This window comes from Bos indicus, chromosome 7, assembly GCF_029378745.1.
Source record: "Bos indicus isolate NIAB-ARS_2022 breed Sahiwal x Tharparkar chromosome 7, NIAB-ARS_B.indTharparkar_mat_pri_1.0, whole genome shotgun sequence".
NCBI lineage: Eukaryota > Metazoa > Chordata > Mammalia > Artiodactyla > Bovidae > Bos > Bos indicus.
This window is the reverse complement of record NC_091766.1, coordinates 65,596,169-66,172,884: the sequence shown is the minus strand read 5'-3', so window position 1 is coordinate 66,172,884 and position 576,716 is coordinate 65,596,169. Positions and strand designations below refer to the sequence as shown.

The window sequence follows — 576,716 nt, the reverse complement described above, 5'->3', positions numbered from 1 at the left end:
CCAATCGTAAAACTAGATTCCAGTGGGAGGAAGGAACTGGAGCCAGCAGTGAGTGATGAATGGGTGGGGTATTGGATGTGAGAGGAGCAGCATATGAGTGACAGCAGCTGCCTGGTTCATCTTCTACCTGCCTCCTCTCCTTGTAGAATACTCACCCTACTACATTTTAATGAAAGGCTGATTTGGGCCATGATTTAGTGGGTTCCTTAAACATGCGTCTTGCAGAGACAGAAACATTCCTGCAAGACTTTCCTTCTCTTGACCTTGGAAGTTCAAAGGCAGAGTCAGACTCCTCCCTGCAGCACTGTAGGCAGTTGCCTAGGAGATGGGGTTTCAGTGGGTGGGAAAGACTCTTTCCTGGGAAAAGGGGGAGGGGGGACGCCAACCCTTTCTGCTCTGTGAAGCCAGAAACTCTCAAAGAGGGGGAAAATAACTTTTATTCCACACTGACAGATGGGGCTTATATGCAAAAAACTGCATGAGAGATGAAATATAGTGATTTCAATTCACATTAAAAAGGAAAGAGTTATTATCAAAGCATTTCCTGAGAGGCCCTGTGAATAGAAGCCAGGAGACAGGGAGGAATGGGATTCCTACAGAAGATCTAGAAGGGAGGAAGCCATCCCCTTTCACAAATGAGGTCCCAAGCACCCTCCCTACCTCACCTTCAAGACTCACACCTTGCCTCTGTGTGTTCCCATAAGGGTTCCACACCTGAGACTCTCCCCTGTCTTATTATGCAAACTCCTGCTCATCCTCCAAGACCCCATGTGAATATGTCTTTGCATATCTTCTTTCACTTTTCTATCTGGCTCCTTCATTCCTGCCCCTATTGCACTTTGTACATCCTTTAATCATCTTATTGATGCTAAATTTTTAAAGGAAAAGGAGAATAAGAAGGGAAAAAAAGAGAGGAGAAGAAAGGCACTATTTGCTTTATTTCACGTGCAAATTATTGTGAAGAGGTAGGTACTATTGTTTCCAAATTACCTATGACTAAACAGCCATTAGACCAAAAATTCTTAAAGAGATGGGAATACCAGACCACCTGACCTGCCTCCTGAGATCTGTATGCAGGTCAAGAAGCAATAGTTAGAATTGGACATGGAACAACAGACTGGTTCCAAATTGGGAAAGGAGTATGTCAAGGCCGTATATTGTCATCCTGCTTATTTAACTTATATGCAGAGTACATCATGAGAAATGCCAGGCTAGATGAAACACAAGATGGAATCAAAACTGCAGAAGGAAATATCAATAACCTGATATGCAGATAACACCATCATTATGGCAGAAAGCGAAGAAGAACTAAAGAGCCTATTGATGAGAGTGAAAAAGTTGGCTTAAAACTCAACATTCAGAAAACTAAGATCATGGCATCTGGTCCCATCACTTGATGGCAAATAGACGGGGAAACAATGGAAACAGTGACAGACTATCTTAGGGGGCTCCAAAACCATGCAGATGGTTACTGCAGCCATGAAATTAAGACACTTGCTCCTTGAAGAAAAGCTATGACCAACTTAGACAGCATATTAAAAAGCAAAGACATTACTTTGCCAACAAAGATCCATCTAGTCAAAGCTGTGGTTTTTCCAGTAGTCATATATGGGTGTGAGAGTGGGACCATAAAGAAAGCTGAGCCCTGAAGAGCTGATGCTTTAGAACTGTGGTGTAGGAGAAGACTCTTGAGAGTCCCTTGGACTGCAAGGTGATCCAACCATTCCATCCTAAAGGAAATCAGTCCTGAATATTCATTGGAAGGACTGATGCTGAAGCTGAAACTCCAATACTTTGGCCACCTAATGCAAAGAACTGGCTCACTGGAAAAGACCCTGATGCTGGGAAAGATTGAAGGCGGGAGGAGAAGGGGACAACAAAGGATGAGATGGTTGGATGGCATCACCAACTCAATAGACATGAGTTAGAGTAAGCTCTGGGAGTTGGTGATGGACAGGGAAGCCTGCCATGCTGCAATCCATGGGGTCACAAAGAGTCAGACACAACTGAGTGAATGAACTGAACTGAAAGAGCTTTAGAGAGGCTAAGTAACTTGTCAAGGTCACATGTATAGAACAGAGCCAAGACTCCCCCCTGGGGCCATCTAATCAAATCTGGCTTTAAGCTCTCTTCCTTGTTAGATGTTATCATTCACTGCTTTTATGGTCACTTTTTCTGGTAGACCGTGAACTCTCTCCTTGAAGTAGCAATTCTGATAAATCTGTTGCTTCATTTCCCACTATGTCCAGAACAGTGCATGGCATAGACTAGGGAAAGATTCGCTGAAAGGAGGAGAAAGAAAAAAGAGGAAAGAAGCAAGGAATAAAAGTGATTTGATGAACAAAGAGATGGCAAGTGGCAAGGGGATATGTGCCTCCACCCAGCGTGTGCAAGTAAAGTTATCCCAGTGAATCCACAAAGTCCTGGAGCTCTGTTATGAGCTCTGCAAAGACAGACACAGTCAAGCACAGGCTGTAAACTGCAAACACAGTGGCAGGATCACATTAACCTTAAACAGCGCCTGGTATAGACTATACCTTCTGTCTGCTACAAACACAACTCTTTAAGGATATTATCTAGTAGTTGGGGCAGTCTTGTTCTAAGGGGAATGCTATTTGTTAACAGTCACTGAGCCAGACCCATTCAGTGTGCTTAGGGCAATGATTTCCAATTGCTTTGCAATTCTAACAGTCTAGCAGTGCTTGGCCTCAGGATAGCGGACCCCCATCTTTAACAGCACTGTATGCATAGCAAGCATTTTATCATTATTGCTGTTGCCGATTACCCACATAAAGTCAGCTTATTGCAAGATTTCAAATGATGCTGAAATGTATAACTTATAAAGCGTAAGTTCCTCTGCCTCTCTCTCAGCTTCCACTTTCTCCCTTGGAGATAACCACAAAGAACCACTGACATACACTAATAAATACATACTCTTTCCACAGAGGGAATACCAAACTATGTACAGTCCTAGAGTCAGCTTTTCTCACCAGTTCTAGACACTTTCCCATGTCAGTTCAAAATCTTTATCAGTCTTCTTAGTATCTGTATCATACTTCACTGTGGAGATGTATCTTTATTTAACCATTCTCCTACTCATAGGTATTAGAGCTGGTTCCATTCTATTAACAAGGTTGCAATAAAGATCTCTCTTGAGATGTAGATGGTGATGTAGATGACATAGATAAGATAGTGTATATCTGTATATAGATGATACAGATATATACCTTTGAATCATATGCAAATAATCTGTAGTATAGATATCTGGGGTGAGATTATAGGCATGCATAACTAATTTTCATATTAATAGATATAACAAACTACCCTTGAAAAAACTGGACTAGTATATACTCCAATCATGTACTATACATGATGAAAAGAACACTTTGGAGACTGTGATCCCGGAAAAAAACTTTTCTTAAGAGCTTTGGTTTATAGTTTGTTATAAAACAGCAACATCTCTAAGATTCCAAATCTTTGTGGAGAGGATGGGAAGTGTTAGAAAATCAATTTAAAAATTGTTTCTCTGAGATCATAACCCTAGGATACTGGAAGAATTCAAGTGAATCCCAGAGGTGCCCCTCATGCCACTCTGTTCCGTGTTTAGAAGGGATAGAAAATATTCTCCATTCCTACTTTGCTCAATCCCACACACAATCTCGCTAACATGGGCTCATCAAACCCTGGGGCTCTAACCCCAGATGCCTGCAGTGGCCAGAAAGTGAGGGCAGGAACAAAGGAGGCCAGGCTAACCCAAGATGAGCAGATCCAAAATCCCTACTGTTAAACTGCATCACCGAGTTGAGCATTTGGCTCCCATGTCTTTATGCCAACTGGCCAAGAAGAAACTAACATACTAGAAAGAAGATGGCAAGAGTTGCACAGGATTTCCCTGGTGGTCCAGTGGTTAAGGCCCTGCACTTTCACTGTAGAGGGCACAGGTTCAATCCCTGGGTGGGGAGCTAAGATCCCACATGTCTTAGTGTGGCCAAACACACACACACACACACACTTGCTGCAAAGCAAACACTGAATGCTATTTTTAAAGAGAAGAGGAAAAAAAATAAAAACATTTTTAAAACTTGCTCATTATTTCAGCCACAGGTAGAACCTATCAGTCAGGTTTCACTTGCTTGGCTTTAGCATAAATTGCCTGGCTCCTGGCACTGGAAACCTGAAACCATCTCACTTGTGGCATCTCTTACTCCTCCCCAGCACCTCCATCATTTTCCCAAGCTCATTTTTTACTCTGCTGCTGAAAAGGAGAAAAAAGGTTCATTCATGTAGGTAATAAATGAACCCCTGACTTTGGAAGAGGGATAATTAGTGCACATTATCACTTGGGCTAATGAGATCTGAGAAGTGCTGCCTGTGCCCAACACGCCTAATCAGAAATTTAAATTAAGAAGTTCCACTCTCTGTGATTAAGGAGATATTCACTGAAACACTGCACTCCTAATTCCTTTGTATTTCCATTCACCAACTCAGTATCAAATGTTTTATGACACTGAAAATATGCTTAGTTTAAAAGGAACAGATGCCCAAATCTCCTTGTGCTCGTTTAGAGAGACAACCTTATTTTTCTTTATCTGGGGTGTTATCAGTTAGGATTACACACAGACACAGAGACACACAAGTGATTCTAACTGGATTTGGTTGAAATTGTTTCTTTATGAGCTATATAAACAGAGCTTTAACAAAAATCCCACCACAGTGGGGGGAAAGAAGGGGCTTAGACTTGGGAGGGGCTAGAAAGGTATACGGCTAATTCTAGTACCATAAAAAAAGTCCTTATTTTATTTCAGCAATCATTCTAGCAGGGAATAAGTTACCCTTGAATAATCTAACAAAACTTTCATAAACTTCTACTCTATGTCTGACTCTTTCAGACACTGTTGCACGGTAACGGTCCTGTCTAATAGAGATCAGTTTCTGTACAGACATTTAAATCTGTCCCAGCCGCTGTATACAAAAAGACCTTACACAAGACCTTACGCTTAAAGACTCCAAGCCTAAATTTCATCTCTTATAAAGTAGATCATGCTAAAATTAACAGCCTCTCTTCATTAACAGGCACCATCGAGAGAGCGAAAAGACAAGCCACAAATGTGGAGAAGCTATTTGCAATGAACATAACAACAACAAAAATCAAATATACAGAATGTATAAAGATATCCCCAAAACAAATAAGGAAAACATAGTAATCACATAAACATGGCCAAAAGTCTTTAAAGAGATACTTCACAAAAAGAAAATCCAAATGGTTAGTAAATACACAAAAAGATGCTCGATCTCATTAGAAATTAGAGAAATGCAAACCACTGAAATGCATACCAGATGAAATCCTGAGATACTAATTCACACATCATGATGGCAGTGGGAAAAATTCTAGTAATACTAAATGGTCATAAGAATGTAGAACAGTGAATACTTACACACTGCCAGAGGAGCTGAACTTTGTTATAATCACTCTAAGAATTTATTTGGCATTAAACTTGAACTGTTGAACTATTTGGTAACAAGCTTGAAGATGGGCATGCTCCATGACCCAGCAATTTCCAAATCTGCTCTTAAGTTCTTGAAAATGCACACCAACATTCAATACATGTTTATAATAGCAATGGTTACAGCAATAAAATTCAGAAAGCAACTTAAATGTCTATCAGCTGGGCTTCCCTAGTAGCGCAGATGGTAGAGTCTGCCTGCAATGTGGGAGACCAGGGTTCAATCCCTGGGTCAGGAAAATACCCTGGAGAAGGGAATGGCAACCCACTCCAGCATTCTTGCCTAGAGAATTCCATGGACAGACCTATCTAGTCTATCAACTAGAGAACTGATATATTATGATATATTCACACTATGAAGTACTATGCAGTAGGGAAAAGGAGTTAAAGGTACAAGTACTACCCAAATGAGCCTCAGGAGCATAGTGAAAAACCACAAAAGCAAACTGTAAAATAATTCATATGGTCTGATTCTATTTACATAGTGCCTTAAGATATGCAAAATTAAATCCCATGTCAAGCCCAACAGTTTGACTTCAAAGATCATCACTTGTAAACTCAAGCCTGTAATCTTCAGTGGAGAATGGGGGCAAGTGGGAATAGAACAAAGGACAACAGAAGTGGCTACAAGTGAGCATCCATCCATCAATTACTTTGACCTCATGAAAGGACACTCCAGAGGTGTCTGTGGAGGAAGTTAAGTGCACAAGAAGGCTGAGGGAAGAGACAATTGTGGCCCGCATCTCTACAAGTCACGCCTGGTAGACTGGCTTCAAGGAGTTTTTCCTGCTGCTCTGAAAAGATAGCTTAATATTTGGAGTCCATTAACCAGAGCTGAAATATCAATAACCTCAGATATGCAGATGACACCACCCATATGGCAGAAAGTAAAGAGGAACTAAAAAGCCTCTTGATGAAAGTGAAAGTGGAGAGTGAAAAATTTGGCTTAAAGCTCAACATTCAGAAAACAAAGATCATGGCATCCGGTCCCATCACTTCATGGGAAATAGATGGGGAAACAGTGGAAACAGTGTCAGACTTTATTTTGGGGGGGCTCCAAAATCACTGCAGATGGTGATTGCAACCATGAAATTAAAAGACACTTACTCCCTGGAATGAAAGTTATTACCAACCTAGATAGCATATTCAAAAGCAGAGACATTACTTTGCCAACAAAGGTCCGTCTAGTCAAGGTATGGTTTCTCCTGTGGTCATGTATGGATGTGAGAGTTGGACTGTGAAGAAGGCTGAGCACCAAAGAATTGATGCTTTTGAACTGTGGTGTTGGAGAAGACTCTTGAGAGTCCCTTGGACTGCAAGGAGATCCAACCAGTCCATTCTGAAGGAGATCAGCCCTGGGATTTCTTTGGAAGGAATGATGCTAAAGCTGAAACTCCAGTACTTTGGCCACCTCATGCGAAGAGTTGACTCATTGGAAAAGACCCTGATGCTGGGAGGGATTGGGGGCAGGTGGAGAAGGGGACGACAGAGGATGAGATGGCTGGATGGCATCAAAGTCAGTGATGGACAGGGAGGCCTGGTGTGCTGCGATTCATGGGGTCGCAAGGAGTTGGACACGACTGAGCTACTGAACTGAACTGAACTGAACTGAACCAGAGCTGAGGCCAGCAGGCTCTTCCCAGCCAGCCTCCATTGTGCCTTCAAAGGACAGGCAGCTAGAAGGTATTAGCTTGTGCCCACTCTGTAAGTCCCATGTTAACACTGGCCTGAAATCAGGAAGCCTCCCTCATGCCTGGGCATAAGAATCCCTCTTTCTATTTCCTAAGGGGGAAAAATGGAGAGGAAATAAGCAGGTATACAGCACCAACAATGGTATAGACACACAGGATCACATCTAATCCACCCTGCAGCCCTGGGCAGCAGTTAAGATTATCCCCACTGATCAGTGAGGACATCAATGCTCAGAGAGGTTAAGTAACTAGCTTATGGCCACCCTGCTAGAAAGTGCCTAGACTGGCATTTAAACCTAAGCCAGCCAGCGTCACAGCCCCATAACCATTCTTTTAGGTATCAAAACTACATCCTGCAGCCTAAAGCTGAAGGCCATGTTAAACAACAAGGATGCATGGTCCAGTGGGTATGGAAGACAATCTAGAAGAGTATAAAGTGTTAAAGTTACATCTATGGCTGCAAAACATGGTTCCTTGCTACTGGAAAACCAGCATCCCCAAAACACCCCAGTTGGAAGAGAAGAAACACATATGAGATTTTATTATGGGGAGGATTTCTGAGAGCAGGCAAGAGAAAACCAAGAACTGAAAAAAATAATAGAAATGTAATAAAAATTATGGTCTCAGAAAACTCTCATCCTAAACCTTGTTGAGACCAGAAGTCGTTAATCTCTCGATTCAGATCGGGGTCATGGTATCAGCACTGGGCTTTCTGCACCAAATCTCTCAAAGTAAAATTCAAGCTCCTCAGCTCAGTCCCATGCCTTTATCCTGGAGAAGTTAATAAATTAGCTATCAGACACTGCTTCTGTCTCCCTGCTCACCCGATTAATGATAATCTACGGGGGATGAACAATGTTGAGGCTGACGCCAGTGGAATGCTAAGGGAATTCCAATTAATTCCTCAGATAGCAACTCTCCTTTGACAGGTTCCTCTGCAGAAAGACCCTACGTCTATTTCAGCCAAATAAAGCTCCTTTAAAGGCGATCCTTGCCTCATACTGGGCACTGTGCGTGAACCAGTCACAGCAATGAGGGGTCTCCATGGAATAGGTAAGCAGGGCAGGGGCAGGGTCTCCCTGCCTACCTCCTGCCCCGATACCTAAACTCACCCAGCATCTCACTTGTTTCCATGTATAGCTACTCTTCTTCACAACTCTTACCCCAAATACCACTTACTGTTTCATTTTTATACCCTGAGCCAGATACTTTGGGGCATTGTATACTGGTTAGGAGTGCTGTTTTTAGAGTGAGACTGCCCTGACTAGAAAGCAGGCTCTGCCTTTTACCACCTGTGTGGTGTCAAACAAATTGCTTACCTCTTTTGAATCTCAGTTTCTTTATCTATAATGGTTATAATAATAATAATCCTTTTCACAGAAGGATAAAAGTGGACAAGAATGGACATTAACAATTTTGATTATTATCATTCTAGTTACCTTATTTGAGCTAGTAAGTGGGTATTATTAATCCCACTTACACCTTTAGACCCCAGGACTCAGAGGGAAAGCCATTTATTTACCCAAGGGCATAGCTCATTAGAGAGAGAGCCAGGAGTCATATCTACTTGGCATCAAATCTAGGATGTCTCTTCTCTGAACTTGTCTCTGGTGTTTCTTTCAGATTTACTTGCAAGTCCTCTCTCTGAAACAGAGGAAGTAGCCTTCATGTCAAGACTCTCTTCTGATACCTCCCACAAGGAAGGAAGCCGCTCTCCAAGAGGCTCAACATTGATTCAGAACAGAGAAGGAGTTCTCCCACAAGACTGGCGGAGCAAGCCACGGGGGCTGTGCATCTCCGAAAAGCTGGGTCACTGCCTGGCAACAGGCAGCTCTCCTGCACTCCAGCCACCACCCACTCCTAGCTCTGGCTCAGACAGTTGCATGCATCACTCTGGAACAGATCTAGAAAGCAGACTCTCTCAGCACAGCTTGGACCCCAATTTCAGAAAGGTGTGCTAAAACGCAGAGATTATGAAAATCTGATTTGGAGGATGTAGCAACTTAGGAAAAATAGAAAGTCTGAAAGATAGCTGTTATTCTTCAGATGATTTCTATCTCAGCCCAGTTTCTCCACTGGGATATTTACCCTCAGAACAATTTGGGATAATAGAGAAGCAGCCTGGTGCTTCATAAATGGTCAACTATCAGCATTATTCTTGTAGGAAGTAGCTATGGCAACCTCAATTCCACAGATTTGGAAGGAAATCATTATCTTGTTAATATCAATTTCAAAGACCAGAAATAGACCCCAAAAGATAGCAGTTTCCTTTAATAATCTTTATATTTGAAGAGCATACATTTATGGTAAGTGTTCCAAATACCTCTCTAACCTCCAACACTCGTAAGTTCCTTTCTCATGCAGAAGAGACCAGCCTCTTTCACATCTCCCCAGCGACCTTCAATAAAAGCAAGAGGCAGTAGCGTACCATCACAAAGCTTATTTGAGAATGTGTGCATGCTCAGTTGCTAAGTTGTGTCCAACTCTTTGCACCCCATGGACCCACCAGGCTCCTCTGTCCATGGTATTTCCCAGGCAAGAAAGCTGGAGTGGGTTGCCATTTCCTTCTCCAGGGGATCTTCCTGACCCAAGGATCAGACTCGAGTCTCCTGCCATTTCTCCTGTATTGCAGGCTGGTCTTTGCTGCTGAGCCACACGGAAGCTAAGCAAATCACGACGCGTTACAAGGGAAGAATTCTATCATTTACACATAATCTCTTTAGCTTATCTCTTAAGACCCACTTTAAGAAACTCCTTGGTGGTACAGTGGTTAGGTCCCTCTGCTTTCACTGCTGGGGACCTGGGTTCAATCCCTGAGATTCATATAAGCTGCCAAAGTTCACACAAGATTCATGGTGCAGCCAGAAAAAGGTAGAGGAAAAAGACCCACTTTAAGTTCCACCTTTTCCAGAAAGCCTTCCTAATGACCACAGGCACAATTCCAGCCAAAGAAGGCCATAAAAACTCCTAGAAACAGTTTCGGTTGGCCCCTTTTTCTTTATTGCTCTATTCCATGATGATGATAATAATTCAGTCCATTGTTTTATCATCACCGAATGCTCACAAATACATTTACCATGTTCCTGAGTTTATGTTGGACTTTTATGTGTATCTTTTCTCTTTAAATTGATGGTAAGCTCACTGAGGAAAAGGGACCATTTTCTTGCTTATTTGTACTCCCTATTACCTACTATGACTCATGATACAAAATTGCAGTTTAGGGAGTATAGGTCACTTGAAGGTGACACCATTTGTGTTTGTGCTTTGCCAAACTTGTGGTAGTTTTACTAGCTTTTATCTGTCCTGTTATGAATCAGGGAAACATAATGGAGCCACTCTATCTAAGCAGGATGAAATTGTCTTCCCCTAATAAGTCAGGAGGCCCTTATTTCTAGGAAACCACTTTTATTTGCATGTGACAAAAGAAAGAGGAAATAAGGAGGGCTGTGTCTGGCAGGTACTCCTTTATGTCAACAAGAACAGGGTTTAAAGCCCTCGAGTTTTCTATGATGACTATGATCAGCTAGGTCATAAAGTTCTACTGTTTTTAGTCACTCGACACATTTCTCTCTCCAACTACTATATCTTGCATAGACCCAGATGCTCCTGCCACTCATCATCTCCCATCACAAGCAATAGGCTTGACCAATCATGGCTCCTTTTGGTTGGTTCAGGAATGAGCACATGGTCTGAGCAGAGCCAATCAGAGCCCTTTTATAAGGTCAATAATACATAGGCATTAAAAACGGTAAGTTCTCTTTCTGTATGTGGGTCCTGAATTGGCTGTCCTGGTAGGCTGTGCCCACCTAGAACTGTTAGCAACCATCTTCGTTAGCAATATGGGAGAATCCTCACAAACATAGGGAAAACAAGAAGAGGTAGGAAAAACAGCCTCCCTAACAACATTTGAGCCACAGAACCCCGTCATGCCTAATCCACCTTGCACGCCTAGACTTTCAGTTTCTTAAGCAAATCCATTCTCTTTTCACTTATGTCAGTATAAAGTGGGTTTCTGTCACTTACACAGCCAGAATCCTGATAAATACAATCGCATCTTAGCAGGAACAGAACGTATACTCCACGAGGGAAAGAGCCACATCTGTCTTGTTATGGCCATACCCTTAGTGTCCAGCTCAATAATTATTTGGTAAATGAAAGACTATATCTCTGTACTCATAAACACCTCAGCAGGAAATGGCCCAGCAGTAAAGAAGCAAGAGGTCCAGCAAGATTTGAGTCATCACCATTTGCTCTTGGAAGAAGAGAACCATTCTTTGCCCTTTTTCCAGGGTACTGCATGGGATCTTCAAGAGGGCATCTGACAGTTTATTGGTTAAATGCTCCAAGTTCCTAACTTGCCAATTCCTTGGTGAAATACTCCAGTTTTCACCTGTGTATCTTGATCAAAATGCTTTTCATGTTTGAGTGAAGTTGATCTGAAGACTTCTGGGGTTCTTTCTCATTCTTTAGCCCACTGCAGACCCTTACTACATTGCAAAGATGGTCTCTGAAAGGATGTTTCTTAGATATTTTAAAATAACTTCCAATTCCCAAAGTAGAATCCTTCAGCACTGGTAACTTAGCAACCTGACAAAACACCTCCACAAGCAAAAAGAAGGAGGAAAAATTTGGTCTTTTGTCATATTTATTTACTTGCAACAAGCGTGTCACTTACTGATAAGCAAAACAAACAGAATTACCACCATACGTATGTCTTCTCTGTTGGTGTTGAAAGAGATGTTTGTATACAAACAAGAAGCCAGCACAAATGGAGTTTCTAGCAAATCTGCAATATTTCTAAACCCCTCAGTTAATTTTTCAGCCCCACTACATCTATATGACATACCGGAGATTTAAAAAGAGAAAATATTTGGAATACATTTTCAAGTATGGTCTTTTTCCTATGCATTGGTAGGGAGGTATGGAATACCTAAGCAAAAATATTCATGTGTATCCTGGGCGCCAATTTATCTGGAGGTATCAATCAAGTGCTTGGATTAGGAATAAAGCATGCTGAGGACATCACTCCTGTTCCCTGTTTTTTTAGATCTGCATCCAAGGTTAGTAAACAACCTCCCCTAATGAGACACTGTGTCATTAGCAGTGCTACAGGGAATCATGGCAGAAGGTGAAGAACATTCTAACATTCTGAAGAGGTCCTCCTGATACAGAGAGTCCATGCAACAATAGTGTTTGTGCCTTCTGCGTTTCACAGGCCTTTTTCTTCCTTCCTTTCTTTCGAGTATAATTGCTTTATAATGTTGTGTTACTTTCAGGTGTACAGCAAAGTGATTCAGTTATACATATATTTTTTCAGGTTTTCTATTATAGGTTATTACAAGATTATTGAATATTGTTCTCTGAGCTACACAGTAGGTCCCTGTTGCTTATTTTATATATAGTAGTGTGTGTCTGTTAATCCCAAATTCCCAGTTTATTCCTGTCTCACTTTCCCTTTGGTAACCATAAGTTTGTTTTCTATAACTCACAGGCATTTTTTTTGGGGGGGGGCACACTACGTGGCATGTGGGATCTTATTTCCCCAACCAAGAACCAAACCCATGTCCCCTGCATTGGAAACGCAGAGTCCTAACCTCTGGATCACCAGGGAATTCCTCACGGGTCTTTTTGATTGTTGCACCATGGTGACCATGATTATCAGCTAATGAGATCACAAATGCCATCCCAACATGTGCTCTACCTCAGGTAACATTAATAAGACAACTCCAAAATGTCCCAAGGTGATCTTACTTACAAGGAAGTTAGTCCCTACCACTCCACTGCTTTAAAACTTTCAAGGAATCCCCATCTCTGACAGGAAAAAAGCCACATTTCTTAGCATGGAACACAGGGACACTGGTGATCTGGGACCTCTACACTTAGCCTCATTTCCTACCATACAGTCTCATGCTTTTTTCTCCAAAAGCACAAACTTCTCAGCATTTCCTCTCATTTTCCAATGATCCTTGCTCCAGTGCCTTTGCTCAGCCTCTTCCCTTGTTTGGCTTCCCCAGACTACTCGGTAGTCAAAATCATACCCATTCCAACCAGGAATCCTTCCCCTGCCCACTCCCCTTTCTCCACCCTACAAATCCACAGGCTGGGTCAGAGCTCCTTCCTGGTGTTCCAAAATGCCCCATACCTGCTGCCTTCATTGCATTCATCACAAGTCGTTATCATTTTCTCTTTATTAGTCAGCTTCCTCCACTAAACTGAGATCTCCTTCTGGACTAGAACTGTGTTCTCAGGCAATTCTGAATTACTAATGCCTGGCACAGAAACTGGCATCTAGGAAGCACAACCAAAATATTTCTTGAATAATGAATAAATTAACTTCTATTTTCTCCCCATAATAAATCATAATTCCTCTTAAAGCACAACCCACAAGCACACACATAACCTTGCACATGCATATATGTATATACAAGCATACACACGGCCTCACGCATACACTCCTAATGACAACTTTTGAAAAGAGAAGAAAGGAATTATAAAACAATAAAATGTCAGCATTCAAAAGTACCTTTTGAAAGTCTAACCTTTTTCTGTACATGAATACTTTATCAATCCAGGAAGTCAGGTTTAACTTTCACATCTCCAGTGACTGACAGAGAACTCACCACCCACAGAAACAACCTTTTCTATTCTTGGGCTACTCTGAGTGTTGCAAGTCCCTGCTTATGATGAGCTGCAACTTACTTGACTATAACTTCCACCAACTCGCTGGTCCTAGCTCCAATCTCTAGAGCTACAAAGAGTAAGTCTAAGTCTTCCCATTCGACAGCCCTTCAAATATTTAAAGAAGTCAAGGGAACACACCATACATTCCTTAAACTGATGCCCAAACTCTAGGCACCTGCGTCCCTCTCACAGCCCTGGTCCTTCTTTCTGGACGTGCTCCAGAATCAACCCTCAGCATCTGCTATTAAAAACTTTGAACGTGCATGTTGGTATAAATTATAAGATGAAATTCTTAAACCTTCCTGAACTTTAAAATCACTGGGGAATTTGATTAAAATGCATTGTAGGAGGTCCCCACTCACAGAGATTCTGATGCTCCATCAGGATATGCATTAGGAAAATAGAGGAAACTCTATTTTCATAAGCTGTTCAATCCATTCAACTTTGTGAGGTCCACAGACCACTCACCTAAGATGTCACCAATCTTAGTTTTCTCTTTTGCAGACAAGGGTTCAATCAGTCCACTTCTCAGATCACAAGGTGAGTTGAGATCTAACTCCTAAATTAGGAGACAAAACACTGTCTTAATATTGAATGCACATAATAAGATGGAAAGAGAATCAAGCATTCACTAAACCTTCAATGTGAGCAAAAGAAGAGCTAGCACATGGTGTCCCTGCATCAGAGGCTGAGTGAGAAAGGTTGGGGAAGAGAGAGAGAAAGCAGATTTCAAGCTCTTCATCCTCCACGGCAGTGTTTTAAGCAGCATAAAGATAAGTGATCTGCTCTTTGTATTTTCTGAATGTGTCATAGGAAGCCTCTTTCATTCCATTAATACTTGTATTAGTAAATCAAATAAGCTGGAAAAGAACTTAGGTGTGATGCCAGGGGAAAAATCATGCCGGCATGGTTTCACTTCGTTAATGCTATTAGTAAATCATTAATGGATACTATTGATGAATTTTACTTAAAGAGTCTTTCTTTTTAAACAATGGAAAACAAGCTACAAAGAATAAGGCCTCATACAGAAGTTTCCAGGGAGAGGATAGTCTCAAAGGATGCTAAATACCCAGGCTCCAGAATCAGACAGTACTGAGTTCGAATCCTTAGCCTTCCAATTACTAATTTCTTATTAACACCTTGAGCAAGTTACCTAAGTCAGCAGTCCCCAACATTTTTGGCACCAGGGGCCAGTTTCATCAGAGACAATTTTTCCAAGGACCGGGGCTAGGGGAAGGGATGGTTTCAGGATGATTCAAGCATACTACATGTACTGTGCACCAGGGCTTCCCAGGTGGCTCAGATGGTTAACTGTTTGCCTGCAATGAGGGAAACCTGGGTTCAATCCCTGGGTTGGGAAGATCCCCTGGAGAAGGAAATGGCAACCCACTCCAGTACGCTTGCCTAGAAAATCCAGTGGACAGAGGAGCCCTGTAGGCTATAGTCCATGGGGTCGCAGAGAGTAGGACATGACCGAGTGACTTCAATTTACTTCTATTATTATTACATCAGCTCCACCTCAGATCAGCAGACTTTAGATCCCAGAGGTTGGAGACCCTGACTTAAGTAATGTTCAAAGCTTCATTTCTTCATCTATAAAGTGGAACTTTTAATGGTTCCATTATCATGGGGTTGTTAATGAAATGAAAATACCATGCAAGGTCCCAACTTATTAGGTATTATTTAATTCCATATCCATACCTGCATGTGCTTATTTTTTATTTCTTCCATATTCATAAAATATCATATGAAGTCAGTAGTCAAACTACTCCCCCATTTTACCAATAAAGACACGAAGGCAAAGATTTGGTCAGTTACCAGGGAAACAAAATTCTGGTCATTCAGCCATGAGTCTGGAGCTCCATTTCCCATCAGCCTCCCTCCCACAATGTTGACCAGGTGTCAAGAGAGAAAGAGGGGCTTCTGAAAGCAAACTGGCCTGATGCTCACCCTAGGGGAGCTAACACAAGAAGGACAGCTACAGATCTAGATTCCATTCTTTCCCATGTGTTCAGTTATTCCTTCGTTTGTTCATTTCACTCAGGCCCTGGGCCAGGACCTGGAGGGAGGGGTAAATAAAGCATATTGAATGACCTTTGTTCTCATACTATTTAGGTCTCTGCTCAAATGTCATCCTATCCAAGGTGCTACCCCAATGTATCACCCTAGCCAACAGAGCAGCCTGTGTCCCTGTCATCTGTTTTATTTTTCTCCATTCCCTCACTTACTATGTTTTGTTTGTTTTCTTCCATCATCCCCTGCTATAATATAAACTCCGTGAAGGTAGGACTTTCTCTATATTGTTCACTTTTATATCCCCAGCCCTCAAAATGGTGCCCAGCCCACAGTACACACTCAACAAAGTATGTGCTTGCTAAATAAACAGAGGGGGACATCTTGGGGGGTGGAGGGAAAATGAAGTAAACCAATAAATGGGTGTGTATGGTGAAGTGCTAAGAAGGCAATCCACTGGGGTTGGCTAGGGAATGATAGGCAGGGAGCCTGCTGGTTGTTGGACAGATGGTGATGGAGAATCTCTCTGAGCAGGTAACAATCCAGAGGTCAATGAGCAGCTTATATACAAGCAAGGAGTGAACTCTACCTATTGCCCCCAGATGACCCAAGGCCAGTCACTGCCCTTTCCAAGTTGCAGCCAAATCAGAGTTCAACCATCAGAAGCAATTCTCACGCATCAGACCCTTCCCAGGACTTAGCATGCTGAAGATGCTGAGGGCCGGAATAGATTTGGGGGCCTAGCCGGGACGTGATACTTAAACAAAATGCCTTCATAAAATCCACTTCATGCACCACTAAAACTACAACACAAAGAGGATTTAAGCCTGGGCTTTGAGCTCAGGGAGCCATGCAGCTCTGCAATATTTTGGTTATGCTCCAATTAGTTGTTAGCATACAGTGCAGGTGTCAGGTAATCTATGCTTACTCGAAAGAAATTTGCCAGCAACAACCAGCATAAATGGATAACAGGAGGCCAGGGCACCCTACAGCTGGGAGAGATCCACCATCCCCCACGCCAAATGTAGGAGGAAGAACTCAAAGGATCGTGGCATGTTCGGGACTCAGGTGGGAGATACAAATGAGACCCTCGGCTGTAGAAGTGAGGTTAGTTTCCAAACCAGCAGGAGCATCTCTGGGGAGGGTTGCCTTTACAGTCTCCATAGGATATAGTGTGAGGGGAAATACTCTCCGTGTATCCACTGAATAGATGTACATGCATAAGTGAATCACTTTGCTGTACAACTGTAACTAACTTCATTATAAATTCACTGGACTCCAATAAAAAAAATTTTTAGGAAAAAAAAAGAAACCTATGCGGCATAAAGGCATCAGCTCACCCTCACATCATAACAAAAAGAAGTAGGCAGGGGGGAAAGCAGCTCAGATGGGTCAGAGGCTTAGACGCAGAAGTAACCACACAGGGGCTCTGACACCTTCTACCACCACCCTGCTCCTCCCTGTCTTACTTGAAATAAAAGCACCATTCCCGCAGTCTGAACCACAGCAGCCCAGGCTCTGACAGTACTCACACCCGTAGATTAAAATCACCGTGCTCTACAGGGCACTCAGCTTGGTGCTCTGCGGCAACCAAGAGGGATGAGACGGAGGAGAGGAGAGGGAAGGCTCAAGAGGGAGGGGATATATGTATACTTCTGGCTGATTCACGTTGTTGCACGGCAGAAACCAACACAACAGTGTAAAGGAATAATCTTCCAATTAAAAATAAAAATAAATAAACCAAAAATCACCATGCTCTAAATTGGAGAACAAGGATTATGTCCCCATTCTGGTACATAGTGGCCAAGGGGCTCAAGCCTGTTAATTCAACTCTGGGCTTTAAAAGTCAAAATATAAAACATTCAGCAGAGATAATAATTTTACACAAGGTAATCCACCATAAGCTATCAGCTCTCTACCTGGAATTAGTTTATTAGATTAGCTTTGAAAAATACAGGATGCTGAGTGAATGGAACCAAGAATGGAAAAGTTTTAATGAAATTAAAAGTTAGAGAAAGGACCACCATATGGCCCACTGCTGAGGAGAGCTAGCCTGGGATACGGGTGTCTTAGGAAACTGTCCTGAATTGTCTGAAGAGGCAGAACAGCACTGGGAACCCAGAGATGGGGGTGGCAGAGAGAGGCGCACAGAACAGTAATTTCTCAGAGTTTTGCCAAGAGCATGCCCAGTTCTCCACACTCTTAGTCTGTCTTTCCAGCTGCAAAACTGGCCTGATACCACATTCCTCTTGAACTGAATAAAGATTAAGTGAAGTAGCACTTGTCAAGACCCTCACAGACAGCTTGGTGCATAGCAGGCATTAAGTAAGGAAGGACCGACTTTTTTTTAGAAATGGTACATAAAAAACAAACTTCCCAAAGGGGAAAGTGGGTGGGGGTGGGATAAATCAGGAGTTTGGGATTAGATATGTTAGGTAGGTAGAATAGGGAAAAGGAGTCCAAAATGGCAGTGGCTGAAAGACAAAGAAGGGAAAAGCCCGCGAAAATAGAACAAAAGAAGGTCCGAGGACCGGAGTGAGGACCTCAGGTAAAACAAACAACACTCCTGGCTGGCCCAGGGAGAGAGAAACATATAAAAAGAGGAGTCAAGGCTAGCTCTCTCTCTCTGCTGCGCGCTGGGGCGCTCTTCTCTTCGTGTCTTTGGATCGACGTGCCCTCACACCTCAAAGATGGATTTTCCTGCTATCTTCTAAATAAAATAGAGCTGTAACACCGATTTGTCTAAGAGCTATAGCATGGTCCTTTCAAGACCTGAGAGCTATAACACGGTCTATTCAAGACCTGAGAGCTGTGAGGCGCTGAGGGCTTTAATGCCCATCACTCCAAATCTTTGTTGTGACGAGACAAAGAACCGAGGAACATACACTCGTGTGACATCTGTGGTGCCGTGACTCGGGTTTAACCTGGCTGAAATAACCTCCACGCAGAAGAGGTCAGGCACAGCAGGAGCCCAACTCAGCAAACTCCTGCAGTAGGGGCGAAACGCAAAGAAAACCCAACGCAGGGGAAGGCCCATCGTGCTGGAAACGGGGACAGTGAAAAATAAATTCAGCAGAAAGCTCACGTGGCTCAGTCTCAGATTCCAGAAGACCTCTGGTTAAGGTAGGAGGAGGTCCTCGCTCCTATGGCTGGAGGGACATGCCTAACGAAATCTTAATTCCTTTACAGTCTCTCGTTTCTTGTTTCCTCGAACCTCCCGCGAATAGGTGGGTGGCAGGGGGCACAACTGAGGGACTCTGGAGAGGCTACTCCTCAGCATGTCCCAGAGGCACTCTCTGCTGAGCCCCAGTAGCTGTTACACAAGCCGGTGGGGGTTCTTCGGTCCTTACTCTTCTTTGTGCCAAGGATCAGACCAATGAAACTGTGAGCACCAGTCAGATGAAGGGGATTCCTTGGCACATTTTTCCCATTGCTTTTTCCTCCTGTCCTTCAGCCCTCTCCCGGGACTTGAGCCCGACCAAAACCCAGAATGGCTTCGGGTACCTAATAAAGCTCAGGCTCTGAGGTCTCATTGCAAAAATTCAGTGAGAGACAAAGCAATAGATAAGAGGTAGACTTGTTAAGATTCAGAGAGATTCACTCTACAGGGTACTGGCCATGGAATGCGGCCTGGCTAGGTTTTGCAAGTGGGGTGAATTCATATGCTAATGAGAAGATCATCCCAGCCATTGGGGAACCACCCACTCCTCCATCTTTTGACAGTGCCTTGGAGCTGTCCTGCCACCTCTGGGTGTGTCTTTTGGCTTATAGATTGGGGATTACGGTTTACTTGAATTTGACTTGTCATCTTGGACCCAATTTATTTTAATTGGTTTAAGTTATACCCTTGTGCTATGTCATTCTTTCAAAGGTTGTACTCTGCCCCCTTCCCTCCTGTTTCATGCTCTTTTCTTCAGCTCCATCCAGGCCCACAATGTTGCCTCTACAATCTTCTGGAGGGACAACCAGAAAATAGCTGGCCTTGGGAGGGAAATACTCTATAATATCCAACCCCCTAATCCTACCCAGTACTGGTCACACTGGATATCTTGGGTATGCCCAACTCCAGCCCAGGGGTCCCAGGAGGTCATCACGCCTTGACCTGCCTAGGGATCTGGTCCTCAACCTGCTCGGGGATCCGCTAGTCCCAGGGGTCCCAGGAGGTCATTACGCCTTGACCTGCCCAGGGACCCAATTCTCGGGAGGCCGTCACACCTCAGCCTGCCCGGGGATCTGACCCAGGGACGCCTGGCTCTCAGGTTGCAACAGTCCTGGGTAAGATAAGCTTCAGAAAGACTCACCCCTAAGGAAGTCCACCCATGAAAATTGAAAGAGGTCTTTTTCTTTTCTCCCTGTTATGACTGTCTTTCAGATGGGAAATAACCAATCCATTTCCTGACAGATGCCCTTGAGATGCATCCTTGATAACTGGAAGCTGTTCGACCCTCTAGCTCTAAGGAGAAGTCCCTTGAAATTCTTTTGTGCCACTGCATGGCCACAGTATCCACTGGGGGACGAGGAACACTGGCCTGAGGATGGGACTTTAAATTACAATACCATTCTGCAGTTAGAATTATTCTGCAAAAGACAAGGGAAATGGACAGAGATCCCCTATGTCCAAATTTTCTTCCGACTAAGAGATATGAAGGAACTCTGTCTTAGGTATGGGATTGTAGTACACCCTAAAAGTGAGCCCACTAGGCAAATGGTGTTAGGCACAGGCAACCAAGAAAAGGAACCCCACCCCATCCCCACGCCTCCATGAAGGTTCACCTCCCACAGCTCCCAAGTTGCCTGGTGCTCCTTCCTTGTATCCAAATGTGCCCCCATATCCAGGAGCACCCCGTCCACAAAAGCCAGCTTAAGTATGTCCCTTAGTTAAAACTGGAGAAGAATTCGGACCAACCTGGGTCCATAAGCCCTTCTCCCTCTTAGAACTAAGACAGATCAAACAAGACCTGGAAGCTATACAGATGACCCAGGCAAATATATAGATACGTTCCAACATATTACCTTGGCCTTTGACTTGATGTGGAAAGACATCACGGTCATATTTAGTCAAACTTTATCTGACCCTGAACATATTAGGGTCTTAAAGGAAGCCCAGAGGTATGCAACAGGGCTTCACATGTCCAGTGATAGATATCCAGTAGGGGAAACTGCAGTCCCCTCCTCTGATCCTAATTGGAATTATAATGACCCTGAGCACATCTGGGAAAGAGATCATTTTCTAATCTGTGTGAAGGCAGGACTGAAAGCAGCCCAACAAAAAGTAATTAGCTATGCCCAGGTCTCAGCAATAACTCAGGAGCCCAATGAGAACCCCATTGCCTTTCTGGAAAGGCTAAAAGAGGCAGTCCAAAAGTTTACCAATCTAGACTTAGACTCTTATGAGAAACAGGTGATTTTAAAGGATAAATTCCTGTCCAATGTGCATCAGATATCAGAATTAAGTTACAACAGCTACAACAGCAGGACCCTGCTGCCTCTTTAGATGAGATGGTCCAGACAGCCACCAATACCTTTTATAATAGAGAACAGGAGAAGGAGGCCAAGGCCCAGGAGAGGGAGAGAAAAAAACAGACAAGGCATGCCCAGATGCTGGCCACCCTTCAGAGAAGCCCTATGGCAAACCCTGAGTCCTTGAAGGACAAGACACGAGACCAATGCCTGATCTGTAGACAGGCGGGGCATTGGGCCAAAGAGTGTCCAAACCATGACAAGTCTCCTAGGATGGCTTGCCACAAATTCCATCAATTGGGACATTGGGCAGCACTCTGCCCTCAGGACCCTCAAGGTCAAGTGCCAAGAGCCTCAAGGTCAAGCGCCAAGCCTACCCTCACGATGGTTCAAGAGGACTGAAGCGGCCCGCTCCAGCCAGCCTGTCTGTCACAGATAACCATCATGGGGCTGGAGCCAAGGGTGCAACTGAATGTGGCAGGTAGGTCCGAGAATTTCTTGGTTGACACAGGGGCTACCTACTGTCTTGATCTCTACTCCGGAGACTTCTCCTCCCAAACCTGTACCATTTTGGGTGCTATAGGAAAAGCAACTACTAAGAGATTCACCCAAGCACTTCTTTGTTGCTGGGATGGACAAGTATTTTCCCACCAGTTTCTGGTGGTCCCTGAGTGTCCTACTCCCTTCTTGGGAAGAGATATACTCACTAAACTGGGGACCACCCTTGTGATGGAAAGTTTTTCAGCCCCCAGAGCTCTACAGCTCCTGGTTACTACTGAAGAACCCATTACACCTTCAATAGAGAGGGACCAAAAACTATGGGAAGACAAGATTAACCCCCAGGTGTGGGACCAGGGGATTCCTGGATGAGCCCACGAAGCTGAACCGGTCATCATTGTCCTCCGAGATCCCACTCGGTTTCCTAACCGGAAACAATATCCCCTCAAAAGAGAGGCTCAGGAGGGACTACAGCCTTTAATAAATAAATTCCTTGCTTGTGGGCTACTGGTCCTCAACAGTTCACCATGTAACACCCCAATCCTCTCAGTTGAAAAAAAAAGATGGAACCTGGAGAATGGTTCAAGATCTCCAGATCATAAATGAAGCTGTAGTCCCCCTCCATCCCACAGTACCCAATCCCTATGTAATCTTGGGGAAAATCCCACCCAGTACCAAGTGGTTTACAGTCTTGGATCTCAAAGATACATTTTTTTGCATACCACTGGCTAAAAAATCCCAATATCTTTTTGCCTTTGAGTGAGAGGCCCCAGGAGGAAAACACCAGCAGATGACTTGGACAGTATTACCTCAGGGGTTCAGAGATAGCCCCCACCTGTTTAGACAGGCCCTTAGCCGGGATCTCCTAGATCTAGACCTGAGACCTAATGAAAAAATATTGCAATATGTAGATGACCTACTAATCTGCTCTCCAGATTAAAAAAAAGTGCCCAACAACATACAATTCAGGTTCTAAACTTCTTGGCAGAAAGGGGATATAAAGTCTCCCATGCTAAGACACAGATGGTCAAGACAAAGGTCACTTACCTGGGAGTTCATATTACACATGGGTCCAGGAGGCTGTCCTCTGGGTACAAGAAATCCTCCAGTTGCCCTCCCCCACAATTCAAAAACAATTGCAATTTCCTGGGGCTAACTGGGTATTGTAAAATCTGGATACCCAACTATGGTCTAATTGCCCAGCCCTTATATAAAAAAGGAACGAGATGATTCAATCCCACTGATGTGGGAAACTCCTCAAAAAAAAAGGCAGGGTCTACACTAAAACAGGCCTTAACTCAGGCACCTGCCTTGAGGTTGCCAGACCCACAAAAAGCATTCCAACTTTATGTCCATAAAAGAGAGGAAATAGCCTGGGGGGTGTTAACTCAGAGGTTGGGATCTGAGCCCCAGCCTGTAGCTTACTTATCCAAGAGGCTCGATCCAACCACCTGAGGCTGGCCCCACTGCCTTCAAAATCTTACAGCTATTGCAATCATGATAGAAGATGCTTTAAAACTCTCCTTTGGGGACAAACTAACTATTTTTACCAGCCACCAAGTAAAACAACTCCTAAATGGGAGAGGCCATTTATAGATGTCTGATCAAAAAATCCTCAGATATCAAGTAATGCTGATGGAAAATCCAGGCCTCACTATATCCCCTTGTGAGGTTCTTAACCCAGCCACCCTCCTGCCTATCCTTGAGGGCTCTCTCCCCTTTCACTCTTGTCTAGAAGAGTGGACCACTGGACAAAACCCCGAGAGGGATTGTCAAAATATCCTTTGACCAATCCTGAGGAAATCTGGTACACTGATGGAAACAGCTTTGTCTTGGATGGAAAAAGAAGAGCCAGGTATATAGTAGTCTCCAATTTTGAGACCATAGAGGCTAAGCCTCTGCCACCAGGTACTTCAACCCAATTAGCTGAACTCATAGCCCTGACTTGAGCTTTAGAGCTGAAAAAAGGAAAAAAAAAAAAAAAAGCCATTTACACTGACTCCAAGTATGCCTTTCTGGTGCTACATACACATGTGGCTATTTGAAAAAAGGGGGGCCACTTGACCACCCGAGAGTCCCCAATCAAATATGGTGATCAGATTCTTAGACTCTTGGAGACAGTCCATCTGCCCACTGAGGTTTCAGTCTCCCACTGTAAAGGACACCAAAAAGGGAACACAGAAGTGACATGAGGAAACCAAACAGCTGATCAGACAGCTAAGAGAACAATATTACAAAACCATGACCTAATAGGGGTTGCCACCTTAGTTCCACAGACTAATTTACCAAAAACTCCTTCATGTACTAAAGGTGAGACTCTTAAAGCTAAAAGCGAGGGCTTTCAAGAAGATCATATGGGGTGGTTCCAAAAAGAGGGACTCCTTTTTCTGCCTGGAAACCTCCAATAGAAGTTGGTTAACTCCTTACATGCCACTACTCATTTAGGAGAAAACGCCCTCCACAGATTACTAGAAAGGTCCTTCAGAGGAACAGGCTTCCAAACAACTATAAGACAGGTGGTCTCCTCTTGTCTCACTTGCCAATTAAATAACTCCCAAAGAGCTCAAAGACCCCAGCTGGCCCAGCCCATCCAACGACGTGGGGCCTACCCAGGAGAGGACTGGCAGATGGACTTCACCCAGATGCCAGTTTCTCAAGGGTATAAATACTTATTAGTCATGATAGATACAATCACAGGATAGATTAAAGGCTTTCCCATCCAGACTGAAAAGGCTGAGGAGGTGGTAAAAAAACTGCTCCATAAAATCATTCCAAGATTTGGTCTGCCCAGGTCATTACAAAGTGACAATGGGACATCATTTACTTCTAAGGTCACCCAAGGGGTCTCAAGAACATTGGACATTACTTATTATCTCCATTGTGCCTGGAGGCCTCAATCTTCAGAAAAAGTAAAAAGAGTCAATCAATTCTTAAAATCAGCAATAAAAAAGATAACCCAAGAGACCTCCCTGGGATAAAAAGAGACTTTACCAATAACTCTCCTCCACACCTATATTATCCCTAAAGAACAGGTTGGTCTTAGTCCTTATGAGATGCTATATGGGAGACCTTTTGTTTATGTCAATGACCTCTTCCTAGATCCAGAGGTTCAGACCCTCCAGTCTTATACTATGGCCACTGGGCAATTCCAACAGGATATATGCTTGTGGGGTATAAACCAGGACCCAAATGATTCTAAAGAGTCACCACTATATGCTCCAGGGACTCAAGTCCTCATTAAAGTCTAAAAAGATGGGTCCCCAAAGGCTCAAATCCAGCCCGCATAAAAGGGCCCCTACCCTGTAATACTTTCTACCCCCACAGCAGTCAAGGTACCAAGACATGACTCCTAGATTCACTACTCACAAGTCAAGCCATAAGAAAAAACAGAAAAAGACACTCAATACACCTGTGAGCCCCTGGGAGCTCTCAGATACCTATTCGGGACTACAAATGAGTGCCATTCTAACGAACACCCCCAAAATCTGGTTTCTGGAGATAAGGTTTCTCAAGATAGCTCTAAAGAGCCAACACAGCTTGACAGAGATTATACTCCAAAATAGACAGGAGATAGAGCTGATCCCTAAACAAAGAGGGACTTGAGCCATCCTGGGGTTGTAAATTTAAAATTGACTAATGCCCCTGCTAATCCTTGTTATGCTATATTGATGATGCTTATGATTATTCCATGTACTGTCAATTGTCTAACCTGTTTTGTCTCTGCCCAGGTCAACAAGCTATACAGTGCCAGTTCAACAAAGATATAAAACTACAGCCGACCACAAAAAAATATCACACACCCTTAGATAGACACTGCTATAAAGACTCTGAGGCTTGAGACTAACAAGAGGGAGAGGCCCAATACCCCTCACTGTCCCAGTTTAGCAGGAAATAGCCAGAAAGACCTCGACACTCCTATTCCCAAAGAATTGGGCCTCCCATCTCTTGAGGGGGGAATGTTAGGTAGGTAGAATAGGGAAAAGGAGTCCAAAATGGCGGTGGCTAAAAGACAAAGAAAGGGAAAAGCCTGGGAAAATAGAACAAAAGAAGGTCCGAGGACCTCAGGTAAAACAAACAACACTCCTGGCTGGCCCAATTTACATAGGACAGGCCCAGGGAGAGATAAACATATAAAAAGAGGAGCCAAAGCTAGCGCGCGCTCTCTCTCTCTCCCCCACGCGCTGGGGCGCTCTTCTCTTCACATCTTTGGATTGACGTTCCCTCAAGCCTCAGAGATGGATTTTCCTGCTATTTTCTAAATAAAATAGAGCTGTAACACTGAGCTGTAACACTGATTTGTCTAAAAGCTATAACATGGTCCTTTCGAGACCTGAGAGCTATAACACAGTCTATCCAAGACCTGAGAGCTGTGACACGCCGAGGGGGCTTTAATGTCCATCACTCCAAATTTTTGTTGTGATGAGACAAAGAACCGAGAAACATACACTCGCGTGACAGATATAAACTACTATGTATAAGACAGATAAGCAACCAGGTCCTACTATATAGCATAGGGAACTATATTTAATACCTTATAACAAACCATAACAAAAAATGTGGAGAAGAAGATATTATATATATGTACAACTGAACCCCTTTGCTGTACACCAGAAACTAACACAACACTGTAACTCAACTATACTTCATTTGAAAAAAATTAACATTAAAAAAAAATGGTAACAGGACTGTGACAGAGCGTGTGGGAAGAAACAAGAACCCTGAATAATGAAGACTAATGTCATGTACTCTGCCCAAGAGTAGCAGGACAACTGCTTTAAGATCACTACTCTGGCGAGGAGAAGCAGCTTCCAGATGGGTAAATGAGACCTCCCCCATGCTGAGTCAAAGTGTCTGCAGGCCTGAAGCATCTCAGGTTTGCCTGAGGTAGACAAATGTTCCCATCTTATCAGTGGATTTCTTTTCTAATTAAAATGCATGAACTCCTGTAAGCTCCAGGTGCCCAGAGGAAGTGAGGCAGGATGGGAGGAGGTAAGCAGTGAGCCACAAAACCGTCTCCCTTGTTTAAAATCCAACCAGCAAAATGATCATTGCCTAACAGTATGAGCAAAGATCCTGAATAAGAGAGCAGGAGAGATCTCTATTAGGAGGGAAGAAGGCAGGTAAGAATGGATGTCCCAGAGGTGCTTCCTCCAGGAGGTGGAGGTGCACTGTCTGGGGCAGCTGGCACCCAATTTCTGTCTGTCTCAGATGGTATTTTCCACAGGATAACCTGATTGGGAGCCAAGGAGAAATGCCCATGAAATAGTAATAGACGTTTACTGTGTGCTTCCTTGGTGTTAGCAATTTGCATTCATCATCTCATTTATCTCTTGTTGTTGTTTGCTATTTAGTTGCTAAGTCGTGTCCGACTCTTTTTTGACCCAGTAGACTGTAACCCACCAGGCTCCTCTGTCCATGGAATTTCCCAGGCAAGAATTCTGGAGTGTATTGACATTTCCTTCTCCAGGGGATCTACCTGACCCAAGAATCAGACTCACATCTCCTGCATTGGCAGGTGGATTCTATACCACTGAGCCATCAGGAAAGTCCCATTTATCTCTTACAAAATCTTTTACTTTGACATTATTATTATCCCTGTTTCATGGGTGAGGAACCTGAGGCCTCAAGGTTACTTTTCCAGGTCTTATAGGTAATAGATGGTGAAGATGGAATTCAAATCCTAGTAGCTCAATAATAATCATTAATATTCATTGAGCACTTACCAAACATTAAACACTGTGCTAAACCCTTAACCACACTATTTATTTTATCCCTTTGACAACCCTAAGCGGTGGCCACTGTCAAGACACTCATCTTATAGATGAGTAAACAGAGGTTCAGAAAAGTTGGGTGACTCACTCAAGGTTATCCAGCTAGTAAGTAGAGGAAACAGGATACAAATCCAAATCTACCCTGTCAAAAACTGTGCTCTTCACACTACACTGACCAAATTGCTGAGCACAAAGAGAACACAGGGTGTTATAACCTGGATATCATGTGCTCTGGAATGGGACCCTGGAAACTGCATTTCTGACAAGTTCCCAGGAGATACAGATGCTGCTGGTCAGAGATCAGACCTTTGAGAACATTTGACCCAGAAAGAGTTGCCTGAAGGATGAACGTGGAGTGGGTGGAAGATGAAACACGTTGGAGAAAAACAGAAAAGGATGGGATGCTGAGAGACCAGCTGCCATGTAGCACACACTCCCTAAGACATTCTACAAGGCAGATGGACGCTCTGACCATCACCCTTTGATTAGGTGAAGCACTTTGTGACCCAGCACCTGTCCTCTGACCTTCCATCCTGTGGGATCCCAGGTTGGAGGTCATGAGTTCTAGGAACCTTCTTCCCCAACTCCTCCTCAACACTGAGTTAGATGTACTCTGAAAAGTATTCGATCTCTACTGAATCAGCATTACTCTCCATTGCAAAGGCATGTTTCAAGCATCTCTCTTCCACCATGAAGTGGTTGTTGTTCAGTCACTCGGTCATGTCCAACTCTTTGTGACCCCATGGACTGCAGCACATCAGGCTTCCCTGTCCTTCATCATCTCCCAGAGTGTGCTCAAACTCATGTCCATTGAGTCAGTGATGCCATCCAACCATCTCATCCTCAGCCACCCCTTTCTCCTCCTACTTTCAATCTTTCCCAGCATCAGGGTCTTTTCCAATGAGTCGGGTCTTCACATCAGGGGGCCAAAGTATTGGAGCTTCAGCTTCAGCACCAGTCCTTCCAATGAATATTCAAGGTTGATTTCCTTTAGGATTAACTGGTTTGATCTCCTTATTGTCCAAGGGACTATCAAGAGTCTTATCCAGCACCACAGTTGGAAGGCATCAGTTCTTCTGCACTCAGCCTTTTTTATTGTCCAACTCTCACATCTATACATGACTACTGGAAAAACCATAGCTTTGACTACATGGACCTTTGTAGGCAAAGTAATGCCTCTGCTTTTTAATACGCTGTCTAGCTTTGTCATTGCTTTTCTTCCAAGGAGCAAGCATCTTTTCGTTTCATGGTGGTCACCATCCACAGTGATTTTGGAGCCCAAGAAAATAGTCTGTCACTTACCACCATGAGGAGTAAGGCCTAAAATTAAGATCTAATACAACATGCTGTCTTGACATCTGAAACAGGGAGGGCTCCAGATGGCTTACTCACAAGTCCCCCTCCCAATTCTGCTTCCATGGATAATGGCCCCCTTGATAAGACAGTTCCTGCTCATCTCTGAGAAGCAGGTTTTGTTTCTCTGCCAGTGCATGGAATTACTCAAACAAGCCAATCATACCCTTCCATGGCACCAAGGGGTCACCTCACCATCTTGATACTACAGAGCTTGCCTCCTACAGCAGCTGGTTGTTTGCTCCGTTCTAGTTGCAATTCTCATGTGACCTGTGCAGTGTCCTCTTCCCCTTTGCTGTGAGCACACACAACTAATGAACTGCAGGCCATCTCACTCATCCAATGTCGGGTGTCATGTATTCAGCTGCCCCCATGACCTTCACTTGAATCCGTCCCTCATCAGCAGAGTGAAGAGAAGGAACTTAAAACATACTAGATGCCAAGTTCCTTGAGAGGAGACACTTCTCATCTTACCATTGTCCCTTCCACAGCCTTGAATGGGACCAGGGCAATGAAAGACAGATGGGATTGAAATGTTTAAAACCTCATAAATCTTAGAAGCCCATCTCTTTTTGACAAATACAGAAGCTAAGTCTTGAGCATTAATGTGACCACCAGGCATGCGCCCTGCCAACCCACAGCAGAGGACATAGATCTGCCCTTATTGGTAAGCAGATACATGGGGACAGACTCATCCATTCTGTGGGCCATCTGCTGGATCAATCAGGGCCCAGCTCAGGGGCTCAGAGACTGCAGGGAGCTGCCCTGAACAATTTCAAGTCTCTTTCCTTTTCTGTCTGTGAAAGTATGAGAAGTTGGGCTTGATGCACTAGCATGAGCCACTCTTAGAAGCCCCGTTCAGGGCACATGGCCTTTGTGTGTATTCCAGTTGATCAGAAGTAATACAGTTTGTCCTAAGAGGGCCAACTGATGTACAAAAGCATCAGAATGGGAGTGCTTTGAATCGGAGGCACCTGACTGTGTACCAGAGGTGATGTGGGGGAATTAGAGGTCCACTCAGCTCTTACAAAACTCTTGTCATAAAAATAACACAACCACAACTCTCACATCCTGCAGCAGGCTTGTCATGTACCATTGTTGCTGTTCAGTCACTAAGTCATGTCCAACTCCTTACAACCCCATGGACTGTAGTGTGCCAGGCTTCCCTGTCCTTCACTATATCCCACAGTTTGCTCAAACTCATGTCCATTGAGTCAGTGATGCCACCCAACCATCTCATCCTCTGTCACCTGCTTCTCCTCGTGCCCTCAATCTTTCCCAGCATAATGGTCTTTTCCAATGAGCTGGCTCTTTGCATCAAGTGGCCAAAGTATTGGAGCTTCAGCATCAGTCCTTCCAATGAATATTCAAGGTTGATTTCCTTTAGGATGACTGGTTTGATCTCCACACAGTCCAAGGGACTCTCCAGAGTCTTCTCCAGGACCACAATTAGAAAGCATCAATTCTTCAGCACTCGGCCTTCTTTATGGTCCAACTCTCACATCCATACATGACTACTGGGAAAATCATAGCTTTGATATATGGACCTTTGTCAGCCAAGTGATGTCTCTGCTTTTTAATACGCTGTCGGGGTTTGTCATAGCTTTTCTTCCAAGGAGCAAGTGTCTTTTAATTTCATGGGTTCAGTCACTGTCCACAGTGATTTTGGAGCCCAGGAAAATCTGTCACTGTTTCCACCTTTTCCCCATCTACTTTCCATGAAGTGATGGGACCGGATGCCATGATCTTAGTGTTTTGAACGCTGCTATTTAAGCCAGATTCTTCACTTGCTCTTTCACCCTCATCAAGAGGCTTTTTCATTCCTCTTCACTTTCTGCCATAAAAGTGGTGTCATAGTCCTCATGGAAGAGCTGAGAACAGGGCACTTTTGCTCCCATGTCACAGATAAGTACAGTAAGGCCAGGAGGCCACAGAGCACCGTGGGTGGCAGAGCCCAGGTCTGAGCCCCAGACCTCGTGGCTCCAAAATCTCTGCTACTAATGTTGCCTCCACATCCTGGGTGTGATGGAGAAGGAACAAAAATGAAAGATGGCACAGTTCTTGTCCTCTGAGAACGTACAACGTACTTGGGGAAGAGAATGTACACAAGGAAAAAGAACTTAAGAGCTTTTATAAAGCAACATATGAAGAGATCTGGCTTGATAGCATCAATAGCATCAAAGGTGGGCTGGAAGTTACCATTCCCACTCTGGAAATGCCACATAACCTCAGGCCAGGTGACTTCTCTTGGAGAGAAAAATAGTATGAGACTTAAAGGCTCATTTAAAATAACATTAAGAGCAGCTAACATATAAGTAGAGTTTTTCCTATATATCCCATACTATTGTTTATACATAACGTTGAAGATCCATTTGGAATAACGTTTTCTTCCATTTATCAACTGCTCTATTATGTACCAGGAATTGTCCAAAAGACTTACCTATAAGATTTTATGTATGTTGTCAAAGTGGTGTTGAGATCCTGATAGTATTTGTTCCTTTTCACGGATGAGAGAGCTGAGGCACAGAGAGGTTAAGTCTGGATTTTCAAATGGGTTTGTGATCCCTAGTGTGAAGTTAATTTTATAGGTCATGACAAACTTTGTATTAAATGAACAGAAAAAAAAAGAGGGGAGAGGAGGGAGGAGAAGACATGGAACAGAAGATATCAGAATGTAAATTGTGTGGTATTATTTCATTATTTTTCTTTCAGTATGTGTGTTTGTGTGTGTACAACAAAAAGTACCATAAAACATGATTTTACATGAGGATTTTTACAATGAGAATATTGAAATGGGTCTCTGTGGAAGGTTTGGAAGCCACTGGGTTAAGTGACTTTCCTGAGGTCATACAGCTATGATTTGTGGAGCCACAGTCCAAATCCACATATCTTGTGTCTCCAGGGCCCACACTCTTGACCTCTAAACTGTGCTATCCAATAGAAATATAGTCAACCACACATGTAATTCAAATTTTTCTAGTAGCTACATTTAAAAATAGAAAAAAAAAAAAAAAACACTGAAAAGTTATTAAAATTAATATAATACATTTTATGCAACCCAATATATCAAAAAATTAACATTTCAACATGTAAAAGTTGGTTTCAAAATTCAATCAATTATTGAGGCTTGTGTCATTTGGGGATTTTTTTTTTTAACTTTTTTGGTACTAACTCCAGGAAATCTGGTGTCTATGTTACACTTCCAGCCCATCTCAGTTAAGACTAGCTTGACTTCAAGAGCTCAAAACAACATGGGCAGTGGCTGCCTGAGGAAACGGCACAGCCCTGAACAATACCACCTCCAAAACGCCTTGGGACAGCAGGCCTTCATTCTCAAACTTCACCACAAAAGAGAAATTCTCGTCATGCTGCGTCACCACTTTTACCTTTCCATGGGTCCCTTCACACTGTTTCCAGAACACCTAAACCCAACCCCACATCTGTGGCTGTTTGTGCCTCTTCACCTTATCTTCTTTTAGATCTCACATCCTTGCTAGGCCTTGGGGGAGAAGAACTGGCAGGAAAAAGACTCTGCGGCTGAGACAAGCTAAAGCAGGGTGAGGACCAAAGCCCTGGACAAGAGGAACCCGTGTGGACGGTGACCCAAGCAGACTGCATGCAAAGCGGCAGGCTCACTGGCGGCTGAGCTGTAGCTTCAGAAGCATATCCCATTCGGTTTTGCAGAGATGCACTGAATCTCTCACACTCAGCCCTGACAGAAGTCAGCTGACCCCATTTCCATGTCTTTGCCAAAATAAGCAGACCGTGGAACTGCAGAAAGATGGGCATCTAGAGAGCTGTTAGAAGACAAGACAACTGCTATTTTGTGACTTCAGAGTGACTTCAGAGCTGCCCATTAAATAATCTGATAAATACTACACATAAATATTCTGTAACCATGGCTGGTAGGCTGGGAGCCCCAGGTAGCCATTACAGCAGCTGTGCTCTGGGCTCCTGTAAGCTGAAAGGGAGGTTTCCACACGGACAAAAGGGAAGGCAAGGCTCACTGCCCAGCAGCAGACAGGCCCAGGAAGCTGGAGGAGACAGGCTCCTGCTCCCAGCTCCTTGCATCATCCCCAGGACCCCATTTGCCTGGGTACTCAGGAAGAGTACCTTTCAGTCCATCGATTTGGTTTCCAAAGTACTGAGAGTGCTGACCAGGGAAGGAAACTTACTGTGGGGGTCACAGAAAAATAAAGAGAAAACCATCAGGCACTTTTTCCTGGATGACGTGTCAGCACTCCTAAGACTAAGGAATGGAATTGTAAGTCTGCAGAATGTTTGTTCATGGCAGCAGAAAAGATTAAGAGCCCTTCCATTATGTACTGGCTTCTTATTAAATGAGCAACTGCCACGTGCCAGTCACCCCAGCTGGGTCCTGGGTACTCAGAAAGGCATTGCCTGCCCACCTTACGTCTGGGAGCATGCATGCCAGCCAACAGACTAGACTACAGAGAACACAGCCCTGTAGGGGCTATAATAGAGGTGTAAGCAAAAGATGGTGGGGACCTGGAGAAAGGGATCGTTCTGTGCCTGCTCTGGCCCCCACATCAGAGTCTGTCTCACAGCCTCAGCCCAGGAGGGCAGCTGCCCGATGACCAAACCTATCCAAGTCCCTTCTCTCAGAACTTGGAAATAATACCAAATACTTGTTTTACTCTCCATGGGCTACCTGGACTCAGAGGTTATGTAGGGTCACCAGAGAGTTATTTCCCCACACGTTCATAGAGAAGCAAAATTCAATAGTCTATTCATAAGAGCAAAACAACCTCAACGGGGAGGAAACAAACCAAATGTCCATCAGTTGATAAACAGATAAACAAAACATGGTGTATGTGTGACGTATATAGACATATCTGTATATATCAGCTATATTACATACAACGGAATATCAGTCAGCCATGAGAAGGAGTGAAGTACTGATACCTGGTGCAACATGACTGAGCCTTGAAAACATTATGCCAAACAGAGTAAGCCAAACACAAAAGCCATATACTCCATGAGTCCACTTATATGAAATGCCCAGAAAAGGTAAATCCGATAGACACAAAAGTAGATTCGTGGTTACCTGGGGCTGAGGAGAGGAAAGAATAAGAAATGACTACTTTGTGAGCAAGGCATTTGGAGATGGGGGTGATGAAAAAACTTGATATTGGTGACAGCTGAAAAATTCTGTGGATGTACTGGAAGCCACTGAATTATATACTTTGAAATCATTGAAATGGTGAATTTTATATTATTAGAATTTTACCTCAGGAAAAGAGAAAGGTCTATGTTGGGCTTCCCCAGTGGCTCGGTGGTAAAGAATCCACCTGCCAATGCAGGAGACTCGAGTTGGATCCCTGGCTAAGGAAGATCCCCTGGAGAAGAAAATGGCAACCCATTCTAGTATTCCTGCCTGGGAAATCTCATGGACCAGAGGAGCCCTGCTGACAACAATCCACGGGGTCGCAAAAGAATCGGACATGACTTAGTGACTAAACAACAACATATGCTACCCTTTTGAAAGGAATATGTTTCAGTATGTCTGTGTCCATCACAACTGAAAATCACTGGCTCCAACTGCAGTGCCTGTGCTGCGTGTCTTGTCCACGGCATACAACTCTCGGATGCCAGGAGTTACACTCAGCCTGTTCTGTTCAACTGCTGACCTAGCTCCTCCTCCTCCACACTGTGCCCTCAATTAATATGGAGAAGAAAAAGGCTTTTGCATCTCTTCAACAGACAGCTGGCCACTTCCCCAAAACTGACAATAGGTGGTGAGCATCCATCCAAGTGTATTTATTTGGGTTCTGTCAGCAGAAACCAGGCTTTATTAAGAGGATGTTAACAAACCTCTTTGCTTCCCTGCTTTTGGGAGAATTCTTAATGGCTCCAATGCTCAGGTGTCATTTCTCAGCAAAATCTAATATTTATGTCATTTCCAGACAAGGAACATTGAGGCTCTCGTAATGTATCACTCTTCGTTTTGCTCCACAGCACAGGCTGGACAAATCACTCAGCCATTTGTCACCACATCCTTCCTCAGCCACATCCCAGGTGCAGGGTTTTCAGTTCAGTCACTCAGTCGTGTCCGACTCTTTGTGACCCCATGGACTGCAGCACGCCAGGCTTCCCTGTCCATTACCAACCCCAGAGTTTGTTCAAACTCATGTCCATTGAGTCAGTAATGCCATCCAACCGTCTCATCCTTTGTCGTCCCCTTCTCCTCCCGCCTTCAATCTTTCCCAGCATCAGGGTCTTTAGGTGGCCAAAGTATTTGGAGTTTCAGCTTCAGCATCAGTCCTTCCAATGAATATGCAGCACTGATTTCCTTTAGGATCGACTGGTTGGATCTCCTTGCAATCCAAGGGACTCTCAAGAGTCTTCTCCAACATTGCAGTTCAAAAGCATCAATTCCTCGGTACTCAGCTTTCCTAATAGTCCAACTCTCACACCCATACATGACTACTGGAAAAATTATAGCTTTGACTAGACGGACCTTTGTCGGCAAAGTAATGTCTCTGCTTTTTAGTATGCTATCTAGGTTTGTCATAGCTTTTCTTCCAAGGAGCAAGCGTCTTTTACTTGCATAGATGCAGTCACCATCTGCAGTGATTTTGGAGCCCAAGAAAATAAAGTCTGTCACTGTTTCCATTGTTTCCCCATCTATTTGCCATGAAGTGATGGGACTGGATGCCATGATCTTAGTTTTTTGAATGTTGAGTTTTAAGCCAACTTTTTCACTCTCCTCTTCTACCTTCATCAAGAGGCTCTTTAGCTCTTCTTCACTTTCTGCCATAAGGGTGGTGTCATCTGCATATCTGAGGTTATTGATATTTCTCCTGGCAATCTTGATTCCAGCTTGTGCTTCATCCAGCCCGGCATTTCTCATGATGTAATCTGCATATAAGCTAAATAAGCAGAGTGACAATATACAGCCTTGACATACTTCTTTCCCAGTTTGGAACCAGTCTGTTGTTCCATGTCAAATTCTAAACTGTTGCTTCTTGACCTGCATAGAGGTTTCTCAGGAGACAGGTAAGATAGTCTGGTATTCCCATCTCTTTAAGAATTTTCTACAGTTTGTTGTGCAGGGTTAGGTACAGCATTAGCAGAGGCAGGAAGGGGAGTGAGGTGCCAGGACAAAAACTTAAACCAAAGAAGCAGAAACTTTACATGGTTGTGTCTGCTAGAATTTCTGGTCTAGAAAAGACCTTGACACACTAAAATGTCACAGAACTTTTGTCTTAAAAAGAAAACACAAAGCTTTGATTTCTCTATGAAGTTTGAATACTCTGTTTCTTTACAAGCCAGTGATTCTTGTAGTACGGGTTAAATAATAATATAAACAAACTCCAAGGAAGCAAAGATGGCAGGGTGGGTATGCATTCCTTACTTTCAAATTGTTTATAAGAAGATACAGTGCATGTGCCAGTATGTGACACTTACTTGGTTCACATTTCACATGCATGATCTTGAGTTGCGGGCACTTTTGCACTCCCTTACAGATGAAGGAACTGATGCTCAGAAGTCTCTCTGATCTTCATCAGGTTCACAAGTGAACATTAAATTAGTGGTAAAGGCAGGTTTGAACTCAGTCGCCTTATTCTAAACCACCATGTTATACCAGAATGATTACATAATCATGAATATTTTAGAGTCACATATTGCGTGGAAGACAGTGCTTTGCAGCACTTTATAGTATTCAAAAATGTTTCACAGTCGGTGCCTTACTGGACAGAGGGTGATAGCATTTCTCAGAGCAGGAAGATGTTAAAAGTGCAGATTCCATAGATGCAGTAGGCTTTGAAGGATAAAGTTGTGTTTTAATAATTAACAAGAAAATGAGGAGATCAACATGAGGTGAGAAGAGCAAAGGAAAAAGTCTGGGAGGGTGATAAATAGCTGGCTGGGGTGAATTCCCAGTATGGAATGCAGTCGCTGATTAAGCATCACACAGGAACTTGCTTTAGGGTTCCTTGCTGGTGGACAAACAGTAACAGCAACAGTGCAGCAGTTAACATCTACTAGGCAGGTTGTAGAACAGCCACTCGCAGTGCTAACCATTATCGGTGACTAACTGCCTTTGGTAACCAACCACAATCCCCCTCTGGGTAATTACATGCACACATTTTCAGGCCATATGGTTCTTTCAGCTCTCAGGTAAGCCATGAAACCCAGGCCTACAGCAACTGAAACATCATGTGTGAATCAAGATTGACCTCAGTACTGGTTCAGAGGTGGACATGATGACCAGTCGGAGTCAATGATAAGACTTTCTCTGTGAAATGGTATAAAGGGTGAAAATACTGTTAGTCATCTTGCTGAAGAGATGTAATGTTCTGATGATACTGCGGGTCCTGGATCCAGTCTTGCTCCTGGACTTCTGTGTCGGTGAGCAATAAACTGCCTTCTGGCTCTGGCTTTGGGTCAACTTTTGGTCACTTTCAGTGGAAGAAGCCCTAATTAACATAAGCACATAAATGCAACTCACTGAACTTCACAACACCACACGAGGTGTGCATTTTGAACAGGGACTGCTCCTCCCTTTTTGAGATAAGGAATGGAGGCACCGAGACTCCAAGTCCCCTGGCAGGTGGTAGGAGCAGGATTTGAACCCAGACGGTGTAGTTCTAGAGCCAGCACCCACCCCCCAACCACCATACCAGCTGGCTGGTGTCTAGCTCTACTCTTATGGAACAGGACTCTCCACAAGCCTAAAATAAGTCTTTTCTCTCAAAATAGCTCCAAAAGCTTAAAATACCTTAGAGGGTGTAAATTTTCTCAAGCTCCTTTAGGTTTGCAATGATCCCTTTTTGGCTTCAGTTGTCTCCCTGAAAAGAATCATTTAAGCAATAAAAAATGTCTCTCCCCAAGTCATCTTTCAACTGCTGATACTTCACTTTCCCAAAAATTATAGATAAAAATAACAATGCACAGAAGCGAAGAATACACAGCTTCTAAAATGGAGAAGAGAGAAAGAAGGAAGGAGGAGATCGTGACCAAATGCTTTGTGTAGTGGCATGCAAGAAGTTCTGATCATCATTTGGTAATTTTAGAAGTTTATTTCTTAATTACAGGTGCTTTTGTCCACCACACAAAGTCTTTGACTGGTGGCGTATGGAACTATAGCCGCTACTTCCTACATGCTGTGGAAATTTAAAAATAAAGTTAAATACACACCAGCAAAGAGGACAGTTCTGATGTCTATACCTCATCTGGACAATTTTCTCTTGTTGTTCAGTTTCCTAGAAATTTGTCAAAGACTTAGGGACCCCATGATGAAGGAAGAGTAACTATCTTGAAATGAAGTGAAAGCCAGGAGGCTGCACCAGGCTGTAACCGTGGCCTCAAAGAACTAAAAGACCTATTGGTATTCCCAGGGGGCATCCAAGGCAACTCCAGCCATAAGTGCTGCTGGGCTTAATCAGCATAATGGAGGCAACGGGTCGGGTACTGGGAGCCGGGAGCAGGAGAGTGGAGTCTAGCTCAGACTCCCAATAACTCTGAGCCTTATGTGACCAAATAAAAAATGACAAATTAGACTCTGGTTTTTCTTTTTGTTGTTGGATTCCATTAAGTGGTAAAGTGTCTGTACAGCATAAGGAATGAAAGAGCTTTGAAATGAGTTGGATCCCACCTCAACACTTCAAGACAGTTCTTGATCTGCAAAATGAAAGAAATGCTGCCTACTGCTTGAGGCTACTGCAAGGATTAAATGATCAAATACTCTCAGCACACTTCCTCACTCAGCATCAAGAAGAAAAAATAACAACAAAAGATTAACCATCACTCTCTTATTAGCACTGTTAATGTTAAGTTTACAATTCTATAGAACTACAAGAGTAACCATGCCCTTTCTACCCAAAAGTATACCTGAACACTTCTGGGCAAATGTTGACAACATAAAGATTTGGTCATGAGCAGCAATAGGTTTCTAGTTTTTGTTTTATGTTATTACCATTCTTACCAAAATGCAGAGGTGAGAATATATCTGAATAACTCAAAGCAGACGTTATGACAGTACAAAGGCTTGGCCTTGATTTGGCTAATGTGAAACTCTGAGTGCCAGTAGCAGGGCAGGTTCGACTGAAACTCCTGCATGGCATCTAAGCCTGGTCATTCTCCCGCACAGCCTGCATCACTGCCTTTAAGGTGATCTTTTGAGAAACTAACACTTTTGTCACACACATTAATTCATGGCTGTTCTCTCTCAAAGATCATCTACTATCATTTGGATTCTGTCCAAATGATTAGGAGAAAACATGTCTTATCATCCATAGGTCTGCAGTTTAAGAGTAATTCCAGCAAACCTCGGAACTTAACAGCATCTGCTTGGCCAGAAATCTGGGTTTTGGACCAGACAGTATGAAACTCCTGAGGTAGGGAGACTGGCATGGGATGTGACACTATCAGAGAAGTCAAGCAAAGTGAATAACTATATCTGTAGGTATTCTCACTCCATTTTTACTTGGTTTGTCTGCCTCCAGGCAGCATCCTCAAAAGGAGTCTGTACTTGGTTGCAATAATCCACATAGATTACTCAAATCTGTGAATCTCAGCAGCTCTCAGTGTCTACAGCAGGCAATGAATGCATAATGATATCTCATCTGGTGGTAGTCAGAATTGTGAGTGTCCAGGTAGAGAGGAAAGAAGACCAGACCAGGAACCAAGATGCCAGGTTCCAGCCCCGGTTCTGTCACCAATGCTCACATGGCCATCGGCGTGTACAGCAGCTGTGGAGGTTCCATTTGGATCCCTCTTCAAGAAGGGACTTGGCATTCAGCTGCAGAAGCCAAAGTGTCTGACAGCCTGGAGCTGTGGCACCTGTAAAATCTGCCTCGAGCTTCTGATGCTTTTCCCAGGCAATGTGTCAGAGGCCAATCAAGGGTATGAGGGCCCAGTCATTTCTGCTCAACATGGAACTTCTCTAACAAGCAATCTGTGCCCTGCAGCTCCCTGCTTTTATCAGATATGCACTGTGGTTTGACGCTTTCACTCCCCTAAACCTCCCTTCCTCCCCCTCTTCCTTTCACAGAGGGATACCATGATCTGAAGTGTTCTCTAATCAATCTGTTTGTCTCTTCTATGAGGATTACCAGCTCCTTGTTCTCTGAGCTCTGTCAACTCTGTCCTGGGACACCCAACTAACACAAGATTAACTTCTCTAAACCTAGGTTGATTTTTCCTTTAAAGAAGGTATAATCATAGCAATCAAGTGGAGAGGGGAAGGAGCGAGGAGAAAGTTTTGCAGGAATCATATCTTGAGGTATGGACTTCCCAGATGGTGCTAGTGGTAAAGACATTGACATTGACATTGAAGTTGCTCAGTCGTGTCCGACTCTTTGTGACCCCATGGACTGTAGCCTACCAGGCTCCTCTGTCCATGGAATTTTCCAGGCAAGAGTACTAGAGTGGGTTTCCATTTCCTTCTCCAGGAGATCTTCCCAACCCAGGGATCGAACCCTGGTCTCCCGCATTGTAGGGAGACGCTTTACCGTCTGAGCCACCAGGGAAGTCCCCACCCATCCGCAAATGCAAGAGACATTAGAGACACAGATTTGATCCCTGGGTTGGGAAGATCCCCTGGAGAAGGGCATGACAACCCACTCCAGTATTCTTGCCTGGAGAATCCCATGGACAGAGGAGACTGGCGGGCTACAGTCCATAGGGTCACAAAAAGTCGGACACACCTGAAGCAACTTAGCACGCATGCACTTCTTGCGGTACAGAGAGTTCCTTCCCCCGGTATCTCCACACCTTCTGAGCATCAGGCCACACCAACATTTACTCCAAGGAATTCTTTGCATCAGGAGATGGCTCATAAGGCAGGAAAAACAGAGAAACTGTTGGAATTCCTAAGGCACACCTTTAAGTCATAAAGAGCCAGGTTTTTTGATGTTAAAACATCTAAGGCCTGAAGCACTAGGGACAAACCTTGTGTCCTTAAAAAAAATCTGAAAGAGAAATTACTAGACCTATTGATCCCCTAAATAAGGACTGAGTAGACTGAGGAAAGAAGAAAGGAGGAGGGGAGCAGGGGGCAGGGGAGGTCAGTGGAGCTTGGCATTAAAGGAAATGAACCTGGAAGGGCCATGTGATGGTGATCAGCATCATCCCCTGCACTACGATGGACCTTGGAGCTTCCCTTGAAAAAGGCATCCACCTCCTCCCATCCCTTAGGGCATTAACCCACTGACCACCCAGTCTCATCTGGGTGAGCCCCTACACAGCCAATGCCATGGGAATTCCATACACTGTCCTTGTTTTAGGGAACCTCCACTGACCCCAGCCACTAGGAGGGTCAACTCTCTGGACCCTGAGACTTTACTCTGTCTCCACCCAACTTCCCTCACAAAGACAATCTCTTTCTCAACAGCTTGGAGGTGCTCATCATGGGACTACAGATGAGAGAAAGGGTAAACCACAAATACCTCAAGGAATGGTGCTCATGTGGTGGGGAAGAAAAGCAACCTACATCCCAACTTAAGACACTGGTTGAATGGAAATAGTAATTTTATATAGTTCAACATTTATTAACCTGAATACAGTGAATATATACCTGGCTCTGTGAGTTGTTCTTTCCAGACATAACTGTGAGTTCTCACAACATCTCCATGAGGAAGGTAAGAACACTGTATCTATTTTACAGAAAATGAAACTGAGGCTCAAACTCACTTAGCTGTAAGTGAACTTGCAGGGCTCCACTTAATTTAGGTCCCTGCAAATCTACATCATCTACATCCCTGAAGATAAGAAGTGTCTTAGGCTCTACTGTCCCCTTCCTCTCTCATGGAACACTTAACCTAGTGCTAGGCAGCTAGAAGATTCTCCAACATTTTATGCTTTGACCAATTAACTTAGATATTTCCCCCTCAGAACTGGAAAAAAAAAAAAAAAAAAACTGCTTGAAAAGTGTATCTCCATCTTCTCCATGCCGGTAGAGCTGCCAGGAAGGAGGTGGGAGGCAGCGAATGCACATCCACAGAAGAGATCATATTTCAGTCTTTTCATTTCACTTGACAGGAGAAATACAGATTAAAATCAGCTGCACATGTCACGAAAGGGTAACTGGGTTCTTCATTTTTTTCTTCGCAGAAGCAGCCCCAACTGTACTCCAGGAGATAACTCTTCATGCATAAAATTGCTAATAGACACCATCTATCTGATGAATGTCTTATCCTTAATAATTTATATCACTTGATCTATTTTCAAAGGTTAGTCTTACATTAAAATTACAATTCTGAATAGGTCAGCCTGTTATTTAAGGATAAATTATTTCACCCCTTCATGTTAGTGTTGTGTTTAGTTAATGATGAGGTTTTTATTTTAGCCCCCAATGAAACCACGAAAGAAATCACTTGTTTGACCTAGCCTCTCTCACCCTGAATCTTATTCCTTAATTCATGCTGACTCACTGTTAGTAACCAGCCTGCACGTTTCAAGATACTAGTTTCCCACTCTTGACCTCATGTTATTTTTCTATACTTTCCTCCTCTCTTTATCTGGTCATCACTTCCCACTCGCCCTTCCATTCCCATTACCCCCCCTTCCTAATCAAAGAACAACCCATTTCTGGGTCCTCTCACTGGACACACAGCCCTACATTGTCCCATCACTGGTCCATTTCATTCCGAAGGGGTAATACCAATAAAGATATTCCGCATAGCTTTCCCCAGGCTCTGACATATCACTCATTCAGCAAATAAGGATGGAGAGGTCTTGCAGTCAGTGGAAAGAAGACTAGAAAGAAGCTGGGTTGAGTCCTGTGAGATCCAGTTCAGTTGGTGAAACAGTTCCAGTCCCTGTTTTCTCAGTGATGGAAAAGAACACAGTTTTGCAGTCCGATAGGCCCAGGTTCAAACCCAACATCTCTTATTACTTAGCAGCCTGGCCTAGTAAAACATGAGAGTCAATTTCTTCTTTTATGAAATGAGGGTGGTCATGCTTTACTCAGGATTTTTTTTTAGAGTTGACAAGTTAAAACAAGAAAAATATGCCATATAATGCAAACACAATGGGAGGCAATTTAAAAATGTTTGTTAAAAGAATTATGGATGGGTGGATTTGATTAATAAATGACTATTATCAGACAAATCATTTTTAATGAAAAGTGTATTTGGTCAAGATGACTAAAGAATGGCAGGTTGAAGGATGGCAAGTTGCTTGTGTTGAATTGTGGTTAAGAGCAAGGTTCCTTCAGATCCCGCTCCATACCCTGACCCACCATTTACCAGCTACACTACCTTTGACAGGTTGCTTAGCCCCCATTTTTCTAATCTGTAAACGTGACCAACACTTACTTCCTTGGGTTCACTGTAGCTTAAATGACCAAGTGCCTGGAAAAGCCTTGGCACAGTGCCCAATGTAGAATTAAGCTGTTTATACACAGAAGGTGTCACTACTAAGATGAATAAAAGTAAAACAAAATGGAAGGTCTCAGCGGCCTCTACCTCATGGCACAATTACAAACATTGAGAAAATGTTTTGTACCCAGAAGTATGTAAACACATGAGGGATTTTTTATTACAATTATTATTAGGAAGAATAATGAACTGAATAGACGACTGTTACTGGAACTAGCACAAACGCCACGAGGCATTTCTTCAATTGGGATGTGTATCTGCACACAAGTGCTTGAGAAAGGTATGCTGCTGCTGCTAAGTCGCTTCAGTCGTGTCCGACTCTGTGTGACCCCATAGACGGCAGCCCACCAGGCTCCCCCGTCCCTGGGATTCTCCAGGCAAGAACACTGGAGTGGGTTGCCATTTCCTTCTCCAATGCATGAAAGTGAAAAGTGAAAGTGAAGCCGCTCAGTCGTGTCCGACTCTAGTGACCCCATGGACCGCAGCCCACCAGGCTCCTCCATCCATGGGATTTTCCAGGCAAGAGTACTAGAGTGGGGTGCCATTGCCTTCTCCATGAGAAAGGTATAGGCTGGCTTAATTAAAGGATAATTTCTGTTGTTGCTCTGAGTGTAGAAAGTCAGAGAGAGGATGTTTAAAAGAGAGGCTAAAGTAATGTGTGGAGAATTTAATTGATACTCTAAAGCCGTTGATTGTAAATATGCTCAGGAGGTAGATAAGTTCACACTGTTTTATGGCAGGAGGGTTTTTTATTGGTAATTTCATGCAATTGTGAAATTGGAAGGAGCACCGGGCCAGAGGTTTTCTATGTATTCAGCAGAGAGGGTTTCCCACTTCTCAATCTTGAGGAGTGACTCCCTCTGGGAGCCACTGGCCGTGACCTTCCATTTTCTGGGTGAAGTTTTCTCTGAAGGGGACAAGAGAAGGAAACAAAGTTCTTCAGGAGAGAGGGCCTGTGGGCTGTTTTCCCAAGCTTGTTCCCACATTCCCAAGGGTGGGCATGCCTATAAGCCTGTGTTTCTTAGGGTTCTTTCAGATACTGACATCAGACATCCCCAGAGTAGCCACGCTGGGGGAAAAGGTAATCTTCCTGTGGTGAGTCACCATGAACTGACAAGACCCAAAACAGAGCACTTCAGCATCAAAGGTGCTGGCCTCGTCCTCTTCATGCACAGGCTCCATTCCCACTTGCGCTCCGTCGCCCTCTCCCACGGGTTTCCCAGCCTCTCTACTCATTTCCTTATGCAGCTGTTGCATTGTCTCCCAGGAGACCAGCTCCTCCGCTCCTTCACAAAGGTGGCCAAGATAACTGCATCCAGCTCCTAAGCTCAAGTTCAACTCCGTAAAAACAACAAGAATGCTGGAACTTTCCAGGGAATTTTCACAGAAGAGTCATAGGATGAGTACATATTCTAGTAGGTATCTACAGCACTGAAGTATGGAAGATAAGGTATTTTTAATTTCTAGAGATAGGGGCCAACTACTGGCTAAATGTTAACAAATATACAGAATACTTACCCGTGGCTTCCTCCTTTCTCAACCTCAATGGTGCCAAGAGATATGTGTTGCTCCCAATCCGAAGACCATTTCCACGTGCATCAGAGCAGACAAGGCGGCACAGCTGGAACTGACCCCCCAAGTTCTCCTCTACTAATGACTCAGTGTGGCCTCCCTCCTTTTCATGTTGAATTAAAGGGGGACCTTGCAGAGTGCACCTTAAAGTGAAGATGAAAAGACTCATATGATGTCGTCATGAGCTGGTTATTTCTGCTTTGTTCTAAAGCCGAAGACAGAAACTGAGGATCTTACCATGGCAAAGTATAGTCATCCCATGCAAAATAAATTGGATTAAATGCCAACTGTGTTGTTAATGGATTTTTATAATGACCCCTCCCTTCAGTGGCCTCACAGGCCAAAGGCTGTCTTCCCATGCTATAGCTAGCAACTGAGGCTCAGAGGATGGCGTGGTTTCCCAAAGCCAAGCAATAAGTAAATGGCAGAGCTGATAACAAAATTCACAGCTTCTCATTGATAATTCCGTTGTCCTTTAGCTCTATTCTTTTGCTTCCCCATAGGCAAGCTATTTGTTATTTTTCCCTTTGCCTCTCCAGAGTGCCCTCTACCCTTCTCCATCCTGCTTTGTGTCCTGAGAGGATGCCTTTACTGATTAATAAAGTGAGTTAATGAGAGATGCCAGCAAGAAATCAGAGAGTAAGATCAGAGTTTATTTTCTGAATTCCTTACTATATTTCTTCCTCCAAACTCCTGTAGTTCTTTTCTTCCCTTGACCTTTCAAAGCTAAGAGTGGTACCATTTTTTTGAACTCAGGTGCTGCATCATCCTTGTTGGTTTCCCTCAGCCCTTGCCTCTATTTAACTCCCTTAGCCTTTTGGTGCATCCCATCCTCTTCCTGCCTATGATTCATCAGCAAAGTAATAGTGTACCTTAATCTCCCCCACTGCTGTGTCACTGACGATTATGGAGATTTTTTTTAAATTAATCTATTTATTTTAATTGGAGGCTAATTACTTTACAGTATTGTAGTGATTTTTGCCATACATTGACATGAATCAGCCATGGGTGTACATGTGCTCCCCATCCTGAACCCCTTTCCCACCTCCCTCCCCATCCCATCCCTCTGGGTCATCCCAGTGCACCAGCCCTGAGCACCCTGTCTCATGCATCGAACCTGGACCGGAGATGTTTCACATATGATAAAATACATGTTTCAATGCTATTCTCTCAAATCATCCCACCCTCGCCTTCTCCCACAGAGTCCAAAAGACTGTTCTATACATCTGTGTCTCTTTTGCTGTCTGACATATAGGGTCATCATTACCATCTTTCCAAATTCCATATAGATGCATGATGCTTTTGAACTGTAGTGTTGGAGAAGACTCTTGAGAGTCCCTGGGACTGCAAGGAGATCCAACCAGTCCATCCTAAAGGAGACCAGTCCTGGTGTTCATTGGAAGGACTGATGCTGAGGCTGAAACTCCAATACTTTGGCCACCTCATGCAAAGAGTTGACTCATTGGAAAAGACTCTGATGCTAGGAGGGATTAGGGGCAGGAGGAAAAGGGGACGACAGAGGATGAGATGGCTGGATGGCATCACCAACTTGATGCACATGAGTTCGGGTGAATTTGGGGAGCTGGTGATGGATAGGGAGGCCTGGTGTGCTGCAATTCATGGGGTTGCAAAGAGTCAGACATGACTGAGCGACTGAACTGAACTGAACTGAAACTGTATTGGTGTTTTTCTTTCTGACTTACTTCACTCTGTATAATAGGCTCCAGTTTCATCCACCTCATTAGAACTGATTCACACGCATTCTTTTTAATGGCTGAGTAATATTCCATTGTGTACATGTACCACAGCTTTCTTATCCATTCATTGGCCACTGGACATCTAGGCTACTTCCATGTCCTGGCTATTGTAAACAGTGCTGCAATGAACACTGGGGTACACGTGTCTCTTTCAATTCTGGTTTCCTCAGTGTGTATGCCTAGCAGTGGGATTGCTGGGTCATATGGCAGTTCTGTTTCCAGTTTTTTAAGGAATCTCCACACTGTTCTCCATAGTGGCTGTACTAGTTTGCATTCCCACCAACAGTGTAAGAGGGTTCCCTTTTCTCTGCACCCTCTCCAGCATTTATTGTTTGTAGATTTTTTGATAGCAGCCATTCTGACCAGCGTGAGATGGTACCTCATTGTGGTTTTGATTTGCATTTCTCTGATAATGAGTGATGTTGAGCATCTTTTCATGTGTTTGTTATCCATCTGTATGTCTTCTTTGGAGAAATGTCTGTTTAGCTCTTTGGCCCATTTTTTGATTGGGTCGTTTATTTTTCTGGAATTGAGCTTCAGGAATTGCTTGTATATTTTTGAGATTAATTCTTTGTCAGTTGCTTCATTTGCTATTATTTCCTCCCATTCTGAAGGCTGTCTTTTCATCTTGCTTATAGTTTCCTTCGTTGTACAAAAGCTTTTAAGTTTAATTAGGTCCCATTTGTTTATTTTTGCTTTTACTTCCATTATTCTGGGAGGTGGGTCATAGAGGACCCTGCTGTGATGTATGTCAGAGAGTGTTTTGCCTATGTTTTCCTCTAGGAGTTTTATAGTTTCTGGTCTTACGTTTAGATCTTTAATCCATTTTGAGTTTATTTTTGTGTATGGTGTTAGAAAGTGTTCTAGTTTCATTCTTTTACAAGTGGTTGACTAATTTTCCCAGCACCACTTGTTAAAGAGATTGTTTTTTCTCCATTGTATATTCTTGCCTCCTTTGTCAAAGATAAGGTATCCATAGGTGCGTGGATTTATCTCTGGGCTTTCTGTTTTGTTCCATTGATCAATATTTCTGTCTTTGTGCCAGTACCATACTGTTTTGATGACTGTAGCCTTAAAAATATGGAATGCTTCACGAATTTGCATGTCATCCTTGCGCAGGGGCCATGCTAATCTCTGTGTCGTTCCAATTTTAGTATATGTGCTGCCGGAGTGAGCACGGAGATACTGTTTTATTGTCTAAATAATAACCTTTGAGAGGAATAGATTTTACTTGCAACTCACTGTCCACAAATACTATTTGGATCTTAGTCAAACGGTACAAGTGTTTTTCCATACTGTATTCTGGTTTCTCTCCATCCTACCAAAGGCAATGTCCTTTATTGGTCTGAGTCTCAACTGGCAATCTGGCAGCTGGAACTCAGTGCCACAGTTTCCGTCTTTTCCATGTGGGATCACCCCTATTTCTTCACACAGGCAGCTCAAAAGAAGACTTGATATTGAAAGGGGGCCATATATTGGCGGACATATGGGTAAAAAACTGGGATTGAGAGAAACATAATGAAGAAACAGAAATGAAGAGACCTCAGTAAACAGTACATAGAACTATAAACCACATAGCCACAAGAGATGGTCCTTTCTATACTTCCAGTGGATAGGTAGGAATTGTTTCTGAACTTCAGCAGGCTGTTTATTTTCCTATCTATTTTATTCTGCAGGCAGCTAAATACAGAGAGTGGTTTATTTAAAAGTTGAGTATTTTGAAACACCGATGTAAAGAACTTTTAAATGGGTCACCATATTCCTCTCTCTTCACCCATATATACATACATAATAAGTTAACATTCCCCATGCAAATGACTCTATATTGCTATTTTGGTGTTTACTGATCCCTGTCAGCCAACTGTGCCCAAAACACTAGCAACACTCATTCCCCAAATGACAAATTCACTCCATCAGAGCAGCTTTTCTATGTCTCCTGACAGCCCCAGGATCTAGCACAGGGCCCAGCACACAGCAGGCATTCAAGGAAATGTTTTGAGATAAAATTGAAAGACTGCAGGATTTTGGAAAGTGCTAGAACAGTAGCATTGTGTCAGAGACAGAAGAGGAGAAAGATGGAGGCGGTTCTGAGAGAACGGCAATGCAGGATCCTGCCATCAGACTGAGGCTTCTATCTTGTCTTGCTTTCCTGCTCTTCACACACTCCGGGAAGAGCTGTTTCCTCAGAATCTGCCACGCTCTCCCAGAGCTGGCCAAACGTGGCTGCTTTCCTAAATCTAACTGTAAATGAGCATGAGCACAGGCAGTTCAGCTCGAGTTGTGTCTGCCCGCACCGAGAAACGCCTCACAATCAAAGAAGGTAGGCTTCTAATTTTTCTCAGAGGAGGGCATGATGTGGAACAGGCTGAGAGGGTGGCTCCCACTGGAATCCATTCCTTCACAGCAACAAGTCTCACACCTGAAGGGCTGTAATAAAAGACACCTCAGCCCTTCTTGCCAGTTAGCACCTTACTGCTTCCTGGGTGACTGAGAGACCCAAAAATATTAATAGTTTCTAGTCACTGTTTCGAGTTTCCACAAGGAATTCAGAATGTTGCTGAAGGTAAAATATTCAGCTCTCCAAAAAGCCAGGCAGCAAGGTGAATTCTCTTCTGCTGCAGTACCGTGTCTTATTTTATTCTCTCAGGCACAGCCTATGGACAGCACCACCCCAATCACACACTGCCAACTCCCCCACTACACCCTCTGGTAGAAATTTTAGGCACAGTCACACCACAGAATCCTTCTTTATACCTGACACTTCTTAATCCTCTAAATCTGGAGATTTTACCTCAAGCAAATTCAAAACACATTTTCTGAGTTCAAGAGCTAAGACCTAGAGAAAATGTTAAACAGAATTGGTTGTGTTGGGTCTCAGAGGGGGCTGCCCCCAAATTTGCCTAAATAGCATGTTGGTTTTTTTGAGTTAAAATTACTTAAGAAAAAGTCAATGTAAGAGGACACTCTGACCATCCTCTCTGTCTCCCTGAAGCAGCAAATTAATCTCCCCTGTGAAATGTGCCCTCTTTGCAGCTGGAGGTAAAAGGAAACCCTTATCACCAGAGATACGGAGTTCTAGCCTACCAGCATATAAGCAAATCTAGTTAACTTCTTTCATTCACTACCCCAAGTCCATATTCTGCTTGGATTCCTCACTAATTGAGCTGCTGCTAAGTCGCTTCAGTCATGTCTGACTCTGTGCTACCCCAGAGATGACAGCCCACCAGGCTCCCCCATCCCTGGGATTCTCCAGGCAAGAACAATGGAGTGGGTTGCCATTTCCTTCTCCAATGCATGAAAGTGAAAAGTGAAAGTGAAGTCTCTCAGTCGTGTCTGACTCTTAGCGACCACATGGACTGCAGCCTACCAGGCTCCTCCGTCCATGGGATTTTCCAGGCAAGAGTACTGGAGTGGGGTGCCACTAATTGAGCACTCAAAACCTAAATCACTTTGTTTTCCCCAAAAAGCATGAAGCCTGCCTGCTTTGGCCACTTCTTAGGTCCCATTTCTATAAGACCTACCTGTACACAAGTTAAAACGTGCTTCTTTTTCTCCTGTCAATCTGTCTTGTTTCCATTTTATTATTATTCATACCACAAGAATTCAAGAGGGGTAGAAGCAACAATTTTCCCTTCCTGTCAGTCCTTATCCTCCAGGAACTAACAATCTAGCATTTGACCTTCATTTATTTTCCCTTCTAAAAAGGATTGAGGTGGCTTACAAAATCATAAATGCTACAATAAGGGAAAATAAAGCTTAGAATAAGTTGGTGAAGAAATCAGGAGAGAAATTAAGACAAGAAGCATAAGTGAAGCTAGAAATGAAGTCAGCACCCACATATCAGGCTATAAGATCCTGAACACTTGCTAGGTGTGATCCCCAATGTGACTGCAAGATTTCTAGCAGACAGGATACACAGTCTAATCAAGGAGACAAGCCAGGTCTCAAAGTAACTATGAAGATAAAAGTTGTGAGCTCTGGGGCCAGGTCTCCTGGATTCTAAATCCCAGCTTCCAGGTATGTGATCTAAGGCTGGGTCCCCAACCTCCAGGATCTAATTCCTGATGATCTGAGCTGGAGCTGATGTAATAATAACAGAAATAAAGTGCACAATAAACATAATGTGCTTGAATCATTCCAAAACCATCCCCCCCGCCCCCGCCCCCAGTCCATGGGAAAATTGTCTTCCATGAAACCAGTCCTTGGTGACAAAAAGGTTGGGGACTGCTGATCTAAGGGAAATCATTCAACTTCTCTAAATTGCAATCTATGTGTCATCTGGGAATAACAGTACCAACTCCAGAGGGTTATATGAGGGATCAAAGAATTTATGTCCATAGGAATGTAAAGCATTCCATTATACAGCAAGTGCTCCACAAGCCTTGGTTAGTACAAGACAGAGTATGACAAGTACTGCAACAGAAGTTCAAGTTCACTGTTACAATGGCATAGAAGGAAAAGATTGATTTGGGTTGAAGATAGGGAAGGGCATAGATTGGGTATCGCTTTGTCGTGGTGACAGTAACAAAATGGAATGAAAGAAAGACTTTGGCTAGTCAAAGGAAGGAAATGGCAAAGTTTAAGCACAAGGACCAGTACACGTGTTAAAATGGGAAAGGACAGCAGGTGTTCAAGGACCAGTGTGTGTCAGAGAATCTAGAAATCAATTAGTTTTCTATCATCCCTGTATTAGTCCAGAAACATATGACAGCAAGTGATGGAAACCCATACAAACCAGCTCAAGGCAACCAAAATATGGGTTGTATTATTTCTAACACTCGGAACTCAGGGGCAGCTTCAGACACAACTGGATCCAGGACCTCAAAAAGCATATTATCAGAATTCATCTCAGCTCCACTTTCCTCTATGTTGAATTTCTTCTCAGGCAGGAAAACTATCCAGATAGTCCAAGTGTCCATCTACCCAATCTCAGGCCCATGGAAATGTCCATATAACCATCATTTAGGAAGTAAGTGAGGGTCTGGGGAGTACTTTAGAAAGTGCTCCTGTTCTCCTTCTGGGTACCAGGCAGGATTCTTCTTCCATAGCTCCCTTTGAAATAAAAGGCTGCCACAAGACTGACAATAGACAAAGAAATAAGAGTGGATGTGGCCTTTCCACATGCAGGTGGGATCTTTAAGAGGCAGCCATGTCCCCTCCCCTTGCCATGATGACTATGGTCCTTCCAGTCAAAGAGGACTGTCACTGTGGGTCACGAATGAGAACTGAGCTCACCTTCTGTGAACACACAACTAAAGTGAGGAGCATTTTTGCTGTATTAAATCACTGGGTTTTAGAACTTGTTGGCTACCACAGTATAGCCTATCCTATCCTAATAAAGAAAGAATCCCTAGTGGGATCTGTATTGGGGTTCTGCAGAGAAATAGAACTGTGGGGGAAGGGAGAGAGAGACAGAGATTTTAAGGAACTGGTTCACACAACGGCAGAGACTGTCAAGTCCAAAATCTTCAGGGTGAGCCTGGACCCAGGAGAGCCAAAGGTGTAAGGTCCAAAGTCTGTATGCCCACAGGATTCCTTTTTGCTCAGCAGATATCAGTTGTTTTATGAAGGCCTTCAACTGACTGGATGAAGTCCATCCACTTGTGGAAGAATTTACCCAGAGTCCACTGATTCCAATGTCAACCATGTTCAAAAAACACCCTTACAGAAATATCCAAGCTTATGTTTGACCAAACATCTCGGTTCCATGTCCCAGTCAAGTTAACACATGAAATTAACCATCACAGGATCTCCTCCACCTAGTTGGAGTGACCAAGTGCTGTTAAGGCCTTTGCAGGAACTTGGTCAGAATTTCCCTTCTGAGGGAAATTATAAAGGAACTCATGATATAAGCCTTAAAGAAAAGCTTCCTGTCTCCTCTCTCAGATCATCCCACTGATTCTTTCTAGAGAAAAAGCTTGTGCATCTCACTTTCAGCACTGTTTTACTTGGCAACTGAGACATCAGATTCTGTTTGTCCCATCCTGGTTTAAGCCTGTGTGCCTTCCCTCAAGCCACATCTCCTAAAAAAACCCTAGTCTCCTTCAATACTCCTTTCTTCCACAGATCCATAAGGTCTAGCCAAAATAAAGGGCAAGAAATAGTGACTTGAACCCTGGGGCCAGATAGAGTCACACAAATCCCCAGGAACTGGTTACCCTGAACCTATATGACAAAATTTCTTTTAAACTATGAGTCATTGGCAGGTTTGGTTCTTCAGAGCTCCTCATGAGCTCATGAATCACCTTTTAATCTCTGTTATATAACAGAGGCAAATTTTCAGAACTTTCATGGCTTTAACCAGGAAATAGCTTCAAGGTGTTTGTAAAAATGAACTGGTATGAGGCACGGGCCAAGTGTAAAACATACAGATAGACCAGTACAAGGGAGTTGTCAGTATTTCCGGCCCAGCAGGGAGGAAAAAAAAAACTCTTACCAAAATTATAAAAGTAGGCAACATTACCTTTGCTGGCCCAAAGCCTCAACTTTCTGAGCTCCTCCATTCTCTGCAGGCACTATCTCCCTTACCTCTGATACTATCTGACAAGTCAAAAACTTCACACAGGTCACCTTCTTGCTGTTTTTCAAGGCACCCACTCATCACCTCGTGCCATTCTCCCAGGTGGCTAGCAAAGAATTGCGTGGTTTGACCAATTCATTCCTATCACAATATTCAGTTCAGTTCAGTTCAGTTCAGTCGCTCAGTCGTGTCCAACTCTTTGTGACCCCATGAATCGCAGCACTCCAGGCCTCCCTGTCCATCACCAACTCCCGGAGTTCACTCAAATTCATGTCCATCGAGTTGGTGATGCCATCCAGCCATCTCATCCTCTGTCGTCCCCTTCTCTTCCTGCCCCCAATCCCTCCCATCATCAGAGTCTTTTCCAATGAGTCAACTCTTCGCATGAGGTGGCCAAAGTACTGGAGTTTCAGCTTTAGCATCATTCCTTCCAAAGAAATCCCAGGGCTGATATCCTTCAAAATGGACTGATTGGATCTCCTTGCAGTCCAAGGGACTCTCAAGAGTCTTCTCCAAAACCACAGTTCAAAAGCATCAATTCTTTGGCGCTCAGCTTTCTTCACAGTCCATCTCTCACATCCATACATGACCACTGTAAAAACCATAGCCTTGACTAGACAGACCTTTGTTGGCAAAGTAATGTCTCTGCTTTATATTAGTTACTGATAAAAGCCTGACTGTACAGACAGGAAGACAAACACTGTATAATATAACTTATGTGGAATTTAAAAAATACAACTAGTTAATAAAACAAAAAAGAAGCAGGCTCACAGATGTGGAGAACTGACTAGTGGGCACCAGTTCAGAGAGAGAAGGAAGGAGGGGAAATACAGGGTAGGGGTTTAAGAGTACAACATTTTAGGCATAAAATAAGCTACAATCATATATAGTACAACATGGGGAATATAGACAAAATTCTATAACTATAAATGAAATATAATCTTTTAAAATTGTAAATCACTATTGGTAGCTCTGATCGTAAAGAATCCTTCTGCAACACTGGAGACCTGGATTCAATCCCTGGGTCAGAAAGATCCCTAGAGAATAAAATGGCTACCCACTGCAGTATTCTTACCTGGAGAATTCCATGGACAGAGGAGCCTGATGGGCTACAGTCCGTGAGGTTGCAAAGAGTTAAACATGACTGAGCAACTAACACTTTCACACACATATTGTACACTTATAACAATATTGTACACAACTATACTTCAACTGAAAAAATTAATTACAATAAAACAAAAACTCTGCTCAAGAGAAAAATAGGAGTTTCTCTATAAACTTTCTCAAAGGTATTTGAAAGTTAAAAGAGGTTTCTTTCAGGTATCAGTCCTTATCAAAATAAGCTCAAAACTGTGACATGCTTTTCATTTCCTCTGTCACCATTAACAAAGCCCTGGATTCTCCATGATTTTCTAGGCCAAATCTTATACAGATGCATGAATACAGCTTTGTGCTTTTAGACAATTACCACTCGAGAGAACCTGACATTCCCCACTACTCTTCTATGCAGCCTGTGTCTTCGTGCTAAAAAAATGGGACATCCTCTTCCACCATCATCTGTTCTTCCCTACCCTCACCTTTGAGGGGTGGAGTGGACCTGGAAACAAAAATTGCAATGTCACATGGTGAGGACAATAAAAATGATGGGAATGAAGCACTGGAGACAGAGGCAGGAGAACTACCTCGGCCCAAATGGCACTGTCCCCACAAAACTCTTACATTTACTTTAAATGCAAATTAGTCTACAGCAAATTATTACTATTCAAAAAAGAAGTCATTCAACAAGAATCCAGGCTGCCATACTGCACAAATCCAAAGGACATCACTCACAATTATCCAAGTGAATGGTACCCCGTAGAGTTGTGCAACAGAGCAATGCTGTCAGGAGGATACATACTCCCTGACATGTCTCAACTTTGGATACACTTATGCATGCTACATGCTAAGTTGCCTCTGTTGTATCTGACTCTTTGTGACCCTATGGACTGTAGCCCTCCAGGCTCTTCTGTCCATGGGATTCTCCAGGCAAGAATATTGGAGTGGGTTGCCATGTCCTCCTCCAAGGGATCGTCCCAACTCAGGGATCGATCCTGGGTCTCTTACCTCTCCTGCATTTGCAGGCAGGTTCTTTACCACTAGCATCACCTGTGAAGCCCCAACTAGATACTTGGATACCCTTAGTGCCTCCTATGAATCATGTCCATCTCAGTAAAGGAACTGAGTGGCTCTATGACATCAGTCCCTTAATGTTAACCAATATCCTATGACAAAGATTTTGGTTGGAAAACACTATTCACATGTGATTCACCACCTATACCCCAGAAGTTTCTACAATTCTTTTTTACATTTACAATTTCTCAGCAATTGTTTTAAATTCATTGTTTTCCCTATGTGAAAGAGCTTTAACACCCAACTTTCCAGTTTGTGTTCCTGGCACCATTTTCATAATGTATCCAGTCATACTAGCCAAGCCTTCTGTTCTATCTTTTCCCATCAACCTGTCAAGTTGTCAATTCTGTCTCTGCAAGTTCACTATCATCTGTTTCCACTTCCACACCTCTAGGCATCACCTCTCTTACCTGATTATCTATACTGCAAACTCTCCCTTCTGCAATCCTTTCAAAGCACTGTTTCTTTCTTGTAATAAAACCTCAACTCTACTCCTCTATTCAAATACCCTCAATGGCAATTAAATACAACCCTTCAGCATCATTTGCTTTATCATCTATCATCCCTTTCAGCTACTGTTTTTCAAAATTTGATCCATGGACCATTGATGAGTCCCCAAAATCCCCCAGTGGACCATAAACTGATCTGAAAATCTCACGAGCTAATTTTGATCAATTCCATAGATAACTGTTTTAGCTATGACTTAACGAAGGAGCTTTGTGGGCTACAGTCCACAGGTTGCAAAGAGTCGGACACAACTGAGCGACTTCACTTTCACTTAACATCTTTACAGGAATCTACTAAGCAGGTAAGGGGACCAAAATAAGCTATAATTAACACCACTAAAGAGATTCTGAAGGACACTGATTCAGTATTCCATAAGCTGCTTAGCTTCCATGCAACACTGAAAGCAACTACGCATGTGTACATGTGGATTGATGGAGTCCCTTCGAATAGGTGTGGGTGGGTGGAATAGACTGAGGTCCACTGCTAAACAGGACCTTTTTTTTTTTAGTATATGAAACACTATTCTAGGAAGAGTCTAAATTCTAATCAAACTAATATACTATTCTCTAAATAAGCCTGTTTGTTCTCATGACTCTTCACCTTTGTTAACTTAATTCTCTCTGCTTAGGATATCCTTCCTGTATCTGACTGTGTAAATATACCCCTTTTTGTATATTTCATTTCAAAACTCCCATTTCAAAAACTCCCTGCCCCATCAGATATGAGGCTAAAGTCTCTTACAAAGCCCAGGTGGTCCTGGCAAAGCTTCTACTAAACAACTCACCCTATCCTGCATTACTGTTATTCATCTTCTAATAATGCTTCAACTAGAACACAGTCTCCTTGAAGGTAGGTACTGTGCCTAACATTTGCCTCAACGAGAATCTTGCACAGCCTTATGCATAATGACCACTACGTTTTCTCTCTCTCTCTCTCTGTCTCACACACACACACACACACACACACAGAGCACTAGTCACAAAGATACAGTCGGTAATAAGTTTTCCTCGGGGTAATAAAAGCTTTATATAGTTGAAGAGTTTTGGAATATAAATGGAACTGTGGAACTGTTCAATGCTCAAAGGTAGTTATCACATATATAATTCCATTATAAAATTAGCAGTGGACAGGATGAAACATTTTAGGAAGGAAATGGTAAAGATATTCAAGCCTGGGGCCTACTGAGAATTATAGTACCAAAAAAAACTTTTACTTCATTTTCCTGAACCTGAAAACTTCTCTGCACAATTGATCCTCGACACCTACCCAGAAGCAATCACACACACGAGTTGCTGCATGGCCAGTTTAGGGAGTCCTCTAAATGTTTTCTCATTATTTGCCTGGGCCTTTAAAATGTCTTACAGAATTAAAACACAAGAATTACACGTTCGTAGTGGACCACCGTCTAAAACTATATTCTGAGTCCGAGAAGACAGCTGGGGCATAATAAAAATAATTCTGGTCATAGAATCTCATTGCCAGGGTTTCAAGGTCCAGCCCTGCCCCTTTTCTAGTGGCCTACCTTGGAAAATCATCCTCTCTGAATCTCACCATCCTCATCCTCATGTGAGTGTGTGCTCAATCGTGTCGGACTCTTTGTGACCCCACGGACTGTAGCCAGCCAGGTTTCTCTATCCATGGGATTTCTCATGCAAGAATACTGGAGTGGGTTTCCATTTCCTACTCCAGGGGATTTTCCCAACCCAGGGATGGAACCCACATCTCCTGCAATGGCAGACTTAAGATGGAGATAAAAAGAGCTTACTAACTGAAACACAAGTTTGTGTGACCAGTGCCCATGAAGCCAAACAATACCAAAACACCAGAGTTTGGAACGGTTTATTGAGGGCCATGCAAGGAGATGGGTGACTCATGCCTTAGAAATCCCAAACTCCACAAAAGCTTTTGGCAAACCCCTTGTCTAGGAAAGGTGAGGGAGAGGCATGATTACTTATTGTGAACTTTTTGGTGTCAGATCCTTTGTTCTTAACGTCAGATCATGGTCAGGTAACAATGCTCCTGTAAATCTCCACCAAACAAGTGCTATTCACGGTTACGAGGAAGGGAATGTCACAAGGCACAACTTTCACTCTCCGAGGTCCCAGTCCTGGCTGAGAGGAGGCAGAGATCAGTTGGCAGCGCCCTCAGCACTAGGTCCTCAGACCCTGCCCAGCTGTCATCACTGAAGGAGCCAGGTGCCCAGGATCCAGCTGGCCCTCAGGCTCCTCAGGCCACCCATACAGCGGGGGCAGGTCCTTCAGACTATGTCTCAGGAAGACGGCCACTGCCATTAGGTTACAGAGGCAGGGACTGGGGAGAGATTCACCGCCACCTCAAGGCCTGAGCCAAGGCCAGAGAGTAGCCCTGGTGAGGGTTATGGAGCCCTGCAGGACACAGCCCCCAGCCGGGCCCCCCATTTCACCCACTGATCCATGGCCCCCAGAGAGAAGGCCAGGATTCACCTCTTAGCTCATTCTCAGTCTGACAACCACCACTCTGCCAACTGTTTGCTGAATGGACCACTAACAGTCGCTCATTGACAGTTGGTCACTTAGAGGAGGATCCCACTGCAACGCCAACCAATGGCTGAGGAGGACCACTGCCAAGTCGCTTCAGTCGTGTCCGGCTCTGCGAGACCCCACAGACGGCAGCCCACCAGGCTCCCCCATCCCTGGGATTCTCCAGGCAAGAACACTGGAGTGGGTTGCCATTTCCTTCTCCAATGCATGAAAAGTGAAAGTGAAGTCGCTCAGTCGTGTCCGACTCTTCACGACCCCATGGACTGCAGCCTACCAGGCTCCTCCATCCATGGGATTTTCCAGGCAAGAGTACTGGAGTGGGGTGCCATCGCCTTCTCCCGAAGGACCACTAACTGGTCACTAGTTGACAGTTGGTCGCTTGGGGGAGGGGCCCACTACAATGCCAACTAGTGGCTGAACATGACTACTAACAGTCCCCTGGTAACCACTGGCTGGTCAGAGAAACCTGGCTGGCTACAGTCCGTGGGGTCACAAAGAGTCCGACACGATTGAGCACACACTCACATGTGGATGAGGACGGTGAGATTCAGAGAGGATGATTTTCCAAGGTAGGCCACTAGAAAAAGGGCAGGGCTGGACCCTGAAACACGGGCAATGAGATTCTATGACCAGAATTATTTTTATTATGCCCCAGCTGTCTTCTCGAACTCAGAATATAGTTTTAGATGGTGGTCCACTACGAATGTGTAATTCTTGTGTTTTAATTCTGTAAGACATTTTAAAGGCACAGGCAAATAATGAGAAACATTTAGAGGACTCCCTAAACTGGCCAAACTGCTGAGGTAATGGCACACAGCAATGGCCACATCTAAGTGTTGTGCTGGGCTGCGACCTGTTACAAGATCACTATGGGTGCTTCAGAGTTTTTCTAAGAATTTATCACAATAATGGATATGGGATGTCTATGTAAGTCAGCAGTCCCCGACCTTTTTGTCATTAGGGACCAGTTTCATGGAAGACAATTTTTCCAGGATCAGGAGAGCAGGGGGGATAGTTTCAGGATGATTCAAACACATTACATTTACTGTGCACTCTTTTCTATTATTACATTGTGAGATATAATAAAGTAACTAAACAACTCACCATAATGCAGAATCAGTGGAAGCCCTGAATTTGTTTTCCAGCCACTAGACCGTCTCATCTAGGGGTGATGGGTGAGTGATGGGGAGGGGATGAAGCTTTTGCTCGCTCATCCAGCTCACTCGTCCACCACTCACCTCCATCTGTGCAGCCTGGTTCCTAACATAGTACCAGTCTGTGGCCCAGAGGGTGGGGACCCCTGCTGTAAGTGATCAGGTGCACAGGAATTATTTTCTGCTCTGTTACTTAAGAGAAGTTAACCATTTCATCTGATTTTCATACAAGGGCAAAATATGTCTAGTTTTAGTTTGTAATGTGACTTCAGACTGTCTGCAAGGCAGCATGGCTGAGAGTCTGACTAAAAATTTGATCAGTGAACAGGAGAAAAACAAGCAGGGAAAGGGAAAAAGAATTTACACCTTCAAGTGTACAAGGACACACTTTTGGTTCTGACAGTTAGACACAGCTGCCTTGGTGACTTGTTCGCCCGTCACGTGCACAGGGGCTGCCAAGGTTCCAGCTGAGAACAGAGTCCCCCTGCCCGCCCCTGGATTCATAGCCCCCTCACACAAGCTTCTGCCCGCAGGGAATTCAGCCCCTGTCTCCTAGAAAGCAGTCAGAGATCTCCCAAGGCGTTTCTGCCAGCATTGCTACTCACCAAGCAGCAGATGAGGAGTACAATGGCCAGCGTTTCCCCAGCTCAAGAATCAGTGCAGCTAAAACAGCTATTAAATAGTCCCGGCCAGTTTGCCAGGCTGTAAGTTCTTCAGGCCTGGAGGCCTGACTCTGCCCTATAGAATGTGATGTCAATGTATATCCCGTCCTAAATAAGGTGATCGTTTTCTCCCAAAAAGGAAGAGTCTGGTCTAAGGGGACAGATATTGTATGTCTATTACCCTCAGTCACCTAAAACCAAAATATGGCTGGGGACATAGAAGCCATTCATTCACTTATTCATTCAACAAATACTTATTAAGCCCTAACTATGTGCTATGTGGGGCTTCCAGGTGGTGCTAGTGGTAAAGAACCTACCTGTCAATGCAGGAGACGTAAGAGACGTGGGTTCGATCGCTGGGTCAGGAAGATCTCCTGGAGGAGGGCATAGCAACCCACTCCAGTATTCTTGCCTGGAGAATCCCATGGACAAAGGAGCCTGTCAGGCTATATACTCCATAGGATCACAGAGAGTCAGACACGATGGCAGCAACTTAGCATGTATGCATGTGCTATGTATTATTTCAGGTAGCAGAAACAAAAAGGAAAAGAACACTACAGCATTTTCTTTCTAGTGTGGGGTGGGGAGCATGTGGGAGACAGAAAGGAGATGAATCAATGCAGGAATAAAATAAGGTCATTCCAGATAATGATAAGGGTCATTAAAAATAATACAGGGCAGCCAGACTTGTCCTCTGTGATGGCCCACACTCTGTCTGTGGAGTGTGCTTCTCTTTGAATCTGAATAAAGCCACTTCATAGCTATCAAAAAAAAAAAAATGATATGGGGTAATAGAATAGAGATTGCAGAGTGGATGGGGGAATGTTTTTGGTTTGGGGAAAAAGGAAAGGCTCTCAGAATAGGTGACATCAGAGCTAAGCAGCACCAGGATTCAATTGTGCTAATTTATTTTTTGGCCTCACTATGTGGCATGTGGGATCTTAGTTCCCCAACCAGGGATCAAACCTAGGCTCCAGCAGTGAAAGTACCAGGTCTTAACCATTGGACCAGCAGGGAATTCCCTCAACTGGGAGGGGAAGAGCATTCTGAACAGAATGGGGGACACGCCCCTGTGTGAGACTCCAGCCCATCCATTTGAAGGGCATATTTCACTCATAATGCTTCCATGATGGAGTTTCAATACATCCAGAATCATGGTACCAGTATTCCGCTAATCCTCTGGAACCCAGAAGCAATTCTGTGGTAGATCGACAACTGAGCTGGATAGTTATTTTGCTTCTTCAACATGGGATGTACCTTTTTCATTCTCTTTTCACAAAAGAAGCTCTTCTCACTCTGTCTTAGAAGAGTGAGAAAATACAGTATGTGTGTCTATATATATGTGTTTTACACATACGTGTCTATGTGTATAGATATACAGATACCCAAACACAGTTCAGTAAGTCCCCTACATAAGAACCTTCAAGTTGCAAACTTCCAAAGATGTGAATGTATGTGCCAGCCCCTGAATGCCAGCTGTTGTACTATAATGCTGTACTTCTCAAAGCACTGTACTATAAGATTAAAAATATTTCATTTTGTGTGTTTATTTTTATGTACATATTAACTGTGTAAAAAGTATTATAAACCTATTACCACACAGTATTATATGGCCGATTGTATTAACTAGGTATCTAGGCTAACATTTTTCAACTTAAGAATGTGCTCTTCAGATTTGAACTCATTTGTACCTAGGGAATTTACTGTAATTTAGGCCCAGCTTCTAGGCATGCCTGTGAAAGTTAGGATTGCCCATAAAAATTGTGTGTGGGGAAACCCAGAGGAAAAAGCTTGGGAAATGGAGTATGATGTCTCTTGATGATCTTGATACCCTTGAGCCTATCCACAACCTCATACCCAACCCCCAGGCTTGGACAAGGACTTGGGTCTGAGCAGCCTGGAGCAGACAGAAGCATGAAAAGGGGGTTTAAGAGGTATATGTGACTGAACAGTGAAGAAGCTGGCTTAAAACCCAACACTCAAAAACAGATCATGGCATCCAGCCCCATGACTTCATGAAAAATAGATGGGGAAACAATGGAAACAGTGAGAGACTTTACTTTCTTGGGCTCCCAAATCACTGCAGATGGTGACTGCAGCCATGAAATTAAAAGATGATTGCTCCTTGGAAGAAAAGCTATGACCAACCTAGACAGCATATTAAAAAGAGACATTACTTTAACAACAAAGGTCTGGATAGTCAAAGCTATGGTTTTTCCAGTGGTCACATATGGATGTGAGAGTTGGACCATAAAGAAAGCTGAGAGCCAAAGAATTGATGCTTTTGAACTACGCTGTTGGAGAAGACTCTTGAGAGTCCCTTAGACAGCAAGGTGATCAAACCAATCAATCCTAAAGGAAATCAACCCCGAATATTCATTGGAAGGACTGATGCTGAAGCTGAAACTCCAATACTTTGGCCACCTGATGCTAAGAACTAACTCATTGGAAAAAACTCTGATGCTGGTAAAGATTGAAGGCAGGAGGAGAAGGGGACCACAGAGGATGGGATGGTTGGATGGCATCACTGACTCAACAGACATGAGTTTGAGTAAGCTCCAGGAGTTGGTGATGGACAGGAAGCCTGGCGTGCTGCAGTCCATGGGGTCACAAAGAGTCGGACACAACTAAGTGACTGAACTGAACTGAACCATATGCAGCTTAGCAAGGGAACAGGACATTTCAGGCAGAGAACACACTCCTGCTTATGTACAGTGAGGGTTTGCACATTTCAGGACCTCAACAGAAAGCCTCTTCCTCAGCAATCTGTATCATGTGTGTCCCCCCCACCCCAACCCCCACTCACTGGAAAGTTCCTAAGGCCAGGGCTTCTGGATGTTAGTATACTGCATGGAATATAATAGATTCATGATAAACTTTTGTTGAATTTGCTCCATTCTTACTAAGGTCACAATCAGTAATGGCAAAAGATGGACATCAGTGAGGACTGTGAAGACAAGCATACACACGAGGGTTTATTTACAAGCACTTCAGGCACTTCTTCTTACCTTCAGACCTCAAAATACACAGGAGCAAATTATGCGAGTTAGGAGAGTGTCAAGAGGCAACACAATGTAGGCAATTACTACTAACTGCCTCCCCTTGGATCGCAGCTGAAGCAGCCTACAGATGCAAACAACCCAATTTCAGGAGGCATTTTAGGTGCTTGGGAAGGCCATCGCGATTTCTATGGTCGAATTAACAGATCATTTGAAGCTGTTAAGGAAATCATTTTGTTTGAGGATATATTCTAAACTTAGTCCCAGGTGGATGCTGTATTCAAAACCAAAACCAGGCTAAGAACCTGGCTCTGTCTACCCTAATTTCCTCAACAGTTACTGCTGGGCTCACCACCCTACTTGGAAATTTAAGAAATATTAATACCCATGTTCTACTCAATAACTCCAACGCCTCGAGCTGTAGCTCTGAGGTCCCTGCTGAGAAGATAAAACTATTTTTTTGAACAAAGCAAATTCACTACTGCAATTGGCTTTGCATAGGCAGTCTCCTAGGTACTCCTGAGATGTACTCAGGAGATCTTCTGGAGGAATTTGACCTTGGTCACTATGTGGAACCAACAGTTTTTCTTCCGTCTACAGTGTGATTTTCTTAATTTACTTGCAACCCACTGAGTGCATAACCAGACAAAGATGAGCCCTCCTGAGGTTGGCATACCAACTCACATTGGCAGGTGCCAACCGCAACTGAGAGTGTTCAAATTCAACAAGGACTTCAAAGTTTTAACAATGGTTTCTAAAAGTTACTGTTAAAAACAAGAGCTTTATTAAAAAGAAATAAAAGTTCTTGTCATTGGGGGAAAAATGAGCTTTGATAGGGAGTTTGGGATGGACATGTACACACTGCTATATTTAAAATGGTAACCAATAAGGACCTACTGGACAACACAGGGAACTCTGCTCAGAGTTATGTGGCAGCCTGGATGGAAGGGGAGGTTGGGGGAGAATGAATACATGTATATATATGACTGAGTCCCTTCACTGTTCACCTGAAACTGTAACAACATTGCTAATTGGCTATACCCAAATACAAAATAAAAACTTAAAGGTAAAAATAAAAAATGCAAGCTTTAGGCATAGAGCATGGGTACAGGCCCCCACTGAGAAAGGAAGAGGCAAACGTTCAATACTTCCACTGATGATGCGATCCTTCCATCAATCCATGAAGCTGGTGCCCATGTGTGCTGTCTTTCCATCTCACACACACTTACACAATTAATTTTAATAAAATGGAGCTAACAGTATGATCTTCCCTCTAGGTTCAAATTGTGGCTCTACCACTGGTTGTCTACTTGGCCAAGTTTCGTGATTCTGCCAAGCCTCGGTTTCTTCACCAGGAAATGAGCATAAGGATGCTTGCCCAACCAGAGTAGGTGAACAGATCATTAAATGAGAAAATGTAAAATCCTTAGCTGTACCCGGCATTCCGTAAAGACTCTGCAAATGTTCACAGCTTAAGAGGGACCAAACAGAACCCTATAAAATTCCTTCCCATGGCCTGAGTAAAGTTGACTTGGGTAGCTGGTGATGGGCCACGTATAAAACACCTGGTGATTCCAAGAAACAGCTGGGTGGGGTTTGTGGATGAGAGTCGGAGCCAGTGATGCACTGGTTGTCGCTATGGAGATGACCTCACAAGAGCCATAGGCTGACGAGTCTGAGAATGTACACCCACCCAGTAGGTACCAGTACATCTGAGCCCAGTGACTGCACCACATATCCTCGAGCTAGTCCTGCAGCAGTTTTCTCCTGTGACACTGCCAGTTACAAAAGAAAGGACTAAGAACCTGCCCTGTCCTCAAGAACTCCTCCAGGAAGATTTCTGATTCCCTTCTTTCCAAAGATACTGCCACCACCTCCTGATCATCCAGGTTCCTGGCATGTCCAGCTCACAGTCAACACAGAAAGGAGCACAGTGGTTACAGCCACCAGCTCTGGAGAACACATGCCCAGCTCAAGTCCCAGTTGTGCTGCCTTCTGGCTGAAGGACCCTGGGCAAGACAACTTTCCTGTACCTTGAGTCCTCATCTATCTGTTAACAAGGAGAGAATGGCTAGTGTTTACTTCCTAAGGTGCTGCAAGGATTAAGCAAGATCAAGAACAGAAGACCTTTAACTTTCTACTGAGATGAGCAATCGTCACCGTGGTTACTGCTTGTTGATCCCATCAGTGCCAGGGTGCAGGGGAAGGGGCCCGGGTTCACCCACCCTTAGCGGCCAAATCGGTCAGTGTGAATGGACAGGGCACAACCTTCAAAGGCGCCCTTCCTGCAGCTTCAGCAAGACAAACAGGGAAAGGCCCTTGTGCCTGCCAAAACTTTGCCTGGTAAATAATTGATGTCCCGCCGTGTGTTCTTTTATTCAGAAACACCTTTGAAGTTCGCCCTCGCCCTTGCCGCAGGGAGACTGGGGGAGGCGGGCCAGGGGGATGGAAGGGAAGGAGCCACAGAAGGGGAATGGGCAGTGTGCGATCCAGAAGACAGAAAAACTAAAGCCATTTTTGGTATCTGTTAAGGTGTGGAGTCATTAACTATAACTTTTTATCAAGAGAAGATTCCCAGCAGCCAAGCACCAAAAAGGGAAGATAGGGATTATACAAACACAATTCTTAAGAACACCTGTGAGTGCTGGTCCACCAGCTCACTCCTGGGGAGGTGACAGTTGGCAAAAACAATCAACAGCAGGCAGGAGTTTACCTGGGCAAGAGCAGCCAGCCCAGCCTCACAGGGACTAATTATGAAAATATGATTACAATGGATTAGTAATCTTGTCAATCAGAGCCACATGCCAGGGAGTACCTGGCAGAGGCTTGAAATGCCACAGTACAAATGCCAGAGGATTTCGTGGTGTGGGCATTTTTTGTGGGGTATGGGGGTACAAAATGTTCCTCCCTGGGAGGGAGGGCCTTAGGGTCCCGGGGATGAACAAGTCCAGAGAAGGCACTAAGAGGCCCATGGAGAGGAGTGGTCAGGATGCACTACCAGATACCTCCAGCGTGCCCCAGCTGGGAACTCTGCACAGCATCCTCTTACTGCCACCCCTTAGAACTGGCCGAAAACTGGTTCCTTGTTTTGCATAAGCCTGAAAGACAGTATTGTCTTCCTGCAGCAGTCAAGGGAAGGCAAATAGAGGTTAAGAAATGATATGGGTAGAAATACTAACGACAGCTACTCTTCCCTGACACATAGAAATAGGTCTTGCCAGGTTTCCAGTAGTTTTGTCTTCACCTCATTTAATCCTTACAAAAGCCTGTGAGATAAGAATTACTTCCTTACCAAAAAAGTAGAAGCTCATAGATGTTGTCTATGACTTGGCCCATGTCATATCACAAGAAAAACAGATCATCTGAACTCCAGGGTTTATTTTCATAATTGCCAATGTCTACTGTTGATTGCCAAGTGGAACTCCAAACCAACGTTCCTCAGTCATCTTTCCTGCAGTTACAGAAGCATCCTCCACACCACAGTGCAATCAAGGAATCAGGGAGGTAGCAGTGTCTGGAGTACAAGATACTGAACTGTGCATCAGAAGACTTACGTTTCTCAACACCATTAAGTGAAAGTAAAGTCACTCAGTCATGTCCGACTCTTTGCAACCCCGTGGACTATAGCCTACCACGCTCCTCTGTCCATGGGATTTTCCAGGTGAGAGTACTGGAATGGGTTGCCATTTCCTTCTCCAGAGGATCTTCCTGACCCAGGGATTGAACCCCGGTCTCCCGCATTATAGACTGACACTTTACCATCTGAGCCACCAGGGAAGTCCTTATGTTTCCCAACACAATTACAAGCTACTTTTAAAGGTTCATTTGCCAATGCAGGAAGATGCAGGAGATGCAGGTTCGATCCCTGGGTTGGAAAGATCCCTGGAAGAGGAAAAGGCAACCCACTCCAGTAGTCTTGCCTGGAGAATCCCATGGACAGAGGAGCCTGGCAGACTACAGTCCATGGGGCTGCAGAGAGTTGGACACGACTGAGAACACACTTTTAAAAGAGTCTTTACCATGTCTGTCACTGTATTAAATGCTTTGGTTACTTTTGGCATTGAAACTTCAAAGTAAAGGTACAAACTTAGTATTATTCTATTTTATAGATGAGAAAATGGAATCTCAGTAAAGGTAGATAACTGCCCATATGCTATAGAAGTGGTAAGAGTCAAGAGCAGTAATTCCAAACCAGGTTGTTCTGATCCCCAGCCTTGGCTTCTTATGACCACTCTCTGTGTGAGAGGCATGTGAGTGTTTTAAATCCTCATCAACCTTGGTCATGACCCTGCATGCAGAGCACAAGGCTAGAGACTAATCCATCTGTACTTTGCTTCCCCTGCTGGACACAATAACATTTGTCAAGTGTCTGTACTGAGTCATCACCAGGAAAAGTGACCTGAGGTGGGAGGAGATTAAATTCTGTCCAGATTCATAGGATTATTATTACCAAGGAAAATTCTAGAGTGACCTAAATTTCATTCATACTGTCAATATGAAACAGAGTAAAGGAAACATCTGTTTTCCAGCTTAGGATATGAAGAAATGAAGGCATGCTCAGATAAATTTACCAGAAAAGGGGAATGTTTTACAATGTATCCTGTCATTGTCATGAATAAAAATGTGGGCTAATAAAAAGAAAAAAATGAAAGGTGTTTTTGTAACCCTGTGATAGAAAAAAAAAAAGGCATGGGAATTAGGCTGCCACATTCACTATGCTCTACTCTGTCAGAGCTCTTGCTGTCCACTGCTATTTTTATTTGGATGGTTCACAGTTTTCCACCACTCATCTGTGAGTGAGGGCTCAATTTCTAACTGACGTCTTGTGTTCTTCTCCATCCCCAGCATCAAGCAGAGAGCTGATGTGGTGCTGAGCAGATCCTCAGCCCAGTTTTGTTTTATGGATCCCCTCTAGCTAATCCTGGTGGCAGCAGAGAGATAAACTGAAAGATCACTTCGCTTCCTTTTAAGGCTTATCATTCCACAGTTCTGGGGAAAATGGATATAAGTGATGGATAGGAGGCATTCAGGCTTCCCAGGGGGCTTAGTGGTAAAAGAATCTGCCTGTCAATGCAGGAGACACAGGAGATTCCAGTTCAGTTCCTAGGTTGGGAAGATCCCCTGGAGGAGGAAATGGCAACCCACTCCAGTATTCCTGCCTGGAGAATCCCATGGACAGAGGAGCCTGGTGGGCTACAGTCCATGGGATCACAAAGAGTTAGACACAACTGACCACGCATGCACAGGAGGCATTCACTCCTCCAACTTATATTCACACTCACTGACCAGAAAGAAACAAGTCTCTAAAAAGCTTTTTTAATTAGTACAACATGCTATGTGCACGTAAGTCTTTTGCGGGGGGGAGGTGTATGACAATGTCAGGAACTGATGGGTAGCGTGAGCCATCCTGAGAAAGCATCCACACATGAAATACACAAAGGCATGGAAGCATATTCCTAAGCCACTGACAGATTCCCCCGTTTCAATGATACCATCCCCCAGCGCACTGCAAACCGCCAAGACTGAAGGAGAGCTTCTCTAAAGAGGGCTGAGGAATGCAAAACCAGCACTGTGTATGTCAAGCATGTGAATCCCAGGAACTACATGTGGAGTTTGCTGACAAGCTCTGGAGAGGCACAAAGACGTCCATCTCTCAAAAACAGCCTTGAGCATCCACGTCTTCACCATGAAGAGCAGCTGATAGGCCTTGAATATATGATTCATATTATGAGCCTCACTATTTATACACCTCCTCCTAAGCCTGCAGGGTAAAACCAGTGTCTAGGGGGAGGGAAGGGGAACAAGAAAATCCTTACGAGAGCTGAATCATCCTTTTGAAATATGCTGGTCACTCCTTATTCAGACAGCACCTTCAAGAACAAGGCCATTTTGAGAGAGAACCCTCTTCCAGTTCTGATGAGATGAAAGCCACACTGTACTTTTAGGTCAGAGGAAACTGCTAAGGAGTTTTCCTACTGGTGCTCACAGCGCTTGACAGTTCCCTCCAGGAGAAGGCCTCTGAGGTCTCCCTCCGCACAATGACTTCAAGTCTCTGCCTAACAACATCCCCACCGACTAGGCAAGGATGTTCCCCTCATTGTCCTCACAATGGGAAAGTCATCCTCTTTCTTGTCTCCCAAGAATGCCAGGTGTGGTCAGGCCATCGTGCCTCAGTTCAGGCCTTTAGTATCCCCTGGACTTCTCTCTCCAATCCAGGAAAAGCTCAGTTCTCCCTCGAAACTGTATCAAGCACTTCCTCCTCCAAGAAATCTTTCCCAAATGTCTCAATCTATACACTCTCTTTCCTCTCCAAGTTATTCTCTAGGACCTAAATCTAATGGGCTTCCCTTTGCTAACAGTTTCCTATGTCCATGTATTTGATCAATCCAAAGAAATAAGAAAATCAGTAATTATTGAGCACTTACCACATTTTGAGACATTAAGCTAAACCCTTTATAAATACTTATCATATTTAATCCTTAAAGCCAAGCCCTGTGTAGCACCTACTATTATGCCCCATGTTGTGGATGAGGAAAACTGAGGCACATTTGAATGAAATCTTGCTCAGTATCACGCCACCAGACATGAATCCAGGTATATTTGACTACAGATCCTGTGATTTTAACCCTCAAAGTAGCCATAGCCTGAAAAATCTCCTGGATCTCACAGACCCTTATACTGATGTATATTTCATTCATTTTCAGTGAAAGAAATTGTAGTGACAAAAATTTGACTTATGACTTCTCAGTGTTATTCACTTACTGAGAATTTATCATTTGCCAAGCACAGTGTTCTTGCCTGGAGAATCCCAGGGACGGGGAGCCTGGTGGGCTGCCGTCTGTGGGGTCGCACAGAGTGGGACATGACGAAGCGACTTAGCAGCAGCAGTGCTAGGTGCTAGGGATAAAATGATGAACAGACATATCCCCTGCTTAAGAAGCTCAGAATAACTTTTGGGATTAAATTACCACAAACACAAGCCAATGACTGGTAGCTTCAACCAGGTATGCGTGAAATGGTCACTCTGCTCAAAGAAGTATTAAATTGTGAAGAGAATACTGGACTGATACATAAGGGCCCTGAGGTTTCCCCAGGCTGCCAATAATTTGCTATATGTCATCTAGCGAGCAATATTTCATCAATCTGTTCATAAATAAAATTGAGAGCCTGAGCCACATCTGTGAATACACAACTTGGCCCATCACCAGAATCACCTGCTCAGTGATTTTCATTCTACTGCCAAACAAGTACCTGGTGAACATGAAATGGAGCAGGACCCTGTGGGGCTCTCCCAGGTACAAATCCTGTCTAGGTCCCCCATATACTGTTCATAGGAAATAGGCTGCATTCAGCTTCCTTGACCTTCCCTAAGTTCCAAAGGGCAGATTCAAACAGTTGCTTATCAGGAAAGGAAAGGAATGCAGAAGCAAAGGTTTCCATATGAACTAAATGAAGTAATGTATATGAAAGACTTGGCACCATGCCCCCAGATTGTAAGCCACAGCTATGAGGAAGGGACAGTGTGAACTCGAACAGGATGGGGCAGGAGGACCATTGTCTCTGGAGGCTTAATCCTAGGCAGAGCCTCTCAGATCATGGAAGTATATTCCCAGCAGACCCCAATTGCCTCCTCCCCATTGCAGCCTTTGGTTTTCTGAGGCTCATATCTGGATCAATTGTTATCAGAAGGCAACATTCAAGAACATGAAATTTGGAATCACATATCTGACTCAAACGTTGACTAGCTGTGTGATCTACTGCAAGTTAGTCAACCCTCCAAACCTCAGTGTCCTCAACCCCTCAGAGCCTCAGTGTCCTCATCTGGAGTAGAAAGACAGTATCTGCCTTGAAATTCTCATTTAATCTTCATAAGAGTTTATTGGTCAAGGTACTCTGAGGAGCAGATGGCAAGTCATAATTAAATGAGTAAGGAATTTATTCAAATGGAGAATACTGCTCAATGGGCAAAGAGTCTCTGTTCTGGGTGATGAAAAAAATTGGAAATGGACAGTGGTGGTTGTACAACATGGTGAGTATAACTAATGCCACTGAATTGTGCACTTTAACTGTTTAAATGGCAAATTTTATATTATGCTATGTATTTTATCACAATTTGTAAGAAATGGGCTTATAGAGGAAACATGTGTGAGACAAAATGGGGAGGGACTTATGAGAGGCTGGGAGAGCCAGCAGACTGGGATGCAGATACTGACCCCAAGTGAAGAAAAGAAAAGGAAGAAAGGTTGGGTAGAAGGGTCATAGACAAGAGTGCACATCTAAGAAAATTTTAGCAAGGCCATCAAGGAGTCCACTGTCTCCCACTGATTCCTAAGTACCCCTCCAACTCTTTAGCTGGCTTGGAGTAGCCTAAGGGAAGCATGCAGTTGGCAAGAAGTCACTGGATTTCAGAACATAGCAGCTGGGACCATCAGTCAATTATGTCCTCGGTAACTAGACATCTGAAAGGCAAATTTTCATGGCTGAGTTCCCCCAGGGATCCTATGGGTTAAGGCACTTATCACAAAAAGACAATAGAAAGTAAAAGTAGTGGTAATTTCTATACCAACTATCAACATCATTGTCAATTATCATCATCAATATCTTTATCTCTGTAAACTGTTCAAAGTAACATATAGCCAATTCAAATTAAACAGTTTCAATACTTGGTGCTAGTTGTAATTAGTAATTGATTATAATACTCATGTGAACATCTTAAACTCCATTATAAACATTAGAATTGCTAAAGCTCTATTTTTTATAGGTGCAGGGGGACAATAAGGTATGACTCAAAAATAACACAAGAATTGTGAATGAAATTTAGGCAGAGCCTTCAAAACCTGCAGTCTTCAATCACTTTAAAGGATAGTATTGGCCTCCACTGTCTTGTCACATTACTCATCTATCATCTGCCAAAATCACTCCATCACCTACAAACCAAGTAACCAGGCAAGAGAGAGGTCAGCGTGAACTTTCCCACATCAAAAGTGAATCAGCAAGCAGTTTCAAAGTAAGCAATCCCATCCTGTTATTCACGGCAGCAAGATTTGAACCCCACAACTTCCCCACAACATTTAGACACCTGGGGTGATTCCTTTGCCCTGCAGATTAATACATGTTTCATTACAGGGTTCCCTTAAAAAAGAAGAATATGACACTCAATTGGATATAGCGGGAAGAAATCATTCCTCTGTCTTCTCATAAGGAGAAGCTAGTCAATTTTGTAAAAAATCAGAGTGGGTGACAGAGAAAGAAAGGTATTCAGAAAAACATAGGTTTAGACAGCAATTCCACTTTGGCCATTATTACCATTCTCTAGTCATTTAATTTGGCAAAATCCTGTGTCTTTAACCTGTTCCTTTAGCAGAGAAATGTAGGGGAATGGTAAAATCTTAAACATAGACGTCCCTTTCAATCATCATGTTTCCCACCAAGGTTTCTGGTCTTCACTTCATGATTCCATCGACTTTTCTGTGAAACACCTCTCTGTCTAACCAAAGAGATTAGGCACGTGATCCTTGACTGGCCCACGCCGGAGTCATGTGCCTCAAGCAAGCCAGTGAGGGTCTTCCCTAATGTGTTTACTACATCAGGGAAGAGGGTGGGACCCGATGGCTTCTTTCTTTCCTCCATGGTAACTAACCTTGGACAATTTAAGTCTGAACTTTCCTTTATCACATGATGAAAAAAACGTAGGAGTAGAGAATCAAATGAACAAAGAGAAGCAAACAGAAAATAAAAGAGAGGTCAGTCTGATGATACTTCAAACTTTTGGTTCAGTTTGTTCTGAAGCCACCTCTACTGCATTCCCGCTTTTCTAACACTAGCGGATGGGTTGTACCACATAATATGTCAAGAACCCACTAGAAAAAGCAGCTAGAAGAGGCCTGAAACAAAGCTCCTGAATTAGGTAATAGAGTTACATTAACAGAACATGTTTTTTAATATCTCCTAATAATTTCTCCTTTGCTTACAATAGCAGTTGTGTTGATACAGTAACTGAGGTACTCCCCTACTGTGGAAGACACAGCCCTCTTGAGGATAAAAAACTATCTAAAATTCAGTCAGTATTTATTCCTTTGAGATGCAATATCACCCAGTCCCTTGGATCAAGGAGGCATAACAAAAACAATTAAGTTTCTCAACGATTCTGTAAATTATATGGTGCTGAGGGAGATCATAGTTATTAAGAGAGCCCATGATCAACACGATGGGCTTCCCTGGTGGCGCAAATGGTAAAGAACCTGCCTGCAATATAGGAGACCCAGGTTCGATCCATGGATCAGGAAGATGCCCTGGAGAAGGTGATGGCTATCCACTCCAGTGTTCTTGCCAGGAGAATTCCATGGACAGAAGAGCCTGGTGGGCTACAGTCCATGGGGTTGCAAAGCGTTGGACATGGCTGAGCAACTAACACTTTCACTTTCATGATCAACACGACAAGGGTAAATACAGGGTGTTATGGGATCCACATATGTGATCACATCAAGTCCTGGTGGGGGTCAAGATTTCCTGGAGGAAATACATCTAAGTTGAGTCCTTTAGGAGAAGTGAGAGTTATCCAAATGAAGCAGAGAAACAGAGGCCCAGATTTTAGCACAGAGAATGGTGTGCTCAATGAACTGATGGGGTTCAATATAGCTGAACAGTGGACTCGAAGAGGTGCTGGAGCAATGAGAGAAAAGGCTAGAAAAGGAAACAGATCCACTCATAAAGAGGCTTGTGGACCACATGCAAGGGCCAGGACTTGATCCCGGGACAGTAGGGAGCCACTGAAGAATTGTAGAGCCATACATGATGCTTTTTGCAAATGGCAAAACATTTCTGTGAATTAAGTCAAGCTGTTGTAATAATGAAGATGAAAGATAAAGGTGGCCCCCACTGATACAGTTCCATGGTGATACAAAGAGTAGTTCAGCATGATCAGCCACTGATTAGGTGAAGGTGGAGAGTGAATGTCAAGGGTGATTGTGAGGCTTCTGGCTTGGACAAAAATTTGAATGGGAGTACCACTTACCACAAATGGGGGGATTAGAGTAGAAGCAGTGTAGAACGAGTTGCACGTGAAATACCTGTGAGTGTTTCAAGGCATGATGTCCAATTAGTTATAGTTAGGTAAATAGGTCTAAGTTGAAGAAAATTAAATGGACTTAAGTTTTCAATTTGGGTATCATCACCAATAGATTAATGGTAACTGAGGCACTGTAAAGAGATTAAATCAACCCAGAAAAAATATATAGCAAGAGGCAGGGAAAGCCCATGATGAATACAAATAGTTAAAAGATACACAGGATACGCAGGGAAAAGGTGTCAGAGAGAAGACATGGAAGAAGCCTAAGACGTAGAAGGAACACTCAGAGTTCAAGAAAAGCCTGCTGAGAAGTCAAGTAAAACAAGGGCAGACAATCAGATCCTTTGGATTTAAGCACAAAGAGGTCACAGATAACCATGGAGAAGGTGTTTTTCATGGATTGGTGGCATCAGATCCCAGTTATGCTATAATGACACCTATGATACACATCTCAGCATAAGTCAGTCTGTGGGCCTGCTAACACTCCTTCAAGACCTCAGCTCTGACCTAGAAGCTATAGGATCTCCATCTGTGACCTTATACAGCACTTCATATGCAACAAGGCTTTCAATAAAAACTTGTAAATAATAAAATGCTCATTGGTGTTTCCACTTTTTAAAACCTCATTTGGAAGCACAGTGAAGTGACTTATGAAGAGATGAAAAGATGTTCACAGCTGCTCACTGACCTTGGGTGGCACTGGTCTGTCTCCCCCTCATTTCCAGGCATTAAATTAATCATGCCCTCTCTTCCCACCTCTACTCCTGGGTCAATGACTAAGGTATTTCTGGTCTAATTAGACTCCTAAATGAGCTCTAGAGGCTAAAGGCAGGGCCTGGACCAAGGAATTCACTGTGTCCTCCCATCTTCTATTAATAACTAGCTGTATTTCGTTGATGCTGCAGGAGAGGGGTATGGGGGTGGGGCAGCAGGGGAACTAGGTTGATTTTTGCTTCCAACTATTTCTACCTGGCCTCTTTTGTGACCTCTGTCAGAGGGTGACCACTCATCACTCAGAGGACACAGAGGAGAGCCACATCAGGAACAGGCCAAGTAGCCACCAGTTATTAAGCACTTTCCACAAGCCAAGTATGGTGCTGACCTTCTGTCAGAATTTCTTCAACCACATCACAATTCCACCCAAAATCCTCATTGGCTCCACATTGTCCAAAGAATAAACTTAATTTGCTTCTCCTTTCCATTTAATGCCTTTAATTCATTCCAAACAATGCAAAACAGAAGCCCATACAAAAAGATGCATTAGGTTAAAAGGCTATTATCAGATTACAAAAATACTTGTGAGCTGGAGCATCCTATTGTTTGTACCTCTAACAAAGACCATCCTAAAGGAATGTTCTAACTAAGTAATACAGCCAACAAGTTCTCTTTTTCTGGTGTAATAAGTTTATTATTGTGGCACTACCCATATTTTGTTACTATGGGGGCTCATTCTAGTGAGGGATTACACAGTCTACAATACCTATTAGCTCATAAAGAGAAGTAATTATAAGCTTAAACACAAAAGGGAAAAGCAAGTATTTAGTAGGGAGTGCTAAGCATTAGTTACTACCGTGGATTACTCAAGGAGACCTCATCCCAGGGTGTTTTTATTGCATTTCATTTGCAAAATCACTCCTCATTACCCATTCTGTGAAAACTAAGTTGGAGCCTTTGTGTTCATTTCCTAGTTGGCATGTTGTCACACTTTGTCAGCAGAGGGAGCTGACGAGACATTTGAGCAGGAAGGGGGTTTTCTGCTTGGCATGCTCACTGGGCAGGCTTCTGCAGCTGGGGTGGCTTCCCCGTGCTCAGCTCCTGCTCCAGCCTCTGACTTGCACAGCATGCACAGATTCTCCCATCTCCAGCTGACTGCCGAGCATCAGCTTCCCCAGCTCCTGCAGTACAGGCAGCTTCCTGAATTCTAGCCAACTGTAGCCCACAGTGGTCAGCAGCACTTGAGAAGTCCTGCAGCAGAGTGCCTCCAGGGAGATACCTTGCTGTGACAGCTCTCTCCAGCTCCAGGAAGGGGACACTGCCTACCCATGCCAGAGGCTGATTTCTAGCAAGTTTTGCCAGCACAGCACCACAGCAACACCTCGCCATTCACTGAGTCACAGCCGTGTCCTCACCAGCAGGTCTGGCTCTGTCAGGAGGTGCAGGGGGGCTCTTACTCAAACACCAGCTCAGCCCCAGGGTAGCGGTTGTTCCTCGTATCTAATGTTCCTACCTTCTTCAGGGTTCCCTTTACTCCTACTAAGCAATCTCTCATTCCCCTGAAAGTGAAAATGAAAGTGAAAGTCACTCAGTCATGTCTGACTCTTTGCGACCCCAGTCCATGGAATTCTCCAGGCCAGAATACTGGAGAAGGTACCTTTCCCTTCTCCAGGGGATCTTCCCAAACCAGGGATCGAATCCAGGTCTCCCACATTTGCAGGCAGATTCTTTACCAGCTGAGCCACAAGGGAAGCCCCTTAACCTCCCACAATAGCTGGTAATTCCTCATGATAAACTTTCTTTGTTCAAATTACCATGGGAATGCTGTCTTCTGAATCAATATTTGACTGATACAGCACTAAATAACCACGCACATGCACACAATGGTTCTTAAGTTGTGAAAGTGGGTTTAAGGTTCTCCAGAAAAAAAAAAAATCAACAACAAAAAACTTTTGCTAGGCTAGGGATGACTACATTTTTATCCTCACAATAGCCCCATAAGACGAATGCTCTGTCCCCATCTTATAGATGGGGAATTGACCTGCAGAATGGTAAAAAGCCATACACAATGCTATCAATAATTAATAATAGCATCAAGAAGACAGCTGTGACAAAACTGGGTGAGTTATTTGCCAAAATTAAGATTACTCTTTTTTTCCCTCTGAGCTTCTATCATAAAAGGCAGGAGTTAAACCCATTTAAACACATGGACATCACCAGATGTTCAGTACTGAAACAAGTTTGATTATATTCTTTGCAGCTGAAGATGGAGAAGCTCTATACAGTCAGCAAAAACAAGACCGGAAGCTGACTATGGCTCAGATCATCAGCTCCTCATTGCAAAATTCAGGCTCAAATTGAAGAAAGTAGGGAAAACCACTAGGCCTTTCAGTTATGACCTAAATCCCTTATGATAATACAGCAGAGGTAATGAACAGATTCAAGGGACTAGATCTGGTAGACAGAGTGCCTAAAGAACTATGGATGGAGGCTTGTAACACTGTACAGGAAGTGATGACCAAAACCATCCCCAAGAAAAAGAAATGCAAGAAGGCAAAGTGGTTGTTTGAGGAGGGCTTACAAACAGCTGAGGGGAAAAAAAAGAGAGAAAGGAGAAAGGGAAAGATAAACCCAAATGAATGCAGAGTTTCAGAGAATAGCAAGGAGAGATAAGAAAGCCTTCTTAAGTGACCAGTGCAAAGAAATAGAGAAAAGCAATAGAATGGGAAAGACTAGAGATCTAAATTAAGAAAATTGGAGCTACCAAGGGAACATTTCATGCAAAGATAGGCACAGTAAAGGACAAAAACGGCAAGGACCTAGCAAGCAGAAGAGGTTAAGAAGAGGTGGCAAGAATACACAGAAGAATGGCACTTAAAAGATCTTAATGACCCAGATATCCACGATGGTGTAATCACTCATCTAAAGCCAGACAGCCTAGAGTGTGAAGTCAAGTGGGCCTTAGGAAGCATCACTACAAACAAAGCTAGTGGAGGTGATGGAATTCCAGCTGAGCTATTTCAAATCTTAAAAGATGGTGCTGTTAAAGTGTTGCACTCATTATGCCAGCAAATTTGGAAAACTCAGCAGTGGCCACAGGACTGGAAAAGGTGTTTTCATTCCAATCCCAAAGAAAACCATGTCAAAGAGTGTTCAAATTACCATACAATTGCACTCATTTCATACACCAGCAAGATTTGCACAAAATCCTTCAAGCTAGGCTTCAGCAGTACTTGAACCTGAGAATTTTCAGATGTACAAGCTGGATTTAGAAAAGGTAGAGGAACCAGAAATCAAATTGCCAACATCCACTGGATCATTGAAAAGAAAGGGAATTAAAAAAAAAAAAAAATCTACTTCTGCTTCACTGACTATGCTAAAGCCTTTGTGTGGATCATGACAAACTGTGTAACATTCTTAAAGAGATGGGAATACCAGACCAGCTTACCTGCCTCTGAGAAACCTGTATACAGGACAAGAAGCAACAGTTAGAACCAGACATGGAACAACAGACTGGTTCCAAACTGGGAAAGGAGTACGTCAAGGCTGTATATTGTCACCCTGCTTATTTAACTTATATGCAGAGTACATCATGAGAAAAACTGGGCTAGATGAATCACAACCTGGAATCAAGATTGCCTGGACGGATATCAAGGCTTGTGTTGGCCTTCTGGGAAATAAGCACCTCCTAAAAGTCTTCAGTTCACTTGCACTTCCAGAGTGTTGCACAGCCAGAGAGTGGGGACAGGAGAACTGGTGTCAGTCAAGCAGTTTCTGTGTTCAGGTTAATACCCAATGTCCCAATGAGAAGCCAGCATTTTTTAATATAGGAGACAATTAGTAGCCTCAAGACTGTGTCTCCCCAAAACTGGGAAGATATTTACGTAGTTTAAGGGTCATTTTTTTTTGCTCCTAGTCTCATTCTTTAAAAAAAAAAAAAACACCGGAACATTCAAAGCATTCATTGGAGAATTTTTAATAAACTTCTTAAATACAAATCATTACCAAGAAAAGATTTTATATCTGCAAAGGCTTAAAAATGGCGATCCATTCTCTTCTCTCTAGAACTCACATTAACCTCCCAAAGAGTGATGTCAACAGATAAATGAGGAAACATCAAACAAAAAAAAAAGAACATTTTGAAGCAAAAGACTTCCTTGGAAGAACAGCTACACTTTTTTTTTTTCTCAGATAAGTCTTGGCTTAGAACTCTGTTTTGCTTGAATCCAAGACTGAAATGGGCTGCCAACAAGGACTCCATGGTACCCACTGGAGAGAGTTCAACCCCACTGGCTTTAGAAAATGGCCTTGCCTTATTAGCATAGTGGCATCTTCTCCATGTCCAGGCCTAAAGACTCAGCAGTGTAGCTCATCCCATTGTTAAGACACTGCAACACACTTGTGCAGGTAAATGGCCCCTTTCCTCAAATCTCTTCCTCCTCAACCCTCCCACCATCTAGCAACCAAGAAGTTAAATGCCTGACACAACCAGAAGACCGCCAGGACCTATTCCAGGCCTCCTCCAACATAAATTGATTCATTCATCAGGGTTCCTGCCAATCAGTACCCCCAAACTCGTGGATTTTGTGTGGCCTTTGCCAAGGCAGTTGAAAACACTTGCAGGAAAAAAGGGCATCTCTGACAGAGGCACCTACTACTGAATCCTGGTAGGCCAATAGCTATGACCATTCACCACCAGCCTACTCTCCCTGGGCGCTGATATTTTGTAGCTACTGGTGGTAACTGCGGCCTCTAGGAGACTTCAGTAGTAAGAGATTCTAGGTTCAATGGGGAGAGATAGAAGAGCAGGCAGGCTGGCAGCAATGGCCAAGCACTGGCCAAGCACAGTGGGTTCTACCAGGCGAGTGGGTTCTACTCAGGACTCCAGAAACAGGAAGGAGGCCACAGATAGCAGACACAACCCGAGGGAGGAGGTTTAGGTTAGGTAGCTTGCTGAGTGCAGGAACCCCTTTACACTGTCCCCATTGAATTTCACCTCCATTTAATGGGTTCAGTTCAGTTCAATTCAGTCACTCAGTCATGTCTGACTCTTTGGGACCCCATGAATCGCAGCACACCAGGTCTCCCTGTCCATCAGCAGCTCCCGGAGTTCACTCAAACTCATGTCCATCGAGTTGGTGATGCCATCCAGCCATCTCATCCTCTGTCGTCCCCTTCTCCTCCTGCCCCCAATCCCTCCCAGCATCACAGTCTTTTCCAATGAGTCAACTCTTCGCATGAGGTGGCCAAAGTACTGGAGTTTCAGCTTTAGCATCATTCCTTCTAAAGAAATCCCAGGACTGATCTCCTTTAGAATGGACTGGTTGGATCTCCTTGCAGTCCAAGGGACTCTCAAGAGTCTTCTCCAACACCATAGTTCAAAAGCATTAATTCTTCGGCACTCAGCTTTCTTCACAGTCCAACTCTCACATCCATATGTGACTACTGGAAAAACCATAGCCTTGACTAGATGAACCTTTGTTGGCAAAGTAATGTCTCTGCTTTTGAATATGCTATCTAGGTTAGTCATAACTTTCCTTCCAAGGAGTAAGTGTCTTTTAATTTCATGGCTGCAGTCACCATCTGTAGTGATTTTGGAGCCCAAAAAAATAAAGTCTGACACTGTTTCCACTGTTTCCCCACCTATTTCCCATGAAGTGATGGGACCGGATGCCATGATCTTCGTTTTCTGAATGTTGGGCTTTAAGCCAACTTTTTCACTCTCCACTTTCACTTTCATCAAGAGGCTTTTGAGTTCCTCTTCACTTTCTGCCATAAGGGTGGTGTCATCTGCATATCTGAGGTTATTGATATTTCTCCCGGCAATCTTGATTCCAGCTTGTGCTTCTTCCAGCCCAGCGTTTCTCATGATGTACTCTGAATATAAGCTAAATAAGCAGGGTGACAATATACAGACTTGACGTACTCCTTCTGAGTTCTCACTCACTGTGAGCACTAACAGTTTATCCATAATAGAATGATCACATACAGAGCATGAACCATGCTAACCGCATTATTAACTTATTTGAATGCTATAAACATCCTTTATCATACCCCCATTTTAAGGAGAAATAAACTCATGCACAGAAAGTTTATTTAAACTTTAGATTTAAACAAGGCATTCCATCAACAGAGCTGTGTTTCCCCTCTTCTGGCCTGAAAGATTAAGTTTGACCTAATCAAATATGGCATTCCAATAAACTTTTTGTGACATGTTTGATAAAGATATTGATTACCTTCAAACTTCAGACAATATTGTAAGAGCTGAGAACTCTTGAATGTAATTGGTGTAAGTTCAGCCAAAGCTGAAATGATTTAATACCTTGAGCACTAATGGGAAAGTCATTGGAAGGATTTGATGCAATTTTATGTATCAAATCATGACTCAGGGCCATTGTTTAGCTAGTGCTAGATCAAATTAAAGATCCCAACAACTTCTCTTATTAAAAGATGGTATGGAAATTATCAGTATATCATGTGTGATTTTTTATGTAAACCATCAGTTGGCAAGCAGTTTTAAACAAATAGTTTAGTTACATTAGAGAATAAAGGGAATAGAGATTACTAACTTATGTTAATGTTTTACCACATCAATACTCATTTTATTTACTTTTTAATCAAATTAAAGAGTCTTTAAATTCTATAGTCCTTAACAATTTTCAAGTTTCACACACAGGATTTCATACAATCCCATGATGGCCCTTTTCTCCCACCCTTATAATGTCCCTCATTTCCCCATCTCCCTCACCCCACTGGTGGCCACTAGTTTGTTCTCTGTATCTGTGAGTTTGCTTCTTCTATTTTATTCACAGGTTTGTTCTATTTTTTAGATTCCCCACATAAGTGATATCGTATACTATTTGTCTCTCGTTTATTTCACTTAGCTTAATGCCCTCCAAGTTCATTCATGTAGTTACAAACAGCAAAAGTTCATTCTTTATGGGCTGAGTAGTAGTCCATTGTGTGTGTGTGTGTGTGTGTGTGTGTGTGTATATATGTGTGATATATACACCATGTCTTCTGGACACTGAGGTTGCTTCCATATCTTAGCAATTGTAAACAATGCTGCTATGAACATTAAGAGGCATGTATCTTTTTGAATTAGTGGGCTTTTTTCAGATATATACCCAAGAGTATGTATATATATATATATATATATAATTTTTTTTCAGATATATACCCAGCAATTCTACCCAGCAGTGGAATCGCTGGGTCATATGGTATTTCAGTTTTTAGTTTTTTGAGAAACTTCCATACTGTTTTCCACAGTAGCTGCTGCACTGATTTACTTTCCCACCAAACAGCATATAAGGGTTTCCTTTTCTCCACATCCTCGCCCATGTTTGTTATTTGTGTTCTTTTTATGATGGCCATTCTGACCTGTGTGAGTGATCTCTCATTTCCCTGATGATTAGTGATATTGAGCATCTTTTCATGTGCCTCTTGGCCATCTGTATTTCCTCTTTAGAAAATGTCTGTCCAGTTCTTCTGCCTGTTTTTTTAATAGAGTTATATGAGCTGTTTATATATGCTGATCAATACCCATGTTTTAATTTCAACCAAGTCCACACCCCAGCATCATGATCCCCTCTGAACTTGCCTATGCTTGTTCACTAGCCTTCACTCCTACAGCGACCTCACCATTTGATTATTTAACTCATTTCAACCACTCAGATCACTCCTAAAGCTTTTCCCTCAAGTTCCACTTAACCTAACTCTCTTTACCTTAACTGCCTGTAGTAGTTTGAAGAGTGTTCCCCAAAATTCATGTCGACCTGGAACCTCAGAATGGGATCTTATTTGTGAATAGGATCTATGCAGATGTAATTAGTTAAGGTCACACCGGAGAAACGTGGGCACTAAATCCAATAACTAGTGTCCTTGTAAGAAAAGGGCATAAAAAAGACACAAGAGCAGCCACATGACGGCAGAGTCAGAGACTGTAGTGGTACAGGTACAAGCCAAGGAATGCCAAGGACTGCTGGGAGCCACCAGAAGCTCAGAAAGACACATCAGACCCGTTTCTTTCTCAGAAACTCCAGAGGGAGCCAAATGCACCAACACCATAATTTCAGACTTCTGGCCTCCTGAATGTGAAAGAATAGACTTAGTTTTAAGCCACCCAGTTCGTGGCAGTTTTTAGGGAGGCCCTGGAAACTAATGCACTGCCCTTAACGCCTATGGTTCACCAGTAGTTCCCATTTATAGTATTTTAGAATCACCTGAAAAGCCTGTTAAAACAGTAGTGGAAACAAATAACGAAGGGTTAATCTCCAAAATACATAAGCAGTTCATATAGTTCAACATCAGGAAAACAAACAGCCCAATCGAAAAAATGGGCAGAAGATCTAAACAGACATTTCTCCAAAGAAGACACCAAAAGGCTCATAAACACATAAGATGCTCAACATTGCTCATTATTAGAGAACTGTAAATCAAAACTACAATGAGGTATCACCTCACACCAGTCAGAATGGCCATCATCAGAAAAATCTATGAACAGTAAATGCTGGAAAGAGTGTGGAGGAAAGGGAACCCTCTTGCATTGTTTGTGGGAATATAAATTGATACAGCCACTATGGAGAACAGTATGAAGATTCCTTAAAAACCTAGAAATAGAGTTACTGTATGATCCAACAATCCCACTACTGGGCATACACTCTGAGAAAACCATAATTGAAAGAGATACATATACCCCAATGTTAATTGTAACACTATTTATTAATACAATAGCTAGAACATGGAAGCAACCTAGATGTCCATCAACAGATGAATGGATAAAGAAGTTGTGATGCAAACATACAATGGAGTATTACTCAGCCATGAAAAAGAATGCATTTGAGTCAGTCCTAAAGAGGTGGATGAACCTAGAACCTATTAAATAGAGTGAAGTAAGTAAAAAAGAAAAACAAATATTGTATATTAACACATATATAAGGAATCTATAAAAATTGTACTGATGAACCTATTTGCAGGGCAGCAATGGAGATACAGACATAGAGAAAGACTTGTGGACACAGTAGGGGAAGGAGAGGGAGGGATGAATTGAGAGAGCAGCATGGAAACATACATATTACCATATGTAAAATAGCTAGCTAGTGAGAATTAGCTATAGGATGCAAGGAGCTCAACCCAGTACTCTGTGACAACCTAGAGGCATGGGATGGGGTGAGAGATGGGAGGGAGGTTCAGAAGGGAGGGGACATATATATACCTATAGCTGATTCATTTTGACATATGGCAGAAACCAACACAATGCTGTAAAGCAATTATCCTCCAATTAAAGATAAATTAAAAAAAAAAAAAGAAGCAGTGGACCCCAGCCTGAGTTTACGATTTAGCTGGCCTAGAGTAAGGTCTGAGATTTCGCTCATCTAACAAACTGCCAGGTTGTTGGTCTGGGGACCACAGTGAGAACCACTAGGTCGACACCAGGCATCTTAGCACTTGATTTCATTCAGTTTAGAACTTCATTACATCATGTCTTACATCATGTTTATCATCAGCTCATAAATACAGGTCTGCCCTCCCAGTGATCCTGTGAGTGCCACAAAATCCATGTTTTAACCTACTTTTGTTTATCCACAGGACATAACGGTGGCTGGCACACTGCTAAATTGAATAATCCAAGCATGACTGTTGAAAGCAACAACTTCACGCTCTTAAATCTCATTTCTTCTTGTAACATGGGGTTAGTGGTATTTAAAAGGAATTTCTGTGAAGAATGAATAGCTAACTCACATAAAATGACTATGATATTATTGCCAGGCTTCTAAAATGGGCACAATAGATGTTAAGCATTAATACTATTATTTATGAATGTTGTTTATTAATGCAAAAAGTTAGTTACTTCCATTTAGACAGAATCACCTGAAACAACAGAGTTTCCAAAGTTGAAACCTGGAGTTTGTTAAATCTCTAAACTGAGAGGTTATGGACTTTGTTCACATGATGCAGTCAGAGGGATTGCGCTTCGTGGGTTACATTAGATGCTCACCTCCATTCTGATTCTGGGATGGCAAGGCATTGATGCTTTGAAAAGGTTATGTACAGCTATAGTAAACCTCAGAACTCCATTTATAATATTAAGAAGGACTCAGAGTTTGAGAGAAATATGGTTACGTCAGAATGTTACCCTACCAAGACTAGAAATGCTGAACCTCTCCTGCTAAGTGCTCAACAACTTTGATTAAGGGGTGGAAGGTAATTTTAAAAATCAAGAACAGAATGTATAGCACAAAGTTCAGAGGTCATGAAAAAAATGGGTGGCACAGACAGAATGTGAGTTCAACAGAAATGTGCCAGGCAGTGTGCTAAATTTGGACAATGCAGAGGTGAAAAATAACATCAAGAAGCAGGGCTTGAGTGAACATCAGAGTTACTGACCAACCCAGAGACAGGAATGAGGATTCAAATAATCCAATTACTAGGCTGGCTATTCCTAGCCCCCTGAGTTGACAGCAATGCCAGCCTCAAGGAGGAAAGTCCACTGGTATATTGGTGAATGGTGGAAATTCCCAGACATATTCTCCAGCTAAGCATCAAGTCATCTGTTGGTCACATGCTGACCTTCATCTTTGATCCAGTTACCCAGCTCTTTGCCAGTTCCTTCATGACAAACCTTTCTTTATATCACAGTTTCAGAATCTCAGCTCCTGATTATTTTCTCTTCCCTTGCTTCATCTGAGTGTGGGGTTTCTTCCTCCAAATCCAGTTCTTTCCAGGTCTGTATTCCCACTATTTTGTCCCATTCCCTGGAGCTGAGTCATCAGTACCTCCCAGAAGCTAAATGTCCAACTCACCCAATTTCTGTCTCCTACAGATTAGAAACCTCCCTCGTGCACCTACAGCACAAACCTCTCCCACTTCCATGACCATCCCATCTGGCCAACTATCTTCTCTAAGCCGTGTTATGAAGAGGCCAATGTTCAGGATTTCAGTCCAACTGGAAAAGAAATAAGAAACAGAGTCCAATAGAGACTAAATGCAGAGTCTCAAGCCCACCACGAACACAAAGCACACTGGCTGTAGTAGTTTGAATGGTATTCAGACTGCCCATAGTAATCTGAACAGTGTTCCCCAAAATTCACTGAGAAACAAAGGGCAAAAGGAGAATAAGAGACTAGTAAGAGAGATGGACCCCATCAATAACCATGACGTTAGACTCTAGCAAAGCTCATCTCATAGTCACCAAATGTCCAAGCTTCCAGTGTCATTGAGTAAGAAAGTCTTTCTTAATCATAAAACTTCTTTGTATTCTCTCTCTACTCCCAAAGACAATAATGGGAAATAGCGCCAAAGCAAATGGAGAATTTTCTGCTGTTTTTTCATCAAGTGCCACTGAAAGATAAGATTCATGTTGCAAGGTACATGTTGTAGGTAATCCTCTGAACCAAACTGCATGTTCACTTTCAGAGCCAACTGCTGCTCTTGAACTAGGATGATACAGTGGGACCCCTACATTCATGGATGCAGAACCCACAGATAGGGAACCTACCGATATGGAAGGCCAATTGTATCATGGACGTCTTGAGCATGCTCAGATTTTATTGTCCATAGGAGGTCCTGGAACCAATTCCCCTACATATACCGAGGGGCCACTATTCAAAAAGGCACAGAGGAGAATTCTACGGCAGATATGAAAATGAGATCAGGAGTCTGCTTTGCTCAGCTTTTCCCTTAAGGCCAGCAATAAGAAGGGAAGGCATATTTTCACAAACTTTTTCCTGGTGCCTTTCCTGTATCATCCTGACCCAACTCTCTCGTTCCTTCCTCCAGGCTCACTAAACACCACAGCAGTCTGAGTGAGCTCCTACTCCATGCCAGCAGCCACAGAGCCAAGTGCTGAATACTCAGCAGGGATAGGACATACGTAGCCCCTGCTTTCAGGAAAGCAGATTGGTAAAATGAACAAAAATTTTGCACTAATTAATGAACCTGGTAACATGCCGAGGAGGAAGACAGGAAGAAGGAGGTCAGCGTGTGTTTGACACAGCCTGACTCTTAGCCAGAGAGAAAACTGCTGAAATCTCTCCCCAAGTCAGCTGCTGATATATATCCTGTATCAACATGGGGTGTTATTTATGTCTCCATGAATTTAATTAACCAATGACTTCCACTGGTTCACTTCCTTTGTTTTCCAGTTGAGCAACTTAACAGACTATTAGGATCTTCCACAGCTTGCAAGGAAAGGGGACTGGCCTTTCCTTTTAGTTGAGCCTAAGGGTTTCTCCAGACTTAAGATTCTGTTTCAGGAAATGCCTGAAGCATCAAACTTAAAACCAAAACCAGAAAGGGAGAAGATTGTAAGAAATAGATGGAGTCCTAGTTTCAACTATGAAAAGAAAACATTGCTCAGTTCAAAAAAAAATGGAAGAATAAGCCTTAGATTTAATATAGATTATAATGTCACCCTGTGATACGGTTTTCACTTTACCTTGGTTTTCCAAGAAGTAACTTCAGTTTATTAATTTCATTCATATCTGGGTAGAAGCTGACTCTATAATAAAAACAATCTTTTGTAGAAATGTTTCTTTTTACATCAGAGATCCCATCTACCTGTGCAATGTTTAAAGCCACTTTGCAGACAGGACCATGGACGTATTCTGGTCACCATCATTCACAAAAAGATCTATCAAATAGCCAGTTAAACAGAGATGCTAATTCTTACCCACAAGTTATATAACCTTGTATAGCCCATCTTTATTTCTACATCCTCCAGTTAGTCAGCAAGTCCATGAAATTTATTGGGCACCCACCAAACTTACTGTGAAAAATGTTCAAAACGAATGGAGATGTGGTTCCTTCATTCATTTATGGTCTAGATTCTTACGTACAGTTCAAAAGTCCTTAATACGTAGAAATGAAAACACTACAAATGAGTTGAATAGACTCAGGTGGGCTCGTACACATGGTACATAAAGTCACTCAAAAAAGACTAATGAAAAACATGAATCAGTCCAATCAAGTCTCATTTATTTCCAGTCTCATAGTTTAGTATTCTCTTTCCAGATCAAAGTGGAAAATAGCCAGTGCAAAACAGAGTGAATGCATGGGTATAAAGAACAAAGTAGTGGCTGCCAGAGGGAGGGGGTTGAGGCGAGACAATATGAGTGCAGGGGCTCAATAGGTACAAACTTCCAGTTATAAAGTAATTGGAATAAATAGGAACATACATTCCCATTTATATACATATAAATATGAATATAATGTACAATGTGTGGCTATGGTTAATAATACTGTATTTTATATTTAAAAGTTGTTAAGAGACTAGATTTTAAATGTTCCCATCACAAGGAAAACAATTCCCTAATGATGTATGGTGATAAATGTTAGCTAGATATATTGTGTCAATCTTTTTCCAATATGTATAAATATCAAATGATTATATTGTAAAAAAAAAAATAATAATAGTGAGTGAAGGTGGAATCTACAACGTGATTGCTTCTGGCATGCAGTGAGTAGGTAGTAAAATTCAGGGAAATGTTACAAAAAGTGCCAACCTCCAAAATGTCTATTACCTACCTGTAAGTAGATGTCTTTAGGTCAGAAGGAACTTCAATGCACTGCTTTCTTCATGGAGAGTTTTGCCCCCACCCCATAGAACTTGTCATCTGACCTAATGACAGTTGATTTGCATGCTTAGATGTCTAGGGTCCCAACGTTTTTGGCACCAGGGACCACCTTTGTGGAAGACAAACTTGGATGGTTTCAGGATGATTGACGCACATTACATTTATCGTGCACTTTATTTCTAATCTCTGCCACTGCTGATCTGACAGGAAGCACGGGTGCACGGCCTAGAGGCTGGGGGCCCTTGTCCCTATGTCGTCAAGGATGGGCAACAGTTTAGAGACTCCAGCCTGTTCTAAAACCGCACTTTGAGTAGTGCTGTTTTAAAAAGTAAGAGCTCGGACACTGGAGAACCTGGACTTGAATCACATTATTACTTCTCAATATGTGACTCTGGGCAAGTAATTTTCCCTGCCTCAGTCTACTCATTTGTAACATGAGTATAACTACCCACTTCACTGGGTCATTGTATGACATGAGAGAGTGTCTGAAACATTTGACATGATAGATGGCATATGGTCAATATTAGGGAATCGTTACTCAACCTTCTGATATGGGTCCTTAATATTCCCCTTCTCCATATAGTAGAAAGGTAGAAAGAAATGCAGAGGTAACAATATCAGACCTGGTTCAAAATGAATTCTTTCTCCTAATGACTTTTACTCCTTGCTGCACAGAACAAATATACAATGAGGTATAGAGAAATGATGACTAAATTAAAGGTAAGAAACCCTAGGCTGTAGATCTGACTTACTACAGAGACCCCTTAGAAAAGACCCTGATGCTGGGAAAGATTGAAAGCAGGAGGAAAAGGTGATGACAGAGGACGAGATGTTTGGATAGCATCACTGACTCAATGGACATGAGCTTAAGCAAACTCCGGGAGATGGTGAAGGACAGGGAAGCCTTGGTGTGCTGCAGTCTACGGGGTCACAAAGAGTTGGACACGACTGAGCAACTGAACAACGACAGAGACCCCTGGGGCAATTCCTTTAGTTGCCTGAGCTGCAATTTCCTCGTCTTTTAAACTAAGAAAGTAAAACAGGGGATAGTGCTTCAATAAGAATATTACCTTGGCTGCATACATCACAGTCATTGCATCAGATAAAACCATGACCCTGACAGCATTTGTTGTTAGCCACAGATCATGAATACAAATGTAGCTGGTCAAGGAGGATGCCCAGCTTGAGCACTTCAGATAGCTCATGGGGCAACCGTGCCTCTCTGGTCCAGAGTCACCCATTCTCAAGTTCCTTCAGCTACTTGCCACACAGTCTTCTCCTGGATGACTTCCTCTGCAACTTCCCTCTTTATTTCTGAGCCAAACAGGGAAAGAGCTGTGAAAGCAGTTTCCAGGCTGTGTCATTGTCGATCAGCTCTCCCAGCTGCCTCCGGAAACCTGCTCTGTGAGTTAACTAATCATTGTGAGAAGACCATTTATCCTCAGATTCCTGTGCACAGAGCCCTCTCAGGTTGATGCCCTCTTGTTTTTCGAAACTTGTTGCTTCTAATTGGTTGTGACATCCACCTTCTCTGTATGCTACCGAATATTCTCCCCTACTCTTTTCTTCCTGGATTTCCATACATTAAAAAAAAATTAATTCTGGGGTATGGAGAATGCTTATGGACTTCAGACATAATAGAGATCTTAAAACATGAGCTAGTGGGCCTCCCTGGTGGCTCAGTGGTAAAGAATCCGCCTGCCAAGGCAGGAGACATGGGTTCGATCCTTGATCTGGGAAGATTCACGAGCTGTGAAGCAACTAAATCCAAGCCCCACAACCACTGAACCTGTGCTATAGAGCCCAGGAGCCACAACTACTGGAGCCGGTGCACTCTACAGCCTGTGCTCCACAATAAGAGAAGCCACTGCAACGAGAAGCCCACACGCCACAGTGAGAGAGTAGCCCCTGCTCTGCACTCCTAGAGAAAAGCCCATGCAGCAGTGAAGACCCGGCACAGCCAAGAATAAATAAATTTTTTAAACTCAGCTGGTAAGAGAGAAACAGACAGGCAGACAGACAGATGGATTCGTCCGCAAAGACTTAACATACTGACTTAACATTTACCCTCCTACTTGAATGGTACTGATAAACCTATTTGGGCAGCAACCGAGATGCAGACATAGAAAACAGATTTGTAGACACAGTAGGGGAAGGAGAGGGTGGTACAAATTGATAGAGTAGCATTGAAACATCAGTTCAGGCCAGTTCAGTCTCTCAGTCACGTCCGACTCTTTGCGACCCCATGAATCGCAGCACGCCAGGCCTCCCTGTCCATCATATTATCATATGTAAAATAGATAGCTATTAGGAATTTGCTGTATGACTCAGGGAGCTCAACCCCAGTTCTCTGTGACAATCTAGAGGGGTGGGGAATGGGAGGCAGTTTCAAGAGGGAGGGGACATGTGTATACCTATGCTGATTCATGGTGATGTATGGCAGAAACTAACACAATATTGTAAAGCAGTTATCCTCCAATAAAAATTAAAATTAAAAAAAAAAACGCAAATTGGAACCCTGTTTCTGCCCCAGATGGAGAAACAGAATGGATTTACTTTCCTACTTGAAGTAAATAAAAGATAAAACAATGGTTTTGAAGACATTGAGCATCAGGCAACGAAAGAGTGATCCCTGGGAGATGAGACAACAGATGAAGGCAGCCCTGGGATTTCCCCAGCAAACTGTCTGCAGACGCTTTCCAGGCAGCAGCACAGGGAGAGGGGTGCAGGCAGAACCCAATGGACTCTCTGAGTGGAGACAGAGACGAGAGTCTGGGGAGACTGAGCAGTGACAGGACAGAGAGAGGGGCGAGGGCTGCACAGACAGAAAGCTTGGACTGAGGCCCACAATCTATTCTGAGCTCTCAGCAGGGTACTGAACAGTGAATATGCAGGAGAAAACTACCTGTGCCCAGGAGGGGAAAAAAATCCATCCCAAAGGATGAGGTAAGAGTTCCCTGTGGTCATCACCTGAAAACACACACTCACACCAGGCATATAAAATCTGAAACTCCAGGGGTAGCAGGCAGAGGTCTGTGTTTTAACCAACATTCCAGGTAATATTCTGATGCACACCCAACTGGGAGAACCACTGTCCTAAGACCGTGGTCCTCAACCCTGGCTGAATTTAGAATCATCTGGGAAATGTAACAAAATTCTGATGCCAAATCTCCACCTAGAGGACAGTTAAATCAATGTGATTCAGTAGCCCTGAGTGTGGCCTGAGAGTCTGCATTCCTAGCGTGCTTCTTGGTGGCCTGAAAACCACTCTTTGAGAATCACCCGTAAAGGAGCTGAGGAGGGGTGAGGCCTAACATTGGGAGCCATGTAACTCTAATAGGGGGGAGAAGACAGCGCAGCTAGGAAATGAAGCAGAATTTATAGGCACCTTCAAACCCCTCTAAACAATGAGAAATCACTACATTCCAAAATATCCTATCTGGGGACAAATCTAATTATTAAGCATTTCTCACATCATCAGCCAAAATTTTGCCCTCTATCACCTTCCAGTTGTTCATTTTTATTAAGGCCTTCACCTTTTTCTGACTTCATTTTTTTTTCCCCACTGAAGGGATTAAACCACAGTGGTTACAAAGCTGCAGTTAGTTTTCCCCAGTAAAATTCTGCTATACGAGTATTTTGTCAGTCTCTTAATAGCTTAGACCCATTAGACCCGTCATGCTCAGATATCAGTGTACATGGGAACTTGGTTAGAGACGCAGACACTTTGGCCCCCACTCCAGAGCTTCTGACTTTAGCTTGGGATGGCATTTTGTAAATACCAAGAGTATGTCTGATGCTTCAGGCCACATACTGAGACCTACAACCCTAGGATCTTGCTCTCAAGTTCAGTATCCAGTGAAGCATTTTCAGAATAATTTTTTTTTTACACCAAGACACAGCCTCCCACCTGAACACTGAATATTCTGCTAAAATCACTGTTGTGCCAGTAAGGGTCCCTGCTGTTTCCAGGTGGCCTGGGTATCAGGATGACTGCTGGGGTTTCTATACACAGAAGGTCTCCCACCACCAGAGAAGGTCAGGCTCCCTCCTGCTGCACCGCAGGCTAACAGCTGAACGACCCACTGGCCTTGATGATGGATAGAAATCATATTCATTTCCTCTCGCCTTTTTCTTAATGTTTTCTCCCTTTTCTCTCCTCCTCAGGTCCTACCCCTCTTCTTTGTCTCCTCTAATAACAATAATAGCTACTGTTTATGGAGCCTCTGTTTTCATAGCTGGCACCATGCTAAGAATGCTACAGATTACATTAAATTTAGTCTCCACAGTCACCTAGGAGTTCAGCCTTACTTTACATATAAGGGGAAATGTCAACCTGCACAAGGTCACACGGCTAGGGGCTGGCAGCCCTGACCCTGATCTGTAAGTTCCCAACCCCACAGCGTCTGCTTTTATTCCCTCTCTTCTTCTTTCCTTTCAAACCTTTCTCTGCTCTTTTTCCATCACCTTGTTGTGCTTTCTCTACCTGCTCTCCACTTGTCTTGGAATGAAATTAACCACTTGGAATTCCAACAGCAAGAGCCCAGAGCTCAGACCTACAGAGTATTTCAAACTCACATGCATGAGACACATGCCACCCCAGATTCTGTGTGAGTGTCTGCATCAGGGACCAAGGGTGGGGGTCTGTGTCCTAGGGACATTTGGGGCCACAGATCAGAGACAAGGGCTTTCCTGGTGGCTCAGACAGTAAAGTATCCACTGGCAATGCAAGAGCTGCAGGAGACATGGGTTCCATCCCTGTGTCGGGGAGATCCCCTAGAGGAAGGCATGGCAACTCACTCCAGTATTCTTGCCTGGAAAATCCCAAGGGCAGTGGAGTTTGGTGGGCTACAGTCCATGGGGTCGCAAAGAGTCAGACATGATGGAAACGACTTAGTATGCACACATGCATCAGAGACAAGTCAAAAGCCAATGGTCAGAAATCTTGAGGCTTTGACTGGATCTTGTCTGATACTCTTGTCCTTCGGAAATCACAGGTCCAACTGTAGCAGCTGCCCTAGAAGCCCATTGCCTGCTCACTAACCCGCAGCATCCTTGGCCTCCCGGCAGGGATCCATCTGCAAATGGTACAGTTATTTGTCACCAAAGAGGGCAGCCTGGGTAACAAGAGTCAGCAACAGGAGTTCAGGGGCTAAATCCTCCAGACAGCTCGCCTGGCCCAATTGAGGGCACCATACAGAGACATTTGGCAGAAGAATGTTCCATGGGCTTCTGTGCCAAGAAGTCAAAGCTGCAGTGAGCAGAGTATTCCTCAGCTCTCACTATAGCTTTTCAGGTTCCTTCAAGCATCATTTCATGGTTAACAACTCATCCAGCTTACTCAGGGTGGTCAGAGGCCAGCCTCAGATGCATTTAGCTACAATGCTAGCAATCACTGCCCCAGAAGAGATAAAGTCCTCTTGGCTACAGGTGGAGCTCTCAGGCCTTCGAAGAATTCCTTTTTTCTGGGAAGCCCTAGGAGCTAGGATGAGAGACATTTTTTACAGAAATCATTCAGAATGTGTGAAACCACATAATTTTTCCTTTCAAGGAGCAAGTGTTAGCATTTCATGCTGCTGCTGCTGCTACTGCTAAGTCACTTCAGTCGTGTCCGACTCTGTGCAACCCCATAGACAGCAGCCCATCAGGCTCCCCCGTCCCTGGGATTCTCCAGGCAAGAACACTGGAGTGGGTTGCCATTTCCTTCTCCAAGTGTGTTTCCCTAGTGTTTCATAGGGAAGGGAAAATATCCACTAAATGCAAAGATTTCTCTGTGAACTCAAATCATACTTTCAATAGCTATAGTGCAGCCTTGCTAGGAACAGGGTGAAGTCATAGGCATTTTAAGACTTTAACCTGGAAAGTGATTTTACAGAGTCTCAGTTAACTAAGAGTAGTACTTCTACTACCAACTAAGAGAGTACTTCTCAATTATGTTGACGAAGCACTCAGTGTTGATGTACCACAAGGATGATTTCATATTCAAGACTGACCTATATCCTGGGTCAAGTCATTAATTTCCCTAATCCATGTTTCCAGGTTTCTATAGAAAGGATGATAACCCCATCCGACAAATCTCAAAGCTTCTTACAACCACAGGAAAATGTAAATAATTTGAGTGTACACAGTGAATGCCACTTAGAGTTTGACAATACGTGTGTGCTCAGTCGTGTCTGACTCTTTGTGACCCTATGGACTATATAGCCTGCCAGGCTTCTCTGTCCATGGGATTTCCCAGGAAAGAATACCAGAGTGGGTTGCCATTCCCTTCTCCAGGGGATCTTCCTGATGCAAGAATCGAACCAGCATCTTTTGCATCTCCAGCATTGCAGGTGAATTCTTTACCACCGCACCACCTAGGAAGTTCCAGAATTTGACAATATATATTTCTTAATTAACCCATAATGGGGTGTAGTCATGCTCTCCAGAGAAACAGGACCGATAGAAGATACCTAGATATATAGAGAGATTTGTTACAGGAATTGACTCAAGTAGTTATGGAGGCTATGAAATCCCATAATTTGCCATCTGCAAGCTGAAGAACCAGGAAAGCAGGTGGTGTAATTCAGTCTGAGTCTGAAGCCTGAGAATCACTGGCTGAAGGTCTAAGTCTCAGTGTGAGTCTGAAAGCCCAAGAACCAGGAGCACCTGTGTCCAAGAGCAGAAGATGGAAGTCTGAGAACAAGCTGATTTGGCCTTCGTCCTCCTGTTTGTTCTGTTTAAGCCCTCAGTGGGTCGGATGATGCCCACCCGCAGGCATGAGGGAAAGGTGCTTTACTCAGTCTACTGATTCAGATACTAATCTCATCGAAAAATGCCCTTACAGACACACCCAAAATAATGTTTTGCCCGCTATCTGGGCATCCCTGAGCTATTTGGGCTCATGCAATTTGACACACAGAATTCACCATCACAGGAGACTTTCCATATTGGTACTAGTGCTATCCATGCCTACAATCCCACCTAAAGAAAATGTCCCTGTTGCTGCAAATGGTATTATTTCATTCTTTTTTATGGCTAAGTAAATGACTCCTCTGTCCATGGAATTCTCCAGGCAAGAATACTAGAATGGGTAGATATTCCCTTCCCCAGGGGATCTTCCCAACCCAGGGTTCGAACCAGGGTCTCCTGCATTGCAGGCAGATTCTTTACCATCTGAGTCAACAGGGAAGCCCAAAATGACCATATGGAAAAAGAATCTAAAAGAGAATGGATATGTGTATATGAATAACTGACTCACTGTGCTGTACAGCAGAAACTAACAAAACATGGTAAGTACAAGAAAAATTAAAAAAGAAAGAAAAGGTCCTACCCATAGCCCATCAAGATGGAGCAGTCACATTCCCTATCTACTACCCACATCACTATCGTCCAATGACCCTAGTTGGATGTATCCGTCCCAAGAAAGACAACTCATGAGCTAGCTGATGGCCCTGAATTCTCACAAGAATAAAGACTTCTGGCCAGAGAGGCTGATCAAGCCATAAGGAGAAAATATATAAAGAAGCAGAAACTGAACAGAATAACTGAGGTACAGAAAATAAAAATGTGCCAGGTTTGGCGCACAGATAGTAATGGCAGGAAATACACTCAAAGAAGCAGAGATGGAGAGACGATCTAACTTGGGTTAATGATGAACCACAAGAGTGTGGATCCAGCCATGCCTACTGTGAACATCTTGACGAATCTCCTTACTCTGGTTCCTGCCTCTGAGGAGCCTGATTATCCCACAGTTTCTTTCCTGTGAAATCCATTTCCTTTTATTGTCACACATCTCCCTTCCTAGACCAGGCTTCTCTACGTCTTTGCCTCTTGTAGCCAGGAGAATTTGATTCATATAACATTAAACACCTGAGATTCTGCTCAGCTATGAATGTGCCAGGTATTAAGAGGAGTCTATCCCCAGTTATAACACCAGAGACCCCTTCAAATCCTGGCCATTTTTCTAGGAGTCTTCACAACTTCAACCAAGAGCAAGCATTAGCTCTCCTTACCCTTCACCTTCCTCCAGGCTGCAGGTCGGACTTGCCTGAGGAAGTTGGATATGAACCTTTCTAAGAGGGAAGTTACTGATTTGCATAATAGTTCTGCCAGAGCTTAAACTTACTCCCTTTTCACCAGAATGCATCATGCACTTTAAAAAAAAAATAATCAAGAGAAGGGGACTTTAATGATCTTTATTTTCTCCTCTTAGTTTAATGCAGGCAGCAAGGGAGATGAGAATTCGTGGACTAAGCAATTTGCTGGAGTGGCTGTTAAAGTGATGTGTGGAAGGGGCAGCAGCAAAACCTGCTTAATGCTCAGAAACACCTGCTGGGAAATATTTTTTCTGCATGGGTTGCAAACAGTATTAAAACAATTTTCTTGCCTTGAACAAAAGAGGGGGTAGAAGAGGGCAGCTATGTTTCTATAGGCTCCACTGTGGAACAGAACTGAGAGAATTAAGAGATAAGAAAGAGGCTGGGTGAGCGCACAGGTATCTCTCACAAAAATTGGACAGAAAACTCTGCTGAGTCAATTCTTGTTCTGCAGCTCTGGGGGATAATTGCTGGCTTAGGCCACAGATTTCCACCTGGGCACCCTCAATTCAGAGCCTTGGGGGATTTCAGGGTGCCCTCACAGCCTTGATCCCCTATAGTTGGTATGGCAAAATTATCCTTTTTTACTGAGTGCAGAAGGCAAGGAAAATGTACATGCAGACCTTCCTCTCTCGGGAGGTCAAAAGCTGGTGTTCCCTGTCTGTCCACTCCCTCTGCCCTAGTTCAGGTTTTGAGCACCTGTCCGTGGCCACCTAGCAGGTCTCTCCATCTCCAGTTTCTCCCTCCTCCCACAGTCCTCCATGCTGGTGCCAGAAACATCTAAAATGAAACAGATCCTATCTAGCCAATGTCCAACAACTTCATGCCCTCCTTTTGGCCACAGAAGGAAGTCCTAACCTCTTGCCTGCTCACCACCACCTGACTTCAAGCCATTGATCCATTGCTTCATCTTCCACACCATTCATCTATGTTCAGAACTTCATGATTCCCTAAGTCCTCCTTAGGACCTGTCCTCTCTGCCCTTGTTCTTGCTGTTTATTTTCCCAGGAGGGCCTTTGCCTGCCTAGAGGACTCTAAATTTCAAGCCCTAGGAGACTGAAAGAATAAGGGCATCATGACATAAATAGGGCATTTGGGAAGGAAAGTAACAAGTTCAGAATCACATAATGTCAAATTTAAAGGTGGTGTTGGGGCTTAAAAAAAAAAAAAAAGCTCAGAAGGGAAATATTTAACAGCTCTGAGAAGGAAAGTCAAAGTCAGTGTTATAAACTTAAGAGTCATTGTCTAGAGGTCTCCCTAATTGTCCAGTGGCTAAGACCCTAAGTTCCCAATGCAGAAGGCCCGGGTTTGACCCCTGATCAAGGGACTAGATCCCACATGTCACAACTAAGACCCAGTGCAGCCAAATAAATAATTTTTTAAAAAGTCATTATCTAGAAGACGTTCAGTAATTAAACCATAAATTATTGTGTTCACTAAAAGAATAGGTATTTTCAAGATGTTTCACCTCTCCCAACCCTGAGATTTGTTTTATTTTTGTAAATAAAGCTCTTATTTCTCATGTTTTTCTTTTGAGTTTCATCAGGATAATTTGGACCTCAAAAGAACCTGCGTAATTTATCAAGTATTGAAGAAAGAGTGAGGAGCAGACACAGTGGTAAAACACTCCATGAATTATGCCAACATTCATGTTCCAAGATGGACTCCTTTCTGGGGGCACTCGTTGGTGCCTCATACAGAGCCACACTTGCAGCAATAAGTCGGATTTTACTTTATATCTATTCCCCAGCACATACACAACCTTCTCTTTCATTGCACACTCCTTGCAATTAACCATACCAATGTTGTTAACTAGCACTCAACTCTGAACCTTTCTTCCTCCTCAAATTCCTTTCAATGGAAATAAGAACTGGATGGCTTTCATGAACTCTGACCCAAGCTAGGAATGGTCCCTTAAGTGTTTTATCTATAAAACATATAAAGGGCTAACATTAATCATCATAGACAAGATTATGCTCAAGTGACAAATTATCCAAAAAAATCTCAGTGACTCACAGCAACTATTTCTCACTCATGCTACATTCCTACCCATGATCAGCATCAGCTTTGTTTCATATTTTATTTGGAGACTGAGGGTAACAGAGAAATCCCTATCTGAGATATTGCTGGTCTCTTGGCACAGGGAGGGATGTGTAAATCATGCAAGGACTCTTAAAACTTCTGTGCACAAGTAATACATGCCATGTGGTAACAGAGGACACAGTTCACTTCTGTTCACTAACAAAAAGCAAATCACGTATCAGTGTGAGAGGGATCTATAACCCTTCCATAGGAGGGACAGTAAATATTATGATTAATAATAAAACCTACCTGCAAGGACAAGCATCATATTCCAGAGTGGGTCCTCTCATCTCTGCATAGTTTAAGTGTATCCATTTAAATCAGTACCCACAAATTTAAATGGCTGTAGGAGTCAGACAGGACATAAATATGAGGGGTTGGATAATAGGGAATAGAGAGGCCTGAGGCAACAAGAGCACACCCTGGCCTAAGAGTATTCAAATACAGGTATCACATAGCCCAGTCAACAAAACTTGCAGAGAAGTTTATAACCCCTGATTTAAATCCAATCTGAAAAACAAATATGGTATATTAACATGTACATGTGGAATCCGAAAAAAATTGGTATAGAGATCTTATAGAGACACAGATGTAGAGAACAAACATACGAATACCAAGGGAGAAAGAGAGGGATGGGATGAACTGGGAGATTGGGATTGACATATGTACACTACCAGGTATAAAACAGGTAAATAATAAGAACCTACTGTATAGCACAGGCAACTCTACTCAGTGCTCTATGGTGACCTAAATAGGGAGGAAATCCAAAAAGAGAGGGGATATGTCTATGTATCCTACAGCTGGTTCATTTTGCTGTACACTTGAAACTAACAACATTGTAAAGCAACTATACCCCAATAAAAAATTTTTAATTAAAAAAACAAAAACAAAATAACTATAATCTAATTCTGAGGAAAGAGTATATATAATTGGATGACAGATTAAAATACATGTAATTTGATGAAAAATGTATTGCATGTTTGTTATTTTTAGGTCCTAGGCTAACTACTTCACGAGTAGTCATTTGAACCTCATATAATGCATTTGCCCACTCTCAGACATTTGAGTAAAACTGACCCAAAACCTCAATTCCATAACGTCTAAGAAAGCCAATGACCGCCTTAAGAGTCCAGCGAATCCTTATAGTTTATGTTCTCATTCTCACTTCTGCCTCTTGAGTTGTTTGCACCAAACTCTTAATCTCATTAGCAACTCATTTCCAGGGGTCCTTCTCTCTGCAAGGATGTCACAGACATGAAATTCAGCCCACTTCCTTTGACTTTCCCCAGCTGCTCACATAACATCTGACAGAAGTTAAAGTGATGGAAGAGGAGGATTTTATCACAGCAAACAGACCTCTGACTCTCTCCTCCCTAAATGCCATCTGACTGCACATTCACTGACCCTCCAGCCCCCAACCACGCTGCCCAGCCCCATTTCCCCACCCTCCACTCCTCCCTTTTGTCTGCCACCCCTAAATCTATGTATTTCTTACACAGAATGGTTTAATTATCTATTTCTGTTGCTATTTCATTTAGGAGTTTCTCTTTCAGCATCTGTCTCCAAATAAAGTAACATAGAAAAAACTGGTGCCAACCACTGAAAGACAAGTAGCAAACTAAGAAATCAGAGTTCACCCTCCCATAGTCAACATCTGATCTTTTTCTAGACAAACTTCCATCCCCAAGAGGAACTCTAAGACTAATTGCTAAAATAAAACTCCTCACTCCATTATACTTACAATAACCTTTGGAGTTAGATGAGCATTCTAATTTCACAAATGAGAAGTTGATATTGAATATTATAGGATAGAATTTATTTTGATACCAGCCACATCCTCCAGCCCCAAGGTGGTCAGTTGTGAACCTATGTAACATCAGAAAGCAGGCAAGGGGGTTCATTTTCGTTGTAAGCATTAATAGCATTAATATTAATATAGTATTAATAGCAGAAAAGCAGGGAACAAACTTACAGGTACATTCACATACCTGGGAGTTCCATAGGAGCTTTTCTCTTTAATTTGCCTTGAAGAAGACATTTCCCCCTCTCTCTAAGGGTAAATTATCTCTCTGAACAAATCTGAGAGAGATTCCACAACCTCAGTAAAGCACAGTGCTTTGGAGTCAGATAAGTCATTCTTCCGACACCTCTACAGAAAAGCCAGCATCACTGCATCATGACCTCATGCCTTGAAAGCCCGAGAAATGAGATACAGGTGCTATGACCATTCATGACAGAATGATGACAGGCTGGACTCAGCATCTCTCAGAAGGTCACATAGAGTCACTGGTTGGGCCCAGCAGGCAGAAAGAACGTAGCCTGACCACCATCTCATCCTGGGACCCAAGTCGACTGTCACCTGTCCCTGTGACAGGTGATCCCTGAGTTGTTTCCATGCACTTCATGTTGTAGTCACTCATTTTCTCAACAAATATTTTTTGTGCATCTACCTGGTGGCTCAGAGGTTAAAGTGTCTGCTTGCAATGCGGGAGACCTGGCTTCAATCCCTGGGTCAGGAAGATCCCCTGGAGAAGGAAATACCCACTCCAGTATTCTTGCCTGGAGAACCCCATGGACGGAGGAGCCTGGTGGGCTACAGCCCATGGGGTCGCAAAGAGTCGGACACGACTGAGCGACTTCAATTCACTTCATGCATAGGTTCTCTAAGAACTTGGGAAACATTCGTGAAAACATATTGGGACATTATATTCTGGTGAATGAAGACATAATAAAAAGGCATAGTAAATCAATTATATGGAGTATTAGAGGATTGCCAAGTACCACAGAGAAAATAGGTAGGTAAGGGAAAGGCCATTTTTCTACCTTCTCTGTAGGAAAACGCTGTAAGTATATGTGTTAGCTCAGCGTTTCTTAATCTGGACACACTGGAGCTGGCTGATTCTTCCTTGTGGGGCTGTCCTGCACATTGCAGGGAGTTCAGCAGTGTATCTGACCTCTACCCACTAGAGGCCATTCACACACTCACTCTCTCAGTTGTCACAGCCATGGATGTCTCCAGAATTGCCAAATGTCCCCTAAGGGCACACTCACCTCTTGCTGGTAACCCCTAGGTTGGAGATGCATAAGAGTCTAGTATTTAAGCATGGACTCAAAGATGAATGCAGATTCTCACATCCAGTCTCTTACTCCCTGAGGTTTGTAAGCTGGTTTCACCATTTACAAGCTATATACCATTAGTGTAGTTCCTTAACCTCTTCAAATACCTCTTTCTCTATCTGTAAAATAGGGATAACAGTACTTCTCTCAAAGACTGGTTATAAGAATTAAGTAATATGATAACAAGTTTATCATCTAGTATACATTTCCAGTGAAGGATAATAAGCCTTTTCAGCTCCAAATTATCAACTAGTAGCTCACATTTTGCACTTCCCAAGTGGCCATAGCAGTAAAGAACATGCCTGCCAATGCAAGAGATGTAAGAGATGCAGGTTTGATCCCTGGATAGGGAAGATCCCCTGGAGGAGGGCATGGCAATCCACTCCACTGTTCTTGCCTGGAGAATCCCATGAACAGAGAAGCCTGGCGGGCTACAGTCCATGGAGTCACACAGAGCTGGACACGACTGAAGCAACTTGGCATGCACACACAGCTCACATTTTTCACCTAAAGAAAGCTGAGCACCACTGGGATGACCCAGAGGGATGGTACAGGGAGGGAGGAGGGAGGAGGGTTCAGGATGGGGAACACGTGTATACTTGTGGCAGATTCATGTTGATATATGGCAAAAAAAAAGATTTGCCTTTCCTAAAAAAAAAAGAAAGCTGAGCACCGAAGAACTGATGCTTTTGAACTGTGGTGTTGAAGAAGTCTCTTGAGAGGCCCCTGGACTGCAAGGAGATACAACCAGTCAATCCTAAAGGAAATCAATCCTGAATATTCATTGGAAGGACTGATGCTGAGGCTGAAACTCCAATACCTTGACCACCTGATGTGAAGAACTGACTCATTGGAAAAGACCCCGATGCTGGGAAAGATTGAAGGCAGGAGGAGAAGGGGATGACAGAGGGTGAGATGGTTGGATAGCATCACCAACTCAATGGACATGAGTTTGAGCAAGCTCTGGGAGTTGGTGATAGACAGGGAAGCCTGGCATGCCACAGTCCATAGGGTGGCAAAGAATCGGACATGACTGAATGACTGAACTGATTGAACTGAATACTCTAATGAAGATAAACCGGCATTATTGACATATTTTATATAAGGGTATGCTGCTGCTGCTAAGTCGCTTCAGTCGTGTCCAACTCTGTGTGACCCCATACACTGCAGCCCACCAGGCTCCCCCGTCCCCGGGATTCTCCAGGCAAGAACACTGGAGTGGGTTGCCATTTCCTTCTCCAATACATGAAAGTGAAAAGTGAAAGTGAAGTCGCTCAGTCATGTCCGACTCCAGCGACCCCATGGACTGCAGCCTACCAGGCTCCTCCGTCCATGGGATTTTCTAGGCAAAAGTACTGGAGTAGGGTGCCATTGCCTTCTCCACAAGGATATACCTAGACTGTAATAGATTAAGCAATACACCCATAAGTCAGACAATTAGTAAGGGACAGAGTTAAGACAAACCAAGCTTGAATCTACTAAGTCTCAATTTCCCATGCCTTCTCATTCACTGTCAGTCAGTTCAGTCACTCAGTCATATCCAATTCTTTGTGACCCCAGGGACTGCAGCATACCAGGCCTCCCTGTCCATCACCAACTCCCAGAGCTCACTCAAATTCATGTCTATTGAGTCGGTGATGCCATCCAACCATCTCGTCCTCTGTCGTCCCCTTCTCCTCCCGCCTTCAATCTTTCCCAGCATCAGGGTCTTTTCAGATGAGTCCTTCACTGTACCACCTCCCTAATTTTAACTCGCTTGCAACCATTTAAGAGCATGCCTGCTTTGCAGAGCACAAAGCATACTAGTAAAGGAAAACATCTGGGTTCCACAGTTCCGGGAAACTGACTGAACATATTTGACAGTGACTGATATACTTTGTTGTGCCTCCCCAGGAACCTCCAGGAGGAAAAGTTCCCAAGGGGGCCCCAGCCTGACCACCCCCAGCAATGCCAACAGCACGGAAGTCCAGTTCAAAAGGCATCTTGGATGTAATGACGTAGCCTCCTTGTCCACTGAAAGTCACTAAGACAGACCTGTCAGCACCCTACACGGCCAAACTTCCCTTTTCAAATCCTAAAATCTCAGAAGCTAAGACGCAAACAGAATTCAAATAACCAAATGGGTTGAGGAAGGGAAGAAAGGAGAAAGACTGGATTAGACCTTGGCCAATGGTTTCGGGCAAGTGCATGCATTCTCCTGTTGCCATTTTAACAAGACCAGAGTCTCATCTGAACACTAATTCCTCCCTGGATCACTGCTTCCCAGAGCAATAACATAAATCCATCTAACATTTAAGCAAAAGGATATTGAGCTTGAAAGATCAGTACAATGTGTGTTTGTCTCCTGAAGTGATAAGGTCACCCATTCAAGACCTGCTCAGAAGGGTGAGTGGAAGCATGGAGAGCCACAATGTGAGGTGGCCAGGCCTGAGACAGAGAGCAGAGATACCCTTTGCAGAAACAAAGAATAACTGGGGAGAATCAAGCCAGAGTTTTCTAAGAAACAGGTTTGAGGTGTCTAGCTGTCATTAAGAAATGCAGAAAGTTAAAAACAGGTCAAGGTGCATCCTGATATTGAAGAGAGATAAAAAGGGGTATTCTTATGTCTGGAGCCCCCAAGGAGGCAGCCCTAAAATGTTGCACTTCAACTACTCAGACCTGAGCAGGCGATTTTTACATTTCAACTCTCAGCCTGATAAATGTAACTTACATCCAACTTATCAGACAAAACACCCATGTTTTCATCATCACAACATGTCCTGGAAGCTGACAAAACCAGGCAGAGAATATACAAGGTAACAACATCTTCCCATGCTGTTGACAGAAGACTAAATTGCCACCAGCTTTTTGAAGAAGAACTGGGAAACATCTAACCATTTTAGAAGAACATGATATTTCATTTGGCAATTCCACTTATATGAATTTATCCAAAAGGTGGACAAATATGGGCAATCATGTGTGTACAGGTTTCTTCATTGCCATGTTTTTTTAATAGCCAAGAAACAGGAAAAGGCAAATGTATATCAAAGGGAATCTGGTTAAAATGTGCCAATGATATATGAAACAGCCAATAAGAAGGATGAGACAAGTCTATAGGCAGTATGATGGAAGAGATGATCTGCAAAACGTATTATTAAATGACAAAAAGAGTAAGATCCAAGGCAACATTAAAGTGTTATATTATTTGTGTAAAACACAACCAAAAATGAGAATGTGTGTTCATACATACATTTACACATATATATAGACACACTCATATCTGTGTATAAGCATATACTGTCTGTAGGAGGATATATAAAGGTGCACAAGAATACACATGGTAACAAGAGCTGCCTTCCAAGAACAGAAGAAATATATTTATGTTGAATATTTTACTCTGCAGATATTATGGTAGACAAGAGTGAGACTTTTTTAATGTCAATTGTTTTGTAGGTTTCGTAAGCATGGGTGTTTATAGAGACCCTGAAATCTACATATGCAAGCAAACAAGCTCCAGCCCAGCTGGAGGATGTAACAGGACTCAAGGAAGAACCCTGCAAATAAATCTGATTAAATTGCAATCATCTGTACATAGGATACAATTTTGCACATTATCCACTAACTTTTTTCCATTCTAAGACATATCAATCCTGACACCCCAACACTCTTTGAGCCACTTCATCATACCATTGCTGCTGCTGCTAAGTCATTTCAGTCGTGTCCGACTCTGTGCGAAGCCATAGACGGCAGCCCACCAGGCTCCCCCGTCCCTGGGATTCTCAAGGCAAGAACACTGGAGTGGGTTGCCATTTCCTTCTCCAATGCATGAGAGTGAAAATGAAAGTGAAGTCACTCAGTCATGTCCAACTCTCAGAGACCCCATGGACTGCAGCCCACCAGGCTCCTCCATCCATGGGATTTCCCAGGCAAGAGTACTGGAGTGGGGTGCCATTGCCTTCTCCGCAGCATACCATTGGTTTGCAGTGAAAATGGATTTTTAGATTAGCCAATGAAAATATGATTTAGAAAGGTGGATCCACTCACCAAGGGACAACATGTTCAAGTCAAATCCAAGTGGTTTATTGAAATTGATGATAGATTTTGAACATTGGAGAGAAGGGAAACTGAGATCACACTGACCTTTAGTTGACAGGTCAGTGGGACTTGAACATCACTTGGGGTGCAGCTCTAGGTGGGAACCCATCCCTGGAACCCCTAGCCCCCCTGATTAAGGCTCCACTTCTGTGCTCCCATAGTACCCTCCAGCACACCACTTAGCAGGCTATGTTACAGCTGCCTGTTTTCACATCTGTCCCTCACCCTAGACCATGAACTGCTCAAGTTCTTGTCATCACTATTTCCCAGCCAGGCACTCAGTATGTGGCAAACAAAGGTGCTTAATAAACATATAAACTGACTGCAGCTGGTTCCCAGCAACACACGCAGCGCTTATCAGGCTCACTCTGAGTGCTTGTAGTCTTCGTGCAATACCAAACATTGCTACCTCTTACGGTTATGTGTCTTTTCATGTCTGACACGGGGGCTATGAATGATAGAATGCACAGACAGAAATCTGCATCATTATAGCTGTGGGACCAGCGGCAAGTTACTGCATCTCCTAGAACCTGTTTTGTTACCCATGAACAGAGATGCTATCACCTATCCTGCCAGACTGAGGTGAGGAGTAAATGAAATTGCTATGCAGCATGCCTCGCACACTAAATAAGAGGTGACTGTTACTTTCTCTTTATCCTCCACATCTAAAAAGTGAGGCCTTCTGGAGCAGGTATTTTCTTACCTTGCGCCCTTCACCTGCTCACCTCACCATGGAATCTTGTACTTAGCGAATGTTCAACAAATGAGAACAGATGCAGAGTTTGAATACTAGCAGACATGGGTTAGAATTCAAGCAGGTTGGACTGTTTAACTGAGTATTCCCAGGCAAGGTACCTCACCTCCAATTCTCAATTTGTTATCTGTAGAATGGGTATGCTAATGTTTATCTCCCAGGACCAGGGTAAAGATTGAGTGAGATGACACATTTAAAGTACACACCACACCACCCTCACACAAAGTGTCACTAACTGGGAGCACTTGTCAATCACTTAAAACAGAAAACCCTTCACATGCTGGAGTTTTGAGGCCTAAACACAGGTTATGTTGTTATTACTATTTCCCCCGGGAGTAGAGAGAGGGGCAGTGGGCAGGATGATGAAACGCATCCTGCTGGGAACTACAAGCTGTAGGAAAGGTAGCCTGGAGGCAGCTCTGTTTGAGGGGTGCTGATCAGCCTGGGTGTGAAGAACAAATTGTCTGAGTAACTACATCTCTTTGCTAGAACGCAGGCTAGGAGGACAGCCCCTAGCAGTCTACCTTGGAAGATTATACAACTGCCAAGTAACCTGTCTGTGGTTTTTCCCATTTTACAGATGCAAGATCCATTCAAACTTAAAAGTGGTCGAGCTCAACTTCAGATCAAGGTCTTCTGGACAATTAGCCTTAAAGTTCTTTCCATGACATCATCTGCCTTTGGAAAAAAAAATGAGAATAGTGATCATAACCTACGCATATAGATGCTATTTCTCAAAGTGTAATTTCTAAGGGTTAAAAATATGATCCTTAATATAAATATAGAGCGAACATATGCCCAAAATTTAATTTATTAATCAGGAAACCAGCAGGATAGTAACACTGATTCAAAGAGCATTTCAGGAAAAGAGATTCATATGGACAGGAAAGACATGCCAAAATAAGTTTGCTATATGTGTTAGATTTGAGTGATCAGGGCAATAAAATTGTGATCTTTTGGATAATTTCCTGCAGTGGAAAGTAATTGTTTTAAATCTCCACTAGACAAAGATCCACCAATTAACATTAACTTTAGAGTGTGGCTCCGAATAAAATGATAACGACAAAAGTACAAGCTGTAACGCTTCCCTGGTGGCTCCGTGGTGAAGAGCCCACCTGCTGAGGTAGGAGACGTGGGTTCAATCCCTGATCTGGGAAGATCCCACGTGCCACAGAGCAACAAAGCCCGTGTGCCACAACTACTGAGCCTGTGCTCTAGAGCTGGAGAACTGCCACTACCGAGCCCACATGCCACAGCTACGGAAGCCTTCATGCCCCGGAGCCTGTGCTCTGCAACAGGAGAGGCCACCGCAGCAAGAAGCCCGCACACTGCGAGGAGGGGTAGCCCCCGCTCACTCCAAGTGGGGAAAAGCCTGTGTAGTAACAAAGACCCAGCACAGCCAAAAATAAACAAATAGCAGTATAAGTCCTAGAATTCAATAATCCTTGGGTGATCCAGTTAGACCATGACCCAACACACTCCAGCACTGAAGGGACATGCAGTCATCCTTTTCAAAGTTGTAATAATTTTTTAATCATTTATCAAGGTCATTTACATTTTGGTAGGCATTATGTTAGCACTTTGGGCTTCCCAGGTAGCATTGCCGGTAAAGAACCTATCTGCCAATGCAGGAGAAGTAAGAGACGCGGGTCAATCCCTGGGTGGGGAAGATCCCCTGGAGGAGGCCATGGCCACCCACTCCAGTATCCTTGCCTGGGAAATCCCATGGACAGAGAAGCCTGGTGGGGTACAGTCCATAGGGTCGCACAGAGTCGGACATGATTGAAGCAACTTAGCATGCACATATGCATGTTAGCAGTTTGCATATATTCATGTGATCTTAATAACCACAGCCTATAAGATGGTTATTGTAATTGCCCCATTTTTACAGATTAGAAAAGTGAGTAACAAATGGGTTAGGTGACTTGCCCAAGGTCAAAGGCTAATAAATGGCATGGCAGAGATTTAATTGCATGCTGATGACAGCATCCTCCTCCAGGGGATCTTCCTGACCCAGGGATCAAACCCAGGTCTCCTGCGTTGCAGGCAGATTCTTTACGGTCTGACCTACCAGGGAAGCCCTGGAGCACAGGAGGAACACCTTACACGCCTGTCCTCTCCAGGCCTGTACCCTCTGTGCCAGATATGAGTTCTCTTGACCCAGAAGTTCCCATTAGAGCACCTGGGCAGAAAGGAGCTGCGTCTCCTGCCCCTCATCTTAAAGAAGAGGTTTGGTTACCTTGCCCTGACAGAAAGTCAATGGGAAGCCATGTGATTTGTGGAGCCTGGCTTTCTCAAGCAGAGATGGATGGCCAAGGTCAGGCTGGCCTCTAGGGTAAGTAGGGTGGCACTGGGCCAGTGGGCTCTCCTGGGAGGGCCATGCACACGAAGAATAGCAATTTTTAATGCAGCTGTGAGCCACTTTTGAAGGGAATTTACTTCCAAAGCTTTGATCTTGGATCCTTGTAGCTGAGGTCTGCATTTTTCCATGGTGAGAACTCCAAGCTGGCTTCTGACAAGAGGCAGCATAGGATTAAGAGGGTTTTTTTTTTTTTTCTCTCTCTCAATTCTTGAGGTTTAAGCTAGATACATCTAATTCTTGAGATGTGCTCACGCAACACTGATGAAAGCAGCGAAAGTGTGCTGAGACTTGTAAAGCCCTACTGATTTTTGCTATTTCCAAATCAAGCTGAGGTATTCAAAATGGTTTATTTCTCACTTTGAAATGGTGCATCTACTGTGTGCATGCGTGTTTCCAGGTTCCAGAAGTTTACGTAAATTAAATACCAAAGTACCATATAGGCCAGAGATTAACACCTGTTTCCGTAATGACTCAGCCATGCTCCTTCCCATACGTGTTGTCTATGGGTGATTTCACGCAACAAGAGCACAACTAAGTAGTGTGGAAAAGGGTGATCCACAAAGTCTGAATTATTCACTACCTGGGCCTGACAGAAGGAAGACGCCAACCCCTGATCTGGGCTTTCAACCTATTTTGCATTCTTTCCAGGGAATGACGAAGGAAATACACTTGGCACACGACTGTGGCTACTTGAACAGAACTTCTTTGCCTGTGATAACATGGGAAGGTATTGGGTTGGCCAAAAATTTCATCCAGGTTTTTGTAACATCTTATGGAAAAACTCGAACAAATTTTTGGCCACCCAGTATCATCAAAAGCTTACAAATATGAATTTTGTAGCTACTCAGCCAATGCATTTTAATTCTCCCTTCATTTTTATACTGCAGTCTCTAAGCTTTTTGCTCAAGGCAGGAGAATTTAGCAAGACAACAGGCTTGGAAACAAGCTGTGGATGGAGAGGGAATCTTCTAAATTCTTTAGTTCCCATTCAATACAGAGTCAGGCTGCTACTTCTGCAAAGTAAAGAGAGATCTGTACCCTACTCCCAGTGGTCAGTTCTATCCACAAATAAAGAATCACATTTTTCCTACATAGGCAGGACTTTGTAGCTCTGGCTGAAAGGAACAGATATGAAACTATTTGGTCCCTTTTCAGATTCTAACTTCCGGTTAGCACTGCCTCCCTGTCTTGTCACTGCCTCAGTTCCTATAAATGAAGGTTGAATGTTGATCTTCTGGTCTCTGCTCAATGATTCCCCATTGCCAGAAGTCATGTGCAGATGCAATAGACAAAGGGAAACAGGGGAAGAGTGTTTAAAAAAAAAATTAACATGAGAAATTGGAAAGACCTAGATATCACCCATGGGCTCACAAAGAGTGGGACACAGCTGAGCAATTAACACACACAGATACCACCCAATAAACTTGCAGTGAGTTATTTGATTCATCTGTTCATTTATTCATTCAATGGATATTTAATAAGCACCTAAAACATGTCAGGCACTGACCTAAATTCTCAAGATTCAGAAGTTAACACAACAGGCAACAACGCTACCTCCTGGGGCTTATGTTCTAATATGAGGACAAAGTAAACGAGTAAAAATTGCAAATTGTGATCCCTGCTATGAAGGAAATCACCAGGGTGAAATTATGGAGGGTAACAGGGAACCTATTTAGAATCTTCATTGCCTAGCACAGTACCTGGTACATAGAATATGCACCTTTTTAAATGATTGAATATAAAACTAGATATTTAAAATGCTTTATTTGCTGTCACTTCTATGTGGCCAGCTCACAGCAACTCTGTTACGTAGAACAGGACTAAAACAAAGAAAAGACAGGCCTATAAGGCATTCCTTGCCTCCAAGGAAATTATGATGAACAAAACAAATTATCTTTCCAAAGAATTTGCAATGAAAAGGCACGTACTTTATGAAGCTCTGTTTCAACAAACTAACCTGGAAATCAGAATTGCTCTCAGTGGTTAAGAGAACAAGACCTCAACTCAAACATCATGGGTTCCAGATCAGATTCTGACACTCACCTAACATGATTTCTGGCAAATTCTTAACTTTTCCAAGCCTCAGTGCCTCATTTTTAAACTGGGTCCTCCAAAAAAACATTACCTACCTCTTAGTGTTATTAGCAGGATTCAGTAATTTAACATTATGAACTCCACTCAGCAATGAGCCCTGCACGTGCTGTGCCTTCAATAAATACAGTTCCTTCGCCTTGTGCGCCTGCTTCCTTATCTGGGTAAAGATAAGGACACCTACCTCACAGTAGTGGTGAGAGGATTAAATGAATTAATCCACGTAAAGCACCTACAACAGTAAGTGCTCAGTGAGTGTTAGCTAGTATTACTATTAATCTGATCTACGTGCTGGTGATTGTTTGAGAACACCCATCCCATTTTAAAATCAGAAATAAGGAACATGAGTCCTGGATGTCTGAAAAAATTCTGCAAAGAAATTTCAACAACTGAGTCAGACCCACCTAGACCACTGATTCTCCTGAAATAATTTATTCATCACTTGTGTTTGTTGGGGTGGGGGGCAGTGGCAAAAGGGGGTGAATCCAGCATTGCTCTAAGTATCTTAAGGTTTGTTTGTATGTATGTATGACTACATGCATTATCACCTCCTCTGAGGTTTTAATTTATTACAATTACTTTCAATTATTTTCATTTAGGAGGAGAAGGGGACGACAGAGGATGAGATGACTGGATGGCATCATCGACTCAATGGACATGAGTTTGAGTAAACTCTGGGAGTTGGTGATGGACAGGGAGTTCTGGTGTGCTGCAGTCCATGGGGTCACAAAGAGTCAGACACAACTGAGCGACTGAACTGAACTTTCATTTACAGATCACATTCTTCTTTGTATTACTATACTGTTTCCCCGGTTCCTAGCATTGGAGGAGGACTGCGAGTGGAGCAGTCATATGGTCTATCATCTGTTCATGCTGAAAATTTGTTTCCGCACGAGACTGTAAGTCCCATGTGGGCAGGGGCCATAGCTATTTGGATCTCACTGTGTTCCCAGTGCTGAGGAGGTACATTTGGGGTTTGGGCTATGTGTTATCATAGGTACATAAAGACAAGGATACAGAGGACCAGAAGAAACAGGTGGTATGACTCAGAGTCTATGCCCAGCATGAGACCCGACCTTCTGATAAGGAAGTGTGCACATGACCCAGGCCAGCACCCACGCCACGATACAGGGATGGACATTTGATTTTATCTGAACCAATCAGTCCTCTCTCCTCTCTCAAAGAGCCCTTTATCTTTGAAGAAAGAATCAGCTCTTTCTCCAAAAGAAAAGGTTGGAACATTTCTTTTCCTGTCTGGATACAAGCTCTGAGAATGAAAGCCTGAAGCTGTCTGAGGGTGTTTTCCCCTGCATGGAAAAAACTTACCTGGAGCAGAAGCAAAATGACAACACACAGAAGATGCTGAGAAGAGAAATGAGAGGTTTAGATAGTATTCAAGTGTCTTGTCACCAAGGCCACCTCTCCACCTGTCATTTCCACAATTTATGTCAAAGAAACAGCTGGAGAGTAATTAAAACAGTAAAAACTGACTCTATTCAAGACTATTGCAATAGGGCAAAAGAAACCTCAGTATAGAGCTGGGATTGTTCTGAAAACAACATGGAAAGGTGGGAATTTATAGCCAAGAAACAGGGTTGGGGTGGGGGGTGGTCACTGGATGGAAAATTACAAAGAGAAAAACATACAAGGGATCTAACTAAATTGACCTAACAGAATCTTCACTGAAAACAGGCCAGTGTGATCAGACATTACCCAGGGGATGGTGGAGGATGAAGAACCCAGTTAACTTAATTGACCCAATTAAGGGTGATTAGATATGGAGAATAGAGGATTCTTGGCTAAAACTGACTTGGGTGAAAGAAAGTGAAAGTGAAGTTGCTCAGTCATGTCGACTCTCTGTGACCCCATGGACAGTAGCCTAGCAGGCTCAACCACCCATGGCATTCTCCAGGAAAGAGTACTGGAGTGGGTTGCCATTTCCTTCTCCAAGAGATCTTCCCAACCCAGGGATAGAACCCGGGTCTCCTGCATTGCAGGCAGACACTTTACCATCTGAGCCACCAGGGCAGTCTAACTTCCTGACGTAGGTGAGTTCCTGCTAAAACTGGATTTTACAGTGAGGCGCACAGATGGGCCTAGGAGGAGGGACAAGGAACTTGACTAAACTTTGGTCAGGCAGAGACTCTTCATCATTGACACATACCAAAGCTTAAGCCCAGCGTTTACACAGGCCCACCCTTTTGCTTATGCGAGTTCAAGTTCTTTTTTTTTCCATATATCCAAAAGTCTAAAATGCTCAAAGAAGGGGTTGTGCAGAACCATGAAAATGACAATATAACTATCACTTGTTGAGAGCTTCCTCTGTGTCATACACTGTATTAAATATGGTTTTCTGCATCATTTCACCAAATATAATTCTATGAGGTAGATAGTAATATTATCCCCATTTTCACACTGGGGAAACAGGCATAGTTATCAAGTAATTTTCCCACGTTCAGAAGGTGGCTGATCCAAGACTCAAACTTTATCCATCTGACATCAGGGCCCACCACAGTCAGACACCAACACCAGTGTATCTTCAAGTATGGTTCCCTTATAGCTCAGTCAGTAAAGAATCTGCCTGCAATGCAGGAGACCTGGGTTCGATTCCTGGGTCAGGAAGATCCCCTGGAGAAGGAAATAGCAACCCATTCCAATATTCTTGCCTGGAAAATCCCACGGACAGAGGAGCCTGGTGGGCTACAGTCCATGCAGTTGCAAGAGTCAGACATGACTTAGTGACTAAACCACCATGGTTCCTGGACCACCTGCATTAGGATTACTTAGAGTACTTATGTCGAGTAAAGATTACCAGAAATCACTCTTGTTTACTGAATTAGAAGTTTAGTGTGGGGATTAACTACAGTTTAATAAAGGGGTGGAGGCTATGTCAGGAAAGACCAGAACATACCATTTTCTTGGGAATACATCCCTCAAAGTTATGCGCACTATTCATCAAAATAGATGCAGCCAGTGCTAATATTATTTCAATCCTTGACGGTATGAGGAATAAAGAGAAGAACAACCGGACAAATGGACAAGATGTGAGACACCATTTGCCCAGTCTTCCCTCTCCTGGGCTTCCCAGGTGGCTCAGTGGTAAAGAATCCCCCTGCCATGCAGGAGGTCCAGGTTCAATCCCTGGGTGGGAAGATCTCCTGGAAGAGGAAATGGTAACCCATTCCAGTATTCTTGCCTGGGAAATCCCATGGACAGGGGAGCCTGGTGGGCTACAGTCCATGGGGTCACAGGCGTTGGACATGACTGCCCATGCACGATCCACTCCACTCCCTCTCCTTCATGCCCAGTTGAAGCTACTGACTTCATAAGAGCACATCAATGGTAAACAAGTTTTGCAAAATTGGCTCACAGAATATTATAAGTAATCCTCCCCCATGTCCATCTTCAGCATGTAGCTTAGAACTCCAAGGAGGTTAGGTCATCCCTACACAAGTTCTTTAGTTTAACAAACAATTCAGACACATTCCATGAAAGCACTTTGAGCTCCAAGAAGAATTAAGTTAGATAATAACAGGAAGTTATTAAGCTAAGCTTCATTCCACCTTTGCCACTTTTTCTCTGAAATTGCTTTGCTTTCTCTCATTTTGGAAAGACTTTTTCATTTTATTCTCACATTTGGGTTTGTCTGGGTATTTCCCCCCAACAGAAATGCTTTCTTACAGCTCCTTCACTGACTTGTGTTTTATTTATTATACTTCACCCCCCCATTAAGTTTCTCCCTGGAAAGGTTTTATCTGGATGTTGCAGATTCACCTCTCTCCTAAACCCCCACTAAGAGATGATGGGCAGCTGTCTTTATTATTTGTCAGTTACACTCCACCAGCAAGAATCACATTTCCACAGAAAGGAAGAAGCAGAATAATAACCATGAACGCTTAAGTTCAGTACCTGGCTCTTATGAGTGAGAAGAGATCATGCCCAGCTTTACAATTCTATCGTAAATGTACTCAATTTCATTGTCGCTTCTGTTAACAGGTCCAGAGTGCATTTTCTGCAATAGCTGTGACTCTTGAAGCCAACAGAGAGGGGACAGAAACCCTCTGGACTGAAAAAAGCCTAAGACTTACATGGGCATATGGTAGACCAAGCCCATTAAAAAAATTTCATGAAATTGTTTTTCTATGTCATACTATGATCTCTCCAGATTTCCTCCAGGCAGTTATTTTTTCACACTGTACTAAACAGATGAAGCTGCTAGAGGTGGAAAGAGACTAGCCCTGGAAACCTGGAAATTTCTATTCCTACCTGGACTTCCCCAAGGGAGGAGCAATCAGTGGCTCAGCACACCTGTAAGCCATCAGGACTCACATAACAAGACACTGAGGGAAGGAGAGACATGCTCTGAGCTACTGCATTTGAACCAAGAACCAGGCTAAACCATGAGGACATAAACAAGCATAGTTCTGGCCCTCCTGGAACTTATAGCCAACTAAAGATAAACTATTTCAAGAGTAACAAATGCTACAGAAGGGAAGTCAGGGGGAAGGAGGGTAGCTTGAGCATATAAGAGGGGTTCCACCTAATCTTCAAAGCCTGTTAGTTAGAGCTCAGTGAACTCTGGAAGTGACCCCAAACAACCGACTCAGGATTGATGATGGTAAGAGGTATATTTAGACGTCCTTCCACAGAGGACGAGCTGTGCTAATCGCTTCACCCTGTCTTTTTGAAATTGTTACGGTATCTGACTCCTTTCTCTGAGATCATTAGCCACTGGACCACTTTTGCAATATAGGATACTCCACAAGCATAAGATAATTTCCCAGATAATCTTCCAAATATTTTACATTTTGCTTCATTTATATATTATTCACATGTTATCTATTACAAGAAAACATCACCGTTCTTATTCGAAAGCTACAGAACACTGAGAAATGGACTAAAGATGCTTCACATTTATCGAGTTCTTAATGAATGCAATCTAGTGTGTTAAGCATATTTACATGAACCATATCTTTTGAATCCTTACAAAACACTGTAAAACAGATATTGCATGTTTTTCTACGTACAGACAGAGAAACTGAAACTGAGGCAGAAAATAACTTACCAAAGGTTGCAAGTGGCAGAGCTCAAGTTGAACATAGGCCACGGGAAGCCAGAGCCCCTGCAGCTACCCTCAGGATGCACTGCCCCCATTATGAGACCAGAAAAACCCACGACTACTTGGCAGAGTTGATAGTCAACATAAGCATTCATTTTTCAGCAAAGACACTCACTTATGAATACTCATGACCACAAACACTTGCTTTTCTGGGTCTAATGTTGTTAATGGGTCCCTCATGTTGTTAATACCAGAAAGATTTTTAACATGACACCCTTGCATTCAGAAAGGCGTTCAGAAAGGTAAACAGATACTTGATTTCTATGGGTGGAAAGTACAAGAAATTGATATAGAAATGGATGGAGCAATGTACAAAGCCTTGAAATCACAGACTCACCGTTAGGAAGGGACCTCTCAGGACCAAGAGGAGAGCTGTTCCAACTCTTCTGCAGCATAGCTCTGGCAGCTGACCGCCAAGCTTCTACAGTGGCTTGTTCTCAAACTTGAGTGTGACCAGAATTGCCTGGAGAGCTTGTTAAAACACAAATTGCTGGGTCCCACCCCTACAGCTTCTGACTGGGGGTCTGAGTGAGGTTTGAGAATCCTCATGTCTAAGGTGCTCCCAGGTGAAGATAATAATGCTGATCCAGGGCCATGGCTTCCAGATCTAGACCAAGTTCTTTGTTTAAAGGTGGAGAAACTGAGGCCAAGCAAAATGAAGTGACTTGCCCAGCATCACACCACTAGTTACTGACACAGCCAGAAGTCAAGCATATGGTCACTGTTATTCTTCCTCTCCCTTTTATTCCCCCTTTAATTTGTTTGTTTTTCCTTTATAACCACTGGATGCTTGTCCATCACTAGAGTAACGTGTGGTGTTAGGGAGTAATCACATTGAAAAATAGAGTAGGGCTGTGCCTCTACACTAAACTATCTTGAAGTCATTCTTAAATGCTCCTTAGTTTTTCACTCTTATATTTAATACGCACTCTCGTGCACTCTACTTTACCCAAGGTCAATACAAAAAGTTCGTGGAAAGCCTCTTTTTTGAAGTCAGGCATCCCAGTTTTCCATACAAACCTTGAGACTCAGGTTGCTTCTCCATGTGACTCTCACAGTCTGTGTGTCAGAGACAAGAGCCCGTGTCCAGCATTAGTTCTGCCTTGGAGTGTCAGTCTTCTGGCCTCAGGTTATTTTTTAACTTCTTGAATGAAGAGCATAACCTCTTAGGTCCCTGTTAAAACTCCAACTTTCTAAAGAGTTGAGTCAAAGTGAAAGCAACGTGCCTGAAAGCAAAGTGAGCCCGAATGACAATGAATTCTGTTTAAATAGCACTCCCATTACACACAACCACTGGGAAAGAAACATAGCATCCGGGAGAATAACGTTGCAGCGATGACGGCGAGCAGGTGGGAAGAGAGGTAGGAAGCCCTGCGGGGCTGGGTTGGAAAAGATGGGGCCCAATGGATCAGCACATTCACAGCAATTCATTCTGTTTACCCGCCCCCTTCCCCTTCTTTCCAAAGTATAAACAGATCCATGACACAGTGAGGATGTTTTAATACCTCTTTTATTTATAATGATTTCTCAATTCCGTGTAGCAAATAGACTAGAGAGGCAAAGGATGCTTGAGCATTTTTACAACAAGAAAAGACGCTGTGAAGGGACACAGGGTATTGCTCATTAAAGGAAAATCCTCTCCCTCTGTTGCAGCAAAACATATGCCAACCAGGAATATTAGGAAGCCAAATTCATCCCCATTTAGGTAAAAGGATGAAACTGTCAAAATACTACAGCACTATCATTTTGGAATTAAGACCTGTCAAGGAACAAAAGAAACTATCTTAGGTGCATAATCTGCAGAGAGTCAAGGTCAGAAGCGAGTGGGTCCTTCTTATTTTATTCATTTTTTCCACAGGTACGAAAAGATTACATCTAGCAGATGGAGGCTTTTAGCATAAAATAAGCTCCTGTGGCTGCATTTACTTGCAACAACAAGAAATATACAGCTACAGCTGGCCATCTGTTTCTTCATTTTAAGGTAGAGGGCAAAGAAAGTTTTTCAACTTTAGTTTTTTTGACTTTACGGAATAAATCATTATTTTTAAGCACAGACAGCTCCCATACTGTCCAGCCTCGTTCAGTTGGTCCCTCCCCTGACTTATTCTTCCAGTTCATCCCCGTGCACCAAGAAGTTCCTTCAGCCGATCATGTCCTCAGAGAGTCACTTACAGTTGGAAGACCTGGCACAGCAAAACAGAACAAACAAAAAAATGCTGCCCAAATAGCCAGGCCCAGAACCTTAGGGAGAGCGAGCAAAATTCAAATGAATACAGTTTAACTAGTTAGATACTAGTCTGGGGTTTTCCAAATGCCAATTTCAGAAGTCAGTTTACAGAGCCAACTTGGAAAATCCTCCTAAAGGCTGAGAGCAGGGGCTCCCAAGATAGACTCCCAATTTTCTCTTTCCCACACAGAGACTGGCAAGAAGGACACAACATCCCAACGTCCTTTGCAATTACCCATTATCTTTTTAGGTTTTCACTGCAAGAGAATGTATTGGGGCGTGTATGCATATTCCGTCATTCAATTCTGTCTGACTCTTTGCAACCCCATGGACTGTAGCCCGCCAAACTCCTCTGTCCATAGAATTTCCCAGGCTAGAAAGAATACTGGAGTGGGTTGCCCTTTCCTGCTCTAGGGGATCTTCCCGACTCAGGGATTGATCCTGCGTCTCTTGTATCTCCTGTCTATCTTTACCACTGTGCCACCTCACAGGCTATAACTAAAACAATTTTGTTTCATTTCTCTGGTAGAGGTCTGCAAATCAGTAAACTTACATAAAGAAGCTAAATTACCTAGATAACAGCATTTTTCCTCCTGAATCAAATTAACAGATGCGAAAGACAAAATTTCCTACTTCATGGTGGTATAGTTCATCCTCAGTTGCTATGAGATAGACACATCCTAAAATACCCTCATCTCTTTAGACACACATTAGGACAAAGCATTTAAGCTAACTATGTCCTGGAAACTAAACATATGAACTTTTTACTGACTCTGAGGAAAGGCATGATGGACTTTTCTAACTAAAGGAGTACCACCAATCCTGTAATAGAACTAAGGCGAGGCTCACTGCTTTGCCATACTGACCCATGCTACCCCTTCTGCTTCTTACGCTAGGCCAAAGATCTGTCCTTCTGTAACTTCAGAAGAGCAAGCCTGACTTGCTATAAAGTAATATTTTGGCCACCTGATGCAAAGAACTGACTCATTGGAAAAGACCCTCATGCTGGGAAAGATTGAAGGCAGGAGGAGAAGGGGACGACAGAGGATGAGATGGTTGGATGGCATCACCAACTCGATGGACATGAATTTGAGCAAGTTCCGGGAGTTGGTGATGGACAGGGAACCCTGGTGTGCTGCAGTCCATGGGGATGCAAAGAGTCAGACATGACTGAGCGACCGAACTGGACTGACTGAACCTTGGAGCTCCATAAGTCAGTATTTTTTACAGGCCTATTCTTTGCACATATTCAAACACAATTATGCCCCACACTGAACTTGTGCTGGCCTGTAACACCAATTCATGCAAAGAAACAGTGGCCCATTACTTCTTAAAAACAAACTGATCTGGGAGACAGTGTGGATTTTGTTGATTCTGAGCATTTAAGGATATTCTGAGAACCAATATTTTAAGGTTCTAGAACTGTGCTGTTCTTTACAGTAGCAACAAGCTACAGGTAGCTGTTTTTAAATGAAGCTGCATACTTTTTTTCTGATTTTAATATATTTATTTTTTATGGGAGGAGAATTGCTTTACAATATTGTATTGATTTCTGCCATATATCAACATGAATGGGCCATAGGTACACACCTCCGTCCCACCTCCCACCCCATCTCACCATCTGGTTATCACAGAGCACCAGATCTGAACTCCCTGTATCATACAGTAAGTTTCCACTGGCTATCTAATTTTACATATGGTAATGTATATGTTTCAATACTACTCTCAGTTCCTTATTCACTATTATATTGCCATATCTCAGGTCCTCAATAGCTGTGGCTAGTGGCTACCATAATAGACAGAACAGCATAAAATATTTCTATTATTTCCAAAGTTCTTTTAGACACAGCTGCTCTAGAAGCTTAATTTGGAAGGAATCTTTTAGGACTCTTGAGTTTTACTTACCAGTTAGGACTTCCTGTATGAAATCCCTAACAGTCTGAAAAATTTTTCTAAAAACAAATACACTAAGATGTTTAAAGCCTGTATGAGAGAAGTTTATCAAAGTGGTTAAGACCCCAGGTTTGAGGATTAGAGCTTCATTTGAGACCTAGTTCTTCTACCTGCTGGCTGTGTAACTGAGCTCATCTCCTCATCTCTGAGCCTTGGTTTCTTCACTGTCCGTGACCCGTTCACAGCCTCCCCCAACATCCACCTATAGTAACAGAGCCCAATATATTTCAGGAGTTAGAAGGATGGGCCCCATTCCAGTTCTTGGGGATGCAGTTCTGTAATGGGTTGTTAGGGGAAACTCTGCTGGGAAGGACTTCCATGCTCAAATAAAAGAACACCACCTTGGGAAAAGCAGAATTTTGACACTTCCATCCCCTTCTTGCCTACTCTATGGACCTAATGCCTCGAGCTAGTTTATGTGAGAAAATAAACCCCTATGTCTAAGCTTCCATTAAGTTTTACTGTTACCTACATCCAAAAGCACCCCAAACTGATATTTCATCTTCTATCAGTTAGTATTAAGTTTAGCTGTTAAATTCCACTCCTGGTTGTATGCACAAAGAAACAAAAGTACTAATTCAAAAAGATACATGCACCCCAGTGTTCACAGCAACATTATTTATAATAGCCAAGATATGGAAGCAACCTAAATGTCCATCAACAAATGAACAGATAAAGATATGGTATATTTATACATACAGCTTCCCAGGTGGCACAGTGGTAAAGAATCTGCCTCCCAATGCAGGGCATGCAAGAGATGCGGCTTCAACGCCTGGGTCAGGAAGAAAATGCCAACCCACTCCAGTATTCTTGCCTGGAAAATTCCAGGGACAGAGGAGCCTGGAAGGCTACAGTTCATGGGGTCACAAAGAGTCTAACATGACTGAGTGACTGAGAAAATATACATACATACACATATACGTATACTGAATATTTTTTATGCAAATAAAAAGGAATGAAATTCTGACATTTGCAACAATATGGATGGACCTGGAGGGTGCTACACCTAGTGAAATAAGTCAAACAAAGATGAAAATTGTACATTACCACTTTAAAATGTGGACTCTAAAAAATAAATGAATGAATGCCACAAAACTGAAACAGACTCACAGTCATAGAGAACAAGCTAGTGGTTACCAGTGGAGAGAGGGGGAAGTAAGGAGGGACAAGATAGGGTTGGGGGATTAACAGGTACAGACTACTATGTGTAAAATAGATAGCTACAAGGATATACTTACAGCACAGAGAATACAGCCAGTATTTCATTTCATTCATTCATTTAAATGGAATATCATCTCTAAAAATGTTGAATCACTGTGCTATATACCTGTAAATAATGTACTATTGTAAGTTTATGTAATAATGTACTATATTTCAATTTTTTAAAGTTTGGCTCTTTTAGCAGAAGACCTCAAATAATGGAAGTTGTAAAGATAGAAGTTAATTTCTATCTCAGGTAAAAGGGATCTGAAGTAGACAGTCAAAAGAAGGTATAGCTCCATAGTCATCAGGGCCACTTGCTTCTTTTCTCTTTCAGCTCCATCATCCTAGCCTTTGGTTTCCATCTTCAAACTTATCTACGCTCCTAGATGGCTATTGGAGTGCCTGCCATCACAAAGGCATGCCAAGAATGGATAAATAGGCACTTCTTCCATATGAATTAGCTCCATTTAATAGCCAGAACTACTTAGATGTTCCTCACAACTCTCTCACTTATAGATCATCTGTCAGAACAGCTACATGGCATACCTGGTTACAAAGCAGCCTGGGAATGCAGTCTTTGAGCTGGGAGTCACTGCCACCACAGCAAAAACCAGAGTTCTGCTACTTAGGAACAAAAAGAGACTGATTCTTGGGTGACAATTGTTGTAAGATAAAATCAGCTAATACAGATGGTGTTTGGCACAGTGCACGATATAGAGTAAGCTGAATAAAAGCTGAGGGGAGGGTAGGAAGAGAGCAAAACATCTCATTAGCATTACTTTTGAGTTGCCATATAACCAGCTGGTCTTTGTTCCATTAGTACAGTACTCCCCAAACCTTACTTATTTGTGGTTTTCCAAGATTCATATACCATCCATGCTATTACTTACTATTTTCTTTATATCCATTTGCCTTTTTTTGAGGTATGGTTGGTGTGAGATATTATATAAGCTTCAGATGGACAACATAGAGAAATCACCTTGACTTTTAAACTTAAATGTAAGTAAACCACTTCTATAAATAGGAAACCAATATTCTCCTAGTAAAAAGAATAACTGTTATAAAAATGTTCATTTGGGATATTTCCTAAAACCATCTCATGTGCCACATTTCAGAAAACATTTCCCTATTGAATTCTCTGAAATAAATGACTTTTGTGATTGGTTGCCTCAAGTTCACTTTGGTCATTAATCAATCTCTGCTGCTATTTATTTGCTTCATCTAACACTATAAGATGGAGATTATGCATTAAACATCTTTAGTAATTAGCAAAACTGATCATTTCTTTAGGTTCAACCAATCTTTAATAAAAATTAGGGGCAAGAAAAATACGCTTATGGGACTTAACAGAAAGCTGATACATTCAGCAGCTTTTGTTTTCTCTTTTTGAAGATCTAGACAGAATCCCATTGAGAAGTAATTATTAAACATGGTGTCAACTTCAAGTAAGTTCCATATCTTCTCTTAACAGTCTCTAATTGATCTGTATTTTGCTTTCCCAGAAAACTCCTCAAAATGACATTCAGTGACATCCATGATCCCCGCCTGCATTCTTCCACAGAGCCTATGTTCTTGTCAGAGCACACCCAGCATTCTTAAAGCCCCATTCTATTCCTTACCTGCTACTGGCATTTTGATTCCCTCATATGTAAACTGGAAACCTTGCCTCCTGCCCCACTTAACCACTATGTCCATCAAGAGGATAAAATAAGACTATATTGTGAAATTTCTTGGAAAGGTGTGAGTCAGTATAGTGTCAGATGTTTTCTAAGTCAACTGCCTTCATGATGTAGCGGTTCTGAGTATGGGCTCCACCACTTTTCATGTGCTGTGTGACCTTGGAAAGTTACTGTACCTCCCTGTGTCTCAAAGTCTTCCTTTGTAACATGAGGACAGCACTTAATACCACATGCGTATTGTGAAGATTCGAAGAATTAATACACATAAAGCACCTAGAAAAGTTCCCTGCACGTAATGAACTCTCGGAACCTGTTAGCAATTATTGCTATTATTGTCTCCAAACAGTAGGCTCTATGCTGTGCTTAGTCACTCAGTCATGTCTGACTCTTTGCGACCCTATGGACTGTAGCCCGCCAGGCTCCTCTGTCCATGGGGATTCTCCAGGCAAGAATACTGGAGTGGGTTGCCATACCATCTTCCAAGCAATCTTCCCAACCCAGGGATTGAACCCAGGTCTCCTGCATTGCAGACAGATTCTTTACTGTTTGAGCCATTAGGGAAGCCCAAGAATACTGGAGTGAATAACCTATCCCTTCTCCAGGGGATCTTCCAGACCCAGGAATTAAACTGGGGTGTCCTGCATTGCAGGTGGATTCTTTACCAGCTGAGATCCTGCTAAGTCGCTTCAGTCGTGTCCGACTCTGTGCAACCCCATGGCTCAGCCTACCAGGCTTCTCTGTCCATGGGATTCTCCAGGCAAGAACACTGGGGTGGGTTGCCATTTCCTTCTCCAATGCATGAAAGTGGAAAGTGAAAGTGAAGTTGCTCAGTCGTGTCTGACTCTTAGCAATCCATGAACTGCAGCCTACCAGGCTCCTCCATCCATGGGATTTTCCGGGCAACAGTACTGGAGTGGGGTGCCATTGCCTTCTCCCAGCTGAGATACTAGGGAAGCCCAAAAGTGACTTCATGGGATGGGCATGCTACATCGCTTCAGTAATGTCTGACTCTTTGCAACCCCATGGACTATAGCCCTCCAGGCTCCTCTCTATCCATGGAATTTTCCAGGCAAGAATACTGGAGTGGATGGCCATTCCCTTCTCCAGGAGATCTTCCCGACCCAGGGATCAAACTCAGGTGTCTTGCATCACAGACAGATTCTTTACCATCTGAGCTACCAGTAGGCTCTAGAGTCAGGCAAAATTTGGTTCCAAATCCTAGCCTTACGATTCTGTAGTTAGTGATACGTAAATAGGTCACAAATCTGTATGTCAAGGAAGTGGTTCATTATCCATCTCCCTGACAGACCAGCTCTCTCCTCCCAGTCCTCACACCCTGAGGAGCGGGAAGCAAGCAAACAAAACAATATAACCTCGGGAAAGCAGACCCCCACAAACCGAGACTGACAAGACCATTTAAAATTTCTAAGGCAAGGCTTACTTGCTTTAAATGTCAGTGTACTGTCATGGATTTCCACTCCACCCCTGTTTTTCCCCAAGATGACACTAACTGGGAGTATGACGGGCAGACTGATGTAAACCTCAGGAGAAGTAAGTCCCTCCTTGAGTTCTATGACCTAGGCACCCCACTGGCCTCACTGCAGTCCCTGCCTTGGGGCAAGAGTAGCCCTGGTTTCAAACTGACTTTTGAGTATGAGCCGTCAGTTGGGAATCTCACAGTTGCTCTGTCCCTTGAGTGTTCTGCTACTGCTGAAATCAGTGTCTGATACACCCCACAGGAAGGTCTCTCTTCTGATAATGGCCTAGGGAGGTTCTCTAGTTGACTTGATTCTCACCTCAGCTCTTACTAAAGCTGCTGTATCATGACTTTCATCTAAAGCCCAGAAATAGGCAGTCCACGCACAATCTCTATAGCGCAGAGCTGTTGTTGCTGTTGTTATTTTTTAGTCGCTCAGTCATGTCCAACTCTTTTGTAACCCCATGGACTATAACCTGCCGGGCTCCTCTGTCCATGGGATTTTCCAGACAAGAATACTGGTGTGGGTTGCCATTTCCGTCTCCAGGGGATCCTTCTCAACCCAGGGATCGAACTCGTATCTCCTGCATTGACAGGCAAATTCTTTACCACTGAGTCACTTGGGAAGTGCAGAGCTGATGTTCCTTCAAACCACCAGGGTCCTCTGAAGAAGGAAGGAATGCCAGGGGTCGCTCCATACCACAGGATACCAAAGCCAACTGAGAAAAGCCAAGCATTGGTCATCTCTTTGCCCAACCATGCTGGGCAACCAAGTTTCCTCTGATGCAGCTGTGCCCCAGTTTGGAGCATGAAGACTGGAGACAAGCTCTGCTCAGAGCCCTAAAAGTGCCTTGAGTCCAAAGCCCATGACCTTGTTACTCCTCGACTGACCCCATTACCCTCACTTGCTCCATCCCAAAGTCCACATGGGGAGACGGGGGCCCACACGCCCTGCTCTGTTGCCGTTGCACTTCTGCCCACACAAACCCTGGTCAAGAGGAGTAGGTTCCTACCTTTCTCATCAGACTTAGCCATATGCTCCCAGGGTGGGATGCTGAAGAGCCTTGCCTAAGGTGGAAGAGGTGTCTTCTCCATCTATGGAAGAAATGATGATCTAATTTTTCTAAGTCTTCCTCTTGATATGCTAAAAATAATAAAAAAGTAAATAAATATCCTACCCTCCTCCATTTTCTCTCCCTATACTCCCTCTCGTAAAACATGGCTTTTAATGTTACTATTTTGTCCCTAAATCTTATATTGAATGTCAGAGCTGACTAGCTTATTATCTTCTCATTTCTGCTATAATGTTCCTTACACCTTCTCCTCCCACCTGAAGTAGATGAATGACTCGAAGCCAACTGGGGAGTCAGGAAAATATATGGAAAAGCAAAAGAAGAAAGTGCATTCAGTTTCTCAAAATATGACCCCTATTGCATTTATCACCTGGGGCAATTTTTACAATTTTTTATTGGAGCATAGTTGACATACAATATTATATTAATTTCAGGCGTTCAACATAGTGATTCAACATTTATATACATTATGAACTGATCACATTAAGTCTGGTAATGGTCTGTCACCACACAAAGTTATTGCAATACTATCGACTATATTCCCTATGCCAAATAGTGCATGACCATAGCTTATTTTATAACTGAAAGTTTGTACCCCTTAACCCCCTTCACCTATGTTGCCCACTCCCCCACTCTCTACCCTCGGGAAACCACCTGTTATTCTCTGTATCTATAAGTTTGTTTCTGTTTTGTTTTGTTGGTTCATTTGTTTGTGTTTTACATTCCACATTTAAGTGAAATCATTTGGTATTTGTCTTTCTCTGTCTGACTTATTTTTCTAGACCCTCTAGGTCTACCCTGTAATTGCAAATGGGAAGATTTCATTCTTTTTTAAGGCTTAGCAGTATTCCATTGCATATATACACATTTATATAAAATTTATATTATATATAGGGGTACAGGTACCTTTTTGAATTTGTGTTTTCATTTTCTTTAGGTAAATACCCAGAATTGAAATTGCTGAATCATATGATAGCTCTATTTTTAATTTTTTGAGGACTCTCCATACTGTTTTTCATAGTGGCTGTACGAATTTGCATTCACACCAACAGTATATGAGGGTTCCCTTTCCTCCACATTCTCACCAATGCCTAATACTTGTGGTCATTGTTTTAACTGAAGGATAATTGCTTTCCAGTGTTGTATTGGTTTCTGCCATGCAACAATGTGAATCAGCCATAAGTATATATATATCCCCTCCTTCTTAAACCTCCCTCCCACCTTGCTGTCCTTTTCATGAGAGCCATTCTGACAGGTATGAAATGATATCTTAGTATAGTTTTGGTTTGTATTTCCCTAATAATTAGCGATGTTGAGCATATTTTCATGTGTCTATTGGTCATCTCTATATCTTCCTTAAAAAAATATATGTTTAAATACTCAGACCATTTTTTATTTCTTTTATTGAAGTACAGTTAGTTTACAATGTTGTGTTAGTTTCTGCTATACAGCAAATATATATATATATATGTTCTTTTTCTTATTCTTTTCCATTATAGTTTATTACATCTGCACATTTTTATCACATTGCTTGGGGTTTTCGCTATTGAGTTGTGTGAGTTCTTTATATATATTTTGGATATTAACCCCTTATCAGACACATAATTTGCAAATATCTTCTCCCACTCAGTAGGTTACCTTTCCATTTAATTGCTGGCTTCCTTTACCATTCAAAAGTTTTTTAGTTTGATACAGTCCAATTTATTTACTTTTGCTTTTATTTCCCTTGCTTGATGAGATAGATTCAGAAAAAAAGATAATGCTGTGACCAGTGTCAAAGAGCATATTGCCTATGTTGTCTTCCAGAAAAATCTTGGTTTCAGGTATTAAGTTTCATAATTTTTTTGAGCTCTGGTTTCATTATCTGAAGAAAAAGAAATTATAATGGTTCTAAACTACAGAGTAATTAGAATGATAAAATTTTTGAAAGACTTGTAAGCAAACAGTTATAGCAGCATTATTCATAATAATCCAGAACTGGACACAATCCAGATGCCCTTTGGTTGGTTAAAAGGACAAACAAAATGTTGCGTATCCTCACAATAGAATACTATTCAACAATCAAAATGAATAAATACTGATACATGGTACTGCATTGATGACTCTGAACAACATTCAGATCAGATCAGATCAGATCAGTTGCTCAGTTGTGTCTGACTCTTTGCGACCCCATGAATCACAGCACACCAGGCCTCCCTGTCCATCACCAACTCCCAGAGTTCACTCAGACTCACGTCCATCGAGTCAGTGATGCCATCCAGCCATCTCATCCTCTGTCGTCCCCTTCTCCTCTTGCCCCCAATCCCTCCCAGCATCAGAGTCTTTTACAATGAGTCAACTCTTCGCATGAGGTGGACAAAGTACTGGAGTTTCAGCTTTAGCATCATTCCTTCCAAAGAAATCCCAGGGCTGATCTCCTTCAGAATGGACTGGTTGGATCTCCTTGCAGTCCAAGGGACTCTCAAGACTCTTCTCCAACACCACAGTTCAAAAGCATCAATTCTTCAGCGCTCAGCCTTCTTCACAGTCCAACTCTCACATCCATACATGTGAGAGTTGGTCATGTATGTGGTCATCCATACATGATCACAGGAAAAACCATAGCCTTGACTAGACGAACCTTTGTTGGCAAAGTAATGTCTCTGCTTTTGAATATGTTATCTAGGTTGGTCATAACTTTCCTTCCAAGGAGTAAGCATCTTTTAATTTCATGGCTGCAGTCACCATCTGCAGTGATTTTGGAGCCCAGAAAAATAAAGTTTGACACTGTTTCCACTGTTTCCCCATCTATTTCCCATGAAGTGGTGGGACTGGATGCCATGATCTTTGTTTTCTGAATGTTGAGCTTTAAGCCAACTTTTTCACTCTCCACTTTCACTTTCATCAAGAGGCTTTTGAGTTCCTCTTCACTTTCTGCCATAAGGGTAGTGTCATCTGCATATCTGAGGTTATTGATATTTCTCCCGGCAATCTTGATTCCAGCTTGTGTTTCTTCCAGTCCAGCGTTTCTCATGATGTACTCTGCATAGAAGTTAAATAAACAGGGTGACAATATATAGCCTTGACGTACTCCTTTTCCTATTTGGAACCAGTCTGTTGTTCCATGTTCAGTTCTAACTGTTGCTTCCTGACCTGCATACAAATTTCTCAAGAGGCAGATCAAGTGGTCTGGTATTCCGATCTCTTTCAGAATTTTCCACAGTTTATTGTGATCCACATAGTCAAAGGCTTTGGCATAGTCAATAAAGCAGAAATAGATGTTTTTCTGGAACTCTCTTGCTTTTTTGATGATCCAGTGGATGTTGGCAATTTGATCTCTGGTTCCTCTGCTTTTTCTAAAACCAGCTTGAACATCAGGAAGTTCACGGTTCACATATTGCTGAAGCCTGGCTTGGAGAATTTTGAGCATTACTTTATTAGTGTGTGAGATGAGTGCAATTGTGCGGTAGTTTGAGCATTCTTTGGCATTGCCTTTCTTTGGGATTGGAATGAAAACTGACATTTTCCAGTCCTGTGGCCACTGCTGAGTTTTCCAAATTTGCTGGCATATTGAGTGTAGCACTTTCACAGCATCATCTTTCAGGACTTGGAATAGCTCAACTGGAATTCTATCACCTCCACTGGCTTTGTTCATAGTGATGCTTTCTAAGGCCCACTTGACTTCACATTCCAGGATGTCTGGCTCTAGGTAATTGATCACACCATCGTGATTATCTGGGTCATGAAGCTCTTTTTTGTACAGTTCTTCTGTGTATTCTTGCCATCTCTTCTTAATATCTTCTACTTCTGTTAGGTCCATACCATTTCTGTCCTTTATCGAGCCCATCTTTGCATGAAATGTTTCTTTGGTATCTCTGATTTTCTTGAAGAGATCTCTAGTCTTTCCCATTCTGTTGTTTTCCTCTATATCTTTGCATTGATCGCTGAAGAAGGCTTTCTTATCTCTTCTTGCTATTCTTTGGAACTCTGCATTCAGATGTTTATATCTTTCCTTTTCTCTTTTGCTTTTCGCTTCTCTTCTTTTCACAGCTATTTTTAAGGCCTCCCCAGACAGCCATTTTGCTTTTTTGCATTTCTTTTCCATGGGGATGGTCTTGATCCCTGTCTCCTGTACAATGTCATGAACCTCATTCCATAGTTCATCAGGCATTCTATCTATCAGATCTATGCCCTTAAATCTATTTCTCACTTCCACTGTATAATCATAAGGAATTTGATTTAGGTCATACCTGAACGGTCTAGTGGTTTTCCCTACTTTCTTCAATTTAAGTCTGAATTTGGCAATAAGGAGTTCATGGTCTGAGCCACAGTCAGCTCCTGGTCTTGTTTTTGCTGACTGTATAGAGCTTCTCCATCTTTGGCTGCAAAGAATATAATCAATCTGATTTCAGTGTTGACCATCTGGTGATGTCCATGTATAGAGTCTTCTCTTGTTTTGTTGGAAGAGGGTGTTTGTGAACAACATTACACTGAGTAAAAGAAGCCAGACTCTAAAGACCACATATTTTATGATTCCACTGACAGGCAACGTTCAGAAAAGAGAAACCCACAACGATAGAGAATAAGACAGTTTGGGGCTACAAGGTGGGGTGAGATGGACTGTAAATGGGCACAAGAGAACATCTGGGGATGATGGAAGTATTCTAAACCTGGTTTGTGATGATGGTGGCACAACTCTATAAATTTACTAAAATCAACGAATTGTATATTTGCTATGACTAATCATTATGATATGTAATGACACCTGAACAAAATGTAATTATTATTTTAAAAATAATATGTGTGTCTTTACACACAGAGAGGAATATATGTGCATTCATGCACACACACACACATATGTATATGCACAGTGCCTGGCACAGAGGAAGAACTTAAAAGATGTTCATCACATCTGTTATCACTATTGAAATGTTTATTTATTGTTATTAAACCTCTTGTTTCATATCCTTTACATAGTTGTTGCCCTAAAATAATTTAAGAGGCTATTTATATTTTGAGGATTATCTGCTTAGTTAAAACACCTATTATCAAATTCTTAGTATCCTCAAAAACTCTAGGAGCTACACAGAAGTTTAGCAAATGTCTTCATTATTTTAATGCACTTTATAAAAATAGATGAATAGATATTAGTATTGTTAGAATTTTCAACCATTATTTTGCCTATTGTGAAAGTGAGTTTTCCAAATCACAATACTTGAGACTAAAAATAAACTGATAAAAATTAAAGCATTTGGCACACCTGCTTCAATCAGGTGCAGTTGCCTTTTTATAGAACGTTAATATTTTTACTGTTCCCTTTAGCTCTTATAAAAGATGCTTCTTCCTTAATGTTTAAAAGCATTAGTATGTCACTTAGAATTTATAGCCATTTAGTCCTGTTTATAAGATAATGTCTGTTTTAGCAAAAAAAGAAATCTGAGGCACATGTGCACCTCTCCCTAACCAAGTACTCAGGCACATCTCCACATTCTTTCTTGAAGGAAGCTTTTCTACTTCACACTCGACACAAATGACCCCCCAATCTATATTCCCCAGTGTCCAAGGCCTTGTTAGCCTTCCTCTCCGTTCACTCAGCATTCAAAACGCATTTCTGTTGTCTCCCCAAACCGATCTTTCCCCTCGAGCCAACCAGGTTCCTAACTCTTCGTTCCCCTGATGCACACACACTCCCTTCTGCTTACCCCCTGCCACTGAGAGCTCAATCCTGCCCTACTGCAAGTGCCTGCACTCCTCCAAGAGAACACAGTGCTTGGTGGCCTCAGGCCCTTCTCTCTGTCCTAACGTCCTTCCAGCTCCATCCTTGCACCTAACACTCAAGACAATTCATCCCCTATTACCTAGCACGCATTTATTTCAGAACAAGCAGCATTTTCCCCCCTCCAACATTAGACTACAAGCTTCTCAGAGACAATAACCAGGGCTTCTTTGCGAGTCCTCTGGTTCTGGTCTGAAGAAGTCATGTCCCACTGCACACTCACTCATGGGCACATGTTTACTAAGAAAACAGCACACTGAGTTGCCCATACACTTAAATATTTAAGCACGCTTGCGTGTTCTCTCTCTCTCTCCCTCTCTCTCTTACTCTCACACTTGCTTTCTCTCTCAAGTGAATTCTTCTAGATCAGTATCTCTAAAACCTCATCCCAGCATCAGCATCACCTGGAAACTTCTCAAAAATGCAAATTCTCAGGATCCACCCCAGACCAACTGAATTTGAAAATGCCGAGTCCAGTAATTCATGGTTTAAGCAGCCCTCTAGATGACCGTGAACTCACCTGAATTGGAGAACCATGTTCCTAAGTTAACCATCTATGGGATGCAGCACCACTGTAATTGACATCAGTGTAGCTGTACCCCCTCGAAATTACCTATACTTCCAAAGTGTCGGCTGCCCTATGACAAAGACCTCTGTCACCCTCCAGACACTTTGTCTTTACGGTAGCCAGACAACCACAAAATAAGACAGACAGCAAACCAACTGGCTAACCTCTCACACTGTTTCCAGAGCTCAGCTGACATTATTAATGATCATCAACAGAGATGCTGATGGAACTGAAACAGTAGCTTTGGTGAAAACCATCTTAGCTTGTGCTGTTCTGGAAACAAGAGGTGGGAAAGGGTCAGCCTCCGTCAGATGGAGAAGGACTGATCTAACAAGAAAGATAATTGGCTGCAAAGCTTTGAGCAGGACTTAGGATGTATAAAGCAGTGATTTTCAAACTTTTTTATTAAATAAAAAAAGTGGAGAAGAGGGCATAGAAGATCTCTTTCAAATAGCAGGCACAATGGATATTCTAACAGCATATAAAAGTGTAATATTTTTCATTTTAAAAAGTCCTTTTAGGGCACGGCTCTTGTTTGAACATTTGGAGCCTCTGAGAAGACATCCCCCTTTCTGTGGTCTGCAAATATATATACATTTTAAAATTCTTCTAAAAAGAAAATGAGTGGAAGTAAATACATTTTCCTGAACAAGGCAAGTTTGCACAGATATTTGGAGGAAGGAATATTGAGATCCAAGTGAATGAAAGCCATAAACTTATTGAGCAGCTCTTGTATGTGAGACTCCGTGCTAAGAGGTGATCACCACCTCCACAGCCATCCACCATTGTTTCTTGCCAGAGCTTCCTAGTAGTTTTTTCTGTTTCTATTCCTGGTCTGCAAAGAACAGCCAGAGACTCTGGTGAAATATAATTAAGCTCACCTCACTCCCAGGTTCAATTCCCCACCCAAAAACAACCATCACATTCAGAATAGTCCACAGTCCCAACCGTGACCTCCTCCACTCTCGGTGATCTGTCCTTCCTCACTACCTCTAACCTCTTGTGCTATGACTCCACCCTTTCCATACTCCACTCAGCTCCTCTTTTTTTTTTTTTTTAATTTTTATTTTGTATTGGGGTCTAGCCTATTAACAATGTTGTGACAGTTTCAGGTAGACAGCAAAGGGATCCAGCCATCCATATATATGTATCCATTCTCCCCCAAACTCCCCTCCCATCCAGGCTGCCACATAACATTGAGCAGAGTTCCCTGTGCTGTACAGGAGGACCTTGTTGGTTATCCATTTTAAATATAGCAGTGTGGGGAGTTTGGGTGAGAATGGGTGCATGAGTATGTATAGCTGAGTCCCTTTGCCGTCCACCTGAAACTATCACAATGTTGTTAATTGGCTATAATCCAATATAAAATAAAAAGTTAAAAGACAAATAAATAAGTAAATATAGCAGTGTGTACATGTGGACCCCAAACTCCCTAACTGTGTCTCCCCCCTACCCTTCCCCACTCCTTAACCGTGAGTTAGTTCTCCAGGTCTGCGAGTCTGTTTCCATTTTGTAAGTTCATCTGTGTAATTTCTTTTTGGATTCTTGCATATAAGGGATATCATATGATATGTCTCTTTGTCTGACTTATTTTACCTCGTATACTCTCTAGGTCCATCCTTGTAGCTGCAAATGGCGTTATTTCATTCTTTTTAATAGCTTTCCATTCAGCTCCTCTTGCCTTATTGTTGTCACTAAGCACATTCCTACCCCAAGGCTTTACATCAGCTGTTTTCTCTGCCTAGACTGCTCTTCCAGATCACCAGACCCATTTCCTTCTGTTCCATGTCACCAGGGCAGAGAAGCCTCCTACGGAAAGCAGCACATATGCACACAGCCCTCCCTTCACTCTTTCCCCCTTTATTCTCCTGTTTTTTCTTCATATTCGATATATCATCGTCATGTTTTAGCCTTATCCTCCATCAACAATATTAGCCCCATATGAGCGAGATTTTCTGTTTTGCTCATGGTTCTATCCTTAGCAACTAGAATAGAGACTGGCACATAGTAGGTGCTCAGTAAAAATTTGTTGGATAAAATAGTTGTTAAATGGATGAGAGAACCTTAGGTGCCAAGGATGTGAAAAGACAAGTTACAGATCTCTGCTCTGAATGAGCTCACAGCTGGGTTCATATGTATGTCCTTTCTCCGCTTGAAGAAGTTAAAATCTCAGGTGTCAATCATGCAAGGTATGTGCTTCTCATATTCACATTTGGAAAAAGTACTAACACGCTAGTGCCTGAATTGTTTCTGTAAACTGTCTGCTAAGTCAGATTCCTCCAGTAGGACCCACGAGGACAACTACTTTAAAACTCAGTGACTCCTTAAAAATGAATCTGTCACCATTCACCAGCAGTAGCCATGTTATTTCTCTCTGATGGTAGAGCCAGGCATCTATAAGTTACTTAATAACAGCTGAGTTTTCTTATATGCTAGTCCCAAGAAAAAGGGAGTGATGCACCTTTAAATGCTTCTCTCTGCAAGAAGGTCAACAAGATATATGGTTTACCTAATAGGTAAAAAATTTCACTTTATAAGTGATTCTCAAGAGAGTTAGAGAATACCCAATAATCTTTCTTCCGTCAAGGCAAGCAAAATAATCATTACTATGAGAAATGCAGTTTGCTCAAGAAGTCAGAGTAGCATGTCATGAAATTGACATCAGCAATACTTTTCCTCTCTCATGGTTTGTGTTAATGAACCATTATGAAGGCATTATCTCTCACTTTAACTGTTTGGAATAAAATAAATTTAAAAACACCTTCCAGAAAACCCTCACTCTGTACTGTTTCCTTCGTTGGTGTCCTTTTCTACATTAGACTCATGAGATAGCTTTTTGCACAAACCAGGACTTGTTAATGAAATATTAACCAAACATTGCTTAGCCATTCCCCTGCAGAACCTAACTCAGCCTAGTTTTCAAATGTACTGAAATGCAGGAGACCCGGGTTCAATCCCTGGGTGGGGAAGATCCCCTGGAGAAGGAAATGGCAACCTACTCCAGTATTCTTGCCTGGAGAATTCCAAGGACAGAGGAGCCTGGTGGGCTATAGTTCATGGGATTGTAAAGAGTCAGATACGACTGACTGAATATCACTTTCACTTCACTTTCAGACATCCCTTATGAAAACATACCCAAGGATTTTAAGTAAGATCAAGTGAATGTCTAATAGGAGGATTTCTTTGGCAAACAAAGATTTTAAATCTCACAAAGGTTGAAATCTAAACCTTTTTGAGTTGACTCTTTGTGAACTGTGGGTTGATGACCCATCTGCGCACACACCCAGAAGAAGAGCTGACCTCTCTGCTCATCCCTTCTGGGAGGAGGGTATCCATGGGAAAAACCCCATCATGTCAAGCCAGGCAACTTGGGCTTTTCTAATGAGAAGCATCCCTCTAGTCTGCAAACACTGACTACTCAAAGTTTCCTCTGGACCAAGAACAGCAAGCACCCTGCCACTAGCCTGGCATCAAAGATGAATTCAACAAGAACTTCATTCCATCATACCCCATATTCTTGCCTCACAAAGAGTCAGAATCCTAAAAAGCTGATGGGTGAGATGTCCCCTTTCTACAGATGGCTCTTAGATCTCTACTGTGCTTCCAGTCCTGGCAGTTGTAACTCTATAGAAGAGTCTCTGCCAAAAGCCTGGATGGCCAGACTATATGGGAAATGAGAAACTCCAGCAGGTATGGAAGGATGAAGTTTTCTTAGCCTTTGGATCTAAACCTATGGTCATTCTGGCTGCATGACTCTGCTCTGAGTGGTTCTGTTGTGTGGTCTCAAGGACATATCAAGAGTGATCAAACATGTCTACCAATGAGCTCTTCAAAAAAGGGTGCTGTGGCATTTTATTGGCCAGAACTTCCAAAGATAGGGACTCCTGATATTACAATAGAGGAATGGAAAGGGAAGGGCAGAGGTGTCTGTGGGTTAAGAAAAAATGAAAAGCTTTAGCTGACATGTCAATGAAAAGATTCAGCTTAGGAACCTAAGAGTTCTCATATTCTCTTGAGTATAAAGGAAAGAAAATAAACAAAAATCAAAAGAACCCCAAAATAAGAAAAAAGGTAGAGGTTACAGGTTCCTGGGAACACTAGGTTAGTTGCTTGGGGAGCCCCTTCTCTCAATAACAGTCTGACGCTCAAGCTGGTTTTTATTCTGAATGATTTGTTGGCAATACTTCTGGATATATGAAGTATCTCAGTTTGAAGTTTATAGTATCTGGGAGCAACAGACTTATAAATAAAAGGATGTAACATTAGGGAAATGACAAAACTAGTCAAACTGATCACATGGACAATAGCCTTGTCTAACTCAATGAAACTTTAAGCCATGTTGTGCAGGGCCACCCAAGACGGACGGGACATGGTGGAGAGTTCTGACAAAATGTGGTCCACTGGAGAAAGGAATGGAAAACCACTTCAGTATTCCTACCTTGAGAACCCCAACAACAGTATGAAAAGAAAAAAGATAAGACACTGAAAGATGAACTCCCCAGGTCAGTAGGTGCCCAATATGCTACTGGAGAACAGTGGAGAAATAACTCCAGAACGAATGAAGAGACATAGCCAAAGAAAAAACAATACCCAGTTGTGGATGTGACTGGTGATGGAAGCAAGGTCCGATGCTGTAAAGAACAATATTGCATAGGAACCTGGAATGTTAGGTCCATGAATCAAGGTAAATTAGAAGTGGTTAAACAGGAGATGGGAAGAGCGAACATGAACATTTTAGGAATCAGTGAACTAAAATGGACTGAAATGGGTGAATTTAACTCAGATACCATCATATCTACTACTGTGGGCAAGAATCCCTTAGAAGAAATGGAGTAGCCATCATAGTCAACAAAAGAGTCCAAAATGCAATAGTTGGATGCAATCTCAAAAATGACAGAATGACCTATTCATTTCCAAGGCAAACCATTCAATATCACAGTAATCCAAGTCCATGCCCCAACCAGTAATGCTGAAGAAGCTGAAGTGAAAAATTCTATGAAAACTGATAAGACCTTCCAGAACTAACAACCAAAAAAGATGTCCTTTTCATTATAGGAGACTGGAATGTAAAAGTAGGAAGTCAAGAGATACCTGGAGTAACAGGCAAAGTTGGCCTTAGAGTACAAAATGAAGCAGGGCAAAGCCTAACAGAGTTTTACCAAGAGAACGCACTGGTCATAGCAAACACCCTCTTCCAACAACACAAGAGAAGACTCTACACATGGACATCACCAGATGGTCAATACCAAAATCAGATTGATTATATTCTTTGCAGCCAAAGATGGAGAAGCTCTATACAGTCAGCAAAAACAAGACTGAGAGCAGATTATGGCTCAGCTCAAATTCTTTATTGCCAAATTCAAACTTAAATTGAAGAAAGTAGGGAAAACCACTAGACCATCCAGGTATGACCTAAATCAAATCCCTTATGTCTATACAGTGAAAGTGAGAAATAGATTCAAAGAATTGGACCTGATAGATAGAGTGCCTAAGTAACTATGGATAGAGGTTCATGACATTGTACAGGAGGCAGGGATCAAGACCATCCCTAAGAAAAAGAAATGCAAAAAAGGCAAAATGGTTGTCTGAGGAGGCCTTACAAATAAGTGTGAAAAGAAGAGAAGTGAAAGGCAAAGGAGAAAAGGAAAGATATACCCATTTGAATGCAGTTTCAGAGAATAGCAAGGAGAGATAAGAAAGCCTTCCTCGGTGATCAATGCAAAGAAATAGAGGAAGACAATAGAATGGGAAAGACTAGAGATCTCTTTAAGAAAATTAGAGATACCAAGGGAACATTTCATGCAATAAATAAAGGACAGAAATGGTATGGACCTAACAGAAGCAGAAGATATTAAGAAGAGGTGGCAAGAATACACAGAAGAACTATAAAAAAAAAGATCTTTATGACCCAGAGAATCACAATGGTGTGATCACTCACCTAGAGCCAGACATCCTGAAGTGTGAAGTCAAGTGGGCCTTAGGAAGCATCACTATGAACAAAGCTAGTGGAGGTGATGGAATTCCAGTTGAGCTATTTCAAATCATAAAAGATGATGCTGTGAAAGTGCTGCACTCAATATGCCAGCAAATTTGGAAAACTCAGCAATGGCCACAGGACAGGAAAAGGTCAGTTTTCATTCCAATCCCAAAGAAAACTACTGCCAAAGAAGGTTCAAATTACCGTACAATTGCACTCATTTCACATGACAACAAGATTTTGCTCAAAATCCTTCAAGCTAGGCTTCAGCAATACTTGAATGGAGAACTTCCAGATGTACAAGCTGGATTTAGAAAAGGCAAAGGAACCAGAGATCAAATTGCCAACATAGGCTGGATCATAGAAAAAGCAAAGAAATTCCAAAAAATATGTGCTTCACTATGCTAAAGCCTTTGACTGTGTGGATCATGACAAAACATGCAATATTCTTAAAGAGATGGGAATACCAGACCATCTTACCCACCTCCTGAAAAATCTGTATGCAGGTCAAGAAGCATCAGTTAGAAATGGACATGGAACAACAGATTGGTTCCAAATCAGGAAAGGAGTATGTCAAGGCTGTATATTGTCACCCTGCTTATTTAACTTATAAGCAGACTACATCATGCAAAATGCACAAGCTGGAATCAAGATTGCCAGGAGAAATATCAATAACCTCAGATATGCAGATGACACCACCCTTATGACAGAAAGCAAAGAAGAACTAAAGAGCCTCTTGATGAAAGTGAAAGAGGAGAGTGAAAAAGTTGGCTTAAAGCTCAACATTCAGAAAACGAAGACCATGGCATCCAGTCTCATCACTTCATGGTAAATAGATGGGGAGACAATGAAAATAGTGACAGACTTTATCTTGGGGGGCTCCAAAATCACTGCAGATAGTGACTGCAGCCATGAAATTAAAAGATGTTTGCTCCTTGAAGAAAAGCTATTACCAACCTATAGAGAATATTAAAAAGCAGAGACATTACTTTGCTAACAAAGGTCCGTCTAATCAAATCTACGGTTTTTCCAGTAGTCATGTATGGATGTGAGAGTTGGACCATAAAGAAAGCTGAGCACCAAAGAATTGATGCTTTTGAACTGTGATTGAAGAAGACTCTTGAGAGTCTCTTAGACTGCAAGGAGATCCAACCAGTCAATCCTAAAGGAAATCAGTCCTGAATATTCATTGGAAGGACTGGTACTGAAGCTGAACCTCCAGTACTTTGACCACCTGATGCAAAAAAACTGACTCACTGGAAAAGACCCTCATGCTGGGAAAGATTGAAGACGGGAGGAGAAGTGGACGACAGAGGATGAGATGGTTGGATGACATCACCTACTTGATGGACATGAGTTTGAGTAAGCTCCGGGAGTGGGTGATGGACAGGGAAACCTGGCATACTGCAGTCCATGAGGTCACAAAGATTTGAACACAACTGAGTGACTGAACTGAACTGAACGTTAGGAAAAAGATATTTAAAACATTAAAGAAAACACTCAGGGAGACTCTATAGTTTCCCAAATACTCAAAGAGTTTTTGATAGAAAAATAACACACCAGGAGGAGCTGACCTCAGCAGACTGCCATCATAGGAGTACCAGGCTCCCACCCCACTGTTTCCACAGTGGACTACGAAAGCAGCATGAAGTCAATCCAAGGGAGATTGGCCTTTGCCTTATGAAATAATCCCATGTAAAATGTTTATATATTCGTTCTGAGTCATCTGCATTATCAGCTTCGGACCCTCAGTGTAAGTGAAGGGAATCCTCAACCACAGTTAGCATATGGATTCTTCAGTTCAGTTCAGTTCATTCACTCAGTTGTGTCTGACTCTCTGCAACCCCAGGGACTGCTGCATGCCAGGCTTCCCTGTCTATCACCAACTCCCGGAGCTTATTCTAACTCATGTCCATTGAGTCAGTGATGCCATCCAACCATCTCAACCTTTGTTGTCCCCTTCTCCTCTCTCCTTCAATCTTTCCCAGCATCAGGGTCTTTTCAAATGAGTCAGTTCTTTGCATTAGATGGCCAAAGTATTGGAGTTTCAGCTTCAACATCAGTCCTTCCAATGAACACCCGGGACTGATCTCCTTTAGGATTGACTGGTTGGATCTCCTTGCAGTCCAAGGAACTCTCAAGAGTCTTCTCCAACACCACAGTTCAAAAGCATCAATTCTTCGCTGCTCAGCTTTCTTTATAGTCCAACTCTCACTTTCATACATGACTACTGGAAAAACCACAGCTTTGTATAGACAGACCTTTGTTGGCAAAGTAATGTCTCTGCTATTAATATGCTGTCTAGGTTAGACTCTTGAGAGTCCCTTGGACTGCAAGGAGATCCAACCAGTCCATTCTGAAGGAGATCAGCCCTGGGATTTCTTTGGAAGGAATGATACTAAAGCTGAAACTCCAGTACTTTGGCCACCTCATGTGAAGAGTTGACTCATTGGAAAAGACTCTGATGCTGGGAGGGATTGGGGGCAGGAGGAAAAGGGGACGACAGAGGATGAGATGGCTGGATGGCATGACTGACTCAATGGACGTGAGTCTCAGTGAACTCCTGGAGTTGGTGATGGACAGGGAGGCTTGGCGTGCTGCAATTCATGGGGTTGCAAAGAGTTGGACATGACTGAGTGACTGATCTGATCTGATCTGATCTGAGGTTAGTTACAGCTTTTCTTCCAAGGAGCAAGCGTCTTTTAATTTCATAGGTGCAGTCAAAATCATGTACAGTGATTTTGGAGCCCAAAAAAGATAGTCTCTCACTGTTTCCAGTGGGTTTTGATTATGGAACTTACACAGGACTGGGAAACAGACTCTTGGAGGGCACAAACAAAACCTTATGCATACCGGGATCCAGGAGAAAGGAGCAGTGACCCACAAGAGACTGACTCAGACTTGCCTGTGAGTGTACAGGAGTCCCCAGCAGAGGTGTGGGTCAGCAGTGACCTACTGCAAGGTCGTGGGCACTGAGTGTGGCAGTGCGTCCAGGGGACCTTTTGAAGGAGGTAGCCGTTATCTTCATTACCTCCACCACAGTTCATGCTCAGTAAATGTTTAATCCAATTTTCTGTTGATGGGTGGGGCTGTGTTCCTACCCTGTTGTTTGATCTGTTTGCCCTGAAGCCAAACTGTGGTGGAGGTAATGAAGATAATGGCAACCTCCTTCAAAATGCCCCACACAGGCATGGACTCAGCATGGCTCCGCCCATCGGAACAAGACCCAGTTTCCCCCACAGTCAGTCTCTCCCATCAGGAAACTTCCATAAGCCTCTTATCCTTATCTTCAGAGGGCAAAAGTGAAAAGTGAAAGTGAAGTCGGTCAGTTGTGTCTGACTCTTTGCAACCCCATGGACTGTAGCCTACCAGGCTCCTCTGTCCATGGGATTTTCCAGGCAATAGAACTGGAATGGATTGCATTTCCTTCTCCAGGGGATCTTACTGACCCAGGGTTTGAACCCAGGTCTCCCGCATTGTAGACAGACGCTTTACCATCTGAGTCACCAGGGAAGTCCAAAGTGAAGTCGCTCAGTGGTGTCTGACTACTGCGACCCCATGGACTGTAGCCTACCAGGCTCCTCCGTCCATGGGATTTTCCAGGCAAGAGTACTGGAGTGGGTTGCCATTTGCTTCTCCAGGGGATCTTCCTGACCCAGGGATCAAACTCTGGTCTCCTGCACCGCAGGCAGACGCTTCACCCTCTGAGCCACCAAGGAATTCCCATTCAGAGGGCAAACAGAATGAAAACCACATTCACAGAAAACTAATCAAACTGATCACATGGACCACAGCCTTGTCTAACTCAATGAAACCATGTGGGTTCTAGTCTCGGACAAATAGTGTGGACCTCAGCTTTACCACTCATGAGCCTAGGGGTACCAGGCAAGTTCATACACCTCCAAACTTAGCTTTCCTCATATAGTTTGATAATGCTCATCTTAAACACATCTTTTAGAGTCATTGAAAGACTTAATGAGATAATGGGAATAAAGCATATGGAGGTCATAGTGCCTGGAGGAGATGCAACCTAAGATGCCATAGAAAGAGAGGGGGCTATAGGAAGTGCTGGATGGAGCTGAACCACAGACAAGAGGCCAAGTGAGAAACACTATCCCCAAATGGCAAGAGGAATTTGAAATCACTTACAGACAGATTGACTGAAAATGTTCTTGGTATCAACCTTGAGAGATAAACTCTGAATCTATGTCTTAATCATCTTTTGCAGATGGATTACCAAAATTTAGCCAGGAGAAGAGCTAAGCATATCTTTCTCAAACTGAAAAGAATATTTGAACTAGGCTAGACTTTAGACTTATATCTAGCAGTATTTTCTCCCACTCAAATACCTACATCTGTTGTTTTCCATTTTCAACACTAGATGGAATATTTAAGAGCTGATATATTCCCATATTTATTTCACATGACTAAGAATGGTGTGTGGAAATGACTAAATATTTTTTAAACTTACTGTTAAGTGGCTCCCATGTGTCTACAAAACACCTGCATCCCACACTGGGGAAGAAAGAAAGAGAAGGAGCAGACCCCCATTTTAAAGAAGGAAAAGAAAATCTAAGTGGGTAGATAAAGTATCCAAAAAATCTGGAAGGAGCAATGTGGCCTTTTACAAAGAAAAGCAACAATAACGTACTGTTTTAAAACAGAGAAAATATCTCTTTAAAAATCTTGCTTTTAAAAAAGGTCAGAGAAGTTTACGTTTACTCAAGTGTAAATGTCAATTGGAATAAGTGATACCTGTGAGAAAATGGGGAGACCACTGACCTTTTATCCAAAAGAAGGCTAGAAATGATGTCCAAGAAGAGTGAAAGGAGGGATTAAAAATGTGTAAGGAGTTTGAACAAGGGAAAGAAGACAGAATGAAGAAAGATCCAATTAACTGAAACTGCTAGTTGCACACACAGGATGCTTTCCGTTCCAAAGCCATACCAATCTGGTTAAATTTTAAAAGGGGATAAATTAGGCTACTGACTGATCAACTTGCAGGAGAGTTTCTACCCAAGTCTCAGTGTGATCCCAGACTCACCATTTCTTCATTTTTTTTTTAACCTCAGAAGCGGGGTTGACTTTTCAAACATATTTTTCCCTAGTAGTGCCAGCACATTCATGTTTACATGAAAAGAATCTGCTCACTGGATAACTTAAAATCACAGAATTTTGTCTTCTCTTAATTGGTCTCTCCTGAATTATGTGCACATCCTAGAGTCAATCACTGTGACTATGGGGCTGCTCAGTCGCTCAGCCGTGTCTGACTTTTTGCAACCTCATGGACTGTAGCCTGCCAAGCTTTTCTGCCCATGGAATTTTCCAGGTAAGAATTCTGGAGTACATTGTCATTTCTGACTCCAGGGGATATTCCTGACCCAGGGATCGAACCTGCATTTCTTGCTTCTCCTGCATTAGGATATGTGATTGGCCTATGCCCTTAAGAAACTGTCCTTCAAGCCCCGAGTTAAATCCATCCCACCGAAACCATTTGGCTTGGAATATTGTGACATATAATAAGAAAGGAACTAGAAAATATATATATAAGAAAAGCAACAGATTTTCTCTACATATAATGACTGAGTTTCTATTTTTTTAGGTTTTCAATCTTCTTTTCTATAACAAATATCTTCTTATCACTTCAACCTTGGAATAAAAAAAATCTTTATTTTTATGTAAGATTAAAAATAATTATAAATAATTAGTTCTAAATAAAAAGCATTTAGTTCTGAATTTCTTATTTCCAACCAAACATAAGTCATATAAATCAATGTACACTACTGTGATGGACTGGAACACAGCCTTCCAAGAAGAAACAAAAAACAGGTATTTAACATAAATTAGGTTATTTGAAAACAAGCCTCATACATGTGATTAAGCTACCCTTCCTTCAAAAGTCTGAAATGAACTAACTTGCCCTCCTTAAGAAAATGACATTCAGGCATCTTTGTGAACCTCACAAACTTATCATAAGCCATATTTATCATTTAAAGAAATTGTGTCCGGACTTCCCTGGTGGTGCAGTGGGTAAGAGTCCACCTGCCAGTACAGGGGACACGGGTTAGATCCCTGGTCCAGGAAGATTTCACATGCCACAGAAAGCTAGATCCGTACACCACAACTGCTGAGCCCACGCTCTAGAACCCACAGGCCACACTACTGAGCCCACATACCACAAGTAATGGAGCCTGCGTGTTCTAGGGCCCACAAGCCACAACCACTGAGCCCGTGTGCTACAACTACTGAAGCCCACGTGCCTAAGCCTATGCACTGCAACAAGAGAAGCCACCTCAATGCGAGGCCAGAGCCCCACAAACAGTAGCCCCCATGCTCCACAATTAGAGAAAGCTCATGCAAAAAAAAAAAAAAAAAGGCAATGAAGAATACAGCCAAAAAATTAAAAATAAATAAAATTTCAAAAAGAGAAAAGCACCACAAAATCATCCTAGGTGAAAATGCTTATTTTATTAAAATTGATGGAAAAAACTTTATTTTTTTAAAATAGTCAATATCACTAACCTAAGGCTTCCCTGGTTGGTGGCTCAGCAGTAAAGAATCCACCAGCAATGCAGGAGATACAGGAAATGCAGGTTCAATCCCTGGCTCAGGAAAACCCCCTGGAGGAAGGCATGGCAACCCACTCCAGTATTCTTGTCTGGAGATTCTCATGGACACAGGAGCCTGGCAGGTTACAGTTCATGAGATCGCAGAGTCGAATGCTACTGAAACAACTTATGACACACACATCACTAATCTAGACTACTTTATAAAGCTGTTCATCATCAAACTCTTAGATGCCTTGTTTTCAACCTTTTCTCTTAACACTCTGTGCTCACATCATACTTTCCATACACCTTTACCAAATACTTTCCATACATCTTTCCAACATCTTTACCAGACTTCTCACCATTTCCTCCAAATAATCTTAACTTTTACATATTTATATTTTTGTACTGACTATTTTCTTTAATTCTCTTTTACCCCTACTATTTGTTTATTACTTATACCTCTTTATAATATTTTTAGTTACTGCTGTAGGATTTATGTCTACCTCTAAATATTATATATTAATTCACATAGAATGAGACTCTTACAACAACCTATTTCCAACTTCTCCCTCCCATTCTTTGTGATGTTGTTGTTATACATTTTATTTTTATATACATTACACTTTAAAATATATTATTACCATATTTACTTTAGACAGTTATCTTTTACAGTGAATAAGAAATAAAATTTATATTTACCTTCATTTTTACTGTTTTCATTTCTTCAAGTTTCTGTCCGGTATCGTATTACTTATCCTGAATATTTTTTTAACATCTTTTGTAGCAGAGGTCTACTAGTGATAAATTCTTTCAGATGTTGAGTATTCGGGGAAAAAATGTATTTTACCTTCAATCTTGAAAGATATTTTCACTTGAGATTTCTGAGCTTCCTAGATCTTTAGTTTGGTACCTTTAATTATTTTGAGAATATTCTCAGTCTTATATTTTCAAATATTTCTCTTCTCTCTCTGTATTTTCCAACTATACAAATGTCAAAACATTTGATGTTCTTTCATAGCTTTTGGATATTTTTACTTTTTTTTCACTGTGCTACAATTTGAGCAATTCCTATTGACCTATCTTCAAGGTCATTGATTATTTCCTCAGCTGGGTCAAGTCTACTATTGAGCCCATTAGAAGAATTCTTTATTTCTAGTGTGTGTGTGTGTGTGTGTGTGGCATTTCCATGAGACTCTTTCTTATAGTTTTGACCTCTCCACTGAAATTTCCTATCTGTTCATATACACTGTCCACCTTTTCCACCCATCACTCATGGGAAATAGATGGGGAAACAGTGGAAACAGTGTCAGACTTTATTTTTGGGGGCTCCCAAATCACTGCAGATGGTGACTACAGCCATGAAATTAAAAGACGCTTACTCCTTGGAAGGAAAGTTATAACCAACCTAGATAGCATATTCAAAAGCAGAGACATTACTTTGCCAACAAAGGTTCGTCTAGTCAAGGCTATATGGTTTTTCCTGTGGTCATGTATGGATGTGAGAGTTGGACTGTGAAGAAGGCTGAGCACCGAAGAATTGATGCTTTTGAACTGTGGTGTTGGAGAAGACTCTTGAGAGTCCCTTGGACTGCAAGGAGATCCAACCAGTCCATTCTGAAGGAGATCAGCCCTGGGATTTCTTTGGAAGGAATGATGCTAAAGCTGAAACTTCAGTACTTTGGCCACCTCATGCGAAGAGTTGACTCATTGGAAAAGACTCTGATGCTGGGAGGGATTGGGGGCAGGAGGAGAAGGGGACGACAGAGGATGAGATGGCTGGATGGCATCACTGACTCGATGGACGTGAGTCTCAGTGAACTCTGGGAGTTGGTGATGGACAGGGAGGCCTGGTGTGCTGCGATTCACTGGGTCGCAAAGAGTCGGACACGACTGAGCAACTGATCTGATCTGATCTGATCTGATAATTGTTTTAAAGTTCCTGAATGATTGTTCTAACATCTTAGTCATCATTAAGTCTGACTCTGTTGATTGTTTTTTCTCTCAATAATGGGTTTTTTATTTGCTATTATGACTGATTAATTATTAAAATTAACCACAATTATTTACTGAATGTCAGATATTTTACATAGAGCAATGAGATTAATAGTACTCATGCTTGGAAACAGGCACGCCACTTCTTTAGTCAGGTCATCAGTGTCAGGGATTGAATTAATCTAGCAAATGTAACGGAGAAGGCAATGGCACCCCACTCCAGTACTCTTGCCTGGAAAATCCCATGGATGGAGGAGCCTGGAAGGCTGCAGTCCATGGGGTCGCTGAGGGTCAGACACGACTGAGTGACTTCACTTTCACTTTTCACTTTCATGTATTGGAGAAGGAAATGGCAACCCACTCCAGCATTCTTGCCTGGAGAATCCCAGGGATGGGGAAGCCTGGTGGGCTGCTGTCTATGGGGTCGCACAGAGTCAGACACGACTGAAGTGACTTAGCATAGCATAGCATAGCAAATGTAAATCAGGAGCGGCTAGAAATGTGCTCATGCACTTAGACCTGATCTTTTGCACCTCCGCCTTTTCATCTAGCAATAATGGCTCCTCAGCTATTCCTGAGGGTTACACAATGCTGCCCTTTCACAGTAGTTTAAGTCTTTTGCTCTGTAGGACATATGGTTCTGGGAAGCAGGCTTTTGTACCTTTCTCACAGGGGCTAATCTGTGAGATTAGCTCCTCCTCCATATCTGCCTTAGTGAGGATTGATTTCCCTAGTCTCTTGCCCTGACCCCAGACTTTCTTGTGAACACCTGGTGAAGATTTACAGAAGAGAGCCTGAGAAGGGTCCAAACTCCTCTTGTATGAGGAAGTCCACAACTTCTCTTATTTCATGCTAGCCCATATTCAGCTAAATGCTCGCAAAATGTTAATTGAATTCTTCTCACTCATCTGTATGGCAGCATCCTCTCTTGTTTTCTGTCACAGAAAATGTCACAGTCCACTGGTCCTATTTCTCCTTGGAGAAATCTCTTCCATTACAGAATTTGCTTGCTCTGTGACCTCAGCTCTCTAATAGGTCAAAAAACAGGCTCTGATTTTGTAGTTAGCTGAATTTTTCTCAGTCTTAGAATGCAGGTGATGTTCTTTCCAACTTTTTATCCTAAGTGGAAGTGAAACCCCTCTATACTTTTGTACACTAGTAATATCCCATCAGCTTCATGGGAAATAGATGGGGAAACAGTGGAAACAGTGTCAGACTTTATTTTTAGTGGCTCCAAAATCACTGCAGATGGTGATTGCAGCCATGAAATTAAAAGAAGCTTACTCCTTGGAAGGAAAGTTATGACCAACCTAGATAGCATATTGAAAAGCAGGGACATTACTTTGCCAACAAAGGTCCATCTAGTCAAGGCTATGGTTTTTCCAGTGGTCATGTATGGATGTGAGAGTTGGACTGTGAAGAAAGCTGAGCGCCAAAGAATTGATGCTTTTGAACTGTGGTGTTGGAGAAGACTCTTGAGAGTCCCTTGGACTGCAAGGAGATCCAACCAGTCCATTCTAAAGGAGATCAGTCCTGGGTGTTCTTTGGAAGGACTGATGCTAAAGCTGAAACTCCAATACTTTGTCCACCTCATGCGAAGAGTTGACTCATTGGAAAAGACTCTGATGCTGAGAGGGATTGGGGGCAGGAGGAGAAGGGGACGACAGAAGATGAGATGGCTGGATGGCATCACTGACTCAATGGACGAGAGTTTGGGTAAACTCTGGGAATTGATGATGGACAGGGAGGCCTGGTGTGCTGTGATTCATGGGGTCACAAAGAGTTGGACACGACTGAGAGATTGAACTGAACTGAACTAAATAATAATAGCTAATGTTTATTACATACTTATTACATGCCTGGCATAGTGCTATGGGATACATGGAATAGCTCATTTAATCTCACCATTGGACTTCCCTGGTGGTCCAGTGGTTAAGTATCCACCTGCCAATACAGGGGATATGGGTTCGATCCCTGGTGTGGGAAGATTCCACATGCCATGAGGCAAATAAGCCCATGTCCTCAACTATTGAGCCTGCACACCACAACTACTAGGCCCATGTGCAGCAACTACTGAGCCCACAGGGTGTATATACCAAAGCCCACATACCCTAAAGCCTGTGCTCTGCAACAAGAAAGCCACTACAATGAGAAGCTGGCACACACCGCAACTAGAGACTAGCCCCAGCTCACTGCAACTAGAGAAAAGCACGTGCAGCAACGAAGACTCAACACAGCCAAAAATGAATAAATAAATAATTGATTTTTTTAAATCCTCACCATGATTACACCCATTTCCTAAGCTGGGAAATCAAGACATAGAGCAATTAACTTATTTGCCCAAGGTCTCACAGCTGCTAAGGGGTAGAAACTTAACACAAGCACAGGCAGTGTGACTCAAGAGCAGTGCTCTATGACAGCCTAGAGAGGTGGGATGGGGTGGGAGGAAGGTTCAAGAGACAGGGGACATGTGTATAGCTATGGCTGTTTCATGTTGATATATGGCAGAAACCAATACAACACTGTAAGCAATTATCCCCCAACTAAAAATAAATAAAAATTTTTAAAAAGAGCAGTGCTATGATTCTATAATGTTGCCTCTGCCCTGTGAGCCCCTTGAAGACAGGAACAAGCCCTTATTCTTGTGCTGATCTTTTCCAGCATGTATCACAGTGCCTCAATTCAAAAGAGGCAGTCAGTCTATGTTTGTTGAAGGAAGGAATTAACTGCCTTTCTTCTGCCCCTGAAAGTCAAAGTGAGGTTTGGAAGCAGTGACCTGGGGATGGGCTCACCTGGTCTTGTTTTCTGCCCACCTTCCTGTCTCACACGCAGGAACTATATGTCATAATACATGATGAGAAAAAGTCTCTAGTACCTTGAACAATCTCCTCCCCATGCTGAACAAGTCAGTTCATGACAAGAAAGCAATGATTAATAGCTTATCTGCCAAGTGATGCTTGCTTGATTAAGAGGAAATATGGTCCATATTTCATGTAAGTTTCCCTAAACTTCAAACACATAGACTCAAAGTTTAGACTCTGCTCTATCAAGCTATGGCTTCAGACTGTGTGTCTTTACCCTCCCCTCATCTCAACTAAGCAATGAAAACTTAAAGGTCAGAATCTATAAATTGTATTTCTCTGTATCCCACACAGTCCCTAGCACAAAGCTCTACAAGTACCTGTTGAATGAAGGAATAAAAAAGATTAATTTCAACTGCTCCAGTGTTGCAGTCCAAACAAACTATGGCAGAGTGATGTTCTTCCACTAAATGCTGGAAATTTTTAGGATATATATAATTCAAAGGCTTGGCACCAAACTGTTCCAGGGGTAAATCATTTTTATCCAAGATGGGTGAATGTCAGTTCTAAATCTTTGTACTTGATATTCTTCTTCTGATTCCTCATTCTGAAAGGCCACTGGGCTTGAGAAATATATGAAAAACTTGACCAAGTTTTTCCATTTATTAATATCTTAAAAAATAGTAGAGATAATGATATCCTATATGCTCAGTTGTGAAAATTGAATGAGTTGACAAATGCAAAAGCATCTCAGAAAATATAAATTACTATACAAATGTCTGTATTTTTACTACAGTCTTTCCCTTAGGTCAATGCCTTTAAACCCTATGCTTAATAATTGGAATAATAATAATAATGGGCATCCCAGGTAGTTCAGTGGTAAAAAAAAATCCACCTGCCAAGCAGGAGACATTCAACCTCTGGGTCTAGAAGATCCCGTGGAGAAGGAAATGGCAATGCACTCCAGTATTCTTGCCTAGGAAATCCCATGGACAGGGGAGCCTGGAGGGCTACAGTCCATGGGGTGGCAAAAGAGTTGAACACAACTTAACAACTAAACAACAATATTAATAATAATAATAACCAAATTTTATTTAAGGCTTATAGGATTTTAGGCTATAATCTATATCAACTCTTACGAGTCCTATAAGTCCCTATGTGCTAGGTACTATCATTAGTTCCACTGATACAAAGAAATTCAGAGACTCATTAAGGTTAAAGGGCTGGGTTCAGATCACATGGGCTTCCCTGGTGGCTCAACTGGTAAAGAATCTCCTGTAATGTGGTAGACCTGGGTTCAATCCCTGGGTTGGAAAGTTCCTCTGGAGAAAGGATTCACGTGTGGGTTTCCCTGATAGCTCAGTTGGTCAAGAACTCGCCTGCAATGCAGGAGACCCTAATTGGATTCCTGGGTCTGGAAGATCCCCTGGAGAAGGGATAGGCTACCCACTCCAGTATTCTTGGGCTTCCCTTGTGGCTCAGCTGGTAAAGAATCCACCTGCAATGCTGGAGACCTGAGTTCTATCCCTAGGCTGGGAAGATCCCCTGGAGAAGGGAACAGATACCCACTCCAGTATTCTGGCCTAGAGAATTCCATGGACTGTATAGTTCATGGGGTCACAAAGAGTCAGACACAACTGAGCAACTTCCACTTTCACTTAAGATCGCATAGTAAGTTATAGTTTGAATTCAAACCCAGACAGTATGATTTCAACATCCCTGCTCTCAAGCATAGCACTCTGCTGTCTTCTAAAGTGAAAGAAGAGATTTTGTTAAGTCTAGTAATGAGAATAGAGAAGGCAATGGCATCCCACTCCAGTACTCTTGCCTGGAAAATCCATGGACGGAGGAGCCTGGTAGGCTGCAGTCCATGGGGTCGCTAAGAGTCAGACACGACTGAGCGACTTCACTTTCACTTTTCACTTTCATGCATTGGAGAAGGAAATGGCAACCCACTTCAGTGTTCTTGCCTGGAGAATCCCAGGGTCGGGGAAGCCTGGTAGGCTGCCATCTACGGGGTCACAGAGAGTCGGACACGACTGAATTATGAGAAAGCTAGTGAGATCACAGGACATCTGATGAGTCCAATCCTTGATCCTCATCCATACACTATCCTCTGATTATCTACTATTCCCTGATTATCTGCTCTACTTTTATTGCTTACCATCTATATGCTAATGGTATTCAAACCTCTGTCACTCTGGCCTCTAGAACCTTCTATCTACCCAACTACGCATTCATTCAGCAAATACCCATTGAGCACCTGTGTGTCAGGCCTGAGCTAGATGTTGGATGGAGCATAAGATGAAACACCTGATCTAACAGAGCTTACATTTTACTAGGTGGAGAAAAACAATGAATAACTATATTCATCCATTCATTAAAAATAAATACAATGACTTCATATAGTATTGCACCATATAAATGTTTCCAGGGTAATCATCCCAAAAGAGGGAGAAGCTGTCAGGAAGCTGAATTGCCTTTTCTAATAGACTGAGAAATCAACAAAGTCATTCACCTCATTCAAATGAAGTCACTAGAGCCAAACAATGCATGTTCAAAGGGAGGAGAATCAGGTCCCATCTTTTGATAGGAAACAGGTCAAAGATTTTGCTGATAGCCTTTAAAACCATCACACCAGCCATTTTCCCCAACCCTTGGAGGGATATAAACATCTCCGCTCCCATAGTCAAATCTGGCAGGTTTAAGAAAGTATGCTCTGACACAAATTATAAATTCAACTACATTTGTTAAGGAATAATTCTAGAATTCCAAGAAGCTGACCCTGTCTATCCTCCCCAGTGTAATCCATTCCCTTCCCTCTTCACCCACTCTCTCCTCATGACACTGCCTTGAATGGTTATTTTATATTTCAACCCATATAAACATAGAACTTTGTCTTTCCAGTTTCCTCATTTGGATCACAGATTCCCAGGGGTATTAAATATGTAACATAGTTATCATCTGAGTATCTTTCACAGTATTTCAAAAGAAATGATAGTCGTAGATCACGGAATAGAGAAAAGAAGAAACGAAATTTTCTCTTTTTTTTTTTCTTTCTGAGAATACCTGTTCCTCTAAAACCCACTTTAGGATATATGCACTATAAGAGACACATATGCACAAACTAAGGATCATTATGCAAACTATAATGAAACAGCAGATTCTCCAATACCTAGGAAGTCATTGGAGACCATCTAGTGGCACCCCACTCCAGTACCCTTGCCTGGAAAATCCCATGGACGGAGGACCCTGGAAGGCTGCAGTCCATGGAGTCGCTAAGAGTCAGACACAACTGAGCGACTTCACTTTCACTTTTCACTTTCATGTATTGGAGAAGGAAATGGCAACCCACTCCAGTATTCTTGCCTGGAGAATTCCAGGGACGGGGGAGCCTGGTGGGCTGCCGTCTCTGGGGTCGCACAGAGTCGGACATGACTGAAGTGACTTAGCAGGGTACAACCATCCTATTTTATCCTGAAGTTTTATCAATCTTGCTTTATTTAATTCACACAATAAATTTATGAGGAAGGTACTATTATATTTCCATTCCTTCCATAAATACAAATGAAGCTAAGAGCATGATATTCCCAAGTTTACACCAATCAGTAAGTGGGAGTTCAAATCTGGTTTGTCCTGAGTTCAAATCCAAGGACTCCATCAAGGAGGAATTGAGGGTCAAGAGAGAGAAAAGGACTTGCCCAACACTGGGATTTCAGTTTTCTGAGTCCCAGTCCAATGTTCTACTCAGATACACAAGACAAAATTCTTTCCTCCCTAAATTCAAATTTTGAATCAGTTCACCCTCAACCTGAAATTTCAAACCACATGTTTTGTCTTCATTTCTTTCCCTCTTGGAGCTGAATTCAAATAAGCAGGAAAGGATGGAAGGGCATAAAGATCATAGAAAGAGGGAGTTCTGTTAACACAACATCTTGCCACATGAAAAGGTCAAATGGTGCTCTTTTTCAGTCTGAATAGGCTGTAATTTGAGCAACCCCAGCCATGAAATATCGGGCAATTTTCTGACCTTTTTAGCTATGACTGCAAGTGCTTTGATTCTTGGGACATTCTGTGTCTGTATTTGAAGGTAACTGAAAAAAAGAAGAAGAAGAAGAAAGAAAAAAAGTATTTCTATAGAGATACTCTGCTCTCATGATATAAAGTATAACTTTAGGCATGTGTTGTGGACACTGGCTGTTGGTTCTTTAGTTTGATATGCTTTTTTTGGCTGCCAAGTATCTGAAAGTCCTTCCTATAACTATGAATGTTCCTTCTTAGGAATCTTGGTGGGAGGCAGGGTCCACCTCTCACCATAAGGCTGAAAAGCAAGACCCTTCCTTTACAGTGATAAGCAAGACCCTTACATCTTTCAGCTAGGGGATAAGACATGGGCTTACCCAACCAGATGTCTCTACCCTGGTCTTTGAGTAAGAACCTAGTGATACAAATAGGCAGGAATAGAGGAGACTCTATTATGGATGTGGGAGCAACAATGGCAGCAGAAGCTTCAAATTTCCAAAGACGTCAGAGTCAGCAATAGCATTCTCTGTCCATTACCAGTGACAGCACAAGCCACAGCACCCAACACTATGCAGAGGGACAGCAGTGTCTTCGCAGGCTGGTTCTTAGCATGATTTTGGCCATGGATGTGGCTGCTGCTCATGATCCCTTGTTTCTAAACACATTCTGAGCCTGGATCTCCAATCTTCCCATTCTATAAGCAAATCAATATTACTTTAATAAACTGCTTCCCTGTTTAAGTCAACCAGAAACAGTTTCTTTTGCTTGCAACTAAGAACCTTGATACATCAAAAAATAAAATTGAAGAGTAATAAAAAAAAAAAATACTAGAGACGGGTAGCAGTAGAATTTTTTAAAGAAATTATATTTAAATGTACTTGAAATTTTTCATTCAACTGATTTATGTATAAAGGAGTCAATACATCTGCTTATTATCACATTTTTTCACAATTTGTAAAACAGGATCAGATCCAAACTGATTCCCTATCCACATCCAGGTCTCCCTCTAGATAATCTCTTTTTCTGTCAAGCTGTCAAGCCTCATCACTCAGGCTTAAAACTCCACAATTATTTTCATCTCTTTCTTCTCCCTCATATCCGTTAACCAAATACTTTAGTTATTTGGTTAGTAGTAGTGACCTTAGTAGTGACCTTAGTAGTGACCTCACAGGTCTTTTCCTGCCTTCACACTTCCAATGGACAGATCTAATACAGGGAATTATCAACTTCTACATGAGCGATAATGTTTAAATTTCCCTACCTGTCTCCATTGTGTCCTGTGTCAAACTCATTTTCCCTAGACACTGTTTGTGCCTCATGACCCACAGATCAAAATCTCTGATGGGTGACCACTGCTTACAGGATCAAATCCAAAATGGTCAGCGTGACATATGAGATTCCTCATGATCTGATGCTTTCTTACTTTTCCAATTTGACCATGTGCTTCTTCTTTTTTTTTTTTTCCATTAATGCACACATTTAAATGTACTGTTCCCACTTGAATAAAATTGTTAACAGTAAATTTTATTATCTGTGTATCTGTAGAAAAATATGTTTTTCCTCTACAGAAAACAGGAACAGGAGAGCCAGTCTGAATCCTCAAGGGAAAAAAAAGATAGATGGATTGAAACAGTACATATTTGCAACCTATTTAGAAATTTAATATACTGTCCTCAGATAGAGGACATATCAGATATTAAACTGGTCAGAACAGATACCACACTTGATCTTAGTCCAAAAGGCCAAAAAGCAATACCATCGTGTGTTTCTATCTATCCACCTTAATAGAGTTGACCAAGGAACATATTTTGGAACATAAAGTACTGATTTTTTAAATTAAATCAAGATATATAATGCATGCTTGAATTGAAAAGTACAGCAATTAAAAATTTTTAAAAATCCAAAACAAGTTGCAAGATTTTTTATAGTTACAATATTATTAATAAAATAGCCAATTCTAAAACTATATATCATATAGAAAACATTTATTATGTGCAAAACAACTGTCCTCTTAGAACTATCCATATAAATACTACAGAAACTTTACAAGGTAGGTGTTATAGTTCCATTTACATGTGGGAAAACTGAAGTCCTAAAGGATTGATAAACATATTCAAAAACATTCAGCCAATAAATGCACAGTGAATATTCAAATGTCAGTAAGTCAATTCTTAAATAAAGAGCATATTTTCTTAAAGGCAGATTACCACAGGACTATAGCAACTACATAATAAAGATAGAAGTTTTAATGTGATATATGTTTTAAATGGATTGTAAAAGGAACAATACTATTAGCATTAATTTCCCAACAGAACCTTAGTACATCTGATAGACTATCAGTGCTCTATGCACAATCCATATTCTCTCTAGGAATTATATTCTAGTGGGTTTGGCATGGAATGTAGTACCATGTATTTTTATTCAGCACCTGGGTATTGCTCATGGAAGCGGTCCATGATTATAGCTTTGTGAGATCCTGAAATAGGTAATAAATGTGGAGTATTGATATGAGATCTGGGTTATATTTCTTTTGGCTCTGCACTCTCTTGTTCTATGACCTTGGATAACTGTTTTAGTGACCCTCAGCTGTAACATCTCTAGGTGAAGGAGGATAAAGTGAATTAACTGACTTTTCAGCACATATCCCACTCATGAATGTGCTGGTCCAGGAAAAACCAAAAAGGCCTATTTCACACACTCAGAGTGTTCAATTGGCAGGAACTGCCTGAAATTCTGGGGTAGGAAAGATCCTGGAGTCCTTAACCTTACTGAACTTCTCCCTTTAGTTCCAACTCAAAGGCTCCATCCAACTCTAAAAACTTTCTCATCACTCCTTTCCACATTCCAGTTTTTATACTTCTAACAACTCATTGATTCATTCTGCCTTTTAACATGATAGTAGTTTATCTATTTCTTTCTCAAAAGAAACGTCATTGAATTGCTGTGGGGTTGTAGTGAAATAACACATCTAAAATGTTTAGAACCAAGTACAAATGCAATTATTATTTATTTCAATCTATTTGGTTTTCAAATTCTAGACATCTCAGGTGAAAATTATTAAATATTGGTGATGAGTGCAATAGCAAACATGCATGAAGGGAAGCTGGTGCTCAGCACCATGGACAGCTCAGAAGGCATGCCAGAATTCCTGTGGCAGTTCTGACACAATCTACAATATTTTCCAGCTCCACCTCTCTGTAAGGATAAGTTAAAGGCTCTTGCCTTACACTTTCGGGATCTCCCAGGCTCCGAGAGAGACATCCTTATCTCTTCAGGGTCTTTAACGTATGCTATTGCCATCTAGATCTCTCACTGCAGAATAACAATGAAGAGTCCAGGCGCTGGGTCAGACTACTTGATTTGAATCATGGTTCCCCCACTTACTAGCTGTGTGACAAAAGACAATTTGTGGGTATCTTAGTACCTCAGTTACCTCCTCTGTTAGATGAGATTAATTATCATATCTAATTTATAGGATTCTAGTGAAGACAAAAGGATACAATCTACATAAAGTATAGCTTGGGATAGCTTCAGTTCAGGTCAGTTCAGTAGCTCAGCCATGTCCAACTCTTTGCAACCCCATGAATCTCAGCACACCAGGCCTCCCTGTCCATCACCATCTCCCGGAGTTCCCTCAAACTCACATCCATCAAGTCAGTGATGCCATCCAGCCATCTCATCCTCTGTCGTCCCCTTTTCCTCCTGCCCCCAATCCCTCCCAGCATCAGAGTCTTTTCCAATGAGTCACTCTTCGCTAGTGCCAAGCAAATTCTCAGCTCAATTGTTAAACATTAGCTGTTAGCTGCCACCATGAGGCCACAGAACTGTTTCTAGCCTGGCCCTGCCATAGACTCATGTGGCCTCAAGAAAGGCCTTTACTTCCTCAACTAAAAACATGAGTTGGCTGAGAGCAGATATTTCCAAAGTGGAATCCACAAAACCTGAAATATTCTTTCTTGTGTCTCAGTACTTTTTTTTTTTTCCTATTTAACTTCTTTCCTTTATTCCTTGGGCATGGTCAACAGTCAGACCTGGGAGGGTCTGGGGATTCTAAGCACCCACCATAATGCCAGACTTCCAGTTCAGGTCCCCCAACTTTAGCATCATAAATTTTGGATAACTCAGAAAAAAAAAAAAAAAACATGATGTTTTCACCATCCTTCTGTCCAGGTTTTTGAGACTTCCTCAGGCCCAACTGCAATCTTAACACTAACTGTTGAGGAAGAGGTCCTCAGAAAAGGGAAAGAGGCATCAGATACCAGTATTTCCAGGCCATTGCTCTGCTCTCTGCAGTCCATCAAGATCTTCCTTGATCCCTCCAGTCATTCACTTCAATGATCTTAGATTTTTGTTTCATGCATTTGGATGGCCTGCATATTTCAGTTTTTTATCATACCTTTCTTACTGAGAGTTCCTAAAACAAAGCCATGTAGCTCTGAGCCCCTGTGTACAAACCTGCTTATGCTTTCCCTTTAATCCCCAGCATCTTTGCCCAAGTGCTTTAGAAGTGTTATAAACCCAAATAGCTTCCTGGCCCACTGCAGCTTCTAACATGAAATCATGGCTTTAAATCTCAAAATCACAGTATACATGGTTATTAATAGCAGGGGATTTCAGCTCAACACAATGCTTTGGTAGATAGCCAGCAATCCAAGTTCAACATCCTCCAGGGTGTGAAATTAAAAGTAAAAAGAATCTTAAAAGTCTGAGAGTTTCTGTTTATTTGACTAGAGTTTTAACTCCTTTTCTATACCCTCCATTAGTAAGATCACTACTTATGGTTCAGGATCAATTTTTTGAGTGCTCCTAGAGCAAATGACTGTCTTATTCGTCTCTATAGCCTTAGTGATTAGTAATGTAATAATTTCCTAGAGGAAATTGGATTATTCTTCAATAATACCCACTTCCTCTTCTTTACTCTCATAGAAGGAACAGTTTCATTGATATTGGGCTTGGCCATGTGTCTTGCTTTGGCCAACAGGATTCTAACAGATGGAATGTAGGCAAGGCTGAAAATGTGCTCAGGTAATTGGATTTTCTCTCTTGGACCTCTACCATAACCATGAGAATAAAATGTTTGGGCTACCCACTGGTCCCAGAAGGAGTATAAGAAATATGGTGAGCAGAACTCAATGTCTCCTGCTGAGTCCAGCCTATATCAGCCAAGCCTCAATCAACCCAACTCATAAACTAAATGAATGCATGTTTTTATATGCCATTGAGACTTTAACGGTATTCATTATATAGCACATCACACAACAGAATACCAGTAAAAGTTTCAATTAATGAATTAATGAAAAAGCATTATAGCTGAAAATTTGTCATACACCCTCTAGGGAAATAATATAGAAACCAGGTTATCCGTTACTAGGGAATTATTCCAAAACCTGTTTGTCCTCCAGCTGGGGAGGGTGACATAAGAGTGCTATGGCCACATTTGAAAAGTTAGTAGACACAACCCATAACTTGTCATCACTCAACACAAGGTTAAATAAAAAAACAAAGTTTTTCAACTATGTTATATATTCTCTTTCCCTCACCAACCTTGTCTCCATTCCACACACAGAAAAAGAAAATGACCCATTTTGAGATGGGCAGAACTGTCCTAAAGTCATTCTGTGCTAGGGGAAAAACTTAATCTCTTCTGTAATAAAACTTTAGAATTTATAAGAATAAAAAATTCCCAATAAGCATATAATTGAACTGTTTTTACTACTGTGGTAAAACTGGACTGAAAATTAAAAATTCATGACCTAGTGTACTTTATAGAAGCTATGATTCAGCTCCTTGGAGAAGGTTGCCAATTCACTCAATGTAGCAAACAGAATAACACAAAAATTACCAAACCAGGTCAGATCCCTAGTACCCTTCAGCACAGAGTTCTCTGAAAGTTGAGAAAACAAACCCATCCTTGATGAAAAGTTAGGTTGCAAGCAGAAGACCCTTAGTTGCCCTTAATAAATCATTCTGGATCTGTCATTCAAGAAAGCTTCCCATAGACGTATCTGGTACTTGACTTTTCCTATGCTACAAACAACCATGAAATAAATAAATAAGAAAGCAATTTTTCTCAAACACTGGACAAGAGGCAGTGCAAGAACTGCAACCCCTAAGAGACAGGACACACATGAACTGAGCTGAAAAATCACCCCAGCAATACACTTGGGTTCAATTTCCCAATGAAAATGCCATGAGCTGAAATCCAAGCAGAGCATGGTGACCCTGCTGAGTGGAACTGGCCAAGATCAAAGTTCAGACCAGCTGAAACAGCTGGCAACTGTGCAACAGAGTGCTGGGAAGGGAACAGCCCTAACAGAGAGGCGCACAGAAGCCCATGCTGGGGTTCCCCGGAAGCCCTCGTCCAAAGCTGGGCTCACAGGCACAGCCTGCGACTGTGCTTAGCAGAGACTGGCTGCTGTGAGCTTGAGCATGAAAAAGAGATACTGGAAATCAAGCAGTGCCAGAGGACACTGGAAACCCAGCCCAGGGTGGGTAGAAAAGCTTATTAACACCCCCATTAACTCTATAGACAACAAGCCACATATCAGATAGTTTTCCTCTTAAGAGTAAGAACTATGTTTATCCTAGATCCACCCTAACAAAGCCTTCAACCAGGCTCTAACTATATTCATAGGGAAGTTTAGAACCTGAATCCCACCAAATTAAAGGGTCTTGGCTTTTCACAAATATGGCAAAATAAAATATAAAACCAAATCTCCACAATCGCTAGGTAATCATCCAGCAGTAGAACTGGCCACTAGACAAAAATAAACTTCCTTCAGGGAAAGGAGTCTATAAAATATCAATAAACAATACAAAATATCCTTAAAAAACAGGAAAATGTAGTCATAGTGAAAAAAAGTCAGTCAAAATAAACCAACACCCAGATGTTTCCACAGCAATTATAAAAACTTACTTTCACACAAAAACCTACACACAAATGTTTAATGCAGCTCTATTTATAATCACCAAAAACTGGAAATAACTCAAATGTTCTTCAATGGGTGAATGAATAAATAAGCTTTTGCACATTCATCCAATGGAAGACCATTCAGCAATAAAAAGAAATGAATTATTGGATATTTACAATAATAAGGATGACTCTTAAAGGTATTATGCTGAGAGAAAGAAACCAGTCTCAAAAAATTTTACACTGCATGGTTCCCTTTACGTTACATTTGGGAAAAGGTAGAATCATCACTATAGGAACAGTAGTTACCAAAGTTTAGGGATGGAAGAAGGTTTGACCTCAAGGAGGCAGCACAAGGAAGTTTTCTGGATGACTGAACTTTTATATATCCTATATATAGATTTGTGAGGGTGGTCACACAAACCTATATGTGTGTCTGTGTTAGTCTCTAATCATATCCAACTCTTTGTGACCCCATGGACTGTAGCCCACCAGGCTCCTCTGTCCATGGAATTCTCCAAGCAAGAATAATGGAGTGGGTTTCTATTTCCTTCTCCAGGGGATCTTCCCAACCCAGGGATGAAACCCAAAACTGCAGGCAGATTCTCTACTGTCTGAGCCACCAGGGAAGCCCCATATATGTGTCTATATATCTGTTAAAACTTGTAGTACTGTACTCCAAAAATGAAAATTTTACTGTACATTATTTTTGAAATAAAGTTTAAAGTCTGAAAGAAAAATGGATATAAAAGGAATGTTATAAACATCTTTATTCTAACAATAAAAGAAAAGTATTATATACATGAACTGATCCGAAAAATGGGCAAAGGTTATAAACAGAGAATTCACAGAGAAGAAAATGAAAATAACTCTTAAATATATAGATATGTTCAACCCCACTTTTTTACTCATTGGATTGGCAAAGAAAAGAGTTTGAGAACGTATCATGTTGGTGAGGATTTGTGGTCAACATTGCTGGTGGAAGGTCAATTGGTATAACCTAAATGGAGGGAAAATTGCAAGATCTGTTGAAATGTTTTAAAAGTACATATGCTGGAAGGGATTGGGGGCAGGAGGAAAAGGGGACGACAGAGGATGAGATGGCTGGATGGCATCACCGACTCGATGCACATGAGTCTGAGTGAACTCTGGGAGTTGGTGATGGACAGGGAGGCCTGGCGTGCTGCAATTTATGGGGTGGCAAAGAGTCAGACACGACTGAGCGACTAAACTGAACTGAACTGAATTGATGCTGGGCTTCCCTGTGGCTCAGTGGTAAAGAATCTGCCTGCCGATGCAGGGGACATGGGTTTGATCCCTGGTCCAGGAAGATCCCACTTGCCTCAGAGCAAATAAGCCTGTGTGCCACAACTATTGAGCCTATGCTCTAGAGTCCAGGAACTTCGACTACTGAGCCCACATGTTGCAACTACTGAAGCCTCTGTGCCTGGAGCCCCTGCTTCCTGACAAGAGAAGCCACCACAATGAGAAGCCCGTGCATTACAAGGAAAAGTAGTCCCTGCTCACCACAACTAGAGGAAAGCTTGAGCAGCAATGAAGACCCAGCACAGCCAAAGATAAATAAATAAATATATTAAAAGTGCATTTGCCGTTTCACCCAGCAATTCCATGTGCAAAAATTTATCCCTTGGATATACATAGGCCAAATGACCTATGAAACAAATTATCTATTGAAGCCTTGCTTTGATTAGCAAAAGGTAGAGGAAAACCTAAATGTCCATCAACACCAGGTTGGTTTAACGAAGTATGATCAACTACATACAATGGAATACTATATAGCCATTGAAATGAAAGAAAGCTCACAACTTCAAATATGAAATATTGTTAGGTGAACATTGTAAAGTGAAAAGTACAAGATAAAAAAATACTCTGAGGTAAACTACTGTGTATATAGGAAAAAGTTCCAGAAACAGCATAATATGTTTATGTTTTTTACAAAAATATACTAGAAACTGGCTAAGTTCTTTACCTCTGGAGAGAGCACCTGAGTGGCTAAAGAATTGGAGGTTGGGAGGGTAGGCAAGAGGGAGATGTTTTACTCTACATTTTTTGTTCCCTTTAAATTTTGACCAATGTGACTGAATGACCTATCCCAAATAAATGAAATTTTTAATCCATCAGAACCTTTTGGGAAATTATGTAGAATATTTAAAATCAATCCTCTACTGAAAGACAGAAAGTGTTCATTTTGCTACTGTGATCTGCCCCACAAAGTGAGGACTGGGGTCAACTTAATCCTACCAACTCTACCTTGACTAGGCCACTGTGACTCAAAGCCAAACAAAAACATAACCAAGTACAAAAGAATCTCTTTATGCCAGACACAGAAGCATTGGACATTTTTTTATCCACAAAGTTTGGTTCTTCCACAAAGGCTTACTTTCTCATTTTTAAATTAACCTGTGGAGTGTTAATCATACTTTTTGAGAGATGTAACAGCCACTTTCAGGGTCTAATATAAGAGATCTTATATGAGCTCCTAAACTTTGCCCCCAAACATCTATCTTTGGCATTTGCTGATACCTAAAATTCTTGGAATCATGATAGTAGCAATAGCAATAATAATGGTGAAAAGTTATTGAACATTTATCATGCACTTAGTATATGTGTTAGGTGCTTTGCTATGCCCTTTCCGTTAATCATTTCAATTTCAGCTTCAGTTATAATTCTTTGAGGTCATCCAGCATTGCAAGTGGGTTACAAATTAGAAGGAAGATAAACACATAAACATACACATGCTCCCACACACACACACACACACACACACACAACCATTCTTAGTATGAGGAAACTAGACTAAAAGAAGTCAACTTGCAAAAGATAATCTCATTCATGGTAGATCCAAGATCTCTAGCTTCAGACAGGGAGCTCTCAAGCCTGACTGCAAAGATCATGCTCCATTTGTTACCCGACAGGACCTACAGAGTTTTTGCCCAGGAGAGTCATAAGGTCTTCTAGTTAAACCTCCCAATCACTACAGGACCCACTCTGCAACACACCCTTGACAAGAAGTTTCAGCTAAGTGACAAGGAGCCACAGGCTCCTAAAGATATCCCATTCTATCACAAGACATATCTAACTCAATAAAAAAAAATTTTTTTCTCTCCACGGAACTCAAATCATCTACTTCCCTGACCCTCCCCTTGTCTCTCCTCTGGAATGAATCACAATGGGTGTCTCTTCCCTTCATCACAGGACAACCCGTCCAGTCTGGGGAATCAGCTCTTCTGCCGTCTCTCAAATCTCTCCTCTTGTGGCGGTGTTCTCAGACTCATCCTACGTGAAGGCTCTAAGATTCCTCAACAGCCAAAAGGCCCCCAAGGCAATACTTCTTTGGTTTTTTATTTTATAAATCAATCTTATGAGATAAAATTTACATGTGATGGAGAACCCAGACCTAGTATTCCACTTTGGTGGGTTTTTTAAAGTTTATTTTTAACTGGAGGATAATTGCTTTACAGCATTGTGTGGGTTTCCTGGTGAGTTTTGACAACGTGAACACACCTGTGAAACCCACACTCCTATTAGAACACAAACAACCTCCTCAGAAAGTCCCTAGTCTCCTCTCGCAGGGACTTCTGATCCCACACTCACCCGAGGGAACCACTGGTCTGATTCCTATCACCATACATTCACTTTACCTATAACCACACAATGGCTTCCCAGCTGGCACTAGTGGTAAAGAACCTGCCTGCCAATGCAGGAGACATAAGAAAGAATCCCATGGACAGAGGAGTCTGGTGGCTACAGTCCATGGGCCGCACAAAGTCGGACATGACTGAAGTGACTGAGCACATCATTACACAATAAATATTCTTTTAGACCTAGATTCTTTAACTCAGGGTGAGGTTTTGGGGATTCATCATGTTGCAAATTACAGTAATAAGTTCCATTTTTATTTCTGGATAGTAGTACATGGTGAGAATATACTGTAGTCTGTTTATCTGTTCTCCTATTGATACACATTTGATTATTTCCATTTTGGATTATTTTGAATAAAGTTTCCATGAACATTCTTAAAAAAGTTTTTGCTTGGATATATGTTTCTATTTTTCTTGGGTAAATACCCAGGAGTGGAATAACTGGACTCATAAGCTAGGTATATATTTAATTTTCAGGGAAATGCAATTAAAACCACAGAGAGATATTACTGCATACCCAGTAAAATACGTATAATTAAAAAGACTGATGATCCTCAGTATTGGCAAGGATGTAAAACAAAACTCCTTTTAAAGGGAGACTCTACAGATTACACATACAACTCATGGTGTTGGTTGACCAGCTTCAGGCACAATTATGTCCCCTGTTCTGGGCCCTCAGCATCCATCCATTCATCCAGCTGGACTTTGTCCTGGCTCCTACTGACCTAGCCATCAGTTGACAATTCTGGAGATCTTTCAACATTTACTACTATTAACCTTATTCCTTCAAACTTCTTGTGTGTGAACAATTTTCTAATCCAGATGCCAAATGTGATTTTCCAATTTTATTTTAATAAGCTTTGCAATAAATTACACAAGTCCCCATTTATAAAAGGGAAATCATTGTTTACCATCAAAGCAATCAAAGAAAGCACATAAGACAAATTAAAATGTTTATAAAATATCTATAAAACAAGGTCTGTAAAGCAAAACCCTCCCTAAAAAAAAAAAAAAAAAAAAAAAAAAACACTGAAAAAATATAAAAGAAGAATGCAAGGGACCGGGAATAAAAAATACACTAACTCTATTTTAGTCTAGAAAACATTTCCTAGACATGATCTCATGTAATATCACCACTCTGTCAGGCAGGTGCTTGTACTGCTCCTATTTTGTAAATGAGAAAGCAAGTTCACAGAGGATAAGTGCTCAAGATCACACGACTAACAGGATATCAAATCATGGCCTAAAACCATGACTGCAAACTGTATGAGTTTTCTACTACATTTGCGCATCTCACCCTGATTGCTTTAAATATCTCCTGAGTAACCTGAATCCATGTGCCCAATTTGCAACAGACTTACTGGGGATGACCTTTGGTCCCCATTTTATAAACCTTGATGGTTCAAGTTAAAATACTGGCTTGTCTTTTAAAGCACTTTGATTAGCATTTCCTTTTTCCTTTTGTCTGGGTTCTGTAGCAGCCTGCCAGGGAGCCAAGAACACTGACTGAAGAGCCTAGAGACTTGTTTTCTGATCCTGCCTCCAGCAATGACAAGCTCTAGGACCCAGTGTAGAGATAATGTGGTAAGAGAAAAGAATGTGGACTTTAGAGCCAAAAAAAGGATCTGGCTTCCAGCTACTGTGTGGATTGATGACATTATTTCACCTCTCTAAGCCTTAGTTTCCTCATTTATAAAATGGTATGTTACACTATGCTCATACGTTGTCATGTCTGACTCTTTGTGACCCCATGGACCATAGCCAGCCAGGCTCCTCTGTCCGTAATATTTTCCTGGAGGCAGATTCTTTATCAACTGAGCCACCAGAGAAGCCCGTAAAATGGTATAGCAATACTTAGCTTGCAAAGTTACTCAATGGACATGAGTTTGAGCAAACTCTGCGACATACTGAAGGACAGGGAAGCCTGGCGTGCTACAGTCCATGGGATCACTAAGAGTCGGACACAATTTAGCGACTGAGCAACAACAACATTATTATTGTGATGTTAAAATGAAGCAATATGTATACTGGGTCTACAATGTGCATGTGTGAGCAGCTCAGTTGTGAACAACTACTACTCCATGGAATATAGCCCACCAGACGCCTCTGTCCATGGAATCCTCCAGGCAAGAATGCTAGAGTGGGAGTGTGTAGCCATTTCCTTCTCCAGGGGATCTTCCTGACCCAGAGATCAAACCTAGGTCTCCTGAATTGCAGGCACATTCTTTACCATCTGAGCCACCAGGGAAGCCCAAGGGGTCTACAATAATAGATGCTCAAAGAATAGCGTTTACATCATAATTATCATTATCATCATTATTTATTCCTGTCTCAAGGTGGGACTAAATGACCTATAAGCCCATGATCAGCTTTGTTTGATGTTCTTTGAGCCTATTTATGACCACATCTTTGTATATACAACAGAAAACTAATTGTTTGGAAATTCCATTGACTCAGGTTCCAGATAATTGAATGGTTACCATCTTACTCTCTGGAATGCTCAGAGAAGTGTTTTCTTGACTCATCCAGGTATTCCTCCATTATTGCCCACCTACTATGTGCCTGACATTGTATTAGGCAGGGAATGAGCATCTAATGAACCTGACAATTATCCTGTTTACAGATAGATGTATATTTTTCCCTTCGGGGGCGTGAAGAAACCAGTACAGATCCTTGCTAAATGGAGCATCACTCTTCTAATGTCTGTAAATGTGGATCCACTTCTCACAGTCACCATTCAGCTAGAAGGATTCATCAGAGAAGCTCCTTATTGTTCCAGAGATTGCATGCTTTGTGAAAAGGAAATTTTAAAATCAGGCATTAACTTGACAAAACTGCATATTTGTTCAGATCAGAGGCTGCCCATAATAGGATCCATCAATGCAGAATTAATGAAATTGAAGTTGGATGCCAAGGGCACTATAGGTCCTGAACACAAAACAACACAGAATTCAGAAGCACGCTATTTCTATTCCAGGGAAAGACAGGTGTGCCGTGCTCTCTGCACAAAGAGGGCATCCTGAACAACTGTGTACAAACTGCTTCTTAAATGAAAGTTCACTTCAAACACTAGCAAGCTAGTTCTTTAAAAGAAAACTATACCCAATGTTTTTGCAAGGCTAAAAATCATCTTGAAAAGTAAATAATGATTCCTGAAATATATTTTATCAATCTAGGCTTTCACGTATCAAGGCTGCTTAATAAAACAAGGTATTATGTGCATTTTACTATAAAAATTCCATTTAAACCTTCCGTGCACCTTATTATTTATCACTGAGGTCTGCAGCCACCAATGAAGGCCAAAAATAATTCATTTCCTACTTCCTTTCATTAAACAGGCACATTATGAATATGAGGCAATAAATGGCAATTTTTGTAACATTTAGCTCTTTCACATAGTGAATTAGCAGGAACTGAGAGTATCTGAAGGTTTAAGTCAATGAACAACTCTTTTCCTAATTATGAAAGATTTGCAAGAAAGGAACAGCATGAGGAGGGCATGATGACAGCACTGGGAAGAAGGCTCGGCTTCCAGAACAGGAAATCTATTTGACTATCAATCTGCAAACTGTATTTTATTAAAAATGTAATTACCCATAAGACTCTTATTTGCAGAACCCATTGAAGGAATATTGACATTTGGAGCTGTGTTAAGGTCTCTGAAGTCATCACAGAGCATTGGAACCTTCCTTATCTGACTTAGTGTTTGTGGAAGTTTTCTTCTCCTCAAAGGGCATGGAGACCAGGAGGAAATTGCTTTATGACAACAGCTCCTCGTGTCGGTTGTCAGGAAAGGGAGAAACGGGTGCAGGGTCCTGGGATCCCCGTTTGTCTCCTTCTCAGCCCCTTCCCATTCTACACCGAGTCCTGAGGCCGGCTGTGTGGGTAGGTATGTGACTTGGGCACAGAGTCCTGGGCTCTGAAAGGCCCCATGTTTTATAAAAATTCTATTAGTCTTTAAGTTCTTCATAATTTTTGAACAAGGGACCCCACCTTGTCATTTTTCACCAAGCCCCACAAATTATAATTATGTGGCCAATTTTGCCAAGCCTTCTCACTTACACACACACACACACACACACCCTCCCCATAGACATCTCCTCTAGACCCTCATCATAACCACTTGCTCTCATCCCTATTAGGAAAAGATGGAGGAATACAAGTTGGGAAGCAGAGGTCAGAGTGAGCTGCCTGGGTTCAAATCCTTCTCCTTCTTATAAGCTCTATGACCGTGATTTCCTCATCTGTCTAATGAAGACAACATTCATCCCATCTTATGAAAACTCAGTAAGGTAAGTCAGGAAAAGCAACAAGAGGAGTGAGAGCTCCTAACAGATAAGTGTTCTTTTCCTGATAATTATGACATGATGAATGGGAAGAGAAGAGGCAGAAAGACCACTGCCCTGCTTCTCCTCTCCCAGGCTGAGTTTACTGGCCTCTCCTCTATTTAAAGAACCACACTGAGTACAGCATGACTGTCCTACCCAAAAAAACCCCCAAAATTTAGTATTTCCTAAACTTCAGACATTCATGTACTACTTTCACATGTACAACTTGCTCCTTTAAGTGAAATTGTTTTGCCTTATACATAAACTTTCTATCGCTACTGTAAGTGGAAACCCAGTATCCCACAGCAAGAAGAGAAGGTCATACACAACAGTTAACATATTCAAATGTTTATTCACATATCACCTAAAATTTTCTTATATATCACCGGTGGCACCCATCCTGAGCTTGTCTTCTCTGCCCCTGGGCTCTCCAAGTGTACCAACTGTGGTCCCTCTATTTCACCAGCAAGAGAGCAGTGCACCATGAACATTAGGCTCTCCAGAGCCGTTTGCTGAATGAATACTTCTTAACAAACTGGTAAGAGTGATAGCCCCTTACTTTGCCTGGTGGCTTCCCAAGCCCCTAAAACTTTTACAACCTCAAGGCAATGGATTTCTTCAACACACTATTTATCAAAATGTGACCTAAAAACCACCCGGATCAGAATCACCCAGCGAACCTGCTACAAAAGCAAACATCCGAGACCCAGTCTGTACCTACTGAATCAGAACCTCTGCACATAAAATACAGCTTAGCGGAAGAACCCCAGGCATTCAAGTGTCAGCCGCTCAGTTGTATCTGACTCTGTGACCCCATGGACTATAACCCACCAGACTCCTCTGTCCTTGGGATTCTCCCAGCAAGAATACTGGAGTGGGTACCCACTCCTTCTCCAGGGGATATTCCCACCCAGGGATTGAACCGGGGTCTACTGCATTGCAAGCAGATTCTTTACCATCAGAGCCACCAGGGAAGCCCAATAGTAGTAGTAATGGCTATACTAAAAACAACTAACACAATAGTGTTCTTCATATGTGCCAGGAAATACATTAAGCATTTTACATGCATTATCTTACTTAATCTGCTTAACAAGTCTATGTGGTAGGGACTTGCCAAAGTCACAGAACTATTGAGGGGTAGGGATGGGATTTAACCTGACCAGAGAACCAAACTCTTAGTAACTATACTAAGTTACTAAGCAACCGTACTCTTGGGGAGAGGGAAAGCCTCTAGAGAGAGGTCTTCCCATGGACCCATCCATGTGTCTTTGGGTCTCATCATTATTTTTCAGTTTATATGCTAAGATCTTCCTTCAATACAGTCATTATCCAAGCAGAAAGCATCACCAAAAAAAAATGCTTTTGAAGCTCACTATGTGCATTCAAACCACATACTTGTCAAAGTATGTACATTTTGAATAAGAAAGTGTCCTTAACTATTAAGGGGATAGTGAACTTCATTACTTGGGAGGACAAAACCACCCCTTTCAGATTCGGAAGACCCTGCTGAGGAAGCTAGGGTCACTTGCCTCCAAGGGCTGGGAGAAGATTCTCAGAAGTGAACTTGTCCCAACCTGAGGTGGTGAGTCCCCTGGCCTTGCAGAAGAATAAGGAAAGGCTACACAACCACTGTTTGGATACTCTAGAGGACATTTCTTCTCCAGCTGGGGCATTAAAATGGATCAGCTCCGAGATCTCTTTCAAATCTAACTATCCAGGATTCTGTGACTTTGCAATGAGCAGAAAGAAAAGTGATTTAAGACATTGTTCAAAATGGATGCATTTGTGTTCTCTAAAAAGAAAAAAGAGGAGAAGGAAAGGGGAGGGGAGGGGAGGGAAAGAAGGAAGAAGAAAAAAATAAAAGGAAAACCACTGGCTGGTGTCAGGACTCATTCAAGTCTCATGAACACAAGAACAGTGCAGACCAGGGGCGGGCATTGCTGAGCCAGCACGCTGTTAATCATGAGTGAAAAGGAAAATAAAAACCCACTGAGTCGGGTGACATCCATCGTGGAAATGTTTAGTGCAGTATGGTTCCTGCTGAAGTCCTGATGTGGGAATTTATAGCTCAATGCCCAGTGGAAACATTTACCTTAGCAAAAGCAGAAGACAATGTACATCTCTTATTCCACACAATGATCACTTTTCCTGTGGCTTCCCTGGTGGCTCAGATGCTAAAGTGTTTGCCTGCCATGTGGGAGACCCGGGTTCGATCCCTGGGTTGGGAAGATTCCCTGGAGAAAGATATGGCAACCCACTCCAGTACTCTTTCCTGGAAAATTCCATGGACAAGCTACAGTCCATGGGGTTGCAAAGAGTTAGACATGACTGAGCCACTTCACTCACTTTTTATGGTGGCAAGAAAGATTTTTAAATGAATAAGAATGTAACACTGCCACTGCTTGCTCTTGAGTCTTCTGATTTAATTCTGCCAGAGGGATGGGAGCCATCTTCATTTAAACTAGTTTAATACCTCTGTGATGGACAGGTGCTGCAGATACGAATGTATGGAGTATAAGAGAAAAGAGTCAATTCTGAAATAATCACCAAGAGGAGAAAGTCCTGGAATGGGTCCCTTCAGCATTATTTTGTCATTGAGAACTCGGTTTGGATGCTTTGTTTAGAATCCCAGAGCAGCTGCTAGGTTAGACATTTTAAGGTGATTAAAAGTCACTTTATGAACAAATTGTTGTAGATACACAAGTTATCCCTCTGTCCCAAAGGCTTTTAGGGTATTCAAATAGCTTTTATAAGTGATAATAATGAACTTGGCCATTCTTCTTCTCCTTGTTCATGTTTTTGTTCACTTAGCTAATTCTTTAGCTAGTTGCTGTTCTGTTGCCATTTTTGTTTATTTCTGCAATTTTCTCATTTGTTAGTTTCTGATTTAACTATTTATGGCATGAAACAGTTATTTTGCATAAATGGAGCTATTTTGGAGATATATTTTCTGAAATTTTTGAACATCCTTTGGATCCCTTGGTCAAAGAATACCATCTTCTCTGGATATAAAATTCTTGGGTCTTAGCTGCATTTTCTTGGAACTCTGTAGGTCCTACCTGTGTTCTTCTGATGTTAGTTATTTATACAGAGAAAACTGAAATAACTTGACTTATGTCCTTTTAAAGTAACTTCTTTTGTTTTCTCTAATTTTCTGTTTGCAGGCTTATAGAACTGTCTATTCATCCCTGAAATTTTAAATTTCTTACCAGATTTGTCTTGGCATAGGTTCTACTTAAGGTTTGCCTGAAACACCCAGGAAACACTCACTTTCCATCCAAGAATGTTTTATTTGGGGCAGATTTTCTTCTATTATGCCTTCAATCATTGCATATAATCTGTTGACTCTACGACTTCCTTCAAAAATTATCATTTGTAGGTTAACCTGTGAGCTCTGACTTTAGATCTCTCCTCCCTTTTCCTCCTTATCACCTTTCCATACATTCAGAAGAACTTTCTAAAATGTGTCTCATTTCTGATTAAATTTTCTACAGTGTAGATTCTACTTTTCCTGCTTCCAATCAATAATTCTGGTTGTAATTTTTTTCTTTTTATTCAGAACATTTAAAGAAATCATGCTCCCTTTTTTTTTTTTCCCCCTCTTATCCAGCATAAATTATCTCCTGAATTTTGTTTTTGTTCTTTGGAAGGTTTATTCTTTCCTCTGAGTCTCTGCCACTTCACTCTCCTCCAGCTACATATTTTATCCCTACTAAGATCTCCAATAGGGGGGATGGTGGAGAAAAAGAACATAACATACCTCACTGGTGCCTTTCATATTGATTATATGTTGATAAGATAATACCGAGAGTGAAAAATATTAAGAGTTAACACAAAAGGTACTTTATTTTTATCGCAGACATTTAAAGAAATGATACCCTCTTTTTTTTTCCATGGTGGACCATGGAAATCTTAATGAGATAAAGCAGTTCAGCTTAAGGATGGGAGAACATGCCACTCTAAATTATGCCACTTTGGCACAAGGATTATTTTGATCTTAAGGCACTTTAAAAAGCTGATGCAAGTAGGACATTCTAATCTCCACTTTTCTTCCTGAAACCAGGAGATAAAAACTCACATGTGAAAGATACCCTCCCTGTACCAGGAGAAAAGAAACATTTTTTCAGCAGGGAATCATAGCTGAGAGAATTCTCTACAGACTTTGTTAAAATAATTCTTATCTTCCTTCAGCCTCTCCACACAGTTTATTTTTCCACAATTGCCACTCTTTGTTCAAATTAGCACAAAAACATTCCAGTTTTGCCACTTCTTTGCGTCTTCATTTTCTTATGAGGGCTCCCTTGTCATATAAAACTTGAATTGAATACATCTGTATGTTTTCTCCTGTTAATCTTGTTATGTCAACTCAATTCTCAGATCCAGCCAAAACAGAGAAGAGAGGTAAAATGTTGTTTCTCTTTCAAGTTAAAGGTCCTAAACGTGGATGCCCACAAGGTCAAGAGAGGAGCTGAAAGCAAAGAAGCAGAGGGACATGTGTCCTGACCGAAAAGGCTAGTACTAGTCGAAAATCTGGATATTTCAGCAATAAATCCAAATTTTACATATTAACAAATAATTGGGAAATTTTTTAAAACATGGGGCAAGTCACGCAACACACGTATGTGTTCTAGATTCAGCCCAGAGCTGCCTGCTGATATTCTCTGAGTTAACAAACCCTACAAAGCTGGGTTTCTGTGAAGCAGACCTACTCAGGCTCTCCTCTCACACTTCAGGGACAAGCATTCCTAGTAGGAATTCTGAGAAAGGGCTTCTAGTAACAACTATGGGAAGTAGGGGTTAGATTTCAAAGTATTTATGGTCTCTTTCACCTTAGATCTAAGTTTTCTTGACCCTATCACTTCACTTGAGAATCTCTCCCCTGGCATTCTAGACTACTGACTAAAGTTCCATCCCTACTCTGGTGAGTCTCAGGGGGGGAAATTATTATTCTACTTCACATCCTTCCTTCTGCAAAGCACTTCTCTGTTGTTGTTCAGTCACTAAGTTGTATCAGACTCTTTACAACCCCATGGACTGTAGCCCAGTAGGCTCCCCTGTCCTTCACTACCTCCCAGAGTTTGCTCAAATTCATGTCTGGTGATGCCATCCAACCATCTCAACCTCTGCTGCTCCCTTCTCCTCCTGCCCTCAATCTTTCCCAACATCAGGGTCTTTTCCAATGAGTCAGATCTTCACGTCAGGTAGTCAAAGTATTGAACCTTCAGCTTCAGCATCAAATCTTTCGGTGAATATTCAAGGTTGTGAGAGAGTCAATTCCTTGGCAGGTTGACAAGAAGTCCAGTGTCTCTGAGGAGGAGAAAAGGGTCTGGGGCTCTTAAGGAGGAGATAGGGGTCTGGAATTCTCAAAGAAAGGAAAGGAAAAACCTCTTTTTTCTCTACATTCCTTAGTCTTAGTTACATAAATTGTTTTTCTTTAAGCCCCAGTAAAATAGAGGAAAACAACAGAATGGGAAAGACTAGAGATCTCTTCAAGAAAATTAGAGATACCAAGGGAACATTTCATGCAAAAATGGGCTCAATAAAGGACAATAATAAAGGACAATAAAGGACAGAAATGGTATGGACCTAACAGAAGCAGAAGATATTAAGAAGAGGTGGCAAGAATACACAGAAGAACTGTACAAAAAAGTTCTTCACAACCAAGATCATCACGATGGTGTGATCACTCACCTAGAGCCAGACATCCTAGAATGTGAAGTCAAGTGGGCTTCAGAAAGTATCAGATCAGAAGGAGGAGCCAAGATGGCAGAGGAGTAGGACGGGGAGAACACTTTCTCCCCCACAAATTCATCAAAAGAGCATTTAAACGTCGAGTAAATTCCACAAAACAACTTCTGAATGCTGGCAGAGGACATCAGGCACCCAGAAAAGCAACCCAACTCTTCGAAAGAAGGTAGGAAAAAATATAAAAGACAAAAAAAGAGACAAAAGAGGGAGGGACGGAGTTCCGTCCTGGGAAGGGAGTCTTAAAAAGAGAGAAGTTTCCAAACACCAGGAAACCTTCTCACTGCCGAATCTGTGCTGAGCTTTGGAAGCACAGAGGGCAACTTAACAGGGAGAAAAAATAAATAAACAATTAAAACTCGCAGATTGCAAGCCCTACGGTAACTCCCCCAGCGGAGAAGCAGCGCAGACGCCTGCATCCGCCATTAGCAAGCGGGGGCTGGGCAGGGAGGCGCGGCGCGGGCTGCATCGCTTAGAGTAAGAATCTGGCCTGAATACCCTGAGCGCTATCTGAGCGAAATAATTTGGGCTAGCAAACCAGACTGTGGGATATCTACCACGCGAAAAGCCAGCCCTAACCTAAGACACCGCCAGGCCCGCGCACGGAACAAAGGACTGAACAGAGATAGACAGCTGCAGACCTTCCCCCTCTGGTGACAGGCAGCCAGAGCCGGAAGGGGGCAATTGCAGCCCCAGAGAGACATTATCTATAAACTTGCAAGCAGGCTTCTTTCCTAACCAAAACTTCTTGGGGTCTGGATGGTCAACATCTGCCTGAGAAGGTGCGCCGGTTTTACATCCAGATAACCGAGTGGCGGGGAGGCGATAAGTCGCAGCATTGGTGCTCGCCAAACACCTCATCACCTGAGCTGCTCGGACCTGGGAAGAGCACAAAACGCAGGCCCAACTGAGTCTGCGCCTCTGAGGACTACCCGAGTGCCTGAACCTGAGCGGCTTGGACCTGGGAGGTACATGCAGCCCAGGGCCGGCCTCAGATTGATCCCGGCAGAACAACCTAGAGCCCGAACAGTGTGGGCAGGGAGGCTACACACACCGTGAGCGGGGGCAGACCCAGTGTGGCTGAGGTACTACGAGCGCACGCCAGTGTTATTTGTTTGCAGCATCCCTCCCTTCCTCCCCACAGCGCGACTGAACAAGTGAGCCTAAAAAAAAAAAAAGTGTCCTCCACCGTCCCCTTTGTGTCAGGGAGGAAACCAGACACTGAAGAGACCAGCAAACAGAAGAAGTTATAACAGAGGGAAACGCCTCGGAGATTAAAACCCTGGGGTTACTACGGACTACATAGGAAGGGGCCTATAGATCTTGAGAAATGTAAGTCGGAACAAGGAACTAGCCAAAAATGAACTGAACCCACAATACTCACAACAAAACCAGAGAAAGTCCTAGATATATTTTTACTATTTTTACGATCATTCTTTCTTTTTTTTTTTTAATTTTTTTAAAAAAATTTTAAGTCCTCTATTGTTCCTTTAATTTTCACTTTTATAACCTATTACTTTGCAAAAAAAAAAAAAAAAGACCCTATTTTTTTCTTCTTCAGCAAACTTCATATATATATATTTTATAATTTTTTGACCTTGGTTTTTTTTTTCTTCTTCTTTTCTTAACATTGTATTTTTGAAATTCCAAACTCTACTCTAGATTTTTAATTTTAGCTTTTTGGTATTTGTTATCAATTTTGTACCTATAGTTTTTTTTCTAATTTCTGTGACTTTTTCTTTTCTCTGTTTCTTTCTCTTCTTCTTTTATATAACATTGTATATCTGAAATTCCAAACTCTACTCTAGATTTTTAATTTATGCTTTTTGGTATTTGATATCAATTTTGTACCTGTATTTTCTTTATAATTTTTGCGACATTGTTTTTGTTTGTTTGTTTGTTTGTTTTCTCTCTTTATTTTTCTTCTTCCTTTTTTTAACATTGTATTTTTGAAATTCCAAACTCTACTCCAGATTTTTAACTTTTGCTTTTTGGTATTAGTTATCAATTTTGTACCTGTATTTTCTTTATAATTTTTGCGACATTGTTTTTGTTTGTTTGTTTTCTCTCTTTATTTTTCTTCTTCCTTTTTTTAACATCGTATTTTTGAAATTCCAAACTCTACTCTAGATTTTTAATTTTTGCTTCTATGTATTTGTTACCAATTTTGTACCTTTAAGAACCCAATCTTCAGGACCCATTTTTCACTAGGGAGCGAGATTACTGGCTTGACTGCTCTCTCTCCCTTTAGACTCTCCTTTTTCTCCACCAGGTCGCCTGTGTCTCCTCCCTAACCCCTCTCTACTCTACCCAACTCTGTGAATTTCTTTGTGTTCCAGACGGTGGAGAACACTTAGGGAACTGATTACTGGCTGGATCTGTCTCCCTCCTTTTCATTCCCCCTTTTATCCTTCTGGCCACCTCTGTCTCCTTCCTCCTTCTTCTCTTCTCTGTATAACTCCGTGAACATCTCTGAGTGGTCCAGTTGTGGAGTGCACATAAGGAAGTGACTACTGGCTAGCCCACTCTATCCACTATTGATTCCACCTCATCTCATTTGGGTCACCTCTAACTCCCTCCTCCCTCTTCTCTTCTCCATGTAACGCTGTGAAGCTCTCTGAGTGACCCTCACAGTAGAGAAACTTCTCATCTTTAATGTAGATGTTTTATCAATGGTGCTATATAGAAGGAGAAGTTTTGAAACTACTGTAGAAATAAGACCAATAACTGGAAGCAGGAGGCTTAAGTCCAAACCCTGACTCCAGGGAACTCCTGACTCCAAGGAACATTAATTGACAGAAGCTCATCAAACGCCTCCATACTGACACTGAAACCAAGCACCACACAAGGGCCAACAAGTTCCAGGGCAAGACATACCAAGCAAATTCTCCAGCAACAAAGGAACACAGCCCTGAGCTTCAAGATACAGGCTGCCCAAAGTCACCCCAAAACCATAGACATCTCATAACTCATTACTGGACATTTCATTGCACTCCAGAGAGAAGAAATACAGCTCCACCCACCAGAACACCGACACAAGCTTCCCTAACCAAGAAACCTTGACAAGCCACCTGTACAAACCCACACAGAGTGAGGAAACGCCACAATAAAGAGAACTCCACAAACTTCCAGAATATAGAAAGGACACCCCAAACTCAGCAATTTAAACAAGATGAAGAGACAGAGGAATACCCAGAAGATAAAGGAACAGGATAAATGCCCACCAAACCAAACAAAAGAGGAAGAGATAGGGAATCTACCTGATAAAGAATTCCAAATGATAGTGAAATTGATCCAAAATCTTGAAATTAAAATGGAATCACAGATAAATAGCCTGGAGACAAAGATTGAGAAGATGCAAGAAAGGTTTAACAAGGACCTAGAAGAAATAAAAGAGAGTCAATATATAATGAATAATGCAATAAATGAAATTAAAAACACTCTGGAGGCAACAAATAGTAGAATAACAGAGGCAGAAGATAGGATTAGTGAATTAGAAGATAGAATGGTAGAAATAAATGAATCAGAGAGGATAAAAGAAAAACGAATTAAATGAGGACAATCTCAGAGACCTCCAGGACAATATTAAACGCTACAACATTCGAATCATAGGGGTTCCAGAAGAAGAAGACAAAAAGAAAGACCATGAGAAAATACTTGAGGAGATAATAGTTGAAAACTTCCCTAAAATGGGGAAGGAAATAGTCACCCAAGTCCAAGAAACCCAGAGAGTCCCAAACAGGATAAACCCAAGGCGAAACACCCCAAGACACATATTAATCAAATTAACAAAGATCAAACACAAAGAACAAATATTAAAAGCAGCAAGGGAAAAACAACAAATAACACACAAGGGAATTCCCATAAGGATAACAGCTGATCTTTCAATAGAAACTCTTCAAGCCAGGAGGGAATGGCAAGACATACTTAAAATGATGAAAGAAAATAACATAGAGCCCAGATTATTGTACCAGCAAGGATTTCATTCAAGTATGAAGGAGAAATCAAAAGCTTTTCAGACAAGCAAAAGCTGAGAGAATTCTGCACCACCAAACCAGCTCTCCAACAAATACTAAAGGATATTCTCTAGACAGGAAACACAAAAACGGTGTATAAATTCGAACCCAAAACAACAAAGTAAATGGCAATGGGATCATACTTATCAGTAATTACCTTAAACATAAATGGGTTGAATGCCCCAACCAAAAGACAAAGACTGGCTGAATGGATACAAAAACAAGACCCCTACCTATGTTGTCTACAAGAGACCCACCTCAAAACAGGGGACACATACAGACTGAAAGTGAAGGGCTGGAAAAAGATTTTCCATGCAAATAGGGACCAAAAGAAAGTAGGAGTAGCAATACCCATATCAGATAAAATAGACTTTAAAACAAAGGCTGTGAAAAGAGACAAAGATGGTCACTACATAATGATCAAAGGATCAATCCAAGAAGAAGATAGAACAATTATAAATATATATGCACCCAACATGGGAGCACCGCAGTATGTAAGACAAATGCTAACAAGTATGAAAGGAGACATTAACAATAACACAATAATAGTGGGAGACTTTAATACCCCACTCACACCTATGGATAGATCAACTAAACAGAAAATCAACAAGGAAACACAAACTTTAAATGATACAATAGACCAGTTAGACCTAATTGATATCTATAGGACATTTCATCCCAAAACAATGAATTTCACCTTTTTCTCAAGCACACATGGAACCTTCTCCAGGATAGATCACATCCTGGGCCATAAAGCTAGCCTTGGTAAATTCAAAAAAATAGAAATCATTCCAAGCATCTTTTCTGACCATAATGCAGTAAGATTAGATCTCAACCACAGGAGGAAAACTATTAAAAATTCCAACATATGGAGGCTGAACAACACACTGCTGAATAACCAACAAATCACAGAAGAAATCAAGAAAGAAATCAAAATTTGCATAGAAACGAATGAAAATGAAAACACAACAACCCAAAACCTGTGGGACACGGTAAAAGTGGTCCTAAGGGGAAAGTTCATAGCAATACAGGCATACCTCAAGAAACAAGAAAAAAGTCAAATAAATAACCTAACTCTACACCTAAAGCAACTAGAAAAGGAAGAAATGAAGAACCCCAGGGTTAGTAGAAGGAAAGAAATCTTAAAAATTAGAGCAGAAATAAATGCAAAAGAAACAAAAGAGACCATAGCAAAAATCAACAAAACCAAAAGCTGGTTCTTTGAAAAGATAAATAAAATTGACAAACCATTAGCCAGACTCATCAAGAAACAAAGGGAGAAAAATCAAATCAATAAAATTAGAAACGAAAATGGAGAGATCACAACAGACAACACAGAAATACAAAGGATCATAAGAGACTGCTATCAACAATTATATGCCAATAAAATGGACAACGTGGAAGAAATGGACAAATTCTTAGAAAAGTACAACTTTCCAAAACTGGACCAGGAAGAAATAGAAAATCTTAACAGACCCATCACAAGCACGGAAATTGAAACTGTAATCAAAAATCTTCCAGCAAACAAAAGCCCCGGTCCAGACGGCTTCACAGCTGAATTCTACCAAAAATTTAGAGAAGAGCTAACACCTATCCTACTCAAACTCTTCCAGAAAATTGCAGAGGAAGGTAAACTTCCAAACTCATTCTATGAGGCCACCATCACCCTAATACCAAAACCTGACAAAGATCCCACAAAAAAAGAAAACTACAGGCCAATATCACTGATGAACATAGATGCAAAAATCCTTAACAAAATTCTAGCAATCAGAATCCAGCAACACATTAAAAAGATCATACACCATGACCAAGTGGGCTTTATCCCAGGGATGCAAGGATTCTTCAATATCCACAAATCAATCAATGTAATACACCACATTAACAAATTGAAAAATAAAAACCATATGATTATCTCAATAGATGCAGAGAAAGCCTTTGACAAAATTCAACACCCATTTATGATAAAAACTCTCTAGAAAGCAGGAATAGAAGGAACATACCTCAACATAATAAAAGCTATATATGACAAACCCATAGCAAACATTATCCTCAATGGTGAAAAATTGAAAGCATTTCCTCTAAAGTCAGGAACAAGACAAGGGTGCCCACTTTCACCATTACTATTCAACATAGTTTTGGAAGTTTTGGCCACAGCAATCAGAGCAGAAAAAGAAATAAAAGGAATCCAAATTGGAAAAGAAGAAGTAAAACTCTCACTATTTGCAAATGACATGATCTTCTACATAGAAAACCTTAAAGACTCCACCAGAAAATTACTAGAACTAATCAATGACTATAGTAAAGTTGCAGGATATAAAATCAATACACAGAAATCCCTTGCATTCCTATACACTAATAATGAGAAAACAGAAAGAGAAATTAAGGAAACAATTCCATTCACCATTGCAACGGAAAGAATAAAATACTTAGGAATATATCTACCTAAAGAAACTAAAGACCTATATATAGAAAACTATAAAACACTGGTGAAAGAAATCAAAGAGGACACTAATAGATGGAGAAATATACCATGTTCATGGATTGGAAGAATCAATATAGTGAAAATGAGTATACTACCCAAAGCAATTTATAGATTCAATGCAATCCCTATCAAGCTACCAACAGTATTCTTCACAGAGCTAGAACAAATAATTTCACAATTTGTATGGAAATACAAAAAACCTCGAATAGCCAAAGCGACCTTGAGAAAGAAGAATGGAACTGGAGGAATCAACCTACCTGACTTCAGGCTCTACTACAAAGCCACAGTTATCAAGACAGTATGGTACTGGCACAAAGACAGAAACATAGATCAATGGAACAAAATAGAAAGCCCAGAGATAAATCCACGCACATATGGACACCTTATCTTTGACAAAGGAGGCAAGAATATACAATGGATTAAAGACAATCTCTTTAACAAGTGGTGCTGAAAAATCTGGTCAACCACTTGTAAAAGAATGAAACTAGAACACTTTCTAACACTGTACACAAAAATAAACTCAAAATGGATTAAAGATCTAAATGTAAGACCAGAAACTATTAAACTCCTAGAGGAGAACATAGGCAAAACACTCTCTGACATACATCACAGCAGGATCCTCTATGACCCACCTCCCAGAATATTGGAAATAAAAGCAAAAATAAACAAATGGGACCTAATTAACCTTAAAAGCTTCTGCACATCAAAGGAAACTATTAGCAAGGTGAAAAAACAGCCTTCAGAATGGGAGAAAATAATAGCAAATGAAGCAACTGACAAACAACTAATCTCAAAAATATACAAGCAACTCCTACAGCTCAACTCCAGAAAAATAAATGACCCAATCAAAAAATGGGCCAAAGAACTAAATAGACATTTCTCCAAAGAAGACATACAGAGGGCTAACAAACACATGAAAAGATGCTCAACATTACTCATTATCAGAGAAATGCAAATCAAAACCACTATGAGGTACCATTTCACACCAGTCAGAATGGCTGAGATCCAAAAGTCTACAAATAATAAATGCTGGAGAGGGTGTGGAGAAAAGGGAACCCTCTTACACTGTTGGTGGGAATGCAAACTAGTACAGCCACTATGGAGAACAGTGTGGAGATTCCTTAAAAAACTGGAAATAGAACTGCCTTATGATCCAGCAATCCCACTGCTGGGCATACACACTGAGGAAACCAGAAGGGAAAGAGACACGTGTACCCCAATGTTCATTGCAGCACTGTTTATAATAGCCAGGACATGGAAGCAACCTAGATGTCCATCAGCAGATGAATGGATAAGAAAGCTGTGGTACATATACACAATGGAGTATTACTCAGCCATTAAAAAGAATACATTTGAATCAGTTCTAATGAGGTGGATGAAACTGGAGCCTATTATACAGAGTGAAGTAAGCCAGAAAGAAAAACACCAATACAGTATACTAATGCATATATATGGAATTTAGAAAGATGGTAACAATAACCCTGTGTACGAGACAGCAAAAGAGACACTGACGTATAGAACAGTCTTATGGACTCTATGGGAGAGGGAGAGGGTGGGAAGATTTGGGAGAATGGCATTGAAACATGTAAAATATCATGTATGAAACGAGATGCCAGTCCAGGTTCGTCACACAATACTGGATGCTTGGGGCTAGTGCACTGGGACGACCCAGAGGGATGGTATGGGGAGGGAGGAGGTAGGAGGGTTCAAGATGGGGAACACATGTATACCTGTGGCGGATTCATTTTGATATTTGGCAAAACTAATACAATTATGTAAAGTTTAAAAATAAAATAAAATTAAAAAAAAAAAGAGAACCATAAGCCTTTACTACAAGGCATAAAGGAAGACATGAAGAAATAGAGAAAATATCAAAATCTGAACAGAAAGATTCAATTTTTACCTGTGAATTGAATGCAATTTCAATTAAAATCTCAAAATTTTTTATGGAGCTTACCAAATTCCTGATTCTGAGGTCCATTAAAATTAAAAGGAAAATCTTCAAGGTCAACAAAATTTTGAAAATGACTAATAATGAGAGGAAATATCTCATTTGGATGTCAGAACATGTTTAAAAGCTCTAAGACATTTTTTTGTAAACTCTAAAGTCTGAAATGACTCTACAATAACTGACAACTAGATCACTGAAACAGACTTCCCCAGCGGCTTAGCAGTAAAGAACCTGCCTGCATGGCAGGAGACGCAGGTTAGATCCCTGGGTCGGGAAGGTGCCCTGGAGGAGGGCATGCAACCCACTCCAGTAGTCTTGCCAGGAGAATTCTATGGACAGAGGAGCCTGGCGGGCTGTGGTCAGTGGTGTCACAAGGAGTCACACACGACTGAAGCGACTAAGCACAAGTACACACAAGATGACTGAAACAGACGAGAGAAGCAAGTAACAGAACATGGCAGAAATTAGGATCGTTTATGCTAAAATCAGCGTATTATCTCAGTAGAAAAGGACAGACCTTAATGATTCTGGGAAAGCATACATTTACTGAAGAAAAAACCCTCTGTATTTGTACCTAGTACCAAACATAAAACTGAATTCTTTTTGAAAAAAAAAAGAAAGTATCAGATCAGATCAGATCAGATCAGTCGCTCGGTCTGACCGACTCCTTGCAACCCCATGAATCGCAGCATGCCAGGCCTCCCTGTCCATCACCAACTCCCGGAGTTTACTGAGATTCACGTCCATCGAGTCAGTGATGCCATCCAGCCATCTCATCCTCTGTTGTCCCCTTCTCCTCCTGGCCCCAATCCCTCCCAGAAAGTATAACTATGAACAAAGATAGTGGAGGTGATAGAATTCCAGTTGAGCTACTTCAAATCCTGAAAGATGATGCTGTGAAAGTGCTGGACTCAATATGCCAGCAAATTTGGAAAACTCAGCAGTGGCCACAGGACTGGAAAAGGTCAGTATTCATTCCAATCCCAAAGAAAGGCAATGCCAAAGAATGCTCAAACTACTGCACAATTGCCCTCATCTCACATGCTACTAAAGTAATGCTCAAAATTCTCCAAGCCAGGCTTCAGCAATACATGAACCGTGAACTTCCAGATGTTCAAGCTGGTTTTAGGACAGGCAGAGGAACCAGAGATCAAATTGCCAACATCCGCTGGATCATGGAAAAAGCAAGAGAGTTCCAGAAAAACATCTATTTCTGCTTTATTGACTATGCCAAAGCCTTTGACTGTGTGGATCACAAGAAACCGTGGAAAATTCTGAAAGAGATGGGAATACCAGACCACCTGACCTGCCTCTTGAGAAACCTATATGCAGGTCAGGAAGCAACAGTTAGATCTGGACATTGAACAGCAGACTGGTTCCAAATAGGAAAAGGACTACGTCAAGGCTGTATATTGTCACCCTGCTTATTTAACTTATATGCAGAGTACATCATGAGAAACGCTGGGCTGGAAGAAGCACAAGCTGGAATCAAGATTGCCAGGAGAAATATCAATAACCTCAGATATGCAGATGACACCACCCTTATGGCAGAAAGTGAAGAGGAACTCAAAAGCCTCTTGATGAAAGTGAAAGAGGAGAGTGAAAAAGTTGGCTTAAAGCTTAACATTCAGAAAACTAAGATCATGGCATCTGGTCCCATCACTTCATGGGAAATAGGTGGGGAAACAGTGGAAACAGTATCAGACTTTATTTTGGGGGGCTCCAAAATCACTGCAGATGGTGATTGCAGCCATGAAATTAAAAGACGCTTACTCCTTGGAAGGAAAGTTATGACCAACCTAGATAGCATATTCAAAAGCAGAGACATTACTTTGCCAACAAAGGTCCGTCTAGTCAAGGCTATGGTTTTTCCAGTGGTCATGTATGGATGTGAGAGTTGGACTGTGAAGAAAGCTGAGCGCTGAAGAATTGATGCTTTTGAACTGTGGTGCTGGAGAAGACTTTTGAGAGTCCCTTGGACTGCAAGGAGATCCAACCAGTCCATCCTAAAGGAGATCAGTCCTGGGTGTTCATTGGAAAGACTGATGCTGAGGCTGAAACTCCAATACTTTGGCCACCCCATGCGAAGAGTTGACTCATTGGAAAAGACCCTGATGCTGGAAGGGATTGGGGGCAGGAGGAGAAGGGGACGACAGAGGATGAGATGGCTGGATGGCATCACCAACTCAATGCACATGAGTTTGGGTCAACTCCGAAGTTGGTGATGGACAGGGAGGCTTGGCGTGCTCGGATTCATGGGTCACAAAGAGTCTTACACGACTAAGCGACTGAACTGAACTGATTATACAACAAATAACTCTGTTTAAATTCTGTACTGAGGATTATATAATAACAGTTTATCCTGCTTGAGGACAGTTTCTCCTTCTTGAAACCCTTCTGACTAATCCTGTTATCATAAATTGTAAAATATGGGACTGGGTCTAGTAAGATCTTTACAACCTTGAGACATTCTTTTGACTTATTGTAATAACCAATTTAAAAAGTATAACTCCATTGCTTAGACTAGCAAGGGGGCACTCTCTGTCCCCCTCTGATGTCTATGTCAGAAGCTTTCTCTGTACCTTTTCATACTTTAATAAAACTCTGCTACACAAAAGCTCTGGAGTGATCAAGCCTGGTCCCTGGTCCCAAAGCTAAATATTCTCCTTTGGAGACCACGAATCCTCGTTCACGGTAAGTTATCAGTTGATTTCCTTTAGGAGTTACTGGTTTAGTACTTCTCTACCTTTTGTTTCAACTCTCTTAATATTGTTCACTCTAGGTGTTATCATATCAACATGTAATCAATATAAAATATATCAGTGAGATACTTTATAGTCTGTTTTCTATTAAACCTTTAGAATTATCTCCCTGCAGATTTTTTCTGTTTTTCCTAGCCAGGTCTAGAACTGATTTGATAAATATTTATTAAAGGTATAAAAGTATTTATGAAAAGTATAGTTCTGCTAATTTTAGACAATAAGAATGAATTTTTCAGTTACCCATTTTCCATATAAAAAGGATGAAGTACATTTCCACATCCAGTTTCCCCTCGAATCAGCATCTGAGCCCCAAATGCTGATCTGCAGCCAGCGGTCACGGTCCCAGCTGTGCCTTGGACAGCCAGCACTTTCCACGGTTACCAACTGTCTCTGGCACCACCTGCTGGCCATTCACTGCATCCCTAAAGCGTCACTAAAGATGAACCAGAATCCATTCATCTGCAAGAGCAGTAACATCCTTAAGACCAACATTGAAGGGCTCAAATGAACACAGTAGAACATTTTTCCCAAGAAAATCTCCTCTCTGCTATGCTCATCCCTCCTCTGTTTTCTGGGGTCAAAACTCTATTTTTTAATAAATGTATCCACTGTGTCATGTATGGCAAAAAATCATAACCAGGACACAGCCTTTACCACCTAAGCAGAGTTTAAGTGGCCTGCATCTCATGATCTCACAATAATCCTGAAGTGGAATGAGCTACACTGGGAGCTGTACTGGAGGAACCTGTGTTCAATTCCTCACCACACCACTCCTCAACCACATGACCCTGATAAAGGAACTCCTCCCTTCAGCATCTTTAGTGAACACTGGCTCACTACAAATGACACTCCTCTCCAGCTCTTGAATCCTACAAAGCAGTGATTCTTACTGGGAGCCTTCCAGTTACCATCCAGACTCATGCTGTCCAATATGGAAGCCACTGACCACACATGACTAGAGACCTTGAAATACACTAGCCCAGTCTGAGATGTGCAGTAAATGCAACACACACACTGAAATTCAAAGACATAGTATGAAAAAAGAATATAAAATAGCCCTTCATAATTTCTATAATGATTACCTGTTGATATGTTTTAAATATATCGGATTAAAGGTCACGTCCGACTCTTTGTGACCCCCATGGACTGTAGCCCGCCAGGCTTCTCTGTCTATGGGATTTCCCAGGCAAGAATACTGGAATGGGTTGCTATTTACTTCTCCCAGGGATCTTCCCAACCCAGGGATCAAACCCATATCTCCTGCATTGGTAGGTGGGTTCTTTACCACTGAGCCACCAGGGAAGCCCCAAACAACAAAAAACATATTTTAAATATATTGGATTAAACAAAATGTTATTCAAATTAATTTTACCAGTTCCTTTTTATTTTTTTATTGCAGCACTAGAAATTTTTAAACTGCATCCTGGCTCACATTATAGTATCAACTAAACAGTTAAATATTTAAAGCTCACAGTTATCTTATATATCAGCAGAAGGAAGAGCATTTCTATCACTAGGATCTCTTTAACTTATTTATTTTCCCTTCTTTTGTATGAGTCTCTGTGATAAATAAAAATGCCTGGGTCACCTACTCACAGGATGGTCACTTTTGTCAATCAGCAGCTTTGAATCTTGAAGATGGTCTTCCTGGAACTAGAGTTGGCCTGCCCAGGAAACCTTGTGAAATTTCTATAAGACATCTTAAAGAGCTGTGAGATGTGCTGGAAGGAGCTCTGATCCAGAGATATAAATATATGGGATCAGGAGCAATTCCAGAACTATACACGACCCATATGCTTATGAAAAATGTTCTCCCATGCTGGTAATCAAAGAAATAGAAATTAAAACATGAGATGTTGCTTCTAGCCTATCAAGACACAGACTTTAAAAAAAAAAAATTATAGTCAGAGTTGGCAAGGGTGTATGGAAATCAGTACATTTATTCCCAGCCTGGGGGAGCTGAAACTTACACAGCCTTTGCAGAGGGTAACTTGGCAATATGAAAAAATGGCCTTAAGGTTGTGCATGCCCTCTGAGCCAGCAATTCTGCCTCTAGGGATTTCATCTAAGGCAATCATCATTGCTATGCAAAATAACTTGTCTGCAGGGACATTCATTACTTTGAAAACTATAACCAAAACAACACCAAACCAATGAATTCTTTAAAATAAGGCATACTGAGTATATGAATAATATGCTGCCTTTAAAAATTGTGTTACAGAATATTTAAATAAATTCCTCCTCCTCTCTCCCCCATCCATACTCCTTAGTTCAGCCTATGTGATCTTTTCTTGGTGAAGCAGAAAACATCACTCCCCTGTAAAGTCCTTCACAGCCTTCACTGGTTATTAGGATGAAGGCCCTTGTGTGTGGTCCTGGGGATGCAGGACCTTCCTCTCCAACTTCGCCCAGCAGCCTCCTCCCACTTGCTCACCTCGCTCTGATCAATGGGGCCCTCGTTCAGCCTCACAGCTCTAGAGAGCTCTTGTTGGCTCTGGGTCTCCACTCCGATCACTATGATTGGAAGCTGCCTGTACTGTGTCCCGCTCTTTTTTCTGGCAAAGACATCATCACCATAGAAGACTGTGTGAAACGCCACTTCCCCAGAATGCTATTCCCCAAACCTCAGTTTTGTCAGGTCCTCTTGTTTCTTGCCTCCCAGTATCGTATCTTTTCTCCCTGTCACTTCTCATGGTTTCTGACTCTGCATTTATTCCTGTGACTGTTGAATGCCAGTCTCCCTATCCGACTATACGACTTAGTCCACACCTGGCATGTAGGGAATGTCCATAAATTCATGTTGAATAAATGAACAATATTATAATCAGTAAAGGCAGGTTACAGTAAAATAGGTCAGAGAAAGATAAATACTATAAGATCTTACTTACATGCAATATACAAAAAAATTTTCAAAAATAAACCATAAGTAAATAAATGTAAATTTAGATACAGAGAACATCCTGGTGGTGGCCAGAGGTGGGGGTGGGGAATGAGCTAAATTGGTGAAGGTGGTCAAAATAAAATCAGTAAGTCCTGGATATATATGTACACGATGGTGACTATTGTTAATAACATTGTATGGAATATTTGAAATTTCCTAAGAGAGATCTTAAAAGATCTCATCTCAAGGGAAAAAACTATAACTAAAAATGGTGATGGATGCTAACTAGACTTATCGTGGTGACCATTTCACAATGCATTCATATGTTGAATCATTATGTTGCATACCTGAAATTAATGTTATATGTCAATTATATCTCAATAAAAAGACAAGCTATAAAATGGCAGGTATAATAGGATTTCAATATCAATAAAAATGTATATATGTATGTAATTGCAACTTATCTGGGCAAGAAATAAAAAGGAGTCAAAGAAAATTCAAGCTGTTAACAGCAACTATCTCTGTGTCATGATTTCACTTTTCTTCTTTCATCCAGACTTTCTACACAGAACATATCTAACTTTCACAATCAAGAAAATATTTATTTTTTAAAAAATTGTATCAACTGAAGCCCTGAGTTTGAGTTTCCACTCTTAACAACAGTTTGATCTTAAGAAAACTCAGCTCTTCATAGGCTCTTCTGTATAAATTAGAGCAAGGACACCTTCCCTAACTATCTCAAAGAAGAATTAATGGAATAATGTAAAGTTCAAAAACATTTCAATAAGTATTCTGAATAATTATTTTTGGAGCACAAGATGCAGACTCTGTAGGGTGAAGGGCATTTGCCTAATGGTTTTGTAATTTGCAAATACCACAAAGAGTTGATAATTCATCAAGTAGGTGGAGCCTGAGCCTTTTGATGGGCATATTAACAGTTGTCACCACCCAGCAAGGTGAGAGTTTGAGGCCTTGCAATGTAAGAGGAGAACCTACCATGGGGAAAAACAATGGAAGAATTTCACAGAAATGGGAACATCCACTCTCCTTTCCCCAAGACCAAATGCTGGGAAACAGATGGTCCCCAGAACCCCAGCAGGAGTTCCCAGCAGAGGGGAAAGAGCTCAAGTTGAAACATGGAGCTATTGGGAGAGATGGCATTTTTCATGCTGAATATCTCAACTTGGTGGGCTCTTTCTGTATGCTCTTGGCAAAAATTCAAGCAACTCTGGGCATTCTCTTTGGGTTCTTTCTCTTCAACCTTTTGCTTACTGAATGCAACTTCAGAGAAGAACTGCTCTGACTCTGATGAACGATGGCAGCTCATTCAGCTTATTCCATAAATATTTATCGGGCATTTATAATGCCAAGCACTATGCTAGGAGCAGAGGCCAAAATAGATGAACAAAGCACTGTCCCAAATTCCCAGTTTGCGGGATTTGGGGGATCTCAAGAAGCACATGATCCAGTCACTATGGTCTCTGGTCATAAAGTTCCCTCCACCTCCCCCAGCACTGCCCATTTCATGACTCCTTGCTTTGTGTCCCTGCGCTACCCACTTTAACATTGATCCCTCTGAACTGTATCCACTCACCTTAGACTCTACCCCCATTCACCTGCAATCTCCTTGAGGACACAGACTCAACTCTGAATCCGCATCTGTAGCACGCATCTGTTATGGATGGTACTCAGTGAATGAACAAATAATCTAATTGCCTGAATAATTTCATAAACAAATGCCAATAAAAAAGTGAAGATTACCTAGAAAGTAAATGTTCAGTGAGGCTTCATGCATTGCAAACTGAATAGAAATGTGTGCTCTCTTTGCAAGTGTGTCCTTTCTAAGTATACAGACGGACAGTGAAAAAAGAAAGGTACAGGAAATAGGGAGCTATTTCTTCAAGGCTTTCTTTGACACAGATGTATCTCTGGGAGAGATGCTTCAGTACCCCCAGAGAAGGTTACAGCTCACAGAATTCCAACAAACTAAGAGATCCTCCAAAGAGAAGTGACTGCATTTATTGAAGGCTGTCATCAAAGATGTAGGTCATCCCTACCTCCAATTATCTTAATACAAAGTATAAAACTGCAAAAAGCTGGTATATACAGCTTGTGTCAAATATGGGTACCCAGAATGGTGAGGGCGATATTCTGAGGAATGAAGAAGGAAATTAGAAGTGATCAACTCAGAAGAGACAAAATTCAGGGGAGGTATAATAGCTGACTTCAAATATCAAAATGACCAGGGTATAGGAAAGAGGTGATACCTTTTTCCTTATAACTCCCAAGGTCAAAGCTAGGCCCCACAGGTGGGTATAAGAGAGAGGCAGGTTCTTGGCTCGAGAGAAAAGGCTCAGGAACGGTAATGTCAGGGAAATTAGCATAAATGATGCAAGTTTATAACTCAAGGTTAAAGGCAGTAACACAGAACAGAACTGTCTTTGAAACACTGCTTTCAAAGTTTACAAAAAGAGTGCTGGATCCGCATGCTGAGCATATAAAACAGAATCATTTAGCTCCCTGTCTACTAGCAAAGAATGCTAAACGCAACATCCTGTGTGAGTGTTCTCAAACTGATGTGGCCCTCTGAATGAGCCTTGGCTTTTCAGTATCTCACCCTGTTCATAACGGCTCCACTTATCTTGAATGCCCCTTTCACCTAATCAAGTCCATAAGCCCCAGATAACACCTCTAGAATAAGCATCTATGGGTCACTGTGAGCCACAACATCCCTCCATCCTTCAAAACTCTCATCATCACCTGGGTCCCTACACTTTGACTTTTTTGTACTTGTCATTCAACTGTTTAAGAATTTATATTTTTCCCTCCAGTTAGATTCTGGTCTCCTGAAGGGAAGATGCTATATGCTTTTAATCTACAGGAACTAACCCAGTCTCCTGCAGGTAACAGGCCCCCAGTAAATGTCCACAGATCTGGTGCTACTGGATTCCAGCCAGAGAATGGAGGGAGCCCATTCTGTCAAGGTCTTGGAAAACATCTGTGTTTTCTCAGTGCAGCATTTGCCATCCATCACAGAGGAGATTGAAATAGAAAGAAGTCAAGTAAAGTACAAGGTCATGAGCAGGAGCCCCAGCAACTCCATTCTCCAAGGTTGGAATGTTCTTTCCCCCTCTCCAAACAGTAGACCAGATGGTCTCCTAAATTTTGGCTTTCATGGTTTAACTCTAATTACAATGTTAGTTAGCAATGAGTTCGGTGATTCAAAATCACTAGTAGATCCTTTCCAGGCAGTCAAAGCTTTTTTCCCAGCTCTCACTACAAATAGGGTGGCTTTGTTGTCAGCCTTGCTCTCGCTTCCTGTATTATAATTGCTTAGCCGTTTAAAAAATGAAATGAGCCTGAGACTACCAAGCCTAGCTGAAAGCTATGAGCACTCCAGGAGACAGGAGGTAGCAGCAGCCAGATGGCTAAGTAGCCTCCGATAAAACTGCAGTCAAATTGGGAGACACAAATCAGAAAGTGCTCCTCAATGGTGCGAATGCCACACGCCAGGTGTTGAACTCAGAGGTGCACATGTGTTTGCCTAGATGTTTTGTGAATGTGGTTAAAAAGAAACCCTTAAAAGTAAGTCCTTGGAATCGTAAATGTTGGAAAAAACTTTTCAAGGTTGTCTGATCCAGACCTTTCCAAATGCACCAAGGCCCCATCAGAAGAACTCATCCAAGTTCTTTTCAAACACTTCCCACAGAGGAAACTCGTGACCTCAAGAGGTAGCTTCATTAGAGACCATTACTATTAGAGTTTTTTTCCTAATATGCTCAGCACCTCATTTTGACTCCCACTTATTGGTTCTGGCTATACTCTATGGAATCAAGCAGAAAAAATTAGATCTTTTCATCCATGGGATAACTCACACAATTAAAGGAGGTTTTCAAGTCCTCCCTAAATCTTAATTTCTTTAAATATCTCCCAGGTACTTAATTGCTCATTACTTGATTCAATCTTGAATTTCTTCCCTTAGTCTACCCACATCTTCCCCTTAGGGAATCTGTTCTCTGCCAGAGCCCTGTGGAGGCAGCTGGACTGGGTTCCCTACCACATGGTCTCAATCCCCAGTCACATTTGATTGGTCCAGGGGTGGAAGCCTGATATAAGCACAGCTACGCATTGATACCCTGTAACATCAGTCTGGCAAGAAGAGAAGAGCTGGGCCAATCAGGCTGCTCCCCTGAAAACTGGGAACTGAGTAGCCTAGAGACTGTTGTCAGTTAACTGTGGTCTACTAAGCTGGAGGGTTTTGCAGAGTCAAGCCAGGAATGGCCATTTGGGGCCCAGGGCTAGATGAGTAAGTAAGCAAAGGAGAGAAGTTTTTTTAGAAAAGATAGGACATTGGAAAAGATACAGAAAGAACCATAGACCCCATGAGGAAGAGAGCGAGATGAGAAAGGGGCCTCCTGCCTTTCCTAAGACTCAAGTTGTAGCTCTCCTGGGATCCTAGAGATCTTCAGCCTTTCAATAAAAGATGAGAAAAAATGAGAATCTATTCCTTGCATCTGTAAAATACTGGACTAGAAACTCCCTTTTCAAGTGCCTCACCTCTTGGAGGGCAGTCATTCATTTCCAGGCTACCCTGAAGGTGGACTTTTTCAATTGTGTTTGATGTCAACTGTAAAAAATTAAACAGAAACCTCCATGAGATAGAAATGGGAGACCAGAAGGGGGCGCTCTCATGCCCTGTGACTATAGCAGAGCCCAAAATCCTGATGCTGGGAAAGACTGAAGGTGGGAGGAGAAGGGGACGACAGAGGATAAGATGGTTGGATGGCATCACTGACTCAATGGACATGAGTTTGAGTAAGCTCCAGGAATTGGTATGGACAAGGAAGCCTGGCGTGCTGCCGTCCATGGGGTCGCAAAGAGTCGGACACAACTGAGCGATGAACTGAACTGAACAGGAAGAAGAAAGATCCCTTTCCTGGCAAGGACTCAGCCAGTGAAAAACCATGAACTCTTTGTGTCCTACAGCCCTCCCACTTTCCTTTTCCCACTATAAAAACGTTCTCCTTCCCTTGCCGTGCAGGCACTTGCATATGGCTCTCCATGTTTGCAAACCCTAAACTGCAATTATCTACTGATCCCAAATACAATCATCTTTCCAGGAGAAATATCTGGCCATCTATGTATTTCAGATCAGATATATAAAATATACATTATATAGTCTGTCTAAGTGAAACAACTTAGAACTGGTTGTGTGATCACAACAACTAACTGTATGCTCACTGTATACCATGTACTGCACTAGATACAAGGCTATGGTAGCAATCCTCCAGGAGTTTAGATAGTCTAGTGGGGTAGATGAGCACAATCACACAGAGCTGACTGTTAACTGCTAAAGTTAAAGATGGAGGACCTAGAGATCATCACACAAAGTAAGCCAGACAAAGAAAGACAAATATCACATGATATCGTTTATATGTGAAATTTTTTTTAATGATCCAAATGAACTTATATACAAAATACAAATAGACCCACACTTATAGAAAACAAACTTATGGTTACCAAAGGGGAAGAGGGGAGATAAATCAGGAGTATACTATTAATGTATATACACTACCATATATAAAATAGATAACCAACAAGGACCTAGTACTATATAGCACAGGAAACTCTATGCAATATCTTGTAATAACCTATAAAGGAAAAAATATAAAAAATATTATTATATACATATATATATATATAAATCTCTCTGCTGTACACCTAATACTAATGCAACATTGTAAATCAATTGTACTTCAGTTGAAAAAAAAAAAAGGTAAAGGGGGATGGAGCAGTGAGGAAGCTTTCATGTTTTTATTTTGTTCCTTTTTATACTGTCAGATTTTTCCAACAAAATGCATGCATGACTTTTTATACTAAAAAATATTATCAGGATTAGAAAATTATGGGTCATTTTTTATTTTCTTTTGACTATAAAAAACTTTTGAATTTTTTTAACAAAGAAGAAATTAATGACAAATTTTAAATAAAATATGGATAAATCTAGAAATACAGGAGACTGCCCCTAAATGATGAGATCTAGGAAGATACGGTTGAGATGGAGCCATTCAGTAGGGCTGTGAAGGATGGAAAAATAGAATAAGAAAATATGTGAGGGGAAGATCCTCCAGGGAGATGCAAAAAAACCAGCTAGGCAGAAAGGCGTGAAACTAGGTGGCAAGTTCAGGGTGAACTACCCAGCGTAGCTGAGCAATGACTGCAAGCCAGGGAACACCAGGATGGTTGTCTGGCCCATTTGTGAAAGGTTTTGAATATCCAGTCAAGAAGAGACAGCACCAGAGTTGCTTAAGGTGTAGCAAAGAGAATGGAAATAAAGAGAAGGAGTTTAGAGGCAGGGCCAGTGGTTGAGAAGGCATTGCAATACCGGGATGTTTTCAAAGTTCCTTCTCAAAAAGTGACAGTTTTGTTCATGTTAAGTTGGCAAAGTGAAAGCTGAACTGTGTAATAAACATCTTTGGCATTACCTCGAAATGTGTTTCAAGGCACCTGTGACTCTATAGCTTTTCTATCCATTTCATTTATTTTAAGCTACCTGACATTCAGCAAGTTTGAATTAGAGAATTCAATTAGGGTATTTTTCTGTTTGTTTTCCAAATCTGATTTTTTTTTTAATTTTTGTTGAAGTATAGTTGGTTTACAATGTTTCAGGTGCACACTGAAGTGATTCAGTTAAACATACATAGCTATTCTTTTTCAGATTCTTTTCCATTATGGATTATTACAAGATACTGAATATAGTTCCCTGTGCTATATGGTAGGTCGCAGCCAAGGGTCAGGAATGGTTGGAAGCCAAGTCCATGGACCAGTGCTTTTAGGGGAATGGGGCTCTGGTGAACAGTGTGGCAGAAGGAAAGGGCAGCTTCTCAAGATGAAGGAGGACTGTATTTGGACTCCATTTGGGCCCTGTTGCTTACTCACATGTGACAAAACATGTCCCTTTCTCTGTGTCTCAGTAAATAGGGAGGTGATCAAGATAGGTTGTTTTCAACCCAGGAAGCTCAGACACCCAGGAATCCACGAAGATGCTAGTAGACGTTCATAATTTATTCTCGATAGACTTTATAAGACCCAAGGCAATACTAGTTCTTTCAAGCTCATCCAGAGTTTCAGCGGACAATGCCCCCTCTTTATTTGATTTATAATAACTAGGAGAATACGTTAATTATAACTCACTAAACAAGCTTGTTCTTTTAAAAATATACAATAAAAGAGGAGCTTGTGGTTTAAAAAAAAAGTATGACAAGAATGGACCAATGGATTGCCAAGATCTTTCCGGGTCTAACATTCTAGAACCCTGCTTTTACCTGCTGCCAGATATCTGGTCAGTAGAGGTCTGTCTACGTCCTCAAGGTTAGAAACATGGGATTTGGAGTCAGATAGACTCAGTGTTCTTGCCTGAACACTGAGACTCAGGTAAAGGGTCTGTCTACAACGCAGGAGACCCAGATTCAATTTCTGCATTGGGAAGATCTCCTGGAGAAGGAAATGGCAACCCACTCCAGTATTCTTGCCTGGAAAATCCCACGGACGGAGGAGCCTAGTAGGCTACAGTCCATGGGGTTGCAAAGAGTCGGACACAGCCGAGCGACGTCACTTTAACTTTCAGACTCCGGTTCAGTCCTCATCTCTCACTTGCTAGCTGATTGACCCTGACCAAATCATTTAACTTCTTTAAACCTCAATTTTGTAATAACTAAATTAAGATTAAAATAGTATTTTCCTGATAGAGTCAAGGCAAGGAGTGAAAAAATACAAACTTTAGTCATCAACATATTCCTTCCTGATCTTTGCCATATCTGCATAAAATCTGAAATAAATTAAGTAACATTTTTCTTTAACTCAATCTATGTTTTCACAGGAGAAGGCAATGGCACCCCACTCCAGTACTCTTGCTTGGAAAATCCCATGGACAGAGGAGCCTGTTAGGCTGCAGTCCATGGGGTCGCTAAGAGTCGGACACGACTGAGCGACTTCACTTTCACTTTTCACTTTCATGCATTGGAGAAGGAAATGGCAGCCCACTCCAGTGTTCTTGCCTGGAGAATCCCAGGGACGGAGGAGCCTGGTGGGCTGCTTTCTATGGGGTCGCACAGAGTCGGACACGACTGAAGTGACTTAGCATAGCGTAGCATGTTTTCACTTAATGCACTATAACAGGAAACAATGAATTGCTACCATACATAGAAAACCAGTATCACCATAAATTGATACTAACCACAAGATTAATACCAATAAAAATTGTACTGAAAAATGTTTCTCAATAAATAACAAATAAAATTTCGTTAAATTCTAGCTAAATACTATTTCTGCTGAAGGTTCTGTGCCTGAGACTGCCTTCTCTTTGTTAAAATGAAGATTAGCATGTATGAGAATGGAGTTAAAAACAGCATCTTCAATCTAAGGCTTTCTCCTTACAATCATCAAAAAGCTGGGAAAGAATGAAAGGGAGCTCTCTGTGTGATTCAGTGTTCCTCAATGCCTCAGCGGGGTATCACCTAGAAATAATCTCTCATAACACAGAGCCACATTGCAGGTACACTGAGAGAATATAATCAAAGCAGTTGTCACTAGACTTGCCATAAAGTCACTGGATGAGTCTTTACAACTACTGTTAAGAGAGCCAAGCCACTCGGCCTTGACACAGGCCCTGCCCACCCTATTCCACACTGGACTGACAGCCTGGCCATATCTCATCAGAGGCATCCTTAAGTGGCACTGTCATTCACTCCTTCCTGCCTTTCATGCTGCCTTTCATGACCACTTGTTAATGTCTTTTCCAGCTGCTGCTGCTGCTAAGTCACTTCAGTCATGTCCAACTCTGTGTTACCCCGTAGACGGCAGCCCACCAGGCTCCCCCGTCCCTGGGATTCTCCAGGCAAGAACACGGGAGTGGGTTGCCATTTCCTTCTCCAATGCATGAAAGTGAAAAGTGAAAGTGAAGTCACTCAGTCGTGTCCGACTCTCAGCGACCCCATGGCCTCCAGCCTACCAGGCTCCTCCGTCCATGGGATTTTCCAGGCAAGAGTACTGGAGTCGGGTGCCATTGCCTTCTCCAATGCATGAAAAGGAAAAGTGAAAGTGAAGCCATTCAGTCGTGTCCAACTCTTAGCTAGGCTAGAGCTAAGCAGCCCACTAGGCTCCTCCATCCATGGGACTTTCCAGGCAAGAGTACTGGAGTGGGATGCCATTGCCTTCTCCATGTCTTCTCCACAGTACACCTTTAATTCACCGCTTTCTGTCCACTTCCATAATGATGACCCATCACTTGGCTTGGTTCTTCATCACCCTACCCCTCCTTCTGACTGGATTTTAGGATTCAGCTGGAAACACTGCTCTAAGTCTTTCCTGATCCCCTAACCCCCCATGCCAGACAGAGGTAACAGCCCTCTTTACTGTGCATGCTGGACGGTCTGCACAGACTTCTGATGTAATAAGTACTTGGCAAGATTGTAGTGTCCTATTTATTGTCTGTCTTGCCTACTCAATCATGAGTTTCTAGAAGCTAGGGACTGTATTTAAATTACCATGGTATTACTTAGCTCATAATAGATACTCAACTCCATTTTTTAATATGGAAGGAAGGAAATAAGGAGGAAGGAAGGGAGAGAGGGAGAGGGGAAGGAAGGAAGGAGAAGAGAAAAGGAGGGAGGAAGAGAGGAAAGGAGGGAGGGAGGGAGGGAGGGAAGGAGGGAGAAAGGGAGGGATGTGGGTGTTACAGTGATGGACCACAGTGCTTCTCGCTTTCTGATTTTCTAAGGCAGGAGAAAACCAACATAATTCAGGCAGAGTTGGCTCAATTCCCTCCTGTCCAATTTCTGTACATCCCCTTCACACACCATCCGTGACATTTTCCTCATCTTACAAATACCTAAGGACTCCAGCCTTCACAGAAACAACCTTGACTCCTTGCCAGAAAGCAAACAAGCCTAAGAATAAAGGAAAATAAATAAATAACAACTGCATCGTCTCATACTTCGAGGTCTGGGAAATGAATTCCAAATGGGAGCTGAACTCAAAACTAAATGTTTGGCTTTCAGTGACAACCAGCTACTTGGCTGGAAGCCTCAGGCCCTGCCTGAGACCACTTAGAAACCATGGGCCCAGAGCTTCTAGCAAGTGCCGCTGTCTCCCCTACACCTTCTTTAGGCAAGGAAGCAATTACTGCCAAGAGAAAACAAGCAAACCTGCTACCTACTACTGCAAAGCTGCGGTTTGTGGTGGATCTTCTTCTACCCTGGGAACTTCCCAATTAGTTCCTCAGGAGTTAGACTGTTTGCAAAGAGTTTACACAAACCAGCAGATCAACACCTGTCATGTGTATCACACACACACACACACAGACACACACACACACACACACCCTCATAAACATACACAGGAAATTGGGCTTTTAAACCTGGTGCCTCCTTACCATTCAGATGCTACAGGACTGTATGTCTAGCCATATGTAGCTACTTAAATGCCCTAAGCCTGGGGATAAGATGCACTTCCAGGGGGCAGTCCCAAGATGGTGGAGGAATAGAATGGGGAGACCCCTTTCTCTACCACAAATTCATCAAAAGATCATTTGAATGCTTAACAACTTCCACAAAACAACTTCTGAACACTAGCAGAGTACACCAGGCACCCAGAAAGGCAGCCCGTTCTCTTTGAAAGGAGGTAGGACAAAATGTAAAAGACAAAAAGAGAGACAAAAGAATTAAGGATGGAGACCTGTCCTGGGGAGGGAGTCATGAAGGAGGAGAAGTTTCCAAACAGCAGGAAACACTCTCACCAGCGGGTCTGTGGGAAGTTTTGGAATCTTAGAGGGCAACATAAGCAGGAGGAAAAAAAAAAAAAAACCCACAGAGGACTTGCCTAAGCTAACGCAACTCCCAGCAGAGAAGTAGCCCAAACGCTCGGGTTGGCCACTAGCAAGCGGGGGCTAGACAGGGAGGCACGCGCTGCATGCTTAGGGTAAGGGCTGGGCCTGAATGCCCTGAGGACAATCTGAGGGCGCTTACATGATATAGCAACCCAAATTGTGGGATAGCCAGAGAGGAAAAAAAGAGAGAGAACTTTTCCATGAAAGGCTCTAACCTAATACACATCCTGGCCGGCTCACAGAACAAAGGATTGAACGAACACCAAAGGAGAGCTAGCCTGCTGCATACAGGCCCCTCCCGCACCCAACCGGAGGCAGAGAGGCAGGCGTGCTACAGTCAGATATGGAAGGCAAGGGGCAATCTCGGCCCCAGAGACGGGCATCCTCCACCAAACTGTGAGCAGGCTCCCAGTTGCTAACCACGTCTTCGTGGGATCCTGGACGGTTGACATCTGCCAGGAGGGTCGCAGCCTGAGATCAGTTCCCCAGAGGAGACCCACAGCACACCTGAGACAGTGCTCTCGTGGCACACCCGGAAAACCAAGTGCCCGGACGGGGTGGAGAAAAAGACCGTGGCCCACCAGGGACAGTGCACTTGCCAAGCACCTGGTCACCTGAGCTGTTCAGACCTGGGAAGGGCACAAAACGCAAGCCCAACCAAGTCTGTGCCCTTGTGGAGTACCTGAGAACCTGAACCTGAGCAGCTTAGACCTGGGAAGTGCATGAAACTTGGAGCCCACTTTGGACAGTTCCCCTGCAGAGCAACATGGAGCCTGAGCAGTGTAGACCGGGAAGCACACGCGCCGTGAGCTGGGGCAAACCCAGTGTGGTCCATACACTGCAAGCACTCCCCACACACGCCAGTGATATTTGTTTGCAGTGTTCCTCCCTCCCCACAACACAACTGAACAAGTGAGCCTAAATAAGTGACCATCTTCACCCCCTTGTGTCAGGGTGGAAATTAGACACTGAAGAGACTTGCAAACAGGAAGCCAAAATAAAGAAGAGGGAACCACCCTGGAAGTGACAGGTGCAACAGATTAAAACCCTCTAGTTAACATTGACTAAGCATTGGAGGGGGCCTACATTCTTGAGAAGAAGTACAAGCTGGAACAAGGAACTATCTGAAACTGAACTGACTCCACACTGCCCTCAACAACTCCAGAGAAATTCCTAGATATATTTTTACTATTACCATTTTTTAATTTTTAAGTTCTTTATATTACTCCTTTAATTTTTATTTTTATAATCTACTATTACATTGCCAAAAAAGACCCTATTTTTAAAGCAAATTTCATATATATTTTTAAAATAATTTTTGTGGTTGATTTTGTTTTGTATTTATAACATTGTATTTTTGAGAGTCTAACCTCTACTCTAGATTTTTAATCTTTGCTTTTCAGTATTTGTTATCAATTTTGCACCTTTAAGAATCTCATCTTCAGTATCCATTTTCACATACGGGTGTGATTACTGGCTTGATTGCTCTCTCACCTTTTGACTTTCCCTTTTCTTCCCCAGGTCACTTCTATCTCCTCCCTCCCCGTTCTCTTCTCTACTTAACTCGGTGAATCTCTCTGGGTGTTCTGGGCTGTTGAGAACACTTAAGGAACTGATTGCTGGCTAGACCTGTCTCTCTCCTTGTGACTCCCCCTCTTCTCCTCCTGGTCACCTCTATCTCCCTCCTCCCTCTTCTCTTCTCTATGTAACTCTGTGAATCTCTCTGGGTGTTCCAGACTCTGGAGAGCACATAGGGAAATGATTACTGGCTAGATTGCTCTCTCTCCTTTGACTCCTCCTCTTCTCCTCTTGGTCACCTCTATCTCCCTCTTCCTTCTTCTCTTCTCCATGTAACTCTGAGAGCCTCTCTGGGTGTCCCTCACTGTGGATAATTTTTTTCACCATTAACATCGATGTTTTATCATCTGTGCTGTATGGATGGAGAAGTGTTAAGGCTACTCTAAGAATAAGACTGAAAGCCAGACTGATTCCAAATGGGAAAAGGAGTACGTCAAGGCTGTATATTGTCACCATGCTTATTTAACTTATATGCAGAGTGCATCGTGAGAAATGCTGGGCTGGATGAAGCATAAGCTGGAATCAAAATTGCAGGGAGAAATATCAATAACCTCCGATATGCAGATGACACCACCCTTATGGCAGAAAGCAAAGAACTAAAGAGTCTCTTGATGAAAGTAAAAGAGGAGAGTGAAAAAGTTGGCTTAAAGCTTAACATTCAGAAAACTAAGATCATGGCATCTGGTCCCATCACTTCATGGCAAATAGATGGGGAAACAGTGGAAACAGTGGCAGACTTTATTTTGGGGGGCTCCAAAATCACTGCAGATGGTGATTGCAGCCATGAAATTAAAAGACACTTACTCCTTGGAAGAAAAGTTATGACCACCTAGATAGCATATTAAAAAGCAGAGACATTACTTTGTCAGCAAGGCTACATTACTCTGTCTAGTCAAGGCTATGGTTTTTCCAGTGGTCATGTATGGATGTGAGAGTTGGACTATAAAAAAAGCTTAGTGCTGAAGAATTGATGCTTTTGTTTGTGTATTTTTTTTATTTTTATTTTTTAACTTTACAATATTGTATTGGTTTTGCCATATATCAACATGAACCTGCCACAGGTATACACATGTTCCCCATCCTGAATCCTACTCCCTCCTCCCTCCCCATACCATCCCTCTGGGTTGTCCCAGTGCACCAGCCTCAAGCTTCGAGTATCGTGCATCGAACCTGGACTGGCGACTCGTTTCATATATGATATTATACATGTTTCAATGCCATTCTCCCAAATCATCCCACCCTCTCCCTCTCCAACAGAGTCCAAAAGACTGTTCTATACATCAGTGTCTCTTTTGCCATCTCGTATTCAGGGTTATTGTTACCATCTTTCTAAATTCCATATATATGCATTAGTATACTGTATTGGTGTTTTTCTTTCTGGCTTACTTCACTCTGTATAATAGGCTCCAGTTTCATCCACCTCATTAGAACTGATTCAAATGTATTCTTTTTAATGGCTGAGTAATACTCCATTGTGTATATGTACCACAGCTTTCTTATCCATTCATCTGTTGATGGACATCTAGGTTGCTTCCATGTCCTGGCTATTATAAACAGTGCTGCAATGAACATTGGGGTACAAGTGTCTCTTTCAATTCTGATTTCCTCAGAATGAAGCAACTGACAAACAACTAATCTAAAAAATATACAAGCAACTCCTACAGCTCAACTCCAGAAAAATAAATGACCCAATCAAAAAATGGGCCAAAGAACTAAATAGACATTTCTCCAAAGAAGACATACAGATGGCTAACAAACACATGAAAAGATGTTCAACATCACTGGTTATCAGAGAAATGCAAATCAAAACCACTATGAGGTACCATTTCACGCCAGTCAGAGTGGCTGCGATCCAAAAGTCAACAAGCAATAAATGCTGGAGAGGGTGTGGAGAAAAGGGAACCCTCTTACACTGTTGGTGAGAATGCAAACTAGTACAGCCACTATGGAGAACAGTGTGGAGATTCCTTAAAAAACTGGAAATAGAATTGATGCTTTTGAACTGTAGTGTTGGAGAAGACTCTTGAGAGTCCCTTGGACTGCAAGGAGATCCAACCAGTCCATCCTAAAGGAGATCAGTCCTGGATGTTCATTGGAAGGACTGATGTTGAAGCTGAAACTTCAATACTTTGGCCACCTGATGCAAAGAACTGACTCATTGGAAAAGAACTTGATGCTGGGAAATATTGAAGTCAGGAGGAGAAGGGGATGACAGAGCATGAGATGGTTGGATGGCATCACTGACTCAATGGACATGAGTTTGGGTAAACTCCAAGAGTTGGTAATGGACAGGAAGGCCTGGCATGCTGCAGCCCATGGGGTTGCAGAGAGTCAGACATAACTCAGCAACTGAAATGAACTGAATTATGAGCCTATTTTATTTTTAAAATATTTTATGGAAGTATATATAGTTCTTTTACAATGTTGTATTAGTTTCTGCTGTATAGCAAAGTGAATCAATTATACATATACATATATCCACTCTTTTTTAGATTCTATTCCCATGTATGTCAGTATAGAGTAGTGAGTAGATTTCTCTGTGCTACACGGTAGGTTCTCACTAGGTATCTACTTTATGTTTAGTAGTATGTACATGTCAGTCCCAACTTCCCAGTTGATCCCTCCCCTATGAGTCCATTTTAAAAATCTACCTCCTCTTCTCTTGTGCCCATTGGTTAGTCCATGGTTTAATATCACTTAATGCTTTAGGAAAAGCATTAAGTTTTTCATAAAGAACTTCCAATGTTAAATCAGTAACAGATTGGTCTCTGGATAGAAACCATCCAATTAACCTGACTGGATGGTAAAAAAAAAAAAAAGAGAGAGAGAGTTATCTTTCATTAGTCATTCACCTCCAGAAAGAAAAGGTCAGTCTTTATCTTAATAACAAAGAGGATACCTTAATCATGGCAAACCTCCTGAATAAATCAAAACGAACACCCTCTATTAGATAAATGAAGATGAGCATCTGAGTAGGTACCCATTACCCTGACAGGAGCAGAGAGGAAAGCCTGTCTGTGTGTCAGTCTGTGCTCTGAAAAAGTAGCACTGATTAGACCTGACACATGTTTGTATCTAAAGAGCAGGAATGAGCAGCAAAGGGGACACCTCCAACATCCTCTCTCCACTCAACAGCACACTCACATTCAACACCACCGTGAAGCTTTACCCAACCTTCTGTACTCAAAAAAAAAAAAAAAAATCCATTACTTGGCTTGACCCTCAAGGAAATCCTGTGATTTCCTTGTGATGTAACTAAAGGGCAGGCTTAGTTTTACAGATGAAGAAGTGAAACAGAAGAGTGACCAGGCACCCAGGCACAGATGGGTGGACCATCAACCCATTCATCTGGCAAACAAATGAATGTCAGGCATGGCACTGGGTCCTGCAGAGATGATGGTGAGCAGGGAAGAGAGTGTCTGCTTCCACAGCCCTTAGAGAAAAGGAAGATTAGACAACAGTGTAGGATAAGCGCCAGAACAGGGAAACAGGGTGGGAGAAGCATCAAATCCGTTGGCGGGTCCTGAAGGATGAAAGGAGCCAGAAGAATTTGACCCTATGAGAGAGCCTCAAAAGGGAGAGCCAAGAACAGGAGGTAGGTAATGCAGGGAGAAATACCAGTAAAGCATGTTCATGCTTGTCTGCAGGAAGACCTGCAGAGAAGAAGATGGGAAACAGAATGGTAAATCCAAACACTGCTATATTCCATGGGCTTTGGGGGCCTCTGTATATCCTGGAGTTCTATGGTGTTAGCACTGAGATGTGGAGAGGGCAGTGGCGCCCCACTCCAGTACTCTTGCCTGGAAAATCCCATGGACGGAGGAGCCTGGAAGGCTGCAATCCATGGGGTCGCTGAGGGTCGGACAGGACTGAGCGACTTCACTTTCACTTTTCACTTTCATGCATTGGAGAAGGAAATGGCAACCCACTCCAGTATTCTTGCCTGGAGAATCCCAGGGATGGGGGAGTCTGGTGGGCTGCCATCTATGGAGTCCCACAGAGTCGGACACAACTGAAGTGACTTAGCAGCAGCACTGAGATATGATGAGATTTGACCACAGTGATTTTGGTGGTATGTTTTGTTTTTCTTTTCTTCTGGCTGCATGGCATGTGGGATCTTTAGTTCCCCAACCAGGGATTGAACACAAGTCCACAGTAGTGACAGCCCGAGTCTTGACCACTGGAACACCAGGGAATTCCCTGGACTGTGACATTTTAAAGGTAATGATGAAGTTGAAACAACTGCTCCTTTCGCCTCATCTGGCAGCTCGAAAAAGGCTAAACACACAAGCCCCAATATCTCATCGTCATCTCTCTGCCTGTACAAATGGCCAGGACCTGTCAGAGTCAAGGGGGCTTTGCTTCTCACCAGACTAACACAAAGAGAAAAGGGGCATTTATCACCTGTCTCCCCGTCTCAACTTGAGCCCTCCCTGGACCTAAAGCCATATACCAAGGCCAGGAGGGGAGGATGGCAGGGTGAGGGAAAGGAGAGGGACTTCACAATTCAGCGACAGTGTTTCTGTTGTGTGGATGAAAGATGTTGCCTGCTATACCAATAAACAAAGGATGCCGCAGCCGTCAAGCCATCAACCACAGCAGCCACCCTGACTCTGAATCCTGAGGCAGTTCGGGACGGAGAAAAGCCCAACACTGGCCTACATGGTTAACATGCACATCAAAGGAATGGTTTCATTGAGCCTGGACTCTTACATCTTCCCATATACAGCAACGAGCTAAACTCGTTAACTTGAGATATCCGATTTTCTTTAATTAACAGTAACCTTTTGATGTTTCAATTGTCTGGTCTTTGTTGTGAAACCTCCTAGATAACCTGGCCCCTCCCCTACCACTTTGGAGCAGTCTCTCAGAGTTATCTGAGAGGCTGCCTTCCAGACTTACGTCCTCAGTTCTGTTTGCCAAATAAAACATAATTCTCAACTTTTAGATTGTGCATATTTTTCAGTCGACAGGTGATACTACTAATTGTTTTCTTCAAAAAGCACAAATGAGAAACACTTCAAATTTAGGGTACCTTTGGGGGAGCCAGTTAAGCCGACAGTGCTCTTTTCCCCATGGGGGCCCAGTGTGCAATGGCTGCAGACAGCAGCCTCCTTGGTTGTGTATGCACCTGTTGCCTGTACAGGTTGCCCTAAGGGACCTTAGAGACAACTCTTTCTAGTGGGCTTTCATGACTGGCCTGCTGTCCCCAGTCTATCCCTGGGTTGGGAGGATCCCCTGGAGAAGGAGATGGCAACCCACTCCACAACCCTTGCCTGGAGAATCCCATGGACAGAGGAGCCTGGTGGGCTATAGTCCATGGGGTCGCAAAGAGTCAGACACAACTGAGAAACTTCACTTTCACTTGGGGGGTCCGATTGTGAGTTCATTTTAGTTACTATGTGTTTTTAAAACAGAATTCACAGAGGGTATTTTATTCCCACTTTCCTTCCCACAATGAGGGGTGAAATCGCAGTACCAATGAAACTAGCTTTCATCCTCTGGCTCCCAGAGCATCCCATCTGGTCCAGTTGCTTCTCAAGCCTGATCTATTATCAACCTTGAATTCTCTTCTGTACCCACTTTCTCTGAGCTCTGAGCCCTTCTCTCTCTCTCTCTCTCTCTCTCTCTCTCTCTCTCTCATTTGTTTTCTAGGTCCATAAAATGCTCTGCCTTTCCCTCAGTCAACAAGATTTATTCAAGTTATCTTGTTATAAGTTGGTTGCTCCAGCACCCTGTCTCTAGCGGCCATAAATTCCTAACGCAATTCCTCTGCGCTCCATCACCGTGAAGACTGAATAGCTTTTACGACATCACTGTAGGTACAGAAACGTTGCCAGGGAGCGCAGAAACAGAAAGACATAAAAGCTCTGGTCACAATCCTCTGAGCCAAACTCCCACTCCATCAGGCAAATGAAGTTTCTTTTGTGCCCCAAGGGAACTCTAAGATTACAATGGATATGGCTCTTACTCTTGATATTCTTGAAAGTATCTGCTGTCAACCTGTGCTCTGTGGCCACTGGTGACCCATAAAAAGCCTTTATTGGTTCACTGAAAAAGTACGGAGTTCTTGCTGTTCATAAGCTCTACTTTCAGTTCCTTTGTACAAAAACACTGTTTATTTTCATCGCACATATCATCATCTGAAATAAAATTTTTATCTTGGTTTATTTCTCTCAACAAAATATACATGCCAGGAAATCAAGGAGTTCATCAGGTTTGCCTAGAATTGTATCCCTAGTGTTTGATAGATAGTAGGTGCTTAATAAATATTTTTTGGATGGATGAAGAGTAAGACAAAGGTCTTACCCAAGACCTTTGCCTTACTCCTCATTCCACTCAAGGATTTTAGAAATGGAACAGCTGATTTTTATGCTCTCATGTTTATAATACAATTATGCCATAGCTCTTTCTTGCAGATAAATCTTTTTTTTCCATACTAGGCATCCTATTATTTCCATCTTCGTTACACAAGTAGCTGTCTGCTGTGCCTCTGTGAGGGGAATTTGGTCACACACATTGGAAGCCAAGTCCAAGGCATTGTAAGTACGGCTGGGGAATTTAACATACTGGGAAAGTTTAAATACCTCTTTCTGAAGGTTTCTGGAGCACCTAATTAAATTCAAACATATTTAATGGCATTCACTCTATACCAAGAATCCTGGTAAGCCTGGTAAGAAATAAGCAGCTTCAAACAGAATAGCATCACTTCTATTGTATTGGGAGCCATAGAGGATTTTGTCTGTGGAGGAAAGGGGATTTCATACATTAAAAAAAAAAAGAGAACCATTCTTCTAGATAATACCTAAGCTCCTTAGCTATAGTTTTTCCAGTAGTCATATACAGATGTGAGAGCTGGACCATAAAGCAGGCTGAATGCCAAAGAATTGGTTCTTTCGAACTGTGGTTCTGGAGAAGGCTCCTGAGAGTCCCTTGGACAGCAAGGAGATGAAACCAGTCAATCCTAGGGAGTCAACCCTGAATATTCATTGGAAGGACCAGTGCTAAAACTGAAGCTCCAATACTTTGACCACCTCGTGTGAAGAGCCAACTCATCAGGAAAAGACCCCAATGCTGGGAAAGATTGAAGGCAGGAGGAGAAGGGGAAGACAGAGGATGAGACAGTTGGATGGCATCACTGACTCAATAGACATGAGTTTGAGCAAACTCTGGGAGATGGTGAATGACAGGGAAGCCTGGTGTGCTACAGTCCATGGGATTGCAAAGAGTCAGATGTGAATGAGAGACCGAACTAAACAACAACAATAAAGTTCCTTCGATTGCTAACTCTCTACAATTCTCCCATTTCTACTCAGGACTTTCCCTAAACTTTCCCTAACTCTCCTTTCCCTAAACCTTCCACACTTGTAAAATAGATAAGTATATTTACAATGAGTCCTGAATCTTACTTACATAAATCTATGTTTCCTTCAAAATGAGAATATAACATTATACTATACAGATCCCATACTTTCAAATCTTTTTTGATCTCTATAACAGACTTGTGCATCTTGTATGATAGCCTGTTTAATTCCCATCCCTCAAATAGGCATTTGAAAAAGATGTAATGCTGAGGCTTGTCCAAAATCTCATAATATGTGACAGCCTGGTTAAGGCCAGACCTGATTCCTGACTTTGCCGTCTTGCCCTGGATGAGGATAGCAAAACGAATGACACTCTTTCCTTTCCAACCCATGGTAAGTACTATACTAATCAACCACACTGCCCTCCTTCCCATTGTTCCTAGAGGCAACCTTATTTAGAAACCAATTAATGTCAAGTTGAAACCTGAGAGTTGAAATGCATTTGCCTTTCCTGCATTAACCAACGGAGAAGGCAATGGCAACCCACTCCAGCACTCTTGCCTGGAGAATCCCATGGATGGAGGAGCCTGGTAGGCTGCAGTCCATGGGGTCGCAAAGAGTCGGACACAACTGAGCGACTTCACTTTCAATTTTCACTTTCATGCATTGGAGAAGGAAATGGCAACCCACTCCAGTATTCTTGCCTGGAGACTCCCAGGGACAGAGGAGCCTGTTGGGCTCCGGTCTATGGGGTCGCATAGAGTCGGACACGACTGACTCGACTTAGCAGCAGCAGCATTAACCAAATTCCCTGTGTAAATTAGGAAGCCTCTGGTGAAAAGCTAAATAGAGGGAAAACTACTTTTTGCAAAAGAAGGCAGAATGTTGGAGGGACACAAGGAAGGTGAGCTAGGAGAACAGGAGATGAGGTGGGTTTTGAATTTTACATTCTATAGTTACCTGAAAGTCCTAAGACCTGGGTTTCATTTTCCTCTAGTTACTGTAGAAAGCAGGGATGAATCATTGTCACCACCATGAAACATTCAACTGTTACATGCGAATGGTTGTTTATTACATTCCCTGCTTCCATTAAGAGGGAAACAATGATTTCAACCTCTCCCTGGGTGACCAGTGTGTACACATTCCCTCCCTAACACCTCCATGAAAACATTTAAATGGAGCTTTTTACAATCAACCCAGCTCTAAGTGTGCCAGTAGTAGAGGTGATGTGCTAACTCTGAAATAACAGCTTAGATAAATTCAAATGATCCTCCGTTTGGGAAAACAAATATAAGTGCATCTTTTGGAATATGTCTTTCTCTCTTGGGTGATTCATTCTCATTTTTAATTTGGCAAAAATGCTAAATAATAATAAAATTGATACCATACCTGAAGAGGTGAATCAGCCAACACCAACAGATCATTTCCATTAGATGCACTAACGGCATCTTTTATATTTTCTCCCAATAAATAACATTAAAAAGAGATGTCTCTTACACTAGCACTTAGCAGAAATAAAACCTATTTATTATTTTCTGGATAACTGGAACAAAAACAGAAATATGAGTGTGACCAGACTGATGACGTTCCCAGAATCCTAACCTAAACAAAGTTTGCTGAGATCATCTGAGAACACCCTCCTTTTGAGTTCTGCAAAGAACTCAAGTTTTGCAAAGAACACCCCCCTAAAAAAACACTCTGTAAACTGGAAATAAGCCATTTCCCCCTGCACTGGTTAATCTCTGTGCCTAAACTAAGCAGATGAGGCATCAGGGTGACTCTACAACTTGAGATCACTGAGTCTTTTCCTATTTAATTGTACTTTGAAAGAAGACTGTATTCTCAAGCACCTGTGGCCAACTGGTGTCTGGGAATTTGCCTATCTTATTTGATGGAGGTCATCTAACTTGGAGGTCACTCACTCCAGCTTTCACCATGACCTCCTTCCGCCAGATTATTTTTGTATATTGATGTTGTTTTTAGCTGTGCTGCAAAGCTTGCAAGAACTCGGTTTCCTGACCAGGGACTGAACCCTTTCACAGCAGTGAAAGCCTGGAATCCTAACCACTAGGTCACCAGGGAACTACCCACCTTCCTGCCCCTCAGATTATTATTTTTTTAATGTAACATAAATATTTTATTTCCCAGATTATTCTTGAAGGTGCATGTATGGTACATCCTGGATATCAGTAGGCCTTGCATTTCGACTCATCTGGCCAATCCCATGACTCAAGTCTCTCCAACTGGTTCGTAATACTACTGTTGATGAAGCTTTATAATATGCTTGGCACTATAATAAGAGCTTTATAGATGTCATCTCACAAAAACCCTAAGTCTGAAGTAAGTGCTAAGGTCATCTCCATTTTACAAATAAGGAAGCCAATGTTCCCAAGTCACCCAGCTTGGGAGAACCTAGATTAAAAGCCAGGATCCAGAGCCTTTGTGCTAGGTTCTATGCAACCTTGCCTAATGGCCAATGAGACTTCATTCAGACATGCACAGGAAAATAGTACATTCTGTCACAGTCCTTCATCCATCCATGCTGCTGCATTAAACAAACAGAACATTTTAATATCAGGATCTAAAAACATCAAGGAGATAGTGTTCTTACTATTATAAACAATAGCTTAAAATGAAATACCATGTACATTTTAATTCCGATGACCCAGCAGATAAATTTTTTTTCTGTGTTTGGGGAATTCTTTCTTAAGCATCTTGTTAGGAGGCAGAGACTTAAATGTGATGCTTGCTTTCCCAACCTGCCTTGAAGTGAGGGCATGGGACATGGCCCAGGCCCATCTGCTCAGACAGTCCCATCCAGGACTCTGAAACAGCAGTAAGAGATGCAGATAAGCTGTGACCGTGAAGAATCTATTTGAAGACAAGTGATGGAGGAGAGTTCCCCACTCCCAAGGGAAGCAGAGTCGGTAGTGTACACTGTGCTAGCAGCAACCACACAAGCCGTGGTGTCCAGAGTCAAAAGCAACAGCTACAGGGGCCTCCGCAGTCCAGTTCTGTGGTCACGATCTGTCTGCAACTCCAGCTTTGGTCCTAACCACCCAGGTCCCCAGCCTTTCAGGCCGTGGTGGGGGTTGCCCCATGTGCCTTTAACACATTTCTTTTCTGCTCCTAAGTCAGTTTCTGTTGCTTGCTCTGAGTAGACCGGGAAGGCAAAAATCTAGGATCACAAAAGTCTCCATTTTCCACAATCCCATGCCAATCATTTCACTAAAGGGGGCAGGGGAGGAACAGAAGGATCAACTTTTATGATAAAATCCAGACTCTGGAATTCTGCCCTGATGCATGAGATTACCTATCTAGGACTAAAGGGCGACTGAAAGAAATCATTTGTACGTGGCCCCTGTAGTAACTAAATTCGCCAGGTCTATGGATGCCCCAAACAGTTCAAGTTTCTCCTTAGAACCATGGAGCTGGATTCCAGCAAATACCTTGGAGATTACAGAAATATGGAGTATCCTGGGGAACAGGATAATGTGTCTGCAGATTAAATAGAAAATATCTGAGTAATATTAAATAAGGCAAGGAAATTTTCTAAATGAACAAAGCTTTTTGGGGGGATAAAAAAATATTCTCCAAAAATCAAAAACATAAGATAAAATAATTTTAACAATAAAAGCTGAAATACACAGAGTACATAAGTCCCTGTGCTTTACATCATGACTCTTGCACTTTCAAATCCGTGTGCCTTTGTGGAGGGGGTTTTACACATGCACATGCAAAAAATGATGTTGAAATGCTTTCTACCCCCAAAAAACATACTCCTTAACATTCCCAGTTGCTCAAATTGTGTTTCTGGTAAGATGCCCTCACATACTGTTTCATTCAACTATAGTTCATCAAGTGTTTTCTATGTGTTAAGCACTTTGCTAGACCTAAGAAGACAAAGATGAATAGGACTCATCCTCATCCTATTCACCAACAGACACTCTCAATGCTGTGTGACAAGTGCTAACAAAGAGAAATACAGGGGCGACGGGCACAATGATGATGGAGGAGCTGCATGGGGGAAATCTAGAAAGGCAAGATTTATTTACACAAACCTCAAAGAAAAATAAATTATAAAGTTGACTTAACTAGTAAGTCATCGGCTTAGTCAATTCACATGGTACACATGCCTGCATCCATTTCCTTTGTCCCACTAGCAGTCCAATTTCCTCCTGGGGATTTATTGCTACACCATTGTGCATAATGGAGAGAGGGTGATTCCAAATGCCCACCTTTCAGGACAAAAGCTAAAGTTACCAGAACCCTCCACTCCTCACTCTCAAAAAAGTCAGGAAGCAGACCTGTAGCGTATGCTCAGCCAGATGGACCTTCTTCTAAGGTTCTGAGCCTGAAACAGATACTGCAGGGAGAGAAGGAAGAGTTGGTGGTATAACAACCTACAGACAACCCCGTCTCCCACAGTCAGAGAGTCACTCCTGTGGTTCTTGCTGCCCAGTCTTCCCCAGGCCTGTTTGGTTCCTGCCCTTTGGAAAACCTGATCTACTAGTCTGTCGTGTACTCTGAAAACCTCTGAGAATTTCTCTACATTGGATCCAGCTCCCATAACTTTCCATTAAATTCTCATTTGCTTAACCAGGGAGGGTCCTTATAACTAAGGATCCCTGCATCTGGACCTCTTGTGGGCCCAGGTCTCCTCAGTTCAAGCTGCATCTCCTTAGCAAAGACTACCAATCATTTCCCCTTGCACTGCTACCTCCACACTCTTCCTATCACTTGCCTTGCCTCTCAAGTATTCAGTAGCTCAATTCCTCATTTGAAAATCTGCAGCTTCCAACCTGAGCAGCTATTTTACATGGGGATTCTGGGCCATATTTGGGCCCAGTTGATTCATGATGAGTCCCACAGACATCCTCCCAAGCCTTTGAAAACCATTAAACGTAATGTTGCAGGGTTAGCCACATATAGATTACTGAGCTGGAAAATGATGTTAGACCTCAAGTATCCTTGCTTTAGTTTTATGGGTAATTAAGCCAAAAGTGCTGTCAGGGTTTGAAGAATCAATTAAATCGAATGTATAGAATAGAGTGTCCAACTCCACAACTTGTTCAGGAAAGTGTTGGGGCTTATTGGCCAGATGGAGTGATCACTGGAGCTTCATGTTTAATCTTCATGCACAAAACAAATGGCCTAAGAGTGAAGAGTTATTGCTGAGAATAATCAGCAGCTACTAATATGATTCATTAAATGTTCCAAGAGAGCTGGAACCAAATCTACTTTGTTCATTGCCAAGTTTTCAAAGCCTAACACATTGGAGCAAATGCTCACTATGTGTTTTCTTTGAATGAAGAATGAATATCAGGAATAGGGCTAAGCACTTTATGTACATTATGTCATTTAGTCCTCTCAACACTCCATAGGTATTATTCTCTCTATATAGCAGATTTGGCACTGGAGGCTCTGAGAGGTTAAGCAATTAAGAGGTAAGGTCCCTTTTCTCCACACCCTCTCCAGCATTTATTGTTTGTAGACTTTTTGATAGCAGCCATTCTGACTGGTGTGAGGTGATATCTCATTGTGGTTTTGATTTGCATTTCTCTGATAATGTGTGATGTTGAGCATCTTTTCATGTGTTTGTTAGCCATCTGTATGCCTTCTTTGGAGAAATGCTTGCTTAGGTCTTTTTCCCACTTTTTAATTGGGTTGTTTGTTTTTCTGGCATTGAGTTGTATGAGCTGCATGTATATTTTGGAAATTAATCCATTGTCAGTTGTTTCATTTGCTATTATTTTCTCCCTTTTTGAGGGCTGTCTTTTCACCTTGCTTATAGTTTATTTTGCTGTGCAAAAGTTTTTAAGTTTAATCAGGTCCCACTTGTTTAAGAGAACACTCTTGCACTGTTGGGAATGTAAATTGATACAGCCACTATGGAAGATGATATGGAGATTCCTTTAAAAACCAGGAATAAAACCACCATATGATGCAGCAATCCCACTCCTAGGCTTATACCCTGAGGAAACCAAAATTTAAAAAGACACATGTATCCCATTGTTCACTGCAGTACTATTTACAATAGCTAGAACATGGAAGCAACCTAGATGTCCATTGACAGACGAATGGGTAAAGAAGTTGTGGTATGTATACACAATGGAATATTACTCAGCCATAAAAAGGAATACATTTGAGTCAGTTCTGATGAGGTGGATGAACCTAGAACCTATTATACAGAGTGAAGTGAGTCAGAAAGAGAAAGATAAATATATTCTAATGCACATATACGGAATCTACAAAAATGGTACTAAAGAATTTATTTACAGGGCAGCAATGAAGAAACAGACATGGAAGGGGGGCGGTCCTAAGTTGGCAGAGGAATAGGATGGGAAAACCACTTTCTCCCCCACAAATTCTTTGAAAGATCATTTGAATGATGAGCAAATTCCACAAAACAACTTCTGAATGCTGGTAGAGGACACCAGGGACCCAGAAAGGCAACCCATTCTCTTCAAAAGGAGATGTCTTATCACTGGTGCTGTATGGATGGAGAAGTCTTAAGGCTACTGTAAGAATAAGACTGAAAGCCAGAGGCAGGAAGCTTAAATCCAAAATGAGAACACCAGTAAACTCCTGATGCCAGGGAACGTTAATCGACAAGAGCTCATCCAAAAGCCTCCATACCTACACTGAAACCAAGCTCCACCCAAGAGCCAAAAAGTTCCAGAGAAAGACATACCAAGCAGGAACATAACCCTGAGCATTAAAATACAGGCGGCCAAAAGTCACACCAAACCCATAGACACCTCAAAACTTACTACTAGACACTTCATTGCACTCCAGTGAGAAGAGATCCAGCTCCACCCACTAGAACACCAATGCAAGCATCCCTAACCAGAAAACCTTGACAAGCCACTCATCCAACCCCACCCACAGAGAGGAACCTCCACAATAAAGAGGAACCACAAACTTCCAGCATACAGAAAGGCCACCCCAAACACAGCAATCTAAATAAGATGAAAAGGCAGAGAAACATTCAGCAGGTAAAGGAACATGATAAATGTCCACAAAACCAAACAAAAGAGGAGGATATAGGGAATCTACCTGAAAAAGAATTCAGAATAATGATAGTAAAAATGATCCAAAATCTTGAAAACAAAATGGAGTTACAGATAAATAATCTGGAGACAAGGATTGAGAAGATGTAAGAAATTTTTAACAAGGACCTAGAAGAAATAAAAAAAGTCAATCAATAATGAATAATGCAATAACGGGGATTCAAAGCACTCTGGAGGGAACCAACAGTAGAATAACTGAGGCAGAAGATAGGATAAGTGAGATGGAAGATAGAATGGTGGAAATAAATGAAGCAGAGAGGAAAAAAAGAATTAAAAGAAATGATGACAACCTCAGAGACCTCTGGGACAATGTCAAATGCCACAACATTCTACTTTTAGGAGTCTCAGAAGAAGACAAAAAGAAAGGCCATGAGGAAATACTTGAGGAGATAATAGTTGAAAACTTCCCTAAAATGGGGAAGGAAATAGCGACCCAAGTCCAAGAAACCCAGAGAGTCCCAAACAGGGTAAAGCCAAGGTGAAACACCCCAAGATACATATTAATCAAATTAATGAAGATTAAACACAAAGAACAAATATTAAAAGCAGCAAGGAAAAACAACAAATAACACACAAGGGGATTCCCATAAGGATAACAGCTGATCTTTCAATAGAAACTCTTCAGGCCAGAAGGGAATGGCAGGACATACTTAAAGTGATGAAAGAGAAAAACCTACAACCCAGATTACTATACCCAGCAAGGATCTCATTCAAATATGAAGGAGAAATCAAAAGCTTTACAGACAAGCAAAGGCTCAGAGAATTCAGCACCACCAAACCAGCTTTTAAACAAATGCTAAAGGATCTTCTCTAGACAGGAAACACAGAAAAGGTGTATAAACTTGAACCCAAAACAATAAAGTAAATGGCAATGGGATCATATTTATCAACAATTACCTTAAATGTAAATGGGTTGAATGCTCCAACCAAAAGACAAAGACTGGCTGAATGGATACAAAAACAAGACACCTATATATGCTGTCTACAAGAGACTCACTTCAAAACAAGGGACACATACAGACTAAAAGTGAAGGGCTGGAAAAAGATATTTCATGCAAATGGAGACCAAAAGAAAGCAGGAGTAGCGATACTCATATCAGATAAAATAGACTTTGAAATAAAGGCCATGAAAAGAGACAAAGAAGGACACTACATAATGATCAAAGGATCAATTCAAGAAGAAGATATAACAATTATAAATATATATGCATCCAACATAGGAGCACCACAATATGTAAGGCAAATGCTAACAAGTATGAAAGAGGAAATTAACAGTAACACAATAATAGTGGGAGACTTTAATACCCCACTCACACCTCTGGATAGATCAACTAAACAGAAAATTAGCAAGAAAACACAAACTTGAAATGATACAATGGACCAATTAATTCTAATTTATATCTACTGGACATTTCACCCCAAAACAATGAATTTCACCTTTTTCTCAAGTGCACACGGAATATTTCCAAGATAGATCACATCCTGGGCCATAAATCTAGCCTTGGTAAATTCAAAAAAAAAATAAATCATTCCAAGCATCTTTTCTGATCACAATGCGGTAAGATTAGATGTCAACTACAGGGAAAAAAAAAAAAAACATTAAAAATACAAACATATGGAGGCTAAATAGCATGCTTCTGAATAACCAACAAATCACATAAGAAATCAAAATATGCATAGAAATGAATGTAAATGAAAACACAACAACCCAAAACCTATGGGATTCATTAAAAGCAGTGCTAAGGGGAAGGTTCATAGCAATACAAGCTTTCCCCAAGAAACAAGAGAAAAATAAAATATATAACCTAACTCTACACCTAAAGCAACTAGAAAAATAAGAAGTGAAGAATCCCAGGGTTAGTAGAAGGAAAGAAATCATAAAAATTAGGGCAGAAATAAATGAAAAAGAAACAAAGGAGACTATAGCAAAAATTAACAAAGCTAAATCTGGTTCTTTGAGAAGATAAAGTAGACAAACCATTAGCCAAATTTATCAAGAAATAAAGGGAGAAGAATCAAATCAACAAACTTAGAAATGAAAATGGAGAAATCACAACAGAAAACACAGAAATACAAAGGATCATAAGAGACTACTATCAGCAACTATATGCTAATAAAATGGACAACTTGGAAGAAGTAGACAAATTCTTAGAAAAGTATAACTTTCCAAAACTGAACCAGGAAGAAATAGAAAATCTTAACAGACCCATCACAAGCACAGAAATGGAAACTGTAATCAGAAATCTTCCAGCAAATAAAAGCTGGATTCTACCAAAAATTTTGAGAGAAGCTAACACCTATCCTACTCAAACTCTTCCAGAAAAATGCAGAGGAAGGTAAACTGCCAAATTCATTCTATGAAGCCACCAAGAGCCTAATGCCAAAACCAGACAAAGATGCCACAAAAAAGAAAACTACAGGCCAATATCACTGATGAACATAGATGCAAAAATCCTTAACAAAATTCTAGCAAACTAAATCCAACAACATATTAAAAAGATCATACATCATGATCAAGTGGGCTTTGTCCCAGGGATGCAAGGATTCTTCAATATTTGCAAATCAATCAATGTGATACACCACATTAACAAATTGAAAGATAAAAACCATATGATTATCTCAATAGATGCAGAGAAAGCCTTGACAAAATTCAATATCCATTTATGATAAAAACCCTCCAGAAAGCAGACATAGAAGGAACATACCTCAACATAATAAAAGCCATAGATGATAAACCCACAGCAAACATTATCCTCAATGGTGAAAAATTGAAAGCATTTCCCCTAAAGTCAGGAACAAGACAAGGGTGCCCACTTTCACCACTACTATTCAACATAGTTTTGGAAGTTTTAGCCACAGAAATCAGAGAAGAAAAAGAAATAAAAGGAATCCAGATTGGGAAAGAAGAAGTAAAACTCTCCCTGTTTGCAGATGACATGATCCTCTACATAGAAAACCCTAAAGACTCCACCAGAACATTACTAGAGCTAATCAATGAATACGGTAAAGTTGCAGGATATAAAATCAACACACAGAAATCCCTTGCATTCCTATACACTAACAATGAGAAAACAGAAAGAGAAATTAAGGAAACAATTCCATTCACCATTGCAACGGAAAGAATAAAATACTTAGGAATAAATCTACCTAAGGAAACAAAGACCTATTTATAGAAAACTATAAAACACTGATGAAAGGAATCAAAGATGACACAACTAGATGGAGAAATATACCATGCTCATGGATCAGAAGAATCAATATAGTGAAAATGAGTATACTACCCAAAGCAATATACAGATTGAATGCAATCCCTATCAAGCTACCAATGGTATTTTTCACAGAATTAGAACAAATAATTTCACAATTTGTATGGAAATACAAAAAACCTCGAATAACCAAAGCAATCTTGAAAAAGAAGAATGGAACTGGAGGAATCAACCTGCCTGACCTCAGACTATACTACAAAGCTACAGTAATCAAGACAGTATGGTACTGGCATGCAGACAGAAACATAGATCAATGGAACAAAATAGAAAGCCCAAAGATAAATCCACGGACCTTTGGACACCTTATCTTCAACAAAGGAGGCAAGAATATACAATGGAGAAAAGACAATCTCTTTAACAAGTGGTGCTGGGAAAACTGGTCAACCACTTGTAAAAGAAGGAAACTAGAACACTTTCTAACACCATACACAAAAATAAACTCAAAATGGATTAAAGATCTAAATGTAAGGCCAGAAACTATAAAACTCCTAGAGGAAAACATAGGCAAAACACTCTCTGATATAAATCACAGCAGGATCCTATATGACCCACCTCCCAGAGGAATAGAAATAAAAGCAAAAATAAATGAATGGGACCTAATTAAACTTAAAAGCTTTTGCATAACAAGGGAAACTACAAGCAAGGTGAAAAGATACCATTTAGAATGGGAGAAAATAATAGCAAACAAAGCAACTGACAAACAACTAATCTCAAAAATATACAAGCAGCTCCTGCGGCTCAATTCCAGAAAAATAAATGACCCAATCTAAAAATGGGCCAAAGAACTATAAATAGACATTTCTCCAAAGAAGACATACAGAGGGCTAACAAACACATGAAAAGATGCTCAACATCACTCATTATCAGAGAAATGCACATCAAAACCACTATGAGGTACCATTTCATGCCAGTCAGAATGGCTGCTATCAAAAAGTCTACAAACAATAAATGCTGGAGAGGGTGTGGAGAAAAGCGAACCTGCTTACACTGTTGGTGGGAATGTAAACTAGTACAGCCACTATGGAGAACCATGTGGAGATTCCTTTAAAAACTGGAAATAGAACTGCCATATGACACAGCAATCCCACTGCTGGGCAAAGACACCAAGGAAACCAGAATTGAAAGAGAAACGTGTACCCCAATGTTTATCTCAGCACTGTTTACAATAGCCAGGACATGAAAGCAACCTAGATATCCATCAACAGGCAAATGATAAGAAATCTGTGGTACATACACACAATGGAATATTACTCAGCTATTAAAAAGAATGCATTTGAATCAGTTCTAATGAGGTGGATGAAACTGGGAGCCTATTACACAGAGTAAAATAAGCCAGAAAGAAAAACACCAATACAGTATACTAACGCATATATATGGAATTTAGAAAGATGGTAATGATAACCCTATATGCAAGACAGCAAAAGAGACACAGATGTATAGAACAGTCTTTTGGACTCTGTGGGAGAAGGTGAAGGTGGGATGATTTAAGAGAATAGCATTGAAACATGTATATTATCATATGTGAAACAGATCACCAGGCCAGGTTCAATGCATGAGACAGGGTGCTCACAGCTGGTGTACTGGGATGACCTAGAGGGATGGGATGGAGAGGGAGGTGGGAAGAGGGTTCAGGATGGGGAACACATGTACACCCATGGCTGATTCATGTCAATGTATGGCAAAACTACCACAATATTGTAAAGTAATTAGCCTCCAATTAAAATAATTAATTTAAAAAAGAAACAGACTTAGAGAATAGACTTATGGACATGGGGAAAGGGGTGGAGAGGGTAAGATGCATGGAAAGAGTAACATGGAAACTTATATTACCATATGTAAAATAGATAGCCAACAAGAATTTGCTGTATGGCTCAGGAAACTCAAAACAGGGTCTCTATATCAACCTAGAGGGGTGGGATGGGGAGGGAGATGGGAGGGAGGTTCAAATGGGAGGGGATATATGTATACCTATGGCTTATTCATGTTGAGATTTGACAGAAAACAACAAAATTCTGTAAGGCAATTCAGTTCAGTTCAGTCACTCAGTCTGTTCAACTCTTGGTGACCCCATGGACTGCAGCACTCCAGGCCTCCCTGTCCATCATCAACTCCCAGAATCTACTCAAACTCAAGTCCATCATGTCAGTGATACATCTCATCCTCTGTCGTCCCCTTGTCCTCCCGCCTTCAATCTTTCCCAGCATCAGGGTCTTTTCCAATGAGTTGGTTCTTCGTATTGGATAGCCAAAGTACTGGAGTTTCAGCTTCATCATCAGTCCTTCCAATGAATATTCAGGACTGATTTCCTTTAGGATTGACTGGTTGGATCTCCTGTAAAGCAATTATCCTTCAATAAAAAAAAAATTAATTAAAAAAATAAAAAAAATTTTTAAAGGAGTTAATGAAAAAAAAAAGAAGGTCTTGTACCCCAGTTCAAGGGATTCCAAGGCTTATGTTCTTAAGTACCATGAGGCACTGCTATGCCTAAGCACCATGGCCAGCAAGTCCAAGGCCAGATGAAGGAAGTAGATATAGACATAACTACTCCTACAGGCAGCTGAACAAAGTAAAGGAATGAACCACAATCAATATCTACCTGTCCAGTGCCATAATTTTAGTTTGACAAGTCTCACTTGACTATCTACTGACTATCTACTGCCACCACCTCTTCACTGATTTCCATTTTCCAGTACTGTTCACCTAACATCCATTCATCATGCTGCTGGAAATGGGATATTCCTACCACAGAACTGGGTCGTGTCATTCTGCTACCTAAAATTTTCCATGGTTTTGCCACTGTCCTTAGGATAGAGTCAAAATCTTGCTAATCAAAATGTGGACCATGGAACAGCAGCCTCATTGTCACCTGGGAACCTGTTAGAAATGCAGAATCTCAGGTTCCACCCCAGACTTTCTGAATCCACAACTGCATTTAAACAAGATTTCTAGGTGATTCATAAGCACTTTAAAGTCTCAGAAGCAGGGATTTAAAGTCTTCAACAAACTCTTTCAGGTTACATGATCTGGCTACCTCTACAGCCAAATTTCCAGTCTCTTACACTCCAGCACTGAACATCTCTCTTTGTGCCCATAATTCACATGTGTTATTTCCACAGTTCTATTCTACCCTCCTTTTTTATTATTTTTTAACTTTTTTCCTTTAATTTATTTTTAATTGAAGGATAACTGCTTTACATTATTGTGTTGATCATGAACATGAATAAGCCATAGGTATACACATGTCCCCTCCCTCTTGAGCCTCCCTCCTATCTCCCACCCCATCCCATCCCTCTAGGTTGTCACAGAGCCCTGGTTTGAGTTCCCTGAGTCATACAGCAAATTTTCACTGGCTATTTATTTTACACATGGTAGTATATATGTTTCCATACTATTCTATCCATTCTATCATCCTTTTGCCTAGGCAATGTCTTCCTCTTTCCTTCAGCCTTAGCTTAAACATCACTCTTCTCCAGAAAGCATCCTTGCCCATCATCCCTGCCCCAGCCCCAAGTACATTAGACAACCCTGCTATGCTTGCTCATAGCCCAAGGCCGTGTCCATCTGCAGTTGTGTGCTAAACTGATTCTCTTTACAGAAAAAGAAGGAAAGGGATATTGTTGTTGCTGATCAGTTGCTAAATTGTATCTGACTCTCTTATGATCCTGCAGACTATAGCCTGCTAGGCTCCTCTGTCCATGGGATTTCCTAGGCAGGAATACTGGACTGGGCTGCCATTTCCGTTTCCAGGGGATCTTCCCGACCCAGGGATGGAACTCATGTTTCCTGCATTGAAAGGTATATTCTTTATCACTGAGCCACCTGAGAAGCCCAAGGAAAGGAATAGGATATGCCCTGTTCTCATTATATTCCTGGTGACTAGAGTGGTGCCTGGTAAAAAGTACTTCATTAAACCAATCAATCTACTAAAATGTAATGTTCAACTTCCCACTTGTACTGTTTTCCAGCCCACATTTCTACCTCTAACCAGCCCCCAAAATTGAAACAAAAAAAATGCATGAAATCTATTTATATAGCATTTCTCTCCCTATTGACTTTTGTGAGAAATCAATAGCAGAGATGACAGATAGCTGATGCCAACACACACACTCATGCATGCTCAACCACACAAAATAGCACCAATTATTCACCCAGATAAAGGGAGAAGGAATTCATACACTTGAGTCAGAAGGGTTAGGTGAAGGAGCCCTAGAAGAGAAAATTAAGTCCCTGCAATGTGTGCTGAGTCATGAAGCTATTGTGGGAAGACCTACGAAGCTTCAAGTAGTAAGGGATGAGAAGGTAAGAAAATATTTAACAGACAGGGTACAAAAAAAAGTGTTATCGGTTTTTCAGGGCCATCTGTCTCTAATTTTCATAACAGCTCAGTTGGACTCTGAGGAATATGTGACAAACTACATAATTTTTTTAAAACTTGTGACAAAATCCAGCCAGAGAGAGGTTTGACTAAAGTGGAAGAGTAAGGAAAATTCTTGACACCAACGGTGACAGCCTAAATTATCTCTTTTGCCTAATTCCAATAAGGTCCTGTATTTGTACCATTTTGCACAAGTCTATACATGAATTAATATAAAGTTACTGACATAGTCATACAAGAGAAAATTAGATCGCCGTCAAATCCCTTAGTAGGTTACCAAGGTAGTGTGAAACTAGAGGCACTAACTAACTTCAAAGTTTACAAAGATTTTTAGTTTCAGCAACTTCCAAGACCTCAGTCCATGCCTTCAAACTCCAAGTCTGGTATTGTCTCCCCTCAGCTCTGGGAGGAATAATGAGAATGTAGCCAGCATCCTGCAAGTTCTTTCTTGTTTCCATAGCAGGTACCACTGGTGATCTAGTGACTATCACTAGGATGTGACTTCCAAAAGTTCACCCACATTACATTATAGGCGACCGCCATAAATTGATTAGGACCAGCACCCAAAATGAACTTTATTTGCCTTTGTTCACTTACAGCATATTGCTCCTCTTAAAAGTGAAGCTGATTTTATCCCTTCTTCTGAGGTAGCCTCAACATTTGGCTCAATTCCCATGATCTATCAACCAAAGATTTTGAGTTGAATCAAAGTACTCTTTCCAAGTGCATCTTGAACATAGAGCTCTTCCTTGAATCAAATCAAATGTTAATCCATTTACTGCTTTTCTTTTCATCATGCTTTTAACTTTTTGAAAGCATTCTAAATTACATTCCTATTTCATTCTCAGAAAATCCCTGTGAGCTCAGCTAAGCAAGTAGTATTATCTCCAAGAGAACGAAGGCCCCAGAAGTTGAAATGAATCATGAAAATAACCCAGTGATTTAGAGGAAAAACTGGGTTGAACATCCTGGTCACCTCACAGCCACTCCACAGCCTTCATATGACTCCACAATGCTCTGGAGGATGCTTCCTCTTCTCAGCTTACTCTTTTCCACTTGAGGTCCACACACACACACACAGACACACGCACTCTTGCAGGCACAGACACATACGTGCACACAGAAAATCTGCACACAAAAATATGCCTGCACAGAAAGGTATATACTCATAAACACAGACACATACATGCCCAGGGAGAGAGAGACATCGGTTCAGTCACTCAGTCATGTCCAACACTGTGACCCCGTGGACTGCAGCAGGCCAGGCTTCCCTGTCCATCACCAACTCCCAGAGCTTGCTCAAAGTCATGTCCATTGAGTCGGTGATGCCATCCAACCATCTCATCCTCTGTTCGTCCCCTTCTCCTTCTGCCTTCAGTTTTTCCCAGAATCAGGGTCTTTTCCTGATAAGACACACATGGAGAGATAGAGAGGTATATATTCAGAAAGACACAGAAAAAGACAGATGCAGAGTGATATACAGAGATGCACAAAGACAGACACATATGCACAGACACACAAAGAGGCACATAAGGACATATACACAGAGACATACATCAGACACACACAGACACATGCATTCAAGGACACATGGACACACACACATGCAGGTAGATATATACACACACACACTTTACTTTCTAACAATTTTCATTTAATTAGCCCAGGATGGAAAATCTATTTTTCTGTGGGACTTGGTTACCAGTGTGAGTCATGGAGAACATCCTAGCCCCTGACTCTGTTCCATAAATAACAGGCCTCCCTCTGTGAGCTTAGTGATAAGAGCATGCTAGATGGGAGATTATGGCTCTTAGTAGAACTGGCATGTGGCGATCCGTACAGCATTCATCCACTTACTAATCAATCATTCATAACCTAGTTTGTGTTGAGGTATTCTCAGAGGCTGTTATGCTTATTATGAGGAATCAGGGATGCATTGTAGCTGTCACATTGGGTTCTGATGACCCCATCTGGGGGCCGAATCCCTATTGTAACTGTCACATTTGCTTTAAGAACACACCGTTTGTACCATCATCTGATTTCCCAAGAACAGAAGCATTTGCTCTCGGTGCTAACAATTGTAATGGATCTCTGTAGAGAGGTAAGGAAACAGAAGGATCAGCTAGAAAAGAAAGAAAGTGGGAGAAAGTGTAAGAGTAATAAAGAATTCAAATTGTGGTCTTTTTTAGGGTCTTAGGCTACAGGCTTCCCCGGTGGCTCAGACTGTAAAGAAACTGCCTGCGATGTGGGAGACCTGGGCTCAATCCCTGGGTTCAGAAGATTGCCTGGGAAGGGATTGGCTACCCATTCCAGTATTCTTGCCTGAAGAATCCCATGGACAGAGGAGCCTGGCAGGCTATAGTCCATGGGGTCGCAAAAAGTCAGACATGACTGAGTGACTAACACTTTCACTTTCACAGCCTATGGAAATAATAAAAACTATCTTTATCTTCTTTCTTCAACACTGCCTATTTAGGCCAGACTCTCCATATGGATGGAGTAGGAAATGGCAGCCCACTCCAGTATTCTTGCCTGGAAAATCCCATGGACAGAGGAGCCTGGCAGGCTACAGTCCATAGGGGCGCAAACAGTTGGATACAACTTAGCGACTAAGCATGCTCCTTATGGAAAGTTTATGCAAACACATGTACCCAAATCCATTCTCTAGAGGCCATTCCATAGTGGCAGTGTCCCAGGTTGAAGAGTACTTGCCTACCTTCATGAGACCTTATTTTCTAGGAAAACCATCCAATCTTCAGCTTAGGAAGGGTGTATCATGATTTGGCTAAGCTGAGAATGGTTAACTACATTCTTCCTGCCAACAATGTGGCTATGAGATTTGAGGAGAAGCCTGTTGGTGAAGCTTCAGGGAAATGCCTTCTGTTTCTACCTTTGGACATTGATATGTGACATCGTGATGGATGGAGCTGCTGCCAGCTTCTTAACAGCCATGAAATGAACTAGTTCATATGCTGAGCACAGGGTGGCAATCTGTCTCAAATGGCTACAAAGTCTTTGACCATTTTTTTACAAGAGATGGGATCTTTGTCCCCTCCCCTGAAATCTTGGCAGGCTTTTGCATACTTCAACCAACAGAATATGACAGAAAGGATACTAGGTCATAAAAGGCCATGTTACTTGTTTCTTGTTCTCTTGCAGACATCATTCACAGCACTTTCAATTAAAGGAAAGGCATCTATCTTGTAAGACTTTTGACTACCCTGAGACAGCCCCATGCTGGAGAAGCCAAGTGTAGATGTTCTGTTTGACATCTCAGGGAAGCCCAGCCCTCAAGAATCCCAAGTTTCCAGACATGTGAGAAAGCCATCTCAGAGGTGTAAGTCCAGCCCCTGCTGTCCCAGTTCCCACCTCCAGTTGTTAAGCCACCCCCAGCCCTTTATGACACCTCCAGATGAGGATCCAGAATCATGAAGCTGGAACAAACAATCCCTGATATACCCTGACAAAAGTCCTAATCCAAGAATCCCTGCATATAATAAGACAGTAACACACCACTACGTTTTGAAATTGTTTAAGCAGCAAAAGTAACTGAAGCAAAGTAAAAAGATGGAAAAACCTGACTTCCTGATGGCAATAGTGCGATTAACCAACCCTGGAGTTGCCTCCTCTATGGGCTTCTAGTTACATAGTGTGTAAGTTCTTTTGAGATGGTGTATTGGTTTTATAGAGTTGCCATAACAATAGCAACAACAACAAAAAAAAAAACCCAGGCTGGGCATATTAAACTACAGAGAAGTATTTTCTCATAGTTCCAGACGCTGCAAGTCCAGATCAGGGTGTCAGCAGGAGTGGGTTTTCTGAGGCCTCTCCCCTTGGCTTGCAGTTGGCATCCTCAAATGCATGACCTTTACTCTGTGCATCCATATCCATGGTGTTTCTCTGTGTGTCCAAACTTCCTCTTACAAGGACACCAGTCAAATTGGGTTAACACCCCCACAACAGTCTTGTTTTAACTTAATTAATTCTTTAAAGACTATCTCTAGATATAGTCTCATTCTGAGGTACTAAGGGTTAGGGCCTCAATATACGAATTAGTGAAGGAGGACACAATTCAGACCATAATAGATAGGCTCCTTGCTGCTGAAATTATCCTTAAAAATAATATGAGAGAAAGATAAACCACTCTAACACAACAAATACCAGAAGAGTTCAAAAATTAAAGAAAGAGAAATATGACAGAATAAGTCCAAGAATGCCAGTGGCTGGAACTGGGGTTATCATGGCATCCAAATACACATTCTCTCTGTGTCACTCTGACATCTCTGATTCTCTCTGGGGTTTGCCTTCCTTCTCTAAAGAGCCAGCACACAGAACATTATCTTGTTATTTTCGTATGAAATATACCTCCCAGTGAATTACGGGAATGTTGAGAGAAACAAGGCTAGAGCTGGCAGAGCTCCACACACCTGCCCAGGGGGAGCAGTAGTGCTCTTAGTGCCATGCGAAAGGAGCGCTAAGGCTTCCTGGCTTCCTGGAGCTGCCTACCGCATGTCTGTTCACCCCCTGACTCAGTCTAAGACATGCTGCCTCTTCTAATACCAAGAGAAAATGAAACATGAGCTAATCTGGTGAGAGCAAAGACATATGGTAGACTCATGGGGGAAGAGTTGTTGAAAACCACTGACAGTGAAGCTTTTGCTATTAACAAGCCTAAAAACTCCCATCACATACGGACTTTCAAATGATTCTCTCTCCTAAAAACAAAAAACTAGGAGTAACCTAAAATCTGGAATGCAAATAAATCAGGGATGTGTCCACAAAAGAAATATTATGTAGCTATTTTAAAGGTATGTAGGGAATTCCCTGGTTGCACAGTGGTTAGGACTTGGCACTCTCACTGCCAGGGCCTGGGTTCAATCCCCAGTTGGGAAAGAACTCAGAAGCCATGTGGCACAGCCAAATTAATAAACAGAAGAATGAAGCAAGGGGCATATCAAGAGGGTGGAGTAAGAGGACACAGAGCTCACCTCCCTCCACAAACAAAAATACATCTAAATGTTTAACAATTCTCAAGGAAAACTAACTGGAAACCAGCAGAAGGACTCCTGTACAAACAAGGCTGTAAGAAAGATATGCACATAACTGGATAGGAGAAGAAGGAAGTATCAGGTAGGAACCAATGCTGATGGAAAGGGACTAGGAAGAAAAAGGAGACCATATGGGTGGACACTTGTCCTGGGGAGCGAGCAGTTCGAGCCACAAACTGGGCTATCCCAGGGTCCTACACATACAAGACAATTGGAGAACTGCTGGAACAGATAGAAAGACTGTGTAAGTCTAGCCACCACTAGTGAGGAGTAACTAAAATAGAGATTAAAAAATAAACAACAGAAAAGATCAGTAAAACCAAGATGTAGGTTATTTTAAGATTTAAAAAAATTTGCATTTCTCTGATAATGAGTGATGTTGAGCATCTTTTCGTGTGTTTGTTAGCCATCTGTATGTCTTCTTTGGAAAAATGTCTATTTAGTTCTTTGGCCCATTTTTTGATTGGGTCATTTATTTTTCTGGAGTTGAGCTGTAGGAGTTGCTTGTATATTTTTGAGATTAGTTGTTTGTAGGTTCGATGCATGGTACTGGATGCTTGGGGCTGGTGCACTGGGATGACCCAGAGGGAGGGGAGGGGAGGGAGGAGGGAGGAGGGTTCAGGATGGGGAACGCGGGTGTACCTGTGGCAGATTCATTTCGATATTTGGCAAAACTAATACAATATTGTAAAGTTTTAAAAATAAAATAAAATTAAAAAAAAAAATAAATTACAATCTAAAAAAAAAAAAAGATTAAAAAAAATTGATAAACCTTTAGCCAGGCTCACCATGAAAAAAAGAAAGAGAACCAAATAAACAATATAAAAAATGAGAGAGTAGAGATAACAGCCAATACCACAGAGATACAAAAAGTCATAACAGAATACTGAAAAGTGTTAGTCACTCAGTTGTGTCCGACTCTTTGCAACCCCATGGACTGTAGCCCACCAGGCTCCTCTGTCCATGGAATTCTCCAGGCAAGAATACCAGAGTGGGTTGCCATTTCCTTTTCCAGGGAATCATCCTGACCCAGGGATGGAACTCAAGTCTCCTGCATTGCAGGCAAATTCTTTACCATCTGAGCCACCAGGGAAGAGAATACTATGAACAGTTATATGCCTACAAATTAGACAATTTAGAAAAAATGGACAAATTTCTAGAAATGTACAGCCTGCTAAGATAGAGTCAAGAAGAAACAGACAATTTGAACAGACTGATCACTAGGAGTAAAACTGAATTTGTAATAATAATAATAAAAAGCTCCCAGGAAAGAAAAGTCTAGAATGGATGTCTTCACAGAATAATTCTACCAAACATATAAAGAACTAAGACCTAGCCTTCTCAAACTATTGCACAAAATTGAAGAGAAGTGAACACTCCCAAAATTCACTCCACAAGACCACCATTACCCTGATAGTAAAACCATATAAAGACACTAACACCAAAAAATAAAATTACATGCAAGCATCCTTGATAAATATAGATGCATCCATTCACAATTAAAAATCTAAGTGGATACAGAGGGAACATATCCCAACATGATAAAGACTATTTATGACAAACCTAAAGTCAACATAATACTCAACAGTGAAAAACTAGAAGCCTTCTCACTAAATTCAGGAACAAGACAAAGATGCTCACTCTCACAACTTAAAATAGTACTGGAAGTTCTAGCCATAGCAATCAGACAAGAAAGAAAAGTAAAAGCTATCCAAATTGAGAGAGAAGAAGTAAGCCTGTCACTATTTGCAGATGACATAATACTTTATACAGAGAATCTAAAATCTCCACCCAAAAACTATTAGGACTAATAAATTAATTCAGCAAGGTTACAAGATACAAGATTGATATATAGATTAACTAATTAATATATATCTTTTGCTTTTCTATACACTAAAAAAAAAAAATAATAATAATACCAGAAAGAGAAAGTAAAAAAAAAAAAAAAAAACAAATTCATTTAAATTTGTTTAAATTTAAATTAAAATTGCATCAAAAAATATCTCAAATAAACTTAACCAGGGAGGTGAAAGACCTATATCTCTGGAAACTGTAAAACAATGATGAAGGAAACAGAAGATAATTCAAAGAAACAGAAAGACATTTTGCACTTTTAGATTGGAAGAATTAATATTGTTAAAATGACCTTACTATCCAAAGCAATCTACAGATTTAATTCAATCCCTATCAAAATACCCATATTTTTCACAGAACTGGAACATATGATATAAAAATCACATGGAACCACAAAAGACCCTAAATTGCCAAAGTAATCTTGAGAAAAAAGATCAAATCTGGAGGTATTAATGTAACAGTCCTAGGCTTCAGACTATACTACACAAAGCTACAGTAATCAAAACACCATGGTATCAGCACAATAACAGACACACAGATCAAGGGAATAGAATAGAGAGCCCAGAAATAAATACTTGCACCTGTGGTCAATTAATCTATGACAAAGGAGGTAAGAATATCCAATGGAGAAAAGACAGTCTCTTCAATAAGTGGTGCTAGAAAAACTGGACAGCTACATGTAAAGCTGTAAGATTAGACCATTCCTTCACATCATATACAAAAAAAAAAAAACTCAAAATGGTATAAAGACTAAATATAAGAACACAAATCATAAAATTCCTAGAAGATAACATAAGTAGAACACGCTTTGTTATAAATCATAGCAATATTTTCTTGGATCAGTCTCCTAAGGCAATAAAAGCAAAAACAAACAAATGGGATTTAATCGAACTCACAGTATTTTGCACATCAAAAGAAACCACTGACAAAATGAAAAGACAACCTACAGAGTGGAAGAAAATACTTGCAAATAATGTGACTAACATGGGTTAATATCCAAACTGGCAACTCAACATCAAAAAACAAACAGCTCAATCAAAAAATGGGCAGAAGACCAGAATAAACATTCCGAAGAAGATGTACAAGTGGCTAATAGGCACAAGAAAAGATGTTCAACATCACTAATTACTAGAGAAATGCAAATAAAAACAACAATGAGATATCACTTCACACTTGTCAAAATGGCCATCATCAAAACATCTACAAATAACAAATGATGAAGAGGATGTGGAGAACAGGGAACCTTTTATGCTGTCAATGGTAATGGAATTAGTGCAGCTATTAAAGAAAACAGTTTGACGTTTCCTCAAAACAACTAAAAATAGAGCTACCCTATGATTCAGCAATCCCACTACTGGGCATATATCCAAAGAAAACAAGATTTTGAAAAGACATGTGTACTCCAATGTTCACTGCAGCACTATTTACAATAGTCAAGACATGGAAGCAACTCAAATGTCCATCAGCAGATGAATGGATAAAGATGTGGTGTATATATACAATGGAATATTACTCAGTCATAAAAAAGAATGAGATGCTGCCATTTGCAGCAACACGGATGGATCTAGAGATTATCATACTAAGTGAGATGAGTCAGATAGAAAAGGATAAGTATCACATGATATTATTTATATGTGAAATCTTAAAAAGAAAATGAGCTTATTCACAGAACAGAAATAGACTCACAGACTTAGAAAAGAAACTTATGTGAAAAGGTTGGGGGGAAGGATAACGTAGGAAGTTAGGATTAACATACACAAACAACTATATATAAAATGCTTCCCAGGCGACTCAGTGGTAAAGAATCCACCTACCAAGCAGGTTCGACCCTGGGTCAGGAAGATCTCCTGGAGAAGGAAATGGCAACCCACTCCAGCATTCTTGCCTAGGAAATCCCACAGACAGAGGAGCCTGGTGGGCTACAGTTCATGGGGTCCCAAAAGAGTCGGACATGACTTAATGACTACACAGCAATGACAACAGTACATAAAATAGATAATTAAAAAGAATTACTGTGTAGCACAGGGAACTCTACTCAAAATTCTGTAATAACCTACATGGAAAAATATCTGGAAAGGAATAGATATATGTATAATAGAATCACTTTGCTGTACATCCGAAACACAACATTGTAAATCAACTATACTCCAATATAAAATAAACATACTTTTTAAATAAAGTGGTATTAAACTAGAAAAAATATAAATTTGTGGACTTCTTGCAACAACCCACTGCCCAGGATATTCTGCCAACTGCAAGAAAAGAATCATTAAGATTCTTTCATAAATCAGACAAGAATCCTATGGCAGTATAAACAGTGTCACTTTCCCTTCTTCTTAGCACCTTGATAATAGTCCATTTTATATATCTAGGTTTCTAAAACCTACTTTATCATCATATCTGCTATATCATACAACAGGGTCTTCCACATAACAGGCATCCAATAAACAGTTGTCCACAAATGAATAGTATCTTCAATATTGTCAATACATGGCAACTATTTTCTAATGGCTACTAAATTAGCATAAGTTCTGAGTCACAAGTGTCAGGATCAATATCTAAACTTGGATTTCTCTTCTCAATTACTTCTGCCTTTCCCATTGTATATCTTCAAGATTTTCATACCAACAATACCAACCACATTCCCTGAGGCTACACAGCCTTGGTAGAACCCACCACAATGAATTAATCTTCAGAGCTGGACTCAAGAGGATACATTCAAATCACAAAAGAATGCAGGTCAGATTTGTAATTATGATCAGTGAAGTAGACTTCAATGTGTCATGCATACTTTAAATAACTATAGGAATGTTCAGTATATATCAGCTGGAAAAACATCTCTTTCTGTATGGGAATAGAAATTAGACATGAGGAGACTGTCACATCTAGCAAAAGCTTGACTATGAAATAACTACCATTTCTATACCCTGGTTATAAGACTGTACCTGCCCATCTGTTGCCTTTGGCCTTGACAGGTTCAACTACAGATGTCATAAACCACTCTGTGATTATGGCTTGGCCAGAATTCACACTATCAGACTTCCTTAAAACCTAAAGGGGTTTGAAAAAGAAGATCTTGCTTTTCCTCTGGGAATTTCTCAATGCTTAAAACAATTAAGAACACACCTGCAACAAAGGATTCCCATCCAAGCTTTATCTCTTGTACACCAAGTGTACTTACTATCGCTTTTTCTCAGCAGTGCCCCACTTATCTCATCTCTACCCCTTGACCAGAACTGAAAAAATTCTCACACCACTGGCTCAGTCAGCTGCATGGGAGCAAGGAAATAGTATGCACATGTTACTTAAAACGTTGACTTAGGCAGAGTGGGAACAGTGAGTGAACCTCATTTTCTTAATTTCATATTTAATTGAACATTATTAAAAGAACTGTTGAAGTTATGAAATTCTATGTTCATATAAGGTTTAGGATGGGGTGGCTAAGGACACACATAAAAAGAGTTATTCTGGTTCTTCTTTGCTTAGTAATAACATTTAACACTCAGATATTGCTTTTCATCTCTATCACTCTTTACAAACATTAACTGTATAATTTCACTACATTAACTGCAAAGAGAGTCAGAAATGGCCCTATAATTTTGCAGTCACTTTGGAACATTCATTGTGTCTTAAAATGATACACTACACTCCAGAGTCTATGTTTTAATTTGGTTTAAGAAAGGAATGAAGGAGGAAAAGAGATCCTATTTTAAAATAACAGAGATCTCAGAAGCCTATGTAGGATTCTAGGGAAATATCCTGAGACATGTGGATTTAGAACATAGAAGGCAGGAGAACATTGTGGGCACGGGGAGAAGGAGGCAACAGAGAATGAGATAGTTGGACGGCATCACAGACTCAGTGGACATGAGTTTGAACAAACTCTGGGAGTTAGTAAAGGACAGGGAAGCCTGGCATGCTGCAGTCCACAGGGTTGCAAAGAATCGGACACAACTTAGTAACTGAACAACAACAGAACGTGAAACTGAAATAGTGAACTGAATGACACAGCTAAATTTTGAAAAGTATTGTTATGCTAAGCAAATAACAGTTTGTATTAAAAACAAAAACAAAAAAGGAAAGGTTCCAAATGCTTCCTAGCAGAGAAAAATTTGCTTCAAATAAAAAAAAAATTGAATATAGTGTGTATACAGATTTAACATAAACAAAGGACATATTATCTGTTGTTGTTGGTAATACTTTTGCAGCTCACCTTCTACCTTGGAGTCATTTTTTGGGAAAGACTCTCCAAATAATAAAAATAGGTATCAGTTGTTAAATATATACTACATGTGAGGCATCATGCTAAGTCTTCAAAAACATTGTTTCAACTCAGTTTCCCAACCTGCAAATTGAAGGAATTATCTAGAATAGGAATCAGCAAACTACAGCCCATGGTCTAAATTCAGTTCAGTTCAGTTCAGTCACTTGGTCCTGTCCAACTCTTTGCGACCCCATGGACTGCAGCATGCCAGGCCTCCCTGTCCATCACCAACTCCCAGAGCTTGCTCAAATTCATGTCCATCAAGTCAGTGATGCCAATCCAACCATCTTATCCTCTGTCATCCCCTTCTCCTCCCACCTTCAACCTTTCCCAGCATCATGGTCTTTTCTGATGAGTCAGTTCTTCACGTCAGGTGGCCAAAGTATTGGAACTTCAGCTTCAGCATCAGTCCTTCCAATGAATATTCAGGACTGCTTTCCTTTAGGATGGACTGGTTGGATCTCCTTGTAGTCCAAGGGACTCTCAAGAGTCTTCTCCAACACTACAGTTCAAAAATATCAATCCTTTGGTACTCAGTTTTCTTTATGGTCCAACTCTCACATCCATGCATGACTACTGGAAAAACCATAGCTTTGACTAAATACAAACATTATTTTTGTAAATGATGCTTTACTGGAACATATCCTTGCCCATTTATTTACAAATTGTCTGTGACTGCTTTCCCACTCCCAGTGTTCAGTTCAGTTCAGTTCAGTCACTCAGCCCTGTCCGACTCTTTGTGACCCCATGGACTGCAGCACTCCAGGCTTCCTTATCCATCACCAACTCCCAAAGTTTGCTCAAACTCATGTCCATCACATTGGTGATGCCATGCAACCATCTTATCCTCTCTTGTCCCCTTCTCTTCCTGCCTTCAATCTCTCCCAGCATCAGGGTCTTTTCCAATGAGTCAGTTCTTCGCATCAGGTAGTCAAAGTATTGGAGCTTCAGCTTCAGCATTAGTCCTTCCAATGAATATCCAGGACTGATTTCCTTTAGGATTGATCTCCTTGCAGTCCAAGGACTCTCAAGTGTCTTCTCCAACACCACAGTTCGCAGTCTTCTCTATTTCCAGGGTAGAGTTGAGCAATTGTGACCAAAACCACATGACTCATGAAGTTTAATATATTTATGATCTATTCTTCTACAGAAAAAGTTTGCCATCCTCTGATCTAGAAGACAGCCTCAAAGGAACACCAAATACTAACATCCTATGCCTCTGACTCTGAGTGTTAAGAAATCCTCTCTACTTTCACCACGGTCATTTGCTGCAACAAAAGGCACAAATAGTATATTGGTCTCTATTTGGCAATATATTGTTATGTAGATTTCCATATCCTGTTAGCTCTTCAGGAAAATATTCTTCATGATTCTAATTCTAAAATAATTCACGTATCAGCCCACTATTGAGAGTTAACAACTTCAGTTACTCCAAATTTAAACTATATACTATCAATCACAACCACATCAAATATTAAAAACTACACTAATAAAAAAAATTAAATTCTGCCCCTTCTTCCTTCATTCGCTCAGTTCAGTGCTTCTTCTCCATTTTCTCTGCTATCATCATTGCCAGTTGCCACTTCACCTCATACTTGAATTATAACTTGACTGAGCACCATTCAGCCCAATTCTCCACATAAAGTAGGATTCAACACACCTGCAATCCAAGATTCATCTTTAGAAAAAATCTGTGCTAGGAAGGTAGGGACTTACTTAAATGTTTTCATTGTCCAGGATTAGAAACAATGAAGAATTATCCCATTTTTTCACATCTTCTCATAAACATGATCAATTTTCACATGGGGTATGATAGGTGACAAACGGTTAGAATGCATGATTGTGATGGGAATTTATGAGGCTTTAAACATTCTTTGGGATTGGAATGAAAACTGACCTTTTCCAGTCTTGTGGCCACTGCTGGGTTTTCCAAATTTGCTGACATATTGAGTGCAGCACTTTCACAGCATCATCTTTTAGGATTTGAAATAGCTTAACTGGAATTCCCTCACCTCCACTAGCTTTGTTCGTAGTGATGCTTCCTAAGGCCCACTTGACTTCACATTCCAGGATGTCTGGCTCTAGGTCAGCGATCACACCATCGTGATTATCTGGGTCGTGAAGCTCTTTTTTGTACAGTTCTTCTGTGTATTCCTGTCACCTCTTCTTAATATCGTCTGCTTCTGTTAGTTCATACCACTTCTGTCCCTTATTGTGCCCATGATTTTGCATGAAATGTTCCCTTGGTATCTCTAATTTTCTTGAAGAGATCTCTAGTCTTTCCCATTCTATTGTTTTCCTCTATTTCTTTGCACTGATCACTGAGGAAAGCTTTCTTATCTCTCCTTGCTATTCTTTGGAACTCTGCATTCAAATGGGTATCTTTCCTTTTCTCCTTTTCTTTTCACTTCTCTTCTTTTCACAGCTATTTGTAAGGCCTCCTCAGACAGCCATTTTGCTTTTTTTGCATTGTTTTTTCTTGGGGATGGTCTTGATCCCTGTCTCCTGTACAATGTCACGAACCTCTGTCCATAGTTCATCAGGCAGTCTATCTTATCTAGTCCCTTAAATCTATTTCTCACTTCCACTGTATAGTCATAAGGGATTTGATTTAGGTCATACCTGAATGGCCTAGTGGTTTTCCCCACTTTCTTCAATTTAAGTCTGAATTTGGCAATAAGGAATTCATGATCTGAGCCATAGTCAGCTCCTGGTATTGTTTTTGCTGACTGTATAGAGCTTCTCCTTCTTTTGACTGCAAAGAATAGAATCATCTGATTTTGGTGTTGGCCATCTGGTGATGTCCATGTGTAGAGTCTTCTCTTGTGTTGTTGGAAGAGGGTGTTTGTGATGACAAGTGTGTTCTCTTGGCAAAACTCTATTAGCCTTTGCCCTGCTTCATTCTGTACTGCAAGGCCAAATTTGCCTGTTACTCCAGGTGTTTCTTGACTTCTTACTTTTGCATTCCAGTCCCCTATAATGAAAAGGACATCTTTTTAGGGTGTTAGTTCTAAAAGGTCTTATAGGTATTCATAAAACCATTCAACTTCAGCTTCTTCAGCATTACTGTCAGGGCATAGACTTGGATTACCGTCCTATTGAATGGTTTGACTCAGAAATGAACAGAGATCATTCTGTCGTTTTTGAGATTGCATCCAAGTACTTCATTTCAGACTCTTTTGTTGACTATGATGGCTACTGCATTTCTTCTAAGGGATTTCTGCCCACAGTAGTAGATATGATGGTCATCTGAGTTAAATTCACCCGTTCCAGTCCATTTTAGTTTGCTGATGCCTAGAATGTCGATGTTCACTCTTGCCATCTCTTGTTTGACCACTTCCAATTTGCCTTGATTCATGGACCCAACATTCCAGGTTCCTATGCAATATTTTCTTTACAGTATCAGACTTTACTTCTATCACCAGAAAGCAATGCTCAAAATTCTCCAAGCCAGGCTTCAGCAATACGTGAACCGTGAACTTGCAAATGTTCAAGCTGGTTTTAGAAAAGGCAGAGGAACCAGAGATCAAATTGCCAATATCTGCTGGATCATCAAAAAAGCAAGATAAAAACATCTATTTCTGCTTTATTGACTATGCCAAAGCCTTTGACTGTGGATCACAATAAACTGTGGAAAATTCTGAAAGAGATGGGAATACCAGACCACCTGACCTGCCTCTTGAGAAACCTATATGCAGGTCAGGAAGCAATAGTTAGAACTGGACATGGAACAACAGACTAGTTCCAAAAAGGAAAAGGAGTACGTCAAGGCTGTATATTGTCACCCTGCTTATTTAACTTACATGCAGAGTACATAATGAGAAATGCTGGGCTGGAAGAAGCACAGGCTGGAATCAAGATTGCCGGGAGAAATATCAATAACCTCAGATATGTAGATGATACCACCCTATGGCAGAAAACAAAGAAGAACTAAAGAGCCTCTTGATGAAAGTGAAAGAGGAGAGTGAAAAGTTGGCTTAAAGCCAACTAAGATCAGAAAACTAAGATCATGGCATCCGGTTCAATCACTTCATGGCAAATAGATGAGAAACAGTGGAAACAATGACTGACTTTATTTTTTGCGGCTCCAAAATCACTGCAGATAATGATTGCAGCCATGAAATTAAAAGACGCTTACTCCTTGGAAGGAAAGTTATGACCAACCTAGACAGCATATTAAAAAGCAGAGACATTATTTTGTCAACAAAGGTCCATCTAGTAAAGGCTATGGTTTTTCCAGTAGTCATGTATAGATGTGAGAGTTGGACTATGAAGAATGCTGAGTGCCGAAAAATTGATGCTTTTGAACTGTAGTTTGGAGAAGACTCTTGAGAGTCCCTTGGACTATAAGGAGATCCAACCAGTCCATCCTAAAGGAGATCAGTCCTGAGTGTTCATTGGAAGGACTGATGTTGAAGCTGAAACTCCAATACTTTGGCCACCTGATGCGAAGAGCTGACTCATCAGAAAAGACCCTGATGCTAGGAAAGATTGAGGGCAGGAGGAGAAGGGGATGACACAGGATGAGATGGTTGGATGGCTCCACCAACTCAATGGACATGAGTTTGAGCAAGCTCCTGGAGTTGGTGATGGACAGGGAGGCCTGGCATGCTGCAGTCCATGATGTCTCAAAGAGTCAAACACGACTGAGTGACCGAACTGAACTGAACCTGGCTTTTGTTGCAAAAACATTTATATAGCCTGGGTCCTCCCTTTCCTCTTCAGAACAGACCCTCAGAGCTCTCTGAGAGGCTATCTCCTGGGCTTAAGTCTTCAGTATGTCTGCCAAATAAAACGTAAGTCTTTAACTTTTAGGTTTTGCTTTTTTCCAGTCAACAGCACAAACTATTCTGTATGTAAAGGCAAACTGAACTCTATGGGCAATTGTGCCTTTTGTGATATTGATGACCAGCTATGGCCTGTGGATCAAATCTAGCCCACCACCTGCTTTTGTATGGTCTGTGAGCTAAGAAGAAACTGGAAAGCCTGCAAAGCTGAAACTTTGGGGTCACAAAGAGTTGGACATGATTGAGGGACTGAACTGAACTGAAACATTCTTTATCACTATACTTGTTTTAGAAAGTCCTAGGAATGTCTAAACTTCACACAGAATTTGATTTCCTATACAAGCTCGTATCCTCAAAGAAAAATCACTCCGAAACAACCAAAGCCACAGTACAGAGAACATATGAATGCACTGTTACAGAAAGCTGCCATGTTAGTTTCTGTATGTATGGGGTACAGTCTCAAAGACATATTTTTACCTCAATAAAGACGAGGTGCTAGATTTTAGTACTACTCATGAGAACTTATTTTTTTCTATTTACTCTAAGGTACTGATTGTCTTCAATTGATTAAATCACTAACTTTTCTATCCAATTTATTAATAGCTTTCATTGGGTTCACTCTAAAGTGTTTTTGGACAGACCCAGTAATCATCTAGATTCATTTATTATTATAGCTCAAGCATGATTTTAATAAGTAAAAGTATCATCTTTATCTCTTTAAATATTAACTTTGGATAGTATCATCAAAGTAATATTTAAATACCACCTTTATCCATCCAAGTGGAAGGTTAACATTAGAAGGAAAGACTAGGGGAACTTCTCAAGTGGTCAGTGGCTGAGACTCCATGCTCCCAAAGCAGCAGCTCAGGTTCAAGCCCTGGCCAAGAACTAGATCCCACATGCTGCAACTAAAGATTCTGCATGCCACAACTAAGACCCAAGACAGCCAAATAAACAAATAATTCTTTTTTTCAAAAAAGACTAAAAAAAAAAATCCAAATTCTTACATGGAATTAAAATCACATTTTTCTATACTCATACTAATTTCTATACTAAACCTTCCTGTTAGTTTCCAGAAGTAGGCAACTGAACTGAAATACCTTCTTTAATGTAGCAGTTACAACTTCTGTCACACTCCTCATGTTTATCTTATTGTTGTCCATCTGGTCCTGTGATTTTCTTTATTGAAAGGTTTTTGATTATTGATCCAATCTTACTCACTATTGGTCTGTTCAGATTTTTTACTTCTTCATAATTCAATCTTGGTAGGTTATAATTTTCTAAGAATTAATTAGAAATTACTTCTTCTAAGTTATCCAATTCACTGGTGTACCATTTTTCATAGGAGTCATTTGTATTTGTATGTCTGTGGTATAAGTTATAATGTCTCCTCTTTCATTTATAACTTTATTTACTGGGGTCTTTCCTGTTTTTCTTTGTGTGTCTCAGTTCAGTTCAGTTCAGTCGCTCACTCATGTCCGACTCTTTGCAACCCCATGAATCGCAGCACGCCAGGCTTCCCTGTCCATCACCAACTCCTGAGTTCACCCAAACCCATGTCCATTAAGTCGGTGATGCCATCCAGCCATCTCATCCTCTGTCGTCCCCTTCTCCTCCTGCCCCCAATCCCTCCCAGCATCAGGGTCTTTTCCAATGAGTCAACTCTTCACATGAGGTGGCCAAAGTATTAGAGTTTCAGCTGTAGCATCAGTCCTTCCAATGAACACCCAGGACTGATCTCCTTTAGGATGGACTGGTTGGATCTCCTTGCAGTCCAAAGGGTGTGTCTAGTGAGTGATTTTTGTTTGTTTCCAAAAACAAAAACTGAACGAGAAAAACTAATATCATGTATTAACGCATATATATGGAATCTAGAAAAATGGTCCTAATGAACCTACTAGAGAATGGACTTGTGGACACAGAGGGGGAAGGTGAGGGTGGGACAGACTGAAAAAGCAGCTTTGATATACATACACTATCAAGTGTAAAATAGTGGGAAGCTGCCATATAATACAGGGAGCCCAGTCTGGCACTCTTGTGATAACCTAGAGTGGGATCCAGGGTGGGGAAGGCAGGAAGGGATATATATATATATATATATATATATATATAAAATTATGACTATAGATCTCCCTGTAGCTCAAATGGTAAAGAATCCACCTGCAATGCAGGAGACCAGGGTTTGATCCCTGGGCTGGGAAGTTCCTCTGGAGAAGGGAATGGCAGTCCACACCAGTATTCTTGCCTGGAGAATTCCATGGACAGAGAAACCTGGCAGGCTATAGTCCATGGGGTCACAAAGAGTCGGACACAACTGAGTGACTAACACACATAACACACACATAATTAAGGCTGATGTGTGTTGTTGTACAGCAGAAACCAACACAAAATTGTAAAGCAACTTTCTACCAATTAAATAAACAATTTTTTGAAAAAATAAAGTCCTGACTTTAAAAACTTAAAAAACAGAAATGTTACTGCAGAGACCTACATGCTTCTTATTTTACCCTTGAAACATGAGTAGAATCTATACCACTTTTACGAGTTCTTATATTCTAATAAGTAGACTCCTTTCGGAAAAGGTAGGCTCTAAGCAATAACCTGTGTGTCAACATCAACCTGAAGTCCAAAAGCTCACAAAAAAAGATAACTAGAAAAGATGAACACTTCTGCATCAGCAGCAAGTATAGCTCTTCTCAGTTAAAAACCCTGTGTTGTTCTGATAATAGGAGATTGAAACCAGGAGGACACTGACAGAGGTCACAGTGGGAAGAGAGAATCTTGTTCTTTTTTTTTAATGTAAACCTTATTTAGAATGCACTCATAAGAACTAGTTTGCTGAAATATCAATTGCTCCGCTGTGTTTTACATACATTATCTCACTTAATCCTCATAGAGCCGAGGAGTTAGGACCTATCGTCTCCATCTTTACACATGAGGCAACTTAGATGAAGCACAGCAAGCAGTGGAGAACCAGCACTAAACAGGAGTCTGGATGATTCTGTAAACAGGCTTGAGACTCTCTTAGTTTTGACACTCATGACATGTTCCAGATGTTAAAATTCAATAAAGCCAAAGATGCAAAAATTCAGAGCAGTGCTTGCCCTTTTTGTGTTCCTCCAGAACCCTAAAGCTTTCTGTTTAAAATGGGGCCCTATGGCTGATTCATGTTGATGTTTGACAGAAAACAACAAAATTCTGTAAAGCAATTATTCTTCAGTTAAAAAATAAATAAAATTTTAAAAATAAAATGGGGCCTTGGAACTGATGAAAACACACATTTGACAAGAAAGTGGGTAATCTATTGATATCTGACTTTTAAAAGCTAGCTTTAAAAGAGATCAGAGACAAGCCTATATTGCATTTCTCTTGTTCCTTCTCCATGTGTGTTAGACTTCCTAGGTTAGAGCCACACCAACCTTTAGGAACACATGCGTGTAAGCCAAATTCACACAGACTGCATAAGCTATCTTGCTGAGGGATGTGGCAAAGGCAGAAAGGGCAGTCTCTGGGCCTTTGCAAAGAGAACTCAGAGCCAAGTTTGGAAGCATAATAATTGTTCTGCATAATAAAGTGAAAGGAAATTTTTTTTAAGAGAAGAGTAGTGAAATGAAAGAGAAAGAGGAGGCTGAAATCACTGTAGGTACATGTGTCTTAGGGAATATTCTTAAGGAACAGGAATGTCCAATACTTCCATACAAAGCCTACGTAGTACAGCAATATTAAATTTTCCCAACTCCCTAATTCTTCAGGAAAGTTAGCTTGACCCCACTAAACCACCAAATCACTTTTCCTTCCTTAGAAAAAGTAAGTGAAGGGATCAAAGAAAGAAGAAAAGCAGCCTTCCTCGTTCTTTCAAAAGAATGGAACTTCCTGTTTTACAGACTAGAAGAAAGTCAGGAAGAGGATAAGAATTATGTCACCATCAAAGCAAGGAAAGAAAGACACCCTGACTACCAGTTAAGAAAGCTTGCAAACCTATGCCTTTGCTGTTGGTTGTTGTTTTTTTTTAATTCTGATACAGGAAATTAGTGCCTATAGAAAAAGTGAAGAAATGTGTTCCTGGAACTTTCTAGAACCAGAGCAGCCAGTCCCTAGTTCTGATCTAATCCTACCATTTACCTCCCTGAGAGGACCCCTAGAGCAAGGAGCTCAGCTAATAGACACCAATGTTAAACTCTAGTTAACTTTTCAGTCCACATTTTCTACATGCCCACCCTCCTAATCTGATTCAGCATCAGGATTCGTGCAGAGCCCAATTCTTTTGAACTTATTTACAAGTTTTATCATTATACTTACCCACATTATGCAAGCAGTTTGCAATCTCCCCTAATTCTCTGACTTTAATTATATAATTGAACAAGCCAAAAACTCATTTTTCCCAGGAAACATTAAACATTACCATCTTAATGAAATTCTTAATGAAATGGTCCACTATGCATGCAAATGACCGGCAGTGGCTGAGCCCCTAGCTTATCACTGGGCAAGGCACTCCAGGACAAATGCTCTTTCTTTTGTCCGTCACCAGGAATGGCAACCCTCACCCACACTTTTGGCTGGAATGATAATTTCACAAGACCAGAAGATGGGTCTCTGCCAGATGCATGGATATAATTAAGATTGGATGGAAAGAGTTTAAATGAAGCAGGAATTGATCTCAACCTATACAAATCAAAACTTTGTTTTCAAAGTTGAGCGAGCTCACTTAAACTTTTCTTGCCAATTAAACAAACAAACAAAAAAAGTTATCAAGTGTCCTTTTCTCCAAAGACTAGAGGTCTGAGAGAGAAAATAGTTCTCTTCTCAACTAACTTTTAAGGACTGAAAGCAGTAAGTGGCCAAGATAGAAGGGGACTTAGGAAATTTGGAGCGAAATTTGGAGGACATTTTCAGCATAGTTCATAGTTCTTCAAGTATCTGTTCCTTCTCAACTGCATTTTTCAAATGCTCTTGTTGCATAAAACCCAAATTTTATATACACCACACACTGTCCACATGCCAAAGTCACTAGCTGCCAAAAGCTAAACTGGAAGAAAAGCAGACCTATTCACACATCTGTTCAAATAACATGCACATCAATGTCCTGTGCCATGTAGACACCAAATTAAAGTATTTAATAATAGCTATTATTTATATAACAAATTCCCAGTCCCGAAAACCTTGTCAAATCTTTGCATTGCCAGAAACATGTCAAAATGTCTAACACAAAATCTTACCCTAAATATTTATGGTATGTTAGAGAAAAGAATTTAATTGCTGCACTAGGCATAGTACCCAGCTGAGTAGCCATTACTTCACCTCCTCTCAAATTCTTCTATTTTTCCACAGAAGGAATTAAAAGCAAAGGAAAATTATGTTTGTAAATTTAACATCTTTATTAGAATATATTTCACAAATCATATAATTCACTCAAAGTATAGAATTCAATGGTTTGAGGTATATTACATATTAATTTTTTAATTGTGGAAAAACAATACATCATAAAACTTGCCGTTTTTAAATGTACAATGTCAGTGGCTTTAATTACATTCAAAGGTTGTGTAACCATCACCACTATCTATTTCCAAAACTTTTTCATCACCCCAAACAGAAACCCTATCACCATTAAGTAATAATAACTGCCCCTTCCTCCTCCCTGTAGACTCTAGAAACCTCTAATCTACTTTCTTTGTATGAAGTTGCCTATTTTGGACACATCATGGAAGTGGAATATCCTTTTGTGTTTGGCTCACTTCACTGAGTATACTGTCTTTAAGATTCATTCATGCAGTAGCATGTCAAGATTTTATTCCTTTTTAAGGCTGAATAATATACCACATTTCTTTAATCCATTCATCTATAATCATGTTGATGACAGGTTTATTTTTTTTAATAATTTGAGTGCAGAGAATTGAGAGATCTTGTACCTTAATTCATAGCACACTTTTGACGTAAGTCAGGATGGTTTTTGTTCATTTCTTGTTCAAGATCTCTTGGATTTTGTTCATTTCATTTCTTCATCCCCAAGAATCTCTCCTCCAGTGGACACACGTACTAATGTGTTCGACATAGATCCTTAAATATGTACACAGGTTTGTAAAATACAGAACTGTGTGTTGTTTTAATTTATATAAATGCATCTAATTTATATAAATGTCATTCTGTTTCTTTTTCACTCAACTCTATGTTTTTCAGATCTACAGGTATTACTATGTCTAGTTAACTGTTAATTGTTTAATGAAATATGGCAGAAATTGATTAAGTGGTTTCATGTTATTATATCTTTTCCACTGAGTATGGTGACTCCCAGGGTAATTTTTGTACTTCTCAGTGAGCAGTAGACAAATCTCTTAATCTCTCCAAGTCTAGTTTCTTCATTTATATGATGAGGGGGTTACTTTAGATCAGAGATCCTTTAAGGCAGTAATGTGACAAATGACTTAGGAAACGTCTCCAAAACAATGTGCCTAGCTCAACACTGTTAATCATCAGGGAAATACAAATAAAAACCACAGTGAGATTCTCCAAGCCAGAATCCTGGACTGGGTAACCATTCCCTTCTCCAGGGGATCTTCCCAGCCCAGGGATCGAACCCAGGTCTCCCACATGGCAGACAGATTCTTTACCAGTTGAGTCACCAGGGAAGCCCAAAAAGACCACAAAGAAATGTTGGCAAGGATGTGGAGAAAAGGGAACCTTTGTATACTACTGATAGGAATATAAATTGGTGAAGCCATTGTGGAAAACAATATGGAGGCTTCTGAAAAAACAAAACTAAAAATAGAACTACTATATGATCCAGCAATCCCATTTCTGCATATATATCCAAAATAAACAAAAACACTAAATCCAAAAACACAAATGCACCCCAATGTTTGAAGCAGCATTATTTACAGTTGTCAAGATATGGAAGCAACCTAAGTGTCTATCAACAGATAAATGGATAGGGACTTCCCTGGCTGGCTACCCAATGGTTAAGATAGCTTCAAATGCAGGGTGGGCAGGTTTGATCCATGGTAGAATGAATATCCCACATGCCACACAGCCAATAAATAAATAAATTTAAAATTCATATGTTATTTTAAAAAAACAGATGAATGGGTAAAGAAGATGAGGTATTTTATATATATGTATATACACACACATACAAACACACAATGGAATATTACTCAACCATAAAAAAGAACAAAATTCTGCCATTTGCAACAGTGGATGGACCTAGAGGGCATTATGTTTAGTGAAATAAGTCAGACAGAGAAAGACAAATACTGTATAATATCACTTATATGTGGAATCAAAAAAAATGAAACAAACTGGTGAATAAAACAAAAAGGAAGCTGACTCACAGATACAGAGAACAAATTAGTGGTTCCCAGAAGGAGGGGGAGGGACAACATAGGGACGAAGAAGTAGGAGGCACGAACTACTGGGAATAAGCCATAAGGATGTATTGCACAACATTGGGAATATGGCCAATATTTTGTAATAAATATAAATGGAAAGTAACCCTTAAAAATTGTATAAAAACTTAAAAATTAGTTTAAAAACAAAATAAAATAATGTGTCTAACCCAACAGCAACCCTGGCATAAATAAGTGTTTGGAAAAAAATAGTATTAACTCACCAAATCATTCTGATGTACACCCCTGGTTAAAACTCCTGAACAAGATGGATCTCAGAGGTCTCTTCCCTTTAATACACTAGGAATCTGTGACTACAGGGAAAATCTCTCAGCAAAGGTCCTACAGCAAACCAGAGGTGAGAATCTAGCAATAAAAATGATGTCTGTGTCCCAGCTCTCTATTTTCTAAATATAAAATCTATTTTAAAAGCATCTATGCTATTTTATTACTACCTTCGATAAGTATATTCCCAGGATTAACTGCTCCCTGGTTAACACACCCTTCCACAACTCCTCAGGGCTCAATCCTTCCTTGGCTAGGATCATGCCCTCTGGTTCTTGTATTTGATAAAAGCTGAAAGAGGCTGGGAACATCTTTCATTTCTATTCCCATCAGAAATTCGTGTAGCTCAATAGGGTCACCTCTGAATTTCTGCTTTTGCAAGGAATACAGATCTGGTTTCTAGAGTCTGGTTTAAGAAGAAAATGCCTGTTCCTTTGTACACACACAGGGCTGCACTTGCCTCATCCTTCATGCCTTGTTCTGAATTTAATAATAAAAACTAACCTTCCCAGTCTTCGCTTTCTTCTTTTTTGTATTTTTGGACAGACAGCAAACAGGAAAAAGAATAAAAATTACTGTAATCCCACTGAGTGAAATAATTTTTCCTCCCAAATATCCCCTACTGCTACTGCGAAGTCACTTCAGTAGTGTCCAACTCTGTGCGACCCCATAGAAAGCAGCCCACCAGGCTCCTCCGTCCCTGGGATTCTCCAGGCAAGAACACTGGAGTGGGCTGCCATTTCCTTCTCCAATGCATGAAAGTGAAAAGTGAAAGTGAAGTCGCTCAGTCGTGTCCGACCCTCAGCGACCCCATGGACTGCAGCCTTCCAGGCTCCTCCGTCCATGGGATTTTCCAGGCAAGAGTACTGGAGTGGGGTGCCACTGCCTTCTCCTACCTAACTGTTTTCATCAGTTCAGGATGCTATAACAAAGCACTATAAACTGGGTGGCCTATAAACAGCTGTTTCTTTTCTCACAGTTCTGGGGGCTGGGAATCCAATATCAAGGTGCCAGTATGGTCGGGTTCTGAGAGAGGGCCCTCTTCTGGGTTGCAGACTGTCTCATTACACCTCAAGTGGCAGACAGCAAGAGGAAGCAAGTTCTCTCGTGACTCCTGAGGGCACGAATCCCATCACGTGGGCTCCCCCCTCATGTTAACCCTGATCACCTCCCAAAGACCCCACCTCCTAGTACTAGCACACTGGGGGACAGGGTTTCAACATATGAATTTGGTGGGGAGTGATGCACACATTCAGCACTTAACATTCTTACGTATTTCAGTTAGTTGTACCATAATGGCCCTGTAGCTCAGGCCCAGGACTTGACACTTGGTTCCTCTCTTCTTACCTCCTCCAACCTCCAAATACATCCTGAATCTATCCTCATCCTTCTGTTTCCATTCCTACCGCTGTAGGCCAAACGGCCACCATCTCTTACCCAGGTTTCTCATTTAGCCTCCCCAATAAACTGCTAAAGGAATGAAAGACATTGACTGACAGAACCAGGAAACAAAAATACAGTGACTAGCTTGAAAAATTAGGCTAAAACTAACAAGATTAAATTTAAATACAAATAAATATAAGCCTCTGCATTTACTTTCCAAAATTCCATAGCAGAAGTTACAAGATGTATAAAGGACTTGGGTGATTTATTTGACTGCAAGCTCAATTAAGAAAACAATGTGATGTACCCAACTAAAAAAAAAAATCCTTATTACTTTAGCTGCATGAAAAAAAAATGCACAGTCCAGTACAAAGGGCATAATATAATCCTTTGTGGTCACACATAATGCTTCATTTTGGGTATCAGATTTATATGGATAGAAAGATAGATGGATAGATGAGTGAATAGATAGATGGATAGACAGACGAACAGATGGACAGACAGATGGATGGAAAGATAGAAAGAAAGACAGACAGATCTCTGTAGTTGATAGAGAAGGATTCTGAGTGGAGCTAAATTGGTTCACATGACCAACAGCTAAAAGAACAGGATAGGCTTATCTGGAGAAAAGATTGAGAGTTTAAAAGCAACACCCACACTTGGAACACTCGAAAGGCTTTGCCCCTGCCAAGAGGATTAGTCTCCAACAACATAGTTCAAGCGCCAGACTCTGGTTCAAAATAAACCCTCCCATCCTTCAAAGCACACCTGAAAGACCCCTCCTCAGAGAAGCCTGCCCTGACTAGCCTGTCTAAACAGCCCCAGTGACTCTCCACCACGGTACCCTGTTTCATTCCCTTCCTTGAACTTACTGCCGGCTACAGTCATCCTGGTTTTATTAATAATGAGGTGTACACCACGGAGTCACAAAGTGTCAGACACAACTGAAACGAACTGAACTGGACTAGACTGAGGTGTAGGCTACGTCCCAGATTCTAACGCACCATTTGTCAGAGCAGGAATTTTGTTTATTCTGTTCACCATAACATTCTGGACCCAGAAAAGTGTTTGGTACATAATAGGAGCTCAGAAAACATTCACAGACTAAAGGGATGAATGGATAAATGAATGCCTTCCTCCCCACAGTAGCTTCCAGCATTTGAAAGGGTCATGAAGAGCTGTTCTCAGGGAGACCTGGTTAAAGCATCCAGAGTGCCTGCTGGAAAAAGAGGATGCAGAGAGCTGAATTCATTATCTCTTGAGTCCTGGGGCACTTCCTTCACTCAATATTTTTCATTCTGTGACTTGATCTGCAGCTCCATCACTACAGATTCCTTGGTTATTCCCTAGTCTCAGATTTGTCCTTGGATCAGAACTGATTTGGGGTTCTCCTTGAGAGGAGCTCCTACTGTCCCTCTGCATTTAGCTGGGGTTCCCTGAAGTCCAGAACATTGTGACTTTTGACCTTCTTCATGCTAGGTCATGTGGAGGTGTTAAGAGATCCAGACTCCAGCAGAGACCAAAACGAAGACTCCAGAATGCTGCTCCCACAGCCTGGCATGTTCCTTCTGAAAAGTGAACTGAATCCAATAGGCAGATTTTGTCACCAGTCCTTAGAAGACTGTTCAGTGTACAGCCATTAAAATTATAATAGTGATCTCTGCCTATAGATCCCCAGGAAGAGCCCCTGGAGAAGGAAATGGCACCCCACTCCAGTATTCCTGCCTAGAGAATTCCATGGACAGAGGAGCCTGGTGGGCTGCAGTCCTTGGGGTTGCACAGAGTTGCACACGATTGAGCAATTTCAATTTCTTTTCTGCCTACAGACATGAAAACCTACCAAAGGTATATTTTTAAACTAAAAAGCAGGTTGTTAATCAACTAGACTCCAATATAAAATTAAAACTTTTTATAAATTAAAAAAAATAAGTTAGAAAACAATGTGTTGAATATCATCTCATTTTTGTTGTAAAATAAAAAAATATATAAAAAGCCTGGCAGGAAATATACCAAAATATTAACTGTGTGATCACTAGGTAGGGGGAACATGATATCTTTACTGTCTTTTTTATAATTAAAAATTGTAATTATGCAACAGTAATTATTAATTCTTATATTTTAAAAAATTACAGTTTAGGCTAAAAAGGTGGGGTTTTGCCAAAGAAAGTTGTTTGATCTTAGGCTGGAAACAAATAGGGAAGCCAGGGGCAGTAGTGCAGAGCCTGCAGTAAACCCTTTCCTGCTTTCTCTCCCTGAAGTCTCATAACCACCCCATGCAGTCCTAGCCCCATTTTACAGCTTGGGAAACTGAGACTCGGGAAAGGTTAGTAATTGGATGAAGTCATATTATTTGGTAGAGATGATTTAACCCAGCTCTGCTTAATTCTGCACTGGTGCTTCTACAGTTAAAACACCATCTCTCCCTCTAAACTGGCAAGTCTGAGGCTGGAGCAGAAGCGATAGTCCTTGGCTTTTGGTGGACTTAACATACAGTGAGTTTTTGCAAAGTTTTAGGTTTCTCTGTCCAGGGTCAACACTGTTACTCATGGAATGGTGCATGGCATCGCTGACACCACCTGGGAGCTTATTAGAAATGACACATATCAGGACTAGCTGAGACCCACTGAATCAGAATCTGCATTTTAACAAGATGCCCGGGTGATTCACCTGCACGTTACAATGGGAGAAGTGTGTCTCTAAAAAATGCCTCTCCAGTCCCACTCCCTGACCTGGTTGCTAGGGAAACCACCATCCCCAGCCTCTGCTTCCAGTGTCCAATCTCTTTCACCAAAGCAAAGTCCTCTATCAGACACTCACAGAAGCCTTGGGGCCCAAGAGGAGAAAAACTATTTCCAAAGGCACTTTATGAATCAAAACAATGCGTGGCACTTCATGGTTTATATGTGCAAGCCTCAAAGAGAGCTGGACCTGCTCCCTGCATGACAGCAGGAGCAGTGGGGTGTGGGTACCTGTTTAACAAGCTTGGGGTGGAGACCTGATTTGTAGCACTTGCCAATTTCCCATTTTCAGTACTCCCACCAGAGCCAATTCCAAGGCACAGAGGCAATGTCACTGAACGTGGAGCTGGGAAGGGATGCATGCAATTGGCTCATGCAAGCAGGCACCAGCTCCAGCACACCACTCAGCCTGAACCGAATTTTTCTGAGTCAAGATCCTTCATATAAGAAGGGAAGCCACAGGATTATTTCAGCTAATGAGGACATGATGTTTTATTGTTGGCTTCTACCACCATTTAAATTTATCCATCTCTAATTAGTTTTGGAAAACAGAAAATGACTTACCAAATATACTCTGCAAACAGCCTATCAGACCATAAAATTGTCTGTGCTGGCTGCTCTCTCAGCAAACAGAGGGAGTCTTGAGTTTGCAACAGAGAAGGATTGGGAAGCCCGGGCTCAGTATCATGAATAAAACATTTTCAGTAGCTTCTAGGTGAGAGGAGAAAGGGGTTTGGGCAAAGCCTACACCATATATTTTCTCTAACTCTTCAGTATCTACTCTTGTCGTTCATTTCTCAATAAAGACAAGGTATAGCAGCTGTGTAGTTTTGAGATAGGAAGGTAGAAAGTTAGACATCTAAGGAGAAGCTGAGAAGAAGAAATCTAAGGAGAAGATCTGGGTTGACAGAGGAGAGGTAAGAATAGCACAGCTGATGGAAAACTGAGAACATATAACAGAAGGAAATAAGAACTATTTGAAAAGGTCTGTTTGACTAGAGGAGAAAGTTGTTAACTATTGTCATCATTATTAGCCCCTACTTACTGAGCCCTCGACCATGTGCCGGGCTCTGTGCTAGCATTTTAAGTCAATTATTTCACTGACTCATCACAGAAATCCTGTATCACCACCATCACCATCATTATCATTATCATCATCCTCACCTCCATTTTACAGAGCAGGAAATTGCAGTTTAAAGAGTTTTAAGATATTTGCTCAAAGTCATACAGCTAGTCAGAGAAGGCAATGGCAACCCACTCCAGTACTCGTGCCTGGAAAATCCCATGGACGGAGGAGCCTGGTAGGCTGCAGTCTATGGGGTCGCAAAGAGTCGGACACGACTGAGGGACTTCACTTTCACTTTTCACTTTCATGCATTGGAGAAGGAAATGGCAACCCACTCGAGTGTTCTTGCCTGGAGAATCCCAAGGATGGTGGAGCCTGGTGGGCTGCCGTCTATGGGGTCACGGACACGACTGAAGCGACTTAGCAGCAGCAGCAGCATACAGCTAGTAAGAAAGGGGAGGGGGCAGAACTCCAACCCAGGTCTATCAGATGCTGAAGCCCATGCTATAAGCAGTGCCATTTATCATCTCTAAATATGTGTGAGTGGTGGGGGTGGGGGTGGAAAGGGAGATGTCTCTTTCAGGACAAGGGCCCATGAAACCTCTCTGAGCAGGCAGAGAGGGAGAAGAAATGGAAAGGAAAGGGACCCCTGACACCCCTCCTAGGTCCTGAGGGCCGAGAGTAAAGAGCCTAAGAGCTAGCAGCCTCACCCTCCACGTCTACCCAGCTCAGACTACTCCTGAATGCCATGCATTTTCAGAGGAACACTAACAAATCAATGCATAAGAAGAGGGGAGTGACTAGAGGGTGGGAAGATTCAAAAGCTACCCTTGTTGGAAAGGAATCAGGCCAGGGAGGATGAGGCTTAATCCAAGAAACATATTTTTTCAGAGATTGCTGGCCGACTACAAAACCTAGTAGCTCTTCCAGGACACACAGCTAGATCACGTTTGCCAGCCATCTTTCCTGTTCAGTGTGGCCATGGACTGAGTTCTAGCCAATGGAATCTGGGTATAAATGATGTAACACTCCTCCAGGCTTGGTCCCTAATAATCTCCCACATGCCATTCTTCATGCTCTTTCTCCTTCCGTGGTGAATGCAGAAGCCAACTGTTGAAGACAGCAGAACAGAGTCTGGTCTCTGAATTATCACTTGGAGAAGAGCCTCCTGCCAATCAAAAACACTGAATTAAATCCTGTGTGAGCAATAAATAAATTTGTATTTATTAACATTTTTTAAAAGACACCCTGCCAAAGCAACTGGAGAATACTCAGAGGTGGAAAGTGATCATGATATTTAACTTTCAAATATCTAATGAGCCACCATAAGTTAAAAGATTTCTTTGATGTTACTCCAAGTTAGGGAACTAAGACTAGGAGTAGTATCTGAAAGAAGATTGATCATAACCCAGTATAAGGAAAACAATTCCTAAGAATCAGAGATGTCCACAGATCTGGCTCCTGCCCGCTCTCCAGGGTCATGTCTCATCACTCTTCCCTTGGCTACCCCCCCTTTTCTGATCCATGAGCACGCTGAGCTCTTTCTTGCATCTGGGCCAGTATGTGTGCACATTCTTCAGCCTCAAACACTCTTCCTGACTCCCCACAGGCCTTATTCATAGATTCATTTAACAACTATGTGTTGTTGCATGCCCACTTCACATCAGGTACTGTTCTGGGTGCTTAGAATACAGAAGTATTCCAAGCAAAACAAGAATTCCAAGCGAAACAGACAAAAATCACTGCACCCGTGGAACTTAAATTCTAACCATAGATCAACATTATAAACAATGAACATAATAAATGAATAAGTGATCTTGCATGTTAGGGGACAGGTTCTCTGGAATACAAATAGAGACGTTCAGCAAGGAAAGGAGAATTGGGGGTTCTGGGCAAGAGGAGACGATGGTAAGACAAGATACCATTTTAAGTACAATGAACATGGTAATGGCAGGCCTCACGATGATGGACATGGTGGATAAGGGGATGGCAGGCCTCACTGAGAAGTTGGATACTTGAGCCAAAACTTGAGGGACGTGAGGAAATTCAGAGAATATTGCGGGGGGGGAGGGTAGTGTTTTAGGAGAGGAAACAGCTATAGCAGAGACCCTGAGTGGGAACATCCCTGTGTGTTTAAAGAATAGCAACACGGCCGGTGTGGCTGGAGTCGAGTGAACAAGAGGTGATATGGTGAGAGTGGGAATGAAAGAGGTAATAGGGACACCTCAGGCTTCAGGTTCCATATCACTTCCTCCAGGACCCCTTTGTGAACCCCCAAATCTTAACTATATTTGCATCCCTCAATTCCATGATTTTCTCTCACAGTACATTTGGTTTTTATGACATTGTATTCATTTGCTAGGTTGCCACAACAAAGTACCACAGACCAGGAGGCCTAAAGGACAGATATTTATAATCTCACAGTTGTGCAAAAGGAGGGACGAGGTCAGGGCACAACCTCTGAAAGAATGGCATAGCCTGAGGACACAACATAAACTGATTAAAACCAAATGGGTCCAAGATGGCAGACAAGTCGATTTCCACTAGACGTTGGGCCTCAGTATAGGCTCACTGTAATACATCAGCAAGCTAAATGACACACCCACAGGTGCCATGACAGTTTCAAGGCCAACCATAAAGGCCAAAATGTTGGCAGTGGCCCAATTCCTGGAAATCCCAACCCCTTCCCCAAAATAGCTGGAAAAATCCTCCCACTCATTAGCCTATGGAATTACTTACCCCTATAAGAACCAACACCTGGGTGTTCTTTGGAAGGAATGATGCCAAAGCTGAAACTCCAGTACTTTGGCCACCTCATGCAAAGAGTTGACTCATTGGAAAAGACTCTGATGCTGGGAGGGATTGGGGGCAGAAGAAGGGAATGACAGAGGATGAGATGGCTGGATGGCATCACTAACTCGATGGACATGAGTTTGAGTGAAATCTGGGAGTTGGTGATGGACAGGGAGGCCTGGTATGCTGCGATTCATGGGGTCGCAAAGAGTCGGACACGACTGAGCGACTGAACTGATAAGAACCAACAACCCTGTACACCCTGGTGTCATTCACACTTTATGAGATGGCTCATGCTTTGTCTGTAGAGCGTTTCTCTCTAAATAAATTCACTTCTAACCTATTATTTTGTCTCCCACTGAATTCTTTCTACAATGAGACAGGAAGAAACTGAGCTTCATTAAGTTCTGAGACCTTATGTGATCTCAGTTAAAAGGTTACGGGTTCAAGTCCCAGTCTGGGTTTTGGCTAGGTACAAGTACCAATCTGAGTTACATGATTTCAGGACCAAGGTGGAAGCAGGGTTCATTCCTACTGAAACAGAGAGGGGAGCATCTCTTCCAGGCCTCTCTCCTTGGCTTGTAGATGACCATCTTTCTCCTTATCTCTTCATACTCTCTTCCCTCTACTCATATCTCAGTGTCCAGATTTGCCTTTTTATAAGGACACCACTCATGTCAAATTAGGGCCCACCCTAATGATTTCATTTTAACTTGATTATCTCTGTGAAGAGCCTGTCTTCCAATAAGGTCACATTCTAAGATACTAGGGATTAGAATTTCAACATAAGCATTTTGGAGAAGACAATTCAACCCGAAACAGACCATGTAAGTTGTAATTATGTCAGGAGAGTGTAATCTCCTCGGTTCTGTCTCATCACAACAAAGATTTGAAGCAACGGACATTAAAGCCCTCAGCACGTCACTGTTCTTGGACAGACTGTGTTACAGCTCTTGGATCTCGAACAGACCGTGTTATAACTTTTAGACAGATTAGTGTTACAACTCCGTGTTACAGCTCAGTTTTAGTTAGAAAATAGCAGGAAAATACATCCTCAAGGTATGAGGGCTGCTGCTGCTGCTAAGTCGCTTCAGTTGTGTCCGTCTCTATATGTGACCCCATAGATGGCTGCCCACCAGGCTCCCCTGTGCCTGGGATTCTCCAGACAAGAACACTAGAGTGGGTTGCCATTTCCTTCTCCAATGCATGAAAGTGAAAAGTGAAAGTGAAGTCACTCAGTTGTGTCCGACCCTCTACTTGGTGCTTAATTAATATTTGTTGATCAAGTGAATGGCTGTTGGAATGAGTTGCCTCCAGAGGCAATGGCTGTCTGACCATGGAGCTGCTGGGACTAAGATTTGGTGGTCATGTGGTGGTGATTCAACCATCACAGGGCAAGGGGAGACAGAGTAAACTTGAAAATCCTTTTCCACCCTGGAAGTCTATAATTCCCTGGCATTTCTGAAATAAAGCCCTAAGTTCATTTTGTTCTGCTGCAAACAGATTGAACAACCTCCTCTTGTCCTTCAGTTCTGCAGAGTTCTTTCTTTCCATTTAAAATCCTCCTCCCTCAGGGCTGCCTCTCAGGGCTGTGCTGTGTTCTGTTGACAAATTAGAAACCCTATTGAGTTTCCAGCTTGATACTGCCCTGTTGGCCGTTTGAAAGAACTACCAGGTAATAATTCCTGTAGTTTTAATGAAGCTGGGTTTACTCAATCCTCTTCTCTCCCCCACCCCCTTGCAATCTCCTTAACACAGCCAGTTGACTATGAAAGGACACTGCATAGTAAGTATAAATCTCTGGACAGAGGCCAATAAAGCATCCAAAGTTTCATTTGGAGAAATGCGCAGCAAAACGGCAAAGAGAGCTAAGGTGTGTTGTAGACTTCGTCTCCACTTGCTGCTCAGATGCTGATTTATGGTGGAATTTCAGGGATGTGATTTAACCTCTCTGGTTGCCTCATCTATAAATTGAAGATAACACTAATGGGGTTTGCATCATAACACAGGGATAGCAACACACTATGAGGGCTTACAAGCATTATTCTAATGTGAAATGTTTTATTAGAATCTAATGATACAGATTTCTTATCATCACCTGAAAGCCCTGTAAATCCTGGTTCCTGACTCTCCCTTCTCCAGCTAGTTATGTATTAGTTCCTTAAACACACAACTCCTCTCCTGACCTGGGACCTCTCTCGTCCAGGAGTATTTTCCTTCCCAACATTTACCATTTGCAGATGCGTCTTTCCCCTTAGTTCTCAGTTGAGCCCTTGCTTTCAAAGAGAAACTTTTCTTTTTTTCTCAATCCTGCCTACAATGGATGCCCCTTCCCCACTCACTCACTATTAAGCTCACTCTCATCGCTATCTGATTTATCTATAGCATTGGCATTGGCCACCTGACATGAAGAGCTAAGCTGACTCATTGGTAAAGACCCTGATGCTGGGAAAGACCAGGCAAAAGGAGAAGGGGGAGGCATAAGATGAGATGGTTAGATATGAATTGGAGCAAACTCTGGGAGATAGTGGAGGACAGAGGGGCTTGGCATGCTACAGTCCATGGAACACGACTTAGCAATTGAACAACGTTTTATTCACACTAGTCACTTGCTTGTCTGTTTCACCAGATCAAAGGGCCATGCCTCCCTCATTCACGAACCCCACTACTCAAGTGGTTCAATAAATATCTGTTGAGCGCATGAACAGATTCATTTCTAACAGTGGACAACTGAAAACAACACAGGAAAGGTGAGGCTAAGGAACTCCAGGTATGTGCATGAGTTAGAAAGAACCTAGTCTTCCTCCTGAGTCTGTCCTTTACTCTCACAACACTTGTGACACCAGATGTGTGGAGTTTTCCCCACCTAGCCATTGTCGATGACACCAGCTGGATGACCCTACAATTGAACACGATTCAGACACTGTCTTCCTGAAGATGGCATCAGATCCCACAGGTTAAAGGCTCAGCACCATGAGACTACCCCTACTGCAGATGCCAATGGCAAGAAGCAAGTTCCCAGGCTACCCACAACTTCTGTCCAACCTGGCTACAAATCAGAGATTCTCATGACCTCTTCCCCTTTGGATTCATTATTTGCTAAAGCAGATCTCAGAACTGAGGGAAACACTCACTCACATTTACCAGCTTATTAAGTAAAAAGGATATGATAAACGATACAGATGAACAGCCAGATGAAGAGATACACAGGGAGAGGTCTGCAGGAATTTCTAGCACAGGAGCTTCTGTTTCCATGGAGGTGGCATGCATCACCCTCAAAGTATGTAGATGCATTCACCCACCTGGAAATTCTCTGAATCCCATCCTATTGGAAGTTTGTGAAGGCTGCCTCACATAGGCATGATCAATTATTAGAGAGGTGGTGTATGTGGCTGAAAATTCTAAGCTTCTAATCATGGGCTTGGTCTTTCTGGTGACCAGCCCCCATCCATGAGCCATCTAGGAGTCCATTCAGAGTTGCCTCAGAGCAAAAGACACTCCTAACACCCGAAATGCCAAGGGATTTAGGAATCCTGAGTCAGGTAAGTGAAAGTGTTAGTTGCTTAGTTGTATCCGACTCTTTGTGACCATATGGACAGGAGTCAGCCAGGCATCTCTGTCCATGGGATTCTTCAGGCCAGAATACTGGAGTGGGTTGCCATACCCTCCTCCAGGGAATCGTCCTGACCCTGGGATCTAACCTGATCAACTGCCAGAACAAAAGATACTCCTAGTGCTCTTAGCACTTGGGAATTTAGAAGGGTTTCGGAAGTTCTGCATCAGGAGTGGGGGACAAAGACCAATGTATATATTTTCTCTTGTCTCACAATACACTTAACAAAACTCTGTAGAGCCATTCAAAATCATCACTGAGAAGATTATGTAGCGCTGTTTGTTCAGCGATTACAGTTTGTTTTAGATCACAAAACTAGGCACACTGTTGGATGGTCCGCAGACGGAAGGCAAATATTTGCTCACGGTGTATGTGGAATTAACTTCTTTTTCATACATTTCTAGAGTCAGCCGGGCCATGGTGAAGTGGGGAGAGGGATGTGGCACAACTTTCTGAGCCCCTATAAACTCACCTGTGGAGTTAAGCATGAGGAGTGGGGCTGCACCCCACATACCTGCGAGGAGGTGATGCCCCAGAGAGCAGGGGAAAGTCAGGGTGTGGCTACTGATTAAGAGAGGGAATATCAGTTCCCTGGCCAAGAAGGACCCCAACAGTTACTACATCAATAAAGATCTCTCCTATCCACAACTTACCTTTCTCTGTTTTTAAGACCACTGTACCTCCAAAGCCTCATTCAACCCTCGAAACTCCTCTTGTGAGGTCCTTGGCTATCATACACATATTACAGAATACACTCGGGCATTTGGACAGCTTAGCCTCCTCATTCTTACCTTAAAAGTAGGGATATCTATGGCATAGAATAATGCCTCTGGGGAAGAAAACCTCACCATGAATTTACTCACCCAGGCCATGTGAGATGGAATCTCGTCACCATACTGGAATGGTTACAGTGATACGAAGGCTAAACTACCAAGGCACACGAAGCGCCTGATCATAAAGACCAACAGGATGGTTCAAGTGTTCCCAAGCTTTCCTCCCTTGCAACAGAGATGATAGATGACACTTAACGTGTATAATACACCTTATGTCAATCCTCTGGGTCACACACAGTTCCCAGGCACTAACTGGTAAGACTTTCTCACCTGGCCAGGGCAGCACCTTACAATACAACAAAGCCAGAAGGTGAGCAAGTAAATAACTGAAACACTTAAATATTTTCATGGTTATTAGCATGGGAAGCAGTTTTGCTCAGTAGCTAAGACACAGCCTGTAGTGAAAACACATGGCTTCAAAGATTGGTTCTAACCCTTTCTAACTATGTGACCTTTAACAAGCTGATCTACCTCTCTGAGCTTCCATGTTTATAAACTGGGGATAGCAACATCCATCTCATAGAGTCCCAGGACGGACAAGTAAGAGAACGCATACAAAGTTCTTTGCAACAGACTTGGCACATAGCATATACTCAGTGTTAGCAAAGAATGGCAGCAGTAGTGCCGCTAAAAACAACTTGAGAAATCCTCCAAAAATGACCACTCCACACAAAACAAGCTGGTTCTGAGTGACCTTGTTCTAAGAGCTTTACCCCCAAAGAGTTGAGAATTGGACAGTTGGGATAATGAAGTTCAGGAAGAAACTGGATCATTCCATCAGGAATCTTGCCAATTTCTACTGCGTTCCCTCACTGAGAACTAGAACCCCATGGAGGGAGAAGAAGGAGAAACAGTCAGAGAACCCCTGAAGAGATGAGATGATAAATCAGGGGAGAGAACTTGGCATGTCCAACAAAGCAAAACATACCTACAAATCTCTCTGGAAGGTCCCTGAAAGGAGGAAGGGTTTGGCCTTAAAGTACAGGTAAGATTGGGGTGGGAGGGGAGGAGAGAGGCAGGACGGAGCCAGATACAAGAAAAGGATGGACACATGGCCAAAGCAGAGAGTTTGTGCCAGAGACCTGTGAGCAAGGCCCCCTGCCCTCTTCTCCTTGCCCCTTCCATCCTCCTTTGCCCGTCCCAAAATAACTCAGCCCTTTGGCTAAGCTATCAGGATGTTCTAAGTTGGTTCTGCTTGCAGTGTTTCTCCAGCTAGCTAATTAAACATAGCACATTTAATTGAATCATAGTGAAACCCATAGCTGATGTCTCTACACCAGGAGGGGAAAGGCGGAGTGTGATGGAAACCAACTGTGTTTTACTGGTGCCAGCTAGAATGCTGCCGGTGTTTTCAAAGCTCAGCATAAAAGGCATGAAATTTGAGGCAATATCATGTACAGATTAGAGTAATCTCCCCAACAAGAGAAGAGAAGATATCCCTTTTATACAACAACAGTTCAGTAAATTTTGTTTAGCTTGCGTAGGATACAGTTAATTACAGTAATTTATCAAAGTGGCATAAGGTGGTATTCACACACACAAAGAGTACTTTCCCACAGTGGAAAATCCTTAGTTTTATAGAAGCTGAAGCTAGTACTAATTGAATTTTCACTTGGGTAGATAAAATCTTTAACAACTCCGGAATAACTAAACGCTCTTTGCTCAGTGATGTGGATCGGGATGATTTACAACACCTTTCACACAATCATGCTAATTTTGCCTTCATATGATTAATTAAAACAATATGTTCATTCTTCCTAAAGTGGAATTAGGGCACCCAAGGAGCTGGCTTCTATAGCCAACTTCCCTACCCAGGAATAGAAGCAGTGTTCACACATTGTCTTCAAGGAAGTGTCAAGTCCATGGGGCCCTAATGAAGACTTTGTCAAGTCCATCTTTGCTCTTTGGAGGACAGCAGAGGCGAGTCTGATGGGCAGAAAGAGGCTTCTAGAACTTTAGAGCTGAAAAGGACTTTCAAGTCAATCTTGTGAAAAGCCCTCACTTCACAGATGAAAAAAGCTTGGAGAGACTAACAAGTTGTCCCCAAATCACAAGGCCCATTTCTGGTAGAACCGATATCAGCATCCAGCTACCCTGAGGTTTAACCCAGTCTCCTGGAAAAAGAGCACTGGAATGGGAGTCAGCAAACCCAGGTTTAAGACCTGATTATGGACTTCTGTGGTGGTCTTCACTGCAAGCAGAACCAACTTAGAACATCCTGATAGCTTAGCCAAAGGGCTGAGTTATTTTGGGATGGGCAATGGAGGATGGAAGAGGCAAGGAGAAGAGGGCAGTAGTTAAGAATCTGCCTGCCAGTGCAGGGGACACGGGTTCAATAACCAGTCCAGAAAGATCCCATATGCCTTGGAGCAATTAAGCCCACGCTCTGCAACTTGGACTGCAAGGACATCCAACCAGTCCATTCTAAAGGAGATCAGCCCTGGGATTTCTTTGGAAGGAGTGATACTAAAGCTGAAACTCCAGTACTTTGGCCACCTCATGCGAAGAGTTGACTCATTGGAAAAGACTCTGATGCTGGGAGGGATTGGAGGCAGGAGGAGAAAGGGACAACAGAGGATGAGATGGCTGGATGGCATCACCAACTTGATGGACGTGAGTTTGAGTGGACTCCGGGAGTTGGTGATGGACAAGGAGGCCTGGTGTGCTGTGATTCATGGGGTGGCAAAGAGTCGGATACAACTGAGCGACTGAACTGACTGCAACAAGAGAAGCCACTGCAGTGAGAAGCCTGTGCGCCACAGCCAGAGAGTAGCCCCTGCTCACCACAACTAGAGAAAGCTGAGTGCAGAAACGAAGACCCGGTGCAGCCAAATAAATAAATAAATAAAAATGAAAAGAAAAAAAAAGACCTGATTCTGCTGCTGACTCTCTGTGAGACCTTGCAAGCAGGGGTCTCTCACCCTCCTCCTCAAGGAACTGGGAAAATGATAGCACTTGTACCATCAATTTCCCAACATAAGAAGCTATGAGACAGATGAAGTTTATTACCAGGGCTCTTCCATTTCTAACCCCCACTTTCTCTTGAATTTCCCAGACCCCATTGCTTTATTATCCTCCGATCCTTAGAATCTTCAAAAGGGGCTCTCTCTTGTTTTCCCAGCTGGAGAAGCTAAAGGCTGGGGGACTTTAGACCAGGCAGCTACTTAGTGGCAAAATGCTTTGGAACCCACTACCACCTCCCTATGCAGCCTCCTTCGTGTGCCCATTCCTTTAGAATCCTGCCCTCAACCGTGGATGACAGTGGATGGCAACTCTGTTGGCTAACAATCCTAAATGCTGAGGGAGCCCTACTCATCCTGAAGCTTTGGTTCACCTTGCAAGAGGCTCCTTTTAATCAGGACGCCGGTGTTAGACTCCAGTTCTTAAGCAGTGAAAGACAGAAAAGACCTCCAGCACCTTCACTTTACAGATGGGAAAACTGAGGCCCAAAGGAAAAGAAAGTGCCATTTACTAAGCACCTCTGATATACCGGACATCACTTCAGGGGCTTTCTCAGGTGATCACATTTCATTCAAGGGCAGAAAGAATGTATGACTTATCCAAGGGCATCTGGCTGCTAAGCAGTTAAGACTCACTCAGGACTGCTCTGTTTTCCATACAAACAGTCTCCAAAACTTTCTCCCTACTATTTATGGAGCATTTTATGTGTTGAGTGTGAACTGTTTTATATGTACTAACCTATTTTATACTTCAAATGAACCTCTACAGGTGGCACTACTATCCCTCCTGCTTTAGAGATGAGGAAAGGGAAGCAGAGAGGTAAAGTCACCTGGCTAAACTCACACAGCCAACGAAGCCAAAGACTGAGATGCGAATTCAGGCAGTGTGTCTCCAGAGTCCAAAATCTGAACCTCTGCACTCAACGACCACCTCTAATGCACTGCCTCTCCTTAGATTTCTGTTAGAGTTGCAAGGCCTCTGATGTTTGGACCACTGCTCTCTATGCGAGTGTAAAATAAAATCAATTAGGAGGTGCCAAGTACAGGCGTCACACGCCTTCAAACTGATAGCACAAAGACTTCAAATGGTCCTTCAAGAGTTCTTGCTTCCCCCAAGGGGTCACTGGTTCTGGCTCCACAGATGCCATTAGCATAATGACAACCCTGCCAGCAGCCTCAGCCCCCGGGCTGCCTGGGTCTGAGTGAGTGGCTGCCTCCCAAGGCCTTCCTTTGGCTTCACGCTCCACTGGACAGTGAAGACAGCCGCGTTCATCTACCCCGGCAGCCTGGAAACCCACTCAGAAGCTGCATGCCCCCTCCCTGAGGCTAGTCCACGGGAAGACCCGTGGGTTTCTCCAAGTTGGCCTGACATTCAAAAGGATGGAAAGCAAAAAAAATAAAAAACACGGATGACATGGGATAGTACAGCAGGAAAAATGGGGGTTTTATCCAGATGAAAACAATCCATTTAGTGCTCACTTCGGCAGCACACATACTAACATTGGAAGGATACAGAGAAGATGAGCATGGGCCCCTGCCCACATGCAAATTTATAAAGTGGTCCATATTTTTAAGAACCTACTATATACCACAGGAAACTCTACTCAATATTCTGTGATAAACTATATGAGAAAAGAATCTAAAAAAGAATGAACATATGTATGTGTATTACATAATAAAATCACTCTGCTGTACACCTGAAGCCAACACAACATTGTAAATTAAGTATACTCCAATAGAAAAAAATTTTAATTCATTCTTTCAAGGTTCTTATTATCACAATTTCTCACCTTCCCAAACTCAATGCTATGCTATGCTATGCTAAGTCACTTCAGTCATGTCCGACTCTGTGCAACCCCATAGACGGCAGCCCACCAGGCTCCCCCGTCCCTGGGATTCTCCAGGCAAGACCACTGGAGTGGGTTGCCATTTCCTTCTCCAATGCATGAAAGTGAAAAGTGAAAGTGAAGTCGCTCTGTTGTGTCCGACTCTTAGAGACCCCATGGGTTGCAGCCTAACAGGCTCCTCCGTCCATGGGATTTTCCAAGCAAGAGTACTGGAGTGGGGTGCCATTGCCTTCTCTACCCAAACTCAATACCTCTAAGCAAAGGTTCTACAATTACTGTTGTTGCCACTCAGTCTCTAAGTCATATCTGACTCTTTGTGACCCCCATGGACTACAGTGCACTAGGCTTCTCTGTCCTCCACTATCTCCTAGAGTTTGCTCAAATTCATGTACATTGAGTCAGTGATGCTATCTCATCTCGTCCCTCTGCCTCCTCTTTCTCCTTTTGCCTTCAACGTTTCCTAGCAACAGGGTCTTTTCCAATAAGTTGGCTCAGTTCTTTGCATCAGGTGGCCAACGTCAATGCTATAGAGAAACAGATAAGATTGACAGTGAGCTTAGTGCTGAGTGAGTAGAGGAGGGACATCCATGTAGGCAGGATGTATTGGCTGGAGCATCTGGAGGCACACAGGTGGTGCCAGCCCCAGACTACCCAGGATCCCAGAGCTCAAACAGCGTTAGAGTCCATCCATGTTCAACACTAGATTTCATCTTGGCTTCAGTCTATGATCTGTCCTCCTAATCTCCTCGGGGACATTGTTTCTGGGATCAGTTCCTATAGCCTATGACACATGGGACAAGATGGTCAACTCCTCTATCTCCATCTTCAATTCAAAAAATTCCAAGGAAGTTACATGCCTTTTCCAGTGGCCAGGGAAGTGGGATCTATTCTTGGCTATCCCATCAGAACCACGGAGGATTTTACAAAAAACAAAAGGATGCATTGTGGTAGAACATCCCATATTTATATGGGAACCAGTGTGTGATGACAAAGTCCCTTTAAAGAGTGTACATTACCTGTCTACCTAGGTAGAGCAATAATATTCAACATACACACACGCTATTCAAGAAGCAATAGAAATGAACCATAAGTTGTATATGCTAAGCAGAAATTAAATTTATATTTTCTTCTATCCTCCACAGTGCCCAGTACAGATTAGTCACTCTAAGAAGGATCTGTGAAGTGACTAATAGCTTAGCTCTGGAATCAAATTATGTCACTGTGTTAGTTAGGATTATGCTTCAGTTTTCCTGATAGTTCAGTTGGTAAAGAATCCACCTGCAATGCAGGAGACCCCAGTTCGATTCCTGGATCAGGAAGATCCACTGGAGAAGGGATAGGTTACCCACTCCAGTATTCTTGGGCTTCCCTTGTGGCTCCGCTGGTAAAGAATCTGCCTGCAATGCAGGAGACCTGGGTTCAATCCCTGAGTTGGGAAGATTCCCTGGAGAAGGGAAAGACTACCCACTCCAGTATTCTGGCCTGGAGAAGTCCATGGACTGTATAGTCCATGGGGTCCCAAAGAGCTGGACACAACTGAGTGGCTTTCACTTTCACTTTTCAGCTTTAAAAAATAACCACCAAATCTTAGTGACTTAGTGCAGGTCGGAGTCTCGCTCACACAAAGTCCACGCAGTACAGGTGACTGTTCAAGGCAACTGTCTTCAGAAGAAATTCAGAGACTTCACCATCTTGCAGTGTACCATCTGTAACACAGGGCCCCTCGGTCAACACGCAGCAGAGACTTCATGGGGGAGAGGCAACGTGGGGGGCGTCTCATACTGACTGACAATTAAGTCCTTCACTCCACAAGGGACCATATCATTCTGCTCACAGCACATTGTCTAGACCAAGTTACCAGCCCTACCTACTGCAAAAAAAATTGGAGAATATCATCTTTCATATGCCTGGAAGGAGAGGAAAATCAGATGTGAGCTCTGTTAATGGTTGTCTCCATCGAAATCAGTTAAGATAAGATTATATTCTATAAAAATTATATCCCAATTTTTAAATTTAAGAAGTTCCAAAGAGAAGAAAGTAGCCTAAAGCCTATTAATATGGCTTTTCTACTACTCCATCACTGAGCTCCATTCTCCACATTTCTGACTAAACCCATATTACAGCCCAGCAGAGACTAATTCCATTTGAAAGTTCAAAGTTTATTTATTTTGCACGCTCCACTATTAGACAGAAATGACCTTCAAAATCCAATTGAGCATACAATCTTACTAGAGGCAATTGACAGTTCTTTGCAAAAGCCTTTAAAAAAAATATGCCTACTCTTTGACCCTGTAATTCCACTTCTGTGATTTAACCTGAGGAAATAAGCATGGATATGCACACAGATTTAGCTACAAGGATGTCCCTTGCAGTCTATTTGAAACACGGAAAAGGAAGAATTAACCTAAATGGCAGCAAGAGTGTTGTTTAAATAAATTAAAGTAGGTCCTCACACCAGACAACTATGTATCCATTAATAATTATACAGTGAAGGTGTGCTCATTAATATGAAAAGAAGCTTGTGGTACATTAAATGGGGTGGGGGGAGCAGGTTATCAAATGGTATGTACACTGTATATGTCTGGGAAATATTCTAGAAGAAAATATATCAAGGAATTAATAATGCTTGCTTCTGTGTGGGTGAGATTATAGGTCTTTTTATTTTCTCTTTTTAGCTAGACTATTATTTTATGCTATTATGAGTACTGCCATTGAAGTAAGAAAAACAAGGTAGTTAAATTATAAATAAATAATATCCTTGAGCTTATCACACAGTCACTGCCCATAATGGGGCTTTTATCTTAGAAATTGACTGCAGGCGATTAGGTTCTTTTTAGTCTTTACTGTTCACAGTCAGTATCAATGACAATAAGAGCAGGGCAATTTCTGGGAGATAGCACTTCCCAGTTTATAAGACCTTTCAGATTCAGAAGGCTCCGACAACTGTATAGGAAGGTAGGAAAGGCCCTGCTATCCCACTTTACAGCTAAGGCTCATGACTTACCGCTTATCTGCCTAAGCGTGGAGGCCACACAAGAATCCAGGCCGCTTCCAGGCCATGGCACTGTCCCAATCCAGGGAACATCACTGTGTTCCAGAAGTGCTGCTCACATAGAATATAAATGAAAAGTGCCCCCTGGAGGTGTGCAGTGTCCAGTCCTGCTCAGACCCTTACCGGAGAGCTGTACGTGCTCCTATGCTAATGAGGCACAGTGGGTTACAGGTAAAAAAGCAACTTAGTGTTCAAAAGGTATTTATTGAGCACCCCTATAAGTCAGTGCTGTGGGGACACTTGAAACTAAGTTTGGCCTTTATCCTTTAGGCAATGAGAAGACATTTGAGGGTCCTAAACAGTAGACTCATATAAGTAGAGCTGTGTTTTAGAAAGAACATTCTGATAGAAATGAGTCAGCGAAAGTCAGCAAGACCATAGAGACACTTAGGAGGCTGCTGCAATCATCTGGACAGAAGGAAATAAATGCCTAAACTAAGGCAGAGGTGTCTGAGTGACAGACAGCATCAACATTATCACTATTTTGATAAGATTAGTAGGTGCTACTGTTTACTGAGCACCTATCATGTGCCATATGCTATGCTAGTGACTTACATAGTGAACCCACTCAACCTTCAAACTAACAGTAAGCATTATTATTATCCTTTCTCGGAGGTAAGGGTTCAGAAGAGTTAGGTCACCTGCCCAAGGTCACCCAGCTAGTATGTGGCAATGATCCCAATGTGGGCCCATGTAACCTCAAAGCTCATCCTCTGAGCCATCGTGCTAAAATGAGTAAAAGCAGGTGGATGGCAAAACGGATGATACTGATGACAAAGGGGCATCATGAGTTCATTTCCAGAAACATGGAATGCCACAGAATGTCCAGAGGGATGAATCCAGACGGTGTGCAGAAAGGCTAGGACTGAGGCTGAAGCTCTGGAGGCCACTGGCGTGTAGGTGAAAGCAGGTGCCCTAGGAAAATAAACAGCTCACGGGGAAAGTGCACAGAGCCTGCTGTCCCAAATGGAAGCCTAGGGAACCTCAAACTTTAAAGGCCAGGAAAGCTTCTTTGAAAAAAGCAAAACACAATCAAGGCAGGAGCAAAATCAGAAAATCATAGCACCAAGGAAACAATGAGTGAAATGGTTCCAAAAATCATACTAAGCCCACACTAGACTTAGTGGTATCAAATGTTACATTCCCAACAATAGGGACTGATATTTTTGAGCACTGATTCAATGGTACTAATCTGAGTGCTTTATGTACATTAGCTCATTTAATCTTAACCACCTTTCCATAGGTAGCCATTAGCCTCACTCTCAAATAAGAAAACTGTCCTGTCCCAGGTCCTACGGCTTACATTCAATGGAGCAGAGATTCAAAGCCAGACAGTCTAACTCTACAGACAACACCCATGACCTCTATACTGTCTGGCTCTAGAGCTGGCATTCATGGTCTCTACACTATCTTGTCTTCCTTAGTAATGTCTAACATTTTCGAACACTCAGTATATGCCAGGCACTGTTCTATACACTAACTCAATCTTATAACAATAACCTTATTAGGTGGGTACCGTTATTATCCCTATTGTACATATGGGAAACTGAAATCACAGAGCAGCTTCCCAGAATCACAGTGGGTAGAACCATAAAGGTATAGTAGACCCATCCATCAGGAAATTAAAGAATTATCAATCAGCACGTGGTAGGTGAAGGCAAGCTGGCAGGAGTCCTAACCACAGTGAAATGTAGAAATGAAAAGTCAGAGTCCAGCGGGAACTAAAAAATTATGAAACTTCAGCACTTGAAGAGGCCTGGGATGTCTATTAATGCTATTCACAAAGTGCCAGGCACAAGGTCAGATTGCACTTTCTGGCCCCTGTGCTTGTGTGATCCATAGGACTATTTTCATCCAATGAGCAGGGAAAAGATGTGACACATGTCACTTCTAGGCCAGTTGATTGCCAGTAAAAGACCCTCCAGAGTACACTGTGCCTCTGTCACAGCATCTGTAGCAATAGTAATGGTGGCTGCTCCATCAACCCAAGTTCCACAGGAGGGGGATGTAGGGACAGGCCTCACCCGATGCAGAGTGGACATATGGCATGAGTGAGAAATAAACGTGGCTGATACCAAGCCTTAAATGACCTAGGTGGGGAAACGGAGGGCCCAAAAGGACAGAGACTTGCCCAGCATCACAAAGCTGGATACCTAGAGGCACTGAGGGGCAAGAACCCACATTCAGCATTCCATCCAGTTATCTCTCCTCTTTACATCCCAGAGTATCTTGCTGCATCTTGTTAAGTCACTGCTCCTTCTAACCCAAAGCATATTCAGCTCTGTAAATTAATGTGAAGGCTACATTTTACTATTCATTGCCTAAATTTTACAAACTGTCTCCTAGTACAACACACTCAAAGCTCAGTTTTTTCCAAAAGGTATAAGGAGAAGGCATGGGGGTGGGAGGGTTGGATGGTGGAGTAGGGAAACCCTGCTCTATTATTTATAGAATCAAGGCTAATTTAATTAAGTTTTGACACAAAGTGCTCAATTTCGCAGACAGTTGCCACCCGTTCTTCCTGCAGTCTGGATCTCCTCATAGTAACTGACTTCACTCCATCTTCCTCTTTGATGTATGAGGCTATAAAACAGGGAGTGAGCAAGTCACCTTCGAAGAGGCCTTTTGTCATTGCAATAACTAGAAGTAATTTATGTGCACCTGGAATTTAAGTTCTCTGCCTCTGACTAGGCAACAGACTGAAATCACAATTTGGAAGCTGGCAGCCAATCAGAAGGTCAAAGTGATTCTGAAAGGTATCCGTCTTCTAAAATCTAGGATAAGAAAATACCAGGATCTGTGCTCAGCAATTAGACCATCAGCAAAGATTTTAGATTCAGGCTGTCTCTTGTGTATCTGGGATTCACTTCACCTTGCAGGTATCCTGTGACACCTTCCCCATCATGACCACCATCCAAGTCCCTCCTTATCCTCCATGACCATGTTTAAGTCCTGCCTCTTCCAAGAAGCCCTCCCTGACTACCCAAGCCTATGATATATATTGTATGCTATAATTTTACAATTCTTTGGGTACTTGTCACATTCTCCCTTGGTGCATGCTTTTTATGTTTGTCTAGATTCTATGGATCATGTTTCTATAGAAATAAGTTTCAACTCATGTGCCAACCCTGATCAGTTAGTGGCTGCCGAGAGTGAGGACTCCAAGGTTCCATCTGGGCTCAGTGGTTAAGAGTGCAATGATTGATTAACAAGGTCTGCAATGGGCATGGCCAAGAAAAATGAAAATGTGTGGCATGTCTGCCTTCTGTCCTGTAAACAGTGACTTCTTTAAAGACAGGGTCCATGAACTGCATTTATTTATATTCCCAGGAACATTTGCACAGGCACACAATGCATGGTCAAAAAGTATTTGATGAATAAATGTTTCCCATTTTAATAATGAGCTTACTCTAATGCATTAATCATATAAGTTCTAATTACGGTTTTATGAAATAGCCCTTAACACACATAAGTAGATTTGACTCCCATCAGAAATCTTTCCAAAGCTGGATTTTATATGAAGGATGGCTTTTGACACATCAGCCCCCTAAGGTTTCTGAATCTGCAAATATTAATACTTAATAACTCCTAGCATCTGTACAGTTATTAATGATTTCAAAGTTCTGTACTTCATTTGATTACCACATGACTTTCATAAGATAGAAGTTTATTCTCATTTACAACTTTGAAACAACTTGTTTAATAGCATAATGATTAGTCAGACCAGAAGTTGTAACCCAATAAATGTTTACCAATCCTCCAAAAATTAAATAAGCCCTTAAAGTCTAGGCCAGTGTTTCCTGTAGTCTTTTCCACTGTAGAACATCAGGGTTTTTGTAGGGTCGTGACATGTCTTCTTTGTGGTTAGATGAGTTTGAGAGACATTAATAGGTTTCCCCAGGGGTGGGACTTCTCAGAGCTTTTAAAACATTGATATACTTGGTGAACTGCACAGAGGGCTCTTGACATGAAATACTTCCCATCTACTCCACCTCAGAACCCCTTTGACAAGAAGCACTTGAGTTTCACAAAACCTTCTGGACTCATCAAAATACTATCCTTCATCTTTATGTAAAATTACCAGCAAGAGCACTAAAAGGAAACTAGTTAAAAGTGCTTCCACACTAACCGGCTGTGACCTTGAATGGGTCACTGAATTCCCAGCCTCGCTTGCCCACCAGGAACACACAGATTCTAACAGGGCCTAACTCTGAGGGTTGTCATGAGGACTGAATGAGGCAAGGCAGGTAAAGTGCCTAGATCATGTAAGCATTCAATAAATGTTAGCTGATTTTTATTGCCAAAGAGGCAGAAGGTCAGAACAGAATCTATTTAAAAACAGAACAAAACACCGAAGGTTGGCTCCTTGGGAGGCAGCCTCCAGGGTGGAGATTAGCCTGCAGGAGGCTTGTAGAGGAGTGTTCCTGAAGTCTATGTCAGGGGAAGGGAAGGGAAGAAAGAGGGGAAAAAAGTTGAGCTGTGAGGCAGCCCAATGAAAGTGAGCCCCAAAGGGAAAGACCTAGAGATGAACTGATCCCTCAGAATTGTCCCCAGTTGAACTGAGAAGGTCAGGCATGAATCTGTCATTGGATGTGGGTCACCCAAGAAAGGCCTCAGATAAGGCAGCTCAGGATACCAGCACTCCCAGCAACCAAGGCAAGTTCTCCAGCAGAGGGGTATCTGACCAGTGCACATAGAGTTTTGCATACACACACACACACAAAACACAAAACAAAGCAAACGCTTCCCTGACCCTCTGGGAAGGAAAAAGAGCACTCTGCAGACATCAACCAAATCTAGTCATTTATTCACTCATCATTTATTAATGCCTACCATATGCCAGGCCGCGGGGCTAAGGGGTACTGATTCTATAGCAGTAATAATAAGAATGTCTTCTCTTGACTTTTTAAAGCATGAAAATAAAGATGGGGAAACAGAGTCGGTAGAGATATCAAATCACTTGAAGCCAGGATATATTCTCAGGTGATCAGTCACCTGTCAGCCCAGTATGAAAAGGTGTTAATTTGAATGAAGAAAGGGACACAGCAATTTTTTTCCCCACAGCAATACATCAAGTTGTTCTCCCAGTGATTTCGCAAGCTTGGCAAACTCTGTGTGCTGCACGAAATTGAATTTCCAGGTTTGGGGAAGCCTGGGCAGGCTCGAGATGCATGAGGATTTATGACTCTAGGTACTTAAAATGCCTCCCACTATATTTGTTGTGACCTTCTTCCCTCTGCCCGTGGCCCCAAGTTAACCACAGCCTGGGACAGAGCAAAGGTTAAAGGCACACCAATCAAACAAAAGCAGCCCCAGAGAGACAGATCTCTGCCTGGTGGAGGGAGAGACAGCAAAGCCTTTCATGTCCCCAGAAGCCCTGGCTGTGTTCCTCTCTGCCCTGGAGCAGCTTCAGTTCTCAGGGTCTATCCACCCTCCCTCCCCACCCTCCCGTCCTCTCAGGGACCCCTCCCATCCTCTGCATCTTGTCGCTTGCCTCCCTAGCAGCCCCTTAAGCATTGTTCTTCTCAAGCAAAAGACAGCTCTTGTCTTTCCCACTGACCTTCTCATCTGTTTATGTTGTGTCTTCTCAAGAAGCCAGTCAGCTACCCTGTAACTAAAATTTCACATTTGTGTAGGATGTCATAATTTACTACACACTCTGGGCCTCACAATCAGCTGAGAGGCAGGCTCTGTAGAAATGATGACTCCCACTCTGGAGATGAGGGCATGGAGGCCCAGAGAGGCAAAGTCACTTGCCCAAAGTCACAAAGCAGAACAGTGAAAGCCAAACCAGCCCCTCCGTGCCACAAAGTAGCCGCACCCACTGCCTCTCAGCCCCAGGGACCAGGCCATGTGTTGGCAGTGTGCCTCACACTCGGTAGGACAAGTGATCCAAGTCACAGATTTGGGGAACCACCTGGGAATCCACAGGAAGGAAGGGATGGCCAACCTCGGAGAGGAGGCCCATGTATACACTTCTGCACAAACATATGATCCAACTGGAGCATACCTGGAGAAGCTAAAGGTGGTTGTTTTCCAAGCCAAAAGCAACTAAAATTTTTAACTAAAACAACATAGATTGTTTTTTTTTTTTTTTAACTTCGCTGCCCCAAGTGAACTTAGGAAATCCACGGGCCTCTGAGCCTAAATATTTTTCTTGTCAGTTTAAAGTTCTTGTTTTAAAATGTTCCCAGGCACCCATTTAAGAACAAGCCCCTGGCAGGGGTTCATTCTACATTTTCTCTTTCACCCAGCAGATAATCACTGAGAACCTACAGTGGACCAGGAGCTGTGCTAAGTTCTACGGATTCAGGCAAGGACCAGGCAGTCAAATTCCTGCTCTCAGGAGGTCTCACAGGCTGGCAGAATATTATGGTTATTAAACAAGCAAGTACAATGCAGAATTTAGAAACATCGCAACCTTTTGTAACCCTGTTGGAGTTTAATATAGGACAACTTCTATGAAGAGCAAATTGACAGAAGCTATCAACATTTTAAATGTGCATAACTTAGGGCTCAGCAGATGCAAAAGTAAAATGAAACAAATTAAACTAAAACATCAGATACTAAAGCAAGGGCAAAAGGGTACATATATGAAAGGGGAGAGGGACAGAAAAAGGAGGAGGGAGGGAGCAAGGAAGGGAAGAAATAAGGAAGGAAAACTTAAATACCCATCCAGAGGAATACAGCTTTAAAAGTTATGGTACATTCATGCCATTGAATACTAATAGTTGATAAACATATGCAATAGACTTCTTTGTACCAACCTGGGGAAATGTTTATAAAACAAGCTAAGTGGAGGGAACAAGCAAGTTGGGAAACGGTGCATGTGTTATACCTATCTACGTATATGTGAGTATGCACATCGCTCACTCTCAGTGCCCAACTCTTTGCAACCCCATGGACTGTAGCCCACAGGCTCCTCTGTCCGTGGGACTTTCCAGGTAAGAATACTGGAGTAGGTTGCCATATCCTACTCCAGGGGCTCTTGGAGGGATTGAACCAGAGTTTCTTGCATCTCCTGCATTGGCAGGTGGATTCTTTACCGCTGTGCCACCTGAGAAATGCTGTATAGGTATATATGAACAACTAAATGTATATCTATTTAAAGCCAAAGGGAAAACATCAGCAAGGATACAGCCCAAACTGTTACCAGGGAACAATATCTCTGAGCAGTGGAAGGGGGGTGATTTAAATTGATAAACCTTCAAAACTTTGCAAAGTAACCTTACTTTTGTAATTTTGAAAACCCAGTTGAGCAAAATAGAGTATTAAATGTTCTGAGAGGGGAAGAAGGGAGAACTGTCTCTCAGCACCAAGCAGGACTTACACTTCATTTCTTATCACTTTAATTTGCTTGTTTTTCAGTCTCCAGCATTTCCCAACAAGACCCCAAGCATCCTGCAATTTTTAACCCCACCTAGTGGCAAACAGGTGAATTTCAGATGCCAAAACTTAGAAATACATTATTTTGCAGGAGGGTGAATGTGGTGGACTTCACAGCTAAATACTACGAAATGACTAGTGAGAAAAGGGGGTCTTCTGGAGCCCCCCTTATAACCAACAACAAGTTGCTGCGAAGAGAAAACAAGCTTAATATGTTACAGAGGCTGCTTCCCAGTTCACACACTCACTTGTGTAAGAAATATGTGTGTGCTAAGTCGCTTCAGTCATGTCCAACTCTTTGTGACCCTATGGACTGTAGCCCTCCAGACTCCTCCGTCCAAGGGATTATCCAGGCAGGAATACTGGAGTGGGTTGCCATGTCCTCCTCCAGGGGATCTTCCCAACCCAGGGATCAAACCCGCGTCTCTTGTGTCTCCTTCATTGGCAGCCGGGTTCTTTACCACTAGCGCCACCTGAGAAGTCCCACATATTTTTATTCTTTCTAACTCAGCTAAACTTCTATTTTGAGCCCTTATTCTGCCAAGAGGGCAGGGATGTATTTTTAGTCAATACAGTACCACTGGCTCTGCTCCCACAACCACTCTCAATACACAGTTACACACACATAACACCAGGACCAGGAGGAAGTTCAGGGGGAGGGGTCTCTGGGAGCCAGTGTGCTGGGAGTGGGGGTTTAGGTCTACGTAGGCTACTGTAAGGTGCCTCTGAGCCTTCTCACTGGGCTCTTTCTGGCCCAGCAACTCTCCCTTGCTTCTGAGTCAGAGACTCTTTGCACAGTCAGGTCACTTCTGCCTCCCTCCAAGACTGGCCATATCATCTTTTTCTCTTGCTACTCGCCTCCCGGGCTCCACCCAGGGGAGAGGAAGGGAAGGATGTAGGAAGTCTCTCTCCTAGATCACAGAGTTCACTGCTCTCAACACCTCCACCTCAACAGTCCCCACCACACCACAGGGGATCTCTGTCTAGTCTTGTAGGGCTGTGGGGAGTGGTAAACCCCTCTGTGCTCCAACACTCCAGAAGTCAGCAGATGGGAGCACAAACACCTGGAAGCTCTGCCCCAACTTTCCCTGAGGTAAAGAGGTCTATTGCAGAGTAGGTTGCAATCCAGGATGGGGGAAAGGAAAATAAATGGAGAAAAAAGAAGAGGCTAATGTGCCATGTGCAAATGGTATAGCCAAGGCTTGGTTCAGTTCAGTTCAGTTCAGTTCAGTGGCTCAGTCGTGTCTGACTCTTTGCGACCCCATGAATCGCAGAACGTCAGGCTTGGTTACTGGTATATAATTGTCTGGATCTGAATCTCCACTGCACCATTTACTGTGTGCATGTGTGCATGCTCAGCCACTCAGTCATGTCCAATTCTTTGTGACCCTATGGACTGTAGCTCACAGATATCTCACAGGAAAGAGTGTAGTTGTCTTTGGTATACCTTGCTCTAGAATAAGCATTTCTTAGCATTCATTATCCCATTAGAATGGAAAAGGTGACATGATTAGTGCCTAGGAAATTTCCCCAAAGTCCCCCTAAATACCACTCCAATAAAACACAACTAGATACGAACAGGGAATCCATTAGTCCTGTAAATTCTACATACACATTTCCTCCCACCCATGCTAAGAAGATAAAGACTATGCTACCAACTCTCTCTTATCCCTTCTGTGGATTGGCTCCTTCTTCCACAGACTCAACAGGGCTAGGCAGACACTGAACTAAACACAAGTCCCTTTTCTAGAAAGCTCCCCCTGATCCATGAGAGAAGAGAGAAGCCATGGGACCGTACTCTTAACCATTTCTGATTAGACCAGAAATGAAGACACCTGACCCAAGATTAGCCAATCAGATTCCCTCCTGGGAATCTGAAACTGGGATTCAGAGACATTTAGTCAGTATTTGAAATTGGCTATACTGATAAGTACGAGGTGGGCAGAATTCACCAGATGGCCTGAGGAGCAGGAAAAACTAATCTATAGAGAAAGAAAAGAGCAAAGTAACTATGGTTGGTAGAGAAGACAAAAACATCCCCATGGCTTTCCAGACCCCAGCTTATGTCTCCCCCCGGTGGCTGCCCAGAGCCTTCTTTATCCCACCCGCATGTTCCATGAGGCATTTTACATCCTCATCATTATTTTCCCTTTCCTACTTAAATTAGCTCCAATTGGAATCACTCATTTATTCAGTCCTCAGCCATTTGTTGAACACCTGAGCTAAGCCAGGTGCTGTCCTTGGTGCTGGAGAAATGGTGGTGAACAGTACAGACCCATTCTTGATCCCATGGAGCAATCGGTTCTGTTACTCACCACCCAGAACACCTAGGATAGACCCTACACCTACCACAATATAGAGAAATGCACTCACAGAAGGAAAAGTTATAGAGAAATATACGCAGTTTATCCAACATCTACTATGTGCTAGGCACCCTGTTAGGTGCTTTATATGCACCTTCTCTGACAACAGCCCTAGGAGGCAGGAATTATCATCATCCCCTGGCTCAAGGACACAGAGGATTCACACCTGAGCAGTCTGAATCTTCACAGCTGCTAAGAGAAAAGATAGAAAGTGACAGAACATAAGTAGACACTGGAGAAAGACACATACTCACAAACTCATTTACATTCACATGTACACTCAAACACACACACACACAAATCCAGAATTCAGGCCACCTATAGCAGCACAGACCTAGGCATATCTTGTTCTTTGTTAGGTGCTGGCCTCTCTGCTTCATCTCTATCCTATAAGGAGACAAAAATCAACTCCTCCCTCTTCAGAAATACTCTTGAAGAGGAAGCAAGCTTGGTAATACTTTAATTGGACAAAAGCCTTCCAAATGTGGCCTCCTGAGCACAGCAGGGATCCATTTCCACCTGCCTTTTAGAAAATGTGCCCTCCCTGGATTGCACATGAATGCTCTTAGGCAAATGCCAGAGAATCACTCTAAAAACTTTCTCCCAGCAGGTCAGCACTTACCCACTGGACGCCTCCTCAGGAGCCCCACTCAGCTCCATCCCTGGCTGCTCCCTGCCAGGCCCAGGAGAGCAGGGAGCAGCTCTGATCCAGGTGGACACAGATGTGACTAGTCCCTGCCAAGAGCCCTTCCCCCCAACCTCAGCTCAGGGTGGGCAAGCAAAACACTTAAAGGCTGGCTGAGGCTTCAAGCCTGCAGAGTCCAGGAAGAATACAATAACTAAGAGGCAGGGGACATTCCAGCAAGAGAGGATGGGGAAACAGGGTAAGAGACACCCCTTGTTAGCTTCCACATCTGGAAAGCTGGAGTTCTCACATCTGCCTTAACCTCAAAACAGATACCATTTATTGAGCCCAGGCACTGTGCCAACCACATTTGCATGTTATTTTAAAGAACTCTAGTAGCTAGAGAGGACTGTCTCCAATATACAACTGACAAAACTGAGGTTGCAGAAGATAAAGCTGGTTCACATAACTAATCCTGGTTCACATAACTAGTAAATAGGAGAACCATCACTTTCCAAAGTCCATGCTGTCAGCCACTAGCTTTACTTGTGTTTGAGAGGATGAACCAACAGTGAGCAGAAAAGGACAAAGCCACCAGTATGTCTTCATAATTTGCCAGTAGTCAGCCTGATCTAGCGGCAACTTTGATTCCTCCCCTCCCCACCTCCATCCCCAAGCCTGAATTCTCTTCTAGCCCAGCTGCAGACTTCTTAGGACAATTTTCCTGATCCTAAGACAGGAGGCTTAACCCCAGAAGGCCTCAGCTGCAGCCCAGCAAGCTCACAGAGCTCTGAGACAAACGTACTGACAAATCCATATATCATCATAGCTAGAAATTTTTAAAAACAGAAATCTGAGCTATATTGAAGGAACTGGGAACTGGTATCAGAGTTTAGGTTTCAAATGCTTCTCTAAAGAACAATAGGAAATGTCTGCCTTAAAGCCCCATAGAGTAAAGCTTTATGATAAATTTGGGGAAACCTCTTTGAAACTCTTTCTGTCTCCCCATCCACTCTACTGGTAAGAATCATTCACATGTTTCATTTAGTATTTTCTGCTTTGCCCTCACACAAACTTTAGGGTGAGCTCGGTTATGCACTCTCACTCGCCCTCTCTTTCTCTCTCTCTCTGTCTTTCCTGAATTCTCAAGGTTATCAGCAAAAAAAAAGAAAAAAAAAAAAAACCCACTAACAAAGAAACACCCAAATATCCAGTCCTCTATGGGAAAAGAAATACTCATAGACACATGTCTCAGAAATAGAATGATATGCTTTTATCTTACATTAGATCAGGTATGCTTCCAGTTACAGAAGAGAACAACCAATATCTTAGAGCTAATCATAACTTTGATATTGGCTGAGGTCTCTCTGTCCTTGTCATCCAGAGAAGATGAAAATGAAAGGTCTGTTAGGGGCAGGCATTTTTTCCCTTTCTTTTTTTCCCCCATTGCTGTATCCCCAGCACCTAGAAGAGTGCATAACACACCCTGGTATTCAATACAAATTTTTAACTCTTCCAGGATTCATCCAGACCTATGAATCAAAAACTCTGGGAATGAGGCCTAGCAATATTTTATTATATTAAGCCTTCTAGGTCTTGATCCTGAGTGATCCTGAAGTTTCACTGAAGTTTAAAAACCACTGAACTGGGACTTCCCTGGTAGCCCAGTGGCTAAGACTCCATGCTCCCAATGCAGGGGGCTAGGGTTTGACCTTTGGTCAGGGAACTAGATCTTGAAAGCTGCAACTAAGAGTTCACATGTTGCAACTAAAAAGAATCCTTCATGCTGCAATGAAAAATGAAGATCCTATGTGCCACAACTAAGACTTGGCCAAATAAATAAATAATAAATTAAATATTTAAAAAATAAAGCTAAAAAACCACTGAACTATGATATTGGTCTGAGCTGTTCAATATGGCAGCTACTAGACACATGTGTGTGCTTAGTCGCTCAGTTGTGTCCAACTGTTTGCAACCCCATCGACTGTAGTCCGCCAGGCTCCTCTGTCCATGGGGATTCTCCAGGAAACAATACTGAAGTGGGTTGCCATATCCTCCTTCAGTGGATCTTGCCAACCCAGGTCTCCCGCATTGCAGGCAGACTCTTTACCAGCTGAGCTACCAGGGAAGCCCTACTAGACACATATGGCTATATTATTGATATAATTAACATATAACATTGGGTGAGTTTCAGGTGTGCAACATAATGATTTGAGATATGTATACACTGTAAGAAAGTTTAGTTGCCATCCATTACCATTCAGTTCCGTTCAGTTCAGTTCAGTCGCTCAGTCATGTCTGACTCTTTGCAACTCCATGAGTCGCAGCACGCCAGGCCTCCCTGTCCATCACTAACTCCCGGAGCTCACCCAAACTCATGTGCATCAAGTCAGTGATGCCATCCAGCCATCTCATCCTCGGTCGTCCCCTTCTCCTCCTGCCTCCAATCCCTCCCAGCATCAGGGTCTTTTCCAATGAGTCAACTCTTCGCATGAGGTGGCCAAAGTACTAGAGTTTTAGCCTCAGCATCAGTCCTTCCAATGAACACCCAGGACTGGTCTCCTTTTGGATGGACTGACTGGTTGGATTTCCTTGCAGTCCAATGGACTCACAAGAGTCCAAGGGACTTGCAAGAGTCTTCTCCAACACCACAGTTCAAAAGCATCAATTCTTCGGCACTCAGCTTTCTTCACAGTCCAACTCTCACATCCATACATGTACACAGTAACAAAAAAATTATTTTCTTGTGATGAGAACATTTAAGATCTACTCTCAGCAACTTTCAAATATACAATACAGTGTTAACTACAGTTACTATTAAAATATTTTTAATAAATAGGCAAAACTGCCTCAACATACACACACACATACCCTCTGGGGTAGGCAGACTTACAAGATGGCTCCCAGTGATTCCCACTTCCTAGTATTCCTGCCCTTGTATAACTATCCCTCTCTTTGAATGTGGGCTATGTGTAGTGACTTGCTTCTAATCAAAAGAACATGGCAAAGATGATGGGATGTTATTTCTGTGATTAGATGTCACTTCCATGATAAGGTTACAAAAGATGGTCATTTCTGTCTTACCAGCAACACTCTCTCTCAGGTTAGCCTGAATGAAGCAAGCTGCCATGCTGAAGCTCACATGGCAAGGAAATGAGGAAAAACTTCAGCTAACAACCGGTGAGGAAACACAGTCCTCAGTCCCACAGTCCCCAGGAAACTGAATTTTGCCAACAATTACGTAAGAGCTTGGAAGCCTTTCTTTCCTCAGTTAAGCCTTCAGATGATATCCAAACAATGACTGATGCCTTGGTTTGTAACCTTGTAAGAGACCCTGAAGCTGTACACCCAGAGAAGCTATGCCTGGATTCCTAAGCCACAGAAATGCAAGATAATAGATGTTCACGGCTATAAGTTTTAGAGCAATGTGATGCACAGCAACAGGTAACTAATATTCCCTCATGGTGTAGAAATACAAAACATTCCCCAGCACTTCTGTGAATCACAGACTGCTTATATTTTCATGTTCCCCCTGGATTTGAACTCTAGGTTTAGTTTGATTTAAGAACCGTCTCATGTTCCACCTACACTACCCCTAATCCATACTCCTTCAATCTAGCCATGACTCTCAGGCTCTTATTTATTTCCATGTTTGCAGACAGCAGGTAAAACAGGCTAACCAAAAAGCTTAAAAGGACAAAATAAGGAAAGAAAAGTCCCTAGTTGGCTTGGAAAAGCTTTAAAATATTTCTACAGATCTATAAGACCATACATAAACACAGACCTGTGGGCATGCTAGAAGACCTGAGAACATCCTAACTTATCATCTCTGGCTAACACTGAGGCTCTATTCAAGCAGAAAGTAAAGTCTGTACACTCAGAAAAGCTATGCCTGGCAGTTGTAAACTGCTGGTTCAGCAATGAACATGTGCCCCAACACAAACACAGAGCCCCTCAGGAAGGCCTGGGAGATATAGCAGTCCCGGAAGTTTAAGGAAACCACTACCCATCAGGAAATTTAAATTGTTCTCTAGAAAATATCTATATTTAACACAAAAGAAGGCAGTAATAGAGGAACAGAGAAACAAAAAAATATAAGCTGTATAGTAAACAGCAAAGTCACAGGCATAAATTCCACCTTCTTGGTGATTACATGTTAATGAATTAAACACTCTAAAAGGCAGAGCTTGGCAAAATGGACTTTTTTAAATGATCCAACTATACACTGTCTATAAGATTCAAAAACACAAATAGGTTGAAAGTAAAAGTATTGGAAAAGAAATATCAAGCAAAAAGAGAGAGCTGAAATGGCTATAATAATATCAGACAAAATAGACCTTAAGACAAAAATTGTTACTAGAGACAAAATTTCTAAATTAATGAAGAATATATAACAATTATAAAAATGTGTATACCTAATGACAGAATCCCAAAATACACAAAGGAAAAAATAACAGAATTGAAAAGAGAAATAGACAATTCAAAAGACACTCAGCAGACACATCAACCAAAAGCCATGCATGTACCTGAACTGGGTTCTGATTCAACTAAATTGTAAATACACGCACACGCACACGCGCGTGTGTGCACACACACACACACACACTGTAAGAAAATCAGGGAAATGTAAACACAATGAATATTCAATGATATTAAAGGATTACTGTTCAAGGAGATCAAACCAGTCAATCCTAAAGGAAATCAACCCTGAATATTCATTGGGAGGACTGATGCTGAAGCTCGAATACTTTATATGATGTATGTAGCCTGGAGGGAGGAGGTGAAATATGAGGACTAGATCAAATAAGATTACTCATGAATGAATCACTGAATAATTAACACTGCTGGGTAGAGGGTCCATGGCAGCTCATTTTGTTATTCTTTCTTCTTATGTATGTATTCAAAATGTTCCATAATAGAAAGCTTAAAAAGGCAGAACAAAGCTATCTGACTGCTCATTCTGAGAAGCACTAGAACCAAAAAATTACTATTTGTTGTTGTTGTTTAGTCATTAAGTTGTGTCTGATTCTTTTGTGACCCCCATGGACTACAGCCCGCCAGGCTCCTCTGTCCATGGGATTTCCCAGGCAAGAATACTGGAGTGGGTTGTCATTTCCTTCTCCAGGGGATCTTTCTGACCCAGGGATTGAACCCACATCTCCTGCATTGGCAGGCGGATTCTTTATCACTGAGCCCCAGGGAAGCCCTTACTATTTGTACATCTACTCAAAAAACACTTTTTGAGCATTTACTATGGGTAGGTCATTGGGATAAACATGTTCTCAAGCAGGTACAGATAAAAATTAATTATAAACAAAGACCGGAAAGGTGTTTTAAGAGAGACCCACATGCAGGGCTTCAAGGGGTTTGTAAGGGAGAGATTATTACTGATGGAGAACAAGGGCAAGCTTGAAATCACAGAATATTCAAGTAGGAAGAATCTTCATCATAACCATCTTATTTACATCTGAAAAATCTGAATTCCAGAGAGAGGCAGTTGATTTGCCCAGTTACCACAGCAACATTCAATAAAGCTGGGATTTATCTGTTCTGTAGCTAACATTCATTGACGGCTTATTATGTCCTGGCACCTTGCTTAGAATTTCACAGATATTATTTCATTTACTCCTCACAATATATTGCATTATTATCCCATTTTACAGAGAAGAAAACAGAGGTTCAGAAAGGTTAAGTGACTCACTCAAGTGGACACAGCCAGGAGGTGGCAGAAACAGGTCTCAAACCAAGGTAGGTTGTCTCCAGCTCCTCTCCTCTCCCTATCCTGGGATTTAACCCAGAGGTCCTTCCATCACTGAGTGCTGGGTTCTGCTGTAATAGGATAGGGAGAGAACAACGGATGTTTCAGGCAGAGGAAATGGAGGAGATATAACTAACACTAATACTTTGTCCTACAGGGCTTTCTAGGACTGACAAATGAACACCTCAAGAGAAGAACCCTATCACATTAATAATTTTATGTCACTAAACATTTTTGTGCATTGTATAAATGCACAAAATTTGCTCCTGTGACCATTTTCCATACAGTGCTCTCTGACCACTTGCTCTGGTTTTCTGCACTTGTCAAACAAAGCCCATTTATCTCAGCCCTGCTGAGGGTCATCGAGCCTCCTCTGGCAGTCCTTCCCCACCCCAGATGGACTGCAGCGTGGAAGGCTCCAGGGGCCAAGCTCTCACACACCATTCAGCTCTGTCCTCCTCCCAGAGGGGCTAGGTGACAGCATGGAAATCTGGGCTCTCATCCTTAATAGCACTAGCACAGCTCACCAAGTGACCTTGAGTAAGTCATTCAACCTGGACTTGTTTCCCCATATCTTTCACATTAAAAGGGTCAAACCACATGAGCTTTAACAATGTACATTTTCCATAAAATATTGAATCACTATGCTGTATACCTGAAAGGAAATGTAATATTAGAAGTCAACTGTATTTGAACTTTTTTTTAAAAGGCACATTCTTCTCTGACAAGGCATAATTCCATGAAACTAGGGAGTGAGAAAAAGACACTTAAAAAAAAAAGTATTGCGGTTTCCCTGGTGGCTCAGTGGTAAAGAATCCTCCTGCCAATGCGGGAGACATGGGTTCAATTCCTGACCGGGGAAGATCCCAGCTGCCGTGAAGCAGCTAAGCGCATGTGCCACAACTACTAAGCTGGTCCTCTAGAGCCTGCTAGCTGCAAAGTGCTGAACCTAATGACCCTGGAGCCTGTGCTCCACTACAAGAGAAGCCACTGCAATGAGAAGCCCATGCACCGCAACTAGAGAGTAGCCCCCACTTGCCGCAGCGAGAGAAAAGCCCACACAGCAACAAAGACCCAGCATAGTAAAACATAAAATAAACAGCAGAAACAAAAAAATGTACAAACCAAATATAAAATTGTAAATCATATATATAGCATATATGATAAAATAAACATGCTTACGCACTATACGGTGTTAAGGATACAGCATTTTATGCCACTATTGGACTCAAAATATCAGACAAATTGGGCTCTGTAGCCCAGCTTTGCCAAGCACTGAGTATGTCCATGCTAATGCTCAATCACTGTTGTGTCTGACTCTCTGAGACCCTATGGACTGTAGCTTGCCAGGCTCCTCTGCCCATGAGATTCTCCAGGCAAGACTACTGGAGTGGGTTGTCATTTCCTTCTCCAAGGGATATTCCCCACCCAGGGATTGTACCCGCGTGTTCTGCATTGACAGGCATATTCTTTACCTCTGAGCCACTTGGGAAGCCCACTGGGCATGTTATTCTCTTGATTATAATAATAACAATAATAATAGTTAATAGTCATTGAATACTGCCTAGATGTTACAAACTCAACAGTCTAAGGTTCTCTTTGGGGAAAATCATTTAAGTCTCAGTTACCACATCTATAAGAATGAATAGAAGCATACCATAATATAGTAGCAGTAACATTACAGGTATCAGCAAAGGTTTTTTAAAATTATATTATTGAACAAAATTTGAGCTTGCTAAGAACAATTACTCCATCATCCTCCAGGCTAATCCAATGTTAGCCACCTACTGTGAGAAAAAACATATATATTCAACTATTTGTTTTTACTTTTCTTGAAAACTATTTTTAAATGTCATCTTATATCTTTAGAGTTGTAAATTCCCATAGCAGTAATAGTAATAAATGTATTATCTCCTTACCTTTCCCATTATTATTCCAAAAATAACAAATTCAGGCAGCTCATCAGAAAATGCCACAAAAACAAATGAAAAAGAAAAACCTTTGTGAGAGAGGTATACTCTGTTGAAAAGCTAGAGCCAAAAACTGAAGAATTTAAAACCATGTGTATCACAATTAGACGTTCAGTTGCTCCTACTAGGCTATCAAGTATTGAGACTATTTCCACTGTCACATGACTAAGCTCTCTCAACTGGATTTTATGATTTTTAGTGACTCAAACTACAGAATCAAAAGAGTGCTAAGAGATAAATCAGTTCAATTCCCTTCTAGTTCCATTCCTATGTTCAGGAAAGAAAAATGAGAGCCCCAAAATACAATCAAGCAGTCAGTCAACTATTAGCTGCTCCACACTTACTATCATTTGCCTCTCTCTAGGTTCTTGGGATGCCTCATGAACAAAAGAACACCAAAAAGAATCCCTGCCCTCATGACACACACTGTGGCAGAGACAAGTGACTTGTCCAGACAACACTTCAGACCAGGAGCAAAACTAGGTTACCCTACACCTAGACGTGGGCTAGAACCTTTACACCCAGTAACCAGACACCTTGTTTCACAGCAAAATTTGAATGACATCTGTGGTTAGGATTATTCTTCCTATATTTTCCTCAAAATGCCTTCAGAACTTTCCTTCAATTCCATCTGTTTGGCAGAGATATAAATTTCTGATTGCCAGGTCAATTTGGGTTGACTACAGCATGCTTCAACAAATCGAGTGAAACTAGACAATACAATGTCACAGACTATATTATGTCTTGTAGCATGAATAATGCTGAAAAGTTCACAAAGTTTTCTGGAATCTTTCAGGAGACAGGCATACACGCTAGGCATTTCCATATTGCCCTATGCCTTCACTATAGTATTTCTCGTGTTATAAGTGCCTATTTGGTCTCCCTCTCTAAACTGTAAGCTCCGTGATGGGGCAGGGGCTTCTATGTGCCCCATTGGATTGATATCTGCCCTAAGTCTGAATGCATGATTGGCACTTAATCCGTAGTTATGGGGGAATGAATGAGTGATCCTTTTCCCTCTCAAGCTTCTCAATGACCCTTTGAAGTGAATAGACATTACTACCACATTTTACTGGCCTCAGAACTAAGACTCAGAAAGTCCACGTCATATTTCAAACGTCACATAGATGGTCATAAAAACATGACCTCCTGACAATTATTCCAGTGACTTTATGTTTCTTATAGACTAAAACCTCCTGTTTTTCATTTTCTGAGCTCTTTACAGAGTTGGTCACCATATCTGGCCCCTAAGGAGGCAGTAATAAACCTAATTATTAAAAATTACTATTGAGGAAACAGACTTTAAGTCAAAAACTGTCATATGAGACTTAAAAGGACATAATGTAATGATAAGAGGATCAATACACTGGGAAGATACAACAATTACATGTACCTTCCCAGGGATGGCGGAGCCTGGGGGGCTGCCGTCTATGGGGTCACACAGAGTCGGCCACGACTGAAGTGACTTAGCAGCAGCAGCAGCAACATCAGAGCACTTAAATATATAAAGCAAAACTTGACAAAACTGAAGGGTGAAATAGACAGCAATACAATAATAGTAAGGAACTTCAATACTTCACTTTAAATAATGGATAGAATATCCATATGAAAGATCAATAAGGAAACAGGACTTGGACACATCATAGATGAAGTGGATCTAAAAGACATACAGAACATTCTATCCAACAGCAGCCAAATATATATTCTTCTCAAGTGTACACAGAACTTTCTCCAGAATAGGCCACATATTAGGTCATAAAATAAGTCTTAACAAATTTAAGATTAAAGTCATACTAAGTATCTTTTCTGATCACAATAGAATAAAACTATAAGAACCATAAATTCCTAGAAACTTACAATCTACCGATACTACTATGAAAAAAAACAGAAAGTCTGAAAAGGCCTGTCGTGAAAATGGAGACTGACACAGTCAAAGGATCATACATCACGACCAAGTGGGATTTATCACTGGGATACAAGAATGGGTCAACACACAAAAATCAACTAATCGATACACCGCATTAAATAAAGGATAAAATCACATGATCATCTCAATAGATACAGAAAAAGCATTTGACAAAATTCAATACTCATTCATGATTTTAAAAACTGTCAATAAACTAGTAATGGAAAGGAAGCACCTCAACAAAATAAAGGCCATATATGAAAAACCCACAGCTAACATCATTATAAAAGTGGAAAACTAAAATCTTTTCCTTGATGATCAGAAACAAGGCAAGGATGCCCACTCTCTCAATAAACCAGTTATAGAAAGACAAATACTGCATAATTCCACAGGTATGATGTAGCTAAAATAGTCAAATTCATAAAACCAGAGTGGAATGATGGTTGCCAGGGGAGAGTGGAAAATGGGAAGTTACTAATCAACAGGCATACAGTTTTTGTCAAGCAAAATGTGCAAATTCTAGATATCTGCTGTATTAACAACTGTACCTATAGTCAACAGAACTGTACTGTATACTTAAACATTTGTTAAGGGGTTAGATCTCATGTAAAGTGCCCTTACTACAATAAAATTTTAAATTTTTAAAGAAGCATTATTATTATTATTAAGAAGAAATAAAAATAATTTTTTTAAAAAGAAAGGAGTTTTGGAATCAGAAGGTTCAAATCCCAACCCTGCCAGTAACTAGCTGAGGGATCTTGAGTGGGCGTCTTCATATACTTATTCATCTTACAAAAAGAACATCATAGTTCCTATCTCCAGGGAGGCTGGAATAAAAGAGATAGTGCATGTAGAGGTCAACAAAATACTGGAATTTCCCATGTAGGACCTTAAGGCCAATACCCCCTCCCCAGATTCACAGAAATGGCAAAGGCTTCAAGAAGGAACCATGTGAGAAGGGAGGAGGGAAGGGGGTTCACGATGGAGGACACATGTACACCTATAGCTGATTCATGTCAATGTAAAGCAAAAACCGCTACAATATTGCGAAGTAATTAGCCTCCAATTAAAATAAATTAATTTTTTTAAAAAGAAGGGTCCTTGGCTTCTTCAAACCTGCTTATGTTGTACAGATGTACCAAACCAGGGAGTTCTAAGACCCAGATGCTCACAGATTGGTACCCACCTAGACAGAAGGCACTCATAATTCCATTCAAAATCCCTGAAAGGCTTCTTCCCAGCTTCTGCTCAACTCAAAGTCAGCTTGTCAACTCCTACAGGTTCCTGCAGCTTCATTCACTTTGGACAGTATTTCCTGGTGGCTTGTATATAAAAAATTCTAAATGCTTCGAATTCTCAGTTGGCATATGAACAAAGGAAGTACTTTTTGTTCAAACTAAAACCTCTGAAGAAACAAGCAAGGGGCTGAGGTAGGAGAGCAGCCTGGCAGTCAGCACAGGCCAAGTAAACAGCCTAACACTATTAATAGAACGATGTGAACAATGGGAGACAGCAAAACTCTCCCATATGCCCCCAAACAAAGCCCCAATCCAAGAGCACCACAGACAGGCATGGCGGCAGGCTGGAAAATGCTGCCTACAGATCAATCCCCAATCTTTGTTCAGTTTCCCAAATCTTATAGCACACAGACATTTGCTACATTGGACCTTGTGACATGAAAGTCGCTGCTGAAGAGTTTTGACAATTTATGAGTGATATTTATTGTAGTTTATGACCTCTACAAGGGAAAAGCTTGGAGCTGCTCTTCAAAATGCAACATTTTTTTAAACCTTCATTCACTCAAGAAATATTTACTGGGCACTCCTCTGTGTTAGATGCTGAACTAGATAGATCCTGGGGATCTGACAGCAGCAAACAGAAATGGTTCTGGCCCTCAGGGAAACTATGTTCCAATGGCACCAACAGACAAAAGCAACTAGACAAAAATAAATACATAAATACTAAGTGCAGTAAGTTCTACAAAGGAAGCAAATAAGGAGCTGAATGGGGAATAATATTAAAGTTTGAGGAAAGAGGTAACATTTTACCTGACATTCAAACAACGAGGAAAGAAAGTAATGAAAAGAGATGTGGAATTGTATAATCCCATTTTTAAAGAATGTCCAGAAAGGCAAACAAATAGACACAGAAAGTAGATTGCTGCTGCTAAGTCACTTCAGTCATGTCCGACTCTGTGCGACCCCATAGACAGCAGCCCAAAGTAGACTAGTGGTTGCCTAAAGGAGATTGGCCCTGGGTGTTCACTGGAGGGACTGATGTTGAAGCTGAAACTCCAATACTTTGGCCACCTGATGCGAAGAACTGACTCATTTGAAAAGACCCTGATGCTGGGAAAGACTGAGGGCAGGAGGAGAAGGGGACAGAAGATGAGATGGTTGGATGGCATCACCGGCACAACGGACATTAGTTTGGGTAGACTCCGGGAGTTGGTGATAGACAGAGAGGCCTGGCGTGCTGCAGTTCATGGGGTCACAAAGAGTTGGACATGACTGAGCGACTGAACTGAACTGAATCGGGAGGGTGTGGGAGTGAGTATAAATAGGCATGAGGTTTCTTTTTGAGGTGATGGAAATGTTCTAAAATTCTATCCCTGCCCTGGATATTTACCCATGAGAAATGAAAGCATCAGATCAGATCAGATCAGTCACCCAGTCGTGTCTGACTCTTTGCGACCCCATGAATCGCAGCACGCCAGGCCTCCCTGTCCATCACAAACTCCTGGAGTTCACTCAGACTCACGTCCATCGAGTCAGTGATGCCATCCAACCATCTCATCCTCTGTAGTCCCCTTCTCCTCCTGCCCCCAATCCCTCCCAGCATCAGAGTCTTTTCCAATGAGTCAACTCTTCGCATGAGATGGCCAAAGTACTGGAGTTTCAGCTTTAGTATCATTCCTTCCAAAGAAATCCCAGGGCTGATCTCCTTCAGAATGGACTGGTTGGATCTCCTTGCAGTCCAAGGAACTCTCAAGAGTCTTCTCCAACACCACAGTTCAAAAGCATCAATTCTTCGGCCCTCAGCTTTCTTCACAGTCCAACTCTCACATCCATACATGACCACAGGAAAAACCATAGCCTTGACTAGACGAACCTTTGTTGGCAAAGTAATGTCTCTGCTTTTGAATATGCTATCTAGGTTGGTCATAACTTTCCTTCCAAGGAGTAAGCGTCTTTTAATTTCATGGCTGCAATCACCATCTGCAGTGATTTTGGAGCCCAGAAAAATAAAGTCTGACACTGTTTCCACTGTTTCCCCATCTATTTCCCATGAAGTGGTGGGACCGGATGCCATGATCTTCGTTTTTTGAATGTTGAGCTTTAAGCCAACTTTTTCACTCTCCACTTTCGCTTTCATCAAGAGGCTTTTGAGTTCCTCTTCACTTTCTGCCATAAGGGTGGTGTCATCTGCATATCTCAGGTTATTGATATTTCTCCCGACAAGCTTGATTCCAGCTTGTGTTTCTTCCAGTCCAGCGTTTCTCATGATGTACTCTGCATATAAGTTAAATAAACAGGGTGACAATATACAGCCTTGACGAACTCCTTTTCCTATTTGGAACCAGTCTGTTGTTCCATGTCCAGTTCTAACTGTTGCTTCCTGACCTGCATACAAATTTCTCAAGAGGCAGATCAGGTGGTCTGGTATTCCCATCTCTTTCAGAATTTTCCACAGTTTATTGTGATCCACACAGTCAAAGGCTTTGGCATAGTCAATAAAGCAGAAATAGATGTTTTTCTGGAACTCTCTCGCTTTTCCCATGATCCAGCGGATGTTGGCAATTTGATCTCTGGTTCCTCTGCCTTTTCTAAAACCAGCTTGAACATCAGGAAGTTCACAGTTCACATATTGCTGAAGCCTGGCTTGGAGAATTTTGAGCATTACTTTACTAGCGTGTGAGATGACTGCAATTGTGTGGTAGTTTGAGCATTCTTTGGCATTGCCCTCTTTGGGATTGGAATGAAAACTGACCTTTTCCAGTCCTGTGGCCACTGCTGTGTTTTCCAAATTTGCTGGCATATTGAGTGCAGCACTTTCACAGCATCATCTTTCAGGATTTGGAATAGCTCAACTGGAATTCCATCACCTCCACTAGCTTTGTTCATAGTGATGCTTTCTAAGGCCCACTTGACTTCACATTCCAGGATGTCTGGCTCTAGGTCAGTGATCACACCATCGTGATTATCTGGGTCGTGAAGCTCTTTTTTGTACAGTTCTTCTGTGTATTCTTGCCATCTCTTCTTAATATCTTCTGCTTCTGTTAGGTCCATACCATTTCTGTCCTTTATCGAGCCCATCTTTGCATGAAATGTTCCTTTGGTATCTCTGATTTTCTTGAAGAGACCCCTAGTCTTACCCATTCTGTTGTTTTCCTCTATTTCTTTGCACTGATCGCTGAAGAAGGCTTTCTTATCTCTTTTTGCTATTCTTTGGAACTCTGCATTCAGATGTTTATATCTTTCCTTTTCTCCTTTGCTTTTAGCTTCTCTTCTTTTCACAGCTATTTGTAAGGCCTTCCCAGACAGCCATTTTGCTGTTTTGCATTTCTTTTCTATGGGAATGGTCTTGATCCCTGTCTCCTGTACAATGTCATGAACCTCATTCCATAGTTCATCAGGCATTCTATCTATCAGATCTAGGCCCTTAAATCTATTTCTCACTTCCACTGTATAATCATAAGGGATTTGATTTAAGTCATACCTGAATGGTCTAGTGGTTTTCCCTACTTTCTTCAATTTAAGTCTGAATTTGGCAATAAGGAGTTCATGGTCTGAGCCACAGTCAGCTCCCGGTCTTGTTTTTGCTGACTGTATAGAGCTTCTCCATCTTTGGCTGCAAAGAATATAATCAATCTGATTTTGGTGTTGACCATCTGGTGATGTCCATGTATAGAGTCTTCTCTTGTGTTGTTGGAAGAGGGTGTTTGTTATGACCAGTACATTTTCTTGGCAAAACTCTATCAGTCTTTGCCCTGTTTCATTCTGTATTCCAAGGCCAAATTTGCCTGTTACTCCAGGTGTTTCTTGACTTCCTACTTTTGCATTCTAGTCCCCTATAATGAAAAGGACATCTTTTTTGGGTGTTAGTTCTAAAAGGTCTTCTAGGTCTTCATAGAACCGTTCAACTTCAGCTTCTTCAGCGTTACTGGTTGGGGCATAGACTTGGAGTACTGTGATATTGAATGGTTTGCCTTGGAAACGAACAGAGATCATTCTGTCATTTTTGAGATTGCATCCAAGTACTGCATTTCGGACTCTTTTGTTGACCATGATGGCCACTCCATTTTTTCTGAGGGATTCCTGCCCGCAGTAGTAGATATAATGGTCCTCTGAGTTAAATTCACCCATTCCGGTCTATTTCAGTTTGCTGATTCCTAGAATGTCGACATTCACTCTTGCCATCTCCTGTTTGACCACTTCCAATTTGCCTTGATTCATGGACCTGACATTCCAGGTTCCTATGCAATATTGCTCTTTACAGCATCAGACCTTGCTTCTATCACCAGTCACATCCACAGCTGGGTATTCTTTTTGCTTTGGCTCCATCCCTTCTTTCTTTCTGGAGTTATTTCTCCACTGATCTCCAGTAGCATATTGGGCACCTACTGACCTGGGGAGTTTCACTTTCAGTATCCTATCATTTTGCCTTTTCATACTGTTCATGGGGTTCTCAAGGCAGGAATACTCAAGTGGTTTGCCATTCCTTTCTCCAGTGGACCACATTCTGTCAAATCTCTCCACCATGACCCGCCCGTCTTGGGTTGCCCCACGGGCATGGCTTAGTTTCATTGAGTTAGACAAGGCTGTGGTCCTAGTGTGATTATATTGACTAGTTTTCTGTGAGTATGGTTTCAGTGTGTTTGCCCTCTGATGCCCTCTTGCAACATCTACCATCTTACTTGGGTTTCTCTTGAAAGTATAAGTATACAAAAAGACTCATTATAAGTACTCAAAAGTATATTCATGGAATCCTTATTCATAATAGTGCAAAATGGAAATAATTCAAATACTGATCAAAAGTAAAGGGATAAACAAATTATTATATACTTATACAATTGAAAAATACTCAGCTATATGAAAGAACTAACTCTCATATACACAAAGATCCATGGATGAGTCTCAAAAACATTGTGCAGAGCAAAAGATGCCACATACATGCCCAAAAGTAAAGACTTTATTATTCCATTCATATGAAATTCTAAAAAAAGAAAATATCTATGGTGACAGAAGTCAGAAAGTGGTTTCCAGGGGAGGGGGCAGGAGAAAGAGTAACTGGGAAGGGGCACAAGGAATGACCTTCTGAAGTGATGGAAATGTTTTATATCCTGTTTTGCATGGTGGTTGCTCCAGTTATGTATTTGCAGAAACTCATCAAATTGAATATTTAACCTGCACATCTTTTCAATGTAAAATATATCTGAGATTAAAATAAATTGGCTTTAAAAATTAATCCTCTAACCACCAAAAACCTACTGTATAGCACATGGAACTCTGCTCAATGTTATGTGCCAGCCTGTATGGAAAGGGCGTTTGGGGGAGAATGGATACATGTATATTTATGGCTGAGTCACTTCACTGTTCACCTGAAACTATCACAACATTGTTAACTGACTTTACCCCAATACAAAATGCTTTTGGTGTTTAAAAAATTTAAATTCAATTTTTTTTAAAAAGCAGTTTGGATTATGTCAAAAATAAATCAATTAATCCTCTCCATAGACTGATACATGTACATACACACAACATTCTTCCTGTAATTTCTGCATGTTCTCAGACCCCAGCAGTTCACACAATCTGGATTAAGAACTCCCGGACAAATGACTTTCCAATATCTCACATTCTCTGAATTCTCTGAAGAAAAAAAAAAAATTCTGAAATCACAGGTAATCACAAAGTCAATAGGGAAAAATGAGTCCTCATGATTCACATTTTACCTATAACATAAATCAAGAAATGTACACAATCTTCCTTGGAAGTTAACAGCTAAGGTTAATATCTTTATCCTGGCCCTGTGGAGCAAAGGCTGAAGACAGGGAACTCACTGGACTGGAGATGGCTGCTAGCCAGAGGAGATGTGCATGAAACAGAAGTCCTGGTTTGAAGCCTTAGTTTTACCACTAGCACACTGAAGAACCCTAAAGGAATTCTAGAATCAATCAGGCCAAATGTCTCATTTCAAGGATGAACACCCTGAGTTCCAGAGAAAGGGATTAACTCGCTCAAGTTCAAATAGCAAGTAAGTAACAGGGCCTGATTAGAACCCTGTCTTATCAAACCCAACTGTTATGGACCCTGTTGTTTTGTTTGGCCAGTGTCTATTTTCTAGGAATTTCTTCTTTGTCCTATTATACACAGGCCTGTCGTAGAGCTACCATATTCCTTTAAAGTAACCCACACCACCAGGCCTACAGTATATGGGTCTACAGAGACAGGTGGGAGAGAAGAGGGGAGAGGAAGGAGGAGAAGATGGGGAGAAGGAGGAAGAGGAGGACAGAAGAGAGAGACATCCCATCTGTCTTTTTTTTATTATTCATTTTTTCTTGTTTGTTTTTTTTTGGCTGCACTGGGTCTTCATTGCTTTGTGCAAGCTTCCTATAGTTGTGGCAAGCAGGGACTACTCTTTGTTGGGGTGTGTGGTGGCTTCTTTTGTTGGGGTCTGCAGCTCTAGAGTACAGGCTCAGTAGCTGTGGCACACGGGCTCAGCTGCCCCATCACAGCATGTGGAATCTCCCCAGAAAAGGGATCGAATCTGTATCTCCTGCATTGACAGGTGGATTCTTATCCACTGGGCCACCTGGGAAGCCTAGAAGCTGGTCTTTTAAAGTTAGACTTTGTTGTTGTTTATTTTTCATTGAGGTATAGCCAGTGTACAATATTAGATAAGTTTTAGGTGTACAACACAGTGATTCACAATTTTTAAAGGTTGCATTCCATTCATAGTTATTTTAAAATACTGGTTATATTCACTGTGTTGTCCATCTGCTTTTAGATGCTCATACCAGAAGCCTGTGGCAATGACCATTATCTGTCCCATAGTCTGGAAAATCCGTTAAGTCAGAGGTGCCCAATGATTAGGCCTGCTACTCAACCTAGAGATTATTTCTGTAGAGCTTTTAAGAGTTCAGAGAATATTCAAGAAGGTATTTGGTAGAAGAAATTAGAAGAAAACATGGGCAGGATGCTCTTTGACATCAGTTTTAGTGATTATTTTTCATGTGTCTCCTCACCTAAGGGAAACAAAAGCAAAAATAAACAAATGGTTCTATATCAAACTAAAAAGCTTTCACAAAACCAGGGAAACCAACAAATGAAAAAGCTACCTACTGAATGGGAGAAGATACTTGCAAATAATATATCTATAAGAAGTTAATATTCAAAATATACAAAGAACTCATACAACTCAACATCAAAAAAAAAAAAAACCCTCATTCTAAAAATGGGCAGAGCATCTGATTAAACATGTTGGCAGGGATGTGGAGAAAAGGGAACCCTCATGCATTGTTCATGGGAATGTAAATTGGTGCAGCCACTGTGGAAAGCAGTATAGGAGTTCCTCAAAAAAATTAAACATAGAACTACCACATGACCCAGCAATTTCACTCCTGGGTATTTATCTGAAGAAAATGAAGACACTAATTAGAGAAGTTATATACACCTCTATGTTCATTGCAGCATTATTTACAATAACTAAGATAGGGAAGCAACCCAGTGTCCACCAATAGATGAATGGGTAAATAAGATGTGAGATACGAACACACACACACACACACACAGAATGGAATATTACTTAGAAGAAGGGACAGAGAAAAAAAAAACTTTTTCTACTTTCACCAAACCTATCCAATTAAATTCAACCTACCAAATGACAGGTTTCTCAAGAAAGAAAGCAGGGCTTATTTACTTGAGTTGCAAACAAATAAGGAAAAATTGGCATCAACTTTATGTCTTTCTAAATGTTTTACTCTTGGTCTCAGGCAGGATGTTTTTAAGATCCTAAGCATCAGCCTCAAGTTAATTAACCATTAACCACTCTTCATGACTCCAGTTTGCCTTGCTCCCAGGTTCCTGCCAAAGATGTTTGTTCTGAGGAAACCAAAGTGGTTAAGGTGGCCACCATGTGCCCCCTGGTCAAATGGAGTTTACCTGTAGCATCCCAGCCATTACCTTGGCTTTGTCTTCTAATAGAACCCACTTGTTCCCATCATCACTGGTCTCTCTTCAAAAAACCTGACTCTACAGAAGCAAGGGCACAGTTTTCATTGGTTATTTACTTATATCTAACAATGTGATCGGAAAAGGCAATGGCACCCCACTCCAGTACTCTTGCCTGGAAAATCCCATGGGCAGAGGAGCCTGGTAGGCTGCGGTCCATGGGGTTGCTAGGAATCCTACACGACTGAGCGACTTCACTTTCACTTTTCACTTTCATGCATTGGAGAAGGAAATGGCAAGCCACTCCAGTATTCTTGCCTGGAGAATCCCAGGGACGGGGGAGCCTGGTGGACTGCCTTCTCTGGGGTCGCACAGAGTCGGACACGACTGAAGCGATTTAGCAGCAGCAGCAGCAACAATGTGATTGGCTCATCTATCATCCAATCAGAACAAATACAGGCAACAGCTCTAAAGGAGTGTTCCCTACGTACTGAGGAAAAGATGGCCAAAATGTCTTAAACCAAAAAAATAAATAAATAAGATGCAGAATAGTATGTGCTTTATGTTCAATGTTTTTGTTCAGTCACTCAGTCATGTCCAACTCTTTGCGACCCCATGGACTGCAGCACACCAGGCTTCCCTGTCCTTCACCATCTCCCAAAGCTTGCTCAAACTCATGTCCATTGAGTTGGTGATGCCATCCAACCATCTCATCCTCTGTCCTCTTCTCCTGCCTTTGATCTTTCCCAGCATCAGGGTCTTTTCTAATGAGTCGGCTCTTTGCATCAGGTGGACAAAGTATTGGAATTTCAGCTTCAGCATCAGCCCTTCAAATGAATATTCAGGACTGATTTCCTTTAGGATTGAGTGGTTTGATCTCCTTGCTGTCCAAGGGACTCTCAAGAATATTCTCCAACACCACAGTTCAAAAGCATCCATTCTTCAGTGCTCAGCCTTCTTTATAGTCCAACTCTCACATCCATACATGACTACTGGAAAAACCATAGCTTTGTCAGCAAAGTGTTTAGCATTAACCTTTTAGTTGTGGATCATGGGGAAGACAGGGAGGTGGTCTTTAAGGAGGGTTGGGGTAGCAAGAGTCTTGGGGAGGGTTCAGGTCAGTCTTAGAGCAGCATCTATTACTAGTCGTATAGATGTAATTCAACATTTTAACAACCACTATGGTCACACCAGTGTACAGTACTGCCCAGAGACAGGCAAAAAGGGTCCCTTTGCTGGCCCCCACATTTTAGAAGACCTCACATGTCAGAAAAGAATAAATTCCTTGGAGAACACACGGTCACCATTGTCCATCAGTGTTCAAAACTTTAGCAAGCACAGTCCATTCCCTAAAAACCTGCTTTTCGGACCAACAACATTCAGGCCCCAGGGAAGCAGTTCTGCTCACCTCCTGCCCCTTGAACAGATGGCTGAGTCTGAATGCCACGAAGGTTTGTGGGTTGTGGCTCTGTGACATTGAAGACAGAATGCAGAGTGCAGGAGGGTTTGTGTGGTGAGAGTGCTTAGGTTAGAGAAAAGACTAATTAATTAATTTGTCAAATTCTTCCACAAAGATAGCATAAATGTGACAGATTCTTGAATAATGAAGTACAATTTCCCAGCAGTGCTGAGTGTCCATTTTTTTTTTTTGCTTCTCTTTGTTTTATAATGTTATTCACAAATTAGCATGGTATCCATAATTACTTGTGGTAACTAAGGAATATATGCTGTATTCATCTGTATGTACTATCAAGAAAAGGTGCCCAAAATGTCTTAAGTAAAAAAATAAGATGCAGAATAGTAGGTACATTATATTCCTATTTATGTGGGGGTTTTTTTTAAGTTCATATACACAGAGATATACATTTGAACAATCATAGTAAATTTCTGGGCTTTCTGTCTAGAATTTTGTTTTTCTGGGAGTCCACTGCGAGGGCAATTTACTCTATTTCATGCTCTTCTGAAGTGTTTGAACATTTTTTTATAGTTCATAGATCACTTTTTCAATTTCAAAAAGTAGTATTTCATAAAAAAAGAAATTCCTTATAGACTGAGTAAATTTTATTTTCTTTTCATCTACTTTGTGATTTTTCTATATTGACTCTGTATTTTTTAGTAACTTCTAAATAATTCACTTCTAGGGCCTTCCCTGGCACTCCACTGGTTAAGTCTCCACGCTTCCACTGAAGGGGGCATAGGTTCGATTAGCTATAAACGTTATAGTCACTAATAACTTTCCCTCGTTAATTAGCCCAATGTGCTTCCACAAGATTTTCTGTCTCTGTAACTGAGAATGTGGGTTTCAGGTTGTGCTGAGAACTAAAAACCACTGTTCAGGGTGTGCATACGAGAGAGACAGACTCAGAGACAGAGGCTGACAAAAACAGAGACAGAGAGACAGAAAGAGGCAGACGGAATAATCGCAACAGTTGTCACAATCTCCCCAGAGTAAGCAACAGCAAAGATAACATCTTGAGAAAAATGTTTCTTCCTGGGGATGTCCAGAGAATCTCCCCACTTCACTCCTCTGGAAATCACAATCCCACTCCACTTGGGGAGCATGGCAGAGGGGAGCTGGGGTAGAGAGAACACAGTCCCAACAGTGGATGGGAGGTTCTTAGCAGCCCTTCAGACTGCAGAGGCCACTCACACCCCCGGCTTACTAGCTTCCCCGATACCTAGGCTTCCGGGTCATCCCAGTGCACATTGCCACCCACCCTCCCCCCACCCCCAGCTTTGCACACAGGCTGTCCAAAACTCTGACACCAGAGCTCACAGACGTGTCCACAGTCCTGAGTTTCAGACCTCCAGCTCCAAACCCCTCAACCTCCTCTTCTAAAAATGTCTATTAGCTCCATTTCATCTCCTCTCATTCCAAAATCCACTAATTCATTGGGGGAAACAATTCTTTTGATCTCTGATTGCCTAGTCATTTATAATTGATAACCTGACTTGGGGGGAAAAAAGTCACCATTACCTGTTCCACGTGATATGCCCCAGAGTTTCAATTATGGAACCCCACTAGTGGAACAGAACTTTATTCCAATGAGGCAAATCAATCAGGGATGAAGGGGACAGAGAAGAGCAAGAAAGAGACAGAAAGAAACAGATAGAGACCAAGAGTCCAACCATAGACACAGAGGGAATAGTTAGAAACACAGACAGAAGGTGACTGTTTCAAACTTCCAGCAGCCAAAGCATCACCCACGAAGGTTTTTAGCTCAACCCTTGTTGTCTCAGACTTGGTAAAACTGACCCGGGACGTCTTACTTCCTTCATCACAGATAACAATGAAAAGCGGGGCTCCCTTTTCCTGACAGTTCCATGACTCTCTCAGCCCTCTCAGCAATGACCTTCCAGCATTCACAGCCATTATCTTAAAGACCTTGGCATTGGCAGCCTTCAGAGTGAGCAGTAATAAGAAGTCCATGCACACCCAAGGATGCTTAAGTCATGGAAGTTTAAGCATAAAGCAGATGAGGTTGGGGGTAGGAATTGTGGGGACATGGTTCACAGGGAGGGGGTGAGAAACCTGGGAATAAGTTCAAAGGAAACACTTTACTACCAAAAGCTTGAAGTAATCAGCTCTTCTTTAAAGAACATTCTGTTACTATGTCATTTCTATCTGTCTTGGGTCCAATTTCACAACTCAAGTGTATAGGATTGAATCACATCAATTCTGGTGGTAGGGGAATGCTTAAAATACATGAGCAAAAGGCACTTTTCTAGAATATTCTCTTGCAATGCAGATAACACCCACACACATCAAATGACTTGACCCCAGTATAGTTTCAGAGGCATTCAAAAGCTCCAACAAGGTGACTGCCCATAGCAAGTCTTATGTACAGAGGCTCACAAGGAAAGAAAGCTAGAATTCAACTCCCACAAAAGACAGCTTGCAGAACATGGCATCTACTTAATTGTTATCAATTGGCTTTGAAAAACCTGACACAGCATTTGGAGCCCTAAGGGGGTGACTGCAGCTCTCCTCAGAAAATCTGATCAACAAGGTAGCTGCTGCCTCCAAAGTCCAAATCCCTTAACCGTGGGTAACGTGTTTTCAAATAATGATACCACCTGAAAATTGTACAGCACTTCATATTTCTTAAGTGCCTTCCTTCATCCACGTGGTCTCCCGGTGCTGGCAGCCAGGCAGGGAGGAGAAGGGAGCCACTTGAGACAATGATGTGCCACAGGTCACACACGGTGGAAGTGATGGCCCAACTGTACTTGTGGTTGAGTCAGGGACAAAATCCCAACTCCACAGGTCTTCCTGTGATGCCCAGAAGGCCTTGCACATTGACTAACCCTCACATTTTAAATTTCATTACTCTGCTGGCTCACGTGGGTATTCACACACTCTCCCTCCCCCATCAGGACCTCTGCTCCTCCCTCTGCCTGAAATGCACTTTCCCAGGGAAGAGCCACTTGTTATTCATATCTTGGCTCAAATGTCATCTCCCCAGAGAGACTCTACTTCCTAGGAAATAAGCCTTCACTATGACATCCCTATGTAGAAATGAACACGTTCTGAAATTATTTTCTGCACTGGTGATCTTGTTAATCACCTGTTCCCCCAGCAGAACCATGAGGACCTAGCTTGTGTACCACTGCATCCCACATGCCTAGAACAGTGCCTGGTATACAGTAGGTGCCCCAAATATTTTCTGAGTGACTAGCCTATTTCATTAATACTCATAATCAACCTTGTAGAAACATGAAAGCATTATCATTCCTGTTTTACAGATGAGGAAACTGAGGCCTAGATGACAGACCTGTTCAAGACTGCATCTAGAAAAGAGACAGAGTTGAGAAAAAAGCCTGGATCTTAGACATCAACTCCAATACTATCTGCACTATATAGCTTTTTTATACCAAAAGTTTAGGATGAGAAATTCTTGCTAATCAAGAATTACTTTATATCCCATTCATTCAACAACGGTTCTGAGCATTTACTAAATTCAAGAAGTATATTAAACTCTATGTGATATAAAAAGGATACAGGCAAGATACACTTCCTGCCTCCAAGGAACTTATCAACTTTTAGGAGAGTTAAAAATAAACACATGAATATCGATAAAATAAAATAGAAAACTTTAAGAGCTATTACGGACTGAAGCATGTTCACCCCAAAATCCAAATGGTGAAGTCTGAACCCCCATCACCTCAGAATGTAACCATACTTGGAGACAGGGCCTTTTAAAAAGGTAAAGGTTAGTGAGATCATATGGGTGGCCCCTAAACCACGTATCCATATTTGGAGATGGGCTTCAAAGAAACAATTAAGTTAAATGAGGCAATTAGGGTAGCTCTCCAATTCAATAGGACAGTTGTCCTTATAAGAAAGGGAAGAGACAGTAGGGATGTATGAGCATAGAGAAAAGGCCATATGAGGACACAGTGAGAAGGAAACCATCTGCAAGCCAGGAGGGAGGCTTTAGGAGAAACCAAACCTGTAACACCTTAATCTTTTTTTTTATTTTTAATTTGAGGATAATTCCTTTACAATGGTGTTGGTTTCTGCCATACAACAGCATGAATTAGTCATAGGTATACACATGTCCTCTTCCTCTTAAACCTCCTTCCCACCCCCACTATTCCACCCCTTTATGTTGTCACAGAGCACCAGGCTGAGCTCTTGGTGTTAAACAGCAACTTCCCATTAGCCATCTATTTTACACGTGGTAATGTATATATTTCAACGCCACTCTCTCACTTTGTCCCACACTTTCATTCCCCGGCTGACACCTTAATCTTGGATCTTTAAACTCCAGAACTATGAGAAAAGTAATTTCTGTGTTTAAGCTACCCAGTCTGTGTCTCTCTCTCCTCTCTCCTTATAAGGATACCAGTCACATTGGATTACTAGCCCACCCTACTCCCATATAACCTCATCATAACTTAACCAATTATATCTACAACAAAACTATTTCCAAATAACATCACATTCTGAAGATCAGAACTTAACATTTCTTTATGGGAAAGGATACAATTCAAAAAGTGTCTGATCCAATTTTACTTAAAAAGACTCCTTCTAAAACTTTTTCTGGAAATAATGGAAAAGATAAATGACAAAAAGTTTAATGTAAAGATTATGTAAACCTAGAGCTATCAGGGCCCCACCAGCCCACCACTGGAGAGAAACTGCAGGAAAGCAGAGTCTGAAGAAAGAGAGATGGAACAAGTCCTGATGGCCTTCTCTGAGCCCCTGGATCTAACCACACCTGATGCTGGTCTTTCCAGTTATATGGGTTCATTAATTCAATATAACTGAATCACTTAAAACCAACAGTCCCAATTAATAAGGAAAACAGAATCAATAAGATCTGACAATTATCACATGAGAGCAGTTGAAGGAAAGATGAAGCTACCTCCAAACTTAGTCACTGAGAGGAAATAGGGATGAAAATGGACAAAGGGAAGTCTCTAGGAAGAGAAAGTTTGAGAGGGAAAAATAATAAGGTTAGTTTTGGGTTTCTTGAACTTACGATTCTAGGATGACATGAATGGGGCTATATTGTATAGGACAAAGGAAGCTAAGATCAGGATTCACAGGAGAAAGATTATTACCTCCCATAAGTGTGATTTGTACTAACACAGAGGGATGTATCAAATTCACTGCAGGAAACCAAAGCCACTCTGGATAGGTCAAGCAGAAAGAGGTTTAATACAGGGATTTAGTTACTCAAAAGGAAAAAAAGGACTGGAAGGCTAGAAGGGGTAGAAGTCAGAGGGAGCTCAATGACATGCTACCATAGCTGCAATCCCACCTACTGCCATTCCTGCCCCTAAGGTCCCTGGAGGCTGGTGACTACCAACTGGGCTGCTGAGTCCAGTCACTGAAACTGCCTCTTAACACATCTCCACCACCTTGACTCTCACCAACCATGGCTGCAGACAGACCCCATGAAAGGGCAATGAATTGGGGAAATATATCGTGCATCTGGAATCCTAGCTGCAAGAAAGATGAGTTAGCTTTCCAATGTCTCGAGGTAGAAGGACGAGGAAATGGTAATTGAGAAGCCAAGCCAGGAATATTTGCATATGATGATAAAACAAGTGAAAGAGCAATTAATTGTCCATGTGATCACTGTACACCCTTCAACAAGTGTGTTTTCACACAATGAGAATCAGTTTCCCTGTCTCTAAAAGAAGGCAACTGAACCAAGTGATTTGTAAGAGACTCTTCAGTCCGGCTATTTTAGATGTCTGGGAAAGCCACTCATGTCCTGATCCAGAGTTAAACAATTTCCCCCTGGGAGTATTATCTTTCCAGTCAGCAGCCCAGCCCTCCACATTTGAACATAATCATTAAACACCTGGCAAGAAGTGCCACCCCACATACAGTTTAATAACTCACATTCCAATCCAATTACTGCACGCTTCATCAACAAGTGCTTCTTAGAATACAGCTGTTTCTCTGAGCAAGCAGACTTTTTAGAAGGGAAATTACGATGATTATCTTTAAGATACAGGCATGAATAATAAAATCATTCCGCCTCTCTCGTCACTGTTACCACTTCCCTTTCAAGCTGTCTTAGATGGGGACCTCAATGCAGCCCGTGTCTCAACACAGCCACCCTTCCCACTCTGGACCCTTTAGTCCCCTCCACTAAGGTCTGCCCTGTCTCTTCATCAAAACACATCTGTCCTAGGTCCTAAAGGAGCCAAAGGATTTGACAAGGGTCCTACTTATTACCTCTTCATCTCTGACCTACTATTGCATGTGAAGTTGGAGGGAATTTGGTGTGGAGATAAGAAGCGGAGTGACAGTGAGGCAACTGTATGGCTTGGAGCATCTGACCTCTTTCTGGGTCCCTGAGTTCCCACCTCTCAAATAAGAGGATTGGATTAGACCAGGAATTCTTAGACCAGGAGTGCTGGATCTGATACCTCTTCATCTGATACCTCTAAAGCTTTTAATTACATAAACCAGTCAGTTTCCTCCACTGATTAAGCTACTCTGAACAGGGCTTCTGTACCTCGAAATTAAAACAACTTATGTGACAGTATGTTTATATGTAAAATGCTCTAAGGAGAGAAGTCACAGTTTCCAGGAGATCTTCAGAGGAATCTGTGACCCCCGCCTCAAAAAAATATTTTAAATCCATAAACTAGGAAAATCCTTCAGGTCCTTTTGTAGCATTAGCATTCTGGAATCTTATGACTCTACGAAATTCTAAATTTTTGCTTTGACTGATAATAGGTAACCCACACCATTCAAAAATAGTTTTTTTTTTTAATAAAGTTGATCTTTTCCATTATAAAAGAAATTACATGCTTATTACAGAAAACTATAAAACTATAGAAAAATCAAAAACTAAACAGAAAGACAACCACTTCTAATATTTCTAAAGTTCCCTCTCAATTCTTAAGTTTTTCTATGTATAATCTTAGGGAGGTTTTTATATAGCTGAGTTCATACTATATGTACAATTCTGTATCATTTATTTTTCACTTGCCATTATCATATAATTCCCACATGATCATAAACTCTTTGTAAACAGCCTTTTTAAATGACTTCTTCGCATTCTGTTGAATGGATATTTTATAACTTACTACTCCCCAAATGTTGGACAAAATGAGGTTGTTTCCAGGTTTTGTCTTTTTTTTCCTTGCATTTTTTGTTTTGTTTCATTTTTACTATTCTATTTCTTTTTGTAAGGGAAGACTCCTTGCTAAACATAAGGAAAGGAGGCACTAGCTCTGGAATGCCTGTGACCATGTCAGACCTCATGGGGCAAGAGGCGGAGAGCCATCCAGACACAGGGCAGTCCCCACCTGGCCATGGAGACAACTCCTGGGTCCTACACCAATCCAACGTTAAGCCATGTCTGAGCCTCTCATTCTTCTCCCATTTGGCTTCCCTGATAGCTCAGTTGGTGAAGAATCCACCTGCAATGCAGGAGACCCCAGTTCTATTCCTGGGTTGGGAAGATCCACTGCAGAAGGGATAGGCTACCCACTCTAGTATTCTTGGGCTTCCCTTATGGCTTAGCTGGTACAGAATCCACCTGTAATGCAGGAGACCTGGGTTCGATCCCTCGGTAGGGAAGATCCACTGGAGAAGGGAAAGGCCACCGCTCCAATATTCTGGCCTGGAGAAATCCATGGACTGTATAGTCCATGGGGTTGCAAACAGTCAGACACGACTGAGTGACTTTCACTTTCACTTTCCAGGGCAGCACTCCTGGCCTCAAGGAGGAGGGTCTGCCCTGATCAGTGGCTTTGGGAAGCAGCCCCTTTCACTACAACCAGCCCAGTCCTCTGTTCTGTCCTGCTTGTTTTTGGTAGGTCAGGCCCCAGTTTGGGCAGCTCTGCAGTGATCCAGCTTTGTAACAGAAGAGAACTCACACTCTGTTGTCCAGCAATAAGAAATCTCTTTAATCTCCAAAATCTGTCTGATTGGGATAAAGATGGTATTTGGGTCACCTATCTCCTTAGGTTTTGTCTAATTTTTCTATTGGTTTAAGTAAGGAAGAAGGATGCTATTTATCCAACCCCTTCAAAACCACAGCTAAGACAATAATATCCTCCCCATTGTTGCTGAGTCTCTTTTCTCCTCATCCTGCAAGTGGGATGTTGGGGTTTGGGACTCTGTTTGGAGGACTTAGCTAAAGACAGAACCTCTTGCTACCCGTTTATCTTGGCAGTCAGTACTGAGCTCAGATAGATACCAGAGATAATAGAGGTTGTTATTACCTCTAACAGCCACTACTGTTTCTTGAGTAGTAATCACGCACTCTGCATTGTGTTAGATGCTTTACACACATAGTTTATGCTAACAAAAACCCTGTGAGGTAGATTGTCACCTCCATTTTAAAGTGAGGAAGCCAAGGCTCAAAGGGGTCCTATAACACCAAGAGTCACACTGCTAGCAGTGGCTAGGCTAGAATTCACACTTAGATTAAAGCCCATGCTGAAAGCTCATGCTCTTAACTTCTTGGCAACCCCATGGGTCTCTAAGGAGGGGCTGCGGACAGGAGCAGGTGAAAGAGTCAGGACCCCCACCCTCCCTCAACACTCAGTCCAGGGAATTCCACCAGGCCACACCAGTCTTTATCTTTCCAGAGACCACCTCCACAGCATCAGTGTGGTTCAAAGGGACTTGAGGGGAGCATGCTATTTATTTTCGGCTTCTGGATTTTGATGGAAAATTCACATAACATAAAACTTGCACAATTCAGTGGCATTTCGTACACTCACAATGTGCACAATCACTGGTTCCAGACCCTAGTTTTTTATCACCCTACTGCCATTTTTATTACCCTAAAAGGAAACCCCAGTACACTGTCACTCCCCAGGGCCCCCTCCCCCCAGCCTCTGGCAAGCACTCATCTGCTTTCTACCACTTCTGGCGTGCCTATTCTGGATATTTCATATGAATGGAATTACCCGCAGGAGACTTCTCACGGGTGGTAACAGCTCCCAACTCATTCACTGTGGTCAGGGAAGCCGCCTCAGAGCACAGGGTAGAGAATCCTCATCCTGCCGCCTGCTCTGGTTCCTTCTCTGCCCCTGGGCTGCCTCTCTGCTGTTCTCTCTTTGACCATCCACCCTCTCCTCCTACCTCCCCTACACATTAACTCAAAACAAATAAACAAAACCTTTCCCACCAATGAGTCAGTGACCTAGGAAGTGTAACGATTCAACCCTCTTTCTCCTTGCTCAAGAGTGTCAAGACAGGGACTTCCCTGGAAGTGCACTGGCTAAGACTCCTTGCTTGAACCAGATCCCACATGCCACAAATAAGAGTTCAAGTGCCACAACCAGAAGATGCCACATGCCACCACTAAAGATCCTGCATCCTGCAACTAAAGATCCTATTCACTGCAACCAAGACCTAGCATAGCCCAATAAAAGAATAAATAAGCAGGTCAAGACAAAAACGGCACTGATAGAGTCAGAAGCTCAGCAGTCCAAATAGTCTAGGCTCCTACAGGAGTCCTCATTCAATGAGCATACAATTCCACTGTCGCATCCACCTCCACCCATGCTACCCTTCACCCTTGTCGTGAAGCTCTGAAAACTGTATACATCCTTATAATGTATTATCTCTTCTTTCAAGATGAATTCTAGTCTTCCTGTAGTAGTTATGTGGTGAGCAGTGAACCAGGGTTATCATTCCCGTCTGTGAATACCTTCCCTTCTGGTTGGAGAAAGCAGAGGAGAACCTGAGTTACTCAAAATGCTACTGTCAGAGCGTGGAGTAGGAGAGGCAGAGAAGGGGTGACTGACGGAAATGCAGGACCAAGGAAGCCAAGGGGGGCGGAGGGATTCTCTGCTGAAAAAGGACTTCTACATCTTTCAGGAACATCCTATGGAAAAATTAACTGAGACAGAGACCACCTGGCTTTCTCTGGGAAGGTACAGAGGCACACAGCATCTCCCTGGAAGTTCTCTCCTGGTCCACAGCTGGCATGAAGGAAAAGGTATTCACCACAGACTGATAAAGTTCAACAATTTCCTAGGCCAGTTCCAAATTCCCTGCATCTCAGCCCAACAAGACAACTACCTATATTCCTGTGACAGAGAAGGGGAAGGAAAGACTCTCAACAGGAGAACTGGGACAGATGAAATGCAGCAGCCCTTTTCCTCAGTCCTACTGTGTACCCCCCTGCCTCTTCTGAGTGTATCTGTGGCGTTCTGTGACCTGAATATACAGTCATCACCATGAAGGCTCTCATTAATCTCAGAACTGTGTCCCCACCACCACCACCCCAACACACACACACATACACACCTCCAGCATCACTAAGTCAATAGGCAAATACCCATGATCTCTTTGGGAGGTTATTACTCAGTGGATTGAAAATATAGAAATGAGTGTTCTATGGCTAACAAGCCTAACCCTGGATGCTTAAATGGGAGCCCAAAACACTTCCCTCAGTCCTGATACCCTCTTTTTCCTAGGGCTGTCGCAACAAATTCCCACAAACTGGGAGGCTTAAAGCAACATAAACTCACAGTTCTAAAGGCTCAAAGTCCAAAACCAAGGTGCTGGCAGGGCTATGCTCCCTCCAAACACTCTAGGGAAGAATGCTTCTTGGCCTCTTCTGGTTTCCGGTGGTTGCTGTTAACCCTTGACATTCCTTGGTTTGTGGCATCACTGCAGTCTCTGCCTCTGTCTTCTCACAGAGTTCTCCCTGTGTGCCTGTGTATAGATTTCTCCTTATAGACACTAGTTATTGGATGAGGGCCCACCATCATCCAATATGACCCTCCTCTTAACTTGATTACATCTACAAAGATCTTATTTCCAAATATGCTCACATTTACTGAAGATAATCTTCAGGGAGTTAATACTTGAAGGTATCTTTTGGAGGAACACAATTCAACCCACCACACCCCAGAGGCCTTTCATGTTAACAGTTACCTGTTGTCAGTTCCTCAGACCCCAAAAATATATCACCAACACTACAAAACAGCAGTATTTACTTAGCACTAAGTGCTACTTTACATGGATTTTCCTGTTAATCCTCAAATACTCTGTGAAGTAGGAATTATGACTCGCACCATTTGACAAGCAAGAAAATTGAAGCTTTAGAAAATTAAGTACTTACCCAGGGAATATAGTGACAGATTCAGGATTTGAACCAAACTCTGACCCTAAAGCTCACCAAAGTTCTTTCATGCTTTACTTTCTGAGCTTCCTTGGTGGCTCAAATGGTAAAAAAAAAAAAAAAAAAAAAATCTGCCTGCAATGTGGGAAACCTGGGTTCGATCTCTAGGTTGGAAATATCCCCTGAATGTGTGATTTGGGGCAAGAAATGCCCCTCTCTGGGCTTCAAGAGCCTTACCTGTAAAAAGACCAGTTCCTGTAAGTTTCTAAGGGTTCTTCCCACTATGACTCCAGAGTTTTCTGAGTTTTCCCATCCAAGGTAACCCATCACTCTGGCCAGCTGATCCACTTCTAAAATCTACTGCAGAAAGGTCTGCTCCCTGACCCTCTCCCCTCCCCACCAGCAGACAGACATCTTGCTGTGTGTTTCTTCATGATTCAAACAAACAGGACTTCAAATACCCTTTTCAAAATTCGATACCAGGCTCTGACAGCCTCATGAGAAGCAGGGATCATTTCCATCTGCATATTCGCTTCGGGGACAGTCTAACTGACCCACAGGGAAACCCCAGCTCCACCAGCAAGACACATCTTTACAGCACTTGGGAGAAAAACTTGCATTTCTAATTTGTTTCTTATCAGCAGTGTGCCTCTGGACTAAGTGAGAACATGTCTTTCACTTGACTTAAATGAAAGTTCAGACTCCAGTTCCAGAGAACAGATTAATGAAAGGGACTTTGCATTCCTGACCCCCCCTCATCCTGGCATTTTCCCTCTGCCTTTCATTCCACTCTTCAGCTCAGCTACATACGCAGGGCTCTAAACATCATGACAGGAGAGAAGCAGCAAGGGAAGGGGATGGGGAGTGACAAAAAGATTAGGGTCAGTAAGGGAGCTGGTAGAACCATAAAGAAAAGAACATTGCTAAGAGCGAGCTGGACCCAAAATGATCACCAAATCACAAATCACTTTGGTTGTACTGGTTTTAGGCATATTTTCTCTTGCAAGGCTCTCAGCAATTATGTGAGGCAGCTGTGCATGGTCCCACTCCACACATGAAAAAACCAAGGCTCAGCTTGTAAATGAGATTCAGAGCAGGTGTGGTTGGTCCAAAGCTGCTTTCCTCTACAACCCTGGAGCAGCAAGGACCACACAAAAAATAAAACAGTCCCTCTTTCTACAGCTTGCATTGCTCTTGGTGTCATGGCTGCCAACTTACAAGAGTAAATTCTTTACTCTTCCTCATGAAAGAGGAGACAAGATTTTGTTCTAATGAAGCCAGTAACAAATAAGACTACCTCAGATCCAGAGTACCAGAGAGAATCAACGCTTGGGAAGAACTGGAATAGGAGGAAAGGGAGAAAGAAGTCCTCTTCATCCCAGTTCTCCTCCCTCTGCTCCTGCTGCAGCGTCAAAACCAAAGGCTGAATGATTCCTGCAACCTCTCCAAGCAGCAATTACACTGCACTCCCCAGCCCCTCCCAGCAGAGGGGCAACCTATCCTCATGTTTGACTTCCTGCGGTTCCGTCATCTGTACGATGAGGGTGACATTGGTAGGTATTTCGTATACATCCTGAATCCACATCCTGAATCCCAGCTTCTCACTCCTCCAATTCCTAAGACCCTAACCAGCCACAATACAGTGCAATAGACACCTAATTTATCTCTTTCCTTTTGCTTTTACTTCCTATAGCTACACTGTCTCCCCAGTAGGCACAGTGGTCTTTTTGAAATGTAAATTAAGTCGTATTAACGTCTTGTTCAAAACCCTCTGATGGCATCTCATCATTCCTAGAATTTAAAAAGCTCTTAGTCATGGGGGAATTCCCTGGTGGTCCAGTGGTTAGGGCTGCAAGTTCCCCTGAAAGGGACTCAGGTTCAATCCCTGCTTGGGAACTAACATCCTACATGCCCCACCTGTAAATGAATATGGTAATTCAGGTGGCTTCTAGATTATAAGAAAGCCTCAATAAATTTTTATTTCCTTTCATCCATACTAACAGGGTTGTCCCCTCTTTACCAAATTTCACAGCCCCGTTTTGAAGGAATTTGACATCTTCAAGCTTTATCAGCAGCTCTTGCAACCCCAAATTGTTTCAAAGTGGGGTTGCAGGAATTCAGTGGCCAGCAGGGGCTGTATGCCCTCTTGGCCTCTGAGGAGTGGGGCTCAAGGTGAGGCATATTTATAGGCTATAATTAAGCAAAGGGACCAATAAGATTTTCAGTTCTCCCAGCACTGATTCCCAGCTGCTCAGAGAAGCTTCAGAATTCCCTGACACAGAGCTGCGAGCACCGGAAATACTCTCATCTATGGAAACTCAAGGAAAAGAGAAGCAGCCCTGAGTCCTTCTGCATGGGTGCTACCACTGGCTCAGCCACAGTCACAGCTGTCCAGGCCAAGGAGAAGCCTCCGGGTTTCCGTGGGAAGTTCTCCCCTCCAAGCCTATCCGCTGCTCCCCACACCTTCTAGTGGCTGGTCTCTGCTCCAATGTCGCCTCTTTAGAGAGACCTCCTCTGGCCACTCCATCTAAAAGAGAAGCCCCTGTCACCCTCCACTCCTGGCCTGACACTTTACAGCATCTATTATATGTCTACTGGGTGATCGTCTGCCTCCCCCATTGAAAGGCAGGCTCAGTGAAGGGAGGGAATTTGTCTCTCTGGTTCCTGCTTTACCCTCAGGGGCACCTCAGACAGTGTCCAAGCAATTAGAAGGTGTGGGATAAATATTTCTCAATAAATAGAAGACAGATATGGACATATACAGAAAAACAGATCTAGATATAGATGTAGATACAGATCTAGAAATACAGACATAGGTGTATCAGGGTCAATGGCAAGCCAAGCAGATTTTTAATCAATGGCTCCTAGCACAGGGTGACAAGAAAAGCCACAAAACCTCCATGTGTGTGATAATGTTGATGTTCTGTTAGAGAAAACTCAGCTTTTAGTTTAAGGCTGACTCCCTATGGACATGGAAAGCTCTGCCGGGTAGAAGTAATGTTTGCACAGAATGTTGAGCCAAAGGCATCTGCAGTTCAAGTCCCTGATAGGGAAACCGAGCCCAGAGAGAGCACGGGGTCACACTAACAACAGCAACTGATATCTGCAAAGCACTTTTTAGTGGGGAAGCATCTTCACTTCTTTTCTCATTTGATCCTCACAACAATTCTTCTAGGCAAGTGGTGGTAATATTGGTAGCACTGTATTATTTACAACTGCCAAAGTATAGGAGCAACCTAAGTGTCCATCAACAGATGAATGAATAAAGATGTGGTATGGGGACTTCCCTGAGTGGCTCAGTGGATAGAAATCTGCCTGACAGTGCAGGGGACACGGGTTTCATCCCTGGTTCAAGAAGAGTCCACATGCCTTTGAGCAACTAAACGCGAGCGCCACAGCTACTGACGCCTGCTCGCCGAGAGCCTGTGCTCTGCAACGAGAAGCCACCACACGGAGAAGCTTGTGAACTGCAACGAAAAGTAACCCCACTCGCTGCAACTAAAGAAAGCCCACACAAAGCAACGAAGACACAGCACAACCAAAAATAAAATTAATTTTTTAAAGATGTGGTGTGTGTACATATATAAAATGGAATATTACTCAACCATAAAAAGATTTAAATTTTGCCATTTGCACCAACATGGATGGACTGAGAGGGCACTATGCTAAGTGAAATAAATGAGATAGACCTTACATGGTGTCACTTACATCTAGATCCTAAAAAATGCAACAAACTAGTGAATAAAACAAACAAGAAGCAGACTCACAGATAGAAAACTAGTAAACTAGTGGTTACCAGTTGAGAGAGGGAAGGGAGGAGGGACAATATAAGCATAGGGAGAAAAAAAGGGTTATTATGGGACTAGATGAAATCATGTGTTTGAAACACAAAAATTGTAAAGCAGTATAGAATTTAACAAATCTTTCATTCAACAAAAACTGCAATAAGATAAAATAAAAATACTGGTAGCATTATAATTATACTGAAATATAATAATTAGCATTCTGAACTGTGTACTTTAAAATGGCTAGCTTGGTAAATTTTATGTTATGTGTATTTCACCACAACTAGAAATTTTTTTAATTATGTATGCGTGGCTCAGATGGTAAAGAATCTGTCTGCAAAGCAGGAGACCCAGGTTCAATCCCTGGATCGGGAAGATCCCATGGAGTGGGGAATGGCTACCCACTCCAGTATTCTTGCCTGGACCATTCCATGGACAGAGGAGCCTGGCAGGCTATAGGCCATGAGGTTACAAACAGTTGGACACGACTGAGTGATTAACACTAACATATACAAAACTACTAGCCACAACTATATTTTGTGAATGAAGTCAATAAAGCTCAGAGAGGCTGTAACTTGTAAAACTCACACAGTAAGGAATGTGTGGGGAAGCCAATCTCATATTAGGACTTTCCCTGGACCTTCTCTACGGGGAGAGGGAAACTTCACCTGACAAACATGCCAAGAATCAACCTCAAGCCACAAGATCACTGCCATTGCTCTGAGTTTTCCAAGGAAGCTTCTAATACACTGCATCCAGCACAGCTGTTCAAGCAGCTCTGCTGGAGAGACCCGCCCCTTGTGTGCTATTGTGCCGAGGGGCGGCTGATCCAACAGACAACGGCTCAGTACAGACCGTGTGTCGTTTACTCTCATTTTGTGACGATTAATTTGCTCGGGGACTAAGGGTGTTCAGTGGTTACATTAAGATGCAAAGAAAAATTAAACATTTATGCATCCCTTATCTCCTCATTTCAAGACAGATAAGTCCCATCAGTGTCTACACAAGATATTTTCATTGACATTGTTTATCTGTTCCACTTGACTCCAAATTACACTTGAGAAACAAGAACGAACACACCATGGTGTTTTTATAGAGAAGTGGTGACTACAGGGGACCAAGTACTAAAGAGAAAATATCTAGCCTGAGATTCCACTGCAGCATAAACTCGGTGAGATATGACACAAAGAATCAGGCCCAAACATGCAGGAGCACAATGAAGTTGGAAAAAGCCACCTGGGCCACTTGAGTCCCTGCTTAATATGCAGCCCTGTGCAAGTTGGGTTTCATTTCCTGTGCCAGCTTTGCTCTCAAATCTAAATCACTGTGTTAAGAAGGCATCTGAGGGTTAATAAGAAGTTACAGTCATAGCCTGGAATGTAGTACATCATAACTGTCTGCTTCTTTTTTTTTAAAACTGCCCTTCGTGCCTTTAAGAGCCAGCCCTATTCTTAGGACAGCTCTCCTAAACTGAGAGGGAGACTGCTGTGTGTCCCGTCAGCCTCCCCTGTTAGAATTGAGCACAAGGGAGGAGAAAAGACATAGGCCCATACGATTGCCTGTTTTCTGATACTCCTCCAACTCTCCCACTTCACTTAGATCACGCATCTCTTTCCTACTGGCTGCCTGGTCTTGATTTGATATCAGGCTTCTCAAGGTAGGGTGGCATAAAGATTAACTTTGGAACCAAAGAGAGCTGCATTTGAGCTCCATCACTTACTGTTTATATGAACTTGGAAAGTTACCTAACCTGATGGATCGTGTTTTTTCAACTCATAAAAAGGGAATAACATTGCCTGTCCCCGCAGGATTGTTGTGTGAATTAAGTGAGATATTTTGCACAAAGCAGTGGGTACAGTGCCTCGTGGCAGCAAGGGTTCAATAACTGGGCTACTCATGATGCCTGACTATACCAAACACTGTATTAATCCCAGAGCACACTTTGAATAAGCATTTATTAGCAGTTATCACACGGTCCTGAGAATGAATGATCTCTTGGTTTTTATTTTATTCAGCATGAATTACGCTTTATTGAGCACATATTATGTGCTAGGCCCTGCTGCATGTGGTTTGTGTCTTAACTCATTGAATTCTCACACAGTCCAATCACTCTGTGGGCAGAGGGGTGCAGGCTGGTCGGGGAGGAACACACACCCAGGCAATCTGGCTCTGGCACCTGCCCTCTTAACCTCACTGTCTCTGCCCAGGAGCAGCTGCTACTTCTTCTGTAACCAGAAAAGCAAAATATTTTTTAAGTGATTTAAAACAGTAAATACACACTCACTGAACCACTGTCAGCTCTCATCTGAATTTGTAAGAATCTGATGACTGAGAGATTGACACTTCTTTTAATTCAGATGAAAGTTATCGAGAGCCAGGTGTTAGGTACAAGGCAAGATACTGTGGGAAATATAACAGAAGAAATGATGTCTTCCCTTCAGGGCCTTTAGATTTGGAAGATGAGATATTATTGCCAGTAGCTGACATTCATTTAGTGTGTGCCGTGTACCCACTGTGCTAAAGGCTTTCTCTCATTCAATCCTCATGACAAATTGATATAATAGGTATGATTAATACCCACGAGGTGCAAATGAGGAAACCAAAGCCTTTAAATCTTAATAACTTGCTGGGGGTTCCAGGAAGAAAAGCCTGTACAGGCTAAATGCCACGTGGCTGCCACAGGCAATGATTCTCATCCATCTTTCTCTTCCCCACTGTCTTAAAAAGCAGGCCACCTGGTAAGTGCTTGAAACATTCCTGGCAAAGTGCATACCCACTTTTCAATAAACTCCCATTGCTAAATATCCATGCATTTACCAGACATTAAATTTTACATGCACATGATTACAGAGTTAGTAAGTTCTAAAGAACTTCACCTTTAGAGTTTATGGGCCTCTACCAGAATCTCCTCTCCCACCTTCACTTCAGCATTTGGAGATGGGCCTGAAATGGAGAGGGCACTGCCATCTCCTGCTCTCGCCTCCTAATTTTCAATTTCGAGATTTCTCTTATACCTGATTTATGGCCCAACAGGGCTCATTCTAGCCCACAACCTTGAGCTTGTAAAATGTACAGGAGAAACTTTACTAATGACTGTGTTCGTCTTAATGCACTGTAGGGAATTTTTTAAGTGAAAAAGGCTCAAATAGTAGAGACATTTTAAACAGCCAATTATGAATAACAATTGTTTGATGGCCCAGCACCGCAGATCTTTCAGCTCATTCAGTTTTCATCTAATTAAATGTTTCATTTCCACGGGCAGCGTGCGGTACAAACTTGTGTCTGCTTTTGTCGGCAGGAGATAATCAATAAGAAAAATGTGGATGCATTTCAGCATTTATTAGCAGCTCAATTGGAAGCTGTTTTATTTTAATAACATCCTTGCCTTCATTCTGTTCAGGATAAATCGACAGCTTTGATGAATAAAAGACGACAGAAAACTAGTTTATGTTATCCCATTAAAAGAAATCAGAGAATGAAAGGGAGCTGAGAAAGAAATTGAAGAACACTTTAAAGATGCATTTTCTGTTACCAAGAAAAGGGAGAAACAAACAAAAACGCCTTCCATTCACTCTAAAGGACAATCAAACCTATTTGACTTCAGCTAGATATCCCTCCTAAGACCAAAACAATAAACTCCCTCATCCTGAATCTTTCTACCACTTTTATATGCAGATCATATTTAGTAATTCTTGGTTAACTTCCATTGGAGCTGTAATATTGATCAGAAAGGGGAGAACCAGGTACAAAATGTCGTTTGTTCACCAGAAATAAGCCCAAACCCCCAAAGCTCATATCCTTAAATAGTAGACAAGCTGGTAGGGTAGGAAGCCTTAGAACAAATACACAAGATCCACCATGGTGAGGCATTTACAAGAGCCTTCACACCTTGGTAAGTGGAATTTAAACTGATCTGTGGCCCAGAAGACCTCTCTTTGAAATCTCGCTTGGCATAACCAACCACCTACTGGACAATGCCATGTGAGTATCTCTCAGGCATCTCAAATGTAACATCTAAAAATCTGAATGTTTTACCACACTGCGACACCACTTCACAATCATTAGGGTGAAGATTATAATTTAAGTTATTTAAGTTATAATTATTATTTTTAAAAATTAATAAATAACAAGTGTTGGAAAGGAAGTGGAGAAATTGGAATCCTTGTGCACTGTAACACGTGCAAATGTGAAATGGTTCAGTCACCACGGAAAACAGTTTGGTGACTCCTCAGGCAACTGAAAACAGAACTACCATACAACTCAGCAATTCCACTTCTGGGTATAAATCCAAAAGAAGTGAAAGCAGGGGCTTGAGCAGATACCTGCATAACCATGTTTGTATTAAATAACAAGCAATAAACAAGAGCTGAAAAATGGAAGCAACCCTAATGTCCATCAATAAACATATGAATAAATAAAACATGGCATATACACACAATGGAATATTATTCAGCTTTAAAAGGGAAGTTCTGACAGCATGGATGAACCTGGAAGATACTATGCTGAGTGAAGTAAGCCAGTAACCAAAGAACGAATACTATATGATCATATGAGGTACCAAAAGCAGTCAAATTCATAGACAGAAAGTAGAAGGATAATGGTTGCCAGGAGCTGAGGGAGAAGAGAGAATAGGTAGTTAGTGTTGAATGGGTATATTCAGATGGGGAAGATGAGAAAGTTCTGGAAATGTTTAGTGGTGATGGGGGCACACAATGTGAATGTACTTAGTGCCACAGAAGTGTACTATATATATATATATATATATAAAAGCTTCCCAGGTGGTGTTAGTAGCAAAGAACCCATGTGCCAATGCAGGGGAAATAGGAGATGAGGGTTCAATTCCTGGTTCGAGAGTACATATACATACATACATAGGTACATACATACATGGGCTTCCCTGGTGGCTCAGATGGGAAAGTGTCTGCCTGCAATGTGGGAGATCCGGGTTCGATCTCTGGGTCAGGAAGATCCCCTAGTGGAGGAAATGGCAACCCACTCCAGTATTCCTGCCTGGAAAATTCCATGGACTGAGAAGCCTGGTAGGCTACAGTCCATGGGGTCACAAAGAGTCGGACATGACTGAGCGACTTCACTTTCACATACGTACATACAAGGTGGTGCTAGTGGTAAAGAACATGCCTGCCAATGCGGGAGACATTAGAGACATGAGTTCGATCCCTGGGTCAGGAAGATCCCCTGGAAGAGGGCATGGCAACGCACCCTAGTATTCTTGCCTGGAGAATCCCATGGACAGAGGAACCTGACGAGCTATAGTTCATAGGGGCGCACAGAGTGGGACACAACTGAAGTAACTGAGCATAACGTGTGTGTGTGTGTGTGTGTGTGTGTGTGTATCTTGCCATGATTTAAAAAAAAAAAAAACTGAGTATTGCAACTCCCAGACATAGCTGTCCTCTCTGATATTTCCCACCTGAACATATAGTGTGTCCATTCACCCAGCTTGCTCTAGCCAGAGAGCTGGGAACCAGTCCTGGTATCTTCCCACTCCTACCTGGTATCCCTGTATTAGCTCAGGACCCACCTGCTCCAGGCAATTCCCCACCAGCAGCTAGACCTAAACTGGGTCCCGCCACGCCTCAGCTTCAAGCTTCCCCTTGCACTCAGAATCCCATATGCACTCCTCTCTCTGAAGCCAGCTGACCTCACCAAAATCTTGTGCCACATTCTCCCTCACTCTGTACTTCCATGCTTCTCCTCACACTCTGTACTTCCAGTAGTTCCTCAAACTAACTAGGTTTCATCCTTTGCCCAGAACATTCTCCCCTCATCCTTTGCAAGCCAAACACTCCTCAGATTTCAGGCCTCAGCATAAACGGAACTTCCTCGAGGGCTCTTCACAGAGTCACAGTGCAAAAAGAGTGCCTCTGCTCTCCCCTCAAGTGCTCTTTTCTTAGCCCCCTGACACTTTCTGCATGTCTCTATTTGTATATCTCTCACTACCGGGGAGACAGTCAGATGCCAGAGGTTAGCAGCCAAGTCTGCCTTGATCCATAATCCCAGTACTTACTGCAATGCCTGGTGCATAGTAGATACGTATTTGTCGATGAGTGAATAAATAAAGGAATGCATGCTCTTTTAAATCACCCAAAAAACAGTAAGCATAAACCCTGCCTTTAACCCAAAAAGCCTCCACCCTTTACTTTCTTAGACACCCGGACAGCCTTTGTACGGTGCCCTGAAACACTGGGAGTCCCGCCTCCACTCTCTCACATACCTGCTCATAACCATTGGTGTTGGACGTTTGCTCCCAATGGCACTCTTGCAAAAGAGCCTCGCTTTTCTCCAGATGTTGATGAGAGAGATGCCTGTCATAGGTAATTGCTTGAGTTGTTTCCTGCAATGATATAAGTCCATTGACAAGCCTTAAAGCTGTTCCCGCACTTAGTTTTCAATGGCACGCTGCCTGCTGTATTAGTGAGCAAATTCCTTGAAACAACATGAGATCGACAATATTGATGGAATATAAAATCAGGTCAGTGGCTGCCAAGCACCCCAGAAAGGTCCTGATTCCTTACCTCAGCAGTAATGCTGAAGCCAGCGGCTCCCCGTCCGTTCTTCCTGCCTTTGGCAAGCCATCTTCCCCTAGGTAATGCTCCAACAAACAGTAACTTGGGTAATGACCAATGCTACAGTGATTATTATTGTTATCATGGACTCTATTTTATTCTCACTTAATTAGTAATTATTTTAAATTACATGGCTGAAGAGCTGCTACAATGAGTGTTTCCTGGCAGTCAGGGGCTAATTCTCCATCACTGCAAAAACATGGGCTATTTTCAGTTCAGCTGTTAAGACAGTGTAGTGATGAACGCCTCTCACCGCCATATGGTGTAGTCTAAACCTAGTGTCTCTTCACAACAATGCTTTCACTTCTATTACCATTAGAAAGAAATATGTAAAGACAGCTTTTTCTCTAAACCGAGTTCCCAGGCCAGCAGGGCCCCAAGTATCCTTTGGAGGAAACCAAACAACCCTACAGCACAGATCACTGCTCCTTTCTGTGCTCCCCTCAGGGACCCTCAAGTTCACAGTTGATATTTAACTGGCCATAAAACACACTCGTCTTCTACTGGACTCACGAATCTGATAACAAATCAGGAATGAAATCTCAAACCTGCGGGGCTTGCCAGCGGTCAAAGTATGTGAAGTCACTTGGTAACACCCTGCTTTTGCATTTTTGACATTAAGGAGTGGGTTTATTTCTACAGATAAATATGCTCTCCTCAAATCACTGAACCCAGGGAAATAATAAGATGAGCCCGGAAACATCTTTTCATGTCATAAAGAAAGTCATCAAACGATGAAGAAATTCAAAAGGACACAGGAAGCAACCTGCAATGGCTTCTACTAGCCAGATTTGGGACATTTTAGGCATGAAATACTGATAGCAACAGATTAGGATACAGTGAATAAAGTATGAATCTATACTAACAGAAATAAATGAGAAGAGGAACTTCTTTATCGTAAATAATAAATGCAAAAGGAATGATGATGGTTATTAGAAAATTACCACTTACTAACCTTCATAGTAACCTTTCAACAAAAAATATCAAAGATGTTAAACTCCAGTGAGTGAGAGATTGGTGAGGAAAGAGCTACTTACATAGTCTCAAAGTATCTCCTCCTAAGATACTTAATAATTACAAAGAGACTTTACAATAATTTTACAGTAGATTCACCTAGCAGTCAGCAGCACAATAAAGTGAATCAAAGTTAAAAACACCAATAACCAAATAGGCATCACTTGCCACCTTGTGGAGTATGATTCAAAAAAAAAAGCAACTGTGACTTTCCAGTCAAAACATATAATCTGAGTCCAAGTCCAAACTGAAGGCGACTCTACAAAATGACTGGCTTATAATCTTCAACCATGTTCATATCACAAAACTTAGAACTCCCATGTGACCTAGCAATTCCACTTCTGTATAAATACTCAAGATCAGTGAAAGCAGGGACTTGAACAGATATTTGTACACTCGCATTCATTGCAGCAATATTCACAATAACCAAAAGGTAAAGCAACCCAAGTGTCCACTGATAGGTGAATAAGCAAAACATGATATAGTCATACAATGGAATATTGTTCAGCCTGGAAAAGGAAATTCTGACACATGCTATAGTATGGATGAATCTTGAAGACATTATGCTAAATTAAATAAGTCAACCACAAAAGGACAAACAGTATGATTCTTATATGAGGTACTTAGAGTGGCCAGATTCAGAGAAAAAGTAGAATGGTGGTTGCTTGCCAGGGGCTGGGAGGGAGTAACGGGGAATGAATGTTTAGAGGATACAGAGTTTCAGAGGAAGAAGATAAAAAATTCTGGAGATGGATGGTGGTGATGCTCACCCAACAATGTAAGTGTACCTAATGCCACAAAAATGTATACTTACAATAGTTAAAATGGTTAAGCTTTGTGTTATATATATTTCACCACAAATATAAAAGAATTCAAGCTTTGGAGTCAAACCTGGGTTTGAGGAGGAGGAGGAGATGAGTTTAGTACATAGTTCTGACAGTAATGACAGTTTCATAGTTACGTATATGTATTTATCTCCAAACACCTCAAGTTTTATACATTAAATATCTACAGCTTTTATATGTCAGTCATAGCTCAGTAAAGTGGGGGGTTTTGTTGTTGCTATTTGTTTTTAATTTGGCTGTGTCATGAATGGCTAGCGAGATCTTAGTTCCCCAACTAGGGATTGAACCTGGGCCCCAGCAGTGAAAGTGCTGAGTCCTAATCACTGGACTGCCAGAAAATCCCCATTCAAGTGGTTTGGGGGAAAAAAAAAACAAAAACCTGGGTTCAAATTCTGACTCTGCTACTTACTATGTAACCCTTAAGAAAATTATTTAATTTCTTTGAACCTCAGGCTTCTCATTTATAAAATGGGAGACAATATTCAAGTCCATGAGATAAAATTGTTATAAGGCAGAAAACAATATTAAACATTTAGCACAATGCCTGGCATGTAGCAAGCATTGGGTTAATATTAGCAAGAGGATAAACGCCACCAGACATGAGATAACATGCTGCATGCGTTTAGAGAACCAATGCCACTTTGTGAGGTTGAAATATGTCTGCTAAGCAACAGTGCTAGAATGAAAAGCAGGTCTTTTATGCCAAGATAAAGAGTTTACACTTTGTCCTGAAGCCTGTGAGGAGTCACTGGAGGCTTGTAAGCAGTGGAGGGAGATATTAGAGAAGAAGGGAGAGAGGGCAGAGACAAGTGTATATTTCACTTGGTCATGGGCTTTCTCCTCTCCATCAACACATAACACCACTGGCTTCAGGGAAAACAAACCATTAAGGGAAATGCCACATTTAACACTCTCACTTTGCAGTTAGCACCTTAACAGAACAGGGAACTTGGATATAAAGAAGTAACTAGCCTGCTAAAGACTGTTTTGCCTTTACCTCCCACTTGAATCACTGGGTGGAGGGTACACTGGCCTCTCATGCTTCTCTGACTTAGCCAGGGCTTCCCACTGCCTTCTCCATCTGTCCCTTAACCCATGCCAAGCTTCCTTTGGCCCCTGAACATCTGTCATGAGCAGGGCTGGGTCAGAAGCATCTTGCTTGGGTTACAACCTGCACATCAAGGATGGCCTGTGGCATATAACCTCATCTCGTTTCAACTTTCTAATGTGGTCACATTTTCACCACTGTCACTAAATGTCATCTAAACAGGCGCACTCTTACTGACTTTTCTATTTATAAGGCTTAAGCTTTTATGTGAAGCTCAAGGTAATGAAAGTAACCAAAAGCAAACATTTCTCCTGGGTAAGCTGCATTTTTCACTTGCTTCTGCTCAGTACCCTAAATGAGATTTTTTTTTTATTTTACTGTTTTTTCCCCCTGATTACCTAATAATAAACATTCCACCATGAAAATATCAAAAATATACAAAGTACAAAAGGAAAAATAAAAACCACCTATAATCTTTTCATACAGCTATAATACTCTTAAAAATACTGGTATACATCCTTCTAGGGTTTTTCCCCCTAGTTTTCTATTTATGCATATTATTATAGTTTAAAAAATTACTTACATTGTACACAATGAAAAATTTACATTTTAAGTAACACCTAGTAACTAGTCAACACTTCACATTGTATGTCATTAATAGCATACTGTGAACCTTACCCCTGTCACTCAGAACTGTGTTCTAACGACTCCACAGTATACCATCATTTGTGTATCAGAGCCCTGATCTCCACAGTCCAAGTCGTTGCCTGCACAAGCAGTAGGCCTGGGGTGGGGTGGGTCTCCTGGAATAGAAGACAACTTTTTTTTAGCCACACAATGGTGCAATTTTAGCTAGAAAATGCCCAAGCACACAAAGGGAACATAACCTAGCCAGTTTCCTGTCATTGGAATGTTTTAGGTCATTTCCAGTTATCTTTATTATGAATATCTTTGTGTATATATTATGAAAACATTAACATATGTTAATGAAAACAGTTTTTGAGGCTCTTTTTAATGCTGCTGGACTTCTACCAAGTGCTTCAGTGTTTTCTTCTCTACCATGTCCCAATTCTAGATGTTTCCATTCTAATATTGGGCAATTAGATATGTGACAAGCGCACACTTTCAACATGCAACTATTTGATTATTAGGGAGAATTATTTTTAAAAGTATTACTTCTTCTCTTAAAAATCCCCTATTCATATTCCTTGACTGTTTTTCTATTGGAGTATTGGTCTCATTGATTTTAGGGGCTCTTTGTATTTCAAGAATGCTAACTCTTTATCTGCCATATTTATTTTTTAATTTTATTTATTGACTGCACTGAGTTTTTGTGGTGGTGTGTGAATTCTCAGCTGTGGCATGTGGGATCTAGTTCCCTGACTAGGGATTGAACCAAGGCCCCTTGCACTTGGGAGTGTACAGCCTTAGCCACCAGACCACCAGGAAAGTCCCTGTCATGTATTTTTTAAATATTTTCCCTAATTGCATGTTATCTTTCAGTTTTGCTCTGCTGTTTTAAAATTTGTACATCATTTTTAATTTCGAAGTAATAAAAATCTATCAATCTTTTCCTTATGTCTTCTGCCTTTACTTTGATATTTAAAAACCTTTCTCCACTCCAAGTCAGATTTTACCCACATTTGTTTTTTATTATATGCCTCATAACTGCAACATAGATTCTTCTAATTGGGTTTGGTTTATCGTGTTCAGAGTCTGTTGACCTGTGCTGAAGCAGGCGGCTGCTCTGGCTGGTGGAGCACTAGCCGGAATGGAGAAGTGATGACAAAATGAGGGGAACCACCTTCACCGATGGACTTGGACTCTCTGCGCCTGAATCCTGTTAAAACGTGGGAAACTACATTTGGACCCCAAGTGCTCCTTTTTTTAAAACTACAAAGTATGGTTCATATAAACAGAAGGCTGTGCAGTGTGATGAATAATCATAAAACAAATGTTCCTGTAACTGCCATCCACATCACTGAGACGGAGAGGGAGGAAGAGAGGAGGAGGGGGAGTGGGAGGGAGGGAAGGAGGGAGAGAAGACAGATTCCCACAATGGGTTCTCTCTCAAAAACACTCCTTTTACCTCTTGATAATCACTGTCCTGAGGCGGCAGTCTTCACTTTGTTTTACTTTATACTTTGCTCTCCTATGTATTCATCACCTATCTTTTCTGCATATTTCTAAGCTTTTAATGGTTTCATTTTTTCATCCTTATTCATAATCCATTTGGAATTAATCTTATCAGATAACATGAGGAATTAATTTCCCACAAACGATTTAATTATTTCAGCACCGTTTATAGTATAACACTTTCTTCTTGAACCAGTTTTTTAAAGTCAGATCTCTCGAGATATAATTCGTCCTCTTATAATAATGTCATGAATTTTGACAAACGCCACGTGTAGTCACAACAATCAACACACATAGATGGAGTAGTTCCATGATTCCCAAAAGTTTGCTTGTGCCCATTTGTAGTCAATCTCCCATTCCCCACCTGCCAGCCCCTGGCAACCCTGATCTGTTTTCTCTGTTCATGTGGTTTTTGCCTTTTCCTGAATGTCAATGAAACATACAACGTATAGCCTTTTTTGAGTTCAGCTTTTTCACTTACTGTAGTGCTTTTGAGATTCGTCCATGTCGTTGCTTGTATCAGCAGTTCCTCCATCTTATTGATGAAAAGTATCCCATTGTAGGGACACACCACAATTCATAGATTCTATCTTCCACCATTAAGTATGATGGTAGCCATAGGGTTTTTGTAGATGTCTATTATCAGACTGAGAAAGTTCTAGTTTGCTGAGTTTTTATCATAAATGGATGTTCAATGTTATCAAATGCTTTTCACGCAGTTATTAAGGAACACATTTTGGTCCATCTGAATGAGTAACAGACTGCCACTGCAGAGACGAGGCTGTAGTCTACTGTCCAGGGAAAAAGGCAGGGTCTTGAGCCCCCTGTCCACTGATCACTTTGAACCCTGTGGGCAACTTGAGTTTCCTGCCCTACCCCCAGCAGCATAGAGCTTTTGATCCCTAAGGGAGGAAAATTCAGGGAAGCCAATGGCATTTTGTGTCCCCAACATCCACCAACTGCCTCCCTCTGTCTGGACCTCAGACGTGGGTTCAAGAGGGCCAGTCTCCTGCCCTCCCCCAGTACTTCTGGTGAGCAGCTGGTGGAAGTCTGTGGAGGACAGTCTAGCTGAGATGGAACTCCTCTGCTACCTCAGCTACCCCAGATTTACAGCTCATCCACATGTGGATTTTAAACTACAATTTAGCTTATCTCATCTCCCCACGTGGACAGTGGCTAAGTTTCTGCTCCCCAAGCTCTGTGGGAGTGGAGACAGTTGTGAAGCCCATCTCTCTTCAGAGGGGCTTGTCTCTCTTCTGAATGTGGCTGTGCCTCCCAACCTCATCTTTCTTATGAGCTCAAGCAAAGTAATGATCTTGTAGTTTATGTCAATTTCTCATTATTAGGACAGAAGAGACGTGATTAGCAGCTTTCTATATTTTAAGCAGAGGCGTAAGAACATTTCAATTCCACCTTCATCCTAAACCAAATGTATACACTTAAGTCTGTTTGGGGGCCTATTTTTATTCTTACACAAGAACCATGCTGCTCTGATAATAAATCTTTCAGTGTAAGCCACCTCCCAATCTTCTAAAAATTTCTCAGCCTTTTATTAAGCTTCTCAGGTGACCTTAGGATTATACTGTCTAGATAAAAAAAGAATACTTTTGACATTTTTATTAAATTGAAATGGCTGAATTACTGAGTTATGCCATCCAAGAATGTAGCATGCCCTGCCATCTAAGTCTTCATGTGTCTCAGGAAAGCTTTATAGTTTTGTTTATATGGGTCCTGCATAGCTTTCATATGTCAAGTTTATTCCTAGATATTTTCTATTTTAGTCTCTATTTTAATGGCTTTTTAAAATTATATATTCTGATTGCTAACTTAAAGCATAAGCGTTGACTTACACTGATTTTGCAATCAACTGACTTACTGAACTCTCCTTACTTCTAATAATTTTTCAGTTGATTTTCTTGGTTTCCCAGGGAGGCAGTTACATGCAAGTAATAATTCATCTCTTCCTTTCCAAAGATTTTTCTCTTATTTCATTTTGTCTTATGGCTTTTGACTAAACTTTTTGGAAATATTAAATAACCATGAATAGTTGGCACACTTGACTTGTCCCCAACTTTGGTGGGAAACTCCAGTGTTATCATTAAGTATGATGATACTTGAGGCAGATACAACAAATTCACTTAGTCAATAGCTGCTCAAATTTCCTTTCAGCCAGTATTTGAAAAAGAAAAGAACAGTCCCTGGCATTCAGAAGCTGGCTAGGCACTTGACACAGTTATTCTCCTGTTGAACAGAAACCATCTCTCAGAATACCAACTCAGACAAGGTCATTCTGGGAACACGATTAAATGAAATAAAACAAGCACACAACATAATTTCATCTAAGCATAGACAAAAACAAGGTTGCGGGTGCTATCCACAAAATACCAAACACCTTTTCTTTGCTAAAATAAGTGACTGTTAATTCTTATCAATTATTTACACCTATTTCCTCACCCAAGTTTGCCCTCCCTATATGTAAAATTTATTGAGATAATCAATCATAGAATTCCCCCCACCCACATTGTCTGATGACATCAAATTCAGAGCAAACCCTAGCAAGTCAACCAACCAAAGCCCAAATCCTATAAAATCACTCCACCAAAGCCCAAATCCTAACATCCTCTTGCTGAGGATTCCCCATGGTCACCATGGTGTGTTCTCCCTTGCTGCAAAAAGTAATAAACCCAACTTGTTCAACTCTGTGTTCATGGTGGTCTCTGGCTGCAGAACACTGACATGTTTTAAGAGGCCAGAAAATTAGAAAGTACTTTTCTAGACTACTTTATAGCTAAGGTTCAGTCTTATGACACTTCTGCCAGTCACTGATACCCACTCCTGATTCAGAAAATGAAGAAAGTACCTGCAGACCAGGGGGAAACATATTATATAGTCTGGGGCCCACTTAGAAATTCTTTGAGCTAGCTAAGATCCTTAATAATTCCCTTCTGCTTAGTCTAACAAGATGTTGAAATGGGACACCTGCTGCCCTAGTGTGGTGTCTTACACTGAGGCACTACTGTGATAGGTATCGAGTTGCCAAAATGATTGTGAGAGCATCACTTCTAACTCCCAATTATTACTCAAGTTCATTTTTGATCAATTCTAATCCAGAACCATACAGAGAAATAGTATATATAGTGTATATATATATATATACACTATACATACATATATATGTATAGAATATATATATACACATATATATATATTCTTGTATATATACTAGTGTGTGTATATATATACTATATACACATATACATATATATACATATATATACTATGACCAACCTAGATAGCACATTGAAAAGCAGAGACATTACTTTGCCAACAAAGGTCTGTCTAGTCAAGGCTATGGTTTTTCCAGTGGTCACGTATGGATGTGAGAGTTGGACTGTGAAGAAAGCTGAGCACCGAAGAATTGATGCTTTTGAACTGTGGTGTTGAAGAAGACTCTTGAGAGTCCCTTGGACTGCAAGGAGATCCAACCAGTCCATTCTGAAGGAGATCAGCCCTGGGTGTTCTTTGGAAGGAATGATGCTAAAGCTGAAACTCCCAATACTTTGGCCACCTCATGCAAAGAGTTGACTCATTGGAAAAGACTCTGATGCTGGGAGGGATTGGGGGCAGGAGGAGAAGGGGACGACAGAGGATGAGATGGCTGGATGGCATCACTGACTCGATGGATGTGAGTCTGAGTGAACTCCGGGAGTTGGTGATGGACAGGGAGGCCTGGTGTGCTGCGATTCATGGAGTTGCAGAGAGTCGGACACAACTGAGCGACTGAACTGAACTGAACTGAAATGATATATATACTATATATATATACTATATATATACTATATATGTATATATACATATACACATATAGTATATATACATATCTATAGTATAGTATATACCATATACATATATAGTATATGCATATATGTGCATATAGTATGTACATATAATATATGCACATATATGCATATATATGTATATAGTATATATACATATAGTATATATACATATTTGCACATATATAATATACATATATATGCATATACATAGTATACATATATATGCATATATATAGTATATATATATACACACATACATACACACATATATCCCTATACACACATATACTTTTTCATATTCTTTTCCCTGTGATTACAGGATATTAAATAGTTTCCTGTGCTATACAGTAGGACTTTTTTTCACCTATTTTATATATAGTATTTTCTATCTGCTATCCCAAACTCCTAATTTATCCCTCCCCCAAGCCCTTTTCCCTTTGGTAACCGTAAGTTTTGTTTTCTATGTCTGTGCGTCTGTTTTGTAAATCATTTGTGTTGCATTTTAGATTCCACATATAAGTGATATCATAGTATCTGTCTCTTTCTGGCTCACTTGATAATGTGAAAGACAGTATGATAATCTCTAGGTTTATCCATATTGCTGCAGATGGCGTTATTTTTTATGACTGAGTAGTATTCCAGTGTATGTGTACCACATCTTCTTTTTCCATTCATTTATCAATGGACATTTAGGTTGCTTTCCTGTCTTGTCTATTTGTATCATTTGTATTTCTTCATTAAACTTATAAGATCTGTCCATAACCATTTTTCCCTCAAAGAATTAAGGACTGTTTTATTATCAAGGAGATTATGCTTAAACCTTCTTAAAAAGAACAAATTTCTGATTTTAGGGCAGTATGATTTTAAAAAGTGGTGTATATGATTCTTACTTGAGAGAATGTGGGGACTTCTTTGTAAATCAAAATTAAAACTGCAGAATCAATTTAGAGTCTACAACTATAGAATTTAAAATTTGTAGAATCAATTTTACCAATCGTTAGAGACATTTGAAAAGACTGGTATTCTCCTTAGAGTACAAAGTTTGAAATATTTATTAGAGCTACTACTATGTAGCCAACTACCTCAAATTTCAGTGGCTTAATAAGAACTTACTGATTTCTTCATGAGCCTATTAAGTCAGTTTGTGCTGGTTTACCTATTCTCACCTGTCATCAGCGTTTGCTGCATCAGCAGCTATGAGGATGCTGGCTGTAAGCTGGGGCCCACATCTCTCTTCCACATGGTCTCTCATCCTTGAGCACGTCAGCCTGGGCTTGTTTACATAGAGAAGCAGAGATCCAAGAAACAATAAGGAAGCAAACAGAGACAAGGCTGAAAACCTGCAAGCTGTCACTTCTGCCACATGCTATTAGAAAGTCAGCCCAAAGTCAAGAGGTCAGAAGAGACTCCACTTTGCAATAAGAAGAACTGCAAAGTCACACTGTAAAGAGCATGAATATAGGAAAAGAGTCAAGAACTATGGCCAGATAGATAAAATGAACTTAAATCATTTAAATCAGATTTTCTTATGCTGGGGTCCACTATGGAAACTTGAAACTTTAAGATGAGCTTCAGGAGGTTTAGAAATGGCTTCAAATTGACTGCAGAATGTGTTCCGCCCAATGTGCATTAAACAACCCTTTTAGGTTCATTTATGCTTTTTCCTTAAATTCCACTTCATTTGATATTAATATTGCCATCCCTTACTTTCCACAGTAAAATTTTTATGAGTCTCCTTGGGCCGTTAAGTGAAAATAATTATTCATTCAGTCCCTACTGGATAAACATAAAAAAAACATTTTACTTGAGTGCACAAGTATGATTCACTTACCAATATTTTCTCTTCAATCCACTGAATTTGTGGTTCTATAACAGATACATCCTAAGCTGTATACTAATGTAACTCACTATAGCCAGTTTGCTTAAGACTAAAGGCTAAAACCTATCTCATACAGAGATTGGCCCCTAGATAGTTACATCAGACAATGGCTGAGATGAGAGGCCTATTCCTAGAAGTGTTAATAATGTCATCTATGTAATTTTGTCCTGCTTTAGAATCTTTCTGGAAGCTCACCCACTCCAAAACCTTTCCTGTTTTAAATCCACACATGTGACTGAGCTCTTCTTAATCAACTAAAATTGTTATTACCACCTCTGCATTAAAATGAAATCCATGGAAAAAATCCAATCATTTTCATCACTTGTGGAGAAACACATCCATTTTATTTTGCAATGTTCGCAGTATACTCACTTCACGTGTCCTTGCCCTCAGGGTTAGCTGGAGCCTCATTCACAGTTTGATAACTCAGAGTCAGCTCCAGAGACAGTATACTCCGCTCTGCATCACACATCCTGTATACTTCTCAACTTCTGGAAGGATGAAGTGGTCCTAACATTCATACAGTTGAAAACAGAACCCAAATTGGCATGACAACATAACCTTTTATTGATCTGTATGACATTTTTCATTTTTACCTTTTCCCCCTCACTATATCTCTTTAAAATTAATTTTCCCAAAACCCAAAGGCAGTTTTCCAAGGTGCCCTGATGTCTACTCCCAAAACTCCATTTCTCTACTCTTACAACACTCAACACAGTGAACACTTGTAATTACTGAATTACTCCTCCTTTCCCAGTAGAGTGTGAGCTCCACGAGCAGGGGTTGATTCCTTTTTCACTACCTGTATCCTCAGCACCAGACATATAATGGTTGCCCAATAAATTGAGCTGAAGAAAACAAAAGCTTACCTTAAAAAAAAAAGCTATCATATGACAGCCAGGGTAATGGCTACCTTTGGGGAAGAGAGGTGGGCAGTGACAGGGCAGCGGCATGAAGGAGAGCCAGGGTTGTTACCATGTTCTATTTCTTCACCTGCTTACCTGGGTACGCTCATCACTTGATCATTTATTCAGCTAAACTTGCGATCAGTGCAATTCCTGAATGTGCTGTTGTTGTTGCTGTTTAGTCACTCAGTCATGTGTGACTCTGTGACCCCAAGGACTGTAGCTCGTCAGGCTCCTCTGTCCACAAGATTTCCCAGGCAAGAATACTGGAGTGGGTTGTCACTTCCTTCTCCAGAGGATCTTCACGACCCAGGGATCAAACCTACGTCTCCTGCTTGGGAGACGGATTCTTTACCAGAGTCACCCACAAAGCCCTCCTGAATGCGCTATACACTAACCAAAGAAAAGTGTAAATCTATCATAATTCTCTGGGGAAAAAATGGAAATTACAAGCATTCAGATATTGTTAAAGAGAAGAAATCAGTTTCTGAACCATGTAAAGTTAATTTCAGCATGGAAACTAACCAGATGTACTTAGCAACAGTCATAATGGGAAAGTTTCATTGAGATAATGTATACACCATGTTTAAAACAGTACCCAGTCCTGAAGGTTAGCAATTAGTACACTTTAACATACCAGAAGCAGTTCCAAATGAAGGCTGAATCTTAGATTACAAGCAAACATTCTTCATTAAACTCTAAGATGTTTTGTTCTTACCTATTTCAAAACACTTTTAACAGCCTGATGAAGCAGCATCCTCATTTATGCAATTTATAGTTATGGAGTCCACAACACCATCTGGTGTCTTTCAGTCACACCCAAGGAAGTAAAAACTCTTGAGACTAAAACTCATAGAGCATCTGCCCCGAGACAGAACCTGGAGACCCTCTGGTCCAGGGATTCTTAGCCACACATCACTGGGGCATTCATTACCAGTGTAAACCCCTGGTCCTCCACACCAAACCCTGACTCACTAAGTCGGACAGTGAGGCCCAGGGATTTGGATCTTTTAACAAGCCCTTCAAGTGATTCTGAAGGTGTTCTCCAGACAACTCTGAGCCTCTTATCTTCTAGGTAAATTAAATGGAGGCCAAGCACGGAGGAAACCTGCCCAGAGTCTTCCTTCTGGTTAGTGATTATGCCAAGACTAGAACAAAGGTTGCCTTCCACCAGTCCAGTGTTATTTCCATGCTTCCATGCTATAATATCTTAGGACCCAGAATGAATCTGCCCTACACCTCAGTGGCTTATTCACTGAGCCCTATGCCTTTTTTACCCATACATTAGGTTAACTGCAGAGGCCTAGAAATATTTCTGTATATTCATTAGGTATGCATAAATAGATACTTAAACCTAGAGTTTAAATCATAGTCCAATATTTACAAACTGTGTAACCCAGAGATAGTTATTTGTAAAATATAGCACAGAGCATGTCAAATAATGAGGTCCCAATAAATAGTAGCTATTATTGATGCCATCTTAAAACATGGCACTGAAGCTACATTCTTCATTTGACTCAAAGTGCAGTCCCCGAAAACAGAATCATCTGGAAGTGCTTATTTAAAACAGATTTTTAGTGAATCAGAATATTTGGGGGAGAGGGGTGGAGAGGGACCCAGAAGTCTGCATTAATAAGCACCCCAGGTTCTTTCTCTGCATATAAACATTAGAGAAACACTGGACTAGGGCCGTGGACAGAGTGCATCTTGTCTAACAACAAGAACCAGGCAGTGCTGAATACGCTTAACAATTTCTGCTAACAAGAGGGAAGTGAGTGCCATCTACTGCCTTGTTTTAGAATGCAAGGCTGAGATTGGTTCTTCTGATTGAATTCACTCTGAAAAATCAATCCTAAACACGACAGCCAAGCAACAGAAAGCATTGTTGGAAGGAGACATAAAAACAGTTATTATTTAAGGAAAATAAACTTTATAAGTTAAATGATTTTTGGAGTTTTAGATTAATATATCTAATAAATTCCTGTAATTTCAAGTTTCAGCAAAACAGTAAAGGATAATATAAACCCTCACCCACTAGTCAATGCCAACAGTGAAAGGAAAAACTGAACCACAGAACACTCTAAAATACTGCGCTGAAACAACATGCAGGCATGCTCCCCTCCACCACCTCCCTCAGTCTCAAGAGGAAAATCAAGTGAAATAATAAGGACGAGCTTTCTTATCCTATAACTTTCTACTCAAGTCCGGTATCAAAACTACCACCTGCAGGGCACTAGCTACAAAGCTAACATTCCTTTCAAACAGTTCTCAAAAAGGCCTTCTGAATTATATAGTCTGTCACTATGTTTAAAGCTGATTTCCCCTTCCTAGTTGCAAATACATAAACTATAACCAGAGGCTCTCAAGAAATGGACAGAGATTTATAAATATTCATATAAAACCAGCAGTGGTACTTCACATTTCAATAATTCAATAACGATTCATAGAAAGCATCTGTCTTTAATTTTTGTTGGTTTTAAGAAATAAATGGTAAAATATATACACCATGGAGTCTGAATAGTCCCATCACAGAGCGTGAATGATGGTCCGGTTGCGAAGCTCCTGGATATACTCTTTAGCGTGGGTGACTGCTGTCTTTGGTGCCTCAGGTGGAGGTGGAGGGCCTTCCACCAACTTCACAAAATAATGGCAAAAAACCTTCTCCATAATCCCAAAGCGACCTCTGCCGTGGTATCGGATGCGTTTCAGGTATTGGCCTCGCCCTGAGGTGGACTCAGCTAGACAGGGAAGAAAAAGAGAATTACACAAAACAACCATAACTGTATCTGTAAGATTACAGCTTGAATGGCTGAGCAATTTCTGTATTCTCAGCTAGATTCTAAGATTACATGCTCAGGGCTAGAGCAGGCTCATCTAAAGTATCTTCTGAGTTCTTCCTTATAAGATCAGGCTCCATTTCAGGTCCTGGAGAAGTTAAGAGTGAACAAGACCAGCAAGGGCCCTGGCTCCATACAGTGGACACTCTAGAGGAGAATGACAGAAAACAAACACCATCATTTTAGTTAGTGACAAGCGCTATGAATAAAACAAAAACAGTGATGTGACAGAGACTGAGAGGGTGTTGTGCAGGCAACTTCAGACTGGGTGGTGTCAAGAGGCATCCTTGAGGAAGACACATTTGATCCAAGACCAGAATGAATCATTCATGCAAATATCTAAGGGCAACGTGTTCCAGGCTGAGGAAAGAGCACGTGCAAAGCCCCAAAGGTAAGAACATCCTTGGCTTGTTTCAGGACCAGAACCTGCTAAAGCACAGTAAGCAAGGCCAAGAGTGATACAAATAAGGGGAAGAGATCAGAGATGAAGACAAGATTACACAGAGCCCTGGAGGTGGGAAGAACATTCTGATTTTATTCTAATTGTATGAGAAGCCTCTGGAACCAATGGCTCCCAAATGCTATCCTCAGGCTACTACATCAAACAAACCTAGGGAACACATTTAAAATGCTGATGCTGATATTCTAATTTATATTTGGAGTGGGCCTTGGAAATTATATCCTGAGCAAACAACATCCCCCAATCCAGGCAACTCTGATTCAGTCAGGTTTAGGAACTCCTGCATCATATCTATCCCCTCATCTCCCTGTCCCTATTCTACATGTCAAGGTTTGACCTTGTAAAATCTGAAGAAATCTTTTAAATAGTACAAGAAGCAATCTATTCACCTGTTCACCCATGGTAAATCATAGTAACTACCTTCTGAATTTAGTCTTACATTTTTAGTTAATTTAATAAGCCTTTTAAAAAGGCAAAATCTATAGCATATGTAGCAAATTAATTCACTTTCATACTCACCACTTTTATTCTTACTGTGACAGAATTTTATATTACAGAGACCATGTCAAAGTATGTGCTCCACAACCCTCTGACCACAAACCTCTCATGAAGTGATTTCAGCAGAACCATCCTAGCTTTACCAAAGAGAAAGCTAAGGATGAAAGTGACTAAGAAAACTGCCTAGGGTTTCAGTGAGATAAGTGAGAGTTAACTCCCTATTTATCAAATTCATCTACTGGGCACTAAATGGATGAAGTGAGTCAAAAGGTACAAACTTTCAGTTATAAAATAAATAAGCCATGGGGATGTAATGTACAGCATCGTGACTGTAGTCAATAATACCCGTATTGCATATTTGAAAGTTGAGAAGAGACATTACAAGATCTCATCACAAGGAAAAAAACCCTGTAACAATGTATGATGACAGATGCTATCGAGATTTGTTATGGTGACCACTTTTCAACAATGAATCATCCAGCTGTACACTTGAAACGAACGTAATGTTGCATGTCAATTATACTTCAATAAAAAATTTTTTTTAGTTTTTCCAAACAAAAACCAGTATTACACAAATCACTTTATAACGTAAGTATTTCCAGGTGCTCTGAATCCACTTGTCAGGAGGAATTCTAAAAATAAAACCAGTGACACTGGGAAGAGTGTAGAAACTTCTGAAAAGATTTTACAAACATGATGGCTAATTTTATCCAAAACTCCTACTCTATCCAATTTGAGCATCAATTTCCAAATGCTCTGAGAATAAGGACTACTACACTCCAGGGAAAGAAGTATCAAAATTAGCTAACTGTGCAACACTACATAATCTATCAAAACACAATGATCAGTGCTATCAGGGTCTATGCTAACTACCATTTTCTTTCCATTTCTCCCAAAATACCTAAGAGCAAACACTCAGAACCTACGAAATGCGAGCTATGGTTTCCTCTTTAGGCCATAAAATAACATTTGCCTAACCTTCATGCATATAATGCCATCACTTTTTAATGTCAAAACAAAAACATTATTTCTTCTGAAACACCACACCCTGGAATGGGAATACACAACACAACCACTCAGAACTGAATGAAATCAGGGCTTACAGTATAGATTCCAAATTGGTTTAGGGTCTCCCCTCCTCCAGCCTCTCCTCCACTAATTATGTATGTTGAGTTTCAAACTGCTTTAGTACAGAACTACTTCAATTAAAATGAAACAGTATGTAGACACCCACTTTAATAGCAATCTGTTCTAAATGAAACTTGGAATTTCTATTTGTTGAGTGAGTGAACAGCACAGTTTCGCAGATCCAAAACTATGCGGTTCACTCACTCAACAAACAGAAATTTCAAGTTTCTGCTGAGTGTGAAGCCAGGCTTCCCTGCCCATCACCAAATCCCGGAGCTTGCTCAAACTCATGTCCATTGAGTCGGTGATCCCATCCAACCATCTCATCCTCTGTCATTCCCATCTCTTCCTGCCTTCAATTTTTCCCAGTATCAGGGTCTTTACCAATGAGTCAGTTCTTCACATTAGGTGGCCAAAGTACTGGGAGTTTCAGCTTCAGCATCAGACCTTCCAATGAACACCCAGGATTGATTTCCTTTAGGATGGACTGGTTGGATCTCCTTGCAGTCCAAGGGACTCTCAAGAGTCTTCTCCAACACCACAGTTCAAAAGCATCAATTCTTCGGCACTCAGCTTTCTTTATGGTTCAACTCTCATATCCATACATGACTACGGGAAAAACCACAGCTTTGACTAGATGGGCCTTTGTTGGCAAAGTAATGTCTCTGTTTTTTTAATATGCTGTCTAGGTTGGTCATAGCTTTTCTTCCAAGGAGCAAGCATCTTTGAATTTCATGGCTGCAGTCACCATCTGCAGTGATTTTGGAGCCCAAAAATATAAAGTCTGTCACTGTTTCCATTGTTTCCCCATCTATTTTCCATGAAGAGACGTCTCTGCTAAATTTGCTCAAATTCTAAACTAAATTTAATTGTTTCCCAAGTACACACAGTACTGATATGAACGGTTTTGGTCCATGGGGTTTTGTGACCCCAAGGACTGTAGCCCATCAGGCGCCTCTGTTCATGGAATTCTCCAAGTAAGAATACTGGAGTAGGTTCCCATTTCCTTCTTCAGAGGGGATCTTCCCAACCCAGGGATCAAACCCAGGTATCTGGAATTGCAGGCAGAACCATACAGACTGAGCCAACAGGGAAGTAGGCATTCCAATATTTTTTGAATGAAAGAAAAAACAATAAGATATCTCAAAAGAAGAAACGACCTTCAAAGATACTGCCTAGCAGGTACCATATATTGAAAATACTCTCAATATTTCCGATTACTTGTATTTAGATTAATGCAAATCTTAACATTAACTTCAGAAACCCTCCCCACTTTCCCCTTCATCAGTCTTAGCCCAGAAGACTCAAAGTCAGTCGTTCACTTTCCCTGAAGTGAACTACTTTAAGATGCTATGAATCACGGAGCAGTGACATTTTATTAGTCCATGTCCACTTGTTAAGGCCTATCACTATGTCATTAGTCATCATTACAAGTTTGAAAAGGAAATGAACTTTCAAAGTCTGCGGTCATGCAACACCAGGTATGAGCTTTAGACTGATGACAAGCATTTGAAGGAATTACCACATAATGAGAACATATGCTACCAAAAAAGTACATCCCTTATAATGTCTGAACTTACTTATTTCAGGGGACTGAAAGAGCTTTTGCTGAGCCAAACTAGCAGTCAACAAGTAACTAGGCTTTCAAACTCTAAAAGAAGTCTATGGAATGAAATATCTAGGCCTTCTCAAAGACTATAAGATCAATCAGTTTCCCACATTTTATGGGTAAGAATCAACAGACTTTACCCAAGCCTCTCCCTTAGGGTTTCAGTCTGTGGTGAGGCCTGGGAATCTGTGTTTTTAATAAGAGAAGTGAAAGTCATTCAGTTGTGTCTGACTCTAGAACCTCAGACAATTCATATCAGGGAAGTTTAGCAAATACAGGGATAAATTGCCTGATGTGTTGTGGTCAGATACTTCATCTTCCTGGGGGTACTCATCTCCTTTTCCTTCATAACAGAATTAGGCAACAAAACACTTAGCAAATGAGTTTTTAAAATCATAAGACAAATCCAGACTTACTAGCCCTACTTGAGAAAAGAGATTTTGACCCAGAACTAGATGAAAAGAAGGTACAGGAGGAGCAGAGGTTTCTCAACAGAAACGTGCATAGGAAGACCAGTACATTAAAGGACCATTCCCAGTTAAGCTGATTTCTGCTTAAAGGTAATATTGGACTTTGCTCCTTCATTTGGTGAGACAGGATTAAGCTCTTCACCCTCTCGCTATAAATACTAACTACTGAAACGGATTTAAACACAAATTCCATTTCACTTGCATCTGAATTACATTACGAAATGCTGCTGATCAGCTAAGAAGCCAATATTCTTATGAAATTGAATAAAATTAATTAAATATCATTTGATATTCAGTCATGGAGCAGGAAAGGTCACCAAGAGGTTTTAAGCAAATGGTCTTGCCCTTCATCCATTTCATCTCTTCCAGCGATTCTGGGTCCTTCCAGCATTACTTATTCATGCTTCTCCCAGAAGAAAATGCTTATGATTAACTACTGTGGCCTGCATCTTCTGAGTTGCCATTTTGATTTCCCTCTAACTCTATACATGTATCAGAATATAATTAATTTTACAAGATTCAGCTTTAAAATAAGATGTTTCAATTGAAAACCATAACTCATTTGAATTTCAGAAGTAGCTGTAGCTGCCAGCATCAATTTCAGGTGAGGTGAGGTAAGATACTAACCCGAATAAACATCTCCAGTAGGGCAGAGGTTATGTGACAAAGTGGAATTTAGATGATCTTTTAAAATGCTAATTGCTGAAAAACTATAAGGTACAGCTAACTTCCACTATAATGATTCAGCCTTTTCCCCTCTGTGTGGAGAACAGAAGTTCCCATATCTTGAATTTGAAATATCTTTAGTAAAATAGTCCTTCTTATACGTAGGTTTGGTAGACTGAGAAAATCTTGCTTTGACATCAACATCTCTGTTTGGTGACAAAACTCCTGAAATCAGGAGTAACTGCTGCATGAACTCCAACCTATGCACCATTTTATTGGGGTGGGGTGGGGAAGAGCTTTGCAAGAAACACTGATCTCTTTCTAGAAAAAGATCAGTATGAAGTTATGCTACCAAAAAATCCTTTACATTTGTACAGTACACCATGCCTTCCAAAACATTTTCACTTACATTAAATAGATGTGAGACAAGCCTACAAAACCAGAGCTAATGCCTTAGGATGTTAAGAACAAAGAGGAACCAACACATCTGGGTCACTAAGTCTTCAAAGGTCCCCTGGCTTTTATAATTCAACAGATGATTTTCCATTCTGGTACTAGGAGGGCTAACTTACAGGATACCTCTATGGACGAGGCACCTGGCATGGCACATTATCTATAAAGACTTTCTAAGTCCACTGTGATCCTTTATAGCTCTCTTTCGGGTTGACAAAGAATTCATTTTTTAAAAAATCAGCTACATTCTTATTATGAGTAAAGGACCACTCTACGTATCATCTTGATATCCATTATTTAATAACTATCAGCAATAGATTTCATGATCTCAGTCTCATTAGAGAACAAGTAAAAATAAAGCAGTTAGGACCATTACAACAGACTTAACATTAGCATGCTGAAGACTGAAAAATAAACTATCATCAGCAATTTCCAATGGTAAACATAGTCCAAAGTATTTAGATACCAAGACTGTTATTAGATAAAGAATTTGGCATCACTACTGGAAGATATTTTCCAAAGCTAAGAATATTAAAGATCTTACCTATATATAAATTGGATCTGAATTCCACATTGTGGTCTCTTACTGCCATATCTTGTGCTTCTAAGAGAACCTTAAACAAGGAAAAGAAAGGCATTCATATGGCTGACCTTAAACTAAAACAGAATTAAATTTCTCATTTCTTGTTGTTATCTCTGTATGACTGCTAATCACACGCTTTCCTATTATAGTCAATTTTAAAAAGAGTATCAAATGATAACAGTACTAAGGAGAATGGATACAGTGAGTTTCCTTCCTCAGACAAGAATTGCAAATGCAAAGAACACAGTCGATACTGCTAAGTTTTAAATGGAATGTGTAAGCTGTAAAGGAGGAGATAACAGCATCAGCAGCAGGATCAACAGACAGCAGCAGCATCCCTGGTAATGAGCATTATGTCTTTGAGTCACAGACTTTGTCAAAAAGTTCAAGAAGCTCAAGAGCTAAATCTTACTGAAAATTCTTCAACTTTGGATCCAAAATAACAATTAACAACATCAGACAAATAGAGAAAATCATACTTGAAAATTTCCTTTAAGAATTATTAAGTTTAGGGATTTCCCTGGTGGTCCAGTGGTTAAGACCCCAAGCTTTCAATGCAGGGGACTCGGGTTCAATCCCTGGTCAGGGAACTAAGATTCCCACATGCCAGATGGCACAGCCAAAAAATAAAAACAAAACAAACAAAAAAGAATTATTAAGTTTATTCTCCACAAATATTTTGAATTAACTTTCTCCAGAATACATTTTTTAAAATAGGACAATAGTTGTGAGAAATAACAGAAAGCAGATCTTTTTGTCCTTTAAAGACGAAGAATGTAGTACAAAGCTGGGTACACAAAATACTTAGTAATTGCATTCTGAATGGAAGTACATAAGAGGCATTACCAGAGAGCCTCTTAGAAGTGTGAATCCAACAATCTCAGCTATTCAACTACTAAATTAGAAGATCTGACTTAATGTGAAAATTAACTGAAGTACAGAAAATAATGCTGATTTCCCCAGATGTCCTCAACTCAGCCTTCTGAAACAAAACACTCATGTGCCTAGAATGAGTCAGCATAAATACCAACAGTATATTTGCACCAAGTCAATCAGCTGCATTTAGAGCTAGAGGGGTCTTTAGAGATCATCCAATTCAACCCCATCTAGTTTACAAATAAGAAAAATGGAACTAGACAAGTGCCTTGCCCATAATCACAACAGAAATTGTCAGAGAAAAGATAAGACCAAGTCACCAGAGTTCCAGTCCAGTTATTTTTCCACTCAATTAGTTATAAAATCCCAAGCTCTCAGTTGTGGAATTGACAAAAATTTTTCTGAAATAATGTATCAAGACCCAATAATTTAAAATAAGATGTATATAAATGACTTTGTGGTACAAATAAAAGCATCTCAGGAAAAAGAATACTTAAAGCACAGAACATCCCTAATGTATAAGAACATCCCTAACGTATAAGAACATTAATAAAACTGAGTACCCTAAATCTGTATAATATAAACCCTGCACTTAAATGAGGTAATTCTGGATTTAGGCGAAGCTTACTAACATCTGCAAGACAACTATGTGCTCTTTCCCCACCAGTCTTAGTTCACCTCTTTAATTATCTGGGCTCCTTTTTTGTCACTGAATTCCAGTTGAGCCAGAGCCTGGTCAATTGACATTCCTCGTATCTGGAATTAAAGGATAACAGACAAAGAGAAAATAAATAAATTGGTTTACAAAGTCAGCATTGCCACTTCAGTGAAAAGTAAAAGCCTTACATAATCCAAATAACTTCTAAAAATAGCTAACAAGTTACATGTTAATTAAATCTCAGTAAAATTAGGGAAAATTTTTTTCATTAAAAATAAAAATAGCTAATAAATGCAAAGGAGAAAAATACACATTTGAGAAGGTACACCACCACTCTCTTTAAGTTAAAATCAAATTTAAAAATGTCAACCACTAACCTGGATTTTAATAGTTTTAATAATAAAAGAGAGCAGACATGACAAAGAAAGATGACAAGCTGGCAAGGACCCTAGTAGGCATAAAAGGCACCTCATTCTCCAACGGAATAAATGTATTATTATACATGTATTTGCTGCCTTTGCTTTCTCTCATATATAAATTTTGTTTTCTGGGTAAAAAACTTAAAAGGCACCAGTTTTGAAACAGGTTGAATCAGCTTTTACAGATATGTAAGTTTGCTTCCTAGATTCTCTGTTCTTGATGCCTTTGTTCTAAATATCTATGAATCCAACATGATTGAGATTCTCAGGAGGTAAAAACTGAACAAAATCAGTTTTTGTTCAGAGATTTTGTTCAAATCTCTGAGCTATCATTTTTGGATTACCTACCAAATGTCTGAAAATGTAATTATATTCCTCACTTTTTGGAGAAAACAGGGAAAGTTTTTTTTTGTTTGTTTTTTGGTTTTGCAAATACTAGGATAAAATTTGAACCTTCTTTCCCAAAGTATTATATGGTAATAGTCACTTTAGCTTACCAATTTCGCCAAATACCACATCTTGTCTTTGCTGTACTTTATTTGTCTTCGACAATGGTAGATTTCCTTACAAACAGGAAAAAAAAAAAAATTAAACAAGCCTATCAAAATGACAGCTGCTGCTAAGTCACTTCAGTCATGTCCGACTCTGTGCGACCCCACTGACGGCAGCCAACCAGGCTCCCCCATCCCTGGGATTCTCCAGGCAAGAACACTGGAGTGGGTTGCCATTTCCTTCTCCAATGCGTGAAAGTGAAGTCACTCAGTCGTGTCTGACTCTTCGCGACCCCATGGACTGCAGCCTACCAGGCTCCTCCATCCATGGGATTTTCCAGGCAAGAGTACCAGAGTGGGATGCCATTGCCTTCTCCGAAAATGACAGTAACACACTATTAATAAAGTTTTTACTTTCTAATGCCTAGTGAAATGCTGCCATAAGAAATAAAAACATTATCAAGAATATGGAGACTGTTTTTTCCCTATTTAAAGCTATATTTTTCCAAAGTCTCACTATGTTATAAAGATTACTAAGGGAAAAACAAACTGTAAAATGGCTAGTTTGTGACAATATTTGCAATGCTTCTATACAGGTGAATAGTAAAAGACTTAAATGAAAGTATTTTAAAAACATTTAGCTGGCTAAAAGAACAAAGCATACAAAAACAAAAAAAGTTTCTTGTTAGTGAGGAAAACAATGGAAAAACGGATAAAACAGCTATTTTTGTACAAAAACCAACACTGTGGGTGTCTGGTGAAGAGCATAGGTTCTAGAATCAAACTACCCAGGTTTGAATCCCCCCTCTACCATTTACCAACTACAGAACCCAAGGTCCTTCACCTGTGTCTGGTTAAGTTTCTTCTTTAAAATGAAGATAATGGTACCTAACACCTAAAACTATAATAAGGATTAAATAAACTAACCTATATGAAATAAGTATTCTACAGTGCCTAGCACATGGTAAGATCTTAGTAAATATTAGGTTTTTATTATCTTCTATTTATAGAGGGTAGCTTCATCCCACTGAATTTTTTAATCAATCATCCATTATACAATTTATAGTTCATAAAGCATTTTTCAAGCCCTTTATTTCATATGATCTAACTCTATGAGTTGGGAGAGAAAACATTTTATAAATCTTTACAAAATGAAAATCAGAGAAATCAAGTGACTTGTCCAAGATAGCAAAGCTTGTAAGCGACAAAGCTAGTGCCACCCAGGGAAGTACGTGAAGGGCCTTATGCAATGTCTGGCAGGTCTATCTTTAAAGTTCTCCTCATGACTCTAAAACCCACACTCTTTCTACAACTACCCCACACTGCCACTTAAAATCAGAAAAACGTTTTCAAGGCAAGTAACAGCAGAGAAACCGCAGAACTTTTTAAGGTTCTGAGCCCTGCTAGAAGTTTACAAATGACTTAGAAACACCAGCTAGTCTCAAGTGGCGATCTTTCAATATGTGGCAGATTTCAATTCTGTTGCAGTAGAAGCTGACAGGCTGAAAAGTGTAGCAACAGTCTTTACATTTTCAGCAATAGTCTGTCCTGGGGAGCACAGGAGAGGAAAGAACTGTCATGACTGATAATATTAATCTGCAAAAATTAATACTCAACAAAATCTTTTATATAGAAACCTTTCAACTCTTGGTTTCCCATGGTGAGATACTGTTAAACCTGAATTGTATATAATCATCTTCAAATATTAAAAAAGACACTGTAATCCTGGCAAAACACTGGGAAAAAAGGAATCAAGTGTTTAGCAGAAAAGGTGAAAGTTATTCAATCATCATCTTCTAAAACTAAAAAGCTCAATGTTTACTTGAGGCAGGTGCACTGTCTAAGCGCACTTTCCAAAGGTAAACCAGATAAAGTCTCAGTAAATAAACCTACCATGGCAAATAGATAAAGTGGCAAATTTCAGGTCAGAAGGCCTGGTTAAATATCATGGCTATTAATTAACCTACACAGTAAAATTAGGTAAAGTTACATTAGAATATAATGCCCAAAACAGCTATTCAAATAAAGTAAAAGTCTAAATTATGAAATGTCTAAACCAGTAACTTGTAAAGAAGTTTATTTTTAAATGCAAATAATGACACAAACAGCAACAAAAAATGTCACCTAATGAAAGTTTTAGAGTACAGAGGATCCACATTAATGACTCATAAGAATGACATATGATCAGTATGTCAATTAATCCACATATTAAAAACATGCCTCTTATAGAAGTGACTGTTGAAACAGTTTTGATACAGTCTCACTACTAAGTTATTTAACTTAGCTTTCTTCAAAAACACATAAAAAGTCAAGCTCAATTTAACAAGGTATGACTATTTTGTATGTTTATGTATTTTTAGAAGTCTTTAATTTCTGACTTACTTTCTTTACCAGGATGAAGTCACATGTAAGATACAGTGTCTACAGGAGCCTACACTGCTTGGATATTTGTACTAGCTAAATTAGGAAGACAATCTTAAAAATAAAGGAGTGGTCTAAACTGGTGACATTCATTTTAAATTACTACTATAGGATTTATTCATTGCCCCATCTACTGTTATTTAACTACATATTCCAAATGCTGAAGAACAGAATGAGATAGAATGGTAAATATTATCTGGCCCTCTTTTAAACAAGAGGTAATACTAACTTTCTAAATGTTTGCAGCTAGCAGACTGAAAAGTCTAAGAGACACTGCAAATAATGACACAGTGTGTAAACTATGTGGCTAGGTGAGCAAATTATTCCCTGTTAATAAGCAAGGTATTTATAGTGAAAAAAGTGAAAGTCGCTCACTCTTGTCCGACTCTTTGCAACCCACTGGACTGTAGCCCACCAAGCTCCTCTCTCCATGGAACTCTCCAGGCAAGGATACTGGAGTGGGTAGCCATTCCCTTCTCCAGGGGATCTCCCAGACCCAGGGATCAAACTCAGGTCTCCTGCATTGCAGGCAGCATTATAAACAGCATTAATAATTATGGATGTGAGAACTGGACCATAAAAAAGGCTGAGTGCCAAAGAATTGATGCTTTGAACTGTGGTGCTGGAGAAGACACTTGAGAGTCCCTTGGACTGCAAGGAGATCAAACCAGTCAATCCTAAAAGAAATCAACTCTGAATATTCATTGGAAGGACTGATGCTGAAGCTGAAGCTCCAATTCTTTGGCCACCTGATGCAAAGAGCTGACTGACTGCAAAAGACTCTGAGGCTAGGAAACATTTGAGGGCAAGAAGAGGAGGAGGAGAAAGAGGATGAGATGCCTGGATGACATCACGACTCAGTGGACATGGGTTTGAGCAAACTCTGTGACAGGGAAGCCTGGTGTGCTGCAGTCCATGGGGTCACAAAGAGTCAGATAATTTAGTCATAACAGATATAACTGATACACCAAGATCAATTTACCAAATACTAAAATCAGAAAATGTTAGGGTATTTTCCAAAAGGATTACTTCCTCAAACAAAATCTGTGCAAAATAGAGAATTAAATTAGGTTTCTCCAAAGTATCCATATAAAATCAAACCAAATGTCTTCATACAGGCACTTATATTATAGGAAGAGTATATATGATGCAAAAGTTACTCAAAATAGTTTCAGTAAATTATAATATATAACAAATTATCTCACTGACATTGTTCTTCATTTGCTAGAATTAGGCATATGATCTACTGTTAACTATTTGAATTTTGCTATTTAGGATATAGCCTGAAGAGTGTTTAACACACTAAAAGACTGGATACTTTTTGGTACTGGTAATACAAAATACAAAATTTTGCTTTTAGATTCTGGACCTGGCAAATACTATTATGATTCCTTTATTTCCAATCAATATCCAAATCCAAAGAGCTCAAGCAAAGAAATAAAGAAAGCTCATTATACAGAAAATATTTTATTGATATTTGTGTATTTCCCTGGTGGCTCACTGGTAAAGAATCCACCTGCCAATGCAGGAGACATTGGCCCAGGAGGACCCCGAATGCCTGGGGCAACTAAGCCCGTAAGCCACAACTACTGAGTCTATGCTCTAGAGCCCATGCAGTCTAGGGCCTGTGCCACAACAAAACAAGCCACCGCAAGGAGAAGCCTGTGCCAAACTAGACAAAAGGCCACGCAGCAACAAAGACCCAGCACAGACCAAAATAAATAAATATCAGTCAATAGCTTAAGCCATTCTTGCCAATCTCACATATTCCATTATAAAGCCTCTTGGGAGTCAAAAATCAGTCATGTCACAAGCTATTAGCTCAGTTAGAGTTAAGGTGCCTATTTAGGAGGTTAAGAATTAGTCACTCAGTTGTGTCCAACTCTTTGTGACCCCATGAAGTATATAGCCTGTCAGCTCTGTCCATGGAATTCTCCAGGCAAGAATACTGGAGTGGGTTGCCATTCCCTTCTCCAGGGGATCTTCCCTAACCCAGGGATTCAACCCCCAGTTCTCCTGCATTGCAGGCAGATTCTTTACCATTTGAGCTACCAGGGAAGCCCATCCAGGAGGTTAAGCCAAAGCAAATAAATAAGAAACAAAACCAATCTTTTTAACTACCAAAAAGATAAACCTAGAACATTTTCTGTATCAATGAAAAAATCAAGAAAATTGCTGTAATTTTTTTCTTAATATGGAATACTAAATCACTGCTAGCTACACAAGAGTAAGAGTGCTTTATCAAAATGAAGAGATCAGTTATAGCCACAAACTTACAGCTGGTCTCCGAGGTTCTCCAGGCAGTTGTGGAGGATAAACAATTTTATTCTTCTTCTCCCATTTTCGAGATATTTCAAGAGAAGCACTTGTGTGGATATGTGATTGAGGTAAAATGCTGTGAGATGAAAAAAGCCTGTAAAGCAAGAGACACTTAGAATCTTCTCCACATCTATTTTCTGAACATCAGCTCCATTTTGATGGAAACTATTTAAGGATAACAAGTGGGAACATTCTGGACATATTTGTTAACAGAGAGCGCTATTACATAAAATACCACAAACAGCTTGTAGTGTACTGAATGCTAGGAAGATTGAAAAGTCAGTAACTCACATTAAGTCAAATAGTAAACATATTATAATGCCCAAGATATCTTATCCTTACTGACCAATAAACACTTATTTTTTTAGGGACTTTCTCATCATATATATATATGATATACAACATTATGTAAGTTTCAGGTGTACAACATAATGAGTCACAATTTTTCAAGGTTACATTCCATTTATAGTTATTATAAAATTTCGGCTATATTCCCTGTTGCACAATATACCCTTGTAGCTTACTGATTTTATACATAGTAGCTTGTACTTAACCTCCTACCCCTGTTTTGCCTCCCCCTTTTCCCTCTTCCTGCTGGTAACCATCAGTTTTCTACACCTGTGAGTCTGTTTCTTCTTTGTTATATTCACTAGTTTGTTTTACATTTTAGATTCAACATATGTTATACAATATTTGTCTTTCTCAGTCTCACTTATTTCACTAAAGATAATTTAATTGAAGTTCATCTACATTGTAGCAAATGGCAAAATTTCATTCCTTTTTATGGTGGCCAGTGACTACTGATCTGCTACTGTAAGTCATCTCAGTCCTAAAATGGATTTAAAGACACACCAGATCCCTGACATGATCTGAAGAATTCCTCAACTTTGTTGAATAATCAAGACAAATAACATCATTTTGTAATCCCTAAGAAACTAATGCATAAAGGTGGATTTATATGCCTCCTGATGTAAAGACACCACCCACCATCTATGAAGTAGTCTTTCTGTCAAAAACAAACCTGAATTAATCCTGACTCAATACAGAAAAGACAGACGGGGACACCTGTTAAACAACAAGAAGGGGATACGCTCAACAAAATCGGAGCTGTACTGAAGTCTGTGACACCAACAGCCCACTTTCTTCAACAAACAAATCACAAGGAGAGTTTTTAAAAAGGAGCTGAATAAAGAACCTACATACAGATTATGAGAACTAAGAAAAATGTTAACGAGTGGACTTTTTAAGTTTGTATTTAAGTATTTAAACTAAAAAAGGACAAAACAGACGAAAAAAAACCAATTTGTCCATTTTCCCCAGCCGTCAACCCAAGAGGTTGCAGTGTCCCGCAACTATCAACCTGTTCTCTGTATCTGTTCTGTATCTATGAGCCCAGTTTTACTTTTGTTTTGTTTTTTAGATTCCACATACAAGAGAAATCAAATGTATTAAGTCTTTCTTTGTCTGACTTATTTCACTTATCACACTACCCTCCAGGTCGTCCCTGTCACAAATGACAAAACTTCATTCTTTTTTACAGCTGATTAATACCTCTGTGTGTCTTTATGTATTTATATATATCACAATCTCTTTACCTATTCATCCACTGATGGACACTGAGGTTGTTCCATATCCTGGCTACTGTAATGCAGCAATGGATAAGAGTGTGTATACATCTTTTCAAAGCAGTGCTTTTGTTTTCTTCAAAAGTAGAATTGCTAGATCATATGGTAGTTCGTTCATTTTTAATTTTTTGAGGAATCTCCATACTGTTTTCCACGGTGGCTCCACCAAGTTACATTCTCACTAAAAGTGCACAAGGTTTCCCTTTTCTGCAGATCCCTGCCAACACTTCATTGTCTGTATTTTTTTGATGACAGCCATTCTAACAAGTGTGAAGTAGTATTTCATTGTGGTCTGGATTTGCATTTCTCTGATGATTTATGATACTGAGTATCTTTTCATGTACCTGTTGGTCACTGGCATGTCTTCCTTGGAAAAATAGCTATTCAGATCGTCTCAGTTTTTAATTTGATTGTTTGGGGTCTCTTTGCTATTTAGTTATATGAGTTTGTTGTATACTTTAGACATTAGCCCTTTATCAGATATATTACCTACAGTTGTTTTCTCCCATTCAGTAGCTTGCCTTTCCATTATGTCACTGATTTCCTATGCAGAAGTTTTTTAGTTTAATAAGGACCTACTTGTTTATTTTTGTTACTGCTTTTGGTGTCAGATTAAAAAACATTATTGCCAAGACCTAGGTCAAGGAGCTTACTGCCTGCTTTCTTCTAGGAGTTTTATGGTTTCAGGTCATACATTCAAGTCTTTAACCCACTTAATTTTGGAGTATGGTGTAAGACAGGATCCAATTTCATTCTTTGGCATGTGGCTGTCCAATAGAGACTATCTTTTCCCCAACATATATTCTTGCTCCTTTGTCCTAAGTTAATTGACAGAATATTTGTGGGTTTATTTCTGGGCTCTCTATTCTGTTCCACTGATCTGTGTGTCCATTTTTATACCAATATCATACTGCTCTAACTACCACAGCTTTGTAATAGAGTTTGAAATCAGGTAGCATGATGCCTTTAGCTTTGCTCTTCTTTCTCAAGATTGCTTTGGTTACTGGAGTCTTTGGAGGGTCCATACAACTTTTAAAAGTGTTCCATTTCTGTGAAAAAACGCCACTGAAAAATTCTTTTTAATTTTTTTACTTTTGGCGGTGCTGATCTTTGGTGCCGCGTGGGCTTTTCTCTAGCTGCTATAAGCGAGCTACTCTCCAGCTGCGGCGCGCAGGCTTCTCATCACGGTGGCTTCCCTTGCTGTGAGGCACAGGCCCTAGGACACGTGGGCTCAGTAGCTGCAGCTCCCAGGCTCTAGAGTACAGGCTCCACGCTCGTGGCGCTCAGGCTCAGTCACTCCACAGCACGCGGAGTCTTCCCAGGTGAGGCATCGAATCCGTGGCTCCTGCACTGGAAGGTGGATTATTTACCAGTGAGCCACCAAAGAAGCCCTGCCACTGAAATTCTGAAAGGGATTGCATTGAATCTGTAGACTGCTTTGAGTGGTATGGTCATTTAACAATATTAATTCTTCCAATCCATGAACACAAAATATCTTTGCATTTATTTCTATCTTCTTCAATTTCTTTCATTAATGTCCTGTAGTTTGTAATATACAAGTCTTTCATCTCCTTGGTTAAATTTATTTTTAGATATTTTATTCTTTTTGATGACATTATAAATGGGTTACTTGATTATCTGATAGTTCATTATTAATATAAACAAGTTTTTGTGTATTGATTTTGTATCCTGCAACTTTACTGAATTCATTTAATAGTTTTTTCGGAGTCTTTAGGGTTTTCTTATCAAATGTTATCTGTAAATAGAGTTTTACTTCTTCCTTTCCAATTTGGATACCTTTTATTTCTTTTCTTATCTAATTTCTGCAGCTAGAACTTCTAATATCATTTTGAATAAAAGTGGTTATTTGGATACCTTTTATTTCTTTTCTTGTCTAATTTCTGCAGCTAGAACTTCTAATATCATTTTGAATAAAAGTGGTTAGAGTGTATGTATATCATCATCTTTGTTCCTGATCTTATAAGAAAAGTTTTTAGCTTTTCACCACTGAGTATGATGCTAGCTGTGGACTTGACATATATGGCTTTTATTATGTTCAGGTATGTTCACTCAATGCTTGCTTTTTATCAAAAATGGATACTGAAAGTTTTTATCATAAATGAATATTGAATTTTGTCAAATGCTTTTTCTGTACATCCATACTGAGATGATCATATGATTTTTTTTAATCTTTCATTTTGTTAACGTGGTGAATTGCATTAACTGGTTTGCATGTGTTGAACCATTTTTGGAATTGCAAAGTGTTGAATACATTTTTAAAATAAATCCCACTTAATCATGGTCTGTGATCTTTTTTTTTTTTTTTAAGTCTGGCAAGGACTTATTAGGAAGCTTATTAGTCACACTGAATAAAAAGCCAAGAACAGAAGAAGTGAGATCTCCAAATTTCTGCCACTGGGCTTACAACACTAGTTAGAAGCTGATAAACATTAAGGATATCCCAAAGGGAAACATATCAAAGTCCCATCTTGCCCCAACCAGGATGCCCACAAACACAGAAACAATGCCATTCTCTCCTCAGACCGCTTACCTGGGCAACAGGAAAAAAAGACCCTCTCAAGCTATTAAGCAACATCAGGAGATTCCTGCTCTTCAAGCTATAACGTGGGACACTGTGCATGACTGACAACTCCAAGCTGAGCAACTTGACAAGAATGTTGAAAGATGACAGGGAGAAGGAGCAAGCAGGGACAAGTATTTCTAGTTGGAGACCCTCCTGATGGTTAATACAAACACAATGCTGAGGCTTCAAAAAGTTTACCGCAGCCCAGGAATAGTTTCCATTTTAAAAAACAAGTCATAAAATAATCCTGCCACAAAGCAACAAGACACTTGGGATCCCATGGCCACATAAACTGGGAAGGCAGGCATTATCCATGGCTGCCAGATACTGACCAGCCCAAGACCCAATTTCTGTAGGGCCCTAGAGAACCACGATTGTTCCCTGCTACCCACACAACCCTTCCTGGGGGTGTGGTACCTTCCACAGGCCAGGTTTCTGCAGCAAGCCCCAAAGACAAAGCTTGGCAGAGGCTGTGGCAGCCAACTCTCTTTGAAGCCCCATCTCTCTTTGTCCTTCCCAACAGGATGTCATACTTCTTCAATGACACAACGCCTCTATGGGAGTCTTAGCCAGACCTTAGGAAATAAAGTGTGTCTGTGGGGTTACCTGATGGACCCTGTGGTCATCTGGATTGGCTCATGCTTCATAATTGTAGATGGTCATCTCATGTGAACAAAGCTCAGTCCATTCTCCTCTCAGGCCAATATAAAAGACCTTTGTGGTATCAGCTCCAAATTTTTTTGAAATATGAATTGAGAGATGACAGATATTTGAAAAATGAGAAATTTCTGTAGCATACTCTAATTCCCCTGTAAGATCCCAGTTCAGACTAAAGGTCTGATCTGGCTCCTTGTCTCTATCATCAAAGGACATCTGTGGAATGTTCCTGTACAGTCTCATCTCAGAGGGGTGTGAGTCATCATTGTCTCCCATTATAATGATGCCCTTGAGCTTGACATTGCCAGTACATGGAATATTTAACATAAGCTCTTCATCTGCATCACTTTCAACAAACTTGGAGCGGTCAGTCAGCTCCTCCCATGGCCTAAAGACGCCAGGGCCGCTGCCCTCATGGCTCTCCTTGAGGCACTGAGACTGCTCCAGGTCAAAGAGCAGGTACAGGCCGAAGGTCAGGCCGCGCTGCTAGGGAGGCTCCTCCCGTTTGGCGGCGCAGCAGCAGCCGTCCCCACTATGGCCATGCGAAAGGGCAACTCCACTGCCCGTGCGTCCCCTCAGCCTGCCGCTGCCGCCGCTCCCCACCACTCCTCTATAATCCTTTTAAAGTACTGGTGAATTTAGTTTGCTAAGAACTTGTTGAGGATTTTGCATCTGTGGTCATCAGGGATATTGGCCTGTAATTTTTTGTGTGTGGCACATTATTTGGTTTTGGTATCAGGATAATACTGGCCTCATAAAATGTGTTTGGAAGAATTCTGCCCTGTTCTATTTGGGGGGAGAGTTTGAGAAGGACTGATTTTAATTCTTTGAATGTTTGGTATAATTTACCAGGGAAGCCATCTGGTCCTGGACTTTTGTTTGTTGGAAAGTTTCTGATTACTGATTCAGTCTCCTTGCTAGTAATCAGTTTGCTCAGATTTTCTATTTCATTATGATTCAGCCTTATGCTTCCCAGGTGGCGCAGGGCTTGGTAAAGAATCCACCTGCCAAACCAGGAGACACAAGAGACGCAGGTCGATCCCTAGGTTGATAAGATCTCCTGCAGGAGGAAATAGCAATCCACTCCAGTGTTCTTGCCTGGAAAACTCCATGGAGGGAAGCCTGGTGGGCTACAGTCCATGGGGTTGCAAACAGTCCAACATGACAGCACACACACACACATAGATTCAACTCAGCCTGAGGTTACGCGTTTCTAGGAATTTATTCATCTCTTCTAAATTGTCCAATTTGCTGGCATATAATTATTCATAGTAGTCTCCTTTTTTTCAATATTTTTAAAGTTTATTTATTTATTTTGGCTGCACTGGGCCTTCACTGCTGTGCATGGGCCTTCTCTAGTTGCTGCAAGTGGGGGCTACTCATTAGCTGCAGTCCGTGGGCTTCTCACTGCAGTGGCCTCTCTTGGGCTCTGGGTACGCAGGCTTCAGTTGTTGCGGTGCATGGGCTTAGCTGCCCTGCAGCATGTGGACTCTACTGAACCAGGGATCAAGCCCATATCCGCTGCAGTGGTAGGCGGAGTCTTAACCACTGGACCACCAGGGGAGTCCCATAGTGGTCTCTTAAGATCCTTTGTATTTCTGTGGTATTACTGTCACATTTCTTCTTTTCATTTCTGGTTTTATATAATAAAGTCCTCTCTCTTTTTTCTTGTTGAGTCTAGCTAAAGGTTTGTCGGGTTTGGGGGATTTTTTTTTTTTAATCTTTTCAAATAATTAGCTCTTAGTTATCAGTATTTTCTCTTGTCTTTTTAGTGTCTAGTTCATTTGTTTCTGCTTTAATTTTTATTATTTCCTTCTTTCTGACTACTAACCTTGGGCTTCATTTGTTCTTCTAGTTCCTAGAGGTGTAGAGTTAGGCTGTTTCTTGGAAGATTTTTCTTATTTCTTGAGGTAGGCATTTATTGCTGTGAATTTCCCTCTTAGAGCTGCTTTTGCTGCATCCCATAAATTCTGGTATATTGCATTTCCATTTTTCTTAAGGTATTTCCTGACTACTTCTTTGACTCATTGGTTATTCAGTAACATATTATTTAATCTCCTATACCTCCTCCCATAGACACACTGAGTCTACAGCTACATATGGAACAATATCTTCTCTTAATTATAAATGTACTATTCTCAAAACAAAAACAAAAGAGGCACTTTAAATTCAAAGAAAGTCTATTTCTATTTTGTTATGTTTACTTTAAAATTATGACATATCATCATGTGTCACTTAAAAAAAATTCTGTTCCTTGATAAAGACTTATACCTGACAAATAAAAAATTAACTAATAAGATAATGCACATCACACAATACAGGTGGAGAGTCTTCATAAAACTGTAAACTGAGCACCATCAATTAACATTTAAGCAGCACTTCTGTGTCTTGTTTTGGCTATTGTATTTGTCAAACTTTAAAATACAGGCAATTAACATTTAAGCAGCACTTCTGTGTCTTGTTTTGGCTATTGTATTTGTCAAACTTTAAAATACAGGCAACAAAGTGTGTGTGTGTGACTATACAAAGAAAACAATTATGTATTTGAATATGTATTTATAACAAATCAACAATATCAGCACACATCTGCTGTAGATCTTTGAAGCAAAAATGTATTGTTACTAATAAATTTGAAATTAAAAGCAAAAAAAAAAAAAAACTAAAGGCTGGCTGGATGACAACACATCAGGTACACAAGAAGAAAATTATATCACAGCAGTAGGAGAGGTTGGCTCACAATCTTGTCATAAATCCCATGCCCACCATGGCAACCCATAACTGAGAGGGAACTCAACACTCAGAGCTTCTCTCTGAGAAATAAAGGGTTCAAACTCCACATCTGGCCCTGCAACTTTTAAGACACACACTTGAGAGATGAACCCCCAAAACACCTAATTTTGAAAACCAATTGAGCTCACGGCCTACAACCCACAAGCCGGAGACAATCAAAGAAACACCTCTTAAAGAGTCAAAATCAGAAACTCACTCACCCCAATGCTCAGCTCAGAGACAGCCAATTTCCACACTTACAATAAAGGAGGCTCACCTGCTTACATTAAAACTTCAGCCTGAGGATTTCCCCAGCAGTACCACGGTTAAAACCGAGGTCTCACTGCAGAGGGTTCAGAGGCTCAATCTCTGGTCAGGGAACTAAGATCCCACAAACTATGTGTTATGGCCAAAAGTAAATTTAAACGAACAAACAAACCAACCCTCAGCCTGAAGGGCAAGTTAACACACACATTTAGGAGCCTGCTGCAACACTCTCCAGGGAAGGAGCCTGGTAGGCACCATCTTTGCTCTCTCCTTTACCATGCTCCAGAGAACCAGTATCTATCTCCCAGAAGAGAGCCTTTATATGCATCTGGTACCCCAGGAGGTAACTCTTGATTGTCTGGCTCTGGAGGTCAGAGGAGCTTACATTCCTGTTCACATGGAACTGTAGTAATAGGTGTCGCCCAGAAAAGAGCTTATAACCCTGTCTGGCACCATGAATTTTATGACCGCTGCCAGGGGACACTTCTACATCACTTGGCTCTGGTAATCAGAGGCTTAAACTTACTTGTGGGTCCCTCAGGAATGTAACCAATGGCGAAAGAGTTCTTAAACAGTTGCCACCCCTGGGACACAGCAAGAGGCAACAGACCTTTGAGGTCTGTCTTTCTATGAAGGTGGCCTACTAGCTAACCATCCTAACTGGCCTGGAGGCAAGCTTCTAAGCAAACAATACATATCAAGGGGCTGACTGTAATCCTTTCCAAAGTTGGGGCTGGTGGTGGGGAGGTTGTAGACACTATCTTAGCACTCATCCTCTGCCAGGCTACAAAGCACCAGTGTCTCTGGAGGGGAGCTTTACACACGTCTGGTATAGCTTCTGCAGCTGACATCCAAGGGATGCCCCTTGATCATCTGGCCCTCATGGTCAGAGGGGCTTGTGTTCTGGGTCTCATGGGACTGTGGCCATTGGGGAAGGATGGTTCATGGCAGGCCACCATCCTCAGGTGACTGCACAGAAGCAGACCAAGGCACACTCCTCAGTCTTTTTATGGAGGAGACCACACTGCAGTCCTGGAACTTTTGATTGAGTGAAAAGCCTTAAGTCTGCAACACATTAGTAGCCTCTGAAGCAGCTCTCAAGAATGCAGGCTGGGGTCTTCCCTGGTTTCCAGTGGTTAAGACCTCATGCTTCCAATGCAGGAGGCACAGGTTTAATCTTTGGCTGGGGAACTAAAATACTACATGCCTTGCAGTGCAGCCAAGAAACAAAACAAAACAAAAAATAACGCAAGCTGTAGACATCAGCTTGGAGCCCTTTCTCTGCCTTACTCCAGCTTACCAATATCTTCCCAAAAAGAAGCTCATACACTCATCTGGAGAGAGTATCCTGATTTTTGCAACCACTGCCCAGAGGACAGATCTCCTGGCTCTGGGGGCCAACAGGGCTTACCTTTGTGGCCCCCCAGAACTGAATATATTTGCATACTTATAAATTTGCTGCCTGAGGGTCTAGCTTCCAGTCAGACTGAATCTAGGTGCTGAACTCCTCTTTGGAACACTATTCTCGGCACAACCTCAACAAATGGGAGCCATTTGCCACTTGTGCAAACACAGAAGTTTGAAAGACAAACAAAAGCTGTGGCAGGGATGAATGAAAAGTTTCACCTCCTACATGAGGCCACTCCTTCAAGACTGGGAGAAGTGGTTGTTTCTTCTACTGTATAGAAACCAACACAGAGAGTCAAGTGGAATGAAGACACAGAGGAATATGTTCCAAATGAGTTAACAAGATAAAAACCTCACAAAAAATTCTTAAGGAAACAGAGATAAGTAATTTACCTAATAAAGAGTTCAAATTAATGGTCAGCAAGATGCCCACTGAATTGGGAAGACAAATGGATGAAAAGAGTGAAAACTTCAACAAAGAGTGGAAAATATAAGAAAATATACAGTCCATGGATTTCTCCAGGCCAGAATACCAGCATGGACACCCCTTCCCTTCTCCAGGGAATCTTCTCAACCCAGGGATCAAACCCAGGTCTTCCACATTGCAGGCGGATTCTTTACCAGCTGAGCCATAGGGGAAGCCCAAGAATGCTGGAGTGGATAGCCTGTCCTTTCTCCAGGGGATCTTCCTGACCCAGGAATCGAACTGGGGTCTCCTGCACTGCAGGTGGATTCTTTACCAGCTGAACTACCAGGGAAGCAACAGAAGTCACAGAGCTGAAGAATTACTGCACTGAAAAATACACTTGAGGAATATCAACAACAAACTCAATGAAGCAGAAGAAAGAATCTGTCAACTTTAAGAAAAGGCAGTAGAACTCACCCAAGCACAGCAACAAAAGGAAAAAGAATAAACTTCCAACCAAGAATACTCTATCTGGCGAAGTTACCATTCAGAATTGAAGGAAAGACACCAGAAAACAGGGATAGCAGGAACCTACCTCAACATAATAAAGGCCATATACGACAAACTCCAAGCAAACATTTTTCTTAATGGTGAAAAACTAAAACTATTTCCTCTAAGATCAGGAACAAGACAAAGGTGCTCACTCTCACCACTATTATTCAATATAGCTTCACAAGTTTTAGCCACAGCAATCAGAGAAGAAAAAGAAATTAAATGAATCCAGATTGGAAAAGAGGAAGCGAAACTCTCACTGTTTGCAGATGATATGATTCTACACATAGAAATGCCTAAAGGAGCCACCAGAAAATTACTAGAGCTGATCAATGAATTTACAGTAAAGTTGTAGGATACAAAATTAAGAGAGAAATCCCTTGCATTCCTATACACTAACAACAAATAGTCAGAAAAAGAAATTAAGGAAACAATCCCATTTGCCACTGAAACAAAAAGAACAAAATTCCAAGGAATAAACCTACCTAAGGAGACAAAAGACCTGTATGCAGAAAACTGTAAGACACTGATGAAAGAAATCAAAGACGACACAGATGGAGAGACATACCATATCACTGGATTGGAAGAATCAATACTGTGCAAATGACTACACTACCCAAAGCAAGCTACAGATTCAACGCAATCCCTACCAAACTACCAACAGCATGTTTCAGAGAACTAGAACAAAAAATTTCACTATTTGTATGAAAACAAAAAGACTCCAAATACCCAAACAAACTAGACAAATAAGAAGGGAGCTGGAGGAATCAACCATCCTGATCTCAGACTATACTACAAAGCTATTGTCAGTCAAGACAGTATGGTATTGGCACAAAAACAGAAATACAGATCAACAGAACAAAATAGAAAGTCCAGAGATAAATACACATACCTATGGGTACCTTATCTTTGACTCGGGAGGCAAGAATATACAGTGGAGAAAAGAGAGCCTCTTCAATAAGTGGTGCTGGGAAAACTGGTCAACCTCATGTAGAAGAATGAAACTAGAACACTTCCTTACACCATACACAAAAATAAACTCAAACTGGATAAAAGACCTAAACGTAAGGCCAGACACTATAAAACTCTTAGAGGAAAACATAGGCAGTACACTCTTTGACATAAATCACAGCAATAACCTCTTTGACTCACCTCCCAGAGTAATGGAAATAAAAACAAAAATAAACAGTGGGACCTAATTAAGCTTAAAAGCTTCTGCACAGCAAAGCAAACTACAAACAAGACGAAAAGACAACCCTCAGAATGGGAGGAAATAAATGCCTGTGAAACAATTGAGCAAGGATTAATCTCCAAAATATATAAGCAGTTGATGCTGCTCAATACCAGAAAAACAAATAACCCAATCAAAAAATGGGTGTGAGAACTAAAGAGGCATTTCTCCAAAGAAGACATACAAATGGTCAACAAACACATGGAGAGATGTTCAACATCGTTCATTACTAGAGAAAAGGAAATGAGGTAACACATCACACCAGTCAGAATGGCCATCATCAAAAAATTTACAAACAATAAATGCTGGAGAAGGTGTGGAAAAAAAGGGAATCCTCTTGCACTGCTGGTGGGAATGTAAACTGATAGAGCCACTATGGAGAACAGTATGGAGATTCCTTAAAAACTATGAATAAAATTACCATATGACCCAGCAATCCCACTACTGGACATACACCATGAGGAAACCATAACTGAAAAAGACGCATGTAAGCCAATGTTCACTGTACCACTATTTACAATATCTAGGTTACAGAAGCAACCTAGATATCCATCGACAGATGAACGGATAAAGAGGTTGTGGTACATACATACAATGGAATATTATTCAGCCATAAAAAAGGAACACGGTTGAATCAGTTCTAATGAGGTAGATGAACACAGAACCTATTATACAGAGTGAAGAAAGTCAGAAAGAGAAAAATAAGTATCGTATGTTAACGCTACTAACGCTTTCTGGAATCTAGAAAAATGGTACTGATTAAGCTATTTTCAGGGCAGGAACAGAGATGCAAACATAGAGAATGGACTTTTGGACACAGGAGGAGAAGGTGAGGGTGGGACGAACTGAGAGAGTAGCAATGAAATATATACATTATCATATGTAGAAAAGCTAATGGAAAGTTGCTGCGTCACACAGGGAGCTCAACAAGGTCCTCTGACAACCTAGAGGGGTGGGATGGGGGTGGTGGGTGGTGAGGGAGTGGACATATGTATACTTATGACTGATTCACTTTGTTGTATGGCAGCAGCCAACACAATATTGTAAAGCAGCTGTCCTCCGATTAAAAGTAAAAGCAAAGAAAAAAACTGAAATACATATATGTAGACAATTGCTTCAAGAGAAAAAAAAAAGAACTGAAGGAGAGAGTTTTCTAGACAAGCAAAAGCTAAAGGGGTTCCTCATCACTAAACTGACTTTACAAGAAATAAGAAATGCTCAAGGAATTTCTTTAAGTGTGGACTACTATAACTTTAAAAGTATAAAAGTTATTTAACCACTGGAAATTTGAACACTGGACATTCAATACTTTTAAATAAGATACACGGTGAAATATTTATTGATGAAATAATAAACTATCTGGGATTTGTTTCAAAATATGATGGGGGAAAGCAAGGGCCAAAGAAAACACAAGAAAGGCCATGAGTTAATAGTGCTGGAGTTGGATGATGGGTTCATGTGGGATCACCATATTGTCTACTTTTCCTTGCATCTGGATATATTCAAATAACAACAAACTTTGGTGCTTCCCTGCTGCTCAGAATATAGTCCAAGCTCCTTAATAAGACATAGAAGGCCTCTCATACTCTAACCCCAAGCTGACCATCGTAGCTTATTTACCTTAAGGCACAGACATTCATTGTTCCCTGTACAAGCCACATACTTTTATATCTTTACACTTTTGCTCATTGTTCTCTCTTCCTTATCTCCTGAATGAAATGCATGTCCTGTTTTAAGTCCCAGCTCAAATGTCACCTCAATGTGAAGCATTGAGCACCTCAACGTGAACCTGATTCCTTGTTTGAGACAACCAAACCGCCGCCCCCCCCCCCGCCTTAATATTAATACTTTGTTCTTGCCAGCTGTACAACAATGAGTTGGACTACTCCTGAACTATTAATAAGATGACTGCAAAACAATGAGTTCCTGCAGTAAGTGTATCAATTTAAGCATCTCAAGGGCACGTCTGACATCCTTTGTATTTCAGCACCAAGGACAGTATCTGGCACATTCATACTGAGTGAAAATTAATCTACACTTAAATATTCAAAGTTGTTGTACACTGGCAGACTCTCACACAATATATGCAATTAGATTATACACTTGGTAAAGTCTTTGCTTTTAATTCTCAAACCATTCAGGCTAAAGAATTTTAAAAATGTATTCTTCTAGTGGCTCATTTCTCCTACTCTACCTCAAGTTCACTGATCAGTGCCATCGAACCTAACAAAATCTGTACCTTTGCCATCCACCTTTAGGTTCCACTATTTTAACTGAAAAGCACAAAACTAGGACACATGACGTTAGAGGACAGAATTTTCTAATAAAATTATAAGCCAGGTGATGAGGGCAGACTATAGAATCCAGCAGACCTGGATCTAAATCCTACCTCTAATCCTAGGTGAATGGCCTTGGGGAAGTGACATAACTTTCGAGGCCTCCGTTTTCTCATCAGTAAATGAGTAATAATCATCATCTCATAGGCTTTGTTTTGGCTGCACTGTGCAGCATGTGGCATCTTAGTTCCCCAACCAGGTGTTGAACCCACAGCCCCTGCAGTGGAAGCACAGAGTCTTAACTACTGGACTGCCAGGGAAGTCCCCCCTCATAGGCTTCCTGAAATGGAAAGTCGCTCAGTCATGTCCAACTCTTTGCAATCCCATTGACTGTACAGTCCATGGAACTATCCTGGCCAGAATACTGGAGTGGGTAGCCTATTCCCTTCTCCAGGGGATCTTCCCAACCCTGGGATTGAACTCAGGTCTCCCACACAGCAGGCAGATTCTTTACCAGCTGAGTCACAAGGGAAGCCCAAGAATACTGGAGTGGGTAGCCTATCCCTTTTCCATGGGATCCTCCTGATCTAGGAATCGAACCAAGGTCTCCTGCATTGCAGACAGATTCTGCACCAGCTGAGCTACCAGGGAAGCCCATAGGCTTCTTAAGGAGCTCAAATGAGATACTTTAAGTAAAATATTTAATCTGACACATTAATGAGGCTCAATAAATTTCAGATATTATTACTTTTAGAATGAGAAGAACAATACCTACTTCATTCTGTTGGCAGTAGATAAATAATTAACATACAACACCCCACAAAGTCTAGCACATGATATACACCAGTACCTAGTATTAATTTTTAATTAGGCCCTCTGAACAATTCATCTCTTCTGTTCTCAATAAGTAAATAAATAAACACTTTGGAGATTTAAAAAAAAAAAAAACACTTTGAACTGCAAACTTCACATTACACAATTTCAAACCTCCTCTCATGTTTATAATCATGGTCAAATTTGTTTCTATGAAGCTGTGATTCATGAGCCCTAAGTTAGGCAATTTTTTTTATCTATGAGAAGAGGAATTGGTGTACTTCATCTCCAGGGTATCTCTGAACCTTAATCTTCTCTAATCTCATGCCTAACAGCAGGATTTCAGAAATATGAATGGCTTGGCTTCTATTTAAAAAACAAACAAAACTGAAAGGCAACCAGGATCACCTTTTATCACTTTGAAATTCATACATCACTACTGATATTTACTCTATCTTTTCATTTACTAGGAAACCCACATCCCTTTACCTTCACTGTTATCTCTGTAACTTCAGTGAAGGAAGGTAGGCATGAACTACCAGTCTAGAGTGTTCATACACAAAACATACACACAGGTTCCCACAGTACAGTGAGACTGCCAGAACTCAAGCAGAAAGTGGATGGTATGCTGGAACTACCATATGAATTTCCCTACTCTCATCATTCTGGTGTTTTATACCTACCAGTACTGAAGGATTAAGTTTAAGTAGCACTTTTCAAATCCTGCCCATAGTCATTTGGCATTGAAAAGTAGTTCAGCATTGAAAAGTAGCAGATCCAAGCCAAATTTTAGGATTAAGAGTTAAATCAAATAAGAGTATCTGAAACTTTATAAAGTCACAATTTGACAGAATGAATACTTCCTCTTTGTTACTCAAAGTTTATTTAGAAATTTAATACAAGGTATACCTAAGTCCCAAGTGAAGATAATACTGGCCTCCAGCTCAATCTTAGGAGAATCACGTTATTAGATGCAACAAGGTAAAAAAAATTCTTTGTTCCAAATTTACTTTAGAGAACATCAAATTAATTCCACACTTGAGACTGAATAAAAGAACATACTCTCTCCTGACTCAATTAAAATCTAAAAGGGCTGAAGTGATATATATATATATATATATATACACACATATATTCTCAGGCACGCCTGCATGCTAAGTCACTTCAGTCATGTCTCTTTGAGACCCTATGGACTGTAGCCCACCAGGCTCCTCAGTTCATGGGATTCTCCAGGCAAAAATACTGGAGTGGGTTCCCACGCCCGCCTCCAGGGGATCTTCCTGACCCAGGGATCCAATCTGCATCTCCTGCGTTACAGGCAGTTTCTTTACTGCTGAGCAACTGGGGAAGCCCTGTATATTCTCATAACTCAATATAATTTTACTGTGTGAAAATCAAGGACAAGCAATCAAGGAAACAGGAATTTAGCAACAAAAAAAAGTGAAACCAACGTTGGGCTTGGTATCTTCATATCTTCAAACTTCATATCTCTTCCTTGTTAATTAAACCTCCAGTATCTCCTCCCTCATCCTTAGTCTCAGCTGATAACTGTGCTTCTTCACTGAGATAAACAATCAGAAGAGAACATCTACAAGCTCCCACCACCTAATCTACATACGTACCAGCATCCGTATCCATACACACTTACGACTATACCTTCACTTACTACTATAATTCAAGTCTATGCACTAACCAGGAGCAATATCATCCCCTGCTCCCTAGATCCCATTCCTTCTCACCTACTCAAGAGCACTGCTCCCACAATTCTTTCTTCCCCCTTTAAATCATCAATTTTTCTTCTCTATTGGAACATTCCCATCAGCAAACAAATATATTCTAGTATCTATCAAAACAAACTGTCCCCAACCAACTTCCTCGAACTACTCAAGCAAAACTCCTTGAATGAGTTACCTAAATTCCTTGTCTCTCATTCCAGCCCTACCATTCACCCTTAATCACCCTCTCTCCAATCGTGACACCAACACTGCTTTATTAAAGTCATTGAAGATATCTGTGTTGTAAAACCCAGTGGACAACTCTCACCCAGAATGATTTAAGTATCTCTGGTAAAAGGGATCTGACTACTCAACGATTCCAACTCTGGGGGGGGGGGGGTTCCTCACACCACCACCAAGCAACACTCACATCAGTTGGGAGTCCTACAATTCAATTCTGACACCCTCTACCCTTTATAGGCCTTCTCCCATAAAACCACCATCCACTTCAGATACCAATTACAAGCCCAAGTTGCTACCTGTGCTTCTGACCAACTGCCTATATAAATCAAAAGGTTCTCATGACCCCCTTTTTGGGTTTGCTAAAGCAGCTTATAAGATTCAGGAAACCTACTTAATCACTAGATTACTGACTTTTTACAAAAGATTGAACCCCCTTTTGTCTTCTTATGGAGGCCTCATTACATAGGCAGGATTAACTCATTCACTGGCCATTGGTAACTGATTCAACCTCCACTCCTTCCCCCATCCCTGGATACCAGGAAGTGGTACAACTGAAAGTCCCACCCCTCCATTCATGCTTGATTCCCCTGGCAACCACCACCCCGTCTTCAGTGCCTTCCCAAACTCACCTCATTAATAAAAACCCTGTGGAAAGGGGCTTGTCAGGAATAACAAGAGACCCATTTCACTTTATGCCTCTGAAGTCATAAACTGAGACGAAACACCAAAGATGATGACAAAAGAAGCTCCCAAATCTATGGCTCAGGAAATTCCAAAGGTTTTGGGAGCTATAAGCCAGAACCATGGACAAGCCTCAAATAATGGTCAATTTTTCTTTTTTCAAAAGTAAATGCAAGCACACACTTGACTTCTATTTGACTCCTTTTAACTCAAACATTAAAATGCTGCTGCTGCTGCTAAGTCGCTTCAGTCATGTCCAACTCTGTGCGACCCGATAAGACGGCAGCCCACCAGGCTCCCCCGTCCCTGGGATTCTCCAGGCAAGAACACCGGAGTGGGTTGCCATTTCCTTCTCCAATGCATGAAAGTGAAAAGTGAAAGTGAAGTCGCTCAGTCGTGTCCAGCTCTTCTCGACCGCATGGACTGCAGCCCACCAGGCTCCTCCGTCCATGGGATTTTCCAGGCAAGAGTACTGGAGTGGGGTGCCATTGCCTTCTCCGAAATAAAAGGTAATTAAACTGTACCATTTCAATCATAGTTTGTGGTTCATGGGACCTTTGTCACTTTTCGGAAACACAACCTGAATTGATTAGGAGTAAGTACCATAGTGTATACAATTCACTTTCAAACGATTGAGGGGAAAAAAAGCATATATATTTATAGAGAGCTAAAATTATGAGTTCAGCTGATGAGTACAGCTGAAGGACATTGTAATATTCTTTTAACTTTCCTATAGAATTGAAATTTTTCAAAATTGAGGGAAATATTTCATCCATTAGCACAAGGGCCACTGCCCATACCACCAATCATCACTGTGTAGTTACATACATAATTGTGTACCATTATTGTGCTTTTGTTTGGTTATCATGTCCCAATGCAAAGATTCCTACACTAAGGATGAGGAAATTACAAGTCAAACTATGAATACTATATGCATTTTTCTGGGAACATGTTTTGTGGCTTTCATCAGACTCTCAAAGAAGCCTGTGACTCAAATTTAAGAATCACTGACCTAAAGGGCAAGGAATCGCAACTCCCTCAGGTCATAGGTTAAGATTAATTAAAAGAGCACAAGTCGACATGGTAGCCATATCTGCTGGTCATAGCTATCAGAACACTGACAGCATAGATACATTAAAAATGAGAGATAATTTCTCTAGGTAAAGGTGCACTTGAAAACATGTGCGTTATTTTCAAATATCTTTTGATACTGATTTCTAACATAATTCCACAGTGATGAGAACAGACTCTGTATGATTTCAACACCTTTAGACCATAAAATATTTGCACCTTGTTTTATGTCCCTGAATATGATCCAGTGTCTCCTAGTCTATGGGAACTTGAATAGAATTTTTATCCTACTGTTGTGTGAAAATTATATAAGTCTTAATTACGTTGAATTGATTTATGGTTCTTTTCAGGTCTACTATATCCTTCTACTTTTCTGTATATTCATTCTATTAATTTTTGAGCATTTGATATTGAAGCTCCAAGTAAAACTGTTAATTTATCTACTTAAAAAATAACTGTAATAAATAGTGGAACTATAGGCAACTCTGTTCTGTATTTTCCAAGTCTCCTGTAAATGTGTTATCATACTTTAATAATTAAAAAAATAAAAAAGAGGGGAAAAAAAGAATTAAAAAAAAAAAGTAGGGCTGATGGATGAAGTAGATAACCTCATCTAAGAGTGTTGAGTACCCACTGATTGATTCTAGCATTAAATATGATTCCTCTCAAACAACTTCACAGCAGTATCATCTCCAACACATTTTCACAGTGCCATGCACTATAAGACACTTTACGTATTAAGTCTCTTAATTCTCACAACCATCCTTGAAGTTAAATATTATCCTCATTCTTTGATATGAGGAAAAACTGAAACTGAATCTCAGAGAAGTTAAGCAAATGACCCGAGGCTATAGCACTTGTGCCTGACAGAACCTGATATCCAGTTCTATCGCCTGAAGTCCAGTGTTTCTCAAATCTGTCACAATGCATCATTCTTCCACCAAATTGCTGATTCATAGTATTTCCAACTTGATTTTCTTGTGGAGAATTTTAACATATGTACACCTTAGTAATTAGTGCCTTCAAACTTTTACACCGGCTCTTCTATTTTTAAAACACCAAACCATACTCTTCACTCTTTAAATTTTAACGTCACTTCTTCCAGAAGGACTCCCCTGATAAACCCCTTAGGGGCTCATCACTCTTGTCCCTCCCATGTGTGATACAGCACTATTTTAAGCCAGAGAATTTTTTGTTTAGATCCTAGATTTGCCATGTAACCTTCAGTAAGTCACAAAATTTCCCAAATGCATGCATCACTAAAATGGGAGACTTAAAATTTAAAGGCTGGAAATTGTCCATCTGCTACCAAATACAACCTATAGAAAAGTATTTGATGAGCAACATTTTTAAATCCAGTTCAGAGTCTTTACAGGAGGAAATGCACTCAACTGACTGCCACCAGCCCTACCACTCTTTACAACCACGTCTCTATAGTTCATTTCTATTATCTGTCTGGCATTTGGTATGCAATGGGGTTTCCAACCACTGGATTATTATCAGTTATACCTTTTCTATTTCGTTTCCATGTGGTCATTTCCCCACTATAAAGTCCAAAATGCAGATTCCTAAATTATGTGACTTCAAAACTAGAAAGAGTTACCTAGCAAAATCCAACCTTCCTGTATCACACAGATGAAAAGACTGAAGCCAAAGTGCTTTAGTTACTTGCTCAGAGGTTCCCAATACAAGTCAATGTGGGACAATTTAAATCAATCAGAATAAACAAAACATTCACTTTGTGCAAGACCCTACCCTGGAGCTACAAAGTGAAACAAGAACCGTCCCTAACTGTCCAGGATATACAAGGTAGGAAAGGACAAAGATATATATATATGAAGCCATTATTTAAGAAACACATGCTAAAATAAAGAAGAAACTGATTTCATTTTTTTTTAATATTTATTTTTTATTTATTTGGCTGCACTGGGTCTTAGTTGCAGCATGTGGGATATTCATTGCAGCACGCGAGATCTTTTAGTTTTGACATGTGGGACCTAGTTCCCTGACCAGGAATCGAACCTGGGTCCCCTGCAATGGGAGCGTGGATTCTTAACTGCTAGGCCACCAAGAAACTCCCCATTTCTTTCATTTTTAGTGAGATCATGAAAGGGAAACATTTAAACAGGGATTTGAATAATGAACACTGCTGGATTGTTTTGTTTTGTTTTGAAGATTTTCCCATTGCCTTTACTAACAGAAAAACGTATCTTCACATTTGTTCTCAATCTGACCAACTGGAGCAGCACCCTTTCTCCCAGAGAAGTGCATTGTCAGAAGAAATGGAGAAGGGCTTTGAGGGCTGCCGTTACTAACAGAAAGTGAGGGCACAGCATGAAAAAGCCAAGAAATATGTAAAGGCACAGCATAAACAGAAAAAGTAAGTAAATCAGCATGACTGAGGGTAGAGTGATGGAAGATAATCTACAAAATCAAATGAAGACAAATCCTGAAGTACCAGTACTTCTTTTTTTCTTCTTTAGCCACCTCTTCATCCCTTAAGCAAAGAACCTAAAGCAAAGCTAGATATAATAGGAACTCAATAATAGTTTATAATGATAAAAACACTAATGGCAGCTAAGATTTAGGGTGGGATTATTATACGTCATGCACTGCATAAAACACTTTATAAACATTATTTCATTTAATCCTAATTTTAAAATCTATTAAAAAGGCATTAATAATCCTCTCATATCACAGAACTGAAGCTTAGGAAAAATAAGTTAACTTTTCCAAAATCAAACAGTTAAAATGTGGATTCACAACTTATCAGATGTCTCCAAAACCTATGAATTAAACCAAAATGTTAACAAATACATCAATCAGAAATTTTACAATCAGATTATCAACCTCCACATAGCAATAGCTGTACTAAATTAGAAGGAAATGAGAAGCGGGCAGAGAAAGCCTCTTACCAGTACTGACTAAAGTTCATTCCCTAACCTTAACAGCAGCAGCAACCTTAAGGAACGCTTTGTCTTGAGGTGAAAGAATCCTCTAGAAAATACAGTATAAAGCTTCAAAATTCTGTAACTCTGGGACCTTGGGCACAGGTCCCTATTTTACACTGGGGGGCTTCAATTTCCTCGTCTGAAAAAATGGGTATAGCAGTACCTACACTATGTAGGACGCTGTAAGAATGAGATAATGCGAATAGATTTTAACACGTCAGACACGATGTAAACTGCAGCTGTCTACAATACAATCACTGCCCGTATAGGCAGATAGATAACTAGAATAGTATGCTCCCAACTTGGTGGGAGAATCTAGGAAGTGTCCAGAAAAGGCATTTAAAACGTCCCTTCGGTCACTGATAATCCTGGTCCCCGCAGGGGTATGCAGTACGGGGGTAATAAAAAACGGGGTGGCAAAGCTGAGATTCTGGTGTACCGTTCGCCAGCCTCAGGGCATAAAGCAGAGCCTGGCACTTAAGCTCTCAGAGGATGAGATGGTTGGATGGCATCACAGACTCAATGGACATGAGTTTGAGTAAGCTCCGGGAGTTGGTGATAAACAGGCGTGCTGCAGTCCACGGGGTCGCAAAGAGTCGGACAGGACTGAGCGACTGAACTGAACTGGACTGAGGCTGGGACCCTTCCGCAACTCCGAGGCGACAGACTTACCCCAAGGCCAGCTTCCCCCTGAGATTCTGCACCCATAACGCACCTGCAATATCAACACAAGTCGTTAATTCAAATTCCCACTTCACTCCTTTCTTCCACCACTTAACGATCAAGAAATCTTACCCAAACGTTCCAGTATAACCGCCGCCATCTTTCTCCCTCCGTCTACGGAAGCCTCTGAGTTCAGAACGCCGTGTGCGCAAAACGCATGCGCAACTCCCGGGGTTTTGTTGGGTGTTTTTTTTTTTTTTTTTTGTCCCCTCCCCCACCCCCGCTTCTTATCGCGATACCCAGCCGCACCTGCTTTGGTGGTGCTGTCTTGGAAACCGTCAACAACAGGCTGGTGCTTAAGGCGGAGTCCCGTCAGCCTTGCTTCGGAATGGATTACTCAATAAGGGCCAAACTCGAGCGAGTTTCCGAAAATTTGTCGGGATCCAGAAAAACTGCGAAGCCTCAGTTCAGTTCAGTCGCTCAGTCGTGTCCGACTCTTTGCGACCCCATGAATCGCAGCACGCCAAGCCTCCCTGTCCATCACCAACTCCCGGAGTTCACTGAGACGCACGTCCATCGAGTCAGTGATGCCATCCAGCCATCTCATCCTCTGGCGTCTCCTTCTCCTCTTGCCCCCAATCCCTCCCAGCATCAGAGTCTTTTCTAAGGAGTCAACTCTTCGCATGAGGTGGCCAAAGTACTGGAGTTTCAGCTTTAGCATCATTCCTCCCAAAGAAATCCCAGGGCTGATCTCCTTCAGAATGGACTGGTTGGATCTCCTTGCAGTCCAAGAGACCCTCAAGAGTCTTCTCCAACACCACAGTTCAAAAGCATCAATTCTTCGGCGCTCAGCCTTCTTCACAGTCCAACTCTCACATCTATATATGACCACAGGAAAAACCATAGCCTGACTAGACGAACCTTTGTTGGCAAAGTAATGTCTCTGCTTTCGAATATGCTATCTAGGTTGGTCATAACTTTCCTTCCAAGGAGTAAGCATCACAAAAGGTCTAAAAGGATTAGGAAAACAGACCGTGAACCAAGCCAACCAACCTGGGAGGACTTCAGTTTTCTCAAAACAAAAATAAGTATCACTAGGGCACAGGCTTGTAAAGACCACTAGACATTGTATGAAAGTTCTTTTAAAGAACTCAAAGTATCAAGATGCTAGTCACTCAGTGGTATCTGACTCTTTGCGACCCCATGGACTGTAGCCTGCCAGGTTCCCCTGTCCATGGAATTCTCCAGGCAAGAACACTGGAGTGGGTTGCCATTCCCTTCTCCATGGGGTCTTCTAAACCCAGGGATCGAACCCAGGTCTCCTGCATTGCAGACAAATTCTTTACTGTCTGAGCCACCAGGGAAGCCCACTATGTATAAAATAAGCCACAAGGATATATTGTACAGCACAGGCAATATGGCCAATATTTTATAATAACTTTCAGTTCAGTTCAGTCGTGTCTGACTCTTTGCGACCCCATGGACTGCAGCAGGCCAGGCCTCCCTGTTCATCACCAACTCCTGGAGTTTACTCAAACTCATGTCCATTGAGTCAGTGATGCCATCCAACCATCGCATTATCTCATCCTCTGTCAGCTGTCCCTTTCTCCTCCCGCCTTCAATCTTTCCCAGCATCAGGGTCTTTTCCAAGGAGTCAGCTCTTCACATCAGGTGGCCAAAATATTGGAATTTCAGCTTCAGCATCAGTCCTTCCAATAAATATTTAGGACTGATTTCCTTTAGGATGGACTGGTTGGATCTCCTTGCAGTCCAAGGGACTCTCAAGAGTCTTCTCCAACACCACAGTTCAAAAGCATCAATTCTTCGGCGCTCAGCTTTCTTTATAGTCCAACTCTCACATCCATAGGTGACTACTGGAAAAACCACAGCTTTCACTAGATGGACTTTGTTAGCAAATTAATGTCTCTGCTTTTCAATATGCTGTCTAGGTTGGTCATGACTTTTCTTCCAAGGAGTAAGCATCTTTTAATTTCATGGCTGCAGTGAAAAAAATAAAATAAAAGTCTGCAAAAAAAAAAAAAGTCTGCCACTGTTTCCACTGTTTCTCCATCTCTTTGCCATGAAGTGATGGGACCAGATGCCATGATCTTAGTTTTCTGAATGTTGAGCTTTAGGCCAACTTTTTCACTCTCCTCTTTCACTTTCATCAAGAGACTCTACTGTTCTTCTTCACTTTCTGCCACAAGGGTTGTGTCATCTGCATATCTGAGGTTATTGATATTTCTCCCAGCAATCTTGATTCCAGCTTGTGCTTCATCCAGCCCAGTGTTTCTCATGATGTACTCTGCATAGAAGTTCAATAAGCAGGGAGACAATATACAGCCTTGACGTACTCCTTTTCCTATTTGGAACCAGTCTGTTGTTCCATGTCCAGTTCTAACTGTTGCTTCCTGACCTGCATATAGGTTTCTCAAGAGGCAGGTCAGGTGGTCTGGTATTCCCATCTCTTGCAGAATTTTCCACAGTTTATTGTGATCCACACAGTCAAAGGCTTTGGCATAGTCAATAAAGCAGAAATAGATGCTTTTCTGGAACTCTCTTGCTTTTTCGATAATCCAGCAGATGTTGGCAATTTGATCTCTGTTCCCCTTTTCTAAAACCAGATTGAACATCTGGAAGTTCACAGTTCACATATTGTTGAAGCCTGGCTTAGAGAATTTTGAACATTACTAGCATGTGAGATGAGTACAACTGTGCAGCAGTTTGAGCATTCTTTAGCATTGCCTTTCTTAGGGATTGGAATGAAAACTGACCTTTTCCAGTCCTGTGGCCACTGCTGAGTTTTCCAAATTTGCTGGCATATTGAGTGCAACACTTCCACAGGATCATCTTTTAGGATTTGAAATAGCTCAACTGGAATTCCCTCACCTCCACTAGCTTTGTTCGTAGTGATGCTTCCTAAGCCCCACTTGACTTCACATTCCAGGATGTCTGGCTCTAGGTCAGTGATCACATGATCATGATTATCTGGGTCGTGAAGATCATGGAGTTAATCTTCAAAAATTGTTAACCACTGTTATACACTTGAAATTACTATTGTAAATCCACTACACTTCAATAAATAAATAAAAAGAAGGAACAAACGGTTCAAATACTAAGTATGATGCTAATCTTCAGGTTTACCTCCAAGAGTTAAGAGTTGATGTTCAGCAGGCACTAGCTACTATACATAGCCAGCAGGCACTTCACTAAATCTCATGTACTCCTCACAGCTAGATCCAACCCAACAAGATCTGGATCATGATCTTACTTCTTCAGCTGAGAAAAAAGATTTATGACAGGTTAAAGTCCCTGAGATAATAACTGGTAAAAACAGTGGTCAACCTAGGGAAAAAGATTTATAATAGGTTAAAGTCTCTCACATAATAACTGGCAAAAACAGGGGTCAATCGAGGGGGAAAAGATTTATGATAGGCCAAAATCTCTCAGATAATAACTGGTAAAAACAACAGTGGCTAAAAACCATCTAGGCTTCAGTGCCACCAAAGTTTAGTGTTCCTTCCCACATCCAAATAAGTAAGTTATATATATACATATAAAATTTCTCTTCAGTAGCATAGATAGTTCAGGTTTCCTTTGCTACATATTCAAGAGTTGAAGATACCCAATGCAAACAAGCAATACAAAGAAGAATAAGTGCATAAACGGAGCATTTTAGGCTGTTTGAGGTGGAAGGAAACTGGTTCTTTTTTCTCCACAGCATTTAACACTGTTCCTTCATAGAGTTGGTACTTAATCACATCAAAAGAGGGTTACTCTATTCTGCTTCTCCTTGAGTATCAAAACCCAGAGCTAGAATTTCCACCCAGTTACAAAAACCCTTGTTTTTGATTTCTGATTAGAATTTTTACCTTTTTCTTAGTTGGCTTCTTGTAGATACTTTTAAAGCATCTCCAGAGCTAGCACGGCAGAGAATAAACTAGCAGGGCGGGGAGGTGACTCCATCAGTCTAACCTCTTAATTAACTTTCTTTGCTGTCGTTAATGAGAATACCTAACCTCTGGGCTGGGCTTCCTCGGTGGCTCAGACGGTAAAGAATCCGCCTGCAAAGGAGAAACCTGGGTTGGATTCCTGAGTTGGGAAGATCCCCTGGAGGGGGGCTTGACAACTCACTCCAGTATTCTTGCCTGGAGATTTCCATGGACAGAGGAGCCTGGCGGGCTGCACACTCCACGGGGTTGCAAGGAGTCGGACACGACTGAGCGACTAAGCACACAGCACAACCTCTGCCTAACTAGGCTCCAGCCGTACCAGACCCTCCAGGAGGAGCTGGGAAGCCGACGGCAACCCGGGGCCCCGCCTCTCCCAGGTTCGAGGCGGCAGGAGTCGAGCGCGCCGTGAGGTCTGGACCTTCGCGCGCGCCGTAGCGGCGGGCTCCGAGTTAACCCCGCCCCCTCCCCGGATCCAGCGTGGGGCTACGAACGGTCTGCCCCAGTGGTTGCTTCCTTCACCCCTGGTTGCCGGTGATTATGGGACAGGAACCGCGCACGTTGCCGCCCTCCCCTAACTGGTACTGCTCCCGATGCAGCGATGCCGTGCCCGGGGGCCTCTTCGGCTTCGCGGCGCGGACTTCGGTCTTCCTTGTCCGCGTGGGCCCGGGCGCGGACGCGATCCCAGGGACGCCCCCATTTCGAGGTAAGTCCCCACCTCTTGACCCCAACCTACCTGCACTAACTGCGTTCCCCGAGGGCGCCAGGAGGGCGTATCTAGCCACCCCACCCCGCCGTAGATGGGGAAACTGAGGCTCGGGCAGAGAGAAGGGTCTGTTCATAGTTGTCTAAACTGAGTTGTGTCCGGGTCTCCAAGGCTGAGCTCTACACCACGCTGTGGCTGAGCGGTCCCGCCTCCTGGCTCTCTCAGCGTGCATCCGCTAACTAAAAAGTTATCCGTGTGTCTTTCCAGGTATTTATAACGCCTAGGCCTTGCTTTCTACAGCTCCAGGCCCTAAGCGAGATTCTGCAAATATATGATACTCACTTCTGTAAGATAAATGACTTGAGCCGAATGCTTCCAGGCTCCAGCTAGGTTTTGGTTATGCCTTGGGATACGGCAAGCCAGATACTTCCTAAAGACTTATAGCCAGATCTAAATACAAATCCTTTTTACATTCATTGGAGCTGCTCCTCAGCCTGAGAACTAGGCACATCAAGCGATATGAACGTATTTTACAGTTAAAAAAACTGAGTCCCAAGGAGATAAAACGACTTGTCTGAAGTCAGATGGCAAAGCCAATATCTGCACTTGAGGTTTCTAATTGTGGGTTTCTGGATATTTTTGTTATTCCATGGAATAAGTGAGGCCGCAGTCACCAACAACAGTAAAGATGCTGGCAGGAATCTTAGGTAGCTCTCTAACCTGCAGCCTGGTTTTGCTTGAAGTCATAGGCGAGTTGGTGGGACACACGGAAAAGGTGTCTGGCTTCACGTTTTGTCATCACCCGGGTCAATACAACCTCTGCGCCACCAGCTCCGATGATGGGACTGTGAAAATCTGGGATGTAGGGACAAAAACAGTTGTGACGGAACATGCACTCCATCAGGTACCATGACTTACTGGTTTCTCAGACTATGAATATGTATCTGTGTCAGAGTTCTCCTGCTTCAAGTATAGTTTTGCTAGCTCCTCTGTGCTAAGTTAACTTTTATAATTTTAAAAATATAGAAACATTATTATAAATATATATTAAACATTAAATATATAATAAAATTGATATAATATATAGATAAGGTAACTTTTATAATTGTGTTTGTTCATTAGATCAGAAGGTATATATTGTAAAGGTACTTCAAAAATTTTTTGGAAGGAAATACGTATAAATCAGAGGTCAACAAACTGCACTGCTGCCTGCTTTTGCAAATTGTTTCACTGGGATGCAGTCACAGCCGTTCATTTTAGTATTGCCTACAATTTTAACTCCTGCCACTTGCAGGCTACAATGGCAGGATTGAGAGTTAAAACAGAGACAGTATGGCCCACACAATCTAACATATTTACTCTCTGGCTCTTTACACGAAAAAGACTCCTGATATAAACTGTGAGTGAAACTTATTTTGAAACTAGATGGTTAATTGATATACCTGCCTAGAAAATAGAGAAAAGAACTCAGTTAATCTTAGGAAGAATTTTGCATTAATCTACAAAGGAAGAAAAAAATTTAATCATTCTTAGCCTGAATTCTCCTATCATTTGATTATAATATAATATTGCTATATGGGTGGTCCTAACAGTATTTATTAAGTACCTATAATATGCCTAGCATTATACAGATTAAAAACTAAGTGAAAATTAAGCAATAACAAATGAGAAGCAAATATATCTTTCCTTTGTTTTAAAGCATACAATATCAGCATTGCATTGGTCTCCTCGAGTAAAGGATCTGATAGTATCTGGAGATGAAAAAGGAGTAGTTTTCTGTTACTGGCTTAACAGAAATGACAGCCAGCACCTCTTTATAGAACCTAGGACAATTTTCTGTCTTACTTGCTCGCCTCATCATGAAGATTTAGTAGCCATTGGGTGAGTACTGTGCCATCTGCACTAATAATTTATTTTTATGATGTTATTTTGTATTTTCTTTACCTTCTCCTATCCCTTTATTCCTCACAGGAAACAATTTACAGGTATTAACCACTCTCCCTGCACCCCTAGTATCATTATTCCTGTGACCTTCAGCTCCTCACTGTATTTTTGTTTCCCTGGTTTCTGTGATACTGTACTTTCCTTATTCTTCATACCTGACTTCTTCAGTGAATCTCCAAATGTCAGAAATGTCCTCTTTCACCTTTTACTCCTCTGTACTTACCCTTGGTTATATTAATAACATTTATTCCCATAGGCTCAAATGACTCAGCTCTGCTCTGATTCTCAGCTCTTCCACTCAATTGGGAAAGCAGTGTGGCATTGGGATCCGTCTCCCCTGTGATCATCAAGGTTGTCTTCACATGAGCTGCCTCAGTAGGCAGTCCTCTCTCCCTTACTGCTCCATTTACTTCTCTCTCAAAGATGTCCATTCTGTCTAGTTTAAAGATGAGACATAAGCATAAGCATCTAAGAGGAGAAAGTCCAACAGGAGAGAATTCAAGACACTTGGAGGTGGGGTAGATAGATACACATGGAGACAACTTCTCCACAAACTCTGTTGCAACAGTGTGTATGTAGACATGAAGCCAGAGGAGGTATATGGAGGTCAAGGGAGCATTAAATGGAAAATAACAAAGGCATGTTTCTATGCTGATGGAAATGAGGCAGAAGAGGGGGAGTCTGTTGCAGGGGTGAACAGTGATGAATACAGGAGTGATAATGAGAAGTCAAGAGGGAATTAGCTCCAGACACAAGTAAAAGGAACCAGCTGAGAATGTGGAAATAGGTGTAAGTAGTTTCACAGATCTGCTTGGAAGAGAAGGGTGTTTCAATCTGATGGCTTCTGATTTTTTGTGAGGCACAAGTCAAGTTCAGAGTGGGGCAGGAGCTGGATGCAGGAAGAGGGTATGAAGAGTCATCTCAGAGAACAGGAAAATGAACTTTCTGATGGGAATTGCAGGTCCCGTGGTCCTGGTTGAGTGTCAAGCCGAGGATCATGATCGTGAATTTTAAGTAAACTACTCAAACTGATTGAGAAAGGAGGTGGTTGGATTCAATCAGGTTTGGGGTTTTGTGGAGTAAATACCCCTGAGAAAAAGGGGGAACAAAGGAGATAAGGATTTTATTTAAGGAGTGATTATAATGATGGATCATGAATCTGCTCTGCATGCAGGGATGAACAGGAAGACAGGTGTGCATGAGTAACACTGAAAATGGGAAGGGTCTGTGATCGGAGGTCTCCATGAAATGGGAGCGTTGTGGTGAGGGTCCAAGAGACAGAGCAGAAAGGGTGGTAGGCAGGGGTCAGAGAAGGGTAAATCAAACTGACCTTGAAAGATGAGCAGAAATTCACAAGAAGAGGTGAGTCTTTCAAACAGTCAAACAGGATTGAATCAAAATAATTTGTTTCTAAATGCTCTTCAAAACAGTGATTAGTCCCTGAAGTCTTGATTGAAATTACAAAATAGCTTGATCACATGTCTGTTGTTAGGTTACATAACTTGATGGTTTTCAAAGTCTGTATCTTCAAAGATTTGATATATTCTATGATTTTATTTTTTTTAATAAAGTTGTAATTGGGAAAAAATATTTTTTTAATAAAGAGAGAAATAGAGCTGTAGGATTATCTAGTGTATAGGAAAACAGGTATGCCCACTATGGAGACCAATTTTGCACCTTCTAGTAAAGCAAAAATGTGACTAACATTCTGGCAGTTCTGTTACTAGACATCAAACCTGAAACTGTCTTAAGTGTGTGATAAGATTATTAAGATTATTATATATTTTAAAATTTTATAGGCGCCGCGGGCACGTCGCCGCGCATCCTCGGTATTTAATGTGTCTGTGTTCTCCTGGCCCGGCCGAGCACGTGGGGGAGCGGTCAGAGCGCTGCACTGAGGGGCCGCGCGGTAGAGGCGGGGGCCGGGGGGCCGGGGGGCGGTGGCGGCGCGAAAGAAAAATTAAAAAAAAAATTTTATAATAATAAGATTATTAATAGCATTTTATGTTTGTAACAGTAAAAAAAAAAAGTGAGAGCCTTTCAAAAGGAAAATGAGTAACTAAACTTGAAGTATATTCATACACTGGAATACTATGCAATAGTATAAATGACTGATCAGGGACTAGAGTTACATCCATGTCAACATGGATGACTCACAAAAAGAATGAGTGGAAAAAAGCAAGCTACAGAAAAATAAACAACATGTTACCATTTATATGAAGCTTTTAAATGTAGAAAGTAATTTTGTATCTTATTTAGGAATATATATATACAAAGGAAGTCTAGAACTGATGTAACACAAGATTCAGGAATAGCAGTTTACCTCTGTGGAAGACAGGGAGAAAATTTTGATTGGGATGAGATATACAGAGGATTTCAACTGTACTGCAAAGTTGTTTTTTTTTTCCTCCTTAAGCTAGAGAGTAGATATTTCTTTATTGTGTCTGAAATACTTCATCATTTAAAGAAAAAAACTATTAGAATTTCTCAATTTCTTCTAAATTAAAAAAAAATGAGTCTTGAAATACCCAGATCTACAGGTTAGAATTCTGCAGCTTTTGTTAGAAAAGTAAGATCACTTGTAAAAGTAAAAAGATATTTTTAGTGTATTAGGACAAATTCATTTCCAGTTAGGGGGATTGCTGGCCCCTTTCAGGACTACTTTTCTTTCACGTTTCCCTCGAGCACAAGCATGCTCTGCTGTCGACCTTCATGCTGGGCAACATGCATAGTATAACATAGTATCAGGAATTTGGCCATTTGATCAAAATATGAAATAAGTATACTTCGGAAAAAGGACACAACAAAAGTATTCCTGCTCTCTTTCCTCCCTCCCCTCAATGCACTTAACTTGTAGAAATGCACAATAACTCCTGAGCCAAAAGTTTCCTAGAAAGACAGTCTGTATTTTTTAGCAATATTTCTAACCTTGTTTTTTAGCTACAAGGATGGCATAGTGGTTATAATTGACATCAGCAAGAAAGGAGAAGTTATGCACAGGCTTCGAGGCCACGATGATGAGATCCATTCCATAGCCTGGTGTCCCCTGTCGGGTGAAGACTGTTTATCCATAAATCAAGAGGAAAATTCAGGTAGAGATGATTTAAGAGGGTTCAGTACTCTTTAGACCCAAAGAACCAAGTGGGTAGAATAGTGTCATTTGAATTACATTTAAAACTAGATTTTACAGATCAAATCTATGAAAATGATAGTTACAGGAACCCTTGCAAACTAGTTTTTTCTTTAATGAGTGCATTTTTAATGCAAATTAAAAACAAAATTACCATCTCTATCCTAGAAGAACCTGAAATGCCCAATGGGAAAGTTATAACACAAACTCCAGTAACAAAAGGCTGCTACTTAGCCACTGGGAGCAAAGACCAGACCATTCGGATCTGGAGCTGCTCTAGAGGCCGAGGTAAGACTAATATTTGACATTTCCCTTGTGATATAACTTCTATCAATCCAGTAAAAGCTTTTTTACTAAAAAAAAAAAAAAAAAGCGTTTTTACTGTCTTATTATCCTGAGTGTGTGTCTTGACTGTCCATGGAACTTCTTTTAATCTGCAGGGGTGATGACTTTGAAACTGCCCTTTCTTAAAAGAAGAGGAGGGGGTGTAGACCCAACTGTTAAAGAGCGCCTTTGGTTGACACTCCATTGGCCCAAGGATCAGCCAACTCAGCTGGTATCCAGCTGTTTTGGGTAAGTTTTTTTTTTTTTGGTCATGCTCTCTAACACATTTTGTTTTCCTCTCTGGTCTCAGGAATTCCTAGGCTTCTCTTTCTAGACACAGAAGATGTAGACAGCAGTGGCTAAGAAGCCCATTATATTAATATATAATAATGGCCCATTGTATTATGATGGGCCATTTGTAATGGAAAAGTCATGGAATTAATACCTGTGCTGTCTAAAAAGAGTTATGAAAAGATCAAATAAGTACAGCCTGCTTGTTAAGTGTGGACTCTAAAGTCAGGCAGATTTCAGAATCAGTCTATTACTTACCAGCTATTCATAAGCAAGATCCTTCACTTTTCTGAGCTTCAGTGACGTCACATGAATAAAGGGGCGGTTATAGTGTTTCCTTTCTCTTAGGATGATTATGACCATTCGTTAAGCAAAATTTATCGAGCACCTGTTTCTAGTTGCTTGCGATGACAAGTGAATTTAACAGACAAGGTCCCTGCTTTTAAATGAGGTAATACAGGTAGAGCATATAGGAATCTCCCAAAGTGTTAGTAGTGATGCTACTACCCACCCTGCTCCAAAGCAGACATATATCTTAAAGCCTTTGTGGTTATGCAAATTATGGTGGCATTTTATAATTAAAGCTATTAGGAAAATCTGTTCAGAAGGTAGTCTAGTACATTTGCATGGTTCAAAAAGCATGAAAGGATATAATAAAGCTCCTTTTTAAAAATTTTAGCCACACCATGTAGCTTGCAGGATCTCAGTTCCCTGACCAAATCAGGCAACTACAGCGAAAGCAGAGTCCTAACTACTAGACCACCAGCGAACTCCAGAGCTCCCTTTCCACCTATGTCTTCTCTGCTTGGTTCTCCTCACCATAGGCAATAATTTCTTTTGGTTTTGCATCTGTTTTAGAATATGTAATTTGTCCCTCCTTAAAGGAACAATGAACAGAAAGTGTTTTGCAGCTGAGGGCCCACACTCTGGCCCAAAACCACTTGTTTTCAGATTGCTCATGAAAGAGAACTGCTACTTGTTTTTCTTCACAGAGGTGAACTGCTGCTATGGGATCTCACTCAGTCTTGGAGACGGAAATATACTCTCTTTAGTGGTTCATCAGAAGGGCAAAATCATTCAAGGATTGTGTTTAATTTATGTCCTCTGCAAACTGAAGATGACAAACAGCTGCTGCTTTCCATATCAATGGACAGAGATGTAAGAACAGCTTATTTTGCATTCAATACTGTATATTGGTGATTTATGACTTAGATAGGATTAGAGGACTTTTTCAAACTATCATCAGTTCTCACACCTCACCTCGCCCCCAGGTTCCAATTTCAAAGTTACTATTTCTGACTAGCATTAAATACATTAGCAGTAGAGAAGTAAAGGGAAGGGGAGGAACAACCAAGATGTCTTTTTGTTAAAGCAGATACGATAAGGAAGAGATGTGTGCATGGAAGGATGTGAGAGGTCATTATGGTTTAGCTTTAAAATATCCTTGTCTATATAGTTTAGGTAGCAGAATCATCTGCTCTTGGCAGAGTCTCTGTAAGAGAGAATTGGCTTTATCTAAGTAACCTCACTGTTTTTCAGTAATCAAAGCTTGTTTGATAGACTTTGTTTTCTCCCAAGTCACTGTGTTAATAAATAAACAAGTGAAGATTAAAAACTTAGCACTCCTCTTCCAATGGATATGATAACGTATTTTGCTTTTTGAGATAAACTGTGATTCTTCCACTGTCCTGAGACCATCGTCATCTTTTTTCTTTCTTTTTTTTTTTTTTTTGAGTTTACCAAATGAGATTATCGATGCTATAATACTGTGGAAAGGCCACTGGACTCTGGGAAACAGGAAGGCTGAGTTCTAGTTTATTGTGTGCCTTCAATTCACTTGGCATCTTAGGGAATAAATGTATTCCAAGATCCCTTTGAGCTCTACAGTTTACTGCTTTTTTTTTTTTTCTAATTTCTACTGGAATAGTTAAGTTACATTCTCCTGCTGCACTCATTGAGCCCATTCTGTCTGAAATGATTGTTTTCCTGTTTCTCTGATCTTCATTAAGACCCTAACCCTTAACCTTTTCAGGTAAAATGTTGGGACATGGCCACTCTGGAGTGCTGCTGGAGCCTGCCTTCCCTCGGTGGGTTTGCCTACAGTCTGGCTTTCTCTCCTGTGGACACAGGCTGCTTAGCGATAGGCGTCGGGGATGGCATGATCCGCGTATGGAATACACTCTCCATAAAGAACAACTATGATGTGAAACATTTTTGGCAAGGTGTCAAGTCCAAGGTTACAGCGGTAAGGATGCGTTCTTTGAACTTGCCATACACTGTTTTCAAATAACTAATTCTCTCTTAGAGAATACCTATTCACACAAATGAACTCTATAGGGAATTTATACTTCAAGAGTATTTTTGATGCAATTTGAAACTGGGAAAGCACAGGGACCCTCCCTAACCAAACGCATTACCTCCTAATTCAGAAATTTAGCTTTGTTTTATAAAATTAAGTCACCTTGTTTTCTAATAGTAAGAAATTTAAAATAACCTGGATGTGTGTGCATTCATAGGAGGTACATTAAATTATAATATAACCACATGGGGAATAATAATGTTTGTGATTCTAAAAAAACCCACAGTACAGAAGTGAGGAAAGCAAAAATGTTTTCTTTTCCACCCTTGAGTCTATTCTCCCGCGTCCATAATCCAAAGAACCACTGTTGATATATCTTTCCAAGCTTTGTTAATTAATAATAGAACCATATTTTCTAAATTGTTCTGGAATCTTTTACTCCCCACCCAACAATCTATCACGCACATCATTTAAACATTTGATCCTATTTTTGTTTTTTAATTATATATGAAGTTTACTCACAAAAAATTTCTAGAAAGATACAGAGCTCACAGTGGGGTGTTTTGGATAGTGAAATTACAAGTGACTTTATTTTTAATACTATTTCTCTTTTAAATAATGAGAATTTGTTACTTTTAAAATTAGAAGACACCAAGAGCAAGAAATTTTTTCAGTTGAACGATAAAGTATAACCTAATGAATCCCTTAACAGTGCCCCTTTCTTCGTATTTCTTTGTAGCTGTGCTGGCACCCGACCAAGGAAGGCTGCTTAGCTTTTGGAACTGATGATGGAAAAGTGGGATTGTACGACACCTACTCCAACAAGTAAGAAATAGATGATATTTATTTAACCCATTGACCAAAATGTTAGTGAGTTCATTTTGAGTTCATAGACCCAGATGTTTATCATAGTAAGACTGGGAAGCATCTTTAAGATTCTGACTCTGAGACTGGGGCTTAGAACTCAGAATTTTATTTTTAAAACATTTTTTCAGGTGATAGTGATGGTTCAGCCCATCTGACCTGTGAATACTACTGAAGTTTTTTTTTTGTTTTTGTTTTTGTTTTTTTTTTCAGGAAAACATTTGCTTTTGTTTTCCCTCAACATTTTTTTTACAAAAGTTTTCAGGCATCCAAGAATGTTAAGTTATACATAGGGGCTTCCCTGGTGGCTCAGATGGTAAAGAATCTGCTTGCAATGCAGGAGACCCAGGTTTGATCCCTGAATTGGGAAGATCCCCTGGAGAACAGAATGGCTACCCACTATAGTATTTGGACAGAGAAGCATGGTGGGCTAGTCTATAGGGTTGCAAAGAGTCAGACACAACTGAATGACTGATATTTATATGGGCTTCCCTGGTGGCTAAGACCATAAAGAATCTGCCTGTAATGTGGGAGACCCGGGTTTGATCCCTGGTTGGGAAGATCCCCTGGAGAAGGAAATGGCTACCACTCCAGTATTGTTGAGTGTAGAATTCCATGGACAGAGGAGCCTGGCGGCCTGCAGTCCATGAGGTTACAAAGGGTTAGACAGGACTGAGCGGCTAACACTTTCACTTTCAAGAATGTTAAAAGCTTAGAATAAAGAACATCTCTGTTTGTTCCGTCTTGAGTTACCAGTTGTTAACATTTTGCCATACTTTTGGTACACATAACAAAAATTAGCAGTAATCCATAATATGATATAATATCCTGTGCGTATACAAATTTCCTCAGTTGAGCCAAAAATGTTTTTCTAGCAATTTTTTTTAAAACCTTTTTTCAATCAGAGGTCACACATTGTATTTTTTTATGTCTCTTTAGTCTCTTATTATAGAATAGTCCCCCACTTCTTTCCATAACATTGCCTTTTCAATTTGAAGATTGCAGGTAAGTTGTTTTCTAGCATATTCTACATTTTGGACTTGTGTAGTTAATTCTTTGTGGTGACTTATAATTCAGTTCACTCTTTCCTGTATTTCCTATATTCCTTGTCTGCCCTGTATTGCCTATAAACTTTCTAGAACAGCACTGTGTCTTTAGTCACAGGTGGCTACTGAAGTGTGCTAAGTGTAGAACACACTTGAGAGTTCAAAAAAGGAAAGAATGTAAGATGCGTCAATATTTATTTTAATTATATTTTAAAAGGTAGTACTTTTTATATACTGAGCTAATTCCTAAAATTGAATTTCACTTGTTTCTGGTACTTCTGTTAACATGGCTACTAGAAAGCTTTAAGTTGCAGACAAGGCTTGTATTTATGGCTCACAGTATAAATCTATTGGACACAGCTATTCTGAGCGCTTGATTAGATTCCAAACCTGTACTGTTCAGTTTGGTAGCCACTGGCCACGTGTGGCTACTTATGCTTAAAGTAATTGAAATTAAATAAAATTAGAGATTGAGCTCCTAGTCACATGTGCCACATTGCCAGTGATCAAGGGCCATATCTCGCTAAGGGCTACTTTATTGGACAGCACTGTTCTATGCCAGGGATTAGAAAACAGTGGCTCATGAGCTAAGAAAGTGCTTAGTCCCTCAGTTGTATCTGACTCTTTGTGATCCCATGAACTGTAGCCTGCCAGGCTCCTCTGACCATGGGATTTCTCAGGCAAGAATACTGGAGTGGGTTGCCATTTCCTCCTCCAAGGGATCTTCCCAACCCAGGGATCAAATGAAGGGTCTCCTTCACTGCAGGCGGATTCTTTACCATCTGAGCCACCAGGGAAGCCCATGAGTTAAAGAATAGTTTATCTTTTAAATATCAATGAAAAAGAATCAAGAATATTTCACCATGTGTGAAAAGTAAATAAAATTCAAGTTTCTCTGTCTGTTAAGTTTTATTAGAGCCCTGCCACACTCATTTCATTACATCTTATCCTCAGATAAGCGCTCAGAATAGCTGTGTCCAATAGATTTATACTGTGAGCCATAAATACAAGCCCTGTCTGCAACTTAAAGCTTTCTAGTAGCCATGTTAACAGAAGTATCAGAAACAAGTGAAATTCAATTTTAGGAATTAGCTCAGTATATAATCTGAGGATATATCTGCTTGTGTGCTACGCAGCAAAGTGGATATTGTGACAAAAACTGCTTGACTCACAAAGTCTGAAGCACTGACTACCTGGCCCTTTACAGAAAAAGTTTGCCTACTCCTGTTCTAGATCATTTGCACCTAATTGAGAATCATTCATTATACTGTAGAGCTCACCTTTTCATGTGCCAATTCTTTAGGTACTTGTGTATAACCTGTTGTTTATTGTTTAATCACTAAGTCATATCTGACTTTTTGCAACCCTACGGACTGTAGCCCACCAGGCTCCTCTTGGGATTTCCCAAGCAAGAATACTGAGTGGGTATTCCCTTCTCCAGGGGATCTTCCCAAGCCAGGGATTGAACCTATATCTCCTGCATTGGCAGGCAGATTCTTTACCAGTGAAGCACCAGGGAAGACCCTATGTATAACTTACACACAGTTAAATGTTTTTCTCCATTTTTAATCTTTTTTTTTAAAGGCTACACTATTTCAAAGAAGTACTTAACAAAATAAAATTATATATCAATTTAAATAGCTTTGTGTCAGTACAAAATTACTAATTCTAGTAAATTACTATCTTTTGGTTATTATAAGCTGAATATTCAAACTGATAGCAGCAAAGGTATATAGTAGGAGGAAGGACGTTACTGTAGATATATTGCTAGGTATTCAGCCAGAAACACTTATTCTATTTCCTTTAGCCAAAGAAAATTTGGTTTATTGTCTAGACTGATCATGATAAATGTGTCAGATACATGGAAATAAAGAAGTCAACAGCTCATTCAGTCACAGATACTGGAATTCTAAAATCACACACAGAGTACAGTATATGTTAAAGGTAATAACTGCACTGCCCTGTCTGGACACATCACATATCATTAATCAACCACAACCTTCAAAAATACCCTGAAGAGCAAGATTTCTTTTTTAAAAAATAAATAAAAACCAAAAACTCAAACTACCGTATGACCCAGCAATTTCACTTCTCGAGATATATCCAAAAAAAACAAAAACACTCATTCTAAAAGATAACATGCACCCCAGTCTTCAAAGCAGCATTATTTACCATTGCCAAGGTATGGGAGTAACCTAAATGTCCATCAACAGATGAAAGGATAAAAAAGATGTGTGTGTACACACACACACAGGAATGCTACTCAGCCAGAAAACAATGAAATTTCACCATTTGCAGCAACGTGGATGGATGTAAAGGACGTTATGCTAAGTGAAATAAGTCAGACAGAAAAAGACAAGTACTGTATGATATCACTTATATATGGACTCTAAAAAATACAACCAACTACTGAATATAACAAAAAAGCAGCAGACTCACAGATACATAGAACAAACTAGTGGTTACCAATGGGGGGAGGGGTGGATTATAGAGAGGGAGGAGGGGAAGGTATAAACTTCTGGGTGTAAGGCTCAAGGGTGTATTGTATAACATGGGGAATATACCCAGCATTTTATAATAACTAAATGGAAAATAATCTTAAAAAATTGTAAAACATTAAAGAAATTTTTTTAATAAAAACCATTATTAGGTAGAAAGGATGGAAGAAATGAATGTTTGTGAAGAATAAAAATACTAATCCAGAAGAAAAAAACTTTAAAACCTATCTACTCTGAAATCTTGGGAAGTCCCTGGCTGTCCAGTGGTTAGGACTGCAGGCTGCTACTGCAGGAGGCATAGGTTCAATCCTCGGTCCAGGATCCTGCAAGCTGCTTAGAACAGCCAAAAATAAATAAATTAAGCCTTAGTTTGAGAATGTGATGTTAATGACAGGGTAAGCAAAAATGATTCTAGTCTTTTACTAGAATATAAGTTGGAGATATTTGCATAGTGATAAGATATGCGTAGTAGTAACCTTAGTTCTGGGCTGAACAGTTTGCATTTTCTGTCTTGTCCTGTTTTTCTCAAGTTGTGATAGCCTTTACTTTTGTATATAACTACAGTAATATTAGAATATTTGACTTTTAAGTGAAGTGAGAAGCTCAGGAATAGATAGGGAAAATGACCCTAAACTGGCCAGTTAAGGGATATTAATAACTTTTTTCTAGATAAAGTATGTTTGGGACCTTTTTTTTAGTTGCTCTTATTACATGGTATATTATTTAAATGTTTGCTTCTTTACAATCAGTTATTTGGAGAAGGGTACTGTTATTTTTCTTTAATATCAGCAACTAAGTTTGTAACAGGCAACTTTTTAAAAGAAGATGGTCTCTCTTCCACTGTACCTCTTTAAATCTTTCTGTTTATAATTCCCCTTCCCCCCAGACCTCCACAGATTTCCAGCACGTATCACAAGAAGACTGTGTACTCGTTAGCCTGGGGACCACCAGTACCCGCCATGGCACTAGGTAAGTGTCTGGATCATTCTCTAACAAACATAAGAGTATTCTCTTTCAACTTAATCCTAGGATATTCAACCTGGAAAAAGTCATAAACATTCTAGTACAGTAACTCCTTATGCAGGCTGCTATGTCCCTGGGGTCCGTGAGGGCAGTTGTAACAGGTGATCAGTTAGAAACCATTCACCTAGGATAAGCCTCTCCAAATTATAGTATTTGGTCTCTCTGAGCTGAATTTTTTTATTGTGAATACAGTTTTCTCACGCTAGGTCCTGATACCTAATATACTAATAATTTTCACTAAAATTTGCTATCACCTTTTAATTTTATCAGAATTATAATGTTGGGAATTCCTTGGCAGTCCAGTAGTGCGGACTGCACGCTCTCAATGCCAAGTGTCCAGGTTCAGTCCCTGGCTGGGTAACTAAGATCCCACAAGCCACTCGCTGTGGCCAAAAAAATGAACATTTAATTTAAAAAATTTTTTTAAGAATTATAATGTTAAGGATCATCTGTTTCAACCTACAGTTAAAGCAGGGTTAAAATTTCTCAGATGATCTCCTGTTGCCTGTGAATACATTCTGACCCTTTTCTAGCCCCTCAGTCTTGCCTTTCTTATTCCTACAATGGTAGGTCTTGCAGAATTTATAAATCGAATGTGTTCAGGAAAATCTTTAGTAGTCTTTTCTTCAGCATCTATAGTGGAACATCTGTATATCTGCATAACTGCAGTGTAAGTCATCAGAACTCAAGCAGCATTGTAGTTGTAGTTCATTCATTCATTTAGCAAATGCTGATCCTTGATTTGTGCCAAACAGTTCTACAGTAGTGAAAATAAAACTTGTCCTTACAAGAACCCATCAGAACCACTGTTTACTTCCTAAAATAAACAGGAAAGTTACTGTAACACCAAAGAAATCATTGCTTTGAGAATAGCTTCTTACATTTAGTCATAGGAAGTCCTGCCGCTTCATATATTTAAATGCCAGACAGTACTTATTTCTGTAAGAGAAGATAAACTCCCCAAAACTTTGATAACATGTCTTCTGATCCCAGCTTTGGCACCCCTACTATTTTGAGTGGCAGAAGATAAAACATGTCACAGTATAATATGGTCATATTACAGCAACAAACAGTTAAGCTGGTTAAGTACAAAACTGGTAAGTTTTCTTTTCTTATTCCATGTAGGAGAAGGAGACAGACCTTCCCTCACTTTATACAGTTGTGGAGGAGAAGGGATTGTCTTACAGCACAACCCTTGGAAGCTTAGTGGAGAGGCCTTTGACATCAATAAACTCATCAGGGACACCAATTCAATCAAAGTAAGTTCTTGTGATTTGAAGTCCTCTCATGATCTCTGTTTTATCTTCTCATCTTGCATGATAAATGCCATTATGTGAGGTATCCATTATGCTGTCAGATTTCAGGCTTCTCTCAGTTGCAATGGCTATTTATTATAAACTTTCAGAACTTGAATATAAAGCATCCTTTTCACACCTGCCACTTTCTCCAGAGGGAGGTGTTTGTAAAAATTACTTTATAATATGTTATCCAAGTACAACTATTAGGTATTTTGCTCAAAACAGAATTATCATTTTGGTTTTTTAGTGAAATAATTACAGATTTATACAAAAGCTGCAAAAATAATGCAAATAATTTCCTTATATCCTTCACCCAGATTTCCACGTTTAATCACATTTTCTTTACCATTGTATCAATATATCTGTATGCCAGAACTGTCTTTTTAAGTGAAACCATAAATGTGGAGTTTTCCTTATTCTTTCAAATGAGCATTTTTTACTTTTGCTCATTATTTCTGTATGGCTATTTTTGTTATAAAAATAATATTTAATCATAAATTGAATTGTTTTTATTGGCTATATTCCTTCATGTTTTATATGTTATCTGAACATTCAACAATGAATAAAAGAGGCAAAATTCCTGTTTCTAACAAGCTTTTAGTTTTGTAAGACTTAAATAATATAGATCAGAAGTTCACATAAGGAATTTGGGCCAGAAATGGAAATTTAGAGTCCCTTTATATGAGTGGTAGCTAAAGAAGCTGTGGGCATGTATGAAGTGGTCTGTGGAGAGACAAGTAAGAAAAGAAGAGGGCCCAGGCAGCCTTGGGGAACAAAGGAACTGTTCTCTAATAAAAACAGAAGAGAAAAAAAAAATTCTGGAAAAGAAACAGAAAAGATGGGAAGAGAAGAAGGGTGGCGTATATGACTTCTTTTAAGGAGATGACAGCCCCCATGTTATCGAAGCCAGTGGACATGTTTCATGGCTTACGGTGGGATAAAAATCATTTTAATTAAATTCATTTCACAAGGTTAGACACTGCAAACATTTAGTATTCACTGGCCTGTCTTTTGTCCCAGTTAGGAAATCATATTTAGAATACTTGTTCTTAGTAACTCTTTGGCAAATTATGTAGATTATTTATAAGAATGGCTGTTGTAATTAGAACATTTTTAAACCAGGGTTTGATTTTTTTTTTCCCCTCACACTTTCATCATTGATTTATAAGCTGTGTGGCAAGAACAATGTTTTTAGTCGAGATTGATTTGTTTTGCTTTTCTAGTACAAATTGCCTGTACACACAGAGATCAGCTGGAAAGCAGATGGCAAAATCATGGCTCTTGGCAATGAAGATGGGTATGTGTTTGTTTCTTTAAAAAAAAAAAACTTTGTAATTGCACATATATTTGATCACAAGCTAATGCCATCTGTAATGTTAGTTGGGAAAGCCTAGCTGTATTTGATATTCTGACTTATCCCTGATATCCTTAAATACCTCAGGAGCTCTCTGCATTATTGAGAACTGCAAAATAAATTAAATATTTATAGCTCAAAGAGAATGTTTGCCTACTCTTGTTTTGGCTGTAGTATGCTTCAAAGAATGCTTATCTCCAGAATTAAGTTCCCTAAATCTCCCTTCATTCTTTTTAAAGGAAAAAAAAAAGCAGAAATGCTTTTTAGGTCTTACTATATCCTTTCCAATGTTTTGTTTTGGTTTGTTTTTTAGGGTGTTTTGCTTTGTTTTGCCCTTTCCAATGTTGATCACAGTAACATGGTTACTATTTCAGCCATTGGTTTATTAATTCTTCTTTTAGTTTTTCCCTGGTACCATTTATTATTTTTAGAGCATGATAAATACAACTTTCCAGAGGTTATTGAGATTTATTAAAGCTGCTGAAAGAACTGCCTTTTGTACCTGATTTTTGGTAAGAGAGTAACCTCGGCAGTTTAGATAGGGTTATCCTATTCCATTTCACCTTTCTTTGACTGATGGAATGAGGGCGATACCTGCTTGCACTGAACTGTAATTTGAGCATCCTTTCTTATCTTGGTGTGTTTCTTATTCCAGATCAATAGAAATATTCAAGCTTCCTAACTTGAAACTGATCTGCAGCATCCAGCAGCATCATAAGCTTGTGAATACCATTAGCTGGCATCATGAGCATGGCAGCCAGCCAGAACTGAGCTATCTGATGGCCTCTGGATCCAACAATGCAGTCATTTATGTGCACAACCTGCAGACTGTCATAGGTGACTTTGGTTTCTTTCCATACTGGGGGTGGTATATGTGTTCAGCTACTTTTTGTTCCAGTCTTTGTACATTTTCCTTTTTTTTTTGGTATTAAACACTACTCTTACTATTTTTCTGCTTTCAAAACTAATGTATTCACCTTATTTAAGACACAACAAAAATTTCAAACATGACAATACATGTTAACTTAGAAAGTGAAGTACCTCCCTTATTCCCATCCCTCATTAATAAACATCGCTGTTTCCTCCAAATTTTCTAAAGTATAGTTATTGCCAAGTCACTCTCCAAAAGATGGCGCCAATTTATATTCTCGTCCTTCAGTGTTTGAGTATGACATGAACAACACACATCCCATCCCATGCGTGACTCATCTAATTCTTACAGTCCTGGGACGTAGATTTTGTTATCTTATTTTCCTAATTGAGGCTCAGAGGGGTTAGCTCACTTCCATGCGTCCCACAGCTCATATATGATAGAGCCCAGATTCAGTCCCACACTAATTGCAGCATCTGCATGTGTTCTGGTAACTACTGGTCCCTGCCTAGCAAGTTGATCTTTTTCATATTTTCATACAACTTATTCCTTAACAAGGCTGAAACTTCTCTGAACTTCCTTAGCACCTAGAAGAAACAGTAAGTGGTCACATTAAAAAAAAAGGCTTTTTAATGTGAAAGAAGTATAATTACTTTTTAATGTGAAAGAAGTATAATTACTTTTTTTTCTGAATATGAAGAAAAAAACAAACACATAACCCGTCTTCATTGCCAAGAGCTATAATTTTTGTTTTTTAATATGCTTTTGTTTCTTTTGCCTGAAGAGATAAATCCAAAATAATACTGCTATCATTTATGTCAAAGAGTTCCCTTCTAAGAATTCTAAGGTTTCCAGTTTTACATTTGGGTCTTTAATCCATCATGAGTTTATTTTTTTACATGGTGTGAAAAAATGTTTTAATCTCATTCTTTCACAGGTAGCTGTCCAGTTTTTCCAGCATCACTTACAGAAGTACATTAACTTAATTCTTAGAAGCAGTGCAGATCTTTGTCTGCTGAAATACTATCATCCTGGTTTGTTTTTTATTTCATATCTACTGAATAACAGAAAAAGGGAAAAAATGACCAGGAAAAACTTCATTTTATTTTTATCTTCTTATATTTAAATAATTCACACTTAGAGGAAAGTTGCAAAAATAGTATGAAGGACTACCATATACCTTTTCACAGATTCAACAACTTATAAGCTTTTGTCGTATTTGCTTTGTGCTGTGGTGTATATTTTCCAAAGTGTTTGTGTTGCACGTGTCATGCCGCCGTATTCCTTTATATGTGTGTATTTTGTAAGAATAATGATATTCCCTTATATAACCACAATTCCATTATTCAGTTAATAGTTTGATCTACCATGCTTATTCTAATATTGTCAGTTGATCCAATATTGTCCTTTATATCTCTCAGCCTTTTTTGTTTTTTCATCTTGATTTTTTTTTTTTTGGAAAAATACCAGCTGGTTATTTTGTAGATGTGTCCTGAGTTTGGTCTCATATATTTTTATGACTAGATTCAGGTCACGCATTTTTAACTATACATGATAATACATCCTTCTTGGTATCACATCCTAAAGGCATTACTTTCATTTTGATGGCTTTTAGAAAGAATGATAGCTAACACTTCTTACAGTAAGCCCATGTGGCAGGCACTGTGGATATGCCTACACTCTTAACAACTAAACAGTGTTGCCCAATGAAAATCATGTAGAAAGCATGTGGTAAAATATTGACTCTTGCCATGTTAATTAAAACCCTCCTTTATGTCTTTTTGTTGTTGTTATTGGTACCAATGACATCATCCCCTGTCTTTTAGAGAGCAATCCTCAATCTCCAGTGACCATTACAGAGCCCTACCGGACCCTGTCAGGGCACACAGCCAAGATCACCAGTCTGGCATGGAGCCCACATCATGATGGAAGGCTGGTATCCGCTTCCTATGATGGTACAGCTCAGGTACTATTGCATCCTTGATTCTGTGGGTTCTTCACTGCTGCTGCTGCTAAGTCACTTCAGTCGTGTCCGACTCTGTGTGACCCCATGGACGGCAGCCCATCAGGCTCCCCCATCCCTGGGATTCTCCAGGCAGGAACACTGGAGTGGGTTGCCATTTCCTTCTCCAATGCATGAGAGTGAAAAGTGAAAGTGAAGTCGCTCAGTCATGTCTGACTCTTAGCAACCCCATGGACTGCAGCCTACCAGGCTTCTCCGTCCATGGGATTTTCCAGGCAAGAGTACTAGAGTGGGGTGCCATTGCCTTCTCCGGGTTCTTCACTACGTACTCTAATTGAAACTCTTTCTTCTTCTCCCCTGCGATTTTTCTGAGCTCTCAGTTCAGTTCGGTTCAGTCACTCAGTCGTGTTCAACTCTTTGCGACCCCATGAAACGCAGCACGCCAGGCCTCCCTGTCCATCACCAACTCCCGGAGTCCACCCAAACCCATGTCCTAGACATTTTATTAAACATATCTGGGCCCTTGGCAGGGTAAATGTGGGTTTTTTTGTAACTTAGGTGAAAGAGAATATTGATAGGAACTAGCTAAACTGATGTTTTTAAAGATTTCACTTTGACCTACTGTCAGTATGATAAACTAAAGTTGATGTGAAAAGTACGCCTCCCATTCTGTTCTATCACAGAATGGTGACTATAAATCATGAAAAAAATACTTCTAATAATAACTCGGTAGCTCACATCTTCAAGTTCTCAAAAATAAAGATGAGATGCCACGCCAGAGCTGTGAAGTGAGTTTCAGATATCAGAACCAGAACAGACCTTAGCAACTGGGGATCCATCATCAGTGATGGATGTCTGTCTCAGTACTGAGTGGTAAATGAGCTGTCTGCACAGAGCTGAGAGCCATGACTGGCTGCCCTTTGAAATGGAGACTGGAGTCATTCAGGAAATAGCGAGGAAATTGATCATTTGCCCTGAGACAGAAGAATCACCTGTGAGAAATTAGAACCCTTGCATCACACATGTAGATGTGGGCTCTGAATTAGAGGTATCAGAATCCCCATCCCAAAGATAACATGCAGTACTGGTTCAGGACAGTGAAATCCACAGGGCACCATTAAAAGCTTGCTCAAAATCATTCCTATGGGAATGCCTCTATATCCCAGAATACAGAAACCTCCATTAGGAAATAGCACTTTCTGAAACTGCAAGTACAAATTACAAGAGGAAATAAGAGTACACAGATTTTTTTTTTTTTTTCAAAAATGTATACCAACCCCCCCCCCACCAAACAATAGAATAACCAAAAATTATCTATTCTCTTGTGTGACTTTTGGGTTTAGGTGTGGGATACTCTCCAGGAAGAGCCTCTGTGCAATTTCCGGGGACATCGAGGTCGACTGCTTTGCGTTGTGTGGTCCCCGTTGGATCCAGATTGCATCTACTCAGGGGCAGATGATTTCTGTGTGTATAAATGGCTCACTTCCATGCAGGAACACTCCCGACCTCCTCAAGGTCAGTCAGAACCTGGAGCCTATAAGGGCTTGCCTCATTCCCTTTTTCCTTTCTTCAGTAAGTTATCAGTCATGCAAGGAGGACATTCATGCAGAGCAATAGAGCAGTATGGTGGGAATGGAAGCCTGGGCAAGGATAGTAGCCCCAAGGGGTCTGAAGACAAACCTGAATAGTAACAAGTATACCTAGCACCCAAATCTTGTTTTCTAAATATCAGTCTCTTAAAAGGAACCTACCAGGGCTTCTTGGAGAAATGGCTAGTTCCAGGTTAGGCAGAAAAATTGTAAGATAAGTCTGCAGCATCATTTGCCACAAAAGTATAACTGAGGTCATCAAAAGGACAAAGAAACCAGCTTGAAGGGGCTGGCTACCCAAATGTGGGATAATCTGAACTTGAAGATAATTAACAGGAGAATTTCACTTCTGGCTATAAGAGACTAACTGGAACCAGAATTTCCCACCCACCAGAAATAGCTAGAAAACTAAACAGGCTATATAAACAACTAGAAATGTACTCAAGAAATGAAACGATACATCCACATAAAGACTTATAAAAGAATCATTATAGTTTAATCTGTAATTGCCACAAACCAGAAACAACACAAATGTCAGCTGGTAAATAAACTGTGGTATATATCCTATAGTGGAACTATTCAACAATAAAAAGCAAGTAGCTACTTATAAATACAACAAAATGGGTGAATCTCAACGATTATGCCTAGCAAAGTAAGCCTGGCAGAAAAGACTGAACACTGTATAGTACTAATATAGAGCATGAAATGTAGTTGTAAATCATATGAATTTCTAAAACAGACAAAACTAAGCTACAGGGATAGCAAATCAATGCCTGCCCGGGGCTCAGGGAGGAGGGGAATCTACTACAAAGAGGCATGAGGGAACATTTTGAAATAATGGCAACAGTTTATTTGTGGTGGTGGGTTACCTGACTATACATCTGTCTAAATTCATAAAAATGTTTAAAAATCTGGTATTTTTTCTTGTGTTAAATTATATCTCAGTAAGATGACTTGAAATCAAAAGATAAAAGCTTTCAAAGTAAATAAGTAATAGTAAAGGATTAAAACCTTAAATAGGAATTCTTGAGTCCATACTGACAAAAATAAATGAAGAGTCTAAATAAATAGAGAGAAGTAAAAGTTCTTTTCAGCAGAAGGCCACCTAGTAAGTGTAGACTGAACGATGGAACTGAACATTGCCATTTGGCCATAATCACAGTAACAATTTTTAGTACAACTAGTGGGGACAAAGCTGCAAGGTGCCGCCCTCCTTATTCAAGTAGTCAAGTAAGTAAGTGTTAGTTGCTCAGTCGTGCCCGACTCTTTGCAACCCCATGGACTGCAGCCCACCAGGCTCCTGTGTCCATGAGATTTTCCAGACAAGGATACTAGAGTGGATTGTCGTTTCCTTCTCCAGGGGATCTTCCCGACCCAGGGGTCAAACCTGGGTCTCCCGCACTGCAGGCAGATTCTTTACCAACTGAGCTACAAGGGAAGCACACCAAGTAATCAAAGTGAAGCACAAATAATGAGACAAATAGAAATGATGTGCTACCTCACAGGCTGCACCAGGATAAACACAGCCTCACTGCTTTGTATTGCAGCTGAAAGTGTGTAACCTAATCATGCAAAACATAAGGCAGACCCAATTTGAGGGAAATCAGACAAAATATCCTGTGATCTTCATGAGTTTCTAGTCATGAAAGTCAAAATAAAATCTGAACGTGTTCTAGGCTGAAGGAAACTAGAGATGTAACAAGCCAGTGCAACATGTAGTCCTGGAGTGATTTCCTTTTGCTATAAAGGACACTTCTGGTGTAACTGGTAGAACTTGAATGAAGTGGGAATGAATAATCTATCAGTGTTAATTTCCTGATATGAATGGTTGTGCTGTGATGATGTAGGAGAATGTCCTTGTTTGTAGGATATACACTAAAGTATTCAGGGGTAAATGGGCATCGTGTTTATGATTTAGTGAAATCTGAAAAGGGTTTGGTTTGGTTAACATTTTGATAATATAAGACTTCATTGGGAAGTGGGGGGAAAGGTAAGAATGTTATCAAAAAGAAGAGCAATAAGGTTTTGAAGTTTATTTCCTAGAGTGCTTTTAACCCAAATATATACTTTAATTTATCCTTTTCTGAACTGTGATTTCTATAGGCAAGAAAAGTATTGAATTAGAGAAAAAGCGGCTCTCTCAACCTAAACCAAAGCCCAAAAAGAAGAAAAAGCCCACCTTGAGAGTGCCTGTAAGGCAAGAATTATGTGATGGGAATGAAGAAGAGAGTGTAAAGGAGAGCCTGGGCCCTATTGAAAATGGCGTGTCAGACCAGGAGACTGAGGAGGAAGCCCGTGAGCCAGAGCCACCCTGTGGTGTCACCGCAGCGGGTATGTAGCCCAATCTCATGTTTCACTCTCTTGCACTTAATAGTCCTGACCAGGAAACTAAGTCAGGTCTACCTTTGTAGTGTTAAGGGAATCTAATGGATGATTGGGATGGAAATAGTAAAGTCCTCTAGAGAAAACTTATCAACCTGGGCAGATAAAACTGTGGAACACAGTGAAGCTGGGGCAGCGTATACATAGAACCTTACAAGTAAGGGTAAGTTTTTAAAGTTGTGATGGCTAGAATCTTTATAATTTTCCTTAGGTCAATTAGTCTACAGATTCCTGGAAGGCAGTTTGAGAGGTGGGGAAAGGGAGACTGACTACCCACGCTTCCTGTCTGAAATATTTCATCTTATATTTGGGGTAATAGATAAAATCACACTGTAAAGACTGGGATAGCTCTTAATTTTTAAAAAGAACTAGATTCTACATTGTTTTCATCCAAACTTTTTTCTTTCTCCCCATAATATAGTTTCTAAAGAACCAGTTATCTGCACTCCAGCAGCCTTAGGTTTTGAAAAGTCAAAAAGCACCATTAATAACAAAGTCACTTTACTGAAAAAGGAGGTACCTAAAGAGAAGCCAGGTTGGTATCTAATAACTAAAATAATTTGTTAAAGCATCCTCATTACATGTAAATGAAAACTCAACAGAGTATGGGTTTCGGTTTTATTTTAGGTTTTAAATATTTGTGTTTTGATTTGGGGTCGTTTTTTTAGTACTTGGAAGAACTGTCATTTTGTAGTTGTTGATGTTGGTTTAGAGCTTTCACAGGGACTCCGTGTGTGTTGTAAACACTACCCCCAGCTACTAATTTAATGTGAAAGCTTCCTTCTAAGAGTGGGAACGTTCTCCGCTCAGCAGTATTCCTCCAGTGGGTTGCATACACAGTGGACATGCATTCAGTTTGGGGTTTATAATCAATTCTTCTTCAGATGGTCTGTACTTGTATTACATTTCAGAAGCCTTAATCAAGAAGCGAAAAGCTCGTTCCATGCTTCCACTGAGTACAAGTCTGGACCACAGATCCAAAGAGGAGCTTCATCAGGACTGTTTGGTATTAGCCACCGCCAAACACTCCACAGGTATAGAAATAAACTTCCCTGGCCCATCCGTAGTCTTCTGAGAACTGGCACATATGTGCTTTTTTGGATGTTTAATGGATGAGGCAACAGATGTCCAAAACTGTTGTGTTTCTGCATCATGCCTGCTGCAGCTCTGCACTCTGACCGCTATCAACGTTCCCCAGTGCTTTGGAGACATAATGCTCTGCTTCTCTGTTGTCAGGTTGTTGCCAGCCATCTGTGTGCTGGAATTGGTATAATGGCGTAAATATCTCGCTATCAGTCAGTTCCATCAACTGTTTTTCCCCAGTAAACAGCATGTACACGTAGAAAAGAACATCATTTGTTTATTGGAAATATACCCTTAATATGGCAGTTCTTTCAAAAATTTTTGATGGCAATTTTTGTTTATAGGTTTTTTGGTTTTAACTTTTCAATGCCCTCACTAATGTGTGTTATTCTGACATTACAGCAACTATTTTTCTTTTTAATTTTGAATTTTATGTGTTGAAAAGGGATGCACATGATAAAACGAAATTCAAACAGTATAAAGAGAAAATAAATGTCCTTCCCATCCCTCATCCCACTCTTCCGTTTCTCCCCTGAAGCCACTCTGTTATCATTCAGTTGCCTTTTTCAAAAACAGTCTATATTGAATCCCTCTGTGGAAGATTCTAGTTTACATTACAGACTTTGCTTGTTAGTTTTTTTGGTCTGTTTTTTTTTTTTTACTGCATTTAAATGCACTGAATTTGCAGTTGATTTTTTAACATTCCTCCTTCCTCCCCACCCCCAAATTTTCCTTTGAGCAAACTTCAAACTAAACTGTCTTATTGGATTTTGCCAAGACTGAGCCTAAAAAGCCTGAAGTATTTTCATATTTTGCTATCAGTAGGGGTCTCTGTTAGGGTACACAAGAGCACAGGACTCTTTGTCTCAGAATCTGAAATGGGCATTACAGACATACAGTCAGAATTAACTGAACAGAAAACGGTAATGTATTAAATCACTTTCATCTGAATTTTGGTCTTTTTGAATTAGCAGGGCCAAACGAGGATGTGTCTACTGATCTTGAGGAAAGATTTCACCTGGGGCTTTTCACAGACAGGGCTACCCTGTACAGAATGATTGAGGTTGAAGGTGAGGCAAGTCCAGTCAACACATCCTGTCCATCTTTATGCTTTCCTAACACTTTGTATGTACTTCTTTTATGGCTCCCATCTTGTGGCATGGTAATGACTAGTTTTACATGTCAGCTAACTAGGCTTTGACTTCTGTTTGCAAGTTCAGATACCCCTTGCTCACATCTATCACAGGACCCTAAACTTTGGTGTTCATTCTGAGTGACTGAGTACAAGTGAAAGTGGGTGGGTGGACAGATGCCTGAGTGGGTGTCAGGCCCCATTACAAACACTCTGGGAAGTGACTTACCCATCAGCCAGTGACTACATATTCTAGAAATTTATTCCTCTCTTTCATCCTGCCTTTCTTTTTCTAGAAGACAGTACAGACAAATGTTTCTGAAACATCTTCCAAATATTATTTCTCCTCCAAACAGGAAAAAGTCACTTGGAAAATGGCCACCCCGAGTTATTTCACCAGCTCATGCTTTGGAAAGGAGATCTAAAAGGTGTTCTGCAGACTGCAGCAGAAAGAGGGGAGCTGACAGACAATCTCGTGGCTATGGCACCAGTCGGTATGTTCTTTACCACAAAAGCTCTAGCCTCTCTAGGGTACATCCACTAAAGATAGACATTGTCTTGAAAGACAGTTTGGCCAACTATAATGATTAAGTTTAAAATCCACATACCCTTTGACTCAGCAGTTCTAACTGTAGGAATTTAACTGTACCTACACATGCAAAATGACAGATAACATGGACCATGATTGCAGCAGTATCTGTAACAGCAAAGATCACAAGAACCTCGATGTCTGTCTGTATAAGACTGGTTAAATCATGTATTTTTATACAGTAGAAACTCCTTCCGATAACAAAAAACTGAGTCAGCTCTGAGTATTCTGATATAGAATGGAGCTCCAAAGTTTAGTAAGTGAGAAGAATCGAGGTATAGATGCACAACATAATATTTAATACTGTCATTTATACATGTGTGGTTGTATATTCATAGACTGTTGCCAAAGGTTTCAAAAGAAACCAGTAATAATAGTTGTCTCTAGGGAAAGGAATTTGGACAAGTCTGGGGCCTGGGACAACTCCAGGATAACAAGGAAATTTTTTAGGCCATGCCGCATTTTGTAGCTTTTTATTCAAGTATGCCAGAGAGAGGGAGAGAAGTACACAGGTCATGAGTGTACCTGAATTTCACTAACTGAATACACCCTTGTTAACTAGCACCTATATCAAGAAATACAACATTCTCAGCACCCTAGAAGCTTCTCTCATGCACTTTTTCACTCAGTCTGCATACACCCAAACAAGGGTAAGCACTGTCTGACTTCCATACTCTTGTACATTTGAATGTTGTACTGTTTTTTTTATGTATTGCATAATCAAAGAAACAATTTACATTTCAAGGTATAGGGATGGGGAGAGAGAGATGAAAGAAATGATCATAACAGCAACTAATTACTATCTAAATGTTCTGCTTAATGCAGTGACTAACAACAAACATTTTCTTTTTTATTCCTAAAGCCGGTTACCATGTGTGGGTATGGGCTGTAGAAGCTTTTGCCAAACAACTGTGTTTTCAGGACCAGTATGTCAAGGCTGCCTCTCACCTGCTTTCTATCCACAAAGTGTATGAAGCTGTGGAGCTGCTCAAGTCAAACCATTTCTACAGGTCTGTATGACCCAACAGTTGAACTAACAGGTGGATGTGATATGAAATTAACCTATATAACAGTTCTGTTTCTTGACAACCACCATAAAACCTTTACCGTAATTAAACATCTCAAATGTATACAAATACTATGTTCACTAGCTTAACAACATCAACACATCCACCACCTATACTTAACAAAATGTTAACTCTCAGCAATATTTGCCACTGGTCTTTTTTTAAATTTCTTTATAAAGTATCACAAATAGAGAAAACAGCATGATACAAATTAACAACTTAATGAATTATTAAAAGAAGAAATTTTTTAACCTGGGAAGGAAGTAGTATTCCAGACGTGGCTGAATTGCCTTTCCCCAGTTCTGTCCTCATCCCTTCTCTAGCAGTAACCACTCTGAGACTGATGCTATTCAAGTTAATACTGTTTCACTGCAATACGTATGTAAGTACAGAAAACAAAAGCAACAAAATATGTCTTCTTTGAAAATTTTTATTAGTATTTTTTTTTAATTTATTTGACAACTAAGACTGGGTCTTAGTTGCTGCACGTGGGATCTAGTTCCCTGACCAGGGATCGGACCCCAGCCTTCTGCATTGGGAGCTCAGAGTCTAAGCCACTGGACCACCAGGGAAGTTCTCATAATATTTCTTATACACAGCATACAACTGGGTTTTCTTTTTTTATCTAGTCTGACAGTCTCTACCTTTTAATTGCAGTGTTTTAATGTAAATATTGGTGTGACTGATTTAAGTCTACCATCTTGCTATTTTTTTTTCCTCCTTTCTTTCAGACTCTTTTTATCTCCAATACTGGCTTCTCAGCTATAATCCTTTATTTTCTTAATGGTTACTTTAGGATTTATGATGAGCATTTCTAATTTATCAGTTTACCTCCAATAATATTGTACCAGTTCTTGCATATGTCACGCTTCTTTCTTTCTTCCTCTCCATTCCACTGTTGCTGTCGTATATTTGACATACTATGCACATGTTATAACCCCACATAACAATGTTAGAATTTTTGCTTTAAACAATGAGTTGTCTTTTTAAGTTTTTAAACATTTTCTTATTTTTGCCCATATAGTTATTCCCAACATTTTCCATACTCTTCAGTTCAGTTCAGTCGCTCAGTCGTGTCTGACTTTGCAACCCCATGAATTGCAGCACACCAGGCCTCCCTGTCCATCACCAACTCCCGGAGTTCACTCAAACTCACGTCCATTGAGTCGGTGATGCCATCCAGCCATCTCATCCTCTGACGTCCCCTTTTCCTCCTGCCCCCAATCCCTCCCAGCATCAGTCTTTTCCAATGAGTCAATTCTTCACATGAGGTAGCCAAAGTACTGGAGTTTCAGCTTTAGCATCATTCCTTCCAAAGAACACCCAGGGCTGATCACCTTCAGAATGGACTGGTTGGATCTCCTTGCAGTCCAAGGGACTCTCAAGAGTCTTCTCCAACACCACAGTTCAAAAGCATCAGTTCTTCGGCACTCAGCTTTCTTCACAGTCCAACTCTCACATCCGTACATGACCACAGGAAAAACCATAGCCTTGACTAGACAGACCTTTGTTGGCAAAGTAATGTCTCTGCTTTTCAATATGCTAAGTTGGTCATAACTTTTCTTCCAAAGAAAGCGTCTTTTAATTTCATGGCTGCAGTCACCATCCGTAGTGATTTTGGAGCCCCAAAAATAAAGTCTGACACTGTTTCCACTGTTTCCCCATCTATTTCCCATGAAGTGATGGGACCGGATGCCATGATCTTCGTTTTCTGAATGTTGAGTTTTAAGCCAACTTTTTCACTCTCCTCTTTCACTTTCATCAAGAGGCTTTTTAGTTCCTCTTCACTTTCTGCCATAAGGGTGCTGTCATCTGCATATCTAAGGTTATTGATATTTCTCTCAGCAATCTTGATTCCAGCTTGTGCTTCTTCCAGCCCAGCGTTTCTCATGATGTACTCTGCATATAAGTTAAATAAGCAGGGTGACAATATACAGCCTTGATGTACTCCTTTTCCTATTTGGAACCAGTCTGTTGTTCCATGTCCAGTTCTGTTGCTTCCTGACCTGCATATAGGTTTCTCAAGAGGCAGGTCAGGTGGTCTGGTATTCCCATCTCTTTCAGAATTTTCCACAGTTGATTGTGATCCACACAGTCAAAGGCTTTGGCATAGTCAATAAAGCAGAAATAGATGTTTTTTCTGGAACTCTCTTGCTTTTTCCATGATCCAGCAGATACTGGCAATTTGATCTCTGGTTCCTCTGCCTTTTCTAAAACCAGCTTGAACATCTGGAAGTTCACAGTTCACATATTGCTGAAGCCATCCTCTTATGTAAATCCAAAGTTTCAGTTGTTATCAATTCCTTCTTCACCTGATGAACTCCAACATTTTTTTTCTAGTGTGATTCCACTGGTGACATACTCCATCAACTTTTGTTTGTCTGTAAAAGTCTTTAATTTTGACATTATTTTAAAGAATCTTTCAGTGGGTGTAGACTTCTAGGTTTCTAAGGTTTTGTCTTTCTGTGCATCACAGATATCATTCCATTTTTTCTTGGCTTGCACTGTTGACTACTGTATTTATTCTTATCTTTGCTACATAGGATTTTTTTTTTCCTGTTTGTAGGACTTTATCCACCACTGATTTTTCAGCCATTTCATATGGCTTTGATGAGACTTTCTTTTTGTTTATCCTCTTCTGGTTTGTTGTCTTCCTTTAGAGCATGTTGGACACTTTTGGCAAGCCGTCAAGTTCCCTGCATATCAGCTTGATCTTCTCATGGCTGTTTTTAAGCTTTCTTAGGGCAGGTGCAGAAAAATCCATACACTAGAATTAGTTTGCCCTCCTACCTTCTAGTATCTTTACTGAATGCGTTGTGTAATTCAACAAATCAGAATTAGATGTCAGGGTGGTCAAAACTTGTATGTCTCCTGCCCTGAATGAGCCCTAGGAATTAGTCAGCTTATGTTTCCCTGATTATTCTTTGCCCAGCCTTAAGGCCTTTCCTCCATGTACAGCTTTGTGTTTAAACCAGAGACTCAACAGTATGCATAAGCACCACTGTGGAGCTCTTTCTCTGAACAGCTTCTTGCTTCTTACTATCCCGCCCCACAAATCCCAACTGCTTCGTCTCCATTCAGCCCTAACTGTGGAGGCTCTGCTGGGGTTTCTTCTGGGAAGATGGTTTTAGGCAGAAAGCCAGGGCCAGGGCCAGGATTGCGCTCACAGCATGTTTTCTTTTCTCCAGGATGAAAGTCCTGTGCTGCCTCGTGTCCAGTGTTTGCAAACACTTGGTTTTGTACCTATTTTCTCCAGTGTTTTAATTTTGTGACAGGAGAATACATATGGTCTTAGTTATCACCCCGTCATGGCTGGAAATAGAGGTCTTCTTAATATTGCTCTGTCTAAATCACTTTAGTCTAAAACACTGACTCCAGCTACAACTTTAGGTTGGATGCAAACCAGAAGTTGTATGTCATTTGGAAAATAGTAGTTGAGTGAGTTACACAGATCCTCCAAATGGTAATGCATTTCATTAAAATGTATAAAAAAATGACATTCCTTACTTCATCAGAAAAGCCTTTCTAACTTTGGGGAAGCTGTCAGGTTCCCAGTGAGACAGACAAGATTCCTAAAACTCTAATTTTCACTTGAAAGCTCAGATTTTATCACTGGCAACAGTACTCTTTTGGTTGGTTTCCATGAAATGATAGGCTTACTTTGTTCATTTTTGAGAAAACATCTGCCAGATATTCAACGCTAAGTAACTATCATTTGTATGTTAGTCATTCTTTCAAGAAGTAATGAGAAGTAATGAGGTTCCATCAATATTAACCTGACATTTAGTGAAATTAATCATTTTTCAAGGAAATTTACCTTTAAAAAAAACAACTATAAGAGCCACTACCTCCTGGATCCTTGCTCTGGGTGCCAGCAGTGTACCCACCATTGCTTTTGCATCATCAGTACAAATGTCAACACAGTAAGAAAAGGCAAATAATCTCGACATTATTATGAAAATAGTCTTGACCTCGTGAACCCCCTGAAAGGGCCTTGGAATTCACAGACGACACTTTAAGTACTGCTGACCTAGGTGAAGAACGGGTGAAAAGTGCAGCTTGCGTGTTCTAACTTGCCCTGAAATGCAGGAATACAGTTGTTTTATGGGAAGTTGGAGTAAGACAGACCACAGAGAAGGCTTATCCTATCTTCCAACCAGCTCCTAGCACTTTTTTCAGATTGGCTCATTACCTCTTCTTTCCTTTAGGGAAGCTATTGCAATTGCTAAGGCCCGGCTGCGCCCAGAGGACCCAATCATAAAAGACCTGTACCTCAGCTGGGGAGCCATCCTAGAAAAAGACGGCCACTATGCCTTAGCAGCAAAATGGTAAGTCTGAGTGCACCCAGACAGAGAAGAGCTTCTGCAAAGAGCAGGACAAGAGTGGAAGTAAGTTTAGAGGTGGGGGTGAAGTGACTAGCAAATTAAAAAGCATATGTCTATTAAACCCAGCTTCATTAAGATTCAGCAAGGTCTACCTACTTGGTATTTACATAAGTCACCATAGCTATTCAAGAAATCCTAGTAGCAGATTCAGAAGTTACTCCTTTCTTCAGGGATGTCTTGCATCATTAAATTTGGAAAAAGGGAGGGAATGACTCTTGAGCTTGGGTTCAACTCAGCGACTGCTGGGGTTCCTCTATGTCCTTAACCTCCATGATGCTGCCTGTTTCTCTGCCGTGCTAGCCTCAGCCTTCTCAGGGACAGCCTCAGACAGAGACACAGCTAGGACCACAGGAAGCCATGCAAGTCAGAGTGGACAGAAAGAAATGATTCAACCCTCTGGGGAGCAGGAGTAGGCAGTCTTTTTATGTTTGATTTTTCTTTTGTATCTTAGCTATTTAGGGGCCACTTCAGCTTATGATGCAGCCAAAGTTCTGGCCAAAAAGGGGGATGCGGCATCACTTAGGACGGCAGCAGAGTTGGCCTCCATCGTGGGAGAGAATGAGTTGTCAGCTTCCCTGGCTCTAAGATGTGCCCAAGAACTGCTTCTGGCCCGGAACTGGGTGGGAGCCCAGGAGGCCCTGCAGCTCCACACAAGTCTAAAGGTCAGTCTTTTTGCCTCTCCTGCTTTTAGGAGGGAGCCCCGGGTCCTCTCCAGTCATATTCCAAGTGCATTACCCAGTTGCACAAGCTGAACCAATCTGGCAGGTATTCTTAGAAGTATCCAGCAAGCCCTGGCCATACTATCCCATTGAAGTACCCTGGGGCTTGCAATTGCCATATTCAGAGTAAGAGATAGTGTGGTTCTCGACAGTGATTCTCATTGCTTAGCAGTTGAATATCCCTTTAGTCAGCTCAGCCCCTGTGCTTTCTTCACTGATGTCATCAGCACAAAAATGAAGAGGGAGAGGGTCTGCTTTGAAGAGGGAGAGGGTCTGCTTTGAAGAGGGAGAGGGTCTGCTTTGAAGAGGGAGATGGATCAGCTTTAACAGAAATCACCGTGCTCTGCCTATAGAAGCCCTCCTCAGCTGCATGCCATAGTGAATTTGGGTAAAATCAAAACATTCTGTTAGGGACTTCCCTGGTGGTCCAGTGATTAAGAATCCACCTTGCAATGCAGCATATGCGGGTTCTATGCCTGGTCAGGGAACTAAGATCCCACATGCCACAGAACAACTAAGCCTGCACACCACAAGTACTGAGCCTGCGCACCACAAGTACTGAGCCTGCGCGCCACAACTAGAGTCCACGTACCACGAAAGATCCGTGTAACCACAACTAAGACTCGACGCAGCCAAATTTTAAAAAAAAATTTTTTTTTCATTAAATCTTTTGTTCCCATCTGGTTAAAAAATCAGTAACTTTTTCAATTTATGTCTTTTTCGACATATCAACACTGTCTTTTTCAATATATCAACACTGCGATTATCTTAAAAGCCTCAGCAAAAACGAGTTTTGAAAACATGTAAACATTTGATTCATTTTAGAAAATTTTGCTTGTCAGATATTATATGAACTTTTTTAGTTCCTCTGTCCCTTCAGTAGAATAACTGGGCCTAACGACAGTTCCTAGCTAAATGTTCAAAGCCCAAGAAAAATACTAGGTGAAGAGGTAGCTTTCTGGGAACTGCAGAACAAAAGTGGAGGCAAAAGTGGAACATCTTCAAAGATGGTATCACATGGCACATTATTTGCAGAGTGACCAGAGGGAGATTAATTTATCCACCACCACCACAAAAAAAGTTTCCAGAATGGTTATTTAGCACTTCTTTTTTTCCTCTTACTATCCTTAACAAAGCAAGAAGACTAGGCCTTTTGTCTGTGTTCTGTTCTATTCCAGTTGGTTCCCTCTGTTAAACCCACTTGGATGTAGCCCCTGACCACTGCCCCAGGTCTCAGACCCACACAGCTCGTCTGCTCCAGCACTCTGCCCATGATGCTTTAACTTTTGTATTCCTTCATCTGAAGTCTGGGCGGAGGAAGGAACTAGATGAGTCCAGCCGATCTTTTCTCACACTGGCCACAAATCTTAAGTGGCTTAAATATCAGTGAGTAGGGCTATAGTTAGGGTTTCATGTTATAAAATATAGTTGCTTGAGCTCTAAGAATTGTGTGGGTAGGAATTCCCAAAAAGGCTAGGATCCCAAAGATCCTAGAAAAATCATCTATTAGATCACCTCTTCCCTCTCCTCCACCCCTTCACACAAGACTCACGTTGGGTTGGCAGCCCACTGAGAGGGTATGGTTGCTGCAGATACAGAGGGGGAGAATCTGAGGGACTGGGGAAAGTCCTAGATAATGGAGCATTTCCCTGTATAACAGTTCCTCTCCTTTGTTTTTGGGCTTCAGGGTCAGAGATTGGTGTTTTGCCTTCTTGAGCTACTGTCCAAGCACCTGGAGGAAAAGCAGCTCTCTGAGGGCAAAAGCTCCTTTTCTTCTTACAATGATTGGCCCACAGACAGCGAAGGGTCCTTTGTGGAGAGGGTGACTGCAGTATGGAAGAGCACCTTCGGCCTCGACTCCCCAGAGCAGTACCAGGCAGCATTTCAGCAGCTGCGAAATATCAAGTACCCATCTGCTACAAGTAACACTCCCTCCAAACAGGTATGCCTTCTGCTTGAGCTTCTGATATTAGTCACTCAGTAGTAAGACTTCGCTAACCCCTGTCTAGTATAATAAGGAAACATGTAGAATGCCAGTTTGCATTTCAGAAAAGACTAAGCCAGGCCCAGCAAAGTGGAAAGATCCCTTCAGGGTAATTAGAGCCCTTTATCTCTGAAGTTAAGTCTTTGATCGGCATTCCCTTCTAAATTAAAAAAAAAAAAACAGTCTGAAAACAACAACCAAAAAAAGCAGATAATAAGTACCCATCAATTGGAATTAATAGATATTCATATTCTGTCATTTTTGCTTCACAGTCTTTTGGTTTGGTTTTGTATATTTTGCTTTTAGTTAAAGAAATACAACCAAGTTGAAGTCCCTCAGTGTTCCCTTGCCCAGTCCCATTCCCCTGCCCTAGCTCACCAACATTCTAGCCCCTGCATCAGACCATGCCCTGCATCAGACCATGTGTTATTTTGTGGCTTGCTTATGTGACCCTTGTTTATAAAATCTGTCCATATTGATAGGAAGAGAACAAATTGATTCATTACAGCTGCTCTACTCATCCTATGAAAACATCTCAGTTTATCCACTTTTTTTAATGAGAAAACATTATTATATTTTTGAGGAACGAGATGTTCTCAAGTAGTATATAGCACTTTGGAAAACTGTGTGGCTGTTTCTTATAATTAAACATATACGCACGATGACCAAGCAACCCCACTGCATAGATGTTTCACCAAAAGAAGTGAACTCAGGTGTCTACACAGTCTAGTACAGGAACGTTCATAGCAGATTGGTTCATATAGCCAAACAGAAACAACCCAAATGTCCATCAGTTGGCAAATGGGTATACAAACTATAGTATTTCCGTATAGTGGAAAACTATACTATACAACAATAAAAAGGAACAAATTACAAATGCAAAAAGAATATCAGTGAATCTTGAAAGCACTATGATAAGTCAAAGAGTCAAGTCACAAAAGACTACAGACTCTACCGTTCCATTCATATGAATTCTAGAAAAGACAAAATGATACTGGCAAAAACTAGATCAGAGGTTGCCAAGGGATGGGGAGAGGGGAGTTGACTGCAAAGGGGTTTAAAGTGAAAATATCATATCCTATGTCTTGATTTTGGTGGTGGTTATACTAAATGTATGTATATATACATATGCTTGTCAGAACTCATCAAATTGCACACTTAAAATTGAAAATTTTCTTAATTACACTCCAGATTTTCTTTTATTTATAAAGCTTTTAGTTCCAGAAACTCACTTTTTGTTTTAATTAAATGCAAATATCAAGGCATTTTCTTAGCCTGAACAGACTTTAAAACTAGACTGTATACTGCTGTGCAACTAAATATGGATGTTTCCAATGAGGAAGTAAGAATGGGTGGTGGGGATAGGAGGACTTTTCTTAAATGTGAACTGTGTGTACTTCCCAAATGCTGTAAATAGGAGCATTTCTGGTGTCATCCCAGTCCTTGCTGTGCAAAGATGTTTACCTGAGACTCTGGCTCTTCTCTCCAGCTTCTGCTCCACATTTGCCATGACCTGACCTTGGCAGTGCTAAGCCAGGAAGCGGGCTCCTGGGACGCAGCTGTGGAAGGATTGCTTCGGGCTGTGATCCGGAGCTACGACTCAGGAAACTTCACCATCATGCAGGAAGTGCACTCAGCCTTTCTTCCGCAGGGTAAAGGACCCCCAGTCCCACTGGGGCACACCCACTGAAGGACGATACAACCACTGCCAGTGGTGTGGCACCAGGAGTACATAGGCTGTTGAAAGACATAGATGAGCCACTGTGTCATTTAGTACAAAGTTTGAATTCTCTTACCCAGACTCCTAAGAGGTAGTTAGCATGACTAAGCTGTTTTCCTTTACTGGTCCTACCTACCTTGCTGCTGCTGCTAAGTCACTTCAGTCGTGTCCGACTCTGTGCGACCCCATAGACGGCAGCCCACCAGGCTCCCCTGTCCCTGGGATTCTCCAGGCAAGAACACTGGAGTGGGTTGCCATTTCCTTCTCCAGTGCATGAAAGTGAAAAGTGAAGTTGCTCAGTCGTGTCCGACTCCTAGCGACCCCATGGACTGCAGCCCACCAGTCTCCTCCGCCCATGGGATTTTCCAGGCAAGAGTACTGGAGTGGGGTGCCATTGCCTACCTACTTTAGTGTTCACTATATACTCTCCTACACACAGCTAGAGAGAGAAATAGCAGTGTACTCACAAGTTATAAAGAATGGAGAAAACATTCCTTGAGCTACACAATTGGTCACTGACCTAAAACATTATGGTTTTTCAGAACACAGTGGCATCTTAGCCCCAGAGCCTACAATGGGACTAATGAAATACTTCTTTCTGTCATGCTTTACATGGCTTGAAGCAATGAGGACACTGTCTTAGGCCAGAAGCTCTGGCAGGCTTTTGGTGGAAAGCATGTGGTCCCACAGATCACTGCCGTTCTTTTTCTTGGGATCTGACTGGCCTCTTGGGTGACAGGAAACACGTGGGCAGGAAATCAGATTTCTGGCAGACAAAGAAATAAACAACCCTAAATCCTTTTCTTCTCTTGTAGGCTGTGACCATCTAAGAGACAAACTGGGTGATCATCAGTCTCCCACCACACCAGCTTTCAAAAGTCTGAAGGCCTTTTTTATTTACGGATGTCTATATGAATTCTGGTGGTCTCTCTCTGGGCCTTGCCCGGAGTCCAGTGTCTGGCTAAGAGCTGCTCACAGAAGTAAAACCTCTACTGAACAGAGCCAAGAGGTTGACAGTGTCAGCCCTGAAGAAACTGACCCCAAACCTTCCCAGCCAGAGCCAAGCAGGACTCCAGAACTAGACGTGAGACTTTCAGAAGAAGGTGAGCAAATGCAGAACGCTTGTAAGGAGCTTTTGTCAGAAAAGCATGCTGGTCTCCAAAGTGCACAGAGAACTGTTGCTGAAGTCCAAGAGACCTTGGCAGAAATGATCCGCCAACACCAGAAGAGTCAACTGTGTAAATCCACAGCAAATGGCCCTGATAAGAATGAACCTGAACAGGAAGGACAGTCCCTCTCTCATCCTCAGAACCAGTGGTAAGTACTGATTCAGTACAATGTGGAACTGAAATCCCCTGCTGGACTCTCACATGGAACTTGGTGAGGCTGATCACGTCACTTGGAAGCCCCACAGTGCAGTCATTAAGGCACAGGCTTTGGGGTCAGATGTGGGATTCCAGTCCTGGTCCTGCTCAGTGACCTCAGGAGTCTTAATGTCTCTTGAGCTTTAGTTCCCTTATCCATAAATGGAGTACCAACCCTATCCTTGCTTGTTTTGACAAACAAAATCACAAATATTGTTAATAAAATAGTACAATGAAACCCTTTTGTGCAAGATTCCCAAAAAATCAGTCATGTAAAATAGGGAGTTGCAATATTACATCATTAATGAAAACCAGTTTTTCTTCTTTTGGCCACCCTCCCTGGCTTGTGGAATTTTAGTTCCCTGACCAGGGATTCAGTCTACGCCCTCAGCAGTGAAAACACAGAGTCCTAAACACTGGACTGCCAGGGAACTCCCAAAAACCATTGTTTTTTAATTTTTCAGTACTATCCCAAAAAAACACACAAAAAGGGTAGTGTACAGAATTACACACCAAACTAAAAAATCCCAAATGATCAGACTGCTGCAGCGTCCTAATGACGGCTATTGAAAATAAGGGCCAGGTAGGTCACTGACCACTTTAGAGCCCCTTTGTATTGTCGCAGGGTACTCGGCTGTGCCATCTGCAGGGATCAGCAGTTACGCTGAGTACCTTTTACCTTATGTCCCCACCAGCAGAGGGCCTAAAATATCTTAACTAGTAGTCAATAAACTTACAGCTATTATTACTAACTTTTAAAAATTAAAATTACATTTGTTGCTCTAAAAATACAATTGAAATCTTGAGTCAAAGTTCTGAGTACTTCTCTAGTGAGCTATACTCTAAGCAGCACTCTATGTTTGGTTTTAGTAATAAGAAAAGCATTAAACAGTTCTCTAACCAACAGCTCTTAACCTTTGATCAGAGGGCCCCTTTGAGAAGGTTAAGACACTCTTCCCAGAAAAAACGTGCATCCATACACCCCGAGGGGTAGGGATCCCTGCTCTGTCCAACCCATTACCCAGAGAAATCCAGGCCCTCCGCACTTGGCTGCAGGTTGAATCCCTTGAAGATCCTTAATTCTTCCTGGAGCTGTGTGTCTAAGAAGTGGGAATTTGCAAAGTGGTGAGGAATGATACCGCATTTTGAAAACTTTATATCACATCCCATTAAATTCCCTTCTCTTAGCCTTAGTAAAGATGAAAGTTAAAGACCCAGGTGATAAAAGTAATTTACAACATAATGGATTTAAAAGTTATGTGCAGCAAGACATATGACTTGTAACTTTTTTTATTATCACTAGTAAAGAAGAAAAAAATGAACCAGTTTCTTTGCCTGAATTAACCAAAAGACTTACAGACGCAAATGAGAGAATAGCTAAGCTTCCTGAGAGTATTAAGGTAAGATATATTAGCAGTTCATTTGGTAAAATATTACTCTTTGTATTATCAATTGACTTAACACCAAATTCTTTAATGTCATCTGAATTCTGGACACATTTCTGTATATTTAAAAACTGAGGATCTAATTGCCTTTGGTGAGCTATAATGTTTGGTGAGAACAGAGTGATTGATACCACAAGCAATTTTATACCTCAGCCTTCAGAGAAATCTATTAGAAGGTAAAGTAAAATTGTACCATGTATTTGATCGTTTACAAATGGATAGGTGCATTTGAATGTGGCCCCTAGGAGTAACAGAAGCATCATGTTTTAAATTCATTTGAGTAGGGCTCTTCTTAGAAAAAGATTGTATCATTTGAGAATATCCCAGTTTTGAGTATCATCTCTCCTTAGAGTAACTGATGAAGAGTCTTCAGAGAGAAATGGCTCAGCCACGCCAGAGATATGTCAGTAGAAGAGACTGAGTCACTAGTGACTTCTGTGCAGGTGTACATTGCTTTTTTTGGCAAATGCTTCCTTGTTCATACCCGTGTCATCTTTCAGACCTGGCCTTTCCCGGACGTGCTGGAATGCTGCCTCATCCTGCTTCACATTGGGTCCCAATGTCCTAGCTTTGTGACCCAGGAAATGCAGCAACAGGCTCAAGAGTTCCTTCAGAAGTACGGCAACACAAAAGTTTACAAACGACATTACCAGACCCTCTACACATGAACTTCCAAGGATCTGTAAGAAAGCCAAATTTTAAACATCCAACACCTTTCACCTCTGCATTTACACTTCACCAGACATTCACTTTGATCCCTAGATATTTCTGCAGTGATCCAAGTAATACAAATGAGGGTCAAGTTTGAATCAACTCTACACTTGGGACCCAGTGAAATCTGACTTTGGACTCAATTGTGGTTTCCCACTGGAGGAAAGATCATGAAAAGCCAGCAGTAGTTACTCAAGAACTAACACCTGCTAAGTGATTGCCTTATGCAGGTTTCACCCAAAGAGGAGGAACTCTTTCAGTCACCCAAAGTGTTATATTCTTAAACACAAGCTACCTTTATAAATGTTTCGCCTGATCATAAACATGTCATTCTGGTTTTAGACACAATTGCTGCATATTATGACTACTGGTATCATTTTTTTTTTAACTGTTTTTGTTAATTTGGGTTCACTTCTACTCTTTCAAAGACTGAAGCTTGAATGTGAAAGAGGCCTTACCCATCATGCTGACTCTGCCCTTTGTCTGAACTTCAGGCCAGAACTTTGGTTTCAGTGTGTAATGGAATTGCTTATTTGAACAAATCATTGACTAACACTTTAGAAGAACAAATAACTAATTCAGATGTGACTTACCCCTTCAGTTTTATAAGAAATGAATGGTGATCAAAATAGCTCAGGATGAAATGACTGTTTCATTGATTCCTAAACTTTTTTTTTTTTTTGGATCATAGGGACTTTTTGAGAATTAAAGCCACAGATGATCTTTGAAGAAAAATGCATACTCCTCATTTTGCATATGTAACTTTGGAATCTCTGGACTCCAACTTTAGCATAATAGGACCCTATATACTATTTAATTACAAATCCCTGTGGGGGTTTGTGGGGGAGGGGCTTGTTGTTTGGTTTTGGTTCTCTATTGTTATTGTTTTCCCCTCACTAATGAGCATTTTCTTAAGATCTGTTCTTCCCACTGGTTATTTACATAGCTGAAAAATGTCAGGAACAGATGTTTCAGTTATATCACAGTTGCTATGACATAAAAATCAGGCAGTCTAGGGTGAGTTGAGAGGGAGCACTCTTCCCCAGTACTATTTTCTATTGGGGATTCATTGTGAAAGCTCTCCTGCTCCAGTGTCCTATTTATTTTTCAGTTATTTCCAAGGGTTGGGGTTGTTGTGGGCAAGAATGAAACTCTCTAGGAAGGAAAAAAAAACTTTTCCTTAGAGGCAGTTTTCAAAGATCTGACTTACTGGGGTTTTGTTTTTGTTTTTTATTAGACCTAGCTTTAGGATTTTAAAACCCTAAATCCAAAAAAGGAAATATTGTAGAATTTAGATCCTCACAGTTCTTTACATAGGTACGTGAATCTTAGGAAGATGTATGAAGAATCTTTGTAGCGAAGTGGAGAACTAGGTACCAGTTCTACAGTCTTTCTTTGTTAAAATGAACAAATGCTTCACTTAGAGTAAAGAGCAGTATTATTAAACTAGAAATTTATAAACTCCTTCATGATTTACCAAAACCAACACTTCTGGGTAGGGGCATCCTGCATCCTCCTTGATCACTGCTTTGGTAAGAACAAGTATTGCTCTACAACTAAGTAAGGAGACTTCCAAAAGCAAAGACGAAAGAAATTACACAACTCCATTTCCTCTTAAACTCCCTTTTCCAATTCCAGATAATGTATCAAACTATTCCGGGAGTTGGTGATGGACAGGGAGGCCTGGCATGCTGCAGTCCATGGGGTTACAAAGAGTCAGACATGACTGAGCGACTGAATTCTAATTTGAATACATGGTTTTCATTTCCATCTTCCTAATTATCAGAACCACAGGGAGGTAACTCAAGCTTTCTGAGTGGATAAGATACACCACTAAGCAACTAAAGATTTAGTTTTGGTACTTTTATCCCACCCAAAGTAACTTTTTCTCTAATATAAACCACCATCCTATTACCCAGAAGGCTGCACTCACCTCTCAGTATCTGAACTTGCTTTCTTTTTCTTTTTTTGTCGCGTGGCTTGTGGGATCTTAGTTCTCCAACCAGGGATCAAACCTGGGCCCTCGGCAGTGAGAGCACCATGTCCTAACCACTGGACCTCCAGGGAATTCCCTAAACCTGCTTTCTTATTACTAATTCATCATTCTTCATATACCAATGACTGGTATAACTTACAAATCAAATCTTGTCTACTCCTCACTAAAAAATTTTTAAAGTACGTTCCCATTGGTATTGGAAAGTTAATTTTGAATTTGGCTTATAAACCCTGCCTAATCCTGGCCCTTTCCTTCCAGCTTTCTGCCTAGATACTATCCTTGCTTCGAGACTCGTCACACTGGTCTCTGAGCTGCCACCAAGTTCTCTTGTCATCTCAGGGATTTCTGCCTGTGCTGTTTCTCTGCCTGGTCCAGTTGTGCTCATCTCTTAGATCTCAGCTTAAAAGACCTCTCTCAGGGACTTTCCTGGTGGTTCGGTACTTAAGACTGTGCTTTCAATGCAGGGGGCATGGTCAAGGAACCAAGATCCCACATGCTGCACAACACAGCTGAAAAAATGTCCTTTCTCAAAGACTGTCCTTCAACTTCAACCTCAGGTACATCAATATCCTATACTTTACAGTTCACAAATTATATTTTTGTGATTTACTATCTGGCAGCACAGGAAGATTATAAACTCCAATGAGGATAGATTGTTTTCCATTTCCTACTTTATCCCTAGCATGTACTTACAATGTCTAGTATCTACTAAGTGCATAATTCAGACTTATCCACTGAATAAGCTGGAAAACTGAAAAAATGCTCATTAATAACTTGGACTTAAAAGGATTCTAAACAGCTCTTTCATACTAGCCCTGGCTGACAACCAAGGCTTGTGAGTGGCAGTCAACCTTACTGCCTTAGCAGACCACAGAAATTCAATAGCTGGGATTACAATAGCCCCTCTACCCCCAGCCATAATTTCACTTTCCACAGTTTCAGTTACCCCCAGTCAAGAGTCCAAAAATATTAGATGGGAAATTCCAGGAATAAACAATTCATAAGTTAAACTATGGCCATTCTGAGTAGCATGATGAAATCTCACAGCCCTCCCAATCCATCCCACCAAAACGTGAATCCTTTTGTCCAGCATATCCACATTGCATACACTACCTACCCATGAGTATATGAAGATTACAAATCATACATTATAGGGCTCAGTACTACTCATGGTTTCAGGCACCCACTGTGGGTCTTGAAACATTTCCCCCACAGATAAGGGGGACTGTATGTGGGGGGTGCTGAATCACACCCAAGTTAGTATTCTCTTGGATATTCTGCAGGACCATCCCTTTCTGAGGATAACTACTGACAGCCCTACACACACTCCTATATACAAAGTGAAGTTCTTTCCAGTTCTATTAGACCTGTGCCCCTTCTTTAGCACTTTAAATATAAAGTTATCTCTATGCAATGAGTACATCCCCACTCAACACTGAGATCCTCAACCCTTCATCTCAACATTTCTCCTGACATGTCAGTAAGCCTGTTCTTAACTGTGGCAAAGATAAATGCCTATTTTACACTTGATCTTAGTCAAAACGCCGAGAAGTGACTAAATGCCTATTTTAATCCAAATTTTTTAGGACATCTATGTAGGGCTCATAGTCACCAGCATGCCAAACCACCTTGATTCAGAACCACTGACCTAAGCTGCTTTACCACAAATCTTACAACAATAAGTATATATTGCAGTCAAAATTCTAGCTCTGCTCCTATACCTGACTTATTGTGTCCAACTGTTTGCAACCCCATGGACGGTAGCCCGCCAGGCTCCTCTGTCCATGGGATTTCCTAGGCAAGAATACTGGAATGGGTTGCCATTCCCTACTCCAGAGAATGGTCCCCACCCAGGGATTGAACTAGCGTCTCTTATGTCTCCCACACTGGCAGGCAGATTCTTTATCACTAGAGCCACTTGGGAGACATTACAACCCCATATTGTTGGGCCAAAAGAAAGGACTGGAAACAAAGTCCTGAACCAAATCTAGAACTTCAATTTGTCTAAAAGTCCAGTAATTAATAAGTGAATCCACCACATATAATGGAGTAGCACCAGGAAACAGAATTAAAACCGATTTCCAAGTAAGGCCCAATAATCAGCAGAGCATATGAAGTAAAGAGACAATTCCGTTTACACAGTTGCTCATTAAGAGCTTTCTACAAAAAAAAAAAAAAAAAAGAGCTTTCTACAGATTGAGACATTTTGTATGTAAGCCAACTTGTGGAAAATGGAGGCAAATTGCATCCATGTCAACAACCATCTTCTAGAGCCAGCAATCCAGAGCTTTGAAAGACCAAATCTTCATGCCAGTGGTTAAAAAGAAATCTTTATTTTACAAAATTAAAAACATAAATAATATTTACAAGCATCTTAAATACCAGCTTATAATACTTGACATTTTTTAATCATTTCAAATTGAGTTTTCCATAAGCTTTTAAAATGCAAGACTATTCATCCACTTCAGTGAGTTACCAGTTTTCATTTCCACTATTCCAAAGGAGTTTTTGGTTTTTGAAATTGTCCATACTGTAGTCATTCAGGAAAAAAAAAAAAAAAAAACAGCATACTTTTTAAATGACTAGTTAAAAAAAATTTCACAATCCTGAGCTTCCTTACCCCAGTTGTGCATGGGATATTACTCCAAGAGAACCCTATAAACCCAATTCCTTACTGCCCTGTTTACATGTAACCACTGTGACTTTTTTAAGACTCACCTTCCTTGTACTCACATTAATCCATGTCCCTAACTTCTCAGTTTGCTGAAAAGGAAAAGCACAGAAAACAGAGAAGAACAGGTGGGAGAAGAGAGACAACCATCTGAAATTACATTACTGAAAATATAACAGACTACGACCCAAAACCTGCTCTCAGTAATTTCCAAGATATTTTATGAAATGAAAACTTAAAATGATTTCAAATGATGCATATGTCACAGCAAATCTCAGTGGCACAATGGAACAGATTTGAAGACATTTAAGTGGTTAACTTAATACCCATTCTGGAGTTCCTTGTACATAATGTGGAGACAGATGCAGTAAACAGATGCAGTAGAAATTTGTTTTTAAGGAACGTTTTCATTATCTGGGCTTCATATTTCATATTTCTAATTCATTTCCACATAATAATACATAAGACCAGCAAAGTGTGAGGAAAGCAAATGTCCTCGAGAAAAGTCAAAATAAACGAAAGGAAAGAAAGGAAAAGGCTCAACATCTATAACCCACTTCACAAGCCCATCGCTTGGTTCCACTTTTGCTCGAAGCCCTCAGCTCAGCTGAGGTTCACAGCAAGAAGTCTTCATCCTCAGAGATTAGCAACAAATTTAAAAGAAAAAGAATGACAACAGGTAAGAGTTATATACATTTTACTAGTTTGTTTCCGACTTGTCCTGGATTTTAAAAGGTGTCAAAGGAGCCATGGATGCTGGTGGCAGGAGGTAACTGGAGAATAGAGGCTTAGGGATGAGGAATAGGGAAGACGTTACAAATGCAGAGCAAACTTCTTCTGGATCTAAAATAAAGTCATCTTTTGTCTTCAGTAAAACAAAAGTCTGTCTGTAAACACAGATGGTAGGTACAGTTTGCTCACAAAAGGCGTCTTCTCTTGGGGAGGAAGGTCAGTGTACACGGTCAGCACAGGAAGCACCACTTGGGACCGGGCCCAGCCTGCAGAGCCTCACCGCCATCACTGCTGCATGTTGTTGATGATCGCCAGGATGCTCATCTTCTCCTGGGCAGAGTCCACATCCTCATTCTGCTTCTGGGCCACTCCCGTGCCTAGGCCATAGAGCCGCCCACAGTACTTGGCATCATCAATACTGTCCTCAAAAAACAACTGCAGAACAGGACAGAGAACCCCTGGTGAGAACCATGCCAAGAGTCATGCCAAGAAGCAGGCCAAGCCGCAACACTATCACACCAGCACCTCCCAGCTTTCTTAAGGCCTTGACCATCTAGCCAACTAGAAGCTAACTTCATAAAGAGAGGCTCCAAACCTCTCCTATGCATAGTCTTTTTATGTTCCTTTCTCTCTATATAGGTTCCCCTTTCAAAACAGACTTCTACTGATACTTTCCATGAGTTTTCACTGCCACGGTCCCTCTGCTGCTGTTGCTGCTTTTAGTACAACGGCCTCTATCGCATCCCTGCTCTTTTAACAGGTAGCACAACAGTTAAAAGCTTGAGCTCTAGCCTCAGACTGACTCACTGTGGTGAAGTCACTTCAACACTCCTTAAGGCACAGATTCCCGTCCATAAAGTGGGTAATACAGTAATAAATCGTTACGAAAATGGACATGAAGCACACAAAGCAAGGTGTCTCACCCTTCTGGGCACTCCTGGGCAGGAGAACGCTCTGCTGGGGGTTGAGGAGGTGGTCCAGTGTATGGTAGCACTGTGAGATATTCAGCAGCATAACCCCACTCCCCAGGTTAAGATAGCCGAAAATGTCTCCAGACACTGCCAAGGGTGCCCCAGAGGGCAAAACTGGGAGCATGATGTTGCCAGCTTTGTTCTTTCTCAAGATGGCTTTAGCTATTGGGGGTCTTTTATGCTTCCATACAAATTTTAGGATTATTTGTGCTATTTCTGTGAAAAAATACCCCACTGGAATTTTGATCAGGATTACATTCACTCTGTAGACTGCTTTGGGTAGTATGAATTAACAATATTAATTTTTCCAATCCATGAGCCCAGAGTATCTTTCCATTGACTTATGTCTTCTTCAGTTTCTTTTATTAATGTCTCACAGTTTTCAGTGTACAGGTCTTTCACCTCCTTGGTAAAATTTATTCCAAGGTCATTTTATTCTTTTTGATGTAAATGAGGCTGTTTTCATAATTTCTGTTTCTGATAGTTCACTATCAGTGTATAGACACAAAATATTTTTATATTAATTTTTTTAGCCTGCAATTTTACTGGATTCATCTATTAGTTCTGAAAGTTTTTTGATAGAGTCTTTGTGGTTTCCTATATATAGTATGTCATCTGCAAATACTGACAGTTTTCCTCCTTTCTGATATGAATGCCTTGAATTTCTTTTTCTTGCCTAACTGCTCCAGCTAGGACTTCTAAAACCATGTTGAATAAAAGTTGGCGAGAGTGGGTATGTATCCTTGTCTTGTTCCTCATCTTAAAGGAAAAGCTTTCAGCTTTTCACCACTAAGTATGATGTCAGATTGGGACATTTGATAATAGAACTCAGCATAAAATGAGTGGGTGGTTTAACAAATGTGTTCATATTACAGAAATCAGAAGAAAAGCAAATAATTGCAAGGATGAGCACTGCAAGGAACACAAAGTACACTTCTAGACTTGAGTATGCTGAGTAACCTCCATTTCAGAATGTTTCTTTGCCTCTCAAATCATAGTGTGTTTAACATATGCACAACAAACACACACACAAAAAACCCTTACTTTCAAGGTGGCCATCAACTTCCAAGAGAAACTATAGATTTCCAAAAAGCCTTTTGCCTTACCTCTTTCATCCTGAAGAATGCCATTCCCGTCAGCAGTGAGTCTGAGCCTGCCTGGTGCTGCCTTCCAATTCTCTGCAAATCCAGCTGATCAGCAACTTCCTGAAGACCTCCCTGGAGATGGAAGGAAACATATATAATACTACAGACCCAATTTCTCTACTGGAGTCAGCCATGTCTGTCAACTCTGTCTGTCTGCTCTACTGGAGTCAACTATGTCAACTATTTACTTAACAGGCCTCACCCCAGACTATCCCCTTTTTAACCCTCCAAATGATACACTGTCTTATATTCCACCACTTTTCACTCCTTTCTTTTCTATATTAAACTTGTCAGACCTCTGCCACTGAAAGTCCTCACTGGTGGAAAACAAGGTTGGGGAAACAGTAAATGCCAGTGCAATTCTAGATGGAAGCCTCTTAGATTAGCAATTTTTAGGGGAGAGAGTTCTTAAATTGTTTAGAGCTAAGAACTCTGAGAGTCTCAGTTCAGTTCAGTTCAATCGCTCAGTCAAGTCTCTTTGTGACCCCATGAATCGCAGCACGCCAGGCCTCCCTGTCCATCACAAACTCCCGGAGTTCACTCAGACTCATGTCCATCGAGTCAGTGATGCCATCCAGCCATCTCATCCTCTGTCATCCCCTTCTCCTCCTGCCCCCAATCCCTCCCAGCATCAGAGTCTTTTCCAATAAGTCAACTCTTCGCATGAGGTGGCCAAAGTACTGGAGTTTCAGCTTTAGTATCATTCCTTCCAAAGAAATCCCAGGGCTGATCTCCTTCAGAATGGACTGGTTGGATCTCCTTGCAGTCCAAGGGACTCTCAAGAGTCTCCTCCAACACCACAGTTTCCTTCTTCACAGTCCAACTCTCACATCCATACATGACTACTGGAAAAACCATAGCCTTGACTAGATGAACCTTTGTTGGCAATGTAATGTCTCTGCTTTTGAATATGCTATCTAGGTTGGTCATAACTTTCCTTCCAAGGAGTGAGCGTCTTTTAATTTCATGGCTACAGTCACCATCTGCAGTCATTTTGGAGCCCCGAAAAATAAAGTCTGACACTGTTTCCACTGTTTCCCCATCTATTTCCCATGAAGTGATGGGACCGGATGCCATGATCTTCGTTTTCTGAATGTTGAGCTTTAAGCCAACTTTTTCACTCTCCACTTTCACTTTCATCAGGAGGCTTTTTAGTTCCTCTTCACTTTCTGCCATAAGGGTGGTGTCATCTGCATATCTGAGGTTATTGATATTTCTCCCAGCAATCTTGATTCCAGCTTGTGCTTCTTCCAGCCCAGCGTTTCTCATGATGTACTCTGCATATAAGTTAAATAAGCAGGGTGACAATATACAGCCTTGACGTACTCCTTTTCCTATTTGGAACCAGTCTGTTGTTCCATGTCCAGTTCTAACTGTTGCTTCCTGACCTGCATATAGGTTTCTCAAGAGGCAGGTCAGGTGGTCTGGTATTCCCATCTCTTTCAGAATTTTCCACAGTTTATTGTGATCCACACAGTCAAAGGCTTTGGCATAATCAACAAAGCACAAATAGATGTTTTTCTGGAACTCTCTTGCTTTTTCTGAGAGTCTGGTACACTGCAAACCCTATCCCTGACAAATCGTACACATACCTCACGTCTCCAACTGTTTCACTAGGTTCGTGGGCCCTAAGCAAGGAATGCCTGCCTTATGGTGAGAGAAGTAGAAGGCTCCATTCATGCCCAGGTCAAAGACAGTTACCACACAAATTCCTGTGCCAATCAACTCTACATACACCCTGTCTAGCACCAGACTGGCACCCAGTAGGATTTCAAGGACATGTGCTCAACAAACTGCAATAAAGCAAAGTGACAAGTCTACATTTTTATCTTTCTTGTTGTTGTTACTATATATTAAGAAAAATACTGTGTACCTTAAGATTTTTACAGCTCTTCATCAGGTATTTGACATCATAAATGGATGGGAAGAAAAGATTCAGAATATGAAAGAATTCATGTTCTTCTTCTGGCAAACGAGAATCTGTAAGCAACTTTACCATGTAGCCGAAATCATAGCCACTGTAAGGAGAGAATGAGGCAGTAAGGTAAAAGAGTTATCAGCAGTTATCAGACCCCAGCATTCAACTGCCTATTTCTCAGAGTTTATGGTGCTACCTCATGTTAGGAACTTCAGTTTCCAAAGGACTACAGTTTATCCTATACTCTGAATTTTCCATTAAATGACAACCTAACAGATTAATATGGGATATATGTAAGTGAACCCAAGGGTTTATCAATGTGGGTTTTACACATCAAAAATTTTAAAGCAGTGAAAGGAAGAGAGTTCCTTAGTGGTCTAGCGGTTAGCAGCTTTCACTGTGGCCTGGGTTCAATCCCTGGTCAGGGACTGAGATCCCACAAGCAATGCAGTGTGGCAGGAAAAAAAAAAAAACACCTCTCAAGGAGGATGTGGTTTTTGAGTACCCAGGAAATCCCAGGTCAGCCATTTAAATGACAAGAAAAGGTGACCAAGTCTTCTATCCTTCCCACCCTCCATCTTTTCACTTGGCATATACTCCCTGACAGCCACGGGATACAGCCTAATACTGTGTGAAATAAACCAGTATGAGCTCCAAAGTGTGTTTTGAAAAACTGAAATGTGAGCAACAGTTATCATTTCAACTTTATAACTGCTAGTGAACAACGAGAGTGCCAAGAGGACTGCAAAGTAATGTAAGAATTCGACTGCCTGCTCCCAAAGCAAAGGAGAAACACTGAGACCAACCTGTGAAAGGAGAGCCATTTGACGTTGTCACAGAGAACCACCCCGGATGTCATGAGCAGCTCTGCAAAGTGCAGTGTGTCGATCCCTTCCTCTTCATGCTTCTGAAACTGCAGTCCTGAGTTAGCGAGGAGATCTATGGAATCCTGGGAGTACATGTCCTCTCTAAAAAAAAGGCATTCATTTCTTAGCTCCTAGCATAGTAAAAGAAGGAGTGGACAACAATATTACCATCACTATATAAATCACAGAACAAGTATTCTTGAATTGCTTTCATACTTTAAGAATAAATCAATTCATTCCTTCCAGTATTCTAGCAAACAAAGTAATCTTATCTGTAACAGAAAGAAAAATGGGATTTTCCCCTGCAAAATAAGTGTATTCATTATGAAAGATCCACATTTTCTCATTTAAAGAAAAACAGAGTCAATCAATGCAAAAATTTAAAAATAAAAGAAAGTGGAAAAAATAACTTTATTATAATGCTACCACATAGAAATGACTGTTTTAAATCTTTCATCTCAGTTTGGTTGGTTGGTTGGTTTAGTCGCTAAGTCGTGTCTGACTCTTGCGACCCCACAGACTGTAGCCTGCCAGGCTCCTCTGTCCATAGGATTCTCCAGGCAAGAATACGGGAGTGGGTTGCCATTTCCTTCTCCAGGGGATCTTCCCGACCCAGGAATCAAACCCGGGTCTCCTGCAATACAGGCAGATTCTTTACCAACTGAGCTATGAGGGAAGCTCTCATCTCAGTTTACATACCCTGTTTTCTCTACCCACAGACACACCTCCACCCCTATATCTACATATCACAGACTATCTTTCCAGACCAACACTCACAGATATAACACATTCTTTATGGCTCTGAAATAGTATTCCACTGTAAAGATCTATTAATCTAAACACAGGAATATTTATAATACCACATAACACAAATGAAGGTTTGTGTTTTCCTCCTTTTCCACTAGATTTCACTGCTTGCCTTTTGTTTTTCACATAAACTTAGGACAGAACAGTAGAAAGCAAAACACCACAATCTCAATTTTTTCCGCTAAACTGAAACCAATGTTGAATCACAATCTTTTTCTTACTAAAATACACACTATTTTAAATACAAACACCAATCATGCAATGAATATAACCCTTATTTTTCCTGTGTACTAAACTGTCGTCACTGTACAAATAACAGGCTTTGGCTATGGACTCAAAAACTACAGTTAAAGGAAAGATCCAGATCATCTCCTAAAATTATTCTCTGAACCTCAAAGAAAGCTCCAAAACAAATGAACAATAATCAAAAAATTATTCCTGACCTATTAGATGCTCCTGGTCCCAATTAAACAAAGCAGTTTTCAAGAACTGGGGCCCAATAGGAAATACACTAACACCACCTCATTTAATGAGCAAAAAACAATGATCTCCCCAAATTTTCCCCTTAAAAATTACATCCTCCTCAGAAACTTCAAAGAAGAACTATGGCATGATCCAGCAATGCCACTTCTAGGTATACATACAAAAGACAGAAAGTCAGTATCTCAAGGTGATAGATACCTGCACATCCATGTTCACAGCACCACTATTCAAAACAGCCAAGAGGTGCCGACAACCCAAATGCCCATCAGTGGATGAACAGATGAACAATATACAGCACATACATACAGCGGACTGTTACTCAGCTAAGGGAGGCAATTCTGCCACATATGACAACATGGATGGCCCTTAAGGACATTTGTTGTTGTTCAGTCGCTAAGTTGTGTCCAACTCTGCGACCCCACGGACTGGAGCACATAAGGCTTCCCTGTCCTTCACTATCTCCCGGAGTTTGCTCAGATTCATATCCATTGAGTCATTGATGCTATCTAACCATCTCATCCTCTGCCGCCCTCTTCTCCTTTTGCCTTCAATCTTTCCCAGCATCAGGGTCTTTTCCAATGAGTCGGCTCTTCACATCAGGTGGCCAAAGTATTGGAGCTTCAGCTTCAGCATCAGTCCTTCCAATGAATATTCAGGGTTGATTTCCTTTAGGATTGACTGGTTTGATCTCCTTGCTGTCCAAGGGACTCTCAAGAGTCTTCTCCAGCACCATTATGCTAAGTAAAATAAGCCAGTCACAAAAAGACAAATACTGTATGATTCCACTTATATGAAATATCTAAACTAGTCAAATTCATAGAAACAAAGGAGAATGATGGTTACCAAGAGCTGGGGGAAAGGAAAAAGGTGAGCTGTTGTTCAATGGATACAGTTTCAGATTTGCGAGATGAAAAAGTTCTGGAGGTGTGCTTCACCACAACACAAACACACTTAACATTACTCAACTGTATACTTAATTATGGTTAAGATGGTAAATTTCATGTTGTGTGGTTTTTACCACAGCTTTTTTCTAAAGTGCATAAAAATTTGCCCACTATCAGATAGGCTTCAGTTTCAATTACCCTTGATTAGCATACCCACTATACTTCATTTCTATTATGAAAGATAGTAATAACACTATTTACAGATAAGGAAACTGAATTATAGAAGGTAAAGTAACAGACCCAAATTTACCCAGCTAAGAAATGGCAGAACTGCAATTAGAACCCTGATCTCCTAACTGGGGAACTGATTTCCCTTTTACATTTTAAACAGCCCTACTAAGATATAATTCACGCACTAAACAATGCCCTCATGTAAAGTATGCAATTCACTAGTATATTCACAGAGTTGTATAACCACTATCAATCACGTGCCACATCATCACCTCTAAAAGAAAGCCCCTACCCATTAAGCACTCACTCCCCATTACCTCCCCGCTATCCACCCTGGACAATTACTACTCTATTTTCTAAAGGACCTATTTTGGTCATTTCAAATAAATAGAATCATAGGATATGTGATCTTTCGTGTCTGGCTTCTTTCCCTTAGTATGATGCTTTCAAAGCTCGTGCATGTATATGTCAGTACTTTATCTCTCTGGACAGTCCAGTAACGTTCCATGGCATGGAGATACCATACACAGCCATTCCTCAGATCACAGACATTCGGACTGTTTCTACATCGTGGCCTTTATGAATAATGCTGCTGTGAACACTCACAAGTTTTTACACTGATGTATGATTTCATCTTTTAGGTGCAATTGCTGGGTCATACGGTAACGCCATGTTTCACCTTTTGAGAAACTGCCTGTTTTCCAAAGAGGCTGTACCATTTTATGTTTCCAATAGCAATATATGAGAGTTCTAATATCTCCACACCCTCATCAACATTTGCTATTATGTCTTCTTGATTATAGCTGCCTAGTGGGTATGAAGTAGTTTACTATCTCATGGTTTTGATTTGCATTTCTCTAATGACTAAGGATGGTGGCCATCTTTTCACAAGCTTATTGGCCATCTTTAAATCTTCTTTGGAGAAATATATATTCAAATCTTATGCCTATTTTTAACTGAGCTTTTTATTGTCAACTTGTAAGAGTTCTTTAAGGGAGGCTTTTTTTCCTGATATTTGTTACTCCATCTTCTGATTGACTACTCTGTCCACCCCCTACTTGGGTTTGAGGGAAACAAAACTTAAAACTAATAAAATCAGTTAAAGTCACAGTCTGCACAAATGTAGAAAGTCTAAGAATAACACTGAGAAGTGTCTCAGACACTTACGTAAGGTTGAATTTGAAGTTGAACTGCCAGGTGTTGATTCCAGAAGGATATTCTCCCTTTTCATTTGTGAATGTAAGGCCCAGCTGGATGATTTTTAAAAGGTCAACATTGCACCGTAAAAGCTGATACTGGTAATCTATGGAACTACGAAATTCACCAATGGGTCGTACCACAACACCTGGAAATTCTGTGTCCTAGGAAAGGAAAAAGTCTCCCGTCATAAGGTTCCACAAAACACTGGATGCCGACTTATCATTTATAAAAAAATTTTTATTTCCATTTATAAAAGCTATACAACAAACCCCAAGCTCAGGCACAAAAATTCACCTTAAAATACTGATTTCATTAATCTGCAGAAGGAGCACTAGAATCATGAAGCTTTACACAACAACTTGGAGATCTAAGCAGAATGCGAACAGAAGTAGTTGACTAACTCTGGGTCTATTAAGAACATTCTCAGTTTGGGAATTCCCTGGTGGTACAATGGTTAGGACTCAGCACTTTCACTGGCTGGCAAACTAAGATCCTACAAGACAGGCAGGGTGGCAAAAAAAACACCACCATTCTAGGTTCATATACAATTAACTAGGAACAGTCAAGGTTGAGAACAGAACTCTATGAATAAACACAAATACAGGAACATGAGACAGCCATTAAAAAACAATAATAAGAGCCACACTTGGCTTAAAGTAAAAAGCCTGGAGCAAGATCAGAGAGAGAGTTCTGAATACCAGCCTGAAGACCTAATGCTATACTCTCCACAGCAGGAGTCACAAACTCCAGGCAGTTAAAGGAGTAAAGCACACAGAAAATGAAAAGGGTTATAGGTAACGGAGACTGGAGCAAACTAAAGAGTACGCGCCTCCTCTCAAAGAGGGCCTCGACCTCACTAGGACACATGTCTCCCTCCATCTACTCAACACTGGACAGGAACATGGACCCTATGGTGCCCATTTTTTCCAGAGATACCAGAAATCTGGAATTTGAGTAAGATCTCTTGACTTTTAAATGCTGCCAACTACTTTTTAAAAAGTGCTTTAACACTGTCAAAGTCACCGTACCTGTGGAACACATGTGTCCTATGCGCTGAGACAACTTCTATTTAAAGACAGAGTAACATCATCAATAATCTAAGATCCTGGAGGTTACATCCTTCTCAGACACACAGGCTACCCTGATGTTTCATAAAAGCAACATAACCTGCCAGCATGTTCAATTTACCATGGCTTTAGTGCAATCATTTCTTTCAAAATCTCATATTAAATATTCCCTAAGTCCGTTTCAGAAGGTGAGTCAAAGAGAGTAGAGCTCCTTACCATGGCAATATAACTGTAACTGAGCACAATTTCTCGGATCTTCCTCATCTCTTCTTCCAGATTACTGGCCCAGACTTCACAGATGACCTGGCTGTTCTCCACAAGTGCCGCAGGCATCCTGAAGAAACTTGAAGGGGCTTTCGGCAGACTACGTTGGAGGGCAAATCAATGGCTGATCTGATCTACATTCAAAAGCATATTATGAAAGCACATTAATTTACACACTGGCATTAAGATGTTAACAAAACAAAGACATCAAAACAATACCATCACGTCGTCAGCTTAAACTATTAAGACTATTGTATTTATTCTCCCATTTATATAATGGAGAGACACACACAAACACATACTTTGGCTCCGTTCCTCAGTTCTTCAACTTGAAGAAAATAAATAAAATTACTTAAACATGAAAACACTTTTGCCTAAGCTGCCCTTTAGCACAGAAATGAAGCTATTACCCTAATCCAGTTTTTGAGCCCTCTCCAGACTAACTGAAGACTAAAATAATCCCCTGTGAACACAAAAATGTTCTTACACAAGACTTTCACATCACTCTGATCACTCTGCACACAGACCAAATCATGGAAACATTTCTAAAGGAATCACTTCAGGAAGTTTAAATGTACCAGGATCTCTGAAAGCCTGAAAGAATGTGGACCTGAACTCTTACGCTGAAGTCTTAACACTGTGTGATGAATATGGGCGTGGGAATAGCCACTCCAATACCCAAAAAAGGAAACTATTTTTCCCCATCAAAAAAAGTCAAATACAACCAGAGGCAAATAGATCAAGAAGTGAGAGAATTAATTAAGTTGTAAAAACCAATCCCAAGGGCTAATTTGAACAACTACAATGAAAATTAGAATTTGAGTTATTAATGTCTACTTTTCACCATATAATATTGTAAGAAGCTAAGCACCAATTCAACAATAAAAACAGAGAAGATAGAGGTAATAATAATTCAACCAGAAGCAACATGATTTACAATGTATATTCTGGGAGGAAACTGGGGAGGCAACAAGATAAACTCAACCTGGTTCAGTTTTAAGAGTAATGCTACTACTATAGCAATGATGTGCCTGGTTATAAAATGACAAAAAAGAGCTTATCATAAGGGTATGTACTTAAAAAGCAACCCCACACACGGATCCTCAACACAATATAAGAGTAGGCTCCACTGAATATATTCAAGGGAAAATTCCTAGAAAGAGTAAAATGAATCTTTGCTTGCAAGATGCTGTTGTTATTTAGTCGCCAAGTCATGCCCGACTCTGCGACCTCATGGACTGCCACACACCAGGCTTCCCTGTCCTTCACTATCTTCCAGAGTTAGCTCAGATTCATGACCACGGAGTCAGTGATGTGATCTAACCATCTTATCTTCTGCTGCCCCCTTCTCCTTTTGCCTTCAATCTTTCCCAGCATCAGAGTCTTTCTTTTCCAATGAATCAGCTCTTCGCTTCACATAGCCAAAGTATTGGTGCTTCAGCTTCACCATACTGGAGCTTCAGCTTCACCATCAGTCCTTCCAATGAACACCCAGGACTGATCTCCTTTAGGACTGACTGGTTGGATCTCCTTGCAGTCCAAGGGACTCTCAAGAGTCTTCTCCAGCACCACAATTCAAAAGCATCAATTCTTCGGTGCTCAGCCTTCTTTATGGTTCAACTTTCACATCCATACATAACTACAGCTAGGCAGATGAGTAGCTACAGTCATGTAGCTATGACTATATCAACACCATAGCTAGACAGATGCAAAAATAAGAATCTGGATCAAAACAAAATTGGCATTCCCACGTACTATCATTTCTCTGAGACACTTCTGAGAAACCGTCTGTTACCAACCTCAAGATTCCACTTACTCAAGTTACTCCATACTTTGACAGATGCTTCTCTGAAATTAATAGTAGATTTTCTGTAATCACTCTGAAACTTAAATAGACTCTGTGGTAGGTTCCTAACAAATATGGGTGAATGCTTCTTAAAGGCAGAATTCATTTCTTCTCATTTTTGTTCTACACACAATAGGCAATTTAAAGGCGTGCAAATGAACTAATCAAGAACATCGGAAAATGGCAGAAGGTCAAACTGAGTGTGGAGTAAATTCCAATATCTGACCATAATTAAGAAAATGCTGGGGGAATTTTCTGGTGGACTAGTGGTTAGGACTCAGCACTCTCACCGCAAGGGGCCCAGGTTTGATCCCAGGTCAAGGAACTAAGATCCCACAAGCCATGCAACATGGCCAAAAGAAAGAAAGAAAGAAAATGCTGGGGCCCAAAACCTTAGATTCTAAACCATGCTTAATATGTTCCCCTGCAATAGGGCATAAAACCATTTCTACGCCCATTAATGTTATATCAGTACCCCTTCATACACTTCCTTTTTGGTGTCACATCAAACATCACCATAAAACTTCTTTAGGGGAAGCGGGTATCCCTAGTGAGACATTTACATAAAAACAAAACAACAAAAGCAATTCAAGCAAAAAAAGGTCTTTGTCCTCCAAGCAGCAAATATCAGGTTTAAAAAGAGGACAATTAGATTATTTAAACCCTTAGAACAAGGTTCCTGAGCTAAGAAGCTCTAATGTCAAAGCATTAGTTGCTTAGTCTCAGTTGTATCCAACTCTTTGTGATTCCATGGACTGTAGCCCGCCAGGCTCCTCTTGTCCATGGAATTCTCCAGGCAAGAACACTGAAGTGGGCAGCCATCCCCTCCTCCAAGGAATCTTCCTAACCCTAGGATTGAACTCAGGTCTCCTGCATTGCAGGCCGATTCTTAATGTTTTATCAAAAGAACTCAGGGAACAATCTGAAGAGGTTCCCTGAGTTCCCTGGTCAAACAAAATATGATCTGAATATCTTTATGGATAATTACTACAATGTATTATGACTTCTCAGATAGAGATTTAAATCCAGAGTTCATAATGGGGCTTCCCTGGTGGCTCAGTGGTAAATAATCCGCCTGCCAATGTAGGAGACACAGGTTCGATCCCTGGTCAGGGAAGATCCCACATGCCGCGGAGCAACTAAACCCACGCACAACTATTGAGCCTGTGCCCTAGAGCCCATCTCCGCAACAAAAGAAGGCACCACAAGAGAAACCCTGGCACCACAACTAGAGAGAAGCCCCCGCCCGCTGGAACTAGAGAAAAGCCCCAACAATGAAAAATCAGCACAGCCAAGACTAAATGAATAAATTTTTTAAGAGTTCACAATGAGCTAAGAAAATACATTTCATTGGGCACCATTAGAGAATGAGAGTGAATGGACTTTTTTTTTAAAATATGTATCCTGTCTTTCCCATATAAACTATAACCCCAAATAACCAAACAGTTGCAGGAAAGTTTCTCTTTAGAGGTTGTATAGCTAAAAATAAATAACAGAGTGATAGACTATCACCATTTTGTAACTCCTAACGAATTTAAAATGGCACCCCACTCCAGTACTCTTGCCTGGAAAATCTCATGGATGGAGGAGCCTGGTAGGCTGTAGTCCATGGGGTCACTAAGAGTCGGACACAACTGAGCAACTTCACTTTCACTTTTCACTTTCATGCACTGGAGAAGGAAATGGCAACCCACTCCAGTGTTCTTGCCTGGAGAATCCCAGGAACAGGGGAGCCTGGTGGGCTGCCATCTATGGGGTCGCACAGAGTTGGACACGACTGAAGCGACTTAGCAGCAGCAGTAGCAGCAGCAGCAACAAATTTAAACATCTGGCATTTATATGGAATATCTAGAAAGGGCAAAAAAAATCTATCAAGACAAAAAAGATTACACAGTAGAATGGGACTGACAGTTATATACATGGGAATGAGGTTTATCTTATTGAGGAGACAGAAATGTTCCCAAACTCCGCAACAATGATTATTGCACATCTCAAAAAATTTACTAAAAAAAAAAAAAAAAATCACTGAATTTTACATGAAAATGGGTGTTTTTATCGTATGTAAATTACATCTCAATAAAGATGTTAAATAATCACTATGGCTGTAATCATCACAAAAACAGACCACCAGCTATTATGTGCCTCAAAAACAAAACACATCACCACAATGAAATTGTCTTGCAAAAAAAAAGTAACTTGAATCTGGCCAAGTCTCTATATTTAACTACTAATATACAGAAAATAAGGACACAGGAACATGTTAAATGACACCAGAGAAACTCAACCAACAAAATCCAGAAACTTCTACAGGAAACTAGAGAATCCAGCTTTTTCAAAAAATAAATTACAAGAAATAAAGGTAAAAGACTCAGGATATCTATCAATCAAACAAAACATACAGACCTTAGTTAAACTCTGCTCTAAACAACTCATAGGAAAAAAAATTCTAACATTTTTGAGACAAGTAGAAGTCTGAACTGGAGAAGGAAATGGCAACCCACTCCAGTATTCTTGCCTGCATAATCCCAGGGACAGAGGAGCCTGGTGGGCTGTTGTCTATGGGGTTGCAGAGTCGGACACCAGTGAAGCGACGTGGCGGCAGCAGCAGCAGAAGTCTGAACAATGTCTGACTATTTTTGGTTTCAAGGTTTTCTTTACTCCCCTTCCTTTTTTTTTTTTTTGGTGTTACATAGCAGTTAATAGTGTTTTTTTTAAAGTTCTCACGTTTTAGAGATAATGCAAAATAGTTGTAAGTGACTGGACATAAAATGTGGGATTTGCTTCAAAGTAACAGTGAAGAAAACTCACAACAACTTTTACAGTACTATCATTCTCTACAGGCTTCCCTGGTGGCTCAGCAGTTAAGAATCCACCCACCAATTCAGGAGACTCAGGTTTAATCCCTGCGATCCCCCAGTGAAGGAAACAGCAACCTACTTCAGTATTCTTGCCTGGGAAATCCCAAGGACGAGGAGCCTGGAGGGCTACATTCCTGGGGTCGCGAAGAGTTGGAGATGACTTAGCAACTAAACAATTTTTCTCTATATTTTACAGATAAGAAAACTGAAATTCAAAGACATTAACTTTAAAAGGTAGTATCATGACTTCTATTTCCAAGAAAACTCTTTTTATAATATAGGGACTGGGGATTAAGAGGAGTACAAACTATTATAAAATAAGTTATAACAATATATTGTACACAAGGAATATATATAGCCAATATTTTATAGTAACTATAAATGGAGTACAACACTTAAAAATTGTGAATCACTGTTATACACCTGTAACATATAACTTTGTACTTTTTTACTTCTTTTTAAAAGCTAACCATTGTTATATGTGTGCGGGTATACTCAGTCATGTCTGACTCTTTCGACTCCATGGTTGTAGCCCATGAGGCTCCTCTGTCCATGAGATTTTCCAGGTAAGAACAATGGAGTGGGTTACCATTCCCTTCTCCAGGGGATCTTCCTGACCTAGGGACTGAACCCAAGTCTCCTGCATCTCCTGCACTGGTAGGCAGATTTTTCACCACTGAGCCAGCTGGAAAGTATGTATAATCACTGTTACAGTACTGACAAACAAGAAGTCAAAACCACACCACTGGCAAAATATTTAAGACATGCTTCCACCAAACCCTTATCTAGGAAAACTATGCAGAAATAAACAATAGCTTGGGAGCAGCAAAATGTAGTGCCACTCAAAAACTGAAAAGGAACATTACACACATTTAATTTAGCATAAATTTCTACTGTCAGCCGAAAACGACAGAAATAATGATGATAATAATAAATAAAGCTAAAAATTCTGCCTGCCACTTTCCACTCAGTGAGCACAAGCTCCAGTATGAGCCTAAAATGGGGATCAATAAACATACTTTTTCTCTCAGTGCCAACACAGCACAGTACAGGGCACCTCATAGTGCAGAATGACTCTATGCCATCCAACTGTGTGTATCTGTTCAACACAGCCCCTAAAGGTAACCTAATTACTTTACCTGGATTACAACCAAAGAAACTGTAATACGTTTCAAAACTGAAGGAGAAGACTTCTCAATGGAGTAGTGTTAAGAATCCATCTGCCGATGCAGGGGACACAGGTCTGATCCTTGATCCAGGAAGTTTCCACATGCTGCGGAGCAACACTGTGCCGCAACTGCTGAAGCCCGCTGGCTAGAGCCTGTGCTCCGCAAGAGACGCTCACACACCCCAGCTAGAGTCGCCCCCAGTCTCCGCTACTAGAGAGAAAGCCTCCGTAGCAACAGATCCAGCAGAGCCAAAACTAATAAATAAATTATCTTTTTTAAAAAAATGAAGGCGAAACAACTGTGCTAGATTTACTGAGAAACACAATGGCCATTTCCAATTCTGCACTTGCCTAAGGAATTTTTAATGATAATTTTGGTTACATACGAGGTTTGCCCCTCAGGCTGACTTGAAAACCTGACTCCCACAGAAGCTACTCCACTCTATATGAAAGCAAAATACAAGCCCTGATACCTGTTGTTTGCCAGTACTAGACTGTGTAAGGCCACTCAGGAGTTCCTGAGGTGTCTGCCCTGTGCTCATCTGTAGAACAAATTGAGCAGATCGCCCCTCAATGATCTACAGGGTAACTTCTCCAAAACAAAGCTCCTACTAACTCAGAAAAGCTCTGAAGAGCAACTCAAGAAAAAGTCAACAAAACGCTTTCTCTGCAAGCAATCCAGAGAACAAGACCTTGCTTGGGAAAAGCAGTTTTGGTTTTTCTGGGTGTGTTTTGTTTGAGGCTGTGTGTGCAGTTCAGTGCAAGGAAACAATAAAGAAGACTTCCCCATTCTAGCAGACAGGACAAAGGCTTTGCAACGCACGGCTAAGAAGGAAAAGGAAGTAAGCAGCACTTCAGAAAAAACGGCAGCCTCCTGGAGGGGGGTTCTCCCTATCCCGGCCGCGGGGGCCGCCGTCCTCCGCCCCCGCCAAACAGTGTCCCAAGACCCCACCCTGGACCGAACCGCAGTTCAACCAGTTTTGTGGCCCGGGCCTGTGAGCTGGCTCCTCCAGAAAGAACAGCTCTAGTTCAGAAAGCCACCGAACAGCAAGGAAAAGTTGTGAGGCCGCAAGAACCAAGAAGGGGAAGGCGCGGGAGGTTCCAAACTCAGGTCCCCTGCCTTACACCTTCTTCCTTCATCCTTCTCTCCTGTTCTGGATCACTTTCCCACTGCAAACCACCCTCACCCCTCTCCTCCTAACCCCATTTCTTTTTTTTTTTTTTTGTAAAATAAAGATACTTAAATTACACCCCTTAGGGCCAAAGAGACCTAAGTTCGAAGCGAGGACGCGAAGGAGCTATGGGGCTTTGCCTGTTGCTTAACCTCTCTCCTACCTCAGTTTTCCCTTCTTTTAAAATGGGTTTAATGATGGCATACATCTCGGAGGACTGCGGTAGGGGTTAAAAGATGAAGCACATAAGGTGCTCTTCAAGCTCCGGTACACAGCACTAGAATATTACTGTCTTGTGCTAGTGGTGGTTATTACGGCTACTGTTTTGTTTGATGGGCCTCTTTCTCTTCTCATACCCTTTCCCTCACGCACGCTCCCCCTCCCTTTCCTCCCGCAGGCCCCTGATGGCCTCCCACACTCTCTCATCTGATCCTCCTCCCTGATAAGCCTGGACCCGCTTACCCTGACAGGCAGAGCCCGCAAAACGCGGTCAGACGGGCTGGCGGGAGGACGTCCCGGGAGCGGCGACTGTGGCCCTTGACCTGGTGTTCTCCTCCCCCTGCCCCGGATCGGGTCCTGGAACCGAGCGGCCCAGTGAGATGGGCGCCCCCGGGCCCAGAGCGGCTTTACGCACCTCCTCCAAACAACCCGGCCGCACCGCTCTATCCAGCCGATCCGCCCGACTCGCCTGCTCCTTTCGCGTCCCTCCTAGCGCGCGCGCGCCTGACTCCGCCTGCCCCTCCCTTTCTGCGCGCCCCGGCGATCCTGTGCGTGTTCGCCCAACCTGTGGCCTCGCGGGAGCGTCGCGCGGGCGCGCAAACGGCGGGGCGGGGCGACCTCGAACGACGCACGCGGAATACAGGGCCCTCCGGCCTTCGCGCGGTTAGTTGTGCTGGTTCATTTCATAAACACCACTGCTCCTCCATCTAGGTTCGCCTTCCGCGCACGCTCGAGAAGGGGCGTGGCCTAGGGCTAGCCTCCTCCCGGCGGTGGGCGTGGCCTCGCTAGACTAAAGGCCGAGGGAAGGGCTTGGTGTGTCTGACTCAATCTTCACAATTACGACGTCTGGGTTCTTTCTCCTTTCTCTAAAGGACCATTAATATCGGCGGCAGCAGACTTTTAGGGAGTTTTGCTGGGGGGCGGGGGGAAGGAGGGGTTGTCCTGACCCCTTCCGATTATACTAATGCGGCCCTCTGGACACTTCACTTACAAGACATCTCCCTTACGACTTCCTTTCTGACAAACAATTGGTTGGGAGTGGAGCAGCAACCCCAAATAAAGTCTAGGTGACATCCACCAAGGCCCGCTCCCCACCTCCCCTCCTCAGAGAGCAGAGCCGGCACCGCTACCATAGCAACTAGCCCTAGGGTCTGTTCGAATTACAAAGAAGACGCGGCCTTGGTTGAGGAGGCACAGGGCGAATGCTGGTGCGCTCCCGCTTTCCGAGAAGCTCCGAGACATGTCGGATGATAAGCGAACTCGCCAGATCTTCGTTGTGAGAGCAGTGAGGTCCAGGCCTAGCTTAGGTTCTTTCAAAGCCCGCACCTGCCCTCTGATTATCCGTGAATCTTGTTTGAAAAGAGAGCTCTTTGCCAACTCCTGTTCTGGGCAGCTTGACCGAGCTCGGATGCGAGGCTGCCTTGTGTTCTCCGATGGTGGGAGAGAACGCAGAACACTGACTTGCTGAACAGTTAGCAGTTCCAAGCAGCCCTCACAGTCACTCACGCAAAACCTCCCGTCCCTGTGAGAAGGTGCAGGCTCCCCAGAGCATAGTCATCCTCCTTGATGTCTTCCCTTGAAGGAGCTGTTGGTAAGTGGATAGCAAATTCAACCCCAGGGATGTGAAGGCTCATCCCATTAAAAATGCACTTTCTGAACACTCCTTCCCTTTCCGTCTCCGAAGGAGTATCTGTCTCCTTATTGATAAGAGGGATATGAAAAACCATCTCACAAGATGTTTGTGTTAATAAATGGAAAAACGCTGCACAAGATATAGAAGTGTATTCAATAAAGCATTGTTTCTGGCCTGTCTCTGTTATCCCTGAAATACTCAGTATTTGTTAGCACTGCTGCAGGCTTAACAATCATTCCATTCAGCAATACTGTGATGGAGAAGGCAGACAAGGCACTCCCTTCTCCCTGCCCTGTGAGTTTCTAATATCCTCTTATCCACTCTGTCATAACATTCAGTACAGGGTAGCTCTATCAAGAGCTAGTCACATGAAGAACAGCCTATATTTTCCCCACAGCACTGGGCCTGGTGTGCACTGAAACAATCAAGTAGGAAACATACCCCATCTTCTCCCCTCTCCAACACCCCCAACCCCAAAACTGACTGTTCATTTCTCAGGTTACACAAGTGTAAAACAAACACCCTGATGGCTTATATTTCCAAAGACCTTAAGTGTTTGTTGCAAACAATGGATTTTATGCTGCATTTGCTTATTGCAAAATTAGAACAACTGTGTAAATCACTGATTCTTGATGGGAGGGAAGTCCCAGATGAAGCAACAGTTAGAACTGGACATGGAACAACAGACTGGTTCCAAATAGGAAAAGGAGTACATCAAGGCTGTATATTGTCACCCTGCTTATTTAACTTCTATGCAGAGTACATCATGAGAAACGCTGGACTGGATGAACCACAGCTGGAATCAAGATTGCCAGGAGAAATATCAATAACCTCAGATATGCAGATGACACCACCCTTATGGCAGAAAGTGAAGAGGAACTAAAAAGCCTCCTGATGAAAGTGAAAGAGGAGAGTGAAAAAGTTGGCTTAAAACTCAACATTCAGAAAACGAAGATCATGGCATCTGGTCCCATCACTTCATGGGAAATAGATGGGGAAACAGTGGAAACAGTGTCAGACTTTATTTTTGGGGGCTCCAAAATCACTGCAGATGGTGACTGCAGCCATGAAATTAAAAGACACTTACTCCTTGGAAGAAAAGTTATGACCAACCTAGATAGCATATTCAAAAGCAGAGACATTACTTTGCCAACAAAGGTCCATCTAGTCAAGGCTATGGTTTTTCCAGTGGTCATGTATGGATGTGAGAGTTGGACTGTGAAGAAGGCTGAGCGCCGAAGAATTGATGCTTTTGAACTGTGGTGTTGGAGAAGACTCTTGAGAGTCCCTTGGACTGCAAGGAGATCCAACCAGTCTATTCTAAAGGAGATCAGTCCTGGGTGTTCTTTGGAAGGAATGATGCTAAAGCTGAAACTCCAGTACTTTGGCCACCTCATGCGAAGAGTTGACTCATTGGAAAAGACTGTGATGCTGGGAGGGATTGGGGGCAGGAGGAGAAGGGGACAACAGAGGATGAGATGACTAAATGGCATCACTGACTCAATGGACGTGAGTTTGAGTGAACTCCAGGAGTTGGTGATGGACAGGGAGGCCTGGCGTGCTGCAATTCATGGGGTCAAAAAGAGTTGGAGACGACTGAGCAACTGAACCGAACTGGAGAAGAATATATTCAATAATATATATCACATTTAAAAGAAAAAAAACTTGCTTTTGAATGGCACACATTATGAATGGTCATTACAGTAAGTAAGACTTAAACATCTTCTGAGCTGGAAGAGTATATAGGTTTTAAAAAACTGAGGAACATTGGTTGTAAAATCAGTTTTCCTTAAGAACAAGACAGGAAAAAAAAAAGAACAAGACAGAATGATTTCCTTAGCCAGCCAAGCCTTTCTGTTATTACTAATGCTCTTGCTCTCCCTTCCTCTCCCTGTTCATGAATGTAACAAACTCATCTTTAGTGTTATAACCAGATTCAAAGATCCCTGTAATTTTTTTGTAATATGACCAGCATTGAGAATCTTTTTTGAACTTCTGCATTGTTCTGTAATGTTCTAGGAGCAATGGGACCCCAAGGCTTCAGAATATCTCTGAAGATTTTAACCAGATGTGTTTATTTGGAGTTTGGGATGAGGGATATATTCCAGAAAAATTGGTAAACATAGCTATAAAAATCTAACTTCCATTAGACCTGGAAGGGGCCTCCAAGATACTCTTATCAAACTTGCTTATATTATAAATGAGGAAATTGAGACCCAGAGAGGCCGAGGTCACAAAACTGGTGAATGACAGTGCCCAGTTTGAGCCCACATCTACCTTCTTTCAAGATCTCAGAACCTGTCCTCCCTTTAAAGGAGATCAGCCAAGGAAGGGACCATCTTATACAACCTTGAAGTAACAAGAAAGCTAAGTGAATCATCAAAGACAGAATGGAGAGAAAAACCAGAAGATCAAAGAAGAGTGTCTCATTCATGCAAACTCTACTGCAAACCTACTATATGCCAAAGTTATTAGTGCCACGAAGATATATAAAGCTATTTTCTGTCATTCCTACCTCCACTTGTACTAATCCTCCCATCCAGAATTTCCTTCCTTGTCTTGACCACTACTCTGCCTCTTTAAAATAGATAAAAAGAAAATTCTGCATATAGTGATCAATAAATATTTGCATATGGCAGTGATTCTTAGAGACATAGTGAGGAATAACATTAAAGGAGCAAGATAAGGCAGACCTTGGAAGTCAGTAATGTTTGATCAGTGCACAAGACACACTTGAGTGGCCAGGAATATATACATTACACAAGTATCTGGATTATTGAACAAATACTGGTACCTCTAAAAAGAGCAATTATAAAAAAATGAACAAGTTGTACAAGATGTATTTTCTGAAGAAGCACTGAACATTTACTGAGATTTGTGTTGTGCAGGGAATTAGGAAAAGATGACTAAGATGTGGTCTTTTAACTGGCCGGATAAGGTATGACACATCTAGACAAAGGGACAACATGCAACCTTAAGAAGAACATAGTAGCTCTTCAAGGTACTAAATGGAACAATCTCTGCATGTGCATGCTAAGTGAAAAAGCAAGGAGCATAACAAGTATATATGGCAAGCTGTTCCTAAAAGGGGGAGACATATATGTTAGTATTTACAGAGATAAGCTCTAGATGGAAATACAAAAACATTAGTTCTAGGGGTTGCCTCTTGGGAGAAGTAGAGGACTGGGAAGGATGAAAAAAGACTTGCTTTTCACTGTACACTCTTTTGACCCTTTTGTTTTTTATATCAGGCATACATGCTGCCTAGTAAAAAATAATTTTCAGAAACTTAAAAATAAAAATTCAATTCTTTTTCAAAAATCTCACCTTTTGACATCACGGGTCATCCTGTGTTCTAATTTCACCTGTTTCACCTCTCCAGGGAGGGGTTCCTTCCTGCATCTAGACTCAACAGCAGTAGTTGCTACATCTCTCCTCCCTTGGCTGCCCTCAGCAGCAACAGAAGCCATCAAAAGTGAGACAATGAGACCTTGTGGTCCAGAGAAGCTTTTTATCCACTTGGACAGCCCATCTTCTGCCGTTGACCTTACCTGACTCCCACGACTCTTATCGAAACTGCCTCCTATGGGACAGTGACAGTTTCTTAAGTTGAGGAAGATGTAAGAAGTTTGGAAAAAGAAAAAAAGACAGAAGCTCAGAGTTCAGCCAAATGTGCTTTTTCAAGCCCTGGCTTGAACCGAGTATTTCCTCTTGGTTTTCAGATGTCCTTTGGCAAGAAGGGCATTTTTGTCTCTCATCAAAATAGACCCAAATTCTTTTTCCCATTATGTTCACATGCCTGGCCTGAGCCAGCCAGTCAGCTTGGCCAGCCTCCCAGCCCACCCGAGTACTAGCAGGGTGAGAAGGCAGCAGCTGCCAACTGGGGGCTGAAAGAAGAGAGAGTTGGCTTGAGCTGTGCAGGGACCTGAAGGAACTGGGAAACAGCCAACTGCAGAGGTGAGTGGGAGCGGGGCAGGGAAGCTCGTCACCAAGATTAGGACGCATCCAAGTTCATTAAAAGAAAGGCCAAGCATGCCTTCTCACCTTTGCACCTCTGTGTCTTGCCCACTTACAGTGCAGGTGAGATCTGCCTCTGAGAAATGTCCTGGGATGTTCTCTTAGTACACAGAGTCCTCTCCTGTCTTGCTAATGTCTACATCCTCCGTCTGTGTTTTTACCATCTCCCTCCTCTGTGTAGTCCCATTTTTCTAGCAACTGACAGATAATTCTGTCAATGGATTGGGTTTGGCTTCAAAACCATGTGAAGGAGAAAACCCCAAGTTAGAATTCGAAAATCCGATTGTAAAAGACTGCCAGGAAGCAACTGTGGTTGAATTGCCTCTCTGTAAACTGGTAGGGCCACCTGGAAGGGATGGGGCCAATTACAACAAAACTGCAAAGGCCCAAGGTACATGTGTGGGCTAGGAGCTGGACAACCACATCCAAGCTGTTTTCAAGCACATACTGGGATTTATCAACAGCTGTTCCATGTTTAGATTTGTGGATGTCCTGGTAGTACCCCAGGATGGATTCCCACAGAGGTCACCAAGGGAGAGGAATAGTGTGTGTAGATGGTGATGAACAGTGGGCCAGTGATTTTCAGGGTGCTCATACGGATCCTTTGAGGTATAAGGCAAGCAAGACAAGATAGAGACTTGTAAGTTGGCTCAGTTTCATAGAAATTCCAACTAAATTTCTCTACCTGGGATATAAAGAGTCCATTCAATTTGGCAGAAACAAATGCTCTGAGCATTAGCTTCTGACCTTAGAAAGGAAAGTGTATAGTGTAGGAAAAGGTGCTGAAATGTTTGACAGCAAATGTTAGACACATTCTGAGGGCAAAAAAACATCTTTCCCCCTTCTTTTGTTTATTCAACAAATACTTCCTGAGTATGCTAGGCTTGTGTTTGGTGCTGTGGATCTCAGAGTAAACAAAATAGGCATGCTTTCAGCCTGCCGGCCATGCGGTCAAGTGGGGCAGTAAATCTGAAGGGGTATGAGTACCCACAGCAAAAGCAGTGAAGAGAGCATTGCTAAAACTGTCCAAAGGGGGTCATTTTTGTCTCAAGAGTTTAAACTTTTCCTTCAAGCATTTTACCTTCTTGAATGAATATCTTTTCCCTCTATGAGTTTCACTTACATACAGACCTTGTCCTTCTACCTTCTGAAAACCCTCTTTATCAGAAGCTTTAACCTGGAGGCAGACTGCTCAGCTTTTCCCAAGAATACAAACAGCCTGAGAGCAGAGGCTGAAGTGATGGCAGTTTCGGTCCTCAAGAGACAGTAGCCCTCTCCCTCATGAAACAAAATTTATGTTATTCTGAAACCACTTGTGATACCAGGCAAAGTGTTAGAAAGCCTGGATTTTGTCAGACACTGTGTGGAGTTTGGAACAAGTCAGTTTTGCTATCTAAGCCTATCTCTTTACCTATAGAATGGAAGGGGTAGACCAGATGGTCTATCAGGTGTTCCATTTCTCTAATAATTTTTTTTTCTAATAATTTCACAAGATATTTACAAAGAAACCATGTACATTCACATAAAATACTCTTGAGAGTCCCTTGGACTGCAAGGAGATCCAGCCAGTCCGTCCTAAGGGAGATCAGTCCCGAGTGTTCGTTGGAAGGACTGATGTTGAAGCTGACACTCAAATACTTTGCCACCTCATGTGAAGAGCTGACTCACTTGAAAAGACTCTGGTGCTGGAGGGATTGAAGACAGGAGGAGAAGGGGACGACAGAGGATGAGATGGCTGGATGGCATCACCGACTCGATGGACGTGAGTCTGAGTGAACTCTGGGAGTTAGTGATGGACAGGGAGGCCTGGCGTGCTGCGATTCATGGGGTCGCAAAGAGTCGGACACAACTGAGCGACTGAACTGAACTGATCTTTTACCTATCAAATGGGAAACTTCATCAACCATGTAGAATATCCAGGAACCTAGAATCTGAAAGAACCAGGCTGCAGACAACACTGCCCACTTCTCCCACCCTCATCCCATTCCCCTGCCCTGTCTTCCGAGTTTCAAGGCTGTGAACGTCCACCACAGCTTCACTCTGTCATTTATCTAGATTCGGGATCTGCGATGAAAAACTGGCATAGTCAGAATCATCTACTTTCAAAAGAACCACGCTAAAAAGCATGTAATTTGGATAATCTTATAATACCTATTGAAATCCCTTTAAGGGAAAATCAATTCATTGTTATAAAGTATTAGAATATTTACTTTTAGTGCATATAGTTTCTTTCTCTGAATGCAGTCCCATCATAAATGCCATTTCCTATCCTCCCCCTACATATTTTCTCACGTGGAAAATCAAAGTTATATAGTATTATGTTATTAAATAGGGCCAAGAAGCATGTCTTATTCATCTTTGTATCCTCTGTGGCTAGCATTGTATCTGGCACACAATAAATGTTTCTCAAAATAATGATTAATATAGAAAAACCATGCCCTATTTTACTTTTGGTATTAAAAAAGAAAGCACACACACACAATATCTAATCCATTATTTACAGCTAATAGAGGCTGATCTTATTCCTTTTAGTCCCTAAATGACACCCTGCATTCACCAGCTTCAGCACGTTCTATACATTGTGCAGACTCCGTCAGTATAATAAGCACTGAATTCAAGTTCTGCCACTAAAAAACTGTAATCTGAAACTGAATAGACCACCCTTATGGCAGAAAGTGAAGAGGAACTAAAAAGCCTCTTGATGAAAGTGAAAGTGAAGAGTGAAAAAGTTGACTTAAAGCTCAACATTCAGAAAACGAAAATCATGGCATCTGGTCCCATCACTTCATGGGAAATAGATGGGGAAACAGTGTCAGACTTTATTTTGGGGGGGCTCCAAAATCACTGCAGTTGGTGACTGCAGCCATGAAACTAAAAGACGCTTACTCCTTGGAAGGAAAGTTATGACCAACCTAGATAGCATATTCAAAAGCAGAGACGTTACTTTGCCAACAAAGGTCTGTCTAGTCAAGGCTATGGTTTTTCCTGTGGTCATGTATGGATGTGAGAGTTGGACTGTGAAGAAGGCTGAGCGCCGAAGAATTGATGCTTTTGAACTGTGGTGTTGGAGAAGACTCTTGAGAGTCCCTTGGACTGCAAGGAGATCCAACCAGTCCATTCTGAAGGAGATTAGCCCTAGGATTTCTTTGGAAGGAATGATGTTAAAGCTGAAACTCCAGTACTTTGGCCACCTCATGCAAAGAGTTGACTCATTGGAAAAGACTCTGATGCTGGGAGGGATTGGGGGCAGGAGGAGAAGGGGACGACAGAGGATGAGATGGCTGGATGGCATCACTGACTCGATGGACGTGAGTTTGTGTGAACTCCGGGAGTTGGTGATAGACAGGGAGGCCTGGCGTGCTACGATTCATGGGGTTGCAAAGAGTCGGACACAACTGAGCAACTGAACCGAACCAAACCGAAGCTGAATAATGAACATTTCTATGCTTCCATTTCTTCAAATGGAAAACTGGGGCAACAGAATAGAGGAGATTGGGACTTTCATGCTGGTCCAGTGGTTAAGACTCCAATGCTTACAATGCAGGTGGCCTGGGTTCCATCCTTCGTCAGGGAATAGAGCCTGCATGTCACAACTAAAGATCCTGCATGCCGCAAATAAGAGCCTGCACAGCCAAATTAAAAAAAGAAAAAAGAATACTTGAACTAAAGACAATGGTAGTTCTTAAATGGGAGACTTCAAAAGGTAGAGAAAAGACAGGAAGCACAGCAAAAATGTAATGATTATAGTACCTTCGGTTCAGTTCAGTCACTCAGTTGTGTCTGACTCTTTGTGACCCCACAGACTGCAGCACACCAGGCTTCCCTGTCCATCACCAAATCCTGGAGCTTGCTCAAACTCATGTCCATCAAGTCGATGATGCCATCCAACCGTCTCATCCTCTGTCATCCCCGTCTCCTCCTGCCTTCAATCTTTTCCTTCAGTCTTTCAATCAAGGTCTTTTTAATGAGCCAGTTCTTTGCATCAGGTGGCCAAAGTATTGGAGCTTCTTCTTCAGCATCAGTCTTTCCAATGAATATTTAGGGTTGATTTCCTTTAGGATTGATTGGTTTGATCTCCTTGCAGTCCAAGGGACTCTCAAGAGTCTTCTAACACACCACAGCTCAAAAGCATCAATTTTTCTGCACTTAGTTTTTTTTATGGTAACTCTCACATCCATACACGACTACTGGAAAAACCATAGCTTTGACTACACAGACCCTTGTTGGCAAAGTAATATTTCCACTTTTTAATATGCTGTCCAGGCTTGTCATAGATTTTCTTCAATGGAGCAAGCATCTTTTAATTTCAAGGCTGTAGTCACCATCTGCAGGGATTTTGGAGCCCCAAAAAATAAAATCTGACACTGTTTCCATTGTTTCCCCATCTATTTCCCATGAAGTAATAGGACCAGATGCCATGATCTTAGTTTTTTCAATGTTGAGCTTTAAGCCAACTTTTTAACTCTCCTCTTTCACTTTCATCAAGAGGCTCTTTAGTTCTCCTTCACTTTCTGCCATAAGGGTAGTGTCATCTGCATATCTGAGGTTATTGATATTTCTCCTGGCAATCTTGATTCCAGCTTGTGCTTCATCCAGCCCAGCATTTCTCATGATGTACTCTGCATAGAAGTTAAATAAGCAGGGTGACAATATACAGCCTTGACATACTCCTTTCCCAGTTTGGAACAAGTCTGTTGTTCCATGTCCAGTTCTAACCGTTGCTTCTAGACCCGCATACAGATTTCTCAGGCGACAGTTAATGTGGTCTGGTATTCCCATCTCTTTAAGAATTTTCCACAGTTGTGATCCACATAGTCAAAGGCTTTAGCATAGTCAATGAGGCAGAAGTAGGTGCTTTTCTAGAATTCTCTTGCTTTTCCTATGATCCAGCAGATGTTTGGCAATTTGATCTGTGATTGCTTTGCCTTTTCTAAATCCAGGTTGAACATCTGGAAGTTCTCGGTTCACATACTGTTGAAGCCTAGCTTGGAATATTTTGAGCATTACTTTGCTAGCATGTGAGATGAGTGCAATTGTGAGGTAGTTTGAGCATTCTTTGGCACTGCTTTCTTTGGGATTGGAATGAAAACTGATCTTTTCCAGTCCTGTGGCCACCGCTGATTTTCCAACCTTGCTGGCATATTGAGTGCAGCATTTTAACAGCAGCATCTTTTAGGATTTGAAATAGTTCACTAGCTTTGTTCATAGTGATGCTTCCTAAGGCCCAATTGAGTTTGCACTTAAAGATCTCCATGTAAATTTTAGAATCAGTTTGTCTCATTCCAGGGGAGATTTGGTGTGATTTGTTTTTTCATTTTTTTTTTTTTTTTGTAACTCTTGGGTGATTCTAATGAGTAGCCAGCATAAAAAATCCCTGCTGGCCATTCACTTTGACATTCGATATTACTTACTTAGCAGGTTGCATGTGAAGATGACACCTAGGCTCACCTGCACTTTCTTATTCCAGATGAAAGAAGAGGCTGGACATATGCTACACAATGAGAATCCAAACCAGGTAAATATGAGTCCCCTACCCACCAAACTGTGCTTTCCTGAATGTTCAGATGGTAAAGAATCTCCCTGCAATGCAAGAGACCCAGGTTCAGTCCCTGGATCAGGTAGATCCTTTGGAGATGGGAATGGTTACCTATTCCAGTATTCTTGCCTGGAGAAATCCATGGACAGAGTATCCCAGCAGGCTACAGTCCATGGGTCGCAAAGAGTCAGACACAGCTAAGCGGCTTCACTTCACTTTAACCCATAAAAGTGGTAAGCATGCAGCCAGTGCTCCCGTCCATGCCTGTGCTTGTAGCGTAACTGACAGGGTGCTGGGGTAGCTGACATGTTAGTGAAGTGCTCCCCTCAGTAGCTGAGCAGAATCACTGGACTCCAAGCTGCCTCCTTATCACTCAAGCCCCTTTGCCTGCATGTAGGGCACTGAAGGGCCCCACAGCTGTCCCACCAAGGTCTCCTGGCCCTTAGAATGCCCCAGGCTCAGGCCTTTGGAACCACCCCTTCTACATCTGCTCTGGGGACGAGGGAGGTCCACTATGGTCTGGGGGGTGGGGTGGGGAACAAGCTGCAGCAGATCCCAATAACGTCTGATCTGTATGCACCTGCCCTTCACAGAGACCTTTGTCCTGTATATGTTCCTGGCACTTTGGGCTTCAGGAGACAGAAAACACCATGATCCATGAAAACACAGCTAGTCTTACTCATGAAAATGAGGTTTTAAATTTGACTAAACTCAAAGGGAAGATTCTTAGGCCATCTGGAAAAGCTCATGAAAAGGATCCTTTGAATCCTAAAAATGGAGTAATTGCAAAAGCCCAAGATGAACTGACTGGCAAATTTGGGGGTGACCTTTAAACAGCCTATGTAAAAGAACAAGTTTCTGTGGTCCTGGTGATCCAACCTATAATGGCGAGACAGAAAAAGAGAGAGAGAGAGAGAAATCAAGAAAGAAAGAAGGAGGTCATTTTTCATAACTCAGGACCACAAAGAGTAGTAGGCGTTGAAAAACATTTCACTGGCCCTAGAAAATGACTTACAAACTTCTTCTGATTGAAAGTGTGAAGGGATAATCAGAGAAGAAGAGTCAATGCAGATTCAGGTTGCTCTGAATGAGTCCATCAAAACAGTCTACTAGGGGACTTCCCTGGTGGTCCAGCTGGCCAAGACTCCACACTTGCAATGCAGGGGGCCCAGGTTCCTTCCCTGGTCAGAGAACTAGATCCCACATGTTGCAACTAAGAGGTCACTTGCCACAACTAAGAGTTCACACGCCACAACTAAGAGTAAGATCCTGCATTCCACAAAGCAGCCAAATAAATAAGTATTAAAAAAACAAAAAACCACTCCTCCAAATCTCCAAAGTCTGGGTTAAGACATGGCATCCTATTAGATCAGCTTCCAGTACAAGGATGTTCACTAATTGCACACACCCGTAGGGACCACCACTTCTCGTTCTCTCCCTTGAAGGAACATGAGCAGACTCCATCCAGGCTTATAAACATAAACTGTAATGGACATTTGTCATCCCTGTGCAAGGTATTGTGGAAATTGGTGACACACCAGGGATTTCCTTCTACAAGACTGGACCTTCCTGTTTTACCATCAGGGTTGCTACCTTTGATGTTTTAGGCTTCTGGAGAACATGTCAGGACCACCCAGTGATGGCCAGTGCCTATTCTTTCCCCAGGAAGCCTCTTATCAGCCTCAGACATAAGCTGGCAGCCCAGGCTTGTGTCTATGGGAGGCAGAGGACTTCTTACAAGTCAGAAAATGTGTTTGTTTACTCTTTTCTTCAAGGACAGAAGAGTGATGGGCACTGGAAAGCAGGCCTGGCTGGGGAACACAGTGAAGTCCCCTGGCCTCATCAAAGATCCTGCAGATCCCTCTGTGATGGCCGTCCCAGCCTTGCTGCCCACTGGATTTCAATGGGGAGCTTTAAAAACAGGGCAGCCCATGCTCCATCCCAGAGACTCTTATGTAACTGATCTGGGAAGGAGACTGCATACTGAGATTTTTTAAAAGCTCCCAGGTGATTGCCATGTATAGAAAATCTGCATCTCTGTTCAACATGAGGACTGGTCATGAAATCCCATGGCTCTTGGAAGGTTCATCTGTCATTGTCTAGGTGACAAAACTGCCTGCTAGATTCTCTGGGGCAGGTGTGCACTCTTCCTTCCCTCAACCCTTAAGCTCTAACTTTCATGCTCACCTCCACACAAGCCTGAGAGCTCTTGACAAGGAAGAGTCTCCTGTGGAAGCTGGGAAAGGTCAGCAGATATGCCATGCTGGCATGACTGAGAACTTGATGGCCCGTCACTCCTGCCAGGCTTCAGCAGTGAGCCGCCTGGGAAGGCAGGAGTCTGGTTAGGGCCTGACATTTTCTTGTCGTCCCCTAGGAGGGACACATCTGGGGCTCCATGAGGAGGACGGCTTTCATCCTGGGCTCCAGCCTCCCCTTGTTGATGGTCCACTGGAACTGCGTCATAGGGTGAGTCTGCTCGGCCGGCTCTAATTCAGGATCTGGGGGCCTTGCGGTGGAGGTCTGCGGGCAGAGCATGGATTCAGGAGCTGTCCACCCACCAGTCTTCACGCAGAAACATGAATGAGTTTTCTTTCAAGGTATCTTCAGAGATTTTGGGGTGCTTCCTGCTACTTTTGGCAAGCCCAGTGGGAGAGGCTGCTGTCTACATTTGAAGGGAAGGAGTGGCTCCTCTACATTCTAGGTAAGATTCCCAGACACCAGCCCTTAGGGTTTGAGTACGGGTTATAGCTTAATTCTGTTTGTTTTGTTCTCTACTCTGAGACCTCTCAGTTTATTACTCTAAGGAAAGAGGACCTAAAGACAGTGGTAATCCCAAAGAGTACTAAATTTGTGGGCAATCTTGAGTGGATGTTTAAGGAACTTGAAAAAAAAGAACTTGAGACATCCCCCTAGCTATGTCAAACAGAGAGGAAAAAGAAATGAAAGGAATAAAAAACAATTTAAAAAGAAATAAAAGGAATCCAGATTGGAAAAAAGTAAAACTCTCATTGTTTGCAGATGACATGATACTATACACAGAAAACCCTAAAGATTCTATCAGAAAATTACTAGAGCTAATCAGTGAATTTAGCAAAGTTGCAGGATATAAAAATCAATACTCAGAAATCTCTTGCATTCCTATATATTAACAATGAAAAATCAGAAAGAGAAATTAAGGAATCAATCCCATTCACACTGCAACAAAAAGAATAAAAAATACCTAGGAATCAACCTACCTAAGTTGTTCAGTCGTGTCTGACTCTTTGTGATCACATGGACTGTAGCCTGCCAGGCTCCTCTGTCCATGGAATTCTCCAGGCATTACTGGAGTGGGTTGCCATTTCCTTCTCCAGGGGATCTTCCAACCCCAAGGATTGAATCCAGGTCTCCTGCTTTGCAGGCAGATTCTTTGCCTTCTGAGCCACCAGGGAACCCCACACAAAAAGACAAAAGAGCTGTATTCAGAAAACTATAAGACACTGATGAAAGAAACCAAAGACAATATAAACATATGAAGAGATATTCCATGTTCCTAGGTAGGAAGAATCAATATTGTGAAAATGACTCTACTACCAAATGTAATTTACAGATTCTATGTGATCCCTATCAAATTACCAATGGCATTTTTCACAGAACTAGAATTTAAAAAATCTCACAATTCATATGGAAACATAAAAGACCCTGAATAGCCAAAGCAATTTTGAGAAAGAAGAATGGAGCTGGTGAAATCAACCTTCCTGACTTCAGACTATACTACAAAACTACAGTCATTGAGATAGTATGGTACTGGCACAAAAACAGAAATATAGACCAATGGAACAGGATATAAATAAATATACCCATGAAATAAATATATCCAGAAATAAACCCATGCACCTACAGGTAGCTTATTTTTGACAAAGGAAGCAAGAATATACAATGGGGCAAAGATAGTCTCTTTAATAAGTGCTGCTGGAAAAACTGGACAGCTATGTGTAAAAGAATGACACCATACACAAAGATAAATTAAAAATGGATTAAAGACCTAACTGTAAGACCAGAAACTATAAAACTCTTAGAGGAAAGCATAGGCAGAACACCCTATGACATAAATCACAGCAAAATCCTCTATGACCCACCTCCTAGAGTAATGGAAATAAAAACAAAAATAAACAAGTGGGGCCTAATTAAATTTAAAAGCTTTTGCACAGCAAAGGAAACTATAAACAAGGTGAAAAGACAACCCTCAGAATGGGAGAAAATAATAGTAAATGAAACAACTGATAAAAGATTAATTTCCAAAATATACAGACAGCTCATACAAGTCAATACCAGAAAGACAAACAACCCAGTCAAAAAGTGGACAACAGACCTAAACAGACATTTCTCCAAGAAGACATGCAGATGGCTAACAAACACAGGAAAAGACGCTCAACATTGCTTATTATTAGGGAAATGCAAATCAAAACCACAGTGAGATATCACCCCACACTGGTCAGAATGACCATCATCATCCAAAAACAAAGATGATCAAAATTCAATAAAGAGGGAAGATGAATGAAAACATAAAAAAATAAAAAATTATGGACCTTAAAAAAATCTACAAATAATAAATGCTGGAGAAGGTGTGGAGAAAAGGGAATCCTCTTGTACTGTTTGTGGAAATGTAAATTGATACAGCCACTATGGAAAACAGTATGAAGATTCCTTAAAACAGTAGGAATAAAACCATCCATATGACCCAGCAATCCCACTACTAGGCATATACCCTGAGGAGACGAAAACTTAAAAGACACATGTACGCCAATGTTCATTACACCACTGTTTACAATACCTATGACACGGAAGCAATCTAGATGTCCACTGACAGTTGAATGGATAAGAAAGGTGTGGTGATTATATACAATGGAATGTTCAGTTCAGTTCAGTCGCTCAGTCGACTCTTTGCGACCCCATGAATCGCATTATGCCAGGCCTCCCTGTCCATCACAAACTCCCGGAGTTCACTCAGACTCACATCCGTCGAGTCAGTGATGCCATCCAGTCATCTCATCCTCTGTTGTCCCCTTCTCCTCCTGCCCCCAATCCCTCCCAGCATCACACTCTTTTCCAATGAGTCAACTCTTCGCATGAGGTGGCCAAAGTACTGGAGTTTCAGCTTTAGCATCATTCCTTCCAAAGAAATCCCAGGGCTGATCTCCTTCAGAATGGACTGGTTGGATCTCCTTGCAGTCCAAGGGATTCTCAAGAGTCTTCAACACCACAGTTCAAAAGCATCAATTCTTCAGCTCTCAGCCTTCTTCACAGTCCAACTCTCACATCCATACATGACCACAGGAAAAACCATAGCCTTGACTAAACGGACCTTTGTTGGCAAAGTAATGTCTCTGCTTTTGAATATGCTATCTAGGTTGGACATAACTTTCCTTCCAAGGAGTAAGCGTCTTTTAATTTCATGGCTGCAGTCACCATCTGCAGTGATTTTGGAGCCCCCCAAAATAAAGTCTGACACTGTTTCCACTGTTTCCCCATCTATTTACTCAGCCATAATAAGGAACACATTTGAGTCAGTTCTAGTGAAGTGGATGATCCTAGAGCCTATTATACAGAGTGAAGTAAGTAAGAAAGAGAAAAATAAATATTGTATACTAACGCATATATATGGGATCCGGAAAGATGGTACTGATGAAATAAATTATTTGCAGGGTGGCAGAGGACACAAAGACAAAGAGAACAGACTTATGCACATGGAAGTGGGCAGGAAGGAGAGGGTAGGATGTATGGAGTGAGTAACATGTAAACATACATTACCATTTGTGAAATAGATACCAATGGGAATTTGCTGTATTACTCAGGGAACTCAAACCACAGCTCTGTAACTTGCAAGGGGTGCGGGATGGGGAGGGGGGTGGGAGGGAGGTTCGGGAAGGAAGGAACATAGGTAAACCTCTGACTGATTCATGGTGATGTTTGGCAGAAAACACAATACTGTAAAGCAATTATCCTTCAATTAAAAATAAATTAAAAAAAAAGATCTTGAGACATCTCCCACATGCACAAAAATAGAAAAATTAAAAAAAAAAGTTTATGTGTAAACGAAAGCATGTGAGAGCAGTACTCCAGCTTCCAGACGTCAGGTTCACAAGGACAGAGGGCTGCTGTGTCTCATGTGAGGCTATGTCCTTGGGGCTGATGCAACCTAGCTCTTGGGGCCTGACAGCATGTGTTCAATCAGCAAATATTTACTGACAGTGCCACTGGCTCTAAAGAGTCCTAAGGAAACAGAGTAGAAGAAAAAGCTGTTTTAAGATAGATATCTATAACAGCATTACCTACAATAGTGACTGTCCTCAATTATACATGCATTCAATCAAATAGTACTTTTAAGTGACTTTGTGCCAAACTCATAAGTAGGATATAGAAAAATTTAAGATAAAGTATTAATATACTCTAGCTACCCGATTCAAATTATGTCACAGTCTGACTGGAATAAAATAACTACAAAACAAACCTCAACCAAAACTATGTCACAGCCTAGAAGGGGAGATAAAAATGTGTCAATTTCACAAAGCAAATGTAGAGATAAATAAAATGTTTCATGTTTCTGAAGACTGTTTTCTTCAGAAAGAAAACTGAAAATGGGCTAAATATTAAACATGATGGGTTAACGGAATCTTAAGGACTCACTGAAAAAAACAACGCAAATTACAAATGTACATGGGGAGAGTGGTGGGAAAACATTTTATGTTTCTGTTACGATGATGGGGAAACTACCTATCATCTGTGATAGGTAGTGATAAGCAAATACAAGACAGAAAAAATATTTGCAATTTGACAAGTTAGAGCTGAAAAAAATGCTCAAGACACCTCTTGCGATTTTCACTCTGTATTCCTCAAGGAGCCCTTGGATGAACAGGTAGGCAGGCACCTCAATGGACGGCCCACTAGGCCTAAGGGCCAAACTGCCTTGAGGACCTTTATGCCAGTCACATTTCCCCATCGTGTTAGCCAAATACTTTCCAGGTATCAACTGGCACAAGCCATGGTGCCTGATGGAGCAACAGGGCTACTAAAGGAGGATGGAAGGAAGAGACAGAGAACGGAGAAAAACACCCTTGCTCCTTGGGATACTGAAAGTAGAGGAGGCAGCAAATCAAGGAAAAATACAGCTAACAGCACAAGAGTTAGGTAACACTGTGATGTCACCTGGATAACTGCCACTTGGGGTGGATAAAGTGCTGATTTGTTCACTGGAGGAGATCAGAGATATTTGGAGTGACTTCATGGAAAAGTGGGATGCGGACCAAGAGCTCTATCTAAATTTGTGTTGATCGGCATTTTCTAAAACATCCTGCAGGACAACAGCATTTCTGTAGGAGGTTAATGGGGTTCGGGGGAGACCATACCAGGTATCATCCGAATGGGCCATGTGTGAGAGTAAAGGAGGGGTTATTAAGAATGATGCTGGAATCATAGATGTATATTGAAACTGTCCTGGGCAGAGAGGGACATATGGCCATCCTCTTCTGAGCTATCTGAGAAAACAGTACTGGATACAGAAAAGCCTGGGAAAGGCTGAGTTTAACAAAGTCAAACAGGAAATATTAGAGCTGTTACCACACTGGTCTGGACCCTGACTCTCTAAGAGGGCAGGGTGTGAAGACTGTTTAACCAAGGAGCCCCTCAGAGTTGGGTTTTCCACTTTGCAAAACGCCCACTGGACACCTGAGCTCCCTCTGCTCATGGCATCATAGGCTCATGAGGACTGGGGGACCTGACTGCCCCTCATGAGCTGAACTGGTCTCCCCCTGCTCCTCCCTTCCTCGGCTATTCTTCGGGCTCAGAGGGCAGATAGCCAAAAGTCAACCCAAAGTCATTTCTATGTGGAGTGCATCACATATCTTATAATGTTTTGTTGTTCTGTCTCAAACCACCGCGAAGTCTATTGCCCCCGTACTACAGCTAAGGAAAGAAATAGAGACACTCCTTAAGTGACCCATGACAGTTTCCAGAGCAGGCTTGTCCCCTGAAGACTAAAAGCAGGGCCCCAGCCCTGGGCTTGCCCACAGTGTAACCTCAGTAACCACCAAGCGTGTGTTCAGGCAATACTTACCCTGCCAGCTCCTGAAGTTGCCCTGATGTTTTCCTTCTGCTTCCTAACTTTAGGTGTCACCCAAGTGCCTCTTCTGGTCTACCGGACCCTCAGTGGACTTCTCCTGGTGTTGGACGTGACTGGAAAGCCTAACTTCATCTCCCGCTACCGAATTCATGTCGACAACAATGGCCGTGTAAGTGTTGCTGCAGCTTCTGCAGGCTGGAGCACAGAGAGCAGGGGCTGAAGCTGCGACCTCCAAACTCTGCTAGCCAGCCCTGGACAGAGCATGGCCAGTGCGAGCCCAGCGATTCTGTAAAAGGCTCCCCCAGATTAGAAGCTTAGAGAGAGTACATAATATGTCTCAAATCTCAGAGCCAGCCAGTTAAGACTCATGTCTGGTCTCCTGACCCCTAGACTTGGCTCTACACCTGCCTGTTCTGGCCCTTGACACCTGGGTCAGCATTTTAGGAACAGAAATGACTGTCTCAGTCCAGCACTGACCAAGCCCCAGAGAAGTCAGGCAGGTCTCCCCTTACCCACGGGGTCAGGAACAGCAATGGCAGACGCCGACAGATATCAGTTGGCCTTGTTTGGGAAGGACACAGCTGCGGAAACAATGGATAACCCCACCATCATTAATTCTGTCTGTGTGCGTGTGGTTGTTTTTTAAGCAGGGACTCCTTCCCGATTATTTCATTCAACCAATTGAACAGAGCTACCAGATTTTATAAGACCAGTCCATGCTCTGCTTACCCTCCCTCTCTTCTGGACAGGATAGCTAGTTAATGCTTCTCCTCCTTCTTCAAATCCTCAACACATCCTCCTAGATTATGGCTTTGCCTTCAAGTAGAAGAGACCCTTCACAGCCTCGCACCACTGTAGCCTGCAGGGAGCAACTGCACGCGTGCTCTCCCTGTCCACCTGAGGCAGCATGTAGTCTCTCCTTCTTCCTCCTCCAGCTGTTCCTCTACCATCTGTACACTGCAGCCACCACCTCTTGTTTACTCCAGCAATTATTCTTTCTCTTTCTTGCATTCTTTTAATTTTTCCTCTCCTGCTCTCTTCAGTTCAGTTCAGTTCAGTCGCTCAGTCATGTCCGACTCTTTGCGACCCCATGAGCTGCAGCAGGCCAGGCCTCCCTGTCCATCACCAACTCCCAGAGTTTACCCAAACTCATGTCCATTGAGTCGGTGATGCCATCCAACCATCTCATCCTCTGTCGTCCCCTTCTTCTCCTGCCCTCAATCTTTCCCAGCATCAGGGTCTTTTCAAGTAAGTCAGCTCTTTGCATCAGGTGGCCAAAGTACTGGAGTGTCAGCTTCAGCATCAGTCCTTTCAATGAACATCCAGGACTGATCTCCTTTAGGATGGACTGATTGGATCTCCTTGCAGTCCAAGGGACTCTCAAGAGTCTTCTCCAACACCACAGTTCAAAAGCATCAATTCTTCAGGAGTCAGCTTTCTTTATAGTCCAACTCTCACATCCATACGTGACTACTGAAAAAACCATAGCCTTGACTTGACGGACCTTTGTTGGCAAACTGTCTCTGCTTTTTAATATGCTGTCTAGGTTGGTTGTAACTTTCGAAGGAGTAAGTATCTTTTAATTTCATGGCTGCAATCACCATCTGCAGTAATTTTGGAGCCCAGAAAAATAAAGCCAGCCACTGTCTCCCCATCTATTTGCCATGAAGTGATGGGACCAGATGCCATGATCTTCGTTTTCTGAATGTTGAGCTTTAAGCCAACTTTTTCACTCTCCTCTTTCACTTTCATCAAGAGGCTCTTTAGTTCTTCCATTTCTGCCATAAGGGTGGTGTCATCTGCATATCTGAGGTTATTGATATTTCTCCCAACAATCTTGATTCCAGCTGTGGTTCATCCAGCCCAGCATTTCTCATGATGTACTCTGCATAGAAGTTAAATAAGCAGAGTGACAATATACAGCCTTGACGTACTCCTTTTCTTATTTGGAACCAGTCTGTTGTTCCATGTCCAGTTCTAACTGTTGTTTCCTGACCTGCATACAGATTTCTCAAGAGGCAGGTCAGGTGGTCTGGTATTCCCATCTCTTGAAGAATTTTCCAGTTTATTGTGATCCACACAGTCAAAGGGTTTGGCATAGTCAATAAAGCAGAAATAGATGTTTTTCTGGAACTCTCTTGCTTTTTTGATGATCCAGTGGATGTTGGCAATTTGATCTCTGTTTCCTCTGCCTTTTGTAAAACCAGCTTGAACATCTGAAAGTTCACAGATCACGTATTGCTGGCTTGGAGAATTTTGAGCATTACTTTATTAGCGTATGCTCTCTTCCTCTCTGCTTTATCACAAACCTGCTATAATTTATCCCAGCTTAAAAACCAAACCAGACTCAAAACTGTTACCTCCCTCTCCCATACACACTCCCACTCATATTTTTGGTCCTCTTTGCAGAGTTGTCTCTACAGTTTCCAGTTCCTCTGTCTACTCTTATTCCCCATCATTTCACACTATGAAGAATGGAAAACACATATACAGAAGGCGAAAAGGTAGTACCCTGATCACTCATTTACCCACCACCTAGATTCACCAATCTTAAACAGTTCAAAATGTGTGCTTTTGCTATATATAAAAATATAAATATCTATGCATCTATAATTTTTTGGTTTGAAACTAAGACATCATAAAACTCTAAATCCTTCAGCCTGTACCTCGTACAAATAAACACAAAACTATCGTCTCACCTACTCTAGCTAGAAACTTCCTTCCATCAGCCTTAACCTCCATGGCTCCTTCAGAAATGTACAGGTTGCCAGTGTCCCTGTCACAGGCTTGTCTCATTAGCCCTAATAGGACTGTTTTCACAGTTGCTCATTGCCACCCTATTGCAGCTTCTTATACTGGCTCCCAAGGCCCTGCTCTGCCCTCCAGCCTCATAGTTTATCCCTTCACAGTCTGCTTTCTGGTCCCACCTCAGCCTAATCTCCCTAGCCTCTTAATGTTGACACGCAGGGCTCAGCCTTGCTCTCCTCTGTCCTCATCTCTTCAGTGTCATGATTTTAAATAGCGCCTAAACTCTGACAGCTTACACACATTTATCTCTCAAACCCAGACTCTCTCCTGATCCAGGATCAAATATCCACCTGCCTCATAGACATCTCCAATCCAACATGATCTACAGACCATTTCTGAACTTCTGCTCCCTCCAAAGTCTTTGCTCCCCACAGCCTCCCCCATCTGAGTTGGGCAGCTTCTCACACCCAGAGCCTTGGAGTCACTCTTGAGAATGTTCTTTCCCTCACACTCCACATCCAGTCTATCAGGAAACCTCCAGAATCCAACCACTTCTCACCACCTCCATTGCCACCTCCCTGGTCTGCACCACCGTCCTCTCATGTGTGTATTTTTGCAATTCTAATTAGCCTCTCCATTTCTGTTCTTGGTCTCCAACTGTCTATTCCCAACACAGCAGCCAGAGTAACCCTGTACATGCTGTCACTTCTTGGCTCACAACCTCGGGATGACATCTACTTCTCTTGGAGTAAAAGTCCAAGTCCTCAGCGTGGCTTCAGGGGCCCTTATGCACTGGCTCCTCCCCAGCTCTTGACCTCACCTTCCACACTCCTCACCCCACTGCTCACTCCTATCCAGCCACAGATGCCAGGAGTGTGCTGCCTTAGAGCCTTCTTCCAGCTCTTCCCTTTACCCGAACGCACTCCCCCTCCATAAACGTTTCCTCTTCATCATTTGTTCAAATCTCACCATCAATGAAGTTTACCCTGATCATTCTATTTAAAATGGTAAGCATATAAGTTCAGTGAGGGCAGGAATTTGTTTTGTTCACTGTTTTCTTCCCAGCACACAAAACACTGCCAGGAACGTAGAAAGTATTCAATAAATATCATTTGAATGAATGAGTGATCATACATCACACTCTCCTTTCGGTCGAGGTTGCCAGAAGAGGTGTTTTACTTCCTCTATAGGTAGTCTGAAATGAGTCTGGCCAGACTTGGCTTTGCCATGGCATGAAACTGAAGGTTTAGAGACTGAATTCTGGTCCCTCAATACACACAGAGCTTGGAGAAGCCAGAGAGCCAGGCCTGAAGTATAAGGACCACTCTGAACCTGGCCTTGCCTTGGGGCAATACACCTCCAGATTGCAGAAATTTCTCAGAAAGAAATCCTTTCTGACACCCCTAAACCAGTTCATTAGGACCAGCAAGTGACCTGTGGTCATGGGGCCATTCCCTGGCCATTCCTTGACCAACAAGTTGGTCAAGAGGCCAGATAGCAGCTCCCTGGCTCCTTCTTCACTGGGGCCTGAGGCAGTGAGACTAGATTGCATGAAAAGAAAGGGGGTGACTGGTCCCCAAGGAAAGGTTGGCTGCAGCATAGAGGCCCAATGGGGTGTGAGCATGTGGGGCCAGCTCTCCACAGTGACCTGGGAGAACGCTCAGGCAGGCCCCCATCCTGAGCCGAGGTCACTGAGGGTGACATCCTGTCACTGAGGGTGACTACCACCCTGAACACCAGGAAGACCCACTTATACAAGTTGGTCAAGAGGCCAGATTGCAGCTCTCTGACTCACATCCTTCTTCACTTGGGCCTGGTGAAGCGAGGCTAGACCACATGAGGAGGCCCATCACCTCGATCTCTGCACCTGACCCTGGTCAAGCCTCCCTGGATGACCAGGGGCCAAAAGGCTGAAGGAGTCAGGCTGACCGCCTTCTCCACGCTCCCCAAGGTACCTGTGTGAATACATGGGGTTGGGCCCGGGCGAGAAACGGGGAGGACAGTGGTGGAAGTTGTAGAAGGAGGAAGCAGCAGGCAAGTTCAGACAGACACTCAGGCTGGGGGAGGGGACTTTCCAAAAGCAGGGCATGTCCAGGTGGCTCCCCGCTGAGGTGGTCCGCACTCGGGGGCTGCCAGCTCCAGCCAGACATTACTCCTAGCACCCAGGAAACAAGGCCTCCTTGGAGTTGTGGGGATGGGACACCACCACCTGGTCTGGAAAGCCTCTTGTTATCTAGGTAACAGGAAGACCACTCTGCTCCATAGCTGACAACCCAAGACAACCCAGGAGTGTCTGGAACTCCCGTTTATGCCTGTGGCAGGGCAGTTTCCCATTCACTCCCCTATGGAATCTTTTCTGGCCATCATCCACTTTGCAGCTCATACAACTGAGGCAGAGACAGGCTACGTCACCCTCCCCAAAGTATGCACCACGAAAACTCAAAGGCAGGTCTCTCTGGGTGCCATTTCAGTGTGTTTTCAACTTTGCTCCTTGTATGTAACCCCAGTTTTAACCTTTGCTTTCTCAAGTTCTGATCAGGGATGGGGAGAGGGAGGCTGGCAAATTATGAACTGGTAACTATCTTTGTAGACTCCTTCACCACCCAAAACCCTATAAGAAAATCCATAAGAAACGAGTGGACAGTACCCATTGCTCCAACCTATCTGTCCAGCCTATTGGACATGTGGTGAGTAGAGTTCGGCTTCCCCAGAGGAGAGGGCAGAGGGCCCCAGTCCCCTTCCTTAAGCTAAGGTCTCCTGCGCAAAATGGGACCGCACTGGGAGTTTATTTCTTCTGCCCCTTCCACAGCTACCATTTATGCTGGCATATCCAAGGAAAAGCCAGATGCCTAATGTGAGTTATCTCATTTAGTCCTCCCAACAAGCATTTAGAAACAACCATTCTGATAATGAGGAAGTTGAGGTTCAAACAGTTAATACCTTGTCCTAGGTTTCAAGCTTAAAAACTTGAAAGTTGCTTGAAATTCGCTCAGTTGTGTCCAGCTCTTTGCGACCCCATGGATTGTAGCCTGCCAGGCTCCTTTGTCCATGGAATTCCCTTCTCCAGGAGATCTTCCCAACCCAGGTATCAACCCTAGGTCTCCTGCTTTGCAGGCGGATTCTTTATGGTCTGAGCCACCAGGAAAGCTGAAGGACTACAGTAAATTAGGGTCCAGAAATTCATTCATCTTCCCCAGATCTGAGTCAGGAAGTCTTCCTGGTACCACTCGGGGGGAAGGGGACATCTACCTTGGTTCCCTTCCTCCCCTCAGGCCCCCCTTCAGACAGCTCTCTCCTTGCAGATCAATATGCTGCTGGCAATACTGGGTCCAATAGTAATGGGCTCCCACTTGTCCTCCATCACCATGTGGATTTCCTTGGCCTTCATCTTCACCATGATCTCCCACTGTGGCTACCACCTACTTTCTTGCCTTCACCTGAATTCCATGACTACCACCATCAAAAGTAAGGCACCTCTCCCCACTTTGGGTCTCTGGGCAGTTAACACTCACCTTTATTTCTGGAGCTCCTGACAGCAGACACTGGTGTCTCAGTGTAAATGTGGGTCTAGTGGAGGGAGAGGCGTCTGGGGTCAGCACAATAACCACCATCGTGGGACCCAGATCATCTTGCCATTTTGGTTCTGACACTGGATCTTCCTTGGCACTGTTTAAGCTCCATTTACACCTGGACCCCTTGAGTGTATAGCGTAAGCTATGGGCACTACCAGAAAAATGCATGTAGGCATACAATTCCTGCAGGTAATTCAAGGGGAGCTGTGCGCTTTCTGAAAGCCTCCAGTCTCAGCAGTGTGGTCCAGGACCCTCCTGCATCAGAAATCACCTGAGATGCTTTTTTCAAATGCAGGCTCTGGGGTTCCACTTCAGATACACAGAATCAAAGCCTCTGGGGAAACAGGGCCTGGCAACTGCATTTAGTAAGTGTTCCAGGGGAATCTCATGGGATTCCAGAACCTACCTCAACAAGCAGGCTCTGCTGGAGGTTCTGACTTGTATGCATCAAATCAGAGAGAGAACTTTTCAAAGGAAAAGCATCGATTTTCACCCTGGAGGGGCCCAGCAATCTGTGCACACCCACTCAGGTAACTCAGAAGCAGGTGGTGGGCACGGTGGGGACAGGTGTGGGGCAGGAAGGCTCAGGTGGGCACAGGTGGAATGGACATGAGCACACCAGCCTTCAGCACCCTCTCGTCTTCTCCAGGGTCGACCAGTGCTATGCGGCTCTGGGGATGCTGGACTACCTCCATGGGACTGACACTGTGTTTAAGCAGATCAAGGCCTACAAGAGACACATGATCCTGCTGGGCTTCACCCCAGTCTCTGAGAGCATCCCTGATCCTCCGAAGATGATGGACTAAGAAACAGCTGTAGTTCCACACTGGTCATCCCCTCAGCAGACAGTCCTCTGCTATGCCCGAGGACTCCTACTCACATCTAACATCTTGCTCCTTCAGCCACACACTCTGATGATGACCCTACAAGGGCAGGGGAAGATCAGCTTCCTGGAAAAGCAGAGCCACAGAGACTAGGGCTCCCCCAACTGCTCCTGTTATCCACAATGGGTCCAAGCATTCACAGAAGGAAGGAAAAAATACATCTTCCCAGAATGCAGGCCAGCCAGAGGGAAGAAGCTACTGGAGAGGGTTCCTGGGGAGTCCAATGGTCCTCTCCAATGGAAGGGGACAGGCACCCCACATGATCCCTTGGTGGCCCTGGCAGAATACAGAATGACAAGGTGGCAGGGAGCTGTGAGCCTGCAGCCATCCTTGCTCCTGGCACCAGGGGATGAGGGAACCAGATGCTGCTTTGTCCCTTCCTGTCCCCTAAAGCCTCTCTCATACCCTACTCAGGACAGGGTTAGGACACCCTGGCAACAGTTCTGGGATCAAGTTCCCATTACACACACACAAATGCCCCATTCAACTCAGCCCACTGCAACTGGACCTCAGCCTCCTCTGAAAAGAAAAATAAGTGACATAGCTTCTCCCAGGATAACTGAAATATAAAGAGGTGCAGAGGTCACCCTAACACCTTCAGCCACTCACAGACTCAAAGGCCAAAGCCTGTGGCCCTGCTCAGCTGGGGCCCTTGTAACCACAGAGGGAAGGGTCAGAGTGCTGACCTTGGAGGACACCCAACCGAGGTACCCTAGTATCCCTTGTATAAAGGACCAAAAAGGCTAGCACCCTCTTCCTCCAATAAGGCAGCAAGTACACATCTGAACAGTGGGTAAAATCTTCATTTCCACCCAAATGATCAACCAGTTGTTTCAGCACCCTTTTCACAGGATAATTTTAGCAGCAATGCCTTTTCTGATGAGACCTGTCTACAATGAAACCACAGAGCTGCCCAGGTGGAAGCCACCCCCAACCTGGGTTCCCAGGGCAGTCATTGTCCAGAACCCCGTGGCTCCCAAGATCAAGGTGAAGACCACTCCTACTTGAAAGGCCACCATTATCAGTTCCCAAAGTCCAGTATTTTCCTGAACTTTCAGTTCTCCTCTCTAGAATAACCACCTGCTGTAGTTTTATGAAATACTTCCATGTCTGAGAAGGCCTCTCCAGGCAGGACTATCAAAGAGGACCTCTTCCTATGGGCCAGATCCAGAGGACCCGCCCGGGAGGCCAACCAACTTACCAGGCAGCGACCCCCTGGGGCCTGGTTGGGCCCCAACTCCTCCCTGGGACTGGGCACCTTTATCTGGTGGTATACAGCTTCTGGAGCATCGGCGCTGTGCGTGCTCACGGCTGCTAGCCCACACCCACAATCCATCCTACAAATAGACGACTGGAGAGCAGCCCATTTTCAGTGAACTTAGCGAGGGTCCAGAGTGAGGAGTGTGTAGAAAAAGGAATGAAGGTCTTCCTCCCTTTCAGGTCTGTAGCCTGGAGGTAGTGTCAGGCTGCAGAGGGATGAAGGGCCTCATGTCTCACCGTTTCTTGGGCAGGTGTTTGGGCTGGCCCTCAGACTGGTTACCAAATAGGTTCCATCAAAGGCTGAAGTCTCAACCTTCCCACCAGAAAATGTGAAAGGACAAGCATGAGAAATAAACTGGTCTCCTTTGACCTGCAGTGGATACTTCTGAGACTTCTGTTCTGAGTTGTTCTGGCATCATGACCTCATGGCATGTGGGAGTCACAGCAGCACAAGGAACACTCCGCCCTCCCAGCCCCCCAACCTCCTTCAGTGTTCCCAGCAGGCAACAGAAGTGCAGTTCCTCTTCCAGAGAGGCCTGCAGAAGCCCTGGCTGGTGTCTCCTGGACTCACCTCTGCCCCCTGCAGGCCATCGGTGGTATTAAAGTCCCTGCTCTCCCCACACAAGGCGAACTGTCTGGAAAACCATTTGTGAAGGGATGCTGACGTGCCAGGCCCAGGACACTTAAAAGCTATTAGTGAATAACGCCCAGTTTTAGTTTTGTCAGTACACACTACAGCCAGACTGGCATCTGGTCACTACTGCTGGTGCCCAGCATCATGGGTCAGCAGCCTGGGGACCAGTCGTGGTGGGGGTGCTTGTCTTTCCTTCCCAGGCGTATCCGGGGCTGATCTGGATTCCGTTGGGCCAGAGTGCTGCTCCTCCTGTCCAGTCCATAGGGAAGTGTGCTCAGCGAGGAACCACAGCAACTTCTATGTTCCTGGCTGTGTCCTGATACAATGCCAAGCCACAGCAAGTGCATGAAATCCTGGAATTCCAGCTTCTGGACTGGGGAGTACTCTTGTCTGTGGCACTGACTATAGCTCCCCCGCCCTCAGACACAAGGCAGAGACATGAGCTCAAGACACATAGTTCTCCAGACCCGAGGAAGCACCTGAGCGCGCCAGGAGCCTCAGACACTGTCAGGAAAGCGCCCTGGAGAGGTTCCAGGTGCACATGCGAGGGCAGGTTCCCACGGATTTGAGGTCAGAACGTGAACCAGGCTCTACGCAACACACCCAATAGCCATACCCCTTCATGGGAGACCAGCCAGGCTACTTTTTTTTTTGCCTTTTCAAGTTTTTATTTTTATACATTTTTTTTGTATTAAAAAGAAAAGCATAATTACCACAAATTACAAACGACTAAAGCAGGACTAGAATAATGAATGAATCACTTCAGCCTGAAAAGCAGATACTCTCAATAATATTAGTTATAATACAAGCTCATTCAAGTATTTTACATTTTTTTTTCCTTGTAAATGTGATATCCTAGCACATGGTAAAGATAATGTACTATGAGCATAAGGTGGAACCTTCTCCGCAAAGCCAGATGACAAGTTTTCCTCTCCAGTCAGAATGGGCTGTATGTTCTGATCTTCTCTGCCTCTACCATCAATGTGGCTGAAGGAGAGGGTGGGGCTGGGGCAAACCCTGGGACCCTCACACACGAGATACTTGGGGGTCCCATTCAGGAGGGTGATCCAGACCACTCTACTCAGGCTTTTGGCAAAAAACCAGCCCCCCTCCCTAACTAGTTGTCTTCTTTGCCCCTCCTCCCACTGCCAGGGCTTTCTGAGCAGCTTTCTTTCGTAAAATCAATCACCAGGAAAGGGGAGAGAAGAACTACAATAGAACAGAACAAAACTTAACAACTTTGACATGGGGGCTCCTCACTGGGCTCTGAGCCCACGGGGTCCAGGCTGTGGCAGCGTCGGGCAGCCCCTCTCTACCCGGAGTGCCTTTCCTCCCAGGTTCAGGAGACAGCGGGAGAAACCTGCCCCTTAGCAGACCTGAGGTACACAGACCTCTGATGTTTGAGGCCCAAAGGTCATGTTGGCATGGACCCATCGCAGAAAGGTACAGGATGAACAGAAGGATTGGGGCAGGCTGTTGCTTCTGACTCAGATCTTGGATCCCCATGGAGGATGGTGGGTGTGAAGTGGCAAGCCCTGATGTCCTTTGCCACTCCTGGCATGCTTGTCACAGATACATCGGTCCTAAATTCAAGTGTCTTCAGAAAGTGAAGATGTAAACTACTCTTTGCAACATTAACTCCAAACATGTCACACAAAAAAAAAAGGAAAAAAAAGGAAGAAAAAAAGCACCCCCCCCCATCCCCAGCCTGTATTGAGATGAAGTTCTCACCTCCCCACCCCAAAGGGGCTTCTTCTTTCTGGGGTGTCTGTGGGGAGGATCAGGGAGAGGATGGCAGCCCCCTGGCCTGAGAGTAAACTCTAGAGAACAGCCCATACCCCCAAGGCTTCCTTGTGACCCCAAACCCAGCAGAGGACAAACACTGAGGTTACTATGGTGCTGCAACAGTACAGGGCCGAGCAACCCAAAGGAAAAGGGGCGATTAAAGGAAGGAGGGGGTCCAAGTGTCCGGTGTGTGGTACATCATGGGGCAGGCACCGGGCTGGGCAGGGAGAGGCCTCAGACTCCACTGTCAGAGCACAGACCAGACACTCATCTCGGCTTTCGAGACAACCAGCTCACAGGAATGGAGATGGGCTTCCCCATACTGGGAGGGTAGAGACTGGGGGTGGGCGGGGGTGGCACAGCAATGAGGTGCCCAAGACAGAAGACAAGCCCTTGCCAGCCTGAGATACTGGCCCCTACTCCCAAATTTAGGGCCCAACAGAGGAAGCAGTTGAAAAGGGCTGAGAGTGTGAGCGCATGACCAACACCATCCCAGGGTGAGTGTGTCATCATGCCCACGCCCAGCCCCCAGCCCAGTCTGTGAAGGCCAGTCACGGGTCACCGTCCCTAGCTGCGGCTGCCAGGAGACCGGCCATTGCACTAATCATCCACAGCCCAAGACAAGCAGTCAGTGGCTGGAGAAGTGAAGACAGGCATACTCTATGTCCACATATACCTTCTGGCCATGGGGCTTCTCCAACTGGCAGGATTCCCCATGCCCTCAAGCCTCCTCATCACTTGTTCCTAGGCAGGGTCAACTGGAAGGTGGGCAGGGATGGCTTGCAGAGGGGTGATGCAAGATGGAGAAACCCACCCGGCCCACAGGAGGAGAACAGCGTCTTTCTCCACCTTTTAAGAGACAAAGCCTCCTGGAGGTCTCAGAGATCGATCGAGGGAACACAAGCAATGTTTCCAAGCCTCGGCTGCCAAGTGTTCACCTTTCCCCTCTGAGGTGGGGGAAGACGGTCAGGCTGAGGACAGTGTGTCCCAGATCCAGGCCAGTGCGGTCCTCCAACAATCTGAAGCAAACTTGGCCTTGGGGTTCCGAAGGTAGGATGAAGGGCGTCACGACAGGACGGAGCCTGGTGAGAGGAACAGCAAGCAGAGCGACGACACGACAGTGGCAGCAGCGTGTGGACACAGGGTGTCAGCTTCAAATGACGCAACAGCGGGGATATTTTGGGCACGGCTCTGATCTGAGCCACTCCCAACTCTCTTGCCTAGAGGCAGGAGGTGCTGTACATGCAACTCAGTCAAGAGACAGATTCTAACCAATCCAGCCCAGGCACATCCAGAGAAGGTGGGAGCTCTTCAAGTTGACTCCACGGAGGAAAACAGGCATTTGAGTATTCAGATTCCCACTCCACAATAAGGCAACTTTTAAAAAAATACTATTTCCAAGAACAAAACAAAAAAATTCCAAGAGTAGGGGAAAGACATCACTTTCTGTGGATTAGGTGGGGGTTTTCTGATGGGGTTTTTTTGGTCTTTTATGGTCGATTTTGTCTTTTTTTTTTCATTTTCCCAAGGATGGAAAGGTCAGAGAAAAATAAAATAAATCATCTTTCAATAGTCTTTTCTGGTATGAGCAGCGTCTCTCTGGGCTGGAGTAAGGGGCATGGGGAGAGGGGGATGGAGAGAGGCTGAAACCTTCCCTCGCCCCACTTCTAGATCCTTTGGTTTCCTCCTCCCAGAAGATGGCAGAAGGGTGTAATGGGGACAGCAGGAAGAGAACATGGCGATGGCAAAGCCCCAGATAATCAAGGGGCTGGTGCTTGTAGGGCCCAGGGACGCTGCCAGAGCCTTCTATGAAACAGTGCTGGGCAATGGGGCCCACAGGGCCTTTTCATGGGCTGCATAGTTGGCTTGAGGGAGAGCAGGAGGCAGCTGTGGATGGGGACCAGGGTTGCGGCCTACCAGCCGCGGGCAGGGCTACAGAGTGATTTTGGTAATCCAGACGAACTATCAATAATTTAAAACTTGATATATATATATATATATATATATAAAAAATTTCCCCCTTACCCTCCCCCTCTTAGAAGAAGCTAGGATGTGAAGAAGAGTCATGGAGAGAGAAGAGGGAAGGGGGTGTGTGGAGGCTCCTGCCCAGGGGTACCTCTGATAGCCCAAATGGTATACACATTGCTACTCAGCACGAAGGCCCATCCTAATGACTACAGGCCTGTCCCTTCTCTGTCCCCTCTCTCCTGGGACTGGGCACCCCCATAGACGCTCACCTACTCCCTCCATCCCTTCTCCCCCAAAACCCCAGGGCTAAAGGGCTTTTCACTTTCCCAAAGTCTGTGCATCCGAGTGCTGGCTTGTCCATTTGGCATCTTCCCGGACGGGCTGGCCAGTGGGTGGTGTGGGGGGCTGGCTGGTGGTGGGTCTGCTGGAAGACTGGGAGGGGCACCGTTTCCTGCCCTCGCCGCTGCCACCTCCTGCTGCCGCTGGGTGTCGCTTGTGGTTGCCCTCCTCACCCATGGGGGGCTGTAACAAGGAGGGAGTCGCAGGTGATTAGGGAGCACTACCCACACCACCTCCCTTGCCAGAGCTATGCAGAGACCCCCTACTTCCTACCTCCCAGTGTAGATGATAAATGGGTTTATAACCCTAAAAACTAGTCACTAGTTTTATTAAGCACATCTCCATGCCAAGATGCCAAACCCTGTGCTGATTTATGTACATTTACTCATGGGGTCTACACCACTCTTTGATGTAGACCTGACCATCTAATTTCACAGATGAAGACAGCGAAGCACAGAAAAATAATTTGCTGCCAAGGGGTCCAGAATTTTTAACTGGTAAGGACAAAATCTGAAACAGGCCTATCCAGCACTGAAGCCCAGGCCTTTATCCATACATCTTTCCGCTCCCCTTCTGGGAAGTGGCGGCTGCTCAGGAGATGGTACATGGAACGTGGCATGCAATACGCTGACATGCCTCCATTCAGAAGGCCCAGAGACTGCTGGGGACTGCTTCATGGCTCTAAAAAGGACACTGATCTTAAGAGTCAGACTAGGATCCAGTCTAGCCTCACCACTGCCAGAGGTCCTGTAACCCCAAGGTCACCTTGCCCCTTTCTGGGAGCCAAAGCTGAGCCCTTTTTGCTCTGCTCCCAACAGGTCTCCCTATTCTCTACACATGCACCCCTCTGCCCGCCTCCAGCCCCCAAAGGAGGAAGTCCGGACTAAGGATGGAAGAGAACGGACCTATCTTTTTGTCAGGACACCTGAGCAGTGCTGCCACTATCTCACTGACTGGCCATGGGCTCCTGATCATCCACTGCTATAGTGATGACAACAAGAACCCTGCCTGCTTCACTTTATAAAGGTTTAAAAAGGTCAAAGCAGTGTCTGACACACAATAAAGTCAAAATTTTTAAGTATGTGAAGACTATTACTTACTTCTGTTTGCCCTTTTGCTAAAAGGTTTCAAGGGAGTAAGACGACTGGCATATCCCTACTACATTATAAACACTTTGAAGGAAAAAGTTTTACTTATCTCTGGAATCCCTGATACACTCAGGACAGAAGAGGAACCAGTAGTCATAACTTTGACCCACCACTGGATGTCACTGTTGAGTCACTGTGCCAAGGAGTGGGAGGAGCAGGGAAGAACTAGACATACTTTATCAAGTTCTGGGGTTGGAACTGACCTCTCCCAGAAAGAATAAGAACATTTACCTAGGGTACTCATCCTGATCACCTCTAAATATGGTATAGCAGCAAAGAGGGATGGAGATAAGACAGAAAGGGCATTATGATGGTTTAGCCACATCCACTATGGAAAAGGGGGTGAGAAGTGATCGCAAACCCTCCCATGAGCCTTCACTGCCCACTTCTCACACCTTCTGTTTAAGAAACTTAAGGCCCAAAAGGGACAAGAAGGATCCCTTTGCTAGTGGCCCAGCTGGGATCAAAACCCAGGTATCCAGATCTCTGGTTCAGTTTTCTTTCTAAGACAATCAGGGTGGGAAAGATGAGAGACATCCACTCACATCCACTCGGAAGTCTTCGAGACGTCGGAATTTGCCGAGGTATTCTTGAAGTTTGGGGTCAATGTCCAAATTTTTGGCTTTGGAATATTTCAAGAAGGCCCAGAACTTTTCTAGCCCATACAGCTGACCTGCAGGGGAAGACAGGTAGAAAGAAGCTTGGCTGCTGAGAAGTTAATAGAGAGGCTCGGGAGAAGGGGATATGATGTGATACAGACAAGCCCAGGGGCCGAGAAGACAGATGACCAGGGCTCACAGAGTCCCAACTCTGACTCTTACCTGCTTCGTAGTCCTTCACGGTTTCCTCCTGAAAGTCCTTAAATATGTCCAGCCGGAACTTCTTTTCCAGGCCATAACTGTAGTATCGAAAAAGGCACTCTAAACCATATCTGTAGGAGAACACAAGTCAGTGAAATCAGAACAGTTTCTTTATCTGTAAATAGGAAATGCATCTGGATGATAGATGAACTATGAAACCGTTTAAAATACATGGATTACTGAGAAAATGCTAAGTGTTCTCTGAGAAGGCTGGCAATTAATGCTAGTCTAAATGAGTCCAGCATTAAACGTTCGCCAAGGGTCAGCAAACTTGGGCCAAATGAACAACAGCCTTTTGCCCACACCTATTTGCCTATGAAGTATCACTGGTTACTTTCTGCTGCTAGAGCAGAGAGTAGTTGTAACAGAGACTTTATGTTCCACAAACATAAGCTATTTGTTGTCTGTTCCCTAAGCAAATTTTGTCAATCACCAGCATAAGTTCTCTGCAAAGCCATTTGACCATGGCAATCAGATCACCTATTCACTCACTGGACTCAGAAATTTCAATTCTAGCAACGTATACAGGGAAATGACCAAAAATACAGATTTAGATTTTATAGATGTACCAAAATTGTTCATAGCAGCATTCTTTTGAAAAACTTAAGTCTTAGAAAAGTGATTAAGAAAAATCGTGGTAACTGTACAACAGAATAATACAATCTATTTAAAATTATAATTTAAGTATACACTGATGGATACTTAAGGAGATATTAACAATACATTATAAAGTAGAAAAGATATGTTTCAAAGTGTTATAGGTAGACAAACATATTTTGTAAACAAATAAGTAAATTTTAAATCTACACATGCACACAAAGTCTGGCAGGGCACAGAATATGATGTTAAATACACTGACATGGGTTATCTTTGGGAGGTAGGATTTTCAAATGATCTTATCTCTATTTTCTAAACTTTCAGCCAAAAGCATAAAACTTTTTTAAGATGGCAAAAAGGTTAAGTATTTTAACAACATGGAGAAATGCTCATGCTTATAAATGATGAAGAACATATTAAAAAAAGCATTCCTTTATGACCTGAATTCATAAATATGGCAGAACATTAACACTGGTTGTCTCTGGACTGAAGGATGTTTTCCCCCAGCTTCTTTAAACATTTGTCCTTTTCAAATTCTTCACAGAGAAAAGATTTTACTTGGGAAAAGTGTCCCTCTAGTTTTTTTTTTTTTAATAGCAAAACATTAAAAGTAATTGAAGTATCTATTAATAGGAGACTACTGAAATAAATTATACTGTACATCTAAACAGTAAGACCATATAAGCCATTAAAAAAAAAAAAACCAAAGAGGTGTGCATGTTGGGAGGCGGGGGGAGACTACACACGTCTGTCCTTGCTTACATAAGCCAAGTATTTTTAGAAAGAACTCACAAGATTCTAACAATACTGGCTGCCTGTGGGGAAAGGAACTAGATGGCCAGAAAACTAGGATGAGGAAGACTTCTCACTATATATAACCTGACGACTTCTTTGAATTTTGAATATATTACTTATTCAAAAGTACTAGTTTTTTTTTAATAAAGTACATGAAATATATACACAATGGACTTCCTATCACAGTTCTGGAAGCAGACCCAACAAAGATACCCTCTCACCATCTCTCAAGCACCAGAGTCTTCACCCCAATCTCACTCACCTGTAGCCTTCTTTGGCATCCTCCAGAGCCAACTGCTTGAATTCCTCATACATCTTTTTGTTGAAGTGATCTCTGAGGAAGAAGGACCAGAAGCGGAAGAGAGTGTTCATCTCCTGAGACTGGCCAATGCCCAAGCGTTTTCGCTCTGAAGGAGGAAGAGGAAAGATGTAATTTAGAGCCAGGCTGCCTGTGCTGTGGGGGACAAATGATCCTGTGGCTCAAAGACATCGGTCCTTTCTCCTCCCAATTCCTTTGCTCATCACCGTTAAGTCTCCGGGGGGGTATTCACTGAGGACTAACTATTCTGCAGCAGGCCCTGCTGCTGGGCATGGGGCATGAGCACCCCCAGAAGTAGGTGGCATCTGCTTCTGAAGCAGGCATCCTGGTCTACCTCTCCACCTCAAATATCACTGCTCTCAGTGTAGTTAGAACCAGGAAAAGCACAAATAAGTAATCCATGCACTCAACAAATTACATTCATCATATCATTGTTACCGATTATTTTAGGAGTCCTACAATATTAAGTAAAAATGGTACATGCGAGGGCGGTTCAAGAGGGAGGAGACATATATATACCTATGGCTGATTCATGTTGATGTATGACAGAAACCAACACAATATTGTAAAGCAATTATCTTCCAATTAAAAATTTTAAAATATATACACACACACACAACACCAAAGAACAAGAAACAACAGATAAAATTTTTTTAAATCTGGTATCATTTAAAAATTAAGAACCTTTGTACTTCAAAGGACATGATCAACAAACAAGGTGAAAAGACAACCCACAGGATGGGAAAAATATTTGCAAATTATGTTATCTGATAAGGGACTTAGAAAAACTTATTACACCTTAATAACAAAGACAAGTAATTCAGTTAAAATACAGACAAAGGATATGAATGGACATTTCTCCCAAGAAGATATACAAATGGCCATTAAGCATATGAAAAAATGCTCAACATTATTAGCTATCAAAACCATATCAAATAAAATCAAAACCATGACAGGATATCATCACACACCCACTAGGACGGCTATACTCAAAAGGAAGATGATAGTGTCAGGACGATACGGAGAAACCAGAACCCTCATACACTGCTGTGAGCGATATAACATGATGCCGCTACTGAAGCAAACAGTCTTGCAGCAGTTCCTCAAAAGGTTACACAAAACTACCCTATTATATGACCTGGGAATTCCACTGTTCCACTCAAGATAAATGAAAACCTATGTCCACACAAAAACATGTACAGGAATGTTCAAAGTAGCATTACTCATGAAAAGACAAAGCAGAAATTTTGTCCATCAACTGATGAATGGATAAACAAAAGGTAGTATCATCCACAGTGGAATGTTGTTTGATAATAAAAAGGCATTAAGTACTGATACACGGTACAACATAAATGAACCTTGAAATTATACGCGAAAGGAAAGAAGCCAGTCACAAAGGATCACGTGTTACATGAGCCCACGTGCATGAAGTCAAATCCAGAGAGACAGAGCAGATGGTGGTTGTGTAGGTCTGGGAGGAGTTGGGGAGGGGCAGGGAGGGGGAATGACTAGTAAGGGGCACAGGGCTTACTTCTAAGGTAACGAAAATGTTCTAAAATGGATCTGGTGATGGATACACAACTCAAATATATTAAAAGCCACTGAGTTTGTATGCTTCAAATAGGTGAATCATATAGTGTGTGAACTGTATTTCACAGATGCTCTGAGCATCTTTAGAGACAACCCAAGAGAAACCTACAGTTAAAAGGTTATCTCCTTTTGTGACAAAAGGAAACATGCGAGTGTCCAGAGAGGCTCTCTCCTTACATTCTCATCTAGAGTAGGGGTTAGCCATCTTTTTTTCTCTAAGGAGCTACAGAGTAAATATTTTAGGCTTTGCAGGTCACATATGGTCTCTGTCATAAAGTCTCACCCTCCCCACCCCTACTTAAAAATGTTAAAACAAAAACTGTTCTTAGCTCTAGGGCCATACAAAGACAGGTTGCTGGCTGCATTTGGTCCACAGGTCATCATCTTTCTGGAGAATATATGCTGTCTCATGCATATTTGTTTGTAACATTGATGGTTTCACCAGAAACAGGAAAGAAAAATCCTGTGTTTTTTTTTTAATATCAACAGAGAAAAATCAAGGAACAGGAATATTCTAAGCACCAGATCCTCTTTGCCTCCTATATTCTATAACTAACTTCAGTCCTTCCTGCTATAATGTTATGTCACTTCTTGCTCTGAGGCTAGAGAACAGTCACCTGCTCCACCAGCCCTTACTCTGGATCTCAGTAGTGGCCCAGGAAGCTCCACCCTCTCCCTCTGTGCTTCTTACCATTAAGGCAGCGCCTACGATACTTGTGGTAGACGTGTTGTGTGAAGCCGTTTTCCTTGAGCAGCTCGTGGGAAGGATGTTGGAACTTGGGCAGCGACTGAGGGGTACAGCCATAGCTGCCAACTGCAGGCGTGCCTTCTGAGGGACTGGAGCTGCAGAGACCATGAAACAGAATGTCACCAGGTTCCCCAGAGAAGCCAACCATCAGATAGGAGGGGTCCCTCTGGTTCCTTCCAGCCTTCAACATTCAGCCTCTCAGTGTAACAAAGAAGCCCAGCTACTGTACTAGACCCTTAATGAACTATATGCATGGATCTCACTTATTATATCCATGGGTCTCACTTACTCAACCAACCTTTGGATGTTTTTTTAACAGTGAGGACATTGGGGCTCACAGAGACTAGGAGTCTTGCCCTGTCACAGAGCTAATATTTAACATCTCAGATCTGTACAATGCCCAAACCTGAGTTTTTAGCTGTTTATTTATCCCATGTTAACATTTAACTTTCCTTAACGAGCTGTAATGGGTTAACCCATCCATATTTTTTGTAAAACCACCATCTATCTTTGCAGAAAATAAATAAGAGTGCATAGGTCAGTGGCTCCCAAACCTTCTCTGGAATTCAGAACACTGGGGTCATTTTCCTGAGAATAAATAAAAAGGAATCCAGGCCCTACCCCCAGAAGCTGTGTCCAGCAGACACAGCTGTACTTTTATTCAACTCCTGAGCTATCCAGAGGGAGGCAGCAGATATGCATGTCTGAAATCAACTGAGCTGACCTCCCATGAGAATGCCATGCAGCCACCACACTTCAGAAAGCAGCCTTCCTCTCCCCAGGATCTGGATTTAAGCTCTCTAGACTACTCCTGGTTTTTTGGATTTGGATGAGGGCCCCTTCCTTAAATTTTCCTTCATTTGCAGACCAAAGAGGTACTCTTGTCTTGGTGTCATCACGGTCATGGCTCTGCTGCCCTCCCTGCAGTCAGCCTGATCCCCTTTCCCATGGCCCACACCTGATGGAAGCAGTCCGGGGCCTGTGCTCGCGGGAATCCATCACCCAGCCCACGTGACTCTCCAAAGGTGGGTTCGAGCTGTGTCTTGTCTTCCTTTTCCGAGGCGTCTGCAAAGGTCAGTGTGGGATTTGTTAATATACAGTCATACTCATATGAATCTGAGGAGCATCAAGTATTTGTAAGATTACGATACCCTCCTAAAGTCTGAGTTATCTCACAATTTACAAAGCATTTTCATATCTAGTCTCATGTGATGTCCACAGCTGTGAGGAGGAGCTGGCACACCTACTTGACAGGTGACAAAATTGAGGCTTGTGGGTGATGTGATCTGCTCAAGGACCTGTCAGTTCTCCTTAGATCTTATCATGGCTGCTTGGGCCACCACTCCCAGCCCCCATTCCACACTGCAGATGGGGTCACTCAATCCCAGTGGGCCCACTAGCCTAAGAATATGGAGCAGGTGGGGGTGGGGTGGGGGTGTGTGGTACTTTCTTAGCTCAAGACAAGGGACAGAAGCAGAGCCCCGAAGGCAGTCAAGTGAGCCCAAGACTTAGTGGCTTAGCATCAATGCCTCACCTTAGCATCCAGTGTTCGACCTTCCTTCACCACTGGATAAAACCGCGATGTCTGGCTTGAATCTTTGAGCTGCGGTGTCCGGGGTGTGCGGGGGGTCCTGGCATTGCGGTAGTTTGGCGACTCTGGGACAGTGGTTGGTAGAGAGCGGGCGATGGTGGAAGGCTCGGGAGCACCAAACAGCTTGTTGGCCAGGGCATCAGTGGGAACTGCAGAAGCAGAGCGGTGACAGTGAGCAGAGGGGGGCCGGTAACTGCCTGTCCCCAGATGCCCCGTCAGACAGCTCCAGACTCTCCCACTCAGGCCAGGGTGGCAGGGGTCATCTCTCACCTTGCTGGAAGCGAGGTGGTCCAGGAGGGACCTCCTGGTTGGGATCCACAGGGGGCTCAGGGGTTAGTGTGTCAAACTGCTCCCGACTGATCATATTGACTTTCTTGAAGTTCTCGACTTCTTGCTACAGAGGACACGAGATGGGTGGGGAAAAGAGGCTGGTAAGAGGACTGCCCTAGCCTGTTTTAGGAATCAAGACAGGAAGTTGAGGAGGGCAGTTCCTATGTCCACATATGTGGAATTCTGGTTCCCGGGCTCTCAGCTGCCCATCACCATGCCTCAACCCCAGGTGCCCAGGGGTTGAATGTGCTCACCCAGCAGCACTTGCCCAGCCCTCCCTGCAGCAGCACTGAGGTCAGAACTCCAGCCCCCCAGGAACCTGCTACAGACTCCCCTCCCCAACTCTTCCTGCAATTCTCTCATTTCGAAACACATTACTATTACCACTCACTACAGAGGCTCACCAGAAGCCGACTGACCACCATACACAAAATGCCTACACTTCCAGTTCTGACTGTTTCTAGGCAGCACTGAGTTTTTAAAAGACCTATCTTTTCTCCATATTCCATACTCAAAAGCAAGTTCCTCAAAATGCCTTTAAACTTTAATACATGCCTAAATATTTAAGAACAGAAATGAAAATCCAATCTTATTCTTCACAAAAGTGTCTAGCCAACCTCTGAAATTAAACATGGATGATCAAGAAGCAGGATGATCCCCTCTCACATGGGCAGTTTACAGTGTTTATACACCTCTTCTCATTCTTAATATCCCCCACAAGGAGTGTCAACTGTCACTCCCTTTTATTAGATGAGGGTGCTGAGCTTCTGTGCCCAAGGCCACGCGGTTGTCAGCTTTCCTCTGCCTCACATCACAGGCACCCTAGGCCCCCACCACCACTATGCCCAAGGCTCACCTTGATCTGGGAATACTCAGGTTCGAACTTCTCAGTCCACAGGTCCTGCTCATAGTAGAAGAGCCCATCATTAATGACCTTGGCCAGCTCAGCACTCATCTTGGCACGCGAGGTGTGGTTGCCAGTGCGGTCGCCCCCTGGGTGCCGGCGCATGTAAGGTGGTGTCTGAGTGACAATGAGGATTTTGTTGACATCTCGGTCATCAATCTCATAGTCAGAGTCCTCATCAGACCAGGCGGTAAAGGTATTCTTCCGTCCATCCATCTGCTCCATTTCCTCATCAAACAGGAAATCCAGTTCCTCTTGCTCATCTTGATCCTTGGACATCAGCTGCTGAGAGGGCAGATGCTGAGGCAGAGTGGTCGAGTGAACAAATCTGGGTTCCTCTGACTTCTAAAATGGGGGGAGACCAAAGAGAGAGAATCACCAGGAAGTCCTTAGGCCAGGCTGTCACTGTCCCCTGAGAGAAGCCCTGACCCCTCAACACGGGACTGTTACATCTGCAGCCCTGAAAATGACACCAAGTCACAGCTGTCAGCGCTGGAGTCACTCACGAAAAAAGGATGTCCCATACGACTCTGGGTTTCTCCACTCACAGTTCACATCAGTCCTTCACAAACACTGAAACGACAAGCTCTCTGTATGTACAGACTGCACTCTCATTTACCTAAATACACACCCCTCCACAGCACCTGGCCTCCAAGCATATACATGAAGAAGTTCAACAGGCTGCTTCATCCTTTTCCCCATCCCCAACTCCGCCCAATAAGCTGGAAGCTCCACCAGGCAAGAACCACAGCTGCCTTGCCTTCCATCGCACCCTCAGAACTTACATTGGGACCAAACAACAGCCCATGTTCAACTATTTGCTAAATGGGTAAGAACCCACTGGTACCAGGCCCTGTGACCAGGTCCTTGAACTTATGGAGCTCACAGTTTAGAGGGAGAAAAAGTCAACCAACCAACTGCAATGTGATGGTAAAGACTATAAATAGGCCTCGTGGGAGTACTTAGGGAGGGGCACTTAAGCAAATGGGGGCGGGACTGGGGACACTCAGGGAAGGCTTCTGTGAAGAAGTGATTATGAAAGGACCTGTTTAGGCAAGCCAGATGAAGGCAGGGACAAAGACTGTAAGAGGCAAAACAGACAAAAAACCAAAAACACAGCATGTCCCAAAGGCAGGAGAAAAAACAAGACTCCTTTCAGCCAAAACGAAGTATTTCAGAGTGTTGATACGATGAATTATCTGCAAGTTTTTGGAGGTAAAACATCTGTTTACCTCACACAACATATTTAAACATTAATTCCCTGCTGTGCCAAAAAAAAAGCTTTTTGTATAAATCTTAAACTACTCTCTTTTGCAAGGGTCAGGATAGGCCAGGTGGAAGTGGAGGGCTCTAATTCTGGACTGGGGGCTAGGTGTCTTTGGAAAGGCCTTTCCAAAGCCTCTGCAGTCTTAAGGACTGAACTGAACCTTGTCAGGTCCTTGTCACTTACTACCTTCTCTTCACATTCTAGCCTATCTGATACTTCTTGAACAACCAGAACAGACAGGGTTGGGGGTGTGGGGGCAGGAAGGAGATGAGGGAATCGATCACAGTGGTACAATGGTAAAGGGGGCACAGAATTCCATACAAGGTCATCTATCAGGTCTCCTCTCAAGGCCTAGACCAAGGTATCCAAAGAAGGGATGGCAGTGGGCAGGTGAATGGAGAAGTTTGTTCCTCAAATTTTAGTTTCAGATTCAAACACTTCTCTAACAGAAGACTATGTGTGAGCTACTCATATATTGGTCTACTATTTCTAGAGCAATCTAACCCCTCCTTCCTTTCAACCTAAGATAAAGTGAGGCCTTCAGATATTAAAGAAGTTTCCCAAGGTCACCAGCCAACAATGACAGAAGACCTGAGTTCCAGTCTAGACTCTAACTCTCCAGGCCATGGGTCTGCACCTTCTCCCTTCCCTTTTCCAAGGATTTGATGGAGTTATATATGAGACAGTGAGGACAAATTCAGGGGGATGGCACTAAATAATGCAGCCATAAGGACTTAGATGAGGCAAAAAGAACAGCCAAGGGGCTTCCCTGGTGGCCCAGTGGCTAAGACTGTGCTTCCACTGCAGAGGGCACAAGTCTGATCCCTGGTCAGGGAACTAACAGCCCACATGCTACACAGACTGGCCAAATAAGGCCCCAAACAAACCCAAAAAAATCAAACCAAAAAACCCAGCCAAGTATTAAGAAACACTTAACTTTCAATGAGACTGCTGCCAGAGGCTACATGATCTCCTCCTATGAAAAATGCCACTCAGGAACTACAGAGATAGGGCTATCTTGGGGGGTGATCCACTGGAAATGGAAACAGGCCATATCAGCCTTCCTGCACTCACTGGTGGCCTGTGGCTTCCATCATAACCCTGAACTACCTGGCCTGACTGCTATTCCCTTAGAACACAGAGCTCTGTGCCTATGTGATACCCGTTCCACACTCTCCAGCCCAAGCCCCTAGAATCCAGGATAGGGAACAGGCCTCACCCACCTTGGGTCGCGCTGGAGAGGGCCGAGGCCTTTTCTTCACTTCAATCCAGTTCTCAGAATCCAGGTCAGGGAGGCTGGCGGACAGGCCCTTGGGCAGCGTCTTTAGGTTGCTGACCTCCTCTGTTTTGGTTGGCACTGGGGTGACTGCACGGGGAGAGCCAGGCGCAGACTCTGAAGGGTAGAAAGGGGAGGTCCTCATCCCTCCAGTCCTCCTCTTGATGCCAGCCCCGAGCAGGACTGCTGGCCGGAAGACAAGGGCAACAAGGAGGCACCCACATGCCAGCAGGGTACCTACCTGTCTCTTTCTGGTAGTGCTGGCGGGGCACAAACTCTGGGCAGTTGAGAAGCTGGGAGAAATCAGTCTGGGAATAATCCACTATCGGGGGACCAGGAAGAGGCCATTTCTCGGGCTCCTCCCTCCTGCGTACTTTTTCCTCAACAATCTCTACCACTTTGCTGTCCTTTAGGGCCTGCAGGGGAGAAGGAGGGAGAAGATGCAGAGGGAAGATGAGGACAGACCAAGATCTTGGAAGCCGGGGCATGACTGAGCCCCATGAGCTCAGCGCAAAAGTCCAGAGTTGGCAGGAGTATAAGAAAACTGGCCCCATCTTCCACAACCAGCAGATGAGTGAGATGTTCAAACTTGTAAGAGGTAACAACATGCAGAACACACTTGCCCTTTGACCCTGCCATTCTACTTCCAAGAATCAATCCGGGGAAATACTTGTACCAATAGGTGACAGCATGTATAAGATATGGACAAAAGGCCATTCACAGCAACACTGCCTGTAAAAGGAAAAAATCGGGAACTACCTCAACTTGCCACTACATAGGCAATTTAAACCAATTATGGCACAGCAATTCAACCCAACACTGCTGCTGCTAAGTCGCGTCAGTCGTATCTGACTCTGTGCGACCCCACAGACGGCAGCCCAGCAGTCTCCTCTGTCCCTGGGATTCTCCAGGCAAGAACACTGGAGTGGGTTGCCATTTCCTTCTCCATTGCATAAAAGTGAAAAGTGTCGCTCAGTCGTGTCCGACTCTTAGCCTACCAGGCTCCTCTGTCCATGGGATTCTCCAGGCAAGAGTACTGGAGTGGGGTGCCATTGCCTTCTCCGAACCCAACACTACTCAGGCTTAAAAGTCAGCTTCATATGTGTTGAGGTGGTTAACAGTCACAAAAACCAGGTCTAGATCAATGAGTTTAAGATCCCACTGGTGTTGGAATTGTTAATTAAAAACATGCAAATGCACACAAATTTTTCTAGGATTCACAGGTAAAGGGCTACAGGTATCTATCTTGGGGGAAAGGGGGTGAAGTAATGGAGAGTAGAGAAGAATTTTCTTTTTAATATCTTTTAAATGGAAAAGAAAAACATTTCAACATGTGATAACATACTCTGTTGGTGAGGCTGGGGAAAGAGGCATTCTCATACACTGCTGGTGAGATCGCAGAAAGTACACCCACTAGAAAGGGAATCAGGTAACAGCTAGCAAAATTATATATGCATTGGCCTTCAGTTCAACCATCCCACTCCTACAACAAAGACACACTGGCTAAACCGTGAAAAGATACATATACACACAACTCTAAGTAAGAACGAGGAGTCTCTCTCTATTACCACTACCACTACTAAGTGCTCAGCTCCCAGATACATTAAGTGAAAGCAAAAAATGGTGAAGAAATACATGTGCTATGTTACCATTCATCTAAGAAAGGGTGAGTATATAATAGAGAGAGGCATTTACTTATTTTTTTTAATGGAAGGATTCAAAAAAGTTTGTTTATAGTAAAAGGGAAAAAAGTATTAAGAAAATCTTTTAAGCTGGACTATCAACATACCATTTGCCTTTGGAAACACAGAAATATTTTATATAAATGTAAAACAAGTAAGAAATTAGGCGTAAGAAAGCATTCCCAAAAATGTGAGAGCAAGGCAAAATTACTAAAACTAATATGTACACAACCACACAAAAAGTATTTCAACTTAATAGTCACTGACCGTATAAATGGGGAAAAAAATCTAGGAGTAGGAGAGATACTGTAAGCATAGTCTGTACAGTAAAACAAATGAATAGTTACTCTGATGTTGTTTGGAATCAGGATTTTTGGCATGGGAGAGTAATAGTTACAAACATAAAAGATCCTTGGGTTAAGTAAAGACACTGGAGAAATATTAACAGAAAATATCAGTGTAATCTCATGATATATTAAAAAAAAAAAAAAACAACCAATCATAGCAACAATCACCCTACAACTCAGGCTGTGATATCTAAATATCAGAACTACTATTTCCCCAAAATAAAGGCCCTAGAGTGTCTTAAAGAAAAAAAAAAAAAAGGCCATTCCAGATCTGAGGCAACAAAAGTACAAGATGAACTAGGGTCCCACTGGCAACAATTTGATTTAGCATAATAACTACAATAAATGAAACAGAATGCTTGAATCTACTAGTCTGTAATGATACAAAAACAAACAAAAAAAAACAAACTGAAACCTTACCAGTTACCTTTGAAGGTTATTAGAGATCAGCTCATAATTCTGAGAACTGGTTAACAAAGGAAAAGATAAAGCACTTAACTGCCCTTCCTGTACAAACTACATGCTTCTTGGTAACCAAATAGCTGATAAGGCAAAGTACCTCCCTAAAGAGTTATTCCAGCAAACAAATACAGACAGACAGAACATACACATTTTATAGTTTCTAATGAAGTAACAGGTAATTTACAGCTTATGTGACAAAAAAGAGAACCAGATGAAGCACTCATTAAGTGCCACCTGAGAGAATATATCACTATCTATAAAGTATTCTTGACAAGGAGGGAGAAAGGAAGGAAAAAACCTGAATCTGATCAGGTCTCTCAATCACTAATTTACAAAAAATCTGGAGTACGGAACATGTAAAATTACTGATTCACAAATTACTGAAAGAAAACTTCTAAAACGGGGTGAATTGGCAACTGAACAAATATTTGGTGATATTAAAGAATTGTTAATGTTTTTATATGTAATAGTGCTACAGTGAGTACTTTTCTTTAACAGGCCTTTATCTTTTAGAGACAGATTAACTGAAACATGGATAAAATGTCAGATTACTGGAGATTTTCTTCAAAGTAATCTGGGAAAGGAAACAGATGAGGAGACAAATGGAATAAGACTGCCCATGAATTGATAGCTGCTGAGACTGGGTAATGGGCTCATTACACCACTGTATTGACTTTTGCAAAATTTCCATGTCTGATGTCTTCCATGATAAAGGGGTGAGGGAGAGACGGGGAAGAAGGTGAGATAGAGAAGGGAAGGGAACGAGGAGAGGGAGGGAGAGAGGCTGGCCAAGCCTTGTAACCTTAGCACAAGAAATGAGATGAGGACTCTTCTGGGGTTCTTAGGCTTGACACAAACTCCAACTCCTTAAGTAAGGATCTTTCCTTCCCCTCCGCCCCAGCCCCAGGGAGGGAGACATACCGCAAAGATGAGTGAAATGTCAGTGGTAAGGGCCTGCACTCGGTGGAAGGACGCAATCAGTGTCATGGGAAGGAAACCGTCAGCATCCATTTTTCGTCGCAGGAAGAAGTCTCGCTCTAAATTGTCCACGCTGAAGTAGTATTCACTAGGTGGAGGGGAGAAGTGTGATTGCTCCATCATGTGTGAACATGCCTTCTTTGTTCTGTACATTCCAGGAACCTCACACAGCCTCTGACCAACCCTGTCCCTCTGTATTTACAATCTTATAGGCTGGAAAGAGATGATGTTATCCTCTCATGGCTCCCTAACCTTGGGTCAAACTGTCTCTCTCTGCCCTTCCGCCTCTTGGTACACCTGACAAACTCCTCATCCTCTAAAACCCAGTCCCAATACTGTTGGTCCCTTTCTCTTCTGCTCCTAAACTGCTTATCACACTCCACTGCAATGATCTCTTTCCTTGTATGGCCCCCCACTGGACTGGGAGACAGTCCACTAGAGAGGTTAGGAGTTGAGGTTTTGCAAGTCAGACAGAAACAGACTGAAATCTGTGCCTTGTCACTTATTAGTTGGGCAAGTTACTGGGCCTGTTTGCTTATCAATAAAAAGGGGATAAAACCCAGCTCATAAGAATTAAATAGGTAACTCTATAACTAAGTAAGAGAATGCCTATAAAGCTGAGCACTGAGCCTCATCAATGAGGACTCAGTTAAGTGTCTATTAGCATTCTGACAATGCTGCCATTACAAATAGAGGCCCAAAGGGAACAGAATCTAGACATTTTCGTTCCTTTTAAAAACATTAACTGATTCATTTTTAAAACAGAAGTACAGTTCTCTCAAGTTATCTTTTTCGTCTCCAGCCAGAGGCAGCAACCACTGTGATCCCCAGAAGGGCCTGTACAGCCTTATTCCGTCCTCAGGCACCCCCCAACCCCACCCATGTCTCCGGAAGGAAGACGCCTGTCCACTCACATCTGGCGTTTGATGTAGTCTTTAAGCAACTCCTGGTCCACGCTGTAAAGCTCAGTGCTGCTGACATTGTCAAAATAGTAGGTGATGTTGTTCATGTACTTGGGGGTGCGAGGCCCCTCCGCACCATCAAACTTTCGGTAGCCAAACTGGTAGTCAAAATGCGCTATGGGAGGAACAAGCACCATGAGGGAGAGGAGATCCCCGCCCACCGCCCCCGATGAACTCCCTCAGACATCCCGGAGCCCAAAGGGGCCTCACGTACTTCGAGTGCCACCCCGTCCGCGTCCCCGTCCGCGACCACGCCCCCGTCCACGGCCACGGAAGGAAGCCCGCGCCCCACCAGCCCCATCACTCTTCACACTCGATGTCTCATCCTGGTCATGCCAGGCAGGCTCCGATTTGGTCTCTGGTTGCCAGGCTGGAGTGGGGGGGGCCACGGGCACGTAGGTGACAGGCTCAGACCCTATGGGGAGAGAGGGCATCAGGTCAGGCCTGAGGGTGACCCCCAGGCCCAGGCCCTCCATAGTGGGAGCGCATACCTTTGATCTCCGCGCGGTTGGTGGGCGTGTGTCGTGGCTCTGGAGGACGAGTAGGGCGTGAGACCAGTTTCTCTCTGGGCACTTCAGGCTTCATGTCTATTTGCAACGGAACCCACTTGTGTTTGTTCCCTGGAGGATAGCGTGGGCACGAGAAAGGCTTGAAGGAGAGGCCCCTCCTGCCCACCTCTACCCCCAATCCTCTGTCCCTGGCAGGGCTTTTACTGCCCCGGTCACCTCGGGCAAACGCCTTTCCCTCATTGGACCTCATTTTCATCCCTGAAATAAGAAGGCGGTGGACTTCAATGTGATGGACACTCTTGGTTGACTCCCAATACCGATTTCTCCAGAGCACACCATTTACAGCCAGACACACGGCAGCCTGGAATCAAGACCGCACCTCCAGGCTCCCCTAGATACATGCCAAGGAGAGCTGAGTGGAAGCAGTCAATTCTAGGGTGCGTCCCTAAAAAGCAAGGAGCTATTCTCCCCTTTCCCCACGCTACTAAGTAGAGTGAGTCACCTGGGATGAGAAGAGCCAACACACAGCAAGACAAAGGAATCAAAGAGCTGCCATTATAGGCCTGGCCTACTCCTACCAAGCTCTCAAGTGAAAGAAACAATCTTCCATATTGGTTAAACCACTGTTCCTCTAGATACGTATGACAGCAGCCAAACCTGTATCCTAGCCATTTCAGCCAGAGCAATGGGATCGCCTGTATTTAAATGAAATCTAACACAAGGCAGAAATACGTCAACAGACACCAAGAACACACTGAGGGAGGGACCGCCTGTCTTCTGCACTGCTTGAGCCCCAGTGCTGAGGACAGGGCTTTCCAAATACGGTTATAGCAAAAGAACTGATGGACAGATAGTTAGAAAGAAGCTTGATGGCCCAGCAGCCTACACCCATCAGACTCTCAAGCACTTCCGGGGGGCTCCTGAAATTGCTCCAGCAGCCCTCGAGTTCTCACATTTCCTGTTCTCCTGCTACCTTCTCCCAAGTCCTGCTCCAAGTCACTCACCTTTCTTCTTCTGTCCCCCTCGCTGGCAGTCCTCGTCCCCATTCTTCTCCTCCCCCGATTCATCGGATTTGGTTTTCGGGCTCTCCTTACTATCACTCCCCTCTCCTTTCTCCTGTTCCTTCATGTCCTTTTTGGGTGGTAGCTTGCGGGCAGGCTGAGACTTGTGGGCCTGTGGCTGCAGCAGGAAGCAGAGGAACAGGGAAGTGACATGCATCTGAAAGCCACTCAGGATGGGATGGAAGGGAGCTCCCTGTCACCGGAGCACATGATGCAGGTTGGGGTGGATGTACCCTATAGCCCTGTTCTCACGCCTGACATGCCTTTGCTGGGAAGAGTGGTCAAACAGGCAAGAAGCAGAGGACAACCCGCCTCTCCAGGTCCCTTAAGTCTAAATGAGAGAGACAACCCCTCAACGTGGGCTGTGGCCTGCAAAGGCCAGGTGTTTACTCCCTACAACAGGACCATGTGGTCTGAATCACCAGTGGGATGGAGGAGACACTGGCCTCTGGTCTGTCCACACCAATCCTGTCTGTGAACAAAGCACACTGGCCCAAGCCGATGAGAGACCTTGCCATCAGGCCAGGAAAAAAGATGCTGATGGGGAAAGGACTGACCAGGGGTCCACCTTCTGCTGGGGCTTAGGAAAGCTACGTCAGCTTCCCCATAACCTGTGGTCTGGAGGTGGGTACCTGCCCTAATGACCATTCTGCTGCACTCACAGGCAATCCAAGTGGAGAACACAGGTTTTAGAACATGACACACTGATTTTCAATCCCCGCCTGGCCATCAAGGACTAGTGATTAACCTCCCCTCCCGGCCTTAGTGGCCTCATCTGTAAAATGGGAATTACCGAAGGGCCTATCTAGGAGTCACTGAGGATTAGGTGAAATGGTGGATAAATGGCACTTGGCAGTCTCTGTCACACAGCAAGGGCTCAAAGGATGATTCTTAGCTATTTCAAGGTTGCCCATATTTTCCAACCACTCCTTCTAAAAAACAGAAAATTAACACCCGAGGCACTGAAAGCTTGAGGCCAAATGTGAACATGTAGACGGAGTTCAAACCTGCCCATCCCTTCCCACAGACTCACCTGCACACTCTTATGGGCTATCTCTCCAGGTGTTGGCCAGTTGATTGCATCTCCAAAGTCACCAACCTGCAAGGCACATTCTGTGAGGGTTCCAGGGTAACCCTGCCTCCACCATTCAGGCCCTCATCCAAAATACAGCTCCACCAAGAGATCATAAGCCAAAACCAGTCTGTCCACGAGAACCATCCACAACAAAGACCCAGAAAAAGTGCCTCTGCTATTCAGAAATCCCCTGCAGCCCAGAAGCACTCACTACAACAGAAAAGAGGCTCCCACCTCCATCCAGGAAGCCCACCCCCACCCCTGGGTTGCCAACTCATATTTCTTACCTTGCCACCTTTGCGCTGTTTAGGAACTGCTGCCCTCACCACCTTTGCTGGGGCAGAATGTTCTGTGGAAGCAAGAAAGGAGAGGTGGTTATACAGCACCCCTCAGAGAGGGCCCCCGACCAGCTCCTCACCCTCATCACTGCCCCATGCCACTAAGCAACCTGTAGGTTCCCAGACAGAAGATGTGGTGGACAGAAGAGGGACACATGCTCAAACCCCGCTTTCTGAAGAAATTACGGAAAGTGAGATCATGAAAGAAGCAGACAGCCCAAACCCCAGGAATTCAACACTGGTCTCTCACAGCTCTTACCCTCTTGTGTAAGGGGGACTGAGGCCTGGAGACCCTAGGTCCATGGCAGGATTTGCTCTATAATCCAGGGCTCCTGAATCACAGCAGATCCCATAAAGGAATCTGAAAGACTCTCTCTGGCTCAAACATTCTAGAAGTCTTCATGTGAGTAGACTTAGGAAGGCAAGACAAAAACCCTAAGTGGGCAACCAAGAAGTCCAAGACCTCTTCTAAGGCATGTGCATCAGAGCCAGCTCTGTCCTCAGTGATCTGTGGTCACCAACGGGAAGATGTGCCTGCCTTCCAAGTTTCCAGAGGAAAAGTGAGACCATCACCCCCTACATTTGACTCAATGGTTCCACCTTTAGGAATTTATCCTAATGATACAAATTAGACAAGTGTTTAGGCTTATGTGCAAAGATGTTGCAAGAGCTATTCATAATTTCAAAAACACTGAAAATAATGTCTAACAGTAGGGAACTGGCTAAATAAAAGTTGAGCAACTTCCAGAGTGTTCTTAAATGATAATGATCTCTACTGATATGAAAACATAAACACACTAATGAAAAAAATTATAATCCTATTTTTGTAAAATAAATTGAAAAGGTATACATACAAATACACATAGTAGGAACTCTGGAAGACATATAACCAAATATTACCAGGACCTAAGTAGTATGTTTGGGCTTCCCTGGTGGCTCAGACAGTAAAGCGTCTGTCTGCAATGCAGGAGACTCGGGTTCGATCCCTGGGTTGGGAAGATCCCCTGGAGAAGAAAATGGCAGCCCACTCCAGTATTCTTGCCTGGAAAATCCCATGGACCGCGGAGCCTGGTAGGTTACTGTCCATGGGGTTGCAAAGAGTCGGACATGACTGAGCGATTTCACTTTCACTTAAGTAGTATGTTTACAGTGATTTAATTTTGTTTGGGATTCTCCAGTAGTTTCAACCAGGGCAGAGAAGAGCTTTCTATTTTTATTACTTTTAATTTTTACTTTTTGGCTGTACCGTGCATCACGCAGGGTCATAGCTCCCTGACCAGGAATTGCACCTGCAGCCCCTGCAATAGAAGTGCAGAGTCTTAACCACTGGCAAGCCAGGAAAGTCCAGGGGCTTTTGGGGAAAAAAAAAATTTTTTTTATAAGGAAGTGGCCCTAATAAGTCTGGTCCTTTCTACACCTATACTTGTTTTTCCAAGTTGGTTCTGAAGACCAGGAGTTTCTGAACCCTTCCTTCCCAGAGACCCACAGGATAAGATACAACCCGGGCCTCTGCTCACCCACCCCTTTGCCTCCATTGTTGGCCAGCCATGCCAGGACAAGAGCTACCCCCAGTCCCTGAGCAAAAAAATTTTTCCAGCTGGTCTCAAAAGGAATGTTCCACTTCTTGATCACACGCATGTTCCCTTAATGAGAAGGGAGTCCTTGCCTGATTCCTAACTGGGAGGCCATTGAATTCTTGGCTTCCACCCCATACTGGAGCCACTGCCTCAAGACATTCCACATGCCAAAGGAGAGCTGGGGCTCTATAACCCAAACCACAGCATCCCCTATTCCCAGTGCTGGGCAGTGCAGAACCAAAAAATCTCTTTCAGTTCCAAGAGGATGGAGCTTGTAAGCCCAGGGAACTCCTTACTCCACACTGATTCTCTTGCTAACTCCAGTTTGGCCCAGAGCAGCCTAATACCACGCAGCTCCCTGACTAGGACCAGCAGAGGCAGCTGTTAGAAGATCAACTCCCTCAATTACACATAAGCTATGGCAGTAATTACTTCTCCAGGGACCCAGCTTATAGACCCCCAAAACACTCCCTGCGTGCTATCAGGACAAGAGCAGGCCGAAAGGCCGGCACCATCAACGTCATTATCATGAAAGTGGAATGGGAAATCAGATTCAGAGGGCAAAGTGCTCTTGAAGACTACCTAAAAAGGTTTAAGGCAAAGTTTTGTCGGGTCATTGTCTTATTTCCTCTAACAAAAACTCTTTCAAAATTGGGAAGAATCAGATCCTGTAATTACCCCGCCTAACACCTTGTTCAAGATCACAAATGGTAAAGTACTGCTAAAAGTTCAGGCTCTCCTTAATGGGAGTGACCCGCTTCCACTAAAAGACCCCACCGATTCCCTACTCCCCCACCAATCCCAAGCTGACCAGGGGAATGTGGCTCTCTGGGCACACCCAGGAAAACCAATCAGTTAGCCCTTTGAAAAGTTTGCTGAAAAGGCCCCATCCCTAGTTAGCCTCCCTCTATCCCAAGGACCCTCAGTACCCTGGTTCCTACTCTGCTCTCAGGTAGGGCCTCGGGCTGCCCCTGCTCTAAGGAAGAATAAAATTCCCCAGAGAGACAGAGAAATACTTTAGGGAGAGAGAACCACTGCTACCTTTAAGCAAAATCCCTAGCTCTGTTAAAATCCCGCAGGGCCTAGGGGAACGCAGGAAGGCTCGGATGAGCTACTGTCAGGCCCTGGGGGCAGGTTGGAAAAAAGACTAGGTTTTCTAACTTCAATTACACATCCTTTTCTGGGTCCCCTCCCAACTGTCCACCTTCACCAGGCGCATGCACGTGTACAAACGTGGGCACACGCAGCACAGCTCCACAATGTACAGGGCCTGGCATCTAAAATGGCTCCCAATGGAAACCAATCTTTTGTGCAAGAGGCCAGTCCTTATGTCCAGCACCACTAACAGCCACCACTGACCCAAGCCCAGCTCGGGACACACTAAACTCACCACCTCGCATGTGCCCAAGAAAACAGTTGTAGGACATGAGAGCAGCAAAAAAGGCCCGTGGTTCTGATTTCTTCCATTTAGATAGGCAACTGAGGCTCCCAAAGGCTAATAAGGGGCTTCCCTAGGGAAGAGCCGGGATGGGCACTAGAAGCCTCAGCTCCCTCTGTCCAGTGCTCCTTCCAGCTCACCAGAGATTCCACATGTCCACTGGTGGGAAAACGGGTCAAAAAGCTTTCCTGGTATAATCTCAGAGCACCGTCCCGCCACCTCCTGGTGAAGAGTCACTGGACAGGTTCCCAGGCAGAGGTGTGGTGAGGTGGCCCGAGGTGACCCCAGCACTCAGGGGGAGGAGGATGGCAGGCAGAGGCTCTGTGAGTGTCTCCCTTCTCCATCAAGGCAAGCAGAGGTTAGCTGGGATATGGAAGAGGCGAAAGTGGAGTCTGCTAGGAGCCAGTACTGAATGTTGTTCCGGGGAGTGGAGGCGGGGGGTGGGGGGGGGCGGTGTCAAGGGGCTTTCTACAAACACATACTCATTCGTGTATTAAATGAACCCCACAGTGGAGGTGGGGTTGGGGAGGGAACAGGGAGACCAGGAGATTTTTCATGAAGCTCTATCTGATCAGCAAACTCACTATTTTCACTTAAGACTGTGAGTGGTGAAGAGAAGGGGAGCTAAACCAATACCCTCCTCTCCTGGAGCCTGGCTCTTTTTCCACACTCTGAGCCCCACCTCCCCTGCAAGAAAGGGGCTGGCTCCAGGGCAGGTCTCCCCAGGAGAGAGGAAAGAAGGAAGGGGGGGATTTGCCTCAGTCCCCAGGGAGGCTGTGGTATAAACCCCTGCCACACCAGAGGAAGGAAGAGCAGAGGGAAGGCCTGAAGTTCCTTTCAGTTGAAGAAATCCAGCCACTCCACCTTTTTCTCAGCACAGAAGAGGAAGAGAGCCTGGCCTCAAGGAGTCTCTGTCGGCCTATAAACAGACCTAAGCCCAAACACAGCTGGTGTAAACCCAGGTAAAAACACAAAGTATGGGTGACCCTTGAACAACACAGGGGTTAGGAGCACTCACCTCCAACACGGTCGAAAAATCCAACTTAACATCACGCAGTACTGCTTTTACATCGAGAATAGCCACGTATTAATGGACCCACACAGTTTAAACCTGTATTGTTCAAAGGTCAAGCCCACTTAAAAAAAATTATTTTTCATTTGTTTACTTTTGGTTGCACTGGATCTTCACTGCTGTGCGTGGCGAGCAGGGACTACTCTCCAGTTGCGCTGAAGTAGCTTCTCTTGCTGCAGAGCACAGGCTCTAGAGTGTGTGGGCTTCAGTAGTTGTGGCTCTCGGGCCCTAAAGCATGGACCAATAGTTTGGCTCACAGGCTCTGTTGCTCTGCTGCCTGTGGGATCCTCCTGGACTGGGGATCAAACCCCTGCCCCCTACATTTGGTAGGTGGATTCTTATCCACTGCACAATCAGGGAGGTCCCAACTGTATTTTCTACACTGCTTGCTTCCAGAAAGATCCTAAAGCTGCTGACCCTTTTGGGGAGGGCACAGGGGGACCTAGAAGGGCCAGATGTAGGTCTTAAGGAGCAAGGACTTGGTAAACTAGCAAGAAACTAGGGAAGGATTTTGGGGGGGAAGGTATGCGGATATGAGTCAAACTCATCAGGTTATAGAAAAAAGAACTGATAAGAGGGGGACTTCCCTGGAGTCCAGTGACTAAAACTCTGCACTCTTAATCCACGGTTTGAGCCTGGGTTCGATCCCTGGTCAGAGAACTAGATTCCCACTCTCCAAAGAAGACTGAAGACTCTGAGTGCCACAACTAAGATCCGGTACAGCTAAATAAATGAAGATTGGTAACAGGAAGGGAAAAGCTGGAAATGAAACTGAGGGATGAGTGTGGGTGAAAAGTGAGATGGGGCCGGGCTAGATGGGAGAAGGCCTGAAGGATGGGGCTGGCCAGAGGAACTACTAGATTTCATGCCTTAGTGCCAGGAGGACAGGGGAAGGCCAAACATTTATTTTGGGGCTGGCATCATCTCCTGGAGATTAGCGAAGTATCTAAAAAGGCTGAATTTACCCTGAGTGCAAAGAACTTCTGCCTTGGGGAACAAGGTCATTTGTTAGGGGCTGCATTAGTGGCGTTCGTACCCATCTGCTGACCTATTCCTATGGCCATTAGGTCAACTTCTTGAAGAGACAACCACATCCCAGGTGAACTACCCTGGCTCTGTGCTCTCACTGTACTGTATCAGCTGCCGGTTACTTATCTATTCTCAACCCCACCCCACCCCCCTTGACAGCAGGTACCAGGCTGCTTTCATAGCAGTGATTCTGGCATCTAGCTCAGGACCTGGCAATACAGCTGAGCTTTGCTGTTCCAAGTGCTAGTTCCTGAGTCTATGGCCTCAATCCTCAACCTTTATTTTAGCTGGAGCCTTCCCCCAGGCAAAAAAAACAAGTGTTCACAGGCACTGCTGGGTCCCAGCAGAACCTAGTCTAGACTCCAATACTCACCAATTGTATAATCTTGGAGACACTCCCTACCAGCCACCCTCCCTGGGCCTCCCTCACCTTCCTCAACTGAACACAGGATATTCCTATCTACAGGGAGAAGGAAGAGAAGGTAAGATGGCAAGCAATGAGACTTCTCATCAGAGCAGAAGAGATGCTAGCACCAAGCTGTGGTCGTAATGTTAACAGTGAGCACTTATGAAATGCCATGCACTGTTCTAACACTGAGTTAGCTCCTCTAACTGGTCTCATTTTACAACTGAGGAAACGAAGGAACACGGTGGAAAGGTTATTTACCAAGATCACAGCCTGCAAGCAACAGAACAGGATTTGAAGTCAAGCAATTTGACTCTAAATCCTGTGCTTTCAACCACTAGCAGGAGGGTCCAATTTACCTCCTCATTGTGGTCAATAGGGCAGACCCTCAAATCGCCCTACACACTGGAGAAAACCAAGGCCCACTACAGGGAAATCTAAGGTCATGGAGCAAGGCAAGTGACATTCCTAGGATTGAACACTGGCAACTTGACAATCCCCTTCTTCCCCACCCAGAGAGAAGCCAAGGGAAACTGACCCCTAACACACCTATCTGGCACCCCCACAGTCCTGTGAGGGAAGAGGCGTTCCCTCTAGGCCCACCCCCGAGTTCCCCCATTCCTACCTCTGCCCCAATGAGGGTGGGGGGCAGGGACAGGCGTCCAGCTGACATAGATTCTGCCCCAACCACTGCCTGAGAGCTGGAGCCCAGGACCCTCACTGCGGAAGGCAGAGAAACCATTAAGGCAGAGTGCAATGCCAACAGGAGTCTAGATTATATCACCCACCTGTGCCCGTCCCTCCCAGGCCAGCCTGGGGGCACAGTCAGAAAAGTCTGGTGTATTCTCAGCTGTCATCCAGCCTGGGGGTGCGGTGGGGTCTTTAGAGGAGGAGTTTGGGGACCACCGACTTTTCATCCCATCCCCACTGATCCCAACACCAACCCTACCCCTCCACATGAACACTCATCTAAAGAGTAAAAAAAAAAAAGCTTTGTTAACCATCCTCACCTTCACTGATTCCTACTGTTGCCACCACTTTTCAGACAGCTCTCTCTGACCAGCTTTCCCACCCTGATTTCCCCCAGACGTGCAGAGGAAACACAGGAGGGGGCTGAAGGGTGCCGTTATGGAAAGGAGTAAGAAGAGAGGGGAAACCTTCAGAAGTCAGCTCATGGGACTCCGCTCAAAGCAAGCTCCTGAAGAGTCTGCGCCCCTTGGGCCTGGGAGGAGGAGCGCAGGTGGCAGGCTGTGGTCACATGACGCTGCCTGGTCCGGACCAGCCCCAGTCAACTATCTTTAGCTGGCGGTGACCCTTTAGCCTGCGGTGACTCTCCCTGCCCAAGTAAGCCACCCTGGGGTGGCTGTGGTCACGCCCACTACCAGTACCAATCCCTGAAGTCCTGCCCCAAAGCTAATTAATAATCATCACAGCTGAAATATACCAGCAGCCAGAGAAGCTTCTGGCCTTCAAGTGCCAGCTCCCTGACCCAGCCTTTCTGAAGAGCACATTTGGTTCTAGTTAGAACAGTAATTCTAATAACCACCTTTTACTAAGTGCTGAGTAGGCGCCAATAACTGCTCTAAGTTGCTTTGTGCTATTTCATGTAACTGCCTCAAAAAGACATTCCAGTTGCTTAGAAAATGAAACTCAGGGAAGAGACTTGCCCAGGGTCATAGAGTATATATACTGTGTGACATTATTCACAGATCTCAGTGTAAATTCTTCTCAAGGCCTTTCTTAATTGCCCAACTAGCAACTCTGGATCAAGTTCTAATTCAGTCTATCATGTGGGGTCTTCAGAGCACTCATGAGCCCCTGAAATGTTTGCATTTGTGTGCATCTCAACTGCACCAGACTAAGTCCATACACTATCCACACAAACTGCTCACATGCAGTGGCTCATTTACTTTTCACAACCATGCTAGGAGACAGGTAAGGTGATGATGACTCCCGGTTTATAGATGAGGAAACTGAGGCTCAGAGAGGCCACCTGCCTTAGGTAGACTAAAACCCAGGTACAGCTTGACTCCACCTTGGGCTTCACCAGCCAGCTACATGCCCTATATAGGCAATGACTGGGATTTCCACAAGGGTAGGGATCTTTCTGAATTGCTCACTGGCCCCTGGAACCCAGGACTGCAGCCTGTTCATGGCTGGCCCAATGAAGAATTTTACATTGGTATGGGTGCCTCTCAAAGAACTTCCAGAGCATTCTTTTCTGGGTAGAGAGGTTAATTACCCCTTTGCATTATGTCCAAACAGCACAGCTGGGCAGCCTGGCAGCTGCAACCCTTTGAGTCTAGACCTATGCCCTGTTCTCCTTCAAGTTGGAAGCAGTGTGCTTCAACCCAAACACCAGACATCAGCTGTGGAAAACAGAACAGTGTGCGGGCAGCAAACAAAACAGCCCTGAAACTCCCCAGCGGTCCCCGACTTCAGGCGTAAGCCCCCAGGCCCTGGGCTACATCACAAATCACAGAGCTGGCTGGCGGCGTGGCAAGCGGGGAAGCACGGACACTAGCGCAGAGGGCAGCACACACTCAAAGGCAGTCGCCACACCACACAGGAATGCAAGCTTATGTTGCCAGAGCATCTGAGTTTTCAAGAAATACAGAAAAATAAACTTGGTGCGGAAGAGTAATTTTCTGCTTTCTAAATACTATTAATGAATTCACATTAAAAAACAAAACTTTTCCAAGCCATATCCAGCCTGTAGGTTCCTGTATTGTTCTTCTAAGCCCTGAGGGGCAGGCCCATCATCCAGCAGCCAGGCCCTGGATTTCAGAGCCAATCCTCAGGCAGGCTGCAATGCTCTGCTGCCCCACTGACACCATCGTCCTTATGCAGGAGGCTGCTGACATCAAAGCTCCTTTTTCCTTGTGCCTGTGCTCACCTACCACCTAACACAAACTCATTTTAACTGTCCTAAGTCTAAGGCATTCTTTGCTGCAAGAGGCTTCTGAATCCCCAAGAAACTACTCTGGATTATCCCTGTTACTGGACAGAAAGGCTGGAAGGAACTTGAGACCTCAGGCCATTGTACGGGCAGGAAAACTGAGGCCCAGGAGGAACCAGGCAGTGAACTGCTGTGAAGCTAGCACTGGACATCACGTTGCTGCCTTGTGATTCAGAGTTTTTCCCACAGGTCAGGAGGCCACTCAACAACACAACTACATTAATTCGCAGACTAGGGGGCAGGGCCTCAGGGACCCAAACATTCCAGGTACTGCTCCCCACACCCACTGATGATGCCTATAACAGACCCAGAAGTCCCCGTTTTTAAGAACAGCTTCTCACATGGAATTGGACTACTTGACAGAAAAGGAGGGGTGCTCTGGCTGAAGTGGATCTGGGAGTGTAGGGCCCCACTTTCACCAGCGACCTGACTTCTCCAGGGGAGGCTCTCGGCCCCTCTGGAAGATGTGCGGCAGGCGGGCCCCAAAGGGCCTGACCAGCCATCTACCCAGTGAGGCAGGCTGGGCATCCTCACTGATCCTCAGGTTCCTGCTCTCTGAAATGCTTGGATCCTAACAGCTTCAGTCCTGCAGGTTGGGGACATTTGGTAACAGGAAAACTTCAGCAGAAATAGTAGAGACTTGCCAACCATTCCTGAAGCATAAGGGGAACTGAAGTGCTTGGATAAAGACTAATTCCCCTAACCCAATTTAGCCAGACTGGGCTTGCTCCCCATAAAAGTAGTTGATCTGTTTCTGCTGCTGAGTCTGGGCCAGCCTTGGAGGCCTCGTCATACATAAGAAACCCCAACTGGGACACTGTGGATAAGGAGACAGGCTGCCCTACCAGCAGACTCCACACCCTTGCTCACTGGTGATCTATTCCACTCCCTCCCCTCTTCAGGAAATATAGAGGAGACGTGACCCCTACATTACCCATCTACCCAACCAAGTAGGCCCCTGGGCTAAGAGGCAGGACAGAGCAGCTATCCGGGACTTGGGAGTCCATGTAAACCTAAGAATGCTCTAACCACCAGCTGTCCTCAAAATAAGGAACTCATAAAGCCAGGGGAGATGGTCTTATCTAACCAATTTCTCATGTGGCTTGTAACCTGATAGGCATTAACAGGGCCACAGAGGAATGAAACCCAAGCAAGCAGGTTCATCAGGAAGCAGAAAAGCATCTCGCATGGAAGATCCTAGAGTAAGACTTAACCTCTCACTTTCTGAAACCGTGAAAGGGGTTCATGGTGGCTGCCAGCTCATAGGATTAACAGCTTAAATTAAGGGCAGAGGTAAACAGAAAACTACCATAAATGCATCTTTAAATGCATTTTTTAAATTATTAAAAATAATTATTTAAGAAAACGAGTCAATTACTGAATCTGGTGCTTTAATAAAAAATCTTTTTAAAAAGATAACAATTTGCCAGATTTAGCAAATTTCAGGTAAATAATAGTAAATTTTTAGATTAATTATGTCCCATGCAATATTTGGGACATGGAGAAGGCAATGGCACCGCACTCCAGTACTCTTGCCTGGAAAATCCCATGGACAGAGGAGCCTGGTGGGCTGCAGTCCATGGGGTCGCTAAGAGTTGGACACGACTGAGCAACTTCACTTTCACGCATTGGAGAAGGAAATGGCAACCCACTCCAGTGTTCTTGCCTGGAGAATCCCAGGGACGGGGGAGCCTGGTGGGCTGCCGTCAGTGGGGTCGCACAGAATCGGACACGACTGAAGCAACTTAGCAGCAGCATACTAAAAAACGTATTTGCTGCTTATCTGAAAATCAAATTTAACTAGAGATCGTGTATTTTTAACAGCGGAATCTGGCCACAGTAGGAAAGAACCACTGCCCACGTCCCACGACAGTGAGCCAAGTGTCCAGGGCGGGGGCCTGGTGGTCGGGAGACTGACCAGCCCTGGCACCAGCACTACAGCCCTTGTCCTTGGGGCCTGGGAGAATTCCCCTCTGGGTGGCTTCAGTTTCTCTCTAAGGACTATGCTTGGGGTGTGAGGATCCAGTCATCTGCACTCCTGACATCTTTTAATTCTATCCTCACACTCACTGATCACCCTAACCACAACCTTAGATGAAGCCAGTCTTCCAAGGGTACAATCCACCTCTGACACCACTGCTACAAATGACTTGGGCCATAAGATTTCAGAATGCAAAAAAATTATCTCCTGAGGAGCTTGTCAAAATACAGAATCCTGGGTCCCACTCTCCAGAGATTCTTGCTCAGGAACAGTGGAACCAGGAATCTGCTTAGTAATTCTAAGGTAGGTTTCCTCTGGACATACCTGACGTTATAGACCAAATGAGTTTCACCTCCTAACTCTGACAGGGCTTACTCAGAACCACAAAATTGCATTTAGTATTTTAAAAATTTTTTACGAAGCATAGTTGATTTACAATACTGTGTTAAAGTTTCACATGTACAGCAAAATGATTCAGTTATATATATATTTTCAGATTATTTTCCATTATAGGTTATTACAAAATATCAAAAATAACTCCCTATGCTATACAATACAGTAATTCTTATTTGCTTACCTATTTCATACATGCTAAGTCGCTTCAGTCGTGTCTGACTCTCTGTGACCCCGTGGACTGTAGCTCACCAGGCTTCTCTGTCCATGGGATTCTCCAGGTAAGAATACTGTAGTGGGTTTGCCATTCCCTTCTCCAGGGGATCTTCCTGACCCAGGACCCAGGGATCAAACCTGGATCTCCTGCATTGCAGGCAGATTCTTAACCGCTGTCTGAGCCACCCTGGGAATCACATTTTATGTATGCTGCTGCTGCTGCTAAGTCGCTTCAGTCGTGTCTGACTCTGTGCGACCCCACTGACGGCAGCCCACCAGGCTCCCCCATCCCTGGGATTCTCCAGGCAAGAACACTGGGGTGGGTTGCCATTTCCTTCTCCAGTGCATGAAAGAGAAAGGTAAAGTGAGGTCGCTCAGTCGTGTCCAACTCCTAGCGACCCCATGGACTGCAGCCTACCAGGCTCCTCCGTCCATGGGATTTTCCAGGCAAGAGTACTGGAGTGGGGTGCCATTGCCTTCTCCTCATTTTATGTATAGCAGTGTGTTAATCTTATACTCCTACTTTATCTCTCTCCTTCCCCCAAGTTTGCTTTCGGTATCTGTGAGGCTGTTTCCGTTTTGTAAGTAAATTCATTTGTATTTATTTAGATTCTACAAAAGTGATATAATACTAGTCTTTCTATCTTACTTTAGTATGATAATCTCTAGGTCCATCTATGCCACTGCAAAAGGCAGTATTTCATTTTTTATGGTTGATTACTCTTTCACTGTATATATGTACCATCTTTATCCATTCACCTGTCAAAGGACACTTTAGGTTGCTTCCATGTCTTGGCTATTATAGTGCTGCTATGAACACTGGACGGCGGGGGGGTTGTGGGGGAGGTTAATGTGTATCTTTTCGAATTATAGTTTTGTCCAGCTCTGTGCCCCAGAGTGGGATAATTGTATTATACGGTAGCTCTATTTTTAGTTTTTTAAGAACCTCCATATTGTTTTCCTGTGGTGGCTGTACCAGTTTACATTCCCACCAACAGTATAGGAGGGTTTCCTTTTCCTCCATACCGTCTCCAGCATTTATTATTTGTAGACTTTTTGAAGATGGCCATTCTAACTGGTGTGACGTGATACCTCATTGTAGTTTTGACTGGCATTTCTCTAATAATTAGTGATGCTGAGCATCTCTTCATGTGCCGATTGGCCATCTGTGTATTTTCTCTGAACAAATGCTTATTCAGGTCTTGTGCCCACTTTTTTGACTGGGTTGTTTCTTTTTTGATATTAAGCTGTATGAGCTGTCTGAATATTTTGGAAATTAACCCCTTGCAAGTTGCACTGTTTACAAATATTTTATCCCATTCCACAGGTTGTCTTGTTTATGATTTCCTCTTGTGCAAAAAGCTCTTAAGTTTGATTAGGCCCCATTTGTTTATCTTTGCTCTCAAGGCCTGGGAGATTTTTTAGTATTAGTATTTTAGAACTGACTGGGCTTCCCTGGTGGCTCAGTTGGTAAAGAATCTGCCTGCAATGTAGGAGACTGCATGCAATGCGGGAGACCGGGGCTCGATCCCTGGGTCGGAAAGACCTCCTGGAGAAGGAAATGGCAACCTACTCCAGTATTCTTGTCTAGAAAATCCCATGGACAAAGAAGCCTGGCAGGATGAAGTCCATGGGGGTAACGAAGAGTCGAATATGACTGAGTAACTAAACCACACCATTTTAGAATCAGGGTGTGCTTCTTAAGAAACGGTAGTGGGTACATGGGTTCTTATTCAATGTTTTTCTTTTTATATTGTATTAAATATTGAATAATGTCTAAAAAAGAAAAATACATTGCAGAACTATTCTGGTGGAAATGGAACTGAAGTCTCCTTCCCACTTGACCTCCCACTCTTCTGGAGTCCCTGAGCAGAAGGCTGTATACAAACCCCTCACCCTCATGACTGTGGGAACAGGGACCCTGAGCTAGCAGGACTGAAACACCACTTCCATAAGCTAAGAACACCTGAGAATGTGGGGGACCTGGGTTAAGCGCAGATTCCTGACTTCCCCCAAGCTCCAAAAAAGCAGTGTGCAGAGAGACGCAAAGCATGGGCATCTGCATTTTTAACAAGTTTCCTGTGCAATGCTGATGCCAATTAGTATTTGAGAACTGAGCCGCCAATGAGTGAGACTGGCAGGAAGGGACCTCTGGTCTCCAAGTGTCAATCCATGGTCTCACACTTATGGACTGGAAGTGCAAACAGGAATTAACCAGCTCAGAAGAGCAGGAGCGAGCAAGTTTTAATTATATACAGAGAGCAGTCAGAAGAGAGATGCACCAAGGAGCCCATCCACTCTTTCCCACCATCCAACCTCTAGCATCAGGAACCAAGACTGGTCAAGCCAAGAAGCCACAAGTGAGCCAAGTATCTTGACAGACTTGAGTTCACAAAAGTCAGTCTGGGTTGAGCTCAAGGTTGTTTCACAATGAGCTCCCACCTATGGCTGTGCTACAAGGAGAAATGAAGGCTCTGAAGGGACCTGTCTGCCTCTCTCTTACAGCTTCCATTCTCCCTCTAAACCTTGCTGTTTGCTCACCCAGTGCCCTGAGGTTTGAATCCATTAAATAATAATGGCTACCACTTACTAAACATTTACCTCAGGCCTCCTGCTATAGGCCTATTGTGCACTTTCTAATCCCCCCAAGGGTGAAGCTATTCCAGTTTTATTGGAGACTGGGTCGCTCCAAAGGTCACACAGTGAGAAGGGAGCTGACACCAAGGATCTGAAACTGAAAGCCCAGCTACCCTAGGTCTCTCAGTACCGCCAGAGACAGATACTTGGTGGAGATCCCAAAGGGCTCCAGCTCAAGCAGACCCTAAAGGGACTAAAGCCATCAGCACCAGAATCCACTTCTCTGAACCTATTAGCTCACCTGCCAGGCAAGGATAATGCCATTTAGGACAGGGGACAGGGGCAAAGCACAGCCAGGAATCAGAGCACTCTTTATTGCAAAGGCAACGCTCTAGGGCGGCCTGTAACCCAAAGGCCTGGGCTCTGGCTACACCAAGCCCAGGAGAATTCTGCCTCCTCCAGCAGATGAGAAAGGGGAGGACGGAGGAAACTGCAGAGATCCCACAGGATAAAAGACAGACTAGAGAGACAGAAAGGGAAGTAGAAAAGCAGAGGTTTTATGTAGGCCCTGCTTCAGGGCACAGAGGAGAGCTGAAGAAAGCATAAGCTACCCATTCAGGTAAATTACCCTTTCTGTATCCTTCGTGACTAATCAGTTCATAAGGTCTCCCTCATCCATCACTGCATCTAACTCTCACAATATCAGTTTGAGGTAGGAAGGGTGGACATGGTTCTCCCCAGATGACACAGTAAGACAGAACTGAGACTCAGTGAGCTTCCTGGTTTGTTCCAAGAACATCAATTTGTTTTTAAAGATGTCAGCCCTGGGCTCCTGCCACTCTATTATGAAACGTGACCACTGACATGAGGGGTTTTGTGTGCCAGGCACTAGAGAAGTAACGGTAAACAAGTCCCTATCCTCTGAGGGCTCAGTTTATATAAAGCCTTAATCTGAACTCTACCTGCAACTGGTTGATCTAAACTGCTTGGGATGCTGTACTGAGGAACCTCAGTAGACAAACTCAGGAAAAGCCTGTGGTCAATTAGCAATGTCTTTTATGAGCAGGAGAAGGGACAGCAGTCACAAATGTATTTATAATTCCAGTTTGGTAACCAGTGAAAAATGTTCTTCATCTCAACCACCATTCAGCCCATACTACGTATTGTGGATACAGAAGTGGGTAAGACTGACAAGGATCCAGCCCAAGAACTGATGACTGACATGAGAGCTGACATGGGTGGTGGCCGAGTCAATGCACTTTCCCTCCAGGGACCACTCCGTCCTCAGCCCAGGTTAAGACCTGCAACCCTTAGATCTGGTCTCTTTCAGAGATTAAGGCAAGGCCCAGGAAAAACAAACTGCAGAAACACAAGTGAGAATTACAGAATGGATGCCTCTGGAGGAAAGCTCACTGGGCTGCTCCATCCCCAAGGTCAGCCCAGACCCGCTCCTCCAGCAGCGGGACAGTGCAATGGTTAAGAATGAGCCTGGGCTCGAGTTCCAGCTCTGCCACTCCCATCTAAGTGACTCTGGATTTCTGTAAATGGAAACAGTTTCTAACCTACTGGGATTCTGAGGATTAAATGAGTTGCTATTTTTTAAGTACTTGGGGAAGCACATAAGTCTTCGTTGCTGCTGCTGCTGCTAAGTCGCTTCAGTCGTGTCCGACTCTGTGCGACCCCAGAGACGGCAGCCCACCAGGCTCCACCATCCCTGGGATTCTCCAGGCCAAGAACACTGGAGTGGGTTGCCATTTCCTTCTCCAATGCAGGAAAGTGAAAAGTGAAAGTGAAGTCGCTCAGTCGTGTCCGACCCTCAGCGACCCCATGGACTGCAGCTTTCCAGGCTCCTCTGTCCATGGGATTTTCCAGGCAAGAGTGCTGGAGTGATGTGTTAGCTATTATTTGGAAGTTTAGGTATCTCTGGTAAGACTACTGACAGATTTTTCTACCCCATCTCACTCACTGGTGAGCCTGCTGCTGCTAAGTCGCTTCAGTCGTGTCCGACTCTGTGCAACCCCACAGACGACAGCCCACCAGGCTCCCCTGTCCCTGGGATTCTCCAGGCAAGAACACTGGAGTGGGTTGCCATTTCCTTCTCCAATACAGGAAACTGAAAAGTGAAAGTGAAGTCGCTCAGTCATGTCCGACTCCTAGTGACTCCATGCACCACAAGCCCACCAGGCTTCTCCGTCCATGGGATTTTCCAGGCAAGAGTACTGGAGTGGGGTGCCATTGCCTTCTCCACTGGTGAGCCTATTGGTACTTAATATTGGATGTTTCTTAGCGCCCCCCTCATCCCTCCAAGAACCATGTTTTAAGCTCTGTCTTGAAGAGTAAGGTGGGGCTTGGCCGTGGCGGGGGAGGGGCGCGGAGGCGGGGGCCATTTTTAGGAAATTGAGAGCATTTCTAAGCAATACCTCCTCCATTTGGGCAGGTTTTCCCTGGCCTTCTCAGGGCTCAGGGTCTATCAACAGCTGGCCCAGTGTAGGGAAGAAAGCTAAAGGCTTGTGTCTGGAGGACCGAGTCAGAGCATCTGCACTAGGTCACCTTGGGGAGCATGCTTCCAGGTGTAGTCCTCTTCTAACCTCCACTCCAACAGCACCAACCACTTAAAGGGCCTCGCATGTCTCTACCCTTGAAGAAACAAGGCAGAAGACAGAACCATCACAAGCATCCTGATTGCTCTGGTGCCACCCAGGAGACTTTGGTTAACAGATGACCTCAGCATGGCTTCCAAAGCCAAACTGCACTCTGACCTTCCTCAAGTTTAGGATCTCCAAAGAGCTGCCACCTCAGAGAGGCAAAGGCAGTGATGAAACAAGTCAGGGGCTGGGACAGGGAAGACCTGGAATGGCAGAGACCATGCCAGAACAACTGGAAGCCCAACTGCAGCCAACAGAGGACTTCAGCAGCCTCTCCACTCCCAGCCAGGAGTCTAGCATTTCCACACTGCCCTCACACTCCTTTCTCCTGCTCAGCAGACAAACTGCTATGCCCAGGGCAATTTGATAAAGTCAAGTATCCTTCCACAAATGGTTATGGAGCTATAATACTATCGAGCCCTTAAGTATGACTGTCACTGTGCTAAATACCTCCCTTGCAATATCTTACTTAATAACAGACTGATGCTTATCTTTTTTTTACTCTCCTGGATTTTTTCCTTATTTGTTGTGCTTTAAAAGGGTGGGAGGACTAGCTCTGCCAGTTTTTAATTCTGACCCTGGGCAATTCCCTTCATCTCCATGACCCTATAGAGAAGGAATTTCTCCATAAAAGGGGGCCAATTACCACCCACCTCAAGGGCACTGTGAGATAAGAATAAACAAGTGTTTCGTAAAGTTTTAAGGTCTAACCAAAGGCAGTACCAACTGTTCCAACCAAGGACTTGATGAGTAAGACTACACCCCAGGAGTAATCAAGGATGGTGGCTTAGAATCCTCAGCTCTCGCAGCCCACCTTGGACAGTGTCCCACCTCAGCTCCTCAGAGCTCCCAGAGGAGTACAAACCTGCCAACTCCTGGTACCTGAAGCAGACCCCTCCCAGCCTTTGGAGGCCTGGCTTGGGGCTGCTGGTGCTACAGTAAGGGACAGGAAGATTGGATATCCTGAATCCACCTAGCCTTCAAAACCCCAATCGTCAGAAATCTGACCACTTTTAATCTGAAACCCAACCCAGGGCTGCTGCTCATCCCAGCCCTCCTATGAAGAGGCAAGGGGTGGACAGAAGCAGGCTAGTGATATGCCTAGAATGCAGCCCCATTTTACAGGCTGAAAATCTGAGGCAAAGATTTGGGTGTGGGGGAAGAAGAAAAAAAAAAAAAAATGAAACCAGGCTCCTACAAACCTCAGACCTGCTAAGAAATGAGGTCCTTGCCACAAAAGTGGTCTGGTGTGAAACTGGCCCTGCACTAGGGCAACAGCACTGTTCGACAAACTAACCAATTATTTAGAGATTTCTAAGTCCTGACCTCACCCAGGCCATCCATACATGTTCCCTTCTGCACTCACTCTGGCCCTGCTGGTTTTTGTCCCATTGCTGGTCAGCCTCCACTGGGGATGTGCTGTGGGCTTTGTGGGCATCCCAGGACAAACCCAAGTGGAGGGCTCTGCCCAGCTCTTACCTCTGACTACGCTTTGTGCTCTGGCTAGTTGCAAACCCAAGCAGAAAGCTGTTGGAAGCCAGCTGAGTGTGATGGAAAGAGCACTGACCTGGGCACTGGGAGTGTTGGGTTTTAAATGCTGCACCCTGTACAACAGCCTTGGTCAGTAGCTTCCCCTGTGTGGGCCTGCTTCCCTTAGCAAAAGAGTGGTGTGCGTGCGCTCACACACAGGGTACAGATCAACTCTAGGTGCCTGCAGGGGCAGTGGGAGAGCAGGGGCTCCAGCAGAGAACCAGAGCATGTGCATCTGCACTGGCAGCAATGAAGTACTGGCCAGTTCCTTAACCTTCCTCACCAGAAAGACGTGACCCTCCTTACCAAGCCTGTTTTGAGGGTCCTAAGTGCCTTTGAAAGCCTCTGTTTCTAAGTTGGGGAAAAATTTTGGCTCACAAAATATTATAGCCCTATTTTTTAAAAAGGTATGTGCATATATAATACATACAAAATATACTAGTGTGTGACTCAAGAAGAAAAAATCTAGAAATATGCTGTCAAATACAGTAATCACTAGCCACATGTGGACACTGAACACATGTAGCCAGTCTGAACTGAGAAGTAAGCACTTTAGGTAAATGTATAAAAGATATACCAGATTTAAAAGACAGTATAAAGAATAATTTTTATACTGATTACATGCTGAAATGAAAATATTGTGATTATCTTGGCTGGGTTATATTAAGTTGGTTTCACCTATCTTTCTTTTTAAAAATATGGTTATTAGAAAGTTTTTAGTTATATATATGGCTTGCACTGTATTTATTAGGCAGCAATTGATCTAAAAAGGTATCGTGGCTTAGTAGTATTTATGGCGGTTGGTGGAACAGATTATCAAGGGATTTATTTTCACTGAAACACATTTTGACATCTTCCTACAATGAACTGGTGCTGCTTGAATAAGCTGAAAAGATCTCCCCTTCAAAAGAAGTTAAAAGACTCAACACATAATAGTATTTCCCATCCCTTTTGATAACCCAGAGCCTGAGAGCTTCCCAATGCCCACAGAGAGTGGTCCCCACCCCTCCCACTGGCTGGGAGGCCATGCCCAGAAACCACAAGGTCAGCAGGGCTCTTTCCAGCAGGCTGCACGTGGCCTGACAGAGCTGAAGAGGAACATCTCTTGAAGGAAGAGGTGCCAGGGCTCCCCAGCAGAATCAGAAGTTCCAGGGCCTGGCTCATACCCACTGAGGGTGGCCAGGGCGGGCAAAGCTGGGACCTCCAGGCTGGGCCACCAGGGCCTGCAGAGATTCCTGCTCTCTGAAGATCTGTGTGGGTCCTCTCTCTCCCAGAAAGTTTTTTTCAGGTGAAGTACGTATATTTCTGTGGTCCAGGAGAATGCAAACCCAGATGGTAAGTAAGGCAGAAGTCTGGATTCAGTCTGCCATGGGCTGGAATCCCACCAACTACAAAGCAGCCTTGAGCAAATTCCTGAACCTCTCTGAACCATGGTTTTCTGGTCTGTAAAACAGGATCGGGACTGTAGGAAGATCCCAAGGGAATGTGAATATTAACCAAGATCATGAATTAGATGTGTGTGAGGTCTTTGTTCATCAGGAGAGAAGTGGAAGCTCTGGACAATCTGGCCTGGTTCCCTGGGGCATGTGTCTTCAACAAGGCAAGCTACCCCTGAGGTAGGTTTGAGGACCCCCGGCTAAGCCCAAGGGCAAGATAAAGGCACATCAGCAAAGGATGGACAATGCATTCATGAGCATGGGATCCAATCCCTCCATACAAGTTGTTAGAGTTGAAGGTCCAGCCAAGAGAAATGTGAGAGCCAGGCTGAAATCAGAACAGGGATCTCTCAACTTTCAGCTCTGTCAGTTCACTCTGACCCCACCCTGAAGTTCTTACCTGAAATAAAAAAGCCACTCTAGTTTCCGACAAGTCAGGAACAGAAAACAGTGACAAAGAGAGACCACATCGAGCTCATTCCCCATCTCCAGGCCTTACCATGCCTGAGCCCATGCGACTCCCCCTCCCCCTCAAGGATGGGGCCTGGGACAGGGCAGGGAAGTTGGAAAACACTCACACTCCTCCTGGCTCTGGGGCCAAGAGACTCCTGGACAGTATGAGAAAAGAGGAGGAAGTAAGAAATAGCAATCAGAAAACTTCCTCTTAAACTGACCTAGTCTGGAGGAGGCAAGGACAGGACATTAAGTTAGTCAAATGGCCCAAGGCACTATGCCATCATCTCTTCCTTTCCATCTCTTTTCTGGATAACTGCCGCAGTTCCTCCCGGGGTTTCCCTGCTTCTAACTTGGCCTTTCTGCCCCAACCCCAATCCACTCTCCACAGAATGGAAAAATCAGCTCCTGCCACCTCCTTCTTTGCTTTCGGAACAGCACCCAAACTTCTTAAGCTGGCCTCCAAAAGCCTCTCAGGTCAGTTCCTTGGAGAACACTAAACTCATCCCCACCTAGCACCTGCTATTCCTCATCAGCAGGTTCCTTATCAATCCCATCTTGGCCCACCCTTAGAGGTATTCGCTGACACCCTGATTGAAGCTACCCTCACCCACACAATCCCAAATCCTTATTTCTTAGTTACTGTTCCTTTAACAGCACTCACCACTATCAGAAACTGCCAAGTAGTAATAGAGATGGCAGCAAACTGACATTCCTCCCATTGAAAAGCAGGACCCGTGTCCCCTCCCCTTCCTTCTCAGAGGGATCTGTGACTTCTACCAACACACTATGACAAAAGTGATACTGTATCAGTGTGCTCAGGCCCAGGACCTTAGAAGACTGAGCGCATCTACTTCCTGTCTCCTGGAACACTCTCTGAGAGCCCCAAGCCACTGTGTATGGATACTAAGTCCTACTGCTTGGAAATCACAGTGGTGGAGAGGTCACCCGAAGGCACTCCAGCTCCAGATGAACGCAGCCTTCCAATCACCCTGTCAAGGCTGCAAACACATTGAGTGAAGCTCCGGTGGGCCCTGCAGACCAGGACCTGTCACCTCTATCACTGTCATGTAGAAAAGAAGAATGGCCTGGGCGAGCCATGTTCAACTCCTATCCCATGAAATCACTGAATACAAGGGCTGTTCTTGGTATAACTAGTAGCTTCCCTATTCCCCCCCGACCCCCCGCCACCCCAGTGAAGATGCCCGTGTGCCCTGCCATGTCATCCACCACACGATGAGGTGTGGCTCCAGGATCTTGCTTCAGACATGAAAGCTCCCTCCATCCATTAAACCACCGACTACTGTTGCTGACTCCAGGCTCTTTCTTAGGTCTTGAAGCTGGGCAACAGAGGCCCTGCAGGCCTGTGACGTGCAGTCCAACCACCATCAAAGACATAAATAGTGTGACAGGTTAGTTAATCTTCCAGTGGAGACATCTTCTTAGAAAACACCAAAATCTCAACCAAATGCTTAACAACCACCAACAACACAAAAAACCTGCTCAGTTCAGTTCAGTTCAGTCACTGAGTCGTGCCCAACTCTTTTTGACCCCATGAATTGCAGCACGCCAGGCCTCCCTGTCCATCACCAACTCCCAGAGTTTATCCAAACTCATGTCCATCAAGTCAGCGATGCCAACCAGCCATCTCATCCTCTGTTGTCCCCTTCTCCTCCTGCCCCCAATCCCTCCCAGCATCAGGGTCTTTTCCAATGAGTCAGCTCTTCGCATGAGGTAGCCAAAGTACTGGAGTTTCAGCTTCAGCATCAGTCCTTCCAATGAACACCCAGGACTGATCTCCTTTAGGATGGACTGGTTGGATCTCCTTGCAGTCCAAGGGACTCTCAAGAGTCTTCTCCAACACCACAGTTCAAAAGCATCAATTCTTCAGCGCTCAGCCTTCTTCACAGTCCAACTCTCACATCCATACATGACTACTGGAAAAACCACAGCCTTGACTAGACAGACCTTTGTTGGCAAAGTAATGTCTCTGCTTTTGAATATGCTATCTAGGTTGGTCATAACTTTCCTTCCAAGGAGTAAGCGTCTTTTAATTTCATGGCTGCAGTCACCATCTGCAGTGATTTTGGAGCCCCAAAAAATAAAGTCTGACACTGTTTCCCCATCTATTTCCCATGAAGTGATGGGACCAGATGTCATGATCTTCGTTTTCTGAATGTTGAGCTTTAAGCCAACTTTTTCACTCTCCACTTTCACTTTCATCAAGAGGCTTTTAGTTCCTCTTCACTTTCTGCCATAAGGGCAGTGTCATCTGCATATCTCAGGTTATTGATATTTCTCCCGGCAATCTTGATTCCAGCTTGTGCTTCATCCAGCCAAGCATTTCTCATAATGTACTCTGCATATAAGTTAAATAAGCGGGGTGACAATATGCAGCCTTGACGTACTCCTTTTCCTATTTGGAACCAGTCTGTTGCTCCATTTCCAGTTCTAACTGTTGCTGCCTGACCTGCATATAGGTTTCTCAAGAGGCAGGTCAGGTGGTCTGGTATTCCCATCTCTTGAAGAATTTTCCACAGTTTATTGTGATCCACACAGTCAAAGGCTTTGGCATAGTCAATAAAGCAGAAATAGATGTTTTTCTGGAACTCTCTTGCTTTTTCGATGATCCAGAGGATGTTGGCAATTTGATCTCTGGTTCCTCTGCCTTTTCTAAAACCAGCGTGAACATCTGCAAGTTCACGGTTCACGTATTGCTGAAGCCTGGCTTGGAGAATTTTGAGCATTACTTTTCTAGCGTGGGAGATGAGTGCAATTGTGTGGTAGTTTGAGCATTCTTTGGCATTGCCCTTCTTTGGGATTGGAATGAAAACTGACCTTTTCCAGTCCTGTGGCCACTGCTGAGTTTTCCAAATTTGCTGACATATCGAGTGCAGCGCTTTCACAGCATCATCTTTCAGGATTTGAAACAGCTCAACTGGAATTCCATCACCTCCACTAGCTTTGTTCCTAATGATGCTTCCTAAGGCCCACTTGACTTCACATTCCAGGATGTCTGGCTCTAGGTCAGTGATCACACCATCGTGATTATCTGGGTTGTGAAGATCTTTTTTGTACAGCTCTTCTGTGTATTCTTGCCACCTCTTCTTAATATCTTCTGTTTCTGTTAGGTCCATACCATTTCTGTCCTTTATCGAGCCCATCTTTCCATGAAATGTTCCCTTGGTATCTCTAATTTTCTTGAAGAGATCTCTAGTCTTTCCCATTCTGTTGTTTTCCTCTATTTACTTGCACTGATCACTGAGGAAGGCTTTCTTAGCTCTCCTTGCTATTCTTTGGAACTCTGCATTCAGATGCTCTTATCTTTCCTTTTCACCTTTGCTTTTCACTTCTCTTCTTTTCACAGCTATTTGTAAGTCCTCCTCAGACAGCCATTTTGCTTTTTTGCATTTCTTTTCCATGGGGATGGTCTTGATCCCTGTCTCCTGTACAATGTCACTGCTAGAACCAACCAAAATAAGATATTTTACATCCAAAGACAAAGCCACAAGGAGATGGCAAGAAGGGTGTGATCGAGATAAAATCAACTCCCATACCTGCCAGGTGGGTGACCCACAAACTGGATAATTATTATACTACAGAAGTTCTGTCACAAGAGTAAAAGTTCTGAGCCCCACGTCAGGTTTCGCAGCCTGGGAGTCCAGCAATGACAGAAGGAGCCCACAGAGAATCTGGCTTTCAAGGCCAGCAGGGTTTGAGCTCAGAAATTCCACAAGGCTGGGAGAAACAGAATCTCCACTCTTGGAGGAGGCACACAAGGTCACACACACACCAGGATCCAGGGCTGTTTTTTGTTTTGTTTTTTATTTATTTGGGTGCGCTGGGTCTCGGTTGCAGCACACAGGATCTCTCAATTTTCCTTGCAGCATGTGGAATCTTAAATTGCAGCATGCAAACTCTCAGTTGCAGCATATGGGATCTAGTTTCCTGACCAGGGATTGAACCTGGGTCCCCTAAAATGGGAGTGCAGAGTCTTAGTCACTGGACCACCAGGGAAGTCTCTCCAGGGCTGTTTTTTTAAGCTACCAAGCTTTGGGGTGATTTGTGAGGCATTAACAGATAACCAGAACTACCCTGCTGGCTTACGTGTCACTCCACTAGCATGTGAACTGTGAGTGCAGGCCTCCTCTGTCTTCTTTCCATCAACAGTGCCAAGGTCTAACACTTGGGTTCCTGAAATAAATGTGTTAAATGAGTGATTTTCACTTTGGTGGCAGCCAAATTAGTTCTTTCCAGACAAAGGTTAGGCTCAAGTCCCAGCGCTTCTCTAGATAAGCGTGAATACTCTGAATACTCAAGAGACTCTCCTGAGGGGACTTTCCAGGTGGTCTAGTGGTTAGGTCTCTGTGCTTTCACTGCAGAAGGCATGGGTTCAATCCCTGGTCAGGGAACTAAGATCCTGCATGCCAAGTGGCCAAAATCTCCCTCCCCTCAAAACAGTTAATAGTTCCAGGCTACAGTGTCAATTTGGGCTCAAATAAACCTCTTTAAAATTCTTTTAAAAAGAGACAATCTCTTTCCCTATCCACCCCTCTAGCCCATGCACCTTGGAAGGCCCCCCTGACTTCCTCAAATTAAAGGGGGAACAGCATCCAGGTGTTCCCTTCCCCCAGGAAGGGGCCTCCCTTCCCAGGTGTCCTTTCCGGGACTCCCCTCACCCTTTTCAGGGGCCAGCAGTGCCCCAGTGCTGAGCAACAGGTGAAAGTGGAGCAGGAGCTCATATTCTGAGGAAAGCCCGGAGGCCCCCAGGGTGGGCCACAAATTAAAACGGGATATCTGAAACCCTCTGTGGCAAATGAGCGGCATATGATGCTTGTCTGATCTGCCAGGACATAATTCCAGAGTAAAGGTTATGGACAGGCATATGACAGTGAAATGGCACTGTATGTGAGGAAGACATATACAATCCGAGAGTAAAAACTTACCAAATATCTACGGGAGGAAATCACAGTCTAATGTGATTCTCAAAATCACACCTGCTTACCGTAAAATATCTGCTAATTGTGTCACACACGCACACATACACACTAAATAAAAAAAGACAATCTCTGGAGATGGGCTGGTTTACTGTCTCACTGAACTGGTTGATACTTGCACTGTGGCCTCCACCAGGCCTAGGCTCAGTCTCAAGGCCAGAAGGGGAGTCTTAGCAACTGCCCCATCTAACCAGGTTCAAGACGTCAGGATCTTCTCAACAACATTCCTGCCAAGGATGGGCCACCACTGTGTGCACACTGATGGGGGCACTCCCCTTGGCCCAGAACTCCCCAAGAGCCTAGGGCAGAATGAATGCCTAAGCAGAAGAATCCCACAGCCCTGGGCAAGATCTTGGGGATGACACTCTAAAGTTGGTCCTATCATGTGGGGGAAAGCAATCCCCATCAGATAAAATCTTTCTCAAACCAGAGACCTAACCTCCAGTTTGATACACAGAACTTAATCCTGTGGGAAAGGACCTTGAAAAGTCTTTTGGCTTGGCCGCTTTCATTTACAGAAAAGGGAAAGGAAGTCCAAAGAGGTTCAGTCAGCCGCCCAAGGTGCCTCAGCGCATGAGTCAAACCTCTGGGACTAGAAAGCTGGTCCCCAATTCTTCTGCCCTATCCTAAAGGGCTCACACCCACCACTGCCGCAGAGAAGCTTCTTTTCAGTGTCAGTTGCCCTAGAGTGAATTCAGTGCTCCTGTGAGCTTTAGTTTCACTGCCCGAAGAGTAGGATCATGAATAGGCAGGCACAAGGCCTCTAGCCAGCATCCTCCCCACTCCGCTTGAGGCAGTAACATCTGCCTTAGCTGCTCTCATACCCAAAGGGTATCTGAGCTAGAAAGGGCCTTGGAGAATGTTATCAAGGATGCTACACCCATTTCAAAGATGCTGGAAAGGGAGTGAAGTCTCAACGGGGCCTAACATAACCATGTTTCCTTGGCAAGCCCACTCTTCAGCATTCAGAAAGCTTTCCCTTTCTGCCCTGAGCCCTCAGGCCAAAATGCCCAGCGTGTCCTGTCTCCCATCATATCCACTCTACCTCAGAAAGGTGGATAAGGAGACCCCCTCCAGGACTGCAATTCCTGCCCATGAACTCTTCCCTCTCCTCTCTGATTCTCCAATAAGCACATGCCTCAGCTTGTGGGTTGGACAGACTGCTGTCCCCTCTCCCTTGTTATGATAAAATACAGAGTCTGAGCTCACAGACCTCACACAGGTGACCTAGACTAAAGCTAGATCCTGCCGCTGGATGTGTGCGTCATAAAGGAACAGAGGTTCAGTGTGGCCAGGTCTTCTCATTTTTTTCCGTAACAGTTTTATTGATATAATTCACATTCCATGCTATTGACTCATTTAAAGTAGACAATTCATTTTTTTTTTTTTGTATATTCAGAGTTTAAGTTTCAAAAGAAAAACCAAAAAATCTCTAGGTTTCCAGATACATTTTCTTGATTTTAAAACACAGATGCTTAAATTGTTTTTAAATGGAAGGGTAATCAAACTCTGTTAGGAGGCTGAACTGGATCTGAGGTGGTAAGCAGAGTGAATAAACATGTGTAACTTCTACCTTTCAAGACAAAAGTCCCATCATGGCTTTTGTGTCTTGTTTACCCCTGAATTCTGGAGCCTGATACCTAACAAGTGCTCAAAAATTTTCAGAATGAATCAATCTAGAAAAGTACTTTGCCAATTTACAGCTGCAGAACCCTAGAGCAAACTGCCATCCAAACTCTTTAAGTTCTATCACCATGACAGGGAACCCAGGACCTACAGTAGCAGCTGAATCCATTGAGGGCACTGCTAAAAGCTACTCCTTGACCAGAGTCAAAACCTAATGACCCTCCACCTCCCACCTGCCATCAGAGCTTTACCTGTAGGGCCACTTGAAGCAGGTCTGTTCAAATGCTGTACTTTAGAACAACCGCACTGCCACCCACCCCAAGCTTTGATGGTCTGGGAAAAATTATCCTAGTCTCTCAACCATCCCCTATTCACAGTAAGGGGCATGCGTCACAGTAAGCAGCCGCCTCTGTGTGTTCCTGTCTCGCTCCCACTCCCCAGAAGTAGCATCCAGAGGGCTCTCACCATGGCCAAAGGGGCTCTCACCAGGGCCAAACTCCGCCCCCTACACTCGGCTCCACTGTGGACAAAACCCAAACTAGGTTATTCCACCCACCTAATTGGCCTCTCTTCCTCATATCACTGTAAGTAAGTACGTAAGTGAAGTCGCTCAGTTGTGTTCGACTCTTTGCGACCCCATGGACTGTAGCCTACGAGGCTCCTCTGTCCATGGGATTTTCCAGGCAATAGTACTGGAGTGGATTGCCATTTCCTTCTCCAGCAGATCTTCCCGACCCAGGGAATGAACCCGGGTCTCCTGCATTGTAGACAGACGCTTTACCATCTGAGCCACTATCACTGTAAAGATATATAAAGAACAGGAAAAGCAAAGAGACCTCCACTCCCTCAAACAAATCCAAAGCTGCAGAAAGATACCCAAGATGGAGCGGGAGGGTTTCACTGCAAAGCACCTGAGCTGTCCTCTCACCAACACTCTACCACTAGGGCACTCCCAAGTGCCACAACGTGGGCTTCTCACGGCAGGATTATAGCCCCCAGGGACTCCTTAAATACCCCTCCACTATGAAGTTGTGTACCAGCCTAGGGCAGGTAGGAAGGGCTGGCTCTAAGCGATATGGGCTGCCTTCCTGTGTATCCCCAGGACAAGCAACAGGGATGAGGGGGAGAGAGGACCCAGGAAGACAGAAGATTTAGCATTTGACCTCTGTTAGCAAATTGAAGACCTGGGTCAAATGCAAGACCTCAAAAGAGGAACCGTGGACACTCTTAGAGCGGTCATCACTTGTTATTTGCCAGGCTTCAGCTGAGCACTCGCCTTCACCTGGTGCACACTCTGTGACCTAGGACACAGGTACTCCAGTTATAACTCCATTTGCTGAAGCCAGAAGTTACCGACCTATCTGAGGGCACTCACTCGGTAGGTGATTGGGCTTAACTCAAACTGGATAACTACGAAGTCAGCGCTCTACTTCTGCCTCCAGAGGAGTGAAAACAAAACCGGAATAGGAGCAAAGAGACATGGGTTCAAGTCTCAGCCGTACTCTGAACTGACTGTGACCTTGAGCAACTCTATTTCCTTTCTGGGCCGGAAGTACCTAACCTGTAAACGAATGGTTTAGTTAGATTCAAGGACCTCCGGGGTCCCTTCCAGCTGTAAATACTCCTCCTCTGAAAGGGAGATAAGGACATCTAAGCCCCTTTGTGCAGAGCATTAGGAACAGAGTTGATAACTGGCCACAAGTCAGGGTAAGCCTGGCTCTCAAAAGCCCACTGTTCTCAGAAACTCAGACTGCCTATGGGCAGATGCAAACCCACTGTTAGCTCAGGTGTAAAAATGGCTCGAATTCAGCTGAAAGGAGGTGGCTCTGATGGGAAGAAAACCTTGTGCCCGGAGCTATGTGTGGCAAAGCCCACCAAGCCAAGCTGCACAGAGGCTGGAGGCAGACAGTCCAACTGCGGCCCTAGGAAGTCCCCTACATAGGTATTTTCCCAGGTGGAGGTGGGGACTCCTGTATGGAAGCCTGTCCCTCTGCCACTACTTCAGGGCCGCTGCCTCCTCTTCCCGCCTAAACAGCTGCAGCAGTGCAAGCAAGATAGGGCTCCTGGCTCAAGCGTGGACTCAGCCTAGGCCAGTCACCAGCTACTGCATTCCAACTACGCTGGCCTTCTGAAAGGTCAGAGAAATCCCATACGCTGGAGTTGCTCCCTATCCTTGAAGGATGACAACCGGTATCTGTCCTACACCTATACTTCAGGAATGTCTCAGAAGTCTGCTCCCTTCTAATCTGGGAACCTTGCCCCACAGGATAAGACAGGAAACCCCAAATCATCTATTCTTAACCTAAGAGGTTCTCCCATGTGGCCAAAGCAAACTTTCAAAAACAAAAACCTGACTCTCACTTAAAATCTTCTAAAGCTCTCCACTGCCCTCCAGTTAAAATCGGAATTTATACCACAGCCACGAGGAGCTACTCAGTTCCCTGAACCTCTCGGCCTTTCCTCAACCAAGAATGAGTCCTTTTTTCAGGTCTTTTCTCAGATAACTCTTACCTGTCCTTCCCATTTCAGTTTAGCCACTGCCTCCTCCAGAACAATTACTCTGACCTGGACTGAACTGGGTGCCCCCTGCTGCACTCCCAAAGAATCCCACAGTCTCACACAGCATCTTCCATACTGCATCGAGAATGTGTGTGCTGTCAACACAACTTTTTATTATTCACTATGGTATCCTCTGCACCAGACTCAAAATATGAATGACGCTGCTAAAAGTATGAGATTCATCCATTCATTCACTAATTAAACCTTCACTGAGCTGCCTACTCTGTGCCAGGCATGTTTAGGTGCTGGAAATAAAGCAGTGGTCAAATACCAAAGACCCTTATCCAACAGTGATAAAAACTAAAAAGAAAACTGAAGCAGGGTAAGAGGGATGAGATACAGCATAAGGTGCACGCAGTTTGCCAGTTAATACAGGGTGGTAGGGGCAGGCCTCTCCATCCCAGGGAATGGAACAGGAACCGGAAGAAACTGAGGGCGTGGTCCACGTGGCTATCTGGGGGAACAGCACTGAAGAATACAAGCCCTGAAGCACAACATGCTCCAGGAAAAGCAAAGAGTCACGTCGTTGGAGGGGGAAAGTGGTGAAAGATGCAGTCAGAGCTCAGGGTCGGGGCAAGGGGAAGTCTGGGGAGTCAGCTTAAGAAGACACTCTAAGGACTCTGAATTTTCACTCCACTATAGAAGCCGTGTGGAGAAGGCAATGGCACCCCACTCCACTCTTGCCTGGAAAATCCCATGGACGGAGGAGCCTGGTGGGCTGCAGTCCATGGGGTCGCTAAGAGTCGGGCACAACTGAGCGACTTCACTTTCACTTTTCACTTTCATGCATTGGAGAAGGAAATGGCAACCCACTCCAGTATTCTTGCCTGGAGAATCCCAGGGACGGGGGAGCCTGGTAGGCTACCGTCTATGGGGTCACACAGAGTCGGACACGAGTGAAGTGACTTAGCATAGCATAGCATAGAAGCCGTGAGAGGACTTAAAGCAGGAGTGACACGACACCAGGTAGAGGCTCTGCAACCTTCCAGGTGAGAAGCAGTGGTACATGGACCAGGCTGGCAGCCGAGGAGGTGGTAAAAATGTTCACCTTTGGTCACAGTTGACCTGTTCTGGTCTCCTCTCCACATACACTAGCTCACTGAAACTCCTGATAACCCCAAAGTAAGTAATAGTGATATTGCAATTATCCTCTGTAATCTGCTCAGCAGGCGGTCTTTTTAGCCCCACTTCAGTTACCTGTTTACTTTTGGTCACAGTTTTTAGAAGCCAAAAGGATGTCCTGGTAAACGAGATATAAGGCAACAGAGAAAGAGGTGCTAAGAATGACCCCAAGGTTTTTAGTCTGAGCAATGAGGACAGTTGCTTATTAACCTCTCCTGAGGCTCACTTTCCTCATCTGTGAAGCAGGGTTAAAAAAGAGTGTCTGCTGAGAAGATTACGAACGATAACTGCAATATCACTATTACTTATCTTGGGGTTATCAAGAGTTTCAATAAGCTAGTGTATGTCAAAGGGAGACTAAAACCATACAGGGTTCAGGTGGACCATGTATCGAGATGGCTCCCGGCGACTATGGGACTGAATTCAGTTCCTCTGAAACGCTTGGAACTTCATTTAAAGGCAAGGAAAAGAGAAGGCTATCTGGAGTTGCTGGAATGTATGTCCAGAGGGGAAGGTGGTTACCACATCAAAGATGGAGGGTTATACCAAGTTCCCTGAACACCAGGCCTCAGACAGAGGCTCCAACTGGGTTTACCAGTAACACCTCAAACTAAAGTGGGTGAAGTTTCTCACTGTATGTCAGATTTATGTGGACAGCTTTACAAAGTTCATCATAAAAGCCCACATTCCTTACTTTTCACACCTAAGACTTTGTCAGTCCAAAGATACAGCCAGAAGAAAAGATCCCATCAAGACTGTCCCTCTGATTCTGGGAAAATCCCTCATGAAGACACCCTGCTGCTGCTAACTCACTTCAGTGTCCGACTCTGTGCAACCCCATAGATGGCAGCCCACCAGGCTGCCCCGTCCCTGGGATTCTCCAGGCAAGAACACTGGAGTGGGTTGCCATTTCCTTCTCCAATGCGTGAAAGTGAAAAGTGAAAATGACGTCACTCAGTCGTGACCCCATGGACTGCAGCCCATCAGGCTCCTCCATCCACAGGATTTTCCAGGCAAGAGTACTGGAGTGGGGTGCCATTGCCTTCTCCGGAGACACCCTAGGCTACCTCCAAATTATCAATCTTCACTTAGCAAAGGCATGGATAACCCCTCAGAATGGGTAATTACCACAAACTATTGACACATATACAGTCGATCCCCAAACAACTCAGGGGTTAGGGCACCAACCTCTAGCTCAGTGAAAAATCCACTTATAAGTTTATAGGCTGTGCCAGGTATCTGCTGCTGCTCTCATCTGCGGTTCTGCGGACAGCAGAGACCGTAGGACTAGAGTATCTACCGAAAAAAATCTACATAAGTGGATCCATGCAGCATAAACCCATATTATTCAAGGGTCAATTGAACCTGGCTTTGGAATGCATCTTCTGGAATCTAAACCACTTACATCTGTGTGGGACATTTCAAGTCGTGAACTGGGCTACCCCATAACGAGGTATCAATTTGATCCTTGGAACCACCTCAGCATAGGGGTTAGTCCTGTTCTGTGAACAAGAGAAATAGCACGTTCTGACTGAAATCCCATCACCTACCCCTTTGCCCCTTCACCCTGTTTCCCGTCCTTCTATTAGCCAGGTATCAAAATTTATTTTCTTTTATGAACCTCTAGCAAGTAAGGCCGGAGAAGGCAATGGCACCCCACTCCAGTACTCTTGCCTGGAGAATCCCATGGATGGAGGAGCCCGGAAGGCTGCAGTCCATGGGGTCGCTGAGGGTCGGACACAACTGAGCGACTTCACTTTCACTTTTCACTTTCATGCACTGGAGAAGGAAATGGCAACCCACTCCAGTGTTCTTGCCTGGAGAATCCCAGGGACGGGGGAGCCTGGTGGGCTGCCATCTATGGGATCACACAGAGTTGGACACAACTGAAGTGACTTAGCAGCAAGTAAGGCTGTCCTCTCCTGGCTACTCCCTTAGATCACTCTGGACCAGCCAGGGAGGTTTGGGAGCCCTCTGGAGGCCCCAACACCCTAATTACCCGCTTTGAGGTTGTCTTGGATTTTGCAAACAGGGGCAGTCCCATCTGCCAAGCCCTCCATGTTGAAGAGGTTTTTGTGGTTTCGAGTCCACTGCTTCACCTCATCTCCCTTCCTTTGGGAGGGAAAGAGTGCCGAGTAACAGCTCTAAAATGCTTACTCTAACCTAGGTCCCACTGCACAGAGGCAGTGGGTCAGCCAAGAGATTCCACCCCCCAGGGAGGTTCAGAGTTCAGAACTAAAGAGACCACCCCCTACCTGCCCAGGGCCCCACACCACCTCCAAAGCATCTCTCCCTCCCCAGCAGATGTTATCTTCCAGTGAGTGTAAAACTCAAACACCCTGCCCAGAACAAGGGACAGGTTTCTGGGGAAGGCCTCCTTCCCTTCTCCCCTTCAAAGGGTGTCTCGATTGTATGCTTTCTTTATGAGAGCAGAAAGTGGTCTGAACTATAGGAAAAGAGCTTTAAGCCCGCCTTTATAAAGGCTAACATAACAGTTCTTCACCAAAAGGTGTACAATATAACCAGCTATGGAGTTTAAAACAAATAAAAATAATCATAATGCCCTTATTACACTTGACAAATAATTTCCTAATATCTACACTTTCAAAATTTCTTCTTATATAACCTGTTTGAATCAGGATTCAAATATGATCCACACAAGGCATTTGACTTGATGTCTCAACTCTTCATCCATAACAGTTCCCTCTTTTAAAAATGCTTATTTACTTTTTAATTGAAGCTGATGTACAATAATATATATAAGTTGTAGGTGAAGAATACAGTGAGTCATGATTTTTAGAAGTTATACTCCATTTATGGCTTCCCTGTGGCTCAGTGGTAAAGAACCCACTTCCCAATGCAGGAGACGTGGGTTTGGTCCCTGGTTCAGGACAATCCCTGGAGAAGGAAATGGCAACCCACTCTAGTATTCTTGCCTGGGAAACTCTATGGCCAGAAGGAGTCTCGTGGACTCCACGAGGTCACACAGAGTCATACACTACTTAGCAACTGCTGCTGCTGTGCGACCCCAGAGATGGCAGCCCACTAGGCTCCTCTGTCCCTGGGATTCTCCAGGCAAGAATACTGGAGGGGTTGCCATTTCCTTCTCCAATAAACTAAACAACTCCATTATGGTTATTATAAAATATTGGCTATACCCCGTGTTTGTACAACACATCCTTGTAGCTTATTTTGTACATAATAGTTTGTATCTCTTAACTGTGTACCTCTTAATCCCGTATCTCCACGGTGCCCTTCCCTCCTCCCCTCTCCCCTCTGGTAACCACTAGTTTGTTCTGAGTCCATTTCTGTTACATTCACTAGTTTCGTTTTATTCATTTATTTATTTATGCTGTGCTACGTCTCCGTTGCTCCAAGTGGCCTTTCTCTCGTCTCGGCGAGCAGTGGCTACTCCCTAGCTGCGGTGCGCAGGCGTCTCTCGCTGCAGAGCCCAGGCTCTATGGCGCGCAGGCTTCAGTAGCTGGAGCACACGGGCTCAGCTGCTCCATGGTAGTGGACTCTTCCTGGACCAGTGATTGAACCCGTGTCCCCTGCATTGGCAGATGGGAGTCTTATCCACCGAGCCACCAGGGAAGTCCTTGCTCTATTTTTTTAACGCCACTTATTTACTAACAAAATAATCTGTCCTGTAGTTTCTCACATTCAAAAACTGAATAACGGCTACCTCATGGCCCATCAATGTATTCTTCTATCCCCACAGATCTATGATTCTGTTAGATGTGGGTTCAATTTTTATTTGGCAGACACAATTTTTACAGACAGCACTGTGTACTTTCTGTTATCACATTCACTGTAAGGCACCTAATGCCTGGCTGCTACACAGGCTGCTCTGATATACACCTCCAAGCAACTGGCTTAGGTTCCTAAAGCCAGAAAAGTGCATCTCCAGCCTTCACAGAACTTGGATTCAAAACTGAAATTCTTAACCACAATGGCAGATATAAACATACACATATAAAAAGCTCTGCTTTGTAAAAATTGTGAATCACTGCTATATACCTGAAAATTACATAAATATTATAAACCAAGTATATCTCAATTAAAAACAAATCAAAAAGCTCTACTTTGGTTTCTTTTGTAAGGAAGGGGTTTATCAGAGAAAAAGTGCTTTTGATACTAAAAACACTAAAGACATTTAGACCTATTCCAATTCTCTTATTTTACAAATGAAGAAACACCGGCTCAGAGAGAGTTTGGGGGTTGCTAATGCCCACAAAGTTGGACACAAGCAGAATTACATGCAAAATGAACACCCCTAATAATGGTGATGATTTATTACAGCTAGCACTTATTAGATGCTCTATACTTGACATTAAGCTAAATATCACACTAAATATTTATGAATCAGTTACTATTACTATTTCCATTTTGAGGATGAAGGAACAATGGCTTAGAGAGGCTGAGTTATTTACCCAAGACTGCACAGGAAGTTAGGAACAAAGTTGGGATTCAAAATTACAGACTGTTTAATTCCATCCAGTCCACTTCTAGTGGTGGGGAAGGAAGGAGCCAGGGTCTGAAGTAGCTCTGACACCATGAGGTCTTCATGCAGTGAAGACTGACTGATACCCTAGATCCCCGTCAATGCCCCACCTAGTACGCCAGTTGTGGGACTGGTGGGTCAAGAAGATGGGAAAGGGCCCAAACACAGGAAGGAAATGGAGACTGGGAGTGGAGGTTTATTTGGGGCCAGTTCAGTGTGGCACAAGATTCCTGGGGTTAGCTGGGATTATAATCCTTTTTTATTTCATGCCACCAGTTAGCTGTACTTCAAAGGGACACAGGGGAAAAAAAAAAAAAAAAAAATGATACCCAGAATATAAACATGCAAGTCTCAGAGCCTGACCCCAACTCTCCTTTAAAGAGAAAAGAAAAAGATCACAGCAATGGTTCGTTTTCTTATCACACAAAGTTAGAAGTGTCACACAATCCACCCACTTATTCCCTGCTAGGGGTGCTGGAAGTTTGTGGGGATAATGCACTCTCAAGTCTCTACCTACTACATGTGTACCAGTCACAGCGATTTTTAAAAAGCTTTTAACACAGCAAATGTTTAGTTCAGTTAGACTCGCCTTTGCCCACAGCCCTAAAGAGCACATGTACACTCTGCCAAAAGCTAATTTTTACGAAAGGCAGATAAATTAAAACTTATTTTAAAAACATTCGTTGTAACACATTCCAAAGTAAAAGTAGGCAATTGTTTGAATCATCAACCTTTAAGATTATCCATACTATGTCCTTCACGTCTGTGGAGAAGCAAAGGTCTACTTTTAAGGAGACAGATCCCATATATTTCAGGGAGTACTGATAAAATACCAGAAAAGGACAATACACCATTCTCCAACCCCCTCAATTTTACAGGTGGAGAAAACGGAGACCCAGAACAAGTCCCAGGAAATCCCAAAGTTTCAGTCTCCCAGACACAGTGTAACAGCAAACACATGCCAGGCACCAGACTAAATACTTGACACGTACCATCACAGTGAATGCTCACAATGCTCCCTTGAGGCAGATAAATAATTTTATTTCTAGAATATAATATGGAGGCTGAGGCACAGAATGGTTAAATTATCTTGTCCAATGAAGCACAGCTAAGCAGCTGGCATTCGAACCCAAGCAGTTTTGACATCAGAACCTTTGCTATCTTCTTCATTAAAAAAAAAAAAAAAATTGGCTGCACTAGGTCTTAGTTGCCGCACACAGGACCTTCGCTGCAGCACATGGGATCTAGTTCCCTGACCAGGGATTGAACCTGGGCCCCCTCCACTGAGAGCGGGGAGTCTTAACCATCACGGAAGTCCCTCATTCTTCTTGTAAATGAGACATCCTGCCTCTCTCATACTTAACAAGTTGTGGCTAGGATAAGGAAAAGAAATTTTAATGTTTTCAAAACATTCTAGGGGAGAGAAATACAAAAAGCCAAAATGCAAATCCCAAAACTTAAAACCACTAAGACAGACACTTAAACCAGAACAGAGAACCCCGCAAGAAAGGGGGGATATCACAAAACATTTTTATTACTAGTTACTGCGTGTGTGTCTCTTAAAGAACTAAAATACTAGCATCTGAGCCAAAAGGGAAGCTAAAAATAGGCGTTTGCAGCAAGCTTTGGAAAGCTTTTGGCTTACTTAGGAGGCACCAAAAACATATGCATCACAGAACACAAAATTTCCCAAGACCACACTGCCACTCCACTGGTGTCACATTTAAACTTATCCAAATAAAATCAGGGCTGGAAAAGGGCTAGTGATCCATGTAAATTTCAAAGAAAGGGCCACTATCTACCCTGACCACAAAATTCTCCTTCAAAAAGCATTCAAGGCCTAACAACAGGCTTAAACGGAGAAGCTACTGCATTAATTCAGAGTTTGTCTGTCGACGACTATTCTCAAGGTTCAAAACTAATGAGCAGACAAGACACTTTCTTGCCTAACAAGAACAGAGTAAGTCTACCGGACTTAGAATTTTGCTTTGGGCACTTAAAGCAAGTTGGCTTTTCTACTCAGAGGTAAAGGAGAGATGCCAGCCAAGCTGTCTTCTTCCCACGATCAATAACCCCGGTGACGCACCCTACCAAGGGCCCCTAGACTTGCACAAAATGCCAGCTCAGGCATCCAACACCACCTGATGTCATGGCTGATTTAAAACCCACAAGGCAGGTTCACCATTAGCAGAGCAGCAGCAGCCAGAGTGAGTAGCCCCATTTAAACTTCTGAGGAGTGCTCTCTCCTGCGGATGATTATACCCCTCTGAGTTTAAAGAGGGGGGAAGGACCAAAGAGTATCTTCAAATTGCTTTTCCTCCCTCCGTGGGTGGATCAGGAGAGATTTGCAAGAAAATGGAGATTTCAGCACTGCCCTTTGCATAAGAGGGTTCTGGAAGGAAAAGGGGGGGAAGGGGAGGAGGGCAAAAGGAAGAGAACACGGTTTGAGGTACTATTAGTAAACGCCAAAGGTCCCCTCCCCCAAATGAAGCAATCTTAAAAAGAAATAAAAATTACAACATGCCATTTTCAGAATTCGGTGTTCTGGTTTCCCTGGGACTACGAGGGATTCTATTCCCTTGAATGTGAAAGCATTAAGCTGCCCTTTCAACTTTCCCCATTTTGATGGTTTAAACCAGTCAGTCTCAAGCAGAAGGGGAGGAGTTCTGAAAAAGCCGTAGGGCTATGGCCACAGGCCATCGTAGTAGCTCCAATTGGGTTTTAATACCGGCTCACTGCAAAAAGATCCTGAACCCAAGAATCCAGCCCCATGGTGTCTCTACGGCCCGGCAAAGGGAGCAGGGCGGGCGCGCCCCCCACCAAAGGCGACGATCTATTTTCGGCAAAGGAAGGCCCAGCGGAGACTCCATATTCCTTACCCTCCTTCCCCCGCTAACAAGGCTCCGCGGGGACTTCCCGCACACCCACCTCCCCCGAGGGGCCGGGTCCGAAAGGACCCAAAGAAGTCGAGGAGTGAGAGGGAGGGCGCGCCGCTCGGCGGTCACATGCCGCCAGCCGCGCGGGGAGGCACCACGTTGTCCCGGCTGCGGAGGAATGCCGGGAAGGGGGGACGCGCACTCACACCCGTGCACACGCACACTCCCGGCCGCGCCGCCCGCACCCGCCTTCCGCCCCGAGCGCCGCGACGACCGCCGAACGCCCAGGCCGAGCGGCCGCGAGCAGTCCGCGGGCCGGCGGCGCGGCGCATGGCGCCCAACTGTCACCCGCCCGTCCGGCCTGGCCCGGCCACTCCCTCCCCAGCCGCCACACGCCCCTCGCGTCGCTGCAAGCCCCCTTACTAGCCTCACATTTCCCCTCACTGGACGCCCCGCACACTCGCCATCCGGCTCCCTCTCAAGGCGGAAGGTCCCCGGGATCAGGCGAGGGAAAGCACCGAATTCAATGACACGTTGGGTTTCCTCTTCACCCCATTCTCCCCGTAACCGACCCCTCGAGCCGTCGCCCAAGGCCATTCTACCGCCTAACACCATCTACTCGAGAACAAACTTGTTAACTTTTAAATCCCGAATCCGTGTGGTCGGTATGCACTCATCGCCGGGCGTTTTGCTGCCTATGACATATACTCATTAAACATTTACAACACGGGGACGATAGCAACGCTACCAAAACGAACACGGGGCGGGGGGGGGGGGGGGGTGGAGGGGGCTTCCCAAGGAAGGTTCAGGCAAGAAACCGTCTCTCACACCGACACGCGGTAGTGGGGGAGAGGGCCCTTTTACCGAAACCAGCGCCCACCCCTCTCCCCGCGAGATAGGCCGGGACCACGCCGTTGCCCACTAACCGCTGCGGCCCAGGCGGTGGCCGTAGCCTCCCGGAGGCCGGGCCCTCCGGCAGGGGCAGGTTCCCGAGTGTGCTGGGGGGAGGGGGGCAGGGCACGGCGACCTGAATTAGCCAAGAGATAATGGAAAAAAAAAAAAAAACAAAAAACCCCGAGTCACTACGACCAGTGGCGGACCCCCGGGCCCTGGAGGCCGCTGGGGGAGGGGACGCCTATGTCCCCGGAAGAGGCCCCCGGTCCCGGAATACCAAACAGAAACCCACCTGGAGGAGACTGTCCGTTCACGGTGGCCAGGACCGGCGGCAGCGCGTTCTTAGTCCACGGGTTCACCTTGGGCGGAGGGGCCTCCACGAAGTCTCGGCGCCCGGCGCCCGCGACTCCAGCAGCTCCTCCGCCAGCGCCCGGCTCGCCGCCGCCGCCCTCCTCCCCGTCGCTGACGGCCAGGCCCTCGGCGCCGGGCGGCTGCGGCGGCCGCGGGCTCTCGCGCTCCAGCTGCCCGGTGCCTTCCCTGTGCTGCTTGGCGCAGGGCGGCCGAGGTCTTCGGGTGCCGCCGTCCGGCTCTCCGCCTCCGACGTCGTTCGCCCCGGGCTCTCCCTTGCCCTCGGGCGGCGGCAGCGGCTTCTTCCTCACCAGACCCCCGTGATCTTCGGCCTGCAAGAGCGGGGCGCCCCCCGGCAGTAGCGGCTCCACCTGAGTGGCCATCTGCGCGCCCGCCCCCCCGGAGAAGCCGGGCGCGCCCGAGGCTGCCTCCCCCGCCTCGAACTTGGCTCTCAGAGAGCCCGCGACGCCTTCCTCCGGGGCGCTGGGCCCCAGTCCGGGCGGAGAAGGGTCGGGGTTCACGCTAGGCGCGGCCCCCCTCCCGGTCGGATGCAGCCGCCGTAGATCCAAGGCCCGCTGGCGGGGCGGGGGGGGTGGGGGAGAGGAAGGCCCCCCACTCTGCGGTCCAGGCCTCCTCGGCGCGCGTCCCCCCCCGCCCGTTCCTCGCAAGGAGCCCCCACCCCGAGCCTGGCAGGCTTCTCGTCCCGTCCCTCCCTCCCCCCCGCCCCCGGGGTGGCCCGGGCTTCCCGGCACGGGGGCTGCAGCAATATGGACGGACGGGGGAGAGGCGCGGCGAGCCGAGCTGACCACGCGATCCGCGGCAGGCGGCGGGCGGGCGCGCGCCTCGCGACGCAGCGGGCAAGGGGAGGGGACGGCGCGACGGGGGCGCGCCCGCCGGGGCTGGCCCTGGGCGACGGGCGGGCGAAGGCGGCGGGAGCGCGCGCGCAGGGCCTTGCGGCCCCGCCCCTGGCCCCGCCCCTGGCCTCCAATTCCTCGGCGCACCTCCTGGGCTGGTGGGTGAGGGGTACTCAAACCGGACGGGGGCGAGCACGTGCCTGATGCAATTCGGAAGGGGGGCCGGTCAGCGAGCCCGGTAGGAGAGACCAGGTGGTATAAAGAGGGGGAAGTGTCTTAAAGAGCCAGCGCGTGAGAGCGTCCGCAGGTGGAGCACATGGGACCGCGCCACGCGGCCGGCGGGGCCTGCTCGCGCTCTTTAGGTTGGGTGCTCCAGAATCTAGGGAAGGAGTCATTAATATCACCCTGAGCTTACAGGATGATGGGGTGGGGGTGCTGTCGCCTCACTTGCGTCCCATAGGCCTGGCCCCTCCAGGCCCCGCCTGGGTGACCTTGGGTGAGCCGGCCTCACCTCCGCGGACTGTGCACGGCTCCTCCCAGGCAGCCCTGGCCGGGTCACTGTCCCGAGTTGAGTTCGACACCTGGCCTAGAAGACGAGTCTTTAACCCTTGGGGGCATTGGGCATCTAGGAAGTGAGCAGGAAATTACCAACAGCCCCCAACCCGGCAAAGCCCTGAAACCGAGTATTTATGGGCGAGAAATGTCTTTTTTTTCCCCCCTCAAATGGACTTAGTTTTTATAAGAATTGATTGGGGCGGAAACGAACCAACGCCGAATTGGAACTCTGGAGATCTGAGATTTTATCCTGACCCTGGTCCTGCCCCTTACCAACTCTGCATTAGTTGAGCCTCAGTTTCCCTATTGTAAAATGAAGACAGTGGTTTCAAATTTTAGTGCATATTCAATTAAATATTTACTGTGCGGGGTTTCTAGGAACAAAGCTTGGAAAAAAGGCTTACAAGGACCTCATGGAATTTGCATTCTAAGGTGGAGAAAGAGACAGTAAAACAAACTTATGAACAAGAGCTTGTCTCATATCCACGAAGACAGTAACTACTATGGTAATAGGTCACTAGATCAGTTACTTTAGTTTGGATGATGAGGGAAAACCTTGAACGCAGATTCCAAAGTATTTGGAATCAGGCATGTCTGGGATTGGACCAAGAAACTGCGTGTCTAGCAAGAACCCTTCTGGTGCTTGTGGTCCCACACTTCACTTGGAGGAGTCCTGGCCTCTGGCTGGCTATGATATCACCTGCTCAAGACATAACAGCCAAGAGTGTGAGCCATCTCCAAAAGAATTAGAACACATGACCTGCTGGACAGAGAAGGCTTATTGAAAATCAGCCTTTTGAAAATGCCCCCAAGGGGTGAGGCTAGTTGTAGGATTGTAACCAGGACCACTGGGGAGAGGTGCTGATGGGGACAACCAGACAATCTGATGTGTGGTCCCAGCTCTTCCATAACGTGGTGTCCACACCTTGGCCAGCTTTCAGCATTTCACTGGACCCCTCTTCCCTGGTAGACAAATGGGGGTAAATTATGCTTGACTTGCTTCTAACCTCTCAGCTTTTGTGAGGAGACAAGTGAGACAACGTCAGTCAAAGTGCTGTGTAAATTATAGAGACTGAGGACAGAGCTTCAAAAGAGATACAAAGAAGATAATGATTAAATGATTAAAGGGATCTTGATGAATTAAAACAGATTCTTTGTTGTTACATTATATATACCCTTAATCAGAAAGTAAATTATTGTACACTGTCACTAGCATGCACTTTTTGATTTTTTAATTAATTATATTTATTTTCTGAAGAGGATTCACATTAGACTATCTCTGAACTTTTTAAAAGAGGACATAATGGTCCTTGTTGGTCATTCTTTTCTATATTCCTATAGTTGGAGGTAAAGGGTATGCTTTGTGAAGAGAGAAGGGGTCTGTGTGGACAAGTAGCTTGTTCATGTTACCTAGCATCAGTCTGAGCTGAACAAGCAGCACCAGGCCCTATGTGGAGGCTGGAGCAGCACTGAGATCTGCACCCCTAGGCCTGCTCTGCCCCAGAGAGGGTCTCCTAACACCCATAGGCCATTTTCCAGATGAGCAAACTGGGACCACAAAAGGAAGATAAGACAAGGTAACTGGCATGAGACCACATCTTACACTGAGGCTATTAAATTGGAAAGAGGAATCTTAATGATTAGTCAGTTCCCTTGTTTTTCAAGAAACTGAAGTTCAGAGAAGTCAGGTTACTTAACCAAAGTCACACAGCTAGTCCATGGCAGAGTCAGGTCTCATACCTGAATCTTCTAATCCTAAATGCAGTAGCTTTTTCTATTGGAAATGATGGAATTGCAATTTGAATTCAGGAGTTTTTGGTTTTTTTTTAGATTCCTGACCTACTATGGCATTCTATATGCATGTATTCAGTTTTAAATACTATTGATCAAATAGTTCAGAGTAGCTACTTTTATTAAGTAACTACTATATGCTAGGTTCTATGAGAAATATTAATACTTGACATACTTTATCTCATTTCATCCTCACAATAACCTAATGAGTTAGATACTAGCTTTTCCCACAAATACCTACTGTGTTCCTACTATGTGCCAGGCACCAGGCTAGGTCTTGAAGCTACTATCTTCATTTACAAACGGAAGCAATTGAAGTTCAGAAAAAGAAAGTCAGCTGGCTGCTTAGGGTCTCAGGCAGCAGCTAATTCCCCAGGCCTGTTTTTATCCCCTGCACTACACTGTAAGGCTGCTTCTCTTCTCTCCATTGCCATATCGATGGCTATTTGTGGAGCACTCATCAAATACATTGGACTGGGGAAGATACTAAAAAAAGCTGAACCCTGTCTCTCCAAAAGGTAAACTCTAATTGGAGGAACCAAGTAGTTAAGCAATAAGTGATCTCAGGCAAAAAAAAAGAAATTAAACAAGATATGCTTTAGGCAGAAAGCAATAAGGATCAGACTAACTTGTGCTTTGCCCACGGTTTGAACACATCATAGTCTTAAAACGCACAGACACAGAGAGAGAAAATCAAACTTTAAAAAATTAAAATTATAAAGTGGGTCCAAATACCTATTTATAATTATGTGCTTGTTTGCTTCCTGGTGCTGACAGCTTCCTAAAAGAGAGACGGGAGGCTGAAGCAGGGACTAGAGACAGCAGACTTGGTTTATAACCTGGGCCCATCCCCAGCTTTGCTGAATGAATTGGAGCAGCCTCCTGAGCCTTCCTGGGCTTCCATTTCTCTGTTCACAAAACGGGAAGCATAATACTTGCATCAGGCTCATGGGTAGGAAGAAAGATACAAGTTCCCTGAAACTATTTTTTGGAGGGGAACATAGGTAAAAGAGAGGTGGTTCCTTTATCTGGGCTTGGATATTCCACTTTATTCCTCTTTGAGTTTGATTTTCCAGAGGGCCTTTTGTTTCTGAAAGAACTTGGGCTTTATCACTTTTCTTCTTCTGATACCAGGGACTCCTAGGCTTGAGGCCTCTTCATACCAACATGGAAGAGTAGGTGGGGTTAGCAAGGGAGGGGCATTGGCCAGACAATATTAGCTACGGAATGTTTTCCCAAACCTGAAGACTCTTGGACCTTCTGGCATATGCCAAGAAATTTACTTCAGTTAATGAGAGGAGGCTCAGCCTAGATTTCCTCTTGTCAACTAGATGGAAACAGCAATAATTACAATGTAAGGGGGATAAGGAGAAGTCAGAAGTACTGACTGTTCCCTGTTCCCATGCCTGCGTATTCAGTCGCTCAGTTCCCTGTTCCCATGCCTGCGTATTCAGTCGCTCAGTCGTGTCTGATTCTTTGCAACCCCATGGACTGTAGCCCACCAAGCTCCTCTGACCATGGAATTCTCCAGGCAAGAATACTGGAGTGGGTTCCCATTTCCTCCTCCAAGGGATCTTCCCGATCTAGGAATCAAACCCGCATCTCCTGCATTGCAGGCAGATTCTCTGCCACTGAGTCACCTGGGAAGTCTGACTGTTCCCACAATAACACGGCCAACCCTCAGGGATTCTGTAAGTATGATTACCCCCATTTTACAGATGAGGAAGTAGGCTCAGAGGCTGCCCGAGCCACCCAATGAGGTTAGTAAAAGATGGAGAATAGATTTGTAAAGGTCTTTCTTTTAATGCATTCCCCACTCTGAGTTAAGAGATAGGCAGCATCCCATGGCCTCTTTCTAATCTATCCTACCTACACAGCTGCTTCCTCCATTCCCACTCCTCTCCCTGGTGTTCCTGAACTTTCTCAAGTGGTCTCCTGCGGGGCTTCCCCACCAACTAACTGTTCTCCTCCCTGCCACGGAGCCTGCCATGCTGCCTGAGCCAATTCTCTGGTTCCCTGATCGATGGGCCCTGCCTCTGCTTAAAATCTTGGCATGCACATGCCTGCCTGTCCTACCGCTTTCAGCCACACAGCCTACATGCCAGCAGCAGTCGACCACTCACTGTTTCTTTTATCCTTTCATTCAACCAATATTTACTAAGCCATCTGCAATGTGCCAATTACTGTCCAGACCCTGGACATGGAAAGGTGAGCAAGACACACAAGATGCATGTCTTCAAAAAGCTATCTAATTCCCTGTGGGCCCCATGCTTTCCTGCCTCAATTCATGTACCTTCTCTGTGACAAAGCTGTTCACAGTGAGGTCCTGAGTGTGAATCCCAGCTTGACCATCTCGTGACTTCAGGAGAATAATTTTCATCTCTCTAAGCCTCAGTCTCCCCATCTGTCAATTGGAGATGATAATACTACTTTCCTCATAGAACTTCTGTGAGTCTTAAATGGGAGGATGTGTGTAGTTTAAAAGTACAATGCCTGGCACATAGTATGTGCTAAGTAAATATTACCTTTCACTATTTTTATTACTGCCAATGATGCCTTTCCATTTCCACATACCCAGAGTTCTACTGGTCCTTCAAGGCTCAGCACAAAATGACAACTTCTTTACAAAAATTTAATCTCCATAGCTAGAATAAATTTCTCCCCCACTGTTAACGCCTAGTGACAATTTCCGTAAAATATTTAGTACTTTCTATTTTCAATTATGGCTAGTGATCAATATGCCTTATCCTCTATCTAGATTATAATATATTTCTTGAGGGCAAGGATTATACCCCATTCTTCTTAGTGTTGTTTATGGTAATCATCACTGCTGCCTTTACACAGCAAGCCCTCTGTGTGTTTTCTGGACAAAGGAATGAATGGATGCAAGATCACACCTTATCACTTCAATGTTCTGGTAACTAGAGCAACATTGTCAAGGGCCAGGTACTAAATTTTATACATTTATTTATACATAAGTATATATAAAAATTATTTAATATATATACTTTATTATGTATATAATAAATTTATTATTTATAAAACATATAAATTATATATATACTTTTAAATGATAAAATATAATACAAAATGGGGTAACTTTTGCAAATAGAAAAAAAATTTAAGTCTAGCAAAGCAGAGCCCATATATAAGCACATAATCCAGGCAAGCTGGTATATTTCTTCTAGTCTCTTTTCTGTTTGTATTTTACATGCTGCTGCTGCTGCACACACTTCAGTCATGTCCGACTCTGTGCGACCCCACAGACGGCAGCCCACCAGGCTCCCCCATCCCTGGGATTCTCCAGGCAAGAATACTGGAGTGGGTTGCCATTTCCTTCTCCAATGCATGAAAGTGAAAAGTGAAAGTGAAGTCGCTCAGTCGTGTCCTACCCTCAGCGACCCCATGGACTGCAGCCTTCCAGGCTCCTCTGTCCATGGGATTTTCCAGGCAAGAGTACTGGAGTGGGGTGCCATTGCCTTCTCCGGTATTTTTACATAGCTGAGACTATACTGCACATTCCACAGCTTTATTTTTTTTTTTTAACACTGTATTATCAGCATTGTCTGCACATCATTGCAAATCCCCTTCATACAGTCAGTGAGGGTCATCTATTGAGCACCTTTGGTATGCCTTACCTCTCAGCAGTCCACCATCTTATTCGTACCACACTGCGTTTCTGAAAGGGCTTTCATGGAGAGAGGACAGATGTGATTGTCCCCTGAGCTCCATGGAAATTCAATGACTTGCTCCAGGATGCTGGGACAGCAGAATAAAGATCAGAACTTCAGTCTCTCCCATCCCATTCTCCTGTACCACACCACAGGAAAGAGAGATGGCACACGTCAAAAATGCAAAACTCCCATAGCCAAAGGAAGGTAACTATGTTTAAATACTCCAGGGTCAAGAAACATCCAAGTTCATGGGGACAAGTGGAAACCAGCAGTCACAATGAAGGCAGAAAGCAATTTTCCTGGCAACATGATCCAGGACAGAAGGGCCCTGAGCTAGGGACTGGAGTCGAAACAAGAAAGGGCAATACATGTTTTCTGTCCTGGGGCAGAACACTGCATCAGCACACTGCTCTCTTCACAGATCACTTGCCTGTCCTTCATCTCTGGCACAGAAAAAAGGGCGCAGGGTTTGGGGTCAGAGTTGCGTTCAGGCTCAGGTTTGCCCACTTTCAAGCTGTGTGATACCAGGCACGTTACTTCACTTCTCTGAGCTTCAGTGTCTCCAGCTATAGAATGGTGAAAAGTGGAATACTTGCCTCATAAAATTCAGAGAACATTAAATGAAGCAGTATTTGTGTAAGGGTGTTATAGTCCCAGCTCTGCACCCACCTGCATGTTCTTTCACCTCTTTTTGCCTCAGTTTTCTCATCTGTAAAATAGAGATAACAGCACCCCCCTCTTAGGGTTACTGTTGGGACTAAGTGAGTTAACACTTGTGCTTAGAACAGTACCTGACAAATGTAACTGCTGAATAAATGTCTACTATTACTGTAAAAAGGACGGTGGTCACTGGCATAGAGTCAACGCAACCATTCTTCAAATCTCATGAAAAAAGCAGAGACAGTGTTACCCTAATGTATAGATAAGGAAACTGAGGCTCAGAAAGATTAGGTATTTATCTGGACTCAGGCTGCTAGTTGGGGGCAGCTCCAGGACTTCTAAAGATTCTAAATGCAATGCCTTCTCCTCCAGATAATATTTTAGCTGCTGGAAGCTGCTAGCCCTCTGGCCAATTTCAGCCCACAGACATGTTTTTTTTGGCCTCCACAGTACTTTTTTTTTTAATTGAGTTGAACTGTGATTAGATGGGCCCAACACATACTAGTGGGCCTTAGGCCCTAGCCTCCTCTGGTGCTTGTTCCTCCCAGCCAATGACCTGCATTTAGACCCCTACACAGGCTGATACCACGCCAGTCACTAAGCGCATGGTAAAGACACGTTTAAGAGTCCAAGGGGAGGAAGAGAAGAGCACAGACCAGAGGGACAGGAAAAGGTGGTCAGGGAAGACTTCTTGGAGGTGGCTGTACTTGAGTTAGGACTTAAAATTGAAATGTGGGAAATATCTAGATTAAAAGGGAGGGTAGGGGGTAAGGCAGATTAATTTGGCATTTTGTGACCTTCAGGGAGGTTTATGAGTTTTCCTGCCAAGACCCTCTCAGACCTTTTCCTTGGTTGAGAAGAGTGAAGAAATGAGTGCCCTTTTATCTCAGACGAGGTCATGTGACTCAGGAGGTCACACTGTCAACATCTGTTGATTGGATTACTGATCTGTGTCATCATCCCTAAAGACTCCACACTGCACAAGGCAACAGGAAGGAGGTGTGACCACCAAAGTATGAACTCTGCCTGTCTAACCATGGCCATCTGGAACTAAATATCTTTACATCTGAGCAGTCTTGATAGCAGTTTCTAACATTTCACACCTCTATGGCAAAGAAGATGAGTACTAGCTGTAGGAATGAGGTGGGGAAAGGCTGTGGTAAACTAGTAAAGCTGCCTGACTTCCTGTCCCAGTGACATTCACTGCATAAGAGAGGTCTGCCGATCCCCACCGCGTCCCATAGCACCTGACTCTCTGGATCTGTGACACATGGACGAAATAGGGAACTTCAAATAACGTGAGTGGCCTAATTACCTGGGCTTCCCTTGTGGCTCAGCTGGTAAAGAATCCGCCTCCAATGCAGGAGACGGGTTCGATCCCTGGGCTGGGAAGATCCTCTGGAGAAGGGAAAGGCTACCCACTCCAGTATTCTGGCCTGGAGAATTCCATGGACTACAGTCCATGGGGTTGCAAAGAGTCAGACACGACTGAGCGACTTTCACTTCCTTCCTTCACTTATTTCCTAATTACCTAATGCAGATAGAATGTGTAGCGATCACTAAAGACAAGGAATAGCCAGGTTCACTTTGCACTGATCGCATTGCCTGGTGGGTTTTCTGCAAGCCTCCAGGGTGACAGGGCTCCCAGGGAGCCCCAGCATTAGGAAAAGCAGGAAATGTTATAGCGTGTCATGCATAAGCTCTCCCATGGCTTCATAGTGCGATGAAAACGAACTCCTGGCCTCTCATCTCGGCCCACAAGACACCATGTGCTCCAGACTCCATCCACCTCAGACTTCCCCTTTCTGCTCCTCTCCCCTGCCCTTGCCCTGTGCCAGCACCTCCAACACGGGGAGCTCATCACTGCCCAGGGGCACTGCCGGGAACACATCCCCGCCGCACAGACACACAAACAGCATGCGCTTACACTTCAAGCCTCAGCTGAAATGGCCCTCTCCCAGAGAGACTGCCTTTGATCAGCTTGACTGCAGTACTTCGTGTTCTTCATGACACAGATCACAATCTCTGATTTTATGTCTGTACCTGCTTTTTCCCATTTCCTCCACTAATGTGTAAACTCTGTGAGCCTGGAGCTGGTGGCTATTTTGTTCATCCTTAGTGTTCCCAAGCACAGTCTGTGGCACAGTAGACCCTTAGTATTTTGTTGAAGGAATGCTGTGTGGTCTCTGGCAAGTTGCTTCCCCTCTCTGGGCTTCAGTATCCCCACATGTGAAATGCAAGGGCTGGATGAGGGACTGCAGAGAGCGCTTGGCACTCTGACTGTGGTTCTGTGACTAACATCTGGGCCTTGGGCCCAGGAGGGAGCCTGGCATGCAGCATCTCCATAGTGCTAGACACAGGCACTGATTTAATCAGGCGGTGGACACCCTGTAATTTACTGTTCTGCTGTCCCTCCTCCCTAGTCCTTTAGCTGAAGACCATGCTGTCAAATTTCCAGGATGATCCACGCATAGCCACCTGTTCTCACAGCTCACTGATCCCAGTGCCCACGAGGAGGGGATGGTTGGCAGGCAGGACAGGCTGGGAGAGGATGTTCAATCCAAGAGCTCGAGAGCCAGGAGGACTTGTCAATGTCATGAACTGAAAGACTGGGATCTGTGAGAGATTTCATCAAATCCTACACTCTCTGGTAGGAAGGGACCTTCCAGGACAACCCAGCAGTCCTCCGCCTCAACCCTACCTGCCGTAAACACTGCTCAGTAATAATCACCATCACCTTGATTCCACTGGAAGTGCCCAGAATAGGGGCCTCACTGCTCTCAGAGCTGTGCATCTTGTCAATGAACAGCTCTGTTTAGAAAGCTTTTTCCTCAGCAGCACCGTGAAACAGGAGGCAATATAGCACAGGTGCCAAGGGCTAGGGCTCTGAGCCAGGAAGCCTGGGCACAGTCTCAGCTCCACAATCTCCTTGCTTTGTGAGCCCGAGCAAACCAGGGGCCCTCTCTGTGCGTCCACCTCCTCTTCTGTTAAACAGAGAGAACCCTCACTGGGCTGTTGGGAAAATCACAAGTGTTAATATCTAATGGGAAGGCAATAAATTGTCTGTAACTGTTAACTGCCACCTATGAATGTTCTTCTTGTTGTTATTAGAGTTTTTAGTTCTTCTTGGACTCTGTTCTCTGGGCTGGTTGATTTGTCTGCAGAAGAGACGGTGGGGCACAGCCCAAAGACACAGGCTGAGAAATCAGAGGGGTGTGCTTGCTGGTGGCTATGAGAACATTTCACGTCAGCTTTCCGGACCTCAGGATCCTCACCTGAAGAAAGGAGAGGGAATAGTCTCTGTCCTGCTTTCTTGTCACAGAACCCATATAGAACAAATGAGAAATAGACAAGAAGGTTTTGAAAAGTGAAACGTGCTATCTAAAAGTGACAGCACTTCTCTTAAGTTGTCAGAGAAGCCCTTTCCTTTTTCAGCAAGGCACGTTAGCTTCAAAAGAGCTAAACTCAGCCTATCTGGCAAACAGTGTGTTTTGGGTACTTGTTGTGAATTTGATGCTAATCCCCTCAGAATCTTCTTTTATTAATGTACCAGAGCAAACAAATTTGAGAAGGGTTTACTTACAAGCACTTGGTACATTCCTACAAGATGCAGAGATTGGTTTGGCTGATTTCTGCCATCTTTGTTTATTGTTATTATATAATTATTATTTCTTCACTTTCTCTTCTTCAGCAATTTGATTGGCAGGATCCAGGTGAGGTGCATTCACTTTGCAAATATCAGCAGGACACAGTAGCTCTGCATACTCTCAGGAGTTTTCTGTGACCTTTGACCAATACCTGCTGTGTCATGTGGACCGAGAGACAGCCTCCTCATTGTATGGGAGAGAAGCCAGGGCCTAGAGAGGCGAGGGCAGCAGCCCAAAGTCACACAGCTGGTTAATGCCAAAGGCTTGAAACCAGGTCTCTTGACTCCAAACTCTACGCTCTTTCCAACAGTTCTGTGGACCCCTGCAATTTCTCTAAATTAGCTGACTGTGTATCAGAATCTTGTAATTCACAGGGGTTCATGTTTGTCAAAGCCCATTGAATCGTACATTTAAAATCTGTACAGTAAAAAGAAAAGAAAAAATCTGTACAGCGTATTGTTGTAAATTTAACACAATTAAAAAAGTAAGAAAATGATATGGCAGGGTCCCATTTCATCAGCATTTATGGCAAAAATAATATATAATATAATGGGCTCAAGAAAAGCCTTCAGTTCAGTTCAGTTCAGTCACTCAGTCATGTCCAACTCTTTGCCACCCCATGACTCACAGCACGCCAGGCCTCCCTGTCCATCACCAACTCCCAGAGTTCACTCAGACTCAAGTCCATCGAGTCAGTGATGCCATCCAGCCATCTCATCCTCTGTCGTCCCCTTCTCCTCCTGCCCCCAATCCCTCCCAGCATCAGAGTCTTTTCCAATGAGTCAACTCTTCGCATGAGGTGGCCAAAGTACTGGAGTTTCAGCTTCAGAATCATTCCCTCCAAAGAAATCCCAGGGCTGATCTCCTTCAGAATGGACTGGTTGGATCTCCTTGCCGTCCAAGGGAATCTCAAGAGTCTTCTCCAACACCACAGTTCAAAAGCATCAATTCTTCGATGCTCAGCCTTCTTCACAGTCCAACTCTCACAACCATACATGACCACAGGAAAAACCATAGCCTTGACTAGACGGACCTTTGTTGGCAAAGTAATGTCTCTGCTTTTGAATATGCTATCTAGGTTGGTCATAACTTTCCTTCCAAGGAGTAAGCGTCTTTTAATTTCATGGCTGCAGTCACCAACTGCAGTGATTTTGGAGCCCCCAAAAATAAAGTCTGACACTGTTTCCCCTGTTTCCCCATCTATTTCCCATGAAGTGATGGGACCAGATGCCATGATCTTCGTTTTCTGAATGTTGAGCTTTAAGCCAACTTTTTCACTCTCCACTTTCACTTTCATCAAGAGGCTTTTTAGTTCCTCTTCACTTTCTGCCATAAGGGTGGTGTCATCTGCATATCTCAGGTTATTGATATTTCTCCCGGCAATCTTGATTCCAGCTTGAGTTTCTTTCAGTCCAGCGTTTCTCATGATGTACTCTGCATATAAGTTAAATAAACAGGGTGATAATATACAGCCTTGATGTACTCCCTTTCCTATCTGGAACCAGTCTGTTCCATGTCCAGTTCTAACTGTTGCTTCCTGACCTGCATACAGATTTCTCAAGAGGCAGGTCAGGTGGTCTGGTATTCCCATCTCTTTCAGAATTTTCCACAGTTTATTGTGATCCACACAGTCAAAGGCATTGGCATAGTCAATAAAGCAGAAATAGATGCTTTTCTGGAACTCTCTTGCTTTTTCCATGATCCAGAGGATGTTGGCAATTTGATCTCTGGTTCCTCTGCCTTTTCTAAAACCAGCTTGAACATCTGCAAGTTCACGGTTCACATATTGCTGAAGCCTGGCTTGGAGAATTTTGAGCATTACTTTACTAGCATGTGAGATGAGTGCAATTGTGCGGTAGTTTGAGCATTCTTTGGCATTGCCCTTCTTTGGGATTGGAATGAATACTGACCTTTTCCAGTTCTGTGGTCACTGCTGAGTTTTCCAAATTTGTTGGCATATTGAGTGTAGCACTTTCACAGCATCATCTTTCAGGATTTGATAGTTCAACTGGAATTCCATCACCTCCACTAGCTTTGTTCCTAGTGATGCTTTCTGAGGCCCACTTGACTTCACATTCCAGGATGTCTGGCTCTAGATGAGTGATCACACCATCGTGATTATCTGAGTCGTGAAGATCTTTTTTGTACAGTTCTGTGTATTCTTGCCACCTCTTCTTAATATCTTCTGCTTCTGTTAGGTCCATACCATTTTTGTCCTTTATCGAGCCCATCTTTGCATGAAATGTCCCCTTGGTATCTCTGATTTTCTTGAAGAGATCTCTAGTCTTTCCCAGGAAGGTATTAATAGCACATAGGAGTCAGCACGGTTTCTTTGGGCATTTTAACAACCGACTGTTCAGAGGGTTCAGGTTAGATGCTGGCTGGCATGTAGGGGTCAGGATGTGAGAAAAAAAAAGAATGTGTCTCTACAATAGGGTGAGATGCATATGTGTGAACCACATCTGCCAAGGGAATGGCAGCTTGTAGTATCTCACCTTAGATACACATACACTCACACACAAACAGACAGACTCCCTCTGAGCAACTTCCTGGAGCAGGTTAACTAAGGGTCGAAAGCCAGAGACAAGGACCTGAGGGTTCCCAGGACCCACCAGCGTGAGAGTGAAGTAGGGGATATTTCAGGGCCTGGCTGGGGAGGGCCGAGGGGAAGGGGTTGAAACAGGTTGGGAAGTTGGAACAATGGAGAACAACTCATTTAAGAGGAGATGGCAGAGGTGGGAACCAGAAAAGGAGGAGGAGATTAAAGGCTTGGAGGAGATCAAAGAGACAGACAGTGGGAAGTAGCTTGGTTTTTGAGAAGAAAACAAACACCAAGGGCTGACCTGCTGCAACATTACAGAACTAGTAATTGTCCTTTGATAAGTAAACATCCTAAAATTTGGAGTGATGGGAAGCTCATCCACAAAGCAGAGTATGTCTGATGAGAGTCTATAAGTTTCAGAAAGGTTGTTAGTCATTTATACATAAAAAAGATTCCACATTTCTCGGTATCAAAATTTGCTCTTTTTAGAATTTTAAACATTCTGCTTAAAATTGTATTAAAATAATACATATGTTCACCTTGTACCCTTTAGGATAGCTACTATTGAAAAAGAAAAAGAAAATAAATGTTGGAGTGGATGTGGAGAAATCAGAACCCTTGTACACTGTGGATGAGAATGTATGGATGAGAATGTAAAGTAGCGCAGCTATTATACTATGGAAAACAGTATGTAGCTTCTTCAAAAAATTAAAAATATATCTATTATATGATCCAGCAATTCCACTTTTGGGTATATATCCAAAGCAATGGAAGGCAGGGTCTTGAAGAGCTATATCCATACCCATATTCATAGCAGCGTTATTAATAGCCAAGAGGTAGAAACAACCCCAAAATCAATCAGTGAAGAAAAGGATAGACAAATACGGTTCATACAAACATACAGTGGAATATTATCAAGCCTTAAAATGGAAGGAAACTCTGCCACATGCTACAACATGAATGCAACTTGAGGACTTTATGCTAGATGAAATAAGCCAGTCAGAAAACAACAGATACGCTATGATTCCGCTTATGTGGGGCAGCTGAAACAGTCAAACTCCAGAAACAAGATAGAATGGTGTTGCCAGGGGCTGGGGGAAGGGGAAAGGGGAGCTGTTTAGTGGGTAGATTTGCAAGATGAAAAGCTCCAGAGATCTGTTTTACAGCAATGTGAATACACTTAACACTATTGAGCTGTATCATTTAAAGTGGAAAATGTTATGTTAGGTGCCTTTTAAGCAGTAAGAAAAAAAAACAGACAAACAAAAACCCAGTACATTTGCCTATAGACCTCCCTTTACTCACTGAAAAACAGCTGGCTATAAAACAGCTTGTTCAGTGTGATATTGCCTGTGCCGAGTGTCCTTTTCTGTTCTAATATATGTGTGTCATCATCATGAGGATATACACCAAAAGATAAACAGGTTATTTATCATGGGTATTTCTGAGTACTGATTTGTTCTTTTGGCCAACTGTATAATTGGCCAACCATATAATTTTCTAACTTTTTTTTAATGAGCATTCTGTTAGTATTAAAACAACAACAATAAAAAACTCCACCCCATTCCAGCGCCTGTCTTGATGTCTACAAAGCTTATAGAAGCTAAATTTGCATTTTTGAGTTTTATTTCATATGTAATTAGAAATCACTGCTAAAAAAAATTTTTTTTTTTTGCTGCACCATGCCGCATGTGGAATCTTAGTTACCCAACCAGGAATCAAGCCCACACCCTCTGCATTGGAAGTGCCAGAGTCTTAACTACTGGATAGCCAAAGAAGTCCTAATTTAAAACATAATATTAATAGTAATACTTCCTGTATAGGGCAGGCTTAATCCATGCCAGACACTTCTGCTTTTTATGAGTTATGTCATACAATAACCCTCTGCTGCTAAGTCACTTCAGTCGTGTCCGACTCTGTGCGACCCCACAGACGGCAGCCCACCAGGCTCCCCCGTCCTTAGGATTCTCCAGGCAAGAACACTGGAGTGGGTTGCCATTTCCTTCTCCAATGCAGGAAAGTGAAAAGTGAAAGTGAAGTCACTTAGTCGTGTCTGACCCTCAGCGACCCCATGGACTGCAGCCCTCTAGGCTCCTCCATCCACAGGATCTCCAGGCAAGAGTACTGGAGTGGGTTGCCATTGCCTTCTCCGAATAACCCTCTGAAGTAGGTATTATTATGGAGCCCATTCTACATATGAGAAAACAGAGGCTAAGTGGCTGGTGCAAATTCATTGATAAATGTTGGAGCTACACTCCCGACTCACAGCAGTCTGATTTCAAAGCCTGTGTTATTGACAGCCTGACTGTTCTGCTAGGCCCGCAGGATGTGCTTATCTGTCGTCCAGTTTATAAGTGCCTTTGTCAGCCACAAACATATAATTTCTGTGTTACTTAAATTGTTTAAACAATACCTTTCCCAATGGTTGTAGGATATTTCTTTCAAAGATAAAGCAAAGGTCAAGCTCCCTACAGAAATCCTAAGCATGTAACATTCCAGCTGAGTCCAGACAGAGTAATGAATGAGCCAGACTCTGGTCTGGAACTCTGGTATCGTACTCAGGACATTCCCCTTCTTCACCTATAAACTGACTCCACTGCCCACTACGACCAATCAAGATACACGCTCACTTCCTGGGACCAACTTCAACCAGAGGGGAGGGCACTGTGTGGACAGGAAAGGCGGCCAAATATGATTTATCTCAAAAGAATGATTACAATTATATAATTAACACCTTGTACCCAGACATTTTCATCTCTAAGGATCTCTGAGAGTCTTACAGATTATTTAAATATATATCACATACATTGCTGGAGACAAAGTCTATAGTTTCAGAAGATAATTAAAATTCCTTCCCCTTTGGAATTAAGAGAATTGCTTATGGGATGAACATTATGCCCACCAAACACACGAATAGATCTAAGCCTGGGGACTCCAAACATAGGGCTAGAAAGGATCTTGAAGAGCAATAGGTACAGGAAAGACACATTTCTAATATTCATAATACTCATTTCAAATCCCCTGCTCATGGCAGAAGTAATTAATCAGTTATAACACTCTTCCCCACTAAGCCTGGCTTTGTCCTCAGAATCTTTCTCAACGTAGCAATTCCAGCAGCCACCACCACCTAATCAGAGTTGAACCCTTGGTCATCCTGTAAATTAGTCCACCATCATCCCTCCAGTGTGGCAGACAGGGAACTGAAATTCAGAGAGGTAAATTAACTTGCTCAAAGTTACACAGTCAGTAATACAAAGCTGAGGTTTCCAAATGCTTTTTTACTAATCTCCTCCTCCTCTCTTTGCTCTGCTCAAAATATATTTGGTGGATTATATGTTTTGCACTAGACTCCTCTTTCTTGAATGACTGTTTAGAATGCCTCTGCCAATGATTTGCTGAATGATAATGGACCTATTGCTTAACCCTTTCAGCATAAAGTGCTTTTAAGGTGAAAACAGACATAGTAATCTGGGTTCATATCCCTGCCTTGCTTACCGGAAAACTGGGGTATGCTTTTTGAGAAATGCGAGCTGCTGCTGAAACTTACATGTCTATAGAGAAAGGATCACACATTTTAAGAACCTTCTCTAGGTAAGGCGTTGTGCTCCTGCTGCAGTGTGGTTTTTCCTCAGAAGTGTAAACATGAAGCAAGACATTGGCTGGCTATGGTCACCTGGCTATGCTCCTTGGAAGGCTACCTAGAAGGAGGTGGCATTTCAGCCAGACTTTGGAAAGCAATACGATTAAATGTTTCTTTTGATTGTAAAAGAATACATGGTTATTACACGATTACTGTGACAGTATGTTAACAGGAAAAAAATCACCCCTATTTCCTTTGTAAACCATGTCAACATTTTATTTTTCTCTTCTGATATCTGTTTACTCTATGCATAGATGCTTTTTTCCTCTTTCCACATGGTTGTTAATCTATGCATGGCATTTAAAACTTTTTCATTTATTTTTGGCTGTGCTGGGTCTTCATCGCTGCATGGACCTTTCCTCTAGTTGGGGTGGCGGGGGCTACTCTCTAGTTGCAGTGGGTGGGCTTCTCATTGCCGTAGCTTCTCTCATTTTGAAGCATGGGCTCTAGGTGAGGGAGTTTCAGTAGTTGAGGCACATGGGCTCAGTGGCTGCAGCTCTAGTGCACAGGCTCAGTAGTCACGGTGCGTAGACTTAGTTGCTCAGTATCAAGGGGGATCTTCCTGGACCACAGATCAAACCTGTGTCTCTTGCATTGGTAGGTAGATTCTTTACCACTGAACCAAACAGGGAAGCCCTGCATGCCATTTTATATTTTGATTTTATTTAAGTTTTAATATAGTATGAGAATGCTTCATAACCCAATAATTCTACTCCTAAGAATAACAAACCAGAAGCACATACGTGAGACTCCCTTAGTGGTCCAGTGGTGAAGAATCTGCCTTCTAATGCAGGGGACAGGGGTTTGATTCCTGGTTGAGGAACGAAGATCTCATATGCCAGGGGGCAACTAAGCCGGCGCACCAACTAGAGGGCCAGGCGTGCCGCTGCTACTGAGCCCACACGCTCAGGAGCCCATGCATTGTCAGAGATCCTGCATGCCACAATGAAGGCCCTCCATGCCACAACTAAGACCCAACACAGCTAAAATAAATAAATAAATAAGAAGCACATACATACAGATGTTCACCAAAAGGCAAATGCCAGCAGTACATATTTGTAATAGGCCAAACTGGAAACAACCCAAATATCCATCAATAAAATGTGTAAATAAACTGTAGTATATTCACAAAATTGAAAACAATACAGTGATGAAAATAAACTAGAATTACACAAAGCAATGTGAGTGAATCTCACAAATATAATGTTGAGCAAAAAAAGTCAAACACAAAAGAGAACACGCCGTATGATCTATTGACATAAAGTCAAAACCAGGGAAAAACTTGCCCTGGTATAAGACGTTAGAACAGTGTTTACACAGCTCGTGATTGGAAGGAAACACAGGGGGGCATCTGATTAGAATTTATAAAGTATAAGCACTGGGCGAAAATGTATCAAACTGTGCATCTCTGACTTGTGTACTTGTGTAATTGTCTACATATGTGCTATAAGTCAGTAAAACATTAATTAAGTAGTTGCAGGAAAACACATTCATTAGACAGACAGGGCCAAGAATGTCACTTTGGGCAGAGGGAACAGCACAAAGACTCAAGAGTGGGAACTGGAAAACGATCAAGATTGTTTGTGACACTGGAATGACAGTATTTTGCATGAAGAAACTATCTCAAAAGAATCTGCCTGCCAGGAGAAGGAAATGGCAACCCACTCCAGTATTCTTGCCTGGGAAATCTCATGGACAGATGAGCCTGGTGGACTACAGTCTATGGCATCGCAGCGTTGGACACAACTTAGCAACTGAACAACAACAACACACAATCAGGCAGATTGTGATTTGGGGAAATAGTTCTTGATGGAAATGTGGCATAAAATGGAGAGTGAAGGGACCCAGCAATATGGAATACAGAGTTTTGTACGAAATTAACATTTGTGTATAGAATAATAGCTGCAAATATTCAAGCAATAAAGTCCATCATGGCTAAAGGATAAAAAAAAAAGAATCTGCCTGCCAGTGCAGGGGCCACAGGTTCCACTGCTGGTTGGGGAAGATTCCACACACTACAGAGCAACTAAGCCTGTGCGCTGCAGCTACTGAAGCCCACGTGCCTAGAGCCTGTGCTCTGCAACAGGAGAAGCCACCAGAATGAGAAGCCTGGGAACTACACTGAAGGGCCGCTCCCGCTTGCCACAGCTAGAGCATTCCTAAGCAAAGCAATGAAGACCCAACACAGCGGAAAATAATAAATAAGTAAATAAACAAAGTAAAAATAAAACAACTTGGGGCTTAAAGACCACTACATTTTTCTGGCCATAATTCTAAGAGTTAGTAATTTGGGCTGGATTCAGTTCAATAGTGCTGCTAGTCTCATCTAATTTCACTCATGCACTTGTAGTCATGGAGACTGACGGACACGGGATAGTCCAAATGGCCTTTCCTCCTTTTTGTCTGTTCTAGGAAAATGGATCTGGGCCCTTTAAATATCCGTATCTTTTGCCAGCTGGCAGGGTGCTCAATTTTGTCAACAGAGGGAACTTGAGAGACATTAAAGTAAAAAAGGTTTTTTGCTTCCTCGTTTCAGTGTGAAGGCTCATCAGGCTCCTTCACTGCATGTGGGTCTCCCATGCTCAGCTCCTCTAGAAGACAGCTTCTCCTGCATCAGGCTCCTGCAGGTCACAGCAGCCAGCAGCTTCTCCAGGAATCTTTGTCAAGTGATTTTTTAGTAAAGTGTCTCTAGTGAGACATTTCTCTATGAATAGATTTTCTGGTAACTGAGAAGGCACATTTTCAGCAACTTTCAGAGGGTGAGTTCCCTCCTCTTTCCTTCCCTTTCTTCTTTCTCCTCTCCTTTTCTGCCTCCCTATGGCACTTCAATTATTCACAGTTAGACATCCTCACCATGTTCCACGTCTCTTTTTTGTATTGCATGTGCTATAGTTTGGATATTTTCTACTGACCTGTTTTTCAGTTCACTAATTTCATCTTTAGCTGTACTTCAGATCAGATCAGATCAGTCGCTCAGTCGTGTCCGACTCTTTGAGACCCCATGACTCACAGCACGCCAGGCCTCCCTGTCCATCACCAACTCCTGGAGTTCACTCAGACTCACGTCCATCGAGTCAGTGATGCCATCCAGCCATCTCATCCTCTGTCGTCCCCTTCTCCTCCTGCCCCCAATCCCTCCCAGCATCAGAGTCTTTTCCAGTGAGTCAACTCTTCGCATGAGGTGGCCAAAGTACTGGAGTTTCAGCTTTAGCATCATTCCCTCCAAAGAAATCCCAGGGCTGATCTCTGGTAAACTCATATCCATCTTTTAAGTTCTTAATTTTAGTTACTGTATTTCAGGCTTAGAGTTTCCATTTCTAAGACTTCGCTGGTGGTCTACTGATTAAGACTGTGCTTCCACTGGAGGGGGTGCAAGTTAAAACCCTGGTCAGGGAACTAAGATCCCACACGTAGTGTGGTGAAAAAGAAAAAAAGAATTTCCATTTAATTATTCTTGATAGAGTCTAATTCTCTGCTGAAATTCTCCATCTTGTCATATAATGTCTTAAACATATTAATCACATGTTTTAAAGTCCATGACTTATAATGCCAACATGTGAATCTTCTGTGGGCCTATTTTGATTGTTATTTTTTCTTGGTTTTTAGCCACTTGGTCTTGTCTGATGAGACATCAGGTAAATTGTGATTGAATGCTTAATATTGCATATTTTAAAAATTATAGGAAAATTTGAGGTCTTTGATAGTATTATCTCCCTTCAGAGAGATTTTACTTTTGTTTCTTGGAGGCATTTAAACTTAAGTTATATAAAGGATCTAATTGATTAGATGTTAGTCTTCAGTTTTGCTGGGGCTGGTCAATTTCTAAGTCACTTCAACTCTTAGGCCATAGCCCTTTGGGGGTTACAATTGAAAGCCTGGAGTGTTTATTAGGGACATTGCTCCTTGGTAGATCCTGAAATCCAGTTTATATACCCCAGCTTCATAACAATTCCAGATGCTCCACTCAGATTCTTAGCCATCTCCTGAGAAACAGCATACTAAAGGGCAAAGTGGCAGCTGAATAGTGGCGTCTCCCTTACCTGGGAATCACTGCCTCTCAGGTCATTCTTGTTTTGGTAGTTCTCTGATGCCTTCAAATACACATACATACACACATTTGTTTTGTTCAGCTATTTTAATACTTCCAAGTAGGAGGGTGGATCCTCAATAAGCTACCATAATTATTAGAAATAAAAGACCCTTGTTCACCCAACATTTATGTTATAGTTCTCAGTGGGTTGGAAGCATGCCTTATTCTTCTCTGTAGTGCCAAGTCCTCACTTGCTTTAAGTTCTTAATACACACTAATTGAATAAATGGATAACAGTTTGTAAGTTGCTTTCAATATTATAATTTTAAACTGTAGGCAGGGACTTCCCCGGTGGTCGAGTGGTTAAGAACCTGCCTGCCAAGGCAGAGGACATGCGTTTGATCGCTGGTCTGGGAAGATTCCACATGCCACAGGGCAACTAAGCCCATGACCCACAACTACTGAAGCCCGCACACCCTGAAGCCTGTGCTCCAGAGCAAGAGAAGCCACTGCAGTGAGAAGCCCATGCACTGCAACAAAAAGAAGCCTCTGCTCACCGCAACTAGAGAAAGCCTGTGTGCAGCAACAAAGACCCAGAGCAGCCAAAAGTCAATAATAATAAAATAAATTTTAAAAAACTGTAGACAGAATTCCCTTTCTATAAATCTAGATACTGGGCCCAGAGAAGACTTGCCCAAGGGTTCCCTGATTAAAGTCCATTAAGAAGTCATTGGCCTACTGGGGGCTTGAATCGAGAACCAGAACGTAGTTTTCCCCACTCTGCCATATTGGACTACAATAAGAACGGTCAAGAGCCTCATGGGCTTGGGTGTCAAGTAGACCTGTGTTTAAATCCCACTCAGCCACTTACCAACTGTGTGGCCTTGGAAAAGTTCCATGAACTTTTGGAGCTTTAGGCTTCTCATTTGGTAAAGTGGCAATGATAATAATAGGAGATACTGGAGATAGTGCTGTTGACAAGATTAAAGTGAGCCAATGTGTATAATGAGGTAACCTGTCTCTGGGGACCTTTGGGTTAAAGTGTTGACAACCCCTGCTAAGAGCCAGCACTGTACTGCCTAGAAGTGACACATTAAGCCACTGTTGGAAAATCAGTCCTGGGCCAGTTATTCAGTCTCCTGGTAGGAGTTCAGAGGCCAGAGCCCAGGACATGGAGACTGGGAAGAAAATCAGACAGCAGCTCCAGTCAGGGCTCTGCCTCAAACTCTTGTGACCCTGGGCAAGCCATTCCCCTTCTCCAGGGCTAACTGTTCTGTTTGAAGCAGAAAGGACTTAGACTAGAGGAAACATCCGCATGGTCCCTTCTAGCTCTGACCTTCTAAGAATCAGAGACTCTATTAATCTTAACTGCATTCTGTTCCTGGTGACCTGGTTCTTGCCTCTGGTTCAGATAGCATAGCAAATGGTTGACTCTCCCTGCCTGGGCAGTGTGCTCTCAACTCTCTGCACCGTTGCTGGCTGCTCTCTGGAAATAACCTGTTTGCCTGGACAGAGCCACACCTGCCCGTACCCCTACCAGCAGAAGGCCCCAGAGTCCTCTGCATGTTCTGCAGTACCTGCCCATCATGGTAGCCTCTGGTTTCCCAAATTCTTTCATATTCCCACAGCTCCCAGGGCTTGCACTATCATCTGGGCTCATGCAGATGGCAGGGGAGACCGCAATGACAGAGCAGCAGCCCCCCCCCCAGCAGGAGGAAGTAGGGATGCTGCAAAAGGGAGGATGCACAGAGGCTGCAGGCAGATCCTGAGGAGTCTGGGTTGCCATGCTCTGGAGGCAGGACTTGGCCTTGTGTGCAGTGAAGAGATATCACAGGCCTTGAAGCAGAAGGACACGGTCAGAACATACGGTCAGAACGTGTCTGGGCTCCGTGAAAGGCAAGCTGGAACAGAGAGAGGGACTGCGGCGGGGAAGGGGGGCAGGGGGTGTTACAGAAATGCAGGCCAGAGGGCACGACACAGGACAGCAAAGGGAGGAATTGAAGAAATCAACTGACAGACGAGGTGACTGGGTGGCTGGGATTGTACTGTCTTGGGGAAAGAGTGTTGGAATTGGGAGAAAGACCCTAAAGGAGAGTTGAAAAAAAGGTCTCAGGCTTAGAGATAAATATATTAAAATCTCTTTAATAGTTCTTTATGTTCTTAAAATGGTCTCATTTTTGGACTATTAGCCATAAAAAGGGATGAAATTGTGCTATTTGCAGAGATGTGGATGGACCTAGAGACTGTCATACAGAATGAAGTCAGAAAGAGAAAAACAACTATCATATAATATCACTTACATGTGGAATCTAGAAAAATTATACAAATGAACTTATCTGCAAAGCAGAAACAGAGACATAAACATAGAGAAAAAACTATGGATACCAAGGAGGGAAGAGAGGGTGGGATGAACTGACAGCTTGGGATTGACACACACACTGCTCAGTGCTCTGTGGTGACCTAAGTGAGGAGGAAACCCCGAAAGAGGGGATATATGCATATGTACAGCTGATTCACTTTGCTGTACAGCAGAAAATAACATGGTAAAGCAACTATACTGCAATAAAAATTAATAACAAAAACTTTCTCATTTTGCAAATGCTATATGATATCTACTTATATGTGGAATCTGAAAAATACAACAAACTAGTGAATATAAGAAAAAAGAAGCAGACTCTCAGACGTAGAGAACAAACCAGCGGGCACCAGTGGGGAGAGGGAAATGGGTAGATGGGTAAGAGGTACAAACTCTTAGGTATAAAATACGCTACAAAGACACACTACAGAGGCTTCCCAGGTGGCTCAGTGGCTGAGTGCCTGCTAATGCAGGAACCTCAGGAGACGTAGGTTTGATCCCTGGGTTGGGACAATCCCTTGGAGGAGGAAATGGCAACCCTCCCTAGTATTCTTGCCTGGGAAATCCCATGGACAGAGGAGCCTGGCGGGGTTGCAAACAGTCAGACACAACTGAATGACTGAGCATGCATATGCTGTACAACACAGGGGATACAGCCAATACTTTACGATAACTATAAACAGAGTATAACCTTTAAAAACTGTGAATCACTATCTTGTACACCTGTAACATTTATAACATTGGACAGCAACTATACTTAAATAAAACATTTTTTTTCTCATTTTGTCCTTTCAAAATGAATGTATAACTATATCCAAGAAACTTGAGGTTGCGTCAGATAGAGGACCCTGAATTCAGGTCTCCTGACTCGTGGCCACAGCCGACTGCTGCTCTGAAGTGGTTTGCAGGCAGAGATAGCAGGAAGCTCACCCCCGCCCAGCTGCTTCCCTCCACCCCTTCAGGTTCCACCGCCCCAACCCTGCCACCAGACGCTGTGTGCCTCCAGCACCCTTCACTGCGCTTGGCCTTGGCTTTGCTTCCTGTCACAAGAAGAGGTGGATGGGGCCAAGTGAAGGTTTGTGACATGCAGACAGGATCAGATAAATTCCCCCTACTTTTTTTTTTAAAGGATCTCATATGAACCACCAAAGTGAATTCAATTAAGAAATCTGATCAGGCAAGGCAGAGGTGGTGGATTCAGAGTTCTTTGTCCGGTTGGCCGATGGTCCTGCTTTTGCCCTACGCTGTGGCAGCTTCTGTGACATTCCTTGGGTCTCCAGGGTTCCATGGCCCACAGTTTGCAAACCATGGGACTAGCAGACTCCCTAGAACAGAGCAAGGGAGTCTCAGCCTGGGAGCACAGATGGAATTCAGATGTCTCTGAGCTTGGATGGGAAAACTTCCATCTTTATTTGCACTAAACTCTAATTCAAGTTAAATACTTTGGTCCATTTGAATGTAGGCAATGGTCACAAGAATACTGATGGTTCCTGTGATTGTGTCACCAAGAGAAGTCACAGATATTTTTGTATCATATTACAGTTGTTATAGATCATTCAAAACTTCAATTCTGCTCATTATTAGTCTAAAATTACAATAGTTATTGTATCTAATGCTCAGTTTAATTTTAAATGTATTAATAAAGCACATACTATATCATAAACAATTTAAAAATATCTTGATAACTATATTCCAGTATGACTGGCTTCCTTCATAGTCCTATGTATTTTACTTTATGCATTTCAAAACATTCTGAGAAGGGATCTGTAGGCTTCACCAGATTGCCAGAGGAATCCATGGAATCGGTAAGGTTAAGAACCCCTGTCCTAGGACTTCTCTTCCAGAACAGAGGGGGCTGGGGAGCTCATTGTCAAAAGAGGGCATGTAGGACCTGTGATCCCAGGAGACAACGTGCACTCTCTGAGCCAGAGGAAAATGAGACAGGAAACTGGGGCAGGAGCAAGGGGACTCTGAGAAGTGGAGCAGAAGCCAACAGGTCATCAGGCAGGGCCCAGTCTAGTGGGGCAGAACTGAATTCCTTAGCCCCAACCCCAGCCAGACTTCTTGGGGGAGCCGGGACTCCACGGTCCTCAGCTTGCTTCTGTCATCTTCCCTTCCTCTCAGGTTTCTTCTCTGAGCTAATATAGTGGAAGCAACGGTGGCTTCCAGGCCAAGAAAGATCCTGCTTCTGGACCTGAGTCTTGTCTTGCTGAGTGATTTTGGGCAAGTCATCTCCCCTTCCTGGGTTTCCCTGTTGGCTCAGATGGTAAAGAATCTGCTTGCAATGCAAGAGACTGGGTTCAATCCCTGGGTCGGGAAGATCCCCCAGAGAAGCGAATAGCAACCCATCCAGTATTCTTGCCTGGAAAATCTCATGGACAGAGGAGCCTGGGTGGGCTACCGTCCATGGTGTCACAAAGAGTCGGATATGACTGAATGACTAACACTTTCACACTTTGATCTCCTGTTCCCAACCCAGTTTTCATATCTGTATGATTTTTGGCATAAGTACTGCTACAGCCCCTCACCATGCCCACAGTAGATACTGCTGACAGATCTCAGTGTATGATCATTCCATGCTCATATGTAGCTTCAGAAGCCTTTTCAAGTGCTCTACTGATTGATAGGAATTTGCAATGAAGTAAAATATATTTGCTATTACTGGGCTAGAAGATCTGCACATTTCCATCTCTACTATTCCATAGCTCTAAAGATCTGAGCTCAGAAATCCAAACAAGGAACGTCCCTAGTGGTCCAGTGGCGAAGACTCCACACTCCCAATGCAGGGGGCCCATGTTCGATCCTTGGTCAGGGAACTATATCCCACATGCCACAGCTAAGAGTTCTCATGCTGCAACTAAGACCTGGTATAGCCAAATGAATGAATGAATATTTTTAAAAAGATAAATCTGAACAAGACACTAGATAGATGCGAAGACCTACAAAGCATAGCTATTTTTGACCCTTACGTGACTGTTTGTGTGTTGTAACAGAAAAAGAGAATACATTCTCACTTGGGCTATAGATGTTCTCTTGCATATCCTATAGCAAAAATAGGGTCAGAAAAAGATATTCAGACTTTGAAATCTCAATCTGGCTTCTTAAAACAGAGAAACAGGCACATGGAAGTCAGACCCTTTGATCAAAGTATTAGGAATGGGCATCACACTGGGGTTGGTGCCACCAGGCCCTACCTGTTTCCAAATGTCCTGTGTTATTAGGAGCATCAGACAGAGTACAGTGCAATGATGGTGACAAAGAGCAAATAACACCAGCCACCCTTGGTGTAAGGCACACAGACTGAGCCAGGCCACCAAGATGTGGATGTGTCAGAGAGTTAGGGCTTCCCCCCCTGCCCCGAGCAGCACAGAAAGCCACTTAGGATGTTATTTCAGAGTGTTACCTCACTCAGATTACAGCCATAGCCCAGGTAGGTGCCATTACTTACTTAAAGCCACAGCCAGGTCAAGTGCTAGGACCACAACCGAGGTCTCCACAGGCCTGTAGGGCCAGGCTGGTCAGAAACAAGACAGTGGACTGAGTGGAAGGAGTAGGGAGTGGTGCAAACTAGGAGGCACAGGCCCTGTTTAAAGGCAGCGGCTGATAAGCAGGGCTAGTTGATTGCTGGCATATGAGAACGTGGACACGGTGCCACGTCTTCCTTCTGATCTTCAGAGGGAAATCAGAGTCTAGATTCTTATGTTAAATAGCTGCATTTTTTAAAAGTTGCCATCTAAATTTTTAAAATGTTACAACAAAACAAAACACTGTGTAAGCCAAACAAAATGCACCTGGGAACTTCAGTATTTGGCCTGATTTGCAACGACTGGTAGAACGGCTAAGAGGCCAGGCTCTTGATGCAGCGGTACAAAGATCTGAGTCACAGTTCTGCCACTTGTTAGCTGAGCAATCTTACTCAAGATCTGTAACCTCTCTGAGCCTCAATGTTCTCATCTGTGAAATGGGAATAATAAAACACTCTACTGTAAGGATTAAATGCAGTAATAAAACACCTAGCATAATCGTTAGATCACAATAGGCACCCCACAAATGTAGCTCCTCCAAAGTGCCTCTAAACTTCCTGGTGACTGCAGAAAACTTCAACCCCCCACTGCACCCCCGTCACTTCAACCTCAAACTTATTTTTCTGCAAGGTTTGAGTGCTCAGTGTTCATGGAACTCTTATTCAGACATCCAAGGCCCTCAAACATGCACACACACAGCCCGAGCACACCCTGGGGAGGACTTTTAGATGCCATGGCTGGTTACCAAGGAGAGGTGTTTAGGAGGCTTCCCTGGAGTGCAGCTGCAACCTCTTATGTTGGTTAGAAGAGACTCCTGCCCAAGCAGGGGGCTGGCTGACATGACCTCTTGGGGGCCTTCACACTCAGAATTTTTCAACGTGAATTTTAAAAAATAATTTTATTTATTTATGTTTGGCTATGCTTGGTCTTCACTGCCGTGCGGGCTTTTCTCTAGTTGTGGTGAGCAGGGGCTACTCTTCACTGTGTGTGGGCTTCTCACTGCAGTGGTCGTCCTTGTGGAGCGCAGGCTCTAGGGTGCTCAGGCTTCAGTAGTTGTGGCGTTTGGGCTCAGTAGTTTCAGCTCCTCAGCTCTAGAGCACAGGCTCAATGGTTGTGGCGCACAGGGTCAGTTGCTCTACGGCATGTGGAATCCTCCCGATCAGAGATTGAACCCGTGTCTCCTGCACTGACAGGTGGAATCTCCACCACTGAGCCACCAGGCAAGCCCCTCTACTTGAACTGTGTTAGCTCGTGCGCACATACATGCACACTCTCACACACCACCTGCTCAACTGAACAAGAAGGGCTGCCCCTCTCTTTCTTGCGGAGCTTTTGTTCCAGCTCTCACTCCACCTCACTCTCCCACAGCCTCTCTGGGAGGGGAGACACTGTCATGACTCCTAAACTTCACTCTCTATGACTGATTTGCTTAGCAGGAAGTCTCAGGACAAGGAGAACAGTGACCAAACAGAAGGGGCCAGGACCCTGGCTGGACCCCCAGAGCAAGTAGCAGCAGCAGCCCCATGCATTCGGGGGAGTTCACTGGTTCCACACGCTTACTCGTCCAGCATCTCTCCAGAGCCTCCTGCTGCTGCAGAAGATGACAAGGGTGATCAGAGCCCCTGGTGGGGAGCTGGCTGTGGTGTCTTGCCCCAAATCAGTGTATCTTGTCCACTTGAATTTCCAAGGATCAGGAGCCCTCTGGATCTGGGCAGGTCTGGTGGAACATGTATGTGGGTGCTGAGTCCTTGTCCTACGTTAAACCCCCCTCAAGAACAACATCAGCCAGGACTTGTGACATTCCCCCCACTCTGTTTTAGAATTTAGAAGAGATCGAAGCACAGAAACGCATAACGATTTATACCCAAGGTCTCTGGGTCTGCATTTGAACCCAACATTGTCTAACTGCAAAGTGCATGCTCTAACCATGCATTACACTGCTTCCCATGTGAGGGCCACATTCCAGGCCTGAGTTTCAGTTCCAGGAATCATTAGAAAATACCATTTCTCAATGAGCTGTTTCCCCCTGCTTTCTGTTTATGAGCCTACTTTTCAAAAATCCCAATAAATGGTGCTTTCAAAGGAAAAGGACTTGAATAGCAAGCAATCACAATTCCCTCATCATTGAAACAATTCTTTATCATGGAGGTCACATTTTACAAAACATCCATAACCTGTTATATTAATTCTAAAAAGCATGTTTGTGGTTCTTTTAATTTCTGAATTCTGGATGCATTTTAAAGACTAGAATCTAAGCTTCTGTGAAATACACAATATTATTTGGCCCTAATCCTGGTAGGTGAGCATTGTCAAGATTACAATCACCATTTTACAACTGGGAAAACTGAGGTTCAAAAAGGTTAGGCAACTAGCCTGAGGTCACAAAGCCAATCAGTGCAGATTAGCCTGGTCTCCTGATTCCCAGCACAAACTGAGTTCATGGTATACTGTCCTGGCTTGAACAAGTGCTCACGCTAACTTGTTCCCAACACCATTCCCCTGGCAATCCCCCATCAGAGGCCTGAGGGTGACCTTGGCTCCCTAACCTAGGGCTGTCCAATCTCAGTCAGAGCAGGGGAATGAACCCAGTGTGGGGACACCTGGAAACAGCCCAACCCCACACAGGAAGTTTTCAGGCCAAAGGATCCCACTTTCAAGAATGCATTCCATGTGGGAGGCAGCATAGCAGGGATCAAAGCTGGGCCTGTGAAGGCAGTGTTTCTACCTGGTACCCCCACACACCATGCATGCTAGATTTAGGGGCTCCCCATCTAGGGTCCCCATTCTCTGGAATTACTCACCGTGCCCTCTTTCTCCTATTTCAAGAGGCCAGATGAAAATCAATATTGGCTCTAGATAAGATCTCACAGACAGACTAAAACACCACATTTCTTTGCCATAGTTCAACTTACATCAGCTCAGTGGCACTGCCAGGGTTTGGTCTTGCTGACCAGAAAACACTGATCGGCTGTGATAGGGCCCCAATTAACACACAAGGGGAAAAACCAATTAACGACTTATTATATAACAGGCGCAGCTTGGCAGACAAAAATCTTTCAAAACAAGGCTGTGACGGGGGAAAGTAATAAAGGGGGCAAGCTGACGTGGGAGTGGGAACGCGTTTGCCCAGATGGTACAGGTGAGGTTCAGAGAGCTGGAGTGACTCACTCAAGGTCACCCAGCAGGAGTGGGACTAGCACCCACGGTTTCTGCCACGCGGGACAGGCATCTTTCTACCATACCCTTCTGTGCTGAGGATTGAGAAGGTCAGAGCATCAGGACTCACCACGGCTGCTGAAGAGGGCAAGGAAATGGCTTCTCCCTGGCACCTGTGGTCTCCTTCCTGGCGGGCAGCTGCCAAGGCCACGCTGTCTTTCCTCCCTGGGCGCCTGCCAGGGCAGCTAGGCATGGGCGCCTCCTGGAAAGCCGGCTCTGGGTAAGGTGGAGGAGGCCGCCCTGAAGCAAGCACCCTCCAGGACATGAGGTCACGGGGTTGCCATGGAGGGGTTTGCTACATCCAGCCCCACAGCTGCTTCCTGGCATCCACCCCGGGATCTCTTCAGGTCGCAGGGCTGGTTTTCGTGCCAGCTGCTTGGTGCCTTTAAGAGAACAAAGGAGTTCATTGGCTGAGCAAGGCTCCCCCTACCTCTTTACCTGCGCAGGTGAAGGCTGCAAGGCTAGGGGCAGACCCAGAAGTAAACAAATTGTGCCAACCCGCCAGCTCACCCCTCCTCCACAGCCTTGGTCCTAGGCTCCCTTCCCCTCTCCCACCCACAACTCTGAGAATAACCTGGGAGTAAACAGAGGCCCAACATTCTGCAGAATGCTTAGCGCTGTTCAGTTTAGGAAACTTCATTATTTCACAGTCACCCTTGACCAGAGTTAACAGTACGCCTTTCTCCTTCAGACGGAAAAACTGCACTGGGAGAGGTAAATGGCTTGTTCAGTTCACCTGGATCTTGTAAGGAAGGTTGACAGAGTAGGAAGGTGTGAGGACCCAAACCTGAATCCCCTGCTTTTGAATTCCCACATGGTGGTGAGTTTGATCCCTGGGTCAGAAAGATCCCCTAGAGGAGGGCATGGCAACCTACTCCAGTATTCTTGCCTGGAGAATCCCATGAACTGAGGCGCCTGGCGGGACCGAGTTACATTCCATGGGGTTGCAAAGAGTTGGACACAACTGAGCGACTGAGAACACACACACACACACACACACACACACACACAGTGCTCTAGACCAGCGGTCCCCAACATTTGTGGCACCAGGGATCAGTTTCATGGAAGACAATTTTTCCACTGATCGGGATAGAGGTAGGGGATGGCTTTGGGATATTTCAAGTGCATTACATGTATTGTGCACTTTATTTCTATTATTATTATTACATCAGCTCCACCTCAGATCATCAGGCTTTAGATCCCAGAGGTTGGGGACCCAGCTCTAGACCACACCACCTACCATCCTCTCCGTGAAACTGTTGGCAAGTCACTCACCGCCTCAGTTTCCACATCTGTAAAATGGTACAGTCATGCTTGCATGTGAGTTTACATTCACTGTGTTGTATATCCTTGGATTTAGGGCTAAAAAGGACTTTGGAGACTCTCTAGGCTATCTGTTCACTTACCAGGAATTCATGCACTCAATAGGTATTACTATTCAGCAGCTATATGTGCCTGCCAGCCTGTCTCAGGGTCTAGGGATACATCAGTAAACCTGAAAGTTAAGGATTCTACACCTATTGAGCTCACATTCTAGAAAGTGGGGTGGAGATGGTGGCTTAGTTGCTAAGTCATGTCCAACTCTTGTGACCCCATGTAGCCCGCCAGGCTCCTCGGTCCATGGGGTTTCCCCAGGCAAAGAATATTGGAGCAGGTCACCATTTCCTTCCCCAGGGGATCTTCTTGACGCAGGGATCAAACCCAGGTCTCCTGCATTGCAGGTGGATTCTTTACCACTGAGCCACCAGGTAAGGAGGGGACTGTTACATATTTGATCTGTTTACTTGTTTAGGTTCTAGAGAGGGGAGCTAGACTCTGGAAAGAGGGGAGCTAGACCGAAACAAGAGATCAAATAGGTAACAGTCCCCTGAAGAAAGGAAATAAGCTGATATGATCAAGTAATGGCTATGGCTATTGTAGACTATGTGGTCAGAGAGGCTCTCTCTGAGGAGGTGATATTAAAGGTGAGACTTGAGTAATGACAAGGAACCAATCACTGTAAGAGCTGGATGAGAGTGTTCCAGGCACAGGGAACTACGAACGCAAAAGCTCTGAACAGGTGTGTTTGGAGAACAGAAAGAAAACTGCTGTGGTAAGAGTATAGTCCAATCTCTGCTGCCCTTTTTTAATAGATAAGAAAATGATTAAGAGGGATGACTTGACTTGCCCAAAATCCCCTCCTGCAAACATCTTTATGAAATACTATGAAATACACAGATTTGGGAATGGTGACTACTTGTGGAGCTAGGAGCTGGGGCACATGAGGAAAGATTTAGCTCAACAGATGTTGACCTGGGCCCACTCTGGGCCAGGCTTTCTGCTAAGTGCTCAGGCTTCAGGAGTGATATCCCTCAAGGGGTTCAAAGTCTAGATATCAGAGCTGGAGGGGGCCTAACACATCATCTAGCCCAACCTACCCATTTCACAGATGTGGAAATTGAGGTCCAGAAAAGTGAACCGACTTGCCAAGGGCACACAGTTGGTTCATGGAGGAACTAGGAATTGAGCCAGGTCTCTGATGCTCAAGAAATAAAATCTCAAAGCCACACATCCTTAAGTGGAATCCTAACTCTGTAAACCACTAGCTATGACCTTGCCCAACTTATTTAATGTCTCTTTTCTCAGAAGGATAGTAATACCTATTCATGGATTGATGTGATGATTAAATAAAATGATACACCAAAAGCCCTTGACTCAGTGACTGAAAAGAAATAAGACCTCAATGGATTGGTTATGTACTTGTATTATTATTGATATAAAGTACAGCCTTAGCAAAGGGACAAAATGCTACAGTCTATGTTATTCTCAAAATATTTAATGCTGGGATGGTAAAGGCTCTGTACCAAGCTGAAGGCTTATCCCAGGAGTTGGCTGCTTTCTACTTCAGGCCCCTCCCCAAGTTCCCACATGTAAGGGAATCCTCACCACTCACTCACTCTGCTGACTGCTCTCTGAGGGCCATGCTGAGACATGACAAGGTAGCACAGCTCTATCATCTGTGTGGATCCTGCTCTACTACCCCAAGCCTCAACTACCTATAAAATGAGAATAACAACAGAACTTACCTCATGGGGTTGTGGTAAAGATTAAATGAATGAATGCCTAGCAAATAGCAAGCCTTCAGTATATGAGATGCAATACACCTGTCCCAGGGTGTGAGACTTGGGAGCTACAGAAAAGAATCAACTGTGGGGACTTCCCTGGTGGAGCAATGGATAATACTCCGCACTCCCAACGCAGGGGCCTGGGTTCAATCCCTAGTTGAGGAACTAAGATCCCACATGCCACTACTGAGTCCACACATCACAACTAGAGAAGCCCACGGACCACAATGAACACCCAGCACAGTCAAAATTAAATTAGCTAATTAATTTTTAAAAAATCAACGTCATTCCCCACCCACTAAGTGCTTTAGTCCAGGAAGGATACAGTCAGAGGCCATTCCCTTCCCGTTTTTCCCCACGCTGTCACATTTCAGGCCTGGATCAGGGCCCTGGGACCCAAGTGATTCTGGCTACTTTGCAGGGAGGCTGACTGTAAGAATGACTGAGCCAAAACTCCTATATCTAAAACCACCCACACACTCACCTTTGCTGCTAAGAGCCCCATTCCCAGCTCTGCAGAATCACAGACTGTCTCCGATGACTGGAGCCAAAGCACCATATGCTCTGAATAATAAAGCCATCCAGAAAGTTCCCGGTGACGAGCTGGGCGACACATTCCACTTGTACCCGTGGGGTCAGACAGCAGAAATATCACCAAAGGCCTGTCCTCAAAGCCAAGCTCCTGTCTCCAGCAGGCTGGAGCCATGGGGCCCGGCGAGTTTCAACCCCAAGTTCTTTCCCTTTCCTGATGCCTTCTTCTCCCAGTGAATTCATGTGTTTTTCAGCATATTTTTACAAAGCACAATAAAACATTCTCAGTAAGTTCAATGACCATCTGTCCTGATTTTTCCAACCCTAGAGAGCAAAATCCACAGGGGATCAGAGAAAGACATGGTAAGACCAACATGAGGCCAATGGAACAAGCCAAATATATTTACCTGTGGAAGCAGGAGTGGCATTGTTCTTTCAAGTGGCTTTCAAAGCTGTAAACCTGCAGCAGCTCACAGTCTGCAGGTGGGAAGGACAGCCAGTCAGATGCTGTATTTGTTGTGCATGGCGGGATCCTTGTGGGCTGAGCCTTCTTGCCCACCCTTCCCAGCACTCAGTACCAAACATGGTGCCTATCACTGGCAGTCAATCCCAAAACACCTATCCAATGAATAAAGTTGCTTAGTCTACGAATGGATTTAAGAGGCTTCTGTTGCACATTCACATTAACAGCCTGAACTTTTCCTTCTCGGTGCTTATCATACTTGTAATAATTGCATGCACAATTATTTGTCTCATACGTGCCTCCCTGATAAGACTGGCAGCTCCCTGGAGGCAGAGACTTCCCCCAGTTTCATTCACTACTTGTATCCTCTGTGCTTAGAATGAGATATGGCATAGAGCTGGCACTCAATAAATCTTTGTTGAATGAATAAAAGAGCAAAGATGGCCACAGTCAGTGAGTCGACCCACCTGCTAATTTTTTATTTTGTTTTACTGGAGTATAGTTGATTTACAATGTTGTGTTAGTTCCAGGTGTACAGCAAAGTGATCCAGTTATACAGTGAAAAAGTTGACTTAAAACTCAACATTCAGAAAACGAAGATCATGGCATCTGGTCCCATCACTTCATGGGAAATAGATGGGGAAACAGTGGAAACAGTGGTAGACTTTATTTTTTTGGGCTCCAAAATCACTGCAGATGGTGACTGCAGCCATGAAATTAAGACGCTTACTCCTTGGAAGAAAAGTTATGACCAACCTAGATAGCATATTGAAAAGCAGACAAATGACTTTGCCAACAAAGGTCCGTCTAGTCAAGGCTATGGTTTTTCCTGTGGTCATGTATGGATGTGAGAGTTTGACTGTGAAGAAAGCTGAGCGCCGAAGAATTGATGCTTTTGAACTGTAGTGTTGGAGAAAACTCTTGAGAGTCCCTTGGACTGCAAGGAGATGCAACCAGTCCATTCTGAAGGAGATCAGCCCTGGGTGTTCTTTGGAAGGAATGATGCTAAAGCTGAAACTCCAGTACTTTGGCCACCTCATGCAAAGAGTTGACTCCTTGGAAAAGATTCTGATGCTAGGAGGGATTGGGGGCAGGAGGAGAAGGGGACGACAAAGGATGAGATGGCTGGATGGCATCACTGACTCAATGGACGTGAGTCTGAGTGAACTCCGGGAGTTGGTGATGGACAGGGAGGCCTGGCGTGCTGTGACTCATGGGGTTGCAAAGAGTCAGACATGACTGAGTGACTGAACTGAACTGATAGCCATTCTTTAGATCCTTCCTCATAAGGATCATTGCTGATTTCCAAGGCCTGTGCTGCTTGAGGCACTGAGCTTCACTACCAGGTCAAAGGAAGCTAGCCTAAGGTTTTTTACTTCAAGATGCCAACAGTATTACCGGAAAGTGTGGGGAAAGGGATTTGCTAATGTCCGGATTCAGCTGTTCTTACAAAGAGTCTGTCACCTACAATGTCTGTCCATTTACAAAAGCAACACATAGGATGGGAAGTATGCTCACCTGCTGGTTAACCGGGGCCTTCCCTTTGCCTCTAGCTAGTGATTTGGGACATTTGCCCTGGGGGTGCATGAACTGGATTTCAACCTGGAGTTAATAATGGAATCTACTTCATAGAGTTGTTATAGGAAAAAATGAATATATTGATGTGCAAATATTTACTACAGGACCTGACACCACCACTAGCGCTCAGTAATGTTATGAGAGTTGTTGTTCCTGCCAATACTCTGCCTTCTAAGGCTGCCCTTGGATGAAGGACACCGCCACCTGATGAAGATCTTCAGGATGGAAGTCTGGTGCTGGGCTTCTCTATGTCATCTCCCGGGGCAACCAGGTCAGGTTGCAGGGAGGAAGGAGTGGATCATCTATGTGACAGAAATACTACTTGGGACAGAGACACTACTCAAACTGACTTGGGCGAAAGGTGGCCCACAGTTCCCCTAAATCCAGGGTGGAGGCTGCCTTGTGCACAGCTGGGTCCAGGAGCTCGAGCACCATCCTCACGATGTTTCTTCCTTGTCTCTATCTGCTGCTATCCACACTGCAGTCTTCACTGTCTCAGAGAGGTTCCCTGAGGGGCTTTACATCCTCTCTTCTCAGTTACCTCGCAGCTCCCTTGCCCGAAGTTCAGAGCAGACCCCCCAAATTGATTCTAATTGGCTGTAACTGAATCACATGATAATTCCTGAACCAATCATTGGGGTCAGGGAGTGCAAGGCTCTGATTGGCAGAGTTGAGTCACATGCCCACCTCTAGGCCAGTGTGCTGAATCAGCTTCAGAGAAGGGGAAGGAAGGTACCCAGCGACCTAAGAGCTGCTGTTGCCAGAGCAGAGGAAGGTGTTGCTGAGTCAGCAAAACAAATATCCCCTGCAGATTACAAACCTCTCTGCAGATTAAGTGACAAGGGCAATGTCACAGTGAGACCAAACAAACATCAATCCATCAGACAAATAAAGTGATAGGATCTGGAGGGATCCCCAGAGGACAATGGACCTTTACTCAGCTATCTGCCAAAAGACCTGATCTGTAGGGCCCAGGTTAGGGTGAAGCAAGTGAGGCACCTGCCTCAGGCACCACGTTAAGGGAAGCACCAAAAAACTTAGCAACCTAGATAAATAATACTTGAATGCAACATTTTAAAAATCAAAATTAACGCCAAAAAAATCCATGATGAACAAGATACCAAAACTTTAAATAAAAGCATGACGAGTAATAGCGCTGTAGAGAGCCATACTGGAGCTTGGGGGCAAAAGGAAAAATCAGAACTATTGATTCAGTTGTGTCCGACTCTGTGAGATCCCATAGACGGCAGCCCTCCAGGCTCCTCTGTCCCTGGAATTCTCCAGGCAAGAATACTGGAGTGGGTTGCCATTTCCTTCTCCACTACTGATTCTACTTTTATGTAAAATTTTGGTATTTTGTTCATCATGAATTTTTTGGCAAAATGTTATTTGTCTTGATTTCTGACTTTTGGGGCACCACCCTAAGTTGTGTGCTGGAGGCAGGATGCCTCATTCCTCCTACCCTAGTCTGGGCCCTACTGTCTTTGTATGGGACTTGCTGGAGGCAGAGAGGGAAAGCCATCCTGAAATGAAAGGATGCATCCAAACTGGCATTCCCTAGTGAGAAGGGCCCGGGGCGGGAAGCAAAAGCCTGGTATCAGCTACGGTTCTGCCATCATCATGCTGTCACTCCACCTCCCTGGGAAGATGCTTTCCTGTCTACTCCTCAGTTTTTCCACTTGCATATGTGGGACAGGGCACAACTGTAGAACCCAATATCTTAGTTTAGAAAAAAATTTTAAATACAGCTTTTAAAGGGGGCACGTGCTGAGGTAGACACATCTATGCTTCTGTACCTCCACCAGCCCAAGAGCCCCTCCAAGTGCTCCATGGAATCCTAAGGAGTTCTAGGGGCAGAGCATGAAAACGTCTAAATCCCATGATCTCTAAGATCCCTAAGCAAACCCACTTTTCTGCCTGAGATAATATACACACTTTATTTCCTCTGCCTATGTTTTATTAGGTCAGTGTTTCTCATATAACCAAGCATACCCTGTATCAAGGACACTGCAGATGCTGTATTTAAAATGCAGTTTCCATGGCTCCACCCTGGTCACACTGAATCTGAATCTCCAGGGATGAGGCCAGGCATCAGCATTTTGAACAAGCACTTTCCCTGCTAGTTGATGCCCACTGAAGTGTTTGGATCTTTCCCAATCATTTCCACAGAACTTCATGAGGTATTTTATCCTGGAGCTTTTATTTACAACTGTCCTTCTGAATGACCAGGGCTAGGAGGGAAACAAAACAAAACAAAACAAAACACAGAAACAGTCAGATGAGCCCAGATAATCAAGGTTTGCCAAGTGGAAACAGATCACAGCAAGATCTCCAGGGGCCCATCCCAGACAGAACATCCTGGCGGCTCCTTGCTCTGCAGTCTCACAGTTTGTATCTGAAAGAAATCATCCGTGCATTTCTCTTTTTTTTCCTGGAGTAGCACTGGCAACCTCAGGAATTATTTATTGAATTATCAGGTTTCTTATTAGTTTATTAATGGGTTCCTGGAAGCTAAGAGTGAGCATCCCTGTAAGGCTGTCAAGAAAATTAACTTTAGACTTCAGAAATACGGTAGATTTTTGTCCACTGCAAGAGAAACAGCCATTCATTCATTTTTTTCATTCAACTAGCTTGGCAGATTCATTGGTGCATAAGATGCTTCCTCTTCTTTTTTTTTCAGCTTTATTGAGATATAATTCTTACACAATACAATTCACCCATTTAAATTGTAAATTCAATTGTTTTTGATATATTAGCAGTGTGCAACCTTCACCTCCCAATCCCCTTCTGCCTCCTTAGCACTAATCAACCACTAATCTACTTTCTATGCATTTGTTTATTCTGGACATTTCATTTTCATGGAATGAAATAACATGTGATCTTTGGAGATGGGCTTCTTTCGCTTAGTGAAACGTTTTCAAGGTTCATGCATGTTGTAGATGGTATCAGTACTTCATCCCTTTTATGGATGAATAATATTCCAGTGTCTATTCAGACCACATTTTGTTTATCTATTTATCAAGTTGATGGACATATGGGCTATTTTCACTCTTTGACTATTCTGAATAATGCTGCTTTTAATATTTGTATATAAGTTTTTGTGTGAACATGTTTTCTTTCTTCTGCCTTTGAAGGGTTCCGAGTTTAGCAGATGTTGGTGCTAAAACAGGTACCTATGTAATTACCTGTGCCAAAAGGATGGTGCCAGAGAGACAGGGCAACAGTGTGTGGTGATCAGAACCACATGCTTCTGCCATTCTTAACTGAGTGATCTTGGAGGCAAATTTCTTCACCTTTCTGTATACCAGTTTACTCATGTGTAAAAATGGGATCAATAATTTCCGACTGTTGTGACAATCACATAAGATGATGCACGGTAGGGGCTTAGCATCAAGCCTGGCGCCTGGTAACCACTTGGCAAAAGTCTGTCATTATCATTTTCACTCTAGCAATTCCCAAGATGAAGTTTACTGTTGAGTCATGCACTGCAGCAAGAGTAAAGTCCTCATTCAACATTTGTTTATTATTCATTATGAACTTGGCGCTTGAGGAACACAGTTAATCCGGACTTTGGATGCCAAGAGTTTGTAACCTGTGATCTGAATGGAAGGACTCACTGGCATACCTCACCCCCATATATTGTGATTTGTTCTTTAATAAAGGCCCCATACCTTCTGTGGGAGCCTTGAAGAAGGAATATTTTTTAAAAAACAAAAACAAAAAAACTTTTTACTATGAAAATGTTGAAACATACAGGAAAGTAGGAAGAATTATCATCTGAATACCTACACATAATCACATAAATTCAACAACTGTCAACATTTTACCATATTTACTTCATTTTTGTTGTTTAGTTGCTCGGTCGTGTCTGACTCTTGTGCAGCTTCATGGATTGTAGTCTGCCAGGCTCCTCTGTCCATGGTATTTCCCAGACAAGAATATTGGAATGGGTTGCTATTTCCTTCTCTATTACTTCATCTTACTATATGTTAATTTCTGGCTGAACCAGTTTAAAGTTAACTGTAGATATTCTAACACTTCAGCCCTAAACATGTCAGCAGGCATTTTGAAAAAATATTCTCCAAAACCACAATACACTTACCATACCTCACAAAACTAATAATTTCCTTATATCATCTAACACCCAGTTCATAGTCAGATTTCGCCCATTGTCCAAAAATACAGTCTTTATAGCTTAAAAAAATAAAAGCACCAGGATATAGTCAAGAATCACATCTTACATTTACTTGCTAGGCTCTAGGGTCTCTTGGAATCTAGAACTCTTCCAGTGTATCTGCTTTTGTTTTGTTTTCACAACATTGACTTTTAAGATCTCATCAGTTGTCCTATAAACTGTCTCACATTCTGGACTTCTCATTGCTTCTCTGTGGGTTATATAACAGTGTTCGTCTATCCCCAGTTTGAAATTCTTCTAAACTGAAACCAGCTCTAAAGACCAGATTAGGTTCAGGCTCAATAAGTTTGGCAGAAGCAAAAACAGATTGAGTTGTGTGGTTTGCTGCATCCTATCAGTGGTGGTATTCAGTCACTAAGTCATGTCCAACTCTCTGGGACCCCATGGACTGCAGCAAGCCAGGCTCCCCTGTCCTTTACTGTCTGCTGGAGTTTGCTCAGATTCATGTCCATTGAGTCGGTGATGCTATATAACTATCTTATCCTCCGCCATCCTCTTTGCCTTTTGCCTTCAGTCTTTCCCAGCGTCAGGGTCTTTTTTAATGACTCAGCTCTTCACATAAGTGGCCAAAGTATTGGAGCTTCAGCTTCAGCATCCATCCTTCCAGTAAATATTCAGGGTTGATTTCCTTTAGGATTGACTGGTTTGATCTCCTTGCTGTCCAAGGGACTCTCAAAGGTCTTCAGCACCACAATTTGAAAACATCAGTTCTTCCATGCTCAGCCTTATTTATGGTCCAACTCTTATATCCATACATGACTACTGGAAAAACCATAGTTTTGACCATATGGACCTTTGTTGGCAAAGTGATGTGCCTGCTTTTCAATACGCCGTCTAGGCTTGTCACAGCTTCTCTTCCAAGGAGCAAGCGTCATTTAATTTCATGGCTGCAGTCACCATCCCACTGAGAGGTGTTTAATGCTGGTTGTTTCACCACAGGTGACACTAAGCAAGGCCCCTGGGTTAAAGTGGTGACAGTCAGAGAAGGCATGAAGGGGAAGACAGAAGTGTCTTCACAGGTAATGGTTTTTGATTAGGGCTTGCAAGGGTGTGCAAGGGAGCCTACTGGGTGGAGGACAAGGGTGGGGAAGGGCTTTCCAGGTATGGAGACAGTGTTGGGAAAGAGAGTGCTGAGCTTCAGGAAGCAGGAGATGGTAGTCAAATGTGGCTGAGAATTGTCATAATAATAACAATAGGCACTTAAAGCCTATTAGAGTTTACTGTGTTCCAGGAACCTACTAAGTGATTCATTTAATTTCTCATACAATCCTGTGGAATGGGTGCTACCACCCCCATTTTAAGGGTGTGGATACCAGGGTTTAGTGATATGCGGTAACTTGCCTGAGGTCATAAAGCCAGCAACAAGCCTACTCGAGATTTGAATTCAGGTGCCTCTGCTTTTAAAACCGCAAAGCTCTATATTAAGACAAGGTGACAGGGCAAAAGAGTTGGAGAGGCACGTCGAGGGTGCGTGGAGGACAGGCCTTCTCTGCCATTCTGAGGAGTTTGTGTGTTATTCCTGGGGCAGTGGGGAGCCAGCAAAGGTTTCCTGGGGCTGGCATGGCTATGCCTGAGAACACTCACTGCCTGGGCTGCCAAGTAAAGTGGAGAGGCACTGCTGAGCTGAGCGCCCCTTCAGCTGAGTGGGGCCCTGGGGAACAGAGATCTTAGGGAGGAATTCAAGTCCTTCCTCCGACTTTGTGCTTGTCCTGTGCCCTGCCCCAGGGGATGAGGCTGGGTGGGTTCTCCGCAGGACATCTGAGAGTCTTCCTACATGCAAACGCTGGGTGCAGAGAAAGGGCAGGGTGGGTCCAGCACCCACGGACCCCTGAGCACAGCAAATAGCTCTGGTTTCCACTGAGTCATCCTTAAGGCCGAACATTCTGTTGGCCACAGAGCAGTGAAATACAAGTTGCAAAGACCAGGGTAAAGAACCAGCTCATTTAACCCCTGAGACCCAGAGAGGGCAAGTGACTGGCCTAAGATCACACAGTCAGATCTTGGCAGAGGCAGGACTAGGATTCAAGCCGTCATCTAGATTCTGTTCTCTCATGGTGGAGTTTATTTCAGAATCTAAGAAGAATCAACCTAGACAGCCAACAAAGGTCCGTCTAGTCAAGGCTATGGTTTTTCCAGTAGTCATGTATGGATGTGAGAGCTGGACTATAAAGAAAGCTGAGTGTGGAAGAATTAATGCTTTTGAATTGTGGTGTTGGAGAAGACTCTTGAGAGTGCCTTGGGCTGCAAGATCTAACCAGTCCATCCTAAAGGAAATCAGTCCTAAATATTCATTGGAAGGACTGATGCTGAAGCTGAAACTCCCATACTTTGGCACCTGATGTGAAGAACTGACTTCTTGTAAAAGACCCTGATGCTGGGAAAGATCAAAGGCGGGAGGAGAAGGGGACGACAAAGGATGAGATGGTTGGATGGCATCACCGATTCAATGGACATGAGTTTGAGTCAACTGCGGGAGTTGGTGATGACAGGGAGGCCTGGTGTGCTACAGTCCATGGGGTCGCAAAGAGCTGGACACGACTGAGCAACTGAACTGAACTGAAGAATCAAGACACAATCGCTGAGGATCGGTCATGGGATGCCAAGTGCCCTGGGAAATCCTTTATTTTTTATTTATATTTTCCTGCTGTGGGAATCCTCTCAGAGGGTTCTGGGTACCCCTCCTGGCCACAGCCCCCAAACCAGCATGGTATCCCTGACTCTACCTTTGCATCCTTCACAACCGGTTGACTGTTGGTGATGGTGCAGTACAAAGCCTGGGCCCTGCTGCTCAGCCTTGGGACAGGAAGGGCGTGTGGACTGGATGCAGAATTGTTCTAGAGCCAAGATACCTATGTTCAAACCTCTTTCCTCTTACTAACTAACAATGTGACCCTGAGCCTGTCACTGCCCCTCGCTGTGCTTATTTCTTCATTTTTAAATTGGTGAAAACAGCAGTGATTCACACAGTTGAGTGTGAGGATTAAATAACATAGGCAGTGTTCAATGGGCTTAGTTAAGGCTTGCCACAAGATAAAGGCTGGTATTACTGTTCACTTGGGGACCAGTAGGCTTGGGTGCTTGCCACTGACCTATCTATTTATTGGACAAAGTTTCTAGATGCTGCATAAAATCTGCCTCTTCCATGAAGTACACTCAGATTAACTGTGCTCAGTTTAAAGCCTCTTTAATTCCAAGAATTTAAAGCACAACTGGCATTATTTACAATAGCCAAGATAATGGAAGCAATGTAAGTGTCTATCAACAGATGAATGGATGAAGAAGATAAATGGAATACTCCTCAGCCATAAAAAGTCCAAAGCTTTGCCAGTTGCATCAACATGGATGGACTCAGAGGGCATTATGCTAAGTGAAATAAGTCAGACAGAGAAAGACAAATACTGTATATCACCTATATGTGTAATCTAAAAAATACAACAAAATAGAGAATATAATTTTTAAAAAGAAGCAGACTCACAAATATAGAGAACAAATTAGTGGTTACCAGTTGAAAGAGGGAGGAGAGTAGGGATAATTTAGGGTTAGGGGATTAAGAGGCACAAACTATTAGGTATAAAATAAGCTACAAAGATATATTGTACAACATGAGGAATATAGCCAATATTTTATAATAACTATAAATAAAGCATAATCTTAAAAATTATGAATTACTGTATCGTACACCTGTAACATAGAATATTGTACAGCAACTATACTTCAACAACAACAAAAAATCAAATCACAGGTCAAAAAAAAAAGTACAGCTGGCATTATGTAAACTAACTGAAATGGGGGTGGGGAAGGGCAACCTGTGTATGCCCTCTTCCCCTCACAGCACTAAGCCAGACTCAAAGGTGCAAGGCTGTTGTAGTCTTACCCCAGGCTAGCTGCTAGCTAATCAATTTGGGGTAAATCACTTCATATTTGTGACTCAGTTTCTTCAGTAAAATAAGGGTGCTAATATCGGTTTGCAACATGGAAAAAAGTCAGATTTCTGACTATACTTTGAGAATGGAAGGAAACAGCAAAATGTTTTTTTCCAAGCATATTTCATAAACCAGGAAAATGATGCTAACATACAGTATTTCTCTTTTCTGGATTTTCTAAGTTTTATAAGAAGATGCATTAATATAGTCTCATGGTGAAAAATTCACAGCGTTGTTAAATTGCTAAGTGGTGTCCAACTCTTTTGTGACTTCAAAGACTGTTGCCCGCCAGGTTTCCCAGGCAAAAAATACTGGAATGGGTTGCCATTTCCTCCTCCAGGGGTTTTCCCTACCCAGGGATTGAATCCTTGTCTCTTGCATGGCAGGTGGATTCTTTACTACTAAACCACCGAAGAAGCCTGAAAAATTCATAGTATTATAGTATATTGGCTAAGATTCCTGATCAGGGAACTAGATCCCTTATGCCTAAAGATCCTGCATGCCGCAATGAGATCAAGGATCCCATGTGCCGCAACTATAACCCAGGCAGCCCCAAAATAAATAAATACATAAATTTTAAGTTAAAAAAAAAGAGCAATCAGTTATTATGAAATGTGACCCCAACTTTGCTTAAAAAGGCATAAATACACTGAAGAAAATAAACATAAGGACATCCATCAACATGTTTACAGTGCTGGTAGGATTTACTGCTGATTATTAGCTTTGTTTTATTTTTCTATATTTTCCTTTTTTTCTCTAATGAGTATATATTATTTTCATAAACAGAAAAAGTACAATTATTTTTAAAGAAAAATAATGTATTCAAGGCTAAGCAAAAGAAAGTTGGATGTCATCGACTTGTGAGTCATCAGAAACCTTTAAGATTAAAATTCTGCCTTTTGGAAGTACCTGTTCCCCAACCATGAGTCAGTGCCTGTTTATTTTGTTTTTTTTTTTTCTCTTTGAAAGCTTCACACAGAGCTCCCCATTCCTTTGGTTTCCAGAACTTCACCTCCTTGCCTGACGGGCCTCCTTTTGAGCTCAGGCCTGGATGTACTCTGTGGAGTTAAAGACCCTTGAAATCCCTGAAGAGTCACCAGTTTATTTCATTAGCCAGGAGGCCTCTTATTCATCAGTTTAAAAAAAAAGAATCCATAGCATTCGTCCGGGTCCCCTGCCCCCAACACCACCCCTTTTAACAGTCCACGAGGATCTTCCTCAGTCCCTCAGTTTTACTGAACCTGGAAACACAAAACATTCAATGGCTCCTCATTTCCTTTAGGGTGGGTATCATCCTACTTTTTTAGTCTGACATTTAAGGACCCATAATAGAATCCCTTGGTGCCTCAGACGGTAAAGAGTCTGCCTGCAATGTAGGAGACCTGAGTTCGATCCCTGGAAGATCCCTTGGAGAGGCAATGGCAACCCACTCCAGAATTCTTGCCTGTAAAATCCCATGGACGATGGAGCCTGGTACGCTACAGTCCATAGTGTCGCAGAGAGTCGGACACCACTCTGCGATTTCACTTCCACTTTCAAGGACCTGTATGATCTGAACCACATTTCCTTACCACTCTCGCAAGTCCATCAGATAGTCTGCTAGCCAGCCACACAGCCAGGCCAGGAAGGAAGAGCAATCGGATGTAAAAATGCAATGGGGAGGGACTTTCCCGGTGGTCCACTGGTTAAGAACCAGCCTTGCAAGGGAGGGGATATGGGCTAGATCCCTGGTTGGGGAACTGGGATCCCATGTGCTTCGGAGTAACTAAGCCAGCACACTGCAACTAGACAGTCAGTGTTCCCCGGTGGCTCAGTGGTAAAGAATCTGCCTGTGATGCACGAGATGCAGGTGGTGTGGATTTGAGCACTGGGTCCGGAAGATCCCCTGGAGGAGGAAATGGCAACTCACTCTAGCACTCTTGTCTGGGAAATCCTATGGACAGAGGAACCTGGTGGGCTACAGTTCATAGGGTCCCAAGAGTTAGACACAACTGAGCATGCATGCAGATTCCTCCACAAGGAAGACCTGAGGCAGCCAAATAAATACAAGTATATACATTTTTTAAATGCAGTGGGGAAAGGTGGGGACTGTGGCAAACAGGAGCAAAAGCACAGATTTTTTTAAAGGGGCTGTCACTTCTTGGTGCCAACCAATTGCCTGATAGGATCTTTCAAGAGACTTTCAAGAGAAACCTGATCTTTATTTGACTTTTAAATATTTGCAAGCTAATTCACAAGACATATTTGACCATACTGCTGACCATAATTTGTGGCCTGTCAAAGGCACATATTGAACTTTTGCCCTCTGTACCTTCCCTTCTGCTGTTCTCACTGCCAAGAACCCTCTCACACTCACGTGGGTCTCAGGAACTCCCCCCATGTTGTCAGGCCCAGCTGAAACACCACTTCTTTCGTGAGCATTTCCAGATGACCTCAGCTAGAAGTGACACCTCCCTCCCTGGGGCTGCCCCATTTAGTCCTCATCTCAGGCCACGGTTATTTTGATGAGCCCTGTCTCTCTTGGTAGATAATGAGCTCCTAAAATACAGCTGACCCTCGAGCAACACAGGACTGAGGGGCATTGACCATCCCTGTAATGGAAAACCCACACCTAGCTTTATAGCTGCCTTCCTTACCTGCAGTTCTGCATGCTCGGATTCTACCAGCTGTGGATCATATAGTACTATTGTAGTATTTATTGAAAAAAAGACTCACGCGTTAAGTGGACTGTGCAGTTCAAACCTGTGTTGTTCAAGAGTCAACTATACTCAACAAATATGTATGGAGCACCAGAGTCTTTACCTAGGAATACAGAGTCTAGTACAGGCTAGATTTTAAATGAGTCATTCTCAAGTCACCTAATTTCAATGTATGATGAGTTTTAAGGAATTAAGAGAGTTTCTAAAAGGAACTTAATCCAGGCAAGGGGATTAAACCGGTCACGGGGCTGCTCAGGGAAGCATTAGCACTAGCTGCCACCTAAGGCTGCCCAGTTTATATACTGCACTAAGGTAACCGGCGGGAAGGGTGGGTGAGAGCCTAGATCCCACCCAAGCTGTGCCTTTTCTTTTTTGGTCTCCGTGGGCGACTCCTAGGATCTCAGTTCCCCAACCAAGAACTGAACCCAGGCCGTGGTAGTGAAAGCCCAGAATCCTAACCACAAGGCCATCAGGGAGCTCCCAAAGTTGTGCTTTTTTTTTTTTTTTCTAATTTGTGAAAAAGCATTTGTAGACTAGTGGAGGCAGTGTTTAGTCCCTCCTCTCTTTTGACCATCCCCATAACACAGAAAGCTGCTCTAAGAATCTATGTATCTACCAGAACATACCCCTTGAATCTTTCCTTTAAAGGCTGTGGGGACCAAGGAAGCATCTCTGAAGAAGAGACATAGGGGTTGAGACTGAAGGTAAGAAGGCGCCAGGCAGCTAAGATATGAGGAACAGCATGTACGAGGCCTCTGAGGAAAGTACCAAAGCTCAATGGTCTCATAAGCAGCCAGTGTGGCTGAAGCCTGGATAGACAGGGAGCTGGGTCGGCTGGGCAGTGACCACACACCACTTGTGGCCAGGAAGGCTGCATTAAGGGGCTCGATCCTCATCCTGAAATGTCTCATATCTCCCCCTCTTTGACCACGCTGCTTATGGGTGTCACTGCCCATGGGTGACCCCACAGAAAGCATGATAACACAAACTACCTTTGCAGAGTGCCTACCATGAGCCATATACTGTGCTGGGGCCACAAGTCATTTCCCTCTTCCTTCCCTACCCTCCTAAGGAAGTGTTCTTTGATTCCAACTGAGCATTGAGAACGTTGAGGCACAGAGAAGATGAGCAGCCTACCCAAGGTTACCTGGCTATCAAGAGGTGGGGTGGGACTCCAAGTCTCTGACTCTAAGCCCTTCCTCCTGGCTGCCTTGTAGCAAAAACCCTTGCGAATAAACAGAAAGCACAAGGAGTTGGGAGCCTGGAAGCTCAGAGGGGTCTGGGGGCTTGCAGCATTGGCATCACTGGGAAGCTTGCCAGAAATGTAGGCGCTCCAGTTCCACTGTAGTCCTGCTAAATCACAATTCGCCTTTTACAAGAATCATGTGAATATTTCCAGGCTGAGAAGCACTACACTACAGAATAACCCAAGCACACTGGCATATTGCATTTGCAGCTCTTATACAGCAGTCTAGTGTCTCAAAGGCCAAGTCTCTAGTGACCTGAGAACTACTTATTATAACCAAATTTTCCAGAACTGCCAACTGTGCCATCCACCCACTTGTCCTAGTTCTGTCTCCTATTCCAACTCCAAGGGAAAGATCAAGACGCAGCTGCCATCACCTCCAGAGAGAGGCAATGCTCTGTTTCTGCTCAATTCCTTAGCATGGATCTGCTTTCATATAGAAAGAAACCTGAAGTCATTAGACCCTTCTCCTGGTTAATCACTCTCCAAAACATCTTCTATACGGGGTCCACTCTGATCCCCAGATCATTTTCTGGAATCTACTTTTCGCACGTCAATCCCTTTTCTAAGCCTGCATGCCAGGGGAAGTGGAATGGTTTGGTGGACAAGATTGGCAGGTGAGGGAAAGCTGGATTCTCCTCTGTTAAGGCCAGATGTTGTGTGACTGGGAATCTCCCACTTCCATTTCCTCACTCCTATCTGAGAAATGGGGAGAAGGACTAGATTAGGAATCACTAAATTGTGGTTTGGCAGATAACAGAAAGGAAGTTCAATAGCCCAGGTGAAATAAGAAGGAGTAGTGGGGGCTGTGGCAAATTAGAGAACACCATGCCTTGATTAAAAAAGGCAGCCCCACTCAGCATAGGCTATTGTTGTCATGGGAAATATAGGTCCAGTGTTGGCATATATGCTAATTTTTCAAGATGGGAATCAAATTTTGCCCAGTGAAATATCCTATGGTGTTTAAACATTGGCATCTGGTTAAAACATAAACAAACAGCACTGAGTGGGCCAAATTAAGATCAGGTGCAGGCCAGATCTGCCCATGGGCTGCCAGTTTGCGATGCCTGACGTGGATGCCGCCTCACGTTACTCAGAAGTTTAGGATTCCAACCCACGTGCAGCTCTTCAAAACGCTGCTGTTAAGGGCGGCGGAATCCGTGCGTTCTGACGCCCCGCCGCTTCTCCTGATCGCGGTCCTGGGCCCCACCCATGCCCTTGCTCAGCCCTCTCCGGGAGAGGACTGTACGCCGGGACTCAGCCCTGTCCCTGGTGGCCGGGATGGGTCGCATGGCTTCTTCACACCCTCCCTACCTGCTCGCCTGCTCTCCCAGCAGAGCCGCAGCGATGACTCAGCCTCTGGCTGCCCGAGCCGGGAAGGGAGGAGCAGGGGCAGGGGAGGGGAGAGGGGAGGGCAGGGCTGGGCCCACGTAGAGGGGAGGGGAGAGAGGAGGCCGGAGGATCCAGGGGAAAGGGAGGAAGGCGGAGCAGTGGGGGAGGAGGGGGGTGGAAGAGGAGGGGGTGGGGGAGGAGGGCTGCTCCTGGGAAAACCGAAGGTTCAGCCCCCACCTTCTCCCCGCGGCCCGCTGACTTAGGGATGGGCGGGGTCCCTCGAGCAGAAGAGAGGAGCGGGTGGCGAGGGGGCGAGGCACCGAAAGGAAGGTCGTGAGCTCCCGGCATTCGTCCCCCATCCCTGAGTGTCCTTGTTGACACGCGGTTCCCAGCCACGCCTGCGGACCACCCCGGCTGCGGTTGGATTAGTGCTGGGAAAGACACCTTTAGACATGGCCCCTTCGTGAGCACCTCCCTCCCTGTGGAGGCCTTGCGGGACGGCAGTCAGAAAAGGACAGCGATGAGGGAGATGGAGCCCTGCAGACTTAGGGCGGAGAGAAAACCCGCACCGCCTGCCTGCAAGTCGAAATTTAAAGGCAGAAATGACCTACTGGAGCATTTTGCTGGGCTACACAGTAGCTATAAGGCAAGGATGAATTTGGAAGGTGGCCCCAGGAAGTTTCCTTAGCAATTTTTTTTAATGATATGGATTGACGAATGAATGAAATATGTCACAGGAGCATATCTGTGTGTGTAGACAAGACAGGTTTTTTTTAAATGTCGTTTTGTATGTCTGTGTGCTGTTTGCGAGGATGTATATAGGAATCTGTATGTGTATCTTGAATGATGTATGCATATGCATATGTATCTTATGGATATAAGCACATTGATAGCTGGATATGTGTGCACACTGTATGAGTATGTGTGCTCAGACGGCATCTCTGTGTATATGTACAGGTGTTTTTATATGCCTGTTAAACAGGTGTTTAAGATCTATGGGCTTTCCTTGGTTTGTATTTAAATATGTGAATGGACATGAATTTGTGGGTTTGTGAATGTGACTACATATATTCATACTTGGGTATGTATTGCTGTTGTGTGCCAGTGTTGTGAGTGTGTGTGTGTATGGGATTGAATTATGATTGTGTATATGTGTTAATGAGTGTATGGGAATATATTTGTGAGTCTGTGAAGAGGGGCAGAGTGTGCTTTAAGGTTGCTTATGTGTTTAGATAAGAACACATGTATATTTTCCTGTCTATGTGGATGTGACTAATGAGTCTGGGTGTGTCTCTGTAGCCATCCTATTCGGTCAGTCTGTGATAATCAGTCTGTGATTCTTAAGGGTTAGGCTGATTTAGATGCTTCTTGGAGGAGGAGGTCCTCAGAGGGTGGGGACTGTGGAGGTAGGAAAAGCCCCTGGTGTGCTGGCCCAGTGGCCTTCCAGAGCCGTTGGGGGCAGGGTGAGCAATGTAGGCTGAAGCTAGACAGTGGCCTCAAATGCCAGAACAGGGCTTCCTCCTGGTCCTCAGGACCTCCTCTGCCTCCTCCACCCTCTCAGGACCACCTTGTTGTCTACCTTGTCAGTGCTCTTCTGCAGGGGTATGCACTCGGTCATTAACAACAGTGACATTATATCAACAGACATTTCTTCAAAGAACACATACAGATGTCCAAAAAGCACATGAGAAGATGCTGCTGCTGCTGCTGCTAAGTCGCTTCAGTCGTGTCCGACTCTGTGCGACCCCATAGACGGCAGCCCACCAGGCTCCCCCATCCCTGGGATTCTCCAAGCAAGAACATGGGAGTGGGTTGCCATTTCCCTCTCCAAAAAGATGCTAGGCATTGCTAATTATTGGAGAATGGCAAATCAAAACTACAATGAGGTATCACTTCACACCAGGCAGAATGGCCATCATCAAAAATTATACAAACAATAAATGCTGGAGAGGGTAGAGAAAAGAGAACCCTCCTACATTGCTGGTGGGAATGTAAATTGGTGCAGCCACTATGGAGAACAGCGTGGAGGTTCTTTAAAAAACGATAAATAGAGCTACTATATGATCCTGTCATCCCTCCTGGACATATATTTCAAAAAGATAACATGCACCCCAACATTCATTGCAGCACTATTTACGGTCACCAGGACATGGAAGCAACCTAAATGTCCATTGCCAGAGGAAAAAAGAAGAAGTAGTACCTGTATACAATGGAGTATTATTCAGCCATAAAAAAGAATGAAATACTGCCATTGGCAACAATGTATTTGGACCCAGAGATTATACTGAGTGCAGTAAGTCAGGGGAAACCAAATATCATACATCACTCATATGTGGAATCTAATTTTAAAAAAAGACACAAATGAACTTATTTACAAAACAGAATTACAGATACTGAAAGCAAACTTGTGGTGACCAAAGAGGAAAGATAGGGGTGATGGATAAATTAGGAGATGGAGTAATATACACACACTACTGCATAAGATAGGTAACCAACAAGGACCTACTATATAGCACAGGGAACTCAATATTCTGTGATAATCTATATGAGAACAAAATCTGAAAAAGAATGAATATAACTAAATCGCTTTGCTGTACACCTGAAACCAACACAACATTGTGAATCAACTATACTCCAACGGCTTCCCCAGTGGTCAGTAGTTAAGGCTTCCTGTTTCCACTGCAGGGGACATGGGTTCAATCCCTGGTGGGGGAACTAAGACCTTGCATGCTACATGACACGGCCAAAAACAAAACAAAATTGTACTCCAATAAAGTTAAAAATAAAT

General features: G+C 42.6%; 5 protein-coding genes, 1 long non-coding RNA gene, 3 other non-coding genes and 2 pseudogenes across 23 annotated transcripts; 4 read left to right on the top strand and 7 right to left on the bottom strand.

The window, feature by feature from the left end:
- Positions 1-47,722: 47,722 nt before the first annotated feature.
- LOC139184339 (U6 spliceosomal RNA) lies at positions 47,723-47,826 on the bottom strand. The gene has a single exon (XR_011567916.1). It is a non-coding gene; the product is annotated as a U6 spliceosomal RNA (small nuclear RNA).
- A 107,214-nt stretch (positions 47,827-155,040) lies between these two features.
- LOC139184312 (U2 spliceosomal RNA) lies at positions 155,041-155,244 on the bottom strand (annotated as a pseudogene).
- A 50,486-nt stretch (positions 155,245-205,730) lies between these two features.
- LOC139184280 (small nucleolar RNA SNORA70) lies at positions 205,731-205,864 on the top strand. Its single transcript, XR_011567870.1, has one exon. It is a non-coding gene; the product is annotated as a small nucleolar RNA SNORA70 (small nucleolar RNA).
- Positions 205,865-240,833: 34,969 nt separating this feature from the next.
- On the bottom strand, positions 240,834-327,659 carry LOC139184208 (uncharacterized). The gene is made up of 3 exons (XR_011567772.1): positions 318,372-327,659; positions 282,686-282,813; positions 240,834-252,680 (listed from the first exon to the last, which is right to left on the bottom strand). It is a non-coding gene; the product is annotated as an uncharacterized lncRNA (long non-coding RNA).
- On the top strand, positions 263,183-263,283 carry LOC139184265 (U6 spliceosomal RNA; annotated as a pseudogene).
- LOC139184293 (small Cajal body-specific RNA 11) lies at positions 313,553-313,691 on the bottom strand. Its single transcript, XR_011567882.1, has one exon. It is a non-coding gene; the product is annotated as a small Cajal body-specific RNA 11 (non-coding RNA).
- Positions 327,660-330,027: 2,368 nt separating the features above from the next.
- MRPL22 (mitochondrial ribosomal protein L22) lies at positions 330,028-368,515 on the bottom strand. Of its 5 annotated transcripts, none has more exons than XM_019965295.2 (7): positions 368,321-368,432; positions 368,198-368,240; positions 346,236-346,353; positions 341,544-341,609; positions 340,648-340,725; positions 339,055-339,124; positions 330,028-333,127 (listed from the first exon to the last, which is right to left on the bottom strand). In XM_019965295.2, the coding sequence occupies exons 1-7, from the start codon at positions 368,346-368,348 to the stop codon at positions 332,916-332,918; spliced, it is 615 nt and encodes a 204-aa protein (XP_019820854.2). In that variant the 5' UTR covers positions 368,349-368,432; the 3' UTR covers positions 330,028-332,915. The 5 variants fall into 5 exon arrangements, with proteins under 5 accessions (XP_019820854.2, XP_019820853.2, XP_070650003.1 ...); XM_019965294.2 differs by having other exon boundaries at positions 346,236-346,371; positions 368,321-368,429; XM_070793902.1 differs by lacking the exons at positions 346,236-346,353; positions 368,321-368,432 and adding an exon at positions 368,498-368,515.
- Positions 368,516-372,594: 4,079 nt separating this feature from the next.
- Positions 372,595-416,494, top strand: GEMIN5 (gem nuclear organelle associated protein 5). 5 transcript variants are annotated; one of them, XM_019965293.2, is made up of 28 exons: positions 372,595-372,844; positions 373,588-373,748; positions 374,544-374,725; positions 377,729-377,880; positions 378,090-378,206; positions 378,359-378,491; positions 379,526-379,691; positions 380,566-380,778; positions 381,572-381,657; positions 386,127-386,209; positions 387,389-387,522; positions 388,785-388,858; positions 389,571-389,752; positions 391,613-391,752; positions 393,093-393,264; positions 395,442-395,669; positions 396,142-396,255; positions 396,632-396,754; positions 397,778-397,873; positions 398,292-398,429; positions 399,387-399,534; positions 403,800-403,919; positions 404,428-404,638; positions 406,383-406,637; positions 408,169-408,331; positions 409,215-409,716; positions 411,067-411,163; positions 411,709-416,494. In XM_019965293.2, exons 1-28 carry the CDS (start codon positions 372,679-372,681, stop codon positions 411,874-411,876), a joined length of 4,524 nt encoding a protein of 1,507 aa, XP_019820852.2. In that variant the 5' UTR covers positions 372,595-372,678; the 3' UTR covers positions 411,877-416,494. The 5 variants fall into 5 exon arrangements, with proteins under 5 accessions (XP_019820852.2, XP_019820851.2, XP_070649998.1 ...); XM_019965292.2 differs by having other exon boundaries at positions 397,775-397,873; XM_019965291.2 differs by having other exon boundaries at positions 372,596-372,844; positions 378,087-378,206.
- CNOT8 (CCR4-NOT transcription complex subunit 8) lies at positions 416,226-435,129 on the bottom strand. Of its 4 annotated transcripts, none has more exons than XM_019965289.2 (7): positions 434,983-435,129; positions 427,107-427,288; positions 425,791-425,984; positions 422,159-422,320; positions 421,308-421,452; positions 419,396-419,506; positions 416,226-417,753 (listed from the first exon to the last, which is right to left on the bottom strand). In XM_019965289.2, the coding sequence occupies exons 2-7, from the start codon at positions 427,221-427,223 to the stop codon at positions 417,604-417,606; spliced, it is 879 nt and encodes a 292-aa protein (XP_019820848.1). In that variant the 5' UTR covers positions 427,224-427,288; positions 434,983-435,129; the 3' UTR covers positions 416,226-417,603. The 4 variants fall into 4 exon arrangements, with proteins under 4 accessions (XP_019820848.1, XP_019820847.1, XP_019820846.1 ...); XM_019965288.2 differs by lacking the exon at positions 434,983-435,129 and adding an exon at positions 434,833-434,967; XM_019965287.2 differs by lacking the exon at positions 434,983-435,129 and adding an exon at positions 434,661-434,817.
- Positions 435,130-435,657: 528 nt separating this feature from the next.
- FAXDC2 (fatty acid hydroxylase domain containing 2) lies at positions 435,658-462,888 on the top strand. The gene is given in 8 exon segments (XM_070792302.1): positions 435,658-435,853; positions 440,126-440,130; positions 447,978-448,069; positions 448,201-448,304; positions 453,749-453,870; positions 459,752-459,869; positions 459,872-459,914; positions 460,671-462,888. Coding segments are annotated over 8 exon segments (837 nt in total). The 3' UTR covers positions 460,828-462,888.
- Positions 462,889-465,959: 3,071 nt separating this feature from the next.
- Positions 465,960-555,151, bottom strand: LARP1 (La ribonucleoprotein 1, translational regulator). Of its 4 annotated transcripts, none has more exons than XM_070793896.1 (19): positions 554,928-555,151; positions 485,680-485,741; positions 485,351-485,416; positions 484,261-484,435; positions 483,239-483,367; positions 482,962-483,162; positions 482,700-482,862; positions 481,729-481,873; positions 478,558-478,732; positions 478,264-478,433; positions 475,726-476,118; positions 474,810-474,933; positions 474,483-474,688; positions 473,907-474,013; positions 472,892-473,043; positions 470,554-470,698; positions 468,861-468,970; positions 468,585-468,712; positions 465,960-467,074 (listed from the first exon to the last, which is right to left on the bottom strand). In XM_070793896.1, the coding sequence occupies exons 4-19, from the start codon at positions 484,382-484,384 to the stop codon at positions 466,871-466,873; spliced, it is 2,676 nt and encodes an 891-aa protein (XP_070649997.1). In that variant the 5' UTR covers positions 484,385-484,435; positions 485,351-485,416; positions 485,680-485,741; positions 554,928-555,151; the 3' UTR covers positions 465,960-466,870. The 4 variants fall into 4 exon arrangements, with proteins under 4 accessions (XP_070649997.1, XP_019819080.2, XP_070649995.1 ...); XM_019963521.2 differs by lacking the exon at positions 554,928-555,151 and adding an exon at positions 524,313-525,044; XM_070793894.1 differs by lacking the exon at positions 554,928-555,151 and adding an exon at positions 524,313-525,044 and having other exon boundaries at positions 483,040-483,162.
- Positions 555,152-576,716: the final 21,565 nt, after the last annotated feature.

Excerpts from the sequence above, each read along its gene's own strand:
- MRPL22 (XM_019965294.2), bottom strand. The coding sequence starts at position 368,348 with ATGGCGGCGGTTATACTGGAACGTTTGG. Across the intron at positions 368,241-368,320 it reads GGTTATACTGGAACGTTTGG|GTGCGTTATGGGTGCAGAAT; the intron begins GTAAGATTTCTT and ends TTGATATTGCAG. Across the intron at positions 333,128-339,054 it reads CAGATCCAATTTATATATAG|CTGAGTCCACCTCAGGGCGA; the intron begins GTAAGATCTTTA and ends TTCCCTGTCTAG.
- GEMIN5 (XM_019965290.2), top strand. The coding sequence starts at position 372,679 with ATGGGACAGGAACCGCGCACGTTGCCGCCCTCCCCTAACTGGTACTGC. Across the intron at positions 391,753-393,092 it reads CCTATGATGGTACAGCTCAG|GTGTGGGATACTCTCCAGGA; the intron begins GTACTATTGCAT and ends TTTTGGGTTTAG. Across the intron at positions 393,265-395,441 it reads ACACTCCCGACCTCCTCAAG|GCAAGAAAAGTATTGAATTA; the intron begins GTCAGTCAGAAC and ends TGATTTCTATAG.
- CNOT8 (XM_019965289.2), bottom strand. The coding sequence starts at position 427,223 with ATGCCTGCGGCACTTGTGGAGAACAGCCAGGTCATCTGTGAAGTCTGG. Across the intron at positions 421,453-422,158 it reads AAATGGCTCTCCTTTCACAG|TGGCTATGATTTCGGCTACA; the intron begins GTTGGTCTCAGT and ends CTCTCCTTACAG. Across the intron at positions 417,754-419,395 it reads CATTCTTCAGGATGAAAGAG|TTGTTTTTTGAGGACAGTAT; the intron begins GTAAGGCAAAAG and ends CCTGTTCTGCAG.
- LARP1 (XM_019963521.2), bottom strand. The coding sequence starts at position 524,751 with ATGGCCACTCAGGTGGAGCCGCTACTGCCGGGGGGCGCCCCGCTCTTG. Across the intron at positions 482,863-482,961 it reads CGGACGGGGTGGCACTCGAA|CGCATTTTGACTACCAGTTT; the intron begins GTACGTGAGGCC and ends TTCCTCCCATAG. Across the intron at positions 467,075-468,584 it reads TCGAAGACTTCCGAGTGGAT|CCCCCCATGGGTGAGGAGGG; the intron begins GTGAGTGGATGT and ends TCCTTGTTACAG.